Source organism: Lathamus discolor, chromosome 4 (genome assembly GCF_037157495.1).
Source record: "Lathamus discolor isolate bLatDis1 chromosome 4, bLatDis1.hap1, whole genome shotgun sequence".
NCBI lineage: Eukaryota > Metazoa > Chordata > Aves > Psittaciformes > Psittacidae > Lathamus > Lathamus discolor.
This window is the reverse complement of record NC_088887.1, coordinates 51,865,258-52,377,961: the sequence shown is the minus strand read 5'-3', so window position 1 is coordinate 52,377,961 and position 512,704 is coordinate 51,865,258. Positions and strand designations below refer to the sequence as shown.

Here is a 512,704-nt window from a genome sequence, read left to right as displayed (position 1 = left end):
TTTTGTCTTGTCATGTTTTCTTGTGCAAATTGGAGATCAAGAGTGCATAAAAGCAGTGAAAGGCAAGCCATGGGGCACATAGGAGGATAGCAACACCAAACAGAAGAACTATAAAAAAGGATGGTGAGAAGAAAGTTGTGTGAGTCACTGAGGACAAAACTGAGAGGCAGGAAAATGCAGACGGAGAGAAGCAGAAAGGTAAACTGAGAGAAAGGTGATTTAACAAAGACAGGGAAGAGTAGAGGATAAAATCTAGACAAAAAAAAAATAAATACAGGTTTTGCCTGTGCGGAATTCAGCCTGAAATGATCTACTCAGAAGATGGGAATGGACAGTTTTACTTTAGGGAATCAGATTCAGAAGGAAGACAAAAAGAGTAAATTACACGACAGATAGCTGGTCTGTGACTTCATGGTTGACTGAGAGCCTAAAACTCAAATCTGGAGAGCTTAGAGTAGGTGCACCTGACAGTGAAGAATGCCAACTGCAGATTTATAGAACGCATATAAAAAACATGTTTTGCCACATATGTGAGTCTTGGCAGTTTCTGTCTTTATACCAGTATTCATCTGCCTAAGCCTTTCTCAGGAATTAACTTTTGGAGTTACAAGGATTTGAAAACTCATGGCCAACATCTTATTTGAGACGACCGACATCTTCATCCTGAGAAAGTATACCCATGTTAGCCACTCCCAACTAACTCTGTCCATTCACTCCACTGTTACTGGAAAGCCAGCAGAGAAAGCCCACATGAGCACCGCCTTTTACAAGTGCTCTCTCACATTAATTCAGTGCTGGTGAGTAAACAAAAAAGGCAAAAAGTCCCAATGAAAAGAGCTCTTTGTCTTTTGAACTAGAAACAGTTTACAACAGAGTGGACAGACTTGACAGGAGGAGCTTCTGCTTTCAAGCTTTTACAAATCACAGACTTTTTTCTATCAGTCCACTTTGGCAGACTGGTGTTGGTGACCGAAGTCTGGATTAGGAACCACAAAAATGCTGTTACCCAGCTCCTGTGGTAAGTGATCTAATCTCTGTGCAATGCTAGATGCACAGCTGTTGGGAGAAGTATTCATGTCTGTAAAGTACTCAGAAAATTGTTTGCATTGCTCAGACTACACCTGGACGGGTGAACTAAGGATCGGTGGTTTAAAGTCATTCAGAGTGAGTAGTAAGCAAGTAGCTACAGATACCAGCAAAGTTTTAGGACAGGCTGCCTTTTTGCCAAATCATCGCTGGGAAAAAGATTATCAGCTGACATCATAGAATGAAACCAATTAACACTAGTTGAGAAACTGTGTCTTGTCCTATAATAGCCATACATGAAGATTAAATACCCTTAATAACTCTACTAACCTTAGTTCAACCTTCTCAAAGTAAACACCTGGCAATGGGATTATGACAAAAAACAAACACGTAATTTGTGATGTCTGTGCTAGTTATTTGAATCCTCTTTTCTGATCATCCATCAAATAATACTTTTCTTATTTTGCAGGTATTATAAGGCATATACCTTATTATAGGTATTTCTGGTGGCCTAAATTGTACTTCTCCAGGCTGAAAAGCTGGAAAGTTACTGCTGAGGGAAATACCTGATTCAAGCCTGGGGACTCTTGCAGAAGGAATTTGTAAAAACAGGGAGTTCATCTTGACTGAGAAACTCTCTTCTCCCCTGAAAGGCATGAAAGAAAGTTTGTTTCTTATGAATTTAAGCAAGATTGTTAAAAAGGAAATGTTCCTCTTGAAATAATTCACACAAGTGTTTTAGACCACAGATGCAGTAACAGTGCTGTTGACTCATAATGGCCACAGCTCCTTGACGTATTCCCTTAGTGAAAATCTACCTCCTCTAACAATTTCAATATTGATTAGATAAAGTAATTTAAAATTAAAATCTTAGGAGAGTAATTTGGGGATTCTTTATGGACACAGCCCACCAGGAGGAAGTCAAGCAACAATTCATCACTGCTGGGCTGGGAGGAGAAACGAGCTGGTGCCAGCTCCAGGCAGAAGCCTGTGTGCTCACACGCTGACATGCCGGCCGCAGGAGAGCCGGGGACAGCGGGCCGGGGCGGAGCGAAGGGCCCTCTGCCGCGCTGCCGGGAGGCGGCAGAGGGCGCCTGCGGGAAGCGCTGCCGGTCAGGCCAGGCCGGGCCGGGCCGAGCCGGGCGGGCATGGAGTCACTCGGGGGCCCCGTCCATGCCCGCCGAACGCCAGTGTTTGTCCTGAAACGGAGCAATGCGGGCGTACGCCGGGAAGGAAGGCAGGCAGGCTTTGGGAAAAGGAAGGTAGATTTAACCGCTCGTATCTGTACCCGTGGCGGGCATTTTAACAGAGCGCAGGACTTGCAGCACGCACCATGGAGAGCCTTTGTGGTGGTTGCTTTCTCCCTTTTCAGACCCGGCAGAGCAGTATAGCCCGTATGGGAAGGAGAGTAGCTATTTCTTCGGGCCAGCTGGAGAATGATGGCCCTGGCAGGTACATGGTCATTCTTCCAGCCGGCTGCAGGTTGTGTGCCGCCGCTGGATACCAATGGACACTGCTGCTTCGTTCGCACAGGCAGCTTCACATGGAGGGCTTGGCCCAGATTTTCTTCCTTAGAAGGCTGCCTCTCTCTGCTGTCTACAAACAGAGGGGGAGACCAGATAACTCTGGAGACAGAGGAGGGGTTTAGGGTGATTTGTGTTAACCCACCACCACCACCGATGGGGAGGGCAAGGCCTGGCAGCATGTGCATGTGCATCGCGGGATGTGTCCAAGAGAGACTTCCAGGAATGTTTCTCAGGAGATGCGTGGCCAAGGAGCTGCAGAACTGGTTTTTATGCAGGACAGATGTGGTAAAACCCCTACGTCCCTTTAGCACTTTTTCTCATCATTCCAGTCGATTAATACCTACCTTTATATTGATTTGTTTTTTTCATTCCTTGTGTTGTTTCGTTGAATTTTTGCAGCATGTAGTGTAAGGTATATTAGTTGTATTCATTAAACAAAATATTTTCCCCCCAAAGTAATACATTAAGAAACGTGAGCTGTTGGGTTTCTCTTTCTATTCAACACAGTGACATTTTTACTGTTGACGTTCACAGAGTGTTTCTTGAGGCTAAATTTAGAATTTACAGAAAGGGGAATAAAGATGTCCCTACTTCCCTAACATTTTTTTTCCCTGACATATCAATACATTTTGCCCTATTTCACTGACTTTGAAATTCTGCCACTTGAAATTCATCTGACTCCAGTTATAGAGGGCTGAGGCTGTGAAGCTTGTTGAACCATGCAATATTGGCATCCTGTATTGAGCTGTATCTCTCTTTAGGGTGCTTGCTCTGTTCCCAAATTGCATGATGCTACTCCGGTGTGCTTAAAGGATGTTAGTTTTACTTGGAAAAGCATGTGTTCCCATATTACAAAAACTGGTACTGCTGTGTATATATCACAGGGCAGAATTAAATTTACATATAATGTTTTCAAGGTTCTACTTTGTTACACTGAGAATGAAACTTCGAGGCGTGGGTCTAGCACATGAACTGCACCATACTGTGCTGCTGTTTTAGTTCTGGAAACTGCAGCTGAGTATGAGCGGTATCTTCTCTACTGCAGCCTGGGCTGAGGCAGTCACTTGCATGCTAGTTTACTGATGTATCTACAGAGGATATGTTTATTTTATAGCAGCTCTTTTTTATTACTAAGTTATACTTCTGTGGCAAAAATGATGATTGTGAAGGACTTTTTTCTTTTCAGTTTTTAAGGCAGAAAGTCTGAAGAGCTCAGTTTCCTGCCACTGGAGAGGTTTTTCTAACTTTCCTGGTGCTTGACATGAAGCTCCCCTCCACAACACTGCTGCATGTCTGACAGCTCAGGAAAGCAGACAGTACAGAAAAGGTGTCCTGAGAAACACTGTGTATCACATGTCACACTCTTACAAATGTTTCAGGTTGTTCACATTTTATTCTGGCCGATTAAGTTAAGCTGGAGGAGGGCTTGGACAGTCAGTGATGAGGTGTTTGGATTTAGTTTCAAGGCAAACCATCAAAAGACATTTCTTATGCCAGTAAAACAACCAGAGAAGCCTTCTGGTAAAGACTTCCTTCCTCTGGAGAATTTATAGAAAGGAGGGGGGGCAAAAAGCTTTTAAAAATAACTTCTGGTTCTCTCACAGGCACAACTAGGAGGAGACTTGACCAGGTAGGAAGCACCTGATTTTTAATATCCTCTCTACTGTTAAATCTACTGTGGGTAGCAGAGTATGACATCCACTTTAAACTGCATGATAACCGTTCGGGAGAATTGATATAATTAGGTATTGCAGAACTAAGATAACACAATGGTGCAGAAATCTTACAGCTATCAAAGACAGCTAATAAGTTGCCCTTTGCTCTACCATTTAAACATATGGTACTTGAGCTGGTGTCGTTCCACACTGATTTAAGGAAGCTGGGAGAGGTGACTAGCTGCATAGTGCGCTTTACTCACACACTGTTCGGGCTGGGATTTTTCAGAATATTTAAGGGTTATTGGTGCTCAACTGCTTTTGAATAGAAGCAAAAAAAAAAGCTTTTTCTTTGATTGGAAGTCAGTATTGGACACCTAAATCTGTAAGTCTCCTTCCATTCCAGCTTTCAGGTTTTTATCTAATGAAGAGCTTAAAATTCAGCTGGGCTGGAAAACGGAAACTCCTTAGCAGGTAACGTTGATGGGTAATACAAGACAGAAGGCAAAAACTAGCTATGCAAGACTGCTACTGCACCAAAATTTAATGTTGCTACACTAATTTAACTCAGATGCTGTCATGACAGCTCTTGTTTGGATAAGTATTACCCATAAATTGACTTTCTAATAAAGATCTACAGAGCCGGAAAGAAATTGCAGTATTGTGCAGCAAGAGGGAGTGTTTGCATGTACACAGTCGTGTGTCATGCCCTGCCTAGTAGCCTAAGTTTTTTCCTGGCTGAAAATTTTCAGGCTTGGTCTGGATTACAAAACAGATTGAGATGGAAAGAAGCAGCATAAATCAGTATTAATTCTGGGAAAAGATTTTAGATATAGGCAGCTTTCAGTAAATGCAGCGGTATGAAAGATGACAAAACATTTAATATGAAATACTGCATTAAAACAACAGACAGAATCATGAGATAGGGAGAACTTACATTCTTTCCTCATAATCTTCAAATATGGAATGGTCACCAAAATGCATATGCCCTATGAATGAGCAGCTTTATGGATTAGAACAAGTAAAGTTCCTATTGAACAATTTGTAGGACTGTGACCAATATTGCAAACACATTTGAAAGATTGTAGTTTCTTACAACAAGGAAATAAAACTTCAAAATAAAAATAATTAATTAAATTGGTTTACTTTTAATTGGCATGTATATAATGATTATAATTAATGCATTGCTTTTTACTTTGGTGCTACCATAACAATCTGTTTGGCTATTTAGCTTTCATAAAGATTTCTGCATGTTTCCTTGTAATACAAGCAATTTCCTCTGAAAAGACTACTGATTCCTCTTTTGGTTACTGTGCTGGCTTTTAACCTGCGATACCAGGAGCAGGCAAACTGGAGGCTGTGATTTGTGAATCACACCTCTATCTCTGCCTATGGCATTGCTTTGATAGGAATATGAAAAATCTGTTTCCCTCCAAACTAGATGTGTCTGTTGAATGTAATGTAGTGTGCTGCTTTGATTTTCATGTCAATGAAATATTCTTCCCTCTAGAAACGTGTGTTGTTCAGATGCTCATATTCTTTGCATGTTTTGTGGGAAGATTAGGAATACTTTTCACCTTCTCCTCATTGAAGGTATTTATGGAAATGTTTCTCAAAGACCAGTTGGAGGTGAACCCTTGAGGCAGGAGGAATGTCGTTAAGCCTTTTCAGGCCTCTGCTTCTCCCTCTCTGCGAGCTGGAATTTCTATTCTGTTGTAAACAATGGAAGTATCTCCTTTCCTCCTCCTTTCCGCCTGCCCTCCATCGCAGCCAGGCAGGAAATCGGGTTTGCTCCTCCCCTAGGGACCCTGTACGGCTTCATGTTGCTCACATACAGCATCTAATCCTCTTTCTTCTATAATTTTTGAAGTCTTCTGTTGAGGTAAATATTGCGATTGCACCACCTTAACTATTGATGACGGAGCACACTCGGTGCTAGCAGCTGGTTGTAGGAAGCTCTTTTGCCTGCGATCCTGTATGTGTAGGTAATATTTGAGTTAGCTGAGAACAAATGAAGCTGACAGCTGGAACTCACAAAAAGAAAACATGTTTTTGCTAACTGGCTAACATTTGCAAGGATTTGGCAACGTGATTGCCAGCTGCCACAGCCTGCAATTGAGGTGACCTTCTCTTTGTATATAAACATTAGTCATTTAGTAAAGAATGTAAAAAGCAGGTGTTCAGTGTTCACTGGTAATCTGTTCTTTTAATGGGATGCTGTAAGGTAGCACCTGACATAGAACAATTCCTTGTATGCTTGTTGTTATTAACATAAACACACTTGTACTGTTACTTATGCAGTGCCATTGGTATGCATGGTACAGAAAAGATAAACAAAATGACAGATGCCTAAACCAGATGAAATTACAATTAACCTAATAACAGTCAAAAATAAAGGAAGTGTGGCAGGAAAATGTGAAAGAACATAAAAATCAGTGCAAGCTATGCTGGCTAACTTGTTTGGGTTTTTTTCTTTTTAAAGAGGCAGTTCTGCATTTTGTGGCTAATATGGGAGGTAAAGGTTGAAGCTGTTATCAGAGGGAAATGCAGCTTCCAAACATAATTCTGAAAAGATTCTGAAATGCAGCAGTGCTTTTCACTCAAGATGAGAGAAGATACTGAAGACCAAGAAATTTGCATGGAAAAGCCACAGTGACTTGTGGAAAAAGGGAATTAAGCTGTTTCCTGAAGGTGTGCCCTCTGGAAGAGCTTTAGACTTAACTTTCCTATCAGCTGTATAACATAGCAGGACTTCTCATACCGTGGCCCTGCTACACTCAAACCCGCACATTTAGTTTGAACTGCCAGGAACAGATTTCATTAGATCATTTCAAATTTATGGGTAGACAAGCCTAAAATTAAATTAAGAAAACATTTAAATAAAATACATCTAAATAAGGATGTATTAATAAAAAGTATGACTTCTTCTACACTAGACTTCAGATTTCTCTAAATGGGGTACACAGGGACATTTACATTTAGTTGCTTTGGCAAAGCAAAGACTTACTAAATGAAAGTCAGGCCTCCCTGCTTTCAGTGCACAGACCCACCAAGTACCCACTGAGAATGAGATTCACTGTCTTGCTCTCACCACTGCAGCGGAGCTGCCTGGCTTTCAGCTCCCTGCTTCGCCTGTGGGACACAAGACAAAGGGAAGGGGGGGCTTTCAGCAGCAGGAGCATCGCCTTTCTGCACTATCTGGGTGCTTCTTTCAGTGTGGCATCGCTGGAGCTGGAGGTGAGCCTATTTGCTTCAGTTAGGTTATAACAGCTGTGTCGAGGAGTAATTTGTTCAAGTCACATGTTCATATAATGTGAAACATGCACGTTGCACGTATGTTGATTATACCCTAACACCAGACTGTCCATTCTCATGGTAATTGCAGTGGATGATGTGATTTATGTTGCCATTGAAAAACACAGCACAGCTCTAAGCTAAAGACACTGGACTTATTTTCTCCAAGATACAGGGGGATGCTAAAAATGAGAATGAAGAAACTGCTGTTGCTAATTATGCTAATTACAGACCAGCCTTTAAGAATGGTAGGGTCCTGTTCTGCTGAAGAAGGAGCTTGAAAAGTCAAGAAAGACATTTATAAGGCAAGTGTGATACAGTATTAGTGCAGTCTAACTGTAGTCAGACTTTGTGCAGATACCACCAAATCATGTTTAGAGGATGAGTGGAGTAGCTCTGAAGATACTTGCTGAAGCACTCCTCCTCTCGTTACACTGGTATGATACACATTCAGAAAACCGTGGTTCATTCATGTATGATAGTCACTACTGCATTTTAAAAGTAGGAGATAGACAACTACATAAAAGCGGCAAATTTGTAAAAAGATAAAGTTCTTCAAAAAGTGTGTGCAGCGCTCAGCTGGGGTGAGCAATCAAGCAGTGCTCTAGCAGAGCTAAAACATTTTTCTGCACTTGTGACAGCGTTGTTTTCTTTTTGTCACAAATTGTCACAGTCTCCCAGCCAAAATTATTGGAATTTTTTCCATTGTGCATGAAGCATTTTTACACAATAATTCCATCTATTCTTAGCAAGATGTTCTTTGGTGTGAATTCTGCCTATTGTTAGAAAGTGGTTTTGAGAAAATATGATTCTAATCTTGTGGCTTTTTGCCTTCGTATCGACAGAGTTACTACCAAATATGCAGCCGTATCTCTTGTTAATAAAATCAAGTTACAGGATCTATTAAGAGTAGTTATAAGTAATGGTGGTATTGGGGGACAGGGAGGATTATATGTCATTTTACTTCTAGTAAAATGATACTCCCAAAGGGTAATGATATTAGGAAAATTAGCTGCTATTAACCTAGTTCATATACAGTCTGTTTCATAGGAAAAAAAATAAAAAGACTGCATTGGAATCACTTTTGTGGAAAGGAAAATGTCATTTATAAGTTTTTTCCAGCCAAAGAAAAATTCTACTATTTCAGCCTTAAAGCGTACCACTGACATATGCTTCAGTGGGCATATTTTGTACAGTGCCGTCCTAAATCTTCATCAGAATGTTGACAGCCAGAGCAAAGAAGGAAACCACAGTCAGGAATCTCACAACAGAAAAGAGAACCCACCTGAAATGGTCATGGCTCGTTTTCTAGACTTTATTTTCACAGCAGAATATAGAACATCCTAAATATGCTGACCAAAACTTCAGTAGGGCTTGTGGTTATAGAAAATCTTACACTAATAATCTATGCCAGCTGGATGACAACAGGAAGATCTCATGGACTACCATAGCTTTCATGTACACAGTTACCACATTCTGAATAGCATGGTAAATTAATGCTTTCTTTTTTACTTTCTTTTTTTCTTTAAGTATTTTTTTCCTTTTGTGTGACCTCCCTATAGTTCTGTCAGATCTGATAATGAAATTAAATCAGTATAATCCATAATCTTCAATTCAGGGGTAGATTAAAATTCTGTCTCACCAGATTTAAAGCAAATGGCACATGCTGTGTGGTTTGGGGATTTCTTTTTTTTTTCTTGGTTTGGTTTGGTTTTTGTTTTGATTCAGCTCCATGACACACTTAATGGCTTGCAGATTTGTTTTCTCTCAGTCATGTCAGTGATTGGCAGAAGTGATGTCTGAGACCTAAAAACCAAGGAATAATTTAGCAAGCAGCTCACCTTTTTAGGACAGCCAGGCCTGGAAGCTGGGCATGGCAGCCCCCTTTCCATCTTTCTGCTGGATGTGTGCAGGATACTGGCAACTGCTAAAAGGAGAAAGCAGCAGTGCCTCAACTTTCCCCCATGGAAATTTCCCTCTGGCAATCTCAGTGTCAGAGATTGTGAAAAAAACATATGTGGCCTTTGGACCTGCAGAGTCTAATGTCAGTGGCCCTCATCAGTGGGATGCTGGTCATCCAGAAAGGTCTCTTCACTGCATACTCAGTGTCACTTTAAACCTTTCAGCTTTGGTTTTGAGAGAACTTTATATTTTTCACTTTTTGTGTCCCAAAAACTGGAATCGTTTAGTGAATGAGGCAAGAAACTGTGCAAAGAGAAAGTATAGTGATTAAATTAGCTGTCTCCTGCCCCAGAGAACTGGGTTGCAGCACTGCCTTGGCCACAAAATTCTTCTTTGTGATGATGGGGAGCTGTTTGTAACAGATACTACTAAATATCTTCATTATCCTTGAATTGCTTCAGGCAATTCAAAGTGTGTAACTTGGATATAAAAATCAAGAGCTTCCAAAGCAAGATGCCTACATTGCTGGTACAGTCAGTAGAGAGGAAAATATATTCACTTTTCTAGAGGGACATGGAAGAGAAACTTGCTCTGCTTGGAGGCAGACCAAATCTTCAGCATTACACTGGCATGACACAAGGAATATCTCAGCACGTCTCTCCAGGATCAAGCCGTTCTGGGGATACTGACCTTCACATAAAGATTTTTCTGTTCCTGGTGAGGCATTAGATCAAGTAATGAATAAAAACCTAGATTTTTAACTTTGTGCCAGATTCCTCTGTTTAGTGACAGAAGCTGACTGCTGGATACTAATCTTAATTCAATATCGTGAGCTCAGCAGATGCTTTCCTTTAGGCTGTATTATTGCTATACCAATTATAGCAATATAGCTTTTACAATACTAGGCATTACAGAAACTTGCAGATTTTCCTATAGTAATGGTAAAATAAAGGAAAACAGCCTTGATTTTAAAGGGATGACAGATCTGAATTAAATTTTTTAAAGCCAACTATAACACTGGAAAAAAATTCTAAGCAGCCAAAATGATCATTTAAACTTTCCTTAACATTATATGTGATCCACTGAGAACATTAATCCAGCTATGTTTAAAAAAAATCTCTGGGGTCAGTTTAAATGTAAATGTTAATGTAAACTTAACAAGAACTTGAGGATATCTGAACTTTAAAAGCTCTCAGAGTACATAGAATTCTTATGCCTAGGTAATTCGTCTAGGTAGTTTTGGCAAGACACTGTTCAGAAAGGGATAATGGGACAGAAATTACAAAGAACAATCATCAAACTATTTTTGTGTATATTTATTTTGCTATTTTGGACAGTAGAAGTTAAAGAAATTAGAAATTCTTTGCATATATCCATCATATAGCAATGATCCATTACACCACTATAAAATATTGACTTGATTTCTGAGGGTGTTTCTGGCTCCAAAACTCAATATCCATCCAGCTGGGTTGGCAGTGCTATCCAGAATAAATTAAAAAGAAAACAAAATACCAAAACCCAACAAAAAAGAAAAAATCCCTGAGCAAATATCCGTGACTGCTCCATAAGAGGAACTATTCTGGTTATGAATGTAATACTCCTGTAGCATTACTATAATAGTACTATGGCTGTGTTTTTCCTGGTCTCTGTGTACTGGAGAATTCTGTAAGGAATTCTGTTTTTATGAACTGGTATTGCCTTTGGGGAATCTGAGATTCAGCACTTCCATGCACATCCGGTGCACCAAAGGCCAAAATAAACCATTGAATTTTATTTTTGCTTTTATTTCAGAAAGGACAGACTAATGGGGAATATTATCCAACCCTGTTTTCTAATTTATTGGTCAGCATGGTGAATGAGGGCAAAGACCACTTCAGCCCAAGTTGAGTGAAATAAAGAAGAAATTTCCTCTATAAGGCTGGGAATACCACAAAAAGTACATCATGGCCAGGATGGAGAGTGGAGGAGACAGAGGATAATCAGCTGCTTTTAGCGCAACAGATAGGAGGCATCAACTGGTAATAACATGAAGGTTCAAAACAAAAAGTAACACTTCTCAGAGTGTATAGATAGAGACCTTTGCCATATATATTGTAGATGCTAGGTCAAATGGATTAATTCCATAAAGAATATCCCTCAGGAGCTGTTGAATACAAGTATAACAGCTCTGGGCCAAAATATCCAAAGTTGTAATTAGCTGGAGATGGGAAAACTGTCACTATGTGATGTGTCTGTTCTGTCCTTACAGTCCTCTAAGCAAATGGTAGTGGCCACCATTAGAAAGACAGTGCTGGGCTGACTTTGGTTGGACTTGATATTTGGCTGAACTTTCTCATGTTACAGAGGTTTTATAGCATGTTTCCAGTATCCCAATCACAACATGCATTGCCAGTGTTACTCTTGTTTTACTGAACTGAAACATATACTTGCTGGAACACATGTGAACTGGCATGTTTCTTTAGATGAAAAAAAAAAGGTGGGGGTGTGGAGGTTTGGTTTGTGTTGTTTCTTTCCCTAAGAGTATGCAGTACCACAGACAATATATCTTTGGATGAAAATGAAAAATGAATGGTAATAATGTGCTTTTGTAAAACAAAATTGGGCATATTCTGCACAGCAAACATCTTGTGTTGGAATAAATATCTCTCTGATGATGTCAATGTGAGAACAAGCACTACAGTGTTGTTGGAATAATTGGGAGTCACTGCACAAATGTGCTGGGGAATCCTGCAGAAAGCCTATATATGGTAATATATCTAGAAAGTTCTCTATTTCTGTTTTTAAAAGCTTTATGCAGGAGAGTGAATATACTTACTGTCTTTCAAATTGACACAAGACACATACCAGTCTTCAGGCCTTCCCTAAGGGCCCTGCCCAAGGGATGCACAGCAGGGACCCGACTCCATGGTGTGGGGATGGGGTGGCACAGCACCGTGCTACCTCTAAGGCCAGGGGAAAAAGAACAGGTTCTTCTGGGGCTGAAATGGTGTGGGCTGTGGTCACCAGGTGCATAAATGCATGCTAGCTTTGTAAAACCTAACAGGACAAACAGATCTCTCTTACTTTAAGTATAAAAGGAAACAAAATTCGAGGATGTAACTTTTTTCCTCTAAGTTTAACATTTGAGAAAAAAAATCAAGAAAAATTCAATTTATTATTTTTTTTTTAGAGAAGTTGCCTTACAGCAGCTTGTTATGATGACAGAAATAACAAAAAATTGTCGGTGCAGTCACTGAAATTAATATACTATGGGGAAAATATAGTACAATAAAACTTAAATTATAATCTCAGACATCTGAAGTATATTCTTGTACGGCAAAGTTCACAACTGTCTCTGCTCACATCTCCACAGGTTCTCCCTAGATTTTCTTCCCCCAGCATTCTGGTCTTCTAGGTCAGCTCCACCTTCTCTTCCACCATCCTGTTTAATTTTGGGCACATGACAAGTCTGAGCTCAGACTGGATCTGTTTCTCAACATTTGTATTTTTTTTAATGAAAATTAATAGCAGCATGAATAATGAGGCAAAAGGACTAATAACGTGCTAGTATGCAATCATACTGCAAATGGTTTGAACCATTAAAGCGCTCCAGGTCCTCTGTGGCCAATTGCAGAGACCTGGATTGAGGAGGACAAAAACAACTGTATTCTGCCAGGAGAAGCTGCTAAATTCCTGTGAGTGAATGTGGTCCTGACTTAATTACCACTTCCAAGAGCCTATTTATAGTTGCCTGGGAAAGCACTTAAGTGAAATAGGCTTAAGTTTGCAAATAGAATAAGTGGGTGAGTATTCACAGTGAAGACACAGATGAGAGAGGGTAGGCTGTGGAGTAACTACCCCCTACCCTCTCAAGCCCTGCAGTGGGATGTTAGAGCAGGAGTTTTCTATTGACTGAACTAGCTTGATGACTCATTAGATCCCTACAGAGAACTAAAAAAAATCTAAAATTTTAAATGTTGTGCAATTGAGGCACAGAAATGATGATGAGCTTCAGACCTGAAAATTGACTGGGACAGAACGTACCACGGGAAGGCACACGAAAAGATTTCTTGTGTCTCTATGAGGAAAAAAAAAGAAAGAAAACCCCCAAAAGCAAAAAAACCTTTCGGTAATTATAAACATCCTAAATGATTTAATAGATAAAATGCTGAATCTTGGCATCTAAATGGTTGGCATCTGGGGTAGCATGAAGAATGGTATTTGTCCAAGGGGCACAGTCAGCAGAATTTCCTGAAGACACGCACTTACACTGTTTGAAGCGAATACTACTGACAGTTGATAAGTAAGTTGAGTGAAATGTTGTACTAGGAATGATAAAGAGAAATTCACATTGCCTTTATCCCAGGCCTTTTAGAGACAAAGGAGTAGGTGTCATGAAATGGAGGATTAGAAAAGGACATGCAAACTGGTTGTAAGCAAGACTGTACACTCAGGGGAGTTTATATATATTTAAATCTATTGCTACAGTTATTTAATGTCTAAATTCTGTTTATTTTGTAATATTACTGTTTGTAGCTAATATATTCTTATTAAGCTGTGAAGCCCAGTACAGTATCATATCTTACTGTCTCTACATAATCGGGTTTATTTAAAATTTTCTGTTCAATAATTCCACCTACATACTGTGTATTATACCAAGTGTCATAAATAGAGAATTTTGGCATGCCGTGAAATATCGAATGTGCATTATAAAAGCACATTATATACATATTTCAGTGTTTTATGGTCATAATGATATGAAACCAAATAGCTGTGTATACATTTCATTGCAGTGAGTATCTAAAAGCACTTAAATCACATTCATTCAAAGGCTAACCACAGCCTTAACACTTGAACTAAAAATACTGTAAGGGACCATTCTCTTCATGTGCTCAGATGTACTCTCATCTACCTCACATGTCATCGATGCATACTATGCACTATGACAATGAAACTTCTGATGTTATTTCCCTACCAGGAAGTGAAGCACATTTCCTTGGCTGGATGTGGACTACTGACCCAAAGACCGTAATTACAGACCTTCTATGAGCTATTTAATCGGAATTACTATGAAGAAAAGAAGCAGGGGAAAAAACAATGATTACAAAAGACTTGTAGGATTACTTTTTTTCTCAGGTAGGCTTGTTCCTGCGGAGTAAATACATCTTCTCCTATATAAATGCCTCCAGCCTGATTTGGGATTTCCAGTCTATTTTCTAAACAGAAATACCCTGCCTCAAGAAGAGTATCTTACCAGACCTTCTCAGTCCATAGAGGGAAAGACTTCTTCCTTCAAATGTACACAGACACAGCTCACATTTCTGCTTTGCTTCCTGGCACCCGTCACACCTATAGCTGAGCCAGAGAATGATCATCAGCAGAGCTGGAGCCCTGTTGTCAGCTGCTGACAGTAAGCAAGGGTTGAGGGGTTGCTACTCTTCAGTTCTTCTGATGTGGTTGACTGTTGATCACCTTTCCTACTACATACCGTTATCTCTCTGTGTCATCTATTATGCCATCCCTGAACCCGTATCTAATCCAAAAGGGACTGGTGCCTGCCCAGTTCCCCTTTCATACCATCTCAATTGCTACCCTTATGGAAGGGACATTGTCCCACCTTGTTCCACATACTTAAAACCAAGTGCCAGATCTCTCCTTTGGCCAGTAACACTCTGAAAGAGCTTCAGCTTGTGGCTGCAAAATTGGGGTGGCCAGCATGGTTCCCACCATGCTGGAAGATGCTTAAATCTCTGTGTGGCAACCCAAGGAAAACCTTCCCCTGTGACAGATTTCTCAGCAGTAAAGCAATTCAGCTAGCTAATGGGTTGTCAGATGCAGTGTGCAGATTTATTTGATTTGGAGAAATGGACCTTACCAGGTCTGTGTGTATGTGTGTATGTATATGTGTGTACCTATCTCTATGCCCCCTCTCTCGCTCTAATTTATCTTTCTGTTTATATTTTTGCACAGATGTGGATGTGTGGTGAACAGAAGAGACTTGAAGGAACAGAGCTAATAAGAAAATGTGTCCTAGTCTCTTACAATTTTGTTCTGTTGGATACGGGAAAAGTAGCAAGCCCCAGCTCGCAGGATGAATGTGATAGCTGGCCATCAGGACAGTGTGGTGAAGAAGCCTTTGCACTGCCATTCCAGAAGATATCTATGATCACAGAGAAGTGTCAATTTTTAGTTAGGTGTGAAGAGAGTATAAAGGTCCCACACAGGTTGGAGGATCTGGGAAATGGCAAATAAATTGCAAGTATGTGCTCACAACTAGAAGATAAGGATGGAGCTGTTACTATACACAATGAGATAACTGACTGGCATTTTCCAGCAATTGTCTGAAAGAAGTGAAGTGCCAAAACGAGGTTTGGACTTTTATGCAGAATTAAGGGCTTTTCCTGTGGACAATACGAAAGTTGGAACTTGTCATCTACAACTTATAGTGGGAAATGTTACCTACATTTTCTATTGAAAAATGTTGTGATATCAATTATGCACCTGGGTATAAAAGCATATAGAAGAGACATGTGTAGGTTGAATCTGTGATTATAAACACTGAAGATGGCAAGGGAGGGTACATGAAGAAAAAATGCTTGTGTAACTTTGAGTTAATGGGAATAGGTGCACCTGAGGAATGTGTGAATGTGTGAGCAATGTTTGTGGGTGGAAAAAAATGGAAGGAAAAGAAAACAGGTGTGAAATGAAGGTATGTGAAATACATGAGGATTTACATGTGTATCATGCATACATGGAGAAGATATAAGTGAAAAAAGGGACAAAATTTATATTGATATACCTTTATATGAAACATACTGACATTTGTGCAGATTGATTAAAATGTGCACTACAAGCATTGAATTTCCTAAGGCAGACTTCTGTCTCTTCTAAATTGAAATCTTCCCTGTTATTACCTATTCCATTCCATGCAGGTCATCTTTGTTTGGCAGAGGGGTTTCTTTCTACAACACAAAATGGAGATACGCTGTGTTGTACCAGGTTCTTCATCTCACTCTTTACCTTCTTGAAGCATGACAGACATTGAAAAGGCAGGAAAATAAAAGGGAGGGAGCAGCAACACAGACTTTAGAGGGTTTCACAGTAGGGTAAAGGATGGCACAAAATTCTTTATAAATTACTGCTCTGTCATGAAAACTACAGTGACTTTTTCATGTTCTTCTCTTCTTGCCTTTTCATGTTACTCAGAAATAATCCTTGGCTGCTGAATGCTTTGTTCATTTCCTCCTAAGGAACGGGCAGAGGGATGAGGTAACATCCGAAGAAGGGTACCATTCTGGCTTGAAAAATAATTGAGAGTTCCTGCCTGGCATCTTGGCATGAGCTGCAGATGGAGTTTCTATTCTCCCGAGGCAACTGCTAGCCCTGCCATTCCCTGCTGGTTACTACAGGCAGCTCTGTGCACATATGGCTGGACTTTTGGAATCAAGGTTTTGAACACCTTTATTCGTCAGTGTTTTAAACTCCTAACAGAAGAAAATGTTTTCTCTAGATACAGACAGACTAAAAGTTAAATCTGAAGTTTAGGACAATTTTAAAAGTGAGGGTTTTAGGATGTTTTCTCATATTTAGCCTGCAAACTCTGCCCAGGCGGAATCTAGGGGGCTTTTGTTTGGTTTTTTTTTTTCATGTTTGTTCAAGATTCAAGGAGATGTTACCTGTCCGCTGCAGAAGCAGGCACTTGAAAATCTACAACCTATCTTTTACATAGTAGCATATGCATCCTCAACTGCATTTATAATGAATCCAGGAGATCCAGGCCACACTGGACATATAGCTCATATTTTATATGGAACATGTGCATTATAATTCTGCCTGAGAAACCACAGCCCAGCCAAGTCCTTTTCTGGCTCTAACCTGGAGCAATTTGCCGAAGTTAGGACAAGAATTTAGTTGACGGGCTATGAGCTGAACAAAATGTTCCACACTCAATCCCACCATTTCCCCTCTTGCCCACTGCTGTGTTGAGCTCTCCATCCCCATTTGAAATCTTTTTTGCTGCCTCCATGGTGAGTCCTACAGTTTCTGCAACCTCCATCTACCGATTCTTCACTGAAGCTTGACCCTCTCTTGGGATTCTGGGGGCTGATGAGAAAAAACAGCCCATGTTAGAGGGTGGTGCTGCACGTATCCTCAGCAGGGCTAATTAGTTTTGGTGGATTATCATAGCAACTTGGCTTTACTACTTCCAAGTATTATGAGCTAGTCCAGTGACTTGGCATGGTGCTGTGCTGGGCAGACCTTGTGCAAGGACATTAAAAGCAATGAAGGTGGGTTTTTTTTTTGGTTTTGTTTCAACAAGAAAATCCAATGTCTTGAGACGACGTTAATATAGACCAGGGCTATCTGAGGATGCCTGCCTCTGCTAAATAAAACCTCTGAAAACCTGGGAGACATAAAATAATAGGAACTGCAACCACTGAAAACCAGAGAGTTTGTACAGTGCCTTAACTCTGCCTCCTTTGAAATATGCCTCAAAACCACCCATAACACACAAGCAGCACCTTGCTCCTGGACATGCCACTGAAGTCTTGGGCACCTGTGAGACAACCTTGTGTGTGCTGAAGCAGATTCTCTGTTGAGATGAGCTGATCTGAACATAAGTGTCATTATTCTGAAGACCAGATCTAAAACCTCACATTTGAGAAATTTTACACCTTTACTGTACTCCTAATCTACCTCACCATTGCCCTCAGTTTTATACACTGTGTTCCTTTTTCATCACTAAACCCACATACTACTCTCCTATCACACCTCATTACTCACTGTAGAGTTGGTAGGAAGATTCCAGTCTACTGTTATTGAAATAACCTACGAAGCACAGCTGAAACACCTGATCTGTCCTATTATCTACACTGCTTCTCCCATGCACTGCTCTATTCTTTGATAACTAGTGGTTTAAGGGTGGAAGGGGGAGAGAGAGAGAAAGGCCTAAGAAGCCAGGAGCAGAAGTCCTCTAATTTCCTGCATTTATAACCACACTGCAGCAATTAATGTTCATAGAGCTGTAATTTAAAATGTTGAATGCAAGTGGAACATAACTGAAATTGCAGTATAATCCCTGGCAGGGTATTGCCAATTTCAGGGGGCTGCGTTAAGGTTGAGAATATATTGTTAACTCCTTTCCTAGTTTTCAGAAGTTTAGCCAGCATTACCTTAACTCTTTGTTTCCTAATTTTATGGAGGTTTAGCTGAAGTCAGTGTCTTGGAAAGGCACAGAGTACCTCAGGCCAACTTTAGTGCTGTTCTAACGAAGTTTTGGGGAAGTTAATTGTAGATGGTAGTTGGAACTCTGCTTTGGGGTCTCCAGCAGGCTCAGGTCAAAGCAGACACAGCTGCTTTCTGCTCTGCAGGATAAGGTTGAGATGTCCAGTGAGTCAGGTATGTGATTTTCCAGCATCCACTACCCAAGCATTGATACACCATGACTTCTGTGACTTCTCCTCCATCATCATCAATGGCTCTCCAGCAGACCCCTGTCCCCTCCCCACATCCCTGTACACGCCCAGCTTGCTCAGCACCGCCGAGGCTTTTCGGGTGGGCACTGCGGGATGCCGGACGCAGCCCCCTCTCCCAGTCCCCAGCGGGCCGTGGCAGAGCACAGGCCTCGGGTCGCGACAGGACGGACCCCGGCGGGGCCTCAGCCGCCCTCCCCCGGCCCCGGCGCAGGGCGGAGGACTGCCGCCCTCTCTCCGTAGCTGACGTGTCTGGGTCTGGGCCCGGCTTCCGCGGCGCGGGGTGCGGCCGCCTCGCCGAGCCCCGCCGCTTCCCTCCTGCCCCGCGTGCCGGGCCAAGGCAGGCCGGCAGGGTCCTCCCCCTCCGGCCCCTTCCCTCGGCCCGGCCCGGCCCGGCCCTCCGCGGCGTGGGAACAGCCGGGCGGGGCGGAGGCGGGGGCCGGGCGCTGGCGAAGGGCGGGAGGGAGGATAGCCGTGGCCGGCGCCGGGCGGGAGCGGGGGCAGGCGGCGGCGGGGCGGGGGCGCTCGGGCCGGCGGGCCGAGCTCGGGGGGTGGGAGCCGCGGCAGCGCGGGGCAGGTCTCGGGCGGGGTTAGGGAGCGCGGCGGGGCTGGTCCCGGCGCGGAGCGGGGCTGGAGTGAGGGAGGATGAGCCCGGTGCGGAGCGGCCGGAGCCGCCCGAGTCCCGCTCCCTGCGGGGCCGTCTGTTAGTGCTGGAGGAGGAAGAGGAGGAGGAGGAGGAGGCGGCGGCGGGCAGCCGCGGCCCGGGCGGGACGGGAGCTGCCCCGGCGGCGGCGGGTGGAGAACGGGTTTCGGCCGGAGCTGGGCGGCGGCGGTGGCGGCCCGGCGGCGGAGCGGCCATGCCGTGGTTGAGCGGCGGGCGGCGGCGGCGGCAGCAGCAGCAAGTGGCGGCGGGACAGGGCGGCGGGCCGCCGGCGGGCGGGCAGCGGGGCCGGGAAAGCTCGGAGCTACCGCTGCCCGCCGGCTGGGAGGAGGCGAGGGACTTCGACGGGCGAGTCTTTTACATTGACCATAACACCCGGCAGACCTCGTGGATCGACCCCCGCGACAGGTAAGGGGCGGGAGCCGCCGGCGGGCGAGGGAGATCGCGGGGGAAGGAGGGCCCGAGCTCGGTTCATGCCGCCGGGCGCCGGCCCCGCTGCCGAAGAACGCGCCAGGAGAGGCCTTTTCGAGGCCTCTCCGTCCGTTTCTCTGCGCGCCCTTTCCCCTTGTGCTGCGGGGCCGGGCCCATCGGCGACATTTTCCTTCCCCCGTCCGTGGCCGCAAGGGAGGGTGTGGGCGGCGGGGCCGCCGGTGCCGCTGGCGGCGGGGCGCTCCGCCTCACCTCCCCGCGTCCGGAGCGGGAAGCCGGGCCGGGATGGCGGGGAGGGGGAGGTACGGACCCTGTCACATCGGCCCTCTTCGGACCGTGCGTGTGGAGACCTGAGGTGCAGAACCCCCGCCCCAGTGGCGATGGGGTTTGCCGGTAGCGTTAATGTTAGATCACAGCAAGAAAATACGGGAATTACGGCACTTTTTGCCCGTGGTGGGTGCTCAGACCAAGCTCTGTCTCTCTGTGGGGGGAGACAGGGAGGCTGGACCATACTGCTTCTGTTTATAGTTCTCAAATATTGGACTAGCTCCCCTGTAATCCAGTGTCTTGGGCATCCTGATTTATTAGCCGTGCTGAACTAATTGGCAGCAGCAGGCTGGAGGCATGCTGAAGTAATTTGGTAGATTACCTCCTCATAAAAGATAACGCTGCGTGGAGGTAAGCAAGCCGGTAAATTCCTGCAGTTAATTTGACAAATACGTGGTCTGTTGCAAATTAGCCGTCTGCTGTGCTGTTTTGGGATAGCATTTTCACATCTCTCAGGCCTGGCGGTGTGTGGTGAGCTTGAGTTAGACCTTTCCGTTTTAATTAGTTCGAATAAATTTGGGCAGGTTTCATGTTTTTCAGTAGAATTGAGTTATAACTAATCTTCAAGCGTCCTAGCTTAAAACTGGTGGAAGCATGGGCTGCCTGTAGCTGCTGCTGCCCGGTACCTTGCTTGGAAGCGTTCGCATAAAAATTTCCACACGGGGTTAGTGAACACAAGTGTCAGTATTCTGGGTGTCTGCGAAATAAGAAACATATGTCTCTGTGTATGCTTTTCTATATTAAACAATGTTTTTATAGTAAGTGAAAGTTGGACAAGGACAGTTTGAACCTCAGCCAGAGCTACCTTGCCAGAAGTATGCCTGGAATGTTAAGAAGGCCACAGAAGCATTTGAGCACAGTCTGGGTTAAAGACTAGTAATTTGAGAGATTCCTGTCACATTGCACAATGATACATAACTGTTTAAATGGTCTAAATATTTACCTACCAGATCAAGATTCTTTGTCTCATTATTTAGACGTACTTATGCATGCACATATTCTTTTGCTGATGCGTTAAATATTTGTTAATGTGTTTTAGATAGCACATTTTTCTACATTAAAATGCGTAGCAGTGTTGTTCGTTTACTTGTGCTGTTATAAAGGTAACCAATGACATAACAACCTGTCTGTGGCTTCTCTACATGTCATCCTTTCCATTAAATTTCAGAGGTTATGTGGTTTTGTCTTCTGGAATATCTTGTATACAGAGAATAATGAAAAAGGCAGCCATTTACTACAGTGTTTAAAGCTTGTTTCATTCAACTTCAATAGTATTGATAAAATTATGACTTAATGCTTTGAAGAAATAATTGAAATGCCCCACATGCTTGAAAATTTGTTTAAATATTTCACACCAATGTTTAAACTCAGATTTATTTTTCACATTGGGTAAGAACAGGTTGTAGAGCAGAGATTGAGATGTTTACATTGGGGCAGATAGAAAATTGTGTTTTCATGAGAACTATCAGTAGTTTCTTTAGAACTCAAATAGCAGGAGCCAGTTATATGATTGCAGTGTTAATCTCGGGTTGAGAACAGGCTGGTGGTGTTACTTCAGTGAGACAGAATCATAGAATGGTTAGGGTTGAAAGGGAGCCAACCTACCTGCTTTGCCACTAGACCAGGTTGCTCAAAGCCCTGTCCAGCCTGGCCTTGAAAAAGGTCAAGGATGCCTGTGTTCTGCATAGTAGAAAGTGACCAGCCTTTTTGGCTTTCATTCCAACTATTCGCATTCCCATGGGCAGCAGAAAACTAGGAAAGGATCAGGTTAGCTGTGTTCTGATGAAGTTTGCGAAAGGAAGGTCAGAGCAGCAGGAAATGATACTGAAGATTTGTTGATTTTTTGTTTTTTTTTTTTTTTTCCCCAAAAAAAGAAGTTGAAAAAGTGGAGGGCAGAATAATCTACTTGTATAATAGGTAGCTCAGCATTGTGAGTTTGGTGTAGGGTGACAGAGATAAGCCCCCCCGTTTGTGTGGTCTTCTTTCTATCCAGGAGGAACTGGACAAAACTATGAGACCTTAGGCCATGCTGCACCTCATCAAGGCTCTGAGAATCAGTACCTCAAAGCTTTCCTATGGGCAGTAGTCTCATAGGCATCCTCACAGGCTTATCTCAGCCTTTTGTATAGTTTGGTTAGTGAATTTAATTTGAAGTAGTTATTTGATTAAAAAACAAAACAAAAATCTCATGCTTCGCGCCCCCCCCCCCCCCCCCCCCCGCGTTTTTCCAGTTGAAGCCAAGAAGAGAAGGAAATACTAAATTGAGAAGTTGAGAAAGGAGAAATCTGCTCTGTAAAGGATTTTGGAGTTTGGGAAAGAGAAGGTAATGAGGGCAGGGAGGGTAAGTCAAAATAATGTAGAGTGAGAGGGGCTAAAGGACTCGGAAGTACATATTTTATGAATTTTGGTATAAAAAAGTGGAATAAGTGAAGAAAAAAAAGAGGGAGAATAGCAGATGTGTGATAAAATTGGCAGATTTGAGAAGCATCTTTGGTATCAAATTAGTGGTTAGGTTGGGGAAGATACTGTGTTGATCTGTGTGTAATGAATAGATTGCAGATGATTGTCTAGCAGATCCTGTAAATCTCGAAATGGAGCCATTCACTGCATGTTTTCATCTCTTAGAAGCTGTGGTTTATCTTAATAGATTGTAAGATCTTAAGGCAGCAAACTGAGTTTTTTATCTTGTGTTTGTAGAATACTTGCTATATCGAGATTCTGGTCAATAACTGGCTGTTGTAAATGGTCCTGTAAAAGACCGATGATGTTTGTGGTTGATATTGATGATCCTTGTGGCACCAAAGATTTTATTACTGTGGCTGTTTGTTACAAGACTGTGTTTTCAAGTGATTAGAGCCTAGCCAAAACTGTTGGTATTTGGCAAAAGTTTTCTAAACTGGTGAGTCTTGTTAGATTTGTTGTATGTGGAAACTTCAGCTAAAATACAGTGTTGGTTTTTTTTAACTCTAGGGGAGAGGGAGTGTTTCCTTCAGCTTCCTGAAGTGGGTTGCCTTGTTTGAAAGTTTGAATCATCTGGCTTTGAAATGAGGATTTTAAACTTGTGAAGTGTAGGAGTGTTTCTGCATGGAGAAATCATCCATTTGGGCCAGTTTGGGAGGATATGAAAAATTGGTATGAGCTAGGTAAAGACTTAAATTTTAGCATCTGCTTTTACAGGAACTTCCTGCAAACTGGACTGCTCTTACATTAATTGTAATCTGAGAGGTTTTCTGTCCTGTGTCCTTATCAGCATCTTAATTCCAAGACCTAAAAGGTGCTTAATTTGTGCACAGGAAAAAAACTCTGGCCTTGTAGAGGAGGTGGGTTAGAACAAGTAGAATGGGAACAAGCAGGGCTGACCTTGGAGTTGGACGGGGTGTAAGGGGCTGTGTGGAAACCTTTGTTAGGTTGTAGAAAGCAAAGCAGTCAGGAGTTGGGGGTAGGGAGAAGGAGGATGGTACCTAAAGCCTGGGAAGAAAAAAGTAGGGGAACTGGACTGAAAACCAGTAGGGCAGGGAAAAACAGGTAAGAAGAAACTGGTCTGGTGAGGGTTCAGGGTGTGAGGGTGTCAGCTCTTTTCTTGGCTGTACATGGAACCCTGAGGGAAAAGAAGGAGCACTGAGTTTGGATGAGGAATCTTCAGAGTCGGAAAATACGCATGTAGGGCAGCATGCAAAGTCTAGGTGAAGAAGGGAAGATGAGTGGAAGGTGAAATACAAGAACTACATGTGAAATGTAAGGATGGGGGTCAGGAAGTGTAAGATGTGCTGGATTGATGAAAAAAATTGATGAAATTGATGAAGACTGATGAAAAAAGTCAGAATTGTAGAGAATGAAAATAAGTGGGAAAGGCTAATGGGCTTGAAACAAAGAGTCAGCTTGGGGAAGTCATGAGGCAGGTATCTATGTTATTAGGATGCAGAATAGAAATGCTCAGGAGAGTAATGGCCAGAAAGGTCCAAAAGTGCTGTCTGATTCTTGCTGAACAATTTCAAGACCCCTTACTCATCATTTATTTGCATTTGGCAAATGTCTCTGTTACCCAATTTGCCTCTTCTCTCTGTTGGGTAGGACAAAGGCTATTACTACTGTTGTTTCCTCTCTTATGGCAAGGAGCAAAGTGAGGTGTTCAAACCCAAGTGCCAGTGTGTGTGATGCTGCACAATGTGATTTCTATTTCCTCAGTTTAGTTTTATAAAGGAAGCAAGTAAGAAACTTAAATTGAGAGAATATTCACGTCAGATATTCAAAGCTAGAAAATTCCAGGCTTAATTGATTAACTACTTCTTTAGTCACAAACTACTTTTTCATGTATTTTCTTGCCTTATTTGATACGTGGAGAGGAGCATCTCTGAGGCCAGATCAGAGGGCTATGAAGTGATAAGCATCAGTTCTACTTTTTTTTTTGCCCAAATTGAAATACGTGCCTCTCTAGTGAGGCAAAGGATCTTTTGGCACACCAGTGCATGGTATGGTTAGAAATGCAGTGACCACTTTATCCACGCAACAAAATACCTCCGTAGCGTATAGGAAAGTATCTGTCCAGTTGACATCATTTAGCAACCCGGAGACAATCAGAAGAAGATTTTTCACAAGCAGCATTTTTCTGGACCTGGCTTAAACTCCTGCACTGAAAGTTGCAGTTAGTGTCATTTGGTATTAGAATTTAAATACTTGTATTGCAAAGCATGAAAAGACGAAGGCAACAGGGTAGTTAGTACCCCTGCCATTTTTGAAAGTTTGCGTCAAGTTTGTATGTATTTTCAGACTTTTCATGTCTGCTTCCTTTTTGCTGTATTATGATTATCAACTCATAATTTTGTTTTGAACTAATGCTGTTTGTGGAATGGGAAGAAAACAAAGTGTTCATCATTCTTTTAATATTCCCTCTGAAAACATTACAATGACTGGACAGATTTACATCGTGTGCTTTATTTGACTGTGGTGCAGACTGTTAATGTAAGGCACAAAATGTAACCTATAGGTCACAAATCTATTCTTGGAAGTGATGCTTTGAAAATGTTTAAAGGGAAGCAGAACTCCACTAATTTGGTCATGATTTTATAGATTGGGTCTCTAGGCTGTTAGTGCCAAGCTTACAAAAGATAGAGATGAATGTAAAGAAAAAATACAATTGAATGAGTATGGATCTGGAAAATATACTCTCCCGTGAGAGCAAAAGAGCTGAATTTATTCAGTTGAAGAGGTGTTTTGGAAGTGGTTTGATCATAAAAAGAGATGATACTGGAGACTTAGAGCTTTTTGTTTAGTAGATATGTAATAGTATCTGGTAGTCAGAAGTTGAAAGCAGAAATACGATATGTTTTTAATAGTAAGAGATATTAAATGTCAGAGTAGTTCTTCCACTCCTTTAGTTCTCTAGATGAAATTATGTAGTTCAAATTTTTTTGCCTGATACAAGTCAGCTATTGCTTGGAATCCCATTGTCTATGACCATCTATTTTTACTGCCTGCATTGCATGATATATTACTTGACCTATATATAATATATATAGCTAAATATATCTCCTAAGGATTGGCAGAGCAGCCATTCTTTCATCAGAAAGTGGAGGGCCTTTCTCTCTGGTTGTTTCTCATAACACAGCAAGGAGGAAGATCCACATCATATCCGTCACTTGAGGCATCTGGGTCACTGCAGTTGCATCATTTGATTACCTCAAGTTAGCAGTGAATACAGTGGACTTGATAAACTTTATGTTAAAAGTATTACACATAAAGTAGTACTTGAAATCCAGATGTTTTGAATTTTTGGTGCAAATGTCAAGCCTGGCTGCAAGACACAGTGTGGATGGGAAAGCTATGCAGCTGTGCGACTGCTTTCCTGGCATGTGACTAGGAATACTTGCTGTAGCACATGGAATTGAGAAAGGGCTGTGGTGCCCTAAGCCTCCTTGGGCAGTCTGCACATATTTGTACTTTAGTTCTTGATCAGAATAGTTCAGTAATATTTTTAAAGGCATGCTGTAGCTGACTTTTTTTTGAAAGTTTCACATGCAGGTATGTCATGATAAATCTACTTCTCTGCCTTTCAGGAGGGAGATGCATTCCTGGTTTGTTTTGGTTTGTTTTGGTGTTTGTTTGTTTGTTTTTTATTTGGGTTTTTTTTGTTCATCCTGGCTGGTATCTTCAAACAGGCAGATATTTAACTTTATATTGTGAGTAAATCCCATGAAAATGTTTGTGATTAAAAATGAGTATAGGTGCAAGCTTCCTAGAATTAATGTTAGTTGGAATTGGGCATGTTTTTCAAGCTTAGTCTTCCATTTGATTGATAGATTGTGATTGCAAGTGAATGGTAAATAATTCTAAATTATTACCCCCCTCCTCCCCTTGACTCTAGCTCTGATTGAAATGTTTTTTAAAAAGTAGCTTTTAATTCAGTGCCAGATACATGTTGCTTGGGAAAAAGCAATGCCTATATGAAGTGAGCATTCATGTTTTCTTGCTATTAAGCATTGTTAAAAATGAGTGCTGCATATCTAATCATTGAGGATGAAAAATGTTTCTAGTAGTTTTTCAGTGTCTCGGAAGGCAGAGGTGGGAGGTGAAAGGTTTTCCTTATAGTACGGTAGTAGTGAATTATGATTCATTTAATTGATCTTTACTGGTTAAAAAACATGTATTTTGAAAATCTAGCTTAGGTGGCATAAAGCTGCAAGACCTAATGTGTGTATGCTAAAGATCAAAACAGCTATTGAGCCATGGTAACTTCATTACCAAAACCCGCTGTTAAGCTGCTTACTGTTTTGTTAAGGGTGAAGGAGGTTTTTGTGTGTGTAGTTTTTACCTCCAAATTGAAGTATTTTCAGGAATTAGATAAGAAATGCAGGCACCTGCCTTATTGTATTTGTGGGCATGCTAGAAAGGTTTAAATTAGCACTTGTGTCTTCAGTGTGTTACAGCAATGTAGTGGCAGATGTTCTGAGGGCTTTTGCTTGAAGGGTTCTCTTGACTGCCTCATGTATGTGTTGGGTCTTACAAACTGAGAAACTGGGATCTATGTTCACAGTGCTCAAAACTGTGGGAGAAGATACTTTCCTGTTTCTTATATGTATAAATCAACTTATATCTGAGTTAGTATAGGCATAATGGTTGTATTTATTGTCATTAAGCAGCACCAAGTATTGTTACAAGAAAATTGGGTATTTGTATTAATCTGTCTTCTAAAGGGTGTGTGTGTGGGAAGTGTCTGCTTTTCAGGATCTATAATCTGCACATGTGAGAATGCAAGATTTGAAATGTCACAAGACTAGGGCTGGGTTTTAAGTTCTACTATCTGGAGAAAAAAACTCCTATTTAGGCTTGGATTCTAGTGATAAGTTTAGTTCGAGAGATAACAACTTAGTGCTTTTAGTGAATGTAAATACAGTGACAGCACTATGCAAACATAAGAACAAATGACTTGTAGGCAGTAAAAAAAATTAGAAACTTATCTATAGCAAAGTCCTGTTAACAAGCTTCACAGAAGTGTCTGTTAATGTTCATTTATAATTTTGTGTTTTTTACCGGAAGCTAGAGCTTTGTAACATTGTATGTGAGTCCAGACAGAAATACTTAGTTGATCTTTTGGTGAAACAAAGTAAAACTAATACTTTTTCTGCCTACGCTTAAAAATAGAACTTCCTGAATATCTTATCTGCTGCAGATGTGACAGTTCACATTCACCAGGAAAGCCAGCCAGTATTGCAGCTTTTAAGTAATCTTGTTTCTGGTTGAAAGAAGCTAGCTAAAGAAAACATGCTGTAGGTGCTTTTCCTACTTCTCTGCCTGCTCTGGCAGAGCAGCCTGCACACTCAGCTAGGTTTCACAATGTAGCACACTTCAGCTACTGGTTAGTTGCTGCCAAGAGTAGAAGAGTCCTCCCCCCAGCTGCACGGTCTCATCCCTCTTTTGCACTGATACCAGTGTTTAGTTGACCTTAAAGTAAGACGAATTGGCAAAATAACTCCTATGCAGTATTTTATTTCTCTCTTTTGGGGAGGGTAGTTGTCAGCCGGTTTAATTCCCTAAGCTGACTTAACCTTTAGGGCAGATGGGTATTTAAGTGGCTTATGTCAATTAAGTTTAATTCAGTAAGGAACTGGATTAGGCAAAAGCGATGAGTCGGTTTAGAAACTTCTTTGAGTAAATCCTCTTTGTGAATGGCATTCTTGACTACTGATTTTTAAAATACCCCCATAGTAAAACACATCTCTAAACAATCTTCAAGTTATGTTTAAAAAGGAAGGATTCACTTTTCAGACACCAGATGGATATATAAAAATCAACAGAAGTCAATTAAATAGGTGTCAGTTTTTCAGCTGAGTAGCAGCACTGAAGTTGCTGTTAAGAGGTGAGAGGGCTACAAGCAGCAGGAACCAATTTGGCTACTGAGTTTGGGGCATCAGCATCAGCTTGGAAACACTCATGAAGTACTTGTTGAAGTCAGCGGTGAGCATTGCCATCACTGTCAGGGAACAAAGTTGGTGCATGAGGAAATTGGATGTGGGACCAGAATGGGGAAAGTGTCATCAGTGTGGTACCTTGGAGGTGTGTATGAGAGGGAACTAAGTATAAGCCAGATGTGAGGAAGATCTTGACAGTGGGGCACTTCCAAGCAGAATCTCAGTTGGGTGTTGAAGCAGTAGCGTGTAACTGGGTAAGGGTGGAACGTGAAAAGACATGTCAAGGTAATAACAAAAACCACAAAGCAGCTACTGGGGGGACTTTGAAGGTGGCTTTGTCACCAGTGTTTGGAGCTACAACTCATTAAAAGATTGTGGTAGTGGGACTGTGAAGTCTTCTAGAGATGTGAATGGGTCAAGGTTGAAATTGTCAGGTTGTAGAGGAGAAGGCTGTAATATTTGAATTGGATGATCAAGATTTTTGTCTCTGCTTATGGAGAGGAGCAAGGACTCTGTACTTTTTTCCCTGCTACCAATCCCAAGCCTATTTCATGGAGATAAATCCCTTGGTTCTTAACTAATGGCGAGGGCATGGAGATGTAAGCTTTGTTCTGTCATGCTAGAAGGGTCTTGATCATTTCTTGTTTCTGTTTCAGATAGGAAAATTAACTTGGACTTGGTAACATTAGGGTGTGCTAAAAGCATGGGGAGACTTGATCTGTCACTTCTAGTGGCCCATTCAGTCATTTGAGTCAGCCATTTAATACAGCCAGCCTCCTGGTGAGGCTTGCTCTAGGTATATGTTGCATGATCAAACAAGCTGAAGTATTTATCAGTTTGTTTCTCTGCCTTTTTGTACATTTGCTGGAGTAGGAAAGGCTCTTGCATCCATTGATGAACTTGGTGGTCTCCCTGTGGTTTGCAGGACGGAGGCAGTTCTGTGCTGTACTGTTAGCTCTTTTGGCTGAAGGAGCTAATTGCCATCAAGGGCTGAATTAGCAAATATTGAAACTGAAGCAACTAGTTTTTTTATTTTTGTTTTCAAAGCCTTTTCTATTTCAGTGTATCTAACTGGCAATGGGACAAAAATAAAGTACAGTGATATTAACATCCTTGAATCGGCAACAGAGAATCAAAGGCTATCTTTCATAGCTTTCTGAAAGAGTTATTTTCAAGATGAAATATCTATGGAGAATCTTGTTGAAACTATTTTGATTTATATTGTACTTAGGCTGAAGCTCTTTTTACACACACAGTGATTAGGATTCTTTATGGCAAAATGCAAAGTTTGGTATCAAAGCTGAAAATGCATAATATTTCAAAATTAATTTATTTAATCTTGGATTACAGTTTAAACAGCTAAAAATAAGACTTCAAAAAACCTTAATGCACAGCGTGTTCTTAGAAAGTGGCTTATCCATGTTCGAAAAGGCAGCTGATGTACTGCATAATTATCTAATTCTATAACATAAACAAACAGTGGCACGCTTCTCAGAGGAGGATACAGTCTAAAGTTACTTAATTTGAAAAGCAATTCCATGCACACTTAAAAGAATTTCAGAATAAAAAGTAAACTATCATTGTGGTGGTTGGGATATTTTTTATTTTTTCAATATAGGGATAATTAGTAGATGGAGAAAGTATTGCACATGTTTGGAAATTACTGCTTAAACACTTGAGTGTCTTCTGCTTTTTCCCGATGACATCTTTTGGGTGAGACTGAGACTCATAGTATTAAAGATGTGATATGGCACATAGATAAAAATCCCTGAAAATCCTTCATAAAAAGTGAACCGTAGAATCCAATTAAAATTGATTTAATGACCATCATGGCTGTTGGATCATAGATCAATTTTTAGTACTATCTAAATAGTCAGCAATTACAGTGTTAGAGACTAACTCATTAACCTGGTGATTATCCATTATGAGCTAGAGAAGGTATATCTGACCTCTCATTTGTATAGTAATAATAAAATAATTGGAAATGCATGTAAAGACTGGAAATGCAATAATTTGTCAAAATTCAGTTACAGAACATGTATATATTCATATTGCATGTTCATATGCTTATTTCCAGCTGTATTTGTGTCCTGAGTGATCGTGTTTAAGAAGAAAAAGTGTATGTTACTGATGCAGAGGGGGCACTGCGCAGGCGCAAAGGACCTTCTAGCTCATTGTAATATGAAGCGGAGATAGATACTAAATATGTATAGGCGTATCAGAAATCTAATGCATATGTATACCTTAAGAGAATAAATGTAAAGGAAAAACGACCCTGGGTGTGCATACTTTGGAGGAGCTATCCCCATGCACCTCAGCGCTGAATAAAGCATACCTACTTTACAACTTTAACGAGTTGTTGAGTCAATTCACGTATCATTACTTTGTGTTGGTTTGAGATGTCTTATCTTTGCTTTTTTGCCAGCTCATAGTTTATTCAAGGGAAAACCTAGCAGTGCTCTTGTGGTTATGGGTGTATTGAGATTTGTGATAAATAGGCACCATGTGCTTAAGACTCTGCACAGGTATTTGAATTCTACTTCTGTGTTTAATGTAGCTGCTCAGCTGAGCCGATCGAATTATAGAATAGAAAAACATTTGCTAGTACCAGCTTGCAGAAAGATGGCTAAAATGCTCTCCTTTGAACTGATGGTTTAATTTTTCCTATGTCTTGAGATTCCTCTCAAAGTAATCAAATCCAGGCCTTCCATAATCATACCTACATGTGTGAGCTTCTATTTTCTTCATTTGATAATGCTTCATACAATGGATTCTTCTTTTAGAAGTATTTTGATAATCCATTGTAGCCTCCTTAATCACAGTTTGATTTGAGCTTCTATCTTGTCTGCATGGCAAAAGACATTGTTCTGACTAACTCTTCATGTTTCACAGAGGCCTAAAAAAATTACTTTCCCCAAAAGAGAAGTAAAAGCTTTTTAATTAAAAATGGTCAGGTATTTTTGCATCAGCTGTATTTTGCATCTGGACTGGTTAGCCGTACATTTGTGTTGGCTCTAGGGGAACTTTGGCGGGAAATCTCATGTCATCAAGAGGAAGATCTGTTGTGAAAACTTTCTGGTTTCACACAGTTCTCAACCCTTGGAAACTGCAGCTTAATGCACACATGGTCCAGGATCTTAATATGCTAATTCACATCTAGGACTTCAGAAAGAAGTGACTCTTTAGTTACCTGTATCAATCAAAAGTAGCTAAAATAGACTTATTTAGAAGTCCAAGAAGTAACTGCTATCTTAAGCTTTTCGCCTTAGTCAGAGAGCAGCATGCACAGAGACAGAGTGAGAGGTCAGAGGGCTTGGCCTGATCCTTCCTTTTGCCTTGTGTTTTAATAGTTCTCTGCACTTTGAGAGTCTTGTGTACTGATGCATCTAAACTTCTTGATTTCTCATAACACCATGTAATGCACTGAATTTAAGAAGGATTTTCTTTGATCTTAATGAACAGCCATTTCAGCTAAGTCCCTTAGAATTGTTGTGCATTGTGAAGCATCATTACAGTTCTTGAAGTGTGTTAGTTAAGTGCTTTCTATTCAGGAAGAAGATGATGATGTTGAGGGGAAAAAAAATAACTGCTGAACTCTGCATACTTGTTTTAAGTAGTGTTAAAGTGGTAAATTGGGATTTTTTGTTGTTGTTTTGTATGGGTTGCTTTTGGTTTTCAATAGGGTATTGCTACAATTTTTTTTTTTTCCCAAGAAATTGTGAAATAAACCCCTCAATTCTTGCTTTCAAACAAATCTTTCCCTTTAGCCTGCTTTTTGGCATAAAATGTCAAGATATGTATCATTATGCTGACTTTTGGATTCTGATTGACTGTGGGATGAAGACACTATATTTCCAATTCCAGAAGTTATTTTCTTATTGTAAAATAAGATGCTTTGCAAATTCCTGTTTTTTTTTTTTTTTTTAGTAGTTTTCCATATGTACTTATATGAAGTTTTGTAGAAGTACTATAAATTTCTTCAATTAAATGTGATAGGTGGCTTTCAGAGGAAAAACCTTTACAAACATGTAGTAAAGAACACATTAATGCTTTGTAAAAAGTCATTTAACCATCTGTAATTTCAAGTGACTTACTATCTGCAGTATTTCTTACAGCTATAGCCTCAGTGCTTCTGTAGGTAAACATTATTCCAGCTTTACAGTCTGGAAAGTCGGAAGTGAGAAATGCTTGTGGGAAATGATCTGTGGAAGGTGTGCTGAGCCATGATTAGTTTTTTGTGTAGTAGCACTGTAGCATTTCATATCATTATTTCTAAATATTACTCAGAATTCTTTGTACTGAATCTGTACTTAGGGTGTCTAGGATTCAGGGGCATCTTAGAGAATTATCAACTACTTTAATTTTTAATACATTTTCAGAAACAGCTTGTGGGAATTCTGGCACAAAGTTTGATATCCCAACTTCTTCTTTTCTAGGAGTGTGTCAAGTGCTTAGAAAAAGAAGTCTTAAGTTTTCACAGAAGGGAATTTAAAAAGCAACTTGAACATTTCATTAAACTTAGATGTAAACTGGTTTTCATGCTCAGCCATGTCACAGAATGTCCTTCCATGACTTAATAAAAGCAAAACACTAGATGGTTCATATTGATGAAGATATGGGTGGGTTTTTTTTCTTTTCTTTTCTTTTTTGTTTGTTTGTTTGTTTGTTTTTTAAACAAGTATTCATCAATTTTGTCACAATATTCTGGAAATCTGACAGACTAGGTAAAGCTACAGTGGCTATGGAAAACAGTCCATTTTTGTAAACTCCCATCCACTGAAGCAATATCAAGTTCCTTGTATGTAGAGCTTGTTTCAGGTACAGAGTGAACTCTTTTGTACCAGTCTGCTGTAATATCATGTTAGGTAAATTACTTCTGGGAGTAATCTTGTAGATCTGTCCATGCCTGTTCGGGGCTTTTGTTCAGTAACAGTGATGATGTAGCTGATCTTGTTCTCTGGGTATTCTGCTTGCTAAGGGTGAGCTGTGTCCTCTGTTCTGTTTCACAATATCTGCCAAACAGCTCTGAAGTGGTAATACATTTTCATGACTATTGACCAGGACTTGATTTGGATCCTTGAGTTCAAGCTTATATTTCTTTTCCTAATTTCTCACTTGTATGAAACTTTTTGGCCATTACCTGATTCTTTTGAATGTAGTATCTGAAAAAGGATATGGATAATGCTGGTTTTGTTTGTTTGTTTTGTTTTGTTGTTGGGTCTTTTTTTTCTTCTAGCACCTTACATGTCAGGGGTTCAGAAATTTTAAAATGTTTTGTTGTTTTAAAATGCAGCCATATCATTTTATCATTAAAACTTACTGTAATAAATTGTGTAATTATGTACGGTATGCGAACATCTGGGGCTTTGAAGTTTTGCACATATGACTGACCATTTGCCTACAGTTCTTCACATACTTGTTTTATTCTTTCTGAAGTCAGTAGATTAAGAAAATCATGTTTATTTTTTACATTAATCATAACCGTAAGTTTCTTCTATTTTCCTTACATTTAGAGTCTGTGGGACATTTATAAAGGACTTTTCTGTCCTCTCTAAAAAATAACTGGTTTTCAGAACTCTGGTTTCATTAGGATCACCCCAAAACTAATGTCCTGGCTGTGGAATTTTTTTCCCCACCCTCCAGTCCATGAATAGTGTTCTTTAAAATGCAAGTCTTTCCTGATTATATGTTCATTTTCTGTCTGTGGCCTTTTAGATTTTTATGCATGTGCTCTGAAGCTTATTTTCCTAAGTGAATAAAGATTTTAATACTAATCCCTGTATCCAGGGATATCTAAGGATATGTCTTCAGTAAAGAAAAAAAGTGTAATGTTAGTACATTTAAAGTGAAGTAGTTCCCCTTTACTGTGATTTGTCTCAAATTAGGAATACATTGGGGTTGTTCCTCCCCGTTAACGAAAGTAGTCAGATGTCTGGACTATTAAAAGAATAATATCCAAATAGTTGTCAGAACACTTTGGTTAAGGAATTTCTGAACATTTTATTTTAAGGTACTACATCTGATAGAATTTAAAATAAATGAGTTTTAGTGGGGTTCTGGGGGTTTAGTTTTTGGTGGTTGGTTTGTTTTTTCAGGAGTAGGAAATTTGCTATGAGTAGAATGCTAGTGTAGGAGATTTTCCTTGAGCCCACATTTTACTCATTTTATATACTCTCTGTATGGTAGCAGGCATACTTTTAAAATGTTGGGTTGGATGGATTTTTTTTTTCCCTTAATAGTAAAAATAGCTTGCAGCTTATTGAAAAACAAGGCAGACCTGTGCCTCAAAATCCAAATGAAACTGCTGCTTAGATGAGGCTCTAAAGAGGGCATTTATACGTTGTGGAATGAATGGCATGCCTGCACTAACTCCCGCAGGCCGGATATTTCCAAGGTATCAGACAGAGCTGTATATACTGCACCCTTCCCCCTTCAGATCAGAAGGTTTCTCCCTTGGCAAGGTCCAAAGGACCCTGGCCCTGGTGGGGAGGACTGAGTTGGGGATGGGGTGGGTGGAGTGGGGAAATAAAAATGAGCATGGTGACTGTGTGTGGGTTTTTTTTATATTTCCCAAATTTCCATGCAGCCTGTGCTGTGGCAGTTCATGGGCTCCTTGTACTTTGTGAGCGAGTGTTGTTTTTCTAATCATTGTTCTTTGAACAGCGTAGTTAGGAATTTCCTGTTCACGTTTTACTACAATGGTTTGTTTAAAATGATAGACCACAGTCTTTTTCCTGACCTAAAAGCAGATTAGCCTTGAATGCCAAAGAGAAGTCAGACAAATAAAGAGGAATAGACTGTATTTGCTTATGTCATGGAGAGAGGTCTTTTAACCACGGGCTCAGTTATATCAAATACCACAAGCCATGTTTCTTAAATATTTATTAAGACAAATAAACATAGTTATTGTATGAACTGGCACATCTCCAGACTTCTTTTTCTTTGATTCTCATGGATGGGTTGCTTTTAATCAGGAGAAATATTTTGAATCAAGACGCTGATATTTACTGGTTTCTTGAATTCAGCATTACCTCAGTTCTCCCCTTTTCCCACTCCCTTGTTGCAATTATAAAATGAAACAAAATAAATTTCAGCAAAATTAAAGATAAAAAATGCAGAAACAAACTACCAGGAAATACTCAAATTGGGATCGAACCTACATTTTGTAAGTACATCTAGTGCCTGTGGTAAAGAAAAAGTAGCATAGCCTTTATACGTATTGCTGTATGCTTGCTTTCAAATTTGAGGAAAAAAGTCCCCCAAGCCTAGCAGTGTTAGGCGCACAAAGAATTGCAGCATCTTTATTACACAGTTTATGTTGATTTAGGATAAGTTCCTTGTATAACATTATTAATCTGTAAATAATGCACACCTGTATTGATGAACAGTGCAGGTAATAAAGCTACTGATTTGTGTCTAGAAAGAGATAAAATTCCAGTGCTAAACCCAAAGTAGAAGTCATATATTGTTTTTTTATTTTACAGAAAAATTACTGTAATAGAAATTGTATTATCGTATGGCACAAAAGTTTTATCTATTTTTGGAGGGATGGTGTATTAAGCTGCCTCAGTTGGCTGCTGAGATTATTACTGACAAGCATCAAGCTTGTGAGTATACACTTCATACAATGCTCTTGAATATTTTTAATGCAAGAATGTGTGAGCATGTGCATGTGAAATTCTGAGAAACTTGCTAAATTAATTTTTCAAGCTGAGAGATGTCAGATTTGTAAGGTTGTGGAGCTGATATGACACAGAGGCATGTCATTACAAGGGTGTTGCCAGTTAAAATACTCAGCTGTTATGGTATTTCCAGCTTAGCATCTAACTTTGTTCCACCCAGCAAGTAGTCACATAAATAGGACTAGCTGTGGATTTTTAGAGGAAATATTTAATGTATTTTTAAAGAAAATAACATTTGGAAGGGAAAACATTTGAGCAGCTTGCACGTGAATGTCTAGGGCAGGGAGATGCCTTACAGAATACTGAGCTTGGTGTGCTACAGAAGCTTGCAGGAGATGCTCTGTGGAAAATGTTACCATTTATAGAAATCAGGTATTTCCATGAGTACTGGAACTGGTGAAGTCTGATTTCCTGTGGGTTTATGTCTTACAGCTGATTGACTTTGGTGTCTGGGAAGGTGAAAGTTCTGACGGACACTTTTTGCCTTGCATTTGGGATATTTACATCCACTTGCTTCTGAGCAGGTTTTCTGATACCTGATTAGGTGTAAACATGGACTTCTTGCTCCTACTTTCATAAGCTTTTAAAGGTGTTTGAATTATCTCAGGGGTTTCCCTAATATTTGCAACTCATCAGTAGCACAAAACCCAAGTAGACTTAGGTCTGCTAGTTAATACTGTTATTACTAAAATCAGATCTCCGTATTTTTATAGGAGGTGGCACTACAAGCCTTTGATATTTTTTTTTTATTGCCCCTGTTGTTTCTTACTTTCTAGCAGCCAATTCCTAAAAAACAGGTGGGTTTTTTTACCTATTAAATAATAAAAATATATTTTGACGCGACTGCCAGATTTTATGGTATAGGCTCGGACTATGATTGTTCTGTGGTGTATGTGCAATGGATGCGCTATTGCCCTACGCGTGAAGCAAAGCATTAGACAGATCTAAGCTTCCAGTGTAGCTGTTGGGCTGTGTTGCCTTTGGTATGCTGCCTGACTTTTAGGTTTTGTTTCCAGCATGCATGAGCAAACAGTGCAATCATAAGTAGGGATCCAGAAGATTTATCAGTGAGATACTTGCTATTAATGTACGTCCTGGAGCTGTTAGCAAGTGTCTTTTGTTTGTAAGGATCAGAGATTCATTGCATGAAATGCTGTCAAGGGTAGTGGGTGCCATTGGCTTTGCTGTCAGCAAAGATTGTTCGCTTTGGTTTTGACCTTATTAAGCATAAATTTTTGTACCTGGAAAAGCCGGAGTTCAGTAAGCTTGGGTGTGAATAAACAGGACCCTTGATCTTCTTTTCATGTAGCAATCTGGGTGAGTAGTTTATTCCACTGGATGAAGTAAGTGAGGTGAATAAGGTGAGTAAGCAATTTCATTATGAGACGCTCTCAGTTGTGTCCAAATGCTATGTTGCAAATTCGGCCTGTGCTTTGAGCTGGTTGGGAGCCAGGTGGCTGTGGTTAATTCATCATTGAACCTGAGCTAACAAGCCCTGTGCAGGCTAGGTGTTAGATGGGGCTCCCTGCTGCACTAAAGTAGGTGGAAGCTGTATGCATGAGAGCCAGTGCAGAGCTGCTGTGGTTCTGCAGGAAACATCCTGTGTAGGACAAACTCTAGAAATGCTTGTGTAAAGTAATTAATTTACTGTATGAATTTACAGTACCTTTTACTGTAATGCTGCTCTCTTTGGAGATCAGTTAATTTTGTGCAAGTTGTAGGCATTAGTTATTTCTGATAGGGTTGTATTTATAAACACATAAAACGTGTATTATCATAAGGTGTATCAACAGTGTTAGTTAAATGGATTGTTAACATTTCTTACCTGTTGATTTGGAGTAGTATAGCATTTTGTATATAATAAAGTTATCTTAAGCACAGATCTTTGAAATAAAGCCATGACTTCAGGAAGATTTCTGATATAATCCAAACACAATAGCTACTTGGAAGGATAAGCTCAGTCTTCAAAGTAGACAATTAAATTACTCTTTTCAAATACTTGAAAGAAACAGAAAAGCCCCTTAAGTTTTTCTTCCCATTTTTCTGAAATCCCACTTTACATTTGTTGCCCTGTCTCCTAGCTGTATTACTGCCATGTCTTTCTTGACATTTTCTTTTAGTTGTTGTGAAATGCCAGTCCTAAAATGTTGTTTCCCTATTTTAATTATGCCTTTCCAGAAGAAGAAAGTGTTGTTCAGTGGAAATTTGGCAGATTGGGATTAAGTGCTCTGCTGTGCTACATGGGTTTTTTTTTTTGTGCTGTTAACTTTTACATGCGTTGTATCTGGTATTCAGGTGGGTACTAATTATGGTGTTTCTTAACTTTATGGTGGTGTTCTGATTCTGAATGAATAATGTGATTGTATGACTACGAATAGACCAAGAGTAATGGTAAAGATTCAGTTCCCTTAATTTTGGCTTTCTTTGCTAACATTTATGCTTTTCCTTTGTAAAGCACTTCCTAAAATTGGTAATACTTTGACACTTCCAGGTACAGCCTTCCAAAGGCAGAAGACCTCAGTTAATGAATCTTGTATTCCTTTGCATAGATATTTGAAATAAAGATTTGCTGATGATACGAGGCAGAAATGTAGCAGTGAGAAAGCTAGATTTAAAGATGGAATGGTGTGGTCTCTCTCACATTTTTCTTCTTCCCCTTTGTGCCTTGCTATCAAAGGCAGTAGGTATAATGTTCTTTAGCATTAAAATTGTTGGGGTTAATTATTTTCATATTCATATTGCCATTGTGCTTGCCAAGCACAATATGATAAAGATAAATGTAGATGTTTCTGATTTTCTGCAAGTGTACTTTCATGTGTTCAGTGGTGTCTTTTAGCTATGTGGCTCGAGTTAAAAATCTTTGTATTAGGTTGATGGGGGTGAGTAATGGGTGTCTGCCACAGTACAGCATGGTTGGCAGCTTAGCCTGTAGCGGCTTTATTTGGGGAAAGTGGTAGCCATAAGATCATCAGAATATTTTGGAAATTAATAAGATGTGTGTGGCTGTTGTTTGTGTGAAGAGCCTGTGATAGGAAAAGCTGTATTTATAAATGAGTGTAAAGTGACCCTCCAGTTTCCCCTGCACAACACTTCATCATGAAGCTGTCAGCATGTGCTGCTCCTGTGCCGGCTCCTGAGGCGGGAGCTGCATCCCACTCCTGAGCACTGAAACATACTCAAGAAACAGGTGCCATGAGAAAGTGCGATGATGGCAGTGTGTTGCTCATAGAAGTGCTGCTGAGCTGGCCCTCCATGCATAGGAACTGGCTGCCCCCAGCTCTGGGGGGCTGCAAGAAGTCATCTGTGTGCTTCCAGGAAAGAAATATGGAGACAACAGTACTAAGCAAGTATTTTTGTCATTGTCCAGATAGCTATATATTTTGTGCAGTCAAAGTTCACACTTACAAAAGCTTGTAAAGGGATCAGAGTAATTTTTGCCATTAATATGTGTGTGTGTATGGAGAAGCAAGTGTCTGGCCTGGAAGGTGCGTTTGGGAATGCTTTTGTAGTTCACTTGTTTTGGAAACTGGAGATCAAAGTGGTGTAGGTTCAAAACAATGGAAGAATGTGCTGGGCTTGTACAAAATACATGAGGATGAGCTGTTTACTGAGGACAAGGTGAGTTCATTTTCATGGCTACTTTTGAAGGAAGCAAGAAATAAAAATAAAATTGATCTTGAACCTCTGAAGACAATGATTTTTATTTTTTTTTTCTCAACATTAAAGTTTGTTGGATGGTAAAAACTGCCAGAAGAACTTACCCAAGCTTTCAGTGTCTTTAATACCTGTTAAATTAAACCATGTGTTATACAAGCGCCTACTGAAAATAGCGTTTGTGTAATTTGTTTTCCTTCTAAAAGCAATTACAGTCCATATACAACAGCTCTTTAAACATTTTTTGTTATTTACTTTTATACTTCTTGGATAGCATAAAATGTCACATTGTGAAATCATTTTGGCTCAATTGTCAATAAATTGTGTGTTATACTTTTAAGTGTTCTGGAATTATGTTATGGCAACAATGATGCCATCCTGTTCTTTGCCTCTGTCAGCATTCATTTTCTGGGAAAAAGTAAATGCTGAATAGTGCCCCTTTTATGCATTTGCTGGAATTTTGAGAAGCACGGATTATTCAATCAGAAATGTGCTTGCGTCCATGGACGTATGCCCTTAGCACTGCTGTAGTGCCACCTCAGAAAGCAGTGTGGTTTAAGAGATGTCTTGGATAGTTGATACACCATCTAGTATGTTTCCATTTGGTTTAGAGAGTTTGGGGTTTGTTTTTTATGTTTTTGGTGTTTTTTTTTTTTTGGTGGGGGTGGAGGTTGCGTGGGATTGGTGTTCTTCCCCAAATCAGTGTTCCACTTGAGACTTGACTGATGTTTATTACTGCTTCTTTGCTAAGAGAAGTTAGGAAAAATTAATCATCTCCATGAAACTAACTTTTGCAGGAATAAGAAGCATTAACTCATTCTGAGTAAGATGTATTGCTCAATATATAGCTAAAGGGAAGGAGGGGGTCTAGACCAGTCATATCTGTAAACCTTAGACTTCCATTAAAATGTAGCACAGCAGCAGTGTTTAACTGGGTGTGCGTTGAGGCTTCTTGCATCAAAAAGCAGTTCTGAAAAGAGATTGAGGATGATCAGGTAGGCTGAAAAGCAGTGCTGCTAAATGGTGATTTTGATCTTTCTAATTTGGGGGGAATAGATTTTATGCAATATGATAACAATTAATTTAACCTGTGATATCTTTATTGTATTCTAATTAAAATTTGAGGGCAGAATTGTCAAGCAAGTTCGTGAGGATGTTAAAAATTTAGTATCAGGCATGCAACTATGATGTTGAGTAGGGCAGGGATAGACTGAAGACCTTTGCTTTCCTGATAACTTCCATCTTCAGTAATTCCTTGCTGTGGTGCTGCAGCAAGATGAAATAAGAAAATCCAAATCCTGTGAATAAGAATCCTGTGGATTTATCACTGGGAAGAGCTGATAGTGGCGATGTATGTAAACATCTGGGTTCACTTATGGGGAAGTAAGACCTGCAAAAGGAAGCTAGATGAAGGGTGATGGCAGAAGACAGGCTTTCCTGGCAGCCGTGGTGGTCTGGGAAACGGTGAGGAAATCTCTTCAGATCAGTAATTCAGTTGTGGCCTAAAACAAGATGGGGGAGAACACAGGGAGTACTCCTGTTTCTTTTTCCGCAGCTGTCTTATGAGAGGCTGTCTTCTTGCTTAATGGGTAATAGTAAATGTCTTTAGAAAATGATACAACATGAAAATGTGTGGAGCAGAGTGAGCGCTTAAAGAGTCATTACTACATTTTTCTGGGAATTTCCTGTCATGCTTGCATGCTGTCCTGCCCTTCTGTACGGCATAGTTTCCCTTTCAGGTCACTCAGGTTTCCTAATGGCCTTTTAGAAGCTGGTGGTAAGATTTTAAAGTCCTAGTCTCTTAAACAGAGTTTAGTCACAGAGTATGCAGCACACATTAGGCATCTGTTGTCTGGAATAGTAGTGGTTCAGTCTTCTTCATATCCTCCTTTTACTGGACCTCCTGAAGCATTGCTCATCAACCCAACTAAGCAAGCAGGCTTACAACACTTCTGAGAACTGTGGATTTTTTTTTCTCTTTCAAGTACTCAGAGATTAAATTGGTAGATCTTTCAGTAACTGGAAGTAGCTGGGAAAAGGCTGCTGCCTGTCTCAAATTTTGCTGATCAACCTCCTAAGTTCAGGAGACAGTTCTACCTGCCATCCTCACTTCAGAGACTGAGAGGGTTCCATTGATGCTTACGTCTCACCCAAAAATAACTGATTAAAGTAGGTAAATTGGAGTTCAACTGAAGTTTAGATGCTTCCTCTGCTAGTAACACAGCAGGCTGTGAAATGCAGGGAATAGTTACTCGAACAGGGCTTCATATCATTTCTGTGGGCAGGTAATTTTTTGTAGTTTAAGTAAAGGAAACATTATGTCCCTTTGGCTAGAACTGAGAAGAGTTCAGATTTCTAATGTGTCAGACTTAAAGCCCCAATTCTGTTCTGAATGCATCTGTCCAACCTGCTTGTTACTCAGCACCAGACAGGCCTCTTGGAAATGCAGATGTTCTCCTTCCTCCTCTACTTCTTATCCTGCAGTTCATTTAATCTGCATTTCTGATGTTGTTGTGGTTTCTTTGTTGTTGCATGTGAGTGCTGTCTGCATTAAAGATCAACTTGATCTTATTTGAGAGAGCAGAAGCTGGGTGGGATTTTAATTGCAGTTACTATTAAAAAAAGAAGGTTTTTGTGATTATATGTTTGAGGGTATGTCTCAAAACTCTCAATAACTCTCTCAAAAATAAATACTCGGAGCAATGTAGAGATATTCCAGCCGCTCCAGCCAATGAGCCGGCTTCATTTGGAGCTCGGCTCACATGCCTTTATACAAACGCCCATAGTGTGGGGAACAAGCAAGAGGAATTAGAGATGTGTGCACGTCTACAGGGATATGATATCATTGGCATCACAGAAACATGGTGGGATGGCTCCTATGACTGGAGTGTTGGAATGGAAGGTTACAGGCTCTTTAGAAAAGACAGGCCTGGCAGGCGAGGAGGGGGAGTTGCCCTTTATGTTAGGGATAGGCTGGAGAATATGGAACTCTGGGGACAGGTGAGCAGTTTACAGAGAGTTTGTGGGTCAGGGTTAAAGGGAAAACAGCCATGGGAGACATTACTGTGGGGATCTGCTACAGACAGCCTGATCAAAAGGACTTTGTGGATGAAGCACTCTGTAGACAGATAGGAACAGCCTCATGCTTGCAGGCTCTTGTCCTTATGGGGGACTTCAACCTCCCTGATACATGTTGGAGGGACAGTACGGCCCGGCACAAACAATCCAGGAAGTTCCTTGATTGTGTGGAAGACAACTTCCTTCTGCAGGTAATAGAGGAGCCGACAAAGAGAGGTGCCATGCTTGACCTCGTGCTCACCAACAGGGAAGGGCTAGTTGGAAATGTGATGCTCCAGGGCAGCCTTGGTTGTAGCAGTCATGAGATGGTCGAATTTGAGATCCCCAGGACAGTGAGAAGAGCGTGCAGCAAGCTCATTGCCCTGGGCTTCAAGAGAGCAGACTTTGGCCTCTTCAGGAGCCTGCTTAGTAAGGTTCCATGGGATATAGCCCTGGAGGGCAGGGGGGTCCAAGACTGTTGGTTGATATTCAAGGACCACCTGCTACAAGCTCAGGAGTGCTGCATCCCAACTAGAAGGAAGTGCAGCAGGAGGGCCAGGAGACCTCCTTGGATGGATAAGGAGCTGCTGAGGAAAATTCAAAGGAAAAAAGAGGCTTATAAAAGGTGGAAGCAAGAACAGGCGGCCTGGGAAGAATACAGGGATGTTGTCCAGGAAGCTAGGGACCAAGTTAGGAAAGCTAAGGCCCAGTTAGAATTAAACTTGGCTAGGGATGTGAAAGATAACAGGAAGGGATTCTATAGGTACATCGCAAATAAGACAGACTTAGGGACAACTTGGGCCCCCTCTGGAAGCTATCGGGAGAATTGGCTACCCTGGATTTGGAGAAGGCTGAGGTTCTTAATGACTTCTTTGCCTCAGTCTTCACTGCCAGAGGCTCTGACCACACCACCCAGGTCTTGGAACGCAGACGCAGGGACTGTGAGAATGAAGACCTTGGGCCTACTGTAGGAGAGGGTGTGGTTCGAGACCATCTTAAGAACCTGAATGTGCACAAGTCCTTGGGACCTGATGGAATCCATCCGCGGGTCCTGAAGGGGCTGGCGAATGAAGTTGCTAAGCCACTGTTCATCATATTTGAAAAATCATGGCAGTCAGGTGAAGTTCCCGACGACTGGAAAAAGGGAAATATAACCCCCTTTTTCAAGAAGGGGAAAATGGAAGACCCGGGGAATTACAGACCAGTCAGTCTCACCTCTGTGCCTGGCAAAATCTTGGAACAGATTCTCCTGGAAGGCATGCTAAGGCACATGAAAAACAACAAGGTGCTTGGTGACATCCAGCATGGCTTCACTAAGGGGAAATCCTGCCTGACCAATTTGGTGGCCTTCTATGACAGCGCTGTGGAACTGATGGACAGGGGTAGAGCAGCTGATGTCATCTACCTGGACTTGTGCAAAGCGTTCGACACTGTCCCACACGACATCCTTGTCTCTAAATTGGAGAGACATCAATTTTATAGGTGGACCACTCGGTGGATAAAGAACTGGCTGGATGGCCGCACACAAAGAGTTGTGGTCAATGGCTCAATGTCCGGCTGGAGACCAGTTGCGAGTGGTGTCCCTCAGGGATCGGTGTTGGGACCGGTCTTGTTCAACATCTTCGTCGCTGACATGGACAGTGGGATTGAGTGCGCCCTCAGCAAGTTTGTCAATGACACCAAGCTGTGTGGTTTGGTTGATATGCTGGAGGGAAGGGATGCCATCCAGAGGGACCTTAACCTGCTGGGAAGGGACTCTTCATCAGGGACTCTAGTGACAGGACAAGGGGTAACGGGTTAAAACTTAAACAGGAAAAGTTTAGATTGGATATAAGGAGAAGTTCTTTACTGTGAGGGTGGTGAGGCACTGGAATGGGTTGCCCAGGGAGGTTGTGAATGCTCCATCCCTTGCAGTGTTCAAGGCCAGGTTGGACGGAACCTTGTCTGGGATAGTTTAGTGTGAGGTGTCCCTGCCCATGGCAGGGGGGTTGGAACTAGATGATCTTAAGGTCCTTTTCAGCCCTAACTATTCTATGATTCTATCAAAAACAGAGTTGGTGTCTCCCTCTGCACACCTTTCTTTTAATGGTTGTTTGGTCAGTCAGTCATTGCATGTTTTTCAGTAGTTCATTTCTTTCATGACTGTCTAATTATTTCCTGAGTAGCTCCTCCTATGTATTGTTTATTTTTAACCAATCTTAACAGGTAGATGGGTTAATTAGGTGGTTTCTAAATATCTTATCCATCTGAGGTTTCTATGTTGTTAGGTCTTTTCATGAGCAATGAAGGTAGTGTTCATGTAGGGATTACTGTAGGACCAACAGTGCCATTGTCTAGCAGTGGATATTCAAAGGTGCTTTTGAGGTTTTGGGTTTTCATTTGCTGTATACTTGACTTTCTCAGAAAAGTATCAGACTTTTTCACTAGGCTTTGTTCTTCCCCCCAAAATTTAGAAGGCACTTTAAAATGTGGATCCTGGTGCTTAAATGTACTCTCCGTAACTGAGATACTTTTGTGATGCATATACAAGGTTTTTTCATGTCTATTAAAGTTGTGTAGCCAAATACAGACTCATTCTAAATCACCAGAATGAAGGTCTGCATTGTTATGATTGCAAAATCATATTTATGTGGCTGCATTCTGGTTTTGTTTGGGTGGTTTTTTCAGTGTCCCCCTGCCACCACGAGTGAGGCTTAGTGTACCCATAGTACACTGCAAATGGATTAATAGGTTTTTACAAATAGTAGGAGATACTGCTCACCTCCTTCATGTAGCCTTTTTTGCTCATCTGCTACCAAAGTAAACTTCAGTAACTTCCATTCAGTAACCAGGGGAAACCCCTCAAATTACTACTTCCCCCCTTCCCCGTTACTTTTTTTTTTAATCTGCAGTCCTGGTGAGGTGAAGCATGCCTACCGCTCGCTAGCTTACTGCATGATCAGATGAGTGTCAGAAGTAGCAGTGCTGTGAAATGATGGGATTGTGCACTTCAGAGCAGCAGAAGGGGACACATTTGAGGACAACAGGGATCTCTCCATTTTGAGAGTACCAAGCTGTTAATGCTTGTTACTCTCATACATACTTTCATACAAGCTGCAGGTGGAGTTTATTGTATGGTTGGAGTGGAGTGTGCAGGGAGAACAGAGCCATGTTCAGAGTGTCAGAGTTGAGGGATGCAGAGGGCAACATCACTGGCTAGTCCCATCCCGTCTTTCCCCATTCTGCTGGCTGTGGGCTCTTCACACTGCTCCCAGTGAGTCCCTTCTGCTCCAGCTCTGCTGTTAGTTCTTCTCCTTGTGCTTGTCCTTCTCCTTTGTCTGCCTTCCTACATCATATATCATCAAATTTTATTGTTTTCTGATTGCTGCCTTCTCTTTGTCCGGCACTTGGTTCCCATGCTGCTCATCCTTCTGCATCATGGTGTGCCTGCTTCCTTCTTTTTCCTCCATGTTGTTCAGGTGCTACCACGGATTGCATTGTGACTGGAAGGAGAAACTGGCTTCCTAGTCTTTTTTCCTGGAATACAGAGAGCAGGCTTGTGCTGCAGTTGTTTTCCTGGAGCTGCTCTGCCTAGCTGGATCCAGCCTCAGGATGTCCTGGCACACTGGGGTTGGGTGGGTGTGTAGCCAGGAGAGGTCCTGAGAAACTGTTACATGTTCAGTAGAGATTGAATCTGCATAGAACAAGGCTTCTGTACTTCACAGTTATGCTGAGCATGTGCAATGGTATTCCCCCTCTTCCATTTCCCTGTGCCTTCACCAAACTTGAAAGTTCTTCCATGGGGATAGTGGGAAAACTAAAATAAAAGTAAAATAAAATCAGGGCCCTGCGTTAGTAATGCTGAGATTATCTGGGAGCCTCTGTAGGAATTCCAGCACAGGGGTGGGGTGGGACAGCATTTTTTCCTCTGCTTCATTGTTTCAAATGTCGGAGCTGTTTTAATTGCAAGTTCTCACAAGAGATGAGAATGGGGCACACCCTCAGGAGGGAGAACTTCAGCCAGAAGGACTTAAGTCTAGCAGAATTAGAAGCAATCAAAAAATTGCCTAGTGAGGCAATGTCTAATGAAGCATACCGGGCTTCCTAATGGGCAAGTGGCAGTGCATTATAGTAACGTGTAGATAATGCAACTTCATATAGCAGTGGTATTTGGATACCTGCTACTTTTGTTTGTTGATACGCAATACTTCCAGATAAAGAGTTCAGATACTTACTCTGCAAGGTACATCTCTGTCAGTATAAAGAAACACTGCTCTGAGCACTATGGAAAATATGCTCTAGATCAACCACAAGATGTTAGGCTAGATGCGAGAATTACCAGCTAAAGTTTTGTGGCCTGTATTGTGCGGGAGGGCAATTAAATGATGACAGTGGTTTCTTCTGACCTTAAAATATGGACCTCAATAGCTAGGTCCTGTCTGTGCTGCCATGGTGGAAGTCAGAGGCTTCCTGCAGCTCAGACTTCCTTGAAGGCTCAGTGCAGAGGGAGAGGCAGCAGAAGCTGGCTTTTTGCGGCTCTGAAGTGCTTTTTCCTAGTGCTGAACCTGCTCTTGGAAATGGGGGACTGAATGCTGTGCGCTGAAAATATCTGTATTTGCTAACTGTAAGGAATGCATAAATATAGGAAAGTATGCAAGATTACCCGCAAAATTGTTACTGTGTGGTGCAAAGGGCCTTTGGGTAATCAGTGTCCAAAGGGAATCTTTGGAAGTGATACCTACAACTTCCAGAGGGATTTGTCATGTGCAAATGATAATAATAATGCAAGCCACAGAAGTCTGTTTCCTGAGTTGCTGTAAATGGAAGTGTGTTTTTAACACTCCTTTTCCAACACAAATGTAGGAAGCTGGCAAAGTAGCTAATTTCAGTGCTCTAGAAAAGTTAAAAGCGAAATAATCTAAGGAAGCGGAAGCCTCTATTTTTAACCTTCTCTGTCATGGGAGATGGGGAGGAAGAAGAGGAGGCCATCTACTGCTGAAGTCTCTTTAGTATGTTATTATAAATTTAATCTTATTTCCACTCTTGTTTTAGTGAATAGGTACTTGTTACTTGTGGGTGTTTTGTTATGTTCAAGTTAAGATCAGTGTAGGTTTCATGGCATGGTGTGTCTGCTGTAATTGTGTTTTATCTCCTGTTAATTGTTTCTTACTCTTTTTTTTTGTAGATCTATAATTTTTATACTGAAAAAATACGTTACTTGTGTTGCCTTACTCCTTAATTCAGTTTATTCTACTGAAAATGAATTTTTGTATTAGCTCTAAGTATTTTTTTAATATTGGGTTTGAGAAGGTTGTCTTAAGATGTATTTGTTTTTCTTATTACACTGATACTATTCATAAAAAAGTACCTTATCTGGCTGGATTCCTCTGGATTTTTCACAAAGTATTTTCTATTCTGCATTTTGGCAAAACAATGGCAGTGAAATCATGAGTAATTCCTTGTATTACTTACTTGGAAGTAGTTTATTGGTCTAGTTTGAGGCTTAAATATAATGTATTGCACAACTGCTGGCAACCATAGAAGTAATAGCATCAAACTTCATACCTTCAACTTCTTGAAGGATTTCATAAATCTGTAAAACTGTCTTTTTTCTTTAGGATATATTACTAAGTTACTAATATTCGTTGGGTAATACACTGTATTAGTTTGCAAGGTCAGCATTAAGGAAGGCTGCAGTAAGCACGTGTATTTGGGGAGCGGTAGTAATACTGGGATAATTAGGTATTGGGAAAAGAGGGGCTAAGTTTTCCCAAAAACTTGGAAATTACTGGCTGGCAATAGTGTCAACCTGGAGTGTGAAAGTAATTGTAAGCGTATGTATTTTAAAGAATCTTCTCCCCAATACCTTTATTAACACTGTGTATTTGTAGCTCACGTGAATTTGTGTTTGTATATGATAGGTTGCAAATATTGACATATTGAAAGCTTAGAAATTACATAAACTAGCATGTAAAAAAAGTGTAAATAATTTGTCAGCTATATCTGTAATTTTACAGTAAAGGCAAAGAGTGAGCTATGGAGAAGAACATGTAGCAAGGCTGCAAATCATTGTAGAACTATTGTTTTTTTTTCTTAGGTAGTTACTGGCCTTTGAAGAAATTACTTAGCAGGGGGTTGTTGCTCTAGTGCTATAAAGAAGCAAAGATTTTAGGGAGATACAATTCCTTTTGTTAGATCTCCTGAAAATGTTTGGAAAATAAAGGACACATTTAAAGCATCGTTTTCTTTAATGGTTTTATTTTTAGACCTCTTTTAATACCATAAAGGTATGCGTTAACTGTTTACTTAATACCAGTTAAAATAGCTTTTAAGTAAGTGGGTAAATTCAGGATATCTGTATGTGAATACTAATGTATACAGTAGACACTAGTGACTTGTCCATCACCACTTCTAGGCAGCTGAAACATGTACCCTTATGTGCTTGTTTAAGGGTCTCTTAAGTCCTGGAAGAGCGGAAAAATCTTAAATAATGAGGTGACTGCCATAGATCACCACTTGCAAGAAACGGACTCTGAAACCAAAAGCATCAAAGATCCTGTCAACGTATTTCCACTTCAGTTGCTTAGAGCTAAGTTGAGCTAGTAACTCTTCAGGCAAGTGATTGAAACAGTGCCCTTGGATTGTGTGTGTCACATTAGTTGCACTCCTTCATTCCCACATCAAGTATTGCTTTATTAATGGAGTTCAGAAACTTGAGAAGCAGTCTGGAAAGCTGGCCTTATGGAATTGTGGTTGAAGTTTGGGCAGGGGTCTGCTGGAGCACAGTGCAATGCTCTCACTGGCTGCAGATTTCCCTCTGTGCCTGTGGGCACCCACTTCACTTGAAGGAGGTTTGGGCTCAGGGCTGTGACCTTTTCCAGGGCAAAATTTTTCAGCTGTACAGGCAGAGCAGTGGCATGCTAGAAGACATTACACAGAAAATGGCACAAAAGTCCATAAAACTTCCAGAAATGTCCTAGTTGAACACTTTTCAGAAATGCCGCATGTGGTGCTTTTAGAAAAAATACAGGACAAGTGTAACACTTTTTAAGTGGACTGGAAGAAAAGGAGAAAAAAAGCTGTTCTGAGAGGTTAAATGAGAAACTCTTGAATTCCTAATATTAGCTGGCAGTGTAGACTTTTCTGAGTATGAGGCATTTCTTTACTTTTTACCTCATAATTTGTTTTTAATAGGATGTATGTGAAGTCATGGTATGCATATTCTTTGGCACTTATCTACACATCGCTTTGTTCCAAGACTTGAAAAGAATGGTCTCTTGAATATATATATTTCCAACCATTGTTTTATACTCAGTCCCATTGCATTTGCTTTTTCCTCCCATTGTTTGTAACTTTCTGCTTTATTTTTCTAGAAATGGTGTCTGGTAACTTTTGAGTTTTCTCTTATATTAGTTTAATTGATTAATACTTACTGGGTGGAAATAGTTTAATGAAATAAATTTCAGTAAAATTTAATTGAATGTACTCCAAGTATAGTAAGCTTTTGGAGGATTTGGGCTTAAAATATTTTAAAACATCAACTTACTTAGATTTTCACTGATAACAGTGCTGAGCTTGCTTGTGCACACAGATATGACAGATGTGTTTGTTCCTAATCTCATTAAACTTAACTTCACCTGTATGGGAACACTAGTATTTAAGTATAGTTTGGCTACAGAGTATTCTAAAACACTGTGTCTCCCAGACTACAGAAGTATAAAATCCCTTTAGCATTATGTTAGTTGTCATGTATTATGGCATGATGGGCCTTCTCAGTGTATCAGTTTTCTTTGGTTAATAAGCAGATGTAGACCACATCAGGATATAATTGTGTATATAACTCAAGATTCTGCTGTTAACTTCTGTTTGTCTTTGACAACTTGTCTTCTAGTCAGTCCAAAGATTACCATTTAACATAAGATACTCAGTTTTACGGACTGAGACCTCTCTGAAATGAGCTAAAGTGTTCAAAAAAGTGTTTTACAGTGCTCTCTTAATTGAAGAATGTTTTAAGTTCAGCCTCTGTCATTTGAGACCTTAAATGGTATTTGGACATATAATTTGCACACGTGTGTATGTATGTACATATGTATATACACACGCACACACACATGCATACGCACGTATATATTTGTAGCCATTTCCAATATGGCTAGTTGGCAAAGAAGAATGATAAATTTAGGGAGGGGGACGACTTACCTTTTTTTATATAAGCCTGAAGTCATCTTGCAGGAATCTGCAAGAAATATTTCACAGCATAGTAGTGTTCTGCTGTGTTTAAGACCATTTTAGTTACTTGTGATTGAGATGTAAAGCTTCTTTTGATGCCTCCTTCTCTCATGTAAGTCTTCATGGATTTTGGAGTTTTATGCCACATTTTTATTCCTTGTTCTCTGTTGGGGACCTCCCTTTTCCTGTCTGCTTAATTTTCTTCCTGCTTTGAATTCCTCCCGTTATTCTTGTTCATGTGCTTATGACTAAGAACTTGCTTTTAAGGTCTCGCAGATATACCTTTTCACCCTTGCTCAGATGACTTTCATTAGGAAAGTACAGGTGTTTCCTCCTATACTGGTATTTGCATACAGAAGTTGTGACCAGCAGTCAGAAGAGAATGATTTTACGTGTATGCATATGCTTACACACAAGCACATATGTAGTCCTCTGTGTAAGGGAGTAGCAATTCATCCCTTTTCCAGTGACTCTTCCACAATGGTAGGAACAGTTGTGGCCAAGCTAGTCAGAAATTTGAGTTCTCAAACCAGAAGAGTCATTGCAAAACTAAGGATAAAACAGCCAAGCAGTCGTTAGACTGAACAGAACATATAAATAGGCTTTAATATGTACTGAGGATGTAGAAATCTGACAGCTGTGTGACTTGCTTTTCTGCAGAAGGTTGCAGAATTGTGGTTTGCAGGATAGAAGAAATAGACAGCTGCAGGGCTGGCCTTTACTAACCTGGGACCTTGATGACCAATAGCATGTGGCTGGAAAACACTGTTACGAGAGAAGTTACTGAAGCAGTTAGAAACATTGAAGTTAGAACACTGCTTCACTCGGCCAGCCAAAGCCGTGCTGTGTCTGGACAGGTGTAATCAGGCTTCTTTCACAGGTGGAAGAATTCGGCGTGCTTCTCAGATTCTGAAGTTCCCCATGAAATTTTCCTTATCTTTTAGTTTAGGCTTTTTTTTTTTTTTTTCGGTCCCTTCTCAATATGCAAGTCCTTGAGAAGATCTTGTAAATATTTAGACATTTTGAATAACAGAGAAAGCTTTATTAGGACTGGCAAAAGAAAAGTCATAAATATCTTGCTTGTTACTGTTCCTAGCTAAGAACATACTCAGTACAAAGGTCCAATTTGACATCAGTTTACTAGAAATGTGGTCTCCTAGTGTCCCCCCCTTATATGCCTTATCTGCCACATATTTCTGCTGTCCTCTTTTTATGGCTTACTCTCAGCTGCCATATGTAGCTATCTGTTTTCTGGTCTAGATGTCATGTCACCTGCTGTCCAGACTGCCTTCCTTCAGCCAGCCCCTCCAGCCATTACCTCTGCCCTGCTGCTGATCGTAGGCTCTGGCTTGTGGCTTTGTACAGTTGTCTGTAACTTTGGGCTGTCTGTGCATACACAAAAGACCAAAATATGTTTTAAAGAGCTCATGGACAGTCTTACTTAACCCTGCTGCCCCATTATTTTTGTTTATCCTTTGTTTAAAAAAAAAAAAAGAAGGCATTTTTCTTAAAAGCGCTGACTTTTAACCCAACTATGATTTTTCAAAGGAGAAATTACAGTCGTCTTGATGAAACGTGGGTATGTTTTCAGCAAGAATTTCCCATAATATTTGTGTTCTGAATTTGGATATGGATCATAGCCACTGTTAAGAAATGGATAGCTGCTTGGAAGACTTGGCTGCTTGTGTGGAATTGTTTCAGCAGTTTTTGAGCAGCCAAACAAGTTATGCGAGGGCTGCAATTGGACATACCATTTTACATTTCAACATACTAAGCCAATATTTCTTGGCCTTTTTGGTTTGGGAGTATGGTAAAGGATAAAAACAGAAGTATATTGTTTCTCTGTTGTTGCTTGTTAGAAAATTATTATTGTTTCTAGAATAGTGAAAGGAGGCTGGATGGTGTCCTCAGGTCCATTTCGGGGTGGTGTTTGTAGGCAATATAAACTTACGTTACTTCTTCTAAGTCAAGGGATCATATAAGGTTATCCCTTACTCATACATGTAACTTCACATACATTCTGTATCACAAAATCTAATTGTCAGGGTTTTTTTCATGGCTACCTGCCCTTATTAGCATTACATGTAGCAGCACATATGTTGTGTATGATAAACAGTTTTCATATAATACGTGTATGATACCCTGTCCATCAGAAAAGTTTTAATGATATTTTTAAAAATATAAAGGGACTGCCTAGCATGAAAAAGTGAATTCTTCTTGTTTTGGGGTCAGTTAATTAAGTGTAGTGCACAACACAGGATGTGACAATCTGAAATGTTTTGCAGGAAGCAAAACAATTCCATTCAGGTTTTGGATGACCAAATAGAGCGCTTGTGCATTCTGATCAATCTGCTGAGATTTTATAATGTTACTTCACCTTTTCCAAAATGTTTTTCCTGAGCATGTGGTCACAACAGAGGTAGGTAGCTGATACCACTTATATTTCTTGACCTACTTAAGCTCAGGTGGCTATAAAACAAGGGCAGTTACAGACTGAGGAATAGGATGGACGATGAAGTTACTGCCTATGCTGCCCTGTTGCACAGATATTAGAGCTGCTTTTTAACCAGCTCCTGAAAAACTGTAGCTTCCAGAGTGGTCTTAAAAGGAACTGCCACAACCTTGTTTGCCATACTGTAAACAGTGGCAAACCATGGCTCAGGAGGTGTGATGAACAAATAAATATTTGTGGGAGTGACATTCTTGTCAGCTGTCTTAGCGTAGCTTGTCCAGGTTTGTAATACCATGTGTTAAAGGCAGTTTCTGTTAAAAAAGAAAGAAATCTAATAATGAAGACACATTTTGGCTCCGCTTGGTCACCGTCGCAGTAAAGATGTAGATTAATGAGCTAATGCCATCCTGTGCTTTCTGTTTCACACATTAATTTATGTTCTGATGGCTTATATTACTGTAAAAGAAAATGCACTGATTTGACACTATTAGCACTCTTTCATGTGCTTATTTGCAGCTGTTAAAAAAAGAAGAATGAAAATTGCTGCAAAATACGGTGCAGTCTTAAGAAGACTGTATTCCAAGTGACCTTTAGAAGAGCTGGTGCTGTTATTTCCTTGCTTTAGGGTAGCATTTTATTTCTAAGGGAAATGTATCCCAGCAATAACTCTGAATACAAGTTACCTTCTTTAAGGCTTTGTCCTGAGCACAGAATATCATTTGTGCAAGTTTCTCTCCGGCCATCTGTATTGTGGATTTATTTTAATGAAGGATTGAGTAGATGTTCAGTAAGTTATTTTATTCAGAACTTGATGTTAGATTATGCAGTAAAACAATGATATATCATTTCAGTTAAGAAAAAGTTATAAAGTATTTTTATCTTGAAAAGATACATATAGTTTGGTGAACTTTGTTGTACTTTTCACTGAGCAGTCTGTATGTATCTTGCCAAACCTTATTTCAAAATCCAGTTTGTTTTTATGACTTGGCTACTTGAGGAGAGCTGAGTTCGTGGTAGAGAGTGGGCAGTGAAGAGAACAGTGGTGTACTCCACAGTGCTGTTATAGGGGATCAGGAGTTCCGGGTGGCCATTAGCTGCAGTTAGCCCATGCCTGGCTGGTTATGTGCTGCCACGGCATGAGGCTCTGTGGGTCTAGTTGGTATGTAGCCATTTCTGAGCCATGGAGGGAGATCCTTTGACAGATGGGCAGCATGTACCTCCTGTGTCCCTGCCATGCTTGGTGGGGTGGGAGGCAGTGGCTGCCAAGGATGAGGGTGCTGTCTTTGGCGCAGCCTGCTTGGAGCAGCTGGAGGGATTGGGGCTTCTGGGGAGTCATGGCACAGCTGGGTGACCACAGACCCTCTTTGTGTCTCACAGAGGTTAGAATCACAGATTAGTTGAGGCTGGAATAGACCACCGGAGTTCGCCTGAACAAGCAGGGTCACCTAGAGCACATTGGTCAGGACTGTGTGCCAGCAGCTCTTGAATGTCTTGGGGAAGGAGACCTGACAGCCTCTCTGGGCAGACTATTCCAATGCTCAGTCACACTCACAGTAAAAAGTAAACAAGTTCTTTCTTGTGTTCAGGTGGAACTGCAATTAGCAGTTCCTGTTCTTGCATCCTTCCCTCTGGCTCCCCTACACAGGGTGGCTTTTCTTCAGTACTTGTGGGGTTGTTGTTGTTTTTTTTTGTGGCATCAGGCACGTGGGAAGACCGAGGGTCTTATCTAATATTTTCTGTGCCTTGTGTTTTTAGTGAACTGATTCTGTTCTTGAAAATCCTTGACAATAAAATTGCTGCTCCATGCTATTGGTCAAGCTGTGTTTTGGAGAGTTGAAGAATGCCTTTTGTTTGAATCCAGCAGCAGTCCTTCACTGTTTTAAGGCTGAGCATTTCGGGGGGTGGGATGGGATGTGTGAAATTGAATTCTGTTGACAAAATATACTAAAGCTGAGAGCAGTTATGCAGTTATATATCTAAAATGGTATCTAGCTATTGCCTTTTGCTGTCTTTCCTTCCCACCTAGTCTTGGCCATGAACTGTTGCATTCAAGAAGTATCTGTTGGTGCTGCATATTCAGAAAGCTGTAGTAATGTATTCTGGCATCCTTCTGTGTATGGGTAGTGGATAAATATATGAAATAAGGAGGAAAAGCACCTCTTAGTTTATTCAGCTCTTCAGTTTTAATTTGTAGCTTGATTTCTGTATTCTGTTTAGCTTGATAATTGATGCAGAGAAAATATTAATAAAACTTGGATTTTCAGATATGTTTGTTTTACTGCATGCAGATATCACACTTCCATCTGTTCCTAACAAAAATATTTCATTTGAGCATAGCTAGGGGTGATAAATCCAAGGTGTGTGACAGTGATCAAAGGTGTTTTTTCTCAGTTTCGTGTGCAGGATTTGAGTTATAGAATCTTTCTTATGTGCTCTTTTATTTGCTTTTGAAGGGTTTCAGAGTAACAAAAGGTTGGGTGCCTAATGACTGAACAGCATCATTAATTTTGGAGAGGATAAAGACTTGAAGATAATGAATAATCATCAAATCAGTTAATGTGAAGTTAGGGTTGGCTTTTCAGATACATGCAAAATTGGCCCCCTAGGGCTTGTACCTGCACTGTAGATCCAGTGGTGACAGGCAATTACAGTTGTAAACTGGTCCCGGAGTAATTCTGTCTTCAGCTGGAAGTTCAGAACCTTCTTATTAGAGTCCACCAGTTGTCATGGGGACAAGAGGTGATCACTGGTGACAGATAAAGTGCTTTAGTTACTCTTTATACTGTAAATAGCATAGTTCTGGGCAGTCCTGTTTTTTTTTTTTTAACTAAAGATGGAAGCATTTTTATTCTGTCTTTCTGTTTATAATGCTTCAAAAAAGTTTTTTTCTTTATTTAATACTTTGAAATGTTTTAACAGATGTGCCTGTACAGTTCTTTATATAGAACCAGAAAAGACCTGTTCTATTTGCAGTGCTTAAGCTAATTAAACCCCCCAACAGAACAAAACAGAGGGTAAAGCAGTATATCCAGGAGATACTTAATTTCAGCAGTCTGCTGCTGAAATTTGTGGCTGACCTCCAATATCCATATCTGCATTTGTTCCATTTTGACTTTGTATTCTGGAAACCCTTAGTTTTCCTTAACTGGAAAATAAAAATGAAAAAGAAACTTCTCCTTTGAGTTGTGCTGGTTAAACAAGAAATGCATTTTTTCAGTTGACTTAATTAAACCAGTGCAAAACACTGAGAAACTTCCAGGTGTTAGTTTAAGCTTTGCATGTTTTGACCTAGGTGAACTAAATGAAGAAGGTTCAAGCTACGTAGATACAAATGTGAGTGACTTGAGAATCAATGTAACATAATGCTTTGTCTGAAGGGAATCCAGTTTGGAGCAACTTTGAATATAGTTTAAAATGAGCAACCTCAAGTTCATAATGATCTGAATATCTGAAAGACAGCTTTTTATGTGTTCTTTTTCTTACAAGCTTTCTTCAATAACAGTAATTAAACTCTTCGTGCATGCTTTATAACATTGGAATGAAACCGGTTAGACCAGATGCGTTTGCTTTCTTCAATCTTCCTTTTCCAGAAAGCAAGCGTTGTCCTTGTCCTGGAAGTCTGAGCCGTGGTGGGATCATGGAGAGCGCTGAATTTAAGTTCTTGTAGAGTGAAAAGGTTAGAGTATCATGTGCAGGTTTTATTTATGAATAAAGGGTGAGGGTGTGTTTGATAAGAGGCAGGCATGTCTTATAACTCATTCCAAAGAAAATCTTGTCTATGGTGTGGTAATTTAGGAACCAATGTCTCAATTGCTTTGAGAAATTGTAAACATGATGTCTTCAGAACAAAACCGTAAGAGTTTAAGAAAAAATTATGCACATTATATTTTTAATATTTAACTGAATTCCAGGGAGATCGGAAGTATTTTGGCAGTATTTCGGTCTCCCTGACTGCTAGGTGAATGCCAGTCCATGGTAACATTTTCTTTCTTGAATATACAGCAGCTTTGGGTTTGCATGATTACCTGATGTAAACTAAGTCTTTGTCAGTAATAGAAAATTTTTACTTTAAATAGTGGTGTATCTTCATCTTATTAAACTGTTATACATGTTTGAGAATCCATAACATATGATCAAGCTCTGTTATTTGACCTAAACGACTTGATCTTCATACTGCTGTACAGAGCTGTTAAAACATTGCATTGTGTGAGTTAGGATAAATGTTTTTATTCTATTACAGTTAGTGTTGAACACTAATCTCGAGAATGTGAAAATAGTTTTAGGAGGGAGGTTAAATGCAGTTATACTCTTTGCTGTGTGTGAAGTCGTGCTTTTTATTAGTGATTGAATGAAATCCTTACTGGCCCATTGGAATACCTAGAATGTAGCCATAGTAGTATTTCCATCATTTGAGGTCTTTACTGTTGGGTTCTTCTGGCTGGTTTTGCTTTGGGGTGTGGAAGAACCTCTGGTTCAAAGACAGACGTGTTTCAGTTCAGACCAATTTGTTGTTATATACAAGTGTTATCAGTTGAAGTTCAGTTACCAGTCATCTCTCTGTTCAGCAGTGAATTTGTAAACATAGTCCAAATCTGGTGTCAAGAAACCTTTATTGGGTATTATAACATGAACAGAATTTCCATTTTATGGTGAACAGTATTATGCCATAGGTTATGCAGAACTTGTCAGTCTGTAAATTAAAGCGTATATTTAATCTTTGCAAAGTTGTCATTCTAGGTATTAGAAATGCTTCACCAAATAAATATTGAAAGTGTTTTATCTATATCCCTTGTGAAATTACTATATTAATAGCTTTTCAGGAAAGGAATTTTATGGCAGCTTTTAGAGGAAGACATTGTCTTGAGGGTTAAGTAATGATTGAAATAGTGTTTTGGGAAATAAATGTGATTTAACTGAATACTAAAGCTTTTTTTTTTATTTGTATCATTTGTTCTTCATAGTTTTCCATATAACTTGATGTTCTAGAACAGTGTTGGTTTAGAGTCTTTCTGTAGGATTTATAACCCAATACTTTCAATATTCCTGTTAATATTGAAATCACTGTTTTTGTTTTCTGTTACCCACTGGTCTTTCAAGTGTTTGCCTAGCAAGGGGTGTGATATTTTAAGCTGCTAGATAGTAATGCTGTTACTTATTAGTTATTATTTCTGTTCTGATGGCTTCAGAATTCTTTAGAGGTGTTTGTTTAGAGGAATTAATTTGGATGTATCTGGACCAAGAGAATATCATTAATAGTGAGAAATGTATACTTGAAAAGAGGAGAAATCTATTATATACTGTTTTCTTAAATTATATCTCTATCTATTTTTTTTATTTTTTTTTAAAGGACAAACCACTATACTGCTTTGACACCTTAAAGTTTCTGGTGATTTTTAGCAGTGATGAACTCCAGCTTCATGTTTGTGTTCTTTGCAATATGTGAGAAAAACTGGCAGGACTGCATGCCATTGTAATTAAACTGTTAAACATAGAAACTTGAAGGGAGAAGCTTGTCTTACCTGTTTGGGGAGTATCTGTCAGCATATTTAAATGAAATTTTATTTTGAAACTGTATGCTTGTAATTATTACCACATTCCTTAGCAGCATAACTAGTTTGTGATCAAATGATGGAGGTATCTTCAAAACATGTAATACCGTTTGTTACACTGTAAACTCTGTACATTTTTTATTTATTTGTATTATTTTTATTTATACAGGATTACAAAGCCATTGACATTTGCTGACTGTGTCGGTGATGAGCTTCCTTTAGGATGGGAAACTGTTTATGATCAACAAATTGGAGTTTATTATATGGACCACATAAATCGTAAGTAGATGTATGATTATTTTGAGGAGTCCTAACAAGCTGATCTTTATTGATGGCACTGTTTCCAATACCATTTACGCACCTCATGCTACAGCAAGAAAATGTATGCAAGTAATTTCTTGCAGTATCGGTTTTCTCGTCTTTGAAATGGGGGCATAATCCTTCCGTTTGTAATCAATTTTACAACGTATGATTGAGTTACAGTGTATCTAACTTCTTTGTTTTGCTTTATCATACTGTGGAGTAGCGGTAATTTTGTTGTTGCTTTTTGTCCTCTGTCACGAAGATTTTTGTGCTATAGTCTTATATTTCCTATTTTTCCACTCATCCATGTTTCACTCTTCAATGCTGAAAACCAAAATACATTCTGAGAGAAAAGTGCTGATTTTTAATTAGGAGTACTATGAAATACAGTAATCTCGTAGTCTCTTAAGCAATGTATGTTTTATGCTTTGATACAGTACAAAGTGCTCTTGAAACAACAATAGATGTCCTTTTTGGAAACTTAAGAGGGAGAAATTTCCAACATTTTCCCTTTTGGACTATTGCTGAGCTTTGTATCACCATTGTCTGTCACATTTGCCAGTTCCACTTAGAAAAAAAAATGCCTTATCTTTATGGCTTTGTACTACTGCTGCTGTTACCATTGTGCTGCTATCACTCTTATCATCAGTGAGTGGATGCTTTCAATATTGTAGATATTGGCAGACAGCAGGGAAGGAGAAAAGAAAAAAAGTAGTTATATGGGCTATCACAGCAGTGGTAAATAGTATAATCTGCAGAAACAACCTCAATACTATCTACTTGAAATTTGGTCAATTAAAAAGTAAAAGTGAAGAAATAGCTTTTGGCTTCCTGCCATCATTGGAATTCCTTGTGTATTGTGGTTTCACAATTACTTATTTTAAAAAAACCCTGACAGAATAACAAATGTTCCCATAATACTGTTTGACCCACATAGGTACTTTATTTGTTGTGAAATTAACAAAGATCACAAATGAAATAATAAACTTTAAAGAACTATTAATAAACTGATCGCAAGGATAGACAGCCGAGACAGTTGAAAGGCAATAAACCCAGACTGTTAGCTAATTCTTACAGTAACTCTGTTTAAAAGAAGTAGTAGCTTAATGATTGCTGTTTAAACTGTCATGGTAACTTTAGTTAACGTTGAAGCTTAATTAAAAGTGAAGTTTACATTAGAGTACAGTAACGGAGTGGCACTTGTACCAACATGTGTACACGTGCGTGAATGTACATAGTAAAAAAAACAACCCCCAACAACTCCCCAAACAAAAAAGCCTAAATGAGGATATTGGCAACTCTTTTTCTTGAACTTTGAAAAAGGCATTAAGAGTCCCTATACATATAGAACAGAACATGAACTCCCATTGCAATGCTGTAACTAAAAAAGCTACTGAAACATCCTACCTGATAGGCATCTTTGATAGGAATGGCTATCAGCATTGTGTGCAAATGAAATCACTCACTTTTGCTTTTCAGACTTTGTTATTAGCTGCTTTACCACAGACATCAAGTTAGAACTTACAGAAAGGATATTAATCATTTTAGGCACGTCAGATCAGACTGGCATTTTTTTTCTATGCAGTTGAGAGTAAAAACTGTAGAAGACTGCCTTTTCCAGGGAGAGCTGAATTCCCAAGTGATCAATAGGAAGGCACAAAAAGAGAAGATTAGTGTAAATGGGTCTGGGAAAGCAAAGGTAATTGTATTAGGAATTAAATAAAGATAATATATAAACAGAGGTATAGAAACTTCATAGGGCCAGCGCTGAACTGAGTGAAAGGAATCATTCTGCAATTAACAAGGTTGCAAAATTTGTCTCTTTCATGATAACTAATTACTCGCAGCCCACAGATATTATCCTAAATGGTAATTCAACCGTCACAGCAAAATGGGTTTGTCACCCTTAGGCTAATACAGTGCTTGCATATACAAGCAAGTTTTACATTCAGAGGGAAGACACAGTTGATATTATAGCTGGGTAATCATTATTCAAAAATTAGTAGGGTAACAGGTCCAATTTTAAACTGTGGACAACAAAGGTGCCAATCAAGACTTCATTAACCTCCTTTGTAGAAGTAAGAACTAATGAGTAGATAACCATGTGTATCATGAGATGGTGTCAGGCAAATGGCAGGTATGGGTTAGGGACTGAAAAAAAATGTTTTTCTGAAATGAGTGCTTTGTATTCTGAACTATTTCTACAATACTTGGAATGGCAACTTCCATGTGAAAACATTCAGACTGCCTTTTGTGGCTGATCGGATTAAATGCTTCATACAGCCTTGGAGCTCTGTGTTAATTGACAAAACAGAAGTGCTTTCTTTCAAGAAACATTGAGAAAAAATGCAAGGGATAATTCAAAGCGAGTCTTTGTAAAGTTAGGCTTACTAGGAACCTCTCATGCTTTGTGCACCATCTCAAGCTTTTTGCCCTTACACCTTTTAAAAGAAAACAGTAATACATCTGATTTTTCCAAGCCTCTTGCTATGTTTGTTTACCCAGAAAGTAATAAAAAGCTTTCTAGGCAATAATTTTCCATGTATATTGAAAACCCCCAGGAACAGAGGAATCTTCTGTAAATCTCAGTGGTGCTTCCAACCCTGATCTCCATCTTGTTCTGTAAATTCAGTACTTTGTTGACACCCTTACTAAGCTGCTCTTGGCTCTTATCCAGCCATTGCTTAAAAACCTTGGCGGCTGCCGACTGCAGAATTCCTTTCCCTCCTCCTCAGAATCTTGGGAGCCTTTGAAGTCTCCTTTAACCAGTTGGGCATTCCCCAGTGAGGAAATAATATATTCCTTGCATTTGTCTGGGGCTGTTCTTGAATTGTTGTATTTATTTTTAATCTTTTATTTTTTAATTGGTTATAAAGAAATTAAGGAACTGAATTTTGTCATACAACATGGCTTTAGTTTTGTTGTTACATGGCAAACTTGTGTGGAAATCCAGGGCAAAGTGAAGCCTCTGTACTTTATAAGTCGGAAAAGAGCGTCACTACTGTACTGAAGAAGTTTTGTGCCTCAGAAGAATGCTTCTAGCTCTTGAGAAGCTTCTGAAACAATTTCCTAAGAGACACTGCCCTGTAGTACAGGTCCATAGAAGCTTAATGTGTGATACAACATAACATTTCAGCCTTGGTGTCTGTTGAGATTAGAACTCTTAATTTCCTATTAAAAAAGAGACACTTCCTGGGTTCCAGCTCTTTTGACTCGTAAATATTTATTGATCTCTGCATAGTTTCCATAGGGGATTAGCAGTTTTAGGAATATTAAATTTATACAAATTTCAGGAATGCTTATGGACAGATGAGATAGCATTGCAAATTATCATGCTCTCAGTAAAGGATGGGCTGCAGTTTGAATTCTTTCTTCTGCTTGCTCTGCAAGCAGAGAAGGATTTAGGAGATTGGAACAAGCCACAGCACATCCTGTCCTGGGCTGTAGAGGTAGTCTGGGGGCACTGGAGCCAGAAAGTGCTGCTGGGAATCAAGGGTTATGGGGATATATTGGGGAGATACGGGGATATGGGGAGAAATTGCAGAACTGTAGGCATGATCTTTATACCTTTAAAAAGTGAGAAGTTGTGGGGAGATAAAAGTTACAGCTGTTGAGAGACAAGGTTATTAGGAACCTAGACAAATCTGGAAGTACCGTTCACAGATGAACTTTGTTTTTGTGTATGTACATTTCAGATGGCTCTCAAATGGTAGAGCTGCTAGCATGACCTTGACAGTAGAGTGGCACTAATGTGTTGCGCTCAGTCTTTTAGTTTCCTGTATCATCACTGATGCCAATATACTGAATTATGTTCACAAGATTAATACAAAATATAACTAGCTTTCATCTCTTGTGAGAAGCAAAGTTTGGGAAGATTACTTACCTCCAGACTGTGCTGCAGGTTCTGCCACTACTTTGAATATTGACATTACATCTGCAGCAACTTCTTACCAATAGAGCCTCAATCAGCAGAAATTAGCATTCACTTAAACATGAAACTTTACATTGACATCCTTACGTAAAATATTTGCTAGCTGGAGCAGCACTGCAAAAATGAACTGATACTTTTTTTAGTATATTAATGCATGTGTCCTCCTTAAATGTCTTTGCAGCTGAGAGGAGATTGATGTATGGTTATAACTTTGAAAATCTGTATATATTGGAAAGATTTTGTACTGGAAACCTGTTTTTTATTTGTATTTGAATGCAGGCTGTTCTAAACCTTGGAAAGAGGGAGCATGAGAGTGCTATTTCTTAAGACAAAAAAGAAGCAGTTGAAATGTTTTTGTGGATTTGAGATTAAAATACTAATTTCTGTTGAATTACATTATTCTTAATTACATAGGTATAGTCACTGACCCTTCAGGATGTTATACTTGTGAAGTTGTATGTAGCATCTTAAGGTTGTTACAACCATTTGTAGAGTTACGAGTTAAGCATTGAGATACCATTCACGCTCCTACATGATTCTGGGGTTTTGGGTTGTTTTTAGAATTTTCAAGTTGGCTACGAGGACAGTAAGAGTCAAAACACTGTTTTTGTTGGGTTTGCACTAGTTTGTAATGAAAATAATAAAATTTAAATGTCTTTTATATTTGAAAGGGATTTTCCTGTTCTTCCACTCTGCATCCTTCCTTTTTCTTATCCAGGCTGGGGTGATTTTGAGCACTGTAGTGTTAGGTATGCTAGTTGTGAACAGGCTTTAACCAAATAATTTATACTTTGTGGTATGTATCATCTTACATTTATTTTTTTTTTTTAATGCTTTTTTCCTTAGAGCTCACACAAATTGAGGACCCAAGGGAGCAATGGAGGAGGGAGCAGGAACGCATGCTAAAGGAATACTTAATTGTTGCCCAGGAGGCACTCAATGCCAAGAAGGAGATTTACCAAATAAAGCAGCAGCGTTTTGAGCTGGCCCAAGAAGAATATCAACAATTGCACAAAATGTGTGAGGATGACAGCCGCTCTTATGCCAGCTGTGAGTTTGCTAGCCTTTTCTTGATTTGCCCACCTGCCTTGTACAACATGTGGTGTAAGAAAGTATGTGAAATGTTTCTATCACTTGGTTCTCTTCTGAATGAAGATCCTGACTACAGAAGTGAGATGCTATCGTTTCACTGTTATTCAGAGAATTCCATTTCCTGTTAGATCTATTAGAATATGCCTTTTTTATCAACATTAAACAGGGGTATATCCCAGCTACAATCTCTAGCCATTGCTGAGCCAGGTGTAATAATGATTTACATAAGGCAGCAAAGACAGGACTGATTGCTGCTGGTCAGTCATGTACTTGCCTTCCTAAATTCATAGATTATTCCACTCTGACAAGGGGGAGCACCATCATCTTGGGGAAGCCCTCTGTGGATCCGCGGTTAATTTATTGACTGTAAAGAGTTAAGGACAAGGTGTTGTGGTCAAGAGTACCTCTAACCGCAAAACAGGAAGCAGTGTTTCATTAATGCACCTCATTCTTGACTCAGCCTGCGATTCTAATGCTGGTGGTGTAGGTTGTAGAGACTTGATTTCCTGCCCTTTTCATTCTTTAGATACCTCTGGTAGCTTGTAAATAGATGATGGACTTTTACTAAAATCTGAAGTTGTTGCACTGCTGTCATGGCTGTTGGCTGGTGCAAGAGGAAAAGGTGTCTTTGCTGAAAAGTCAAAGCAATCTAGTTCAAAGTGTATCAAATGGATATACCCATCAGCCATGGGGAAGTTTAGTGTTTCGCTGCTCTGGTGGCTTTTCAGTGGTCATCGTGTGTACAGCAGTTGTTTAGCTGAAGGCTTTGCTGATAAATGCCAAGTACTTCGTAAGTATGGGAAGCTCTCCTCAGCCCTTTCTGAAAATGTTCAAGAAACTTGACCGTGGAGAGAGGGATTAAAGCTGGCGTCTGGCTAGAAGTGTTTAGCTACTGATCCAGTTTTATTTATGAATCCAAGGTAATTCATAGGTATGACAAAATTCTGAATAAAAGATGTTTTCTAAGGCTGAGGTGTCCCAGATGGTCTTGACCAAGTGTTCCTTTACTCTTGAACTGGGATTATCTCGCCTTTTTATTTAGTTTTAAATACAAGAATTGTGTGATTTATTTTGTGACATAACTGAACAGTTGTGACTAGTCTTATTTCTCCCTGTTATGTTCAAGTTTCTTAAGAATTATTAAGAAAGATTTATTTTTTTTCCTTACTAAGAAAGTAATTTTAAAAAAGAAAGTCTTGTTTAAACAAGTGTTTAACTACTGGTTAAGGAGTTGGAATAAGATAAAAGGTAATGTGATAATTTTTTTCCCACGGATTAAAAGATCTGAATACACATGTACTTTTCTAGGAGCTTGGGCTTTTGGTATTTTGAAAATTTGCAATTGTTCTGTGGGATATTTTGTTAAATTACTTCAGGTGAATATACAGAGAGAAACTGTTGATGGTAATACACTAAAAAACCATAACCTGTTTTTCATCTTTTTAAACTCTTGGAAAAACAGGTTGCTTGAAACAGCAGCAAAATATGACTGAAAAAATGGGAGGTTCTCTGTAACATGTATGCGAATGCTCTGTCAGTTGACTTTTAGGTTTCCCAGTCCTCTGACTTTTTTAGGAATTGTGGTAGAATTGATAATGAGATACTGTAAAATGACTTAAAACCTTTCACTTTTTTTGAGGTGACAAAAATACTTTCATTTTCTACAGATGTGTTAGTATATTTTTTTATTGGTTTAAGGTCATATGCATCTGTTGTGAGAAAATGGTATAGGCTGATTACTCAGATGAGCTATTAAAAAAAAATAAAATCCCTTTGGGGATTAATCATGCTGTCAACTCAAGATTCCGCAAGGCTTGTCCGCTTATTTTCTTAATTCAACTTCACTTAACTCTAGAATGCTTGCTTCTCAATTTATTTTACAGAAATCCTAGGCTCCTAATTCAAGTGCAATTAGATGGCCAAAATTAGGTGTCCATATTGCCGATTCTCCTGCCTCCACCACTAGTTGTTTCAGTTTGTTGTGTGAAAAGAACTAAAACTTCACAATTTTCATCTTTGCTTGTGGGTGCTGCCATGGAGTCAGTGTTGTCTGCTCATAAGTGGGAGGTGGCGTGAGCTCAGCGGTCGTGGGTTGGCAGGGAGGTGCCAATGCAGCAGTTTTGTGACTCAGTTGTGATCAGCACTGTTTAAAAAATCCAGAGAAAATCCTGGATTTAGAGAATTAGTCCAGGCATGACTACACATTTTGGCAAGTTCCTGCATGCTTGACATGACCTTGGCGTTGCAGTAGTCTTTGGAGAGTCAAAAGGTTCAGTGCAACGCAGATACGGGTTTCAAAGCAGCAGCCTTCAGCTCTGGAAAGGGGTGGTAGGTCTAAGAGCACAAAACCGTCCCTTCACATACCAGTCATTTTTCAGTGGGTTAGTGCTGCTGTGAATGGCTCATTCAGTAAATCATGGTTGGTCTTGCCCAGTCTATCCTGTAGGACCTTTACTTATCTGTCTAGGCTTCAGCTTGTAATGCCACAGCTTGAAATCATTGCCTGACTGTAGATGCTCAGTGTTAAGAGCTCACTTGCTGGAGGTTGATCTGTATTGTTGATTCCCTATGTTGTTGCTTTAGGATGCAGCTTCTCTCTATAGCTGATTGAATTTTGTTCTGACAATAGGTTTTGTGTTTTCTTTTTTTACTTCAGTCCCTATCATACTGTTAATTCAACATACCTAGGAAACAATTAGCAATTGTTAACGTTACACAAATTGCTTGCATTGGTAAATCCTGTCATGGAAGCTAGTTGCTTTTAGGCAATATACAGTGCTGCTATATAAGATTTTTGTTTTTCAGAACAACAAAAAGTATAATTCAGGCACACCAAATGTAATTCTTCAGTTGCACTTTAGGCGCAGAGGATTATTTTAAAACCTAGTAACTTGTGACACAAAGAATGAATGCAGTGGTCTATTAAATAGTGACACATCTTAATTGTATTAAGGAAGTAAAAAAAAAAAGTAAAATGCTGTTTTCCATCTGTTTAGCATTCTCTGGATTTTCAACTAATACCAAATATGACCCATATCAGATCAAAGCAGAAATAGCCAGCCGTCGTGACAGAGTGAGTAATTTTTTTCATTTTGTAGAAATATGAATTGGGCATGGGGAAGGAAGGGGTCTGTATGTTTTTCTTTACCCTATCATTTACACTGGGTGTACATTTTTAGAATAGAATACTGTAAAACTGCTTTTCTACTCTGCCTTGCTGTTCTGTTAAAACAAATCTATATTTATTACATCTCAGTAACTTGCAAAGTAATGCTTTTTCCATGTTAAAAGCATAAAGATTTTTGTCACAGATGTCAGAGGCAAACTCAGGCTTTCAGAACTGACACAGCTAGTGAATGCTCTGTAGCCAAATTCTTCCTTGATAAAGTGCAGTTCAAGCCCACTGCCTTCATAGTTTCCCATTTACCCTTTTTCAGTGGGCTTCTATGGGTGTCACTGAATTCTAGATTTAGCCATTTGGAAAGCTGCTCACAATTTGGTAGACATGGTGGCCAGATAGAACTTTTTAGGTGATTTAGCCAGGGCTCCTTTATGAGGGGGGTGTAAGCATTCTGACGATGACAGGCAGTAGTGATAGGCACATCTGTAATAAAAATGCTCCTTTAAAAAAAAAAAAAAAAAGCTAGAATCATGCTTTTGGTACTGTCTTGGCTGAATAGTTTTCTTGAATTTCTCCCATGCTGCTTTAGCAAAGAAATCTGCATATTAGTTTCAAACAAATTGATAAAACAGTTCTAAAAAGCAGTTTACAATATCAAACTCTAGAACCTGTTTCCAAATGGTGTATTTCTTTTTATTAAAGGATAAAATGGGATTTAGCATGCCAGGCACTTGGCTCACAAAATAAATAAAAAACACTTATCTTTGCAGGATAGTGTTCCATTTTTGTTGTAGTGACCACTTTTCACATGAGTGCCTCTGAAAGTAAATCCTGTTCACCACCCTTCAAAGGCATTTATTCTATCTGCGTATGTTTACTACATGCTGCTGACTAGTGTTTGCTTGTTTTACATACTCTAAATGCCAGCATACTCTAAACGAGAAAACAAACCTTATTTATTTAACTGGTATTTAAAGAAATAAACAAAGTCTTCACTTAAATGGTTATTTCTCTTTTCCTGAATTTTAAAACAAAACAATCTTCTGAATGCATAGGGTAACTTGTTCAATTGAATGTGTGCACAGGCATTGAGTTGCTCCAGGTAACAGAATAAAATATGCACTGAAAAGTGTTTGTGCGTGTGATATTAGCGATGTATTTTTTCACTTTACTTTTGGTGAGTGTTGAAACAGGTGGTGAGGTTTTAGGAGTATTTTGGGGTCTGGTGCCATGCCCCTCACTCTTGGAATAGAGCTGACAAAATAAATTTATGCCTCGATATGGATGGATTTTTTTCTTTTTTTACTCCTTTTTTTTAGTAATGGTTTTGTCCTTTACTGACATACATGTAAAAATCAAGAGCACTCTGGATTAATTTTAGAAAAGGTACCAAGTTTGATAGTTTGAGAAGAGAGAGCTTTTTTCCTTCCACGCCTGCCTTTCTTTGGGCTCTCAGTTCAGTCTCATGCCTCACTGGCACACACTCAAAACACCTTCATTCCCCCCATTTGTTTGTAGTCCCCCATTGCTCTCAGTTGTCTACAAGTTTTGGAGGGCAAGAAGCTATTTCTTTGCAGATCATTCCTAGTGCTGATAGCAGTCTTCTAAGTCTGCCCAACCTACTTAGGCAGTTGTTTTCATAAACCTGTAAAATTATGTTTTGGAGACATCTCTGTCACTTTTGATTTATGCTCACTGGTTGGATTAAGGTAACTGGCAGGGAGATTGAGTGGGGAGGACAATATGAAAATAATGTAGAAAATCAGGCAGCCATTTCTGGGAGAGAGGCCAGTTTTGTTGCCAGTGATATTTGTTTTTCCAGAGAGAAAAATTAACAGCATTGTATGTTCAGGGTTTTTTTTTGTGTTGGCTAAAGAGTTGAAGACAGTTGCATTGCTGTCAGCTATAAGGGGAGAAGAGAAACTATATGGATTAAAACTTGCTGGTTGTTGGCATAGGCTATTGGAGAAAGGAGACGAAGAAAATAGATGAGGAAATTGATACTTTGCAGGCTAAATGTTGTGACTGCTGTTTGATTGGGTCTTATTATGAACAGAAGACTTAAGACTCGTGAATAGAAAGTTTTCTGTTATTTTATTGCAAATTTTAAAGCAAAAAAAAAAAAAGAGGACTTAGATTATCACTTCCAATTTTTTTAAGTAACCTAATATTTTGTATTTGAAGAATAATTTTTTTTTATTATACAAGTTTCTGTTACATTTTATTACTTTATTTTGTTATCTTTAGCTTTCTAGGCTAAAACGAGAATTGGCACAGATGAAGCAGGAGCTGCAATATAAGGAAAAAGGAGTGGAAACTCTGCAAGAGTAAGTTAAGAGTTTGTGGGAGGACCTTTTTTTCCTTTATTCACCTTGGAATAATTTCGTAGAAAAGTATTGCCGAAAAAAAACTCAAAATGGTTGAGACCTCTTAATTGCTTTGATTCAGACTTTTTGCTGTGATAAGTGATGCAGGGGGAGAACCGTGTGAAATGATGGAAGGAGGGTTGGACAGAAGTAGTTGGAGACCTTACAGATCCACATGCAAAAACAGTTTTTATAGCCCCTGTTCTGTGACTGTTCCTGAAGATCCTGAGGTGGAATTAGATTTAAAAAATATTTATCAAATGTTTTTTGGAGATATGTGCAGCCTAAAGCACCATACAGTAGTGTAGTTTTCCTGTTAACAGTACCAAGGCTTTCTGGCTGGGCACAAATATTCCTCAGGGTAGGCTGTGCACCGCAACACTGCTTCTTCCTTTTATATGATGGTCAGGTTGTCTCATTTCTGCACAGTGTAGCTGGTTTGTGTGTACTGTAAATCTGATGGTCTGTGAGACATTTGATTTTTTTTGTTGCATGAGTGCATGTAAATGTGAGTCCTTGTCTCCTCCCTGTGAGGAAAGGCAGCTTTGGGCAACTTGCCGTTGTTTCCAGGGCTTTTAGGCAGCCTGTGCTCTGTTTCCTCTGTGTTCAGTGGTGGCAAAAGTTGTGAACTGTTGTGGTGACCCTCTCCTTGCCACTTTTCCTGCAGACCATCAGATGGGAACTGAGTGACTTCCATCTGTGCACTGCTTAGTCACCTACACATGTAGCAAGTACGTGGGATGCCCAATGGGATAGGGAGAGAGGTTGCCAGGCCAATGGAAAAGATGGCAGGTAAACACAGGTTGTTGTGACTTCCAGATCTGTTCAACAAGGCTAGGGGCTAGACTGTGTGTTGAACAGCTCGTGGATTTGCCTTGGACATGTGGCCGTGCATTTAGAAATCTTGCCTTTTTCCCAGCATGTATGTGAATGAACTGCTTAATGCAGGCGCTTCCTGAAAACATTGAAACTGTTGCATGTCTAATGTATTTTGCAGCGTAAGTACAGTATCCGTGTTAAAGTTCTGAAGCTTTGGATTTATTATGTTGGTGCTACAAAGCATGGACACACGCTTTTGCTTCAGTAATTCTGGCAAAGTTCCAGGGTTCCTGGAGAAATTAGGTTACTTATTTTCCAACTTCGATTTTGTTTGGTATCATGCTAACAAAATGGTATAAAGGGAGACACTCAGATTTTGCTTTTAAAGGAGGGTCAGTAGTGCATGCACTTCATATCCTTTGGTGGTTTTGTTTGGTTGGTTTTTTTTTTAAGCTTAGAAGGTTCTTCTGATTTATAATGCGTTTAAAAGATTCAGCAAAGTATACTTGTTCAGCTAAAATCCTTCATATATTGGCAGATACAATGTAATCATTTTCAGGCATAAATATGTTTTTATTGACTTCCTGAAGTCTTTACAGCTAGTTGGTGGAGTTGTTAATGTACGATATTAGCTGAAAATTAGTAAAACAAAGCACTCAGGATATTTCATCAATAACAAAATATTTTAAGTAATCCAAGTGTAGTCAATGTGTTAGGATGGAGGCCTACATGTGTAAGCAGTAACAGAACAAAAGCATTTTAATCTTAAGATTCTTAATCATACTTTCTTTAAGTGAGTAAGAATTGTCTTCCCTTTTCTGCTTTCTGTATTTGGTTTCCTTCTGGTTTATTGGGTTATTTTAAGGGTATAGTTTCAGTTGTTTTATAAAAGGACTAACCACTTGAACAGGATTATTAAAGTATTTGAAGGCCATTTGAAACTCAAGATTGTTTTAATTAATTCATTTAAGATAGTCCAACAAAGTAGTGCAACTTTTTGAAAAGTGAAGTCTGTAAATGATTAAGAGTACAAATGTTAGTCTTGGCTTTTAGCCCAAGTGAAGTTGCTCCTACTTCAGGATGGGCGTATAGGAGAGACATTCAAGAGAATTAGTTTAAAGCATATCTGGTTAGTCAGTGGTCACTCTAATAATTTAGTTTAAAAGTTCCAGCATGACAACTCAGAGCTTTGGTGCTGCTCATTGCTGCTGTTACTATGGTCACTCTCTGTCCCATTGGTGTACTAGGCCATTTGTCGTTGCTGGCTGAATTTGGGGAGAACATTTTGCTGGTGTGTTACCTGGCACTCACTGCAGTGAATTTTTGTCAGTGTTTCTGTCTTCAAAGTCAAGTGCAGTGACTTTGCTTGAACCAGAGGCTGGTGGATTTGCTTGCTTTTTATTGTTTTCAAGTAATTTTTTAATTGCCTTTCATGATTTCTTTGGAACAATTTGCCACTTTGCAGAGTACTCACACTAGCAGATGAAGAGCGAAGTTTTTCTAGCCTCTTTGTGTACTCAGGATACAAATTGGACTAAAAGCCTAACTGTGCTCTAGGTTGTCCCTGAGTGATCCCTCCCCTACCCCTTGTATTTGTGAGGAGAGAAGGATCATTCAAGTCAAGTACCAAAGCTGAAGTATTTTCTCTTTTACATATCCACAAAGTAAGTATTTTGTCTGAAAAGAAATAGCTTCTGCTTTAAAACAAAAATGCTGATATCCCCCCAACCCTCTTTCTTTTTTTTATTCTTCTTTTTCAAGTTTCTTGCATCTCAGTCATTTCCCCCATTTCTAAATTTTTGGTCAGCATAACTTTTCTTCCTTCTTGTGTTAGGTCAAATCTTCAGTTACTGCCAGACTGAGAATAGTATGCATCCTATTCAGCTTTTTTTTTAAAGCCAGGTTCTTTACTTTTATTTCAAGTATAAGCCAAGAACAGTATTAGGAGCTGTCGCACTTTGGGCTTTCCGTTTGGTTGAATGCTTGCTTTTAAAGTCTGACTAGAATGGGTTATGAGCAGGTATGAGAACCTGCTGCCGTATGCCTCTGTGTGCAACCTCTGCTGGCTCTAGCTCTCAGAGAAGAGACAAATTTTATGTGAAGGGTAGTTAGGTTGCATACAGTGTCTGCCTTGGACTGTGTTTTGTTTTCTGTTCTTTTTAACTTTAGTCAAATGGCTTAAGCCATCTTTGATGAGAATTGAAAAACAAACCAAAACAAAACCACAAAACAACTAGGGAAAAGCGGGTGGTGGTGGTGGTGGTGGTTGTGAGAGGATTGAGGTTTTTTAAAATACCTCTGCAACTCCCGTACAGTCAGAATTTCAAACTTTGTAGTACTGCAGCTTTTTATTAGGACTGTGTTTTCTACAGTTTCATCCAAATTTGGCAATGTTGTGATAAGCCTTCGGACACTGCAGTCTGCCGTTGCCCAATGGAGACTTTCTAGAGCTCATCGTTTAAAGCCTGCAAAGATTCCACCCTGTGTGACGGCGTTTCTCGCCTCCATAGGCGCCTTTTCCCCAAGGTGCATCTGATCCTGTTGCAGTCCAGTTACAGGGTTAAAGATGAGCCTTTCCTGGAACAAACTCCTTCCTCTGACCTGGTGCCAGGGACTGAGAATGAGAAGCAGTTCCTTCTCCCCTGTGTTTTCAGTGACCCTTCTGTGTGCCGGCAGGAATTTTGGAGGAAGAAGGCATTTAGCAACAAAGGAAATGAAAACTCGGCCAGTTGGCCACGGAAGCGAAGTGAACACTGTGGGAAGTTGGGAGAGACAGGGAGTTAGGACTGACTAAACAATTTGTAGCTGCAAACTAGTTTAGAGGATATGAGACCCAACAAAAGCCTTACAATTAAATATTAAATGAGCTACAGATCTGTGCTTTGGTGAGGACGGGGGGAGTGTCTTGCATTGTTGAAAGCATGTGGAGGAAAACAGAGGAACATGGAAACTGCCCTACATGACTGAAACTATTGCAAGTGTATTGGTAGTTTTCCTTCAGAAAATGTGTACTTTATTCATAGTTTTGTGTATTATCTGAGTGTTCTTTCTGTTTATGCAAACATCTAATCTGTATTTGTATCCTGTTCTTTTCTAGTAATAAAATGGAAGATTCCTGTTAACTTTGTGGCTTTCAAAGCTAGAGCTTTATGAAAGGAGGAAATAAAATTAACAAACAATAAATAGCAAATATTTTTCTAAGATACTTAAGTCACTTTGGGTTGACAGTGGTACTGATTTAAGCTCAAATACTTCTGGCAGTAGAAATTTTTCTGATTCTTTTCTTAAACAAATACCAGTTTATGATGCCCAGGTACATGAATCTTTGAGTAACTGCACAAAAATATGGTTGAAATTAAATAATTTCCTTTTCCTGAAATGCCACCTTGGACCCGGCAAGAAGTATAATGAGCAGTTGTGTAGGAGGAATTTTTGGGTCTAATATTTGGGTGGAATCTATATTCTTAGCATTAAGGTAACCTTCAGAGAAAACCACATTATCTTTTTCATGTAACTTTTAGTGAATTGGATTCATTGTTTTATAATGGTTTTATCTAATACTTTCAGGATTTTAATTAAAAATTAGTGAAGACTTAAGTAAACATCTTAAAACCAAACTCAACCAAACAAAAATCCGACTTGCATCTGTGTGACACTTAAGTCCTCTCTTGTTTTTTGAATAAAAAGCTGTGAAGGCTTATGTATCTTTTATGCAATGTGGGGAAAATTGCATGTAAGTGAAAAGATTGCTGTTCAGACTTATTTTGTGTTGTCTCCAAAAGCAGGAACTGTCAGAAAAACACCCAACCTACTTTTTTTCCTAAACATTATGAGTTGTATAATTAAGCCATAGGTTTTTATTCAAGCCTTTTGAGTTTTCTTCTTAATATTTTAATTTTAAATAAAATAATTTGCTGCAAGTGGAATTTCACTGGCAGAACATGCTGGTGAGTGCGATTGACGCTTGTAGCTTAACATAATACCTACCTTGAAACTTCTAGTGATTCTCAATATTTTAAATAGAGTTTGGGTATTCTTGTCATTTATGCATAGCATACTCTCTTCTACTACATCTTTTCATAAACTGATGTCCTGTGTAAGGACTGATGTCTGTTTTATGTCTTATTTTGTAAAGCAGAGACCATTTTTCCTGGAGTTGTTAGTACTTAGCACTGGCTTAGGGACCGTTATATACATACCACCTGTTTTTCTATATGCGCGCTTTCCAGGAAAATTCAGGTTTCCTCATTTTAACAGGAATTCAACAGAATTTTCTCTAATTGCTATTGGTAGCTGGTTAAAATCCCATAGCTGTTCGTTATAAATTCATGACCAGATGGTGGTTCTAGTAAGTTCTGTAGTCTCTGGTCTTGTTCTTTATCTAAAAATCAAAGCAAATTATCAAGATGATGCATTGGGTGGGGCTTCTGCATCCCAGTCTGTTGTCCTTTATTATTGCAAACTGTTGGGAAAAAAGTTGAAAACTCAGTGCATATGCCACTTAAAATGAGAGATTGTTGTGTCAAGATGGAAATGTGAGCACTACTTCAGCCTGAGGTAGTAGTGTAGCACTTTTGCTCCTTGCAGAGTTTACGTTTGCAGTCTTCTGGGATGGTACCATGTGATGTTCCTTAGTGTGGGACAAAGGTATCTTTAGAAAAGATACTCAAAGATGCCCATAATGGCAGGAAAGCATTTGCAATAAAAGTTTATGAATTTAAAAATTTCTTCCCAAGAAAATGAAATGCGTTTTTTAGAAACTTTTAGGCAACATCAGGTAGAAGTGGTGGAAAAGATGTTGGAGCGTGTAGTGGTGCACGGAAGATATGACAGCTAGACTGCTAGTATATTTCTCTTTCGAGTTACTACCATGTAGGTTAGTTTTAGGTTGATTTTACTTCTGTTGCATGAAATGGTCCACAGACATTGCCTGTAAGCTGTGTATTAGGACATTAAAACCAGAAAATTTGTTGGTTCTGTAGAACCTGGGTAGATAAATGCATTGCTTTGTCTTTAGAGTGTACTTGGCACAGAGTGCTGTGTTAATTCCAAGCAGAGTGTCATTTATTCCTGGAAATAAAGTGGTACATGAATAAACAAGAGATTGTAAAACATCTACATGCTTCCTAAATATGTAAAAATCCCTGACTTTGTCTTAATATTTTCAACAGGATTGATCGTAAGATGTCAAGTGCTCATACAAATTATAGACTGGATGAAGCACAAGCTATAATGAGTGAGCTTCGAACCATAAAGAAAGCTATATGCACAGGTGAAAAAGAAAGGCAGGACCTTATGCAGGTAAGAACTACATAACTGAATAAATAGCTGCTAAAAAATAATAAGCTACCTCTATTTTCTTGTTCGTTAGGGTTACCAAGTTTAAATAAGCAAGTGAGGTGGCTTAAACTGATTTTTCTGTTTGATAATTACCAATAGCAGGCAGCTCTAAAGAGATCAGTAGTCATTGCCTATACTGTGAACACAAGACTTCAAAAGCAGTTTTATTTTCTTATCTCAGATACTGTAATATCCTTATATTTAGATCAATATCTTTTGTTAAATACAGCTTTCTTTTGCTGCTGATTGCATCAAAGACTGCTATGGAGTAATTATGCTGCATTAGAAAAAATACCTTATAGTTTTACAGTATTTGTTTTTCATTCTGTTTAGTGTCTCTTTGTATTACCTATAATGAAGTAGGACTAATAATTCATATGCTAAAATGTTTACCTGTTTGTCTCCCACATTTTGAGTTTTATGAGCATTTCACAAAATTAGATCTCTGTCACTATGCCACAGTTTATCAGTTTTCCTCCTTTTGCCCTGAGCATTCCTCTTAAGTACCCATATCAAGACATATGTTGATTTTAAATGTTCTCACAAAACCCTCAAAGGGTATGATTAAACACAACATCTACAGAAACCATAAATGCAAGCTTTGGATTATTTCATGAATTGGAGCACAAGGAGCAAGGGAAGATACATGCCTGGGCAGTGATGTAACTTCTGAATGGATTCTTCATCCTGCTTCAAGCTTTCAGTTGCTGTGTCTGTGTTATTAATTTGATGGGAGCTTGATCAAAGAGCCATGAGCCTCTGCCACTTCAGGGACTTCAGTGTAGACTTACCCAAATATGCTGCAGATAGAGAGGTGTGACAAGAACAATTCTCTTCATCCACTCTTCAAACTACTATATGGTAAAAGGCATCTTTGTCACCTAAATTTTAGGGATCGTACTAAATTAATATTGCCATTCAAATATTTTCTTTCCTTTTTCTCCACAGCAGTGTTCTGGTGTTGGGTTTTTTATTATTTTATTATTGTTAAATGGTATGGGTGCTATGTAATTTACGTATAATAAAAATGTGTAACATCCATAGTTACACAATTACACAGTCTCCAAAGCATTACCCAGAGGTCAGCTGATGAACCACAAATCCTTGTTCAAGTAGAAAGAATGCTTAATTCACTTTGAAAAGTTTCTGCATTGGCATCTTGTAACATATTTTGATATTTTGTGTTGGCCAAGTTTTAAAGCAATTCTTGGTCTTCCATGTGCCTGGCTGGCAAGAAATGATTTAGAATGGCAGTTCTTCATGGGTGCAGTAACACACATTTTAGCAAAGTAACTAGTAATTTGAAAATGAGCGTGTGATCTTGGAGCAGCTTAACTACTCACCTTGTTTTGACACCCCTAGTAGATTTACCCCCCTCTTCCCCTTTTCCTTACATTTAAATTCCTCTGTGGCACTAAATAGAGCTGTAAACTTTGGGACGCCTTGAAGTCTCGTGTTAAACCAACACTAAGTGCACTTGCAGTTTCTTTAAATACAGTATTGAAGAACATAGAAGTCTAGGACCAAACTTAGCACCAAGAACTGGGCAATGCTGGCAGCACCAGAATGCAGAGATTGAAAGAGAGAGAAGCAAAAATTAAAGGTGTTGCCATTGTTCCTCGTGGATCTGTGTGGCATACAGGAAATATCAGTCTAGGATGTGTCCTTTTTGTAATTGGTGACACTCAGTTGTGATAGCATCCAGTAATAAATGTACAGTCAAGGAGAATCTAGAAAATAGTTGTTCCACACAGGCCTAGCATGCAAAACAGTTCTGCATGTTTTGTTGCAATTGTAATAAGGGATTAATTGCCATATTTAATAGTTCACAAGATTTGCAGTTGTAAAAATTGTGTATTTCTGCCAACTTACTGTGCTCTGGAAAAATAGCCAGCTTTTTGCCTGTCAGTTTTTAAATTTTTGACCAAAATACTGGTTTTGTTGTCACCAAACTTTTCTGGGCTTTTCCTTTTTATAATTAATTGAAGATTATTGTTACAGGTTTAATTAGCTTTGTCACATAAGTGCAAGTCTATTTTAAGTATCTTCCTAATAAGATCAGAATTTGATTTTTAATCTCCTATCAACTTTGAAATTGGTTTGCCCTCAGAAATGCTACATTTTAAAGCTATTGTTGGTAAGACAAGCTTTCTTATGAAAACCTTTTCGTTTTGTAAGCTGTTTATAGAGGAGTTAGAAGTATTGTGTAAACAGATGGGGATTTATTTCTGAGAAAGGAAATAGACAATTTCTTACTATTTCTTAATTTAAATTTGGCCAGTGTGAGCAATTGAACTAAACATAGTGAAAGTGACTCAGTCTTGTGTAGGTGCTTGGAAAATTGTAGCTGTCAGAGAAATATGATAATTGGATTGAGTTGTGTGGGAGAGAAGACTGACGAGGGAAGGAGAGAGTGGTCAGATTCAGACTGGGTGCTGTAGTGGCAAATAAAGCCAAGTGGCAGTATCACTGCCCAAAAAAAGTGGGCAACCTTTTTATACAAAGTTAAATAATCAGGTTGCATGGTAAGGTTCCTAAAAGCAGCATGTATGTGTCTCTTCCCCTCCTTCCCCCTCTTACTCCCCCAAATCCCTTTCGCACTTTTGTTTCTGTTCCAATATGTACATATGCTTTTAAAATCTTGTCTTTTATCCTTAGTAAGCACTGCAGATTTTTTGTGGTTTTGTTTGTTGGTTTCTTAAAAAACTTTTTATTTATTAGTTAAACAGGCTAAATAGGTTGTGTGGGAACTGCACTGAAATTTTATGTGGCAGAGAGCTCCCAAATCAGATAGTAACAGACAGTGATGAAATGACAGTGCTCATTTCGCTCTTTCTGAGTAGGTCTGGACTAGTGTGCCTAGAACTTTACATCCAGACAATAGGCTGGTTTGGCAGTTTCTGTGGGATTGCCATAAATAATCCATAAACCCCAGATGAAAGATGGATTTCTCTATATAACTAGGGAGGATATTACTCCTAGCAGTAATGTTAATTGTTTCTGCCTAGAAGTATGTGAACTAAGGTTGTAATTTTCTCTGTTAGGATTGCTGGAGGCTGTGCTTTCACTCATCTGAGTAGAAGAACTCAAAACGTATGTGCTTACTCTAGAGCATAGTCACCTATGCACGTAGTTGCCATGTTAAGGTGATGCTACTTGGTGATTGCCACCTGTCAGATACTGTGTAATTTTAAAGTAGTTAAATACAGCATTCAGCAACTGTGTCCAGATAGGAAGCTTGGCCAGCAGCCAGACAGCACTTCATTATCTGCCAAGGAGATGCTGAAGGTGTCAGGAGCACACCAGGAGTGTGTGAAGTAGCTGAAATACAGGCAGAAGTTTAGACTGAAGTTCTGGCATCGGTACCTTTGGTGTTTCATATGCCTGTAACATAGTATGCGTTAGCCAAAGGTGACAGATGGGCCATAACCTATTTGGGAGAAACTTTGCTTTCTGAATTCTCAGTTTTTGTTCTTGTGACTGGCTCTGCTTTACTGGGTAAAAGAGGAGATGTTTGATGCTTGTGTAGCTATGATTTGAAACTATTATTTCCGTGTTATAAACCTGTTGGTGATTCATAGAATCATATCAGAGAATCGTAGGATAGCTTGGGTTGGAGGGGACCTTAAAGATCATCTAGTTTTGACACTGCCGGGGATGAGGCATTCACAGCTTCCCTGGGCAACCTGCGCCAATGTCTCACCACCTTCATAAAATATTTCTTCAGTGAGTTTTGAAGAAGGGAGTTAAGCAGGAGTCTGCAATTTTTTATTTTCATAATGTGGAAGACACTTTTCTTTTTGCCAAGTCATGGAGCAGTTCTTTTTGCAGCATCTTGGAGGATAAAGGGACACTAGCTAGAGACTTCTTGACAATATAATTTGAAATAGAACTTTGCTGTCTCAGGACTGAGAAGGAACTGTTTTGTTTGTCCTTCATACTAAGATGGTACAGTTCAGTTGGGAGATGGCAGAAGAATTGGTTTTTTGGGGGGACCCAAGACAAATTGAGGTTCTAATAGCCTTGTCCCACTGCTGGGATGTCTGGCATGTCCTCTGTCACTGCTAGTGATGAGCACAAAATCCCAGCCCCACACAGACCTTGTAGTACCATCACACAGAGTATAAGGAGGGAGCAGCATGTGCTGTCTGGCATGTGGCATTGTACCTGTGTCTCTCTCTGCCTTTCTCCTTTGTTCGTCTGGCACCAGGCTGGATATTCTCCTTTTTCATCATTAGTGGAGGCAGGCCTGAAGGAGCAACTGGTATATAATGAGAACAAAGGGATGAACTGTGTAGGACAGAAATGGGAAAAAAAAAAAAAGCTGCTTTTTTGACTAGTTTCAGGCCTGCTGCAATTCCTAGGGATGCTTCTTAGGCTCCAAAACCAGATGCTTCTGTCTTCAAGGTGGCCATGCTGTTCCTCTGAGCCACAAACAGTTGCTGTTACCCAAATTTGTCTTCTTGGCTCCATTAGTTTGATTTGTTGTAAGAAAAGACAGCACTGATGCCTTATCTTTTATGAACTGCACTTTGAACACTGAGAAATCTCCTGGTAATTGGATATGGACAATAACTGGGGCTTGTTGCAAATCACCAGTTGTCAGAGCCCCTGAGGTTCCTGAGGGCCAGCCTTTTTCCAGTGCAATGCATCAGGTTTGTCTCAGATTCTGTTGCTTACTGGAGTAAGCAGTTTTGAGAATTTATACATGTATTTTTAGAAACAAATGGGTTATGTTATGATTTATAAATTGAAACACAATTTCATGTGATTTGATTGTCCTTTATCTGCTGGTGAGGGGCCAGAATTTAATTTTTTAAATAAAAAAAAAAAAAAAAAGAAAGTTGTTTTGAAGCATAATGATTATAAACAGCAGCCTGCACAGTGGTTTTGTTATTGTTACTCTCTGTAAGTTTTGAAAAAGAGAAGAATGCACAATCATAAAATAAAAGTGATATAACAATTTTATCCTTTTTTTAAAGGAATATTAGCAGCCCGTCAGCTAAGCTTGTATTGTGAAACTGTTGTTACTTTGTGCGATTATGTCTTACTCCCCTTTCCCCTTAAAGACTGCTTGAGGTTTCTGCCCTCACAGTTTGTGTTATTAGGCATCTTGGAGATGTCCTTTGCATAACCCAAAGTGTAAAATGTCTCATGTAAACCTTGGATGAGAGAGTACAAGGGTGAAATCAGCTGTCATAAAAATACAATCAATACAAGGTATTCATCAAGTTGGATATAGTAGTGGCTAAGGAATGTAACCTGTGCACAAGATGGCAAAAGGGCAGATGAATCACATTTATCTTCCTTATCAGCTAACCTGAAAGTTGGCAGCTGCCAGATTTAAAGAACTGTAAGACATACAAAAGCTGAAATGATCATAGATCTAAAACAAATAACTTAAAATCTGGTTACTGTTAGATGCATCTTTTAAAATGAGAGGCTTATTTCAAAGCAAAGCTTCTACATGTTAGTAACAGTACAGTAAGTTTTACTTCCTGTAAATAGCTCTGATAGACAAGCTACCTGTCATATTTCTAAAATGGGTTGGTTGGTTGTTTTTTTTTTTTTCCTCTGTTAATAAAAGAATTCTAAAAATCAGTTTATCTAATTTTTCATTTTTTATTTTTCTTTTTAAATCTCTTCTCCTGTAGAGCCTGGCCAAGTTAACAGATGGATTCAGGAATAGCTGTTGTATTACGGATTCCCTGCAGGATCTCCAGCACAATTCTAGTTCTCTCAGTGACTCCTGTTTACCTCAGCAACACTGCGATGCTTGTTCTCAGACTGACATCACTGGAGAGGTATGCATTCCTATGCGAGACATTTGCTGTAGAAAAGAAGCTGCTTTTGTACTATAGTGATATGTCGTTACTTCCTGTTTTAAGAGGTGTTGGCTGTACCAGAACAAAAAATCCAAAGCAGTTTTAGCTGTGAGGGAGTTGTGTTTGCTATTGTTTACAGAGCACGTGAGTGGCAGCCCTCAGTGGTGGTGGGCTTTGTCGTTCTGCTACTTGAGCATGGCACCAAGGTGTAGCGATGTGCTCGCAGGTAGTGACAGGTAGAATCAGCTTCCAGACTCAGCCAGCCCAGCAGAGCACTTCTCGTGTCATCACTTTGGTGACCGCAGGTTCATCTCTTAAGTAACAGCTCTTGCTGAGGTGTCCACCGACCTCTTCCTTTCATGTCACTAGCTCTGACCTACTGATACATGTAATGCTGCAGGAAGGAGGAAAGCATATTAGCCACCTTGAAGTTGAGACGTGGTTGTGCAGCAGCGTGAGATGTTAGTATTCTGGTAGTAGTGATAGATGTTTTTTGGTGCTCTTCATTTGATTTTTAAAATCTTGGTTTTATCATGCTTATCATCACTGTTCATGTACATCAAAGATGTAAGGTAGACCTATGCTCCTTGTCTCTGAGACAAGAGAAGTATTGGTTAGAGTCTCAAAGTATTTTTCTTAAAAACAAACAGTTCTCATCTGTCATACCTTTATGCTCAAATATGCCATTAAATATAATATTTGAGAGGAGCATATTAGCATTCCCTGGAAATAGTTCTGTGTGAAAAAAATTATGTATTTCAGATAATAAAAATTTGGCTTGCACTAGTACTATGGCAGCCTAGCTGTTCTTCATCAATAAAATTCTTGCTTCTGTAGATCAGATTAAAAGCAAAGCAAGAAGACAGACAACCTGTTTGTCGTTTGTTGGTACTATAGTTTGGATGTTACTCCACATTTGGTTAGAAATTTCTGTTGAACTATGTAGCTTCTTAATTGGACGCTTTTTATCATCCCATTTCTCCTCTTCTTTCACTTGCTGACTGGTTGCCAAGTTGGATATCTCCAGAGGGCCTCTGCAAAAAGGAAATCTCTGTTTTTAAGAATATATACTCCTAAAGCATCTATGAAAATTTCGCTAACACTAGGCCATCTTTCAGTGTGTTAGGTAGATGGTACCTTTGGGATGTCATTTTTCAGCTGATGGTGGATGTGATTATTGAATTCCAAAACGAAAAGGAGCATTAGCAGCATTTTCCCATTCACAGTACTTATTGAATGCCATCCAAGACAAGTCAAGTGTAGTCTGAAAATTGTGTTTATCAGGCATAGTTTTTTTGTCAGGAAGGTAACATGAAGCAATTATGTTAATGTTTTCTCTGAATTATCAGTAGTGGAATATGAGGAAAAAAAAAGAGGTGGATTTTTTTCAAATGTGATGATGAAGACGACAAAAGCAGCAGTTAGATGAGAAATCCAGAGATACAGCAATGCAGTTAAGTAGGGACTTGGGATTAAGCTATTGGACCATATACAAACTTCTGAAGAGGGGTAACTGCTGATGCTCTGAGAAGGAAAGAAGTTGTTGTACAAACTGGACTGAATACAGTAGGAGTTTTAGTATAAATGCATGTTCAACAACTGGTTCAGGTGATGTTTTTGTGATAGTGTTTAAAACACACTAATGATCTAAGTCCTGGGTAACACATCACAGTACAGGGAAAGTTAGTCTGAATTACTTCTAATTAAAGTCCGTAAAATAGTTGTATCAAGTAGTAAAATATTTTAAATACTCTTTTTATTTTAGGCTCGGATAATGTTGGAAAGCTTGGACCATTCATTAATGATTCAGTTTGCTAACCCTTGATTTCTGGGATTGTAATTTATTGAAAGGGCTCATTTATCTTATGCATGTTCAGCAATAAACTAGTTTTGTATTTCTAAAGCATAAAATTGATTTTTATTATGTTATTACCTAAAGCATTGGGTTTTTTTTGGTGAGTCCAGTGAGTTAGACTCAATTTATACCTTTCTTTATTGTAAGAGTAATTTTAAAATCTTATTTCTTCCTCTCTTTTTCCCCCTCTTTGCTCTTCAAATCTTGAAAAGTTTGGGTTTGATGACAAAACAAGACTTGTAGACAGAGTAAGACTGAACTGGCAGTATGAAGAGGCCAAGAAAAGGTAATTAAAGATAAACTTGTTGTTTTTAATTTTTACTCTTGTGATTTGAAATTTTCAAAGTAGAACTGGAAGCAGCCTCCTAGCTGAAATGTCTTTAACAAGACTAATTTGCTTACTATTGAGTGGTTCACAGATAATAAAAGCTTAGATAAACATAAACCTTTATCATAAGATTATTAAATTTGTTTGCAGAGATAAAGCTAAATGTCAACCCAATTCTACACTTGCATAAACAAAATTGCAGTAGTTTAACTGAACTGGTTTACATTTTCCTCCTCTTCTTAAACCTCAATGTAAACAGTTTTTAAATTTACATATATCAGCTTAGTCTGTCAGTGCATCTGAAGCTTTGCATACCTGTGTTCTAAGTTCAGTGTACCAAAACTGTGAACTCAGTATAAAGAAAGAATGCAGAACCTCTTGTGAGATAAATGAAGATGTACAGAGCTGAACAGAAGGGTACACAAAAAAATAAATTTTGAGAATGAAAAGGAATCTGATGGAAAAAAAATTACTTGAATTAGATTTATTTCTCACTTGAATCTAATTGCTTATGCTACGTATTTCTTTTGTTAATGTCAATCTTTCAGTGTTTTTTAATGGCTTTGTAAAAGCAATCTGTTCTTATTTAGTAGTGTAGGTATAGCTGATGACTTGAACATAGTAATTCTGTGCGCTTAGGGTTACTTTAATTTGTGCTGCTAGAACATTCTCTTATTAAAATTGCCCGACACTTAAAACATTATGTATGGTCAACTTTGAAAACCTTTGGTTTTAATTTTTTTTTCCTTTTCAACTTTGTCTATTTTGGCAACGTTTTTACATCACATAACAAGGGTTAAAAAATTTCTAAACTTTTGCTTCCCTTTTTTCATGTTATGGTTTTTTCTTTGGGGGAAATCATAATGCTGTCATATGGGTTGGCAGGGAGCGAAAGCTTTATAGGCAATTCACTATTTTGTTGTTCCTGCAAAATGTACTCACATTTGGATGCAATACAGGCTTAACAAAAAAAAAAAAAAAAAGAAAAAGGAAAGAAAAAAAAAAAGGAAATTAAATTGGTGCAAGCATGTTAGAGATATTCAGCTAAATTGTCAGGATTTGTAAATGGACTGAAAGTCTGTGTTGTTAAATACTGCATGTGAATACCAGTGACTGTTACCTAGTAAAAGTTGAATAATTGGGCAAAAAAGGGGCAAAACAAAAATCTGTCATTGTCCTGTTTGGACACAGGCGTAACGCTTAGCACTTGGTAGCGCAGTGATAATTTAGGAGTTCATGATAGTTGCTGAAGGAAGAAGGATAGAATTTAGTTTTGTACTTTTTAGTTTAACAGAGCCACTGATGCTGTAAAGATTGTATGAAGTGGTTTTAGTTTGGTTTTCTGACATAACTTGTGTTTTTCAAAGCAATTTTCCTCTTGTGTGTTATTGCAGGGAAAAGATGGAGTGGTAGGGCTTTTTTTGGGGGGTGTAGTTGGTTTTTTGAGAGGTGGGTTTCTAGTAGCAGCATTTCTTAGCTGGAAATACTGAACATTTGTTTGTGCATGGAATGCAGTATATTTGAACATCAGAAGTAAGATGGGATTTGATGTTAATTAAGTGTAGAAAATCTGGGTAACTAACCTTCCAACTAGAGAACAGCAATTGCACTAAGGGTACTTTTGCTGTCCCAGGATAACAGCTCTGACAATAGTCTGTTATTTAGCAAAAGCGTGTTAGTTGCTTTAAAATAGTATCCCTATTCTGCCCAGAATGTTGTACGGAAGTAATCAGCTTTCAGCTTCTGAGTGGAACTGCACAAAGCTCATTGCCCCTACCAGTTATCTCTGTGGTTGCATTCTTCATTTATCATGCATTCCTTCCCCTTAGCTTGCTGGCATTTCTGTAGGGCTTTTGTCTCTACTAAATATCTTTGTGTTCGTTCTCCCTTGGCTGGTGAAATATCTACTGTTACTGCACAGTGTGGGTGACAGAATGTGCTGTGATGGATTAAAATCTACACAGTAGAAAACTAAAATGCTACAGTAAGTCATAACTGTAAAGCAGTATATTAGAACTACTTGCTCATCAGATGGGGTATGGAAACATTTAAGTACAACAGACAGACTGTCTTATTTCTAAGTTTTAATGGGAGACTTTTAAAATACACTGTAGGAGAAAAGTATGTCCTTTTATGTTAAAGGAAAGAAGGAAAAAAGACCCTCAAAATAAAGGTCAGTGTGTTGTATTTTAGTCACTCTTGTGCATCTAACCAAAAGATCATACAGCTCTAGATACTAGCAGAATATTTGATGTATGTAGGAAAGAAGCTCTTAAAAATAAAAGTATGTTCTTTGTATATGGAGTGTGAGCAAGAAAATGCAGCGTTGGGATTTTTGAATGATCTTGAGGAATTCAGGAGATGAGACCCAGGGATAGTAGGAAAGTTGGCTTATGATCCCAAAATCTCTCTTCTCCCTCATAAAAGATAATTTGATTTTAATCCTCCTTCAAAAATCTCTTAACTGCTGAGTGGTTTGGCCTTTGCATAAATCGAGATGTTCACAGAGCTATTTTTTTTTCTCCGCTTCAGTTTCCCACTGGAAGGAAGTTGGATAATTTGCAATTTAATTTTTCCCATGGGTATTTCTGATGTTGTGAGCTGTGGGTTCTGACATCTTCAGCATGCTGGGGAAGATCATGTCCTTTCTCCTGTGTCCGATCCAGGCTCTGGGAGGAGGCACATCAATTCTACTATTTAATTTACCAATCATGCTGCTGAGAGGCTCAGTCACTTTTCTTCTGTTCTTTACTCTTCTCTTCCTCTCCCTGCCCCCATTATTTTTAAATAAACTGTACCTTATTTCCATGAAATTTCTCCTCTCAGATCTGTCAGTGTGGCCCTCCAGAGAAGCAAGAGGGAGAGAGGACGGTTTTTTTGAACAGCCCCAAGCTGGCTGGATAAATAGCGGTTTTAGTTTCAGTTGCTATTTCAGTGAGACCACCTCTCATGAAAGCATTTGCGCACTGGAAAGTGTACCCCTCAAGCACTTCTCTGAATAGACTGTTTCATAGAAAGAGAAGTCAAAAGCAAAGTGTTTGATAATGCTTAAGTTGTGCAGTTCAACGTAATGACTACATGAAGTATATTAGCAAATGGTCCTGAAATGTCATTGCTGTGGTGCCTCATATCCTGTAAAGTATATTAATCAATAGATGAAAAATGATCCCTCCAAAAAGAAGCACCTACTTTTTTAACTGTGATTATGTTATTTGCCAGTCTGATGGTAACTGACTTCAGTAAACTAATACATCCATGCATCTTCAACCAGCTTATCTAATTTGGGTGCTAAAGTGGTAATTTGTATATGCCTTCTGTAAATCTTAATTCCAACATACTATTTTTCAGTTCAGTTGTTGAAATCATACAGTGGCCGTCAACTAATTTATTTTAGCCTTGGAAAAGCTTCCTCCTCAGCTATGCTTAATGCTTCTACATCCCCTTTAAGACTGTTACTTCTTTCTTTTTGGTATAGTTGCTGAATAATTTATTTGTCACAAACTTGCTGTCTGATTGTCAAAATTCATTTTCAGTTGGGCTTTAAAAGCAGTAGGACAAGCAGAAGTGTGGGAGTGCAACTTGTGCTTGTACTGACAAAATACACCTTGGTTGGCTATTGATAGCAACATTCAGTACTGATACAATAACATAGTCAAGTATTTTCCTATTAAAGTTTATCTGGTGTAGGCAGACTTCAAGGTGTAATTGCCTCATTTCTAGTGCTTTATTCTACTCAACTAATCTGAAAATCTGATTTAGGGATGAAGTAATTTGTCTGATATCATATAAATATCTGGCTCAGGCATGTCAGCTAAACCTAAATCTCCCAGTGTCAGTTTGAAGCATAGGAAACTTTCTGTTTGGGCTATAAATGGAGCTGAGCCATGCTCTTGAACTATCTTTAAAGTTTTTATTTTACCAGTTTACCTGGGAATTGGGGCAAATACTAAATTTCTCTTCTCCATCAGTTTTAGCAGGCTTTGCAGTTTTCCTAAATGTGAATACCAAATTTTATCTGCAGAATGCCAGTGGGCTCTAAGGGTTTCATGAGTGTCTTAAGCCAATTTAAGACCTCCTTGTTACTGAATTGGGCTGCCAAGAAGGCTGGATATTCTACAGAGTGTACGCGCATTGTCTGCCAAAGCCACAGTGGCACATACGTGCAGGCACAGCCAAAGTAGACACAGTGGAGAAATTTTGTGAGCATTTGGCCAAGTTCCCCAGTTTCTTGTTCTTTCTATTTCTTTGTTCCCCTTTCTCTAGCTTTCCCCTGTTTGGATATAAATCATAATTCACTTTCAAGAAGGTCTGCAAATACCAGAAGTTACTGAGTTCTTACACCCTTCATTATGTGTCTTCAGTGCCACAGCCACCTTCTCTGGGTATTGCACGTGGGATAAATTCCCTGGTATCTGAAGTGGCAGAGAATTTGCTCCAATTATAAGCCCATTATAAGCCTAAGGAAAGGAGTAAGCTGGGCTGACTTTTTTTGATTATGTCTGCATATTTGTGTGATTTGGCCACTGTTCTCCTCCCGATTATAATTGAATTTTCATTGTATCTTCACCAGTCTTCCCATTTGTTTCAGGTAACAAAGGAGCCTGAGCTATAGAGTAGTCTGGTATGTCACCTAAAAATCTAGGCATTTACATGCAGGGGATTACTGTGTTGGGCTTTTTTCTTTAGAAAGCTCAAACAAAGTAAGTTGGAAGAGCTTGTTAAAGCTAGAAAGACCAGAGTTTGTAGGTTACAAAGTGCCAGCTGTAGGATACTCAAAATTTGTCCCTTTTATGAGCATGAGTTAGGACTTTAGTATTGCTTTGGAGTATTTTTGTCCTCAGGACACCTGCCTAGTTCATAATCTGAGTGATGGTCTAAACATGGGGTTAATTGTAATTGTAAGTCAAACATCTTCCATCTCACAAAAAGTGATTTTTATTTTAATCTCGCTCCTCATGCTTTTTAAATAAATAACCTCTTTAAAACAGAAGTGTTTTCGGGGTCAGCAGTATAATTTTGTCTGTGTAGATACATAACAATTCAGATATGCTGTAAATTCTGCAAATATATGCCTTTTTTACCCGCATGGTGTAGTTTGTGTAGTAAACTACTGGCTGTACTGATCTCTACCCTTGCGCTATGTCTACATTATCCTGGGCTAGGCATCATTCTAGCTACATTAGTATGGGTATTTCAGAGCATGTTTGCCATTTTGAATCCAAGTTTACTTAAGATCTCCAGGTTAAGCGTTTGTCATCCCATCTGTGCCCCTCCTGCTTTTCTGCTTAACTGGGCCTGTTACATTCATCTCCATTTGAAATTTTTAAATACTGAAATAAGCAGCAAGCTGGTCTGCCTACCTAGGAAACCAGTCATTTGATACCACCTACTTGAGCATGGAATGCAAGCTCCTCAGCACTTGTTATGCAAGGATGGGAATGGGCAAAATGCCTGGAATGTTGATGGCTCAAAATTAACTGTTTTTTCCCACTAGGGACTAGGCACCTCAGGATCTGGCATTAGGCCAGATAAAATTACCATTTTACATTGACTGCACTTAAAAAATACTATCTTAAAAAATATCCAAAAGGAAGGAAAAATGTATTTTAAAATCAGAGGCTTGTTAAAGCATCTTAATTTTTTTTTCTTTTTCTTAAAATCGCAGTCAATGCCAAGTCATTGATTTATCTGAGTGTTTAAGGTAGGCGAATATATGCACTGAGTCTGAAAACACAGAACAAATACTTTTATATAATATACTAGCAGTGAGAATGTCTGGTGTGGTCTAGGTATAAAATCTGGCATGGATAAGCACAGTGCAATTGCCCGCCCCCCCCCCCCCCTTTTTTTTTAATCCATTTATTGTGACTCAGCTGAAATGCTGAGTGTCAGGGGAATCCACAGCAGTACTTTTCCCTTTAATAAAGTATAACTAAGTTACTGTACGATGACTTCTTATTTTCAAAGCATCGTCATAACAAATTGAGAGGAAAAAACCAAACTTTAAACTGGAATGTCATACTAGAAGGGTTCTCAGCAAGCTCAGGAGTCTAGATTAAAACCTCTTGTATCGAGAGTTGTTTTTTACCACTCTCGATACAAGAGTGGATTCAGTGGTTAAATAGCACTGACAAAGGGGATCCCATCTTCTCCTCTTTCCTACTGGTACTTCTGTCTTCTCTGCTGCCTGCATTAGCATTTATTTGCTTCTGTGGTCAGCTTCTTAACCAGCTCACCCTGCATTAGAAAGATAGCTAGCAAAACAATTGTGTTAAAATGAAGAAGAGGGTTACCCCTTCCAGTTGTCTTATAATCCAGTGGCTTAACTAGATACATCTCAACTTCTTTCATCCACAGGCCGTTTAAGAGCTTATGAACATGGTCATTCATATACATTGCCAGGGGTCATCTGATTCACACTTGCCTGCCAAGCTATGAATAAACTCAGTTGTACCTGAATTCTGTAATTCTGTTGAAAGAATTGAAAGAGTCCCCATTTGTTTCATTTGGCACTGAACACTTGAAAATCAAGTCGTAAGTGCCTTCAAGAGTGTTTACTGGATCTTTAACAGCATAGCAGCGTGGGTAAGGAAGAGGAGGGGTCCTGAATGCTCACTTTTCCTGGCCCTGATGTCTTGTCAATGGGGCGAGGTGTTCTTCAGGAAGCTGCATCTGGAATTCGTGCACAATAGCTGAGGCATGAAATACGTAGACTATGTGTATTGATTCACAATGGTGCTTTCAGCAGCTATTGGCAGGAAGTTGGTTATTAATGCAAGGAGGAGGAAATGGTATTGAAGGGCCTGACAAAGTATTCTGCTTTAGACTAAAATGTAACATAATACCCAAGTTCTTTAGTTGCTGTAAATGAAATCTAAGGGGGGAAAACCCCTTGGAAAAAATTCACAATGAAATTCCTATTTGTATGTGAATGCACTCATTGCAAAATGATTTATACTGATAGGTTATTTCCCTTCCCCTGATAATAAGATGGCCAAATACTTTCCAGATGTCAGTATGAAATAAACATTGCATGAGGTTTTGTTTGTAGATGGCGAAAACCTTACCTTTGTCATGTTTATGATGCTTCTTTTATCCTTAAACGTGTTATCACACTGTGGATCTTCTGCAGATCTGTTTTGCTTGTTATATGCTTTTACCTTACTTTGTTATTTTCTTTCTTACCAGATATTTTGGAAAACCAAAAAGATTAATTTACCAAAGGAATGAATGATATTCCACTTTTATGGCTGGCTTTAAATGTGCTTTTATCTGTCTGTCTGTCTGTCTATCTATCTATCTATCTATCAGGTGATAATCTCTTATGGTGCTTTGAATGCTACCATTTTAAAGTGAAGATGAAACTGAGGTGTACAACTGCATAACTGCACAGTTCTTTATTTTCAAATATTCAAAAATCAGACAGCTAGATGTTCTCTTATTTACTGTTCATTTTAACTGTAACATTCTAAAGTGTCTGAATTGCTCATTGCCTACCTAGCAGTAGTGTTCTCCCTCATAATGCTTATGTACCTTTAGAATTTGCCAGAAGAAATATCTGTGAAATTTCTAGCTTCAGTCTTCTTTATAATATTTATAAGAGCTCAAAATCTGTTTGTAGCGGAATGTTTTCTTAAAATGTCTTGGTTTTGCAACCATTGTTTTGTCTGTGGGTTTTGTCTGAGATGCAGGACGTAGGAGACTACTTTCGACTATAAAGCCTACTACAAAATAAAGTTAGCTTATTTATTGCTTGATTTAATGATGGATCTGTCTAAAGCCACTTATATTTTGCAACCAGTAGATCCTTTCTTCCAGACTTATTTTGTTTACTAACAGCTTATTTACTCTTAACATTATGCTGTCAGTCAGGACTGCCTAATATTTTCAGCCACTTGAATGGCTCTGTTAGGTAAGACATGAATATACAGACCTATTGTCACTAGAAAAACATCTCCCCTTCATCCCCTGCACTTTTGAAATCCCAAGTTAAGATCTGATAGTGGAAGAATGAGGAAGGAAAGGATGGTCAACTTCTTCAGCTGTATGGGCAACAAACTTTCAGTTCTTTAATGTCTTAAAAATACCCAAAACAAAACCCACCCCCAAATGCAGAAAGAAATAACTCTTCCAAACCCCTCTAAATTTTCTTGGTTTGAATTTTAGAAGAAGAAAAATCACAGAAGTCAATAGGCTTCACTTTTTAGTATTTTTCTTCTTAGTCTTCATCTTTGTTTCTTCTGCCTTTTGAAATATATTTATCTTCTTTTAGAGTTTCGAATATACAACAGCAGCTGGCCTTGCTAGATAATGAATCTTGGCCAGGAATGGCTGAAGCGGACAGGGACCGTCTTCAGCTCATCAAAGAGAAGGAGGCTCTTCTTCAGGAGCTGCAGCTCATCAGTCAGCAGAGACGATCCCCAGAAGACATTGCACGTTTGGAGGAAGAAAAAAGACGCTTGGAGGATGAAATTCAGCGGGCTCGAGCAACGTCTGCTCATGGGGCCACAGAAAGGTTTGGGAACTTAAATTGTTTTCTTATCTATTTTAAGATCCATGTAAGTAGTTCCAAAAGAAAAAGTAGGGAATTTCACTGTGTTTAAGAAAAAACAACAGAGTGTTTCTGGAGTAAGTTGCTTTCAAGAAAGGAAGAGGCTGCTTCTGACTGGCATTTAATTCTGAATGTCTTGAAGGTTTCTGAAGGAGAGTTAGAGTGGTAATGACTAGTTAGTTTTCCTTTCATTCATCTTCTGAATAGAAAGATCAGAATAGAGCTACAAAAGATGCTTGGAAAAAATCTGAGTGATGTTGTCTGATAATAGAGACATGAATAACAGTAACTGTAGAGTGCAACATTTTCTTCTTGTTTTGCAGTATAGTAATATTCATCTCCAAAAACATCAGAACAAAGATCCTTTTCCTATATTTGATTTGTGCCTTATAACAGGAAAGTTAAATGATGATTTTACTACCTTTTGTATACAGTTTTTCCTTTTAATTTGCAATCTCAGCAGTGGGAGCACATCCCAACTCTGACATTCAGAGAGCACAGTGAACAGAGTCATTCTTGAAAACTTAAATTAAATGTCAAGTTACATGTAAAAACAACCCCCCAAACTTATTAATGGAAACACTGTGTTTATTTCAAAGTTGTCCAGTTTTTCCTGTAGCCAGAGAAATGGACAAAGCCTCTTAACCTCTTCTTGTAACTATAAACCACTTCCAGTGAAAGCACTGAAAACTTGTTTCCCAGACTTGCTTCTCTTAAACAGTGATAAAAACCTAGTTTGACACCTGAGGAAAACTACATGAACAAGCTTTAATATGATTTCTGAAAAGGTTAATATTTACATAATTAAGACACTTTTACAGTATTTGGAAGTGCCTTGCATACACAAATTTTGAGAACTTCAGTTCCTTTGAAAAGGGTTACTTCAGGCAGTAAATTCAGGCAATAAATAGAAAATTCACAGCCAGCCTACAGTTCAGTGTTCTATATTTTGCAGTTTTTGCAATATTGTTACATTGGCTTTCCAGCTTAAACTGACAGAAAAGGGAGTTCACTTTACACTGCAGTGTAGTAAGTTTTATTTGTTGGTTTTGGGTTCTCATGTTAGGTAGCGCATGCTATGTTGGCAAGAAAGCCAAGCTATTTTTCCATGTAGTTCATGCTGTGGAAACCAGCGTTCCAGTGTGATACTTGATATTTCACATGCTAGCAAAAAGTTGAGCAGAAGTTAGAATAATATTGAAAGGCAATCTATTTTTGCATAACGAATTGGAGGAAAGCTTAACTATTAGTAGCCCATTTATTTGTTTGTCTTAGGTTCAGGAATAACCAAAACCATTCCTAGTTCTGCTTTTCTTTTTCTACTTTTTCCAAATTGTGGAATAAAAAGAAGCTTCCTCTTTAAATAATTGTTGGGTCTGCACTGTTTCTGAGTTTTACAGGAACGGAGTTATGTGCAGATCAGAAATAACTTAAAATCTGTATGACAGAGGTTGGGTTTTGGTTTGAGTTTTGTTTTTCTGTTGGGTTTTTGTTTTTGTTTTTTTGTTTAAGATGTTGGCAGCCTTAGTTGGAGGCATCTCTTTGCCCCTCAGCACAGGTACCTACAGCACTGATGACTGGGGAATGTAGGTTCCTAAGTTTTGAATTGGTTAAGTTTCTTGCATCCATTTGTCTTTTTGGTTCCTGGATGCAGTGCCTTTATCATGTAAGTTTACATAGTTGAGCTGCAGCCTTCCTTGCACCAGTTGATTAACCTGGTCTGGGGTCCACAGAAGCAGGAGAAAAGTTTCATGCTTGAACGCTGTTGGGTGTGCAGCTTCTACTGTGTGGTTGCAGTGAATGGAGCTCCCCAGAGGGTGGTGGGATTGTTGGAGTGTAGCACTACAGCCCCTTGCCAGCATATGAATTGTTGAAATTGGAGGCCAAAGAAGTTGAGAGATTTATGTTTTTCCTGCTAATAGAGACGTGTTTTTTTCACATCTTAACCATCCAAAGTTTATTGACACTAATGCTGCTGGGTTTTATCCAGAAGGACTCTTTTTCTTCTTTTTTCTTGACTTACTTTTAATTTTTTAAATCCTGCCCATTAAGGTGTTGAATTCTAACAGCTGTCTTTGCAGTTGAGGAAGGTCTGAAGGATTGGGAGAAGTTTGATCTGTTTTCTCCAAACTTTCTATCAGAATCCTAATTTCCAGCCAGCTTATGAAAGCAGGGCTGGAGGAGTAACTTTCCTGAACATACAAATGATGTACAATACAGAACATGTTTAGCACCCTGGTTTTATTCTAAGTTCAGTGATTTGGCTTGGAAAAACAAAGCACTATGAATGCCTGTAATTCTGGATTCAAGAAATTAACAAATGTGATAACACTACATGAAATCTATTCTTTGAAGTTTTAAGATTCTCAAAATACAAAATTTAAGGTATCATAACTGTCTGAGACTAACAGCATTGAAGCTACGTTCCATTTGTGTTCTGGCACTGGTACTGAGTAATTCAGATGCTTGCTATTAGAATGGGCAAACAATAAGTCTCAGAGATTTTTGCCATAGCTTAGCATTCAAAATGTGTCACCAACTTAATTACAAAAAAATGTACTTGAAACACCTAGAATTAGAGCTTAAAGTTGAGTTTTATGGCTACTGCTTAACAGAAGTCCTCCAAAAATTTTCCATTTTATCTTTGAAATTTGACACTAATTAGCTTGGATATTAGGGCTGTTTGGAATATTTCTTTCCTGCCAAGGCAATGAAAGGCATAGTAGTTCTCTGTATTTTACTGGCACAGTCAGGTTGATGCAACGGAAAAAAATCGTTGTAGACTGATGTTTTTTTTTTACCTAGGACTTTATAATTTTGCTAATTGCTGTGATGTATTTTCAACATCATGACTCCTACACTGTGCCTCAGTTACTTTTCTTGTCTGGGAATTCTGCTGGAGTCTTGGTTCTTGTGTTCTTGCTGAAATTACCATAGCTACGTATGAGCTGGATGAATTAAAACTTTTCATTAACTAGCAAGATTTACTTTTATATTCCAAACTGCAATGCAGTGATATTTTTCTATACTTGGAAAGCTCCTAGCACTTCTTGAGCACTGCTGTATTAAAGAAAAATAGTAATATGTATCTGTTGAATTGCAGGATACTGTTACAGGAAAAGAGAAATTGTTTGCTTATGCAGCTAGAAGAAGCTACACGTTTAACCTCATATTTACACTCCCAGTTAAAAAGGTGAGTTATGTAAAACCAGGAGATTTTGAAATTTTAACTGCAGCAGAGAAGGATATTAATAATCTATAAAGTTTACCTTCTAATACTTCTACGTATGTATGCCAAGTAAATTCATTTTTTACTAAATTTATAGTTTGGTCTATGGAATGTGATGACTTGGATGGAGTTTTATAACTAGTAATAGGGATGGCTATTTGGGTTACATTATTATGTGGGAATTTTATGTTACCTTATTTTTCTGAAAAGATACATACTTAAATCCCTTCATAATATTGTCACAGTTTTCCTGATATGAAGATAACGGTCTTTTACGTTCTGTGAGATTTTAATATTGTCCAAAGGAAGGGGTCTTTGATCTCTTATGAGTTGACAAAGTTTTGCCAGTTAAATACAAGAATGTGCTAAGACCCACACAGAAGCCCAGAATATTTTGCATATTCAAGCTTGCAGCTGCCTTTTTAGATTCAGCTCTTGGGGATTCCCCAGCTCAACACCATGCCAACATCAAAAGCTCAGCTCCTGCTGTGTCTCACTTCATCTCTCGCTGTCACTTCTCTCCCTAACTGTCTGAGTGGTAAGAGGAACTGGAATAGGATTCATCGTGAAATCTTTTTTATTTTGCACTGGAAAAACCTGTGATGGTGAAGCTTACACAGCAGTTTGTTAGGACTTTCCAAATCCCTTCACGCTTCTTCTGCCTGATACGTTTATTACCCATCATTAATACAAATTCAAGCTGGATCATTACATTGAGGGGAATTGATTTACACCGATCCAGATCCTGCTTTGGCCTCTCTTCTGCCAAATTATGGCTGCTTACGTGCTTGAAGAAAGAGTACGCTTGTCTTGTTGAACCATTTGTCTTCAGGCACTTGGTCCTAATGTGCTTGTCACTTGCAGTGTTCCAGTCGTGGTTGTGCTTGAGACCAGGGCAAGAGACACGAGCTAGACATTAAAATACCAAATCATGTCTCTGTGTTGCTGTACTGAATACATGCAAAATTCCTTGTGTAATCTGGATTGACATTTTTATGTCTGAGCTGGTGTATGTGACTGTGTTTGAAAGGGCCTTTTCTGTTTTCTCTTTCTTTGCCTGCTGTAGTCTGTCAGCTAGCACCCTCACAATGTCCTCTGGCAGCAGCAGGGGATCCCTGGCCTCCAGTCGCGGATCCCTGGCCTCCAGCAGAGGCTCCCTCAGCTCAGTCAGCTTCACGGACATCTATGGCCTTCCGCAGTATGACAAATCAGACAGCGTTACAGACTATGGGCAGCATCTACGCTTTGACATAATTCCCTTCGAGTCTCTCACAAAGGATGTGCCATACGCTGATCCCATTGGACACTCGAATTTCAATAAGCAGCGGAGGTCTCTGGATACCCCGCAGTCCTTGGCATCCCTGTCATCGCGGTCCTCCTTGTCATCATTGTCCCCTCCAAGCTCGCCTCTGGATACTCCGTTTCTCTCTGCATCTCGAGATTCTCCCTTGGCTCAGATGTCAGAAGGTTTTGAGGAGATGGCGAGCATAGGAGCCCTGGAAATGCTCAGGGCTCAGGCCACAGCATTGGGCGATGATGAAACACAAGGAACGAGCTCATCTCAGACGTCCACTTACCCTGTGGACAATGAAGTGTTGCGAGAAATGGGACCACAGTTGACTGCTGTCCAGACTGGTGGAGGTGAGTTTCTGGACATACTATTTTGTCACGTCATCATAGGAAATGTTATGCAGACCTAAGCATATTGGCATAGTAGAGATTGTTTCTCCGTTTGGCTTGCTATACTACAAACCGCTAATCACTCAAAGCCAACAACTTGTTGTTTACCAACTGCCACACATACCCACACCCCCACACACCCCCCAGAAAAAAACAAACACAAGACCAGGCATGAAGTGATGCTGCTGACAGTGCTTGAAGGCTGGCTGACTCCATGCTGAGTTCGTACACACCCCAGACCAGGTTCACGTGTCTGAGTTCTGCAGTGGAGCAGAAGGTGGCGGCATGAGGGTCATGAGTGCATGGTGCACTGTACTTCTGAATACAGTTCTTTGAGGGGTGTGTAAGAAAATCTGCTTGAGTGGTTGTCTCAGAGAACCTGTGCTGTATGATTGTAGAGGAGCAATGTGTGCAGTTACCACAGTGCACATAACTGCTGAGTTTTCTTCTGCTTGGCTGTAAAGTTGATAGACTTGCTTTAGTTTGTATTGGTGGAAGCTTCTGAGGCACTATGGTTGAGAAATGTAAATTAGAAAGATCAAAAAAGGAAACTTTTTGAAAAAGTTTCTTTTTCAGAAAACAAACATTTAAAATCCTGATCATACAGGCACATGGCATTTCTTTTCCTGTTTTAGTCAATCAAATTAAGAATTGCTGTTAAAGTGAAAACGGGTATTCCTCCATGACGATGTTTTTGTGTGTTGGCTTACTCATATTTCTAATAAGACCATACTAGTAGAGAAGGGCTTTTACGAGTATTTTTTTAATATTGAAGATTATCATTTCCATCCCATTTCTATACCCAAAATTCTGTGTTCTTAATTATGGATAATGTTGCATTCAGGACTTAGGATGTCAGGAGTAATGTGAAATATAACCACAAAGGTATCATCCTACCAAAATCTTACTTGTCAAGTGATAATGAGAAGGAACACTGACAGCTTTCAGCTTTGTATTTTTAAAAAGAAAACTTCACCAATGTGCTAAAAAGCTTTTATTGCTCAAACAGCATTTGAGTCTAGACTCACCTGCTTTCCTTAATGCAGCTGGCATTGCCAGAACATACTGCTGCAGAATTTGTATTTTCTAGATGTAAACATTTCTAGTGCCCATATTGTAGCTTTCAGACCAAAATAAACAGAATTCCAGAGACCAGCATGTAAGCTTGTGCTTAAATTAGTGCCATGAAGAAGCTTCCTGAGGCTTTCTTTAAACCTCAGATCAGACCACAGCATGTCTTCACCCATTGTGGTAAGCGAAAATATGTAGTAGTTCATTTATAGCTCGTACGTGTTTCCTAGAAGTGAAGGCCAGGTCTGAAGGCCTAGGGAGCAACAGGATGAGAGTCAAGTTCCTGCTTTAGTTTTTCCTTTTCTCCCTTCTCTGTCACATTTTATACATTTCATGTTTCTTTGAAAACTTCTGGCAGAATATGCCTGTGCTACCTGCTGTCACTGCTCCGGTGTCCAGCTCCTAGTCAGGGGTTAGACTTTTCTCTGTGTACAACAGAGAGCTTTGTGCTCCTTTTTGAGGAAGAATGTATGGTTAAAAGGGAGCCAGGCTGTAGTGTATTTTTTGGTTGGTTGGTTGGGGGTTTTTTGTTTGTTTGTTTGTGTTTTCTTTAGTTTGAAAACGATTTCTTAAGCAAAAATTCTGATTTTTGGCTGGAGTCATGACTATGTTGAGCTCCATACATTAGCTGGTGGGTTTGCAATTGTAATATACTTGTGTGCAAGTAGCAGTTGGAATTTCGAAGTAATTTTGAGTTTGTACGCTTGTTTTTGAAGAATTTGATAGAGCATCAAGCTTGTATATCCCAGTTTGGTAACCCCCAGGTGTTGGGGGGTTCTGGTTTTCACTAAGCTACTATGCAGTGTGCTTTGCTGCTGCCACCCAATGGCCTGGCAGTATAACGCGATACTCTCAACTCTGACAGATCTTTTCGCCTGTTCCTTCACTAGGAACAGAATGAGGTAATAGTTGCAAATTCTGGGTGCCTGGAGGATTAACACTGAATAAACTGCACATACTTTTCACTGAATCAACACTTAGGCAAGGTCAAGGAGACCTTCAGGACCTGCAGTTCTGATATTCAGTTGCTGATCTGCTGTTTTATATCTATCTTGGACACACCGTGAAAGATGTTAACAAGTGTGAATGGAATGAATATGCCTGAGAAATTAAATCCATTATATTTATAAAGCCGGGAGTGGGAGGAAACATATTAAAATACTGGGCTTAGTATCTTCACTATCTCTTGCTTTCTACCCTAAAATAATCTTTCAAGTGCCTATGTTTCCTTTAATGCCTAAATAATAACTTGTTTGCAAAATATTGCCATAAACCTAAAAGATGATTTATCATTGTGTGCTTTTCATTTTTTCTTGTTTCTCATGCGGCACAAGAGAAAAATTCACTGTAAGTGAACCTGAATTACTACTTACTGTGCTGTTTTTGCCTGTAATTCCAGTGTGGTTTTCTGTGTGAAGTGTTGCTGGTTTTGGGGGTCTTGGTGGGGTTTTGAGTTGCATGTGAAGAAACAGGATATTTTGCTACATTTGGTTTTGTTTGATATTGTGTATCTAAACAGTTGTATCTGTTTAATCATTATGGCATACTTAGTTTTTTGCTATGACAACTAAACAATATACTCATGGCTGTAGTTAAATTCCTGGAAAAAGTGTTCTGTGACTTTCAGCTTTGTTATATTATAGTAATGCCTGACAGCATCACAGTAGGTAAAGTCTGTTTGTGTCTTGGATTCAGTTTTTACGAGTGTTTGACTCTTGTAGAAGTGCATTTTGAGCTGATGTGCGGTATTTGTAATCTTCTAAGCTTGTGAAACATGCTTATGTATTATTGAGCTAATGAAATCTTGGCCATCAGCATTTCCTTTGAAGTTCACTTTTTAGCTAATGATACCTGAGAACAGTCTTTTAATTGGGGCTGTCTGATACTTATCGAGATTTGGCACCTAGTAGTTCTGGAAATTCATATATATTGTTCGCTGATTTTGTTACTTAAGTAAGAAAATGATAGGTGATTGTCTATAATAGAAACTTTATTTTTAAACAGTTCTTCAGCTTCCGGTGCTGGAAGGTCTGCAACGTGTGCTGTACCTTGCTCTGTTTAAAATAAGATCTGGTATTTCTTCTTGACCAGTTTTTCCTGCTGACACTTCTTCGTTTTTCTTTTTTTTTTTTTTTTTTTATGTCAAGGGCATGTTTTGGCATTTACATCTCCCAAATGCACTGGGATTGTCCAGATGTTATCAAATGCTTCCATGGCCTTTAGGCAGTGAGCAAATAGTTGTCAAGTTACGACACTGTTGTAACACGTCAGTTTTTCATGAGATTATACTGGTGCTTCAGATCAGTTTTTCCTTCCAGACAAATTGAGAACATGAACCTCCAAAGGAGAGAGCCCTGGAGGTCTTTCATCCCTTAAATCTATACAAAGTGTTCAGAAAGAGGGGTGAGCCAGAGGCCTATTTACAAAAAAGAAGTCATCCTACTGTAACTTGTTGAAATTAGTACAGAAATTATGGAGGCACTTTCATACAAAACTTAAATCAATTTTGTGGAGTTCAGCCTCTTTCCAGTGATGTGAAGTTACTGGGAAACTTCCGCATTAAGATATGTCTCTAAGAGTGCTACTTTTTATTCTGCATAAATAGCAGTGACAGAGCTCAGAGGTGGGCTCACCAAATACAGTTTCTTTGCTTTCTGTGAGCTAGCTTGAACTTGGCTCTCCTATGTGGTGAGGATGACACAAGTAGTACTGCATGATGTGTGGTGTACAGTAAGGGTGGGATGTTGTAATTGGAGGAGTGGGGAAAATGGTTCTTTCTCCAGGCACAGAAACAAATGCAGATTGGGCTGTTCCTGGTCAGCAGATTAATTTCTTGCATAGCTGAAGCTGACTAAATCCTTCATTGAATTTGGAGAGGTCTGCAAGGCCACTTAAGGATCCACAGGTACAGAGAACAGGCTCCATTGATACACAGGAGCTTTAACTCCAGACAGGACTCTGTGATTTTTGGGATCCTCAGCTGTTTGTGGCCTGATAACAGGAATGTACCTCAAGCTGGCGTAGGACTGCCGGCCTCAGTGCATCCTGTCTGCCAGTCCCATGGTGGGTTAAATCTAACCTATTCAGACACTTCTGTTGACAGCAATGGCGTGGTTGTGTTAATATGGGGGGGGGGGGGGGGATTTATATCAGGCTTCAAGCCCTGATGTCCTGTCCTGGTGGTGCTTAGGTGCGAGGTGAGATGGGTCCCATTCAGGGGGGTTGCTCACTGTCGGTACCTCAGCTAGGCTCTGCAGATGGACCTCAGGCCATGGGCTCACCTTCTGCTGAAGGAAACTTACTGGTTAGGTACTAGAATTTGATTTTTGGTGCCTTAAGATAGTGTGTAACAGAGGTATTTGACAAGTTTTTACTTTTGAGTAAGACGTGTTCCCAGGGCAGTAAGCTATAAATGTCAGCTGGTGCCTGTCTCCAGTGTGGTGCGCACTGTGCTACTGTCACTCCAAATGCTGTCTGCTGAAACTGTGAATGTTTCCATGCTGTTTGAGTTTCTGAGCTTGAGTAGAAGCAAGTAAGATGCTTTCTCCATTTTTAAATTGGCATCTCCGACACTGCTTTTCTGCTTTGAGGATAATCATTGAGCCTCAAGCAAAAGAAGGGCAAGTTGGTGAAAGCTCTTCACTGCACAGTGAAGAAACTGCACTTCCACAAGTTCATTTAATGGTTCTCTCTGGGATTTGGAGGAAAACAATTTCAACTTAGGAGCTATCATTGAGGGATCAAAACCCTACCTATGCAGTTCTTGAGCATTACTATTTGTGCATGTACTTTAAAGGATTGGTAGCTGCTATACCTACTTGCCTGTGCATAACCTGATGTTATACATCATTTTTGTTACTACACTTAAAACATGAAAATGATTGCTGAGTTAGCTATTTATGGTGTTGCTGGTGATTCAGGGAGGGGGGTGAAAGAGGGGGTTGAATATTTCTTCCTCCTCCCCCAGCTAGTTTTCCAAGTCATTCACGAAGAATTTGAAAGAACAGTGGTCTGAGTGAGTTGGAAAGCACTGGTTCTTTTTGATAATGCCTCTCAGACTGTAAATAAAAGCTGCTATTATGTGATGGTATAAACAATATGCTTTGAGACTTTGTATTAGGAAACAAATGAGAACAAAACCTCACATTGTGTTATCTGATAACTTCTTAAAAGAATTAGTTTCTGTGTTTGTTTTCAGTCTATTGTACATTCAGTAGGTAAATGTTAAAAGTTTAGGATATCATGTGTACATATGTTGAATTAATGTAAGTCTTCCTTCAGGAGGGATTATTCTACCAGAAAAGCATTTAGTAACAATGCAATTGGTTTATACTAAGTCCCGTCAGAGAGGAATTAGCCACAAACTTCCTTCCTTAATTCTCGCACATAACATATCCGGTCAATTGTATTCTAAGTTTTTAACTTAAAGTTGGATGAGAAAAACAATGAGCTGCATTTGTGCTATTTTGCCACTAGTTTTGATGCAATAAATGTTTCTTGTTTAATTTTTAAGAGGTTGCCTTGAGCTGATGTTGTCTTTTCTCCATGACAGCTGTAACTCTGCGAGGAGACAGTGGTAGAAGATCGGAGAGGAGAGCCAGGCGAGTTTCAGCATGTCTCTCAGATCATTCACTGGCTAGTGACAGTGGCGTGTTTGAAGCTTTAAGCAAAAGGTCAGGTGTATAAATGCATAGTAAGGTGGAAATATTCCTGTTCTACCATATGGTCTAAAAGAATTTGTTGTGAATTTCTGAATAAGCTTTCAAAATTGCTCATTCTTAGTAACTTAAAAATATTAGATTGCATGTTTAAAGTAGCTTTTTACATGCAGTTTCGCTGTCATCTTTACAAGTGCCAAGTGCCTTTTGCTTTGTTGCCTCTAACATTTTAGCACCATAAACTTCTGCCTTGAAAGATAGTTTTCTCAGCTTATTAGTCATGAATCGGTAATTTTCTTTCAACCATTTATAAAAAAATAAAATTATACGCAGTGTGACTTACAATTCCTGGTAGTATGTGATAAAGGTATAAATGCAAGGAAGAAATATATGAACTGCTAAAAATCTGAAAATGTGTAGGTTGACCAAATGATTGAAGGATGGAATTGATGATTGTTGCTTTATACAGTTGTTTTAACACAATAAACAGTAACTGAGAAGAAAAGGTTTTCAGGATGCTAAAGAGAAGACAGGATAAATATTAAAATAACCTAAGTGTTTTGAAAGACGTATTCTAAACCCTCATTTTTTAAAATAATGAATTCTTCTGTGTGTATTTGTAAATAGATATTTCAATTCTTTCTATATTACTAGTCCCTCATGTATTGCCAAACAATTGTTTATGTCCACACATCACAAAATAATTGCTTGTTTCAGTATGTTTTAACAGCTTAGGTCAGTATGTAGTTTAACAGTACTTTCTGTTCCTGCAGAAATGAAGATCTGGAAGAGCCTGTTTATGGTGATGCTGCCAGTAATGAAGAACCACAAATACATGTTGGATTTCTGTGAGTATTTACTTCTTTTTCTCCCTGACAACTCAGGATTCTTGGGTTTGTTTGTTAACTTTTTAATAAACTAAACTGCAGTTGATAGTTTTAAGAAGTTTCTGAACTGGCAGCCAAGTTTAGTGGATGTACAGATTAGTCAGTCACAGGCCACTTCAATGCTGGTGACTTAACCACAGTTCGTTCAGTTTCTTTTCAGTGTTGGCTGGTAAAAGGGCCTTCATTCAGTAGGATTTCTTTTCATTCTCTGGGCCATTAGTGTGAACATGGATATAGAGATATGTCTCTCTGAGCAAGATCTCTTTATGCCAGGTAAAGGAGGACTACCTTACAAAAGTCACAGGTGAAGACACAGATACAATTACAGTTCCCAAATACAGCTTTGAAATCCTGTGCTTAGGGCATACTGTTGTTGGTATTGGAAGTAGAGTGGGGACAGACACATCATACCAGTGCGTGGCAGGATGTTGTATCTTTGAGATCCCTCCAGAATCTCTAAGTGTTGAAAAATTAATTTCCAAGCTTGCAATTTTCAAATCTCAACCAGGTTTGTTAGTTCCATTTCAAAATTCATGTGAAAGAGTAGAGGGTTTTATTTAATTTCATTAACCCATGAAAATAATGCAGACTGATTTTTGTCTAGTGTAATCGATATGTTATTACACATTTTCTGTACACACACGTATATACATATGGTGTAACTGTTGAAACCAAGGAATGTATTTTATAAAACCTGTTCACTATCAAGAGTCACAGTAAGGAATGTTGTTCTTTTCAAATTGAATAATGTTTAATTCTCTGAGTTCTGATAAGCTCCTTACTGTAGCTGATAATAATGTTCTGTTATCAGAGTGTGATATGTGTAATTGCTTTTGATTTAAACTGATTTGTGTAAGAGCTTTAACAGGAAAGGGTGCTTTTACATTCCTAACATTTTTAGTCTATCATCTCTAGCTGTTAAGCAAAATACTGATGCTTGGTGACTAACACAGGAAATTTATTTTCCAGGCATGACAGTGGAAGCGAATGTCTGTTAGTCCATGTATTGCAGCTGAAGAACTTCACTAGTCTAGTTGTTAAAGAAAACTGCAAAATGTAAGTTTAAATTTCATCTGAGGTCTGATCATTGCTTGTTTTGTGCCTTCTATGGTATTTATGGTTGTAAATACCATAGGTTTGTTTGCTTTCATGCAGAATTAAGCCATTTCTGGAGAAGATGGTATGTCATAGTTTACATGAGGAAAAGGTTAATTTTATGGACACAAAGTGTCCCTTTTATAGAACCTCTTTCATAATGGTCAGATAACAAGCATAGTCTCTAATGACCCATGTTCTTATGTGTTTATTATGCACAGGAGAGTTTGCAGACATTTGTGGCCATTACAGCTATCCTTGAATTATCTTTGAAACACCCTCTGAATATAATTTTAGACAAATACTAGCTGAGAATCAGTACAAACAATTGATTTTTTTTATTTTATTTTTTTTTAGCCCATAGCAGCCTGTGTTATTTTTTTTTTTTCAAATTCCATGTTATGTTATGTAGAACATTGCTTAGTTTATTCTAATAAATGTTTCTTAAACAATGGTAATGTTGCCGTAAAACGCCATTTTATCTACTGATATGTATCTTAACATATTTTAAAGAAATTCAACACATGAAAATTGTTGATCTTTATCTCTGGGAGAGGTTGGTTATTAACTGTGGAAAATGGAAGTATGATAACATTGTTGCATTGTAAAATAAGTCATTCTGTGGGATTTGTTAGTTTGACATACATCTCACTGAATGAGTTGATCTTTGAGAACGCTTAATCTCTCTAACCCTGAAAACTTCAGGTGGAAATTCTTCCTGTAGGTTAGTGCATTAGTGTTGGTCTTTTCAGTTTTCAGTGTGAGTGCAAGGGAATGTGATAGGGGAAAAAAGTGTTGAGTTATACTCAGCCATGTTGCCTTGTGATGAGGAAAAGAAAGAAGCATCATCTGAGTGGAGTCACCAAAGAAAAGAAATCATAGAATCATAGAATAGTTAGGGTTGGAAAGGACCTCAAGAGGGTCCTCAAACTCTAGAGGGTTTGTTAGATGTCCAATTGCTTGATGACAAGTTCTAAGTGACTCTGAAAAAGGCCGTTCATCCTTCTTAGTTAACTGAGAATCAAAAAAACTGCTGCGTGGCTGTAGCATAGGTCAGCTGGTTTGAGTATTCAAAAAGCTTTATCTTACAAAACAAGAAAAAGCTTTTAGGCAGTTTAATGAACTCCATGCAGCTGTATGTTCATTGAATCAGTTATTGGGGGCAGCAGGGGGAAGGTTACCTGCAGCAGAGGAGTTTGATCATTCCCTTTTTACAGCATGTGAAACTGTTTAGCTGACTGATGCTCCACACTCCAGTGCTGCAACTCCATCATACTGAGCTCTTCCAGTTGTCCTTTAGCCATTTATTTGGATGTCAGTGTCAACCCGTCTCTGCTGCTGTAAGAGTTCATGCAGCCATGTAGACAACTTGAGTGAGCCTCTGAGTTGGGTTGGGTTTGTTTGGCTTTTTTTTTTTTTTTTAATCTTGAGGTTTTGGGGAGGTTTTTGATAGCTCAGACAAGTTTTCTAATCTAGTTCACAACACAGTTGCAGGAAGCTGTTTGCTGGGACAAGGGAGGCTATTGCAGAAAGCAGGTTATTGCGGTGCTGGACAAGCAGTCAGGACGGAGAACATGGGAACACTTCTCAAGTAGCTCTGCTACCTTCTGTCAGATTAAAATGGTTGTGGATTTTATTTGTTTTGTTTTTTAGGTGTTTTGGAGTCTGAAATGAGATGGTACCATGTATTTAGCTTTGGGGTTTTCTTAGCATGGCAGATGGATGCAGTGATTGCAGATTTCTTTTGCCATCCTTTTGTGCTGAGTTTCTTAAGGGGAGGGGGAGAGGAAGGTATGCTTAGTGGGTGGAAGGAAGAAATGGATCAGTGACACTTACAGAGCAATTCAATAGCCTAAATGTAGGCATGTGTTTCCATTTGAAATAGCATAGCATAGCACCTGGCCTCCAGCTGCTGCTGCTCAGGGGAAGGCTGTAGCTCTCCCATAGATCCTGTGTTGTATTTGCTAGACCAGTGTAGATGCCTTGGATACCTCAAGGCATCTCAAGTGCCACTTGGTGCCTCTCCTTAAGAACCAAATAAAATAAATAAATAAATAAATAAAAAAGATAGCATTTCCAAACCAGCTTTGCAGATTGTCCGTGTTAAGAATGCAAAGTAAATTCCTGTAATAAGGAGATCCCAGAGCTGATTCTTAAAAGTAGAAGTCGCATTGATGTTTTTGCTTAGCTTGATTTTGAGAAATGCAAAATAGCTTTCTTTGTCTGAATTGTGCTATTTGTCTATTTTGCTGTTCCCAGTCATGTGAGAGTTTATTTGCCACCACTTGAGTCAGGCACACCAACCACTTACTGCTCTAGAGCTTTGGAATTCCAAACTCCGTTAATATTTAATGAAGTTTTCCAAATCCCCGTGCATTCAAGTGTTTTGAGATTAAAATCACTGCAGCTGTATATCTGTTCAGTTGACCATCAGCAACAAGAAGAATTATTGGTAAGTGGTCCTTTTTCTTAAAAACCATTTGGTACGGGAAAGTAAAGTTACTTGAAGAATAATTTTAAGATTAAAAAGAGAAAGTAAAGACTTTTTTTCGTAAGGATTGCTGGTACACATATATGATAACGTGTCTGTTCACATATGTAAGTATAGGTCTGTTAATGAAAAAGGTGGGGATTTTAGAAAGTTGAAATATGTGCATTTAGGTTACATAAAGTCTTGGGAAAGAATGGCAGAATTAGCAGAGGTTGAGGGTTGGAGCATTTACTTTTAATACTGCTTCAATGTCGTACATTGCAGAGGCATGTTGATAATGGATATAAGGTTTACATGCATTGCTGTGACATAGCGTAAATAAGGAGTAAACTTTTTATTTCATGCATTTTTTTTTTTACAAATGTCAGCTGTGGGGAAAGTTGAAAAGTCACAGAATCACAGAATCACAGAATCCCAAGGGTTGGAAGGGACCTAAAAAGATCATCTAGTCCAACCCCCCTGCAAGAGCAGGGTAACCTACAGTACATCACACAGGAACTTGTCCAGGCAGGCCTTGAATATCTCCAGTGTAGGAGACTCCACAACCCCCCTGGGCAACCTGTTCCAGTGCTCTGTCACTCTTACAGTAAAGAAGTTCTTCCTGATGTTAACGTGGAACTTCCTATGTTCCAGTTTACACCCATTGCCCCTTGTCCTATCACTGGATATCACTGAAAAAAGCCTAGCTCCATCATCCTGACACCTACCCTTCACATATTTGTAAACATTGATGAGGTCACCCCTCAGTCTCCTCTTCTCCAAGCTAAAGAGACCCAGCTCCCTCAGCCTCTCCTCATAAGGGAGATGTTCCACTCCCTTAATCATCTTTGTGGCTCTGCGCTGGACTCCTTCAAGCAATTCCCTGTCCTTCTTGAACAGAGGGGCCCAGAACTGGACGCAATATTCCAGATGCGGCCTCACCAAGGCTGAGTAGAGGGGGAGGAGAACCTCTCTTGACCTACTAACCACTCCCTTTCTAATGCACCCTAAGATGCCATTTGCCTTCTTGGCCGCAAGAGCACATTGCTGGCTCATGGTCATCCTCCTATCCACCAGGACCCCCAGGTCCCTTTCCCCTTCGCTACTTTCCAGCAGGTCAACCCCCAACCTGTACTGGTACATGGGGTTGTTCTTCCCCAGATGCAAGACTCTACACTTGCCCTTGTTAAATTTCATCAAGTTTCTCCCCGCCCAACTCTCCAGCCTGTCCAGGTCTCGCTGAATGGCAGCACAGTCCTCTGGTGTGTCAGCCACTCCTCCCAGTTTTGTGTCATCAGCAAACTTGCTGAGGGTGCACTCAGTTCCCTCATCCAGGTCATTGATGAAAATATTAAACAGCACCGGTCCCAGCACCGACCCCTGAGGAACTCCACTAGTCACAGACCTCCAGCTAGATTCTGCGCCATTGACCACAACTCTCTGCCTTCTTCCTTTCAACCAGTTCTCGATCCACCTCACTACTTGATCGTCAAGCCCACACTTCCTCAGCTTATCTATGAGGATGCTGTGGGAGACAGTATCAAATGCCTTACTGAAATCAAGAAAAACCACATCTACCGCTCTACCATCATCCCTCCACCTAGTCACTTCCTCATAGAAGGCTATAAGGTTGGTCATACATGATTTCCCCCTCATAAAACCATGTTGGCTGTTCTTAATGACCCCCTCATCCTTGATATGCCTAGTGATGGAGTCAAGAATAAGTTGTTCCATCATCTTTCCAGGGATGGAGGTAAGGCTGACCGGTCTATAATTACCCGGGTCCTCCTTCTTGCCCTTCTTATAGATTGGTGTGACCTTTGCCATCCGCCAATCCTCAGGCACCTCGCCCATTTCCCACGACTTACCAAAGATGATGGAAAGTGGCCTAGCAATGACCTCCGCCAGCTCCCTCAGCATCCGTGGGTGCATTCCATCCGGACCCATCGATTTACAGATGTCCAGTTTGCATAGCTGATCCCTAACCCAATCCTCATCTACCAAAGCAAACTCCTCCTTTGTCCTGACTCCTTCTGGGGCTATAGAAATCCGGGGCCCTCGGGGAGAGTCTGCAGGAGTAAAGACAGAGGCAAAGAAGGCATTCAGCACCTCTGCCTTCTTTATATCCTCTGTCTCCAGGGTACCCACTTCGTTCAGCAGTGGGCCTATATTGCCTCTTGTGTTAGTTTTATTTGCTATGTATTTGAAGAAGCCCTTTCTATTGTCTTTAACCCGACTAGCAAGATTGAGTTCCAAGGAGGCCTTAGCTGTCCTAATTGCCTCCCTACATCCTCTAACAACTGTCCTATATTCCTCCCAAGCGGCCAGCCCCTCCTTCCATAATCCATAGATTCTCCTTTTCCACTTGAGTTTGCCCAGCAGCTCCTTGTTTAACCACGCCGGTCTCCTAGATCCCTTACTTGACTTCCTACTCATTGGGACGCTCCGATCCTGAGCTTGGAAGAAGCGGTCCTTGAATGCTAACCAACTATCTTGAGCCCCTTTACCGCCTAGTACACTTTCCCATGAGACTTCCCTTAGCAGTTGACTGAAGAGGCCAAAGTTGGCCCTTCGGAAATCCAGAACTGTGGCTTTGCTAGGTATTCTATTCCTCCCACACAGGATCCTAAACTCCACCATCTCATGGTCACTGCAGCCAAGGCTGCCATTGACCGTCACTGCTAAATTTTGGTGCAAGAAGGGAAAGTATTATGTAAAAAATGAAACCTTTCCCCAAAACCTTCATCTGACAGCTTTTAGACTACATTGTGCTCAAGACTTCCATTTCTCTATGGCACTGTAACACATGATGAATCAGTATTATTAAAAAAATTCCTAATAAAAAGGTAACAAATATAAACCCTTTCATGCTATATAGCTGTAACAGCAGGCAAAGAAGACTGCTGTTATATCAATGATAACTTTGTTACTGGATAATAGTGATCCAAGCAGGTTTCTGTTAGACCAGCCTTTCACTTAAAACCGAGATATATCTGATGTAGATATATCTGATGTAGATACATCGAATAAATGTGGCAATTGTTTAAATAGGCTTCACGTATTAACTGTGTTAACTTTACATGTGGTGTTAGCTTCATTTAGCTATTGCAAATATAAATGTGCTTGAATAAATCTGTCTTGGGGATGATGTCATGGCTGTTTTGAAGTGAATGGGCTGCTATTTCAGTGAGGGGTTTGAAAGGGTTAGTGAAATGCTTTGTTGGGGTATTTTTTTAAGCCTATCAAAGGAGTTAAGAGGTACAGGCATCTTACTGTCATGCTGGACTGTGGAGAATAGGTGTTTATTTGAGCAAATCTGGTCAAGAATGCTTGTTTGTTAGTCCACCTTTAAAACTAGGTAGTGTCTCATATTAACAGTGGTGTTAACATTGGCAGAAGTGGACTTAAGGTCTTGTCTGCAGTAAAAGTTTTGTCTTTTTTACACTATGTCATAATACAGAAAGCATCTCAAGAGCAAGCTTGATATATTGATGTAAAATGCTTTACACTGGTATATCCTCGTCCTCTGGGAAGCAAAATAGCTATTTCACTGTAAAGCATCCTTATATTGACACAAATGCATCTAATTCGATGGTGCTTTTATTTTAACTGCTTCTACTGAATTAGCAGAAAAATTATAGGTCTTCAGGTTGTGTTGGCAGGATTTTTTTTCTCTTTCTTAGTCTTAGTGTAGTTTTGTCAGAAATGTCTTTGTTCACAGTAGGTGGTAACATACTCTAGGAGTAAGTTAACGATGCTACTTAAAAAGAGAGAAACAACGCAATGGTTGTTAAGGTAGATGCATTGAAGTACATATTTAAACAATATGTTGTTGCCCTCTTGCTATAAATTTATTATGTGAATTATGTAAATAAGCATTTTCTCAAATTGCAAAATCATTTGCTACATCTCTCTGGAACTGTCGTGATTGCCTCTGTCTTTTAAAGTCTCTTCCACCGAGATTACATTTTTTTCTATCTATTTCATCATCTATACGTCTCTGAAGTTCTTGATGACTGCTTTCTTTTCAATTAGATTGTGCCAGTTTAATGCTTTCCAAAATGCAGAAGCCAGGTTGGACTTTATCCCAAGTTACAGAAATATTTCTACATAACAAGGAATGGAAAAAAAAATAATAAAAATTCTGGCAAATAGTTCTAAACTTCACTTACTTAGAGAACTAAATCTACGAAACTTGTGGGATGGTCTTTCCATTCACTCAAACTTTTATTCATGTGCCCTGCCTTGCTGAAAGATCTTTTTCTGTTTTCCTACAGCTTTCTGAAACTGCTTCATTAAGTTGGCTTATTTCTTCCCTGTTAGCCTCATCAATGTTGAGAATAAGGGAGTTGTTATTTTCCGTGATTAGCATATATGGCTCATGTTAAAACATCAAAGAAACGTGATTGCCTTTCTTGCGATCACATGACATTGCTGTTTCACTCCCAGTTTCTGATCTTTTACAGCCCTGACAAACCAATTCTTCCCTATGCCTTAATTTATTTGAATTCTTCTTGAGTGTAACTTTTCTTTTTTTATTTTGTTATTTATTTCAGAGCATCTGTCCCATTTTTTAACATAATTTTATATTCTGATCTTTCCTCATAAATTTCACAATCCTTCTGTTTGACATCACTGAGAGATTCATAAATGCTTTCACTATTCCACCATCCAAGTTGTTAAAAAATACATCAGAACAGGCATGTGACAGGCAGGTAGCAGACCCACCTGGATGCCTTCATCCTTCTGAGCGAGCTCCAGATCTTGAGGTGAAGGTGAAATATTCATTAGTCTGCTCAGTACTGATAATTATTAATAGGGTTTGTTGGTGATTTTCTCCTCATTTAGTGATTCACTTTGTAGTAATAGCTTCTTTGGCGTTCTTAACTGCTTAATAAATGCAATCTTGTAGGGCAGTGTCAAGACATCCTTAAAGTCAATATATGGTTTTTCCAGTATTGATGACAGCAAAATAGCTTTACCTTCCTCCTCTGAAGCTAAACCCAGCATATCTTTTCCAGCTCTGATGCAAAAGTGTAACTTACTTGACACATTTCTTTATTACCCTGTGTCAAAGCCAGTAGATAATTAGAAGACATCTCTGTTATATATATAAAAAGCATCTCTGTAACCTCCAATATCTCAGTAACATGTTGTATCCTGATATGACATTATTTTGCTGCTTCCAGAAACTTTTCTCCATTATCCTTTATACACTTGTTTAAACAGAGCCCCAGGGAACAAAAATCTTGGAAAAACAATACAAAGATTTTTGTTACGCTTTTCTAATTAACTGTTTCTTTACCTGCTTGAAGTTGAGCAGATTTTTCCACATACATTTCCTACTGCCTTTACAATTAGAATCATTGCATCCAGCTGTTTGTTTTGGTCCAGCTAGTGAATGGATTAAAAAAACAAAAAACAACCAAAAATAAGTATGGATTTGCTCACAGTTGTTTTTCATTTAGGTCACCACACAGAAATTTATTAACATGACTGTTGTCGGATGGAGTAGGGATTCTTTAATGTGGGAGTACTTCTAGTTGGAAGCCTCCACTGAACCTTTTTTCACCTGAATGTAAGGATGTAAGGGAGATGTAAGGATGGCCTGGAAGGCAGAAAAATGTCTTTATGGCGTATTTGACTACCTTATGGTATAAATAGGCAGAAAAACGTGTATTTTCCCCTCTGGAACATGACTCTGAGGACCTGAGAATGGAAGGGTACCTCAGAAGATAGTTCTCTCAGAGGAACACAGATTCAAGTAATACTGTTAAGGTAGTATTAATTTAAGCAGATTTTGAAATCAGATATGTAATTAAGGTTGTTTAATAAAATGTTAACATATCAACATCAGTCATGGAAATTTTATTTTTCAACTTAAAAAAATTGAATATCTACTCTGATCCTTCCTGGGAGTTGACAAGAGACAAGAAATGCAGTATCTTAGATATCATAACACAACAGAAAAAAATGTATCTTTTTAAGAGATGCTGTTAATGTTTGATAAAGTGGAGGTTTTACACTATAATTAAAATATACTGCAAGATAGACACCTTCTCATTTCAAGAGTATATTTACCTTATTGTGGTCAATGATTCTTGTTTTTTACAGGGCATTGCTCGGATAAACCTGACTGATGCAGAGAGTTCTGGTGAGATGCAGCTTCACTGGTATACTGTTCAGATCTTCACTGGTTCGGACCCCCAGAGAGCAAAGAACAAAAACCAGTGTGAAGAAAGTATTCCCCAGTCTTCTGGAAATGTAACTACAGTTAAAACAGTATGGCTCTGAAAAAAGTGATGTTTACTTTGACCTGCTTAGTGAGTGGTTGCGATCTGATCTCAGGTGCAGCTTGTTTTTGAGGTACACAGAAGGTGATACTTTAATTTGGCTCTTGTGGCAAGAGCTGGATTTTAATAATTAAAAGCTAGATCTTGTCTGGACAGGTGACTGAAATTGTATTCTGTGTATGTTTGTATGTACACTTCCAGTCCAACTAATTAAAATGTATTAAAAATTTCTGCCACTACACTTCAAGAGGTTGTCAAGAAAGGCTATACAGTTTCCATCCTTGGAGATATTTTCCGCCCTTGGCTGGGCCCAGGGCAACCGGATGTAGCTATGAAGCTATCCCTGCTTTGGGCAGGACATCAGACTAGGTGACTGCCAGAGGTGTCTTCTGCCCTAGCTTGCTGGATGATGCACAGAAAAATAAAGTCTGCCTGGTTTCTCCGACAAGTTGCACACATGGAACACCACATACTTTCTGATCATTAATATTCAGGACAGATTTTGTTTACTTGTATGTTTCTTGAAAAAAAAAGGCCATGGTTTTATTTTGGTTTCTCTCAATGATATACATGAAATACGTTACTTTGCTCAGTTTTACTTGAAGTCTGTTTTACTTTTCAGGATGCAGTGACAGCCCTATTAGCCAGGACCACTGCCCAGCTGGAAGCAGTTGAGAGAGAGTTAGCAGAAGAGAGAGTGAAACTGGAGTACACAGAGGAGGAAATCCTGGAGATGGAAAGAAAGGAAGATCAGGCAGAAGCCATATCAGAAAGGTAAAAATAGTTTAAATACCTCACCAAACATCCAAATTATATTTAGGCTGTGGGTATAGTCTGAAATACAGCAGGAGAAACCGCAGGTCCTTATTCCGAGATCTGCTTCTGGTTAGTGTTAAGAGTATAAAATTCTGTTATTATGTGATCATGTGCAAACAGGAGAAAACCATCTTTAAGTAGCTGTCTGAGTTTAGAGGGCTTGCAATTTGGGGAGTGTGAAAACATTATATCAAACAAACTTTGCTAAGAAGGTAACTGTAATGGGTTTGTAGCAGCACTGTACTAAAAAATAAATTTTGTGTGGACACTGGAAAATAGCAAATAATGCATTGCAGTGCTTATGGAGAGAGCATGCAGCACAGCTCTTTGCTATTTCAGGGTTTGTTACAATGCTGTTTCACCATTTAATAATACTCCTAGTTTGTTACATGAGTTGTGTTGTTCTTTTTGTTACTATTTTCTGTGTATTTTTTAGGAAGACCAGAGCATAGACTTTCAGGAAATTAGGGAAGATGTTTTTTTTTGAGTTTTGGAGTTTGTTTGCTTTTTTTTTTTTGGCATGAAATGTGTTTGCTTGTCTGCATCACAGAAATGCAAGTTGGGTATGTTCTCCCTTCGAAAATTCTGTATTTTTGTTGGAGAAATAATACTCTTAAACTGTTCTGGATAATGAAATATATAAACATGATGCGTAACTGCATGGGTTTTTTTTAATACCTACAACACTCTTGTGATGTTCTGATTTTAGGAGTTGGCAAGCAGAATCTGTTGACAGTGGATGCAGTAATTGTACTCAGACTAGTCCTCCTTATCCAGAGCCATTTTGCGGGGATTCATTAGCTGGACACACGTTTGCAGCTCAAGCAGGCCAGTACAGTTCTGGAAAAATGCAGCCTCTGCCACTAAAGGTAATGAGAGAAGACAATGCTGGCTGGCACACACAGAGTGTGTTACTGCTGTTCCTTGAGTTTGAGTCTGAATTGATCAAGACAGAAAAGAATCAGAAATCACATTAACAACATTATGTGAGCACGGCCTTCATCACAGTGGTGTGCCTTTAAAGTTGGTAAAAATGCCCTCTTTAGGGCTGGGGGTATTTTATTTGCTTTCTAATTATTTCTGGCAGAATTAGGTTTTTTATATCAAAAGCAAGCTAGTTTTACTGTGGTCTTTAATCTGTAAATACGCATTTGTATCAATGTCTGTGTTGACATGAAATTGTAACAGAAAATACTATGATTGAATGCCAGTGCTCTTAAAAATACGAAAATTTGAAGGAATTGTGAAGAAGCTTACTGCTTTATGACTTGTATTGCCATTTCACTGTTACAGTATATACAGCTGAAATTTTCAGAACAATTGTGCTGAAAGTGATGTATTTAAAATCTTTTGTATTCAAGACATGAGACGTTGAAAATAATCCCAAACAAGCTGAAATCGGCATATTTCCATTGAAGCAGAGGAACATAAGCTGTTTGTATTGCCTTTAGGGAAGATTACACCTCCTGCAGAGGAGTGAATTATCTTAAAAGTTTGGAAACTTTGCTAGAGTAGCATATGTTGTCTGTATTTCTGAATATTTTAGTGTTCTTTTTTCTTTGTTTCAACAGTCTCTCAGTTCCTTTTTGTTGAGTTTCTTTTCCTTATCCTTCCACTGCCCAAAGGGGCCTACAAGAAAGCTGGAGAAGGACTTTTTACAAGGGCATGTAATAATAGTACAAGGGGGAATAGCTTTTAATTCTTCACTATGAGAATGGTGAGGCACTGGAACAGGTGGCCCAGAGGAGCTGTGGCTGCCCCATCCCTGGAGGTGTTCAAGGCCAGGTTGGAGGTGGCTTTGAGCAGCCTGGCCTAGTGAGAACTGTCCCTGCCCATGGCAGGGGAGGTTGGAACTAGATGATCTTTAAGTGCCTTTTGACCCAAACCATTCTGTGGTTCTGTCATTTGACTTCCTCCAGTTTTAAGGTGGTTGTTTCCTTCAGAAGTCACCTTGCTTATAGGAAGGTGGCTCTGTTTTCTTCTGTTGAGGCTGGAGATCCGGTGGTGGCTTGGTTAATGCCCAATTGCTAATTCTAGATGCAGTCCTTATAGTCTGTATCTATGATTCATGTTACAAATGCATCTGATAATTTTTACTGTTGCAGCAAAGGCTTCTGAAAGGTATTCTTGCACTTTTGAATGGCCTAGTTCTAGAACTCTTTAAAAATAAGGTGATTCGTCCTCAGTTCTCAGTGCTCATTAAAGCTTGAACCTAGCAGGGCAAATTGTTTGCTTTTGATATTGTTGAAATGCCTGATTGTTTTTGGTGAGAGAGAGAAAATAAGGGAAAAATATTTTTTTTTTCCCTTCGTTGAAATTTTAGGTGGATAAGGAAACTAACACTGAGGATCTGTTTCCTGAAGAAGTTGCTATTCTTCCAAAGGAGAGAACTAGCCGCAGGCCACGGGGTTCTGCTTTTGTTCGCAGCAGCACTATTGTTCGTTCCCAGACCTTCTCGCCTGGAGCACGAAGTCAATATGTTTGCAGGGTGAGTAAGGCTTAAAAAGAAGGAGAGGGAAAGGGCCTCCATACAAGTAGTCTGTACTTTTTTGATAATTTCTTATCTTACGTTTATAAGGAACGTATGCTGCTTTTTAATACTAATGAATAATCTTCCATTGCATTTAAATGTTGCAGTGGGGAAGGGGTTCCCTGGTTCTTTTTAAGAGTTTAAACCTGAATTTACTTCATTTAAACTTTAAGAATCTGTGGCAAATTAGATAAAAAGCTCTTTCCCTGACAGCCTTAGATGTTAAGCTATAGTGATTGATTTTACAGAGGTACAGTGCTGTCTAATATATAAACAGTTGGTTTAGAAGCCATGTTTAACTTTCAGGTATGTAAGATTTTGGGATGGGGGACTGAATGCATAATCTTACGGTTATTGCATGAATACTGTTATGACACTAGTTGCTGACATGAAAGTCATAGTTACAGTGGAATCTTGGATTCCCAGGTGCATTGGTTCAAGTAACTGAGGGATCAGCACAACAGTTTCTAAGCTTATTTTAGTTGGTTGCTATGTTCAATGACAAAAGGCTTATAAGCAGCTGGTTCACTGTATTGCAGATCAATACAAATTTGCAATACTGGTGGAATGCACATAGCTTTATTTGTACTCGTTCATAAGCTTTTGAGAGCTTGCGTTTAAAGGCACAGTAATGATTTTTAGCTTTTACTCATGTTCCTAAACCAATTTTTGCTTTCTTATTTGCACTGCATGCAGAGCACCCTTCACATTCTTCAGCTGGATTTCTGGATTCCATATCTGTTTATTATATAGGGAATCTGAGTAAAGCACCCTCACACACCAGAATAAAGGTAGCGCAAGAAGGGAAAGATTGTTAAACATCCTCACTTAATCTGAATTTACTTAAAATTAGAGATGAGGGGGAAAAGTGGAAGACTATTGTTTGTGTCCACAATAGTAAGTGCTTTAGAAAGAAATATTAGTGCCTTTAACTGCTCTCTCCCCTGTTTTTTTCTGGAGGGGTCATGTTGTCCTGAATATGTAATAGAATGTTTGATGAAACTTAGCTGTAAAACATTGATGGTTTTTAACTTTCTTAAATTATTGTAACTATACAGCGTGAGCAGTATTATATATAATTTTTTAATAAAGCTAAAAAAAATCAGTTGCTTAAAACAAGACAGTTTCAGTGAATTAAAAAAAATAAATCTCAAAAGCAAAAGAAAAAAATAAATTTCTTAATGTAGATGACCTTGTAAGCAATATCTTTTCAATATCTTTTCTAATCAGCTGTATCGCAGTGACAGTGACAGTTCAACTCTGCCAAGGAAATCCCCTTTTGTCCGGAACACGTTGGAGAGGCGTACTCTACGGTATAAGCAGGTATACTTTGGAAACTTGTTTTTGCTTTTCACAAAGTTGCTAGAGCAGTGGTACTTTTCTACCTGAGCTTTAGTTGTCTGCAGGTACATTCTGCAGTTTTTTGGAAATGTATAAGGCTTCTGTAATGTAATAAGGAGAGGAGTACCTTTTTGGGTTTGGTTTGGGTTTTTTAAGCTGAAACATAGAGAGTGAAATATAGTTGTGAACAATTATTGAGGAGGAGAAAAAGAGGTGTGGTAAACAAAACTTAGTTTAACGGGGACTGGATTAGTATTGATTTAGATGTAAAGCCTGTTACTTAAAAATCTAATTTTATGATGCAGGGTGCAGGCTGAGAGAACTGTGTGTGAATGTGATGCGAAACATCCAGCTCCCCTTCCATGCAGCCTAGCAAGCTATAGTATTTGAGGCCTAATTATTCAGGAATGAATAAGTTAGTTTGTTCTCTTGCTCCCATGTCACCCTGCACACTGCCGAATAAGAGGGCAGAGGAGGGCAGGTAAAGCATTAATGCCTTGTATAAAAACTGCATACAGTTTAGCCTGGTCAGCAGAAGTTAATTTCTTGCTGGTGTAGGCAAGCAGACAACCATGCCTCCAGTTTTGATTCAGAATGTACCTTAAAATCAGTATTGCACAAAGCCCTTTAAAAAGGGAATCTTGCTCAGTACAGTATTTTCTGACATCATGACTCCTTTTGAGTTTTTCATATTGTATCCCTTGTGTTATCATAACATGAAAAATTAGTTCATAATCATAAATTAGTTAAATAGTTAGAAGCCAAAAGGAGACTGTAAAAGGAGGTAATAGGAAACATTAGTTGAAAAAGTTTATGTATGGTACAGAAAAGCCCTACAGCTAGTAAGCTGAATTTCACTGTGGGATATAAATAATGTCTTCAAAACTTTGTGTCAAGAAAGTCTTTGTGTGTGAAGTGTACAGAAAATGTATGTTCTATATAGCTAAAGATAGACCATGTTGAAAGTAATATATTGTGCATTTTATTTGAATCCTAATAACTCAGCAGTCCTGCAGATCATCTTTGGCTGAGCTTATGGCAAGGACATCCTTAGACCTGGAGCTGGATCTCCAGGCATCCAGAACTAGACAGAGACAGCTGAATGAGGAGATATGTGTTTTAAGAGAGTTGAGACAGCGTCTGGAAGATGCCCAACTCAGAGGGCAGACAGATCTGCCCCACTGGGTCCTTCGGGATGAGCGATTCCGAAACTTGTTGAAGGAAGCAGAAAGGCAGGTATGGTGACATGAGATGAGCACTCAACGTGTTCATAAACTGATTTCAAAATTGCTTAATAGTGACAAGGTGTCTAAAGAGCTGTTTTTACAGAACTTCAAACAATGAATGTTGCTTATATAGTCTTGAAGTTAGCACAATACTAGTAACAACTGCATCAATTATTACCAAACCGTGTATTTATTTGAGGACAGTTACTGGAGAATGACACTATTTGTCAATGACACTTTTTGTTTCAGTTCGGGGTTTTTAAGATATTTATTATTGGAACTTTAATAATTTCCTTCGGATCTTTGAAAGAAGTAATTGCTGATTAGATATTTAATTTTTACAGGTATTTGGAATGCTCCCTAAGTATGTGTTGTTTGGTGTTTTTTTTTTTCTCCCCCTGTTCTTGGAGAAAGAAGTTATAGGCAAAAAGTGACAAAAAGTGCACAACAAACAGAATTTGTCATTGGATTATCAGAGAGGAAGAGTGAGCCTAAATTTATTCTGAGGTCTTGTTTGGCAGATCTATTAGCAATAAATGTCAGAAATTTAATACATGTATGCCTGAAGTGCATTAGGAAATGAAACAACACTGTCAGCATTTTGAATTTATAGATGAGCTATTTCAGACAATGTATTTGTGTGGTTTTACTATGGTGAGAGCGCAAAAAATCCATTATTTTAGCCTGGATATTAATTCTTGTGTTTTATTTATTCACATGATCATTTTAACCTTTATATTCTTATTTTCAGACCAGACAGACCAAATTTGAACATCACCAAGAGCAAGCAGCTGAAAAGATGCTGAAGAAAGCATCAAAGGAAATATACCAGTTGCGTGGGCAAAATCAGAAGGAGCCTATTCAGGTGCAGACTTTTAGGTAAGTGGTAATGTGCACTGAAATAGCAAAGCAACATTTTGTTAGAGTGGTTAAAGCTTTCTGAAGCATTAAGCTTGAATTCTGTGTGTTTTCTATATAGCTAGTAATTTTTAACTGTATATTGATTTGGACACATGAGTTTCCTTTGGATTATTTGTAGTGCAAAGAGACAAAGGTAAGGTAAAATTGCAGTGTTATGATTCTAAAGCATACGAGATATAAATAAAAAAAGAAGGGTCTTCAAGTGCAGCCATAGACTTAGCCTAGTCACTATTAAGTTCACATGATTTATCAGTTCTTCAGTGCAAGCCTGTGCGCATATTTTGTTGAATGTGATGCATATATATATATATATATATATATATATATTACTAGTAGCACTCTCTCCCTAAAAATGAGTGATATTCCAGCTTTCTCTCAAGAAGCCTTTTCTTTGGACTTTTTTTCCTATTTCATGTGTGTTCACACAGTATGTATTTTCTCTTAGCTTTATGTTTGGGGTTGTTTTTTATGACTGTTTATTTTGTGTAGAAGTGGCATTGGTGAACAATATTCATTTCACACGAAGACTTTATTACTTAAGCATTAAATTTTTTATAATTCTTACTGGAAGAGTGACAGTAATAAAATATTAGTGCAGCATAGATATGAAGGACAGCTCAGCTACCGTGTTACATCATGTTACTATTTCATCCAGTGTTTAGATTTTTAGATTATTTTTTTAATACGGAATACTTAAGTGAAATGAAAATGCTGTCTGACCTTTAATGTACTTCCCCCCCTCCCCCCCGGAATTATTGGAAAGGCTTTTTCACAAAGGTGGGGAAGGAAGTAAGAGGAATAGAAATTTTAGGATTGCTTTTACATCTTATGTTTCTGGTACATTTGGTGGTTTGTCTACTGAGATATAAAAAGCTGTGGAACTGAATAAAATGAAATGGAGATAATGAAGGAAGAGCTGTATCTCTTGTTCAAATTCTTGCCCTTTTTATTCACACATCTATTTCTTATGACACTTGCTTTGCAGCATCTACTGTTTGCTCAATAAAGAAGCAAAAAGATGACTGAATGCCTTTTTTTTCTCTTTTTTTTTTTTTTTTTTTTTTTTTTGTGGTAAGCATTATCGCAAAATGAACTTTGCATTGCAGAAGGGGTTCATTCAGGGCTTGTCCTGTGAAACCTTTTTACAGTCGGCTATGACAGATGTTAGATGAGTTGTATAAAGCTTCCACCTAATTTTCAAAAATAGTAATTGTGTTCAGCAGAATGTTGCCAGAAGTATACAGTGAGGTTCAGTAGTTTTTGTATGTTTCTTGTACTCAAATAACCCATTAGTTCATTATGTAAGGAACAAATACTAACCATTAACTAGAGTAAAGAAACCATGTTCTTGGGGGTAGAAAAATGTAGGCATGTATTTGACTTGCTTCCTTTTTATCTTGTTTTGATCACAGAGAGAAGATAGCTTTTTTTACAAGACCAAGGATTAACATACCTCCTCTGCCAGCTGATGATGTATGACATGTTGCATTGTAAACATGAAGTATTTATCGCTTTTATTTTAATGAAGTTATTAGATTAGCCAAGTTTCTTAAAAAAAAAATAAAAAATTGTGCAAAAGCTAATATACACGTTTTGTAAAAAATAAAAAAAGTAAAAAAAGTAAAAGTAAACAAAACCATATATATAAATATATATACATATATATTTTATAATAGCGACTGCAACAAGGCTTGGTTTTTCCTTGTTGTGAAACTGACATCTCTGAAGACAACTTATTTTATAAAAGATCGACTATCCTGTTAAGAGCGTGTACAGTTTTTATGCTGTTTTATTTGACTTAAAGGCTGGAAGACAGAAACAAAGTGAGTTCAGGCAAATTCACTGTAGTGTAATTTATTTATAGTGCCTTTTTTCCTTGAAGGAAAATACCTACTTTAAGATGTATTTTAAGACTGAAATTTTGTTCTTCAGTATTTGTCATACAGTAGAATGGAACCATTGAGCTGGTTTTGTTTCTGATACCTGAAATGGAAATACTATGTTCTAAAATTGTCACTTTTTTCAGCTTTATTATCTGTAGCTTATTATGTACATTGTATCCTTTAGCACTGTCTGTGTTATAGCAAAATACTACACCTGCAATGCCTTTAACACTGATTAGAAGTGATGTTAAACATTGCAGAATTCATTTGCATGTTCTTACTGTGCACTAATAGATTGTTTTCATTTCAGTTGTGTCTAAAGTATCTTTATATTCTTAACTAGATTCTCAGTTTAAACGGAGGAAGGAAAAGGGTGACAAGTCTTTGTCTTGCTGTTTAATGGAAAGGGAGTTAAAAGAGCAATGTGAGCTAGCTGTGTGGAAAGGCCACTAAAGGAATATGATCGTAATGTCTCAATTTTAAAGATTATGAGCTGATTCAGGAAATACATATGTGCTGATTCCAGAAAGCAGCTGCTTCAAGGAAGGGTGTTAAACACGTGTTCATCCTGAAGGATGTATTTTGGGGTTACTGCATGGAAGTTCTTTTGAACAGTGCCACTTTCCAGGAGGAAAGTGTATAATTCTGGAAGGTACAGCTCACTTGATTGCTAGTTGGACCAGCTAAAATCCAGTAGGAAATATTTTTACTTGTGAACATTTTAGTGAAAGACTGTCACCCTAAATTCCCGAGAATGCCAGTTTTGTGTCCTTGCATCCTGCAAGTATGTAAAAATACTTCTTTACTAAGCTACTATAATAGAGTTCCTCATATTTTTCTAATTATATGTTACCTATAAAGAGAGGTGCCCAACACAAGACTGGTTTTGCAACTTGCTGGAATCTCCTAAAAGGAAGATCCCGCTGTCTCTTCATTGAAGTAAAGGTTGAATTGGTTCCAGATTTTTGTATGTCAGGAAATGAAAGCAACAACAGCCAAAGCCTAAATGTGCTTACCAGAAACAACCAGAATATTTTCAAGTATTTTGTAAGTCTGTGTTTTTTGCGGGATTCAAGAGCTTATACTCTGTTACCTGTCAAAGATCAGGAAAACCTGAAAGTGAAACTGAGTTGTTTTTACTTGTTTAAGCTGAGGCAAAAAGTAATAGGGGAAAAGATTGTAAACCTAAATCATTAGTCAATGAGGATGATTACCACAGACCTTTAAGGTAGTATTCCCTGTTCCCTAGTATGGCCTATGATCATTGCAGGCATCAAAGTGATTAGATCGTATAGCGATATACGTAAAATTAGAGTATATTTAGCATTTATCAGGCTAACCATCCTGAAGTCTGTTTTTGCCAGTAAGCTTCAGTGGGCGTATATTGGGTTCCTTGGGCACAACTAGACATACTCAGAAACGATGCAGATAAAAAACAAATCATGTAAGAAATTTATAGTATTGGGGTGAAAGGCTAGGGGACAGCAAGCTTTTCAGTGCTCATTCCTTGAACAGTTTGTCAGAATTTCACATCTCATTTTCAGTGGAGGCCCGTACATAGTAGTGTTTATCAAAAGTTACCATGCAGGGACACTTGCAGAAGTGTGTATTAAGAACAGCCACCACCATGTGTCCCTTGAGGGTGGTCAGATACTGGAAGAGATTGCCCAGGGAGGTGAAGCTCTTTGTCCACAGAGGGGTTGAGGACTTCACTGGACACATATCCTGGAGCATCCTGGTCGCATTAGGCCCACTTTGAGCAGGGTTAGCATAGGGATCTCTCTTCCTCCCTAAATTAGTCTGTACCTGTATAACTCAGGGGCAATATCTAGTGGCCTCTCTGGCAGGGGTTTCAGCTGGTGTGTTTAAATAATGACCGCTGTGAGATGTTGTCAGTGTATCTTGTGGGTCTGTTATTCTGACTGCTGTAATGAGTTCTGTCTTGATGTGGTAATGAGTTATCATATTCAGTATTCATCTCTCTTTTGTCACAGTTCTGTATGATTGTGTCATTTTTGTATTATTTGAAAGTATTTCTTCTACAAAATAAAATAATTTGCCATAAACAGATTTTTGTTATATGTCAAAGTATAAGACATTTTTTGAATAGTTTATACTTGCCACATTCATGATGCTTTTGTAAAGAAATTTTGTATTTTGAATAACTCTGTCATTTAGGTTAATGTAATGACTTTTCAAATAAAAGAGGACACATGTGAAATCAGAGATACTAGAGTTTACACTGAAGACCTGAAAGGGATGCAGAGTGTAAGGAATGGCAGGTATGTTTTTCCATTTGCTTATCGCTTGTGATAAGCTGACAGCTGTATCAGAGGCTCAGAGTTGAATATTCCTGGAATTCATACGTTGCTCCACTTACAACAAGTTGAACTGCCTTCTTTACCTACCTAGAGTTTGTAGGTTTGTATTGAAAGTAAGTTGACGTTATTTCTCTAATATCTTACCTATGACTAATTCCAAAGTGGAAGCCACTCAAAAGAATACTGGTTAATTTTTTTAGGCTGAACTTTACTGCAGCTGGAAATGTTAAACCTGTGTAATTACAGAAAGGCAGTTTCCCAGTTTCTCTCTACAACCCTAAGCTGCAGGAGCACAGGCAAAATTGCAGTACTGACATGTGACTCCTGCCTCTGCGCAGTATTTGCAAGGCGTTAAGGGTATGACCAAGTTTAGGTTATTTTTAAACAGTCAGCTAGAAATAGTAGTTTGAATACCAATCGTCCATGTCTCGCTACCATCAGGATCAACAACAAAAGCTATAATGGGTACGTCAGTGTGGGGTTTCTGTTATAAGAATGAAGTCTTACATGTATTTTTTGCTGCAGTTCTTGTAAACACTTTGCAAGACTTAAAGGTAAGTGCTGTATAAAAGGAGCAATATTTTTTTTCTTTTTTAATTAGATGAACCATGTATTTTGTTTTCACTGGATGCAAAACTGAAGTTGGAATTCCTAGGGAAGAAGGCGCTTTACAGCTCATTTTGACTGCAGTCTCCTTTTTAATTATAGTCATACATCTTTGAGAGGAGGAAAAATGTATTTACAGAGAGATTTGAGAAATTACAGGCTAGCAAAAGCAAGAACAATCTTTTCCAAAAGATCATGGGAAGAGTGTTATCTCTGTCCTGAGACCGCGCAGCTGACTGGGTATCATTGGAAGAAAATACCAAACATTAAAGTTGATTGGTTTTGGAATCTCTAAATGTCAGTTAAGTGATTTGCTTGCACTTTGGAAAATCTCAGTATTCTTGGAGTTAAAAACTTCTTAGGAGCTGTTTCTGGTTTCCTATGATTTCTAATAATGTCTTAAATTTTAACATACATATCTAGGTTACAGAATCACATTTTCTATAGAGAAAATTTTAATTTGTTTTCAGTTAGACAATCCAAGTAAAAATACATGTTTAGCAGGAGACTCAATTGGGGTCAGCTCTGGTAATAGACAAGGAAAAATTAGGAAATGACTTTAGGGAAGTCTATTCAGGAGAAAAATTGGGAATTGAAACCCCTGTGCTCATTTGGTTAGTGCTAAAATTGCTATTCTGTGCCTTGGGCATGGTGTTTTTTGTTACGTGTGCGTTTTGTGGCACAGAAGTTCCAGGCTCAGGTGTTTGTGTCTGACCAGTTAAATGCTGCTTGCTGTTTTCCATGTTTTCCTCTCATAAACTGATTAAGGAAAATTGCAGACACATTATCGAGAAAATAAAATCTAAGAAGTGCTCAGTGGTTGTTTAACTCCTGCCCCAGAAGTTGGGTTATTAATACTGATTTTAATGGGCACGTAGAACAGTCACTGGCAGGAAGTTGGGACTTCTCTCACTTTTCCACACTTCATGGTTATTATAATAGGCCTGGGGCTCTTACAGCTCTGAGTGGTGAGGAACTGTCATGTCCAGATCAGATTTTTTTCCCTGAAGGCATGTTCCTCACTCCGGAAAGGTGTGAGAACTTCAGGTGAAGCAAGCTCAGTGTTCAGATGTCACAATAAAATCCAATGTGTTGCTTGTGTACAGGAGGTTTTCAGCTTACAGACAGGATTTGGGCAAGCTGTGTAGGTATTCTGAAAAAAGATTTTGGACACCCCGAATCAACTGGTCTGCTTTGCTGGGCTAGGCTGCCTTCTTACTGCACCCATAAATACCTGCTCAGACACAGTGGGGCAAAAAGGTCTTCAGAACTGCATTCCTCAACCTCTAGAGTGAGTGGAAGTCATGTGTGTGCCTTCAGTCACCCAGGGATATTTTCATGGGTGCTTTTGCAAGGTCTCCCGCTTCCTAGCCATTGCATCTCCTCCGTAATACAAAGCAGATGCCTGGATGCCCTTAAGGATAAAACCAGACTGCTCCAAATAAGGGAAAATGGGTGGGAAGGTGAATGTTCTGAAATAAAACACATTGCACAGGTACAAACATGTACATGATCTTCACAAAGTGCAGTTATAACCTATGCCTTGCGGAATGCTATTCTAGTGACTTGTACAACATTTGTACGTCAGAAGTTTAGAAATCTTTAGTTTTTTGCAGAACTCACATATGTTGCAGAGTATAAAAAAAATTCTTAACCAACAACCCGCAAAATCCCCCCAAAATATGGTTCTGAAATGTAATGTTCAGTTAACCAAAATGGGGATCAGGCTAATTGCCTGGTTTAAATTTTTTTATTATTATTTATTTATTTTTCTTTATGTTTTTATTTTATTAAAAGATTTTGGGATGTCCTAGTTTTTAAGTATTCAGTGGGAAATCTTCTGCATAAATTCTGAAAAGTAGGCTGGCATATAGGAGAGGATCTTTTAAGCCGTGACAGCTGCATTGAAAAAAAAGGCAGAAGTGATGGATAGATGGTGGGGCAAAGTGAAGGTAACAGAAATTAAACCTTTGAGTTAAGCTTGTGAAGCTTGAATATGATGCAGAAGATGGAGGGAAGTCAGTCTGGATAAGCTTGAAATGAAGCCCTGGGAGAAGGAAAAATGCAAGGGATGGTGAAATCATGGCTTGTCTTGTTCCCAAGCTGCTGCGATTACGTATTTCATAGAGATGAAAGAACATCTGACGCCTGGGTGTTGCTGCAGAGTCAACAGGAATAACTCCTGGGTTGCACACAGCACGCTTACGGTGCTTTTTCCGTGTGAAAAATGTGATTGTTACCGCTCTAGCAGAACAACCCACAAACCCTTTTGAAAATAATTAGCTCAGGTTAGGGGCGGGGGGAAGCAGCCTGTGTTCTGAGGGTGACCGAATAGGGAGGGCAGGGGAAAGAGGCTTGGAGTTTAATCCTGCAGGATTACAGACTGGTCCGGCTGCCTCTGGCCGCGTCTCCTATCAGATACCCTATAGAGGGAGGATACAGTCACATGATTGTTACTGCTTCCTCCCCATGACATCACCGCTTCTGCAGCCATACCACCCAAGGAAGGATGCTATTAGAATCTTGGGGACTGAGCTAAATGATGTTGCATCGCAGGTAAGCGACACAATGCTGCAGAAAGTGTGATTTGCCGCTCGCTTTTCTCGTGTTGCCATGCTCAAGCCCCAGCTCTGTCAGGCAGTTTCTGCTGGAAGAAAACAGAGCAGCTCCTGTGCAAGCGGAGAGTTCGCAGGTGCAGAGGCTGCTGCTGGCTCTGTGCTGAGCTGCCAGCTGACATCTCCAGCAGAAATGCTGCCAGATGGAGCTTTTAAGCCGAAGAAGGCCCTTTGTCCCTGTCAGTGTGGTATGGCCCCTTCGGGTGTCTGCTGAATTCTCTATGTGAGCAGCCATCATCAGCCGGTCGTGCAGAGAGAGCGCAGCAATACTGTTCTGCTTACATTCCCTGCCTTTTCTTTTTCCTGGATGCCTGAAGGAAGTTGTTGTACAGATAGATGTGTCTAAGCTCATAAAGGAATGAGGATTAACTCGTATTTGGGGAAAGAGGCTTTTCCTCCATTGTTAATTTTTGCTGACGCAGTTTGAAAGTACCTAGTCCAGCAGGTTTCCTCCATAATGTGCTGTAGTGCAAGGTAGGTTTTGCATGTGGTCCAATATAAGAATGAAAAATCCTTTTCCAAAAGGAACATGCGAGATGAGAAGCACATTTTTACTTCTTGCACAAAACATCAGTCTCCAAAAGGCTGAAAATCCCACGCTGAACTGCTCCTTTGAACTGTTGGTATTTATATAAGCAAAGGCCGGAGTTGCTTTTCTTTTCCTGGTGTGGGTGTTAATTATGTACTCTGTACACACACATGAAGACAGATATATTTGTGGAGTGAAAATGGTGACTCTTCTGTGGTGGGTTTTGATTTTTTTTTCCTGTATTGCTTTTTAAATGTATTTTAGGGGGGTTAAAAATACTCGATTGCTTTAAAATTACTCTAATTACAGATGTTAGAATGCAAGAAGCCGAATCAATTTTTGAGCTCATACCAGTCTGAAAAATAAAATAGTACCTTTTTATCCTTCTTTTCTAAGAATTCCGGTAGGTAATTCTGTGCCTTTGCTGGAGAATGGAGGATGACTCAGCCTCAGCTTCATCAGGCAGAGAGTCAGGTGACTTTTCACACCTAGCCTGCAGGAAGTTGGTTTTATTCTTCAAAATCCTATTCTTTGTTCAAATGAATTGTTCCCACTCTTGGAAAAATCTGTGTATTTGGCAGGCCTAGGGTTTCACTGTGCACTCAACTGGGGTGGGGGGGGGGTGGGGATTTTGGATCTCCTGTGCTGGAGCAGGTTGTACATCCTAGTGAGAAATGAATTGACAGCCTGAGAGAGTTGGGTTTGTTCAGCCTGGAGAAGAGAAGGCTCCAGGAGGCCTTGTACCAGCCTTCCAGTACCTAAAGCAGGCCTACAAGAAATCTGGAGAGGGACTTTTATAAGGGCATTTAGTGAAAGAACAAAGGGGAATGGCTTTAAAGTGACAGAGGGGAGATTTAGATGAGACATTAGGAAGAAACTCTTTACTGTCAGGGTGGTGAGGCACTGGCTCAGATGGCTGCCCCATCCCTGGCAGTGTTCAAGATCAGGTTGTATGGAGCTTTGAGCATCTTCGTCCGGTGTGAGGTGTCCCTGCCCATGGCAGAGAGGGGGTTGGAACTGGATGATCTGGAAGCCCCTTTTAACCCAAACCACTCTATGATTCTGTGATACTAGTTCTGGTTTCCAGGGAACAGGTACGCAGTAGCGTCAGAAGATAAGGGTGGAAAAAACCAAAAGTATATAATGAATTATCAAAATGAAGCAAGAAAAAACATCAGTTCTTCAGAACTGAAAAGAAAAATAGTTTTCAATTTTGTTTTTCTCCAACAGAACCTCTGGGGCTATTTTTTAGGGTTTTTTTCTTTTTCCCCAAGACTGAGCCTCAAAAGTGATAGAAATACACATCTTGTATGAGGTGGCAGGGGGGCTGCATCCTAACGGTGCCCATGCCATGTGTCTTCTCCTGACTCCTTCTGAAGTCAAGGCTGCATCAATTCTCTTCAGCACTGGGTGTGAGTAGAGCTGTTCTCTGGCTCACCAGGCACATGGGACTTGGGTCTTTGCCCATAAAAGCTCACAGCAGGGATGACACACATGAGTTCCACAAGCACAGTGTGCTTCCCCTCCACCCCGCCTATTCCAGATCATATTTGAATGCCTTATGGAAGTATGTGCTGGGTGGTGGTTCTCCTGGTCTCCTGATTTGAGTCAGGCATCTTTGTGCAACAAAAGGCAAGGTGCAAGCCTGAAAGGTATGCTGGGGCAACTCAGAAATTAAGGACTTAAGTCTTTTAGCCATTATTTAGTATATGTAGTATAAATTATATATTTAGTATTATTTGGAAACATCCCCAGCTGGAGGGCTCTGGGTTCAACATGTGGCTGCATGGGTGCTCAGCCCCTGTGAAGGTAGAACCATTTCAGAGGTAGTGGCTGGTGGCTTTTAAATGAGGACTGGAAGAGGAGAAGGGGATGGTGTTGGAGGGGAGCATTTGCCATAGGGTTGGGACCTTCCCATCTTCCTGGAGCAATCAGGGCTCTCCAGAGTGCTGTAACCTCCTACGTCTGGGAGATGCTTCATTGTGAAGCCATTATTGGCTGGACTGGAAGAGAAAGTGAGGGGGATCATTACTACAGCTCAGTGCTTGTGCGCAGGGGTCATAGAATCATAGAATAGTTAGGGTTGGAAAAGACCTCAAGATCATCTAGTTCCAACCCCCCTGCCATGGACAGGGACACCTCCCACTAATCCATGCTACCCAAGGCTCTGTCCAGCCGGGCCTTGAACACTGCCAGGGATGGAGCATTCACAAACTCCCTGGGCAACCGATTCCAGTGCCTCACCACCCTCACAGTAAAGAACTTCCTCCTTGTATCCAATCTAAACTTCCCCCATATAAGTTTTAACCCGTTACCCCTTGTCCTGTCACTACAGTCCCTAATGAAGAGTCCCTCCCCAGCATCCCTATAGGCCCCCTTCAGATACTGGAAGGCTTCTATGAGGTCTCCACGCAGCCTTCTCTTGCCCAGGCTGAACAGCCCCAACTTCCTCAGCCTGTCTTCATACGGGAGGTGCTCCAGTCCCTGATCATCCTCGTGGCCCTCCTCTGGACTTGTTCCAGCAGTTCCATGTCCTTTTTATGTTGAGGACACCAGAACTGCACACAATACTCCAAGTGAGGTCTCACGAGAGCAGAGTAGAGGGGCAGGATCCCCTCCTTCGACCTCTGGTCACCCTCCTTTTGATGCAGCCCAGGATACGGTTGGCTTTCTGGGCTGCGAGCGCACACTGAAGCCAGCTCATGTTCATTTTCTCATCGACCAGCACCCCCAAGTCCTTCTCTGCAGGGCCGCTCTGAATCTGTGCTCTGCCCAACCTGTAGCTGTGCCTGGGATTGCCCAGACCCAGGTGTAGGACCTTGCACTTGTCGTGGTTGAACTTCATAAGTTTGGCATCAGCCCACCTCACAAGCGTGTCAAGGTCCCTCTGGATGGCATCCCTTCCCTCCAGCATATCAACCGGACCACACAGCTTGGTGTCATCGGCAAACTTGCTGAGGGCGCACTCAATCTTGCTGTCCATGTCAGTGACAAAGATGTTGAACAAGACCGGTCCCAACACCGATCCCTGAGGGACACCACTCGTTACTGGTCTCCAGCTGGACATTGAGCCATTGACCACAACTCTTTGTGTGCGGCCATCCAGCCAGTTCTTTATCCACCGAGTGGTCCATCTGTCAAATTGGTGTCTCTCCAATTTAGAGAGAAGGATGTCGTGTGGGACAGTGTCAAACGCTTTGCACAAGTCCAGGTAGATGACCATTCGTGCCATCTTATGTGTGCTGGTGGTCAGTGTTGTGTTGCATGAGCCTCCCTCAGGTCTGACAAGCTCTTAGCATGGAGCATAACCCTCAAACAGCCATAGTGCCCATCTGAACCGGTCCTTTTCCAGTGTGCTTTTGCCATCAGGCTGCAGCTTGCAGAGTTCCAAGAATGCTGATTCTTCCATGTAGTGAAATGGGATCAGGTTGTGGAGCAGAAGTCTAATTTGTGTGTGCATACTTATACACCAGTAATGGGTTTTCTCAGATTTCTTATCTGTAGTCTAGCAGAACCATCCCCCTCCCCCCCCCCCCCCCCCGACACGATCATTAATGCCAAAAGAGAAACTCTGTCAGGGTTATGGCGAGCTGCTATTACTAAACCACTTTTGACGTGTCACTCTCAAACATCACCCCAATGAAAAGATTTCCCCATCTTGCAGGTGGGAGAGCTTCCTCTCAGTGGTATGAAGTAACTCATCTGTTACTGCACAGCCCATCGACATCAAATGCATCAGTGGAAACCAGTGCCTTGCAAGCAGGAAAACATCCTCCGTCTATGTGAAACTGGCTTACTGCCTCCACTCAGATCATGGGAAGTGACACAGTAGAACAGGTTAATGGCTTTTTTGCCACAGGTTTATTACCGTTATTTCAAGCTGGAGGCTTTAAATGTTTTTAACAAGAGATGCATTTGATGCCATTGAACACCCCATTTAAGGGGAAAACTTCTTAGGGGTAACTGTATACCAGGGTATTTCCCTTTTGACAGTGCCGGTCTGTTCTCTCTAGAGGTATTTGCCTTTTTTTGCAGTCCAAGAAATGTTTTTCCTGCTCTTTAATCCTACCACTTTCTGAGTGAGGAGACAGATAGAAGCACTGGAAATCCAAACCTGGTGCTGCAAAGCTTGGCTGCGTGAGGAGGAAAACTGTACAGCACCCCTGACCCTTCAGCCCCATGAAGCTCTGTGGCAGTAAATCCAGCTGCTCCAGGAAAGATATTCCCTCTGGTTTTTGTGGGGGAGGGCACTAGAGGGAAATCAAGAATAGAACTCTATGTGTGCTACACTGGTACCCTGATCTCCGGTCTGTCCTGCCTTCCGAAGTTTAGTTTCTCACCCCAGATGCTGAAGGCTTTCTGAATTTTATCTAATCAAGCCTTGTTTCCTTCAAGAAACAAGAGTGTGTGAGGTCAGTGCAGGCCCAGGGGGCTTCACCTGCCCAACCTGATGGGCTCTTAGCAGAGGAGCGTCCTTTAATAGCAATGTTTTAGCTTAGCTGGAAAACCACAGATGGATGTGCCAGAGCCAGCAACACTTCCCTCCTTTTTTTTCCATAGCCCCAGCATCTGAGCTAACGACTAAATTTATTGGAGGAACCTTTAAGACTCTCTGGAAACAGAGATGTGAGTTTAACATTTTTTTTATAAGGAGCCAATTTTTAGTTATGTGAGTGCAAAAATTCCACTTGGAGCTTATGGGGAAGGATCTGGGATATTTCCCTCCCCCCTTCCCTTTCTGACCTAAGTTAGCAGCTGAACTAATTTTGCTCAGACTTTCCAAGAAAACTCGAGGAAAGATCAGACACATGATATTTCATACCAAAATATATTGGTTTCTAAAGAGAGAGTCATCCTGGGAAGGAGCAGGGAGCAGGATACCAGGGTGAGTTTCACCCCCTTGGAGGAAGAGAAGTGTAGTGATCCAGGGGCTTCCCAGGAGGAGAGAAGGAGAAGAGGGAGTCAGGCAGTAGCCAAAGGTGTGGGAAGACCTGATGGTTGGTTATCAGCTCCTGGGGTACACTGGTGCACTCCATGTCCCCCCGTGCCTGCCTGCGCTCCTGCCCAGCCCTGTTACCTATCTCCTTTGTGCTCACCCCCGGAGCACATCTGGTGGTTGAAGGCTGTGGTTTGGTCTGGAGGAGCCCTTTGTGCCTCAGTTTTCTACCATTTATCCCAGATGTTCCCTCCCACCTTTGCCTTCTCTCCCAGGCCCTCTCCCCTGTGATCTCGTGCCCTGTGTTTTTCTGAGCTCTGCTGTGGCTTCATAAGTTTTTCCATAGAGGTTACTCAGGGTAAGGCTGCACATCAAAGATGTGACTGTATTCAGCTTCCCTGCACTGTCAGAGCAGGAGACTCCTCAATGTGTGGTGGTGGGGCCATACAGTAAAATGCTGCCTGCCCGCACTTGTGTGCGGGAGACTGAGGGTTTGCAATGCTATGTGGCTGTGTATGGAGGCAATTCAGCCCTGAATTGTAGGAAAGGCATTTGCCAGTTTCAATACCCCTCCTTCCCCCTGTATTTTCCCAGTTTAACTATTCTTCACTTTTTATGTGCTGTAATATGTTTCCAGAAAAGGCCTGTAACTGAGTTCAGCGTTTTCTTTTTCTTACGGAGTCTGAACCTTGTTCTGAACTGAGGCCATTTTAACGTGTTCTACACACCATCATTAAGACAGAAGGTCTATAAATCAGTCAGCTTGTTCAGGCTGAGGCTCCTAAGGTGAATAGTCTTAAATTGCCCACAGGTGATTTTCAGCCTGCAGAAAACCACCTGTTTAACATGCCAGTGATTCTGCCTGCTTGCTCTTACCGAAGAGATCTTCCGTGTAAAAGTACCAACTAACAGCATCTTACTTCTTGCTTAGAAGAATGCTTCACAGCCATTTACCTGCCTCCTTCAGGGTGCAATGTCACATCACTGTTTCTTCATCATCTTCTACATGGTGGGTGGTGGAAGAGGAATTGCGTCCACATCCCTTGGCCTTCCTGGCTTTAGGCTAAACAGGCCTTCTTCTCCAGCCCCTCCTCAAAAGACACAGATTCATAATCATCTCCCTGTAATTTTCATTCATGTCTTTCCAGGTGACCCCATTAATAATCTTGCTTGCTGACTTCCTGATCTATGCGGCCCATTTTCTCTGGCTGGGTGGTACCAAAGACCTCTGGTATAACCATGCTCAGCTCTAAAGTCTCTTCCTCAGCCTTATCCTCTTAGAGCTCCTTCTGAACACTCACATCTTAAGCTCACTGACCTCCTAATTGCCCAGATTCGAGGGCTGGGTGGAGAGTGCTCTGCATCCATCTTTGCCAGTAGGTCTAAATCTCTTTGGATGTGGGGTGGATGGATGCTGGCAGAGCACCCAGCTTTCAAGAGGAAGCGCCTTTGCTTGGCAGACCATGTTGTGCAGTTAATGGCCATGAGGCTGGGGTACCGTGCTTGGCTGTTTTGAGAATACACTACTAGGAATGGTCAATACAATATTATAGGCATAGAGAGTGGCAAATTATCTGTCAGCACAATGGGGTCTTGTGGTTATCATAAATTATAACGTAAACCAGTAGATTGCTTTGTTCATTAATGGGTACTATATGGAAAACAAATCCCAGGGATTTGCACAGCCTCCACCCCATGCTCCTGAGTTTGTGCAGTACCTGCTGTCATGTCATGCCATGCCATATGAGCATAGCTAACCTGACCAACCATTCAGCTCAGTGGCGTGCTCAGCTCTGACGGAGGCAGGATTGGAATGACCATGAATCACTTCAAAAGCATTGTGTCTGTACTAGGATCTCCCCTGTTTTATCATTGTATGTATATTGGTACCAGAGCATAGAAAAGTCCTGAGATGCACTGTATTCTGCTTTTGCGTGTTGGCTACCTCGCACCACATGCGGAAGAGATGGAACAGGTGATACTTCAGATGCCATGGAAAAATCACTCCAAATAAATGTGAACTGAGGAACTTGCAACTGGCCTTTAGGCTTCTGCTTTCTTCCCCCAGCCTCTTGCCAAGTTCACTTTTTCCTTATGCTACAGCAGAAGAGTCACTGCAGAGGTATGCTTTGCTGCCTGCGACCATTGTTTTTCGCAGAGCAACTCACCCACTACTGTCTTCCAAGAAAGCAGCATTCACATGAAAGCATGTAGGTGAATGTTCATCTGCTAGAAGCATTTGAAGTGCTGAGGTAATTCAGTAAGTGTGATCTCTTGAAAGAAACTTGAAACTTGCTGGAATTGCATTAAAAACTGTACTGCCTGCCGCAGTGCAATGTGTCCAATTAAAACAGAAAACAGGATGAGGAGAGCATAGCATGGAACTAGCATGTCTACTAGCAATTGATGAGGGCCAAAACTTTTCCTTTGATGACTGTTCAACTAGTTGTTTCCCATCGGTATACTTTTCAGCTTCTTTTGAACCAGGGGATGTTTTGGTCTGTGCTTGCCATGTCAAACACATTTCAGATCCTATCAGTCAGTCAACATAATACCTAGAATGTCAGTTCATCGGCAGAGCTATTCAAGCTGTGGCTTTTGCATTTGCACATGCTGTAACAGTGCTATAAAGCTGAGAGATTCTCAGTGTTTCCATTGTAAAAGTAATTTATTGCTCTTCTACAATACCTCACTCCAAGCTGCAGTGTATCATACAGCTGGTCCCAATCACATGATGGGTTTACTCACTACAAGACCTGCAAAAAATCCCCATGACCTGAAATATGATAATGCTACTACTTTTGGTTCTTTCAAAAGAACCCAAAGTGAGTAAATGTAACAGGAGAGACCCGCAGTCTATGCTGCGCCTGTTGTGCTTGCTAGTGTGTCCCATCCTGCCTGGCAGCTCGCTGTGTTCACACCCTGGTTTCTGTCTAGCACTAGCTAGCCTGACTATAAACTTAATAGGATGTCTAAGGAGTAATTGCATGACTAGTCTTAAGGAGAATTGACGCTAGACGGTTTGCACTAACCTCTTATTCACTTTCTGTACACAGGAGGCTTCAGTGATTCCTTAATTAATAATTATCTGGCTTTATACGCTCATCAAACTTCATGGGCTATAGACTTGCTCTTTTGACACTCACCTCCACTGAGCATGGCTCAGAGATCAGGGACTGAACGTCAGGTTGACCTGGCCCAAGGTTTCTGGATGGTATCTAGGGTTATGTGGCAGCCAGAAAAGTCTCTGTCAAGAGGCACAATTGCCAGTCTGGCTCTGTGACCTCTCTCAGTTTGTAAATTGCTCCATGATAAGACCTTGCTCCATCTACAGAACTGCAGTAGTCTGGCATAGGTCTAATTCCAGAGAAATCTGCTAACCAGAACCCTCTGAATTGAGCAGATAACATAGTCAGATTTATTTGTTTCCTTTTTCAGTTTCCAACAAGAACCTGTTTACAATTATTAAGGCAGGGCGTTGACAAAAATATTTGGTTGTAGGTATATTAAGCTAGTGAGTAAAAATGATCTCGCTGTTAAGAGCTGAGGAGGGCTCTCTACTGTATTGCAGGGAATAAAATGGCAGATGTAATTCAAAGTCATTAAAGCAATGGGGAAAATGTCCCTAAGGGACCACAGAATAATGGGCTCCAAACTGGCCACTTCCTCTTACGGAGCATAGCCTGGAGTCATAGCAGACTGCTCAGTGAAAATGTTGGATGTCTGCCCACGGAAAAGCTGATGGAATGCCAGGAATTATTAGGAAAGAATGGGGAACTAAGCAGGAAATGTTCGTCCTTGCACAAATTGTGTTGCATCAGCTTCTGGAAAAGTAGTGGAAAGGATAGCAAGGATGTCTAAGACATACAACAACAAAGGGACAAAATACGTATGTCAGACTCTTACTCAGCAAGATTCAACACCTTTCTGTGTAAATAAGGTTGTCATTATCCAAATCTCTTAGATACTCAGGTGTTAGGCATGACTATGAGTTGCATTTGTTACCAATTCTGCACGTAATGGTATTGCAATGTTTTCGTTTGAATTGGTAGTGTTGAACTCATTTGAGGAGATGTGGATGTCTACCTCTGATATCTCCTTGCAATTAGTAAGCAGAAATTGGCACTCATGAGAAAGAGTTTATCTCATTCTAATGTAAATATCTGAAATACATCAAATAAATTGCATGTGAACAGTTTACTTCCTCATCTGCTGTGAAAGGAGTCTAGATTTTAGCGTCCAGAGTCAGCTTTCTGAGCATAGATGAGACAGTTTGCACCACAAATGCTCATACTCTTGCCATCCCATGGCAGGGGGGTTGGAACTAGATGATCTTAAGGTCCTTTCCAACCCTAACTATTCTATGATTCTATGATTCTATGATCATCAGAGCGGATTGCTGAAGTACACCTGTTTAGATGAAATTAATTTGCCCTTAACCTATGTATATTAAATTAAAGTATCTGTAATTGAGTTATTTGTGTAAAGGCTTCAGTTCTGCTGGTGTAACTGGAAACATCTCTGCAAACATCTCTAAGAAAGAGGTCAGGTCAGTTTATCCTGAAATGAACTTCAGAGATTACTTCAGATGCCAGAGTAAAGGGAGATAAATAAACACAGGATAGAAAGTGATATTTAAGGCGCTTGGTGCTAGGATGTAGATAGGAACTTTGTAGTACTCAGTTCAAAAGTGCTGTAGCTAGGTTTTATTTACTAAAATTGGCTTTTGCATAATCTGATATCACGTCTTTCCTTTCAGAAGGGTAGTACCTGAAGTGAACTTTAAGGCTGATAACCATCCAGCTAACTGCAGTTTCCATGTATTGGTGAACTACCTAGAGTTCAAAGTTTGTTTGTTTTCTTAGTCTTCCATGGCCCTGTGGTCTCTAGCACATTTTTCTCTCCCTGGACATGTTGCGTAGCACGTATTTTTGGGGTAGATTCAGGCTGAGATTATAATTATCCTACATACTTGTGGTCTGGCCTGGTATTATCCATCACAATACTGTCATGTGCTGGGCATTGACAACATACTTAAAAAGCTATTTTTTATGTGATATAACTCACATGTTGGGTAATTTTCTTGTATTGTTAAGGAAAACTTGCCAACACTTTCAGCACAAGAGTTCCCAGAGGTTTGTTTCTGTAGCAGGCGGGCTGCTTTGTGCAGGCAGGCAGGCAGTCTGAACTGCATGTTCTTTACAGGTCCTTCTTTGCTGTATGGGAAGAGTGGGATGAAGTAAATGATCTGCAAAATGTCACAGCGTTACAAAATAATAGCATGGTCTAATCCTTTCACCTCATTTCAGCTTCCCATTCCAGTCCCCAGTCATGGTTTACGAGACACTGAACTCAAGATCCACTTGCAACTTCAGCTCCCTAGTGTCAGCCGCAGCATCCCACCTTCAGACTCTCATTTTCCTTAGCACATGTAGGAGCCTGCTCTCATCTGTTTGCTGAAGTGCTGCTATTCTCAATTGTCACTCCTCTAAACTGATGTTTTTTGAATTGCCTCAATCCTGTGGCAGCTTTCTTGTGCTCAGCAGCGCTGCCTGGGACACCTGCTCTGCATTTGGTTTCCTTCCCCGGGCTGCAACTCCTTTGCTTGATTCTCTTTGAGACAAACACACCATGATGCTTGGAGATTACTTGATTTCCTCACTTAAAAGGACTTCTACAGCATTATAATGGTGACCTGCTGGTTGCTTTCCTCAGCTGCTTATGCAAGCACATTGTCTGTGTCATCCGAAAAGTCCTAGCTGGAGGAGTGCAAAGAACAGACATGACAAAGCTGAGTAGTCACGCTTGTTATATCCCTAAAATCCCCACCAGGGAAAAAAATAAATGGAAAGGATTTAAGCAAAGCAGTTGAGAATGGATAGAAGAGGGGGGAAATGACAGTTAATAAAGGGGGCAAGCGGAACAGCAGGGTGTATAGACAGTTGATTAAAAGCTTATCTGCCTCTTCCAGTTAAAGAATTGGGAAGTTTCCTCACAGATTCAAAGATCCAAATTCTTTACTCATGAAATCCCTGTTTCCATACCTGTAGTAGTCGTTAGTACCATGCTAGCCTCATCAACAATGTGCAAAAGTTACCTTGTGTCTGTCAAGGACTTACAGGCTCTGCAGGGTCAGTTCTATAAACCCCCTGAAGTCTGTACCTGTCCTCATATATTTTTTTATATGTATGTTTTCATGTGCTTTCCTTTTTTTTTTTCCTTAGTTTTTTTCTTTTTTCTTTTTTTTTTTTTTCCTTATAATCCCCTGTTAGCTGGCGGGTTATTTTGGCTTGCCATTTCAGGTTACAAACCTAGGTACTCTCTGGAAGAGTCCCTTTCCCAAGCACCTATTTTATGATGGATGGCATTAATCACTTTCTAGAGCAACACTATGTTAAGTGATGTAGAAGCACACGGCTGCTTCCTCCAGCCCAGCCAGCGTCCCTGTACACAGCCTGTCCACACCAGGGACCCGGGGTCTCTGACCACACTGAGGGGCACAGCTGCCACTTTCCCATGTGCAGGTTCAACCAGTAGCAAACCTGAAAACGCATCCTAGAGGCACATGCACCATTAACAGCTCTTCATTTGGTGTGAGTGGTGAGGTTTGTTTCTTGTCATGGTCTCCATGCTTGCTTTGGCAGGTCTGTGTCTCTGTATTTTGTTCCCAGTTTTCCCTGGTTTTCCCATAGTTTCCCAACTGACAAGGTCCACAATCAGACAACCTTGCTGGAACATTCTCACGCTGCCATGTGTCCTCATCAGTGAGAGTGACTGACCAGGTTTCGTTCCCATCTCTGACTCCCTTATTATTTGTGCCAAATTTGTGTCCCTCCATCTTATTCAGGCTTCCTTATTTGCTTCTTATCCTTTGTTACATTAAAAGAGGTCCTTGACCTTACCTTTGAAGGAGCAGGCACTCTCCTGCCACACACCCTTACACACATCTTTGTTTCTAGAGGCAGCCTAGGTTGTTCTTACAGTCCAAATACCAAATGTTCAGATGGCCAGAGTTAGATGAATCCAACCCTGTCTGCCTAAGCTACTTCATTTAATAGTTTCTCATCCTACTAATGGCTCTTCTCATTGGGAATAATGCCAGCCATTTCTGGAGCTTGTCATATTAGTGACTACTTTGGGTCCTGACCTTTAAAGGAGATAACAGTCACTTTTGCACCTAGCCAGATGTTGCTGAGCTTGCTGTGGGAAAGAGAGATACAGTGGTTATGAGCTAACTTCTTCATGCTTTCTTATGTGGACTGCATGAACGAGGTATAGTTTCCAGGGCTGCAGAACGATGGGCATCTGTGTTTCTCTGTTTTAATATCCTATTATATATATTACTAATATATTGAGATTAGCCTTCTGAGCAGTGGAAGGAAAGTGGATCAGTGCAGAGAGCTTTGAGCATGCAAAACTAGCCAGCACCACAGTGCTATGACTGATGTTGCCATGTAAAACCTGCAGTTCATGATGAATGGTGAATTCTACTGTATTTGTTTTCTGAGATGGTGGGCTTGCCTACTTGGTGATCTCCCCGCAGGCAGGGCACTTCCACCAGCATGGGGTGAGGATGGGCAGAAGAAGCCCAGGACCACTCTGGGGTTTGGGGCTCTGTTTTCAGGAAAGCTGATATTCCTGCACTTGGATCCTGTGATTTTTGTGCGTGCTTTTTAGGGTTTGCTCAGCTACTGGAGTATTCTTCAGCAAAACACTTTTTCTAGTGGCAATGTATAGATTTCAGTAAGTGCCCACCAGGACCGCTGACTCAGGCTCTCTTGACTCTGTGGTTTGTGGAGGTATTTTGGAGAACTTGGTTCTGAAAGATCGGCCGAAGCTGCACGGACTTACTGACATCCTTGTTTTTCTCTCTACGTACAGACCCTAATATGGTCAATGCAGGAGACATGAACGGTTCTGGCAACCTGATGGATTTTCTGGATGAGCCTTTCCCTGACGTTGGAACTTATGAAGATTTCCACACCATTGACTGGCTGCGGGAGAAATCACGTGACACTGACCGCCACAGAAAGGTAAAGCTGTCAGGCCTTGATGCGTTTCAGCCCCTGGGTTACAGCCGTCCTGGTGGCAAGAAAAACACGCAGTTCCACAAAGTTACTGCTTCCTACCGTGTTGTATGACTTGAGGAGCACTTCTAAAGTATGGATGTGGCATGTCTTTAGTTTGTAAATAGGAAAGGGCTTCTGGCAACTTAATCCGCAGAGCTTCTCTGAGAAATGGTTGAGTAGAGAAATTGTGCACACCTTCTAGGAGGCTGAATATTTCTTGTTTTAAACACTATACACTAAAGCTGTGTCAGCCTGTATTGGCAACATGTCTATGTTTTAATTTCAGATTACAAGCAAAAGTAAGGAGTCCATATGGGAGTTCATCAAGAGTTTGCTGGATGCTTGGTCAGGATGGGTTGTAATGCTTCTCATAGGACTACTGGCAGGTATGTGTGTGTTAGCATTACAGTTATGCTCAGAACCGTCTTGCCCAAGTTTGCTGTAGTGCCGTCTGCTTCTCTGTTTACTTCAGTGTCTCTCCACTGATGTTTTAAGCTGAAAAGGCAGCTGTCACCCATGCAGTTATAATTCTTAATAAAAATACCCACTTGCAAAGTCTTCTGAGGATAGCTGACCTAGAAAAAGTGTTATGCACCAGTAGAGGGATTTTTCTATTGCTTTTGGAAACATGCATCTGATTGCTTTACGCTCGACGGGCTACTTTGACTTTCTGAATCTTAGATGCACCGAAATCAATTTCATTGTTAGGATTTTTTTCTTGTCTTCACTTACTTTAATTCTGCAAGTAGATATATTGATGTGGGGAAAATATTGGTTGTAAGCACTCAAAGGGGAGCTTTGTAAATTGCAGTATCCACTCGGTTGTCTTCTTTATATATGTACAGGGAAAGGGAAATACAGTTTCAGTCTCAGTTTCAGATCTGCTTCCAGGCCAGACAGCCATCACACATTTAACAGCCTGCTTAAACTCAGATGGCAAATTCGTTAATTTCCCAAACTTCTCCTGTCTTCTGCTCAGTTTAGCACATCTTCCAACTTGAAAAGCTGCACTTCTCTAACTAAGCTGAAACAGCTGCCATTTCTTACGCTTTTCTGTGATGTTAGGGTGCTCTTGTATCATGCTGCTTGGTAAAAGTATGATGGGAAGTTTCACAATTTCCACGTGGTGTGAATCTCCTGCTTACCAACTGTCAAGTTAATACATTTATTACAGTTAATGAGGAGCCTCAGAAGTACTGGGGATGTTCTTGAGAAAACATTGCTGAAGAGTCATTTTTGGCAAATTATGTTATTTTGTAGAGATAGATATATTTGTTTCCACAAAAGCTTTGATAGGAGGGTGAGATCGGAAGAGAATGTGATAGACTATCTACTACCAGGACTGCTGAATTCTGCCTGAAGGCCATGATTAGCCTTATCTGGGATGGAGAATTATGCTTGAAGTAAAGTTAGAGCAAGCCCTTGAGGGGTCTAGTCACCTCTTGCAAGCTTTTCAATAATCCCCTCACTTGTACAGGGAAGTTGGTATACACTCACACACTTCCATTTTAGTAACAATACCCCAGCAGCTTTGTTTCAGTTCAAGTTTGCAATGAAATCTCATGCTGAAATCCTCAAGGTTGTTGAAAGCTGACCTCTGGTAAGCCCTAGTCTTGCTCTAACATACGTCCAGCTTGGGAATGGTGGTCGAGGGCAAGCTGCAGCTAAGATGTTAGCTTTTGCAACGTCTTCAGTTACAAGCATGCAGAGCAACGTGGTTTGTCACAGAGTCAAATCAATTTAGTCAGTTTTTAGACTAAAAGGACTTGTGAATCAGCTAGAGAACAAAAATCACCTGTGTGCTCATGATCTGGGCTGAGCCCTGTAGACTTTTTCTGCTTAATGTTCTGTGCTTTCAGTATCTCTGGGGCAGGGCAAAGATGGAGAGTCACCATGCCAGCCTCAGCAAGGGGTCAACACACCTTTGATGAGCAGGGAGTTGGTGGGGGGGGGAGGTTACTGGTGTATGGATTAGGTTTTTTAAGCCCGTTTGAGGAGGAAGTAAATGAGATTGGTGGCTCAGTCAAGAGGCACTTCATGATGTTTCCTTCTCTACTTGAAATACCACCTGCTCAGAGAAGCTGGCTTGCCATGTGTGGTTCCATGGGGTTGCATGGACCAGACTGGCTCCTCCATAGTCCCTCTTGTCCTGCTGCACAGGCAGAAGCTACCGCTGCTCCAAGCGGAGCTGTATGTCTTGAGTAACACCAAAGTATATTGAAATATAGCAGCAGCCATTTGGGCTCAGACCAAGTTTCACCAGTGACTGTGAACACATAAATTAGCTTGAGTGGAGCCTGTTGGTGCTGCCATAGTGTGGCTAGCTCCCAGGCTTCTTTAGAGCCATGTACCCACAGGGTCTCGAACCCTCAGGTGCTACATGGAGGGAGCATATGGTGTGTAACTCTGTCAAGTGGCTGGAAAGGCACTAAGGAGCTTCTGGAAATGAGATCTTAGGAGCCACAGCTTTCTTATTTCAGGAAGGGGAAAAGAGCAGTAATACTCACAAATGCTGTTTGGTGTGGAGATCATATGAAAAGTGCTCACACTATGTGCCAGAAAAAGATGCTGAGCACTACCTGGGGCGGTCTTTGACAGAAAGTTTATACTTTCTGGAGAAATACAAATCAACTAATGGGGAAATTAACCTAAAAATTTTAGGTATGGGTGCCAAATTTTTAAGGCATTTTTCATCTGTAAGGAATTCTTAGTTTCTACTGTGGCCATCCTGCCAGCAGACGAGTGGGCATCCCTCCACCTAACAATTATTACGAGCCAGCTGAAATATATGCTATATATAGATCACCAAAAGAGTCTGTGTTTTCTAAACTGTGTGACATAAAGTACTATCATACTAATGCTGAAACGCTCTGCAGCTGACGGTGCAAAAATTCCCCTTTGCAATGCAGTGCTGTGCTACTTGGGTGATGCTATTTTCTGGCACAGGTGCATCACGAAAACTATGTTTTCAAAGCAAAGTTTTAGCATTCTTAGTAGGGCATAATAAAGGATAAGTATTGGCCAAGGATAAGTATAAACTAAAGGAAAAGGAGAGATGCAAAAGGCTCATATCTAAAATGAAGTTCAGCATTTCTTGACTTCGGAGTGCTTTGTTGTTTTTCGTTCCAGGCAGGTTACATAGAAGGGGGAACAAGCTCAGTTCCTTTAGTGGGAGAAGTAGGGAGTTAAATTTATGCCTTATTGCAGTCTAGACAGCCATGGTAAGCACGAGGAACTAAAGGCTTGACTTTCTGAGGTGCTGAACAGTCTGCAACTCCCATTAATTTCACTTAAAGTTGCAATGACTCAGAACTTTGAAAACTCCAGTCCTGGTCATGTGTCTTGTGAAGATCCACTATTGCACTATTATTTTGTAAATGGTGGCCCTCCCCTCTCATTATTCTTTTCTCTGTAAAGCATGTGTAGCAAATTGCATGTCACATTTTCCTCCTTATGTGGATTGCAAAGCGTTTGGCAGAAGGGATTAGATCAGCTGCAAAATTAAGTACATTTTTCCTAGAGGTACTGGGGCGCATATGAGCTTGTTATATTAGAGAACTGAATTCTTGTTCCTGCCAACCCAGGACAGTTCCTCACTCTGTTTATTAACCTTATCGGGGAAAAACATTCAAAAGCCTGCCTGCCTTTGCACCTTCTTTGCACTCTATGAAGCATTAGTACTCAGTTGCCTGGTTAAGTGTGATGTGAGCTTTGGAGATTGGGTCAGCTACAGAGGACGATAAAGGTCCATGGAGAGGTGCAAGAGGCACAGCATTCGGTGCTCATGTCCAGGGGATGAAGATTCTTTGTACAGTTTCCTGAAACTTTCAGAAAACTAGAGGAGAATGTAGAGCTTGCTGCAAAGCTCAGTAAGCTGTGCACACTGACATTACCAGCAACACAGTGATTTATCATCATCTAAGAATATGGTTCATTGTTTCCATAGAAACTTGGGAAAATGGAAGCAAGTAAGCAAGAGAAAAGCAAGGTCTTCATGAAAGAAAATAATTGATACAGGCATTACTCTCTTCTGCAGCCTTTTTTTGTGGTCTTGTCTAGTGTAGATCTTAATTATTCTGAGTATTCCCATACAACAAAAAGACTTCACTGTTACCTCGTCACATTGCTGGTCAGTGTGGGGACAAGGATCCTTCTTAAGGGGGTGATAATATTTACTTATACATAAGCCTCTGCGAACACTAGTGTTTTTTTCTGTCCTGTAGAAGAAAAGACAAGTTATGTGTGCCTGAATTATTTGAAATGGTTTTCTTTTCCTCCTTCACAGAAATGAAACTCAGAAAACCTTAGTTCCAGGTCAAATAAACTGGCTCCTGAACCAACCTGTGTGCCCCAGCTGGTAGGAGAAAGGGGAGCAGCCACCACCACTGCTTCATGTAATTGCATTTTAGCAGGAGCCACAAAGCTAAAAGTTTTGGAAACATTAAACCACTTTGCATTTGCCAAAGCATTGTTTTTCAGCGGTTTAGCCCCAGTAAATTCTTTCAAATCCATTACTGGTTCCTGAAATTGTATTAAAGATGACTTGCAAAAGTAATGACTTCTACTTTCCACTGTATATGAGAGGGGTGTGGAAAATACTAAAGGACTCTTCAACCAGTTGGTGGCTTAATGCTTTCCAGAACCCCCGGACATGGGGACCGAACACAGGTCTGCCGTTCTGTGCTCTGGTTGCTCCCAGCCTTCCCCTTCCTGCTGGTGCTGGTTTCGGGAGGACACATCTGATCCCGGGGGCTGGGAATTACCGCTAGTGAACAAATGCCCCAGAAAAACAGGATTTTCTTTTCTTGTGCCTGGCCCTGACAAGTTTTCCCGTGTCTGTGTCCGGTGGCCACCGGGTGTCACTGTAGCTCTGTATATACTGGGGAATCTGCAAGGAATCTGCTAGCTACAGAGGGTTTGAAGGGTGATTTTAGTCTGCATTCTCGGATTGCTAGCGAATGTACATACCGGGAGCCCGATTCCGTTAAGTTCGTAATTCAGAATCCATATTGTTTCTGTGCTGAAATCTTCCTTCTAAAATGTTGCAGTAAAGCTATAGGAAAACATAACTGTATCCTCCTCCTCCCCTATACCTGAAATACAGAATGCGGTTTGAGACCTGCAGCTCAGGATGCGTATAGAGATGCTGCATGAAGCCCTCCTTATCTCAGTCAAATGGTACCCCTACTGGGACAGACTGCAGGATCAGGCCTATGTCAGTTATGGCTTCTCTACTTGTCAGTCAGTCAATATGAAAATGATAATATTTAAAATAAAAAGTTGATGAGAGAGTATTGAAGGTCAGACAGCAAGCTGGCTGTTTCTCTGCACACATGTTATTGCCCTCTGTTCTTTGGTATATTCATGCTTACACTGCAGCTGCTTCCCCAAATCATGGGGTTTTTTTGCTGTTGTTATAATTAGATGTATTTTCCTTGCAACTTGATATTTTTTAATGGCACAGTTTCTTTTTCTGCATTTCTTTTCCCAGGCACATTAGCTGGAGTGATAGATTTAGCTGTGGATTGGATGACAGACCTGAAGGAGGGTGTCTGCCTGTCTGCCTTCTGGTACAGCCACGAGCAGTGCTGCTGGACGTCTAATGAAACGACATTCGATGACAGGGACAAATGTCCCCAGTGGCAGAAATGGTCTGAACTTCTTGTAAGCCAGTCTGAGGTATGGGAGACCTGATTAGGTTGTGGTCACAGCAGGCCAGCAATGCCTTTTTTCCTGCTTGCTGTTGCTCTCTCCAGAGAGTTGCTCTGAAAGAGAAAGTAATGAACCAAGTATGCTGCAAAAAAAGACATTTCCACAACCATTATCTGCTTAACTTGGAAGAGGTCCTATTGTTCCAGTGTCATGTATGATGGAAAACTGCAAGATCACTCTCTCTTTTTATCAGTATTGAACCTAAAGTGTTTCATAACACTCATAATCGCCAGGGGACCTGAGCTGCTGTCCAATTTTTGTCTTTTAAACACAATTTTATGGGACAAAAATGGTGATCCCTGACAAAAACATTTAAGAGGAAATGTTTGGGACTGCAGACATTTTTTATGCATTCAAATGCTGTCAGTAGTAGTGGGAGCTGTGTAAGACCTGCATAACAAAAATTGAGTATGACATGGAGGTGGGATGAATGTGACTTTGAAGAGAACTGGCTTAAGTATGTAATGTGGCTTTTAAAAATGTATCTGGTAGTGCAGTTTGGTCAATAATAAGAGAAAAATATATACTTCCGTGGCATAGGTAATCTCCAGCCAAACAATTAAAAAATGGGTGATGTGGAGAGGTTGTCTCAGGTCTTCCCCTAGTGTAGAGGTAGTCTGTAGTCTGGTGCTGCAGAATGAGGGCACCTTCATCACCATACGAGTTTGTCATTCATGTTTCCTTCAGTGTTGGTTCAGGTTTATAGTACAAGCGGTGTCTGTGAATATGCATAGCCCAGTTTCCATAGTTGTGAAAAGCCATAGTGAAAGTAGTGGGGTGCTCACTCTTCCTGAATATTCCCACCATTTAATGGCAGGCAAAAATCTCTGCACCATTGCCAGTCCACAGTGCCAACCTTCCCTTTGCCAGAGGTTTGCGAGGTTCGCACTAGTCTTCATCAGCAGATGGTTTGCGTGGTTGTGTCTGTAACAGTGAGGAAATATTATCCTGGTATAAAGTTGCAGGGCTGGGGATGATATTGTAATTTAAGAGGACAAAAATATGTGGGAAGGGGAAAAAGAAGAGACTGTTAAAATTGTTATGGGATTTGGAAATCCTGTGCATGTGTTTGATATGCTGTTACTCCGAAAGGCTGGAATATAAAAACAGAGCATATCTTGTAGAAAATTTATTGCTTTTGGCTGCTACTTAAAATCAGCAGTCATGACTGTTATATGCTGTGGCCTGTAGGGAAGGTATCAGCTAGGAGGGCACCATGAAACTTTACTGTGTTCATACTGAGCTTCTCATGCCCTAGTCATGGTGAAAAAAAAAAAAAAGCTCATATTGGCTTAATTTTAGGCTCTTTCTCAAAACAAACGGGCCTCTAGGATCTGTGAATTTTTGGCTGCCATGGCCCAATGAATGCTATCAATATTAATAATACAGCTGTCTATTGCTGTTACACTGAAACCATAGGCAAAACCCAACAAAAATGTAAATATGGAAAGTAAAAATTCTGGTTGGTAGCAAAAGTCTTAGGATTTGGGAAAGTTTTGCATGATACCTGTAGGTGTAGAGGACTTGAGGAGGGATCAAAATACACTGAATTTGACTGAGATTCAGGATAATTTTCCGGGTTTGTTTTGTTTGGGTGGTTTGGTTTGTTGTTTTTTTTTTTTTTTTTTTTATATTGCTTCACTTTGTGCCTGACACTTGCATAACAGCCCTTACAAAACAGCAGTGGACAGAAGGACTAATTTGGAGCACATTTTAGACAAAGGCACTTTGGAACAGTTTCCCTAAAGGTACTTTGGTCAGAAATGTCTTCTCATCATAGCCAAGTAAACCAACATTCTGAGGACTAAGATTTATATCAGTTCTTCCATGTGATTTTGACAATTTATGGCTATGATAAACCATGTACATACGTTCTGACTGAGAACTGTGACATGTTCTCTGGTATCTCTTGAAAGATGTTTTAATTTTAGTCCTATAAAATGAGCCCAAAGCAGAGTCTTGATGTAAATTATTATGGAAAACATAATAGCACATCAGAAACATACCAGGCTAAGTTTTCTTCCCTGATCACTGTTTGTAGGTGAATTATATACTTCATCTCTCTGGTCCTGAACTGCTTTCAAAGAGCAGGTGAAGTGGGTTTTTTTGATGCAAGATTGTTTCAAACCCTCAAATTCACTGGAGGAGGGGATGTGTTAAAGCACATCAGATGCCACCCACTTCAAGCAGATCTCTGACAAGTATCTGGTGACCCGGACCTTCCCCTGTTCTGCAGATTCAGCTAGGTCCCAACCTCAGCTTCACTAGAACTGAGGACCACATTTCTAGCGCCTTACAGCCATGCAGGGTAAAGGAAAGGACCCCAAGTCTTCTATGTTTCGTGATGCTGTATCCAGCAACAAGACTGGATTCCCATCTCAGGGCTTCTGGATCTCCTGTCATGAAGCTGACATCTGCAAGACAAGGAAGCTCCTTTATACCTGGAATCTGGTTTTGCAGCCTTGAATCTCTCAGTCTTGAGGGCCCTGCGGAGACACATTGCTGTAACGTCCACAGGAGGGAGTCTGCAAACCATGAGATTCCCCAGCCGACTTACAGTAGAGCTTTGAGTCTCTGGAGGAAACAAACATTGAATAGCATCCTGAGGGATGTGGTTTATTTCAGCATTCTGAGTTTGTGAGGGTTGTTTTCAGTGTTTCCATTTGTACCTGAACTGGACTGACACCAGATCTGAAATACTGCTTGGTCTTGCAAACTAAAGTACAACATTTTTCTCAGTTCCTGTACTTGCTCTGTTACTGTTGTTGCCAGGGTAAATCCTTTGAGCCACTAGCAGAGTGGAAGAGGTCTTGGCAGGATCATCTTTACTGGTGAGCTTTTTTGGTCTCTGATTCCAGTGTACCTGCCTAAGACTGATTCAGGGCCTTAGTAACGAATGGCATGTAAATGAATGAGAAATGAGCCGTTCGCTATACCGAGTTACTGTTACTTCACTTCCCAAAGGTTTGTTTTTTTTCATTATTATTAATCATTATAAACTGCTGCAGTTGGACCTGCAGAATGCCAGATATCTGGAAAATGTAACAGTGAGAGTTGTCCCAGTAGGTAAGACTGAACTCACCATATAGACTCTTGTGGGGTCCTGCCGCAGTGTGCTAGGTGTATGTGTGACTGCAGTAATAGGTTGACACAGTATTCATCAGATGTGAAAGAAGAAGTAGTAAAAAGAAACAAAGTTAATTTGACTCCAGTGAATTTAGAAGCAAAACTACAGCTTTCACTCAATGTTGTAGGACTGAATTGTTGTAACGGCGTTGGTCTTCTTTGGAGTTACTCCAGTTCACACTGACAGAAGAATTTTGCCCTGGGGCAACATGTCCAGAGTTTTCTCTACAGGAAGAGTAAATATTGTCATAGCTGTTTGTAATTGAAAGCACTAGGAGAAGACATTCATGAAGACAAGACTGTCTTCAGCTGTAGCAACAAAAATCCATGGTTACTACAGATAGATGTCAATCACTGTAAGCGTGGGATCCATGACTGCTCAGTCTCAGGGCATTGGAGGATGGCATTGCATTGCTGCTGTTATTCTGCTATTATCAGCAAAGCCTGCTTCAGCAAGCACAAGAGGACCTTGACAAATTTTCATTCTTCCAAACAATTCCATAAGGATAAGAGCAATGGTTCCCTTACTGTCTTTCCACATGGGCAGAGACCTGGAAAATGAGGCTAGCAAGTACCCATGTTAAAAGTTGATTCCTTGCAAGTTTGCAAACAGGGAGTCTTCTCAGCTCTAGATTTTTTATGACTGGGAACTGTGTTTTGCCAGCTCTGTTAACTGAAGACGCAATACAAGTGATTAATGCCTGTTTTCCTGTTTGATTTATCTTAATGTTGATATCCAGGCTGCTGTTCTGCAGAGCAAAGATAGGGGCCCCCATGTTCTTGAGCAGCTGGGATTACATCCGGTAGGAAGAGTTCACTTAAAGGTGAAGGATTCATACCAATTCATGCACTGAAGTTCATCTCGGTTTTTATTCTGTAGTGTCATGTTGCTAGAGGAGATCATTTGAAGGCTTAATCTCCTTAAAAAGGCTTAATGTGTACCAGTTTGATGCCTCTGACTAGATTCTATTTTGTATGTGTAGGTCGAGTGCTTGAAATTAATCTGAAAAATTATGCTTGTGAATAGGGAGGGGTTCTAAGCCAGATTTTAACAACGGTTTTGACTTGGCCACTGGAGACAGGTGGAAAGCTTGAAGGTCACTATTGACTATGCCTTCACTTTGGCACTGCATGGTCAACTGTTGCTAATGATTATGGGCATTTCCATTCTGTCAGTGAAGTAAAGCTATTCAGTTTGAAAATAGATAGGTTTTATTATTGACTAGAATGCTTTTAAAATATCAGGGCAAAAATGACTGAGATGTGTCTGAATGGAATCTGCCAAGCTATTGTGTTTGTAAATGTTCTTCAACCCTAGCATAGGTAGCATCATGTAGAAGGAAAGGACTTATTTATGGTTTCACCCTTACCATTTGTGAGCTAGCTACTGATATACACAGGGGTGTTGTTTTAAAATATCAGCATCTGCATGGAGAGGTAACCTTTTAATACCAGCCCTCAGAAAAAGATGTATCCCTGTCACCCACCATGGGATGAACACAGCATCTTCCCTCATTAGGTGCTTTTTTATCAACAATTATTTTTGCCCTTATGACAGATTTGTTTGACATTTTGCAACTTTTTGCAGTTGGCTTAATTTTTAAGTCCTTGAAAGATACTTTTAAGGTGTTTGCGTCCCTTGCAAACAGACTTTATGGACCGGGCTATGTATATGTTATAATGCAGCTTCTTTCCATGAGTAATAAAATTGTTGGACTGTATGAAGTAATTTCTCCTTCCTGAGGAAAAGCAACAGCTATCATGTAAATGAAAAGACCAGGTTCCATGCCATCATAATCCCTAGTAAAAGTGTGAGTTTTACCAACCTGCATTTGTCTAACAATGTTTGTTACTGTTATTTTTCTAGGGTGCAAGTGCTTACATTCTAAACTATTTTCTATACATTATGTGGGCTCTATGTTTTGCTTTCCTGGCAGTCTCCCTGGTCAGAGTGTTTGCTCCCTATGCCTGTGGCTCTGGAATCCCAGAGGTGAGTTTCTTTTTGTGGGTGGATATCGAAATACCAACTAAAACAAAGAATTAATAATTTGGCACCTTTTCCCATTTCAGAACTGCCCTGTGAGATAGCATAGGAACAAGAAGATTCCCTTTCCATCTCATCTGCCTTCATTCCTCTAACATGCCTTTATGGTGCTTATCGAAATTGTTCATAGTAGAAAAGGTTCAAATGCCACTGTGGCAGGTTAATGCACATCATACCTCACTGCCAGAGCCTGAATTAAAAATCAGCAGCTCCCAGTCAGCACTTTATGGGCTCCAAATTTTTGTGGCTGAGACACATACTCACCCTAAGATTCTACAGAATTTTCTTTGGGTTAAATTACTTGGGCCTGTTACAAACTCAGTCATTTTCTAGTCTAGGCTTTAAACAAAACCAAAATAAAATGAAGAGGGAGGCTACAAAGCTAAGGTTTCCTAAGCTGCTGAAGATGCAAGATGCCAATCATTTGGGATGCCAGAAAAGTGTCTGGCTTTCATCTTCTGCAAATTGTGTCCTTGTAGACAATGTTATGCTGTTGTGCCAGCATTATGGCAGCCAAAAATCTTGCTTTTCAATATTTTACATACTGAGTGTCAGCCCATATTTAAGCTGTTAAAATGAGGAATCCTGTAATTCAAGCAGCATAACTACTCAAGATTTTTTCAATCAGAGAAGTCTTCTGTTAGAAGTGCTATAGGATCACTGGGGTTAGTAAGAATCTGGCAGACAGAATCAACAGCCCAAATTTTAGGAATCTTGGCATATTTTTTTTTTCATCTCTAGAAGCATTCAAATATTTCATGGTTGATTAGGACATCCCCTCCCCAATAATTTGAAATATTTAAATAATTTCCATGTTTCAAATTACTCACATGTATGTGTTTGTTACGAATTTAATATATATATTATTGATATATAAGTGTTTTTAAAAAGTTTTCCTGGTTAACTGTAAATCTAGTTTCTAAGTGATAAATATCTCATGTGAGGTGATGCTCAGTTTCAGCCTGTTTCCAGGGCTACAGTCCAAACCCAGATCCCACCCTGGAGCCTGTGTGTCATGCATGTACATTGTGCTGTATTCTAGCCACTCATATGCAAAATTAAGAGGAAATCTGTAAAAATAAGATCTCCTAGACTTTCTCATTTCATAACACTTGCCTGCTTTTATGGCATGGCCATTCCAAATACTGAGAACTCTTTTTTCTCTTGTTTTAACCGGGAAAAGTCTGTGGTTGTTTATTTGCTTCTTTTTCGGCTTTGTTAAAGTTGAGTCTAGTTTAACTCTGATCTGTAAGCCAAGGAGATACGTAAGAGTTTCATATTTCTATTGATCTCTGCGAGACTCCTTACCAAAGCGGGAGACCACCCATAACAAGAGTAAAAGTGTGGTCTGCTTAACCCCTGCTCAAATATCGCTGTGGGAAAGTTGCCCTACCTACAGTTACTTTCTCTCCCTCACTGTCTCTTTTCAAGCAGTCTGCAATTCCTTTATTTTAACTCCACTGGAAATTTAACTCCATTTGCAAGTTCAGAGTAGAAAAGGTTTTTTAAGCTCTTCAACATGTTCTTCCTGCTTTCCAGATAAAAACCATCTTGAGTGGGTTCATTATTAGGGGCTACCTGGGAAAGTGGACACTTTTAATCAAAACAGTCACCTTGGTTCTGGTGGTATCTTCAGGCCTCAGCCTTGGGAAAGAGGGGCCGTTAGTCCACGTGGCCTGTTGTTGCGGAAACTTCTTCAGCAGCCTCTTCTCAAAGTACAGCAAGAACGAAGGAAAGAGAAGAGAGGTGAGGTTGACTCCCATCATTTCTAATTTCCCTCTCCAAATACTTGGTGTTTCAAAGGACTCATGCCTTGTATGCAAATATTTGGCTTGTAGGTGCTTTCGGCTGCAGCCGCCGCAGGAGTTTCTGTTGCCTTTGGTGCTCCAATTGGAGGTGTGCTTTTTAGTCTGGAAGAGGTGAGACGTAGCAGTTTGCTTGTTTCAATAAATATATTTTCATTTGATACCTTTTTCTAAGACTCCTCTTTATTTTTCAAATGCTTACATGCTCATTTTTCTTCTGAAGCAAGAATTATGTTTGTTTTCTAGTAATAAATAAACAGATATTTTAGCCTAATTTGAGTAGAGCAGCAGCATTTGCTTTCTGGAAACAAATGAAATGAATCAATTTAGCTGCCACATGGGCTGAGCTGTTGAGCATCCTTCTTGCCATCTCTAGCCAGCAACTTTGGATTTTGGTTTATTGATTTTTAACTGATTGCTGCTCCCTAGCTGAAATCTAAAAATGCCGTTTTCGCATACCTTTGTGAAAACATTCTGGCTGTGGTAAGCACTAGTGCTTCCAATAAAGTCAGATGTAGAGCCACAGATGAAACACATGGCGATGGCAATTAAAGCAAACATTCTCTGTCACACTCATGAAGTGTTTACGGTCTCTGCTTGGTTTTAGGTCAGTTACTACTTTCCTCTGAAAACTCTCTGGAGGTCATTTTTTGCTGCTCTCGTGGCTGCCTTCACACTGAGGTCCATCAATCCTTTTGGAAACAGCCGGCTGGTCTTGTTCTACGTGGAGTACCACACCCCCTGGTACATGGCTGAGCTCTTCCCCTTCATCTTGCTTGGTGTCTTCGGCGGCCTCTGGGGGACCCTCTTTATCCGATGCAACATTGCCTGGTGCAGGAGGCGAAAGACCACCAGACTTGGGAAATACCCAGTCCTGGAGGTCATAGTGATAACGGCTATCACTGCCATCATCGCCTATCCCAACCCCTACACGCGGAGGAGCACCAGTGAGCTGATCTCGGAGCTCTTCAATGACTGCGGTGCACTGGAGTCCTCCCAGCTCTGCGACTACATCAATGACCCAAACATGACCCGGCCAGTGGATGACATTCCTGACAGACCTGCTGGCCCCGGAGTCTACACTGCCATGTGGCAGCTCGCCTTGGCCTTGGTGTTTAAAATTGTTATCACAATATTCACTTTCGGCATGAAGGTAAACTGGGGACAGGCACAGAAGCTGTCATGAGCACAAGGCACAGATGGGTTGCCATCAGCAGTTGTGGTCTATCTGGCAGGGCTTGTGCGCCTCTGACCTACACGTAGCCATGCAGGTGTTGATGTGGTATCTGCTGGTTCACCTAGCTGCCAGTACCTTGCTTTATGGGCCCCTGTTGCAGCCGAGGGATGAGCCCCGCTTTTTCACTTTCTAGTCATCTGCAGTTTTATTAAGTGAAACAAATCTGTGTGGGAATTGAAATCCATTGTTGCCAATAGGCAAATTCAAAATGATTCCGACTGCAGTAGTCTTTCAGTTCTCTTGGGGATATGGGTTATTTACACTGCTGTTTGTCTTGTTGAATTAATGTGTTAATGTGCCTCAAGGTAGCTATGCTTGGGGAAATGATAGCTTTAAATTTACTGATTTACACATTTAAAATCTCAGGAAAATATAAAAGTAGCTGAAAAGCTCTATTTTTTAATCTTTTAAAACACCATAGCTTGGAAAAAAGAGGGAATGAGTGGCAGAACTGATGGATGTATGATTCCATTATTCTGAGTCTGCAACCTTTTCTTTCTCCTCCTCCCCATAAACGGGTGATGAAAGATCCAAGAACAATTTATTCAAGGTTTCAGTACATACAAAACTGTTAGTGGTGAGTTTTATATGTCTGAATTCTAGAGTCCATATAAAATACATATCTGTCTGCCTGTGGTTCCCATTATCTGTGCATTTAGTTCTTGATCTGATTGCAGCAGACAATGGGAAGTTTTTCTAAGTTGTATACTTTAGTTTATATCACACTCAAAGCTAAAGCATCTCATCTTTCTCTTAAACACTGTCCTTGAACTGAGGATCCATCTTTTAGAAGGTCTTTTACTTGAAATATAATAGGAAATTGTTGGAGTTTTGCTTTGCTTTTGTGTTTTTCTCCATCTGAAGACAAGAACTACCAAATGGTAGAAGGTCGCTCAGGACCAGTGACAAAGTCCTGCTGATTTCTAGAGCAGGGAAAACAAGTAGGAGTTTAAGAGCACTTGGATATTGCGGATAGATGTAATATTTCTGGAGGAGGACTTGGAATGAGATGCCCTTCACTGCAGAAACTGATTTATGTGTGGCAATCAGTTGTTTTGCTTGTTTGTGTGTTTAAAAGCTTCTGAGTTTGGTTCTTTATTTAACATGTGGTTCTTTATTTACTCTATATATTTAAAATTTGTTAGAAGCCATTGACAGTTTCAGTTAGTGCTCAAAAGAACATACTAAATATCTTTACCCACCAAATGCAGAAGACTCAATCCAACTGTATCAGCCAAATTAACACTATACGGTGGGGGAGATAGTGCTTGCTGTTATCAGCCCTAAGGCCTCTGGGCCTTGCTGAGGTTTAGTTTAATTCTCTAGGAAGCTCAAGGCTTATTTTCAGAATTAAAAAGATATAACCACCTTTCAACTCTAAAACCAATAAAAACTCCATGCAAGCCCTTGCCACAGCAACATAATGATTCATAGAGTTTCCTGGAAAATATATAACAAACTGAGATGAAGAAATAGCTGCCCCTGGGCAATCAGCGTCCTTTCTGTGAATTTTTATTCTGCATTTGACATTTAATTTAAAATCTGGTCTGATTTAGCCTGAAAGAGTAGTAATAAAACCATAAAGTACTCCGTGTGGTAGAGGGGGTGAAACCAAGATGTGATTTTCAATTAAGCTAATTCTCAAGCCCATGGCAGAACCACCAGCAGCTCCCATCTTCCTGCTGAGAAAGCAACAAATGCAAAACCAAGAGCATCTTGACTTTAAAAGCAGACTATTATTCAGAAACACCGTTTAGCTATCAAATTCACTGTAATGCAGCAGGTAGGATTCAAAATCACATTATAAAAAAAAAAGCATTAGCATTTTATAAAGCTGTTAATACACATGTAGCCATACAAACTTAGTCACTGCAGAAACCAGTCTTGGACCACAGGGAACATCACCGTAGGCTGCTATAAGGCTATGGCTTTCTGAGCTAACATTTAATAAGGAAATGAGGTTCTCTTACCACTAATAATTAATTGTTTGATCAATAATTAGTAGTCATTTTTGTCAAGGTGCTTATGTGTCTGTGTTTTATTCAAGATCCCTTCAGGCCTTTTCATTCCCAGCATGGCTGTTGGAGCCATGGCTGGCAGGATGGTTGGGATCGGAGTAGAGCAGCTGGCATACCACCATCATGACTGGATCATCTTCAGGAACTGGTGCAGACCTGGGGCAGACTGTGTCACACCAGGACTTTATGCTATGGTGGGAGCTGCAGCTTGCTTGGGTACAGTACCTGCTGATCATTGGTTCATGCATGAATAACACTGATGTTTGGGGACCTACAAATTGTTTATGAGGTCTTTGTGTCTGTGTTAGGTGCTATGCTGGCATTTCTGCACGTATTAGAGGTTGAAATCAAGATGTGGTTGCCTAAAGCACAGGCAACTTTCTCTAGAGTGGTCTCTCTAGGGATCTGCCAGGTAGTTAACAACAGAGGCTTGTAGTAACCAATGCCTACTCCTTGTTAAAAAAAAACTCCTGCCAAGAACCACATAGAAATAAAAAAAAATTAAGTTAGGTGACAGGTTTTCAAGGAAGAGTGTTTTTGCTTTTTTGTTTGGTTGGTTTGGTTCGTTTTGGAGTTTTTTGTGGTTTTTTTTTTTTTGTTCTTGCCCTTTCGATGTAGTGAAATCCGCTGTAGCTGGACTAAAGCTACTTCCATGTTTAGACTGTGCTCTTTCTCAGTGCAAGAAACACACTTCCCAGTTCTGGCCAAACTTTAAGCTACACAGAGGTAAAAATTATGGGTCTTATTTTGGCTGTGTGTCACATATGGCCAACTGGGCTGTATCCTGGTTTAGGCCAATATCTGATTACATCCAATCAATGGGATTATTGAATATAACAGGAATGATCTGTTAACTATTAAAGCAAGATCTTTGGATAATACCTGACATATCAAATTTCTGGTCTTAGATGCAACAGGAATGTTACAAGCATATAATCTGAACATGTTTTTGCCTGATCATACTTTACCCCTTCTGTACTTATATGTTCTGCCTCTTCTTTTTGTTGCTGCTGACACAATCATCAGATGATGAAATAATAGTGGAGAAGTATAAGACATGATTAATATTATTGGGTAGTTTTGAAATGGAAGATATATTCAGGGAAAAGCTAGAAAAATTTCAGTCTTGGAGTCTCATATTTGAAAAGCAGGATCACTTGTGCAGTCAGTTGTAGAGGAAAAAAGGAAAGGCGGAATTTGCTTGTCTAAATTTAATGTCTGTAATGTAGATGTCAGCATCTGACCTAGCTGTGTTGATACCCTTCACGGGCAAAACAGAAAAATGAGATGCTGGAATGATCAGCATTATCGGGCAATAGACATCTAAAACCTGGCAAATTAGCAGATGAAAAGATTTTTGGCCTCAAAAATGCCTGTTTTCCTCCAGAGATTATAAAGGCAACCTGGATCACCCCTTTTGATGTGAACACCTACAGTAGTGTAGGCACATTAAATAGCTAGGATGAATCTTACTGTCAAAGCCACTAAAACACTTCCTCTTGTCCATAAATGATTGTAATGTTCATAAAACAAATGATGCACAAAAATGTTGGTCTTATATTGCATTTGATCTTCTAGTCAGCAATCACTTTCTCTTTTAAAAGTTCCAAATTGTGGTGCAGTGACCTTAATGGTATAGTGAGACACATAGCAGAATGGTCACTGCTCATTCTTAAGCTCAAGACCTGAATTGCTTAAAGTAAGAGATACAGAGTAAGTATTAAATGCTCCTTACTCTAGTATCTGCTCTCAGCTTTTCAGAGTCAGAAGTTTAAGGCATTCCCCAGATGAAAGTCATATCTGGATCATCACATTAAATAATCAACAATTTAATTTTCCTGTATGCTGCTAGATTAAAAGCATCTTCTAATGACCTGTTTTTGATGTCTCTCATCTAAAATGGTGCTGTATTTTGAGGCGTAAAAATAGTAGATTTATTACTTTTACCTTTTGAACAGAGGCAAAGAAATGTTACCTAATAATTCAGTGATATACGCATACTTGTCTGCGGTTATGTGATTATTTTTATCCTTTAATGTAAACTGAAGGAGTAAGGAGCTTGCTTGTGAAATTAATACATAAAGACTAGGTTAGAAAATACAGCTACAAGCCTGTCTGCAGCTGCATGCCTATGTGGCCTCAGAACAAGTTGTATGCAGTTCAAACTGTATGTTATACTGGTATCAAAAGCTAGGGTTTAAGCTGTAACATAGCTCTTGCAGTGGCTCTAAGCTATCCTTACATAGGATTTTGTAACTGTGTCATACCCAAAGATAATGCTTAGCTTTCACTCCAGTATGAATATGATTGGTTAATCAATATGAAGTCCAGCTCCCAGTGCTTCTACCTGACCCCCTCATGGTACTCAGCTGATTCTTGGAGTTATTTCAGAGGGCTAATGGCAGGATTCAGTTTCTCAAGTATCCAATATAGCTGGTTTTTTTTTAGCATGCTTTCTAGTTTGACAGCTCAGTCTTTTAGCATTCATTATTTGCTTTTCAGTGTTATCATCTTTGGCTTGAGCAAGTTCACTCAATCTTTTTGATGAAAATTGCAGTAGATTAATATTCTCTTTCTTCAGTGAAATAAGCCCAAAAATACTTCACAAAGTATAAGGGAAAGTATAAGGGAAAGATGAATAATCTCATGCCTTTGTGAGTGTAAGACTCAAAAATGTAAATGAGTTGCTTAGTATGTATACTTCAAGAGCATTGAGGGAAACTTGACTGCTTTCCTTGTTGGCAGGTGGTGTTACTCGAATGACAGTCTCTCTGGTGGTGATTATGTTTGAGCTAACTGGAGGCCTGGAGTACATCGTACCTCTTATGGCTGCAGCTGTCACAAGCAAGTGGGTGGCAGATGCCTTTGGGAAAGAAGGGATCTATGAAGCTCACATTCATCTGAATGGCTACCCGTTTCTGGATGTGAAGGATGAATTCACCCACCGAACCCTGGCAACTGATGTCATGAGACCAAGGCGTGGTGAAGCTCCTCTCTCTGTTCTGACACAGGACAGCATGACAGTGGAGGATGTTGAGACACTAATCAAGGAGACTGACTACAATGGCTTTCCAGTAGTGGTTTCGAAAGACTCAGAGAGACTTATTGGGTTTGCACAGAGACGAGAGCTGATTCTTGCAATAAGTAAGTGAGTAGAGTATCATTGTACTGTATGTTGGTGGGAAAATTGCATGGAGTGAAGATACAGAGCCCTCACTTTAAAAGCAAAAAGATCAGATGCTGTCTGAAGCAAGTCGGAGAAGTTTGGGCACCTGAATCTTTTGATTCAGGTCATAAATGCAAACATGGCTGAATGGGCTTGCTAGGAGATGTGTGAAAATGTCTAGCTATGTACTGATAATGAAGAAATCAGTTAAAAATAGACTCAGCAAATATTTTAGATCAAAACACTTTCCTGTTCGAAAACTGTTTCTTTGGCCTCCACATTTTCCAGAGGAAAAGGTACTGTTTCCTGATCAGCTCTAATTAAGAACATTCATAAGATCTAAGGCAGAACTGAGACTTAAAAATCAAAACCTTCTCCGCATACATTAGTTTTCCTAAAATCCCCAGCTGTCAGGGACCTTTGGTGACCCTTTTTCTCTTTGGTTGAGTATGACAGCTCCTGATGTCATTCTGTGCTGACTCTGTGATAAACAGTTAATCTTTCCAGTATGGTTTGTGTCTTTGTGACTCAAAATCTGGATTTGGTTTCACTTTCCCAAAAGATATAGTACATGGTTTCAGTACAGGGCAGGGCAAAACACTAGTTCTGTACCATGCTAGCAACTTTTTCATAGCTAATCCTCTCTCACTTGAAGGCCAAAGTTGCTTTGCATTTATTGCAGAAGTCATTGCTGCTCATTACCACAGAGTAGCTAATGTGTTGCAGACCTTCACCTCAGCCTGCTTCATAGCTGTGTTCATGGGGCCATACACTAGGTCTTCATAAACTATAAAATTACTTACCAAGAGGTAAACATCACATACGGGAAAGCATTTTTTATTCTCCTGTTCAGGTTCTTATCTCCTGCTCAGGTTCTTATCTCCTGATCAGCCTGACAGCATCCAGACATATTGGAGGGATGTCTGTGAACAGTAGGAGCCCCTTTTGTGCAGCCCTGTAGCCAGGGAATGAGATCTTCTGAAAAGCCCACAACAGTATCTCTTCTCTCAGTGCATTATGCCCTGCAAAATGCCTTCTCAGTTCGAACTAGTATGACAATGCATGATGCTACACGGAGATGTGCTTTCAACCAAGAAGCTTCAGCTTCTTTCTCTGGCCCAATACATTGTGCATCAGCAGTGGGGTGGCCCAGGGAATACTCTGCAGAAGTACTCCACTTCCTTCACACAACTGACGTCTTGGATGAAGGCAACAGCTATTGAGTCTCACATCAAACGTCTGTTCAAATGCTGTTCTGCCTCACGATTTACCCCTATGTAACCTTTTTTCTTACTGGGTGGAGGGCTAAGCATGCTCTAGAAATGCATCTGGTCCCTGTAAAGTGAATAGCAATGCCACTTCCAATTGCTCAGAAGCATCTTGAGGAGGACTGTGTCCTTCCACTGGTCCTTGTTGAGCAGGTATGCAGGTCGGGTAGGCAAAGTCACCCTCTGAGAATAGGTATCTACATTTAAGATGGCACCTACTTTATAGTCTTACAAAGGTGTGTATTTGACCCTGTAGAACTGCTCTTAAATTTGGCCAGCTTCAGAGGCATTGTACAAAAGTCAGAGTCTTGGACACAAGCCAGGTGGCCTGTACAATGTACATTTCCCAATGTGGAGCTGAGAGAGCAATGTAGTTAATATAGGCTGTGAACTGTGAACTCTTGAGTATGAGAAGCCGTTTTGCATTTGGGAGAACTAATTCACTGTCTAGCTATGACAATGCCTTCTGCATAGATTACTTTGTAAAAACAGACATCATCATCTATTTTCTTTGCCTTTCTGTTAATCTATGTCTGTTTTTCTTACCTGCTGATTGCAAAAACGATCTGTTCTTCCCTTTTACCTTTACCCTAACTCTCCCATCCTGTGAGACTGCATACAAAGTCCACCATTTTTCTGATGCCACAGAATTTGCTCAATAGTACTACATCATTCAGATTTCTCCAGAGAGATGTTTGACTTTGAAGAGTGAAGTCATGGCTTTGGCTAATCACTGTTGTCCAGGGTCATTGCTGCCTTGGGAACAGCAATGTGGTAACAGAAATGCTTGGGCCTATTGCTTTGGGTGCTGCTTTGGAAAGGAAATACCTAGCTGTCGAGGTTTTTTATCAAAGGGTGGGAGTTACCTTCAGTTTGATTAATGTTACCTTTTAGCACAGATCGTATATCAAAGAGCTATGCAGGCATATTCACACTTGAAATTAGATGTATGAAGCAAAACAAGATGAGACAGAGATCTCATTCTCAGAGATCATTCCTATAAATTGCAATAGGCCTTGTAATATGTGGGGTGAGAAGGTTGAAAATCATGTACTGTACTGATACTAGGTTTGAGCCAGCACTGCTCCAGTTCCAGAAATATTACAAGACAATGATCATTAAAGGGAAAAAAATGCAGCTGGAACATGTTGGAAACCATTACTGTCTACACATTACAAGTCACAGGAGCAGGTTTCTGCACTTTGATTGATGGCAATGCTCTCCAAGAATATATACACACAGTTTGAGTACGTCTGATTTGCTGTACCTCTCAAGAACAGGAGCAACCTATATTAATCAAAGATAATTCTTCTAACCATTTCCAAGAATTTATAAAAAAAAAAAAAAAAAGAACAAAGAAGGCAGAGTTAAACCCTTAGAGCCAAACATAATATGCTTATTCGGGGGACAGAGAAGTTGTCTATCATTTGGAAATCCATCTCATATATTTTTTGTGCCCTGCGGTATCAAGTAGAAATCAGGTAAAAAATACAAAGAAAATAAACCCCTTCGATGCTAAGAATTCTTCTTGGAGCATACTTTTAACTAAAAGGCTTATATTGTTGATGTAAACTCCAGATGTAGTGTGAATTTCACTTCACAGCTTGATCAAAGTATGAGTGGTAGCTTTTGAACTTTCAAAAGTTGTCAAATACGTACCATCGAGGAAAAAATGTATCAGACTCATTTATTGGTATATATTGCTCCTCCCTTTACTATTTTCCTTTAAGTAAGATGCTATTTTTTTCTGCCCTATTAAAATGTAGATGTGCAAACACTACTTAAGGAATTAAGTGCAAACCCATAAAGTTCCCCTCGACACGCTAGAGAGATTTGCTGGTCTAGAACATCATCCACACCAACCTACATCCCTAGGATGTGAATTGGCCTTTCCTTAGCTTTGTGTTCAGAAATCCATTCACCATGCCCAGATTTTCCCAACTCCACTGAGAATGTCTGGGAACAAACATAGTGCTCCATGCCAGCTGGGACCATACACAGCTGCTGACTCCATTCCTTCAGGCATATAATAGAAGCTTCCGTTGTGATTCTCACAATGGAGGAAATGATATTATAATCATTTGAGTTTGACAGAAACTGGATTAGTGATGTTTGCGAATGCAATGAGCTACATATTTATTCAGAAAAATATCCTAACCAAGAAAAAGTATGTGTTTGTAAAAATATCACTCATGATTGCTTCAAGGAAACTCAAGTTTGCTGAGTAACCCGAACTTCTGGGATCTCAGTACATTAAAGACAAAAAGCATCTACTACCTTTGCTTTCCAAGGGAGGGTATTTTTTTGTTTTGTTATCAAACCTAACTCACTCTGTGCCTTGAACTTTCTATTGTACAGAGAATGCAAGACAGCGTCAGGATGGGGTGGTGAGCAACTCCATTGTGTACTTCACTGAAGACCCCCCCGAACTGCCACCCAACAGTCCCCATCCACTGAAGCTGCGGCGTATTCTCAACCTGAGCCCTTTCACTGTCACTGACCACACACCAATGGAGACTGTGGTAGATATTTTCCGGAAACTCGGGCTCCGGCAGTGTCTTGTCACTCGCAGTGGGTGAGTAGATGCTGAGTCAAGCACGCTTAGAGAATGTGGGGAGATTTTCTTAGCACAAGACTTATGAGGAACAGCTTGAGGGAACTGGGGTTTTTAGTCTGAAGCAGAGAAGGCTCAGGGGGGACCTCGTTGCTCTCTACAACTACCTGAAAGAAGGATGGAGCAAGGAGGTGGCTATCTCCCAAGTTATAAGTGATAGGACAAGAGGAAATGGCCTCAAGGTGAGGTTTAGATTGGATATTAGGAAAAATTTCTTCACAGGGAGGGTAATCAGGCATTGGAACAGGGCTCCCAGGGAAGTGGTGGAATCACTGTCCCTGGAAGAGTTCAAAAACCGTGTAGATGAGGTGTTTAGTGACATGGTTTAGTGGTGAACTTGGCGATACTGGGGTAAAGTTTGGACTAGATGATCTTAAAGGTCTTTTCCAACCTAGCTGATTCTGTGATTCTAAACCCACTGTTTTTCCTGTTTAAGGTCAAGTATAGACAGCAGTTAATTAATTGGCACCTTTGAGACAGTCAAGTGACTATTTTGATTTTGTCTATTTCGTGACTAGAAGAATAAGGGAAGCTCACCCAATGTCTCTCCAGGGCAGTGAAAGAAGTTGGATTGAGAAGCAAAATGGCTCTTGCTGGGTGTTATGTTTCATTAAGATTATTTGAGAAGCAAAATGGCACTTGCTGGGTGTTATGTTTCATTAAGATTATTTCTCCGAAATCCTTAGTGTATTGTCATTCAGATAAGGTAATGATAAATACAAAAGAAACTGTTTTGGCTTCCACTATTGTTCAGTTTTCAACAGAGGCAGATCTGGCAAGTAGCATTATTTGCAAAGAATGTGTGTGTTTCTAAACACACATTTCTAGATTAGATGCTTATGAAGACTATGATAATGATGTCAGTGGAAGAAAATTGATCTGTTCAGCTTTCTTTAATGGAAACTGGAAAGGCATATAAACTGAAAGTCCACAAAAGCCAGCTGAAGAAGTGAGGACAAACATAAAATTAGGAGAGTAAAAAGCTGCACTGTGAGCACCAGAAATAACACCCCATTATTCCAGTGGGATATGAGCTATTTTGGGATCATTGCTCATCCCAGGATCTAGCAGTAAGAAGAAACTTTACAACAGGATAGCAAAAACAGAGCAAAATTTTTTGAATACAGAACACTAAAATTCAGTCTTCTGCAAAAAGCCCCCCTCCCCCCCTTTTTTTTCCCCACCCAAAATACTGCATATCAGCTGTTACTGTTGACGCAGTGTCCTCAGTATTAAGAAGATAGGTGCCATTTTCAGGACACAGGCTGGTGCTGATTCCAGGTGCCTGCATTTGGACATTTTGATCTTGAGTTCCAGCACTTTCATTAAATGAAAGATGGAAAAACTATAACTATTACATAGTCGCAAAATTCAGTACTGGCCTTGTGGCCTTCAAAGACTGGAAATGAAAGCCCTTGAATGCTGGAGCTTAGGGAAGTTTTGACTCTTGGGGCTAGACATCCCACAGGCCTTATTTTTCCTGACAGATAAGTATATATATATATGTAATTCATTTAGGTTCACATAAACGAGAAATTATTGCTCAGATTTGAAGGAATTATGCTGCTGAGCAGAGAGACTTTATGAAAGTAAGCCTGTGCTTTATCTTAGCTCATGTGTTACTAAACCCCATGCCCTAGCTCAGGGCACTGGTGCTTTGGTTTTGTGCTGTTAGTCCTCTGTAGCCTGTGCCTACGGAAACTCATTATTTTGTTGTACAAAGTGTCAGTAGTTGTAGCTCCTTACTCGATCATGTTCCCAATAAGAAAAGGGTAACAACCCGAAGTATCTCACTTAATGATCATGACTGGTGTAAAAATACATGAGGTGAGAATGCTTTTTATAAAAGACAATCAGTGGGAAATGGATGAGATGGACAGTGCTATATGAAAGCTCTTACTTACAAAATGTCCCTGCAGTTGAACAGGAAAAAAAAAAAAGGGATGATATATGAGATGACTGTTGACCTTTCCTTTCCTTTTCTCTTCTAGGAGGCTGCTGGGTATCATAACTAAAAAGGATGTATTAAGACATATGGCTCAAATGGCAAACCAGGACCCTGAATCTATCATGTTTAACTAGACTGGTAAGGGAAGAAGAAAGTAACCCCAAAGGAATCCCTTCTAGATTAACACAAAGGCTATGTTTGGTGTTTCGTTTTGTTTGAAGAGAAAATTTAATGTGTATGAAGAATGGCCCAATATGCCTCTGACAGAGGGAACGTGTGCAGGATGGCACTTATTTAATGAGGAAGGCAGTTTAGAAACTCTGAACAGCTGCAGACATCAAGCTGTGTTTCCTTAATGAGATTCCCAACAGCTCAATTGGAGCGTTGGTGGGTGTAAGTAAGTGATGTGGTGCTTAGAGACAAAGAACCAGGAGCACCAGTGGGATGCACCAGTGTTCAGAGTAACTCTTGAGGCAGGTGTGAAGACTTGCAAGACGTTGTCTGTGTATCAGCTATGTAAGAGCTGTAAAGATCTGTGTTCCAAACTAAAGAGTGTATATGAGCAATCTCAGTTGTTTTTGTTACTGAAGTCATGGCTATTTATATGCTACTGAATTATACCATTTTCGTGAGGGAAAAAATTGTCATATTTTAAAATGAAAAATTTTGTCATCTTCATTTATTTTTGTAAAAGTTAAGTGAATAGAGACTGGCGGTAAAGGAGCAAGAGCACACTTCAATTCACTTTAAAATGCAGTGTCCCTGCTCCCTGCTTTAGTCCTTTGAATTTTATACAGTTTAGCATTTATGTCAATCAACCTCCCTTTATTAATGTTGAAATGTGACTTATTTGTAAGGATTTATTATTTCTCTATGCAATTTTGCATACAGGTACTGTAATATTTAGTACTATGTGGTTTGCTGTGGCAACAGGAAAAACCATGGAGACCCATGGAGGAATTTTCAAAGGCACTAAAGGGAGACTGGTATCTATCTCTCATCAATGTTAATGACAAGACATGAGATCTCCCACCTGTCTCCTCTTGTGTACATCATCATTTTTCACAAACTAATGAAGTTCTGCATTGATTCCTCATTTTCCGTTTATTCTCTTTTCGTCACCACTATTTCTTGGCATTTGTCTGCACCTGTCAAGAGATTGCTGAAGTTAATTTAAGTTATTCTGTAGCAGATCTACTTTTTATGCATCTGCCAGTCACAGGAATATGGAAGCCCTCCCCATAACACTACCGCTGGATAAGATCAAAGGGCCTGAGAATTCAAACGACAATAGCAAAGCTTTAGCTACTGATCTGTTTGCACCAAGAACACAAGATTTAACAGTCCATGGCAGGAACCTCCAAATCATTCAGGTAAAAATAGTAAATTGCCCTAAACCCTTGTTCAGGTTCTATGCGAGATGCACAGAACCAGCATTTTCTGTGTTAACACACTAGCACTTTGGTCAATACTGCTGTCAGGAACAGAATACCAATACTCTCAGTAACACATAATCCACACTGCCCAGTGTTTGCTTTATAAGCTTAAAGCTTGGAGAGAGGTTGCATCTTAACTTAGGTGCCCTGAATCCCTTCAGACCCTCTGAGAGTCTGGTCCCTTCATTTAGACATCTACGACTTCTGCTATTTTTATTCAAGTCCATACAGATACTGGTAGCTCACGTCCATTGCATCCAGATGGTCTTTATGGAAAGATAGGAGTGGAGAGCTATCATGCCAGAAGAGCCTGTGTCTTACTCCAGACAAAAGCCAAACTGTTGATCCAACTTGTAGGCAATGTACATGATAATTGTGTGCCTGAACTGAGACAACTAGCCAGGTGTAGCCTAAGTTAGATGCCTGAAGGTACATGTTGCAAATTCCACCTCTTATCTCCAGTAACCCTGCTTCCTTCTGGCATGTCCCACTGCATTCACACAAAGTATGGCCCAAATTGTTTAAGTAAAAGAAACGGAAGTAAAGGGATAATTTTAATCTGCTAAGTACTCCCTTTAACAATAGTGTTCACAACAGTCTAACATAAATATACGTAGCTCTGGCCAAAGCCCATAAATATTTCAGTGTAACTTTTTGTTAACTGAACATCTGTAGTACAATGTATTATTAAAGTGATATTGTTAAAACTGTAAACTACAGAACTAAGCAACCCTTTCCTTCTGAAAATAGGAAATGCAACAAAATATTGTTTTTTCTTCTATTTTTCTGTGAAGCTGTCATCATTCAAACTTGTAAAAACCAACTTAGTCAACAATCAAGCTCATAAACACTGGATTTCCTCATTTGAACAGAGATGCCATCATGAAATAAAATCAGTTCATTTCCACATCTAAACCCAAGTAGGGCTTAGTACAAATGTCAGTTTCTATCCAGAACCACTAAAATCTAAGGGATTTGGGCTGAGATAAATAGCAATCTTTAGATTTAGATTGCTATAAATATCAGTCTTTGAGAGCAGTCTTGTTCTGAAATTAAAGCAGAAACTGTGTTCTAATTTTCACTTTTCTAGCTCTTGTTGTTAAGACATACGTATTTGACGAATATTTCTCAATATTCCTTTGTATTTACATAGGAAACAAGAGGGTGTACTCTTCCCACTGAAACACTTCTAGATACCTCTTTTGCTCATAAGCCAAGGGAGGTAAATTGGGAAGTGAATTCATCTGCTATTTGAAGTCAAACTCAAGGCTTCCTATGTGTTAGGGGAAAAGAGTGGTCTAAAGCCTTCTCTGTTAGTGAAGAAAATTTCAGTCCATGTGGCATTATAACCTAGTGCATAGCAGAGCTAATTCTGAAGAGCATTCACAGTACTGAGGGTAATGTTTGCTAACAGGAGCCAGGATGTTTTATCAACACTGAAAAAAACCTGTCATTTCCAGAGAAAAAGACCTGGAGTCACTTAACTGAGGTTAAATGGGCCCTGAATACAAACTTACTTGGGCATTTACTTGAGTTATCAGTTTAAGCTCAGCCTGTGGATATGTGTAGGCATAAACTTGTGTGGTTAATTTCCATTAACACCCAGACATCCGATCCACTAAAACCAACATTCAACCCTGTGATAGCCTGTTGCATTGTCTCATTAGACTGTATAAGAGGAGCCCTCAGGGCATAAGAACAGGATCCATAAACCCAGCATAGTGGTTTGTAAGAAACAACAGAAGGAACTGAGATTTATGCACTTACTGTGGGTGCAGTTTGACCCTGGGACTACTATCCAAGTGGAAGGCAGGTAAATGGGTGTACAGCTCTTTTCTATCAATTGCATTCCTCTTTAGATGGGATGGTTTAAACATCTAAGGGGTCAAAGAAAAAAGCTTTGGATGTGTAATGTTGCTCCTCGTTCCAATGTCTGTTCAAAATACATTTGGCCCCTTTAGAGCAGGGACAGATATTTTGATTTCCAGAAATGGCATAGTCATTGCTAACTTCAGCTGCTCAGCATTATCAAGGCTGAGGCTAGAATGACTTTGGAGGGCTTTGAAACTGGACAGACTTTGCTAATTAGAAAGCCTCCTCCATACTACAGTCTTCATTGCTCTTAGTACAAGTATTTGAATAGGGAACACTCCTAATATAAATTAATAACATGCTTTTCTCAGAAAATGCAGTTATGATGTAATGATTCAATGTATTTCCACATGCCAAGCCCATTACCTGTCACTTTTTTCCATCTGTATTCCCAAATATGTCTCAGAAGTTGCTGACTAGGCTCCAAGAGACAGATCTCAGCCTTAAGTATTTATTTGAATTTGTAGAGCTCAAGACAGTCACGTAGCCTGATCAATCTTAGAGTTACGTAAGTACTTCAGTATATAGTGCTCCCTTTATGCAACCTCAGCTCAATCCTCTTATTCAAGCAGTTGGACTTCAAAGATGTCAGGCTAAACAAGAAAATAAAAATCTTTGAATGATGCAAATTCAGTATTGTACCTTTGTTTTGCATGAACTATATGTTCTGTTGCATTCAGCTTCTGATGTGTATTTGAAGCAATCTGTACCAGAAAGTTTATTGTAAAAGTACAGAATATGGATTATAGTAGCCAGAGCCAGAGCCTTTGGCTGTCACAGTAATACTGATTATTGATACTTATGCTTTGATGAAGCAGAAAAAAAATGTTTAAGAATTACAGGAGACCCACTGACTCCGTGTTGGAATGACAATATGAATACAGTATTGCTCTGTTTTCAGCTGGCTTTTTTGGTTTTTATTGTAGAAAACAGTATATATGTTGCACCTTATTGAAAAACAATGTTTGGACTCTATTTTTTAAATAAAACTGACTTACAGGACTGGAAACATTTTGTGAACATCTTATTAATTGGAGAAGTATTTCACTTAATGTCTCTGTATGAATTTGAGGTTTCCTTGTCCCAGCTATAGGGATAACTCAAGCCTGATGAATGGTTTAGGATACCTAACTGAGTTATGGGTTAGCTATACTAAGTACGGAGTTAGGAAAGTTTATGCAGTAGACTTCAAAGAATCAGCCTTGACAGTTGGCTGTTTAATTTTCAGAGAGAAAAGTTGAGGTTTTTTTTTTCTCCCCCCCCCGCCTTTATTTTCCCTTCAGCTTCATAAATCCTTTATTAAAGAAAAAAAAATTCTCCTGCTGGGTTGTTCTGTTTAAGATAATCATGAAACATCTTTAAAGCTAGATATTGCAAAGCCGTGATGATTTCAGGTTTTGTATATATTTTTCAGTTGCACTTTAGTTCAGAGCTAAGCTCAAAAACTGAAAATGGCAAGTTCAATTATGTCCCTTTAATTGTATGAAACATCCTTTAAATCTCTGTCAGAGGCTAGGTTTTAGGTACTAGTAAAGAATATGGGCTTAATCCTGACTAATGTATTGACCAAGTAGAAAGAGACTGTGGCTTTGTGCAAATGAGACATTAATTAATGGTTTATCCTAAAGGAGCATTACAGGTTTTAAGACATGCTTCAGAGAACAAGTTTGATAGAATTGATATATCAGCAATATCCTATTTTAAGTTAGGGTTAGGGTTACTCATTTCAGAACCTGGTACTGGAATCCTCAGGCCTCCAGCCATGGCCTTAACATGACTTAATGCAGCCACCGAAACGCCAGGAGGCATCAGGCATGCAGAAACTCAAGTAAGTGGTAGTTCCTGTAGTTTGTTTTCAGTCACAAGGGACCGAGCCTTAGACCTACCTGTCATCACTTGTGATGGCACAGCTGGGAAATGGGAATAAAAATGGTCAGAGAATTCAGCTGTGCACCATGTATCCCGGCCTAGGTACTCATTTTGTCTAAACCAAACAGCCCACTGCCATCCCTGTGCCTTTTTGCTCCTTTAGGAAGACCTTCCTCCCCATATATTTCCTACAAGTGATATTATTCACCCATGCTATCCTGCTCCTCTGTCCCCAAATGCGATCTTGCTTCCAGCTCCTCTCCAGTGTGGTGGCCTGGATGCCCAAGACACACAGTCTTAAAGACACTGTATCCCACACCAGAGAGGTGGTGGGTGGTCTTCTCTTATGGCATATGGGATTTTGTATCACTCCCTGTTGGTGGGCACAACAAACATGGTGTTAACTTGTATGCTACACTGAGTTTTTGGGTAGTTTTTTTACTTGCTATGTTAATGCAATACTAAAAAGATGACTTTTCAGAAAAATAGCTGCTACATTTGCGCAGATCAATCTATATGTGTTAATCATCCTAACCAGTAACTAGTGACTTCACAGTGAAGGCAATCAAGAGCAAGGTCATGACTGAGAAATGTATCCTGAAGCAGTTATGAGCTCTCAGGCAGAATGAGACAGGAATTGCTGATCTGTAGCTGCAGCATTTGGTCATGTCTGCATCCCCCCTTTAATCTTTCTTGCATTCTGAGCATAACTAATATGCTCAGTTTGAGCACATTATAAGCACAGTTTGAACACAGTTAATGATTTCAACCCTTGCTATCCTCAGAATTATCTTGTATACTCAGGGTCAAAACAATTTGAGTGCTCCTACAGATACAAGTGCTTTCCCCAGCTACAGCAGTTAAGTGGTTAGGAAGACACTGCCATATGCAACAGCCAGACTGGGGAGAGTCAGTATTTGGCACTTCAGCTGTGTTTCATTTGAGAAATGATGTTGCAGCTTGAACAATCAGTGCACAGCTCTTTGTGGGGATTTGCAAAGCCCCTGCGGTCCATTCCTGGCTTGCACAGCATTCAGAGCAATGTCTGTGTGGGCCAGCTGTGATTACAGAGCACATACCCTACAGATTAACCAGCCTTTTTTAATCCACAAAGATTCAGTAAAGGGCACGGAAAAAATGTGCAGATTGCTCAGGAAACTAGACAGTTGACTATATTAGCCAGAGAGAGTTGCTTTGTTTCCTCGAAGTTACATCCATGGGGGCATCTAACTCTCAGGACCATCCCCTGCGATGTGTTCGCTGACTAGTTTCATCACCAGGAGGAAGTAATGCCTAAAGTAAAGGTAAAATCATGTCTATCAAGGTCAATCATTGTTTTTCTTTCCTAACGTATTCTAAAAGACAACGTTTTCCCCCTTTGAAAGTAAGCTCTTTCAACAGTTTCTAGTGAGAACTGGACTGTGACTGTGCTGCACACAATTAGAGTGCTGCAGGGCAAGCGCATCAAATGCTAGCTGTGAGTTTATCCTTTCATAAATGCAGAAATGAGCAGCTGCGATAATTGTGCCATGGGAAAGGACAATTCCAAAAAATTAAAAAGTGAGATGAAATGTAGCTGCCTACTTCCACCAGGTAACTTGAAAAGTTATTTCCCTATTATGAAGCCTTATGATTTATAAAGTATATTTAGTTCATTGCCAAAGTTGCATTTTTCCTGCAGACAAATTTTACTCAGCTCTCAGATTAGATTACCATTAGGCACCAAAATTTCTGCGTGAATTAAAGTGGGCAACCAGACTCTTGAAGTCCGCAGGCCTAGGAAGAGAAACAAGTAAAATTTGTTGTAATTCAGGGATGAGGGGGAGGACACAAACTCTGCCAATGGCTACAGAATGGTTCTGGTCTGCACTGAGTTCCAGGAAAAAAAAAACTAACCACCCCAAAGTAAAAGAGATACCATCACCAAACCTTTCCTTTTTAACAGTAGCCTCATGATTAGAGGCTGTTGGGATGTGGTAGGGATGGGATCCAATTATAGCATTAAGTAAATGCCCTAATCCCCCTAATACAGGTCTTTGAGGTGTTAGAGTGGGCACCTGAGCTCCTGCTGTAAGCACAGCTCACTTACACCACTGCAGCTCCTTCTTTGTTAAGTGCTGCTGTGTTTGACTCTCAGGCAAGCCAGAACTGCTGGCCTTCAAGCATTTGTAGCCTTCTCTTTGGAAATGTCTTAGCTCCCTATTCTGAGTGTTGGGATGCAGGCTCTGTACAGTTACAAGACCAGAACTGACAAACTCTGTTTGCCTCTGTAAAATTCCTCACTTTCGAAAATCGTGGTTTCCAGACTGCTAAACAGTTTGTTCACAGTTTTTGATTCCTTAAGGTATTTCACTAGCACAGAATATTCAAATGGTCAAACGGTTGAAAAACCCAACAAAATAAGGTGAAGGACAGAACATGTAACATGTATTTGTCATTGACCAGGATATTTAATCTTCTATGCAGTCACTGCTTGAGACCAATCATCATTTAGATTATGGTAGTAATTAATGACTTTTAATCTCTGTCCTATATTTAAGCCCCTGTTTCATCATAGTTATTTACTCAATTAACTAACTCAAGTGCTAATTTAATTAGAGGTAGAACAAATGTGGCCAGCCCCTCATGGACTAGAACGGAAGCTGCTTTTCTGTGGATCACATGATACAGCTCTGCAAAAGGGTGAGCCCTTTCTTCCCACTCCTTACAGAAGGCTACTCTTTCTTAGAGAACTGCAACTCACCACTGTCACAAGGTAAGGGAAAAGAAACAATCAGTTGCCCCTTTCCAGTCCTGCCTCTGTCGGGGTAGTGCCTTCATACTGTATACTCCTCAGCAATACGTTGATGTGTTCACTCCTGTGGTTCCCAGCACAAAGGCCCTCCAGCAAAGCCCAGTCTGCACCACTCCTTTCCCACAAACCACCAGCACACCAAACCCCGCACAGAGAAATGCCAGGTACTGTTCTCTACCTAGAGTGACATGCAAAGAGAAGTTGGAACTGCAGGACAGACAGCTCTTCGCCAGTACAGCTGGAGGCTGCCACTGCCATCACCTCCTCCCATCTCCATTGTCCTGGTGCTGTAAGGCTCTGAGAACAGGAATGCAAAGGATAGAAGGTGAAGAACTGTGATACTTGGCTGAGGATCATCTCTTTTGGGACTGACTTTTCACCTGGTCCTCAGAAAGTCTGGCTGGCCACTTTCGTCCCACTGCTCCTTCCTACTAAGCTCACAGCTTGTCAGGGAAGGAGTATTCGATGACTAATTGCATCACACTACACTACCATACCAGGAATTGCAGTTAGCATATTTTCTTACAGATGCACATGGTCTGCCTTTTTCAGATCAATGGAAAATCGAATCCATTATTACATCTACCACAGCTCCATCTGCACTGAGCAGGAAGGGCTGTTTATCACAGCCACCAGCCACCATCTATCCTCACATCTTTCCTGCAATGCCAAAAGGTTCCCACAGTTGTCATTGCATGTAGATTTTTCTATAAGCTTCAAAGAGAAGATCTTATAAATTATAAGGGCATTCAAGTACCAGAGGACACTTGAGAGAGGCCCAGCTCCTTGTGTGCATGAGAACTAACCAGCAGTGGGGCATGGGTGCTCTGTGCTGCCCCTGGATCAGCAGGTGAAATTTCAGGCACCCCTTTAACACGTTGGGGCAAACACTCCACCATCTGCTGCTGCTGCTGCTGCACCGACTACTTGGCGTATTTGGTGATCCACTGCTCCAAGGTCCATATTCAGCAATATTTGTTAATCAGTGTCAGACTAATGAGCAGGGGTTTAATTCAATGGCTCCTGTGGGCTCAGGCTGGGAAGCCCGCTAGCTGGCCTGCAGCAGCATCTGTGCCGCAAGCCATGAACAGGCTGACAGGGCATGCTGTCCACTGACTTCTGATTCATGCAGGAGTCACGACTGTTTAACTTTTTGCTCTAAACGTGTAGTTTTTCTCATAAATTTTCTTAAACTGAAAGCTTTTTCATTTATTTATTTATTTTAGCTTGATATACTGATACTTGGGAAAGAAAGTGAAAGGAGAGAAAGAAACCTTTTTCTTTGTTTGGACTATTTGGCAAGGCTAAAGCATGACTGTCTGCCTTGGCTTCTTAAACCACATATCACATCTGTAAAAACATAGTGGCAAAAGGAGGAAAAAATAATCTGCAATGCTTTCCTGGTGGTTTCTGTAAGGCTTTCATGTAACCAATACATTTTCATCGATTATGCATTTGATGAGTTAGAAGAAGGAATTCTTTTGCCATTTCAAAGTGGCTGTTAGGAAGAAAATATGGCCAATCTGCTGAAGCTATAAGAAATGCAATTTTGTTCTTCTGTCCTGATATTTTTCTTCTCCACTTTCTTTACCGTCATTCCTATTTGCACAAGCATTTCCCCCAGTGTAAGAAAATGTGTGTAGGGCATGCACAGAAGCCCTTGGAACATGGAAATCTCTTACTTTGCAATGACAATCCTAAAACATATGTAAACACCATTAGAGAATTATGTAAAAGGCCTGCCCTGTAAAGCATCTGGACAGATCTAGAAAACAGTATAGACCTCTTGGTGGGCAGAACCACCATATGTAACCTTCAGGCTTCTGTGCAATTTACAATCCCAAGTTAGGTGCTTAAATACCCTTTCCAAACTGTAATAAGAATTAAGTGCTAAGGAAGAGGTTTCATTGTAGCTACCACACAGAGCAGGCAAAAACTGATGTTAACTGCTGAAACAAATAAGAAGACCTTGAAATCTCACCTCTTCCCTGTGCTGGAGATCACAGGAGTCTCCTGTCCCTCGGGGTCATACACCTGAGCAAAGCCTCAGAGAACTTGCTTAGTTTTTCTTAGGAAAAATGTCTGAGAACTTGTGGAAATCTTCCTGGTGCTGTCCCCCACATCTTACATGTACTTAGGGCAGCGAGCAGGGAGCAGAAAATGAGGGTTCAGGGCTTTCCAGCCTGAGATTTTGTGAAACCTCATTTGAAGTTGTAGGGGACAAAATTACTTATTACAAAACAGGTACTCTTAAAGCCATGGGCTGATACTCTGCTAAGAGTGAAATGCAGATATGCTTCTTTATTACCAGAGCAATTGGATTTCATTTTGATTTCAGTTGATTTCATTTTGGAACTGAAAGAGCTAAGAGCTACTTCAAAGGTTAAATTTAGCATATTTATGCTATATATACACAGTCATTTGGGATATTTAATTTGATTCTTAAAATAGATTCCTCAGTAAGCAGAAAAAATCTAATTGGCTTGAAAGAAAAATAAAAAGTCTTAAATTCTGTTATAATTAAGGTTGCACATGCAAAGTTAGCAGTTTGCTTATGTTTAGGAAATAAATCTGTCCTGTGAGCCAGGGCATCTGGAGGCAGGGCTTTTTCATGCCTTCCTCTTGCAGGTGTCCTTCTTTCCACAAGTACCAAATATGCATTTCGCAGGAATAACCTCTAGGACTTTTAGAGAAGGCATATGGTTCTACTGCTCCCTAGCTTTCTCTAGTAAATTGTTAATTACTTATTCAAAGTTAAGCAGGAAGGATAGAAAATAAAGTTCTCTCTGATATCATCTGCTAGTCCTGGAATTCTCCTGAGGATGACTCCTAAATCACTGGGCTGCTGACTAGCATTAAAAAGCGAAAACGACATTTCCGAGAGTAAAAGTCTTCATTTCCTTTGCTTTTCTTCCAAATACAATGAAGTGAATCATGCTGAATGAAAGGAAAATCTTTTTGTGACATTTTTGTGAGGAAAAAGCACTCAAAAATATTGTGGTCTCCCCCTGCTCCAGAATTCAGTTTTATTACTTAGGCAAAAACATCAGTCATTTCTACAGCCCCTCTTAACCCCTTGCAGGCGCTTTAGAGTCAGATCTTACCATTTCTTCCAAGGCCGTATCTTACTAAATTAGGGGAATGAAATCTTGTCCTTTGTTAGATTAAGTACTAAACCATCTGTTTACTTTGGGGGGGGCCTAAGATTTAGAGCCTGTTTATGAAAGATAAGCAAAATCAGGCTTTGAAATGCCTGCTGACAAATTTTGCAGCAGTGGAAGTCTGAGCTTTGCTCTTCTAGTCAATTCCTAGTTTGAATTGTTACTAGTTGAAAACAAACTCTTTTTACTTTCTGTTTTCCAGCACCGCTATCAGCTAGAATTACATTTAGCCCTAGAAGTTCTTAATATTTCTGTACAATAGTATATATTAGAGTGCGTTAAGCACTTTAAAGCCATAGACTGGCAGGTGCTATATAAATATTTATCTTTGTTATGATTGCTTAAAGCAGAAGACTCAGAGGTATATAAAAGAAAAAAATTAAGTAGTCCCACCTTCTGCCCTTGGTTTTCACATCTATTTCATAATCAATTCATCGAGAGAAATCCCTCATAGAAAGAAAACAAACTGCCTTGCAGCACAAAAAAAGAGTAATTTTAATCCATGTTAAATTCCCAGATTTACAGTCACAGTTGATTCAGTTTTCAAATAGCCTTTAAAACCATTTATCCGAAATAAATGTAACTGAAGGGTTTCACAATAAAACCCACTTTTATAGTCTCTTCTTTGTAACCAATCCAGATTCTTTTTTGCTATTGTTGGAGTGGTGTTTGCTCAGAATATTCTGGCTAGCTGAGATGGTGGAAATGGGAAGGATGTCTGTCTCTGGGGAAAACGACTATGTGGCACTCAGCAGAATGTGTGTTTTCTGGACCATTCTCATGCTATTGTTCCAGGACCACTAGGGTTTGCTTAAAACCCTAAAAGTTTCAGAGAGGCCAGGTGCCTTATATTATAAGCTTGAATGCTCCCTCCTGATCAAGTTGCTTTTTCCATTGTTTTTTTTTTTTTTTTGTCCCATTCCCATCTGAGGTTTCTTTCCTGTTGCTTTTCATTCCACCTTCGCTTTTCAAGCAATGACAGACAAATAGAAAGGGACTGTCATTGCCATGGGTTTCACTCTAAACCTGAACTTCCTGGCTTTTATGGCATATAATCAATCCCATCATGTCCTGTGATTTCTATGTATGAGTGGCAAGAAGCAGAAGGGAGTTTATTTTGCCTGTATGCAGACAGGCCAACTTTCACACATTAGGAGCAGCAACTAATCATCCACAACATTTCCTAAAGTTTATGGTGCTGGCAGACAGCTGTTTTCATTCTGATATGATGGTTTCTTTGCAGACTCCTGCTGCCAGCAGTGTCTCAACCACTTTACTCCATGCACCACACATCCTGAGCTACTGGCTTTAAAGCTCCTTTTCTACTCTATACACACAAAAGCAAACTAGGCTGCCAATAAATACTAAGGAGACAGACATTTGTCACTACAGCCATCTGCTGTACCGAGGGGAAATTTCAGTTATCAACATCGAGAACTAAATGCAGAAAATGACAATATGTAGGCATGCATCCCAGGTCCCTCAATAAAAGCTTTTAAATTTACTTTTTGGTTTGCTTTTTTTTCTTCTTCCCCTTTTAAATCTTGGCCCTTGAAGGTGTAAAATGCATTAAACTCTACTGTTTATGATATACGAATTAAAGAAAAAAAATTACCTATATTCTCTAAAAGTTAATCAATGTTACCATAACTACACGTATCCCGCATATGTTATAAATATAGAGAAGCCTGGGTCTTCCCTAAGTAATTGTCAATAGCAATATTAACAGCTCTTTAATATTTGGCTTGATTAATGTGGAGCTTAGGAGACTGGATTTCATCTCTGCAATGCTGGCTACACAGCATCGTCTGTAATCTCATATCTGCAAACTTTTTTAAATGCTTCTTGTCTTCAAAGACTTTGAAGGTACATTCTTGAAGCAGAGAGTACACGCCACTGTCAGCCAACAGTCCAAGTGTCTGTCTTTAAACAAAACTGGTGTCAGAAGACAGCATCTTATGCCATGGACAGCATGAGGCTGCATGCACAAATACTGGTGTGAGGCACCCAGAAATGTTCCCTTTAACCAGTTCAGCCTGAAGATAAACTTTTCTAGAAATGAAACATGGGGAAACCTCAACAAATCCTGCAATTCTCTGAACTGCTGTCAATTGTTATGTATGGGAGACGAAACAACTGGATTGGGGGGAGGGGAAGAGTTCCCTTTAATCCATCCCTTATATAAATATTTATGATCCCTGAGTCATGAGGTATTAAAACCAGAACATTTGATCTATATCCACTTTCTTTCATTCCCAGTGATACAAACTCACTTGTAGTCATGCATATTTGTTCAGTCCAGTCGTGCTGTTTTTAACTTCCATCTAATTATTTTTTATAGGATTATAGCTCCTGAGAGCCCAGTCACAGACCAGAAGGCTACTGTGCTAAGTGTGGAAAGCGTGAAAAAAATGTCTTGAACCCCCAAAATTATGGAAATCCACCCATTAAATTCAATGTTGTTTTCCCAGTTGGTTTTATCACGCTTCTAATTAATCTGCTACACAAAAAGACAGTAGCAAGCATAATTTATTAAAAATCAACACAAAGAACATACCTCGAACATGGCATGATTTGCCAAAACATTTAAATCTCTATACTGCTCTGGCAGTATAATGAATGTCACATTTTAGAATTCATTAAAAAGCTCTAAGTATTCCATTAAAACCTTACCAACATAGATTCAGTGAGTAATAGGTGAAGACATTATTTCATTTGTCTTTTATGTTAGTGATTGTGCTGATATGAAAAAAAGAGCAAGTCCCTAATGCAGGAATTAGAGAGAAATTCTGTGGGGTCTCCATTATACAAAAGCTTAAACTTGTCAGATGTAATGGCCCTATCCTGAGTTACATCTGAGGCATATAGATTTAAAGAAGATGAAATAAATTAATAAATAATGCTTCTTTTTGAAAGCACCTGATGCACAAAAGAAAACATTGTCCCAAAAGTCACCAAAGAGCCCTTTTCAAGCAGCTAAGAGCTGCTTGGCTCTTGCAGAGCTGCTGGGAAGGGTTGTCAGAGCCTACTAGCTGGATGTCAGAGGATATCCTCTTTTTAGGTGACTTCTCCGATGACTCAATGGCACTGTCATAGCTTTTGCCATGCTCCTTTCCATGGTAACAATGGGGTTATTGTGATTGGACAATATCCCCTGCCTCAGCTGGAGAGCAACCCTTAGTCTCAGCAACATTTAGTGCAATATAATGTTATAGTGATGATGGGTTTGATAACCAGATAGAATGGAGGAAAGAAGGTAGATCATAGCCATGTTTTAACTGTTAACTGCAGAGTACCCATACTTGTAGCTGCAAGGCTGGTAAGTACAGACAGGCACTGGAAACCAAATAGCTATCAACTAGATTCCTGTTAAATACATTAAGTGCATTCATATTGGTAACTTATGGCTTGTTTTAGGACTCAGGCTGCATTAGGCAGAGCATCACTCCAGCCCCCACAGAGATGCATCCACTTGGCAAGCCCAGCAAGCACAACAACCCTAGCAGCAGATCTGTTGAGTGTGATCCATCCCTGCTCCCCTCATGCACTTCACTTTCAGCCAGCGGGCAGATTTCCCCACTGTTCTGAGGAAGACAAATATCTCTAATAGTTCCTTCTGAAATCTCAGGGGTTCCCCCTCTGCCACCTGTCTGCCTGAGGAGACTCACTGTGGTCAGTGCTCCAGCAGTAGAAACATGGGGCAGAATTAAAGGTAAGAAGCCATCACAACTGAAGCCCTCTTACAGGACCATGTAACAGCATGAGTCCTGTCAGTCAGCACAAAGCAAGAAAGATAACCTTTGAGAGGCAAATATTCACATCCTTCATGTCAGGCACCTAGCCTGGGCACCTGCACTCCTGGAACCCTCTTGCAACCTGAAAGACTGTAAGCCTCTCCTCTGAGCTGTCTGCTGGATGTACGTGCAGTTTTCTGCACTGGCTATCTAGAAGCCTGCATTCCTCATCTGGAAACATAAAGGTCTTAAATGCCTTAAGCAGATCATGTAAGCAACTCCCTCCTCTGCTCCACCTCCTCAGTGGGTTGGCGGTTGGTGGCAACGCACACAGGTGAGAGGAGAACAAAGGAAAGTACCTTTATTTCTGGGAGAAGAAAAAGAATGTTCTATTTTAAAGTACGCAGGATTACTGATTCATTTATTCATAGTACTTGGTTTTTAATCTGTCAGGGAATAATGACCCATTATTTTATACTTACGGGAAATGACACTTTCTAGTACCCGGTATTTGCAGCTGTCAAATTATATATGTCAGCATCTGTCACTCTGCAGTGGTGCTTAACGAACAAGTTTTGCATATCCCAATGAGCTTCTACTAGAACAGAGGAAAATATTAACACCTTTTCTGGCAACTGCAGGGGCTGACTACGTTTTTGGCATATTCATTTCTGCTCCATTATAGCCTTAACATATACAGCCTGGACTGCACAGCCTCAATGGTTGTAACAGGCTGATTAAATACACCAACATACAGATTTCTGCCTGTAAACCACAGAATAGAATGTCTTATTTTCCTGATTCTAATGAATTAATGACAAATTAGAATAACTGCGTTAAAATGAAAGTATGGAATCTCTAACAGCATGAGCTGTCAATAAAGATTTAAAACCTTTAGGGCTTTGCCCGGTTAGTCTTCTAAGGTCCTCAGGCCCCCTGTGAAGCTATCTTGTCCAACTGGCACCCAAGCACATCATGCCTGACCAATTTGGTCTTCTGTGATGGAGCTACGGAGCTGATGGATAGGGACAGAGCAGCTGGTGTCGTCTACCTGGACTTATGCAAAGTGGATGCCAGAGAGGACTCTTTCATCGGGAACTGTGGTGATAGAAGGAGGGGTGGGGGGCTTGGACTTCAACGGGAGAAGCTCGGGATGGATGTAGGATAGATATCTTTGCTGTGGGGGTGGTGGGGCACTGGAGCGGGTTGCCCAGGTAGGTGGTGGATGCTCCATTCCTGGTGGTGTTCGGGTCCAGGCTGGATGGTGCCTTGGGTGGCACGGTCCAGTGTGGGGTGTCCCTGCCCATGGTGGGGGGTTTGAAACTGGTTGATCTTGGGGTCTTTTCCAACCCTAACCTTTCTATGATTCTATGAACATGGTATGAATTTCCTCCTCGCTATCGTAATTTCTTTTTAATTTCTCAGAGGTGCAGTTGTTGTTATCAATATGAGGTAGGCCTATAAGATTCAAACTATATGAAGAAAATTTTAATTATAACCTGTAGCAAATGGTATGAGGTCCAACAAGGCAAAGTGCCAGGTCCTGCATTTGGGCCACAATAACCCCATGCAACACTGCAAACTTAAGGAAGAGTGGCTGGAAAGCTCATCAGAAAAGGTCCTCGGGGTGTTGATTGATGGCCAGGTGAACATGAGCCAGCTTGCGCTCAAGTGGCCAAGAAGGCCAGTGGCATCCTGACCTGTACCAGAAATAGTGTGGCCAGCAGGACCAGGGAAGGGATCATCCCCCGGTACTCAGCACTGGTGAGGCCCCACCCAGTTCTGGGTCTTTCACTATAAGGGAGATACTGAGTTGCTGGAGCAGGTCCAAAGAAGAGCAGTGCAGCTGGTGAAGCCTTACGAGGGACAACTGAGGGAACTGAGGTTGTTTAACCTGGAAAAGAGAAGGCTCAGGGGGAACTTTATCGCTGTACAATTACCTGAAAGGAGGTTGTAGTGAGGTGGGGGTCGGTCTCTTTTCCTAAGTAACGAATGACAGGACAAGAGGTAGCGGCCTCAAGATGCACCAGGGGAGGGGAGGTTTAGATTGGATATCAGGAAAAATTTCTTCACCAAAGTGTGATCAGGCATTGGAGCATGCTTCCCAAGGAAGTGGTGCAATCACCGTCCCTGGAACTGTATGTTCCAGTATGAACCAGAAAGAAACATATGAACTGGAAGTGTTCAAGATAATGTAGATGAAGCCCTTAGTGACATGGTTTAGTGGTGGCCTTGGCAGGCTTGGGGTAATGGTTAGACTTGATGATCTTAAAGGTCTTTTCCAACCTAGTTGATTCTATGATTCTATAACACTTTCCAGAGGAAAAAGAAATGAGTCAGTCATCATGTCACAAACATGAGTGGGAAAGCAGCAGATGATCACATATTTCCATTTGTAATGTTGCACAAAAATTTAATTTTTCATAAGAAACTAGGAAATTATTAAAGAAAGCACCCAAATCCTATCCCAGTTCAGTGTGGCAGTGCAATTTTTACGGCATCAAACACCTCTACAGACTTCTTCACATCTCTACCTCTGACCAGCTTCAACAATTTTAAGGAGGTCATGTCCAGCTGATTCGGAGAAAACTCCAGGAACAAACTTGCCAACAAAGTTTTCAAGCTGACAAGCAGGTATTCTTTATTGCGGCGCCGGGAGACACGGGGGATAGCTCCTCCTAACGTGTGTCTCCCTGTTGCTACACAAGCTGTCCTTATATAGTCCCTGGGCATACATACATTACGTCATTTTCCAGAAAGTTCCCTGCATGCGTACAGAATTGAGGTGGTGGTCTCTGAGGGTCGTTCACTTCTTCCAACAGTCTTCATCACTTCTGGCAGCCTTTGGAGCACGTGCAGTAGATGCTCATACCGGTTTAATTGGTTCGTTAGCACCAGAGACATAATAATCCTCCTATCCTCCTACTTATCAGTTAGTTTAACTGTAGCCCATCCTGGACACCTGCCATTCCCAGATACTCCTTATCCCTGTGTCCTGTTCTTCTAGACTGTTTTTCTTAAAACTGTGTCAACTATAATGATTTATCTTGTACAAGAATGCTCAGTGTGTTCTCTAGATGCACTCTATTTTTTTTTCTATGTATCATGCACTTTAGTAATTTTCCATTGCTACTGTTACAAAGCCATCAAACTTAACATTACTTAAAACTGATTCTAGAGGTTTATATATTCCATTTTGTGATGTTGTGTCCCCCTTGTCTCACAGCTCATAGCTGATCCATACTCAGAAACAAGACTCTTTGGTAGATAATCACACAAACTCACAGAAAGAACCTTTCACTTTTCGGCACAAATTCTTCTACTTCTGCATTGCAAACTGATACCTGTTTTACAACAAATTATCTGCTGTAAAATACAACAGTTTAACTAGACATTATTTAACAGCGTGAAGTGGACAAGCACATCACTAGCACAAAGGAACAACTTTGCTTATAAGCCTTATTGCATCACTATGATTTATGCGGCGCAAAAACGACAGAAGCCAGACGAATCGGACAGCAAGGAATACATGATGCTGCTCCGGGGAGGAAGATGTTGTTCCCCCGCTCAAAGACATATTAATCTTTTTTTGTTTTATTTTCCTTAAAAAAAATAAACAGAAGAGAGTCTCCCATGGCAACTGATATTATTCACTAATGAGCTATCCAGGATTGCCAAGCCTTCTGGCTCTTCATGCAACTCATGGGCAGGTCCCTGGGTTTGTCTTAGAGACACAAATCCATCCTCGGCCTAGAAACTTTAAAGCAATCTGGTCTAGTGGAAGTTGTCCCTGCCCACAGCAGGGGTGTTAGAACTAGATGATCTTTAAGGTCCCTTCCCACACAAACCACCTTACCATTCTATGAAATGGGCAACATATGGGACTTTGGTCTAGGCTCTTTGTTGCAGGATGGGCCATAACCTGACACCTTGATTTTAGAGAGGACAACTATGGTATATTAAAGCAGCTGTATTTTTCAATATTGGGCTGTGTGTGCCCTAACTCGGTGCGTTAGCTTTTCTCACTGGAAATTCAATGGGGGAGAAGTGTTATTTCCTCAAGTGAGTCATGCAGAGGAAAATTCATATTGAACTTGTATGACCAGACACAGCTGCTCCTCATATCAGATTTAAAACCTAAAAGCATGTCAGAATCAGAGCCTTAATATTTTAAAGAAGATACTGTTCACTGTGATTCCCTACCTCGCATGCATGGCAGTTGCCAAATCCCTGTGCACTACAGGTATTTAAAAAGTCTGTGAGCCTACACATTTTCCATGGCTGAACGAGGAGTTAGCAAGAAGTCAGAACGATTTGCCAGAAGCCTATTTCTACCTTGTTTCCTGCTTAGGCATACTTTTCTACAGTTCAAACAGGCACTGCAAGCAAATGCAAGTTACTGAATCTTTGCTTAATCTGAACAGAAATTGATATCGGCACGGTTGAGTCCTCGAGATTACACAAAGCTTTCTGCTGATGAAACTGGTGGGTGTCAACACCAGGCAAGACAAATCCATATGCTACAGACCCTGTGTAAGGACAGCTGGGAGCTGAAGGGCAAGGGCAGTGAGATTCATCATCGTGAATAGAGTTACAGAAACTAAAGCTGACTCCTAGGTCCGATTTACTCATACCCACAAATATCTCTATTGTTACACAATACATTTAATCACAGAAATAATTTAAGTTGTTCACTTGTTCATACCTTTTAATACCTTAGCAGAAAATCAGTCCCAGTATCTTTCTTTCCCCATAGTATTACGTATGAAACAATATATGTCAATGAGCTAATAGCCAAAATGGAATGCCAAGCTGAAGATATAGTGATACTACAAAGGAAAATAAATCAGTGATGTCATGAGTTCACCAAACACTGTTGTTAAAGAAGAAAAATGATCTGAAATTCTTCTTATGTAGTTCCTTTAGCCAAAATTTGTTACCTGATTCAAACTGGTTATATGAAATTAATTCATAATTAATTTCAAGTTTTCAGTAAAATTGCTATTTCAGTAAAATTGCTATTCTGAAATAGCACTTCTTGGTCTACTTAAAGCTTCCTAGAATTGTCTGATGCTATCAGTGGAATTCACTAATAGCAGTGATTCCAGTAATTTGTTTTGGAGATTGATTTACAAAATGCTTTATCCCAAGCCCTTCATTTATGCTTGTATTGACAATAGTAAGTACCAGTATTCACTGTGATTGGAATATACCTTGGCAATATTTCAGATATTCGCCATGGGATTAATCTGACTAAACAGACTAAAACAGAGGTTTTCTATATCTGAAGTAATCACCTTTGGCTTCCTCTATATGGAAAAGAATAGAGGCACTACAGCACAACTCACCTCATCCTAAAGTCAACATCTAAAATACATATCCAGTAAATCTCACCACATATCTAATTCTCTCTGTTAATGAAGGCAGAAAACAGGGAGTAATGAGATGGGCTGCAAGCCTCTATGGGACAGAAATCTAAAGTAAAGTGAGAGGAGTTCCATCAATAGGAAATATTAAAATGAACACGAATCAGGTTGCATTCAGATTTATAGTGATATGCTCAGTCCTTACACGGAAACCTCATTGCTTCTTTCTATTGAATACTGGATGTAGTAGGGACTATTTGAGCTGAATATTCAATTGGAATAACAGAGTTTTCTAGATCAATAAAAATAAGCAAAAAGAAAGTTCAACAACAAAAATAAGCGTGTGGAACATTGAGTGCATTTGGCAAAGGCTCAAACTAAAGCCCTTCAGCAAAATCATGATAGTAACCCATGAAATTAGAGCCACTGATCTGAAGTACAGGCTAGACCTGGCGTCACAACACTTTTAGCCTTCTAAAATGCTTAAAGATAGTCTTTTCTGGTTTAACTATTCAAACATTAATTCACTTTATTTTAGCACACTCACAAAACCTTATTCAATTGGGCAAATCACCAATGTAGAATAGAAACCAGCAGTGAACTAATGTAGTTTGTGTGGCATTAAACAACATGCATGATAAATTTTGGGTTTTAAATACAATAAATCAGTCATTTAAATTTAATATAAGCTGCATAATTTCATTCTGCTTCATTAGCCTATATAAACACAATAAAATCTGTCAAATGCAAACAAAGGGCCTCCTAGAGGTGATATTTTAATTGTAATAAAACTGTCATCTAGATTAAGAGGCCAGCTGAACAATTCATTTCTTCATAGAACTTATATGCTGCTCTAGAAAACGAGCATTATGTTTAATTTTTCCTGATGTGCTTGCGCACAGGAAACAACAACTTTGTTTCTGCTCTTTAATGCAAGCAGTCTGCCCCATGGCCCCAGCTGATGCATCAGAAGAAAAGCAAGGAGGGTGAAAAACCGGCTGGGTTGCAGTGTGAAGCTCTGATTCTGCTGCCTCTTTCAAACTATTGCCTTTAACATCAGTGAGAGATTAGCGTAGAGATAGGATTCAGGGGAAGGACTTCTAAGCTAGCCAAACATCCTCCAACGTGCTTTAGTCAGGTGGGAAGAGGGGGTTTTCCCTGATACCCCCTCACAGACCAGGACACCACAGATGCGTGCCCACCCTCCCTTAGCATATTGCCTCTGACAGGAGACCCTGAGCCATTCCCCTAACCAGTGAAGGGAATTATTACTCACCAACATGTGCTTACTGACAAAATTGTACCCACTCTTCCTTCCTGTTGCCAGTAGGAAGAAGCCACAACTCGTGGCTTATTTTAGCTGTCTGAGAAGCAAAACACTCAGGTCTTCCACTGATTGGCTTTAATTGATTGACTAGATGTCTTTCAGCTGGTAACTATGAGATATTCACAAGTGGCATAATCTAATTCCAGCTGGGACAGTCAACTATCAGAAGCTAATTTCACTGGCTTTACCTCCCCCTTCCTTCTCTCTATATGCGCTCATGCTGCTCTTCTTTATTTTATTACTTCAGCTGAGACCCTATGCAGCCTATACAGGGAAAAAAGTAGTGAGGGCCTCTTTCATCAGCCTGTTGTGAAAACAGTAACCTGCGCTGAAGGGAAAATCATCTTTTGCTGTAAAGAATTATGTGAAATTGTTTACCTTATAGTTTGAATTTTAATCCATAAAACCATTTCATGTGTATGCATACTTTCTAAGCCATTTAGCAGCCAGACAGAAAAGCCACCAACATGCTTTTGACTGTGATTTCTTAACGCCACATTTTAAAAAGAAGCATCTCAGCAGCCTTTCTGAGTGACAGAAACTGTATAAAGCTTTAACAGGGGACAAGCGGCACCTTAATTTCTTGACTGAGGAAGAGAATCTGCTGGGGATTTTATGGATGTATTTACATTTCTTCAAAACTACTTCTTAAAACTGTGTCAAGTCCTTTGGATTTCTTCATCCCTGCTCTGGGTATCTGTGCTGTATGCAGGGGTGAGTGGCCACTCTTTTATTTGACTAATTGGGCACCTACTCCTGCCAAAGCCATTAGCTGAAGCATTCATAGCTGGGAAGGAACAGTTACAGCTTTAATTTCTGAAGGCTGCACTGAAGCAGTACCAGCATTATGGAGAAGAGGTCTTGGGGCAGAAACACTTCCTGCAGGATCCACGGCTGCCCCAGAGCCAGCACGGCTCTCTGCATTTGGGGAGCTGAAGGGGTATTTGCAGAATTGCCTGTGGAACAGGTCAGACATATCCTGATGACTGCTACTGCCCCGCAGCATCTTCCTTTTCTCCCTCACACAAAATAGAGCCCTCCCTGCCAGGTATTGAGTCTTGGGGCAGAGAGGTCATCCATCTGTTTACTACTCAGCTGGACATTTTTAACAGGAGAAATGTCTTGGATCAAACTAAGTTCCAGAATGCAACATGCCGTGTTGGCCTTACTAGAAAAACTAGTGAAGAAGTCTTTCACACATGTAAGGTATTTAATGAATCCAAACCAAAACATTTCCATGTCCCTTTGAATTTCACTCTTAAGGTTTTCTTGTCCCCCAGAGGACTCTCTAATGTTCAGAAGTGAAAGGCCAGTGTATTAAAATAAATATCTTGAGGGGTTACCAGATTGCTGGATACCACCCTTGTTTTGTAGATGAAGAAAGGGAAAACACAGTTTGTTTGTGCTAAGAAAAAAAGCTGTAAGAGACAAGGACAATTTTAATGAGTTCAAGATGATGCATCTCTGTTCCTGAGGAGCACAGCCAGGCAGCTGGTGTGCACAGCATGGGGAGAGGAGGAAAGCTCCCCACTGCAGTGCGCCATCATGCTACCTCAATATACCGCCCTGAGGTCACCTCCTGATAAGTCCTCTGTGCTCATTTCTTTGCTCAGCACCAGCTGAGCACCCACTGGGCTGGGAGGATGGAGCGGGGGGCTCTGGCATCCCTTATGCCTGCATGCTCCACTCCACCAGCACGCACCAGAGGCACTCCAGAACCACTGCTGCTGAGGCCCCGACCCGTCCCAAATGTGTTTATATTTAAGCCTGGATTTCAGCTTCCAGTAAAAACATAAAGGCTACCTCTAAACTGACAGCACCCCGGTTCCAGGTGAGAATGGGGCGCAGGAGTATACACCAGCCTGTATGCCTTCCTACTGCAGCCTGTCCATCTGCCTGAAGACACAAAAGTTGACGCAGCTGAGATACACAGGATCACAAAATGGTCAAGGTCATCTAGTCCAACCTCCCTGCCCAAGCAAGGTCACCTAGAACACATTACTCAGGACTGTGTTCAGAGATGCCTCCAAACAGGTCTCTTTGCAGCCCTTGGGTGCATCTACACAGAGAAGTACAGCAAGCCCAAGATGCCCCTGTTTTGAGGCAGCTGGCCCTCTGAAATCAGCGTGGATCCAAAAAGCCTTTGCCTGACATTTTTCACCCAGCATCTTTTCAGCTGACATGATTGTGTAGCTTTTGTAAGGGAGTTTGTTTTTAGCTAGCCACTTCAGCCAGGCACCTGTAAAAAGACAGCCCTGTGCAAATATATATAGCCTGCGCAAATATTAGGATATTATGCATGCAAACAACCGTATCATTTAGTTCTCTTCAAAGTCAAAGGTCCCTGGAGCAAACATTGATAATTGCTTATGTGAAAGTATGATGTCATTTTTCCAGTTGAATTTAAGGCAGTAATGAGCAGCAGTAGAACTTAGCTTCCAAAGATTTGGTTTGAAAAGGTATCATCACAGAGATGTTCAAACTGTGGTCATTTTATGTGGAGCTGGTAGTGGTTTACTACAACAGGAAAGAGATCAATACAATTAGCTAATGTCTTTGGACTTTAAGAGTGTACTATCTGCTTAAATAAGTTGTTTTAAGTCAGTCATTAAAAGACTATAATTAGAAAACATTTTTCCCTTTTTTTGTGCTGCCTTCTATTTTCCTGGAATTTAAAATTACCCTGTTCGTGTGGGCCTTTCATCTAGCAAGAGAGAGATGAAATGATTTCTGCACCTTTTTATAGCAGGAGGTAGTACTGAAAATAAATGCAGTTATAAATCCATCATAAGGGTTTTAAGTTTGTTGCATCAAGTTCTTCCTAAAATAGCTGTGAGTCATTCACGCTCCCTTTGGCATATTACAATTTTTAACCATTGGAAATCTTCAAACACTCACTCACATACCTTTTGATTTTATACTAGAATCCAACCAAAGCAGCAGGCCAGCCTCCAGCCATTTCCAACTGGTTGAAATTCAGCAAGTTTTTACTCTGATAACATTATTGCAAGTCACTTGACGCACCTATATAATTAATCATATGGTCGGCACTGTCAAGTAGAGCACCAGGATTGATGCCTTTAAAGAGACTCTGGTATTTGTGTCTTCTTTGGCTTTGGAGATGTAACAAGATCTCTTAAATGTAAAATAAAATTCATTCAGCTGCACACAAACCCATGTTGCTCTGCAGTTTTGCAGCATCAAGGACACTGGGTTTGTTCTGCGGTTCAGAAGATATATCCCTAGCTATAGCAGGCTAGCTAGGCTAGCTATTACTTTGCCTAACAGAGAGGAAGTTTTTTCCTGTTGTAGGACCTCCAGATCAAAGCTGGAATAGTGATATCTAGATTAATACTGATGAGAAGTCTCCCTTATCTTTTGATGGCAGAGAATCATATTTTTGGATATTCAGCAAATGTAAGATACAATGTGAGAGCAGCTCCAGCTAAAATCAGTTGAATTTTTTTGTACAGGTGTCACTTGATCAAGTTTTCACCATTATATCAAATGTAACTTCAGCAGCAGAACTGCAAAGGAAAGTTTTTCCCACTCTTCTGACCATTTGTGATATTTTAGTTTGTTTTCCATCCAAAAAGGCATTGGAGAATCATATTTTCTAATAGTTCCATTGTCCAGTAGCTTAAAGAATTTTTGTTTGAGCAGGGAGAGAATAAAAAAGGGGAAAGAAAGACGATTAATAAAATGAAACCAGGATACTGGCACAAAACTGGCACAAATGTAAAAAAGCAAGGAATGTAAGGGACTTTTAAAGATGATCTAGTCCAAATCCTCTGCTATGGGCAAGGACACCTTTCTCTAGATCAGGTTGCTCAAAGCCCCATACAAACTGATCTTGAACAGTCCCAATAGTGGGGCATCCACAACTTCTCTAGGTGACCTGTTCCAGTGCTTCACCAACCCTCACAGTACAGAATGTGCAATCTGAGTTTGCACTCTTTAAGTTTAAACCCTTGTCCTATTACAATTGGCCTTACTAAAATGGGCCTAAAAAGTTTGTTTCCATCTTTCTTATGAGCTCCATTTAAGTATTGAAAGGCCACAATAAGGTCTCCTTGGAGCCTTCTCTCCTCTAGGCTGAGTAACCCCAACTCTTTCAGCCTGTCTTCATAGCAGAGGCGCTCCAGCCCTCTGACTATTCTCATGGCCCATCTCTGGACCCACTCTAACAAGTCCCTGTCTTTCTTGTGCTGGGGTCCCAAGGCTGAATGAAACACTGTTTTGTGACAAAAAAATATAAATAAATAAAATCTTTTTATTAGTTAACTGCATGAGAGTGCCCCTATATAGGATGATTCTAGGAATAACAGAAGAGAGAGCTAATGGCAAAGCTAACATTTATTCCCTGGCCTCTTTCCAACCTTTCTGGCATCATACATGTGATAAAGGGTGTGTTAGCCTCTCTCAGAACTAGTTCTGTCTATAGATGCTTAAAATACAGCTTTTACTTTTGCATGTATTCATAGAGGTATTTCAGTTTCAGCTGAGTTCAGTATGGCTCACTGGGTGCACATGAGAATAGAATTTAATGGCAAAACTTTTGTGTATACAATGGGAGTACAAGAAGGAAATGTAGGTCAAAACCAATAAAACCTAGCTGAGATTTCTCCTGGTTTGTTTCACCCCCACCTTTTCATGGCATAGTGCACAGGAAAACTCCTGGACTCAAACCAGTCCTCATCCATCATCTAGGAAATGTAGAAGCAGAAATGCTGTGGGAAAATTCAAAGGTCTGTTTTTTTCAACTGTTCTTGGATTTAACAGCAGCTGGGATTTTCCTCACAGATAAGCCAGTGAGAAAAAAAAAAAAAAGACAAGGAAAATTTGGGACAGATACACCGGAAAAAAGAACTAAAGGTCACAGATCTATAAAATATTGGGTATACTTATATTAAAGGACAATGTAGTTTTATAGCTTTAGAGCTGCAAATTTCATTATTTCCATAGAAGCCAGTTATACCAACTTGAATTACTTTTTAATTATTCATCGATTTTACCACAGAAGGGTTAGAAAATCCTTACAAACATTTTAAAAAGGTATGTTCAGGGCCTTCCAGTTCTAAACATTTTCTTCTGAATCCAGACATCACATACTTTATAAAAAAATGACTCGAAGGCTGCTTGTGTGTCTTATGTGTTCTACAGTAGTCAAATATCTGTCCAAGAGAAAAACATTATTCTTGAAGAATAAATAACTCTCTACTGAGGAAAATTAGGGTTCATATGTCATTGAAGGTCACTAAGGCCAAGCTCAATGCCATGTTTTCCTTGATCCTTTAGATTTCCATAAAAGATTGATTGTTTTTTTTTTTTCCTACAGTTAAACTCCCCTGCTTTCTTACAACCAACTGGTTGAATGGCTGGTTTTCTAACTGGTAGAATGACAACCAGTTAGCCTAGTAATAAACTGCTTACATTTTTTTGCCCATGACTTCTGTTGATTTTGTAACACTAAGCATTTTCTTTCTTTTCTCTGTCATGTCATGTCTCTGTCATGTATTTTTGGCTAAGATAAGCCATACAGAGTGTAATGTATATTTGCTGTATGAAAAATTTGCTATTCTTTGGAAAAGCACACTGGCTACGCTGGAGGTGGAATATGTGGTCAGGGGCCACCATTCTGTGGCTTTACCTTCAACTTCTGCTGGTTGTTGCTCACAAAGACAAGAAAAAAAAATTGCAGATAAAGCTATTTCTCTGAAAAATGGAAGTGTTTTTCTTTTTGCGGAGGATAGAACAAAGGCCCTATCAGAAAAAGCAGCAGCACTGTGTTGGAAACAGTTGTATGCGACTAAAATGAATGGATGCACAGTGTATTTTTCCATCTGTGAAGCACTACATGCCATAAGCCCTTTACTCTTTAGCTTTATGCCCACTGTTCTTGTCTTCCTCTTTCACACCTCTGTCATTTTCTTTGCATAGCTCACTGGAGTCCTTGGAGAAGGTGCCTCTTTCTGGCTGGCTCCCTGATAGCTGCTTGTGGTCAGTGCGAAGAGGGAAAGAGAGAGAGCTGCAACTTGAGGGCAGTTCAACAGGTCCTAAAACAGGTGTCCAAGAGAGGTAGCTGGGTTGCCCTTTAATGTTTCTAGCATTTCTTTAAACAAAGCCTGAAAGGTTAAACCAGCCCTTCTTTTTGGCAAATGAAGATGGCTCCCACTTGGTGAAAACAGTATGAACATAAATAACCTGTCCTGAACTGGAAAAGCCTGCTACAGTAATTCATGTTTGCTTCAGACAGAGTTATAGAGATCTGGTTGTCATAGCACACGGAGTTGAGAAGAGCTTCAAAGCAGCTATTTCCCACCCAGACGTTAGTACAAATTCAGTCAAAGCATGAAGGCTTCCAAATTAATAATTCCCAGATGGCATGAGAAGAGCTGCTAACAAAATCCTTTTTTTCTTCTTCACCTCTGTAGCTATAAGTAGAACATGGATAACCAGCTCAGACAGGGCATCTAACCTTCAAATCGATACAGTTATGTCCGTTCTGTTATCCACATTTCTAGTTGCAAGACAGCCTAGCAGCTCTTTGGTGAGTCCTGTATGCAAAGTGACTGTCATCAGGCCTGACCTTATCTCTTACATCAAAGCCATAATGGTCAAAAAAAACCCCGTGGTAGGATTCAAAGACCAACTGTGTGGAAAATTCAATGTTTTTTTCTCAGGCCTTAATGTAGTCCAATCTCTTTAACCTCTGTCCCTGGGCAGTTAGGAAATTTCATACCTCCCCGTATCAGTAGTTGCTGGAGTGGCTGTCATCCTCTCCTGCTCTTCTCTGCAGCACCTTGCATGTGTTGAAGAGGTTGCACATTGGGAAAGCATTGCTGTTCACACAGCTTGCTTCGCTTTCTTTCCATTAATGTAGCTGTAAATGTCTTGATTACCTATTTCCATCTACAGAAACCCCAGTAAACAAATTCTTTCACAGACCAAGTAGTGAGGGAGAGATGGGTGAAAAACTGAGCTGCTTTGTTTCATGTTTCTTCAGAGATGGGCGTACTTGAGCTGTGGGAGCTTGGGATGGACAAAACTTCCTGGTGATAAAACTTCTGATCTTGCACAGGTTAGGATTGCTGGCTGAGAAACAACAGATGCCTTTGGCTGGAAATTGCTCTCCTAAAGACTATTTTGGCACTTCAGGTTGCTGCAAACTTTCCACTGTATTCCTTGTGTACAAAGTCTTCCATAGGAAACTTCTATGTCTTGTGTTAGAAAAGCGGACTTGTGTACAGACTGGGTACTGAAATTTGCATTGAGGATCTGTTTTGTTTTGTGTATATTTTAATAGCTCATTTACCAAAAGATGCGGGGATATCAACTGAATTCCTGTTCTTTCTCTTTACTGCACAATTCAGGTGGCTCCAAGACAACTAAAAGAGGACAGACAGAAAACAATAAAAATTAACATTGCTGCAAAGGCTAATGCAGTCTTCAGTAAGTAGTACTATAAGCCACTTTTACACTCATGCATATTCCTTTTTAAAATGCATGTGTGAAAATGTGTGTGTATTCTTTCTCTCCTTACCCTTACAGCATTGCTGCTTACATTAAAAAGTCTGTTCCTTTGACCATTTTTAGACATAGTCTCCATAAAGGAAAGAAATGAGGGGGGAAAAAAAAGAGGGGAAGAATTTTGGTAAGGGCTCCAGTCCTGTCATCTGGGGGTTATTAGTTTACAAACCCTCAACCTTTGACCTGGCATTTTTGCTGAAGTCTGAGTGAAGAACAAGCTCCCTTTGAAGCTCTCCACATCATGTACTGAGGAATGCAGGATTGCCAGCACTTTGACTGTTTAAAGCCCGGATGAGTTATTGTAGCAGGTTTCACTGGCTCAGGATGGGGGCAGGACTCTTTCCCCTCATGATCAATTAGGAGGGATTCATCTCATCCGATTCTTTTTCCTCTGTAAAACCTGTCTATCTATTCTCAGTATCAATCAAGGTACCCTCTATGGAGAAACGCAGGCACCCTGAGAGGGCACTTCAGCTGACATGATAGGATGTGCCTGGAGGTGATTATTTCTCTCTACTGAATGCAGACAGACCATACAGACAAAGCCTGATCAGACAAAATCAGTCAAGCAAAGACTCCAGTTTATAGACACCCATCTCAAGAACACCAAAATCTTATTCCTTCAGTGTCTGCAAAAACTCTCTGTTACCCAGCATCATCACACTCAGCCTTCCAGACAAAGGATTTGGGAGTGAAGACTACTTCTTCCAAAGAAATATCTCTATCTAAACATATTTAGACAAGTTTGGAATAAACCATTAAAAATAAATTATTCTTCTTGCTCCAAATAGACAAAGACAGCTGAGGAAGCCTTACTTCTTAAAATAATCAATTAGATTAGCAAAAAATTAGTCAAATCTTGGTAATCTAAATAGCAATGCCAACTATCACAATTTCTGAGAGATCCCATGATAATTCACACTACTTATAAATGTTTCGAAATCAACCAATATGCAAGACTTTTTAAAAGAGAAAATAGCCATAATGATTGCTGAGAAAAGTTAAAATAAGGGTGAGTGAAATGCACTATGCACTTGAAAATGTAATGAATGCTAGAATATCCTATATTAATTACAGTGACATGTTCATTCTATTCTATTTTGTTCTGTTTGGCTTTATTCTATTTTACATATTTAAATTAAGATTGATCCAGGTGGTAATATCTAAATGTTTTCTGAACAGTGAATAAATTAATTAAAACAAAGTCAAGATCACAAGCAGTACATATAAAAGCAATCATGCATGAAGAAGTAAATGTATTCCAGAAGAGATATGCAAGACTAATAGCAATTTCCCAGTTGCTTCACTGTGTATTCTAAAGATGCTACTCGGGGACGTACTGATATATGCATTTTCCCACAAATATGTATATAAGTAAGCATATTTTTCAGAGTATGAATTTCATTCCTATAAGTTAGTACAGAGAGTGAAGAAAAAGCACTGGGTGAAAAGAATTGAAGCTGCTGTTTGGAATGGCATTATATTTGTAACCACTTTGCTATCCTGCGAAATTAAGAATTTGCACTTGCATTATTCATGCCTGCTTTGAAAAAGGACAAAATGATTACCCTCAAACAAGGACCTAGCAAGTGAATCATACCCATGGAAATCTGGGACTGACTGAGTTTGAAAGAAGAGTGCCTTATTGAAAAGAAAACCACCCTGAGTACTTCCCACTTCTCCCTGCCTAGCTCAAGAGGGAATCCTAACTTAATGTGCTGCAGTACATGAAGTTAAAGAGCAGAGGGGCAGTGGGCACAGGACCCCTGTGTGATGGGACCACTACAACCCTGGAGCAGTACAACCAGCCCCTGAGTTGCTCTGTCCAGCCCCAGCCAGCCTGGGACAGCAGGCAGCTCTTCCCTCCTCGTAGCAGCTCTCTTCAACTGCTGTCAGGTATAATAAGGCTTCCAATTTGCAGCACAGCCTGAATGACAAATCATCTTATGTTTTACCCAGGAAATATCTCCAAACCAGACAGAAGTTAACTGTGTTGCACAAGGCAGCCTTGCTAATGCACTGAGTCTGAAATGGAGACAGAGCTGTCAAACGTGGTAAAGTAGGGAAAAAAGCTTAAAAGGCATCACCTTTGGGAATACTAACAGAGGATGCAGACATGCCAATGAGTGCAGCTGAACACCTTTTAACCACAGGGAAGCTGGGAACATTAACAATGTCCCAGAAGGCAAAAAAATCCCTTATCTACTGGGATTTATTTGATACTACTATATCTTTAATATAAAAGGCAAACAAAACCAGAACAGAATGGTGGCCTATTATGTTCAAGTTTTTTTGTCAAGTGTGCAGTTCTTGCCAGAAAGGGAGAAAATCAGGATCATAGTTTTGAATGCAGGTTTGATAGCAGGTAACTATAATGTATTGGTTTATCTTGCCCTTGGCCCTGTGAAATTAGCACTGCTTTTTCCCTCCACACTGTAACAGTGTGCTTTGTTTGAATGAGATTTGTTAGCTGGAGTACAGTCTGTCACGGGCTCATCACCCCTGCTTTAGAATGATAAAAGATATGCATGAAAGGCTCCTGTCTTAGCAGGAAATGAGGACTGATGGTGCTTCTGTGGTATGATACGGGGAATTTGTTTTCTGGAACTGACTCTCAAATTGGGATTCATCCTGCCGGATGAGATGTCTACCATAAAACCGCTCGCAATTGGGTTGCTCACCCATACTTCTTTTCACAGCCAGAGAAAACAAAGAGGTACTCATAGGATTTGGCTCTTGAAGCAGGCATAGAAATACATCTTATGAGGGAAACAGGAGGAACCTATTTCCAGACAAACTTCACCAGTTACCAGTCCTTGCTAGGTAGTACTGCCAGATGACCAGTGAGGATGTAAACATCTACATCTGGTCAGATAAATCACATTTGAGTGTCCTGTTGACTGAATTCCTAGCTTAGTGTGGAAAAAATGCATGGATGTCTGCAAAAAGATGAAAGGGTTTAGAAAATAACTGGAATGTTAAAATATGCTTACATCATTTAGGAGTACAAAATCAAGTTGCTAGAAACAAGTCTTCTTTCCTGGTATAAGGCACTTCAACATTTCCCCAAATGTCTTATTTTATCCTTGATATTTGATTACATATGTAAACTTGTCACCCTTTGTTGGAAGCCTTTAGAAAGAAATCTTCTGTTGTTGAAGTGAAAATGCATTATGGCAAGAAGACACAAATCGTTGCATTTTGTGCTCCTGAATTGTTTATGTAATTTTTCTTTCAAAATATCTACCTATTCTCCTACAAGTTTGTTTTGTCCCTGACTTGTTCCTTGATAACTTGATGGTAATATGTGATTACCATCTCATTTTAAAACCTGTAATCCAAATGCAGTAGATGAATGGCTGGTGTAACTGATAGGTTGGTGTTGCATACACTGGATATGGTGTCTGAACGTGGAATATTTATTCTGACATTGAGAATGCAGTTTTGCTGCTGTGTCTGCCCTGAAGCAAATCCTCATGTCCTTACTCTGTTTCGTCACGCTTCTTACTGAACCACTTCTGTCCTGCACTGAGACTTCTTGCTACAGCAATGCATTACTTTAGAACATAACATTCATTACTTTAAAGCACATGTACCTTACATATTTCTAAATGAAGTCCCAAGAGACTTAGGCTACTTTTTTTTTTCTTTTCTCAAATGAGTTTTGTTCATGTGTTTCCAATATTTTTTTCACACTATTTCTTGTTTTACAAGACTGTGTTAAGAAACAGAGAAAAATCAATATAGACTGGTTAGTGCATAACATTTAAAACAGTAATATTAAAGAGTTAAAAGCAATGTACAGAGAGAAAAGTATTCAAATGAAACAGACCAGGTGAAAAAGAAATACAGTGCATCATGCACAGAGAATGTGTTTATTGGAGTAGTCCCAATTGCAGATCAAAGATATTACAATAGTGGCTGGAATCAGTATCATGCCTTCAGTGCCAGCAAGTGTTTCACAAAACCATGCAGGGAAGTCTAGGATGTTCTTTTTCTGTATCATGTTAAAAGAGGAAAGAAAAAAACCCAACAAGAAACAACCCTGACCAGAAGTTGTTAAAGGTCTGATCAGGATTTCCACTGTACTACAATGTGCTAGAAGGCAGTTCTCTCAAATACAAATTCTGATGTGAAAGAAATAAGGGGAAAAAAAAGTTGGAATAAATGCTGTCTGCTGAACAGCAGCCAAACACTGCAGCAGGAAACTTGATACCAGAACTGTGAGCAATATCACATGGGTGCACAGCAGATCTAGGGAAAAACTTTGAAGCAAGATCTTGTGTGTTTACTGTGATGTGGAGTCTCCTACACTGGAGATATTCAAGGCCCGCCTGGACAAGTTCCTGTGTGATGTACTGTAGGTTACCCTGCTCTTGCAGGGGGGTTGGACTAGATGATCTTTTTAGGTCCCTTCCAACCCTTGGGATTCTGTGATTCTGTGATTCTGTGACCTGGAGTTCGCTCTGGCTGAGAGGAGAAAGGAGTCCAAAGCAAAAATGCGGGCATGCTGAAAAGGTGTCTAGAACAGGGCATGAATGAGGCCTTATCAGCTGTGTTGACTTTGGCTGTGTGCATATATGATAGCTAGAAATTATAAACCTGTCAAAAAAAAAGGATGTGAAAGATGAACTGAGGAAGTCTGGTGCTGGAGTTTCTACCAGGCTGCCAATGTCACTTTGAGCTACTGGAATTAAATGTTAAGAAACAAGGATTTATTTATGAAATATTTCTTCTTTGCCAATGGATAAAAATATGGACAAACCACCGAGATGTACTAAAATGGCATGATCTATCACAGCAAACCATGAGAACCTGCATGTAAAGGAAATTGTCTCCATTCACTATGCCTCATCATGCTCCCTGTTTCTTCCAGCATTGCTACAGCTTAGATCAGTGCTATAGAAACTAATTTTTTTATCATTATCATTTATCAATATCACTTTCCCAGATGAACATTGGACACTGGCAACCTCAAGGAATGTAAGCATAGCTACTATGATTTTACTATGTGTTTGCAGGATGGCTTTCCCATTTCCCCTACTCTCCTCTCTTTGATCACTTGTTCTTGATATGAGAGTCAAAATATCTTTGCTTGGGAACTTTATCTATTTATGGTGCCAAAATTGCTTCTTGTTCCAAAACTCTCTGTGGTACTTGATGTCTACTGGAAGACAGAGAATAATGTGACTGAAACAAAGAGGGTGAAGTCAAAGCTAGATAAATTATTTCACACTAGATTTAATTAGATTGAATGTATCATTCCGAGTTTTCAAAATATTGCATGGCATTTTAAATTTTAATTCATCTCACCTAACTTCGTATAGAGCAAGACTTCCAGGGACAGTTTGTCACTTCCAAAAATGGATATTTAATACAAGTAGCACTGCTTTAGGACAGGAAGACGGACTTTGACAGCTCAGCAATGGAGTATAGAATGAGCATAGTAAACAAAGTCAAACAAGGATTTTTTATTTAATTAACCTAAGGTGAAATGTGTCATCCTTAAATGCCCAGCTACGTCCCTCATGGACAGTTTTCAACAGTTGCTTCCAGCTGCTCTCTGGAGCTGAGATATATTCTGTATGCTGAACTATTTGGAAATATTCCCATTAAAAAAAATAATTAAAAAATGTGGTATGTTGAGGTCTGAAAGTCTTTGGATTTGATGAGTATTTGAAAACAAATACAAGGTACGGTTTCTGAAGTAGTTTGGTCTGGACTTCTAACTGGTTGACCATCAAAAGGTGCATTGTTCAGACCAGGCAGCCTCTTTGCACATATGGTATCGCTATGACTAATTAGGCTGGGATTGTTTATTTTACAGGAAGTTTAGGAAAAACAAAATTTTCCATGAAAGAGTTCTTCAGTTTCTGGCCAGCACTAGCAGTATGGGCTATATCACCAGTTATCATAAAGCTTTTCTGCCTGTTTATGTCTTTAATACAAGAACACATTCCTTTAGTCTGGTACTTTCCATTAATAAAAGCAGGGTATCTTCACAAGTACAGTATATTTCAATGAGATTCATCTCTCCTGTCTCTGGATAGTAACTATGAAGATACCTGCACCTGAGATTACTGAATTGTCTTAAGCTGCTTTTGCAGTCAACAGAGAAAGCCTCTGCGGTGTGATTCATTGAGTTTATTTGAGATCTTACAAAACGATGAATTGCACTTAGAAGAATATCTTTCTCTCTGTTGATTGCAGAGTGAGCCTGGGATGTTTACCTGAGGTGTAATTATCCAGTGCTATGCTTGTATCATAAAAAGAGTGAAAGCAGGACAGAGGAGTCATCTTGGAATAAAGCTTCATTATTCAATGGCCAGTACTGGTACTTTAGGCCTCATGACTAATACCCCTGATTATGTCTTTATATATAGGACTCTGTATTTCTGCTGCTTCTTTGTAACTTCCTTATTAGGTCACTTGTAAGATCTTATTAGGTGCACTCCCTCCTCTTCTGACTATTTTTTGGCCCGATTGTCCAAAAGTAGTAGGATCTGATTCATGACCTTTCTTGACCTCTCATTAGGATTACAGCTGGGCTCCAGTTTATCAGCAACAGTCTGAAACAATTTTAATCAGTGTTGACCCCCAAAGCCAAGCAAGCAGCCCTGTTAAAATTAATGAGATGGCAACCCTGTAAGAGCAGGCAAAACTGACTGATGGGGAAGCTACCTGACGGCAAGCAGAGTCTCTTGACAAATCAGATGCACTCAGGTGTCTTGTCAACTTTGCACTCATTTTATTTTCCTATGTGAACCACCAGAAATAGACACTTCTGCTTCATTCCACCTCACACTCACTTCCTCAGGGTACACAACTGCCCAGAGCAATCCAGTTCTATTACTCTCAAAGGATCTTATACGAATTATGCAGCTATGCTGTGGCCAGGTGATTCTGACAATTTGAAGGAACAATTTGTAGGATAGTGAGATGAAAAGGAAATGCTACAATAGGAAGTGGAAGTTTCCTTAAAAAATATTATTCCACAACAAATGAAGAGGAACATCATTTTTAATCTGTATATTTGTAAAGGCAGAATGTTGATTGTTTATGTCTGTTGAAAGTTCTTATTAAAAATAGTATACCTGGTACTGAAGAATGTAAAAAATCTGAGGTAGCAGTGGTGTCTCTGGAGAACTGCATTTGAGCATTTCGTGCCCCTCTACTCAACTGGCCAAGGTCATTTTTCTTCTAAGAACACCCCATGAAGGGATTCATTTTCTACTGAGGAATAAGAAAATACAGGATCATGGAAATTAAATCTGATAAAGAACAAAAATTAGAATGAAAATTGTTCGGATTCTCATAGGTGGTGCTCTAAATTAAAGCTTTACAAAATGTATTTAACTGAAAGGTCTTTCTCCCCTCTCACTTCCTCTCCCCTCCAGAACACGGAAGCTCTGTCCTCACATATCTCTGGCAATCACTTGGAAACATTAAAGAATGGTCTACAGATCCCATGCACATACAGCCCTGATTTGCCATCCTCTCAAATGTCTTCCATGGCTCAGCATCCCATCTCATTAAGTATCACACGAGACAAAAGAGGTAATTTTCAAAGGACTGTGCTACAGACTCGAGCCCATTCACTCCTAGAAGATGGTTGGGTTAACTCCACTGTAACTAGTGAAAAAAGCCTCACATGTTACCGGGGTCTAATTCTGAGCCCTCAGTATGTAAGACCCCATAACATATTTGATGTTGGAAATTCATGTTTCTTGGCTGATCATAAGTGCTGCTGATTGGAGAAATCCTCTGGTTAGCATCAGGGACAAAGCTGGTAGTCTCTGGTTTTCTTCAGCTTTAATCCTTTAGCTGGTCAGGAACACTATTCCAGAGAGGATTAATGGGAAGAACACATTTAAAGCGGACAGAGGCCTCTGCGCTATGCGGCTTTCAAATTCTGAGGGAACAGACAGATAGGCTGCAGGGGACATCTGAAAGGGTGCAAAACTGTCGAAGCTTTCATGCAGGGGAACTGGCTCCATTGTAAACTGGTGAAGAGCTGGAGAAGTAGCTCAGAGCAAAAGCATCTTACATTTCTTATCAAACACTCCATGGTTATCTCAAACAGCCTCACACATTTGTGCTGAAGGGCTCCATTAAGTGAGATTCCTTCCGCAACAACCCGCTCTGACTGCAAGTTTCTCTCAATAGGTTTTTGTTTGACCTTCTAGGTAATTGCACATGACCTATAATTTCAGAGTTCTTTTTCTTTTTTATTTTAGTCCAATGAACAAAAGTGTTTGGCTTAGGTTTTTGAGACTCAGCGTCTCATTTTCAGGGGCTGACATTAATATTTAAATACTCTGTGGACTGGGTTACATTTATGTTTTGTACAAAGGCCATACAAAAAGAAAAGGAATCAAAAAAGCAGCAACTGTGGGATTACTTTCAATTTTAATATAAGATGGAGCACACTTAGACACCAGTACTTTTTGCAATTGTCTTAAACTTCCTTAAATATTGTATTAGGCTTAATATTACTTTTTTCAAACTATAAAGAAAAATATCCATCTCTGATAGATGCAGTGACCATGCAATTTCACATACAACTATAACACAGGCAGCTCCACCACCAGAGAAATACTGTCTCTCAGTACTTCAAACCGAATACTTACAAAGGCTCAACAGTGTCACATTAGAAATTTTGCAGCTCTATTTGTTAATGATCCATGGAATCAGTTGTAGCAACCAAGCTCAACCTTGATTACAGAAGAAGGACATAACAGCCTGGGAAATTCCTTACAAGCAGCAGGGAAAGAAACAGTCGTGTTTCTGCAATCAGGAAAGATAACAGGACAACTAAAGATAAACATGGAGGACTCAGGCAATGTTTTTCAGCATCTAATAATAGTTTGTCCCCTGCACCTGGAGAAAACAGGACTGTGCTCTGGGGAGACAAAGCATGGAAGGGATAGAAGGCAAATGGTGACTAAAGGCACTTTGCTCTGTGTTTTATAAGATCTCCCTCCTTCTCTTTCCTTCAAGTCTGAGGTACTTAACTTTGCTTCCTTCAGACATTGTGAGACAATCTCCCTATCACCCACACATTCTCCCTCTCAAAGTTAAGCAAGGAAACAAAAAGACAGGAATAAATTCTCTCATCCCTAGAGATGGAAAAGAGGAGTGAGGTAGTCTTTTTCTCCATGATGGGTTTTTTCCAGCCATCTCAGGTCTGGGGTATTACCACAGCCTAGAAGCGTGAGTTCTCTGCTGTTGGAGACTGGGCCGAGCTGCTTTGGGAAGGAAAGCCTGCAGAGCACTGGTGACTGGTATCATTAAAATGAGCATGGAAGTGGAGAGTACTGTACTGTGAGTGGGACAAGGGACTCTGAGTGGTTATCAAGTCATATGACAGCAGCACCTATGTCCTATGTCCCTTTTGCTGCTTCATTCAGTAAAGTCATTACTCAGGTGTAAATAAGAAAATTGCCATGAAGAGTCAAAAAAGAAAGCAGGATGATAAGAGCAAAGAGTATGTAAAATATATGTCTAGTATATACTTAAACTTGTCTTGAGCCAAAATAAAAATCAGTGAGACAACCCGTGCCTAGGTATTATGTTTATTCTGCAAAACCCTGCAAAAATATGTCTTGTAACCAACAGGACTCATGGTACAACTAACAGTGGGAGAAAATATATGTGGATTTGACAGGGTGTGTTCAAAGGGCTGCAGGAGCCATGGAGCGCTTGTGACAGGCTCCTTTCTGACAGCACCAAAATTTCAGCACTGCAGCTCCTAGACACTTGCTTTTACAAAATGAGAGAAACAGAGTCCCACAGCAACCCCATTAGTGCCTTTCAGAGCCAGGGCAAGACGGCTGAGATGCTGCTAGCATCAGTTGCACTGAGACTACAGGAGTCTGCAGTGATAATAAGAATTAAAGTTAATAGGGATTTGTCTAAAATAAAATTAGTTTCCTTTCTGCCAGGCTCCAATGTGAGACTGGGATCTCTTAGGATACAGGAAAAGGAGAAAGAAAGCACAAAGCTGTTTAAAATCTTAACATTAGTTTGACTACTTCTTTCTCAACTAATATGTGGGTGGGTGCAGAAATGGGGAGACTAGTAGTTAATAACAAAAACCAGATTATTGGCATTGATTTTTACGATCAACTCTTACTCTCTTCTTGGAATCACCAGTGTCCTGGGGATTTAATGTTCCTGAAGCCTGGGATAGTTCACTCTGATATTTTAGAATAAGATTAGGAGTGAAGGAATGCATAAAACCAGTCTGTGCTGATTTGTAATATCATGTAGTCTTATTGCCTTTCAATATCTTAGGAAAAAATCGGTGTAAAATATTTAAAGTAGTTTGCTTAGGTTTGGGTGAGGGTTGTTTGGTTGGGTTGGTTTTTTTTTTTTTTGTTTGTTTCATTTTTGCATTTTTAAGTACACCAAGTTAAATTGGACTATTTATCTCACTGAATGTTCTGCTTTATGGTGTTGGTGTTTCTGAGGGTAATGCGGTTATCTGTATTGCAGTCTTAGCTTTAAACAGAATGTATACTTTTTACACTTTTTAGATCAGAACTCAAACTAAACATTTTACGTTAGGAAATATTTGCAATATTTGTTTTTATGTCAGCATTTTGGCCTGACCGTGGGTGCTGGATATTTATTCAGAATGTTTTTTCCTGGGTACTTCTCCTCACCTCTTCAAATTCCTCTTAAACACATACACACTCTGCAGACTTTCCAGGAAGGTTTTAAGCCATTAAAGGTAGCTGCTCATTCAGCTAAGACAGAGAGCTCTTAGTAACGATTTCTTAAAATAGTTAATATTTACTAATTGAATGCCTGGTGAAGTCATGCGTTCTTCCTTAAGTGCATAAACTCAAGGAGTGAAATATTTTCCTTTAGTTAGAAAAAAAGTCATAAAAGCGATACTAACCTGTTTGCAAGGAAAGACAAGGAATTTATTTAAGTCCCAAAAGTCTGGCTGCCTGTTTAGCCCATTACACTGCGCGGCTCTCTTCAACTTCAGGCAACATGTAAACTATTGGCATTTTGGATAAAAACCTAACAGAAAAAACAAAGTAACATAACCAAAGTAACTTACCTGCATGCCTGACAAAAAACGACTAGTCTGACTTTAAACAGTGCTAATCAACTCATACATGACTGTCATTGTCTTCCATTTTTCTCTCTCACCCTAGTTTTCCTTCCAGATTAGTTCCTTTTCTTCTCCCTTATTTCGCCCACTTTGTACTTCCCCCTTGTACTTCCCTTTATCTGATTACTGTGGGAATTAGTAGCTACTTGATCTGTTTCCTTACAAATATATGCACTAATAATCTATCTGGATTTAATTCTTTTCTCCACTTTCTGACAAAGGGACACACTATTAAATTGCAGACTTCATATTTCAAGCAGCTTCCAACAAGCTATAAGGGCTCAAAAAAAGACCTCTCCAAAGCAGCTTTGCTAAGAATTTGCTCCACTTCCTCTCCATGGGACTATCTTACAATAACATGCAGACAGGCCATCCCAATGAGCTGTGGATACCCTGCCCAATGCAAACCCACCATGCCTACTTAGATAGGTTCTCTTATGCCACACAAGGTATTTCACCACTATTCTGTGTGCACATTTGCTTATTTATTTGTTACCTGCACAGATGCCTTCAGCAGACAGGAGAGACATACTCAGTATCGCCTCATCTCTATCCTCCTAAATGGTCTTCTCATTGCAAATGGATTATTGAATGGCCACTCTGTGCTGCAGCCTTATGTAACTTCTTCACCTGAGATTGGCAGCTGTTCATTTGGCCCAAGACCTCACCTTTTACTAAAGTTCTGATATAAAATCAGACTCCAGAAGCTTCTTTTTCACATCATTGAACCATTCTTTTCTTTTTGTTTCTTCAGAATTTAGCTTCTTTAAGGTATTTGGTCTTCCTCTTATTTTGTTGCCTACTTTCTTTTTTTTTTTTTTTTTTTCTTATGAAACAGTAGAAAGAGGTATTTTGCCCTCTTCCTTTTCCAAAATGCCCTAAATTCCACTGTAAACATATTGTATAGAACTCAAGACTGACATGTCCCACAGCCTGGAAAGACCCAAAGCTGTACAGGTTTGAGAAGGCACTGGTCCTGAGGATCACTGCACTGTCAGGCGGGTGATAGCGTTAGAAAAGGAAGGAGTGCTTGTAAAGGTTCTCTGAGCTTGTTGTCTGGATCGAGCTCTGTGGAAGGAACTTTTTTTGTAAGCAGCACATCCAAAAGTTTGTTTTGGTTTGGCTCATTGGATGGAAGGAGATGCAGAGAGATTTCCACTCAGCAGGTCATAAGCAAGTTCCTTCCCTGTGATGGCAATACACTGCTGTATGTGAACTTAACAGGGATCCCTCCAGCTAGGTAGCATGGTGGGACAGCTTCCAGAGGAAGTTTAGGAGTGCTACATGCATACACTCACACTGTACTTGAAAAACCTAATCAAAGCAGAAATTGTCCTGATTAAAAACAAGTGTTATGAATCACAGGCACTTACAAACAACTGAAACTCTGTTGTTTAAGGCCTGGAGCTAGAATGAACCAGAAAAAAAAAGCCCTGAAAAAAGAAAAGGGTTTATGGACTCTTGTACTCTTTCTTTTATTATTCAGCTCCTTGATTTAAAAAATGTACTGTTTTCTTAAGACAAAGTGTCTTTAGCATGTGATGAGAGTGTTTAACCTGAGCATACAGAGCCTTTTATGGAAGACTTAGGTGCATTTCTCTGAAGATTGCATAAAGAGAGTTTTTAAAGCAATTTGAACAGGGGTAATGCACCAGAGTATTTGCAGCCTCCTTTATTTTTCTACGTCAGGTCATTAATTACATTCACTTGTTCACTTTCAAAACCAGGGTTCCTCATAGTTTAAGACAATTTAGTTCTCTTCAATAACAATTCAGTGCTATGAGCAGTTAAGTTCGGAGACAGAGAAGTATATATTTAATATCAATAAAATCACATTCTGAAAACATATGTGAAAGGTGATCTACTTCAAACCATTGCATTTTTAATAGTAATGACTGACAATCACGCATTATATTTTATGTATTTAGAGACCTGTACATCATATCATGTAATGAGATCAGTAGGGATTATTGTCCCTAGTTCGATAGGTGAGAAAACTACAGCATAAAAATGGTAACTGACTCATTTGATACGATGTACAAATACGTATTTGATACGATATACAAACATAAAATTTGCCAATAGCTTTTATACTCTCATCATGAAAGATCATCTATGATAAAGGTATCTTAACAATTAATATTTAAATTATCTTTAAAAAAAGCTAAGAAACTGGGGTCAGTACCCATTAAAAAAACAGTATTTGTACAGAAATTATTAAATCAACCTATAAAAACATGAAATACTCAGTGACGTAAAAGTCCACCTAGGACCTTTGTAGAAAATGCTCATGAGATGCATCAGGGAGATCCAATTCAGAAAACCTTCTCTATCAAGTAGGCATCTTAGGTCTGAACATATTTTTTGAGTAAAATATTGAAGCTCTCCTGATTCTTGTAGTCAGCCACAAAAAACTTCCTGCCAAACACCCACAATGTTACAAAAGTTACAAAACTATCCATTTGGAGAATTATTTCATAGCCATAATTGAAACAGTAGGTGAAATAAACTCTTGGAAAGCATGTTCTTTAAAATATTATTGTACCTATGGATATTTAAAATCATAAAATAAAATCATTATCAATGTACTCCACATTCAGTGAATTAATATTAAAAATGCAACTGAAATAGTTCATATTAAGGCATGCAGACAATGCTATAAGGAAGAGTACAAACTCAATGTCCCCAAGGTACTAACATTTTCCAGATGGCGACACTGTGTCTCAGACGACTAGACAAATGCTAATTCCAACACAAATGGCCAACCAATGAAAAAATACAGAAGCTATGCTATCACACCCAGCCAAACCATAGATGCAGCGCTGACAAGAACATATTTGCTCAGGGAGAATAAAAAAGCCACAGAGGAAGAGCCAGGAGTTATGTCTCCCTTGTGGTAGGCACTGTATACCCTTGTAATAAGAAGACTGCAACTCAGCTGGCTTACTTTTCACACAGTTTGGCTGTAGACAGTTAAAAATAGGTTACTTCAGCCTTGTGAGGTTCCAATATTGTCCAATTCTTAGAGATTTTAGAAAAAATATTACTGCGCTTTTAACTACTCACTTTAAGAGCTCTCAAGAAGCAACATAAAAATTATGACTTTTTTTTAAGTCTTGAAGGCAAGGAGAAGCATAAGGAGGGCTGTAGTCAAGTTTTAACACACCTTAATTTTGCCCAGGTCAAAACAGTTATTTACTTTACACAGTACTTACTAAGAAAAGTGAAGCTTATTGCCACAGGATGTTGTAGAAACCAGAATCAAATGTGACAACAAACAGACTGAATAAATCAATGAAGGAAAAACCATTATTGACCATGAACCCAGGGTAGGACAAGATGGAAAAAAGGTATACAAAGCTTCAGGACACGTGTGAGAAGATGGTTCTAGATGACTACCTTACATGTGATTCAGAGTACTACACATCGAAACATACATCCTTGTTTAATCACTGGAGAGAGTCAGGTGACTTCTGAAGGTTATTCATCTGCCTGAAGGTAAACTGTGCAAAGCCACTGGGACAAGTTTCATTACCACAGAAGATCAGTGCTTTTAATGCTCTATGCCCATGTGGCTAAATGGATATCGGCTAGGATAGAGTTAATTTTCTTCCTAGTAGCTGGTGAAGTGCTGTGGTTTGGCTTTAGTCTGAGAACAATGCTGATAACTGTTTTAGTTGTTTCTGAATAGGGCTTTCTCAGTCCTCATGCTCTGCCAGTGAGGAGGGGCACAAGAAGTCAGGAAGGAACAGAGACAGAATGCCAGACCCAAACTAGCCAAAGGGGTATTCCATAGCACAGCATGATATGCCCACTATATAAACTGGGGGTGGGGGGAGGAGAATTTTGTTATTTTCCTTTCCATTATTATTACTATTAATAGTAGTGCTATATTATACTTTATTTTACTTATTAAACTGTTCTTATCTCAACCCATAGGTTTTACCTTTTGTCCAATTCTCCTCCCTATCCCACGGGAGGAAATGGGAGGTGAGTTCATGGTTGAGTGGTACTTGCTGGCTGGGTTAAACCATGACAATGGAGAAGCAGCAATTGAAAGACCTTGATAAGACAAATCCTTGAAATTCTTTGTTTCACCTGCCAAGTGCCTAAGTCTTTAATAGGAAAGTTATATGAAGATAGCCTTTATCTTATTTCACTAAGCGCATGTGCTAGTATTTTCATTACACAGCTCAATAAGCAACTTCCCTCTTCCTGCAAAAAATCAACCTCCCCAAAAATTCATCTACATGGTATACAGATGTAAACACACACAAAGATTTTTTCCCATACAAAGACAATTTCAAATGTAACTGTATCATACCCATTCAATAAGAGAACTTTCATGTCCAATGTAGGAAAACGCAGTCATACCAATTTGTTTTCTGTAATAATTACTCCTTTAGGCAAAGTATAGTATTACCATGTGTTTCAGTTCAACATATTCTAGATTTGCCTTCCTTTTTCTATAAAACTTTAAAAATAACTTATTCTTTCTGTGAGTGGTCAAAGTTTACAATTAGGCTGTAAGAATATTCCCGCTTATTTTGATAAACACCTGCTTTTTCATTTAAAGAGCTAAAACTGCAGTCTAGGTTAATCAGCATATAGATTTGGACTTCCAGATGTAGGACATGTTAAATCACTGAGGCTTTTAAGTATCCAGGAAATCCTTTTGCAAATGCTTAGTGCATATGGTACTTTCAAAGTTGTTAATTTTCTCCCTTCTCCTTTCCTTCCCCCAAAACTTTCTCTTATGCTTTTTGTTCACATTTTATATGCCCCTTGGACGTAATGCCATGGACCTTTGAAGGCCATTTAATTGCCTAAATACAAGCACACAGTTCTGTGTTGGATGACACAGTTTATTCAAGGTACGTGCACAGTGACAGCAGGCGTGACACAGGCCAGCTAGGAAACCTGCGTCTGGCTGGAGCAGCAGGACATAGGTGAGACACCCAACAGTGCCTAAAACAACGCTGCATGCCTACCTTCAGGCAGCTGAATCCTGTTGTAAACGTTGGTGTATATCCACCTCTTATCTGAATGTCTAATCTCACCTCATAGCCAGTGGTCAGAACCAGGCAGGACTCTTTCCACTCTAAAGCTGCCATCTAAAATGCTGTGAGTCATGCCCAGAAGATCCGTTTCTCTTTATTGACTGTGAAAGGTGCAAATACCAAAAGCAGCTGATGCAATCTGTGAAACTCCTGGCCAAGCCAGGTGCTCCTTTGCATGAACACAGGAAAATTTTGCCCTGGCTCATCTTATTTTTATTTAAAATGTTCTATGATTGATTGTGGTCATTAAATTTTTTTACTTTCCCTTAATTAAGGGAAATGAAAGGTTTTCCTCTTTTCCACTCACATGTTTATTTGGCTAAATGCATTTTGCAGGACAGAGCAAGCAGCCCATTCTAATTTGCAAATCATATAAATATTCCGGGTTATTTAACAGTTCAGGCTCTCACAACCAGTATTAAATTAATTCTAGGTTCCCACTACAAGAATTTTCTGTTTATTAATGTGTGTATGTGCCATGATGTAAACAGGACGCTACATGCTCTTTCCTAGGTAGTATGAACTGCAGTTCCTATGGCACAAGTACTTCTACAAACACTATAGTCATTGAAAATGTTTCACAGATTGAATTTATATGAGATCATAGAGTAACTCATTATATGAAAGAAGCTTTAATATACTGCAGTCTTCAGTGTTGTTATATGAAATATGACATATACTTTATGTAATGTATATGAAACATATGTCTGTCTCATATAAGAATCAAGGCTGCAATGCTTTCACTATGAACACCTGTTGCCAGTCTATTTAAAATATGACGAACACAGGATCTGAAACCCTTTGCTCTCATGGTGACTCTGTGACATGCTGTTATCCCCAGTTTAGGGAACATGGGGACAGCACAGCACAGGTTGGCAAAATGATATCCCAAGGCCACAGGGGAAATTTAAGCTAAAATGGGTGCTGGAAACTGTCACCCATCTTAGCCTCCATCATTCATGCTCTTCAGTTTTCAGAAATATGCATTGTTTGCTTGTATCTCTTCCTTTTGTGGGTTATGGCATGATCTCTTCATCAGGAGTCTTATTAAACATTTGTCTAAAATCTTATTATAACACCATCATAATCTTTGGTGCATGTATTACATGCAAGAAAATGCTTGCTACTTAAATTTTATGATCATCAAGTATTCATAAGGGAGCAATTTAAAACTACTTGTTTTTAGAAAAAGTTTGCATGCATTAGTAATTCATATGGGGTGAATATAAGAGGACATTGAAGTCAATTAATAATGCTGACAAAAGAATCCATTGGTTTGCTCTGATCTGGACAAATAAAGGTAGGAAATCAGCAATTCTGCAGTGGCCTCCATTCAGGAGTGAATGGACTAAAAGCTCAGCTAATTTAAGGGTGACTGCTCAGTTTACTAGAAGGGATCATCTGAAATGGCAGAGGATCAGACTCAGTGATTCAGGAAGTCTTTTCCAAGCCTTTACTCCTATTTGAACTTTCATATTTCCTGCCGTTTGATTAATTTCTTTTTTAAGCTTGTTGAAGGAGGCCTCCAGAATTTTCCTTTCTAGCATTTTATTTTTATTTAAAGGGGGAAAAGATTATGTTTAAATGTTGAAGATGGGATTCACTGAACTGTCTTCTCTCGATTCCGTGCCTTATTCTCTTTTGAGTCCTCTTCTTTATGTTGGTATTTGTCTATTTCTCACTAATTCACTCAGTTCCACTGAGTAGCTTTTCCTTTCAGTTCGCTGCATTACTCATTCTTTCAAGGCATTATGTATCTGGAGGAGATGAAATATAATGCAGCTTTGGTGAAGCACCATAGTTTTTCTTCCTGTCAACTTCTACTCATCCACGTGATGTATGTACATAGGACACCAGCAGAAGATTTGAGGAGTTTGCAAAACCGGGGAAGTCACATTCATAAAAAATCCAAGAGAAGATAAGTCACTTTTATTAAAACCAAGCGTCTGGGATTTTATTTTTTTTTCCTTAATCCAGGGGAGAGGATTCCTGGTCAAAATCAGAAGTCAAAGGCTATGATTAATTCATCTTTGTAAGGTCAAAAGTGAACAAAACTTTCCCAGAGACAATCTGAAGTATTAGGACCTTATCCCTCAGTGTAGCTGATTAGCCACGAGTGCCTTGAAGTCAGGCAGAGACTCCAGAGCAGGAGCTCCTGTCTTGCTAAGGAGGTAGAGGATGGGGGATCTGAACAGTTTGAACAAGGCTGTTCCAGAGTAACCCCTTTTCTAATGTGGCCTAAAGGCAACAGGCCAGCTGCAATAAGAATATGGTCCAGGTCTGAAAAGCATCAGCTGGATCATCATGCACTACTCAAATCTGTGAAACTGCCCTTCTCACACTGGTTATGAGTTGTGCTGGTTCTATGATCACAGACAGATCTGCCCCATAATGTTGCAAAATTTCCACAAAAAATATATGAAAATGCAAAAAGTGCTGAGCAAAATCTGCTCATGACAGCTATTCAATAAGAGTGCAGATGTGGCCTGTGATGTATCTGGGAGCAATTAAAACAGAAATAATGAGAAACCTATATGCTAGACTTAGGAAGCAAAAATTGAAGGTTACTGTGTAAGAATGGAAAAGAAAAACTTTCAAATTTGGCAGATTTCATCAAAGCAAAATTGCCAAACCAAAAGTGGCTATAACAGAGGCTATTCAAAACCAAATGGAATATTTCAAGTACATAATTAGAAGTTATCACACACATGCTTAGAAACCCAACCCAACTGGCCTTGCTACCTTGTTCAGGAAAAAGCCCATTCACCAGCAGAGCAGCTGTTGGCTGAATAAGCGTGCTGGATTAACCCCTCTTGTATAACCTAAGATAGGATTCAGTTCAAGATTTGGATGTGTGAAAAAAAAGGTGGTATTAGCAACAGGCTTGCAGTTGCCTGATGGTAAATCTTTAGGCATCATTTTAGATGCTTATAAGGCCTTCTGCTTGGACCTGGTTTCCAGACGCTGGACTTCTGTGCCATGCCTGCCAGTTCTTTATGAGTATGCTGGATGTCCTGGCATGTCTCTGTTGACATTAGGCACCTACCTTCAGGTTGAGTTTGGAAACTGATTTTCTCCTGTAACTCAAACACAGACACCTCAATTCACATGTCTTAATCTCAGGCTGAATCCTGCCCCCATATGGTCCGGTGCATTGCTGGGAAAAAAAAACATGGTGACATTACCTGTGGAGTTCTAACAAAGCAATAAATCAAGCAATGAGCAAAAGCATTACTTAGTAACTGCAGTAATGACTGACAATAATTCAGCTGCAGAAGTTGCACTGACCTGCAAAAAAAGAAGTGATGGGAGGACAGTGAGGCAGAAGAGATACAAAGCAGAAAGAGCATTTTGTTGACATTATTCCCTACATTCCCTAAAAACAAAGTTTTTACGAGGAAAACCTTTGAAAGTATAAAATACATGAACTGAAGACCAAAAGGCTTTCTGTCCTATTTATGGTGTTTGGTATATCACATCTTCCATTCTGGCATGTGGACAGCTTTGAAGAGCAGGTGGCACTTGTGTGATAAGCCCCCATACCACAAAGTCCCTAGTTCTTCATAAAAGAAAGGTCATAGAAACAAAGGTAGGTTGATTGAAGGAAAGTAATAGAGAGGTTCACATAAGAAAGTGTGCAGGACAGATGCATGAATATTATTAGAAAAATTCATGATAAGTCCCTGTGGTGAAATGAGCAGCAGGTGCTGGGCTGCTGCAGGGGAAATTAAGCAGGCAGTTTGAAAGGGTAGATAGATACCATAGCCCTGGGACACATTCATTATAGCAGAGATGTGAACGCTCCCTCAGCACATGAAATTACACTTTGCTGATTTGAAAACAGTTTATTGTGAAAAATAAAGTCACGAGTGGCTACAAAGCCAAAAGAGCTCTTGATATTTTCTGAGGGCAACATCTTTTCTATGAACTGGAAGCACCAGACAGCTCTGGAGCTACTAAAGTAGGGCTTCAGAGATGCTATTATTCTCAGATTGCAGGACAGCAACAATGGAGAGTGCTGGTCAGAAAAAATTCCCCAGACCAGAGGAAAAGCTTTTTTAATTTCATAGAAGACAGTCACTGAAAAGGAATAAGATGGTTTTGGTAACACTGTTGCCTCTACAGAACTTCAGTTTAGATTCTTCTTATATATTTCCAACACATTTATCTTCCAAGGTGGCAAATGAAATCCTGTCCTAGTGAAGGCCAAACACTGCTCCCCAAGAGATGAATTTCAAATAAATTTGCTGACCTCAGTGGATCTAGTGTGGCTTATAATATTGTGTCATGAAATGAAAGTACAGTTTGGCTCTTGCTCTGCTAAGCAAGGGAACTGTCAACTCTGTAAATAAGTGAAACCAGCCGCATAGCAGCAGCCTGCTTTCCCTCATCCAACACACACTCTGCTTTTAATTTCCATTTGTACTAAGGAAGGTTTATTTGGGTCATTAAGTATTTCTGTATTAACACATCTGCCTTTGACTATACAGATCAGTGATACGGCTTCCAAAAGTAACAAGCATGTCAGCAGTGAAGGAAGAAAAGGGAAGACCCAGAACAGCTTAAAAACGTTGTAAAATGTGATAGTTATAACTAATTGTTTTAATCCATATATTAACTGGCTGAAAATACAAGATGAGTTGCAAGATTTTATAAATACATCAAAGACTTCTGGTTACATCAAAAGACATTCACATTCTTCATCTATTATGCTTAGGGCTTAAGGCTTCCTATTCAAACCAGTTGTCGTTTTTTCCTTTGAAGAACAGATGCTCTAAAAGAGCATTGATACTTCAAAAGAATGTACCTTGTATATGGGGTAGCACTTAGTAAAAATTTGTCTTATGCTCTTCTCTCCCCATCTTGCAGAAACATGAAACTAGTTAATACTTCTTGTCAAAAACTCCATCGCCGTTACATTAAAAAGAAAATTCCTTATATTTTGCCCCCTTTAACCTGTTCTTGTTTGAGAAATAAGGAAGTCCTGGATTCACATCTACTTGGACAGAGGGGTGAAATCACTACCCTTGCATCAGTTTTATGTTGCTAAGCCTCATGCTTTATGAGGGGAACCTTGTTGCTCTTCAGCCTTACTCTACTTTTACTTCTGGTATGGTCAATACATTCAAGAAGGCCAGAATTACTCACCTGAAGCTGAAATCAGATCACTGTTTTTGAGATAAGATTTCAGTGAACTTAGAGTTGGTCCCTCAAATGTTTCATAAGTCAAGTAGAACTGAGAATTACGTATTAGAAACATTACAAGGTAAGGGGAAATGCTATGCTTCTCCCCGTTAAAGAGTACTAAAATGGCCATAGAATTTGAAATATAGGGGTGTCAAGAAATATAATTAATGAATGTGAGGCAATAAAGAGATAGAAAAAGTTATATGAGTTTAAGTGAAGAGTAAACCAAGTCAAAACTTGACAAAGGTGTAATCCTGCTAAGGAAAGATTGCTACAAAGATGGTGGACCCACGCCCTCTCAATTTAAAGTAACGCAGAGGGCAATGCCCACGGACTAGGAGTTCAGTTTGGGTGTTAGGAAACTCTGGAAGGCAGGATGTATGAAAAATGCGGAATGGCAGTGCAGTGCTGGAACAGGCGCCCAAAGGTATTGTGGGATCTCCCTCTCAAGAGGATTTCAAGATGTGGCAAGCCAATGCCAAGGCTGAGGACTGGCAGTAGCCCAGCTCTTTGGGCTAGATGACTCCAGCAGCTTTCTCCAAACAGCATTTCTACAACTGTATGTTTTGGTGATTGAAGCTCAGCATCTGCTTAATATCACCATATATTTTCTTGGAAATTCTTGCTTACAATATGGCAATACTTTGTTCATGCTGAACATGAAAGGGCAGGTCTGGTGTACTGGGGCATGTTTATACTCAATATAAACCTGTCACATCATTGGCATTTAGTTCAAAATTTGTGTAGTGGAAAGCTTACAGTCAGCTTCTCCCAGTGTCCTTGACACCTGTAGAGAGGTTTCACAAGGATTTTCAATTCCAGGAATTGCTCCTTTAAGCATAAACTGGAGCTGTTGCAAGTCTTATTGGTTTCCCCAGCTACCCATAACACTGAATACCTTAACTGCTGTATTAATTATTCTGGGAGAAATTGCTAATCATAATAGGAATCAGTCATTAAAATGAAGCATCACTATTTTCTATTTGTGTATAAGCTATTTTGTTTGTTGCCATTACAGCTTCTTATTAGGTAGCTGCCAGCTTCACTTCAGTGGAGTTACCTCATTTTTTACACCTCTAGTTTCGAACAGTTTGAATAATCCTACAATCCATCCAATAATTTTGAACAAATTGTTTTTATCGACAGACCGGATTACTATGTACACTTAGTATAACCTAAACACTTCACTGAATTAATTTCTTTTGTAAAACAATGCATGCAGAAAAGCATGATCTCTTGATTTTAAAATAGCTGCTGCTGTAGAAACCTTCATTATTCCAAATAACCTGTCCCAAACTTCACCTATTCTGGCTATTGCAATCTCACACTGTACTTGTAATTTGATTTTATTTCATTTCAGATTCCATTCACTGTATTTTGTTATGTAAAAGGTTGTCTCTATGTAAATAATGTCTAAACTAAGTGCCACTTATGTTAGTTTTCAAAGAATTTATAAAAGCACATATTAATAATATGATATCATCTCTTATGTGCTCAAAATTATACAAGCACTTTAAACATTGAATAGGAAAAGCAGTTCAGGTTTCTCTTCCCTCTATTACTGCACACAAATGAAGATCAAATAAACCAGAACAAGAAAGCAATGAGAGAAAGTACATTACATGTATGAAAACTCATTCCCATGCGTTTACAATGATGGTAACATTAGCTGGGTCATTTTTAATTTATATGAACAGCAATATTTAGGCATCTAGTGTAATTCTGTCAATTGGAGTTTCGTCTGTGCTATTTAACTCTTCCACATGTTTATAAAGGGAGGAATCCCGGAGATGCTTCCTTTTTGAGTGATTAGCAGAGGTTTAACCCTCTGACTCCTATCAACTTTAACGCAGATTGTGTCCCCAGATTCCCATCTCTAACTCTCCCACTTCCACTTGTTAAGGACATCATGTGTAAATAATAAGAAAGCAACCAACTTGGTTTGTTTAGGTACCCATTAATGCCTAAAAGGGGCTATGGTTAGTCTTCATGAATATATTAACAAAGAAAATCCCATGGTGAGGAAAGTGTTATTTAGGTTAAGGAAGTAATATAACCTGGCCATAAAGAAACTTACTCTGATAATTAGAAGACTTCTACACATTATTACAGTGAAGATCTGGAATAGCTTTCTACTTGGAGGCATTAAGGAAAAAAAAAATCTAATTAGCTGTAAAATAGAGCTTGATCAATTAGAAACCTGTGGGGTTACATGATATGACTGCCAGAAACAGCAGGGGACTGAACTCATTGAAGTCCCTCTATTGCTTTGATTCTTACTGGAGTATTTCAGCCCTTCTCAGTTGTTCTCTGCCCTGCTGGAATTCCTTGCATGGGACACTAGCTGTATCGATGATATGAGAGAGAATAAACAAGACTGATATGAGACATTTCAGTTCATTACATCCTGTTCTGCTCTGATCCAAGACTTCCAGGGTGGTAACTTCATCATCCTTTTTCACAGCAAAGTGTGCAGTTCTCCAACACTGGTGTGTCTCTCTACAAGTGCGTTGACTGGGTAGGTGTAGATCTGTCAGTACATTTCTACTCCATCTGACCTCTTCCTCTGCTAATGAGATTACCAGCTGAAGACTTGCACAGATTTCTTTCAGTGATGGTTTTCCCCACACTTTCCTGAGGAAAAGGGAATTTTTCTGTGCCTTATTCCACTACCATGGGTACACGTACTTCATTTTGGCATGCTCAGAATATCCCATCACCTGCACTTCTTACTTTAGACAGCAGTGCCAGCTGACCATCCACACCCTTACTGGCTCACACATTCTCCTGCAGTGGACAGCAAATCTGAACATCAGGCATCCCAGGGGAAACTGAGGTCATGAGTTTTCCTTATATTACCCTCCACAGGAGTTATCAAGCATGTTAATGGTAATGCCAAAGACAGCTCAGCTGCATCTATGTGCCCAGCTGCAGACAAAGCAGGCAAAAACTTCATGGAATTGAAATTGTCTAGGTACTTTGTGGACATAGGAAAGATAAAGCTTCCCAACCTTACAAAACTTTTGGCAAATGACAGATACACAAAATGTCCCATGCCTCTTCTAAATTCACACACATAAAAATGACAACCTGCAGCATGTTTAATAGTTTATATTTAATCTCTCTGTCCTACCTTGCTATGTGCAGTCATACCCATTAATCTGTGTGAAAATAAGTCTATGTTATAAAGGAATGGCTGTCAATAAGTTTTATCTTTCATACTCTTTTAATTTAAGGACACTTCATATCTCAGGAATTTTGAAATAGGACAGAATAGGATTTTTTTTGGTATTATATCTTAATGTATTTCAGTTGTGGATGGACACAACTGCCCTGGAAAGTGCTCTGGGCATGGTGTCTTTCAAACCTGCTTTAAACAGGATCAGATAACTAGGTAGAAAAAATTACCTGCATTCTGTAAAGCCTTGTCTGTAGAGACTTAACGTATTCTACCCCATGAAACAATGAGGCAGGTCACGACAAGGGTAGACCAGATGGATAAAATAAAATAGCAATTTCTCTTTAGCTGTTTGTGTGTTCCTATACCGCACACTGCTTGGTTGTTGTTTTTTTTCTGTTAGCCAACTCTGATTTCCTTCTCCCAGCTTGCAGAATCCATCCATTTTAACAGGACATAAGCCACCCTAGAGCCATGAAGTTGGAGAGGTTACAGGATTTAATCAGCTTGTTTACACTATTCATCCTTTTAATTTTTAGCAGCCTAAATTTTCTTTGTCATTCTCCCAGGGCATTATGGCAGCAGCAAAGCTTTTCCAGACAAAGCTGCCAAGCCTCAGCTTTCAAAAGTTTTCCCTTCACAGCTCAGGATGAATGCCACTGTGGTCTTAATAGAGGAGGCTCCAGATTAAACGGGAATAATTGCAAGCTATTAGGTCTGTAATGGAAAAAAAAGCTCTACTTGCAGTGGAATCAGGGTACCTCCTTGTTTGCTGGTTAGTCTGCATGGAACATATCCCAGGCGCTTCCCTCTTGGTGCTTAGAGCTCCACTTTTGTGGAGCCTCGTGCCTCCTGTGGAGGCTCTCACCAGAGTCCACATGCCTTATCTGTCCCACTGCAGCTCTCCTGGACAAGTAGTAACTGTTGCTGCCATGCCAGATTTACCCTGGAGTTAAGGGCCTTAGGGGACATGGCTATTCTTTATCCTCCACTTGTAATGTAGCCAACTGCATGGTAGAGAAGATTTTGGGAGGACAGGCAGAGGAGAGAACAAATTCACAAGCTTGACATGGAGGAAGCTCATGGGAAGGGATAAAGAGCCCCTTTTTGGCTCCAGAAAGTATAACAAGAAACTAAGCAAAATAAAACAAGAAAGCATTGGAGAAAGACAGGAGAATTATTCTCTAAAAGAAGAATTCCAGTCTGTGATGCAGATATTTTGGATTTTGCAGTGCATAGCCCATGACTGTCAAAACCACAACTGTTTGTGAAGTAATGACCATCTGAGGAGCAACTTTCTAGTGCTTCAAGCTATAAAAGCTGCAGATGTCAGGAGTATCTTAAAGGGAAATAACTTTAAGAATGAAGTGTTTGAAGAAATCTTGTTGAGACATACCATGCTGAAGATAAATCAATGCAATCATTCCTGGAAAGCCTGGCTGACGAATTTCCCTATCGCATAGTTTGTGGGGATAGCATAAAATGTTTCCTGCCTTACTCATTGAAACATTCCTAGTAATTTCAGTAAGACCCAGACTAAATCTCAGAATAAGGAAAATAGGATTCAGCCAAGAGTGCTTATGAAAATTCCCCAGGAGTCAGAAAGAAAGTAATAGCTGTTTTAAGGTAGCCTAGAATATAAGAGGTAATACTTGCTATGAACTTTTCATGGGAATTTAAAATTTGATAGAGAAGGTGTAATTCTCATTAGATTCACTAGCTGCAGAATGCAATTTCGACAGTACTATAGTGATTTTGGTTGGATACCTTTCCCTCCATATTATGAAAACAGCTTTCTAGAAGACAAAAATGATACATGCAAGAATATGGCATATAGTAATTGAAAAATTATGTGTTTTAGTCCTACATGCATTAAGCTGAAGTAACTAGACTCTTACAAACTATTCAAGATCTTCAGCAAGAGGTGATACAGTTGCATATCACAGACAATAAATACATATACTGTGGAGAAGGATAGATTCAGCTGCAAAATTACTAATCTACTCAGCAGACAGCATGGTTCTTCTGCAAAGTTTCTATCCCTTCCAACCAGTGAAGAATCAAAGCAACGCTTAAGTAAATGGGCCAGCCACCATTTATCCCATTTACGGAACATGACTGCCTGTGCAGATAGCAAGTGTATTTTTACTGTTAAGAGTTTCATCCTTTAAGGACAAAAAAAGTCCAGTTCACCAAGAGTTGTCTGTTCTGTAGGAGCCCGGTGCCTCTAAAATGCAAGTTGCTGGCAGTTTTCTGCAGTGAGCTGGATGCAGAAGACAGCTGAGGGGAATGCTGGGAGGTGATGGGGGTCCAAAGAGGCAGCACAGAGAGAGAGCATCTGGCACTGGGGAACAGTGACCCCAGCCACTGGAAACCACAAACAGGGAGTCACTTCCCAGAACTTGCAGTCACACCCTTTCCAAGGAGACCAGCCATTCTCATATGGACTTCCTTTAGGACTTCAGTAAGCACTGTTGAAACAACTGCAGAAACAAATATCTTAGGGTTCCATGGAAATGCATTTTGTCTATCTAAGCAAAGACACAATATTATGTAGCTGTGGATATTAAGTCCTTTCTGGGTCAGTTTAATTTTATCAGTCAGGTGTAAAGTTGTATCATATTGGTCATTTGCCAAAGCCATGCAGTGAGAATTAGAAAAGGAAAGAAAAAAGCATTCAAAGTTCTAAAGGTAATTATTTTGGTCCAGGTAGAACATTGTATATGAAAATGAAAAAAGAAAACAGGCTTCCCTATGTCATCTTTCTGTGCATCCACTGCAACAATTAAGTTAGCATGTCACATCTGCTATACATCCTAATGAGGGAAGATAGTCAGGACCCTAACTATTCATCCAAGAGCAAGAGATCTGAGATGCTTGATTCTATATCCCTGGAAGCAAAGTCATAATTATGGCTGTTGTATACGACTGGTGCTTATATTCTAGACCTTTCCCTTGTACTTACAATCACTTCACATAACTTAATTTTCTTGTTTTCCCTTTCCAACATCTATAATAATCTTTTTTTATAGAACTGCTAACCTGGTAACCAACAATTGATTAGCACCACACAAGCATGTCTATATACACGTAAGACACTATCATGTAAGGAAGTAAAAGTGGAACCAGAAATTACCCAATGAAATGAAATGAAAAAATGGTCTCAAGTTGCTAGAACTGTTTCTAATAAGTGCTAACAGTTTGAATGCTTACAGTTTCAAACTAATAACTCTGGCTTTTGGGGAAAAAAAAAAAAAAAAAGAAAGAAAAAGAATCTATCCTCCAAATGGTTTACACCTAAGTGGGAAAAGAAAGTTTTGACTTAGTCTTGATTACAGCTTCTAAAAAGATTGTTCAACCTAATCCAGACTTCAAGAAGAACTAAAACTGTGATGCCAAAGTTCTGTTTCTAGCCCAAATCGTTATATATAGCATGCCAACAATGTGTCTAGAAGACCTAACCTGCCTGAGGTTAAAAATATTTTCCCTGATTTATAATGTTCGGTTAAAAATGTATTTAGGCAGATGACAGGGAAAGCAGGGTGTAACTTAATTGAAAAGAAACTATTCCAGTGCTGTAAAACTCACTGAGAAGAGTCAGATTCACAAAAGGTAAAGGGAAATGCTGACAAACCATAACTATCAGTGTTAGCAAGTAAAATAATGTTAAGTAATGTGCATATTTTGTGAGGCATTCTTTTTATAATTGGCAGTAGAAACATGTGTACTTTGCAAATTCTAATCATAGCAATCACTGCCAGATCAGCAAAGGTTTATATATAACTTCATCTACATAAAGCAACTGCAGTGGGCTTCATCTAAAATTAATGAATTTACAGATCAAACCAAATATTCAAACACCTGTATTTAGATATCTACCCTACCTTCCGGATGTAAGGTGTTAACAGCAAGTGGAACCCGCTATCTAGAATTTTCACCAACTTTTAACCAACTGAATAGCTTTTTAGATCCAGGGAGGCAGGAGGCTCAGTTACCTGAACAGGCCTTTCGAGATGGTAAACGTTTTCTCTGTTTAGACATTTTCAATTATTCTGCATGGCTGCAGCTGCTGCTGCAAAATGTCAGAGGCCAGATCTGCCAGCCCCAAGCAGTGAAGGTCTTGGTTGACCTTGGGCATCTCATTTGGCACTACCTGACAAAGTCTGTGTAATTGAATCTCCCCTTTTTTTACTGTAGTTACTACAGGCTTAATTCAGTTGCCTAAATAAGGTTGGCCTAAAAATAGGCCATTTCAGAGGACTCAAGTGTCAGGAAGATCTACGTAGGTTTGGCAAATACGGGTCAGGCCTTATGAGAGACCCAGGCTATGATGGACAGGCAGCCAGCAAGCAGTCAAAATATCTTACCTACAGCATCTTAGAAGGCTCTAGTGCTAAGCCAGGGCAGCTGAACGGATCTGTCGATTTTCATTGATTGTAACAGGAACACAAGGGTCTGAATCTGGAACTAAATTTCTGGCTAAGCCCTGTGTTTAAGCTGGTTGTCTCAACTCCCTCCTTAGTGAGCAGAGACATGCTTCCAGAGACCCTTGCCGTATCAGTTTATTCAGTGTGGAATGAACCTTTCCGCAGACAAACCTCACCCTCTCTTCATTGATTACAGGAGGAACCTATATGTAAAGCTTACAGGAAAACAACAAAGGGGAAATAAGAAAAATGCCATCTGTATTGTATATTGTTATTCTAGCACATCAGCTCTTCTTTTTGTATTGGTTTGGATAAGGTCTCCTGAGTTCAAAGGAAAATCTTTAACTTTTAATGAGAACAAATGTGGGTCCAGAGAGGATTCAACTCACTGAACTTAAAAAGACTTCTATGTAATAATATGCCAGGCTGTTCTGCTTTTATTGCCCACCTGTTATAAGTTAAATACTTGGTGGGCTTCTATTGGCAATGCATTAAATTCCTGGGTAATTGTAACAGAACCCCTTTCCGATACCAAATCCTTTTGCTTTTATACTCTTATACAGGTTTCCTAGAGATTGAATTGGCCAGTTGTGTTCCTCTACAGTCTCTTACTGTCATTTAAAGAAAATCTCAGCAGGTAGATACAAATTCTCCTGCATGAGAAGGTCTCAGTCCAGAAGCTGCCCAGAGGTCTAGAGACAGAATCCTACCTCTGGGTATTGCTGTTGCCAAGCTATAGTAATCTCTTGTTAAAGAAAGAATAGTTCTTCCCAGTACAGGAACTGTTTTTCCACCTTCTGAAAACTGGGAAGAGGGAAGGGTGCTGTTGTTTGGTTTTTGGCTTTTTTAAACAAAGGCACCGAAGCTAATTTTGTGACTGCCTCTGGACCATACTTTGAATCCTTAAAAGTAGGAACCATAGCTGAAAATTGAAAGGGTCATCTTTGTTTCAAGTTTTTTTACACAAAACACATAGGAAAAATCTGCTTGCTGCAGGAAAATACCATCCCCACTTCTCTCTGTAAGACGTAGACGTAGATTTAAAAAATATTATTCCAACTCTCTGGCATTTGGGTAGCTGGACAGTTTAGACTGAGTAGTGTGTCTTTACTTACCTAAAATGTACAGCGTCTAGGTGCCAGAAAGCAAATAAAAGAAATCAGCACGTACTGCTGTACTAAATTATATTGCTGTACTTATTAATTTTCCTCTGTACTCCAGATAAGATTTCTGTGAATTTTACTGTAAAAATACTGAATGTCACCTATATCTTAGTACTAGTGCAGACTCATCCTAACTCAACTGTGAAGTATTTTGCTGTCAGGAAGATCTCACACTGTTTGTCTAAAAATGTTATCAAAACAGCAGTTCTTCAAGTGATTTCTGACCATGGTATGGTCATACAACGTAAGCAGCACGTATCTGGTTGATATCAGATACATACAGTTTTAATGCTGTGTATAAGAAAAGGGTATGACATCAGTGCATAAGGTAAGAGCTTTCAGTGGTGTTTAATAAGATCAGTGCTACAATTTACTGTGAAATTGAAACGGAGCTTTGTGCCAAGGGTATAATCAATATGAAAATAAGATTGTGATTTGCTAAAAGTGAGCTTGGGGGAATAAAATGTAAAAGAAGTTAGCAATTGGTTGAAACTTTTTAGGTTTAGCTTTTAGGAGACGGAGAATACCTAATTTTGGTTCAGAATCTCCTTCTGACTCATTTGAGTATGACCGAGGACTTCATTGGCGTGAGGCAACAGCTGAAATCAAAACGTCATTTATTATTGACTTTCCTACAGTGATCACCCAGTAACAAGAGAAAGTGCTCTTGCAGGCTGTACTACATGCCAGGACAGAGCAAGACCCCTCCAAGACCATCCTCTGTGGCAGGATTCATGGAACAGAACATACCCTGAAGAGAAACTGGTGAGATGCCTTTTAGCTCAGTTACACCTGTTCCTCCCTGCAGCACATTTCACAGCTGAGCAAGGACCTGATAATGGACATCTAATGACCGACCCAGTGCTGACAAAACCAGTAGCAGTGCACTTGGTCACATCCCCTCGTCACTGATGTTCCTGTATTAGCCCAGTTTTGAAAACTCACAGTTTGACCTTCCGATGTAGATACAGAAACCAAACTAAATTGTGTGATGCTGGGAGGAAGAGCCATAGTGCTCCAGTTTGTCAGACTGCTGTGTACTACCTCAGATTTTCCCCCAGAAAAGGTGGTTTCAGTCCTCTTATAAAAATATCCTCTAAATCGGTTTTAAACTCACACTTTTGAAAATACTGCTATTATGTAATTCTTTACATTTTGCAAAATACCTGTACTTGTGTTAGAGCCTGAAATGCTACATTCTTGTCACTGATGGTTCGATTTCCAGCACTTGAAGCAGTAAAGCCCCACTCCCTACCCCATACATTTATTTTATCCCTCTATTTTTCACTTGCAATTACGTACAAACGAAGATATAGGTAAAACTTTTCAGGATGCTAATGGTGAACTCTCCAGTTCCCACTACAGTGCTAGCAGGGTGCAAGGGTGGCAGGAGAAAAGGAGGAAATTAGCCTGTTACTCTGGGAAAGCAATGCCTACTGATACAAGGAGCAGTCTAATCTCAGTTGCCTTTCTAAACAGTTTACATAAAAAGCAACAAACAGAGGGAAGGAAGGAAGGAAGGAAGAAAAGGATTTCTGTTGTAAATTGACAGGAATGGCTGTATTGGGTTTCCGCTGATGAAATCTCTTCACAGCAATGAGTAAAAAGGAATAAAGAAGGCTTTATACCTTATTAGGGTGAGGGAACACAAGACATAATGATGAATCTGAATACAATGAAGTGACAATAATAGAATAAATATAATAAAGAATAATGAAGAAGTAAGCTTCTCAAAACTTATGTGAATATTTGGGGATTTACACTCAATGTTTTTGGCTAAACAACACATCCACCAGTTTCTTTTCTTCCTTTCCTTTCCTTTCCTTTCCTTTCCTTTCCTTTCCTTTCCTTTCCTTTCCTTTCCTTTCCTTTCCTTTCCTTTCCTTTCCTTTCCTTTCCTTTCCTTTCCTTTCCTTTCCTTTCCTTTCCTTTCCTTTCCTTTCCTTTCCTTTCCTTTCCTTTCCTTTCCTTTCCTTTCCTTTCCCTTTTCCTTTCCTTTCCTTTTCCCTCCCTCCTCTCCTCTCCTCTCCTCTCCTCTCCTCTCCTCTCCTCTCCTCTCCTCTCCTCTCCTCTCCTCTCCTCTCCTCTCCTCTCCTCTCCTCTCCTTTTTTCCTTTCCTTTTCTGTAATTTTGTTGGGTTGTTTTGTTGTTTTTTGGTTTGGTTTGGTTTGGTTGTTTTTTGTTTTTTTTCTGTGCACAGCTCAAGTCTTTGTGAGTGTCCAAAACAGAGATTATACACCATGGTCAGAAACGATAACAACTCAGTAGGTTGCTTTAAATGCAAATTAAAAATTATTGAAAGCAAAATGAATTCTGGATGACCATACCAGTAATATGCTAGTAAATCCAAGTTACTAACATAGGCCATAGAAATCACATTCAGATATACAATCTAAATGTTTGGTCTTTACTGCGGTAGCAGTGTGCAAACCAGTATGTTTGAGAAATCCCTTGAATAGAGAAGACTACGTTTAGTACCAATAGATTGCACTGAACAGAGATAAACTTCTAGATGACCTTCTGGACATGAGATTAATATTCATCGGGGAGACAGTAAAAACCTGAAGTTTTAAAAAGTATAAATGTAAAATTCCTTATGTCATTCTGATACCATGCAGTTCAGAGATACATTAAAATACCAGTACTGGAACACTAACAACACTTACGGAAATACCAGGTCAATGAAGAAGTGGGTCTGATTTGATGAAATGAATAACTGGTAACACACAAAATCTAAGAGGTTAACTCTTGTATATTATTTCTTGAAGCAGTGAGAATACCAAAGAAAGTATGAGGACATGACTTAAAGCTTTCAAAAAGGATCATAACAACCCAGGGTATATCAATTAGAAGTTCTGCCCTCAGCAACATGCAGGACCTGTGGTTCCACAACATGAGGTCACTGGCACCAATACTGGCTACAAGTATTCCCATTAGGATCTGAAGTTCACCTGCACAGCTTCTTGAATGGATAGACTGTGAAATCCATTAGGGAGACAATCAGTTTAATATAACTTCTGGCAGGTCTTTAGGGTATGCTTGGGTGTTGTGGTTTTTTTTTTAAGTTCAGAACAGCTGCACAAAGACTTGTGCTGGAGCATGAGGCAGGATTTCCTTCAGCCACTACTACCGATTCACACTTTGTATTACACAATCTATTAGCCTGTATGTAAAACTTTATACAGCAAAGCTGATGTCTTGCTGATGAGAACAAAGGCACTGCATGAAGTAAATGCATTAAAATTGGTAAAAGATAATTACCTGGGAGCATTCTAGAGGTTTGAATGCAATCTTTGTCTCTTAGCCCCAGTCAACCACCTCACACCCTTACCTATGCAATTTGAGTCACTACTTGCTTATCCTTTACTGATCATAGTTCTGAGTTTAACCAGCTAAGTTAATTTTAAAAGGAAAGTTTTACATTCTTTACAAGTCCAAGGATTTGTGTGTGAAATATGAAAGCTAACTTTAAAATGTAAAAAAAATTTCCATGATATAGACATCCTATAGCATACCAGACATACTACCAGCATCGGAAATGCTTTCTCTAGGCTGCTACCCTTCATAACCAAACTGACCCCCTGCATCTCAGCTTGTTGCTGCCCAGTCTTGTGGGGGGTTCTGGACATGACAAGAATGGATCAATAATCTGTTTAGAAATGCTTTTTTGAGAAGAAATTTTCTCAGGTGCACGCAGCCATCCTAAAGTCATATTTAACATGAGAAAAGTGTAACGCAAATACTTCTATAATAATTGCAAGGATTAAAGTAATTAATAAGTTGAAAGAGTTGCATAGAGATAAGTAAAAACATGCCTGTTGACTCTGGGTTTTCATAAGCTCTGTAAAGGTTTCCTACTGGTATGTCAACTAAAATGCTGTTGGCTGCCAGTGGGGATACTTTTCTTCTAAACAGGATAATGCACAAAGGCAAAAGTCCTCTCACATATTTAGTTCAAGGCAGAGTGATCCATTACTAAGGGACTCTTCCCAGCTGGTGTTTCTTATGATTAGTAAACTTTATCAAGGTGTTGGTTTTAGCACATATTGCAACTGCTGGCTGACCATTGGAGTCTAACTTCTTTTCTAACCGAAGCCTAACCCAAGCAGAGGGTTTGCCTCCAAACACAGCTTTTTACTGAAGATAAATAAAATGTCCTGCTCATGAACTCATACTTCCGAGTGCTACTTACAAATTTCAGAGATCTACTGGCTTTCCAGCAGTAAATTGAGTATTAGTTTGTCTTATTTTGCAATAAACAAATGGAGGTTTATATTCTATTTCATATTCTATATGACTCTATGTGTGTCATATCTATGTATTAACGTTACCCTAAGTGTCTTTAATAATTATCACCTTTCAAATACCCACTATCTTTGGAAATCTGTTAAGGTCAGGATTAGATTTTTGCAAGGAGTTTCAAATAAGAATTTAGAAGTACACTGAAGTGTACAGAAAAGTGCCGAATAGACTTTCATGAATTATTTATTATTTGTTGCAATAATTAATTCAGACAAGTTGAAGAGACTATCTGCAAATGCAGAAATTATGATAAATAGGCGGTACAGCAAATAAAAGGTACTAATTCAAACCGTCTGAATTACAATGTGATACAGATGCGAAATAATGCAGAGTTGATGTATAGGAAGGAACAGATGGAATTCGTGCACCACAGAACAAATCCCCATGGGGAACATCTGGAAATTATCAGGAAAAAACAAACAAACAAAAAGAACCCCTTAAGCCCTAGAGTTTCTTAATCACAAACCATTGGTTAAACACAACTGGAAAATAGAGGTACAGAAGGTATTGTTAACAGAAATTAGTATGACTACAAAAAGAAAGGTATCACAACATTTTATAGTTGCTATGTTTTGGATTGGATAGAGTGTTTTTAATGGGAGGCTGAGCAATGCCAAGATGACATTGCATCTCCAAGGTATATGTGAACACAGCAAAAGACTGGTGCTTGCGAGGGTTAGTGAAAAATTTTCTAACATATTAAAACACATCAAGCGGGCAAGGCAGTACATAGTTCAGAAAAGATTGAATTATTCTAGTTGAATACCTGGGCTTTGCAAGTGTCTGTACGCAGCAAACAATCTTTATACATGTGTGTCTGATCCACATGTAGTGCAGAAAACACCCACTCCTGCCTAGGCACTTTGCAATGGCAATTGGAGGAATGTGCCGGCTGAGGAACATTCTGCCAGTCCTCTGCTTCAAGGCTGTACTCCTCAGTGGAGCTGTGCCCTCTGCGGTGACACTCGTATGGACACCTCGACAAAATGAGACACCTCACAAAGACCTGTTGTGTAAATGAAATTCCTGTCTCTGCTAGATTGGAGGAGAATATTCAGCTTCCTCAGTGCATGGGTTTCCCTGGAAAGCTCTGCTGTAGTATCTTGCTTGACCCATGCAGTGATTCCAGGTCTTCACTCTACTGTTCAGTTCATGGTCTGAAAATCAAGGATTCAACAAATTTGCAACACCTTATGCAACTTCTATATGCTTTAGGTCTTTACTGATATTGTCCCCATATCATCTGTGGTTCTGATACCACAGATCATTTTCTGAGTGATCCTGGAATGCACACAAAACATGTTTTTATTCTTTTTCTTTTTCTTTCTTTTTCTTTTACTATTATTTGGGTTTGGTTTTTTTTTTTTTCAGTTTCAGATCATATTTTGGAATTCTTGGAAATTTTTTGTGATCTGCCCCTGCATAGATGAAATATGCTAAAAGGAAAATATCCAATACAAGGGTGCTTACATGAGCAAACAATGATAGCTTTGAGTAACAACTTTTACAAAAATATCATAGTAGTCAAGGTGGGAAAAATGTAGTTCTCATTTATATGGTCAAGTCAAATGAAACAAATTAGGTCTCAGTCCTTCATTTCTTTACCAAATTTATAGTTCCCATATGTAAGATTTGTCAGTCTTATGAGAATGGCTAAACTAGCCCTAACTACTTCTGGTTTAACTTGAATTTAAATGTTCTTATGTGCCTATTTTTATAGAAATAAAATCTCTTCAGGGTTAGCTTATTATTTTTCTAACTTCACATTTTTTATGTGTGTAACATTTTAGCCCATATATTTTAGATTTCTTTTTCTAATTTAGCTTTAGTAAAGTGGAACTTAGGCTTAGTGAAGTGGCAAGAATAACTCTATAAAATTTTGCTAGAGTAAAAAAGTCTAAGGAAAATATTATCAGAAGCAAAGAAATGTGGAAAGATATGAACTATAGTCTGGGCCATACATTGTTCTTTTTAGCAAAAATTTCTTGCAATAGGAATGGTGGCGATGACATTTTAGATTACATCAATATTCCCATGACCAGAATTCATTTCAATTTGCCTTCTAAGTAAGTTTATTGTGATGCTCAAAGTTATACATGTGCCAGTGATGCATTGCCATATAATAAGGTAGTAAAAATGCAATGAAGAATACCATCCTGTCTTCAGCAGTTCATTGCAAGGGTCTTGTGCTGGTATAATATTCACAATCCCTCAAGAACCCATTTATGAGCAGTGAGCATTGAGACACACCATACAGACATGGCAAAAGGAGTATTTGGGTTTTTTTCTCTATCAGATTGTTCAAAACCACTAGCTGTTTGGAGCAGGTAGGGTACCTGTACATAGTGAATATGGGAACTAAAGGCTGTATAAACTCGTGTTTTACAGAGACAGCTCTCTCACAGAAGAGTGGAATAGCATATTTTGGTCTATATATTTATATGCTTTTACTTATACACTAGTTTTTCCTAAAAGTTTACTGACCATAATGAGAAATGGGACTGGGATTAGGATATTTTACAACTGCATTTTAAGGGCTTTCTCAACAAACATCTTCAAACCACTCTGTTCTAGGAAGAATTTGGACGTACATTTATTTCCAGATAGTCCCCAGGAACTGTTTGCTCCAGCTCTTACTGGTTATTCCCATGTGGGAATGACCTTAGAAAGGAAGAAATGCAAAAATTATTCATTGTTTAGTGGAAAGGACTTAAATATTTTGACAGAGGAAATTGCCCTAGAAACTGTTTGTAAACAGTCTAAGCAGGGAAAGTCCTCACAGGACTCAAGCTAATAGATGTGTCCGCACTGAGGTACTAGTAACACCTTCATCAGTGAAATATGCAGAAGACAAGAAAATAAATGGGAAGAGTTGTTTGTACTTTTTTACCTCAGAATCTGTATTCATAGATTCATTCATTGTGACTGTTTTTATTATGTCTTGATATGATCTTTCTACTTGCCCAACATACATAAATTCTTTTAAGACATCTGGGAAGCAAGGTAAAGTCTGCCCCAAAAAAGTAGGAAAAAAAGTAACTATAACAGCCATTGACAATGTCTGCAAATGATCTAGCTGCATGAGGTAGATGCATTTAAATTCAGCGAAAGTTTCTTCTGGGGTTACTAATTTCATAGTCAATGTTGTAATTTTTTCTCTGTTCTTTTATTTTTCTCCAGATTGCTGCTATTAATGCTTTAAGTAATGCTATAAAATTAGAAAATAAACCCATTATCCTTACCTGTTCCTCCAATTAACTGTCCACCCAACTTCCTACACAGTTCTCCCAAATCTTTGCACTGCCCCCCCAGAAAGTATTAGGCTTGTTAAAAACTATTTTTTTCCTGCAGCATAATATTGTTAAAAATATGTCTGATTCCATTCCTTCAGCTTGTAATGACTTTCATTCCATCCGCCACAGGTCATGTTGAAACAGTCTTTTTCAGATGAAGATGCATGGTGCCATATGCCATTCTTGAAGTGGAGAAACCAAACTTATTTCCAACTAAATAAGACCATATCACAATAGAAGAGAAATATGCATCATGGTTTTCCCCAAATTTCCTCTTCTGTCCTCATCCACAAAATATTTCGCTGAACAGGGAATACTGCCCTAGCTTCTTTTGATTCCCAGTTGTATATTATAAATATATAAAAAATGAAGCATTTCTTTGTGGAGTAAAGTAGAATACTTATTTTTTAATGCTCTTTCTTGATTCTAAATGTCAGAATTATTTTATGTTTACTGAGCAGAGGAAGGCATAAAAAGTAAGATTTATCACTGCGTGGTCGGCAAGACACTTTTATCATATTGCTTCATGGGATAATGACTGCTTAGAACAAATGCCTAGTTGTAATAGGAGACATTTGCCTCTGACTAACATGGGAGCTGGGGCACTCTGATGACACACCGAGGTTCGAATCCCAATTTCAAATAAGCAGATAACCCTTGTTCCTAGACTGAAAGTGGATGCATGTGAAGATGAAAATCCCCAGGGCTGCAATTACCTCTGAGTTTGTTTGGGAAAACAATGTCCTGCCTTAAGCTTCACAGAATCACAGAATCACAGAATCCCAAGGGTTGGAAGGGACCTAAAAAGATCATCTAGTCCAACCCCCCTGCAAGAGCAGGGTAACCTACAGTACATCACACAGGAACTTGTCCAGGCGGGCCTTGAATATCTCCAGTGTAGGAGACTCCACAACCCCCCTGGGCAGCCTGTTCCAGTGCTCTGTCACTCTTACAGTAAAGAAGTTCTTCCTGATGTTAACGTGGAACTTCCTATGTTCCAGTTTACACCCATTGCCCCTTGTCCTATCACTGGATATCACTGAAAAAAGCCTAGCTCCATCATCCTGACACCTACCCTTCACATATTTGTAAACATTGATGAGGTCACCCCTCAGTCTCCTCTTTTGCAAGCTAAAGAGACCCAGCTCCCTCAGCCTCTCCTCATAAGGGAGATGTTCCACTCCCTTAATCATCTTTGTGGCTCTGCGCTGGACTCCTTCAAGCAATTCCCTGTCCTTCTTGAACAGAGGGGCCCAGAACTGGACGCAATATTCCAGATGCGGCCTCACCAAGGCTGAGTAGAGGGGGAGGAGAACCTCTCTTGACCTACTAACCACTCCCTTTCTAATGCACCTTAAGATGCCATTTGCCTTCTTGGCCACAAGAGCACATTGCTGGCTCATGGTCATCCTCCTATCCACCAGGACCCCCAGGTCCCTTTCCCCTTCACTACTTTCCAGCAGGTCAACCCCCAACCTGTACTGGTACATGGGGTTGTTCTTCCCCAGATGCAAGACTCTACACTTGCCCTTGTTAAATTTCATCAAGTTTCTCCCCGCCCAACTCTCCAGCCTGTCCAGGTCTCGCTGAATGGCAGCACAGTCCTCTGGTGTGTCAGCCACTCCTCCCAGTTTTGTGTCATCAGCAAACTTGCTGAGGGTGCACTCAGTTCCCTCATCCAGGTCATTGATGAAAATATTAAACAGCACCGGTCCCAGCACCGACCCCTGAGGAACTCCACTAGTCACAGACCTCCAGCTAGATTCTGCGCCATTGACCACAACTCTCTGCCTTCTTCCTTTCAACCAGTTCTCGATCCACCTCACTACTTGATCGTCAAGCCCACACTTCCTCAGCTTATCTATGAGGATGCTGTGGGAGACAGTATCAAATGCCTTACTGAAATCAAGAAAAACCACATCTACCGCTCTACCATCATCCCTCCACCTAGTCACTTCCTCATAGAAGGCTATAAGGTTGGTCATACATGACTTCCCCCTCATAAAACCATGTTGGCTGTTCTTAATGACCCCCTCATCCTTGATATGCCTAGTGATGGAGTCAAGAATAAGTTGTTCCATCATCTTTCCAGGGATGGAGGTAAGGCTGACCGGTCTATAATTACCCGGGTCCTCCTTCTTGCCCTTCTTATAGATTGGTGTGACCTTTGCCATCCGCCAATCCTCAGGCACCTCGCCCATTTCCCACGACTTACCAAAGATGATGGAAAGTGGCCTAGCAATGACCTCCGCCAGCTCCCTCAGCACCCGTGGGTGCATTCCATCCGGACCCATCGATTTACAGATGTCCAGTTTGCATAGCTGATCCCTAACCCAATCCTCATCTACCAAAGCAAACTCCTCCTTTGTCCTGACTCCTTCTGGGGCTGTAGAAATCCGGGGCCCTCGGGGAGAGTCTGCAGGAGTAAAGACAGAGGCAAAGAAGGCATTCAGCACCTCTGCCTTCTTTATATCCTCTGTCTCCAGGGTACCCACTTCGTTCAGCAGTGGGCCTATATTGCCTCTTGTTTTAGTTTTATTTGCTATGTATTTGAAGAAGCCCTTTCTATTGTCTTTAACCCGACTAGCAAGATTGAGTTCCAAGGAGGCCTTAGCTGTCCTAATTGCCTCCCTACATCCTCTAACAACTGTCCTATATTCCTCCCAAGCGGCCAGCCCCTCCTTCCATAATCCATAGATTCTCCTTTTCCACTTGAGTTTGCCCAGCAGCTCCTTGTTTAACCACGCCGGTCTCCTAGATCCCTTACTTGACTTCCTACTCATTGGGACGCTCCGATCCTGAGCTTGGAAGAAGCGGTCCTTGAATGCTAACCAACTATCTTGAGCCCCTTTACCGCCTAGTACACTTTCCCATGAGACTTCCCTTAGCAGTTGACTGAAGAGGCCAAAGTTGGCCCTTCGGAAATCCAGAACTGTGGCTTTGCTAGGTATTCTATTCCTCCCACACAGGATCCTAAACTCCACCATCTCATGGTCACTGCAGCCAAGGCTGCCATTGACCGTCACCACTTCGACCAAACCCTCCTTGTTGGCGAGTACTAAATCTAGCAGCGCTGCTCCCCTAGTTGGTACGTCCACCATTTGCATTAAGAAATTATCATCAATGCACTCGAGGAACCTCCTAGACTGTGAATGACTGGCTGTGTGAGTCTTCCAGCAAATATCGGGGTAATTAAAGTCCCCCACGACGACTAAGGCATGTAGTCGCGAGGCTACTTCCAGTTGCCTGTAGAAAGCCTCATCAACTCCTTCGTGCTGATCAGGAGGTCTGTAATAGACCCCCACAACTGTATCACCCGTGCCAGTCAGCCCCTTGATTCGTACCCACAGACATTCCACTTGCTCCTCATCCGACCCCGGACAGAACTCAATACATTCTAGTTGCTCTCTCACGTAAAGAGCCACTCCACCACCTCGCTTTGCTGACCTATCTTTCCTAAAAAGGACATAGCCATCCATGACCACATTCCAGTCATGTGAACTGTCCCACCATGTCTCTGTAATCGCCACTAGATCATAACCTTTAGCCCGCACACAGACTTCTAACTCCTCCTGTTTATTCCCCATGCTGCGTGCATTGGTGTACAGGCATTTCAGGGAGCCAGTCCTAGTACTCTTTTTCCCCTGTGGGACAGGGTCTAAAGAGCTATCCTTTCCCACAAGTGAAACAAGAGATTGATAGTCCTCCTTAGCCCGCCATCCTTCAATCCCTAGCATGTTCCTCTTGGGCTTGTCCCCAACAGGCCCAGTTAAATCCCCTCCCCCCTTCCTAACTAGTTTAAAGCCCTGTCAATAAGCCCTGCTAACTCCTGCCCCAAAACCCTTTTTTTTCTCTGGGACTGGTGTATCCCGCCTGTCACCAGCAAACCAGGTGTCCCATACAGCAGCCCGTGACTGAAAAACCCAAACCCCTGCCTTTGGCACCAGTCACGTAGCCATACATTAACCTGCAGAGTCTTCTTATATATCCCTTCACCCTCGCTTGCAACAGGTATGGAGGCAAACACCACTTGCGCTCCAGACCCTTTAACCAGCCGTCCCAGGGCCCTGTAGTCTCTCTTCATTGCCCTTACGTTCCTCGTAATAATTTCGTCACTGCCAACCTGAAAAACCAGCAGTGGGTAGTAGTCAGACGGCTGCACCAGTTCAGAGAGCTTCTTTTTAACATCTCTAATCGGAGCCCCAGGCAGGCAGCAGACCTCCCTGTGTGGTGGATCCGGTCGACAAATGGGCCCTTCTGTTCCCCTCAGAAGGGAGTCACCCACCACAATTACTCTTCTTTTCTTCTTGGTTGGGGAAGTTCTGAGGCATGTGGGTGAGTGACTAGCCCTGGGTGACTCACTAGATAGATCTGCCTCACCATCTCCATTCACCTGGCCCTGAATTTCCAAGACCTCATACCTGTTATTCAAGGGCAACTGGGAGGGAGGAAGGGATTGTGAGGGTTTTCGCTTACCTCTCCGAGGAGGAACCTCCCTCCATCCATCCTTGTCCATTAAGCTCTCTCCTTCTGTCTGATGGTAGGAGGGAAGGGGATCCATATCTTGTTGAACCACTTCCCTCTGCCCTTGCCTTAGGGTGTGGTTCCACCAATCTATTTCACTTTCACACTCTCTAATGGCTCTCAACCTTTCTACCTCCTCCCTCAGTTCAGCCACCTGCCTGAGCAGGTCATTTATTTGCTCACAGCGAACACAAGCAGTATCACTGGCTCCCTCCAATACAAGTGCCAGGCTCAGGCATTCGCTGCAGCCAGAGACCTGCACAGCTGCATGTCTGCAGGAAGGCTCAGTCTGGATACCCACATTAGTACTCACTACAGCTTTCGATCGTGTTGTAACCATGATCTATCTGGTCAATCAATCCATCTACGTCCCTTCAAGTGAGGGTGCCTGGCAGAGGCGTCCACTTGCTTAGAAGGAAGAAGCAAATCTGCACAACCAAATGTTCCCGGAGATATTTCTTTGTGGGAATCGCCGGGAGACGAGCTCATCAGATGATGACCGACTAGTCTCGTTTATTGCTAAGTAGATGGATACTTATCTACCTTGCTTGCATGTTTATAGTTTGGTTACAGAGAGATCATTGGCTTACAGCTTTTACATATTACAAGATCATTGGTTTATAGCTTCTACATTTTTGCAGCTACACCGTGCACCCCCCCACCATCCTCCTTCTCATGCACTTATCACTTAGTGGCCTTGGCTGTGATTGGTCATAGTATGTTGCTGTTTGCCGGTGTCCTTCATTTCCTCATTATCTGGCGTGAGAGGTTTGCACCATGTTCTACACAGATGTCTTGTTTCAGCTCGTTGATGGGAGCGTGACCTTTTGACCTTTTTCGACAAGCTAATCCTCCACATTTCTTCACTGATAGCCTGCCTCCTGGAGGGTAGCACTGCTGGGTACCATCCTCTCTCCATGAACTGAAGAGGCAGCAAGTCACCTCTATGGATGCTGCTGGTGCAAGTAGACAGCAGAGAGCCTGAGAGTGTAGCTGTCCTGAAACTATCAAATCTGACACAACTTTAAGATTTCAGAGAATAGCTCAAGCACTGATTTTTGTCATGCTTTTCTGACATAATTCCCCAGATAGTACTCTGCCACCTACTCAATTCAGGGCTAGTTTTTGTGCCTGTGTAAGCACACTGCTCTTAGAACATATCAGACTTTATGTTTTCCCTCATTCCCTGTTGGGAAGCTGCTTGGAGAGGGATGACACCGAGCTGAAAGTTGAGCTGTGTCTTAGAGAGCTGAGTAGGTGCAAAGCAGCACAGTATTGACTGTAAAGAACTTACTATGTCCGTTACCATGAGGCAAATTTCCTTCCTGTGTCTCTCTTGGGTCTCACCATTGTCAAGGACATACAAGTCATGTGATACCAAAAAAATTCACTTACCATTTTCCTGATACTCACCATTATTCTCAGGTACCTGACTATATAGAACAATACATTCCATCTCCAGACCTTTGAGACTTCAAAGTCTTTGTAATTTGTTGATTTCTGTTTCATTACAGGATGAAGGTAATACTTCTGTTGGTCCTGCTTTTTAAATGAAAAAAAAGTACAAACTGGTCTTTGCCCAGATGACAACAACATTTTGCCTCTGGCAGGACAACTGGTACCTATTTAAAACTGATCACAAACAGAAAACTAAAACCATCTCTGTCACTTCTCAGTAGCCACTAAATAAAAAACTTAATACTTCTTCATTATTTTTTTTTAACCTTTGATATGGGAAAACCACATGCATATTCCCTCTACTAATCTGCTTGAACTAAAACTTCTTACTTGCCCCGTTGCTGTCACTCAGGAGAGGAGCTGCTGGCCAGACATAAACAGTATTCCTCTGATCACTTCAAGGACCATTGGCGAATCACAGAATCACAGAATCACAGAATCCCAAGGGTTGGAAGGGACCTAAAAAGATCATCTAGTCCAACCCCCCTGCAAGAGCAGGGTAACCTACAGTACATCACACAGGAACTTGTCCAGGCGGGCCTTGAATATCTCCAGTGTAGGAGACTCCACAACCCCCCTGGGCAACCTGTTCCAGTGCTCTGTCACTCTTACAGTAAAGAAGTTCTTCCTGATGTTAACGTGGAACTTCCTATGTTCCAGTTTACACCCATTGCCCCTTGTCCTATCACTGGATATCACTGAAAAAAGCCTAGCTCCATCATCCTGACACCTACCCTTCACATATTTGTAAACATTGATGAGGTCACCCCTCAGTCTCCTCTTTTGCAAGCTAAAGAGACCCAGCTCCCTCAGCCTCTCCTCATAAGGGAGATGTTCCACTCCCTTAATCATCTTTGTGGCTCTGCGCTGGACTCCTTCAAGCAATGACTGTACTGTTTTATTTAATTCCCTGCTCAAGAGCAAAAGCCCCTACAGAGAAGCAAGGAGCAGATCATACAATCTTCTTTCATGCCTACAGAGGCAATTTAGTTAAATGACTAAAATATTTGTCTTTGACTGGCTTCTTTGCTCGTACTCCAAGCTGGACAAACATGCTGCAGCCCAGAAGGCATGTGCCCTGTGCACTAAGAGGGCACTGTGCCCAAGGTCATACGCACTGTCACTGAGGCCACTGGCCTTGGCAGATCCAGTATAACAAGAGATGTCAGCAGGATAAGGAGAGACGCTAAAAGCAGAAGAGTATGCATATGTTGACACAACCAATATGTTTTTGAGTAAAGGCAAACTCTAAACACAAAACCACAAGTGTACAGATGGATGTTTTTATTGACGCAATGATTAAGTACAGGCAAATCTGTGAGGTGTTAAGTAACAATATTTTTTTTGGTGAAATAAAAAATGAGAGCGGTAAATGACAAATTATTGTCAGGAATAAGACCCAAGTTCCCAGCTAAAGGTATGGAGCAGATTCCATGAAATGCAAACCAAAAGAAGAATAGAAACTGTCAGACCCAATTAACAGAGCCTTTTACTGCCTGTGTCTAATGTTAAAAAAATATGAGACATCCACAGGGAGACAGCTGTTAGATGCTCAGAGATACTGTTACTGACCTCAGTAGGAAAGGTTAACATGAACCACAAATCTGAATATCATCAGCGTGCTTATGATAATGAAAGCCATATGACATAATCAATGCTTCAAGGAGATTTAAATTTAATGAAAGATCTGAAAGGCTCAGGACAAAGCCCCAAGGCTGACTGACACTCCCAGAGCTTATAACTGAAAAAAACTTGATCAGCATGTGGCATGGAAAGGGTGGTTATAAAGTAAGACCCAAATCTCATCCCGACCCATGGAGCTTCTTGGATGACAACTGTAGAAGTGATGCCAAAGGCAGCTGCTCAGCTAGGCCAACCTGAAGAAAATACTCAGAATGTCACTCAAGATCCTCGTTTCCCCACAACAACTGGCCTAAAAATACAAATCCATCTGGTTATATGGTAAACAAATGGTCAGTTTGAGACAACATATGCTAAAGGATGTGTTGAAGGGAAGACCACAAAAATAAGTGCAAGTTTTAATGGACTATAAGAGACGCTTTGTTACAGTTGTAATGGGATCTTCATATCAGGCTTAGAACGTGAAAAACTGAAGTCTGGTGTGAATCCAGAATGACTCACTGAAATAATAAAAATGAGACTTTTAACATAGTTTCCTTCTCTGACAGCTCAAACTCTTAAATTAGGTCCACCACATCATGGATAAATAATCTTTCACCATTCTAACAATTAATTCCTTAGCTGTTGGTCCCCTAACCTGACAAAAGCATATGTTATGTTCCTGGCAGACAATAAATACATTGACATACTAGTTCTGGTTTGAACTGTGATGTAGACTCCCAATAACAAGACTTCAAGTATGTTTAATTGCATATAAAGTTTTACATAATTTAAGTCATGCATTGTTGCAATGCGTTCCTGAATATTCAAAAGGTCAATAAACTTTTACTGAGGCATATTTCTATGACTGCAGTGTTCAGTTCTGTCACTAAGATTTTTTAAAGGCCATTTGAAAGCTAGGCTGAGCTACACAATTTATAAAGAGTGCAGAGGGAACAGTCATTCACAGACAAGGAAATTACTAATTGGACTGGACTACAGTTCAGCAGTATGTCTCAGAGATATTACTTTTTGTCAATGACTTTTAAAGATGCAGAAGTGCTGTAAGAAATTTGCTTCAGAAATACAATTCCAGTCTCTCTGAGAGGATACAGACATCTCTGGAAATCTCAGAATCCCACACTAGAAAAATTTCAGCACAAAATTGGATATACTGTTCAGTAATTAACACCCATCCTGTTTTGGAAAACCTGACAGACAATTGCTAATTCTGTGTTTGATTTGCTGTATATAGTTTTCACAGTTAAACTTCACAGGTAAGATTTTTGTAGCACATTGATGTGACTGTGCATCTGTTTCTTTTGTTCTGTTGCTAATTCATTTTTTTCCCCCAAAAAAACAACTCATAAAACACATTTTTATTAGATGTGCAAGGAGTTTTCCAGGAAAAGTCTCAAAATAATAATTAAAAAAAAAAAGTTCACAAAGTTTCACAAACCTAAAAATTCTAGAGATTTTTCAAGAATGTTTCAGTGGTGGCTGGATTGCTCACACTTACTGTCTCACCATTACACCACTTGTACACCGTTATAGCACGTAGCAAGAAACAACCAGCTACTAGTCCTGGCAAATTTCTAGCCTAGTCCCACTTTCAAAAGCCTAGTGTCTTTATTGGTAAACCAAGTCATCTCTAGTTGCAGTTTCTTCTCTTTAAGCTCCTGAGCCTGGAAAATTTGGCTTCTGGGGTTTCAGTCATTGTGGCAACAGCTACCACATTGTCATGGGTCCTGTGCTGAATGCCCGTCTTATTGAACAGTCCCTCATGTGCATAGGCATACATGTGTGTATGTGCATGTGTGTAATTTCATTTATTTAATAGTTTATCTACGTATGCAAAAGTATTTTCAGTATAACCACAGTATTAATCCATTCTTTATATATTATATATAGAGACAGAAGAGCAAGGACAAAACTATGAGCAATGCTTCAACAGGTTAGCTTGAGTCCATTCCTCTGTAAGCATGCATAAAATATGTGATGGTGTGCTATAAATACTTGGGATTTTTTATGGAGAGCGATTTGTCAGATGACCTACATGGAGCCTGAGCAAACTATGAAGAACACGTGCAGCTAGCAAAGGCAGCTCCTCGTTGGAGCCTGAGCCCCATGGTGGCACATGGAGGAGCAGTTAGTGGCAGCAGTGGAAGACTCCCTCCTCAGCGGAGGGAGGCCCCCATATGCAAGACCATCTGAAGAAGAAAAAGAAGTCAGGACTTCAAATGATCATGGAAAAGGGAGTCCTATGAGATTTGGAGAAAAAATACAGCAGAAAGATGAAGAAACAATGTTTGTGGAGAGCAAATGTGCCTGTAGAGAAACATTTTGAGGAGGAAGAGAGATATGAGTGGTAACTAACAAAAAGAACTCATCTGCCTTTCGTCTGGTACTGAAAAAAGGTCCATGATATACTCTTTCTTAGACATGTTGTCAGATGAAAAGTAATTCAAAATTAGAAGGGAAAATGATGACAGATTTACAACATAATTATACAAAATCCCAACCAAAGCTGTGAAGAACCATGGGGTAACAACGAAGGGTAGCCATTGCTGAGAGCAGCTAGATTTAGATTTGATACACTGTAGAGAGAAATGCCTCTTCGTCCTGAGCACAAGGTGGATTTCTTTTGCTTTCTTGTGCCCTGTGGCTTGTCTCACTAGAAGAATGCAACAACTGATACAATAATAAAGATAAATGATAGTCAGCTAAAATTATCAAGAAGGATAGTCACACACCAACTGCAAGACCCCAAGCAGGGCCACATAGGTCTTGCCATTCTTGGTATTGCCTTACTATATAACTCACCACAAAATGGGGAGATCTCAGCTCCTTGGGTGACCATAGGTTTTGATGGGAATGCTGATTCCTTTTTGTGCACGTGCAGTGGCTAGCTGCTTAGTTAACAGGCTAGCTAAATGCTTTTTTTCCCTTCAGAAAAACAGATTTTTGGCAGTGTGGCGACTAGTGATAGAAGATGAGGAACTGTTCAGTGTAGGAAGCTGTACGCATAACACATCTGTGTACAAGCTGGTTTTGTATGTGTGAAGGTGTCTATCTATCTATCTATCTATCCATCTATCCATCTTTATCTAACTGTACCTATTATCTCTATTTTCACGTCTGCTTAAGTATAGTGGGACCAGTAATCAGTAAAGGCCAGTTACAGCTGACATTCAAAGACAGAATATTCTTGAGTTAAACCTGAGACCAGCCTGTTGCAAAGAACTCTCATCTTACTTTGCAGAAGAAATAAACTAAATGCGACAGGAACTCACAGGGGCAGAACTTTCAGTTGGTGTGGTAGGTATTAACCACCTCACTACCCCAGCATAATGAAACTCAATCAAACACAATGAAACTCTAGAAGCCCCTAGGATTATGTGAGCTGTCCCCTACAAAGCAGATTTGTACTCTCCCTGGCTGGTGAAAGCCAGCGGAAAACCTACTGTCTGCTGCTAATGGAAATAATCAACACCTCCTTCAAAGAAGCCAGCTTGTCAAGCTCCCAGAAAACTGACATAGTTTCAAAAAGAATGGGGAAGTTAGAAAAGCCACATCACCCATTTTCTTATATCCAACCTGGGAAAGGCAGAGAATGAAAAGCATGTGACAATCTGCCATCATGCTTCATAATCGGGCTGAATTTATCCTCAAGGTGCTATATAATATAACTTAGGATTGACATCTTAAAGCTCCTATTGTTTGGCTCTCTGCAGCTCCAGAACTTCAAAGTATAAGTTCAAGAGTCCCACCTGGAGTAATTTGCATTACCGTGGTTTTAATTATCCCTCCTTAACAAAAGTCCATGACTTCTGGCAGGCAATAATCTTTCTAGCCCAAATGTTCTTTTTTTTTAATGTTTTCAAAATATAAAGATAATATTTAGGATTGTGATGGGATGTTCTGTCATGTCGAGCCCACAGAAGGCTGATAATTCTCTGGTGTAGCCAGAAACATTGTAAAATTGCTTTTCCCTCTAGGGGGAGTCAGCATCTGGAGGAAAAGCTGCTGACTCAGACTATAAATGCCAGACTTAAATAATGCTACCTGGAAGAAAAGAATGAACTACCTGAAATACCACACTGGTGGATGCATTTGGCAATTGCCTGGACAACTTATGTTAGCAGTGAAAAAATGCCTTATTTTAATCACCAGCAATGAAATTAATGTCATCTAATTTAAGCTGACCTAAAATAAAGTTGTGCATTTAGCTAATCATCTACAGTAGTTCTCTATTCTGTGGTCTTACAGACATTTATGAAAGGTGATTCATCCCACCCTGGGTATTCGGTAGAGGATGGAATAATCACTCTTTAGAAGTGTCTGTCCTTCTGCCTTGGCCATAGCATAAAGCTAAGTGTTAGTTTAGGCTAAATGATTAGCTTTTAATTGGTAGGCAGGATTAATCCCAGTTCATTTTAAAACTTCCCTGGCTACAACATGCTTAATGCCTTCCCATGAATTCCGTAACACAGTTTGCTATGGCCTAGAGGTGCAAATAAGGCATGTTTCATGGTTTGGAACACAGAGGCATACTGGAGCCACCCTTTAGCTCAACTTTCTCCTGGGTTCCAGCTTGTGGCCATGGCTGGTTTGAAACTTGGATTTTACTCTTCAGTGGTAACAATGAGCTAGGTCTTACAGAAACACAAAGATGTCCTAAGCAAAGGCCCTAAACCAAATGAGATATTTTTTTTTAATCTAGGGTTCTGTTATTTAGAGCTTTATGTTGTGAAAGGTAGTGATTTTCCTGCTTTTTTTCAGGGCATAAGACAGAACCACAGGCATTTATGGCCATGACCTGTCTTGTGGGATAGGATTAAAAATAATACTCAATTGAGACAGGTTTTTTAAAATTATGAACAAGTTAGACACCTGATCAAGAATGCCACATGAGAAAGAGTGCAAATCACTCTACCTTCTGCCTCTGGCCCTTTCTTCCTTTCACTCTTCCACTTCACTTTCAGCTCATGCAGAATTTTCAGTGTATTTCAATAACATTTTTTTGCCCCCCAAATTTGGCTTTCAGTGGGAATCCACTTTGATAATAATAATCAAATTATTTTCTCAATAGTGGCACATTAAATTGCAACTGTGTAGTACTAGTTTAGATCACAATTCTTCCTAAATTTTTGTGTAAACCTGGTGCTTCCTACTGTCATTGTGGAGCACCAAGGAAAGTGAATCACTGACCCTTCCTAGAGAACACAGCTTCAGGTTTCTGTTACTGTTTTATAACAGTATTAATGTAAGAGTTTATTGCTGACCTGATATGCAGGATCAAAATCTTGCTACTAAATAAAGCTACTAAACCCTCTGGATTTTTCCCACATAAGAGATCAAACTTACAACATTAGCCAAATTTCCCTGGCACTACTAGTCAGTATTTAATTGAGAACAGCCCTGAGGAGAAAGTCTTGGGGGTGTTGGTTGATCAGAAGCTAAAAGTGACCCAGCAATGTGCGCTCGCAGCCCAGAAAGCCAACCGTATGCTGAGCTGCATCAAAAGAAGCATGACCAGCCGGTCAAGGGAGGTAATTCTCCCCCTCTACTCCACTCTCATGAGACCACACCTGGAGTCTTGCATTCAGCTCTGGGGCTTCCAACACAAGAGAGACATGGGCCTGTTGGAACAAGTCCAGAGGAGGGCCACAAAGATGATCAGAGAGCTGGAGCACCTCTTGTGTGCAGACAGGCGGAGAGAGTTGGGGTTGCTCAGCCTGGGGAAGAGAAGGCTCTGGGGAGACCTTAGAGCAGTTTCCAGTGCCTAAAGGGGGCCTACAAGAAATCTGGAGAGGGACTTTTTACAGGTACATGTATTGATAGGACAAAGGGTAATTGCTTTAAACTGAAAGAGGGTAAATTTAAATTATATATACGGAAGAAGTTTCTTACTATGAGGGGGATGAGGCCCTGGCACAGGTTGCCCAGAGAAGCTGTGGCTGCCCCATCCCTGGCAGTGTTCAAGGCCAGGCTGGATGGGGCTTTGGGCAACCTGGTCTAGTAGAAGGTGTCCCTGCCCGTGGCAGGGGGTTGAAACTAGATGATCTTCCAACCCACACCATTCTATGATTCCATGATTTAATGCCATTTTACAGAACCATATGGTTCGTCCATAGATTTTATAATCCTGGGAGATACTGTGTCTGGAAAGTGTTTTTATTGCAATTCAGTACATCCTAGATATTACCGTCAAAGATTAAACATCAGTCTATCAACAGCACTTGTTAAGGAAAATCACCTGGTGTATATACAGCAAAGGCTATTAGATTTCCCTTTCACAGAAGATGTTTTAACAATGGACTAGCTTTTTATAGCTGAGATTAAAGTTGAGAATATAAGAAGCAGAGAGAGGTGCTCTTCTGTTTATTGAATTATCTGATGATTTAAACAGGAGGGGGAAAAGATAATTTTCTCCAAAATGCTTCTGTTTTTTCTCTCCAAGCAATCATAATGCCAAGTTCTAAAAACATTACTCTTCTAAGAAGTTTTCCACCTCTCTGTTTCAGGTATGCCTATTTCTCAAAAAGGGATTTTTGTTTTGCTGAAATCTTGAATTGTGTTTTTTTTTCATGTAAAGCTAACACTAGATTAATTAGAAGTGGAATTATGGTAAGATTTACTTTTTAAAATCATAATTCATGACTAGAACAATTTTAATATAAAAACTCTCCATCTACTGAAATCTTTAAACCCACCCTGAGTGCACGCTTAGGAGACATGCTTACACTGGAAGGTACTGGTGTAAATCAACAAATTAAAGTGTGTTTTAATGCCAAGGGTAATACAAGCCCAGGGCCAGCTCTGTGAGGCTCCACCGTGAGCCTGGCTCTGTGCTGCTCCTGCAGTACTGCTGCTGGGGGAGGTCCATGAGCTCTCTCCTAAGCTAAAGAAGGCTGTAAAACCGGGTGGATGTGGTAAGCAGAGAGGCAGATGGTGCAACTGAGCAAGCTAAAGCTTCAGCCATGCAATGAGGGATGGCACTTCCCTGCCTCACAGATGGCTACAGGGCCAGCAGAACTTCGCCGGTGAGAGGTGAGCACATGAGTACATACTAGCCAATAAATACATGCTGTGTACTCACAAACTGCATATAGTCCCTCCTTAAGCCTTTGCACAGGCTAGATACCTATCCGCATGAAATTTTCATTTATGTAGGCAAAATATTAGAGGTAGGTAATATATAGTGTGAATATATACACATTTATTTACGGAATCTATGCCCTGATTTACTAGTAGACTGGAATAAAAATGTTCCCCAAATGGCTTAAGACCCTCCTCAAGGATCTGCAAGCACCTTCTCCTCCCAGACACAACTCATCCTACTACAGCGTACTTCACAAGGTATGAAGTGCTAACCTGGCTGCATCTGGCCTGTGGACACTGAAAAGAAAGAAGAGGAGCTTTCTGTGATTTAAACACCTTCACAGTGAAAATTATGAGATTCTTAGCAAGTAGAGCACATTAAAGATTGCTTGACATGTTACTGATCAGGAATCACAGCATTCACATGCCTCTTCAGATTCTGATATTAAATTAAAATTAAAATTGATCCTGAAAAAAAATTATTATTGAACTTTCTGACTGTATTTTTTCTTTAATTTTTTTTTTTTTTTCAGTTAAAGCGGAGGAAAAGACATCTCCATAGCAGATGGGAAGTTGGATTCAATTCACTGATATAACTCTGGAAAAAATGTGAGGCTACAAATTTGTGGGTTTTTTAAAAGAAGCATATTTGGGAAAAAAGTTGCTATGTCTTGTTGCCAGGACACTTCAAAATGTTTTTGTTTCAAATCCATTTTGTGAAGAGTTAGCTTGTATTTCACTTATGTCGATGGATGAGATGTTAATTGAAGCATGGATGCACACAGAGTTAGAGAAGACCCACACTCTGGGAATGTCATCTGTAAGCCTGCCTCAGCTGGAAAAGTACATGGCTCAGTTAGCATGGGAGTTATGTTGCAACAAAGCAGTTCACTTCTTCCACTTTGCCTCCTAACATTATATGTTAACTTGGGAAAGTCCAATATTAACAAAACTCTGCGGCTTCCAAACCACAACTGACTTGTATATGGTCAGCTTAAAAACTGGGCATTTGCCAAAGTGGACATACCTGAAAGAGAGCATAATTATGTGTGTAATTGGCCCTTGCTGCACAGATGGTCTCCCTGCTAATGCTGAAGGCAACATGCAGCCATCATTAATTTTGATCCCCCCACGTGCATGGCACGTGGGAGACAAGCCCCAAACTGTGAGAGCCGTCAGAGTGCATGGAGGTCAGCAGGAGCCCCGGGCTGGGGCTGACACCCTGGCAGTAGTGCTGCAGAAGATGCCTCCCCCCCGGGCTCTCCAGGCTGTAAGTAGACAGGACAGCCAGCCAGCCAGATCTGGCAGCTGCATCCTGAGCGCAGAAGTGGCTTCTGTTAGGGGTGCAGAAAGAATATTTTGCTTTTCTCAAGCGGAGCGTCTGGACCCCCAGCGAACACAAATCAGTCTACCCCTCTGCAGCACGTGTGGAGGAGAGCAGCATGAGGCCGTACCAAACCTCTGTGCACCTCCAGCCGTCGCACTGGTAAAGACCTGGCCTTTAATAAATCACACAGCGGAGATGGAGGAATGTGTGCCTTCTGGTTTATACTTCTTTAAGTGTGATAAGGGGGGCTGTTAGATTCTCCTGTGAAAGTAAAAATAACTACAGCTCTTTCTTTTTCCTTACGCATATTCTTTTCTTATTGTAAGATTCTCCATTTGCAACACAGTGCTATCAAAGAGTCCCAGTGGTATGAGATGTCTTTTCATGTTTTCTTTTCTTCCTAGATTAGGCTAGTGATTTGTTGTATCCACTAAGGACTTTTCTAAACTCAGATGGGCATGTGAATCCCCTTTCTTTCCTTTCTGCCTTTTTTCAAAACTTGAGAGAGCACCAATAATTCAAATGCAAGCAGCAGTCCTGGGAAGGGCTTCTGACTCACTATAATTACTGGCACAAAGGCAGTTAAATAGAGCTACTGAGAAGACTGCTATGAGGAGGATATAGCAAAGGGAAAAGATTCTTCTCCTCCTTCCCATTGTATGTAAAAATAACTGTATTCTAAAAGGGCAGGAAACAAATAAAATGAAACTTCTGGGCTTTTTTGTTGCTTTTTCTTGTTTGTTTGTTTGTTTGTGCTTTTTTTCTTTTAGCCTGACTCTCAAGATGTATACCCAAGAGAACCTACCAAAACCAGGGGGTCAAAGTTCAGCAGTAACATAAAACTAAATGAGCACAGATTCCATTACAGATTAAAATGACAAAATTTATGTCAATTAACATAATTTAACCAAGGAATGACCCAGTTGTTAACTATGGGCTGTTTTATGAGTCTAGAGTACATTGCTTGCTGCTCTGGTGAAGTCATGTCTCCTACAGATCCTGTGGCACATCTGCTAGCCCCCATCTCCCTTGGCCTGGGGTTTCTCAATGGCATTAGATGCCTATGCTTAGGCAGTAGTCATTTCCATGTTGGCATTTAGATGCCTTCATTTTGAGCTACGTATCTCATAGAATATCTGTTTCCTCTTTCATCCGCTCTTAACTGGTCTGTTTCTTTGTTTTATACTGTATATAAAGCTGGAGAAAACATTTGGGTTTTGAAAAAGAATCAAATTTTTTTAGGATAATAGTCATCATTGTCAGCTCTCTGTATGCCTGTTCATGTAAAATAAATTGGTAAGTACCAAGCAAATAGCTTTAAAATGAGTAGCAGTTAACATGCATTTGTCAAGAACAAATATATCTGACAAATCTTATTTCCTTCTACACTAGGGTAAGTAGATCTGGGAAGAGATGAGAGGCAGTACTTGTCACAGAGTTAGTACTTTGTGAAGCTTCTAGCACTGTCCACTTGACAATCTTAGAAACAAACAAGGGAAATGTTATCAGACTGAAACTATCCCAAGCGGGTCTAAGAGTCATTAGAAAAACTCTGCTCAGAGAGTAGCTATCATTAAGTTCATTGTCATAACAGTGGCACTTCCTCAGAGGAAGAGAGGGCCTGTCTCAGGCTGAACACTTTTCGGTTAGGTCTCAGACACCCCAAAGAGGTGGAACAGAGGATATATTTATTACATTTGCAGCTGAAACAAAGCCAGACTGTAAATTCATTGCAGTGCAGGACTGAAAACAAACATGATCCTGACACATGGTCCTGACAAGGTGAAGACAGACTGGAAGTAGCTCTCCTGAAGAGTCTACAGGGATTGCAGTGACTGTGATGGTATGGTATTCAACATTGACATGGTGTCATGAGAAAGGCAAGCACTATATTGGGGTTTGAAGACTTGAAAGATGATTGTTTTTATTATTTTGCACTGAACAGCTGCTGAAGTTTTGCACCAAATTTTGTATGCATTTTCAGGCACTGATTTTGTAGTAGCAGCAATGTAGATCCACTGAAAATAATCCACAATTATAGGAATTTTGGAAGCAATAAGGAAGCAATACAAATAATGTCAAAACTCCAAAAACATAATTTGTGGGGAAAACCAGAATCAACTAGGAATTTTGAACTAAAAAAAGATAAAAAAACCCAGAGAGTGAAATGTTGCTTAACTGCTGTATTTGGATGTTTACGGCTCTTGGTGTCAGAATTAGCTTCAGTTAAGCTCATTCAGTAGGCCCATCTGTGTTGCAGTTAAAGCTCTTTATCGGTGTTGATATGACACAACACTGTAATGGGGTTCCACACCTACTTTGAGAAGGGCAAGGATGTGCTCTTCACACTGGGATTCAGCATTCCCAGCACTAGCCCTGCCTGGGAGAGCTGATGGGACACCATCACAGGACTGCAATAGTTGCAGGCACACTGAATTCACTGAGAGTTTCCCTTGACTAAAACGATTATAAAACATGCTAATTCCAGGAATGATTAACTACGTATCATGTCATGCCTCTGCCAGGAGAAAGTGTGGAGTTTATAAATCTTGTATTGCAGTTGGCTCATACACTTTATATTATTTTCATTTTCAGTAATAAAAGGTGACTTAATAGGTGTGATTCTTCTAGCACGAGCTTGCAAAGCAGTTCTGAGCAAGTTTGGATAGGGTATTTCTAAGGCAAGGCTGCAGGAATGTGATGAAATGCCGTCTTTCAGCTAAAAGTGAAATTAAACCTATTTTTTTTTTTAACATTGCTGTGTGGAATTCGTGAGTCAGAAATAATCCTAAAACTATGTTGATTCTGAGGGAGAGAAAAAAATAACCTGAACTTCATTTTACTCATCTTGCCCACAGTTTATTAATCCCAGTAAAAACCCTCTTTGCTCTTTCCCTTATTTGTGTACCTCTCCAAGTTTAGCTTTGCTGTTATCCCTGACTTCAATAGTTCTGCACGACAATATGATTTCGCTCCAAAACTGTGTCACCTCCTGTGAAATTATGCAAGGAGAAAGCTTGTGTGAGCAGGGAAGAGTGGCTTGGTTTCAGGAAGTCACCTTGATTCCATGTGAAGGTGTGAGGCTGGGAGCCCTTCCCTTCCCCTTGCCATGAAGGCTGCTACCCTTGGTCATAAAAAACTCAGGCAAATCTACTTGTGTTGACCTAAAGTTTTTCCTCACTAGAGCTTTCACTGTTTTCCTCATGGCTATCACTGGGATAAATTTCTGGAAAGTTGCCTCCAGCTGCATATACCATGTGATTTCCCTTTAGTGGGAATTCCCTATTGAGACAGTGATTCATAAACAAATTACTAGTCTGTTGACCATTATCTTGAGATCAGATAAGTCTTAACTGCCACTCTTACTTTTGTTAAGACTTTGACCAAATTAAAATAATTACTGAAAGTGACAGGTTTACTTTAGCAGAAATTAGGAGGTAGAGTTAACATTCTTTATTAGAAAAGCAAGACACATTCATACAATCCAAAACTTACTAATAAGTTGATTGTTGTCATATCCGCAGTTTCCTTAGCCTGATAGAAGAAAATCACCAACAGATGGCTAAAGCACCATGTTTTATAACTCAAATAATCTAGATTATACATTCATTTATGTATATCCCACAATACATCTGCAGTATCTTATTCCAATAACTAAGCATCAATTCATTTATATTTACATAAATTCCATATTTTAACACCATTCAGAACAGTAACTTTCCAGAGATTTTGTTAAAATCCTTTAGGGTTACAGTGGCTCTAGTTACATTTCATTAACATCCTTGATAGGAAGACCTCACCAACCTTGGCAAAACTTCCTCGTCACCTAGCATCAAACGTCCTCACCACCCTTCAGACACATTCCATTCCAGCAATTCAGCACAAAGCCATCCATCGTTGCTTTTAACCAACCATTTAACCAGTGCCTGCTTCTGTGTAAAAGACAAATCAGCCTTACATCCGCCAGATCAACCCACTAAGATCCCAAACCTACAGGCCTCACAGGGACACAGTACCCGCTTAGTTACATCATTTACCAAAAACTTTGGTAGGGTCAACTACAGCTGGAAAAATGTTCCCACCATGGTATTGTAAGGGCCCACGGCTTATAAACTCTTTATGGCTGGCTGACTGATTTAGGCACCAGAAATGAAGGAACATTTTGTTCAAACAGCGAAAACTAACAAAAGTAATGAAGCAAATTCCCATAACCAGTGAAAACAAATCACAGTTTAAAAGCTGTCTCCAGTTTAATAGCCATTGATGTTACAAATCACAAAGATAAGAAGAAAGACTGTTGTTTTACAAAAGTTTTTCATGCTGTGTTGTTTCCTGCTGTTGGATATTCCAAATCTATTTTTTTTTATAATGAGTAGAAAAGGAAATGTTCCCAGTTCCCTCTTTCTTGACCTGTATTTCAGTTCCTTTATTTCCTGCTTCCAACTCTGAGACCCCTAAGCAAGATAGGCTAGTGCAGTTTCACAAGTTATTCCATACTCCCTGCAAATAGAAATCCTGAGATCGGCCCCTCCAAAACACGTAAGACTGTGTCAGTCCTGTCCATATTCTAATTTTCACTGTGACTTGAACCCTATTAAATCCCTCTTTGCCAAGCCATTTCCAAAATATTTGCCTAGTTTGGGTGATTTTCTGTCAGTTTTCCTTAGTTATTCTTCCTGGAGCGCTAATCCTTTTCCCATCAGAAAGTGCTTCCTGCAGAAACTCTCACCTTCTATTTGGGCAATTCTTTTTCTGCCAGCCTGAAGAGCTCCAATAATCTTTACTATAACATTTCTCCAGCCTGAGTAATTTCCTTCCCTTTTACGAAGCACAAGCAATTAACAATACTTTGCATGTGAAGGGTATTTTCATCTGTGCAGTCTATTAACCTGAAGGATGAATCACACCTCACCACACAATCATTAGATAAATACTCATGCTGTTTAGAAACAGATAAAAAGAAACCTCTGAAAGTAACCTGTACAGTGTAAAGAGGTGGGTCTAAGATAAAGCCCTGGAAAAAGGGATATTTACATCCATCCACAGAGTATTTTTCTCTCACCATTATGATTTTCTGGATGGTAGCCATCCAAAACAATCTGCCACGAATATCAAAAAAACTCTCAGTTATGCTTCAGAGAACCAACCCTATTTCCTTCGCAGAACATGCAAATAAATTGCATAGTAAAAGCAGTACTTTTGACCTTAGCATTTGACTTAAATGTTAAAGAGCCAGCACTTCTTAGCTCTCTCTTACACATTCCTTTTTACTTACAATTATTGGCTACTTTACCATTAGAATTATGCTGAGGATCTCTTGATGCCATAAAAAAAACCCTGTTTGGCACAGGCACTGTGAGTTTAATACTTGTATTCAGTCTATCATACTGATACATGCTTACTATTGTGAGGAATGAACCATGCAGCCATGTCAACAGGTTTCAAACAATTCTAGCTTTGACACAATCTTACAGTTACATGTTGAATTCCAGAAATGCCAGAGGAGATCTAATTGTGACATCTATTAAAACAAATTTTAGGAATAATGCTAGAACAACACCAACTATTAATACACAGCATTTTGCAGCATTGGATAAGCAACCCACTTTTGAGTCTAGAATACTTGTGCACACCATCAGTACAAGAGACTGTATACAAGCATGTATAACCTCCAAGGTGGTTTGTCCTGTGGTCAAACAGATGCATTTTTATTTGTCGATTTTGCCTGGATGACCATATTACTGAAGCATTATTATAAATTACTTGCTTTATAAAAACAAGGGCTAAGGGGTTAGAACAGTCTTTGGTTACAGGAGATATCTACGTTTAGTATGACTTTGACTTACAATATTTTGCCTTGTTCATATTTGAGAAGCACAATGTAGACTTCACTGAGGCCAAAGAAAAGTTGCCTGCTTGCTTCAGCACAGCAAGGTTTTTAAGTCAGAAACGGTCTATAAATTTATGTATTATATCCAAAGAAATGGATTTACTCTATAATCACCACTATGAAAATGTTGACATCCCATATGCTACATACATAGAGTGGTAGTCTTTTTATCTGCTTTTAGGCATCTAAAAGGCAGGTATTGAGTACATGTCAGCTGTTTGTGACTCCTCATGCAGCTAATGTTGAAAGATTGATCACGGAATGGGATCCTTCCTATTACAAATTAGGTTGCTAGAGTATCTGGGATAAATATTTGGAGATGCTATTTGCTTCCCATTTGTTATAGAAGATGCCTAGAAAATATGCTTAGCCTAGTCAACTACTATTTGGGCATTTAGATTGAAATATGATTAATCTCACCCACAAAGCTTTGTCTCAGAAACAGCAGGTTCCTTTTTTCCTCTTGCCATTCTCTAAAGTAACCATCTTTATTTCTACAGACCTAACTGTCCATTAAACAGGTTGACTACATTTATTCTTGTATCAGTATTGACTTTTACTTACAACTGTTAAGCTCCCTTCCTGGTGCTACCCCTAATCATGTATTTACAGACACAACAACCTTATCTCCATTCAGCCATCAATTGCTAGACTAACTAAATCACATAAACATCTCCTCTTCTAACCTAGGCTCTCCCTTGGCTTTCCCTTATAATGATGCTTTTTATGACCCCGTGTTACTGAATATTACCTTTCTTAATGGTAGATCAGAATTTGCAGTCTTCCAGATGAGCTTCTACCAGATTCATTTCTTAATGGTAGCAATCCTTTCTGGTTTTGCCTTCCTAGGTGCATTCCCAAATTACTTTATTTCTGTCTTCAACTTCTAGTTTTATTTTTCATTATCAGAGTTCCAGTCATGACAAATCTTCCACTTTGTTTCCGTTAGTATTACAATATCTGTCAGAGATGTCAGATATGTCAGTTGTAACAAATAACAGTTTTACACATACAAGTTTGGCTGCTTCTTTTTGCATTGTCTTCCTTTTGACAATAAAGCCCAGTGATATGAGCCTTCATGCAGTGGAATCTGATAACTTTTTCTTCCCATGTGTAAGAGAGTGGGGAGAAAAACATAAGACACTCTTCAAAATTAACTGTGAGGCTTGCCTGTCAATAAATGCTACCAAACCTGAGCCATAAGGAGGCAGCTTTCCACGCCTTCGTGGAAACACGGAAAGATGTATCCCAGTCTTCTTATGCAAACCTTCTCATGAGGATGAATGCCACTTAAAATTTTCTTTCTGAGCCTTTTGGACATGCCTTTAGAGGCTGTGTCAACTTCACACTCTAACCTGCAGCAGATTCCCTTGCATTTCCTGACTATAGCAGAAGTTGATGAAGCTGCAAGAGAAGTGTCCAAACCTTGCTAGTGGAGCTAGGCTAACTCTCTTTCTGTGAAGTCAGGTCCCCTAGCTAGAGGAGCCTGATTAGTAGCCTAATTCTATTGCCATACAAGGTGTGGAATCAAGGACCACTTGTGGCCTTGCTGTTGCTGCCATGAGAAAGGTCAGGGAAGTATTAGAGCTGAAGACATTTGGGAGCTGGCTTGCCTTTACTTCTGCTTTCAGGGAAGCAGGAAAATGTGGGCCAGTGGAAGCACTTTTAAGGAAAGTGGTACCCGCATGCACCAACCCACCCCTCAGCGTGATTTCCAGAACTTTTGGATTCCACAGACAGATAAAAGACTGTCAGGACCTAGGGCTACAGCAATTCTGTGTGCATGAGAACCAGCACCAGCGCAGGTGCTTTATACCAAACCCATAAAAATATTTTCCTGTCCCTGTACCAAATAGCCACTTTGTAACTGGACAGAACCATGTCTATTCCCACACCTAGTTAAAATTTGTCACTTTTTTTGTTAATGCTACATGTTTCTTCTGGCACAGTTAAAAATACATGAAAGCATTCATAACTTCATGGTAACTCAGCCTTGAAACTGGCTAATGGCTTATTCAGGCTCCAAGGCTGGTGAGAGCTCTACATTTATTCCTACTAAATTTATTCATCCTGAGAGATTTCCAAGTAACACTAATATGGAGCACTGACTTTGTAAGAACAGAAAGACAAAGCGTTCCTGTTTCATCATCTCCATAGAAGCAGGAAAGCAGCATCTGGATTCTAATAAGAAAGGATGGTTTGGTTATAGCTTTTGCTATCGATTGTGAATAAATATTTTTTTTGTATGCCATTCAAAGATTCATCCTAATTTCCTCAACTGGTCTTGCATTTGTGAGAATTACAGCATAACTCGGGACACTTTCTTAGTAATACTTCCTGTTTGTCTAAATATATGCAATGTAGGAATGCTATGACCCAACTGTTAGAAGAGAAACAATATCAACAATTAATTTTACACAAGAGAGCCCTGTTTTTCAACTGTTTCAGGCCCTACATTACTTTGTACTGAATGTTATTCATGCACATGTCAAGGTTGAATTTACTTGTTTTTCTCTCTATTCACCTCTATGAATAATTTCAGCTAGGATGGATGGAAATTATATTTATGAGCAGTATTAAGCTGCTCCAAACTCAGTCTGCACCTGTATTTATTCTCTAGGTCCTACGCTGTTCCTCACCTCCACCTCTTCCATAAGCCACTGACATTGTATCAATAATGCTTGTTTTCAAGTATTTTGACAACCCCCTAACAGTTAACCCCCCCCCCCAATACTAACACAGGTTTAATGAGCATGTGGATGTAAACTAATGGAAAAATTGAGAGAGGTGACAGACACTTAAAGGAATTAAAAGGCTATGTTACTGATTGCATTAAGGAACAAACCTCCATCTGCTAATTTCTGATTCTCAGTTGGGTTTACCACTGGTTGTAACCACTAGTTGTGATTCACCAGAAAGGCCTTCCATTTCCTCCCACAGCCACAAATCTGGATGAACCTATTTCATCCTTAGTTGGGCCATCACTACTACTCACACAGACATGATAAGAGAAGTTGCCCCTGAGAGTGGGAGATGTTCTTACTGTGCTAGCACCACATTCACACTTGCCATAAGGAGGACTTTTTCCCATTCCATAAGGAATGAGACCCTGTGCTTTCCAAAAGAAACAAATACTTCCAGGTTGGGAACCATTGCTAGAGAGGACACACAATATTTAAAAATGAAAAAAAAACCCCAAACCTGAAACAACAAAGCAAACTAGCATTAATGAGGCTGAATATATTACTGCTATTAACGGTATCCAGGGTTATCCTAAAATAATCTACTATTCCTCTACATGCTTGTGCTCCTTAACCAGATCTCATAACATTGAATTAGAGACCAATACTATTAAGCCCAGAATAATGAAACCAAATAATTCAGTAATTGTAGCAGACTGACAAGCTTATCTGCATTCCTTCTTTAACTTAGGTCAAAAATATTCTTGACTTCCAAGTTGCCATATCGCAGTAGTATTTTGACTTCCATTTTCTTTTTCTGTGAGCTACCTGAAAAAACGCAGTTTTCAAGGAAATAAAAAATAAATCCAACTTTTAAAAACGCACACTTCTTGATACTCTAATACTTAAAATTTGAAAATTAGACTGAAAGCAGAAAAGAAAGGTGAAGAAATGGAAGGATAACAGAAATATTTTCAAGTGGAATAGTTTGTTTTCCATATAAAATGAAAATAAGGGAGAAATAAAAAAATACGAATGAAAACTTTCCCATCCTCTTGTGAGGCAGTTGGCTGTCATTTTTTAAATGCTTCAGTGATCTAAAGAGCTATAGCATTTTTTTCTCTGCTCAATGACTAACGTATGCAAAATACGAAGCCTCCATTTGCTGTCTTTCAAAGGCTTCAATATAAACTATTCTGTGAATTCATGGATTTTTAGTAATACTCCTAATTACTATGTATTAAATAGGTATTAAAAAGAAATAAGGTGATATTCCTTAACAAGAAACACCTCTGTACATTCAAATAATTATACAAATTAGCGCAAAGAGTCAGAGGAAGTAGTCTTTTACACTTCTATAGTTATTGTCCATTTTTAAATGGAAGTCCAAGAACAATAGTCTTATGTTGCAGCATTCTAACTTATGCATCTGACATTCTCATGATTTTTGGAAAAGTAACATAGCAGCTGCTAAGAGAGTTGTTCCCACCCTGCTTGGAGGAAAGAGCCGAGCATTGCCTGAACAATTCACCCAAGAAGAATGTTATTAAACCATACATTTTAGAAGAACCATACATTTTAAGATGCACCTGGGTTGGCCTTGGGAAACAGTTCATAAGAAACCCCAGTTTTCCTAGCAGCTGATGTGCTTTCTCCAAAGACATGATTTAATAGGAGCGCTGAGATGTTTGCATAGGGGCTCCTGCTTCACTTGGACTTGACCCTTTGGAAAATGAAGTTTCATGGGCTTCTACCTATCTCTATATACATCAGGACTATCTCCTTTGAAGTCAACAGATGTAAAAATCTGGGTGAATAAAGCATTAAGGCCTGCGGCTGTCATCCCTGCCCTGCTGCTTTTATTCAGGTTAGGATTTCAAACACGTAATTACAGTATTTTATTTCCTGTCATTTGGGAATGTGGAAAGGGGCTGAGCTGTAACAAAAGGAAGAATAGGTGCAGACTTGCTTTGCAGAGTTGCAGCATGGTGCCGGGGCAGGTAGCAGTGGCAGGTTTCCAACTGTCCTGTCACTCAGAATGACTCTCTTACCACTGCTCCAAAACTCCCTCTTTTGCTACCTCCGTCCCTCCCTCGGGCAGCAGTAATAATGATAACAGTAATAACTGTTGATCACACTGTAGTAAAAGACTTTGTGCCTTCCTAACACATGGTGATGATTCTAAACCAGGACTGCCTCAGTGCTGACGATATTAAAGCCTATGTCTTTCCCCTATCATCTTTGTGAAGTATATGAGCCTCTCACCTTCAACTGAAAACACTATTTGTGCTAGAGTTCCTTACTCAAAGCAAGATGAATCCCACCTGGGAGAGTTATATAGCTGGTCAATGGTTTAAACATCAGTCTACATCTTGGAGGTGAGTTCACAAAGGTTGTGGTTGTAGCTGATGTGTTCAATGATTTGCCAGAGGCATGTGATATGGTAAAGCTTGCTAAAATAAGTAATGTCATGGAAGATTATATTATCACTAACATGGTCTCCACTTGAATAAGAAAACCAATTAAAAAAACCAAAACCAGAACCAAAATATTCCTCTCCAAGAATGGAGTTAATGCAAAAGCTTACTTCAGAAGAAAACGCTTGCACCTTTACTGCTCAGCTCCCACAAATCAGTCTATGCTGGCACAGATTCATGTACACAGATGCCTTAAGCCTTACAGTTCAAATCAAGAGCCGCATCTACACTGAAGCATTGTTAACATCATTGCTCTTTAGTCTCTCTCCCCCCTCTTTTTTAATACATAAATCAAGTGCTAAATCACAGTTTAAAATGTAAAGAGAGCTTTTTTCACTCACACAATAAAAATAAAGAGCTCAGCATAACCCAGAACACCCACCATCAGCACTTTGAAATAACCAGGGCTTTCCTCCATGTCGAGAAAACAAAACTTAAGGCTGAAGTTCAGAACACTGTGGTAATTTCTAGATGGACAACCAACCCATTAACACAGTAAAATACTGAGCTTATATATTAATACACACTTCCACTACTAGAAAGATCAGCATGCGAAAAGACATTAGAGATGGTGTCACAAGAAAATTGCCAGGACACCACTACATAAACAACATGTGCATGTTTTTTGTTTATCACCATCTATCAAGCTGCACCACAAACAACCTGCAGGCCCGGCATGCCTCAGCCAGTTACTGAGGTGGCCAGAGTGTACTTCCTATGTGGTTCCAACACTCCTGAAGTAGAATTGAAGACTGTGTTTCCAATTGAGAGAAACAGCCTCAGTTTTGCTGATATACGTTAAGACCCATTGGCAATTCTCACTTTGTTTTGGTGTATGGGCTTATCTGGAATTTGTGCTGCTGTAACCAAAAGCAGAATGTGGGAACTACTAGAAATCTGCTTTATCAGACTAGCTTTATTAGAATAATTAAGAAAGAAATACTTACTTATGTCAAATAGTTTAATGAAATTTCCCACAGCCAATAGTTCTTCATAGTGCTATAAAATCTGGCTATCTCTAAATGAAATAGCTAAAGCTCTGACACTTTAATTTGTGCCATCAACAGTGTCCTGTTGTGTTTTCTAACATGGAAAAAATAGTCCTTGCAATTAAGACACAGGATTAAAGTGTGTGATGTACACTGCTGTTTAGTGACCTACTACTGTTGATATAATGAAGAACATCCATGTGCTTTCACCTGTACTTGCAGATTTCCAGCTTTTCAAAGTGTATCCATACCTGAGGGATATTTATGCTTGCTACCCTTGGGAGCCACTCAGCGGGGGTCTCTTTGCTGAGCAATTGAGAAATGGGATACCCAAACCAGATAATGAATAAACTCACAGCAAAAAATGCAGCAACTCTGCTGCTCTCTGAAAACAAACCATGGGAAACTACAGTGGGCTGGAGACAGTCTACTAAATGATTTATGACATACAGCCCATTCATGAATGATTTTTTTCTCCACTAAATGTGCATTAACACATGGGAGCCTAACATATGGAAAATCTTACCTGGCCTCAGAGAAAAAAAGTCTCCTACCTTTCCATTACATCATTTCATTACCTTGACTACTCTGAGCCCATACTACTGTCTTCTAAAGAGATCGCGCTATAGTCTGCTTTAACCCTGCTGAATCCCAGATTGGGTTTTAAATACACCTTTAAAACACTCATTATACCAACACAGGGTTTATCTACTATTCATTGCTTGCAACTCAGCAGACTATTCCTCAAAAATCTGTCTCTGTTAAACATGGCATTACACAGTGCTACCTCATTCCTATTCATGAAACTTTAAAAAATGAGGCAAAACTCCTCATCTAAGACTGCACACTATGTTACAGTACCATGTTTTATTTTTTATACAAGGATAATTGTTACCCCAGATTTTGATTGATTACTATGGACCATGCAAAATGCCACAGACCACAGAAGCTACATTTTCAAACGGATGTTTTTATTTATTAATCAGGCATTGAATCAAGTATTGTAAAATAAACAGGTTTTGCTTGTTAAAAAATGTCCAGAATACCATTCATAGCAAACTTGTTTCCTTGTAGTCATACAGAATGTGAAATTGTTCAAGAAACAAGCAAAAAAAGAAACACCTGACTAATTACTGTCAGTTTGTATGTGTATATATGTATGTATCATATCCACAAATTACACACTATATTTGTGCGTATACTGGTGTGTGTGCACCCAGACATATGTGTATATATATACACAAACATATATGCACAAAGAGCACTGACTGGCTTAATAGTCCATTGGAGAAATGTGGCTTAGCCCCAAATGAGTATTCTGTGCTAGAATAAAAACGATACAAGGCCTATAGATAACAGACCACTCTTTTTCCTCTAGCCAAAACCATGATCTGTCTTTAGAGTCACGGTCTATGTTTACAATGAAAATATGTGAGATCATTTTGGATCTTTCCAAATTCATGGTACTACATCCAGCTCAATCTCTGACAACATTGTATGGCCAAATGTTGATCAGTGTTTTCAGTTTGTCCACTACTGAAATCAGCTTCTAGATTTAATATTTCTGGCAAAAATAGCCTTGCTACATATACTTTGGTAATACACCCTTTCCTTTTAGGTAGAAATTTGGCAATAATCCTAGATTAAAACTCCTTTCTGCCTGCATCTTTTTATCACTGCTTTGTATCAGTTGTCGCCTGACAACTCATTATTTCATGCCACCACAGCTACCTCCCAAACATGCCAGGCCAGATCATCTGGGCTATGTACATCATATTGTACTGGCAACATTGTGCTCAATTATAAAAAAATTACGTTTGGGGATTTATTATTTTTTCATTTTGAGGATATACGTTTCTTGCTTACTAAAGATGCTATGACAAACGCTGCAGTTTGCTATACAGACACGTATTCCCTTATTAGTATGTCAACTCAGGAAAGATCAGTGGCTCCAACCTGTGAACACTGAGATGCTGCCCCAGCTGAAAGCCATGGTACCAGCAAATTTATGCCAGACTTTCCTCCACTTAATTCAGCAGTTATCAGGACATGTAAAGGGAAAATAAAGGAGCACAGCTAGGCATTTATTTTCTATTAAAGAAAGGAAAAAAAACCAAACAGGCATTATGTATTCTTTGTCTTGCTCTTAAGTTTTCCGTATCATTATAAGGCAAACTGTAGTACAGCTTTGTACCCGGAGAATTAGTATTTAAAAAATCTGAAGCTGGGCTTGGCACCATTTTGTCTTGGACTCATTGGCAAACAAAGTGCATTAAGGCATCCTTTTCAAAAGACACCTAAAGCATGGATATAAATTACTGAGCAACTCTTTTCTTAAAGCTGATATTCAATTTATCCTTTTTCTATACTGGCAGAATATTAACCACTTGCACAGTAACAAGAAGATACTGTAGGAAAACCAATCTTCTGAAGCTGTCATATGCTCAAGCATCTCCCCAAAATTATCAAAAAAATGATAATTTATACATAAGCATTGTAGAAATTACAAAGGGCTTCTATTCTGTAGAAGGAAAAGAGAAAAAAAAGAGCACCTGATTCAGCTTTGAGATAAAGTAGGTACAACTTCTATTGCCTTCATTGAAGTTCTCCACCAACACCGAGATGAATATGGGGCCCGCCCGTGCAGATTCCTACTGCTGCTGAAAACTTGTTTTTTACTCCTCATTCACAAAGAGAACTGTGCTTTCTCAAACAACTCAGGACAATGGTAACTGTGAGCAAACTCCAGCTGCAGTGTTTCTCCATACAGCACATGCAAAACAGATTTCCTTGCTTTGTTATAGAGACTACATAGTGTATGACAATGAAACATTTGTGTTTAATTTAAAATCAATGGAAAAGTGGTGCATGTCTCACTTCCGAGTCGTTGGCTGGGCTTGCTATGTTGAACCTTGTAAAATCAGCAATAAGCATTCACATGTCTACCATTAAAACTGTGACATCTTCTATTACAATCAGTCCTTAAATGATGCCGTGCTTTATCAAATTAGTCTACAGTCAGACCTTGGATTGGCTGCTCTCCTCCAGTGTTGCTAATTCTCAGAGATGGTATCAGTCTTTCACATCCTCAGTGATTCCACAATGTTTCCCAAAGACGAAAACGAAGCACTGGTAGATGGGAATATTGCCATCAATAAAATAAATCATGATATGATTTATCCACTCACATTTCTAGGAGATATTCCATGTTTTAGATGAACAGAGAGAGCACTGCCCTGTGAACAGAAGTAACTTAAACTTTATTCTTTCGCTGTGCTGTCTAGCTCCACTTCCTCACTGGTTTTCTTTTTTTTTTTTGTTTGTTGTTGTTGTTCTTTTTGGTCTGCACACTCCCATGTGCAATTTAGAAACATAGAAATTAGATCTTACACTCAATAAGACTGGTAATGAGAGAGCTAGTATTGACATGAGTAAAATCTGCAGCATACTGACTTGTCCACTGCACAGTTTTAATCCTTCCAATTTCTTGCTTTTATCCACTGTAAAATAAAAGGATGTAGAGGGCCGATGAAACTTCAATCAATAGGACCATCAATGTGCAAAACAAATAAGCCATTTTCCAGGTGTTCAAGCCAGGCTTTCCCTTGTCTCTCTCCTCTTTTTTTTTCTTTTTTTTCTTTATAAATAATTTATAAATCTTCCTGTAAGAGACTAAATACAAACAAACCAAACAAAACCAACTGCAAAAGAAAGTTCTAAGATTAAATCCACTTCTTGTCCTTCCATACAAAGTACACAGTAAAAAGATATTCTTCCTTTTTCAGTTCTGGCCTGATTTGGCAGTGGTGGCGGGAGGCCACCATGGTCTGCCAGCTCCAGGCAAGCTCCTGCAGCTGTCTGGCCACCCTGGGAAGATACGTCATCCTATCATTGGACTTTTAGCAGTCATGCAAGCTGCTCAGAGGAGTCTAGGTGGTCAGGGATAGGCAAGCCAGTTATAATGGTCAAACATTTGTTCCACACAGTAAATGTGGGGCACACTGGCTGCCCAAACGTAATGTCGAAAGTGTAAAGGTGTAGGGAGTTCAAAGCATCATAAAAAGCAAGGGAACCATTGTCATAGTCCAGCAAAATCCCAACCCGCCGAAGGTGAGGTGCAGGCTCGATGGGGATTTCTTTGCTATTGTGCCGCACCACCCATGTGTTATTGCAGCGGCAAAGCACCCAGGAGGCAGAATTCTTCCCGATCCACTCATGCTTTGGTGCTGACTTGTAGGAAATACCAATGGCATACCTGAAAAACAGAAAACAACTCAAGGAAACAAATGCCTCCTGACATGTTTGTCTCTTGGTGAAGTCAAATGTTAGCCCAGAGGACCCACTGGAATGTCCCAGCCTCTTACTTCTACTGGTTAAGTTCTTATTAAGTAACGTTTCACCATAATATCCACACAGGCTCTGTTAACGTTTTGCCCCATCTGTCTTTCAGGTCTGAGAGGTAAGGGAAAATTTATTGTCCCTTGTATTATTTTCAGTTTGGGTACTATGGCAATTTTTTTGAGCACTTGCCTCTGGTATTTAAAAGGAAGATTGTTGAGTACTCAGCAACTCAGGGTTTAAATCACTGGGCCTCAAATTTCCACTTCCAAACAGATGAATACAGAGGAATTCATTGATTTTAAAACACACTGCTATCTGTCAGTTAATCTGATCTCTCCTTGCTCCTTTAATATATGGCCCAGAAGAAGGAATGCAGAGTAAACATCAAAAGACACATTAAAAAAACCATTTTTACTGTTCCCAAATATGTTTTGCCAGATGTTGGTGTGGTTTTTAGATTCAAATGAGCGTTTTTTGGACTGGGTTTTGGGCCAAGTGAAGCAATTGTAGGTGAAGACATTTGCTCTGCAAACCACAATTTATGGCAAGATGTGCAGGGCAATAGGATTATGAAAATGTTCTCATTAATGGACACTGAGAGCAAATACTTGATTTCTCATATGTATATAAACCTGAAATTTAAAAGTTCCTCACATTCTAGAGACACTGCAGTATTTGCTGGGCTTTCAATCACCAGAGATTACTGTGCCATAAATTACTCTATTTCCACTCCTTCACATTGGCACAAGCAAACCACAGTCTTCTTGTTTGAGACAGTGGGCATACCTAACGACCTTAGTGATTTTTCCATTCCATTAACCTCCATCATGACTGTTGCCTTTGAATCCCAAGGAATGACATCTCTTCCACTGACTAAAAGGCCCCTGAAATCCACCTTTGTATGACACAGAGGATCATTCAGGAGTGGAGGAAGGCACTCCTCCATTTCCTGCCCCATTTCATACCCTGGGGCACAGACCTACGGCTCTGCTTCTCTGCGCCCCCTTCATAGAAGCAAATCTGACTCTACCCCTGTGAAACTAGATCATCAAATTCTCCTTATATTATTTGTTTTTTCCTTACTGAAGGATGCTAAGATCTTTCATATTTAGTAAAGAAATGACCACACTTATGAAGTTTGCTTTTTTGTTTAAACAAGATGAAACTTTCTGAGTACTCCAATTCACAAAAATCTTAAAATGCAGGTCCAAAAACCAGCTATCCCCAGCCGTGGAGTAAAAGTCCTGTGAAGGCTGCTAAACATAAAGATCCGGCAGATTTCTTTCCAGAGTATGAAAATGCTGGAGACTGAGAAAATATTCTGGCAAACTATATGAAAGAATATGCTTGTCCTACTCTTGTACTGTTCCTCATGCCTCTGCTATCGCTATCAGAGAAACTGCACCACGACCTGCATGGTGTGAACTAGACATTAATTTCGCATATATTTTCTATATACGTACCATGTACTCCCACTTATAACCACTTCCCAGTAATGCCGCCCGCTGTCAATGAACACATTGCCAGCTACTCCATAGCTCCCTTGGCTCGTGAATCGCTCTGGTGTGTGACTCTTTTTGGAGGATGTTTCATCACGTTCCACTGTCAAATTATCATGAGACACTTTCAGTTTTCTATGAGCCGATTTGGGGTCCAGTTTAAATGGCTGACCTGGAGACACAGAGACAAAGATGGCAGAAGAATGGTTTGGCTTTGATTTTGGAAAAGAGAGTGGATTAGCAAGCCTCTAAGAAGCCCACAAGATTACATAACCATATTAATCTCCTCCTCCTCCTCTGAAGTGTTCTTCAGATGGACTAACCTATTCTGCTCCCTGCAATAGCTACTTTGCATTGTCAGTTTACTGTCAATCTCATTGCGCACTAACTTCCCCGTGTCGATAATCCCTGCAAAGAGCCCCACATAATCATCATGCCTATTATCTCTGACCTAGAAGTAACCTGAATACTCTAATTCTTGCCTGTAATTGAAACCAATGTACATGCTAATAAAGGTCTGAGGGTTGCTTTTTTCACAGCATATTAGATTTAGAGTAAATTGTGTTCTATTAATTCTCTAGGGATAAAGCTCCATAATAACATCTTCATCATTGCTACAGAAAGTATAATTTCAACTCTCACAAAACGAGTTGGAAAACAAGAAGAAGCAGACGCCTTGTCTGTTCGTTGACTCACAGCTTTATTTATGACAAACACAGTCAACAATTCAGGATCACTTTGGAAGGATGTCCATGTGGTGCTGGATACTGTGCACTAAAAAGAAGGAAGTGAACTTGGTCCAAATAATATAGTGTAAAAACATTACTGAGGCTGTTGCTCTTGGCAAGTATATTCGGCTGTAGCACAAGGTTTGTAGACAATAACAGGAAGCTTTTTGGTAAACCGAACCCTGCAGATATATAAAGCCTGCCACAATTCTGACAGGCTGGCTCATTGTGTCAAAAAGCAAAATGATCATTTACCTCCAGTGGGAGACAACTAGGAAAGTATGACTCCACAAGTGGTCCAGCAAAGACCTTTTTCCCTTCTTACTGTCTTTCATACCAAGGGGAAAAAATGTAAGCGAAAGATTTGATGACATGCACAGAAAATATAAATGAGTGTTCTCATGAGATCTGTGTGAGGCACTGACATGTACTTCAGATAAGACAGAAATTGTTCATTTATCTACTTTTTCAATGTGTATTTAGTTAGGTATTATGATCAAGTCTAAAATAAACTCACTGGAAAATATCAGGGCACATTTTTCCTGCTTTTTCTTACTACTTGCTAGCAATAAAATACCTACAGCCTGCCTCTCTATGGGATTAGGAGCCTCTGTGCTGTCTGAAGGATGTCTTTTTCTGTACTGGATTGTATCTGGCCTCATCGTTTCTCACAGTCACCTGAGAAATTGCTTTTGTGCCACACTGGGTCACAAATTGACAAGAGGATAAAAGACTGCCATTTCCGGATGGCTCCTCTAGGTATGTATCTGCTTGTAGGTTACCAAGTTTAACAATACTCAGATTCTTGGTAGCAGATGTGGAGTTTGTATGAGCAGCTTTTACACAGAAGTGCAAGCGAGGTTAACAGCAGTGAGGAGAAAGTCAGAAATGTGTATATGCCATTCCCTGCAGCCTCTTCCTTGCAGCGTTCAGTATCACCCCTCTTCGAGCACACGCCCCTACAATAAGCAGGTTTCAGAGGGTGAACAAATCCCAGCGTTCCCTTTGCAGTGCTCAGAGCTGTCCATGAGGACTTCATGACTGAGCAGTCGGCTGTGACACATGAATTAAAGGGCTGAAAACCAATCTTAAAATTGCTATGTTACATCTGATGATAATTTGTGTAACCGTTGTATTTTTGAAGTGGGATCTCTGACTACTCTACCACATTGTTGAACTCCATAAAAACTGAAAGGGATGGAGTTATGAAGTTTTCCAGTATCCCAAGAAAGAGATCATTTTGGAGGATAAAATTAAACTAGCAATTATCTTATGAACACTATACAAAAATACAATGTTTAACTGCAAACATAAGAAAAACTTTTGCTTTGCAGAGGAAAAAGAATAGAGAAGACATTAAAACAAAACCGCAAAAGAGTATTTTCAATCATTTCACATGTGATGGCTCTGTTCCTAAATGATATTTCCAGTGACCAAGCTATAGATGTTTCTCTCTCTCTCTCAAGAAAAAGGTAATTTCTGCACTGCTGAAGACTCTAGTAATCTTGAATCAAGTTAAATAAGTGGCTTTCATTGTGGGAAGCACTTTAAACAAGTTTAACTGCTCTGTGCTCTTTTATCTTCCAAAGATCAAACCCAGAAAGGAAGGCAAGAAAGAAGAAGTAAGCGTGCATGCCGGATCTCACGTTACTCACTGTTTGTCTTGAGCTTGCCAGGCTCGCTGCTTCTGCTGCCTGCCTGATTAATGGCCTTAACAATGAAGATGTACTTAGTGCCACTCTGTAACCCATGCACGGTGTAGTGGTTTTGTTTGATATTGGGAACAATCATCCAGCTGTCGGCTGAGTTGCATAAACCTGCAATTTCAAAAAGAGCACATCAGTCATAACATACTAAGCACTTTGTAACAGAGGAACATTAGAGCACTCCCAAGCACCCAACAATGGATATGAATTTTGCTTCTCTACCTTTTAAAGTGCTGTTACATTTACTAAGTTGCTACTTAATGCCACTAACTCATTTCATCAGCCCTCAGCCAAGGTAGCTTTTAAGTTCTTACTGTGTGAAGTCAACCATGAAAAATGGGCATTTAAGAAATGACTCAGTGGAGGCATGAACAGTCTGAGATTTTTCATACCCTAGCACAAGGAATTTTTTATTGCTTAAGAAGCAGAGGATTATGGAGATCCCATCAATCTACTGTTTGGATTAATGAGCTCAGTTTAAGCCTCAGAAAACTAACGTAAGCAGTGAAGCTAGGAGGGCTGGGGAGGCACCTTTGCCAAGTCCCCAGGTATGCATTCTTCAGGACCTGAAGCAAATCACGGGAGGCCATACAGGGTGGAACATGGGCTTCAGAGCAAGCTTTGGCTTTTACACTCCAGATTTTGCCACAATGTAATTAACAGTAAATTTAATGGATGCACTTTTTGATTTATATCCTCATGGTTAGATGTCATCTAGGGAAGAGCTGGATAATTTTCCAGTTACAAAATTTTGGGGGTACATTTGATGCATGCCACTGAAGTATAATATTTAGGAAGTAAGTAAAATAAGGGAAGAGCAGTATCATCTTCAGAATATGAAAATACTCCAATAAGATGAACTTATCTCTCTAAATTTTTCCTACTGTGACATAGATGCAATGGCAGTCAATCACCCATGTTACTTACTGTACATTTTGAACAGCTCCTGGTCTAATGGATTCCCAGTCTGATAGCTCTCTTATTATAAATGTTTACATAAATAACAAACATTAATGAAATGTGTATACGCTCACAACCTCTTATGCAGTTATGCAGCTAGAAAAAGATACATGCAGACAGAAGTGTATGCATGTATGTGAATATGTAAGGCTGGAAAACTTCAAAAGAAAAATGTCTGGATTAGGAACCTGACAGACTTCTTGGTCTCTGCCTTTACTGAGCATGGAACATGTTAGGAAAGCTGTTGTGTTATTAAAAAACAGCTTTAAGCTTTTAACTCATGTTTTACCATCAAACCAGTAGGTACTAGTGAACAGAACCCCTTAGAAGTCAATAGTAATTTCAGCTCTGCGTATTAGGCAATACAAAACCTTTATATGAAGCAAAAATAAATAGGCTACTGAACAAAAAAACTTCAAAGAAAAAGACCTGTGATCCAGGTTTACAGACTCATAGACAATTCATAAACATACTGGAAGGTTCCTTTCTAATTTGGGATGTGCTTTTCATAACAAAAGATCATTAGGAACAGAACTCAACCCCAAATTTAAAACTAAAAATTATGTTGGTTTTGCCTCAAAGTTTTCCTATGTGTACATAGCATCCTTGAGAGGCAGGCAGCTATTCATCCTGTTGTGCAAATGGGTAACTGAGGCAGAGTTTCAGGCAGGGCTCGTATTACCATGTCATCTAATAGAGCTGCAATGCCTAACCTATTTTTCTGGACTCTGAGGAGATGCAGAAACCAGTGAGTACCTGCTTTCACTTCTCCAGTTGCCAGCATCCTACCCCACAAGTGCCTCTCTTTTACCGGACACAGAAGACGCCCAGGCGAGCAGTGTAGGTGAGATCCCTAACTTCAGGTATTTAAAATGAGGTGAGATGAACACCACCACCACCCCCCAATTTGAAGTCTGGAAGTCTAAACCTGTGGCTGAACTCATATGTGGGTTGTGGCCTTTGGACCACGATTTACCAGAATGAGAATATTTCACTGTTGCAATTTCCTGGTGTAAAGTGGGAAAAATGAATTCTAGTATGTTCTTAATGCTCCAATTCTAGTATGTTCTTAATGCTCTAGTATGTTCCTAATGCTCCAAGCGTCCTGACCACACGTAGCCTCCCTAAATATCAGCTACAAGGTATTCAAATAGTTTGCTATATATGGATAGAAGCTGCAAAGAAAAGCAACCTTGCAGCACTGGTTTTCTCAAGAATATTGAAGAAACAGATCGCATAGAGCAAACATCTGTCTACCTCCTGAAAAAAAAGAACTTAGTGTTATACCACATGATAACCCCAGTTGTGCCTAGCACTTGTAGTAAACTGCTTGTATCAACATCAGTCCATGTCTTGTTCCACTGAAACATACATTTATTCATGTAGTCTGGTGTGATGAGGTTTCCTGAGAGAAAGAAAGGAAATGAAAGCAGCAGTTTCCTGGCATAAGATATTTCACTGACTGACCAGGGGAATCCTCATCTTTTTCCAATGAAAATTTGCCAGTTACTAAAGGCACACTTGCTCTGTAGCTGAACCACCAGATTGATTTTGCATTGAGAACATTACTTACCTGGGTCTTAGGTGCTCTTGTAAAATAAGTGTTAAGTTAAAATAAAACAAAATGAAGCACTGGACTTAGAGGGAGTCCAGTATGACCAAGAACTCCTTAACTCAGATGCCTCTGTTGAGCCATTGATCCTGGAAATCACTTTACTTTTCACAACCACACTTTGGAAGCAAAGGGCTATGGTATACATAAGCCATATATAAATAAACCCTTACATAGGCACAGAATGCCCAGATTTTGCTAAGTCGTATCAAAACTAGATTTATTTAGTCACTACAGATCTCTAAAGGGGACATGTTCCAAGCTTGCATTACACTTTTTAGGATGCCCTCCAGAGGCTGATCGCCCCTTAATGAAGTATAAAACTTGGATCTAAATAAGTATATGAAGGACTGTAAAGGTACAGTTGCATTGCTATGAGTCTCCTCTCCCGTCTATCCTCTCCTCCTGCATATGTGGATTTATGCATAGAATCACATACCCAGTACTCACTAGTCTGTAAAACTTACATAAGAGTAAATTATTGTATTATTAAATAATCCATCTGATGGTTAATTTATATTTCTGTGTACAGAAGGCAGATCCACAACAATTTTAGGTACTGCTATATATTGGCTTCTGCTGCCAAGACTACCAGCGTACAATGAATGCTGGATGTGCATGACCTGGTTACTCTGCTCAACAGACCTTGCTGTCCCAACAAGCTCAGCTCTTGCCTATGCACCAGTGGTGTGCCCACGTGCTTTCTGACTGTAAGCTATTTGATAACAGCCTTTAAATGGAACTTTGATTCAGAAATCTTGGGAATGACTTTTGAATGAGTCAAACAAGTCCAAAATCTTTTAAAACAGAGAACAGTAACTTAGCGGCAGCCAAGTTAAGCTTTTAGGTATGTCACTGCATGAAAGAATTTGTCTTCAGTTATGCCTTGTCAGGACAGCCTTTCTTTTCCTGAATGCAAAAGAAGACGATTAAGAAAGTTTATGGAAATGAGCAAGCAGCCTGGTAATGCGGGCATCTGGGGACAGCTCTTGCCCCCTCAGCTCCCTGCCGGTGGCAGCAGGTTAAATAGAAAAGCATACATCATCTCCTCACTGGCACAGCAGCAGGCGCTAAGGGTCTCCTATTGTACCCACTCCTAATCCAGGCTAAATTCAGGTTTCTTCTTTCAAAAACCCATGGCTTTTTACAGGGTTATGCAGGTGGTAAAACAATGTCTTTAAAAACTGTAGCCTACAAAAATGCAGAGAATTTAAATTACATCCTGGAATGGTGCAGTGAGCACAGTGATGCCCTTACAGGATGTGTGAGTTTTCAAAACAAGTTTCTCAGAGTCTGGAGGTAATAATTTGTAAAGCCATTTCCCTGGTGTTGGCTCTTGATGTACTTTAAAAAACAGATGGGGAAAATCCCAAGGTGTAAATCCTCCTAAAATTTACACTGGTAGATTTTAATAAAATAACATCTTCTTGAAAATTTCAAGAGGAGGAGAAAAGTCATGGGAAGGTTATTTAATCGTTTGAGTATTTTAATTATTTTTAAATGCTTTTTAAATAAATTATTACCAACTGAAATCTGGAGAACAGATAGCTCTCCACTCCTACTCTGCATTCCCATATGCAAGAAAACAATATATGGAGGATTCCTGTAAAAAATATCACCTTATTTTATTTGGGGGGGGGGGGGGAAGAAATGTCCTCTATATACTTCTCAAGAAGAAGTTTTCTCATTTTTATCCCAAATTCTCTTTTGTGACATTAAAAGACACTAAAATCCTCAACAGCAATCTGAAGATTATAAGGAATCCATTTTTAATAAATTAAAACTTCCAGATACAGACAAAAGCCAGAATATTCAGAAATTAATTAGTGAATAATAGATTATTCCTGGATGCTTGGGCTCCTAACTGTCTTAGTTCCTTCAACAAAATGTTATCCTATCTTACATGAAGAGTAACCTTATCATGTAACACTGACAAGGTTCTGACAATGCACTGTATCCTTAATACTGTGACTTTCAGTATTTAGCCGATGTAACTAAGTAACCTAATTTACCAGGAAATAATTATTTACTGCTTTTTGTCTTGAAGAGACGTGTTTTTCTTGAAGACATCTTGTATCACAGTAAAACACTGGGTGTTTAAAATTTAACCTTCCTGAAGCACCCTAAAGCAAACCTATGATGTTAAAAAAATGCGTGCTCAATGAATACTTGAAAATCTATTGAAATGGGATAATGAAATTATAATGCATGTTAGCTAGATAGTGACAAAGTCATTTTAAAAGCCTTTACAATATGCAGATTGCAGGTGATTAGCTGCCTCTCAGAAATGCAAATGTGTAACTCTGAGAACAACTGCTTTAGTTAAAAGCCTGCTTAATTTAAAGTTCTGTATTGCTCTTATGCACAGAACAGGGCTGCCAAGCACTATAGCCAAGCAGTTTGGCCACATTTGGAAATAATCTTTCCTGTATGAAATAGGATTCAAAATGAAGTACTCTATTTGGATCTTTTCCATCAAATGTTGACCCTCCAATTTTTCAGTTAATAAAAAAGAATATAGTTGATTATGTTGGATAGAAAATACACTAGAAAAACATAGCATTGCTTGTTTTTGTTACTGAATTCTTAGCAATCTCTGAATGATATATGCCTCTGGTGGGAGAAATGTACTGAGAAGTGGAAAGTGCAGTCAGGCTGGCTATGTGGTTTTAAGAAAGAATTCCAAAATAACAGCCTCCATTAGCACAGTAGGTGAGTATGTATGCAAAGTGATTCCTATTGTCTCAGGGGAAAACAGCTTGTTGGTTTAATGCAGTACTCCAGCTACTCCCTTGTGGCTAATTCACAGCTATAAAAACACAGAACTGAAGACACTCTATGAACCTGTTTACATTATCTGCTACAGGCAACACACAATACTAATGGAAAATTTTGGGGACATGACAGAGGAATAAATAAATTTTAAAAATAATTGTATGCAACGCATGCAAATGACATATATCAAGAGAAATTTCTGCTAATCCAAAATCTATTTCATGAAAACAGGATTAAAAAAAAATTAAATATCACCTAGCACCAGTTCATGATACCATGAAGGCTGCAGTTCAGTGCCTGCTAATGCTACTTACAGTGGAAATAGCTCTCCATGTTCAACCACACTACTACAGTACACTCCAATATTTGAGGCTAAATCTTGTAAAGTAATTTCTGGAAGTTGGGATATTAGACCCTTCTGCAGGACAAAAAGTATAATGCAGCAATGCAAAGAAATACCCAAGCAGTATTCTGAGCAAAATCAGGACATTAGTGGGTGAATTTCCAGTACCAGTGGAAGTTGGAATGAACTGGGAGAGTCTCATGTGTTAGAAACCTGGGCAGATCTGAAACAGTTAGATTTGGCAGGAACACCCCAATTGGAGGTGTTCAAGTCTACATTAAATAATGAGATTAAAAAAAAAGCTTTACAACATTTATAAAACACTTCCACATACATGTAACCATGTACAGAATTTGGGTTAATATTATATCTTTCAATTAAATTGAAACTAACAGCCAGGATATTTGTGTAGGAGCTGTACATTAAGAAAAAGAGAGAGAAAGAAGCAAAGAAAAACGGCCAGTTCTTTCATTTCTTCCTACTGTGACTTAAGGTCTTCAGAGCATTTTGTAAACAAAGTTTCTTACAGTGTTAATTTGTTCTCTCTTCAAATTTTTAATGACACAATTTCTGCAAAGCAGTAAAATGAGAATTCAGACTTCACACTGAGCACTTCATGCTATACCCCAAAATTATCATCTTGCATCTCTGAAAGTAGACTGATAAATGTTTTGCAGATCAAAGCTTTCACCTCCAAATGGGAAACCTACAATACAGCCTAAACATTAATACCTTGTTATTTATTCACTAGTAAGCAAAGAGTAAAACCTGACATCATAGAGGTGTGGAAATGGCACAACTTTCTGCTGCTGTGTTCACACATAGGGCCAGTAACTGACTTGCATAAAATCTTCTAGCATAAAGCCATAGATAAAAATGGTTAGAAAACAAGCAATGAACTATGTTGTCATTAAGTCCTGCCTGCTTAGTAGTGATTAATCAGAGAAGCTTTTCCTTGCTCATCTACCTTGCTTCAACTTGTTCCAAATTATTAATAGATCTTTTACGTTATCCAGCTTGCTCAGATGAAGGATCATGTGTTGAAGTTTATTTCATCTTTCCAGCAGTCTAATTTTTGAAGTGTTTAAAATCAGGTTGTTTAGTGAAATACGAAATGGAGGTTTTGGCAAAACACTGATCAAATTTTCAATAGTTCACCTTACTTTTTAGTCAATCCTGAATACCAAATTATATTCACAGTACGCTACTTAAAAATGGTGTTAAAATGCCAGCACATGAATCTTCAGACGGCCTTTCAGATGGCTTGGAAAAATAACTCCAATTTAGTGATAAAATGAGGTGCATGCAGCAACAAAGGTGCCAATGCAGAAGTTCAGTTCATTACTGAAATTGGCATAGATCATACATTTTTCTATAAAGTATGTAAACATGTCCGCAGCACTGACTTTCATCAAAGTATCTCAGTGAATTTTGTAAGAAGAAAAACATTTCTGCACTGGATCAGAACTAAGCCTGTCTAGCTCAGTGAGTGGCTGAGGTATCTGGTGGTGGACAAAGCAAGAGTGTAGGAAGGTGTTAAGGAACAAGAAAAGCACACAGCCATCATTTCTCACCATGATCTGGCAGACCTCAATAGCTCACAGCTCTGGGACTTCCTGAGCCAGAAGGAAGTCTCTGCACTCCATTGTTCGCAGTGGATTTCTCTTGTGTGATCTGTCTAGTCATCTCTTGAACTGAGACCCACAACCCTCTGTGGCAATGAGTTTTTGTTTATTCACAATTTAAATGCACATTGACTGAACAAACTCCACCTTTTGATTGATTTGGTTTGTTTCAGGATCCTTGTTTCATAAAGCAAATATGTGTTAGTTACTGGTATTCCCATTAAACATACAGGGAACAGGAAGAAGTTAAATGACTTCTCCAAATTCATAATCAATGATCACTTTGCACTGAACCCAGAAATGCTGACTTCCCGGCCAAAGATTAGAAAGTATTTTTTTCTCAGAGGAATAGCTATTTAACAACAAAAGAATCCAAGGAATAATCAGCAAGTTTGTTCATTAAGGAAAGCCACAGATTCAAAACAGGGAGTGCATTTAATAAAAAATGTGCTGCAATACAAATATAAAGCAATGATTATTAATGTAATTACAAGTCAAACAAAGTTACCATATTAATTGTTGTTCCACTGAAGTTTGCTGCCTTAGAGTATACTGATACCAGTGCTTTGTAGCCTCGAAGTCCGTAAAAATCAGAGGGAAGGACTTAGGCTGTATTTGTGACAAAGGTCCAAGTGTCAAGGTTATCTAAATGACAATGGGGCTGCAGTTCTGACTAATGACGGGTTCAACATAGGCTCCCGAGTGCCTGACTTGCCCAGACAAAGGAACTGAGGTCTTTGTCCCTGCTGCATCTGCACACAGGGACCTAGGACACAAGAGACAAGTCCTGTTAACACAGACAATACTTGGGCTTTTGGGAATATGTGCTGGTTTCACTCTTTGAAATCTCCCACAACATAGCAATTCCAGGAAAGACACAAGAAATCTTAACTGGATTAATTCTACATTTGAAATTCTTTTGAAAATATTATTGGTTTGAATTTAAAATTTTGTCATTATATCTTCCCAGAAAATACTTTTTAATTTTGTCCTTGACATACATTTATACTTAAAGGCCCTTGCTTTACAGAGAAACAAAAAGGAAACAGAACTAGAAAACAGATGTTTATACTTACTAACAACATTAGCTTGTCCAGTGAAGATGGTGTACTGCAGCTCATAAGAGACCACGCTGAACTCGTCATCTGATGTCCAGTGGACAGTAATGGTATCATAAGAAGCTGTACAGAGCTCTTCTCGAATGGTGGGTGGGTTGGGAGCTGTGAGATACAACAGAGGAGGCTTATTGATACAATCTATAAAATCTTTATGTTCTCACTTGAGATAGGGGATGCATCTGATGTATGAGTTTGTAGCTATGGCATCCAACAGAATTTTCAAAACCTTTTTGCTTATTCCAGCAGCAACTTTGGTTATTAAGAAATTGCAGCAAAGCAATTTTTACTATCAATATAGCCACCTAGGAATTCCAGATTTTGGAAATGTTTTGTATTAAAGCAGCTTTAGTTTTAGATGCTGTAGCACAAGTGATGTTTGTGGTCACATTAAACTGTAATCAAATGGGTACAACTGACATGCTACTCTTTCTAGGATTGTTCTGACCACGATACCAAAACTATCAAAGTTTCATTGATGCATATGTCAAGAGGGAGAGTCAACACTCTTCACTGTTGACTTGAAAGCAGTGTTTGCCTAGCCTATCTTATCAGAGGGTAGCATAAATGGTATTTAGAAAATAGAATTTTGGGGAAGTTTCTAAACACTCAGGCCTTCACGCTCAACCTTCTCCTCTCTACAAGTTCATTTTTATTTATTATTTTGTAGCTATCTGTCCTGGGTTGAGCAGCAGCAGTCATTCTTCTCCTTCTTAGGAGCTAGTACAGTGCTGTGTTTTGATCTTTTGGCCTTGGAACAGTGGTGATAACGCTGATGTTTTCAGTTGCTGCTCGAATGTTTGGTCTGGCCAAGGACTTTCTGAGCCTCATGCTCTGCCAGGGAGGAGGGGAGGCCGGGAGGAAGTAGAGACAGGACACCTGACCCAAACTAGCCAGAGAGGTATTCCATACCACAGCACGTCATGCCCAGGATGTAACGGGGAGTGACCCGGAAGGGGTAGAGGGACTGCAGGGTTGGAGGAGGTATCAGTCGGTGCTTGGCTGGGGGGAGTGGGGTGAGTTATTGGTCGGCTGGTGTTGAGGTGTTGTATTCTTTCCTCTTGTTATTTCCTTTAGCACTATTATTATTGGTGGTAGCAGTAGTGATTTGTGTTATACCTTAGTTACTAAACTGTTCTTATCTCAACCCGTGGGAGTTGCATTCTTTTTGATTCTCCTCTCCGTCCCTCCAGAAGCAGGGGGAGGGCAAGAAGGGGGGGGAGTGAGTAAAAGAGGTTTGTGGTTGGGTTTAAACCACGACACTATCCTTTCTGATACAGATGCATAAATTCCTGTTGACTTTACAACTCCATTTTTTTCAGCCTTACATAGAGAGTTCTTATCATAACATCATGACTGTAGGACTATTACAACCTCATCTTCAACGTCATTGCTGATCAGATAATTTTAGAAAACAATCCGAACACTTTCATTAAAAGTTAACCCTCTGGTGTTTTGTTTTTTGGTTTGTTGGGTTGTTTTTTTTTTCTTAATCAACAAGTAAGATCCCTGGGTAGCAAGCTGCACATTCTTCTCCCATATTAACACATAGGTTTGTTTTAAAGACCTATTTAAAGAAGTGAAACCTGAGGCAAACTTCCTAGGCCTAAATTTTCCTTGTTTGCATTCCTTACAAAGCCACACACCTAAATAAGGAATCAATGAGTTTTTCTTTGAATGACTGGTGAGCCTTCCTGCACGCTTGTTTTGGAGGCAGCTTCACTCCTAATTATGTTCCCTACATGCCACCATAATGAAAAAAACCCCAAAACATTAAAATCCTTGTGCCTAATAGTATTCCTCCCAGCTGTCACAGAGTGAGGAATGAGTGCACTCAAGCTGAAACAACTAAAATATGCCTGTATTAAACAAAAAGGAAGGCCACTTTGAATTGTGGTTTTGCTGCCAGTACTTTAATTTCTGTGAGTCACAAAGAATTGTCTCAAAAACAGTCCCTATGAAGGAATTCTACCTTCACTTTCGCAACATCATATTTTTATGAAGCTTCTATTTTACTTTCCATTAATAATTTTTATAGCTCATGTCTGTGGTTTATTGCTGTATGTTCCCAAGGATTCCAGTGCAGATGCATTTCCAAGCAGCCTCTTTCAACCATGGGGCATAAGGAAATGTTCAAATGTGTTTCATGATATGGCCATGATTTGTGATGCTCTAAATATTGTAGCACAGAACGTTATCCATGTCTTTTTTTTTTTTTTTTTTTCTTTTCTTTCCTTTTTTTTTTTTTTTTTTAACGAGGCAGAGGAATGCTTGGGACAGATGGGTATTAACAAAGAGAGAGAGAGAAATGAACTAAAATAAGAACAGTTATCCAGGAGGGGAATATAAACAAAAGGAGGAAAAAACCCCACAATCTTCAGGAAAGATTAGTGCTTGAGCTTAGAGGCTGTGCTCTAACTGAGGCCAACAAACTGCTTTGAGAGCTATGCGGCACTGCATTGGTCCTATCAGCTATGTTTCAAAAATGTACCCAGCAGAACAATCACTGGAGCTTCTGGCCCACCCCCTGCCCAAGCTGAGGCTTCATTTTCGTATTTTGCCCGTCCTTCGAAGGCAAAAAAAAAAAAAAGGGGGGAAAAAATTGCTAATATAGAAGTGAATGCATTTTTTTGTGTGCTAGTATCCAACTAGCCTTCAGTCACCTCCTGCACCTAACAGAGCAAAACCTTTTACCTGAGAAATGTACTTGTTTTTACTACAACACAGATAATAAATATTAATTTATAGAAAGCAACAATTACTGAAAGTGTAATGAACTGTAAGCTGCATTTCAACAGCATCTACATGTCTTCAGCTCCTTTGAAAATGGCAGCCTAAGTTCTTTCTTCATAGGTACTCCTGTCTGGCCTTATGGCTGGAGATCTACAGGCCTTCATGTAATAAGAATGACAGAAAAAAAAGATATTTGCCCTAAGCAGGATGTCTTTTCACTTGTTCTTGTGATTAACCCACACCCACCTCAGACTCCACTGCATGAAAATCAGCTCTTTAGCACCACCCATTTCATAAACCACTCAGAATAAACCAAAATACACCTGCTGCTCCTGCAGACAGGCACGGAAGTCAACATGCAAATATTTTATTACGACTTCCAAAATAATATAGAAGTCTGACTGACAAATTCATCCTTCCAAAGCATACACACCTTTGGAGAGAGTAAAACTGTAATGCAATTAAAGAGACTGACCTTAATCGGTTATCTTCATTATTTCATTTGATAGGGTGTGATTTGCTTATCAAATTTACTAGTGCTGATTTACACAGCTCAGGTGCCACAGGGAAAGCTCTACAGAGCCTCCAAAGCCATGCCAAGGCTGAACCAACAACTTCGCCAGTGTGGCCTTGACTTGTGTGTGCTCCACCACTGCCTGGGAAAGGGAAGCCCAGCATGCTTCCAGCACAGCAGTGGAATACAGAAAGCCTCCTATCTACCATTCAGTCCTGTTTCCTGGTGGAGAAGCAGTGATTGCCCCTGAGCCTTTCCAGTCCATTTCAGGGTGACAACAGAGCACTGAGCACTAAACACGACTGAAATTTGACAACAGAAGCTGTCAATAATCTCAGTTATTGGCAGCCTCCTGTCTACAAACTCCTACTCAGTGTCTGGGAGAGCTGAAAAAAGTGAAGCAGCTCTTGAAAACCCCAAATTTACAGCACTCTGCGGTGAGGGAAACTGGAATCAGTGCTAGCAGACTTAGCAAGACACAATGAAAGTGGTTTAATGAATTGCTTCCTAACATCTATGAATCTCCTTGGTCATGGGGTGACAGTCTCCATAGAGGATCAGAGCAAGTATCTGAGACTGGTGAATGCTTCAGCCAGTCTTACTTCATCCACCTGTATTCACGAATCAACACTCTGTTACAAGAGAGAAAATCATTGCTGAAGGCTGTTTCAGTTCATTTGTATGACTCAAAACTTCACAGGCACACTTAAGAAATCAGAAACCACATATGAAGTGCCTGAAAGGCAACAATTAATATTTGAAAAGCAGTTTTTAGAATTTGCTCCCAGCATTAACTGACCTTGTGAGCATACTTTCCCCTTTCAACCAGGTCAGTCTAACCCTCCTTTCAGTGTCATCTGCATGGCCTTTGCTCTAAAGCAGACACATGGTCTGTACACCTGAGACACAGTTTAGGGAAGCTGCAACCTCTCACCGGTGAATCCAAGCATGAATCCAGCAGCTCGTGGGTGGCTATTGAGACTACATCTACATCCTCTCATCGCAGGGCCACAAAGATTGACTAAAACCATCTCAATTTTGTTTTGTTTGCTCAGTCTCCACCTCCCTGCTGTCATGGGGTGACTGACTTTGTAAGGGCTCCTTATAGTTTTTGAAACTGAGTGAAAAAGGAAGATCTAAGCCATCCTCTTGCTGGTATGAACACGAGGGAGTTAAGCAAACTGCTCTGCACTTCTCTCAGCTGTTTATTACTGGCTCCACACTGGACTGAACCAGCATGCAGGAATTTGAAAGGCACAGTTACATCAGATGCGTATACAAATTTGACGTATTAGTAGCATGTCATGTATGAGTTGGCACAGCTCAGTCATGCAACCATCTGGACATAGGTTTTGGGTAGATCAGAACTGTTCAAGAAGAACAGAATGAGAAGAGATTATACCCAAAGCATGAGACTGCACTGGCTGGAGGTAGTTTTTGATCTTCTAATACTGAAAGAGTTAAGAGGAATAACAGGTTGTAAAGGATTTCAAGAATGAAGTTGCTTTCATGTGAAAAAACTACTGGCACACGCTAGGCAATACATATTTCTTTGTGCCATCATAGCTAAAGTAATGAAGAAAATTTATCATAGTTTCAGATGGGATTTCTGAAGAAGGACAAATTTTAAGGTCAAAGAATAGATGTTCCTGCTATTGATTTCAAAGTTTTAAGACATGGAACAAGTATTTTTGATTCACAATGGATAAAAGATGTCCTTATGTCAGTAATACTGTGCAGAGAGTTTGCAAGTCATAAGCGTTGCCTGAATATAGCTAGATATACGTTTAGGAAAAGATGAGTTCCAGATGAAGAGCTTGAACAACTGGTGAGATAAGAAAGTTTTCAAAAGACATCAAGGCTATATATACAGAGAATAGAAGTCAGAGGAAGATTAAGGGTATTGTTTTAATATACTAAGCTTGACATTTCAATGTCTGTCTGGAAACTTTCAGAGAGAATTCGAAGATTTTCATTTGGATAGTAGAAACTTTTGACAGACAGCTGTGTAAATGATAAGCACAAACTAATTAAATTTATATTTGGGAAGGAACTAGCCTAGGAAGAAAGAATGATGGAAATTTCAATGTGTCACATTGAAAAGTGGGGTTGGGGAGATGGAGAACGAAGACGACCTGAAAAAGGGAACCCTGGGAAGAAGCAAGAAAATCTCCAGAAGACAGCCAAGGTCAGCTGCTTCAAAGACAAGTGACAGAAGAGAGGATGAAGCTGGAATTTAGGCTTTGACATTTTGTTCAGAAGCAGTAAAGATCATAGACTCTATATAAGATAGTCTTCTTCACTTAATTCACAACATAGGTGTACCACTAGGACTTACAAATGGTCTTCATTTTACTTAACTGTGAAACATGATAAAAGTAAAGGCCAATTCACTCTGTCACAAAGTTTTCAGTTTAAGATCTATGAAGACTCCATGCACCAATCCAAAAGGGGTAAAACAAAATAAATCTTCCTCCAGAGTTTCTGAGCAACAATAAAGAATAATGAAGAGCATTAAACTGTTGGGACTATACATATACCATATACATCACATATATACATATATTTACATAAATGTATTTTAACTGTCTGCATCGGCTGTATTTTGTGCTCAGATAATTCAGACACGTGTTTTGGATTTTGCCATTGCAGCTATATGGTATTTATTAACATAAAGAAAAAAGCACAAAGACAGAGCCAACTGTTCTTCACTGGCTATCAAGGTCAAGGATAAAATTGCTAGATTAGGAAAAAACAACCAAACTGCTAGATACATTTGCAAGTTTCCTTAGACTGCAATTTAAGCAATTTTTCAAAAGTACAGATGAGGTAGGAAGAAGGCAGAAAAGAAGTTGTGTAAATGACACAGCCAGCATGATGGAGCACGGAAAGGATCCTTTTAGTAAGATGACCCTTTGTTTTGGAACAGATAGATACAACCTTCATTTTCTGTAGTGTATAGCAGTTAGGCTGGCAGTATTCCCATATGACGTACAAACAGGAGAAGACCTGGGGAGTGTGAGAACAGACTACTAGGTAGAATTCACCTTGTATAACTTTAAAGATCTAAAGCATAATTATCTTTATTTGAGTCTCTCTAGTATCTGTTTGAAGTCAATAGGGAGAAGCAGGCACCTCCAGAATGGAGTGAACTGACCTGATATATATGTGCCTTAAAATAAGGTGGTTATTTCTCTTCTTTGACTATAAAGGAAGCTTAGACTGATTATTTTACCAGTAAATTCTTAGGTTAGGGCAAATAAGTCTGGCTTTTTATTAATAATTCCTTTAATTTCCTTGGCTTTTTGTAATTTTGGTGGTGAATACTCAGCATAGTGGCAAAATTCCAGTAGACTTTGGGGAGAGGCAGACATCATAACATTTCACTGGTGCTGTATAAAAAGCTCAAATGACTCTCACCACATTATTGTTATGCATTATTTACTTAAGTATGTGTTAAACACTAATTGTATTCATCAGTTACACAGTGATACAGATATTTCTTGCAGATAAAATCTCTCTTTCAGATATGGCAAGAATCCCACAGATCTATAAGGCATGGGGGGTACTCATCTGTGCAGGCAGACAGTCTTGTTCTTCCCAGCATTCATCTGTTCACTTATTCATTAAGTAGTTTAGGTTGGAAGGACCTTCAAAGGTCATGTATTCCAGCCCTCTCCTGCAATGAGCAGCGGTATTTTCAAGCAGACCAGGTTTCTCAGAGCCCTGTCCAGCCTGGCCTTGAATGTTCCCAGGGATAGGGCATCCACCACCTCTCTAAGCAACCTGCTCCAGTGTTTCATCACCCTCTGTAAAAAAAAAAAATCTGCCTTACATATAATCTGACTCTACCCTTCTTTAGTTTAAAACCATTACCCCTTGTCCTATCACAACAGGTCCTACTAAAAGTTTGTCCCCATCTTTCTTACAAGCCCCCTATAAGTATTGAAAGGCCACAATGAGGTCTCCTCTAAGCCTTCTCTTCTGCAGGCTGAAAACCCAGACTCTCTGCCCTTCCTCTGAAGAAAAGCCAGAAGTCAGACCTCTGAATGGAAAAGATCCAGTAGTTGGCAATGGGGAGTTTCCATGTTCTCATATTCTTCTGAAATAACACAGGTATATCTCCTGCAAACTGGGCAAAGAGAATAGGTCCAGGAAATGTTTTCAAGTGGTTTTCAAACAGTGCTTTGTGACTTTCATTGCAAATTCTAGCTGTTAACAGCAGATGCTTCAAAGGGCAAAAGGAAAACCTACCCTGACTCTCTTCTGTTTTCAATTGAACTGGAATGAACTGTTCTATTCTGGCACTGAAATCCAAACAGCCTAAATTACAGTAATTTGTATCTTTGTGTGAGTCACTAAGATGGCACATTACTCAGGCCTTCACTGAGCGTCTAAACCTGCTGGCTTCTTCAGGACAAAGCTCTCCCATAAGTGAGCTGGGGCTCTGCTCTGTGGAGAGCTCACCCCACACCCCAGCACAGAGCACACTGTGTGCTCTCTAGTCCCAGACACAGAGGTCCTCCAGCTCTGTGGTGCTTTAAGTACACAATGTCATTGGCATGAGAAAACATCTTTCAGTGCTGAGCCCTTGATGTTAATTGAGCAGCTCCTCGTTGCTTATGTGAAATGTGCCAGGCTGAAATCTGCCACAGCGAGGAGGCAGCCCCAAAGGAAAGGGTAACATGTGGAGCATCTGTCCCCTGGGAAATGGGATTTGGTCTCTGCTCTTCCTCCGCTGGCTGCTCCAGGCTGAGCTCCAGCTGTTCCTTCATTTCAGTCCGCTGCAGTGGCATTTAACCATTTCTCACTCTCCCTTGCCCACACCCTTGTGGGGAGGAATGCAAGGAGAGGAGGTAGGAAATGCATCCCAGTTGTGCTCTGTAGCACCTAATGTTTCCTGGGACTTTCTGGGGCTGCTGGGGGTAATATATCCAGGATTAAGAGGGAAAGTGTTGAATTTATGTGGCAAGGTTTTGGTGGTGGTTGGGCTGCAGCGGCGACTTCTGGGTGAAATGACCAGTGCTGACCCCATGTTAGACACAGCCAGTTCTAAGGCAGACCCACTGCTGCCCATCACTGATGCTGGTAATGCCAATGTGATAACATATTTAAGACAGGGTAAACGAGGTTGTACAGCAGCTGAGAGAAAGAGGAGTGAGAAAATATGAGAGAAACAGCTCTGCAAACACCAAGGTCCATGAAGAAGGAGGAGAGGAGGTGCTCCAGCCACCAAAGCAGAGATTCTCCTGCAGCCCGTGGTGCAGATCATGTTGAGGCGGGCTGTCCCATTGCGGCCTACAGAGGTCCACGGTGGAGCAGATATCCACACTGCAGCCTGTAGAGGACCCACATTCGAGTAGGTGGATATGCCATGAAGGAAGCTGCAGCCTGCAGGAGGTGAAGTCCATGCAGGAGCGAGTTTTCCAGCAGGAATCATGGACCATGGGGACCCACAATGGAGAAGTCCATTGCTACAGGACTGTATCGCATGGAAAGGACCCATGCTGGAGCAGCTCTTGGAGAACTGCAGCCTGTCGGAAGTCCCCATGTTGGAGATGTTCATGATGAATTGCATTGTGTGGGAGGAAGCCCATGACAGAGCAGAAGAGAGTGAGGACAAAGGAGTGTTAGAGATGATCTGTGATGAACTGACTGCAACCCGCATTCTCCATCTCTGTGTGCTACCTGGGGGGGGCGGAGGTAGAAGAACTGGAAGTGGAGCCTGAGAAGATGGGGTGGGGGAAAATGTTTTTGCCTTTATTTTTATTTCTCAGTATCCTACTTTTACAATTGACTGTCAATAAATTACATTAATGTTCCCCAAGCTGAGTCTGTTCTGCCTATAGCATTAATTGTGGAGTGATCTCCCTGTCCTTATCTCAGTCCACAAGCTTTTAATCTTATTTGATCATCCCATCTTACTAAGGAAGTGGAGTGAGAGAGTGGCTTGGTGGGCACCTGGCAGTCAGCCGAAGTTAACTGACCACAGAGAGAAATGACAATCCAATCACTGCTATTATGAGAGGAACAAATGTTAGCAGCACCTTGAGAAAAAAATTACCTGTAAGATAATCAAGGCATTCCAACAATTTCTTCTCCCTGGTAAAATCAAGTGCGAAGGTATCGAAAGTGTCGTTGAGATTAATTTCAGGAATTAGAACCTGGGAGGATGCAGTTGCCATGGAAACCCTATAATGAAAAGAAGATGTCTTTCAGCATTCAAGACAATAACTTCTACATCAAGGTAGGACCTGACCATTGTGATTGCTATCACTTCTCAAGAAGCCTGACAAAAAACTTTTACATGTATTTTATTTATATGGTTGAAGTTAGGAGCTTCTCCTGCCATTTATTTTTGCAAGCAAAATCTCCAGTAAAAATTTCTTACCACTCAGCTTTTGCAGAACAAGTAGTGTCCTATCAATTTTTAATAAAATATTGGTAAAGCAGCAACGTACTTTGAATTGTCCCTTGTAGTCACCCACTGAAACAAAGTAGCACCATTTTCATATGTGTTTTAAGCAATCCAGAAAGATTCTGAATCCCTCCCAACCCTTATTTTCCCAAGCGGCTTTTTGCTCCAGGCATTCCTTGGCACTTCTGTCTCAAAGGCTTGGTGCAGATCCCTGCACCTCCTCAGTTGCTCAGCACTGCGCATTGCTGTTAACTTCAAAAGCACAGGGGAGACATAAAACAAGCAGATGTCAGCACAGTTTATTTTGAAAGGCTTTTCCCTGCAAAGCATGTGTGCATACTAACATTTCCTCCAAAACGGAAAAGTTTCCTTCCCCACTTAATTTCAGGAGCAACGTCAACTTTTCGTCTGTCCAGCTGTATGAAGTTAAAGAGATGAGCTTTCACAAGAAAACAGCCACCAGGATGGATTGATTTTTCAGATCCTTCAGCTTGGTATCTCAAAATACATGTTGCTGGATACTGGATACTGGATATGTTTACAGCAAGTTTGGTCCATTTAAGCAAAGAGATTATTAGACCTCATGTTATACCACAGAACTTTGTTCCAGTTTGGAGGTAAACATACAACCATGCACACAATTCATATCCATTTTCTGTCACTCATGACACAGCAGATCAAAATATTCTGATTGCTTCAATTAACATTTTCCCAAATTACAGTATTTCCCTGTAGGCAGGGCTCAAATTTGGCTACTAGGCCAAATGCTTACCAAGAGCTATGTTTTCACATCTTTCATGCGTAGTATTTTAGGAAAACAGGAAAGTAAAAAAGCTGCACATCATATTGTCTTCAGCATAGTTTTCAAAACAGTGCTGAGGAGGTTTCCTAGTCAATAATTCTTGTCATACAGTTTTCAGCACTGTTCTCTTGCAGCTGTGGTTGTAGAACTTAGTTTGAAGTAGATCCTAGTACAGATAAAATATTTTGGTTGGGTATTTTTAGCGAGGATAATTAATGTGCTTTTTGCCCCATGTATTTAGAGGGAAAAATGCCTTGAAATCTTTCGTCTTCTTTTTTTTCCTCCCTGATCCCCCAGTAGTTTTTCTGCAATTACACTATGGCATTTTTACATCTAGTAGGAAAAAAACCACATCCATTTCTTGCAGGGCCTGTCTTGGGGCAAACTCAGGGTGATGCACAATTAACACTCTGAAAAATTAACAAAAGCCTTACTGAGAAGCCAGCATGAAGGTATCTAAGATTAAGAGCTTTTTTGTATATGTCCATAAAGCACATACGGAGTGTGTGAAGAAGACCATATCACCAGGCCCTTTTGGACTGGTGTTTGGGGCTACACAAATGGTGCACTGTGTGTACATGTGTTAAAGCCAGTTTCTGGTGAGCTCAACAGCTTGCAGTTTCAGGCACCATGTCACCATGTTAGGCTTAGAGGATTGAATTTCCTCTTGTAATTCCGCCTGCTCTATCTGACACTGTACTTGGTTGGAAATCGTTTTTATAGGATAAATGCGTTTCACCCACTGTAAATAATGCACGACCTAAATCATTGTAGTGTATGTAATGTCTGTGCTTACACAGTTACCTGTTGTGCTTACAACAGAGAATATTACACTGCAATTACTTTGAAATATGTGGATGAAGAAACGCAATGAGCATAATTTCAGGAGACTGTTTTAGCTGCTGGAGCTCAGGCCCTGGGGAGACTGTTACATAAGCACTCTAGAAGCAAACAAAATATTGCTCAGCACATGACAACTCAGAGAATTACACGTGGGGAATAATTTATTAATCAGACTTAGTCTGGTTTTCCACTTGCAATTTGTCTACAAGCACTTGGTGTTCCCCCGCCCCACCCCGGTTTTATTCACTGCTTGATATGATTCTTTGAATTTCAAGGTGTTCCCAGCCATCCCATTACAAACAGCAATCTGTGATAGTCAAGAATTAGATTTGATTGGGCACATATGTCAGCTGGTCTCATATCTGCACTCTGAGTGTCTCTCCTGTGACTATTTATGATACAAATGTTCATGTTTACATGTCCAAAATGGAGCTTCTCTTTATATTCTCCAATAGTAAGTTACAAACCTTTGTGTCTCCACATGTTTCTGCCCTACTGCTTGTTCCCCTGAATCCTGAAAAAGGACAGACCCCTACCTTCAGCTTTTTACTTGTCATATGGTAGTTTTAGTACCAGCTTCAGGTGGGATGCCACAATGTACCTTGGTGACAGAATACAAACCGAGATCTAAGTCTGACAGATCACATATGATCCATTGCCTTGCATTGCCTTCCCTTCCCTTTCTTTGCTATGCTTTTCTCAACAGATTTTCAATTTTCTGAATCTATAATGAGCAACACAGTGTTGCTGGCTTATTTATAAATTTATTAGATAGCTTTGTTGAAACCCTATATTCGGATAATCTGCATACAGCACTGCAGAGTAAGTGATAGACTTAAAAGAGCAAATAACAAAAGCAGGGAATTTCATGCTTCAAATTCGTTGAAAATTGGCTGGACAATGTGAAGATATAATGTGAACCCAGAGATAAAAAAAGCAGCTGAATGAATGAGCACAATTGTTGTATTTTTTTCTTCATTGTCCAGATACATTCTCTTTTCCTTTTTCTTTTTTTTTTTTTCCTGACTGGTGGTTGAACAGGCTGATAATTCCAACAGACCATTTTTTCTTCAGAAAATACTGCTGAAATTCAGTGTAATGTTTCAGCCTTTACAGCACTGCACTGAAAACCAGACCAAATTTTCTGAAGCACAGATTCCTGGAAAGACTTGCTCCCTTTATTTTTCACTCCTTGATATATCTGGCGTGCTGAAGAGGAGCTAGGATCCTAGAAGCACCCATGAACTCAACACAGCAGCTGCCATAAGTTTCCAGACACTCAGGCTGTTGAATCTCCAACTGTTTGAGTGGGCTACCTCAGAGAGGCATGTTGCAGATTCCTAACGTTACACATTTCATTACCTTGCCACTCATTATTTTGTGAAGAATATGAATCCATTAAGATAATGGAGAATTTCTTCTAAGGAGTGTACTTGCTGACTGATTTCAGCCTCCAGAAACCTCTTTTTTTGTTGTTGTGTGTTTAGCAGCAGACATCTGCTTGGCAAACTCCTTCCTTTGTACATGCTATTACTGTTCTGACTCATTTCGCAACCTTCGTTGACTGATCCTCTTTTCAAAGAAATATTTTGATTTAACAGTACAGTAAGGTCCTTCCCGCTCTGGTGCAGCACAAAGTAGTGTTTTGAGGGAATGCGTCAATTAATCTTCTGCCTTTGACCACATCTGTGGTGGGACAAGACAATACAGCAACTATGACAACCTGTCTGCTTTAAACGGAGGCTTTTCTGTTTATTGAAAGGACACCTTCTTTACCTTTCAGTGATATTTTTAGCAGTTTGCAGGAAGCGAGCATGATCATTCTCCTTCAGTGACTGTTCAGCCTGAGAGATGAGGGATGTCGAGCGCTCAATGCACTGTTTGCAGTTCGCAATCTGCTGAGCCAGTTTTCTCAACCTCACCACCTTTAGTGGAAACATAAGAAAACAGTCACATCTCTAAGGTCACAAATCATAATTGCATTTGCACTGCTGAGGCAAAGCTGGAATGCAAAGGGGAATTAAGATGAATGGCTTCGCTGACAAGAGCTTCTTTCACACTAGCTTGATGGTGAGCCCATGTAGCCATGTAACATTTTTAATAAAGGGACAGGCGCAGCCTTTCTGCCTCAAATTTTCCACATGGAAAACAACAGGGGAGAGCCAAAACAAGCACAGCTGGCCTACTTTTCTACAGAAGAAACGTCATTTCCTGGTACTTTCTGCTTACGTGATAACCGAGGGCTATTCAGATAACCATTTCCCTGAAGCGATGAGCTCTGTATTAGAGACATCTTATAGATTAAGTACTGCCTTTTTTTTTTTTTCCTCTGTTACTGAGGTTTCATAAAAAATAATCTGAAAATAAATTTGACAGGAAAAGATTCTTCAATTCTACCAGGAATACATGTCTGTCCTTTTCATTATGTGCTTTTAATCAAACAGGGTGTTTCTCATTGGATATTTTTAACTGGACAAAAGCACAGTAGTGCTGGAGAGCTAGCTGATTATTATTACTGCAAACATATGTGCTGAAGACAAACACAGTAGATGTGACTGTAATCATTAGCTGAAAGGTTAGGGAGGGGTACAGACAATCCTCTATTTAAAGACAATGCTGGCTAGCAAAACTTCTAGTTCCTGAAAGGTCTGGGAGTTTCTCCCTTTGTTATCACACTGGGATCATAGTTTGAACAGGAGTAAGAAATAGGAAGGAAATGAAATAATTCTGGAGTTTAGAAAGACATTAAGATGCAGTTACATGCAAAATGAGAAAACTAACAACCAAGTGGATTGGCAGAAATATCTAAATTTATAATCAAGATAATATTTCCAATCTCAGCAGTTAGGGCTTTAGCTGTGAAGTTGCTGAGTTGAATTTCAGATGTAACTGCATCCTAGGCAGAGATAAGGGTACCTTAGTGCACCTACCCAACAGCAGAAACCAGTGGGAAAATAAACCTTTTGGAATATTTTCAAAAGGAAAACACTGGCCAACTGATTACTGTCCTGTCACACTGGTATTTCTTCTAAATATGGAAACAATAAAGGGAGAAAAATGCTGGGAAAGCATAAAGATTTTGATAATCCTAATATTCTGATAAGCTTCTAGGATGAACTAATGCCATAATGTTTTCTCTAACTGCATTTGCAGAGATTACTATTGGGCCTACGCAAGTCTAATAAGGGAAAAGTTCATTGCAGTATTAAGTAGCTCATCTCTTTACTTACTTATTGATTAACAATAAACTGAAATAAATGCTACCTTGCGAACTTTTAGCAATTAGAAGGCATGCCATGATTTGTGGGGTCTATATATAAACAATGTTTTTTGTTTGTTTGATTCTTTTTTCTATCTTCTTCAAGAAGTCTAGTGATGATAAACTTTAAGAGTCTCATCTCACCAGCTCCCCACTCACTCTCCCAATGACAGGAATTATGTCTGCACCAAAATTATCTATCTATTTGATATTATTTGTTTGTTTTCCCTGTTACATGATCTGTGAAAATTTATAGGTTTGGGGTGATAGATGAGATTAAGGATGGAGCTGCGTCACATTGTCAGACTCGTGTCTGAATCTGCAGCTTTGCAGGCATAGCTAGGACTTTATACCTGAGCATTTCCAGCTCTGTATCCATAACTATAGCCCCAAAGACAAATTCGTCATGCCCTGCCTTCCAGAAAGACTCTTAGTCATGGGCCCCTTTAAAAAGATACATTGGGCATAATTTCCTGTGGCTTTTCACATGGGTCTCTTGAATGCCTGAAAACTTTCAACATAGGTAACATTTGGAGCAAAGCATTCCAGAACTTTACTGGACCTTCACTGATGCCACCTTTGGTTGAACAAAGTAGAACAAAGAATAGGGAAAGATTCTGATAACAGCTATATTCAAATAAATTTGGAGTCAATGGTATTAAAATCTTCCATACTCTAATGGACATTAGGACACATCTTTGCAAGCAATAGATTTTTTAAAAGCAACTCATGTATATAGAACAAATCCAAATTAGTGGAAAGTTTTCTGCTTCACTGGAAGCACAGCTGGTCTCACTGCACAGAGAAAGAGAGTTGAAACAATAATGCAGAAGGCTATCTTTTCCATTTTGAAGGGAATTATGTTTTGTTAACAGCATGAGTAAATTCAGGTTCTGTCATACAGCATACAGTACCTGTGGTTTCAAATGTGTTTAAGTCAGCCCTCGCCTACAGGCTTTTCATTTCAAGTTAATTGGAATATCTTGACAGCCACATGAACCATTTAACCTGCTCTTGACTTTATTCCTTTCCTGAGCTTTTCCCACACAAGAAGAGTTTATATTTGACTTAAGTTAGTTTAGCAGTTAAAGAGTAAACACTATGAACCTAGAAAATACGGACATTAATTCAACTCTAATGTGTTTCTGAGTTAACAGGTAGCTAACAACACCTGTTGAAACTTGAATATCAGAGATATTTCTTGTTCAATACGTTTGTCGCTAATAACTGTAACTCAGTAATTAGAAATGCATCCTTCATTGCATCCCTGCATATTTTTGAATAACTTTTTTTTTTTGTAAATAAGTTAGACTTCCTATTCTTAAGAATGACAACGACTGAAAAAAATGTTTATGTTATAATATTTTAACAAATAAAGTATCTAGACTAGAATATTCATATAGATAATTGCCAGCCATGATACCAACTGTTGTGACACACTGTGAAAATAAAAACTTTGGAGGAAACACTTTCAGCCATGTAACAGAGTGAAGAAATCATTAATTAGATATCATTTTATTATCATTTACTGATGGGGACATAATTTCTGTGTTTACCCTTAAAAATCATAATCACATTTAGTAAGATAAATGTCAAACAAAGTGTTGAGGTCTAGCATACCAATCTTGATATATTTCATTCCTCTTTCCATGAAAGCAGCAGTACCCAGGACTACATAAGGACTTTTACAAATTTGTGTTAGTAGTGCCTGAGGTCAAAAATCCGTAAGTATGAGGAAGCAGTATTGACCTACTTATGGTCTAAAGAATAAAAGCTTTTACCTTTCCTTCCTTGATTTTGGTTCCAATTATTTGTCGCCTTTGTTGGATTATTTCAATGAGCTGGTCACATTCTTCCATCAGCTTGGTTTCTTGGCGGGATGCATTTACCTGCAAAGCAAGCCATTATGATTAGGAAAACCTTTAACATCTTCCTTTTCCCAGTTTAAAAACTATAATTTCTAAAATGTTAGGTTTGACTTTCTTTTTCCCCTCCTTTATGTTATTCTTCTTTGCCCTGTCTTGGATTTTGTGAAACACTGAAATAAGTCTAAATGTCTTGTTTGTAGGAGATAAGACTTGCAAATAGATACTTATCAGGTATTTCTAACTCAAGTGAGAAAAGCTGGTCCTGTGAGTACTGAGTGATGTCAGTTACAGCGGGCATCAGTGAGAAGTGAAGGCTCTTCAGGAGCTGCTTAAAATAGCAGCTGTTTCAAGCCGTATATAGGACTGCAGTGAATACTAATTGCATGTAAGAGCAAAAGTACTGCATCAGACAGTCCATCTAGTGAAGTATGCTGTTTCTCACTGTAAGTGCCAGCATCTGCTAGTAAAGCATCTTAGGAAGAAGTCCCAACATACGTGATGCTTCCTGTGATTATTTTCTCATCCTCCATCCTTTTGGAGCTCAGTTTTCCTGAACCAGACACAATTTCTACATCATTATTAATCCTCAGAAGAGTCATCTTCTGTGGATTATTTTAGTCTCTTCTTCAACCCCTGCGAACTTGAAGTATGCCCACTATCCTACAGCAATGTGCACCAGAGCTTAACTTGCAGTCAAGTGAACAACTGCCTCCCCTAGAGGGATTTGAACCTGTCTCCTTCCAGCTGCATGTAATAATCCCAAGTACTTTTACTGGAAACGACATTGTACTACTGACAGCTATCCACAATCTGTGTGCTGCTTGTGCTTTTATAGATCACTATAAAAGAAGACCTCTTACATTAAGATTGGATATAAGGAGGAAATTCTTTCCTGTTAGGGTGGTGAGGCACTGGAATTGGTTGCCCAGGGGGGTTGTGAGTGCTCCATCCCTGGCAGTGTTCAAGGCCAGGTTGGATGAAGCCTTGGGTGGGATGGTTTAGTGTGAGGTGTCCCTGCCTGTGGCAGGGGGGTTGGAACTAGATGATCTTGAGGTCCTTTCCAACCCTAACTATTCTATGATTCTATAAGACTCTTAAGTGATTCAGTTTTTTCTTGTATGAAAGTTGTACCATATCTTAAATCATCTTTGTTTTTATTCTCTGAAACTTTGCCAGGTCTATCATCTCCTTTTTGATAATGGGGAACTATACCAAGTATTCAAAGTGCAAACTATGGAGTTACATAGTGGCACAACAGGTTCTCTACTTCATCTTGGTTACTTTCGTAATGGTTCCTAATGTTTGATTTGCTGAATTTGCACTTGAAAATACTGTTTATTTTCATTGTCCATACAGTGGTTCCTGAAAGATTCAAATTACCAAAGATCCAAACGACATTAGCACGTTGTGTGTATTGACTCTTTATTATTACCACTTTGCCTCAGATAGATAGAAAATAATAGCTGTACTACTCATGTAGTTTTCTACAGTATAAATATATGAGCCAGTGAAACTTTTTAATGCAAAAAACCTCACAAAGTACATTAGCTTTCTACAGAAAATATTGACCCTTGTGGAAAATTTAAAATGGGAAAGTTTTGGTTCTCAGCTGAAAATGTTTTGTTTCTGGGGAAGATTGACTTTTTCCCAGTGAAAAGTCAACATTCTGTATGACAAGAAAAATGTACTTCCCCACCAGCAGTACTGTGTATATCTTACGTGTATGTATAAGGAGTCAGAGAAAAAGGCAAAAAGTTCTGACCATAGAATAAAGAGAAATTTAAAAAACTGGTTTCAGAGCTGTTTCCATTTGCACTTTATGAGAAGGTGGACAGCCTTCATCCCCCCATCCCGGGCCAATTGCTCCTAGGGCAACGTCACCTTTTATTTTGAGCTAGTAAGAGCTAGTGGTGAACTACAGCACGGAACAGTTCCAGGTGGCAAGTAACTATATAGTAACGATATTTCTCCCCTTGGTTATTTTTCAGTCCAATGGGTCCCTTGATCAGCCTCAGCCTTTGTTTTTCTTTTTTTTTTCCAACAATGTGTTTAAACATGCATTTACCTGTAAGCACATTATGGAGCTCATTAAGATTAAGCGAATGTGTATTTATCAGAATTTGGACCATGGCCAATTTTACAAATAACCATATTATGTGAAATCCCCTGGGCAAAGAGGGAACTTGTATAGAAAAGCCTGTTTTCATTAAGGTTTTGGATTATCCTTCTCAAATCTTCATAAAATTAAAGTTGATTGCATATTTTACACGCTTAACTATTAAGTAAAATATCAGGATTATAAAGAGAAAATGTATTTGGTTTTGGAAGGGATCAGATGGCTCTGAAAGTGCTGGGGAGATCTGCCGATAGTAAGTAAAGACATAGTAAGTACTTCCACAATGCAGTTTTAGGTGCCTGTTTATCTCCTTGCATTAACTGTTTGCTCTACCTGACTTCCCACCATGGTCCGTAAGGAGAGACAGACCATGAACCAGCTCACCCAAAGCCTCTGGCAGTGCCTGTGTCTCCCCACTGACCGCTCAAGGATCCTAGAAGTCAGTCATCACTGTCCCTCCGACTACCCCTCTTCTTGTCATTCCACCACTCTGGGATCTCATCTCGTCATCACACCCTCCTGTCATGAACCATATTTTGGCATGAAACTCTACAGAGCTGTTTTCAACGTGCTGTCCAGTGCACCCGTTTCCCTAGCCCTGACTCCAGTTTCACTTGCAGACTAAATTCCACCAAGAAGCAGGGAATCCCAAACGGGCTCAGTCAGGGGCAGTGATTATATCCACTGTACACGGGTGCAACTCCGTCTGTGTCAATACTGAGGTCTGTTCCCACCAGAGCCAATTTTGGCACTTAATTACAGTAACACTTCAGAGGTTTTTTGAGTAGCTTCCACACAAAGTGTTACTTCTATCACCATTTACATCATCGATTCATTTTGTTGAGCACATCTAATTAATCTTTGGGGCAACTGTCATGAAACATAGAGTTACAGAAAGGTTAAATCAACATTATTTCATTTAATGTTCTGATTGGTTTGAATAATAGCATATTAATTACATAGTAAAACCTTCTAAGAAAAAAACGCATGGAAATAACCTTTGGATTTCTTATGCACTGACTGTAGACTTCTCTTTTCTTTGAAATCTAAAAAGTTTACTCTTTTATAAACTTAGTTTGAAGACATTTCCAATGTTATTACTTGCACAAGCTTATTAAAAGTGAAAAGAATATTCCAAAATTATTTGATAGGTCTGAGCTTTATATGAAACCCCCCACTTTTAATCTGGGGGCTTTTCTCAAGTTGAAATACGCCTTAATCAGATTTTCAGCCTACAAGGCCTCTGATTCAGTAATAACTTTATAATTGAGCACACGCCTTCTTTAGGTTCACCCTATTAGCTGTCACCCTAAAGGGACTATTTGTGAGATTACTATTGGGTATTGCGTACTTGTATGTTTCTGAGGAGTCAGATGTCAGACCAAAGAGCCACAGGCATGGAGCAGGGCTCCGCTGTACAGGTGCTACAGAAATGCCAGAATAAAGCTCTGCCTTCTGCTTGAGTCCTTTGATGAACAGCAACCTTGACAATAACTTCCAGCTGGGGCTGGCCAAGGAATGCGAGTTCTGTCTGGTGAAAATATTTGAGGTTTTACATTCTACATTTTTCCACATTAAAAGCAAACCCGCTTTCCAAGGAGTTCATTAAAAGTCTGGAGGCTGCGTTGCTCACTTTGGTTGTGGGAAGCTCTGAACCATAGGCAGCAGACTTCATCTGGGCTTCCTCCATCCCAGATGAATGCTGACTCTTTAATCTGAGATATCTATTGCTTGAGAGTTTATGCTAGACTTCAGGACATCTTTCTGTAAAAAAATTTAATGTTATGAATACACTTAGTTTTGGAATCAACCAATTCCTTAAAATCCATGTACAGAACTACTTCAGACCTGAAGCTTTGAGTTTTGTAGTATCATTTTTATAAACATCTCTTCAGTCAGTTTTAAAGCTGACTAGGAGGCCTTGTTATGATATAGCAAAAATTATGACTTCTCTACTACAAACAAGAAAGCAAGGACTGATTCTAGCCCTGCTGCTTTTGTGGTGAATTTATTCCTATTTCTTTAATATCTGAAGATCTCAAACAGTTTACTGAAAACAATAAAAAGAAGAAAAACTATTCAGGGCTCTCTCCAGGTTTTCTAGACAGATGGATAGGGGCTGCTGGCCCTTGCCTCAGGGAGTGGGTGTAGAAGAAAAAGAAAAATGGGGGTTCCTCAGATGTCTGCCAGGGAGCTGGATACAAGCCCTCCTGACCCAAAGGGGAGAGACAGGCCAGTTGTTCTGAGCTCCACAAGCTGAGAACTGCTTTGGAAAGTGTTCTGCTCTCTACAGAGACTTCCTTGGCTTTCATCTTCAGAGACCTGAGCTAAATTGCAGCTTAGGTCATAAGAAAATGAATGTGGTGGTTTCAAAGTCCCCAGCAGATGTTTGGGAAAGCACAGAACTACAATATGGCTGGAGGTTCAAGGTTACAATGGAGCTTATACAGGCAAACAGAGTGTGAGAGGGCTAGATTCATACCCATGAACACTTTCTCAAATAATATACTGGAATCAAAGGATCTTTTAGTGAATTTTCCTTGCAGGAGCAAAACTCTGCCTCTGAGATTCTTTATGGATGAAGCAATTTTGTCTGCAAGTGGAAATGAACATGTATCTTTTTGGCAAATAATCTCTAAAAGTCAAGCAACATAAGATACCCAAAATTAGGGTGGGCAGCTTTTTAAAGACTCCACTCTCTGGCATAATTTCATCAAGACTAGAGTGATTTTTGTTCATTAGTCCTCTGCTGGTTACACAAAATGGAAGAAAGTAGGTTGTATGAAGATTGTGATCTTTGGAAAGTGAGGTATGAATCTGAGTTTCAGCTTTACTATTTAAAAATCGTGCCAGTCCCTCAAAAATAATTTCTTCACAGCTGTGGCCATACAGGTAAGGAAGAGATATCAGCTTTATTTTATGGGTTTGAGTTCATGGTTATAGAATAACTATATACTCACAAATAAACAAAACTATCAGAAAAGCAAATTGCAATTATTTCACTTAACAATCGTAACCTCATTGCCCCATAGTTCACTCTAGATTTTGAGCCTGAATTCCTTCTTATACCAAACCGGAAAACAGGAAAAAACCAAAATCAAACAAAAAAAAAAAAAACCAACCTAAAATGATGCATATAATTGCCAGTACCTATAGGAAAACTTTCTTCATTGTCATATTTTCTTGGATCAGAGTCTAGATGAATTAGAGGATTATACGCAACTAGAGAGTATAGAAAGGCCTATTATTTTTCAATTAATCCATGTTGTAAAGTGAATAACCTTCTTCATAGAGTCCAATACACTGAAGTAATATTTTAACATCATCCATGTTTCATTAATTTATTTAATGAAATACGAAGGATGATTAATATGTATTTATGAATACACGTCTTCCCTTTCTTTTTATGGATGACTGGGCTGAATGAGAGCCATGGATTCAGAATTCTTTCACTTCATATCCCTGTTTGATATTATGGGTTACTAAATTTTGTCTTCTGTAGAGCAAAAGCAACTCTTGGAATAAAGCCTTTTCAGACTTTACCTAGTCTAAGTGTAAAACTGATCTTATCTATTATGACAAACAATGCCTTTGGAAATATTTGATATTAATCGGATTGCCATCTGAATGGATCACCTACAACTCCTTTATTCTGAATCCCTGCGAAAGAAAAAAGAATAGTCATCTCCCATTTCAAGTGTGCCAGAGGCTTTGTTTTTATTTGCATTCCACATCTATCTCTAACTAGGAGAACTGTGTTTAGAGGCAGTCTTGGAGGGGGTTAAACAAAGGTCACTGCTAAAATATAGCAACTTACTCTAGGTACTTAGGAATTTTTGTGAATAAAGAATCGATTAGGCTGGGATATCTAACCTGCTTTGGGTCAGGCTGATAAGACTATCTGCCCCAATCTTGAGTAAAAGTAAACTTTTTTAGAAGTTTTAAATACTCATGTTACTTACTAAAATATTAAAGTTTTTTGTCCCACTGTGCTTTGAAGCACATTGTTGAGAAACTAACCAGCAAGATACCTAGCAGTTCTCCAGGAACATTTACAATTTAACCACAAAACCAAACCAAACTAAAAGTTTCATGGAAAACAAACTGGTTTTATAGGAATTCCATTAACAACATAAAAAAAATCTAAAACTCAGGTGGATCTGGAAAGTTCTTACAAAGAGCTACTCCAGGGATGTTTATTCTGACAACTGTAAAGCCCCTCAAATAGGCTTGCTTCAATGAACCAAGTATTGTCTTTATAAAACACAAATGCAGCATCCTGTTGGAACTATATCTGACATTTCTCGGGACAGGAAAGACCACCAGAGGAAAAACATTAATTGCAAGACAAACCACTGTTTCACAACTGGGTTAAACTGCCCTGGGATCATGCTGCCAAAAAGAGAAAAGGTATTCCCTGTTTTCCACAGGAGCTGGTGTGGCCACCTGGAGAAATGGCTGAGCTCACCTGTCTAACACAATAGGGAGGGCAGAAACAGAGCTGGAGAAGACTTTGGGCAACAATGAGGCTTAAAATCAGATTTAGCTGTTTGTGAAACTAAGCCCTAGGAGGAATGTTGTTTCTTCAAAATGCAGTAAAAAGGTCACATTAATAATTTATTTTCAGTCATTATGTTTGTCCTTTATGTTAGTCCTTTCTTTGAACCTAAACAGTAAACATATATTTTGAATAGAACAATATTTACTTATTTATTGGTTTTATTTTGTTTTTTCCTGCTGACACTAAGACTTTGTTTTGCATTGAGCAAAATATTCCACTTAGTGTGTTTCATTTAGGGCAGAAAACCAAAACCAACTAAATAATCACTGAAGTTCAAAGGACTGCCCATCCTTTGATGAAAATTAAGCCAGTGCCTTTGTAACCAACAGTTTAGTGCTTAAAACTCTCATTCAGGATCTGGGGTCTTTAGCTTAGTGTTTAACATACTCACTAGAAGACCAATGCTTTCGGTCTCCTTGCTGCTCTAATTGCAGTTTAGCTGTTTGTGTCAGGCAGAAAAAGGAGGAACTCAGGAGTATTTTGTTCCAATAAAGGTAAATGTCACAAAGACAGAGGGCTCCAAAAAGTAACAACGTTTTAACTGACAAGTTATATTCTCTGACGGCAGGCACAAAATATTACCTGCTCCTTTAGTTAACCAGTTAAGTAACAGTGAACTAAACCCCATTTTCTTGTCTAAGGACAAGGTTTTGTAGGCATATTCATCTAACACAAATGTGAACACATACATGTGTATGAATGTGAGACAGAGGGAGAGATGCAGTGAAAGAGATGTCCAGTTGAGTTGGAGACCGGTAATGAGCGGTGTCCCTCAGGGATCAGTGTTGGGACCGGTCCTGTTCAACATCTTTGTCAGAGACATGGACAGTGGGATTGAGTGCGCCCTCAGAAAGACTGCCAATGACACCAAGTTGTGTAGTCCCTTTGATACGCTGGAGGGAAGGGATGCCATCCAGAGGGACCTTGGCACGCTTGTGAGATGGGCTGATGCCAACCTTATGAAGTTCAGCCAGGACAAGTGCAAGGTCCTACACCTGGGACTGGGCAATCCCAGGCACAGCTACAGGTTGGGTGGAGAAGAGATTCAGAGCAGCCCTGCGGAGAAGGACTTGGGGGTGCTGGTCGATGAGAAAATGAACATGAGCTGGCACAGTGTGTACTTGCAACCCCGAAAGCCAACCATATCCTGGGCTGCATCAAAAGGAGCGTGACCAGCAGGTCGAAGGAGGTGATCCTGCCCCTCTACTCTGCTCTTGTGAGACTTCACCTGGAGTATTGTGTGCAGTTCTGGTGTCCTCAACATAAAAAGGACATGGAACTGCTGGAACAAGTCCACAGGAGGGCCACGAGGATGATCAGGGGACTGGAGCACCTCCTGTATGAAGACAGGCTAAGAAAGTTGGGGCTGTTCAGCCTGGGGAAGAGAAGGCTGCGTGGAGACCTCATAGCAGCCTTCCAGTACCTGAAGGGGGCCTATGAGGATGATGGATACTGAATCCCTTCATCAGGGATTGTAGTGATGGACAAGGGGGTAATGGGTTTAAACTTAAACAGGGGAAGTTTAGATTGGATATAAGGAAGAAGTTCTTTACTGTGAGGGTGGTGAGGCACTGGAATGGGTTGCCCAAGGAAGCTGTGAATGCTCCATTCCTGGCGGTGTTCCAAGGCCAGGTTAAACAGAGCCTTGGGTGAGACGGTTTAGTGTGAGGTGTCCCTGCCCATGGCAGGGGGTTTGGAATTTGATGATCTTGAGGTCCTTTCCAACCCTAACTATTCTATGATTCTATGAAAGGGAACCAGTTGCCTTAAGAGGCAATCGCTGCTATTAATTTTTATTTCTGAAGTTTCTCTTTTTTTCTAATGCTATATAAAATTAAGACTCTGACTAAAGCTTACTTGAGATTTTCATTGAATGAAATCAAGTTTTATGAGAATAGAATTAAATATAGAGCTAAAATAATTAGAAACCAAAAGTAGATGATGCCATATATTTCATCTAAATAATGTTAATATAGAAAGTGTCTCTTGTACCCTCTCTCATTAGAAACTGTCTTAGGAAAAAAATGCTGTAAACCGCTCCCTCGGGTTTTATGCACATCATGAAGTTTGCTAATTACTCTCTTATTGAGAGCAAGAACTCCCAATTTCCTTTAAGTCATATTTTCCTGTTTCACCAATCTAAAATGTCAGTTACTTCCAGCACTTAAATATAGCAAATAAATTTAACTGCTGAACAAGCATCTCCACAAAAATGGAAGATCCTGGGGCAGACGAAAAAACAACTTTCCGTGGAGCTGCTTTCCAAGTTATCTGTCCCGCATATTTCACAGTGCTGATAAACACTTACTTAACCAATTGCCCCTTTCCTACTATCTAAAAACACTCCAGCACCCCAGCAAAGTAAATTCCTCATTCCAGACTATCAGTGGTCACCTTTGTATGACTATGAAAGCCATTTGCTGCGATTCAGACACCAGGATTTACATACAGATTTTCCTAATGAGGACTTGGATTTTGTCTGAAGTGGGCCTAAGACTCAAGGAGTGAGTACCATGAAACTTAGTGAAAGAAGAGTAGTTGCTGTTTTTTATTGTCACAGACAAAGCCTCTTTATTGTTTGAGTGTCCTCAGGGTATCATGCTGACAGACTAGTTTTGATTTTGCTGTTCCTCAAGTACGAGAAATGCTATATTTATCTTATATAAAAACTGATGAAGACATTTTGTTACAAAATTTTGATAAGCTATCTGGTAGCTCAAGTCTTACCAGAAACTTGAATTTTCATTGTTTATAATTTTCCCATTTGACTTATCTCTTTCTGATGAGCCACACAGACACAAAAGGCAACACCAGGATTTCCCGGGTGCTGCCATCTTCTCTTTATCACTTTTGCACTGCTGTTGTTAGACTGATTTAAACTGTCTGATATGTGTGTGTTCAGTATCTGTGCTAGTGAAATAAAGTCTTCCAATATGCTACTGTTTGGTTTTGAGTTGGGTTTTTTGGGAGGTGATTATACAACATGTCTATAAAAAAAAAAAAACCTTCAACACACACAAAAACAATTTTTGACTAGGAACTGTATGCTGAGATTTAGCCTATAGGAAATCTTTAGAAGTGATCTAGAAACTTTACATTTCCATTACAAACAAAGCAAAAGATGCTGCAGTTTGAGAATTTTACAGTTAGAGGAAATGCTTCATATAACAAAAAATGATTTTGCAGCAGTGTCCAGAATTTGCTTCCTGTGACATTTGGTGAATTGAAAACAAAACAAACAGAAAGACTGAGATACAGATGTTACAAAGCTGTCTACAAGCAAAACCTATTTCCTTTCCCCTCCCCCCTAGATAATTGCTCCAATTTTTCTTCCAGCTGAGTTCAGATTATGTTGCTGGCTAACAGATTAGAGAAGCTTCATGGTATTGACTAAATAACAGACATTTAATCATGTATTTCCTATAACAGATGAGGAAAAATGTCCAGAAACAGAACTCAAATTGCTTAGGAAAAAAAAAAAAAAAGAGTAACTGGCAAAGGAGGATCATGCTCAAATTTGTGCCTTATGCCAATAAATGTAAATGATCTAAAGGATGTTTGCAGAAGCCTCACACATTCATAGAAGCAACGTGTCTTGGGAACTATGACAAAGGAGCAAATTTGCTGTGACATAGCACTTTGTCAGCCAGGAAAACTTGTGACACTAAAACCAATGGGAGAATGTAAGCACTTAACAGCATTAAATCCTTCCCTGATTCATCTGAGAACTGGCTAAGACCGGAGCTGCATACAGATGGAAAATGCACCGGCCATCAGAGCAGGATGCAGTTCCCATTGCTTTGCATGTGGCAGGTATGCAGGCGAAGGTGGCAGTGCTGCAAGGTGCTGATGTCCCTCCGCACATGGTGAGAGGAATGGAGACCTAGCAGTGGCTTGGTATAGCCACAGGGATGCTGTCACCCAGGAACTGACCTATATTGGCATATCCTAGGCCTGACAATCACAATTTAACAACAGCAGTTTTGGAAGATTTGTCCAAGGCTCACTGAAAAATCTTCAGCTATTCCATGAGCAATTTGCATGGCACATTTGTTATGAGTGAATTGCTGCAGCTGTGTTTGACCCAATGAGACTGGATCCAGCAAGACCTTTTTCTCCCTCAGCTGTGGTAGGGGGCTCATACCTAGGCTGTTAATTTATGCCAAAGCATAAATACAGAATCTTAGTATGATTAGGGTTGGAAGGGATCTTAAAATCATCTAATTCCAATCCCCCTGCCATGGGTAGGGACAACTCACTCTAGACCATGTTGCCCAAGGTTCTGTCCAGCCTGGCCTTGAACACCACCAGGGATAGAGCATTTACCTGTTCCAGTGCTCATCACCCTCACAGTAAAGAACTTCTTCCTTATATTCAACCTAAACTTCCCCTGTTTAAGTGCTGGCTCATGTTCATTTTCTCATCGACCAGCACCCCCAAGTCCTTCTCCGCAGGGCTGCTCTGAGTCTCTTCTCTGCCCAACCTGTAGCTGTGCCTGGGATTGCCCCAAGCTAGGTGTAGGACCTTGCACTTTGCTTTGCTCATGAGGTTGGCATCAGCCCACCTCACAAGCGTGCCAAGGTCCCTCTGGATGGCATCCCTTCCCTCCAGCGTATCAACCGAACATAATATTTACATTACTTCCCTTTCCCTCAAACATCTTCCCCTTGTAATAGCTGCTAAGTAGCTGCTTTATTGGCACACGAGCGTTTCTATGGACACACACAGAGCCACACGCTCATTCAGCCACATGCTAAAGGACTCTCTTGATGGGTGAATATCCACAGAATTTAAAGATAAAATTCTCCAAGACAGTACCTAATTCTTTTTATAAAGTTTTGTAAAGATCCTATGAGACACATGAATGCTGTGAACTACAAGTTAATATATTTCAGATTAGTAACCATTTCCATTCCGTTTTCTTAGTTTGTGGAGAGAATAATACTTTATCCTATGAATCAGTTTAGCATTTTATGGAGCCAAGCCTGCTGTCCCTGGGGAGGCAGCCCCAGCCACCTTCCCTAAACACAGCAAGGAGCAGAGCTGACTCACAGGGCCAACCCAGAGAGCTACCCTGTGCAAACAGGTGCTCTGAAGAAAGCAGCCTGGCCAACAGAATGACATTGCAGACCTGCCATTGTCTCCAAGGAAGGAAAACAAAACTTTGCTGCTAAATAACCTCTGGGGTTTCTGCAAAGCCAAGAAATGACAGAATGGATTATCGAGGAAGGGAGCATGGAAAGATGAAAAAATGTGTGTAAAACAAAAATCATGCTAGGGTTGTGTCTGAAGGATGGGTAAAACCAGCATGCCAGGGTGTTCCTAACAAAACAGACGGATTTGAGACAGAAAGGTGTGTTATAGTCTCAAGCATTCACTTTTCAGGTGTGGTTCCCTTTGAGAAGATGGGATTTTTAAAATTAAGTATTACCATAAACTATTAGCTCAGACTATACTTTCGTATTATGCATTAAATCAGACATTCAGATATTAAAATTATTATTATAAAATGCTTAAGAATATCTTTGCTACACTTGAAGCAATAAACAAGTGTAACTTGATTCATTCACAAAAGCTTTTCTGGTGATATGCCCAGATCCACCCACAGGAATGTAAAACTAGAAATGGACTTCTCAAGTTCCTAAGATCAGGTTCCCCATCAGGATAGATTCTGCCATAAATTGATAAACTACATCTAAAAATAGGCAAGATTTATGCCTCTGTTGCTGTGATGAAAGGCAGCCCCAGATTCCCCCTCCCCAGTGGCTGGAAGGCAACCAGCTTCCAGATAACGAATGTCCCCGACCAGTTGTTGCCTGCTTCTGAGAGAAAAGCAAAAAAAAACTCTCTGAAGGGAATAAGCATTAGTTTTAAAACACAGAGAGATTGGGATTTGGCCTTTGTTATCGATGAAGTTACAGTTGCCCGATAGGGAGGATGTATGGGTAGATAATAAATCTTCAGTGAAGCTGGTTGTGGGAAGCCCATTAACAGCTCACTTGGCTGATGAGAAACAGTGGCTCTGTGACAACATTTGAGTTTGGCTAGCGAGAATTCATTTATTTAAAAGACACAGAGCCTGTTTGTTATTTATTTTCAGAAACATCAGCTTCCGCTCCATATGAAGAAGACATTCTTTTTTCATTTTTCATTTAATATTGGAAATTTTGGTTTATGACATGACAAAGGCTTTAGAAATGTGAAGTATTTATTTCTACAAATAAATGATAATAAGCATAAATGGGTTTTTTTTACGTTTATATGCCCCTTAAAATCTTTGTAACTCTAACACAAGGAATAATAATTTATTTTCCTTGTTTTTCAAAGTTCAAATTATGTATGAAACCCAAAGCTTCCTTTATTATTATTTTAACTGGTTTTAAGCCTCCCCAAATATAAATCAACATTAAAATAACATGATTAAAATTATTTAAACTTGTTAACAAAAATTAAATTATGTAACAGCTGTTTTTAAAGTGTACTACCTATGTTTTCACATGTTTAAAAATTCCATACAATCTATTCTACAGCATTATATGTAGCATATTGTATCAAAAAATGAAAAAGAAAACATTTACTATAAAATGAATTACCTGTTTGGTTTCCACTTTTGAGCAAGTTCATATGGCAACACTAATGCATTCATTAGAAATTCAGCTTATTATTTTGTGATTTAAAATTTGTAACATTAATGTTATAACTAATATACTGTTTGCTTCATTTGGGTTCCTGGTTTGGGATGAATTTCTGCTATGAAGAAGCACAGAGAAAGAGAGCATACTGACTTTTAAAAATCTATAGCTTCTCTGACACTGGAAATACTCATATAATATCTGAAATTTTCACAGAGCTCTGAGAAACAGAAATAGCTTTAAAGTTTACCTCCACATCCCCACTTGCCTGATTTCCAGTGTGGCTTATGTCTGGGGTTTTCACTGAAGCTCACTTCTTAATATTTAGCTAATTTAAATGCTAATTAGACTAATTTGATTAATAAAATGTGGTAGGAATCCATTAACAATTTTACTGCTATTGCTTTATGTCTACAGAGAAATTTTCTAAAACAGGACTCCAGGGACAGTAGCGCATCTGTCACCAGTTGATCAAGTTGGATTTTTTGTAATACTAAACCTTAGAGTTGATAATATATTGAAGAATTGCAGAGGAGATGGAGGAGTGATGTTAAATTTTCCTGATCTAGCCCATCTCGGATGTAGGCCACCAGTGAAGAAAAGGCCTTATGCTATCCTGAGCCCATCTACTTCATGGGTTTTGCTTCAAGTTTTATATACAGAGGAAGAAAACATGACTTGTCTCTGTCTCTTATTACCTGCTATAGTTGTTCCAGCTGATTCTACAGTTATTCTGCTTGGTGTTACTGCTGCCTATAGAAATCTCAAAAAATTCACCTCATGTCTGATACTGTGGATAGACTTTCACAGTCTCTTGGGAAGAACAGATGATCTCTCTGGAAGAACAGTCTTAGTTGTTTGTTTTGGGGTTTTTTTGTTTGTTTTGATTTTTGGTTTGGTTTGGGTTTTGGGGGGGGATAGATTTTTTTTGTTGCTGTTTCTGCAGCAATGTGCCATTCCTACAGGCAACAAGCAGAGGTCAAATATTCAAGATGTAACTTCGAATCTATTCACAAGCAGAAGTCGCTCTTGGGCTTAATTAGATCACTGAATTTTAGTCTGAAAAAAGAGAGAAAAGGAGAAACCCTATGGAGAACTCCCATGGGATTTATAAGGAAGAAAAACAAGCTTCTCTAAAAACCAAGTGCCTTTCTGTAGATGTGACATGTGGCTGTTACAGCAGTCTATGTCACAGATAATTTTTTTAAAATCGTATCAGTGTTGAAGGTTAAGGCTACCTTCCTCTCTCAAATTCCCCAGGGCTATACATTAGGCAACACTGGTGAAGAAACTTGGCTTCCTTTCACATGTATAGACAATCATACTCAAAGTGAAATACCTTTTCTGCACAACACTATTGTTATTTAATGCTGCTGGAACACAAAAGTGCACCCTTTTCTTAATAAATAAGGCTGCTGCAAGAATTACAATGCAGTAAGAAGTGAAATGGTCCTAGGCAGAAACCTGTCAATAGACAACATTGTAATGCAAACAAAAAAACAAGTATTTTTCACAGGTAAGATAAGTTTTCCTTACTAATCTGATTAGTGATTTGTAATTAGATGTTCAGATGAAAACAATTTTTCTCTGTGATTGAGGTCTAAAACTTGTTCCACTCTAAATCAGCAATATTTATCTGTGCTAGCTCCTCTGTTTCCTACCCCATTAACTTTCCCATGCCATCTTCAATTGAGTTTAGAACTTAAGAAAACAGACAGCACTGCACATGGTGACTGATGTATACCAATGAATTCAGTATATCTATCAACAAGGACATGCACCTCACAGTGTTGAACCTTTCCTAGTCTTTGTTCGTAGTGGTTTTGGCTTTGTTGACCTGAATATAAGGAACTGAAAAGGTCTAGTAGGGTGGCAAAAAGTAAACAGAAAAGTTTTGCTAAAATAAAAATAAAAATCTATTTTGGACTCTGATCTCTTCTTGTGTCAGCTCCCATGGCTGAATTAGTCATGTAGAGCATGCAGAGCAGCAGCCCCATGGGGCCACCTACAACAATCCACAGCTTTTGGGGAAATATGACTTCTGATCCCTCCCTGCTAAAGATTTTCTGTGATATTCAAAGTGGAATATGCAACCGAACATGCAAAGTGGAATATGTAAATCAAAGGCCTCTAAGCATCTTCTTCTGAAGGTGAATATATTGTATGCATGACTTTTGAGTTTACAAATGTATTTAGATACTTAATTCTGACTAAAAAAATATCAGTGGCCCATAGAAATCTAAATATCATTGTGGTCCTGGGCATTATTATTTATTTGCTTTAGTTTTCTACCTGTAAATATTACTCTACCACACAAAGGACCCCAAAAGATAAACAAGGTGCAGTTAGCGAGTGATGTGCTGAAATATAGTAGTGGTGGGAGCCATACAAATGTATCATAATTAACAGGGAGTAGAAAGGAAAGAAGGTAATCAGTACTGAGAATATCACTTATCAGCAAAAAAAGCTCCGTATCAGTTTACAACTATTTTAATTTAGTTCTATGCTTTTTTTTGTTGTTGTTTAAAATTTTGTTCATGAATGCTGTGATTGTAACTAAATTTTCAAGAATCTCAAATGGAGGTTAGTACTCACTTCTACATGTTGACAGGTCTGAATGAGTTTTGCCAAAAGAGTTTCCAGTTCTGTGTTCCTCTTAATAAGGTTGGTGAGGTTACTTTCCAAATTTTGCTGTCAAAAAGAAAGGAAAAGAGCACGTTAGCATTTTGAAGAATTCAGTGTTTAGCTGAACAGCTGAAAAATGGATATATTTCCAGGATCTGAATTTTGTAATTACACAGGTATGAACATGAGACCTTTGTTTTGATATGCTTCATTAGATGTTTTGTCTATGCATCAAGTAAGGCAAGACAAGAGGGCGGAAAACTTCAAGATAAGAGCCAGTTCTAGAAAACAGATTTTCTAAAGAACTACTGAAAACTAGATTAAGCAATTAGTTTTAGCTGGGGGCAGGGGGGAGAGGAGAGGGAGTAAGAAGAGCAACAAATCTAAAAACATTTCACCAGAAAAAGTGGTTTATTTTGGCTGAGAACACTTTTTGACTCTTTATTTCCTGCTCTCAGTCTAACATATCAATTTAAAAGCTGCTGCTATCTGAGGTCTCTGAGCATGTGCCCTTTGGGAACGTACTTGTAAGGACCCAGTAGACGGGTTAGCACTTTGTTTCTGGGATTCATAGTGCTGAGAAAGATTGATCAAACTGATTTAATTCCCTAGTTCAGTGGAGCTATATTTTTTTAGACAAAAATCTAAAGACAAACATCCTTTCTACGTGTAAGAATGAAATATCCACTCGCAGATTGTGCCTTCACAAACTGTTCTTGTGAGAGAACTTGTGGTTTGTGTCTGTGTTTATCAGCTGATTATGGCTGCAATAAATATCTGCAACTGTGGGAGATCAGAGTGCTTTCCAACTTCCAGATCTGAGGCCACATCCTGACCACTGTGCAATCACATGTGAGATTGAGATCTACCAACAAATGGTTCAGCCTCCCTTCTACCCTCTGTATCCACAGGAAGGAAATCCAAGCACAGGAGGAGGTCTGTGATGGCTGTGACCTGTTCCCTGGTCTGGCTGCCTTGGGACCCAGACCCTGCAGCACATCATGGAACTTGCAGCTATCAGCTCCTTGCTTTTTACTACACATCCCTAGATAGCTGCTGTTTTACAGGAAACTCTTTTGGAAGCATATGGGCATGAAAAGTCCGTAAGTTTTTTTTTGATGTTGTTGCTTTTTTTGTTTCTTTTTCTTCCTTAAAATGCCTTTAAAAAGGGTCCTGACTGCAGACAATTATCTCAGTAACTTCAGAGGCATATATTTAATTTTGAAAAACCTGGGTGTGACAAGCTGTTTCTCATAGTTACTCAGCTATGGAAGTGTGTAAGACTAGTCCCTTGCTTAGTATTCCTGACAGGTTGACAGTCCCTGCCTTTTAATTGTACTTTGTCCTCTGAGCAGTACCCAGCATCTAGGAAGCACTCAACAAGAACACCAGAACTGGGCCCTGTGCTTCTCTCCCCACAAGGGCTGTAGTTTCTCTGCAGAGCTCATTTCATTCCTCCTCATCTTTTATTAATGGGCTTCTTTTTTTCACACTACTACTTTTCCCCCAATGTATCTATTCCATTGCTTAGTCCCTTCAGCTACCATTAACAAACCCGACTTCCCTCATCCTTCCCCCCTGCCCCTTACAACCTCCATGCATGCATTTTATGTGTGTGTGTGTTTTCTGGTGTTGATATTCTCTATTTCATGCTGGTTTAAAGCAGGTAGTTCCTTGCCTTCCCTTTTTTGCATCTGTGCAGTCTCCTTACTACTTCTCGTATATGGCTACAAACAAAAGAAGCTGGCAGTATTTCACTGCTGAACCATATATTTTGACATTTACCAGGGCTGATGCTGTGAACACCAGAGGAGCAGTCAGTCCTGTTCCATTAAAGATAGCACAGGATTTTGATGGCTTTGCATATATAACCCTTCTGAGAAGCGTGATAGGTGTCTGAAGTACATATTTTTGGCATTTTCTTCCCAGCACAACCATGCATATCATGTATCACAACCTTTGGCTGTAAAAATACCTTCTACGCTGCATTTATTTTATAGCCCATTAAAACAAAGAGTAACAAGAACGGGCATTCTTTATGAAACAGTTTGAACTGTATCTTGTATTTCTGTAAGCCGTACTGTGAACGGTCATTTAATTGCAAATGCATGTTTGCTGTGATGCTGTATGTCTCTTTGTAGAGCTGAGACTCACATGCAAAGTCAAAATACCATATATAGTTACAGTATCAGATAACTTTTGCCTTTAAAAACCAGTTTGTTAAGGGGATCCAAATGTGCAAATACTCTCAAAAAGATATATACCTTCTTATTGCTCATATATTAATTTTGTACACGTTTTAGTATTTTATACTAAAAGGTTTTGAATGAAAACATGCATTCTTGATTGAGACTGCCTAATTTAAAGTGTATTATTTGACATAATAAATGCTAACAGACAGGACTTGTACATATTATGAAAAAGAAATATTCTTAGTTTTATGGAATACTGCAGTGATTTTAGATATCATGAAAGTGTCTCAGCAAAGGCCATTACAACATAAAGAGTAAGTACTTTTCTCTGAAACAGGAATTTATTTATCCATAATTATATATAGTTATATCCAGGATATTTTCAAAACCTGGATAAAGAACAAAATTTTAGAATAAGTTTCATATGTAGTCAAGTACCTGAAGGGGGCCTATAGGGATGCTGGGGAGGGACTCTTCGTCAGGGACTGTAGTGACAGGACAAGGGGTAACGGGTTAAAACTTAAACAGGGGAAGTTTAGATTGGATATAAGGAGGAAATTCTTTCCTGTTAGGATGGTGAGGCACTGGAATGGGTTGCCCAGGGGGGTTGTGAGTGCTCCATCCCTGGCAGTGTTCAAGGCCAAGTTGGATGAAACCTTGGGTGGGATGGTTTAGTGTGAGGTGTCCCTGTCCATGGCAGGGGGGTTGGAACTAGATGATCTTGAGGTCCTTTCCAACCCTAACTATTCTATGATTCTATAATATAAACATAAACCCATTTATATTATTATACAGTATTATCACACAGGTCTCTTGATGTCCTCCACATTTCCAAACTGTGAAAACGGAGAATAGCTACTAAACAAGTAAATTGCTTTACAAAAAATTGTTGTTAATGAGTTCTTGTGGTCTAGCTCCTCCAACTGTGTCATTTTCAAACTGGAAAGCTTGAAAGTTTTGTTAAACTTTTGTGTTTTTTTTTTGTTAAATATCAGTTTGCTTGTTAAATATCAGTCCATATTAATGTTTTACAAGACAGTAAGAAGCCAGTGGCTGCTTTCTGAAATTAATGTAAATCTTTCCAGTTTTACTAGGCAAGTACTGAATAGCAGCTCTTTAAACTGTCCTGACTTGAAAGTTTTAAAGGTCATCAAACTCAATCAATTCTTGCAGTATGTTTACTTGGATTTTCTCTTGGCAGTATCTTCTTCTAGTTCTTTACCTTATTCTATTCCTATATGAACATGGTACCCCTCTACCTACCACATGATAGTAGGTACCAGAAGCAGAGTTCAAGCCCTGCCCTCTTTCTTTACGCTGTATAGGGGGAGCCTGAAAAACGTTTACATTTCAGACGCAGGAATTTGCTCGAAGACTTTCCGAAGTGCCACAAATGCCTTTCACATCCACACCTAAAACCTCCCAGGTTGTGTGAAACTTCAATGCCAGCTTTGGAGCTCTGGCCATCTTGAAAAATTGATCCAGTTCTGTAGACTGGAATTCCTGGGACAGTGAATTGCAGACAGGTTTTAAGCCTGGACAAAGTCTGCTTTCATATTATGATGAGTACATGTGAAAATGAGTGGCAGAATAAGCCTATTCAAAGTATCTTCCTCCCTCCCACCTAATCTACTGCTGTTCTCTTAGGTGAACCAAATTACAACTGTTTTTGTTATTTTATTTTTAAATGCACAAGGTATACAATAATTTCTTAAACATTTGCAACTGCTTTCCCTTATCTTTTTTGTCACTTGCCAATTTTCATTGTTATCTGCCTATTAAAGACTGATCTTGGAAATGCAGGAGCTGGTTTTTGAAAGGACAATAGTTGCTGTGCATTTGCTCTGTGAACAGGCTTCAAGCATGTTAATTCAGTGAATGCAAACTGCTCTCAAAAAGGAAAAGCAAGGTTGAATGCTTCCTGACTTACCAGTGCAGACCTAGCCCAAGATCTTGACATTCCATGCGTGCTTTGCAACTGTTTTTACAACATCCAGTATAAAGTGAAAAGAATGCTTACTGTCCATTTAACATGGTCTGACAACTATACAACATAAATATTCCTATAATATTGGGATAAATCCAAGTAGATGAAATCACAGACATGTAATTGACAGGGACAGTTGAGGATGATGTTTCGTTTTGAATCTGCATGCCTATAAAATGATATGATCCAGGGACTGGAGTCTGAAGCTGGAAAAATTAATGCTAAAAATTAGAGGAAGGCAACTCAGGGCTGGATGCTCTTTTTAAGCTGCTTTCTATCTCGCACTGAAGTCATGATCTTGTTGCAGTAATGATCGCGTGAGGCTTGTGCCCTGATTGAAGTGGGAGGTCAGACTAGATGTTCATAATGGTCTCTTCTGGCCTTTAAATCTATCAGTCTATGAAAACCAAATGTGAACCCATGCCCTTTGCCAAATTAACAGTCTCACGCAAAGCATTGCTTGTCGAAGATAGGAAGGTAGCACAAACAGATAGTCCTAAACTGCTACATGGGTTGAAAATGCTGTCAAAATAAATTAATATAAGCTTCTTGTCATGGTTTAAAGGAGAAAAATGCTGAGTTTGTGCTCGTGCCTTACATCACAGCAGAGAAAACAGCAATATCCCCAAAATCATCTTCTCAGAGATGTTTTTCTGCTCCATAAAAATATATCTATTCAAAGGGCCAGAAAATGAAGCATATAGCTATCAGCTCCAATGAGATTTTAAATTTTATCTGAAATAAAGATACTGTCTTTTTCTCATTAAAAACACTACTTTTCTTGCCATTAGTAAATATAAATATGCATTTGTATTTTCCACTCACTTCTTATTGAAAGGCTTTGAGAACCGGTCCACTGAAGCAGCAGTACTGGGACAGTACTTCGTAACAACAGCCTTGATTACCATTTATATAAAATCCATCCTGATCAAAGCATTTTGGAGGCAATTGTTGACAGCAGTTTGCATTTCCTTTGCTCCTGGTGTAAAATGATCAGAATAAGGTATATTTTGGGGCTACTTCCTGGTTTAAAGAAGAAAACAACTTTGGAGAGACTTCTGGGATTATCAGAGTCCCACATAGTGGAAATTTGATTTAGTAATTACATCAGTTTCATGAGAACCACAGCCACCCCTTCCCCCCATCATCTCCTTACAAATGAAACAGGGATAATATATTTTCAGATTTGGTTGGCAAAAGCATGTAACCAAGAGCCACACAATACCATTGCAGTGAAATAAAAATGAGGACTAAACCATCACAAGGAGGAATTGTGATGGTATCCTAACATACTCAAGCTAGCAGGGTAACCAGAGCCGTGTTGACTTGGCAGATCAGTCTTTAGTACACACAGGCTGGCTAGAGACCATAAATATATACCCTGTGACTAACAAAGTCCATGCAACCACATCGTCACTGCAACTGTTTTTGTTCTTGACTTAGAGAAGTTACGCTTTCATGTGCCCCAGTTACGTTTTCACCTCGTCGTGGTGACATACCCTATGAACTAGGCCTGTTGCCTCCAGGACTTGTGTCTATCCTATTAAAAAAGTTGTCAATCAATTCCAGAAGAACTGCCAGAATATCAGGCATGGTTCTGAGCCAGGTTTTGGGTGTATGTGAGTTTAATGTTTCCTTTGGTGTTCTTTATTTAAATGGACATGCCAGGTGCACATGGAAAAAATTAAGCTAATTTTTATTCTATGTACTTCTCCTGAAACAGATGACTGCTCTTCTGTAGGATACACATGCTCGACCCTGTATTTCTCCAGCCAGGGAATGGTAACATTTGTGGTTAATAGGAATTATTGACCTCAAGTCTCAAATGGCCAGAGCTTGACAACTGCACTCCACAATTCTATGTGTTGATACACTCCTGGGGACCAAGATTTTTACCTCAAGTGATTACAGTATATCACAAGAAAAGACCCATGAGATACTGCACTGTTAATTAATTGTCCAGGGCTATTTGTATTAAAAGTGCAATAAAAAATAGCTACATTTGAAGCCACTATGACTTAAATGATGTTAACTAAGTTGGGTCTATTTTCATATAGGAATATCACTTATTTTCTTATTAACACTTATTTAAAATGGGAAATTGTGGAAATTAAAGGAAATCCAAGCATTTCGGATTCTTGACCACATTAAAATCTTTATTAACTGAAAGGACAGCATTCTTGGGAAAACTTAAAATTGCACTTTTACTTCTCTGCAAAGCCTCAAATATATATATAAAAATAACTAAAAATAGATATTTTTATATATATATAACATATATCTGATATATATACACACGCATACATATATATATGTATAGAATGCTATAGCAAAAGTTTTCCTTTGTTGTGTAGTATTAGGTTTGGGAAAGAAAGAATGTATATGCTTATTCAGCCTGTAACAGGGACCATGATTACTGAGAACACAGGCCAACGGAAATGATGCTGCTTAGTTATTTTCAATATTATAATGTGAAATGGACATACCAAAAAAAGAAAATTAATTTTTCTTTCAAACAGGGACAGCGATTTATTTTCTGAGGGCATTCAAACATGTTATAAGAACTTTTCCCCAGTTTAGACAGTGACAAAACTGGCTGTATAAGGCAACCAATTTTTTTAGATTCCCATTTAAACTATTAGAAGATATTCAAATGTTGGCTTGCCTTGGATATGCGGAGTTGATTCAACCCTATTTCTAATAAGTCATTAATCAAAGAAGGACCACAATAATAATCAGGAATCAAGGACCAAGAAAGATTAGATGAAGCAACTGACTAAATTAAAAACCAAACCCAGTCTTGGACTAATATGCAAGTTAATGCAGAACTGAAGGTATATTTGAGGGCCCAATATATATTTCTATATATTCTTGCCTTCAATGCAGTAGTCAAACTGGAAGCTGAAGCATTAAAAAAGCACAACAAATGCCAGACACACTGTATTTAAAGCATGTCATTAAAGACTTATTGTGGAGAGCTAGAGGGTTTGTAAATTCATTCTTTTCCCCATGGGCTAATCCATTTCAATGAAGGAGGTTAAGGAGAACTTGTACTATTGCACAGCTGAAATCCAGCATCCTGGCTGCACCCACTTCCAACTTTCCAAGATATGGAACATACTTAAAACCAGGAGTTCAACAAGAGCTCCTGCTCATGAAATGCCTAATCTAATCTTGCATGAGCAAGATTTAGGAAGTAGTCATTCCAAAACCTGAAGTTCTGACTTTTGCACATAACTGAAGTTCTGATTTTTGAATATATTTATATGAAGACAAAGCATAAAGCTCATCTGAAGAGCCACAATTTATGCAGTGTTATTAAAATCCTGGCTTCTACAGATATCTGCCTAAATATTTCTGAAAGTTTGTATTTTATTTAAGAGGTTGTATAATGAAAAAAATCTGGTTTTAATCAGTCAGTACATATTACTGCGTTTTGCAGTTGAAAAATTCCATCTTATCTAACCAGGTAAGTATAAAAAGCAATTCAGCATTATGCAAAACTGGCAAATTAGAAAGGATGATTAGATAAGAAAGGATGGTTAGGCAAGGAGTAGAGAAAGTCAACACTGTGGTTTGGTCTGTGTTAGGTAGCAGACCAGTGGAGCTGTCACAAACTTGATTTAGGTCTTTCTGCCAACCTGTAACAAAGTTGACATTTGAGGCAGCTGGACCCATGTGCATTTAGGTTTCGCACTATGCCAAACAGCACTTTGAAGGACCTCTACAGATTGCCCTCCTAAGGATATTAATTGGCCACCAGGAGAACGAAGCTCTAAGTCAGTCTCCTAGCATGGCTGGAAGGGCTGGGACACCCAGGGCACACACTGGCTTTGTCTGCTACTGGTGCAGCACCTAGCAGCTGGGCTAAAGGGACCACCAGTTCTTATGCAAGACATTATGAGTGACATTCTGCGCAGCTCCTCTATAGAGAGGAAACAGGTGCATCTGTGAATACAATATATCCCTAGCTGTTGCTCTGATGGCATATTAGAAGCCGCATAGGCACCATCAGCAAGCCTGAGTGAAGCCAGAGCATGTCTCTTTCAGAAAATGCTGACCCCACTGTCCAGCAGGATCATGCATAAGGCAAGTGTCAACCAACCAATCAATCAGAAAGACACAACTCTGACTTAGGGTGAATCATACTAAACAAAACACCACTGACAATTATGTTTTATGTTGGGTTTTTTTGTGTGTGTGTTTATAAACCCTCAGGATTTTGGCAAGAAGCATACCAGGCTTCTTGCCAAAAAATTCTTCCACTCTTGCGTGCTCTGGTTTTGCACCACTGAGGTCATTGGTGGCTCTGCCTTTTTCTTGCAGTCAATAGGCTCCAGCTGCAAGAGGTTACTCGCCATAGAACAGCTGGCATCCGACGAGTATAGTGCTCATTCTGGCACTTGCTCATTTATCTTTTTGCTGCCTGCAGTTAAAGCTTGGTCTAGGCAGAAGGGTAAATCTGTGTTTTCTTCTTCTCACCTCCTCTATTTCCTATTCAGTAAACTAAAATCCTCCACTATGTTGAGTAAATACCCTGAAATAACTTCAGTATGGTGAACTTGAGTTACTCACATCATCTAAAATACTTGTCAAACTGGCCTGATAATATAATTCATCACTATTTTTCTGTACCAAGATTTTGACCAAGCACCAGATCTTGAATTTAGGAGCTAGGAAAATAATAATCTTTGACTCGGATTTCAGCTACAGAGTTGTTATTTTGTTTACATCTTTGAATTTACCAGCTGCTGTGGATAAAACCAGATAAAAATGTTAAGTAATTATAGTACAATTACATACTTAGAGACTTACTAAAACAATGTGATGGTGGTGAGCTGAGTTTAAACTAATTATGAGTATAAATCGCAAGGTATAGATCATGATTTGCAATCAGATTTTGTTTCTTATTTCTGCCATATTCAGGTGAAGTTTCTATTCTGACTGCTAAGCCCTTATTGCCAATACTTCATCAGAGATCAAATCCAGATTTCAAATTTTCCAACCAACAAAAAGCCAAAACCTGACATCAAAAAAGACAAAACCCAAACCAATGCAACAAAATTGCCAGGAGATTTTGGTTGGAAAACCAGGCTCAGGTCAGAACACAATTTAAATACTGATACACTGAAAGAATATCCAAAACAAAAATAGAATTTCATTTTTGCCTTATATTTGCAGCTGCAAAATGAAAGAAAAGCATACCAAGGAAATTGCAGGCAGAAGTGTCATTCTTTCCCATTTAACATACAACACTAAAAGCTTTTCCTCCCCTTACTTCTGCAGTGGATTCAACTCCATTCCCAGACATCCTGACTTCCCTCACTACTCTTACCTCCAAGACATGTATGTATTTTGCCCCTTTTCCTTTGGTCATGCTGTGATCTCCCCAGCTGCTGCTACAATGCGTCCCTCATCTCCTGCTAGATTTTATGCACCTGAGTGGAACACAGTTGCCAGCTTTTGCTTTGCTGGCAGCACACAGTGCCAAGAGTTTCTGGGTAGAATATCTGAAAGTAACTTGGATGCTCAAGAAAATGCTCCAGGGGTGAGGGATGTCTGCTATAACCAGGGAAGCACCTGAAGAAATAATTAATTTCCTTCCCCTGCTAAAATACTATTTTTCTGCCCCTATTGCTATATACATTTACACAGATTAAAATGCAATAATCAAGTCAGTGTTAATCCAACTATCATTTGAGAGGGAAATAATTGAAGGACGGATTATTATTTAACAGCTTTCGACAATGTATGGTTAAAAAAATCAACAGGCCTGAAGAAAACGCCCCATGTGGAAGCCACAGGAGACTTGCATTATTTCACTTATTTCAGCATTGCAGATAATCACAGATGTGTCTTGTTTCACTAATATGAACTAATCAATTGGTATGAACTAATGAATTGTTTATTCTATTACAAACAATTTCATGAGGACACTTCAAAGTAATTAATTTTAGCTTAAGAAAGCATGTTTGCAAATTCTTTTGTGGTTTATTTTTACTATGTTTTATGATAATAAATCAAATGTACCTCAAACCAGTTCAAATTCACCAATAATTAAGGTCCCATCATTATATTCCAAGTGTTATGTTCTATTTTTTACTTCAGCTTACATGGAGCTTGAAAGCACAACTGAGCTAAAACTTCTGTTGGTAAGAATCAGCGGACTGTGACATTTCTAGTAGCATCATACAACTCTGGTCTCTCAAGACATTTAACATATAACATTAAAAATAAAAATTCTGCTGTAGTTTCGTAAGGCAGTAGGTCACATCATATGAAATCAAAGGACAGTTTTTAAATAAAAAGTGTAAATAGAAACCCAAATACATGCACCTGTGAGAGTCTGAACTCCCACTGCATAAGCACAGGCCTATCTATCACTGTTTCAGTTTCGATCTGCATTTTGTACTGCAGTTTTTGAGTTGCAAGCTTCTTTGTTTTCTTGACAGCTGAAAGGCAGAATACTAAGGAAAGATCTACATGCTCTTTTCATAAGATAACTAGAACAATTAATGAGAACTGCACATTCCAACAGGAAGAGACATTGAATATTTTTGCTAAGAAAATAAGAACAATTTTCTTTGACCTTAACATTAAACATCCAAATTTACATTAGTTTATTTGGTAAATCTGGCATTAGAAAAGAGAGTATTTAATTCATAGCAAACCAAAGCAATTTTAAAACACATATATATATATATATATTAGAATTTTATAAATAAATGCCCAATTAAGAACAAAATACATATAACAAAGAATAAAACATCTGAATCCATATTCCCTTTTCTATAAGAACAGCAAGAAGTAGGTATAACCAAACTCTTATTTAAAACATTAGAAACTTAAGAAAAATAAAACCTTTTTAAAGTGTCATTTTTCTGTCACCTCTTCCTCCAGATGCTAAATGCAGAGGTGATGGTGCTCTAGAGGAACTCATGCGTAATTAATGAAGCCTTCTAACTTATCTTTGAATGATTTACAAAAAATCTTAGACTCTTTCATCTTATCCAGTCAGCATATATAAATTAGGGATGCAGAACTGAGCCAGTCCTACATGGCCTACTGAACATCTTCACATCACGTAGGCCAACAGTAGGAAAATGTACCATTGGCCTGCCTGAACCTTCCCATATCACTTTGGTTACCTTTCCGTAACCATTTATCATGACAGGCATTCAAGTAATAAAAAATAAATGTGCTCACATTTTGGTGAAAAGGCTAGTAATTTAGAGAGATGTGCAAATCCAATTATTCCTGGAGAAAGAGAGAGGGAGATCTTAACTTTTCATTTGACCCATTTAGATAATGTGACCAATTTATACAGACTTCCTCCGGACAAATTATTCATTTGATTCACCAGAGCCTTTGAAGTTTTCCTGCTATCAAGGATGACAAACTTTTTCCACTGAAAACATAAGACAATGCTGATTATATAAGTATGCTTTTCGTGGCACTTTGGGAAGATATAGAAACTGTAAAGCCTGCAGAAATACTTATTTAGGGCCTTCAATTAACTAATTTTGACTTTGATCTAAGACAAAGTTTTCTTTGAAGAAAAGACATGGACTTGATTTACCCAGTATCTTACTTGAAGTCCGTATTTTCTAAATCCGCTGTTTCTGAGAGTCAGGCCTATGGACTTTGTGAGAAACAGCTTCTCTTTAGCCATATAAAGAATGCACAAACAAGCATGCATTTATTTACATAGGAACTCTTTCATGCTCTGTAACATGGAAAAAGTAAGTCATGCGATGTGCAAATGGTTGAGAGGGCGAACAGAGAGTCCACTCTAGTGCTCCTGTGCATGATCAACAATAGCATTTTGGGGTCACAGAATACTCATTGAGGGCTGAGCCTTATTTCATATACTCAACAGTTCTTAAAACACCCCATGAAAATATAGTTCTTTAATTTCCCTTTTAATTTTCCTTAACTGAAGGAATTAGATCTCTTCTCCCTGGAGAAGAGAAGGCTCAGAGGGACCTCATCACGGTATTCCTCTACTTAAAGCAAACCTGTAAGATTTTCTCTCTTCAAGAGGAGCAGACAAGGAACAACAGGAAGAAGATGTACCAGGAGAAGTTTCACCTTGATGTAAGATATATTTTACATTGGGAACAATCATTTATTCTAACAGCTTCCCCAGGGACACGGTAGAGTCATCGTAACTGGAGGTCTTCAAGATGCAATTGGACAGATAGTGTAGATAACTGCATCTAGGCTCTCTTTCACATGGACCAGACTGTCTTTTAAGGCCCCTTCCAAACTGGGGTATTTTATGATTGATGATTTATTATGTACTTAATTAAAGAGCTGTATCTAAAATTGAATCAGTCTTTTACGTGTGGTTCTGTGTGCATGTACATTTGCATGCATATGGATGTTTTAGCAAATACTCCAGCAAAATCAACCTACAGATTAGCCTGGGCTCGTAAACTAGCTTACTGAGCTCCATGCCTGTATTTTGAGCTGATTTGCCCAGTTTGAGCAGATTTCAATTATGCAGCTCTTTCCTGATTTTGAACACTACAGGGTCACTAACAATCAAAAGTGAGTTATGGATAGGAGAGAAATGATGTCTCTTCAGTTCCTACTGGCTTGGTCCACTCTTTCCCATACCTGAGGGACTTTGGAAAGCAAAGTCTGGCAACACTTGTCAAACCTCAGGATGTGAGGCTCTCCCAAACTGAGGGGCTTTGATTGGTCCTTTCTGCATGCACACTGTTTGCCCTGTGCATAAACATGCAAATCTGTGGGATGGCCAAAAAAAAACAATTGTGCAAATAACTGAAGGGATGCCAGGAGGACAATGCCAGATATTGCCATATATTGCCTGCATAACTGACATTGAGAGTGGTACTGTTTTCCCAATTGCATACATTTTGCAAATCCACTGTGACAGAAAAAGCAAGCTGGCATCAGTAAGCCTTTCCCTTTGTTGAAACTGTGCATGCAGGATATGGGGATTACATCTGGGACACTGCATATTGTACATAATATTATTGAATATTGCAATGACAGCTCCATTAACTTTATTTTTTTCATTTGTTTCTGCAAGAGTGGTTCCTATTCCACACACTTGCAGTATAAAACTAGCTTTTACCCAGGATTTGTTAATTAATAAGGAACTTATTCTACTTTATAGTTCAATATTTCAGGATTTTTTTTTTTATAATAATGTATTTGTTCCCAAAGCTAATGGCAATGCAAATTATACAATGTGTTCAATTCCATAGTAACCACCTGGTTGCAACTGAAAGAAAAAAATTGAAACCAAATACATGAAGCCTTAAAATGACTTAAATCACTCGTTTAAGTAATTAAAATTGATAAAACCATTTTTCTTAACAGAGATAAAACAGTAAGAGTGCATACTTTGTAATTTCCCTTTATGAATTTCAATTATTTTCACAAGAGAGAATGTTGCATGATCCTTATTTTGTGGATTTTTCAATTTTCCTAAGATCAAATGTCTCTAATTAATAATAAACCCTCCCCCCCCCCAAAAAAAAAAAAAATACCAAAACCAAAACCCTGAAAGTTTTACTATTTTTTCTACTGAGTCAGTGGGCTTTGAATGAGATTTATCAGAAGCCAGTAAAGTTAAGAAAGTACTTCCTGTCACAGATACCATGTGCTGGTAACTCATGCTTGTACAACCAAGTAATCTGAGCACTCAAGATATTGATTAATCACTACTTTGTTGTCAGAGTAGTGTCAGTATATTCAATATCAAACTGTTGCTTAAACAACATGTACATGATTACCAACGGCAACAAAAGCAATGACTCAAAGATGTATAGGTTTGGCATAATGGAGGTGCACTGCCGTTGCCACAGCCACAGACGTGATCGAACTGAAAACTTACTGGAAAAACATTCCCAATTCAGACTTTTAAAACTAGCATGTCAGAAACATTTCATGAAACATTACTGTATTGCTGCTGAATGTCAGTTTGAAACTGCATGTCTGAAAAAAGGAGATTTCAGTATTTCCTGATGGGTTTGTCCAGACCTTTAAGGCTGTACATTCCCATTAGCAAACATGTACTGCAGTACATCTCCACTGCACAACATTAGCTGCTGGGTGCTTTTCAAAGTAAATAGAAGTCTGGTTTGTTTCATTTTTCAGAGTTCTGTACAGGTACCTTGAGAAATGTCTTAGGTACAAAAGAAATTTGTACATCAAAAATGCTTTTGAGACTCACGGTCGAACAGCTAGCACTAAGATCAAGTGTGAATGAAAGGAAATCACCATAAAAGCAATGCATCTAATAACACAGGTTAGTGGCAATCTTTAATCAAACACTGTACTTGGTAAAACAGCTGTTCAATCTGACGACTGCAGAAAAGGCCCCACGGATCCTGGTGAACAAGCTGACCATGTGCTCTAACAGCAAAGACAGCTTGAGGGTGTTAAAATTCTAGAAGAGGTTGCCCAAAGGATAACGAACGAATAAACATCTATGAATTCAAGATTTTGGTTTAAATATTCAAGGAGACAGATTTCAGGAAAATCAGCTTTTCGGATTTTGTTAATAAGCTTGTGAGCTTCATCAGATATGCCTAATATGCCCATCATTATAGTACACAGTCACCAACTTTCTTTTGGTACATTTCATTACACTATTAATGCATGTTGTAAAAAATGAGTGAATAATATGGCTACATAGCTTGTCCTGCTAACTTCATTGAATCTATTATTTGAATTCTTATCCTCTGCAGGATATTAAGTTTCAGCGAATAATATAGTTCCTGGTAGTGTACAATTACAGAAACATCTTTTCACTTCACTTCAAATCTGTCACAAAGAGAGACTAATTTATTAAGGGATGTTTTCGGTTTTCAGGGCAATTGTGAGATATGATAGATAGAGATAGATAGAGCAGGAACTCCAACATTTTCAGCCTTTACTATTTTACATACTTTACCAAAAAGAAAAATGTGGTTTACTTTCCTCCATTCATCACTGGCTGGGCATTCTCAGCAAGTGTGGAAAAACTGCCACCCTTTTTCTGAGACTTGGTCTGTCAGCATGCAGCACCCCACACTTGTGGTTTAGTGCTTCAGGGCGGCACTGGCAGGCATGAAAGTTTCAAAGAGCTTTAATTTTAAAACCCATCAACAGAGAGAGCAGATTCAGGCCTGCTTTTAACTGCTTTTAACATTTGCTTACTTTACATAAAAGCTGTAGGGCAAAAAGAAGAAAAGGCCTTAAAATGTGTGTGGTTAGCTTTACATAGAAGTACAAATTAAATTAAGAGAATTTAGTACTATACAGTGTTAGAAAAGTATAAAGAAAATAGTACCACCTAAACAAATTACAAGTCCTTACATAAAACTTGTGCCTATTTCTCATTTCCCCCTGAATAGCTTGGCTTCCTCTGTCCCTGTTTTTCTCTGTCCCATTAAATTGCCCTTTTTTTCCACAGTCAAAAAAATGCCACTTAGCTGCAGTGAAATCCTTAATTCTTTTGAGGATATACAGTATGGGTCTCCTAATTAGGGCATCCTGTGGAAACTCAATTTAAAGAAAGACTGAAGAAAGAGGAAAGAAATACTATACAATATCTTGTACTGAAATAATGCACCAATTAAATAAAAATGCAAGCTAAAAATTGCACGCTTTTCATTTTTCCCTGGAGGTCTTATGAAAGGCTAAAAGCATTTTCAGTTTAGTCCCACAGATTTAAAATTTGAGTGCTATTTTGCATCAGAGCTGTAATTAGTCATTTTGATACTAACAATGGGGTTTATAATTTCACACCAGGCTGATCATCACTTAAAACCATTTATTTCAGCTCAGTACATCCCCTGTTAATTGGAATGTTTTGCTAGTGGTGTGTTCCCACTAAGATACAGTCATGTCATTACAGCCATTAGGCTCAACCTCTTGAATGTAACCCACAAAACAGCCCCCCCCCCAAATACTTGCATATTGATAGCTGGATTTCGATACACTAATGGCTATTTCTTGTTCAAACATGATGTTTAAGTTAAATACAAGAATTAGTATGCAAAATGTTGCAGTCTCTTACACATGAGGTCAGATTCTGTAATTACCATGGTCATATCTGGCCTTAGAAAGCTGAGAATTTATAATACCTGCCTGCAGCAAGTTTTAAAAAGTAGTTCTGCTATACACAAAGGGCTAAATTCAGCCATTAGTTGAATGTAAGAATCAGATGATTTCAAGAAATATATCTCAGATCATAATTTATCCTCAAGTATTTAGAACATTTCAGACTTTTTAAAGCTGTTACTCTTATCAGCAGGGATAGTAGTTTCACTTCACACTTGACTTATGCATACTTGACATTTCCCATTATCAGATCTTGATTTCATACACAGCACTGTCAAATTTTAGCTATTCCAAATGAAATTTGCCAGTTACAGTGTTTCTTTGGCCTGATTTTATGGATTTTTTTTTTTTTTTTTATATGATAACAGCAGATAGAATGACCAGCCGATGTCATAAAATAGGCTAGGGGAAATATGCTGCCACCCATGATAAGAAGTCTTGCTCTTCTGCTTCAGCACTTTGAAAACTGGATTTAAATTTAGCAAGAGAGGTTTCTGTACTAGGCATATGCCTCTTTTTTTTTTTTTTTTTTTTGCCTTTTTGCCTTACAAATTCAGGCAAGATTTGAAAAAACCTGTACATTGCAGTTTTGCAACTAAAAGCTTTGAAGATTGTCAACTCTAGCTGAACTCCAGACTCCCCGATGAACAGGCGGTACATGCACCATCACAGTACAGCTCAGGGCTACTAAAACCAAATTACAACAGCCATGTAATGACTTCTCCCACCTGATGACCCAAGGCAGGTGGGAGTTCTAAAAACAGAGAATTTGTCTCTTTTGTGCCCTCAGTTCTACCCCCACGAGGATGCACCAGTTAATGCAGAGCAGTTCAGTTGAAGTGCTGTAGTTTGGTTGGGTAAAGATAAACTAGTTTGACAAAGACATAGGACCTGGTAGATCAGCACTGGATAAAATTTGTTCCTTGGTGAGGCTAGACTGGAATTACGGAATTCTGGGAATAAACGGGGATGTACAGATGGAAAAGCAGAGTGAGCAAAGTGATGTTGGAAAAGGATTCTGAGAATGGGAGCCAGGTGAGCTGGAAGTCCCTCTGCAAGTACAGCCAGACAAGAGAGCCTGGAAGTGAGAGGGTAAAACAGCAGTGTGGATACTGGAAATGCTAACCATTTCCGGGAATGAAAAAGGAGCAGAGATGGCTGAAAGATAAGGTGACAGGAGGAAGAACAGCTGGGACCGGGAAAATAAAGGCTTGCAGGGCAAAGCTACTGGGCCAAGAGACCATGGGAGGGCAAAGCCCTGAGCAGAACAGTTGCATGTAGGAGGGGGGAGCTTACCAAAAATAGATGAGCATCCATGGAGATCCAAGTGGTCTGGGAACCAAAGGAAAAGATTCAGAATAAATAAAGATGCAACGCCAGGGAAATGATACTTTTGGGGCATGGATGCTGAGCATATAAAACTGGAAAAGGATCTGAACAGGCAAGGAGACTGAGACTGGGTGTCTCTAGGTGAAGTCTCTAGGTGAACAATTTTGTAAGCCTTTGTGTGGGCTTTTTTTAACAGAGAAAATAGTCAGCTCCAGAGAGCATTCTTGTAGTTCTCAAATGATCCCTGTATCAGCTATACTTCCCTATGTAGCAAAACGTTTCTATCTGCCAACAGAAATGCAATCATATATTGCAACAGAATCACATATGTGAGACCAAGAGACAGTGTTCTGTTTTTAATTGTTTCTCACAATTCTTTGTTGCAACCTTGGGAATTCTGATGATATGTAAAGAGTGAGAAGTAAAAAAACTATAAACAGTAAAATGGCTGTCTCTGAAAATGCTGCTCTTTTGTAGACACTGAAAAATGTAAATATCAAAGGATCCTTTACTCTTCTAAATTGCCTACCTGTGATTTCTGTTTCTATGAATTTTGCTGTTGATTTGATTTGGGTAGGGTTTCACCCCATCTTTCTTGGAAAAGGAAGCTGAAATAAAGCACCTAATCCAGTTTTTAATCAGTAAAAGGCTGCAATGCTAATACAATTGGTTTCTGGTTTTGTTAAGGATGTTAGTGTAATGTGCAGCTCTTTGCTCTCTGTAAGTTAACGGGGTGCTAGAGGATGATGCTATTTCCTTCTACCTGCTACCACAATATAATGTATAATACAATGCAACTTGTCATCAGCTTTTGTTAGGTGGAGTGTAATAGTATTCTTATTAATAAATAGAAGACTCTGTGGAGTTTGCAGGATTTTGTTTTACTTTTTCTTTTTTTGGCATTGTCAATCAAAGAAAAAATTAAAGGGGTTTCATTTCCCATATTACAAGTCCTTCACAAAATGTGTTTCCTCACAAAGGCTGTGACAGTTTTAGCCTAGAGTTATTTTTTGCTTTGGAAAGTGATTAGAATGTTAAGCATTTGCTTTTAAGAGGAAGATCCTTCTTTGATATAAATTGTGACTCTGACAAAATTATTTATGTCAGCTGAGAACGTGTCCCTGCTACTGTGCTGCTGACATTTACTTTGAAAAACAGAAAAGGTACCTCATTATATTTATCATGACAAATCTCCCAAAGGTATCAAATTTTGAGGCTGTGCTACTTAATCTGACATACAAGCCTAAGGCTCTACATGAGTCATTTAAAACCTTATGATAAAAACATGAAGAGCATGGAGTTTTCAGACTAATATAGATACAAATATGACAAACCTAAAGTGTAGGATTTAGCAACGTAGAGGCATAACATTGTCAATTGAATGGGAAAACAGATCAGAAAACTACAGGGGGCATTCTTTAGTGTGCTGTTCAGTGAATATGCATCAAATAGGTTTAAGGTGGGCTTAGGCTGTAGCCGTCTCTGTGGCATATTGGGTCACAGTGGGAGAGACCTTGCTCTGCCCTGACACCAAGCCATATGCTACATTGCAAGGACTTGTCCCTAAATTAGCCCTATTGCCTGCACTGCCCTGACTGAGCCAGGTTAGTCCTATTCCCTGGACTGCCCTGACTGAGCCACACTACCCTTGCACCCCTGCATGTCATGTGGTCCAACAACCACTGGCATTCAAAACTTGTGTCCAGCCACCTGGCAACACTGTCTCACACCAGAAAAGAAGTGAAAGTCTTGCCTATCAAAGTGCTTCAATAGCATGCTAAAATGTTAATTATAAATGAGTGGGGTTTCAATTCCATCTTTATTATCAGCTACAACCCAGTCAAGGATGCTGTTACAGTTCAGAAGCCCCTGCATCCACCTATAACAGGATTGAGACTGTCAGTGCGTACAACACTGAACTGCATTGGTTTATAATTTGTGTGTATGCTCAGTTCAGACCCTACTTTGGACTGCAACCAGTTAAAGCAGCAGCCTGTGTTCTAGCAGGCCAAATGTGTTTACCTGTTTTTCAAAGGTATATTGTTTGCAATTGCAACCACGTTTTTTGTGGAGTATTCATAAGTGCCTGGAGAACCAGATATTTAGAGTACTGAAGTTGCTGATGTCTAGCACTTACTAATTTTAATGGGACTAATTCAAGGCCCATTCTGAAATTTTGAAAATACCAGGTAAAACCTCATTCTCTTAATCTGTGTTTCTATACCCAAAGCTTATTTCATTATATCCTGCACTGAGGCCAAAATATTATGCAATGTTAAAAAACCTGCTAGCTGCTAATACTGAAGTAACAAAACCTGTCTGTATTCCTTACATCCAGGCTCAAGTTAAGACCACTTAGGAAAGCCACAGCCTGAGTCTAATACCTGGTTTAGAGATATTTTAATATTCATTCAACATCTGCCATATGGGAAAGGTGAAATATTCTCCCCCAAGTGATAGCCATTCCTCCTACATTGCTAGATATTGCTATTTGTTCAAGGAGTAAGTCACTGTCTGGAAGAAAAACTGCTCTTGAATATAAAACTTGCATGTCTGGCTTAATCCACACAGAGTTATCTCAGTAAATCCCAATTCCCTTGTGAGAAGAATACTTAGGCAAAACCAAATTTACCATTTCTTTGGGAGATTCTGATAATGGTATATAGCTGCGGTGCACAGTAAGCATGCTTTTTAAAGTAACAGATTGACTATGTTAGTTTTTTATTTATCTTTAGGAAAAAACATTCCTGACTGGTAACATCTGGCAAAGGAAAAAAAAAAAAAAAACACATTATGAGAGCCACGTTATTTTGAGCACAGGCTGGTAGGAAAATAACTACAGAGCAAGTTTTTCACATGGGTTTATCTTGACTTTTATTCCCAGGAGTGATGTTTATTTTCTGGCCTTCACCACTTCACATCACTGAGTATTTGAGTTCCTTCATCAATAAAAGAAAAAAATAATACTGGCCTATCTCTATTTAATGAGGTGATGTAAAACTGGCCTCAGGGCAGTACCCAGAGGCCTTCCACAGCTGCTCTCCAGGCACTGCCACTTGCTGGTTTTCGTGGGGTGGAAGCAGCCTCTAAATGCTCTGGCAGCCTGTTCCAAGTTAATTCTCCGTTCAATTCTCAGTGTGCACCAGTCAACTGATTTGGACTGGTTAGATACAACCAGTGTTGTTATAACAACACTGAACACAAAGAGCCCTGTAGGCTTCAACATGATATTGCCACTTACTGGCTCTGTGACAAGGCCAGTTTAAGAAGTATGGGCCTGCCCTCCCTGCTGCCCTACCCCTACTAGCACTGCTCTGTGCAGATGCACTGTAAGCCAGGTCTGAGTTAAAAATAAACCTCTGAAAGAAAGGAGGATGGAATGGGAATATACTTTAAACTAGTATAAGTGATCCAGTTTGCAACACAGTTCCACAAACAGTTGTTGCATAGAAACTGAGGAGGCGATGAGCTGTGACAGAGTGCGGAGAGCAGGGTGCTGAAGGGTCAGAAATTGCCAGGTGGTCTTCACACCCAAGCCAGCATCTTTGTGGATTCACCAAAAAGTCATCCTGACTCACAAAGCCCCTTTAAACACTGTAAAATATGACTATGTACATCACTACTTTTCACTGATGCTGTGATATTAAAAGAAGAAAAGAATTTACTAAAGAAAAATCTAAAGTCAGCATCTGATATTACATGTGGTGATAAATCGTAAGGGGAAGGAACAGAGTAACTGTATAACTGCTATCAGTTCTCAGAAAAGCATAGCCTATGTGATCATGCCTCCTTGGTCAAACGTCATTCAATTTGCAAAACAGCCAATCAACTCCAGCTGCAAATTAATGTTACTCATTAAGTGTAATTTAATGGTGCTCTAGTTAGTTATTTTGAACTGGCATGACAATCTCTGCTATGAATGTCTTACTTCCCTTCTAAGGTATATTCTAAATGCATGTATGTGGCCAAAAGGCCTGCTCAGCTTTAAAGTACAATAAACAATGCCCTCATTTGCTTCCACTATCTGACACCATTTATTTCACATGACCACTGAAAATTTGCTCATTACAGGATGAGTATATGCTTGTGTTAAGGAAACTGAATTATGAGTGCAAGTTTCCTTACCTGGCCTATTATGGCACTAGTTATACTGCCATAGCTCCTGAATTCTCAGCAAGTTCTGGACTCCAGGGTGGGGTTAGTTCCTTGGTGAGAAAGAAATGAATTGACACAGACAGAGTTTATGGCATCCCTGCATCTTTTATTTACAGTAGATGCATTTTTAAAGAGAGAAATTAGATAGCACAGTCTGTGTGGAATGTGACTCAGAGACTGATCCTGAAACTCCAGGAAAGACTCTCGTACAAGCTCTGTTTCCCCTGGTAGGGGAAGGACTGTTTAAGCTCATTTCCCCAGACAGCCAGACAAAACCTCTTGGTTTTGTTGCCTTATTGCCTTTCTTTTTTCTTTTTCTTTTTTTTTTTCTGTCAGCTGGTGACTTAATTTCAAAAGTTACTAAAATAACTTGAAAAGGGCATTCCTGCTCTCACCCTTTCATCAACACTACAGCATGTGGGAGGATATAGTCAACTGCATTAAAATATTAATCTTGCTGAAAACAAATCCCTCCCAAAGGCAAATGATTGTAACAGCCAGCACCAGTGAAGTAGTGGATAACAAGTTATCTTGAAGCAAGTGGTGAAGCAGAACCATCCTTCCTGCTGACGAGCAATCAAGTTAGCTGCTCAAAAACTCCAAATGACATTTTCCTCAGGAATTTCGAGAGCCTACACTATTTTCTTTAGGCTTATGAATCTTGAAAGTTTTACAGCCCCTCTGAAAATAAACTACTTTTACTTAGAAAAGTTACCGATATGTTTTCCAGATGCTTTGGATTTGAAGGACACATTTACAAGGCATGGATTTTAAAAATCACTAGGAAAATCAGGCTCCTTTATCTTGCACAGGCTTGTATAGTTGATTTACATCCCCCATTGTAGCATCTACATGCTTTGCCACAAAAAGGAGCACCATACAGCAAGCTCTACAAGTAAAAAGTCAGTCAGATTTCAGCTAGTCAGAAATACTGTATTTGCAGGCTATTATAGTTCTGTATGGACAAGTTACAGCTATAAAATGGTGAGTATCTTCAGAACACATACTTCTAGAAGCATGAGGGTCACTTGTAAGTGCAGAAAAATATAACAGCCACTCCCTGCAAAAATTTGGTCCAGCTTATTGACTAGGATTGTGCTGGGGAAAAAAAGGGTGAAAAAGCAGCTTTTCAGAATTCTAGAGGGAGAGAATATACTGAAGATAAAAATGGTTTTGTTTCCAACAGGTTTCATTTAAATTCATCCTTCTCTCTAACTTTGACCTGACTGCCTGTTACACCTCCACACAGCTATGGGCCAAATCTACAATAGCTAACAAACTGAATGGCTAGCTTCAAAGAAACACAGAGTCTTGGATATGTTGAAGTCCTACAAAATTCATTAAAATTCACAAGAGGAGTGAGGGCTCAGTTAATGACCCAGCTGAGGAGGAAGACTGTGGTGTGAACCGAGTCAAGTCACAGGGCCTGCTAAAGCTTGCAGCTACCCTGGGACACACTCTCTGAGCTTGCCTAGCCAATAGCCTGAAGAAGGGAACGGGTACTGAGGATGTCTATGAGTTTTCAAGTACTACAAGGAAGGAAAACTGAACTCATGGACCACGGGAGGAAACTGAGCTTATCGGAGGATTTTTTAAGGCCCACACCACTATACTTGTAGCTTTTTTAGTCCTGTTGCCCATACAGCCTTCTTTGTAATGCACTTGCCACCCTTCCAGTCTCCAACCTGGGCTGGGGCTAGGTTATGCACACCAGCAACAGAACTAACCTCCAGCCACAAGGGAAGTAAAAGCAAAGAATAAAATCTTGCCTAAATTCTTGACCATCCACCACTCTCAAAGCAGAAAGTATAGTATCAACCTCCGCTGGAAAGTGCTACAATAGTATCAGCTATATCACCAGCAATACTTCAGGGTACCGCTAGGTATCATTATGCAGTACGCTAAAATACATATGACACTCTATACTGTACATTACCATATGGTATACTATATTGTAATATTGCTATATACTACTGCAGTATCATTAGGTGTAACAGGATAAGTATAAACATAGTCAACAGCTTGGAAAAGATTATAGTAAAGTATTGCAGTGAGTACAGCATTGCATTTTTAGCTCATTTGTCACATTATCAGAGATTCGCATTCATGTCTGCAATATTTGTGTGCCTGTCAAAAGTGGGAAAAGTGTCTAAATTCATGAGAAAGATCTGAATTATCAAAATAATGCAGTTAGATCTATAGACTGGCACATTTCCCCTAAGCACTTCTTAAGAATGTTCCCAAGAACTGATTTATCCTAAAGAGCTGTTCTTTAGCTAATTCCTTCCACAGAATAATGCCAAGCACTCAGCTAATCCATCATATATCTAAGTACGTAGACTTTGACACTTGCAATGATAGTGCCCCATTTCTGCATCTGCTGAGATGGAAGGGATCCTTTTTCTCGGCTCTTGGAATGGGTCAGAGGACTTAGTCTAAGATTCATCAAGCTGCATAAGTATGTACTCATACTTAAGCTCCTTTGTAATTATGCAGACAGCTACCCAGCACACTAGGAATCCATCTCAACTACACCACTTCTATAACAGGCAAAGACTGATGTGAGCCTTCAAATTGTAAAAAAATAAGCACACAAAATAAATTAATATTCATAGAATCAGTTAGGATACTAATTGATTGTCAACAGAGAGGAAAGGAAAAAAACACTGAATTATGAGCTTGATAGAAACCCTTTCTTTTCTTTAGTGTGAGACGTTTATCTGTAAATAAAATGTCACTAGTGGATAGCTGTGAAGTTAAAAGAAATTTGTAATAATTTATGGCAGAGCTGAGCACTGAAACGTTCCCTCCAGGGATACTTACTCAAATACTGCCCTGTTTAAATGTTAGAGAATTTAGACTAAAACTTAAATAATGATAATTATATCCGTAACTCAGAAATGACTAACTGATTACTGATGAGTGATAGCTGGTAAAAATTAAATTAATTTATCGACTTTACATGTAAACACTACAGAGTATACTTTAAAAACAGTGATTTATGCTTAGAGAGAAATCTCAAATATCTTTAAGTAAAGAAAGAAAAAAAAATCAGGAAACTAATATTTAATTTTTTTTCCAGTAGTTTTTAATACTTAACTGTATTTTTATTTAGTGGGTGCAAGATTAAAAGTGAATTATTCTGTTGTTTTGAAATACACACAGTAAAGCAATCAATTCATAAGTTGAATTAATAGCTGGGACATACAGTTTTGATAGTAGTACCTTGGACAATGAGGAGGAGTAAAGCAAGGCTGGAAACAACATTCATGAGGAGGCAAGAGTAGGAGCCTTTATGGGGAATGATCAGCATATGGACAAGCAAGGACATGAGCATGTGAACAGCTGTATCAGAAAATGAAAAGTTGAAGATATAAGAAACTTCAGCCTGTCTGAAACTACTGTTTTAGACAAATGCATACATGAACACACACACGCATACATATATGTATATAAAAAAAATATACTTGTGCATGTGTGTATATATACATACACAGGCATATATATATGCACGTTTGTCAGTGGTCAAAAGTATCTTGACAAAATTAAACAGCTCCTGTGAATGTGTTGTTATTCAACCCACGTGACTGCCTGCTTTTTACTTCTATTTCAAGCTGTGTTTGTTTCCTCCCAGCTCCTTCACACTCAGAGCTTGTTCCTGACTGATCTCAACTACAGTAAGCTAAACCCAAGCATGCTGATGTGGAGTACTGCCTGAGTGTACAAGATGCTGAGATAGGACTCTCAGAGAAAGATGTCAAGCCCCACAAATGTCATTAAAGGTCAGAGTGTCAAAAGACTTATAAATGAATTTCTTAGATGCATATTCTCCGAGGGAAAGTTTAAAGAGAGCTGTAGACAGATGGGGAAAAGAAAACAGTTGATGCTATTGAGAAAGGAAGTCCACGTGGTTTATGGAACAAAAGAAAGTGTGGGAGCACAGGGAGTGAAATGTGTATGAAGAAAACCACAGCTGGCTGAATGTTCTAGCAAAAAATAAATTAAGACTGTAGAGCATTGTAAGAATGATGGTAGAAAGATAACAGTATTAACTGAATAGGCCAGTCAAACTTCACAAGATACGCAGAAAAGTAACTTTAACTTCTACATTTCCTTTTGGCCCCAAGATGACTCTTAAACATAGCTACATGTATAAGGAACTGTCTTCTTCTCTGAATTGCAGGCCAATTTTCTCATTGTATATGAATATACTAGTGTGAGGTACATCTTCCCGATGTGATTGTCTATAATTATGTATTGAACATATGTTGAACATGCACTTGAAATTTGATATTCCATATTATTGTTTTGAACAACATGCCTTAAATGTCAGTTAGCAGCCTACCTGTGACTGGAACATGCAGTTCCTATCATCATCTTCCACAAAGTTCCCCCTTATACACATGTTCTCTTACAGAAACAGTTATGAACTTCTGAAAGGGAGTTCTCCCTAATCACTACTGAAGAATACAAAGGTTATTCTGAGATGGTTCTCCTTTTCTTTTTCCCTAAAGCCATTTCTGGCTCTCTCCACCAAAATTTTATAAAAAATGCATCATTCCTGGACTGGAAAAAGGAAAAAAAAAAAAAAAGGAAAAAAAAAAACCCCAGCATTTACAAAGAAACAGCACTAGGAAGAAGTTTGTTGCCAAACTCTTAATTGTCCCTGCTCCCAGTCCCATACACAGTCCTATCATCCTGGTATCTATAGATGTATATAACACCAGTTCTGCTAAGGTTTACCTTTGGACTAACTTTTCTTTGCACCACAGATTGGAATACCTTAAGAAAAAACAAAACAACCAAAAAGCACAACACAAAAATAAAACAGAAGCAACTAAATAAAAAAACAACCAAAAAGCCACAAGTGTCTCTATTTGAAAGATTAGCCCAGAATGGAAATTGAATCTTTTGACCTAAGAATGTGTGTCAGTGACAGCAGATTCAGTTACTGGTTCTGAAATGGTCAAAAACTGCTGAAGTCAATTACAGCACTAAAAGTGGCTCTGTTCCCAGGCATTAGACTGTATTTAAAGACTTTTTTCTTGGAGATTGAAGAATGAAATAGAATACTGCACAGCAGAAGACAGAAGATAATACATAATTTATTAAATAGTAAGAGTAATGATAGGAGTGTATGTTTTTATTTTGTTCAGTCTTAGCTTTGTTTTAAATAGAGAAAAGTAACTTAATAATGAATTCCCCTGTTAACATAAAGAGTAACTGTTTCCAATGCTTATCTCATGTTCTTATGAAAAGAATACAAAATGACTATGATTATTTTCCTGACACTTTTGGCTCTTGATCAAAGATAAACCTGATCTGATCTGCCTGTGCCCTGTACTGATATTTTCTATTGGAAATTACACTGCAGCATTCATTATTTGTGAAGTTTCAGGTTGCTGTATTTGTTCCGCAAGGATGTAATGCTTTGTCAGACTTTTAGATACTTGTATCTAACAATTAAAAAGAAAACATTTGCTCAACTTCCTTGTTTGAAAAAAAAAAAAAGAACCCCAAACCTAGCATTGAAACATTCAGAATAGAACAGGCAATCCAAATCTGAAGCCTAGATTGGATATAAGAATTTTTTTTTCCAGTTACTTGATGCAGCACTGTTGGCTAGTTAGAATATAAGCACAATACTTGTCAGGACTTGACATGAAAAAAAAAAACAACCTAGGTTCTACCTCAAGGCTTGGCAATGACTGTGGGTGAGAAGAACACAATGCTTTCTGTTTTCGCTTTTGAAGTGCTTGAAGAGGAGAGAGGACAATAGAAGAGATGAAAGAAGGTTTGTGGGGTTCTGCGGTGTCACATTGCTTCCACTTCAGGCTGTGGTTTTCTTTAAAGTTTCAACAAAGCTTTTCTCACATCCTGCTTAAGTTCTGCTAGTACCTTAGCTCAAAATTTAGATATATAATCTAGATTAGAAAGTCCAGACAAAAATCAAGAGATCATAGCTTTGGTCATAGTGTCCAAAGTAACTGTCAGTCTCCAAAATTCTACAAGAGTAATGCTAGTCCAGAGACTGAAAAAATTGATTTTCAGGTGACATCCATTATACAATAGAAAAACTGCATGGTCTCTGTGATCTCTACTGCAAACTTTGATGGTGACTCATAGGAATAAACGCATTCACAGACAGTAGTAACAGGCTGCATCTCTGATTTTCAGTTTGTTTATACTTTTGGGACATGCTATACACCTACTTTGCAATAATGACTTACAAGACACAATAATGTTAGCTGTAATGTTTTAAGTGGATCCCAGACTAGACAATGTTTAAGAATCAGTATTTTTTTTATTTAAACCTAGGATACTGGTAAGTTTACAGGATAATAACCCCATACTCTTCTATTTTTCATTTTCAAGTGAATCTGTCCTGATTTATTCAGCTCTGTATTTAAAAGCATGCTACATAGCTATGTAGCTTTGACATGTAGTGGAAAATATGCCAAAGAGAAAGGCATGGTTTCAGTTTGTTGTTTCTTATACTGTGGTAAAAAAATGCTTGTTGGAAGCTGTCTTGGAAAATACTATTTAACGATTTTGCTTAGTGCTTTGAAACAGCACCCCTGGACTATCACTTAAGCCATCGTATGAGTGACTCTTACACTTGCAAGTCATGAGGGAGGCTGGAGATAGCGTCAGACTGCTATGTACCATCTACTTCCACTGCACGGGGCTGATACACTGCACTGTTCATGCCTCTCCTTAAAATCTTTACGATAATGTGCAGCCTTTAAAAGTTCTGTTCCAAATAGTACCACAAAATGCAAGATACTTTTATTTGCTAGTAGCATGCATTGAACTGCCGTGATCTCTTCCAGGTAGAGGTCCCATCTCATGGGACCTAAGCAAACTGAAGGGGCAAGTTACCCGTATGGGTAGCATAAAAAGTTTATCATTATTCCTAGCCTAGGTAATAGATAAATGCCACAATTTATCCAATGCATGTATTTAGAAAAGTTGACTGTATTTGAAAACATAGCCCTTTTTTCAAGATGTCTTGAATTAACTCTAAACCTAAAGGTTTCCACATTGTACAAGTACAGTATAAAATGATATGTGAAATAATTACAAACCTATCAAACAAATACTGCTAGTAAACATCCATTTCCAACAGCCTTAAAGCAGAGATCTTCTATAATTTGTGAAATACATGAGTATCAAATAAGGAGGTCACTCAGCATGGCTGCTGAGGAACTGAGTCGAAGACCCCAATGAACCTGGTAAAAGTCAACTGACCTCCTTAGACCTCAGTCAAACTACAAGGATAATGAAGTGAAGCTGCACTAAAAATTAGACGCAACATTTGCATCAAACATGCCTGAACTAAAAAATCCATGAGACCCTGATCCTGCAGGCATCTTATACACCTGGATTTAATAATACATAACATTCCATGGCCTCCTGTAGAACCTTTCCTATGAAGAGCTAATCTCAGACTCTCCATCACCTATACATGGTAAAAATACCCATGGATCTTTAAAAAACCAGAGCAGACATGATTTCTGACTTGTAAAAATTTAAATAGAACAGCAAATAGAATTTTTCTTTTTCTCCAAAATAAAACAAATATATTTTAGAAACCCCCAGTATTCTAAAGGTTTCCAGACACATTTTGCATGGAATAAGACAAAAGACAGATGAGAAAAATACTATACAATGACATTATTAGGGCTTCCAGAAGAGTTGATCAATAAATAGCAGTCAGATACCTAATTCACTGCAAAATGCTCAATTAAGCACTCAGTCAAAGCACACTTTTTAGATGCAGTGCTCTGAAATGGTTTATACACAGACTGAGTCCCTGGACCTCACTTGAGACTTTACTACTCAAGATGCAAATGAAATACCGAGATTAAACCCAGTTCATGGGTTATAGCCATCGATTCCCTGTGGTATCTGTGCAGCAGCCTAAAAAGTAATCTGGGATCTTTTCTGCTGACACCAGTGAGCCCTGAATCAGGCCTGCTGTCACAGAATGATGTTCATAGAATCAGAACTTTTTGGGTTGGAAGGGACCTTAAAGATCATCTAGTTCCAAACCCCCTGTCATGGGCAGGGACACCTCCCACTAACACCAGGCTGCTCAAAGTCCCTATGAACCTGGCTGAAAAGGTCTACAGAGTGGGGAAGTGGCTCTGCAAGGGCACCCCAAGCTTTGGAGGAAGTTTCCATTCTTCTGCCTTATTGCCCCCCCCTCTTCTGCGTGTGCTGGTGGAAGTGCTTTTGGCTGTTTGGCCATGTGCTGTGGGTCCACTGCAGAGTGCACTTGGAGCCAGCTATCTAGCTCTTTCTCAGCTTTCCTGATGTTCCTGCCTTCTGCAGCTCAGCCACCAACTTCAGAAGAGTAGGGTACATAAACTAAAGCATATCCCTAAAACTGGATGGTAAAAACTGGATGGTATTTTGTAAGAAATTACAACTAGAGTAGAAAGAACCAGGGTAGTATTAATTCTGATTTCCTAAACATAACTCAAAGTATTTACCATAAGGCTTGATTTGATGATTCTGGATACATTTTTTGGGTGGGGGGAAAAAAACCAAAAAGCCTCTCACTGAGTGTCACATCTATATTCACTGAGTTCTTCAGTGTATTTCAGAACAGTAAACACATTTCACACTAATAACTAAATACTGAAGTAGGTACTGAGTTGAGCTAGATGTTTCCTACTGTACTCTGAGGCCCAGAACAGCACAGTAAGAAGAAACTGTAGTACTTTTAGTGAATTAACTTCAGATTTGACCTACTGAGGCAGGTTTCCATGGAGTAACGTTAACTAATTCACTACAGGCTCATTTAATCCTGAGGTCATTTGCAAACAAAAGCTGCCAAATTGCAAAGGTGCTTTGTGAGATTGCCTATTGTACATCAGATGCCAAACTGAGACTCCAGTGTTCATCCTCTGCTGAGTCCCCAGATATGAAAAGCTCAGGTTTTACCTCACTGAAGGCCCTTTTTTTTTCTTACAGAATAAGAGCTGCAACACACTGCAGGTTGCCAATAAAAATAAGAGGTTTACTAAACTTGTTTCAGATATTAAATGCTAGCCTAGGGGCCTTTAGCTCTTGGGTTTTTTTCCATGATGTGAAAAAACATAGCAAATACACAAAACCATTTTATGTAAGGACAGTCCCATATCTTGTAAGCAGTCATTCTGCTAAAGGGCAAGTTCCTGCTCGCATTTAAATCAACAGCGAAATTTCCACATACAAGACTAGGGCCTTTATACCACTTTTGTTTACCTTTTCTTTTCTTATATAGTTTTTATGCTGGTTTTAATTCTTCTCTCTCTCTCTAATTTTTTACAAATTGAGTAAAACATATGACTTGAAATACTTGTATATAATTAAATTACATTAAAACAAGACCTGTCACCAATTAATTTAGACGTCATCAAAATAAGCAGCCCTTCGCCTCAGTCAAAAAGCAAGTTAAAATGCAGAAAGAGATCAACAGCTATAACAAGACGGTGAACCCTGATGTTCTTCAGAATAAGAAGTCAATAAATAACTAACAGGCCCACCAAACATCTGCCTTGGAAACATCTTAAAACATATTAGAACCACAAATTTCAGAAACATAGCAATTACCTTCTTTTCACATGAAGTTTGAAAGCAAAAATTGCATTAGGATACTCAAAAGAAATGTAATTATATACTCTAAAAATAAAAGCAGTTGAGTAGCATTATCTTAATTCAGAAGGAAAGAATACTGTCTCAGAAGGAAAAAAGTCTTCAAGAGACTTTACTTTTGCTATTTAAAGTACTTATTTTGTGTCTCTTACGACTCTGTCCAGAAATTAAACAAGCAGAAACAATAAGTCATTCCAGAAATTCAAATTCCTATTGAAATAGTGTGTGAATTAGAATAATTGGCAGAAAGACAGGACGTATTTTCCAAATATTTTCAACATAGTGAATATATAACACGATGCATGTCCAGAAAGACTGGGATGTCCTGACAGCATCAGAAATCCTGTGCACGGGCAATAAGCAGAATGCACATACCTGGGTGGTGATAACTGGAAATCCAAAAGATGTTTAGGATTCCAAATGAAATGCAGCCAAATTAGAAATGTGTGACTCCTTAGAGTTACCATCTGTAAATCCCATGCACTCTCTTACGGCCTTTAAAATTTACAAAATCCTGAAACAGAGGACTTACCCAAGAAAACCTGGGTGCACTGAAGGTTTTTATTACAAACTTGCTGGCAATAAGAATATGTAAAATACATCATAATAATGAACACTGCTGAACTTCTGTTAGCCAGAATCAGGGAACAACAGTAGGCTTCCTGTGCTCATCTCTGTCATGAAGTCCTGCTGAGCAGAATGGACAAGGCTAATGGAAAAAAATCCTTCTGATTTGGTGCACAGTTGACACGAAAAAGCTGCATCGTTAGTATACAAGTTAAACTCAGCTGAAAAGCTGGATAAAACCTAGTACTATAGCTAGTTAATTATCAAGAAATTCTACATAAACTAGTACTGTATAATTTTCCAGATATGGATAAATGCCATCAGCTATCTATTAGAGCATCAGTATCTGTAACTTGCAAAAAGTGTTAACTTAAACCAGAAGATCCCTCACTAGGAATGGCTCTCTGGCTCACACACAGTAACTATTAAAAATAATAAAAAAAAAAATTTCCATTCTAAATTTATTCTGTGATTGAAACTTTGCAATTTTAAATTTCTCCTTATATAAGAACTAAGCAATAGAAAGTAACATTTTGGATGGGAGTCCTTGTAGAAAATAAACTCCAGTGCTTCTCAGGAGAGGTTCATTATGCTAGCAGTTAGTTTTAATGAAGAGAAATCAACCAAACATTTGAAGAAATCAGAAACACAACTTTTTCCATGTTTCTTATTATTTGGATGACTTTAATTCTCAGGACTGCATTATATAGGCTGTTAATCAAACCTCCAGGCTTCTGGATTTTAGCTGTAACCAACATGAACATGCAGAAGCGAGGAGCACTCTTTTGGCACTTATCACTAGATTATATCCTAAAGCTATCACAAATCAGTGGCTGGAAACCAACCCTTTCCTAAGGCATCACAAAACTTACTGCCATTTCTTGATTGTTTTTTAAACCTTGGCATCCAAAGAGCTCCCTCTCCTTCTCTGCCACACTGGAAAGACTGGTGTTTGTTTCCACAGGACTTGGCAGCATCTCTCCTGGTCCCTTCTGTTTAACTGCACACTGCCCTGGGGTTTCAGAATCAGATGCACATCAAGCTTCATGGCATTCTCTGATGGAGAAGCCTTTGAACAATTCAGCTCTTCTGTACTGTGCAGTTCACAGAAAACAGAAGCCCTTCAACCCTCTGAGGCTGAAATAATGTTTACAGGGATGAGCTGCTAATAAAGTTTCCTAATGCCACTAGGACAAAACATAAGCCATGCACTTCAGTTAAAAAAAAACCCTCCCTTACATGAATGAATGAAACATTGCTGTGTTGCTGGTGGCTTACAAAAAAGAACAATGTAAAAATCTTTCCTTCTTCCTCCTCCATTTATTATTAATTTGTAATGCAAAACCATACCATTCAGTAATCAGAGTGATAACTCTTACAAACACAGAAAAAGCAGATAGCCCAGCACAAAGCTTTTTTCTTCAAACTGTGGGAAGCTCCTCAACCCAAGATTTAACCTTAGGATTTACAAAATCATGGAAAGCTGATTAAAATATTCCTGCTCAGAGAACTTGGCCCACTAGTGCTCTCACTGAACAGTTGATTAAAAATGAAGGTATCCAGAAATGACTGAATTTGAGGACCACAAAAATCCAGCTGCAGCAGCTGGGCCAGAATAGCCCAAACCACTAGTCTGTAGTAATATGCGTCCTGGTTGGTGATCTTTGCATGTGTTGCATCTGATCTCGGCTGTTTACATTAAAAGGCAAGCTATGGATATGAAGAAGCAAAGATGGGATGTTGCAAAAGTATTACAACAGTCAAAACTTGACCACAAATTCCAAACCAGGCTGTAAGAACAAAAGGGCATTTTAATGGGTGGAAATTATTTGTAATATATTATTCCCCTCACATAATAAAGAGGAAGTCTCTTTTTTCCCCTTTTGCTATTCTCTTATATATTGGATTGAAACACTTCCTTCTGGTCCTCTCTGCCAAATCTCAGTATCAGAGGAAATATCAGCTCACTATTGTTAGTATATAAATTAGCTGAACTTCATCTAAGAGCAGTCTGTGGAACTACTGTGCCAAAACAATCCCAACAAACAGGTATTCTCTCAATGAGCTGCATCTCTACCTTAAATAAACCTGCTCAGAAAACAGGATTCATTTGGAGAACATAAAGGACTATAAAGGACTAAGTAAGGTAGCACATGGAAAGCAGTCTCTTCAGGTGTTTGGACTCCACATAGGCCAGACATACTCACTGTCGCACTGAATATTACCTTAGTTTGGACTATGTAGGACTGTGGTGACTGTAATTGATTTTCTGGGTTAGAACCAAACTGAAATACTGGAAGCAAAAAAGTGGTTGTTTTTCTTTCATCCTATCCTTGCCCTGGGCTGGGAAGAGAACAAACCTGACATGGAGTTCCCACTTTTCTAAGAGAGACTAAACCTCCAGGTTCTAGGAAAACCAAGCAGGAGGGCAAACACAGGCCATGATGCCTCTCCTGTTAAAGCTGTTTCAGCAGCAGTGTGAGAATTGAGGCCATGTGCTGCAGGACTCCCCAGTGGGTCAAAACAGCCATGACAGCAGGCTGTGGATGGTAGAGCCCAGCACCTCTGGCTGGCTGGGGACAAGAGGTGCCATGTGGACAAACTGTGCTACTGAGGAAAGGGTCAGAGGAAGAATCACTTTCTGCTCTCACAAGTGAAAGACACAATGCAGTAAAGAGAGAAAAAGAACAGCCCACTCCAAATTCCTTCTAATTTTCTCCTCAGAGACACTGGCCATTTGCAGAAGGAGGGGCGGTTTCCAAGACACTCACATGCTGAAATAAAAATCCAATTCCATAATCCCCAAGTTAGTGGTTAAAAAGAGGATGACATGACTAGAATTTATCTCTAGGCTATTTTTTTCCTCACCTCAAACTGATTCTGCATTTCTGCTCGAAAGTGGAAACAGCTTTTGGATAAAAACCCCATTTGTGATGAATCTGCAGTCACTAAAAATGTTACCCAACTCTATTGATTAAATTGCAGGATAAGGCCAGTCTGATCCTTCCAATAAACTCAAGATTATGCCAGCATTTTTTCAGTGACTGCAGAACTTTACAGGCCAGTAAATTTCCTAAAGACACTACAGCTTCTCAGTGACTGTGCAGGCCAGTTAACCTGACCAGACAGGCCAAACCCAAAGTCATCATTCAGTAATGCTAAAAAATTCAGTGGAGTTGTTAAGCAACTGCTACAATATTTTTTGCGTATGCCACGGGATAGAGGCACCCAATTGCCTTTAGCAATGCTGAAGGTATTATGAAACCCAGGATAACTGTAAAGCTTATTGTGAGCTGAAACAACATGGCAACAAATGGTTTCAGCTTCTTGCTAAGATTGCCAGCACCCTGTCATTTGGCAAACCTCTGAGAAGACACACATATTTATTTTTCTAAATCTCAGGCAGCTTTGGGCTTGCAAAGCTACATAAACAAATGAATTACATAAAATCCATGACTGACCTACAAATCCCACCTTACCTATTTTTCTTTCCACTTCCCCTTCTGGCAGTTCAAACTCAGGAGACATCAGGCTGTTGTTAGAGTAGATTTATGTTGCTGGAACATTTACCTGAGGCCAAATGTTAGCTCTAATAACTATTTTTTATTCCCCTCCAAAAGAGTGTTTACTGGCCAATGCTGAGCAATGCAAGGATACAGCAGGCTCATTTTGTCTTCTTGTTTTAAACCTCAGGGTAGTTGCTCTTAGTGTTTTATAATGTTCTTTCTATATTAAAGTGGTTCCATGAACTTTACTGTTAAACATGTTAGTCTCTAATCTCAACATTTGATCTCCACACTTTTCTTTCATTAGCAAATGATTTTTTTTCTGATTTTCATCAAAAGTCTGAAATTTTCCTGTCCATCCATCCATCCATCCATCCATCCATCCATCCATCCATCCCACCCTCCCTCCCTCCCTCCCCCTCCCCCATTAGTGCCCCTTTTTCGGGCACTAATGTCAGATGATGCTTCTGCAACTTTGTCATTAACTGCTGTGCACTAAGGAATAAAATAAATAAATAAAGTAAAAACCTGAAGATAATGTGAAGGACTTTGTTAGCTTCATCAGATCAGCTGCCCCTGAGCTGAAGTGTTAGATAACTCCTTTGAGAACATATAGTGTTAAATATTCATGGATATCCAATTCTGATGCCATAATGCTGAATATTTATATTGGGAACACAATCACAAGAGCTTTGCTTAACATATAAAGGAACAGAAAAATATTTGTTAAACTAAAGTATGCTCCAATATGCAGTATTTCATATACACCAGATTAGAAATGGCATACTAAAGCTATAAACCTTTAAAGGCTGAGATTTAACCCCAATGCAAATTCCTCTTTCCTGAAATTACAGATTATTCTGAGGTCACTTTTAACACAAATCAGAAATAAAACCTGCTTTCTGATGAGACAGAATGATCCTTGCTTTCATTCTTCAGTTTTGTCACAAAGGAAATTATTGTAGTAACTTCATTGTAACTCCTGATGCTTTAATGATAGCTTGTTTGATCTTGAGCATCCCATGCAAAGACAATGTTGGTGTGTTCAGCACACACTCATCATGGAAGTTTTTACAGATATTTTAGTTGTATGTAGTATCTCCATATGCCAGCCTGCATCCTGACAGCTCCAGCAAATTCATCACACTGGAAACCAGGCTGCCCAATATCACTCTTTTCCTCCAGAAACTGGTCATTTAAATTACGATCAAGTATACACACACTCACTGACGGCATGGATGGGAGTGTATGTTTTTGTATGAAGGAAGGATGAGTCAGCTCTGGGCATGATACCCAGAACTACCCTTGCCTGATTAGGGTAGTTCTCTAATCTACCAGGGTTGTGACTCTTCCAACTCCAGTAATGGCAAAGCTGTGGCTCCTGCAGGCTCCTTTTAGTGGACCCTCTTTCCTTGTTGACATTGTCACCACAGAGCGTGGCAGAGAGTTTTCCTAATGTAACCCACCCAAGGTTTCTCCTCCTGTCCTCTCCTTGCCTTCCCAAAAGGCTTTCCAGCATGGCTTGGATTAGCCTTAAGCTCTTGTGGTTTCTTGTTTCAGGTTCTGGTCTGGCCATTTGTCATCCTGGTTCTGTTTCTCCTCTCTCTGTCCTTAGAATGACAGAATGCATGATCACCTCTCTGGATAAGATTATAAATGCTTCATTGTTGAATTGCCAGTAATGAGTCTCTGCCAAATTTATATTCTAAAATTCCCCAAGAAGCAATTTAATTACATTATTTTGGATACAGCACCGTAACAGCTGCATTCATTTGATGAGGATTCATTACAGTTTATGGTGAAAACAATGGCAAATTAGCTGTGATGTCTTTTGGCATTTGCTCTTTGTTTAGTTTAAAACAGCCCTGTTTTAGTGAGCATGGTATCCAAACCCATCTGATCCTGCAGTCTGTGAGAAAGTGGGAAGGCTCTGACAAGAGTTCTCAAAAATCAGCTGTATCTACACCTGTTGCAGCTCAGCTATCGAAGTCCTGATGGTTTGTGGTTTAAAGGGAATTACCATCTATCCATTCTACTATATTTCAAGGAATATTCCAGGACTATTTCAAAAGTCATCTGTATAAATCAAAATGAATATATAAATAACAAACCCTCAGTTTTGTCCATAGTTTTCATGGATGAACTTTTCCCAAAGCAGAAAAGATTATATCCCTAGTAGAAATCTAGTAAAGTTTCTCAAGGAAATCTAAACCAAATTGCTTCTGTGACTGGTTCCAAGCACAAAGTTTAAGTCAGATTTGTGAAACATTCTCTCAATTTTTTTGGAACTGTCTGGAGGACTTACAGTAAGTTTTAAGTAAATACTAGGGATGAAACCAGGCTGGTCATAGGGCAAAATTCACAGCAGGGGTGCAAAAATCTCCAGATGTCAACTTTGTTCTCCTACCACTATTCCCAACAAAAGCCACAGCTTCACATTAGAAGCTAAATTAGGAAGTTTTGCAGAACGCTAACCTCATGTGAGGGGTGCAACTTCTGCAGGGAATTTCTGTACTGAAAAGAAGTCTTTGTATAGGCAGAGTTATAGCACAACTTTTGTACCTCTGTGGTTTATTTTGTTTTGTTTATCAATACAGTTGTTTTTATTAGTAAATATTTTTAGCCATTTCAAAGGAAGAAGAAAACCTTTTTTTTCGGCTTTCCTCAAATTGTGACAGATTGACTCTATGTTAAGAGTCACACCTGCACATTTTAACACCAGTCTGTGGTGATACAGGCAACAACTCTAAAAAATAGACAATAGAGAAGTTGCTATATCCTCTTTTTATACACAGTGAATTGTTCCTCCTTCATCAGGATAGTATTTAAATTCATTCAGCCACTTTCCTCCCCATCCTTCTTGGTAAGATCCTTACCTTTACTGTGTGCCAGAGTAAGTCTGCCCTATCACTGAGTCATTTCAACTTGCTAGACATCCAGAAAATTATTCACCTACTATGCAGAGTTGCTTTTTTACCAGCCTCAAGAGCTGGTATAGCTCAGGGTGGGATGAGACAGGCACGGCACAGATGCTGAGGGCGACCCTAAGGGTGCACTGTTGCAATAGGATGAGGGGTAATGGTTTTAAACTAAAAGAGGGGAGATTCAGGCTGGATGTGAGGAAGAAATGCTTTCATGTGAGGGTGCTAAAATACTGGCACAGGTTGCCCAGAGCGGTGGTGGATGCACCATCCCTAGAGACATTCAAGGCCAGGATGGATGTGATTCTGGGCAAACCGATCTAGGTGAAGAGGTCCCTGCTCATTGCAAGGGGGTTGGACTAGATGATCTTTGAGGGTCCCTTCCAACCCAAACTATTCTATGGTTAGGATGGAGAAAATGATGGACACACAGAAACCAGCCATTACTCTGATTTGGCTGCTGTAAACTGCATTTTAGGCACCTGATTTGTGCATCTAATATCAGCATCTAGCTCAGCAATCTTCCTGGACTGCTTACTAGACCTCACAAGTGTGTGAGCTCAGTGAAGGCAGAGAGGGAGAAAATGGAGTAGACTTCGTGGTCCCACCTCAGGCATGCCTGCACCACAGCACTGCCAGGGCTGCTTGCTGCCAACAGAAAATACGCCCCTCATGCCTCAGGACAGAATACAGTATATACTGAAAACATAATATAAAGCAAAAGTAGTAATAGGGCCAATTTTTTAAGACTGGACGAGAGGCCTTTTACTCACACTACCAAGCTGTACTATTTCACAGCACTATAAACGAATTACACAAATTCTAACTCTTTAACAAGAATAATGAAATTACTTATACACTATGTAAGAGAACAAACCCCCAAAGCTTCAAAATACTTCTGTCTGGCATGCTCAGTTTAAAAAAGCTCCCCATTACTGAAGCGCTTAGCTACACTCCAGAGTTTCTGACAGACTTTCCCCACGAATTTTTCTGTGTAAATAATGACTCAGAGACAGGAGCCTTGAGACAGGCAGCTTCCAAGATCGGATGTTCGCCTGACCTTGCAGACCTCCTCAGGAAGGAAACAAGTTCCTCCAAGGAAAACATGTGACAGAAGATTCAGAGCCCATTCTGCAAGCAGAAGTCATTCAATGAGGCACTCCAGTCTTGAACTTTAGGGTGAGCTATGGTTCCTACCATGCTTAGAATATGTCGGAAAAAAACCAACAACCAACAAACAAAACCCAGGCACCTTCCCCTTTACTTTTCTGCTGTCTTCTTCTTCTTTGGAGTGACAGTTTCATTGCAAACTATAGGTTGAGTCATTACAAAATAAGCTGCCCCACATCTGAATTTGTAACTCTTTATGATCATTTACCTGTAACCCAGTGATTTACTTATACTCCTATGTTGCAAACACTCAACTCTGCACACAACAGAGGCAACGATTAGACTAAAATAGTTTCCTAATTTATTAAAAATTATTTTGATATTGTACACAGTAAAATCTAAAGCCTTCACTGACTTTAACAGTGCTGAAATTAAGCATTATGAGATTAAAGAACAGAACTCCAAATCAGTTTTTCTTTCTAGTTTGTCTGAGTTTTCCTAAAGAGTAGTAGTGATTTATTTGACAGAAAAATTACATTGCTTTCAAGTGAGAAGTGCAAACTCATTTAGGCAGATCAAGAAAGCATTTAAAACTGTTCAAAATTCAGACTTCATTTAAATATTTTTCAGGTGTTCAGGAAAAAGATTGTATTAGCTTATCACTCTCTTTACACAGACTTTTAACAAAAGACATTACAAGAAAATTATTGATCTAAAGATATGGTATTACTTAAGAGTAATTCACTATATGTTCAGAGAAAGATTTTCAACTTGTATAAATACAGGCAAAGCTGGAAGTAATCAAGTAAATTAAAGGGGTAAAAAAAGGTTCTTCTGTTAATATTCTTTTCCCAAAAGAACTACAGTAATTCATAGCATCCTGCCTGCATAAGAATTTCAGTGTACTGGAATTTCAGGAGAGCCAGAGCACATGTCTACAAAGTCTGAAAAGAAAGCTAATTCAGCAAAGGGAAAGACAACATAAAAACCACAAAAAAGCTTCATGGTTGCTGCTCTAATTGGTGGTTCTGAATGGAAAGGTCAGTTTTTCCCCAAGAGCGATCATAAGAAATGCTCAAAAGAAGGTGAAAACATTATTTGTATGTCTAACGTAATGCCCCTTCCCCCAAAAGCTGCAGCACAATTTTTAAGTTGAAGGCTGTAATCGCATGCAGGGGAGAGAACAACACCTGCCCATACTTCAAGCACATGAAAGAAAAGACTGCATTATCATACAAATTCACCCAAAGTTTACATAACCTCACCAAGCATCTCAAGTGGGTCCTTTCACTAAGTGGGCATCTATCACCTCTTATGATGAAAAAGAGACTCAATGCAGGAGTTCTCTCACATGGCAGTTTTCAATGTACAGATGAATTTTAACCCTCAGTGTTAGCATTCCAACAGCAAGCACTTACAGAAAAGCAAAGGTTGCTTACTCCTGCTAAGCTGAAGAACACCCTGTGCAATGCAAGGACCCCAGCATTGGTGGGGCCATCCTGGAGTGACCCACTGCCCCATCAGCTGTCAACACAGGGGAAGCAGGAATTGCAGGAAAGACCATAGAGTGACCACAAGCTCCATGACTATGGGAAAAAAACAGAGGCTTTCTCTCCAGCTATTCCCACTACCAATCTCTTGCATATCTGCACATGGAGTTTTCCCCTTTTATAGTTTACAGAATATAGTCAGGTTAGGTATATTGGGAAAGTATTGAAAACATCTTTTCACTATGAGGGTGGTGAGACACTGGAACAGGTGACCCAGAGAAGCTGTGGATGCCCCATCCCTGGCAGTGTTCAAGGCCAAGTTGAACAGGGCTTTGAGCAACCTGGTCTAGTCGAAGGTGTCCTTGCCCATGGCAGAGAGTTCAGAACTAGATGATTTTTAAGGTCCTTTCCAACCCAAACCATTCTGTGATCCTATGCTTCTATGATTTTTTGATTGACAAATTCGTTGTTTTTTTTTTAACTGATGATGTCAGCCAAATATTATTTGTAATTCAATTGTTTTTCATTCATTCATTCAACGTATTCAATTACTCCTTTCAAGGGAATTTTTTGCATGTATGTGTTTGGAGTCTTTGGGCCATAATTAAAGCATTTGAAATAGCTACTCAAATGAGCTGTCATCCATACACTAATCAATATGCTTTCTTCTCTTTAGTAGCTTATCATTAAGATAGATACTTCTAAAATTCAGTTTGAATGAGTTCTATTCTCCATATGCTGCTATCTTAAAGTGGTAATAAAGTTTGCATACACTGTCATTAGCTATAGTCTAACAAGTCTGCTTAATGCTTCTACCACAAGACACATATGTTGTGAACAGCTGCCTGCCTTTAATCACTTTTAAAGTTTGACTGTATCATAGCAAATAACAAAACTTGGCCATGTAGCCTCACATTTCAAAATAGCCAGCATGTTTCGAGGAGCACAGACAGGAGTTATGGTGTGGAGGCTACTGTAACATGGGAACCTACAGCAACTGCCAGCTGGTCTTAGAGTAAAACACTGGGTTCTAACTAAGAGAACATTAATCTTTATAACCAGTAAAGCAACACAGGGTCTTCTTTTTTAGTTTGTCGCAGGACGTTTTTGTTTCTCTAGTAGTTAATGAAAGACAATGGAAAATTTCTCTGGCATTCAAACGCATTACAACCTTGGATTTACATTGTTATTCAGAGATAGGATGAAATCTCAATATAAACTGTGCAGGGTAAACATGCAGTTTATACCGAGATTACAGGAGAGTTTGACAAGCCTTAAGGTTTTTTGCATGTATGTGGATACTTCTAGAGAGAAGAGAAACACTGAAATATTCATCAGGGGAGCATTTTTGTTACTGGTTTTTTGTTGTTGATGTTGGTTTTTGGGGGGTTGTTGGGTTGGTTTTTTTTGCCTCAGCTTCAAATTAGCTGTTGCTTCCTCCAGCTCTGATACTCTGACCATGGTAAGAAATCTTCCAGTACTATCTGCTGTTAGAGACGTTCCAGCTTATTTGTATCTGAACATGTTAATTTTTACCTTTTGAGGGAAAAAAAGGAAAAAAAAAAGTTTAATACCTTTAAGGTATGTATTTCAAGATGTGTGTGAATGACAGGTGGAATTACAGGGAAAAATACAGGAAAAAAATGCTGGAGTGTTTCGTGATTATGATTTAGACATACCCCTGAACAAAAGGTGTCCTGACAATCTGTCGTGGTTTAAACCCAACCACAAACCTCGTTCACTCACTCCCCCCGCTTCTTGCCCTCCCCCTGCTCCTGGAGTGGGCGGAGAGGAGAATTGAGAAGAATGCAACTCCCACGGGTTGAGATAAGAACAGTTTCAGAATGTAGTACATTACTTAGAGCCGGTATTTGCTGTGATAGTATGATTAAGTATGGGGCCTGGGCTAAGGCTCTTGTCTCACTGTGCTTTATGGCAAAGACTTGTAATATGGGTGGGCTCCGGCAGCAGGGAGAGATGGACGTGGCTGTGGACTTGTATCTGGCCGTCCCGCTGCTCTTCACCATCCTGGCCAAACACAAATCACTGCTGCTACCACCAATAATAATAATGATAAGGGAAATAACAAGGGAAGAGAATACAACACCTCACCACCAGCCGACCAATAACTCGCCCCACTCCCCCCAGCCAAGCACCGACCGATACCTCGTCCAACCCTGCAGTCCCTAGCCCTTCCGGGTAACTCCCCATTACATCCTGGGCATGACGTGCTGTGGTATGGAATACCTCTTTGGTCAGTTTGGGTCAAGTGTCCTGTCTATGCTTCCACCCAGCTTCACCTCCTAGGGAGCATGAGACTCAGAAAGTCCTTGGCCAGACCAAACATTTCAGCAGCAACTGAAAACATCAGCGTTATCAACACTCTTCCCAGGCCAAAAAATCAAAACATAGCACTACACTAGCTGCTAAGGAGAAAAATGACTGCTCCTGCTGAACCCAGGACACAATCTCATCCTGATATTAGTCGTGGGACCCAAGAGCTCCATCCCCCTCTCCTTCCCATCTCTTCACACAGTTTAGCAGCAGATTACCGCTCCCATTTTCATCTGTCCTGGTATTAACAATGATTTATCACCCACAAGTGTTGAGCCTATAATGACTAACGGTGTAAGAAAAGAAATTTGTGCAGTATAGCACTAGGAAGTAATGGCATCAAAAAGAGCCCTTTGTAATTTTTTGCTTTTTAAGACAAGACTATACATTATATTACTACTTACTGTAATTTATACAAGCTGTTACATGAAAGATGTCTTCCCACTGTGCCAGGATTTTATTTTCATTTTATTTAGAATAGCCATTATGAAAATAATGTGATATCAAAACCATAAGTTCATTAAGAAATAAAAGGTGAAACACTTATTAGATAAAGAGCTCATATTCTGGAATATCGCATATTTTAGTTCTTTTTTTTTTTTTTTTTTTTTAATTTAGGGAGTGTAAATTTTCACCCAATAGAGAGTACTGTTATAACAGTGTACTAACATCAGATTGAACATAAGAATTAATTTGTTATTAGACTGGCACATGAGACAAGATATACAGAGCCAGGAATTGCACTGGGACCTCTTTTCCTACATGCAGGCCACAAGAATCCAAGGACAAGAGGGAGTGAGGCTATTGTATTTCAAACCAGAATGATTACGAGAAATCAAATACTAATGCTTCCCCTGACTAGTGGAAATAGTCAATAATAATTTAAAACTTTTTTGTTATTTAATCTTACCCATTATGTAATGAGAACAGCTGCCTGAATATTACTGTGACCATAGAAAATTTCTACGTTACCTGCTATGCTTGCCTTTGTATTTTGGTTTAAGCATAGCTGAATAAATATTCCTTGAAGCTAGGACTGCAGCTCACGTACTTGTACAAGATCTTTTTTTAATTGAGCCTTTGGGAATTACCATATTAAAATTAAGTAAAATGATTTCTATACTGTACAGACGCAGTTGTCAGAGATGATTGTACAGTAGAATACCATCTATTCCAAAGTAAAAAATGCCCACAGTGATTCCCTTTCTTTTTATTCTTTTTAATTAAAATCCCCTTAATTTTTATATAGATATGAAGTTGCATATTATATATTACTCTACCAAAATATCCTTGCTTTTTCCAATTTTTAGCATTTGGTTTCTGCAGCCAAAGTTCTTTGGGCCACTAAAAGGCTAGAGATGAGAGGTCTGTTGTAGTTTAGAAGATCATTCTCAATATCACAACTAATTGAACAGATAAATCACAGGGGAAAAAGCTAGCCCTAGGCACTCCAGCTATACTTCTCATCTGTGCTGCATTTGATCCCTTTCGTACTGTAAAATATAATTATAAGGTCATACTGCTACTTTATGCTATTATGGTCAACATACTGTAAGGAAGCTAAAATTGAAGGTTTCAAAGCAGAAGTTTGATATTATATTTTGGCAGGAATTTTTGTTTCTCAAAAAGTATAAATGTTGTAAGCACAGAAAAGAACTCCAAACCACTAAAACCTTTTGCTTTCGAAGTCAAAACTTACACAACTTTGAGCATGCATTCAATACGAACAAGTTAATAGCCCATATATTCTGGAAGTGCAATAGTGGCATAATTGAGGTAGATGAAAAAATATTTTTACAGAACCATACTCCTCACTATGGATTTATTACTTGTCCCTTTTTCTTCCCTTTCCAGTTTTCAGCATTTAGCATCTCAGAATTCTTTCAGAGAAGACAAGGTGAATGTGCAAACACACAGGTGCTAGCAGGAAGCATGGAATTTGTCCGAATTCAGTACGATTCTAGCTAGGATGAAGTCTCACATCTTGGCAACTGCGGATAGCTGAAAGCTGGGGGCTGAGCTCTAACAGAGGGGACCTGTAGGGCACAGAGGCAACCCAGAGCTCCAGTCCCTCAAACGCTTTTGTCCAAGACATTAAAACAACCCTGCATATGCTCCACTTCCACAGTCGTAAACTGGAATATTCCACAGGACCAACATCACACACAAAGGAGAAATTTGTAAAAAACTTAAAAAAGGCTATCACAAAAAGCAATCCTGCTGGCATCATCAAGGCACATATCAAGAAAGTCAATGATGTATTACTTACCTATTAGATACCTTGCATGTTCTAAGCATTTTACTGATAAAGACAATGAGCTTCCAATTAAGCATTTATACTGTAAAAAGGTAAGAACTGCTGAAGTAAGCATTTATAGAAGGTCTAGGGATAACTTAGCATATTCACACTATGATAATCTAATTTTGCATTTTCTTTGATCCTTCATTTTTCACTGATTTTAGATAACTGGAAAACAGAGCAGGGTCTGTCTGTTTTGAGTTTATTATAAATGAAATGTGAAAGCTGTGAAGGACAGGAATCCTCGTCCCACATCCTTGGTGTTGCTCATTATTGAGGGCAACAACATCCTTCCTAACAAAAGAAAAGGCTTCCTGCATTGAGGGTCAAGGGATGCACCAAGGGAGATAGGGGACTGGATGGTTTGGCTTGGGGCGGGAGAAAGAGGAAACACACAGTCTTACTGCCCACATCAGGCTTTGAGTCCAAAGTGTGCCATAGCAACCCAATATGTTTTTCGAGTCCATGACCTTCTAGAGGAGTTTCTCTCTATGGACTATTCAGGCTTGCCAAATTAGACACCATTTCTGATTGGTATGAATCCCTACGTATACATATACATACATATACGTATACGCATATGAATCCCTAAAGATACATACAGGTACTATTATTTTGCTAGGAAGTGTATGTTTTGCTGAACAAAGAGGGTCAAATTAAATTATAACTGATGCACACTTGTAAAGCCAGAAATGGAAGGCAGTGAACTGGGATCATTGCTGGATTTCTGTTTTAAGATCAGACAATACAAAAAAAATATAACAGGTTATGAAAAGTGTTCAAAATGTGAAGAATTAAAATGCTTTAATCATGCTCCTATGATTTTGTGCCATTACAGGGTAGAGTTAAAGTAATTTGGATTTTTCTTTATAAAGTAATTTAACAAATTAAAGCTTGAGAGAAATCTGAATATTGAGTATTCTGCAATGCAGATATTGGGAGATACTTACATTCAGGTTTTGGTGGGGGGTGGGGGGGAGTGTCCTTATTTAAAGCATACTACTAACCACCTTTACCTCTTTCTGAAAATTTGCTGTCACATTATTTTTAAATATTTGCATTAAAATAAGGCATACTGCAGAATTTGCTCAGAATATGCACTTACCTGATATGTAGAACATACCCATCTGTACCCTTCCACACACCTCTCAATGCCACCAAAGAGTATGAGTTTTAACAGGCTGTCCATGGTCAGGTTTTTTTAGCTATACTTCTGCAACTAGCTTTATCATCCCCCGGTAAAGCACTAAAAGAATTAGCTTACTTATTCTATTTATCAGTTATGAGAAAACATCCTGTTATGCTAAACCCCATAAATGTTCTGCCTTTGAAAGGCCACTTGCTTGTAACTTTTCCTGCTACCAACCTGTCGTGGTTTAAACCCAGCCACACAGCTCGTTCACTCGCTCCCCAACCCCCCAGCTCCCGGAGGGATGGGGAGGAGAATCGAGAGAATGTAACTCCCACGGGTCGAGATAAGAACAGCCCAGTAACTAAGGTATAACACAAATCTCTACTGCTACCGCCAATGATAATAATGATAAGAGAAAATAATAATGGAAGAGAATACGATACCACCCGCTGAAACGAGCCCGACCCCCAGAAGAGCCCATGCCCTTCCGGGTAACTCCCCGTTACCTCCCCGGGCATGACGTACTGTGGTATGGAATACTTCTTTGGCTAGTTTGGGTCAGGTGTCCTGTCTCTGCTTCCTCCCGGCCTCCCCTCACCCCTGGCAGAGCATGAGACTCACAAAGTTCTTGGTCAGAGTAAACATTACTGAGTAACAACTAAAAACATCGGTGTTATCAGCTCTGTTCTCAGGCTGAAAGTCAAAAAACCAGTACTGCACCAGCTACTAAGAAGGAGAAAAATTGACTGCTACTGCTAAACCCAGGATACAACCCTATCTTTGTTACTCTGGTAGGCAGACACTATATTTCCTAAACAAAGGGTCAACCTGTGCGCAATGTTCTAGAACAGTTCATTATTTGCACTTAACCTCATCTACTTGCTTAATTTCCATTTTTATTGCTTTGTTTTTTATTGCTTTATTATTTATTCTTTAAACACAACTTCTCATTCTGAAGTATGTGTCATGCATTACATTCTACCAACAGCCTTCAAACATCTTAAAAACATATGTCGTGGTTTAAACAAAGTCAGCCATAAATCACGCAGTCACTCTCTCACTCCCCCCCTTCTTGCCCTCCCCCTGCTCCCAGAGGGACAGAGAGGAGAATCGAAAAGAATGCAACTCCCACGGGTTGAGGTAAGAACAGTTTAGTAACTAAGGTATAACACAAATCACTACTGCTACCACCAATAATAATAATAATGATAAAGGAAATAACAAAGGAAGAGAACACAACACCTCAGCACCAGCCGCCTGATAACTCACGCCACCCTGCCCGACCAAGCACCCACTCATATCTAGTTCAACCCCGCAGTCCTAGCCGTTAACGGGTAACTCCCAGTTGCATCCAGGACATGACGTGCTGTGGTATGGAATACCTCTTTGGTTAGTTTGGGTCAGGTGTCCTGTCTCTGCTTCCTCCCAGCTTCCCCTCCTCCCTGGCAGAGCATGAGGCTCAGAAAGTCCTTGGTCAGACTAAAACATTTGTCTTATCAGCTCTGTTCCCAGGCTGAAAGTCAAAACACAGTGCTGCACCAGCTACTAAGAAGGAGAAAAATGACTGCTACTGCTGAGCCCAGGACAACATATAAGGTCAGTCAAAAGGTCATTACAATAAGCAAATTCATGGCTAGAACATTGACGTAAAATCCATTATCAGTTTAGACCAGATCCATAAAAAAGGATGAAAATACATTTTACTTAATGGCTAGTCTGGCTTCCCTGGAAACCAGAGTCATAAGAACAAAGATAATAATGCTGGATTATTTCCAATTTTATTTAATTCTCTTGTTCTTCCTTAATAGATTATGCCTTCAACACTATCATTACCATTAAAAATTGAAGGAAATTAATAGCATGTGAACATTTTTTAAAAAAAGTTGCTGTTAAATTTGTGCAGTAAATTTTAAAAATCTATGGCTTGTATTATTTTAAGGATGTTAGGTAGATAGAAGAAAAAAAATCTCATAGTACTTATACCTTTTGTAATATTCATTATCTGCTGTCAATTCATTATGCACAGTCATAAACACAAGGAAATTTATGCTTTGCTAAAATCTAAAAATAATACAAAAACCCTCAAAAAAAGAAAAAAAAGACTTATGTTGTGTGAGTGTGTTGACATAGAATCACGGGCATAGAATAGTTAGGGGTTGGAAAGGACCTTAAGATCATGTAGTTCCAACCCCCCTGCCATGGGAAGGGACACCTCACACTACATCATGCCACCCAAGGCTCTGTCCAACCTAGCCTTAAAAACCACCAGGGATGGAGCATTCACAACTTCTTTGGGCAATCCGTTCCAGTGCCTCACCACTCTCACAGTAAAGAACTTCATTCTTATATGTAAACTGAACTCCCCCTGTTTAAGTTTGTACACGTTACCCCTTGTCCTATCACTAGAGTCCCTAACAAAGGGCCCCTTTCCAGTACACTTATAGGACCTCAACATTTTCTATTATTCTTGTAAACTCCACCAAAGAAATACCAGCTGGAGGAACCACAGCCCCTTGCAATAACATTAGACTAAAGAGAGAACGTTGTAAAGTCTGCCTTAATATTTATATATTAGCGTAATAAAATACATTAGTATTTTAACACTACTAATAAAATAGGTGCAGCTGGAACACATTTTTAGTAAACTGGTTAATTGCTGCATCGATCTTCCATGCAACAACTTAATGTTTTTTGATATTTGCAAATATTGAAGCACAACCGGTTAGTCATATTTTTGCATCTATTTCTGGGTGAAGTAATATCAAGTAATATTCCCTTTTAATAGATGCAACCATTCATCATTTTAATTTCACAAAAAAATAAGACACTAAAATATCTGTCAAGCAGTATCTAATCTAACAATAACCTAATAATATCAACCTAGATCTAATCTAATAATAATTTAATAGTAAGAATCATCTAATCTAATAAAAATTTTATAATAATGGAAGTCCACAAGTTCCACATTTTTTCAGGTTGGATATAGTGGTTTAACTGCATGTTAAACCTGTGGAACTGGCACTACAGAAAGTAACTTTCTACACTCTGACCCTATTAAATACAATGTAACACTGTAACACAGATATACTCTGTTGTTACCTATCAATTATATTTTCTTTTAATTGAATAGTTTCCATTAAGGAAGGGTACACAGGGAAACTATATATTTAGATGTGAAAATACCAAGCTACTAAAATAATTATAAATCAACAGAATATTAAAAATTGATACCACATAAAACAATTAATATTGTAGTTTATATATATATGAGATCAAGTATATTTTCTGTAGTTTTTATATATATATGTGATCAAATATACATTTAGTGACCTACACCTATATATGAAACTGTATATATTTACTTAAAATATAGGTATATGTGTATTTATTCAAATTCAAGATTCGAGATATCTTAGACATTACTAGAAATTACATGTATTTCTATGCTAGACAAGTCTACATACACATATATAAAACATAAGCAGTATAGCCTTTATATACTAACACAAGCGCTATAAATATGCATGTATATAGACACATTCACATGTATGTGCATAATGTGTTTCTATTTCAGCCAAGAAAACAATGTTCCCTATTGCCAACCCTACTTTATGAGTATAGATTTGTAAGTGCTGGGTTCTTACAGTATCACAGTATATTGATTATTATTGCAGATTAATTATTAAGATGAAATTATTAAATAATGCCAAATAAAAATAGTTGGAAAGCTTCAACAAATATTTTGCCAGTATCTCTGAAAAGACATTTAAGTATGAAAAGTTTTTTAATTCATTATGTACACAGCAGTGAAGCAGACATATTTTTGTGCTTTGTTTGTAGAAATTGTGGACTTGACAAAGACTTCTACCTTTATACAGTAAAAGTAGGCTTGTAAGAGTTGAACACAATTCTCCCTACAAAGAAAGTTTATGACTGCTTCCCATCAAAAAAAAAAAAAAAAAATACTTGCAATTGAGTTGGCACACTATAGAAAAAAGAATCCTCTCGTCCTGAATCAACAGTGTAGACAAAATAGATGTTTATGGATTCTGCCACTAGAACTAGGCGAAAACTGCACAAACAAGAAGCTCTCTTTTGTTTCTGGAATTCCTGAGTCCCATTCAGAGGGCTGTCCTGCCTTCATAAACATGCCCAGTACATGTCAGCACTAATAAAATTCAAACAAATACATGGAGAACCACAGCTAACCTACAGCAGTTTGATTCAACAAAAGATCTTTCTTGACTAAGCAGTACAAAAATTGTGCCGAATTTATTTTTTGGCAAGAACATATGCACCAGCTGCCAGATTCCCAGTAAATATGAAGGCAAGTAGAAACACTGGTTTCAGTGGAGTTATGCTGTCTTTACATCATTTAAAAATATGCCTTACTGTCTAACTTCCTCTTTGCTACACCTCTTCATGGCTCTTTGCCAATACTAAACGAGTGATATCTTTCCAGCCACCCCTTGTAACTTCTTTCTCACAAAAATACCCTGTCTCATTCAAAATAAATATATCTTTTAATTTTTCTTAACACTTTCTTGAGTATAAATACATCTACAGAACAATGCTAACTTTAGAAATTGTCCCTAAAAAATAATGTACTTTTAAATTGTCTTTTATTTTTCATTACGACAAGAAAAAATAAAAGAGTCAGTATCAAAAGTAATTAGCCATAAATATTTCCTTTGAGATAATATGGTGAGGTAAGCATAAGCATTTGCACTTTCTATTTGAAAGCCCTCATTGTTCATGTAGCTAAATAGTATTTCTAATTTATACCACAATTCCGACCACCATACGATAAATTCAGTGTCTCACCAGAATATTTCCTGTTCTCTCTTTTGCCCATGGTTTATCGTTTTTCCATTTTTAACATGCATCTGTCCATGATCTACTTATAAAAATAAACCCCAAAACATATCTATAAACACTAAGTCAAGTATAAGTATGAAGATATATCATGTGGTTGTGTGGCTGAGTAAGAAATGACTACTCCTGGAAGAACACAGGTGCCCTCAACCTGCTCTGCCCCAGTGCAAGTTGAGAAAGAAAAGCACCTCTCAAGGTTGGAGCTGTAGTTGCCAAAAGAAAACACTTTCTCATTTTGAGATGTCCACAACTGCTATTACATTGACCGTTAAACACTTGAGTGTAGATGCCTCTGTAGGACAAGTATACAGAACTCCTAATTAAAGAGTTTCATTTTTGCCACAAAAGGAGCTAGACTGTAATGGCATCTTTTGTCGTATGCTTAATGAAGGGTGACTTACTTTTTTAAACAATTAGTAACACTGCTGGAAGAGAATGCAAGTAATTAGCATAGCTTGACACCCAGAGCAACACCAGTTGCTGTTGTTAGCATCAACAATGTGTCAAATTAAAAAGAAAAATCACAAGAAAGTGTCACTTGACGTGGTTTCGCTTTTGTTTTTTAAAGATACAATTAACCAGCAATTCTTTAATGAATCCACTATACTATTGGCTACCACATGCTCATTCTTTCAGATTATTTTATTTTTTTTTTTAGATTTGGGTAGCCTATATATCAAACTCCACTTATATTAAAAAACAGAAGCAATATGGCAAGCAACAACCCACTTTTCAGTTGGGGAATTTCTGATCCACTTGAACACTGAATTTGCCAACGGCAGATGCACATTATCTGTAAGTTGATTAATACAATCTGCAAGCTCGTACCTAAGATTTACATTAGTAGCATGACTCAAGAAGTTGTATTACCATTTATGAAGAAGGAGGCCTGAAGGTGAAAATGGATCTGAAATTCTTGCCTGTCAGCTACCAAACACTGGTGTGAACATGTATCATTCCTTTACTCCTTAGGGATAAATGCCAATCTATGGAACTAAAAAAATCTCATTCTCAGAGTCTGATACATAAACCAGCACAAATTTCTGAGATGGAAGAGGCAATGAGGAAGGGAAAGCCAGTTTTCAGATTACCTTCTTATGAACAGAGGATGGATGCTAGATCTGTCTGGAAACCACCTAACCTACTGTTCGTTCCTTGGCTCAGAGTATAAACATGCCATAATCGCTGGTGTAATTGGCATGACTGATATGATTGCTGGCATTAACAAAGTGAAATAGGCTGCTTCATGACAAAGAGGATAGAAACCGGATTTTGTGTGGTCTAACAACAAAATTATTAGCAACCAAATGAAAAATAATCAACAGCAGAGCGTACGTAAGGAAAGCCTGACATTTTAATCAGCGCCTATGTGCAGTAAACATTGAAAGCTACCACAAATAAAGCTGTAGCTAGATATGAAAATTCACCTAAACAGTAGTATATGCCACATACTTCTTATGACAGCTAAAGAGAAATCAAAGCACAACCGAGGAATCCTCATGACTATTGTCTTTGTAAATTATTTTTAGAGAGTTTGGGTACAAAGAAAGTCCATATTAAAAAAAAGAAAAAAACAACAACCATACAGATACTGTAAATAATGTTAGGAGTTGCCATTATAAGGAGAGTTATTTGACTTAGGCCTATGCTAACCATTAAATTGGTACTTGAATTACTCTTCAAGGAGACTACTGGAAAGTAGCCTATTACACTTTTACAGGTTTCTGAACTGGGTAACATCAAATATGAATGTTAGATGCCTATCTGAGATACCCTTTAAGAGTCCGTTTAGGCATCTTTGCACAGAAAAGCATATATCATACAAAAATACCCTCACATTTTTTCCTATATGCAGTATTAAGTCAAAAATCTCAAGAGAAAAGACAGGTCTTTTAAAGTCGTCTTTCCAGACTTGCCACATCTACATATGTAACACTAAGAAATCCGTACTATTTTTTTACATGTTCGGAAATACACTAATCCTGTATTTCTTGTTAAGCAGCATATTCATACTATTCATATAAAGTTGATAAACAATACACTGCTAGTTTACTAAATAGTAGCACTTGTTAAGGATATAAACCCACTGGATTATTGAAAAGCACAAGAAGCCCATGCATCTTCTACTCACATTTATGGCCCATGCTCCGTATTATCTATGGCTAAATCCCTGCCTATTGAAATAGCAAACTAGTTCAGCGGAAAAAAAAAGAAAAATAAATAAGTAGGAAGCTAAAACAATAAGTTTTCCTTAGTAAATAAAAACACCTTTAAGAGAGGAAAGGAGGCTCCAGGTCCAAGTAAAGAAGGTTCTTTCATTATGTTACTGTAATCATAGAACATGCTCTGCATGTTTGCACATTCAAAGAGGCAAAAACCCACATAGCATGCATATGCAGATTTCACCTGCAATCATCTAAAGTTATTATACACTTGTGCAGCCACGCATTTTTGTCTGAAGGTATTTAAGAAAAGCCTTCCAGTTAGTTAAATCTATTAACTCAGTTGCTTTTCCCCACTTCCGAAATCGGGTGTGAGAAGGCTGGCAGATAAGCTTTGCCCTCCACACTTTTGGTTTCTCAGTTTCTCAATTGCAGTCTGTCTTTAAAAATCCCCCCAGTCACATGCAGGCACACACAGACTGTAGAGAGAGTGGGCGGAGGGAAGCATGGGATGCTTAGTTCCTGCCTTTGCTCTGCAGCAGCACCAAGCTCAGCATGAGATGCACATAACACCTAGGCAGATGGGAGGCCACTGGCCTTGGCCTTGCTGTTCAGCAGGAGCTCTGCCTCCACTGGCAGCTTGGAGATCCCCCAATGCACCCTGAGACCTGGCTGCCCACTGCCACCCTGCACAGGGGTCCTGCACAGGGCCAGGGGGCTCCTGGAGCCAAGCAGGAGGTGTGCTGGGAGCTCACTGAACAGTGAGAACAGCACAAGAAGCCCGGAAACAATTTTGGCTTTGTTTCCAGCACGGCACTGCCTGTGAGCCCAGGTGGGAGGTAGTGTGGGAAGAGCAGAGGCAGCATATGGTTTCCCTGGCTGGACGAGCAGCTGGCATCCCCGAAGCCAGTGCAGATAAATGCATCTCCTGTTAGCAGTGATGCAAAAGGTTTTTTACAATGAAAGCAACCAAATGAAAAATAATCAACTGCAGAGTGTATGCAAAGAAAGCCTGATACTTCAATCAGTGTCTGTGTGTGCAGTCAGCACTAAACATTGCCAGCTGCCATGAATAAAGCTGTAGCTATATAAGAAAATTCACCTAAACAGTAGTATATGTGTCATATTCCTTATGATAGACAACTCAACGCACAACTAAGAAATCTTTCTTTGAGCAAAATCTGACACCTTTTAAATGGTGATGATCAAATGCACATATAAATCTGCATGTGTACGTTGTCTGATTAGAGACCATGCTCCTACCTTTCCCAACCCCTGCCGAAAGAAGGAATTCGGCATGCAACCAAAGTGCACTCTCCTTCCCAACCACATGTTGTTTGGATAGAAAGGCCAATAGGTAGCACTAACCTTTAGCTTGTCATAGCGGTCACTTAAAGCTGCCACCTGATGGTCACGGTGTCGTCCGACCAGTTTACACAAGGCACAGATTAACTGGTCATCGGTCACGCAGTACATGTTAACTTTCTCATCCTCATGCTCCAAGCACATTAATCCCCTGATGTGAGAGTCTGGGATGGGCTCGATGAGACGGTGACCGGTGAATGGCTTCTTGTTGGGGTGAGTGGCTTTCAGGCACTCCTCACAGTAGGACACCTCGCAGGTAACGCAGGTTTTCACTGCCTCCTGGGCAGGGTCCTGATCGCAGAACTGGCAGAGGACCTTCTCGCAGGTCGACATGCTGTTGCTATCAAATGCCCGCTCCCGGCGGGTCTCACTGGGGGAATTGGGCCCACTGACCGAGGCTTTCTGAAACCTGTCAATGATGTTCTGCAGGGTGACGTTGCGCTTGAGCCCGTCTAGACCGCGCTGGCTGAGGGTGATGACATAGCGGCAGGTTGGGCACTGGAAGGCGGTGATAGACTCCACCGGCTCGTTGGTGGCGCAGTGGGAGACCAGGATGCGGTGTGCGCAGTTGAAGCAGAGGCTGTGAGCGCAAGGCAGCAGCAGCGGGTCTTCAAACAGCTCCAGACAGATAGGGCAGGTCAGTTCTGACTCCAGTGTTTCCATCTTCAGGCAAAGCTTTCCTGTGGCGTCAGCGAAATCCAGGGAAGCTGATCAGCTATCTGGAAACACACGTAAAATTCGATTAAGCGAGAGAGGACATGAGGGGTCAGCCGTGGGGGGTTGTCAACTTTCGCCACTGCTCCTGGGGCTATCAACCCACCACGCCAGGCGGGAGAGCAATCTAAAGTTTTGAACCTGCACATGAACATATCAAGGTATTTAAAACTGGACTGCTTTTTTTTTTTTTTTTTTTTTTTTTGCTTTTCTGTTCATTTAGGAAAGAAAAAAAACAAAACTCCTTGATTTCTTTCTCTTTCCCCCTTCTTCAGGCGATTGAGGAAAACAGCAGATGTTTCTGTGCATTATTAAAACCCAAAATGATGACCATCAAACAGCCTGTCACGGCAAAATTAGATCTCTTCTGCAGATGCTGTTTTTGGCTTCACTCTTCTAGTAGCAATATTTCTTAAAGAACCTTCACCTTTGTGTAACATCATGCAAAGATTAGTCCAGCGTCTTATGACTGACAGCCTTACAATTGCTATTCCAATTAATAGTCATTTTATCAAACATTTTCATTTGTTATTATAGCAATAGCACAGCATTTAAAGTAGATGTGTTTACTTGCATAAATGTATATCTGGATATATACAGGGAATAACGCTTCTAGGAAAGCATTTGTTATTTTTTATTTGATGTTTAGTATATATGTACGGCATATTTATCATATATACTCCTTCCATGTATATCAAGAACATGCACAACTGTATTTATACGTACCTGCTCTTTTGTGTACATGTATCTGTACACATAAGCCCCAAAATACAAGACATGCATGTTTGTAGTAAGATAAATATAGCTAGAGGGCTGCACCAGTGTCATAACTGAAATCCTTCAAGGAAAGTGGATGAAGTAAATGATACACTGTAATTTAGCTCAAATTTCTGATGATACTAACTTCTGGTACAAGAAGAACCGCCAGAGAGGAAGACAGTAAAATGTAATGAGATAGTGAAATGTGTGATTTGCCTAGGAGGAGTTTGTTTGTGTGTGTGCATCCACTTTTTTGTCGGTACTCTCTACAGCTAAAACTTGCCAGCTACCACTTGCTTTAGTGGCTTTCCTAATCACCTGGATTAGGAGCCAATGACTTTTAAATGGAGAGCATGGGATTTTCTGGAGAATGCAGCAGTACAATCCCATCAGAGATCAACTGAAACTTCATTTTGCTTCCTTTCCTGAGCTCAGTGTTACAGAGAGTGGTTTTGAAAGAATCGCCCTACACAGCTCTCCCTGCCTAAGCTCCTGTCAAGGGCTCATCGCTGCTGCAAGCAGACAGGTCAGTGAAGCAGAAGCAAAAGCTATGCTTCACACTCACAGAGCTGTACCTCTTCACAGTACAATCTATTTAAGCTTTGTTGCTCATAACTGAAGATGACTTCAGATGGCACAGCTGCATCGTCTTTACACTGTAACAACATTGTTTGGTTGTGTGAACTCTTGCCTCCTTCCCTGACCATGGAAAAGGAGGGATGGACAAGAATCTCTCACAAACAAGCCCGGGTTCATTAAGGCGGAGCAGAGCTCAGGGCTCATTAGCAGCCTTGGGAACCAAACCTGCTTGAACTTTCTGTACTTCATGACAATTAGTGTGGGGAGCATGGTGGCAGCGACAGGAATGCTACCTATAACCCCAACATGAACCACAACAAAAAGAAAAGTTCAACAAATAGAAGCAAAGTTCAGACTACCATCAGTATTTAGTCCTCCTTGCTCTGTGGGAAGAGCAGCAATGCATCTGATCCAGCAGTATGCTTAGAAATTAGGATACTTTGCCTCTTCGCACTTATGCATCCTTTTATTCTGCTAAGAAACCTGAGCATTTAAAAAACTCACTGACCCCATCACAAAATTTGTTTTCCTATATCTTCTGTGATACTGATCTTACTTGAAATAAAAGTTCAGTTTGCCAAAGACTAATTCATTTATAACTATCCACCAGTTGCCATAATTGCATGATGCATCTGGTCAAAATTAAAGGCCTGGCAACTTGATATAAGCAGGAAGACAACTCCCCTCCTCTCTCCTCAGCCATAGCTACACAGCACAGAAGAGATGAAAGCCTTTTCTGCAAATGAAGACCAGTTTGTCTTTCTTCCTCTTCATTCTCTGTCTCACAGAAGTCCCAGATCAAAATCTCAGTTGCATCGTTTGAATCCCTTCCACACCACAACTGTGTACCTCATCATCCACTTATTCTGCAGGCTGAATGCTGTGCTGGAAATGGGAGAAGGGAATTTGGGGTTGGCAGGAGACAGCATTTTAAAAAGGCAGGCTAGTCATTGCTCATCTATTGGCAGTCCTGTGAAAACCTGCCAACCTTTTTGGTTTTGTTTCTTAGGGCTGTATTTGGTATATAAGGCTTTCTTCCATTCTGTCCTTTCTGCACAAAATTCTTTCTGCTCCTTCATGTGCCAAACAGTTTCCTACATTCAGTTTCCTTCTCTAAGCACTCTTTTTAACCAAAAGTTTTTTTATGGCATTCATAAAAAAGTACAGATAAACAGATAAAAGCAGTGGCAAAACATTTGCATCAGTGCCTCACGGAAAGATGTCTGAATCATCATCATGGCTCTTCATAAATACCAACATCTCAATTGATGACTAATTCTGATCTATCTGACCTGAATAAGCAGCAGCTCAGCCCTGACTAATGCTATTCAGTATGAGCAAGGGTGCCAAAATCTGATCTTAGACTGTAAACACCTCAGAGTAAGATCCTATCTTCCAAAGTAATCAGAGCTGAGCACACTGTCAGAAACCAAAAAATGAAATTTCTGTTTTCTTTTGCAGTTGCCAATAAATCAAAACACATTGCATCTGAGACTGAATAATGAATCCTTTAAGAGGCATTGAGAGGGGCTGCATTTTCAGGGCGATCCACTGATTACCTTTAATCGACTTAAGCAATTCTGCTTTCACTTTTAGGTTGGTGCCTGAAATACAGAGTATTGCTACTTGCTACTTGGCCCTTGCCTTAGGCTTCGTACTCAATTGTTTCGTTTTTTTTTTTCCTTGTAATGGTAGGGAATAGCTACAATAAACTGGAAGATTATGCAGAAACTCAATACACAAAGTTTATATATGCACTTACATGTTCAACATAGCCCATAAATTAAAAGCTACATAGACCACCTCCAGACAGAAAGGAAAGAATGAATTTCAAGTACATAATTTCATATTTGCAAAAATACAGAATTATTGGCAGAAAATTGTACTATTGCTGAAAACGTCATTGAAAAGAGAAGTATTACTTTTCTAGCCACAAAAGGTAGTTTTAAAAACAGCTATCAAAGTGATTGACAACAGACAAGTGTGATTTAAATTTCAACAACATACCTAAGTAACTTTAGGTTTGTGACATTTCCGCAGCATATAACGATTACTTATGTATTATGTGGTAAACAGTGCAGTGAACAAAATTCCCATCTCAATGTAGTTCATGGCAAGCCTTCTACTAACACTAGGGGACTTAGCATCTTCTTGTTTTAAGGCCAGTATGTTTTGCAGGTGGCATTAATGTCTTCAGTCACACAGAAATGCAGGTGGCACTAATGTCTTCAGTCACACAGAAACACACCCAATACTTACGGGAAGTAGAGAGACATGAAAAAAAATTAAAGCTGAGCTAGATATATTTCAGTATACTAAGAACCAGCAGAGCTGAATACATAAAATAATAAAAACAAACATAAAAATCCCTCAACCTGTTTCATAGACTCATAGAATCAACCAGGTTGGAAAAGACCTTAAGATCATCAAGGTCATGGAGAACTGTCTTTTGTGAAAGGGATCCCACCCTGGAGCAGGGTAAAAGTGTGAGGAGTCCCCATTTGAGGAGGAAGAGACCACATGTGATGCACTGACCACAACCCCCCTTCCCCATACCCCTACACCTGTGGTGGGGGAGGAGGTAGAGAACATTTGGGCTGAAGCTGAGCCCAAGAAGAAGGCAGGCATGGGGGAAAAGGTGTCTTAAGATTTATTTCTTATTTCTCATTATCCTACTGTGGTTGATTGGTAATAAATTTAACTGTTTTCCCCGAGTCAAGTCTGTTTTGCCCTTGACAGTACACTTGCTGAGTGATCTCCCTGTCTTTATCTCAATCCATACACTTTTCACTATAATTTCCTTTCCCTGTCCAGCTGAGGAGGGGGAATGATAGAGGGGCTTTGGTCAGCACCTGGCACCCAGCCACAATAAATCAATCACAAGTATAAAACTACATTTAAAAATGAATGTGTTAAAAATTCCAGTGTACTTTGGACATTTTTTCTCAGTAAAGCACTACAGAATTCTCCCCACACAGAATAAAACCCTAGCTATTAGAATAAAGTTAGCAGGCAATGTTTTAGCATGCCATGTGTTCCCTCTTTTTCTATTCCAGCTGCAACTACAGCTTTCAGGGTAGGTGAGAAAAGAGTCTACCAGGAGTGAAAAAAGGTGGAAGACTATGTCCTACGAAACTTCACTTTCCTCTCTAGCTAACATGAAGCTCTTTGCATGAATTAAAGCTGTTTCAGTTAAGTGACACTGAAGGAGGAAACAGAGCTGTAGGCCATTCTGGAAAGTTGAAGCTTCATACTAAACAAATAACACTGGGCAAAAGAACCAGACTTGTGCCATGTTCCAAAATTCCTTAATGTGTTAACCCTCTGGCAAAATCACAGTTTGCTGTGGATTACGGCCAAAATACCCCCAAGCAGGTTCTAACACCATTTTTCCTAACAATTCATTTTCTAGCAACTTGCAGTGTTAAGGCTACTACCAAATGCCTACTACAGTAAAGCTATTTCAGTCCTCATCCTACAAACTCACATATAGGAATGTTCATAAATGCACACAAGACCACAGGCTAAATTAAAGATCAAAAACTTGATGATTAAGTCTTTCTGTAGAAAACACTTGTCAATTTTTTCAGTTAGAAAATCAAATTTATTAAACTGCCATTATATCAATATGAAATGAAATGTTACGCATAACAAACATATTTTATTGCATTTCATACTTACACGTTATGCATGTACGCATGCATGTGTGTCCACACACATATGCATCCTAGGTTTATAGAACAAGAGGAATTACAGTCACTGCACAAAACCCAAATAAACCGTGGAGTGCTTAATCATGCTATCATCATAGTATACAGCTCTAATTTTCAAAGTAACAGTATTTTTCTGTTAAATGCTCTATAAAAGGTAAATTTTAAATTTACATTCCTGTCATAAAATCTGCTGTGGCAAATAAAAAAAACCCACTTGCAGTTTCTTCTGTTAGCTCTTGGGACAGGGCATGGAGGGAGTAAACACTATTCTTTTTTGCCATTTTCTATCCTGTTCTAGGATACACACAAGATTGTCTTGGGAACAACTTTTTCTTGCAACAAGTAAATGTGATTGCTTCACATCACATCCAAGAAACATTTCAAATGTGATTAAGCCAACGGATTACTTCATAGCCCAAGTTGTCCCAAGCTTTATCTTCTGCAGCACAGACATTGAAGTCTGTAAGTGCTTGTGATGCTAGTAATTGCCAGCAGCACAGCTAGTGACATATTCGTGTGAGTAGTGTAATTTGGGCGAGTAGTGCAATTTGGGCAAGTAGTGTAAAATGAACTAATAATCAAAATTCGTAATATTTTTCCTTTAGAAATGTTTAACGAAAACTTCCATAATACTAAAAAAAGCAAGGTGCACACACCCTGAAGCAAGCAAATACTTGTTTTTCCACTGTTTTTTATCAAAGCAGTGCGAATTAATAAATATTCAAAGGATAGTGCCTGTTCAACAGCTTCTGATATGGAAAAACAAATACTCAGCATGAAAGAAAATGACTAGCTCATCCTATTCATGCATTTTCATTGACAGAAGAATGATTAGCTGCCTTGTCTTACAAGTTACACGCAGTGTTTCCATGACGTTGAGATAGTTGTTTGCAACATTCAAAGGATATTAATATAGCAAAAGCACATCTGCTGTGCTACTTGGAGTGATATAAAGCCTAGACAACATCCCTCTCTGGTCAAAATGTATGCTAATAGGAGAATATATTTTCAAAAAGCCGAATCCTCCATGTTATTCAGTGAGATGAAGATCTTACAGAATTAAGGCCTTTGGCACAACATCACATATTCCTTTTCTTGGGATCTAAAACAATAACTGAGACTCAAAAGCTAACAGGCAAGAAAAGAAAAAAAGATCATGCCCTGTAAATCCAAAAACAATAAATAAATAGCTGACTTTATATTACCTATAGTAATATATTAGACACAATATTAAACATGGGTGCATAAACCTATACTGGTAGGAATGTTTTCTGACATACATTTTTTATATCCTTGCAACTCTAGTAGCTTTACATTCTTTAGATACAAGATTCAACATTTCCTCAAAACGCTTCAGGGCAAGAAAAGCAAAGGATTGTTTAATCTTTAGCATGTGTGAATCAGTCTACTGGGATCGGCAGTGACTTCCTGACAAATTTATGGCTGAAGATCGGTACCAAAAACCTCTTCAACCAAATTCACACTCTTCATTTGTGAAATTGGTATTTATTCTGGGGTGTATCATAACTATACAACAACAATATTGAGGGAACAAATTCACATCTTGCTGTGGACACTGGAAGCATGAGAAACAACAACTGAAGTGACTCCAAAAACTTGCCAAAGGGGACAACTTGCTATATACCGACATATATATATAACTTGATTATTTCAACCTAAGAGCTTCCTAGATGATGGATGCTACTCTGCAACAAAAGGAAGTTAGAATAATTTTACCCAAAATAGTAATCACCAAACCCCACCAGTTTTCATAGGGCTTTCGTTGCACAGAAGAGCTGAAAATCTCTCATATTTCCCCAGCTTGGATATTCACCTGTATAATGCCTTAGGAGACATGGTACTCCCTGATCTTTAATGTAGATGATACAGCAACAGAAATAGCCAGATATAGTTCAGGACATGCCTTCTAGTCATATGTGTTCACACACACAGATGTGTAACTTAGAGCAGCTTGGAAACACTGGGCCCCTTAAGCTACTGCAATATTTCAGGGCAGATCTTAGGGTGGCTTAAAGAAATAACTGCATTCTCTTTCCACTAAGTTGTCCTAAGAATTCTTTCCCTGCAGCTATGTAAAGGTAATCGTAAATACTACTTAAATTCATAATCATTGCCTCCACCTAGATAATGTCATTATGAGTTCTCAAGCAAGAACACCAAAGGTCTGCTTTCTTATCAAAGAGGGCATTTAAAATAGCAGCAAGGAATGTCCCAGGAACTACAACAGGTGTGAAGCTGTGACCTCACACCCACAGGACTCTGAATTTAAATTACCTGCAAGACCCACTTTGACTAAGTAGAGTTCCTTTTGCTTATAAAGATATCCCTATTGCATTATAAGGCACACAATGTTAGCCTCTTGCTGTCCTGCTCTCTGCTCCTCATATGTGATCATTAAAAAAGCTTATAAAAGGTTTTTGACTTCTTTTAAGAGAACACGTGTTCTCAGAGTTATATTCTGCACATTTGCAAAGACTACAAAGAGATTCCAGCAACTGCAAAATACCCCACTATTCAGCATTTGTTTATGCTTGCCGTACTCTCAATACACTGAACTCCATAAAATCAATGGTGTATTTGAAAATCAAGACTGTAATCACATAATTAGAATAGGAAATTAGCTGTGAACCATGGAAGGGTAGAGGATAAGGAACAAATTATATCTGTGCTCTGAAGGTAATCTATTTTAGATCTCTGGAAGAAGCTTCTGTCACTAGTACAGGAAACACCCAGCCTGAGCTTCCTAGGCCTAGGAATAACCAAATGGGAACTGGCATGGCTGCTCCTCCATTTGTGGATCAGAACCCTCATGCAGGTTCTTGCCACCCCGCAAGGCCTGCCTGAAGAAGAGTGGGTACATTTCCTGTCCTACTGGTATTGCTGAGGCCACCCATAAGTATGCTTTTGCCACCTCACCTTAGGGTACTAGGTTCCTGTTCTTTGTTAGAACAATGATTTTATGAGCATTCTTTGGATCTGTGCCTCGGAAACACTAGCACAACAAATACGAGAAACCAGTTTCTCTCTCTTGCTTCATAGCTGCTCCTGAACACAGAGGGTGGCATTCATCTCAACTGATCTCTGTAGGGTCCCTTGGTAATAAACAGAAAGAAACAGGCATCTATCTCTAAAGCCATCTCATTTAAACTATTTTACATACTCTTCAGGATTAAGTGATCTGCACTTTCTAGCTGTACCTATTCCAAGTATGAAAGGAAGTTAAGAACATAAGACTACATTAACTAACAAGTAACTATTTCCAGTGTTCTTGAGATTTAAAATAAAGAAAATGGAGAAGCTATATCTAGTCTTTTGTTATTAGCTCAACAATCACTTGTTTGGAGAAATTTGCTTCCAATAATTCTAACATGAATCATTTCAATCATTCCCTGTATTCAGAGATCTGAGAGAAATCTGAACTGAGTTGAAGGAGAATGATCCCAAAGTAACCCCTTTCCAGCTGACACTACTGAAAGGGGACTTTTCTGGATTCAGATGATTCTCATCTCTGCTGCATGTGAAGGGCATGTGGACAGCTCCTGAGCACCAGATGCACTGTCTTAAGACCAGCCTGCTTGGCATAGCAAAACTATCTTCAACTTCTATACTTTATTCATAGTTTTCAGACAAAGTAACAGCTTGCCTTCCTGTACTGCATATCATGAACAAGGTGCAAGATCCTTGTCCTTCCAGCTGCTAATCACTGTCCTTCCTGATATCCCACTAGAGGTCTCTAACAGGCTTCAAAATTTCTCCCAGTCTCAATACCAAGGTGTGTAATAACTACTTTACTAGTCCTCTACTCAGGTTGCTTGGCATTACCAGATGGCAGTATTAACCCAAATAACCGAGAATGGTTAGTGCATGAGTAAAATTTCTGACCTCAACACAACAGGACATAAAGTTAGAGCAGAAAAACCAGCTGAGAAAAGAAAGAAGTACGGAGTTTTATGTAGTGGTTAACAATAGCCAGTTCTGCCCTAAAGACACTCAAACACCCACCCCAGCCTGTTCAGTGAAGTACCACCCCCCGCTCACAGTGAGACGCAAAGTTTTAGCCTTTATTCCTTGTTGATAAAGCTAAATCCTAAGAAGGTGGCAAGTTTACATTTAAAATCTCTTGAGGACTTTCTAAGGCATTTCAGCTGGTACTTTTTGCAAAGAGCCAGTAATGCTTTACTGCTTACCAGGGGCACACCCATGTGTGTTTTATTTCTTGAGAAAGTGTCACTTAGCAGAAACATACCACAATAAACCCTGGTGATCTCAAGTATTTTCTTCTATGCATTTGCATCCTTTAAGAATGTTACCCTTTAAAGACTTTTTAAAGACCTGAGACAAAACCAATGATTAACCACAGCCACATAATCTTGCCTCACAGGTTTTAAGTAACCACACTGTGGCAAAATTTCATTGCTTCAAGCTAAGAAATTAAGAACAGCAAAGGCCTGCATTGTACCAGCAATGTAATGTGCAGCTAGAAACAGAAGTGGTAAATAGTAGCAGTCTTTTTAAACCCTACTGATGACCAGAGAGCTGCTTTAGGAGCTGAATTAGGAAACCAGGTAGTGAAGTGATAAGAAAAAATGATCCAATTTACCTGTGCCTCATTTGACATCAACCAGAAAACATACAACAGCTGGAAGATCCAGTATTATATTCAAATTCACTCTGCCAAGTGAAAATGCTGTCTTTTTGGGCTGTCCCCACAAAGGATCTTCATTACTTTGTGTCCTGATTCCCTCTAGCCACGAGACGTGGGTGGTGGCTGGTTTGTACAGCTCTTCTCCTGTGCTCAAGGAGATACTGATCCTAGGAAAGGCCTTACTGAGTAGCCTCATGAAACGAATGGATAATGCTTTTTCACCATCCAGCTGTGGCTGTGTTCTGTTTGATACATGCACACATACATATGCTCACATGTAAAGGATCCATTGGCTATAGGTAGTTGGGCTACTTACTAGCTTGGTTGGACTATTTGCTAGTTTACTTGACATCCTCAAATTAACTGACCTGCAGATAGTCTTCAGAACATCCCAAAAGGGAGTAGGAAAAGACAACTAAAATGAGCAACTGCTTCTAAATAGCTGAATCAATACCCAAACAGGCCTCTCAAGCGAAAGGTCCTCAATGTTACAAAATAGCTTAGTAGCTTTTAAGATAGCATGGAAAGAGAAAACAATAGCTTAATTACATCCCTTTGAGATGTTCCTCATCAACATGTAAAGTCTCACAGTTTATCTCAGAAAAACTAAAATAAATTGTACATTTCCTGCCGGCTGGCAAGCAGGTCAGCGTTACTGTAATAACTAGTGTCGCACTCACGAAAGAATTACTGGCATGCATCTGCTCAACCTCTACCCTCAAGCTTTTTTTTCCAGGAGCTTGCTAAATATCTACTTTAAAACTTGAGTAGAGGTCAGCTTATCTTGTTCTCAGACAGTTGCTACTCTCAAAATATCGTACTGGGAGAATCACAGTAGAAATTCTGTATCTGTGGACTACGCATGCTTGTGATCCTCCTAAATGTATGGTGTCTTGTGTGGGCTTTTGTGGATACAGACCTTGCATATGAAATAGCTGTAGTGACCAGACCATCGCTCTGAGCATACTGATGCCAAAAACTACATCCTTTGAAAAAACATCATCTCGCAGCTATCATGCTTAAATGTGTCATCATTTTAGGTTATGTAACTTCATCAATTACAAGTAAATAAGTGGGATTTGAAAGCCTTTGCATAAGGAGTGCAGCAGGCTTTTAGGAATGACCATATTTTTTTCATTCTTCTCATCTAAATACATATCTCAGCCTTCATCTGTTATTTTTTAAACAGAATGATAATCTTCCAGATGTTAACGATATACAGATGCTTGTACCCCCTTTATCTCTCTTATTAGTTTTATGACAACTAGAAAGACAACAATAAGCCCTTGTTTCAAAACACAAGACAAAAAAATACTCTTTGCTAAAAAAGTTCCTTTTCTTTTTTCCCCCGAGTTTTCAGTACCAAAAAGATAATTCATCCCAGCAACCGAGCAAACCTCGACTCCTCCTTCACAACTGCTACATGCAATAAAATACTTCCTAAATCACTTGCAGTGGCAAGCCTACACATATGCATCAGCTCTAGTTCTCAAGAAGTCACTCAGCTGCATACCCACCACTGGATCCTGCCCTACATCTTCCGGATGAAACATTGCTGCGGAGACAGGGACCCTCTTGGAAAGCACCGGCAGCCCAGCTGGGACAGGCAGCAGCAGCTACCACCGTCCCAGTAATCCTGTGGCAGCACTGACTGCGTCTGCAACTCTGAGACAGTCGTGGCTGAAACACAACAGGAAAATCTCCCCTACAATTGCAGGAAAACCCGCTCCACCTAACTGCCTCCGCCAGGATCCATGCTCCCAAAGCCAGCCCTTAAATTTCTCCCTCAGCAAAATACCTCCTCTCCTTCCCAAGGGCCAGCCTCGGTGGGGTGAGAAGGCAGGAAGAAACAGATCTCTTGCAGAGCATCCCAGCACTCTGCCCAATGGCTGAGGTGGGATGGTGCTGTCCCGCAGCCTGGGTGAGGAAAAGCTCAGACCTAAGTGCAATTAGCAAGAGGTTGACCTGGACTGGCCAAACCTGTCACACACAAAATGAGTATTTCCAAATTTGCTGTTCTCCAGAACGGCAGAACTCTGCAAGACAGACTCATGGTAAAACACCAGTTCACTTTTTTTTTTCCACCGTTTTCTTCAAAGATTACTCAAAAACTTGACAGCACAATGACCAGCAGGCGTTTGCCAGAAGTGGAGAGAGTCTGGAAGAACACAGTGCCTGAGTGAAGGACTTTTCTTCCTATAAACACCACGGAGACCTCTCTTTCTGAAATGCAGCAGGTGAAACACAAGATGAGAGCGGCTGCTTATTTTATTTCATTTTTTAGCCTAACTTAAGTGTAAGCAGTAAACTGCAACAGAAAACTACAAATGCTTCAGCTGAAGTGCCCAGGAAGAATCCTGACTGAAGTCACACCAGACATTTGGTCTCCAACAAAGGTGTTAAAAATTCATGCAAAGTGGAAACAGCAGGAAAGAATTGTTTCCTTGTGTTCTCCATTTTTCATGTTGCAATTCTCCCCTTTATACAATGGTAACACAACAAAGTGAAACAAAACGTACCTCAGACATTTAAACATAAGATTGCAAATCCACAGCCTTTGGTCTTTCCTCCACAGAGGAGCCTGCACTTTGTTCTCATTGAAACAATAAACAACTGTTGTCATTATTTAATTTCCTATTCATTTCATTCCCTTGAAAAAACAGACCAGAGTCCTCCTAAATGCACACTCTTCATAAGGTTTTAAGGGTTTCTGCTGGCAACGTCAGTTTGCATGTGTGTGGAATGACAGCTTGTAACAGGCAAAATGAGCATGCAGAAAGCAAGACAGATGTTCAGAGAGATTACGATTATTGGGACTCTTTTCCATGGTATAAAATGTCCATGGATCATCTATAGTCAAGTGCATAATCTATAGTCAAGTTATAAGCAGCCCAGCAGGGGCCACAGCACAAGTCCCAGCCGGAAGGATTTTAGATTCCTCAGCTCATATCCTGGCCTTGATCTTTCATTAAACAGCATCATGCAGTTTCTTTGGACTGTTCTTCCAGCCGTGCTGGTTCACAATCATCCAGATGCATTTAGGATCAAACAGCCCAAAGACCATTATTATTAGCAGGTGCTGCCCTGCTGCTCTCTTTGTCCACATGATAGTTAGCCTGAGTTTTTCATGCCCTTTGCTTGCAGACAACCAGCCACTGTCTGAAACACAGTTTCAAAAAATTAAGGTTTTTTGTATTTAAGTCTTCTCCTCAATCAATCATGAAAGTGTTGCAAAGCAATTACAATAATCTGAATTCTATTGATACATCTGCTTGATTTCTTCATGTGTGCTTCTTCAGTCTGAAGGTAACATTTTAACAGCTCTGGAAGAATCTGTCAAGACACGTCTACATGGTCTAAATGATGGTATGTCTGCGAAGGCTTCAGTGTACTTTTCATTGCATACGCATGATTATGCACATATATACAAGTAAATAATTATGGATTCGAGCCCATAGCCTCAAAAACTGCTTGTGCCACTGGCTATGCTAGCCAGTTATCTTTCAAGAACCTTAGCTTATGGTAAAAAACGCATCTGAAATACAGTACTAATCTCCCTTCTACTTTCTGAACTCCTGTGTGAAGTATAAAATACATGACTTCTAGCCTTTTTCCTCTGGGCTACCTATTTAAATTCATGAAAGCCCCACTAGCCAAGTCATATAGCATTATCACAGTTTAACAAGATACCACCTTCAGAGCTCAGTTAGCACAGCTGTGCATTTGCATACTTACGGTACCCACTAAGAGCTTTGATGAATCTTACTAAGGAAACACAAGATGTGTCAGCCACCAATGGTCCCTTTCTGCTGAAAGTTACCACCTTAGCCACAGAATCAGTAGATTATGTGAGGGACCAGGGTTCATAAATTTCCTTGCAAGGTACAAACTAAAAAATGATTGTTTAAGCTGCATATGGTTGCACTAAGTTACAGAAGGGGAAATATGCAGATAGCTGGTGGCAGTAATCTCTTAAACTATGTCCAAAAGATTCACTAGATTTAAACTAAAAATGTCCCTAGCCAAGTCAGGTTGTCAAGAAATTAAATCTAAGACTCTGAGCTAATATATTACTAAAAAGGTAAGTTAAATGTATGTAAATTTAACATAGCTTAAAGCTCAGATACTTAATGAATATCCAATCTATTGAACTGTTGTAAAATTATTATTTCATCATGTGTGAGTTCTAAATTATGTATTTCTGACGATTTCCAGAACGTATCTATTTTCTGTGCAGCCTTTGGTTTCTGCAGAATTCAGAGTCAGCTCTGCATGGGAAGAGTTTGGCAGTGCAATCCTGCTGTTTTAAGAAGTGGCAAAGAGCATGCTTCTCATTCTGCACATCTTACAGCTATGCTGTATAGTAACACAGTATTATTCCAGTTACAATGGTCCCTGCAATCAAGAAACAGCTTGATCAACAAGACAGAAGCAAGCAGGTGCCAAGTTAAGTTACATGAAATCCTAATTCCAAAAAACATTCAAAATCCTAGAGAAAGATAATACTTGGACAGACTGGGAGAAGCAACTTAGACGGGCACAAAACTGAACACTTTGTCACTACTAGAATTCACTGACCCACAAGCACACATGCATCCAGTACAGCTTTTTCTTGGGTTCAGCTGTCTCACTTATAAGTCATGCATAAATGTCTTGGTAAAAATGATCAGACTTGAAAATGGGTCAGGGTGGGTTTTTAAGAAAGCCAGAAAGTAAGATTTTTACTTGATGGTTTGGAAATCTTAATATGCAGTTTCCAAAATTTTGTTTTTACCGCTTTGCCATCTGCCCATGAAAGAGACTTCTCTATGCCACCCACTTCATGCGCAGAACAGAAATAGAGTCTTTGTTTTAAAGCTCATTACCTGTGGAATTCTATTGCTATCTTATTTTGATGGACAGGGGACACACATTTTTAGATTAACAGGTGCTGCTGCCAGGCTTATAGTGATTCTCTTTGTACATCAAGGGCATAGAAGGAAAAAAAAAGGCCATCCTGCTTTTTGGGGAATTACGAAACGTCATGGCAGCAAAAAAAATTTGTTTAATATTAACTGCTCCCTGAGCTATAAACCCCCTCTGTTGTCCCATTGATGGTAGTTTTAATACAGCGATGGGTGACTGTATGCAGGTATGCCATTTTCCCTTCTAATGCTTCATCTGCATTTTACAATGGTATTTAAATGTAATTTGAATTTGGCCCAATAAGCCATGCTATAAATCACCCACCACTAATGCTCTCTGGAGAAGGGCAAACTGTAATTTCAACAGCAGCATGTGATCCTGGAACACTTTATGCCTTGCTGGAGAAGCAATGCATAGTACTTGATTCACAGTAGATGAATAGATCAAAGATCAGATTTCCCTTATTCAGACAAAATAGAATCTTTCTAAACCTCAAACAACCCTCAAAAAAACCCAAAAAATCCCTTTCCTTACAATGTACAGCAGCTCTTTGTAAAATCTGGGGGTAGGTGAGGCAGGGAGAGGGAAAAATAAAAGCTACTCCCATCCCATTTCACTGCTACACAGGACTTGCTTTTAAAAATTCCCTATGATCAATGAAGCCATTTGCTCAGTGCTGCATTTCGGGGTTTTGGATAGAGAAAGAAAAGATTAATTTCTGTTTCCAATTGCTAAATTAACAATACAGCACTAAATTCTAATCTGTCCCCTTAAAGGACACTGAGGGAACGATCAGGGCAGGAGTATGAAAACATCAGTAGGACCAAATTATTAAAAAAAGATTTGAAGCATATCAGTGTGCAAATGCAAGCTTAAGAATGGGGGAGGGGGGAAAACATAAAGTACTTCAGCCAAACCCATAAGAGCTTGATCCTTTTTATGTCTTCTGCGGCATAGCCCAAAGGATTCAAACTCATCACACAGAAAAGGTTTCATACTGAAAAGATAATCTTTTTTTCTTTTGCTTTGTTGTAAACTGCTTTTTAGCAGTACGATGCCAAAACAAACTTGATCTGCAACTTACTAAACATGAAGCCTGGAGTTTCCAAAGACACCCTCTGAAGTCACATTTTCTGCTACAGCATTTGGAAAAGCAATTAATCCTACGTGATGCAAAGAACAACGAGTTCTCAAATGTAGGAAGCCTCGAAACTTTGGGAGGTTTATAAATCAGTCTTAATTTTGAGGCTGTTGGCTATATCTAAATCCACCAGGTTTTTATATTAAAAACAAAAAAACCCAACTTTTTTTTTTTTTTTTTTTTTAGCATAACAGGCAGATTAATTTCTTCAGTGGAGGTGCTTTATAAAGAGGATGTTCTGATTCAGAAAACTGGGATATGAATACCACGTTAACAAACTTGAAAAACACTGCCTGTCTTATAGAAATTAATGTATTCCCAAGTAACTACATAATAATTGGAAAGTACATATCTTGCTCCACTACCAAACTATTACTGCAATTACAAATTTAGGACTGCATACTGGAATCTGTTTTTGCATATTAATAAAATTAACTCTATCACAGCCAAAGCCAGCACAATTACTCACACAATTACGTGATAAATTTCTGTCTTCCTAATTTCCATGTACACATGTGAACTGCAACTGAAACTTCAGTTCTGTTTCCAACTAAAGCCACAGTTCAACAGCTTTCTCGTTAAGGGTGTGTCTCCTTACTGCAAACAGTATTGGCAATCTGCAGACACTAAGACACAGTGTCAGAGACATGAATTTCCTGAGAATGCTAAATAAAGCCAAGTATACAAACAAATACTTAGAGGATTAGAGCCAAAGCAAGTACATGCTAATGACACGATCTTTAGTCCTGAGGGTGTATCGTCTTCCAGGGATATTCCTACCTTCACTGTACATTTTAAAATAAATAAGGACCATTAGCAAACTGAAAAAATACTTGAAATGTATTAGTAAGAGAAAGCTGTGCCTTTTAGTAAACATTAACTCATGCAAAACAAGGCAAAGTGTCAGGGAACGTAAATCCTTACTTAATAACACAGGGCCTGTCTAGTGACTTATGTGCCCTTTACATTTCCAAAAGGCTGGAGGATGGAGACCCTCCATGTGTATGGAAACATATACACCCTTATTTTACTTTCCTAAGAGTTTATCATGTGAAGAGATGTAACTATTTACAAACACAACTGTGTAAAAGAAAAGGATTATGAATACTCACTGTTCTCAATGGAAGGCAAATTGCTTAAAACATAAATTTATATACTTAGTCTAGATTTCAGTTAGTTCTAAGGCTGGTTTGTGTAACCTCATGTAAGATGAATTTAAACACAGAGCCTGCTAAACAAAACACCTCCACAAAGACTGGCCTTGCTGATTATGCTTGATTTCTGTGTTGATTCATGTTGTTTTGATTCTCTAAAGAAATATAAATTACTGTAATGCATTACATATTTTTTGTCTGCACTTCTGCACTACTGACCTGTTCATCCAATTTTTCCTCCATTCAAAAACAAAAAAGAGAATTCACAAACTAATGTGAATTGCAAGGAGCTTTTTTTGCAAAGTTCAAGTTTTAATGAGACCATTATAGCTAGGAGCACTTGTTAAACATACAGTTTTATTTAATCTCACCGATCACTCTCCCCCACTCTCCTCCACTCATGAATGGCAAGAAATTAAATGGATGACAATCTTGGGTAACAGAACAGTCATTTTTTTTCCATTTATCATTAAATCTCTAATTATCTGGCATCTTTCTTCTTATGTTGTACTTTTTATTCTCTTGTCAGTGTCTTCATCAGGGTAATGCACCTGTATCTAGACCTGCTCATTACAGGTTAAGGACTTATGAAAGCATTCTCTCCAATCAAGCTGAAAGAAGAATCTGTCAGTAAAGCTGCAGGCTCTCCAGAGCCCCTGCAGTTCCCAGTGTCACTATCACTGTCTGTGTAAGAGTTTTCCCTCAAAAGCAACAGTAAGAGACAAGACATAGTTTACTTTCCGCTTTTCTTCAAAGGAATCTCCTGCTACTATAATCTATAATAAATTACACCATAAATTACAACTAAAAGCATACCACATAGATCAAAAACAATACATTTGTTCTCATGTAAAAGAAAAAGAAAAAGCTTTAAAATCAATAAAGTCTAGAAGTCTCCAGTAGTGACTCAAGAAAAAAAATCAGCTAGTTATTTAAGCAGTAACAGTATCTTTAAGGAGGAACTGTTATGAAACTTTCAGGTCTAGAGCATGAAATTTTCCATCCTGAAAGGAATCACAAATTCCTCTAACTGTTCGAGGTGTTAAACTTCAAGTGTCTGTCCATGAAGAAGCCATCACACAGTCAATCGTGTGTTTCAAAAGCTAAAGATTATACAGGACTGGTATTAATATGCCACAGAGTAGATGAGCTGAGAATACTACATATTGCAGCCATTAATTTTAATCTACTCGAACCTCAGATTATTCATACAGACATTTTTTCATAGGAAACGGTCACACTAGATTAACCAAACACTCCTCTTCACCATTTCTATGGGAAGGCTATGTGCCATAGCAGATATGCGAGTTCAGAGAAAACTGAGGAACAAACCAGTTGCTGAGTGAACCTCTCCCAGGAATACCCACTCTACTGCTTGCAATAGGCAGCTGGAATGCCATCTGTGTGCCCATCTCCCATCAGTTATTCCTTTGAGAGCCCTTTTATACTTTGGGCCTTCATAACATCCCATGGCAATAAGATGAACAATTACTTTTAAGCTTTGGAACTGATGAGCAGTAATTTCACACAAAAGCGGACGTGATGCCTAGTAGTGCTTTACGTAGTGAAGCTGCATGGCATTTTAATTGTAAATTCAGTTTTCCATTCCAGGTAACATTTACTTGACACAGCTATCACTTATTTATTCTACCTAGCTCTCTTTAGATCAAACAGACAAAGCAGAAGTCCCCTCAAAAAAATATAGTAACTGTGCTGCAAAGGACTACGTTGGGTTATTCTTTAGCCACTTTTGTTGACAACTCAGGTTTTCAGTTGTCAGTAGAGACAGTCGCTATGCTCTGCAATTTTCCTTTCCAGTCGTCAGTCCTGTGTGTATTATCAGCTCAGGAATGCAATAACTTCTCTTTTCTTCTCTTCTTCTTTCCCACCTTCTCCATCTAATTAATGCCAACAACAATAAATCTATCTTTGTGAACTAGTCAGACATAGCAGTAGCTGCTCCAGGTGGTAGTTCATGTCCATCTATATTTCACAAAGCTACTGAACAGGTTCAGCAACATCCAACAGAAAAGAAAAAAAAAAAAAGACAGGCAAGACAGGCCAAACAACCCACCTCTGGATTGTTCTGCACAGATTTCCACAAACCTGTTATACATCGTGATCTTGAATCTACTTTGTGTAACAGAGAATAATTCATTTTTTTGCATAACAAAGAATCTGTTCAAAAGGTTGAATGACAGCCGCAGTGCACTTATTAAAACAACATCCAGCCTACAGGAACTTCTTTCTGGGAAACTAACCTGGCTGGCAGATAATTTCCCCTGACAGGAAGGAGACTTACTATATAAGCCTTAAAAAACACAGACTGTTATAGATGGATGCAAGGATGTAAATATCCCACTTTCTCACTACCTTGTTTTCTGCTGGATCTACCTAATACTGTCTTCTGCTTGCATTTGCCTCAGCTGAGAAAATCCCCTAGTAGAACACAAACACTCAGCAGCTCCCTCCCAGCTACAAGGAATGATGAAGAGGTATTGTATTACCTGAGGTGCTGGGGAAAAGAAGTGCAGTATGCCAGAAAGGACATTTTTGCTGCTACTGGAAGTTAGAGTAAATATAGTTGTTACATCCTGTGAGACTGATGTGTTAAGCTCCTGCACTGTGTTTTCTTTCTTCGAAGCTCCTCATCAGCACAGACATCCACACCCGCAATAGCGGCAAATCCATCATCTGCCATGGAGTCCCACAGCCTTTCTTTCATCCACAAGTCAGTCACCTTGTCATAGAAGGAGATCACATTAGTCAAGCAGGACCTGCCTTTCATAAACCCATGCTGACCAGGCCTGATCACCTGGCTGTCCTGTACAAGCCACATGATGATCTGCTCCATAACCTTCCCCAGCACCGAAGTCAGACTGACATTACCTTCTTTGTTCAAGGAACTGAGCATACCAGCCACTTAATGAGAGATTTCCTGGAAAAGATCAGAAACCAACAATTTTCCTCCTATTAGCACGGATGTCATGCACAAGAAACCCTGAGAGATTAAATATCTTAGCAGCCATGTGTGAATTCAAAAGGCAATGGCACAGCCACCACTTACTTAAAAGTTTAAGGCTGAAAGAAGACCTACTGCTTTCCTCAGTAAAACTTCATTTGTTTTAGTCAACCAGAAAACACGTGTTTTCTCCACACTGATTTTTTAAAGTCACTTCATAGTAATTGGATACAAAAAAGAAACCTACAAAATAAACAAGCAAGCAATATAGAAATATTATTGACATATGAGAATTACCAGCAGGGGAGCTGGGAAAAGGAATTTTTTCCTCTATATATACAGTAAAGAGTTTGTTATTCTGTCACTAATGCTGAACTCCTTCAACACAAAGAGCCTACTTTGAAAAGAGCAGACACTCTCATCTGAGAAGACAGATTAAAAGGTCCACCAAGTGGTTCACCAGGAGCCTGCCTATCACTGCTAAGGTTATTGTTCCAGGATAAAACCTGCTTCATTTACAAGCTGTCTTTTTTCCCTCCCCTTTTTCTCCCCAGTGCTGACTCTGGATTTCACGATCCTGTTTTAGTGATAGCAGTGTAGCTATCATGTGAAGAACTCAGAAATTATGATTATGTGACTGAGTTTACTGAAGGAAGCTTTGTTCTCTCTCTCCCTTTTGGGGCCAGCCAAGTTTCTCCCCTCTCTTCCCCTTTTTCCTTTTGCTCAAATATCAGCCATACGTACATAAACCCTCCCCTTCTCCACCCCCTTAACTCCATCCCCACTACCTAGCACATCAGCATCCAGAAGCAATTCCCTGGATGGGTGATTTTTAATCTCTATATGGTCCATTCGGGAAGTAGCCTTAACACACATTAGCCCCCTGAAGTGCTATACTCTAAACCACTTTCTTCTGCTATGTCTGGTCTGTATTTTGCAAAAAACTTTACTGATGGGTGTGATGCAGAGCTTTTCATCCACACTTGGTCACAGAAATGGAATTAACTGGAATAGTGTTTTTCAAAAGCTACAATAGGTGTTTTCTTCTCAGAATTTAATAATGCAGGACAAGAGACATCCTTTTAATAAAGATACTCTTTTTTTGTTGTCTTTACCTCTTAATGCCACATTTTCATTTATTCCAATATCAACTTATTTTAATTAATTTATTATTGCAGAGTTTTACACGACTTTGTCACGTCTACTACAACTTCAGGATGTGCCAAATGTAAACAGACGATTGAAGATGTTGATCATAGTTAGCATTTTCTTAGTCTAGCATAGTTTCTGACTTAATGCCCACCCAACTATATTGCATCTAGCCAGATTGTGCTATACCAGTATCTTTAATAAGCCAATGCAAATCACTTTCACCATAATGCAGTTCATCCTGCTGAGGATTCCTTTTCCAGCAGTACCAAAATTTTTGTAATGCAGAACAGTCTATCACCTGTGAGAATAAAACCATCCTATCCAGTAGGGAGCATTCAGCTTTGCAGAATTTCAGTAAATGTTTGTGCTTTTTGAAATAAATTAATTTGTTGGACTTTTTTTTTTTTAAGGCAAGTTTATACTCCTTGCCTGTTTTACTGCAATTGTGCCAGTGTACCTCAGAATTGGTCCCTTATTGCCATGCTCAGCACTGTGTTAAGCATGCGATGGTGGTTTCATAAACAAGGAACTAAACTGAGACCACTGAGCTCTTTCAATTGTCACCTAAATCAGATTACAACCTGGGCATTTCAAAAGTGAATAGAAGACTGTAGACTAAATGTTCAGCATCACTTACATTAAATCCCACAGGAGCAAAACATTTTGAACTCTTACAAAGAAAAGAAAGTTAATACTTTGTTTTGCTGTGTAGTCATGCTGGGATTTTATTACACACACAGCATAGAGTGCCTTTAGCAGAAAAGCTCTGCTCCCCATATTTTCTTCAAAATATGAAATGCTACTACTCAAATAAAAAGCATATTATTAAGATCACAGAAATATAAAATGGTTTGGATTGGAAGAGACCTAAAAGATCATCTAGTTCCAAACCCCACGTCATGGGCAGGGACACCTTTCACTAGTACCAGGCTGCTCAAATCCCCATCCAACCTGGTTTTGAAAATGTCCATGCATGGGAATCTAAAACTTCTCTGGGCAACCTGTTCAGTGTCTCACCACTCTCACAGTAAAGAATTTCTTCTAATCTGAATCTCCCCTCTGTCAGTTTAAAGCCATTCCCCCTTGTGCTGTCACTACATAACCTTGTAAAAAGTCCCTCTCCAGCTTTCCTGTAGGCCCCATTTAGGTACTGGAAAACTGTTACAAGGTCTCTGCCAAGCCTTCTCTTCTCCGGGATGAACAACCCCAACCCTCTCACCATGGGAGAAGTGCTCTGACCCTCTGACCATCTTCATGGCCCTCCTCTGGATGCACTTCAGCGGCTCCACATCCCTCTTCTGTTGGGGGCCCCAGAGCTGCACACAGTACTACAGGTGGGGTCTCACAACTACGAGGTATTATCAGCCTTTCCTTAGACACTACCTCTTTCATTTGTGTAGAAACCTCAGTATCTTATGCACATACAAGGAAAAGGCAACAACAAAAGCAAAAGACTTGCTGCATGAGAGATCCTAGAAATGACTCAACTATATGGGGAAACATTTAAAACCAAGCGCCTGACCACAATTCCTAGAATGATTTTCATTTCCAGAAGTCAATAAAATAAATTATACTATTCAGATTTTATACCCAAGTATCAGGGAAAACCATCCAATAATATTATGAACGGAGTTGTTCATATGTGTACCACTAATGGTCTGAAGAGTAAAAATCAGACATATGAAGACTGAGCCCCCAGTCAGTAACTGATGTCAATTTTTTTAGCAGCATTTATGTAACATCTCTTCCCCAAAACAGTCAAACAAAAACCCTTATGTCACAAACCTTTATGCTGCATCAGGAACATGGATATCCTACCATCATTTCAGATGCAAAGCAAAACAGAGTTTAAAATAATGGAGGAGAGAGAGAAGAATATAAACCATTCAAAGCATACTACTTCACCATCCACTTGAGATTCTCTGACAAATGTCTTTCTTTACTTTGAGCACAGAGCAGTACTCAAAGGGCCACAGGAGCTTAAAAAGAAGATTTGTTCTGTCTAGTCTGAAGATAAATATCACTCTATTGTACCAGATGGAGTATAACAGTTCTCAGGATGAACTGTTCGTTTGGAAAAGATCTCTAGTACGTTGAGTAATGTTTGTTCTGAGGACTAACCATTTAAAAAATACAATCTTTTAAGGCATTCTCATATATATTATTTATTCTGTTACTTCATATATTTAAAGAATCATAGCCACATTCTTGTTTTCAACTTACGTATTTCAGAAGCAGATATTTGTTTATATCGGAAAATGACATACTGGAAAGAGAGTTTAGATGTAGGGGGAATGGTAGTCTTTTTATGGTCAATATTATCAAGCTTCCCTTCAGCGCCCCATCTACCTTTCTAAGGTGCTTGTGGGGCAGAAAAGAATTGTGTGATGACATGCAGCACCTGGAACAGGCTGACTTTTTCAGGACAACTGGTTTGTGAATTGGTTAGCAGAGTGCCGTCAGGGAAAATGGATCTGATATTCAGCTCTTCCCATCACAGTCCACAACAATGCAAACATCATAGGTAAGCAAGAGCCTCATCATTACTACCCTCATTTGCATGCAACTCAGAAACAGGATTTAGAAAAAATTACTTAAAAGCTGTTATTTTATTCCTTTTGATATAAAATAAAATCAGAAACCTCTATATGTGCTTCGTGGACTTTTATTTGTTTGTGTTTCTGCACTGCCGCAAGAGCTCAACTCTTTCTCTGCATCAAAGTGGAGCCTGCACAAGCCACCCAGCGAGTGACATGAGTGGGTTATAGCTTCACTGAGGGTGGAAGCCAGTACACTTACATCTTCACCAGGCTGAATACCAAATGTTCAGATATCAAATTCACACTAAGCCTCTCAGATCTATAGCAGTGTAGGGCTGTCTGTGTCAAGCGCTCAATGACCATGATGTCCACTGTTCCTTCTGCTAGGGAAAAATATTGCTGTGTCTGCAAAATAAACCTGGAAGGAGGCAAAGAGCGAACTGCACATTTTGCCAATCTGCTGTTTGTTCACACTATCAATCTGGACACAAGGCTTACTGGTAGTTTCTACCTGATGTATAAGTTAGGAGCATGTCTAACAGTTAAACTAGAAGTAAAGATTCACAATAGGGAAGTGGTGGATAAGCTGTCTGACAGAAGCTACAGTCTTCCATATAAGAAAATATGGATGCAAAGACCTATCTGAGCTCTCAAATCAGGATCTTTGGTTTTCTGATGCAGTAGCCTGGACATATCTTCAAATGGTTTTGGTTATGATATTGGTTTATAATAGAGATGGAGAAACTGAAGGCAGATTTATTTTTCCCCCTTTCTTACTGCTATATTGCATTGTCAAAAAGGCATACAACAATACACATTTTTTATATGTTCATCTTGTGTCCAGTGTTTCAGAGGAATAAGTGCTTAGTACTCTCTTGAAAAAGAGATTCCTTTCATATATAACTAGCGACTTTTGAAAATACAGGCTGTTCTCTTTGCCAATCATCTTGAGTAAGCAAAAGTAAAGTTTTAGTCATAAGACAAAAAAGCGCTGTTTGCATCTGCCCACAAACCTTGACATTTCCAATGCTCAGTATGCCACCATTGCCTTCTTGAATCAGTTTCCTCCCTTTCATCTCCAATATACCCAGCTAAAAATCAGAATCTGATGGATGTAATTCTGCTAAATGTTAGCCCACTTTGAAGTCTGATTTTCTTCCTCACCAGAGTTGTGCAATAAGTTCCGTATTTTCCTGCAGCATAGTTTTGTTTAAATACTAAAATAACAAGGCCTTAATGGAACATAAAATGACTATATCACTGTAGATAGCTCTTTGCTGGCAGCCATTCCTTACATTCTTTGCCATGCATGGCTCATTACACAGGAAAGAGTTCCAGTTTTCTTGTGCCCTAGCCCCAGCTTGTGTGTGCTGCTCCTTCATGGATCATAACATCAGCCTTTTTTACTCCCCTATTTTAAAACACCAAACTGCTAAACACATTTTAATATTTCTTGAATTTATTGGCACTAAATCACTACATTCAAATAGCCGAACAGGCCAAATAATATATGATGGTTGTCTGAACAGAGAACACTTGTTCATCTTTTTCTCAGGGTTATGAATGCAGAAAAGCATAAGGTGTTCTTTTGGAGGCTATAAAGAAAACAGCATTCAAGCATAACTTCATAAAGAGTTTTAGCCATTGAAACTCAACAGCCGAGGGCAACAAAAATTTCCCATGGATTTTAAATTCATAGAATTGGCAGACCTTTTGTAGAGGCAAAGGGTAAAGTTCATGTGTTTCATAGCTTCACTAACTCCAAGAAACAACGGTGCCTTTATGTACTCCTGAGCTTTTCTATAGAAAAGATCCTTCCATGGTTAGCAGAGATAAGAAATAATGCAACACAGATACAATACTCTCATACTTCTGAGTGGTATAGCTTCCTAAACATATTCACATGCTTGGTCAGCAGATATTCTGTACCTTTGGTAGAATTACAATGTTTTAACAGTAAAAAGCTGCCTGCCACCTTGAAGAAACACAAGCTGCCTTTTGCAGTTTGGCTCCCTGGTAACTATGGAATGAGGCAGCTCTGCTCAAAACAGATGACTGTGAAGACAGGAGCAAAGAATGAATAATCAGGCCCCAACAGGGATCTGGCAACAAAGGCCAGAGAGGAAGTTAAAAGGATTAGCACTATAACACTGTTTAGTATTAGTACTCCTTTCTCTCAGCCTGACCCAAAAGCATCTTCCTCCTTCTAAGTCTGCCCTTCATTTTTACTGTGCTCTGAATACCTAAGTTTACTCATGTATAACTTAACTGCCTCACTTGAGGGATAGTCACAGCATTGTGCCTTATGAGGGTTTTGAGGGTGGCTTTCTCATCAGTTGTATCTGCACTGTTAACATTATCACTCAGGAGGAGCCTGGTTTGGAAAGCAGTATTAAGAGAAATGAGCAGTTCAAATGCTAATTCAAGGATATCTGTGCCTTTGAAAAGCAGAAACTCATGCACTTGCAGTATGTCTTCCCGTTACTGCTGTAGTTCAGGTCATGAGAACATTTTTAAGCAATCTCTGAATCCCCTCCATTAATCAAGCTTCGGTTCATATCTCTGACTGATGCTGAAGCATGTGAAGTTTCATCCTCTCCGATGAAATAACCCAGATGATGATCTCTAAATGAACACTTAATAATGATCTTCAGCGGCTAATGAATATCCAGTCCTCAGGCCTTGACTGGGTGTAGAGTATGGGAGTAAAATGCATGCAAGTTGGGGTATGGGGCTCTCCACATCCATCACTGCACTCTATAGATCTGCTGTTGACTGGTCCAGCATGACTTGCTAATGTAGACATAGGCACTGAGTATGCCAAAAGCTCACCATCTTGAGGAAAATCTGAGTGACCATTAGGTGCAGGCAAGTTTGGGAAGCAGAGAACATGGAGTTTCAGAAAGAGATCATACAGGAAAAGGTGATGTGATGGGAATGGAAATGGGTGGGAGTGGAAGACACTGTGAGAAGTGATCATAGGATGGTTTGGGCTGGAAGGGACCTTAGAGATCATCTAGCTCCAACACCACTGCCACAGGCAGGGACACCTTCCACTGACATAAGGTTGCCCAAAGCTCCAACCAACCTGGCTTTGAAAACTTCCATGGATGAAGAATCTAAAACTTTTCTGGGCAACCCAGTGTCTCACCACCCTCACAGTAAAGAATTTCTGCATATGTCTAATCTGAATCTCCCCTATGTCAGTTTAAAGCCATTACCCCTTGTCCTGTCACTACATGCCCTTGTCACATGTCCCTCTCCAGCTTTCTTACAGGCACCATTTAGGTACTGGAAGACTATTATAAGGTCTTCCCTGAGCCTTCTTTTCTCCAGGCTGAACAAGCCCGTCTCCATACAAGAGGTGCTCCATCCCTCTGATCATCTTTGGGGCCTTTCTCTGGCCTAGCTCAAGCAGGTCCATGTTCATTTTTTGGGCTTCATTTAAACCTACAGATTATCACATTTGGATTTCTTGTTGAAGTCAGTTTTAAAAGATATGCCAACATCGGCAGCACAGACATGTAAATAATATTTCTGTCTTAAAAACAAACACTTCCATTTTAATTTTTTTTAATGAGGATGAGGCGAGAACATTGCAAACTATATGTGCTATTGGATTTCAGGTTAGCATCCACTTTGTAGTGTCTTCTTCAAAATCCCATACCTACTGGAGACGCCTTTCCTCCATCCTCTTCTCTCACACTGTATTAGACCTTGCTGAAACACTAACACAGCACTGCTTCACTAAGCCTGACAGCAGCAATGCTCAATATTATTTCCATTACTCTGTATTGTTCTGCCAAGATCAAACCTATGTTTAAAAAAATACATATATTTTACCACAATCTATTTAAAACCTTCCCACCACTCTTCTTTGCTAAGTAAATAATAACAGGAGGCTTTACCTCTGTATGTGAAGCCACAGTTTGCATACAGATTGCACAGATCATAAAGATTAGTTATTCAGAGTTTTGTTGGGAAAGGGCCTATTCTGCAGGTCCTCTTTTATGTATCTCATCCTTTCCTTGATAATAAGCCACAGATTTAGATCCAGATGTCTAAAATCCAGTTAGTAAGGTAGATAAAGCTGTATTCACTCAGGTATTTACAATTTTCACTCTATTTTTTACACCAGTTTTCAGACTAAAGTTCCTGTGCCTGTTACAAAGTTTTGTTGGGGCTATTCCAGTGGTTCCTCTTGCTGCAGCTGAACCACTCCATGACGCTTTCCAGCCAATTGCAGGAAGACTTCCCCCACCTCCAGGCAACTTGGAAGAAGTACAGACAGGTAAAAGAGACCTGTCAGCACAAACTGATTTAACCTGTGTCCTCCCCCTGAGCTGATCAGGAGGTGTATTGTGTCTGACATGGAAGTAGAACTGGGGGCCTAATTCGTACCTATGCCTGTGTTGTTAACCTGGGAGAGCTGGGGGTCAGCAGCCAAACACGATGAATAAGTAATTCCTTAGCTGCAGCATGGACATATGGAGACATGAAACTGCAATAGAGCCACAAACTGAATCCGTGCAGGCTTCCTGTCTCAGCACATTTGCATTTAAAAGAGAAAGATAAATCTGCATAATATTAAAAATACAAGTATATACCAAACCTTTAACATGATGCTTTAAACCACAGCCAAATTTTGGCATGCTAAAACATCTGTGAATTATTTTATCCACTGAAACAAAATGCTGTGAATATTTGGAAAATGTGGTCAGCAGATATTACATGCTTAAAGTTGAAACAATAATTCATTTAGAGTCTGGACAGAATCTCCCCATGTCAGATTTGGGGATTCAGAGCATATTTTGTGAAGCAGCCCTTCTTAGTATGAGCACACTCCACTTCCTAGTATCGTTTGCAATTTTCCCCCAAAGAATTTCCTGCTAGTGTGAGGACACTATCAATTTATCTTCCTCGTTCTGAGTCATTCTAAAGGCTTTTATAGCTTTTGATCTTTTATACCATCTTAAATATTTTAGAAGAGACTATCATTTCATTACTTGTATAATCAGGATTTGGAGAATGGATATTCCTTGTACCCTCCTTAGCTACTGGAACATCACTGTTGGAATTGCATTTAATCAACTATATTTGAGATTGGAATCATTCCCTTGTTCTTATCTACATAACACAACTAAATTTTGCACCAGTTTCTGCTTCCAAACAATCACGAAATGATTTCTGAACATTGCCCACTGTTGATGCCTTATGCAAACTTTAAAGCGTTTTCTCTTTACTTCTTAGAGACACATGTGCGCATCTGTCTGGTTAACAGTGCGGTAAGGAAGGAAGCATTAAAAATATAAACACGGTGGTTATCTTGTTGTAAAAGCCTATGGAGAAATAAGGTACCTGTAATCTTTATCTTGAGGTAGTTAGCAAGATAGCAGCACAGACTTACATATTACATAAGCACAGACGTATCATTACAGCTTAGTCTAAAGATGATTATCTACCATATCATGGCATTTTTTCTCCCAGAATAGCTAAAGTATAAAAGTAATGCTGTGATTATAAGAAAAGACCTTTTTTTTTTATTACTGGGGTCAGGAAACCTGACCAGATTAAGTGGTTCTAACCACCGGAAACTTGTTTTTCAACAATGAAACACATGCTTTTAAAATAAATTTAAAATATTTCATATTTTACATTACATAATCTATCTTTTATATCATCTGTCTGACACAAAATTTCACATTGAAATAGTTTTTAAAGATTCATGGGAATTCTTTACTGTATCTTTCACCAAATGTTTTATTCCACATGAGTATTTCAGTCTAATTTACAGATCACTGGAAAAGATCACATTTAGTTTGATAGAACAGCTCCCTGTTGAGTTCAGTTGTATGTCACCCTGAATGAAATGTTTTAAAGAATAAATGAAAAATGATTATTTCAATTAATTTTGCCATTACATAGAAATATTTTTGCTTTATATATAGTATGTCAAATAGCACATTTAGTGCTTCGATACAGTCAAATTGAACAAAACAACTCTCAGTCCAGATACACCCCAGAGCACAACTTAGCCTTATCCTGGGGTTCTGTCATAGAATCATAGAATAGTTAGGGTTGGAAAGGACCTCAAGATCATCTAGTTCCACCCCCCCTGCCATGGACAGGGACACCTCACACTAAACCATCCCACACAAGGCTTCATCCAACCTGGCCCTGAACACCGCCAGGGATGGAGCACTCACAACCTCCCTGGGCAACCCATTCCAGTGTCTCACCACCCTAACAGGAAAGAATTTCCTCCTTATATCCAATCTAAACTTCCCCTGTTGAAGTTTTAACCCGTTACCCCTTGTCCTCTGTCACTACAGTCCCTGACGAAGAGTCCCTCCCCAGCATCCCTATAGGCCCCCTTCAGATACTGGAAGGCTGCTACGAGGTCTCCACGCAGCCTTCTCTTCTGCAGGCTGAACAGCCCCAACTTCCTCAGCCTATCTTCATACAGGAGGTGCTCCAGTCCCCTGATCATCCTCGTGGCCCTCCTCTGGACTTGTTCCAGCAGTTCCATGTCCTTTTGATGTTGAGGACACCAGAACTGCACACAATACTGCAGGTGAGGTCTCACGAGAGCAGAGCAGAGGGGCAGGATCACCTCCTTCAACCTGCTGGTCACCCTCCTTTTGATGCAGCCCAGGATACGGTTGGCTTTCTGGGCTGTGAGCACACACTGAAGCCGGCTCATGTTCATTTTCTCATCGACCAGCACCCCCAGGTCCTTCTCTGCAGGGCCGCTCTGAATCTCTTCTCTGCCCAATCTGTAGCTGTGCCTGGGATTGCCCAGACCCAGGTGTAGGACCTTGCACTTGTCGTGGTTGAACTTCGTAAGGTTGGCATCAGCCCACCTCACAAGAGTGTCAAGGTCCCTCTGGATGGCATCCCTTCCCTCCAGCATATCAACCGGACCACACAGCTTGGTGTCATCGGCAAACTTGCTGAGGGCGCACTCAATCCCACTGTCCATGTCAGCGACGAAGATGTTAAACAAGACCGGTCCCAACACCAATCCCTGAGGGACACCACTCGTTACTGGTCTCCAGCCGGACATCAAGCCACTGACCACAACTCTTTGTGTGCGGCCATCCAGCCAGTTCTTTATCCACCGAGTGGTCCATCCATCAAACTGGTATCTCTCCAATTTAGAGAGAAGGAGTTTCAGTGGGTTGATTGTTTTGAAAGCATTTGGGGGGTCTTTCAGGGAGTTGGGGAGAAAAGAAACATTGGAAATTGGTGGGGAAAAGAGTACCACTGTAAGGGAAGTATATACCACAAAGACACAGTATATGTTTCAAAACTATGGCAAGCAGCTGTCTCCTATGTCTTCTTAAATCAGTGTCACCAGTTCCTACTGCTTTTTGTAAGTAAAACTGTAAATAAACTTCAAAACACCTATCAAATTCATTATTATAATCTCCATTTCCAAGGTTAGACTAAGGCATGACAAAATTTTCCAAAGGCTCTCTCGTATGTCATTATCCAATTCCCCAATTAACAGTTTGTTTTGGCTAGTTGGTGTGGAGTAGCCAACAAAGATTTTGCTGTTCTTACAGCAATCTTAGTAGCACTGCACCAAAAAGTCATAGCTACCCTGGAGCACACACTGGCTAACAATCTACTGGCATTAAAACCACCTCCTCCTCCAACTCTCTATGAAAACATCCTAGCCAGTGGTCTGTATCACCACCAACAACCAAGGTTTGATGTTATGCAATCATTTTCATCCATATATAAACTTCAATATCATTAGAGCCTTCTCATATAGCACCCACCTGTCAACTTAGCACACAAGTGGCAACAGACATGGGAATTTGTTCAGTTATTCCCATTCTCCTGACCTCTCTCGCTCAAACTTTTGCCTGCAAAATGTGGTAGTATGGTACAGAGAGCCTCTTATTTCATATAAACAGACTTTCACCATGAGCCTTCCTGTATTTCCTTTTTTATTTTTAAATAGGAGTCTTTCAACAACAACAAAATAGAAACAAACCCCCCAAGTGCTACAGTTCACCCATTTGCCATTTTGCATCCTATTTCTGAAACAAGAGTTGACAGGCCAACATATGTGACCAATAAATGCTATTCACAGTTAAGCTCTGCAAATGGTGATTGACGTGGAGCCGGGCATTCCATTAGCCAAGGGAGTTATCAACTATAGAGCAGCCAAAATAAACTTTGAGAAATTTCCTCTGGGTGTTAATCACTATGAGTATCATTCTTTCCCACACACTAGGCAAAGATTCTTGACCTTATGATTTGGAGCAAAACCACCCATGTTAATTAAATAATTTGTCCATTATCACCTGAAGACATACGTAACCTTTTCACCCCACACTAGAAAGAGAACAAAGTAAACAAATGTCTATTGTAAATATGACTAAATCCCCAAGCTTGCTTCATTTGCTACAGTGCATATGCCACCTGAGTACTGCTTAGTGTGTATCTGTACAGCACAGCATACTAACACCTGTTTTTTAAAATCTCTAACGGATAAGTCTCTGCATAGCACCTTAAAATGAAACAGTTCACAGCTGGGAAAATTAGTTAAGTCAGTCACCTTTCAATTCTAATGGCTGGACTTATGCCTGGCCTGGAAAACAGCATTGTACGATACCTGTCCATATCGTGAACGCTTCTAACTGGTGTCACATCTTTCACAGTACTTTTCACTGAGATGATGTATCACAACATCAAAAGTCTTTATCACAAAAATAAACTTTTATCATATAACTGCAGTCATGAAAATCTACGGGGAAAATTTTAGTTTTGGGGGAGTAAGACTTTTGCAAAATCAAGCAACATGCGCTTGTTTTTCAGTCTGCTAAAAAAACAGATTGTCACTTCTGCAGGGTGAGCCCTTGTTCACACAGTGGAAGACAAAGATCATGAGGTGTAAGGATTTAATAATTGGAAGGAAGCTCTTTTTTTTTTAACAGCACTTTATGGTAAAAAATAGTCACAGATTTTTTTATATCGATGCCGTCCCATTAAGTCTGGCTTACAAATTTTAATAATGAAGATGCATAAAGTTATTGGTACATATGACTTTGTAACAGGTTATGTATACTTCAAGTCCTCAGGTACAAGGTTTTAGAGCCTGGTAAAAACCATATATTTACTCACGCTAAATAATAACCTCAGGAATGAAAAAGCCTAAAGTCTTGCAGTTTGATCAGAAAACTAAGCCTTATATTATAGCTGCTTTTAGAGATGTTAAAACCTCAACACCCAGGAATATTGCAGTGACTTTTTAATATCTGTTAGAATGAAAAGCTTGCCAAGAAAACAGTTTCCCAGAGGATTTATACAACAAAACTCCATTGATCGGCCCATTACACCTTTACACTGCAAAGCAAAAGGGCCTATAAAGGACAAGCACCATCAGAAATGGCTCTTTCAAGAGGTAAATTAGACAGAATAATGGAGAAAGAATGAGAAATTACAGTGGCTGCTGGTGTGTGTTTAACGCCCTTTTTATGCCTTCAGAGGTCCTCTATATCCTCCTTACCTTGCCGTCTGCTGCCTTCCTTCTCTTTGCCTCCAGGCTCTTGAAGTTTATGAACTACTTCTCTCCCTTGCATCTGTGCTTAGCAAGGCAACTTCTGATTCTGATCCTGTAGCACTGAAAATGTCCTATTTTCATCCTCAATTTCTGTATAAAGGCTGCTTCTTCTGCTTTCCTAATCCAATTTTAAGAAAAAAGTCTGGTAATCTTTTCTTTCTCTGCGGGCTCCTCCTGATCTCCTCTCCCACATAGTTGTTTTCCCTCTGGGCCTCTCTCTGTCCCTCTCTTCTGTACTTTATTTTCTGAGTAACCTAGTCTAGTCTCAGGAATGCACCCTGGTATTTAAAAATGTACTGCTGTCAAGAAAAATAGAAAGCTGCTTCCTCTGTTGTTATGTAGGAATAGCACACAAACAGAGCTGCCCCTTTCTTTCTTTTCCCCTTCCTCTACCTCTTCTAAAGCACCTCAAAAAGGCAAACCCATTTAGTCAGTCCTTGGCATAGCGCTAACCAAGGGCACAAACAATGTCAAAAAGATGTTTAGGAAGAGTAAAAAACATTTGCAAGTTTAAGATTGTGAAGGAAAATTTCTAATTCCAGTTCATTGATATATGGAAGAGAAATTTTACAAAGTGCTACCAGTTTTCTTCTTTGCCATACTTCTAGCTGCACACTGACAGGATAGGCATGTTAGGCTGGCAAAGCCTACCTCTCCTCATGAGATTAAAAGCACATTTGAAAAGGAGAGGGACTGGGATGGTATTTCTTCTCTTCCTTCACAGATCACTTTTACCTCTGGGTTTAGCCTACAGTTCCATGAGCTCTAGTGTTGTTCAAATGTCTGGGGAAGGAGCTGGAGGTTAAAGACAAAAGCCAAAAAACTGGAGACAGGGAAGTGAGAAGACAGTCATAGAAATCTCAAAGCAGGGTCAGGGTGGGGGGCAGCAAGGCTCAATCCAAAGAGGTAAGTAAAATAAAATAAATCACTGGACGAGGAGAATATACTGGAATTAGTCTGAAAATACAAGAGAACCTTTGGGGAAAAAAAAAAACAAAACCCACAACACTATTTGTTATTAGTCTCTCTTGGGGCATACCTACCTCATCAGCTCAAGACAAATAGGAAACTAAAGTGCATTTCTCCACAAACCTGTTTTCTCTGGTAACAGTTTCCAGATTTTCTAGACCACAAGGACACAATCTGTCTTCCTAAAGCTAATTCCTCTACAATATTTACAAGTATAAATTCACAGAAACAGGCAATAGAAAAAAATCATGGAAATAGACAAATTAGACAAGATCCATGATCTAATACCCCAGGATTTTTGGTCCAGAAAGATAGATGATGCTTGAGAAACAACTAAAGCCTTTTGTGGGCAATCATGCAATAAAAGCAAGCTAAAGAGAGAAAGGTTTTTTGTGGTTTTGTTTTTTGGTTTGGGTTTGTTGTTGTGTTGGGTTTTTTTTTCTTTGCTGTGTGGGCCAGAAGTACCTTTCTCAACTCAGCCATAATATGAGCTTTAACAAAGATAAATGTAATGTCCTGCACCTGGAAAGAAGTAATCCCAAGCAGCAGCACAAGCTGGGGATGGACTGACGGGCTGAGGAGCAGCTCTGCTGAAAGGGACCTGGGCATGGTTGGCAGGCAGCAAGACGAACAGGAGCCCATGGTGTGCTCTAGCAAGCAAGGTGTCCAGCAGTCTCCTGGGCTGCACCAGCAAAAGTACAGTCAGTAAACCAAGGCATACGGCTATTTCAGTCTACTTGGCACTTACTAGGCCGCAGCTGGAATACTATGAACCATTTTGGTCCCCTCACTTGGAGAAGTTGTGAAAGGTCCAGTGGGGGTCACCAGGATTATTAGGGGACTGGAGAACTTAACATATGAAGAAAGGTTGGAGGAACCAGGTTTGCTCATCCTGGAGAAAAGAAGACTCAAGCGGGATCTAATAATATTTCTTGAATATCTAAAAAGTAGTAATAGAGGAAATGGAGCTACTTTCTTCACCAAGATGCTGCTGACAGGACAGGAGGCAGTGGGCAAGAGCAGCTTCAAGGGAAATTCTACCTGGATATAAGAAAAATAAACAAATAAATAAATACATTCTTCCCCATGAAAGCAGCTGGAGATTGGAAGAGGGTGCCCAGTGAAGTGGCCGACTTCATGTGCTGGAAATGCTCAAGATTGTTTGAATAAGTTGCAGCAGTGACCTGTGTTAAAGAGAAGGTTGGACCACAATCTCCAGAGCCCAACCAGAATTTTCCTGTGAATCCCTATCTGTGCATAGTCTTGAAAGTTGTATTTTGTGAGTCCAGAGTCATCAACTCCCTCAAAACATGAGACTCCTACTACTCTGGCGACACACAATATTTATTTCCAGTCATTCCTAATCTTTCATAAGCAGTTTACACTTTAATTGTCTTTAAAGGGAGGAAGAGCAGGGGAGGCAATAACAGGCTTCTCCCATGAGAGCTGCTTTTGCAGTCAAGACATTCAAGGAGAGTTATATTGCAGGAGAATTTTTTAACCTTCAGTAACAAGGCTTAATTAGAGATCAAGAACAAATGTTATAGCACAGAAGAGGCACCTCTGAACGCTCATTCATATCAGGCTTTTGTTCCAATTAAGCTGGTTAACAAGGGATGTAAGAGCATTTGCATCTGAAGTATACTCAAAGCCTTCGGATAGCGATTACAATTTTAAATTTTACTTGAGCTAAAAATATCTGAGTAAGTGGGACCTTTTGAAGATCAGATGCATTTGTGAAGAAATGCTGAGGAACCTGTACAGCTCTTAGCTCATTAAAATATATCAGCACTGCAAGGAACAAGCTCTACTGGAACCCAAGAACAAATTTCGGACTATTCAAGAAAATATGAATGAAATTTAAAATTTTAAAAAAGCACCAAACCATAAATGGGAAAGGAAGCCTGCTCTCACAGCCCCAGTTGCTCTATTCAGGTCACAAGGGTGCAAATTTACTAACAGACATACCTGAATAACTATGATAACACAGTATTTTAAAGGGGGGATCCACCCCATCTTCCCAATCCTACTGACTTCAGCAGGAGCAAAATCAGGGTTCAGAGGTGCCCATCTTAGATCAAGAAAGGATAAGAAGCAAAAGGTACAACCTTGCAATACCCTACATTGGCTACGCGCCAGTAAGGAGAATAGCTGTGTGCAGATAAGTAAAGCTACGGAAAAGAGACTTTTTCTTTGATAGCCATATACCAAAATACTGTAACGGCAACAGATTATTTTTCCATTGCAGAAAAACACAGTAGCATTTAATCCTCTAGTTGTTCCCTGATGTACCACAATTTGATTCCTGGCAAAGAAGAAGTCTTGCCTTACAAGTCCAGATGGTAGGAGAGAGGAAAAAACCCTCCAAAACAGCATAAACATAAATATGAAGGAAAGTCCTTGTGATTTTGTTGAAGACTGAAAAAAACAACCTCAGTTTCCCCAAGAGAAATACTGACTACTTCATATGAGACCCTGCATTTCACAAGGAAAGTATATATGGCATGATTCCTTTGATCACCTGTTTTACATAGACATCCAAGTAAAGTTAAAAATGCTATTTCCTAGCTATGAAAAACCTGCACAGGAAAAACATACATGGCTACGTGAGTTAGCACAGCCATTCCTTTCTAATGAGCTTTACATGCAAAAGGGATAAGATACTTTTAGAATTTGTAGCTGTAATTTTGCTGTGACTGAATTCACGTCTGTTTGTTGCACAGAGAACATACATAAAAGGGAAGCCAGTTTCAGAAGGTTTTGTATCAGTTTTTCCCAGATCTCTAGAATTAGCCTGAAGGATCCTTTCAGAGAGCAAGTAAATATATATAAAATATTAGGACAAGACTGCAATGCAAAAAGGATGCTAAATTGCTCATCCAAGGAGATGACATAACGAATACTGACATAATTTCCAAGCAGCAAAGCAAAACTAGGTCAAATCACATTGACCTATCTAACATAATAAGCCTTTTTTTCCCCAGATTTTTACAATGTAGACTGTGTCTGCAGGCATTAATGTCCCCTGTTATCAATGTATAGTGTTGTCACTCTGCTTTAATGTCTTATCACCATGTTGTGTTAATTAGACCAAAACAATATAGTGCACTTTTGAACTGCTTAACTCCCAGTTTGAAATCTCTGCATAAACTATAATTCTGAGGTTATCCGGTTAGAAATGAAGTCATTAACTCTTTACAGTCACTTGTTACAATAGGTGTTACTAAGGCTGGTAGAATAGCACAACTCTGCAGACAGGTTAAAATTTAAACTTCATAAATTCAATATTATTTGTCAAAAACAATGTCTGCATAGCTAACATCTGTCAGCAAGCAACGTGCACACTAATTTTGATGCCACTTAATGCAAGGCAGAACCCAGGCATACACTCTCCTGAGCACCTCACAGACAAATCTGCTCTGTGCCTGGCCATCACGTGCTCCTGCCCAAGAGCTTTACCCACTTCCAATGCTTTGAAAGGGACAGACCTTTTCCTTGTTCAGGGCAGCCTTCCCTTCCCCTGCTCTCATCATTCCTCTGCACATCAGATTTACAGCACGTGTATTTGTCAGTGGGACTGACAGAGTTGTGTAAGTTTCTGCCTACAGCCTCTCATGACTCCCACAAGAAAAGAAACATGAGAAGTGAGAGTGATATCTGTCTGTATCCCTGCCTCCAGAGCTGAGGTAAGACCAGTGACCAGCCTGAGAGCTTGAGGCCCCAGCTACACCCAGGGAGCTGGAGGCTGGAGCTAGTCAGGAAGGAGGAAAAAAGCTGAGGCAGGAGACAGTTGGCAGACCATGGTGGCCCACAAAGCAGAAGTTGCCAATAGAGCTTACATCTTCCTGTAGAATACATAGATTTCACAGTAACAGAGTAATGTTAGGTGAAAAAAGCCAATATGTTTCAATGATAAATCCCTTCCACCACTTTTGAAGCTTGCTTGGTGATGAAGAGTACCTTGAAACTGAGATGCTGGCTGTTTTTATGACAGAGTGGATGGATTTGGCAACTCCAATTCTAAACATATATGTGTGTGCATATATATATATATGTATGTCTAAATGTGTAGTGTTTTTTGGTTTTTTTTTTTTTTTAATTTCTCTAATTACCTCTCAGGAATAAAAAACAACAAAACCAAAACATTAATGAAAATACAAAACAAACCAAATTCTAAAAATGACAAAAAAAAGAGAGGGATCATGTTTCCATACAAAACAACTACCAAAAAGAGAATTTTTCTGAGAACCATTTTGCCATAAAATACTGATTTCTCAGCATTTTTTAGAAGAAAACACTCTCAGCTAAGATTCTAATTGAAAAAAAAGAAAAAAAAAAAAAAAAGAGGAGATCCCCGAGATGGGGGGGGGGGGGGGGTAGGTCTCATCTGAGCAAATTCTCTCTTCACCTAAGTAGTGCGTCAGCTCACCAGTATCACAAATGAGTCCAACCTACCCCTCTGGTAGGGTCTCTCAGAGCTCCTGCTGCAGCTGTTCAGTAATTAAATAGTTGCAGACCCAAAGAGCCAAGTTAATACCATTAGTCATGGGCACCTGCTCTGGGAGCAGGGGTGCCAAAGGGAGGTGGTGGGTGATGCCACAGGCCTGCAGGTGCATGAGCAGCACAAGGCAGCGGGGGTTCAGTGCGATGGGAAGCTGTTGGTGCCTCCAGAGGCATGAGAAATATGCCCGCCTCCCCACCCCAAAAATGTGGAGCGACTGTCGTAGCACGTTACCAGCTCCTTCCTGGGGTCATGAAATATCCCTCCATAAACATTTTCATTACAGTTTATCACACTACAACAAAAAATTCCTAGCAGCCCCGTGGATCTCCTCATTTACTGTTCCACTAAGCCAGGAATAAAAGCCTGGACTCTCTTTTGTTTACTATCTTAAAATTTTCCTTGCTTCCAGCTATCTCAACACTTACGCAATCAAAAAAGTTTTATCATACCTCGGGGCCAAACAAACATCACCTGTTTGCCAGCCTTTTTGTCTTCCCACATCCCTCGGAGAAGACATAAATAATAATGATAAACAACCATGACATTACAACAAATAGGAAATAATTTTAAAGACTTAAGAGCTATTTTTATTGTTTAGGAAAGAGATCAAAATCAGCTTCCTACCCTTCAGTGCCTTTCCCATCGCCCCCCAGCGCCACCCATACAGGGTGGATTCTGCACGGCAAGCCAGGGATCTCGGGGATATACAGTAATTCCTTACAGCTTGCTGAAGCATTACGAGCTCTAAGCTGCATGTCTGTAATAAAAGACTGCGAACCCAAGAACTGCCTGAGGAATGGAGTACCCTGAGAAGTCTGAAATTCAATTCAAGCAAACTCCAGCACACATTCAAAAAAGGATATTCACATAGCTGTATGTGAACACAGGTCTGCTCCTTTCAGCTCAGTCTTCATCCACAGCCAAATCAAATTGTTTCTCCAAATGCTGAAGCATTTGCTGAGCTTCAGCATATCCCCCGAGCATTTACCACTGCCAGCATCTCTCTCTCAGCAGTTCATTTTCCTCGACCCCAGGCTCCAGCAGACCCCTTACCTCTGGTGCTACTCAGTGGTGGGACTGTAAGGTCTGACAACTTTTTGCAGAGCTCAGAAGCTGTTGAAGCCCTCCATGCCGCCAGCTGCCTCCCTGTCCCTCCCCAGTGGGGAAGTCCTGGGATCAGGCAGGGGTGGGAAGCCGGCAGCCAGCACAGCAGAGTGCCGGGCAGGCGGGAGGGAAAGAGCCAGAGACTGATCGCATCAAAGGTAGGAGGCCTGGTGGGGATCAGAGAGACGAAGATACGCATCTAAATAATTCAGACACTAATAAAAGCTTTAGGTTGGGTTCTGTTCAAGACGTGAGATGAAGCTGAATTTCGATGCAATTCAGGCTGCCATCAATGCGGAGTGTGGTGTTACTTAATAACCCGACACTGATAAACCAATGTTATTTTAAGAGTATTCCACATAAAGTTAATGAGGAAAGTGGCTATGCCTGGTTTTGTATTTTTATAGCTTTAGGTTGAAATTCTACCATGGGAAGATTTAGGGAACTTCAAGTCTGACCTCTACAGGCAGACTGCTGAAATAGGTACAGTATCTTTCGAGCACAGATTGTACACAGGACGTTTAGAAATTGGAGAAAGGTAATGGATCATCAGGTAACATATGGAACATCTAGTTATCATCATTGCATCTCTAAAGCCGTCTTTTAAAAACACTACTATCTGCAGCATCATCTGTGGTAATTTGTATTCTACAAATGTTTTCTTGTAAAACGTATGGAGGGTGCAGCAACACCAGGAAAAGCACATACAGCATGAAAACTTGTATATTCAGAAGTGTTACGGGGTTTTGTTTCTGCTTTTTATTATCCCTTCCCCTTCCTCCCCAATCTTCCATATGATCTGCTCTGTCAGAGCTACAGAAATAAACATTACTTTGAAACCGGTAACATCCATTTGCATTTTGCAAAACTGATGTTTTTAAATGCCCTGATTGGCGCCACCTTTTTCTAATCAGAACCAACCACTCTAACAAACTACCCTTTGTCCGGGGAACCCATCCCCTCTGTTCCCACCAACCTACAGCACATGTTGCTATAGCTACCCTGCATGTCTATTTACCACACAAGTGATCAAAGGCAGCAGACAACACACATACACACACGCACAAAAATCCTCACCAGGCTTCCTACCGAGCAATGTCCAGCCACTAATTAACTGATACACTCCCAGCCTCCGGACTCTGCACACTTGTTTTCTCTATTTGTCATGGTATACACACAAAAAAAAAGCATTCTCCGAGATGCTCCTTCTTCCTTTATAGACCAAACAAACAACAAAACATCCCAGGATGAACTTTAGAAGAGAATTTCTGAAAGCAAGGCGAAGGATTACAGCACTCCAGGGTAAGAATACAGCTTTTCTACTGAGAACGCATTAAGGGTTTTAAAAGGTACGCAAAAGAAGATAGGAAATAAGAAACACATGCTAAGAACTTCAATAGCTGTAAGGAAAAGGCAAGATTTTTGAATTTTGCATGTGTTTTGCACTGAAATTGCACGCAGGATTTATTCACTTGGTGAATTACATGCACACTAAAAGTTATATGACTACAGTCATGATAAGTAATTGTATTCACTTAATGTGCCTTAAAACTACAGTTTTTCATTTTTAGGTGGCCTGTCAAGTTAACAGTCATTCTGTTGAATCTCTTTATGTGACAAAGAGTGCGAGTCTACCTCGATCAAAGTCAGTGGGACTTCAATAGAAAGAGGCCAAAATAAGGAGCTCCATTTGTTGTCAACGCTGCTTCCGTGAACTGCACTTCAGGGATATGTTGTGGGTAAAAGTGAGTGAAAATGAAGTATTAGAATTAATCAAACTTTTTATTTTCTGTGAAGTAGGCTTAGGGAAGTCAAAACAGAGACCACAGTGCCCTTTCTAGTTCTGCAGCAAACTCAGGGAATCCAACCACTCAACGGTGTCCAAAATCACCTCTCTACCACGTTAAGACCAAGCATATTCTCAGGAATTCCCATCACTCACAAGCTTCCTTACTTAGGAATTGCTTTTCAAGTAATAAACTGAGGCAAATACTCTGCAAAGCAGAAAATGTGTTACCGTTAAGTTTTTCTTCTTAACAGGTTATTTGGGCTTTTTTCTCTTGCAACCATGTTAGATACCTTTGAAAAAATTGTACTTCTACTTCCTAACACTAGTTGTACAGCATGCTAGCATACCCAAATGGGTATATTTCCAGTGGATGCTTGACCTTTTACAGGTGACCTGTGACCACTGTACCTTCCCAGGTGTCACACGCACAGAAGTGGGATCGAAATTTTCCCATCTTGGTTACTGGCGCTTATATGTGAGGTCATTCCATCAGACTGCAAGGAAACACCTGTTTGTGAGGTTTTCAACTGTCACCTAAAAATGACTGCTGCTTTACACAGTCTCATTTACAAATCTCAGCACAACATTTACAACTTCTGTTACCTGCTAGAGAGTATTTGCCTGGCACAGTAGTAAAGTAGGTTGAATCTTATCAACTCCACGGGCTGCATGTTACATTTCTAAAGTAATTCTTGCACTTCTTTTGGGGAAATCGATGCGTTTGTCTTGCTATGTGCTATTGTCCAGCACCTGTGGGCTGTCATCACCGTAATACATGGTTTCATTCCAACACCCGCAACACACTGCCTGCACAATGGTTAACTCTGCAACCCAGAATCAAGATATAGCTCCTACCAAGAGCTTCTCAAAGTGGGAGCATTTGCTCTCAGAGTTTGGGAAAAGGAAGGAGTTAACCCACACCCTCCCTGCCTTAGACCCAGCTGGGTCTAAGGACAAGGAAGGGAGCACTGGGGAAGGGCAGGGAAAGCAACAGGACAGGGAGGGAGGGAGGACTGCAAGGTAGAAGAGCAAGGTAAAGAAGGCTCTCTCTTGCTTTGGATAGGGGGACCATAAAAAGGCCAACAGACAAGTCACCTCCTTCATGTGCCTCTTTCCCACAACAATTTCAAACTAGAAGCAGGAGCAAGGGCTCCAGATGCACATGACTTTCCTGTTCCTAAGCATCTACCGTAATGGATTTCTTAAACATTTCGTGCAGGTAGTTCATAGCTCATCACCACCTTCTGGTCCCACTAAAACATGAAGTCTGCTGCCAGGGGCTAGCGCACCTCTCTTCCTTGACTTCCACTTCCCTGGGTTTTGTCTCCAGGGCCCTAGCAGCGCACATGGACTTTCCCTGCCAAACGGCAATTATTTGTGCACAACACAACCACCAACCCAGGAGAAATACTTCTACATTGTTCACTTGGCACGGGGGAGACGAGCCGCGCTCACAGGGGCAGGTGTTTAAACAAGCTCTGGCAGCGCTTCAGCTGCTGCTTCCCTCCCTCCCCCCCTCCCAAAACCCCTCGGGCAGGGGGGGGATGCGGAGAGGCCCGGACCCCTCGCTGGGCTGCGGCGGGGGAAGGAGGGGAGGCACGCACCTACAAGGACGGGACAGGCCCTGCAGGAATAAGCCCGCCTGTGCCTGCACCCTTTTTTAGGCTGGAATGTCTCTCCCCCTTCTCTTGGAGGGGGAGGGAGGGTGCGTGTGTACATTAGCATTTCTCCCTTTTCTCTATTCTGACTTACTTGCCTTGCTCTTTCAACCCAGTAATCTTCATTACCCGTGAAGCCTTATTCTTTAGGCAGAAGTATTTCAGGAGAGTAAAGTGCAGGTTTCACAGAGCCTTTCACTTTTTATTACTGCCATCCTGAAACATTCCTGCTTCTTTCTCATTCCTCATTGGCAACCCCCTGTGCCAAAGTACCCTCTTGTGGGGATAATGGTTTCTGATGACTACATGCATCCAACTGAGCAACCTGAGTATATAAAATGCCCTTCATTTTGCTTTGCAAGGACAAGAATTGCCCTCTATCTTTGCAGAGTTATAAAAGTGTTGTGTTTTTTTTTTTTGGCTGGCAGAAAAAGAAATACCTATCCTGCTCCCATCACCTATATTCTCTCTTTCTTCATTCGTCCCCACCTCCTGTAACTTATAGAAAACTGATGTAAGGAAGCTGAGTTTTCCCACCATGGTTTCAGAAAGCAAGCAGGAAACAAATGGTCCATTTGCACTACAGGTGCAAAATCCTCACACATGCTTTCCCTGGACATGCACTATGAAAGTCCCACTGAGAGCTGAATAAATAACACCCACACAGAAAAAAAAACTTGGAAAACTTCTCTCATTTCCTCATATTTACCCATTGCCTACCTAGAAAATAACATATGAAGTGCAAGTTTCGGAAGTGGACTGGCAAGGGTTTTTAAACTGGGACAGATCTCTGATTCATTCTTATGATACAGCCCAGCCAGTTTTCCTTGCTCCCACAAGGCTCTTCTAACCATGCATTGTTGTTGTAAAACTATGCACAGTGAGAATCAAAATCATTTTGCCACTGTGCCTTTTAACTGGGAGAGTAAGCAGAATAAATGCTCCTTTTGTCTCCTCAGGTGAATAGAAGTCTTAAAAAAAAAAAAATAAAATAAAAATCCAAGAAACCCAACGAACCTCATTTGAATAATCTTAGGGAAAAAAAAAAAAAAAAAACAAATCCCTAGAAAGCCCATTTTAGAGTACTTTTGTGGAGCTGTAAGACAGCTTGAAACTACTACATTTTAAAACAATCAGAAGATTAAAGCCCTGACAGGCAGGGAACTCATGCAGAGCTGTTTAATAAATGATCCCTGGGCTGAATTATTGGCATATTTAGGCTTATAACACAGCAAGTTCTTTCCTTTCTCATGTCACAAACAGGGCTGCAAGACAGACTACACAATGCGTTTAAGGCATGGCAAACTGGAGTTGACTTACAGCCCTCACAAACCACTCTCAAGCCCCGTACAAACACAATGACCTGCACGGCATTGTTGCCGACCAGAAGAATTAGGCAAAACCCCTCCAAATGGTACTACCCGGGGGGCTGCGAGGCTGCAGCTCCTTACCTGCCTCATGGTGAGATTCCCATCATCCATCCAGCCGGTATGGGGCTGCTCACACCACGCTGCTGTCCGCAGGGCAGAAATCCATCAAGTTCCCCACTGTAAGCGAGTTTCCCGCCCTCCTTCTCTTCCCTCCCTATTATTTCCCCACACACACCTTTTTATCTTTTGCTGGGGGGGGAAGTCTTAAGACAATGTCAAGTTTCCCAGCCTTCTTTCCCCAGCCTATTAAAAGTCAGGAGCGGGGAGGCAACTGTCCGCCTGGCTCTTATTTCAAACCACAGCCCAGGGATGTAGTAGTTGGCTGAATTGGGCCATGAAACAGCCTCGCCAATCAGGAGGAAGGGGAGGGAGGCAGAGCACATAAAGGCTGCCTACATGAGGATTAGGAAAGCTTTCAAGGTTTTAAAAGACTGAAAGCAGCTGGAAACAGTGTCTAAGGCTACAAAGAGGGAAGTCAATTTGCGGTATAAGAGATTATTCCCATTCTCATCTAACTGCTCTGGGTCTGCTTAAAGCTTAACAGGCTCCCGGGACTTCGGCAAGAAAATGTAAATGTCCGGTTGAAACTACCGAAACATCAGTGTGACGCACAAACCCTTCACAGCCTCCCGGTGAAGTGGCAACATCTCCTGCGAGTCGGAGCCACACGAGCTCCAGAAGCACTGATTTCCTCATGTCAGATTATAAAGTAAATTACACAATGACACGAGCAGGAAGTAGTAAAATACAGCCTGCCATTTACATCAAGAGCAAGTGCCTGTCTGCCAGAAGGAACAGAGTGCATGTGTGAATCCACAGGCTTTGGAAATGGTTTGTTGCAAAGCTTTTTTTGTCTTGGTGGTAAATAGTTCAATCATCCTTAGCATTAGCCTGGTGTCTGCTTTCCCTTCTTTGGGGAGGGCAGTTTCCTCATTCCTGAAGCTTAGTTCCTTGTGCAAGATAACGCTGAACCCCAGGTGCAACTTTAAAGAAAAAAATAGCAATAGATTCTTCTATTTTTTGTTTAGATTTTAACAGTGAGATCAGCTTCTGTTTGCTGCCTTTCGGTGGCTTTCACAAAAATAAACAGGCAAAAAGAAAAATCCTAGAGCTGAAGTGTCATCACTGAGTTACACCTTTCTTGAGTTAAAACAAAAGTGTGGAGAAATACAAACCTGCAAATTCATACCTCCAGAGTCTTTGCTTCTAACGTAATATCAGTTCAGAAGCTTGTAGTCTCTCTGTTCCACTCTAAATGGAAATCTGCCTTTTGATCTTAGGGAACAATCAGGCAAATCTGATGTCTGAAAAACAGCCTTGATATCATGGCTTTGCTTCTGCAAGGGCTTTATCTACCGACGTGAAAAGTAGTCACTATCTGTAAAAATTCCTATCAGTACAAGAAATCTTACTGAATTGAGCTGCAGAAAAAAATGTTACAATGATGTGCTGCCAAGATTTTAATTAAAGGCTTCCTAAAATATATTTCCTTTTAACTTACGATAAGCTTCAACACTGGCTATGTCACACAGAAAGGAAAAATCTGAAAAATATATTCATTTGGTTTCCTATTTAAAAGCAATAACGATTTTTTTTTTTCTCAGAAGTGCAACCAGAAAAGGAGTTTGTGTAATACTGGCACTGTCTAGCTCAGAGGCAAGGCATGGATGGAAGGAAAAGTTGATTTAAAGTACTATTGCACTTAATCCAGGACTGACTGTACTCTTGACTGGTCTTTTTTTTTTTCAGGTGGAAGATCCAGTTGTATGTTTTAACATACAACACAAACCAGGTATCTCTAGGGCTCAACCCAGGACACTGCATGAGGGTATGACTGGCCATTCACATTAGCCAATGCGGAGACAACTTAGTGATCCCTCCAGTGACAGTCTAGTCCTGCACACTTGCGTAACAGCTCAAAGCAGCTGCAACTCATAGAGCGAGGTGCATTAAGAGCACTTAACAGGAATATTTGTCCTCCTTATTCCCCAAACATAGCTCAGTAGACACATGTCACTGGGAATTCCTATGTGATATGCAAAGGCCTTTTACTGTGGTTAAGCACAGTAGAATCCTTTCCAGGAAGCATTCAAAGGAAGTAGAAGAATGTTTTTCTAATGTTTCTTGAGCCTTGGGGATAAAATTCCTGGTGGAGGTGATTTAGCAAAAGATGCAAAATTTACAAAATTAGTAAGGATTATAGAGAATTAATCCCAAAACCTTATATTTGGTTTCAGGGCTTTAAGATGGGATTCTGAGGACAGTTTGAGAATTTCATGTGGAAACATAGCAAGACTCAGTAAGAACTGGATTGCTATAAGGATAGTATAAATATTACACATATATAAATAAATAAAACATAAAGCCAGGTTAGACAGGGCTTTGAGCAACCTGGTCTAGTGGAAGCTGTGGCAGGAGGGGTTGTAACTAAGTGATCTTTAAGGTCGCTTCCAAACCACTCTATGATTCTATGATAAATAAACTTTTCTGGAAATACACATCTTTTCATATACAACACGGACTTTTTACAGGATGGAATGGGAATTGCACTTTTTCTAAAAACTCAGCAAAATGAGGCATCAAAAAATAAGTTCTATAGCATGAAAACTCATTTTTAGTGGTAGCAAAAAAAAAATCATCAATGACACATGTTCAGGGTGGGGTACAGACTGCCTTTTTACTGTAATAACCAAGTGTCACAGGCAGCCTCCATTCTAATTCTGCCTTTCACTTTCCACCTTTGAGGAATACACACTGTACTCAACCCAGACAGTATCAGGACTATCACATATGGTGGATTCAGAAAACTGGGTTCTGCACCCAGTTTCTTAAGGTCTTCTGAGTGGCATGAGAGGAAGAGAGGGGGTCCATATATAAACTGGTTTTAAAGGTAGTAAGAGTCCAATGACACAATGGTACAGCTAGATGTAAGGAAGTGGAACTGCTATTTGGGATGCAAGAAAAGTCAGGTGCTGTATTTTTACACCTTCCTCTGAATATCCAGTTTCACATCTGTAATCCATGTGTATGTGTGTGCATGAGAAAGTCATACGGTCTTTAGGAAAATTAAGATTCTGTCCCTGAAGAAGAAAACTTTTACAGTCTGCCCAGTAGAAACCTACAAATGTAAGGGCAGCCAGAGGAGGTGGTGTCAAATGTAAATTCAAGCATCACTGGGAGCAAAGATCTTTATAAACAAGACCAAAGTCATGTCCTGGAGCCTGATATTTTTAGAGGATTCTTACAGAATTAATTCAAGTTAAAAGATAAATGGACACAAGTACACCAAACTTTGGCAGTTTTACCTTAACTTAAGTGGAGTTTATCTTTAGTTAACTGGAGTTATCTATTCTGTTAACTCCAGTTATCGGCTAGCAATGGTCAGATTGCCCTTATCAAACCTCAGTTTAACCTGCCCTCAGATTTATGAGTGACTTCAGCACACACAGAAGTACCAGAGTAGCTCTGACCTTGCTGCTCACTGCAGGCATCTGCTACACTCCTTATCACACATTAAGCACCTCCCAGGCAAGAAGGGCAGACACACAAGTTCTCTATCTAGCTTCACTTCTCCAGCACCATATTGTCCCATTCACTAAAGCAAAGGCAAGGCAGGATACCTTTAGCTGGGCTTCCATTACAAGCAGCACTGACCAGCAGGAACTTTAGTATAGGCTATGCTGTTCTATGCACAACCTGGCAAAAGTAGTTATCAGGTACTTGTGAATACTCAGAGTGTTGGGTGCTAACTCACAATCCTGCCTCGTAGTGCTACTTGAGATAAAGAGATAAATTTAGCCTGTGTCCTGAGCTGGCTTAAGTAGCCGAAAAGCTTTTGACAGTTCCTGTGAACATGCAGCAAAACCCACCACCATGTAATACCAGTTACAAATTACACATTATATACAAATATCACATATTTTTAGTAAAATGTAGTAAATTTTGTGTCGTCTGTTCTTTGTCAGCATGTCAACTCATTCTGGAAAAGTTTAGCTAAGTTTAGTGGGATGAGGCTTAGTTCGGTGCTCATCAATGCAGCAGACAAGTTTGAAGGTTTGACGTTGTGTCAAGGCAAGAACAACAATCTTGATACCAAAAATGTAGCACTGATCCAAAATTTTAAACTTCTGCTTCTTCTGAACTGTTTACTAAACCTCCCTTAATTAGCTTATTTCCAGTAAATTACCAAACACAGGAACAGTTTTGAACTGGTGGGCCAAATGAGAAGCAACCTAATGTGGAATTACTCATACGCTGGAGTTCTTTTGGTGTAATACAATTTTATGCAGTCCAGACCAAGGCTGGTCTTTACCAGCTGCAGAGGGAGTGCAGAACGGGAAGCAGAGAAAAGGACCTTCTCTCATTAGCTGAATTCCAGCTGCCATGGAAAGCCTTCTGGGCCCACAGAATTCAATATATGCTAAAGATAGAACCACCACTCAGTCTCTTTACAGAGCTGTGCCAAATAGAGACAGACCAGACCCCAGGATCTGATTATATGGCAGGAGTGAAAGAGTTGCAGCAGGGAAAAACACAACCCAGCACATACGTTAGAAAGAAACAAACCTAGATTGAAAATCAACATCTTCAGGTATGGAGTCAATCACAAATATATTACCTTTAATTTGCAATATCGATAACTGATAGAGCCATGTTGGGGTGGGGGAGTTGGTTTTGTTTTTGTTTTTAAGTTAAGTAAGCAGCTAAACTGTTGCACTTTGAGAGGAAAAGGTAAAATTCACACCCACACTATTGGTGTGGAAATTAATTTCTAATGTTTTTTATAGTACCTCCCTTGGCAGTTTCAAATTGGCACTTTCAGGAAGAGCAGGATGCCCAGAACAGGAAATACTATTTAATAACCCCAGATGACACCAGTATATATATAATTCAAGGCAACACAGGAATGTAAAAATAACCTCTAGGAAAATTGGCACAAAATATGAGGTTGCAAGATGACAAATTTCTGAGAAACAGTATAAAAAATTAAAAAAAAAAATCTGAAATAGTGTTAATATGAAAACCTGTTCTCAAGATGTGAAAGTGTCACACAATGATTTTAAAATATATAGTTAATATTTGTGAGCATAAGAATGTGCAGAATTACATCTCACAAAGTTGTACTTAACTGCTTTTATCAACATCCCTGCAGTGAATACAATGAAGATAAACTAATTATCCTGGCAGAGTGTCTGACTCCTGGGTATCTATCTAAATGCGCACACTTTTTCCAGCAGAAGTTTAAAAATAAGACCAGCAATGTCAGACATCCTTAAATTTACAAGGATGCACTGAAAGCCACTGCACAAAGAAGTCCTTAAGGCAGACCTTTGGGAAATTCATTGCCTTTCAAGGAAGATGACTCAGCCTTTTGGCAGGGTATCGCTAAACCTAGCAGAAATTAGAAAGATCAGAGCATCCTGCAGTCCTCTTGGTGGAGTGGTCCTTAGATGACCACTTGCCCTCACCTGTTTATTTACAGCATCTTCCAAACTGTTCTGATCTCACTTGGGGCTGCACCAGCTGCAGGCAAGAAAGAAGGGAAGATGTCTCCAGGACAACCTCTTCCTCCATCACTGGTGCAGTTTAAGTAATCCACAGCTCAGGCAGACAGAAGGGTGGTTAAAAAAAGAGATCCATCTGCATTTGCCTTAATGACAACACTGACTGGACTTTTTGATTAATGTATTTTAATGAGAAGAAGAATATCTGCTGGATTTCATTTTATCACATTTGGTACGAGGCAGAAACTTGATCTGCTAGGCAGAATGAGTTCATGCACATCCATGTGTAATAAATTAGTGACAACAGGACTCTGACAGTCTAATTCAAAATTATATGGAAGTATAGTAAATTAAAAAGACTGAAAAGATGCGATAAGGGTTCAGAGTTTTTAAAACATCTGTTCTCTAGTATATGTAAGTGCAGAATTAAATGGAAGTTGTAGTTAGTTTGCCATTGTTCCTCTGTTTCATTTCCTAGGGTTTTTACAATTAGTTGATATTTCAGTGATAATTATACCTCATTGCTCTTAAAAGTAATAGCAAATATGTAAATCGCACATTTTTTTTCTTAATATTCCAGTCCTAAGAATCCTCCATGAAAACAAGAATGACAAAGTAATAAAACAAGAATTACCTTACATTTCTGTAACCCCTACCAGCATAGAAAAAGAGCAACTTTATTTAATTGCATTTTATATCAACTGGTATTTAGCAACTGATTGCAAATATCAGTCATATGCTGACTAAAGCTAAGCAAAGAAGGATTCAGGCAAAGAGCAAAAGTTGTATAATATATACCTTTTAAAGCCAAACATCAAGCGGTTGCTGTCAAAATCAATACTATTCTGCTATGCCAGGAGTTATATCCAAACATATGATTACACAGATTCAGTAAAGAGTCATCTGGCCACAATTTTACTGAAACAAGTTAAAACAAGCTGCTAAACAGTAACCTGAAGCAAGCAGGTACCTACTCAAGCTCCCATTATCTGCATGTTTGCTCATACTGTCAAACAGTGCAAACCACTGCATACAACAGGTTAGATATATCATATCCCATGCAGAAGCCTGTGTTAGAAGTGAGAAACTGTAAGTACTGCCAGGACTATGCCATGTCCATAAAGAATTACAGAGAGAGCTACTCTGTGTTGCAAAACTTTCTAAGACAGAAGAAATGCAGGCATTCTAATGTCTTTTCAACCTCCCAGGTGAGGCAAGGCATTAACGTGGAAAACTGGAATATTTTTGCACCATTTATCCTTCTCCACGTTTCTTGTTCTCAGAAAACATTTGGTATGTCAAAATTCCGCTGTATTTCCCTGGAATGACACTACACAGCTTTGGTTGCTCTGAGGTAAAAAAGGAGCTCAGGCATCTCTCTACCAATCCCATAAAGCAAACTGCCATTTGAGAGACAACTAAACAATATTTAACTGACATGAAATCAGAAGTTGCAGTTCAGATCAACAGAGCCAAAGCTGTCTAAAAGTTCAAGCCAGACTAAACCCTTTTGTCTCATTTTTCTAGGCAGAAAAAAATCGTTAATCTGCATTTTCTTGTGAAAGCTGTTTTCGTGAGAAAATTGCTTTTCAAAGTTGAACCTCTCCAAGAGTATTCTGGTATGGAATTCTCATTTATCTCTTCTCTTGAGTGCCCCAGCTACCCATGCCAGCTGCCTGCCATATGGAAATAAGGCTACTGTGAAACAGGCAGCCTCTTGGGACAGGAGATGGCTGTCAGGTATAGGGTCACATGGAAACATTGTGAAGTAAAGTGACTCAGGATTGTACCTTAAACAGTACACGATATTGATAAAATACAAACTACTATGGGCAAGGCATTTCGTCTCCTCCATTTTAATTCTTGAACTGTAGTGAAGCTGCCTCTGCTTTCCTACTGATAATAAAGGAGAGAATCTATAAATACTAAACCATTTTTAAACATTATTGTAATCAGGGCAGCAGAGGCTCTTCCATAAGCAGGAATGGAATACACAAAAAGACTAATCTTTGTGGATGTGATTACAAGTTTCTGGGCTATATGTAAGTAGCCAGAGTGGAAAAGTCAGTATTAATCAGACAACACAAGCAGCAGGCTACTGAAATTTCTTCTAGAAAATTGTGTGTGTGTGTGCATGCACTTGAATGTGTAAGAGAAATAGGTTCTTCATGTAAAAATATGTGCATATGCTTGGACTTCTTCTATGAAAAAGAAAGAAGTCTTAAGGTTGTCTTCCTTACAACTTAGTGAAATATTTCCCTAGGCAGGATATCAATAGGCTAGGATACCCTAGCCAATCCTACCAGGATTGCAATGTTCGTGGTGAGATGAGGTCTGCAGATGAGGGGCTGGGGAATGACAACAAAAAGCCTAAAGCCAGCACTGAAGTCCTTCGAATCTGTCCGGGAAAACCTCTTTATACAACTGAGAATTTGCTAACGTATGTGACTCATGATTTGACTTGTAAGCTTTTGAAGTTCACTGGTGTTACCATCAAGGTCAGATTACTTATGAAATGTTGAATTACTATCCCTTCCCACTGCTTCAGCAAGAAGCCCTTGGTACTGACTACGTAATATATTTATGTGGGAAGTTTTACACACACACACACATGCACAAAAAAATCACATTCTTCTAATTTCAAATGAGAAAAACAGGCAAAGAATTTAGAAGAAAATCAAAAGAACCTTCTTACCAGAGGATTTTAAATTAAGTAATTCAAGGATGTGCTCAGATACCACAAAGCATTAGTCACAGCAGTAAAATAAGAGGCAGTTTCAGAGTCTTCCCTATCACATTAATGGTTTTTCTCACCGGAAGCACTGCTTAAAATTATTTATGTCTACACCAGCTAAGGAGGAGTTGAAATGGTATACCTATAAATTGGCCCATTGGGAGGACTGCCCTGGGAGGACTGCTCTGGTCTGGTCAGGTCTCACCCTTCTATCTATACCAAGTAGCCCTTTTTTAACCTTTAAACCGTTTTCAGATGGTACTTTTATGAGCCACTGGACCTCATTCCTTTTAATTACAGGCATACATAGTGTAGGTTTACCAGTTTCCAAAAGAATTTTTGCTTTATTTAGCTCACATTTCCAGATGTGTCCCCTCTTCAGGCCTCCCTGTTAAATGGCACTGGCAATAAAAGACAGCGAGTGCAAAGATAATGTACTTCTCCAGGTTCCAGGCAAAACAGTTTTATAATCCCATCCTTTGATTCTTATTTTATAAGCTAGCCTCATAAAAACCACTAAAAAAAACCCCAACAAACAAAACAAAGCCCGAAAGCCCCAACCAGCCAACAAAACCAACAGCCTGGTCCATGAAAACTGTATTTTCATAGTTGGCATTAAAGTTTTTCATGAAGATACTTAGAAAACCTAATGAAGCAACTCAGAAAATACTATTTGAGCAAAACTCGTAGAATATGAGGCCCAGCCCAGAACTAAAATGCTCACTACTATACTTTAATTTTTTGCATGTCTTATTTCCATAGCTTAATATTAGTCTGTGTCTGTCACTTTAATGATGAAATTTGTGGATATTGCCCAGTGTGTCCTATTCCATGAGTACACATGTTTACTTACAGGAAGAGTCAACCATTCTAACCCCTGCCTGCAATACATTCACTAACATCATTATTTTGCACCAATCGCAGGAAAAATAAAACCAAACAGAAGTAGCTGCCACTGCACATTACTCCAACAGAGAAGGTCAATGTATGCCTTCTAAGCTATTTTGTATGGATTTTGATCCCTAGGGTCGCTCTTTGTCACATATGTTCATTTTCTCCCTCTTGAGCCAACATCTTCCTTAGATCTGACTTTGCTATTATACAGTATGAAACTGCAATGATATTCCTGTTTCATAAGGGCTTTTTTTTTCATGCCCCTTAGGCACCAAGAAAGTCTGTTGTGTCAAAGGGTGGAGTGATGTCCTAATAAGCCTGTCAGCTCCAGCCACCCATATTTTCAGTGCTCTCAGTTTCCCATCTACCACCTGCAATTAACAGTGAAGAACTTCGTACTGCATGGTGCTGTAGACCAAAATTAAACATGAAGATCACTCAGCACACACGAAGTGTGTGTTGAGTTGTGCAGCCATGTTGCCCGATTACCAAATCACATGGTAGTCGACTTTGCTGTTCTCCTTCTACATGCATACTCAGGAGTGGAAGCGTATCTACACGGTATAGTGCACTTCGCACTAAAAAGAGAGAGTAAGAAGAATCATGTTGAAGATTCAAAGTGAAAGACTCGTGATTTAAACACAGTTTCCATGTACCTTTTATCAAAGGAACTCTGAATTCACTGGGATCTTCAGATAACTAATAACCACCTGCCTCTCTAAGTAATTTATAGACTGGGAAAATCAAGTCCACCACACAAAAAGGACAAAGCACAGAGTCCTTCAGGAAAAGGTGATGACATTTCAGCAGGGTTGCTCTGTGGGCTATCCCGGCATCCTTTGCTTTAAGGCTGTGGGGCGCAGAAAAATTCATTTGCCATATCCACATTTTAGACTTCAGAAGCATAAAAAGCTTTGACTACCTGCAGCTTTGAAGCTGAAAAGGAAGGGAAAGCACCCAAAATGCAAAGTCTAAAATGGCAGAAGCTGTCAATACAGACAGAAACATTAGTATTGCTACAGCTTCATGTGACTCAGAATCCTGCAAATAAAGCACATACACAACTGCCTTTGTAAATTGGTAACTGCTTCAAGGGAGGGATATGCACTTACCTCATTATTTTTGGGCCTTCCTGTGAGTTCCCATGTTCAACCCTTTGGGAAACCACTAAAGCCTTCAGAGTACCTAACTGGGGGCAGTTACGGGCATTCTATAGGTGAAGTGTAACGTGTGTTCACCACCCTGCTCGCTCCAGTGACTCTCTGCACCCATAAATCTTTCACTTTTGATAAATGAAACTGATATATAAATAAATAAAGCAAAAAGAGAAAGCACATAACAGGGGAATCGTGAATCTCAAGCATTTTTACATGTTTACCTTTCAGTAGGTCTCTCCGAGAGATGTTATCATCAGCATTTTACAAATATTAGCAGGGTATTTGGTGCACATTTCATTAAGATGTTGCAGTGTCTCAAACAGGTGATAAGGGGTTGCTATGGTTACTATATTCTCTTAAGCTGAATACTAAATAGGTTCACAAGATATATATTTTTGCCTGTTATGTAAAATATTAGTCACCCAACTGGCATTTGCTTGTACACCCCTTTTATTTCGTTAAGAACTTTCAGCTCCATCTTTCAAATAAAGTGAATTTTGGTACTGTTTAGAAAAAGGAGAGGTCACTAACCATTCTCCTCCTTCCAAAAGGGGTACAAGTTAGGTATCTCATTATCTAGCCTGTTTATAATTAAATCGAAAAATGACTGCTTTACTGTGCTGGAATTGTGAGTGCTTTTATTTCAGAGGATTTAATGAGTCATGGAAACATGTTTACAAGGCAACAAGCCCACGCTACACAAAGAACTCAACATTATTATGGCAACAGACCATATAGCTTTTAGTGGCCTGAACCCTTTGTCTCACGTCCAGACACAGTCCTGAGATTGTCCCATCACCTACATTTGATCCAGTGTTTCTTTCAGACCGGTTACTTTTTTGCCAGTGGACCTGAAGATGATATTTAGGAAGTCTCTTATCAGGTAAGCAAACTGGGAGGAAAATGTGTCACGTCAAATCATGACAATTTAATAAGATACCACTCATGGGCAAATGCTTTCAAATGCTTTCATGCCCTGCCTACTCAGAAGGGCAGGTTGAAAGGAATTACTGTAAAGATATCAAATTTGGTATTTTTATCCCTGTCTGTTCCCTCTGTGAAACAACTAAATTAAAGGTCTGTCATGCTTGCTGCTTTTAATTTTACTTTGTTTCTTAAGATACACAGAATGCAAACAAATGTAGAGTTCCTTCATTTTTATTATGAACAAAACAGTCACCATTTGGGCCACTGTGACTTTTACACACCCGGTGCCTTATTCTAAAACTTTTCACTGCCATGGGTTGTAGTCATAGGATGGAATCCTGCCACTATGGAACTCATTTACAGTGGTCACAACACCATTTTTACTGAGCTGAATGTGACTGGGATTCCATCCATGTGCCCCTGATAACCTGATTGTGATCAGAAGAAAAAAAAAGATTCCAAGCATCAAATTACTTGGATGTATTTGAACACCTGTTAGTGTAGTATACTAGTGTTAAGAATCAGTTCAGTTTTGGGAAAGATTAAGCAAGAGCAAATATGCTTACAACTTCTAGATCCACTTTCACAGCTTGTACCCAAAGAGATTCCTGGGAAATTGATTAATATTTTGCAGTCTGAGGAAGCAAATTTTTACAGCAGGCCTGAGCAACAGGGTAGGTATTTGCGGAGGATAATATATTGAGCAGATCTAAGCACTAACTAGGTACTTACCTTACATATTTTGAAGTGCAGAATGTTGCATATTTCTAGAACCAAAAATTGACATAACATACTGTTCTTGCAAGGTGTTACCATGTTAACAACTAGAGCACCTTCTGTTAAAACTATTAATATGTGGCTTATCACTTCATAAGAGCTTGAAATCACATTGCAAGAACAATAAGCACATGTGATACATATGAAGTCAATCTACAAACACAATAATAAGCATTCAGCAGGAAGCATTTTTGTGCTGTAGTTAGCAGAGGTAAAATTGTCATGTTTGTTCTACAATTGCCACTTTGTTATCCACAGAATAACCCATCCATACTCACTCTGTTTTGGGGGTCCTTTCTGAAGTGTAAGAATGTCTTTTGTTGCCTCCTCATCCCTCAGCACACACCAGTCTGAGTTGCAAAGTTTGAAGGTGATGATGAAGTCAAACACCAGAAGGCTTAGGAAGTTTGTTCCCAGACCCTCTGTTTATCCTGCTAACCCTCTGTTTACCAAGTAGATATAATCTATCATAATAATTCCGTCACTGGTTTTGGTATTTAGGTGCCTGTGTCAGAATACAGTGATGATTACAGAAAAAATGATGATTGTAGGAATATGCATGAAAAAGTGGATGGGTGATAAATGAGGAGACAGAAGTGGGAAAAGAAAGAACCATAAGTCTTCCACGCACATATGCACGTCTATTTAAAATAGAACAATAAACTCATGAATAACAAACTTATGAATACACAAAACCTGAAAAAGCCATCAGAAGATCAGAAAGAGACACTGCTCAGGAAAACACCTGCCCCCCCCTCCCCTCCAGCTTTTCCTATATACAGTTAAGAAGTGGGGAAGAAAGCCCCGCAGCTGCCTTGCCTCACCTCCCTTCCTTACACTGGGCACTGCCCATCACCCTGCCCTTGTAACCACAAAGAATTTGCAAGCTTTAATGTCAAGTAGCTTAGAAAATGGAGTCCCCTCAGGGCAGCCGTGACACTAGTTTCTTGTAGGGACAGCCCAAGCTTTCTATTTCCAGGGAAAAGCTATAGTTCCGTACTTTTGGAGGCTTCTCAGCTGAGCTTCAGATCCAAATTTAGCAATATTAAAATAAATTTAAATAACCATGTACAACTGGCAGCTCTATTGCTCCTTGCTGATAATGCCGTCTGTAACACTGTAAGACTTATTCCTCTTCTTCCTGAATGTATGACATGAACTTTCGTTCTAAACGTTTTCAATGCATAAAGTTGATTTCTACATCCAAAGAGGACGGCATAGTTTCTTAATTTTTTTTCCTAGTTTGAATGATTGTAAAGGAAGCACGCTATAGCTGCATATCAGGAATATACTATATTACAATTTATGCCCCAGCACTACTATCATCAAGTCTGTATGCTGTAAAATCTCTGTAGTTACAGTTTTAAGAGCCCACAAGAGTCTGCATACTTGAAATTTGTGATACATTTTCTCCCAGCATATGCTTAGCTGCTTTGGACAAAAGAATTTTTGTTAAGGACCAGCTTTCTTGCTTGTGAAAATATGCTGAAACCACTGAACTCTGACCATTAAAGCAGTGTGCATTCCACATTAGCCTATGGCAACAGGATATCCTGATAGTCAGCATAAAGGGGATAAAAACACCAGCAAATAAACTTCAGAATAACTAAAACCATTCCACTTAAAGTATGTGGATATCAATCTGTCTTGCTCATTTTCATATTCCTTCTGTCTTTCCTAATTTAACACATCATTTTGTGGGTTTTTTTTATGTTTTTTTTTGTTTGTTTGTTTTTTTTTTTTTTTGTTTGTTTTGTGGGGTTTTTTCCCCTTCAGAAGAGGTACCTAGCAAATCCAAACACTGAATTTTTGTATCAAACAAACAACGCAGTTTTCAATGTCATGTCCACACAGGTGAGAAATGAGTTCAATAACAGGACAGCTATCTTTAGATATAATGACTTTGTGGAAACAATATTATTCTTTTCATTTCTACATCCTCCAAGATTCATGCAAAAACTAGGTTTCCTCGTAGTGAGATGAACTTTTATCCCTGTATGCACTCACAGGTTTCTGTTCCTTATTTCTTCATAAACGCAGAGATAGTAAATATTAGAGAATTCTGGCATAAATCTCATGATTTCCCTCTTTGTGAATAATCAGTTTCATACTATTTGTGGGTGTGAACAGGTGAGTCCTTACCTCTATGCTCAGAAAACATGCAGATCTAGAATTAATATCCAAGCTTGAACTCTTTTTGGAGATAAATTTTATTCATTTTGCAAAAACATGAAGAAAAGCAATATAACTTAACCTTCAGACTGAGCTTCCTCTCCAAGCTCATCTGTTAATAGTATTTCCTTACAGGAATTCCTTTATCTTAACTTAGTGAATTTTTCCTCTTACTCATGCTTCCTTTATTTTAGGGGCAGTTGATGAAACCGCATTTATGATAATAATTCAGTAGAACATCTGCAGACTTATCCAAGATATTAACACTTGTGAAGAGGGTGGAATGAGAAGAGCATCCTGTCACCCCTGTCTGTGTCCAAGAGCAGTGGCGTTGACAAATGGCTAGCTGACATCTTATTCTTCTTTTCAATCTCATAAAAAGATCCCTCAAAGGAGAACAAATTTTATTCTGCTGAGGCTTTGTTATTTCTCTATTTCATCAGCCCTGGCATTAATACAATATTGGGGTGATTTAACCTAGTAGTGTGGAAATTACCCAAGGGATGTGCTTATTTTTCTAACAAAAGTTCAGGCATGCTATTATTAGAATCTGTGGTATGTCATCAGTGTCAAAGGCCAAATAGTTTCAAATAATTTCTTGAAATGTTTAGGAATCAAGTATATCCTGAATTTGATGAGTCTCTGTTCTCATTCTTGCCATTCACGTGCACATGGGGGGGCTGTGCTGCAGAAAGAATTCATCTTGCCAGTATGCTCTTGAACACTCCCGGCATAACTGTTTTGATAGTGTGCTCAGGTTCTCACCAGGATGAACTTGTATTTTAGAGAGCAGACTAACCTCACCAGTGAGCAGTTTTCAAGGCTGCTTCTCTGTCTGTACAAAGGCTGGACTTGGGAGCTTGAAGCCAATTTATTTTTGAGGCCAGTTTCCACTGCACGTGGCTCCTTACACACATATGTTTATCTGGCAGTTCAGTATCTCAGTCAGACTCAGCCAACTGGCTGAGCATGTCACCAAGAACACACAGAGACAACACCCAGAGGATATTAACACAAAATCCTTTAAGCAATTGTGTTGACGGGTTATGGGTAGATCAAGGAGAAAGGGTGCTTCTGGGCACTCACAAGATCTGTTTCTAAGAGCGTTGTAGATGTACAGCATCACTCTGATAGCTGTATCTTAACAACTCTATGCTTCTTCACAGAGAGTTTTGTACTGAGCTTTCCCTTTTACCTTTTTATGAACAAAGAGGGTGACCAAACCAAAAAGCAATACCAAGATAAGTAGCTCTTCTTTCATTTAGAACTGACAATAGATTTTTTTACCAAATTCTGTCTTCTTATCTGTGTTGTAAGTGTGATTAATAGAAAGTACTAGTGATGAATGCAAGACACTTCACAGAAATCAAGAAGTAAGACTAAAAAATCAAGCCCAAACCTTTTCTTTCACATGGAAAGGGTTAGGTAATACAATTATTTCGTTCAAAGCAGTGGCCATCTGTTATGCTTTGTAGAAAGAATGGCAAGCAATGTTAAAAACATCCATTACATGCAACAGAGAAGAAGAAAGCATGTTTATTTAGCAAACATTAATGTTTCTGGGAAATGTTTGATTAGAGTCTGGAATTTATCAGCATTTGCTAGAGCTCAGCCTAGAGGACAAGCATCATCAATACACATTGTCAACAGACATTAACAAACAGTCCCATCTCCATGTGAAAAAACAGTGATTCAGCTCTTCCAACCACAATACTAGGTTCAGAATCCTCTACAAAACATGATGTATGTTTTTTTTGCATCCTTTTCTAGGAGACATCTTATAGCACCTCCCTGATCTGCTAGTGATGGCCTTTATTCCTGTGTGGTATGAAGTTACAGATCAAAAAAAAAAAAACACAACAAAAGCCATAAGAAACAAACACAGGGGTCTTCCCAGCAGAATCATAAGGCTTTAAACTTTCACAGGAAAACTGTACAGGAAGAAAGAGTAATGTGATTATGCATCAGAAGAAAACTGAAACAGTTTGTTGATAAAAAAGACAATGTTAAGAAGCATGTGGCACGTGTGCAAAACTGAAAGTAAGCCAGTATTTCTGTTGTGTTTGGGTGGTTGCTTCTCAACAAACATATAAATATTTTAAACAAAAAAAAAAAAACAATATTGGAGCTTGCCTGCTGCTGTGGCTGCCAGATGTCATCATAGATACTCTAATGGGAAAAGAAAGAACAATGCTAAATTGCAAATTGAGATTTCCCGTGAACTTTGATTTGAAGTCAGCCCAATAATAGAAGGAAGAAATACACTGCTTTCTTCATCCCCACCGTAAGAACAGCTACCTACCAGTACTGTTTTCTTTGCACTGCCCCTCAGTGTAGCCTGAATGATTTACTCTTTGTTATGGTGCTGTTCTGCTACAACATAACTTAATGAAAGCAATAGCTTTTGTATTAGAAAAAGGAGGGGGAAAGGGAAGAGTAGTCACAGCCTTGTTAAATGTGTATATATATATATACACACATACTTTTTAAAGTTCCATTCAAATCAAAGAGTAGATGTCCACCATCTGATCCACTGCCCATGATTAATGTAGTATTTCCCCCAAATCAGAAATTCCTGTGTTAGAAGCAGCATAGGAGAGGGATAGCGGGGTTATATAGAAATGGGGATAACTTTTCCAATTATACCTCTTTCTATAATATGACCAGCAAAAAAAATTATCTCTGAATTAAATTTTGTTTTGCACATGGTTGGTTAAAGGGCTGAAAGCAAGCTCTTCCCCTTGATTTCAATTGAAATTAGAGGGATTTAACAATTTTCAGGATAAAGCACAACATTGTCCCAGTAGCAATCTACCTATTTGTGAAAGCCTGGAAAAGCCAGTGGTACTTTTAGCATGCAAACGCATTGTAGCTTGTGGCTGCAAGTTTTTCCTACGCAGGTTCTCACTAAGAAACCACATTCACCAGGCTAGGAACTGGAAGCACCTACACACATGGTTGAGAAGTCCATGTAAGTTTTGTGATCACTCTCTTCAGTTCATATTACTGCTTTCTGCTGGGTTCTGAAATTCCCATAAGTGACTGCACATTTGTGAATTGTACGTACCTATCTTGGAACAGCTTAAAGTGGCTGTAAGATTTTGGTTCCTCCTAGACTTTTAGCAATAATTAAATTAAATGGGCTTTAATATTAGAATCCCTTTCAAGGGAACAAGGATACACTGGAGGCTGTGGGGAGGAGTATATGGTCTCCGAATTAAAAGAGCGCATGGAAATGCTTTTACCCAATTAGCACAGGCACAGGCTACTGTAACACAGCTGCAGCTGTTGGAGAAGAGCATGTAGGCTGATATGAGCTCATGGCTGGGTCTGAATGAGATAAGGATCCTGCTCTCTTTTTAAGAAAATATCATCTGTATAGCCCCTCCACCTCTGCTCTTCTCAAACTTTCTAGGGGTTTAATGTCAAGCATAACCCTTTTAGTCCCGTCTGTGCTGATGAGCCATTAACTTTTGCACAGTATTGCACATCTCTTTACCACTTTGCATGTCACAAACATCCAATTTAACTCCGTATAGCACTTGATTAAGCAGCTATGACAATGTAAGAGTTTGGAGCACAAGTAACAATCAGTAATACACACAGGATGGAAATGGTTCCAGCTCCTGTCACAGGGACTGTATTCTCAATCATCTGCCTTGGGGAACATTCAAAGACTACACATAACTGAGACATTACTCTGTGGGATAATGAGGACTTGCCATTTTCTACAGTTCTGTCACAAGGCACAGGCTATTTGATCTTTTCTATGAAGCCTCAGCCCAGATACCAAGTTATTATATGAGAACTAAAGATTTATTTTCCTTTTTTAAAAGGGATTTAGCCTTTAGACTGTTACTGAGAGACAGCTGACAATCTGACCCGAATATAACCCCACGATTTGAAAGCCAGAGGCTAGAGAAAAAGAATGCAGAATTGTCTTTAACGTGTTATGATTTTTAAGCTAAAATATTATGATTGTGAAAGAGATGGAGCCTGGTAAGAGGTTAATGCATTCTGAAACCTATCCATCTTGCACAGGTAAGAAAAAGACACACTCCTCGTGCTCACGCCAGCCTAGGCAAGGAACTCGTGGAAGACAAAATGCATCCTGCTACAGGCAGGCTCCGTTCCTCTGCTGATCAGATGCAGAAAAGGTTGTGTAAAACACACTATCTTTCAGGTTAAATAGCTGGTGCTTTAAACAGCCTTCTGACTCCATGTCATTCACCAGCTTTAGCACTGGCTTTGCAGCCTCAGGACTATAAAAATCTTTGTTTCTGAAGACAACTCACAAATTACCCCATTTCCCACAACTGTTTGCTGTTTGGAAGGACAGGTATCAATAAGGCAGTATCCACATTGATCACTTATACATTACCTTTTTAAAAAGATGTTAATTGTACAGTCATCATTACCAGCATTTTAATTAAGGCATTCATTACCTATCCTCCTAATTTACGCTGCAGCCGAACACTGGCAAATGCTACCAGGTAACTGTACACGTATACACTGTGTATACAGTTCTGGGGGTTCTGTTTTTCCGTTTTCCACCAGTATTGCACAGACCACATGAGCCACTCCAGCCAGCTCTATGTGCAGGCAAGGGAAGCAGCCAACTGGTAGGGGCAGGAAAGTGGTAGAAGCCTTGCTGCCTGCTTTGCCAAGAGGTAGTGGGTACTGGCTAGAGGCAGGAAGGGAAGGCTGCTCCCCATAGGAAGCTGCGCCTTTCCAGCAGGTTCCCACATCTCAGCCCTCCATGTCCCTTCCCTCAGCAGCTGCAGCAACCGTAAGTCCCTTTTCCCAGAGGTATTGCCTTGGCTCTCCTCTCCAGCTTTTCTTTTTCTCCTGGCACTTGCCCGGGGAGGAGCACGCTGACCCTGCTCCACTTAGTCCTTGATGAAATACTTTTGCCCGTGACTCGGCTAACATGATCTGCAAAGGGAGGCGAATGTTCCCTTAACTTTTCCTAAAACACTATAGTTTTGAAAACTCCAGGCTTTTTATCATACTTCCTCACATTATTTTTTCTTCATCTACCACTTGAACACCAAAGTGCAAAGTTACGGAGTAATAGGGAGCCTTGGATGAATTAATGAGGCAAAATGGGTCCCAGTCACCACAAGATTAAAACCCCTGGGTCCAGGGTACCAGCCCTTACTTCCACCTAAAAATGGTAACAGCAGGAAAGATATCTGACAGAAACGTATGCCTAAAAAGGCCGTGCAACTAGGCAATTACTGTGGAGCTGTTAAAAAAATCAGATCTAAAAGGTGTAAAAGTAGAACATGTGTGTATGGATGCTTGTAGGTATATAATACCTTATTGTTATGATTATTACAGTCATCTTTAAGGGCACCTCCCCTAATCCTCCTTATTCTAAGGAGAATAAGAATGCGGAGAATAATCAGCAAGAAAATCTGTGATTGAATCCAAATTATTCCACTCAGATAACAAAAGCAGTGAGTTCCTGGAGCTGCCCAAGACCAAATCCTACCACTTCAAACACAGCAGCAGACAGATACACGTGTTGCTGCTCATTTTCATAGTGAAAATACTGAGCATATCATTCCAGAAACATCCTACTAATTGCTTTAAGAAATTAAACAATTAAGGAAATATCATCGGATAAATCTAACCCTGATGTCAGTAATATGAAGTCAGACTGTTCCAAGCAGTGAGAACTATGCAGTCACTGCAAGAGTGCTTACTCACAGAGGGATTTAGAAGGGTAACTACAGGCGCATGCGGCTCTCACATTGCATCAGAAACAGATAATGAGAAGTTGCACATTCTAAAAAACATTCAGTTGGTGGTGTTAGGAACCGCAGACTAAATGTGTTGTATCCAGGCGCTGACTGCCTCTTTCCTCTTCAAAACTTAACACTATTTGAGCCTGAGTGGCTTGTCAACTCTTGCATTCATCCCGGCTACTCCAAATCTTGCAATAAGGTTTATAGCAGAAACTGCTGGCTCAGCATCCCCAGTATGATTGTGTCTGTATGACAGGTCTTTATTGCACCATGAAACTTTATACATGTAGCTACTGGGGACTTGAATTTGGGTAGCACAGTGAAGGTCATGGCAAGAAGGTACATAAAAGCAGTCCAATTATCTTGAAAGCACTCACTAGCCCATGCTTTGCTCAAGATTAATGTGACAATATTGTTCTGAATTTCAGCTCCCATATGATTTTTCGGCTCCGGTGCGCTGCTGCACCACAAACCCCCAGGTCCTGAGTGAGCAGAGACAGAGCTGGCTTAGACGTCTCCTCTCTAGCAACACAACTTGCCAAAGAAAGCCACTGGAAAACTCTGCCTACCTTCCTTAGCTGCCCAGGAGTGTCTTTTCTCCAAATGCCAGTACACATCCTTCTACATAGCTGTGCATGTGATACCAACACAACTAGACCAAAGAATTTGAGACTGTAGGGCTGAAGATGAGAAGTAATTTTGGTTTTCAGACCTAACACCCAGGTCTTGCTGGATGCTCAGAAGATAAGGCCAAGGGCAAAGAAAAAGTAAATAGTTTACAGATAGAGGGTTAAAAACTCTAAAGTTAAAAAATCAGTAGCATCTTATGTGGGTGTAAAGACAGAGGGAGGAAGAGGCAGGAAAACGCAGTAACATCAGTATTCCTGTCCACTATTGCTTTTCTTAATAAATCAAGCCCTGCTCTTTGAAACATTGTAATTTTCCACAAAGCACCTAATGTCTTCTCAGCCTTCCTACATGTTTCCTGTGCTAGTAGTATCTCATTTATTTCCTTGCAAGATGCTTTGAGCTGTAACAAGTATGAAAGGGGCCCAATTCTATTCTCGCCTATCCTAGTTAACTTCCAGAACCAAAATACTGGATACACACATGCAGCTTTGGCTGTAGCCATCGGGAGCTTTCTACATGTATCTGCAAAGATAACATGGGCCTTGAAACTTTCAAACTGCTCAAATATTGGGGGTGGGAGGGGGGGTTTAGCCTTGGAATAATCTTTAAAAAAATGCTTGAATCATCCTATATCCGTTTGAAACCCCTAAATGTTCATATCCGTAGCAGTCATGCAGGTCACCTGCCATGGAAAAGAAATTTCCCAGGACAAAACGGTCTTAAAATATTTTATTACAGAAATATACTTTTCAGGCCTTAAAACAGATTAAATATATGAGAATTCCTAGAAGTCTATATTGCTTCCCCTTAGGGGTGCCAGGCTTTATTTACAAAGCTTATATATTGCTATAGCAAGGGGTTTTCATGGATGAAAAGTACTCAAGGCATTATGATGGATAGGCGGATGGCAATGAAAGGAAAAGAAAAAAACCCAAAACACATAGAAGCTCCGCCTGGCTGAATGGCGTTAAGATTTCCTCATGAGAGTCATATTAGGATGCAGGGTTTTTCTCTACTGTTTGCTCTAACAATGACATACATACATACATAAATAAAATCACCCAGAGCACTCAATAATTTATTTGCTTCATCCTGAGCATTATTGTGCTAGAATAATAAACCACCACCATATGGGTGATAGTACAATTACTACTAGTGATTCTACTCTATTGTAGCTTTGAAATAAGATAGCTTAACCTTTAGTTCCTTTGAAAGACCAAAAACAATGGATGAATATAGCCCTGCTTTAACTCACAGCTTTTATTGAACATATTTCCTGGTATTAAAAGAGGCTGGCAATGTTATTTTTTAACAACTACAGTCTCGAGGACAGAAGTAAATTTGGCAGAACAAGGACTTCTAATTCTAAAGATGCTAATGGCAAATACCCATTTGTGTGTAAATAATTAATTGTTTTCTTGTTAACAAGTCCAGGTTTTTCATTCTGTGGTTAGTGATCCCAAGGGTCAGTTTTTCTATGAGAAATAGAAACATTCAGGATTGTATCTTCCTAGCCCATAACTAATTTATTGGCTCTCATGGTGTCAGGTGCAAAGATTCAGTTTGTCACCCCAGGCAATTCCCACTTTAAAAGACAGTGCAGGTATTCTGCAGAAATAAATGAAGGGAAACATTAATGATGTAAAACCAACAGTAGAATCCCCTACGGAGATCATATCTTTTAAATTCATAGAGATGCATCAAGATATAGAATGTCTTTTGTACTGATCTGGAAACAGCATAAAGCCCTCTAATGATCTCCTACAGAAAAAAATAGGGAGAATTAACACCACATTTTTCACACTGAACAGTATCAGCTGCAGATGGTTGATTTTCTTGGCCTGCTTTTCTTCAACTAACTGATTTATTTTTTTTCCACTTTTACCTTTCTCAATTAGATCTAACATTTCCATGCCTACAGCTCTATTAGAAAGATGACAGCACAGAAACAGCATAACAGAACGAGTCAGACACCTACCTAAACCAAAATCAAAACATAGACATTTTTGTCCAGTTTTCCACTTTTTCTGCCTAGATTACCAACCACATAAATATTTACTTTCTGCGTATGTTCAGTTTAATGACTGCATTGTTAATGACTACAATAGTGTTTAAATAGCCGTGTCTTCTTTTCAGTAACTCCCCACCTGCTCCCCTAATATGTTGCCCTGTGACTGAGTCTGGGAGAACCTTTTCTCACATGGGAGAGAGGATCATCTGTGAGGATGTTCCATGCTCTGATCATGAACACTAGAGACCTTCTTGGCTCAGAAATACCAGAATCATGATCAAAATGCTAAACCTCTGTCTTTGTTTTCCTTTCTGTAGCATTGGAACACTTCCTACAGATTTTCTTAAATGGAAAAACGCTGTGTAAATGCAAGATAATTACAGTGTTATTACTTGGATACTTCTGGTAGGATGATTGATTACAGGGATACATCAACACAATGAGTTCTGTATATAATACAAGATATTTTTCAGATCTTTGCTTATTGAAAGTACATTATAAGCACTTAAATGGAAAATCATAGTACTGTAGAAAACAGGTGTTCACTCAAGTCTTGCAAACAAAGACCTTAATAAAATGCTGCTCATACCGCTTCAGCATTTTTTAATATTTCACTTGGCTTACTGATTGCATTCACAGGAATTCAGTATTTAATCTAAGAATGACAACAAAAAAGAAAAAAAAAAAAAGTTATAAAAATAAAGTTCCAGAACCAGTGAAAACGGCTGCTGCAAATAGCTCTTCCTAGAGAAAATCAGGTTATAGTCAGTAAACATTTTTTGCTGTTAACTCTGAATTTCAGTGATTAAGTATTTTGGATGTTTCTTCTGTTTAAAAACTGTTAACACTATTTGTGTAGGTATGGCATTTTACATTCTTTAAATGTCAAGATAGTTCTTCAGACTTCAACATTATAATGACACCAAATTTAAGTCACTAAAGAAGAGATTTATCTCAGTTTTAATGTTGTAGTTAGGGGTTAAATCTAAGTATGTGAGCTTCTGCTATAACCGAGAACTACTCAAGCCTCTAGGAGGCACGGATAAAAAGACTTTAACTACGAAACTGCTAGCATTTTGATCCGTGGACGTTAGCAGAGATAAATCCCCATTTTTAACTAGTTACACATGATGGATATCAGACGAAAAAATAACAAGGGATAAGATAAAGCGTATTAGTAATAAGGATCTACCAAAAGGTGGAACAGAGACCAAGCACAATTATCTCCAATGATGTTCCAGAGTAGGTAAGGATGAAGTTATAACCTGCTGGTGGAAATGGTTCCTTCCTTAGAGGGAAAAAAATCCATAGAATAAAATATGCAAACTTCAAATACCAAAACCACCTCAAGAATCAACATTTAAAGGTGTTATTTATAAGCTGCTTTCTGGTTTTTAGCAATTATAAAGTTCTTGTAGGCATATTCATGTTACTCAACCTAACGGTGGTTTTCAGCTACCACATGACATCTGTAGACTGCAGCAACTTCGGTGGCCGCTCTGTCCGTATGTGTTTAGGCTAATAAAGGCTGTACCCATCAATTTCTTTGTACCTAGGTTAAGAAATACTGGTACCATCTACATTAATGCAGTATGGTAACTGGAGATAGGTGTTGTATTTGTGTGAATGTTTGGCTTCATGAAGACTAAAACTGATCTTTTTTAGCCTAAGATATTTCAAGCGCTATATGTCAGAACAACTTCTAACACTCCATATTTCAAGGCATGAAATTCTTATTTCACGATGATAACATTAGCCCTTAAATAACCTTAAAGGTTACCTTTTCGCAAAAGGATTCAACACACATTCTTACCATTCATCTGAAACTTAGTGTATTCAGAAATTTAATCAAAATGTTTTTATAATTACATACAAAGTACTTCTTTTGTTTAGTGACCAGAGCAGAAGGGAGCAGGATGATTTGTACTACAAACAGAAGCATGAAGTTAACTGAGCATTTAATATCAATAATCCTCTAAATAAGAGGACAGAGTGACACTAAACCCTACAAGGGTGGATTGAACATAATCATAGAATCATAGAATAGTTAGGGTTGGAAAGAACCTTAAGATCATCTAGTTCCAATCCCCCTGCCATGGGCAGGGACACCTCACACTAAACCATATCACCCAAGGCTCTGTCCAACCTGACCTCCAATGCTGCCAGGGATGGAGCATTCACAACTTCCCTGGGCAACCCATTCCAGTGCCTCATCACCCTAACAGGAAAGAACTTCCTCCTTATATCCAATCTAAACTTCCCCTGTTTAAGTTTTAACCCTTTACCCCTTGTCCTATAACTACAGTCCCTAATGAAGAGTCTCTCCCCCCCTCCCCAGCATCCCTATAGGCCCCCTTCAGATACTGGAAGGCTGCTATGAGGTCTCCACGCAGCCTTCTCTTCTCCAGGCTGAACAGCCCCAACTTTCTCAGCCTGTCTTCATACGGGAGGTGCTCCAGTCCCCTGATCATCCTCATGGCCCTCCTCTGGCCTTGTTCCAACAGTTCCATGTCCTTTTCATGTTGAGGACACCAGAACTGCACACAATACTCCAGGTGAGGTCTCACAAGAGCAGAGTAGAGGGGCAGGATCACCTCCTTGGACCTGCTGGTCCTTTTGATGCAGCCCAGGATATGGTTGGCTTTCTGGGCTGCGAGTTCACACTACTGACTCACATTCATTTTCTCATCAACCAGCACTCCCAAATGACGCCTTTACCAAAGATGCAGGAAATAACAAGGCATTGGCAAGCAAATAGAGCAAGAAAAGCATTCTATGTCTTTCCACTAGCAAATTCTCTCTATTTTGGCAAGAGTTATCTGTAATTTTTAAATGGTTTTGATCTCAGGGAATCTTTCCTTTATTTCTGTAATGGGGGAAGACTTCTTGTATGGGAGGCTGTGATACCAGTCCTCTGGTTAAGGCCAGAATAAGTATCCAGCACTCATGCAGTGACTAGTTCTGATTCCAACCCATTGTTCTTGCCTTGCCTCAGAAACCAAGTTGAAAATCACAATGTTATGCCTGAAGATAATAGAAAGTATAAGGTAATAAATTGCTTTCTGTTCTGCTTAGCTGTCAATTCCAAACCCCACAGCAGATGTTTTAGTTCTTGTCACCACCAGCAGCTCTTAAAGCAGCTACCATGAAAGCAAGGACAGAAATTGTACACAGTGTAAATGCTATTTGCAATTTTACTCTGCACTCTTCTGATAGTGGGAACATATAATACTAGAGAGGTAGAGTTTCTGGTTTCATCATCAAAAGAACTACTTCCCACTAAAACTAAGCATTTCATAACAAAATTTTTCTTTGAAAAATATACACTGAGCATTTCAGTCTACATATCACTGTGTATATTTTGCAGCAGTGAAGGACATACAGCAAGGAATCAAATGGGGAAAAATAGTAAAACATCTAGTCCACTGGGAGTTAGTCCTCAGACAGGCTAGCTTTTGAAAACAATATTTAATAGCATTCATGGAATTTTAAAATATATCTGTATAGAAAAAGTTAATTTGTACTTGTAAAATAAATCAGCTGCAAACTAACAACCCTTTAACCAAAATATCCAGAGAGACACAGTTTAGAGAGGTAAAGGCCTGCCCAGCAGGTTACTCAACTACAAAGGCATACTTAAATTGTACTTATCCTGAATCCATGTGGGCTCCTGGGGAGAGATTCCGGGGGCTGTGTACATGTGGAACTAATCAATCAGATAAACCCATCCACAGTTGTTAAAAAACTGATTCTGTGCTCAGTGTGCTTTTGGCACAAGTCTGTTATTTAATATCATACCTGATACAGGTTACAAATTGGCCAGGTTCTGCCCTGTAATGAAGATGCGGTGTTACCTTAGGTGTTCTACACAAGGCTAAACAGTTTTTAACTAACTTCCCTCATTAGAGCAATTATTAAGGTCTTAGCTTTAACAGTGCTGTGGAAAACTGCTACTGAAAAGCCTGTACTTGCTTGGAAAAAAACATCTCAGGGGTGGGAAGATGGGCACCAATGCCTCACGATGTGCTTCTGGCTAATTAAGATGTTGACTGAGCCTACGTTAATCATGGTCCATCGGACTATGTTTGATTAACATGTAAATTGGTAAGCTCTCTTCTGCAATTGCCTGAGTATCTGAGCTCTAATTATGGACCTCAAAACAAACAGTAACTGGACTTGTAATTTATACCGTTCAGTTGGGCAAATTATTTTCTGGTACACACGAGAGAACTGTGAGGTGGAGTGCATATGTATACATTTTGAAATGCACATGAATACATTACACAAACAATATAGACATGCATAAACCTTGTGGAAGTTTAAAGATATCCGAGCAAAAGGAATTCCTGTGAACAGTGCATAACAAAAGGAACGCATTTCTTCCCTCACATTATTTTCTGAGAAGCAGTGGTCCTATGCAGTTGAATGAGAGGTAGGTTCAAAACATACATTTAGGCAAAATTGGGTGAATAGCAGATATCTTGAAAAAAATTGTTAAGTATAATCTCTTTCAGTCTGAGCACATATTAATAGAATAACCTTAGAAAAGTATGTCATATTCAGATGACCTAAGATATAATGAGCACGCCTCATGTTTCCTATTGAGTATCCTAGATGTTACCAGCTCAGCATCTTACCAAGGCCACATGAATCCAGTCCAAGGAGACTTTGTCTCCTCTTGGCAAGGTATTTATACAGAATTGAATAATTCAGTTAAGGTCTAGCTCTCTTTCTTTTGATTACAAAGCAGCACAGTGTTCTACCTTACACATTCAAAGTAGATGCCTCGAGAAGACACGATATATACACTTCTCCCTTTCTTTTCTGCTTTCCTTCTTCCTCTTATTGCGATAATGAACAGAAACACTTTAGTCTTGGTCCATAAATAACTCAGCTCTTTTTCTACAAAAGAAGTGATGTAATAAAATGTAAAAAATCAACAGTGATTCAAATTGTGGGTAGCAGTCTGTATACAAGCTAACTGTGAAAGATGGCACTGTAGCCAGTAATGATCTAGTCAATGTGAGCAGTGGAATGAGAAAAGCTACTGAGCTGGCCAGCTAAGATGATCTCCCTCTTCAGGACCTATACATAGGTGCCTAGCATCATTTCAGATGCCTTGGCAGAGCCACTTCTCTACAATGTGTCCACATGTCCTTTTTCCCCTCTCAGTCCCATGTGGATGTCTAAGTTACCTTAATGCATCTGTAATGGTATTAGATGCCTGTGTGAGGCATCTAACTGATTTAACCAAATTGATCCATAGATGCCAGCTATCATTTGAGCTGAATCACATGTAAACACTTACACATGTCCAAGTTACAGAGTCTTTATATGGAACCAAATCCCACCCGTGTTGTATTGTACCTGCTCCCAGCTTTCTCTATATCATTCTCTCAGCATCTACCAACATTTTAAAATTGCCTTTCTAGGCAATTTATTTACCTAGATTGCAAAAAAGCTGTGGAATATAGAAACAGCCTTATAAAAGGGAATAGCACCCAGCACAAAGTCTAACATTTGGCTTTGAAACTGCAAGTAGCAAAGGTGTCTTTGACAGAACTTCCAAAGGAAAAGTGATGTCTCATTGTAGGACACTAGGCTAGTATCAACAGGGTCAATTCAACTCTTCCACAACCTAGAAGAAAACAGGTTACAAAAAGCAATCAGTAATTGCCTAAATCTGCCCTAGTTAAACTCGACAGAAAAACAGAAGTTTAAACTGTGATGCGGGTCCTAGCAAAAAACCCATCCTCATCAACACACCTACTGAGACTACTTAGGGAGAAGAACAGAACCAGTCAAAATTCATTTTTCCTTCATCTGCCACCTGAGAAAGCTCTGAAAGCCCTTGGAGTCTTGAAGTCTGTTTACACCAGTTCTACAGCTGGTTGCACTGGATAAGAAGGACCAGCGCCTGAAAAAAGACTTCACACATTTTTGTAATGTAGGTGAGTTCTGACTGACAGGTTGACTCTTACCTTCCTTTATTTAGCACTGAACTATGATACTCCCATCCATGGAAGTAAAAATCACCCATCTCTTTTCTGTCCGTACGTAATCCAGAAATCTTCAAAAGCTTTTACAAATCTCCACAGATGCCAGTTTATAATGTACCAGGCTTGGACAGACTCGGGTATGGTTGGAAGCTGATAGTTCTTTCCCTTTAAGAAATCACTGGTGGTCTTTCCCAAAGTGTCAGCCAAAAGACCATTAACATTTCAGTCAGTTTTAATTACATGAGACCACAAATCTCAGTAATTTCATTCTGCATTAACTATGAGACCTTGACAGACAGCATCCTGCCCACTCTGCCATGCCATATGGGCTGAAGTTTAACCTAAAATGGAACACAAGTCAGTCTCTTAAAACCTGAAAATTTATCATGGAAATGGATACTACTTTTCAGAAAGACTGAGATTTCAAAGTTGAAAGATACCTTCTACATCCAACCAGAAAGGACACCTTGTTACAACTTTTCAGAGATGAAGGGGTACAGCCATACATCATTGAAACATGCTCTGAGAAGAAAGTGGGATCCTTGTGGACTATGCAAACCTCAGCTATATATCATTAAAATGCTCCACAGTCTTTGCACACAAACCATCCTGCGGACGATCTCTGACTTAGCAATTCAATTTCTGTTTACGTTGGATGTAAAAAACCAAGCAAATCCCAAGCTGTGGAACACACTGTGCTTCTAAGGTGCTGGAGAATGTGTATAACAGATGCATCATCAATTGTGGAGAATTTCATGAAAAATTTTGAAAGTTACACAGATGCATCTAGAAACTATAAGTATCATTTAAATAGATGATGCAAATACTTGGCCTATTCTATATTCTACAACTTCAAGAATAAAAATCACTTAATATCTAACTACTTTCACAACAATTAAAAAAAATATTATTTTGAAGCAACGTTCAAAGCCACTTGTTTTGTCAGGCAGTCAAGTGGGGGCTGTATTCTCTAATTTCTATCCTGTTCAACCAGACTGGACCTGCTGCTGCTTATTGTTTGTAAAATGGCAGCTTCCCATGCCAGCCCAGTTAAGCAGAAAAGTAGTAGGACTCTTCTACACTATGTTTAGCCTGACTTACGGTGACATTCACTTCACTTAGTTATTTCTAGGAAGATGGGTACCCATAAACTTTAAGCATAGGCTTTGTGAATTTTCTGCAACAATGAACATAGAAAATGTTTAGTTACCATAGAAGATGCATGACGTTAGCATGCAACTTACAGGTCTCTCCAAACAACAACTCGGAGTGATGCAATCAAGAGTACAAGTAAAAACTACTAACAAAACCAGCTTGAAAATAATCTGCAGTGTGCCAACTGTCTTTTAATAAATTGCAAGTCATGCTTATACATGCGTATATAAGGATGTTACATATATAGCACAGCAAGCAAACCTTCTTTCTTTGCTATGTGGCCTCTACGTGACATCTGGACTAAGAAATGTGAAAAAGCTTGCAAATAATTCACCAAATAGTAGCACAGCACCAGTATGTCATCTCCAACCTTATAATTTCCTTTAAAGAATTGTGTATGTGTTTCAAGCAGTAATATTACAGTTTTAATCTGCCTAAACCTTCCAGTTGTGACAAATAGCTGGTAGCTAATGACTACTGGAATTTGTTTAGATTGCTTGAATTTTATTGGATGTTAATTTTATTTATATGTTTTTCCCTCTACCTTTGGAATTAATTTTGTTCTGCTTTAACTTAATTAAAGACATTTCTAACCAAGATTTACTTCTTTATGTGTGAATGGGATATTGGTGGTGATACTTCATTTACAATTAGAGGCCCTTTTACCAACAATAACGGCCATATCAAAGTATATGTATTTCTGCTTTATAAAAAAGTAGCCACTCTCTGTTGCAAGCACTTCATTTTAGGGCTGTCTTGTACAAAAGTTTTGTGTAGTTCCTTTACCATCCACATACATAGATATAATTTCAGTCATGAGTTCTTTTAAGTTAGATGCTCATTTTCTCTTCAAAATCACATTTAGAAATTTAGAATTAATGAAAACTAGGAAAGAATTAGCAGCAAATACATCTCATTATCTCTGTAAACTAAAAGATGCTGTTAACGTATTTATGTTACATGTTAACATGTTTAGAAACCAGTACTGAACAAAAGCAATTTCTCCACTAGAGAACTGAGGAGCCTTAACTGGTGTATCAGTAATCAGGGAACACATCCTGCCTCTTTTGCTGGCAATGACACCAAGGATGTGAAAGCAATAAACACTGCATGATAGAGATACTGTGCCTTTGCCTACAGAAAACCAGGAGAAACTTAACCTGAAATATCAGTTTGCTGTCGTTTGTTAGAACTGACAGTTATTACTAGAAGTATGTGGGAGTATGTGATAAAGACCATACTAAATTAACTTCTATTCTCAAAGGGAGGAGTAACTCATAGTTGTGGTGGTATTTCATGGGTCATGGCCATATCTAGTGGTGCAGCACAAAGAGATGAATTATGTTTTCTGTGTTTCTAAACCTGTTAATAACAGAAGAGAGAGAACATTTCTATAATTCTTTTTGAAATATTGCTGTCAAGAGTTCGCCACATTCTTAAGAATCGTACCACATTCTGATATTAAATCAGTGAATCTGTCTATTCCTGGGCCCCTCTACCAATTCTCATTAGTGATTGTTTTAATGGAAATTTTTGGTTTTAAGCCAAAAGAGAACCATAGTAACTGCGCACTTCCTAAACCATTTCATTCACGAATAGGAAATGGGTCTCCAAATCTTTACTCACATGAGTAACCACATTGATATCCTTGGGCCTTCCATTGTTAAGAGCTAGAACTGTGAGCATAAATTCGCAGGATTTGGATGTGGCACTTCATTACTGCATAAGAGTGAAATGTGTAGCTGAAATCAGTAGCTAAGCATGTGAGGCATTTAAGAGATACACATTCTTTCATGGAGGTCTGATTGCAATGCATCTCTCAATTTTGTTTCAACGTCAACAAATAAGCATATCATTGTAATGAGACATACGGACCATAGTCAGTAATTATAAAGACACATTTTAGATAGACATTCTAGCCTCAATAGGGGAGGTGGGAATAGTCCACCAGAAAGAACAGAATAATAGTGAAAAAGGTCAACGCTTCCTGAAAAACTAACATACTAAGTCACAGACCAAGTTTTTGGTTCTCTGTCAATCAGTGGTGTAACTGTTGTCAATCATTCCCCCTTACCTTGTTTGCAATCTTTGAATGGCCACAAAAGAAACTTTTGTTGGCAGTTATGGTCTTTACAATTCATCTGAGTCACAGGCAGGATTTTCATAGGCTGCCTGTGGAAAAGACATGGTATACCCCAAGCTGCGCTCGTGTATGTCCAACCAATTCAAGCTAAAGTTTCCCACGATAATATGAAAGGAAATAAAAGACTCTGACAAACAACTTACTATTCTAGAAATAACAAGAAGAGAGGAAAGATACAGGATAGCCAGGATCTTCTGGTTCCCCCTCCTCCATCCCCCCCCCTTTTTTTTTTCCTCTCAAAGAGCATAAATATGACAACTCTTTCTTTGAAAGGGTGCAGTTAGACAGCATATGCACCTGTGCATCTTGAATTTTCTCTGTCTAAACACATGCTTCCTATCGCACTGATCAGGAGCGTTCTGCTAAAAAATAGTGCCAAGAATTAGTGCTCCCTCATTTATTTTTTAATTCCAGAGTTCCTGTAGGATTTTTCCTTTCCCCAAATATTTTCACCTTCCACAGATACATTTTTGTTTTGTGTTCTCTGGCTATCAATTCAAGTGACTTATCTTGTCTCTGCTGAAAACAGAAAAAAAAAAAAAAGGTTTGTGAGAGAAGGTTCTCACATAAAACCCCGATTTGGAGTTGATCCAGGAGAGTAACAAATCTGATAGCATCAAAGGAAGAACATCTGAAACTGGGACTTAGGCAGAACAGCTCTTTCAACAAATTGCAGCCTCTATAAATTTACCCATTTCTAAACAACCAAGTCCATTTATTTGCTTATTTTCCTAGCTTTGCTGGACGAAAGGCTGAAACAACTTTGGAAAAACGATAGCAAAGTTGTTCAACGGAAAACAGCCCCTCTACTGTAAACAGTACTTTTCCCCAAACTGTGCAGCTGCACAAAACAGACAATGCAGGGGACCCTCAGCATCATTAACCAACTTCCCTTCCTCATCAAACAGTCACTTCAATAAAGCAATGACAATAGCATCGTGGAACAGTAGAAGAAGGAAAAAAAAAAAATAACCTTACCAGCTTCTCCTACAGTATATAGCTGAAAGGAAAACAAAAACCCCAGCTGCTGTATCACATGCAATTGGTCTCCCAGAATGAATTGACTGAAAGAACTATGAAAGGCTAAAGTCTTTCGGCCCCTCTGTTCAGCCTCTCTTCAGCTCCCTCTCTTCGAGCCTCCTCACAAAGCCATTCTCCTACTCCCTAATCCTCGCACAGGAAAAAGCAGCGCACACCAAATGACTTCAGCAGAAGCGATTCTCCCAGGGGGTGGGGGAAGAGATGCGTCTGCCACTCAGTCCAACCCCCCCCCCCCCCGCAGCCATCCTCGGGGAGGGCATCCAAACAAGCTCACTGGGCACTCAGGCTGCCTGTATGCCCTGTACACAGACAGCGCATCAGGATAAGCCACGGAGAAGTGCACATCTCCATTCATCACCCTCTCAGCTGCTAATTTCTGAAACAAGCACACCCCTGGGTACTTGCAAGAGTTTCCTGTGTGCATCTCAGCCTGCACTGGAGTAGTTAGCCTTTCTTTTTTTTTTTTTTGTTCTTTTTAAATGAGCTACACGATTTCCTAAAGCTGTGTTGGACCTAAGATTTTTAACAAAGAACACGTAAATAAGCCCTAAATGCTTCAAACAGCAAAACAACAAAGATGTTCTCCCCTGAAAATCAATAATAAAAAATATAAGAAAAACCAGCCCAACAGACATGAAATCAATAATGTTAAGAGTCACCAAATTAAAAGCAATATTAAAAAAAAAAAAAAAAAAAGTAAAACATTGGTGCCTCTCTGAAATGCTTTTGATTACTAAAATCAGAAGAATTGCATTTTTCTCAATAACCCCCCAAGAATCTATCTACATTTCCAGTTTGTGCAAAGAGACAGCATTTTTTTTCATATAATTTGTCTTGAAAGCATGCCACAGATATTGAGATAACATTCCCTGCAAATTCTGTTTTCGAGAAAATGTTTAATCTTTGTTAAAGAAATGCCATTTCCATAATAGTTTCTAATGCAAGTTTTACCTCTCTGTAAGATGCTGAAACTCAGAAATAGGCAGCTGCCACAAAGTAAATCAGAGAGCTAGAAAAGCAGATGGCATAATTTCACATCTTAAATGTTGGCTGTAAGCCTTCCAGTAATAATTTATAAGGAGACTTCCTCCTGCTTGTTCCTCTGCTCAGCAGCATGCTGTTTGAGCCTTTCAAACAAAATAAATAGACTTCAAACCACCAGCTTTACACACACTAACACTTACCACTGCTATTTCAACCTGACACAAGCTGACTTTGTTCCTCTGTGACCCTGGACAGAAAACTAAGGTGACAGTTTGATGGATGAGATCTTTTTTTCACTATATGGGTTGTGACTTCATGGTTCTGTCTCCCCATTATGACTTAGCTGAAGGAGGAGACAGGAGCAAAAGAGGATCTTCCACCATACAAAGGCATTTTAACAACAAAACTGAACCAAACGTGCAATAAATGCCTGGAACACCTTTTTCATACCTAACATTGTGAATTTAAGGAAATCCCTTTCCACTTTTGTTGGGGTTAGGGTATAAGGGGATAAAGAAGAGGCTCCAAGGAAAGGAATTAAACCCAATGGTTTACTCCAAATTGTATTTTAGCTTAAGAAAATGGCAACATCAGCAAAAAAACAAAGGAAGGAAGGAAAGAAGGAATTCTGTTTGTTTCATTTATGATCACATACACACATGTATGTTTCATTTACGATCACATTATATATTATACATAATACTTGGACTGTGAATTTTGTGAAATGCTTCTTACCTATGCTAATTTAATTACTTAACCAATTCTTTACTAGCCAAAGGCCTCACTGCAGTAACCTGAGGCAAACAATTGCAATGCAAAGTATTTTATTTGTTACCTAAAAATTATCATAAAATATCAGAGGATTCATATATATCAAAATTGGTGTCTGCAAATTCAGTATTTGAATGCATATTCTCTTCTAAAGAGAGTTCAGAAATCTTTTTACAAGCTTAACATAAAAACTGCCTGATTTCACAGAACTGTCCATGAAGAAATTGCTTTTCCATAAAAAAAAAATGAATAAGGAAGATGGTGAATGAACTCTGTGAAATGTAAGGCTCCACCTCCACAAGCTTGAGCTCATTATCAGACACCCTAACATGTGAAGTCAGCCTCTTACTTCCTCAGAGAGGAAAACAAGTTGCTCTAATCTCTGTGTCTTCATTTCTGCTTGTTCATCTAATCATATGGGCTCATTATGATAATACTGGAGGGTGTCAAATCTCTGATTTTGTGAGTGGATATTGAGGCCAAATGACCTGGCCCAAGGAAGTCTTGGTTGGGCAGGAATCCAAGTCTGTGCTGTTCCACACAGGTGCCCCCCATCTCAAGTAATCCTTGTGCTCTGAAAGATTTCTGAAAAGGAAGGAAAGAAAAACCCTATATGTTTGACCCTTTACATGTTTTGTATTTGTTATCACGCAAATTATGTTGCTGTTGTCTCTCATTTTGGATGATATTCATAACTGTCTAAAAATATACACAAAGTCACTCCTGTAGCAAAAATTTGTCATTAATGTATGCAACTTCTGTTCATTCTTTCAGAAAATACTATTCTTTCCAAAAAGCTTCACTTTTATGTACTTTCATATTTACGAATACTTTTCTTTCTGTAGAACTTCTGTGAGGTATCACCTCACTACTTCAGTGTTTCATGAGAACACTGACAGATAATCAAGAAGAAGCCAGACTTATATCCAAACAAAATCTGACAGGTTCATACAAATACCTGCAGTTACATTGTTCCATCAATTTAACTCCAATTTGTAAATTCTATTTTCTTTCTGAGAACCACCTTAGAATTACACACTTGGTTTAGGTGATTCCCACACAGGGATTTAGGTGGCACTCTAGCATGCTGCAAGTCATGTGGTGTGAATTTCACCCCTTAAAAAGACCATTAAGAGATGTACTTGTGAACCCCAATCACAGCTTCTAAACCGCTGTCCTTTTTTCTTTGTCTCTCTTAACAATCTGAAAGCACTCCTATTGTAAAGAAGGAAGTATATTAAATGTGTTAGAAACAAAAAGACCTCTTCACGGGCCATTTTATATACATAAATAACCTCTAAATAAAAAAGTTCATCTGACCAGCATGTAGTTAACTATGTTATGCACAAAGGACAAGAACTCTACCTATCAAAAGACAGAAAGTGTAGCCACCCTTGTACTTAGAAGCCAGTTAAAAAGAGCCTGCATGGGTGCAAAAAAAGAAAAAAAAAATATAAAAATCTCACAATAAGACATAATATTGAAAACAACAGGCTGTAAAATACTGGAAGAGCTCATTTTCCTCATTCTTGTAGCAGAACATAACTTTCAGACTAACCGATGACAAATGCCTAAAGAAAGTTGAGCTTTATGAAACATCAGCAGGTTTACACACTCTGCTCCATACTTTTTTTCTGTACTTGCTCACAGTTATGTCCTCTTTTATCTGTATCATCTGTCAAAATCACCTCTTTTTACATAGCACTTATTCTTTTCTGTGTTTCTTGGATTAACAAAATGCATAAGGCAAGGTCATTTGGATAATAGCAATGCATTTTTAATAGCAGTCGTAAGTGCATTTCAGATAATCTTTCCTACAAGCAGAGTGCAGACAATTGTACTGGAAAAGACTCCAGCAAACCTAAACCTTAAAGGTTACTAAGTCTTTGAGACTCACTGGTGTGACTGATTAAAACAAAGAACTGCAGTGGATGGCACATTTATTTTATTTTTTTTATGTCTTACCTTTTTCTAGAAAGAAACTCCCAGTAATTCTTAAAGGCCATGTAGAAAAGGGAGCAACATATATAAACAGAAGGAAATGCACATTTTAGGGGTACACACCTGATCTGACTTTTGAGCATTTGATCAAGAAGCTCTAGAGAGCACACCTTTTAACAGATTCCTTAACACAGTCAATTAATATCTTTTATTATTTATCTTTCAAAGGTAAGGCTTTATAGTGGTCTATAACATAGACATGTTGGATTTAAGGAATGTTCTTTAGTTACTTCACAGAATCTAACTTCTGAGAAACCAATGTGGTGGCAACTCTGCAAACTGGAAGAGGAGTGACCTGGCAAGGAAGAATAACTAATGAGCAATGAGGGAAGAACACAGTGGAAAAACATAGTTGGGTAAAAGGAAAAGAAATAAAAAAACTCAGATAATTACAGAGAGTCACTCTAGCAAGACTGTTACTCCAGTCAGTGTTTCACGTTGACAAGGATTTTCTAACAGCATTTCGTTTGGTTTTGATCTCCATGGGCTCAGTCTAAACCCACTCACTCTGCTTTTTTTTTCTGAGTTGGATGAAAGCAAGAACTCAGAAGTGCAGCTGGGTTTACATTAGAAGTGTATGTGTGAAACTGAGGATATCTGGCTTGGAACTTCAAAACACGTCAGCCAACGGTTGTGCATTACATCCAGCCTGCTAACTTCAGTAAATGCGTCAGTCTTCCTGAAGTTTGAGAGAAGAGCAAAATTAAAATAGCAAATGAGAAATACAGCCTGTGCCTTGTAAAAGGTTAAATCTCTGTTCCTCCTTTATCCATAAGATGTAAGGAGCAAGAAGGATGTTGCTCTCTATAAATCAAGCTGAAAGCACATTCCAAGTTCTTCTTCAGAGGCTTCGACACACATAGCATCCTGGTCAGAGATGAGCCAACACTCATACTAGACAGTGGGGTACTGCTGTTGTGCAGCCTGGAAAAGTCCAGCCCTTCCTGCACAGCTGTCTGCACCAGCGTGAGGATGAGCGGGCAGCCTGGGATCAGGACACATCCATAGTATGAACTTTCCCTGAAATTGCTTTAAGGATCAGATATTGTCACAGTTGTGCCTCTGACAGACTGATAGGAGTACACAGACATAGGCATTGAGAAGACTGAAAGGCCTTTGAAAGCCCAACCATCCAGATTTTTTAACCTCTTCAGTATTTAAAGACAAACATCTGCATAAAAAATTCCTAGGCTTGAAGCCTCAGGCTGTTAAGTTGTTCAGAGGAGACACATGTATTTTCCCTGTAGTTTGGAGGCTTGCAGCACAGTTAGAATTCCAACTTTGGATATTACTACAGTGAAAACATATACACAATGATTTACATAGTGGTGTTCTTGCCCATTTTTCCAAAACAGAGCACAATAATGTAGTTAACATGGGTGTATTTGGGAAGAGGAAAGAGAAGTAAGGAACAACATAGTGGCATACTAACATATGGTATAAATAGCTTACAGGAAAACGCCCTGCAAATGATTGCAAACACAAGCATCATCAATGTTTTACAGCTAATCAGACTCCATCCTATATGGAGCACACCTATTCCAACCTAGTTATATGAACAAGAATTTGTAGTACTGAGCTGTAACATAAGCACTATTGTAGGTTTACCCCCTCATTAAAGATTCCTCTTAGGAGTTATCACCACATTCACACGACAAGAGTAAAATAACATATTTCTTTATCTGGACATTATCCAAAATGTATGCAAGTAGTAGAACATTAAGTGTGAGAAATACCTAAGTTAATACCATGCACTGCTCCTGCTTTGAGTAAATGTGAGATCTGTGCACAGCAATATAAGATAAATCTGTTGCTACCCAGGACAGATTTCAGAATATATGTTGAGTGGGCAGAGAATTCAGAAAGCCATAATATGGACTAGATGTGGAGTAACAAGGGGAGAAACTTGGAAAAGCAGCTTTGCAAGGCTGGAGAAATAGGTTAGCCTAAGTGAGACCCCACTTTCTTGGTTGTGCCTACTGTGAGGTCTCACTGCAGGCACCACAAGCACTATGCGTCTCTATGACATCTCAGCAGCAATCACCATCTCTCAGTTTAGAGGACATTCCAGCCTTGGTGCCACAGCTCAGACTTTTAAGTTGAAGAAGAGACTAGCAAGCCTGATGGTCAAGCATCAGAGAAACCTCTGCTCATGACCAAAGGGAGACTCAAGCAGTATCACCAAACACAAGTAACCTGGGAAATAATTTCTGAACACATAAAGACTTTAAGGGTAGCTTTTTTCAGATTTTATTTCTATAGATTAAAAAAAAAAAAAAATCAACCAAAATTTTATCTGGGTATTAAGCTCTAATAACAGTCATTTCATGTTATTAGTTTGCATAAGCTACTCTAATAATGGATTTTCCTGTCTAATGATAATGGTGTATTTCCCCTCCTGCATTTATTTTTTGGGTTTTAATCCTACAGTTTGATTTCTTTCCCTCTTAGCTTATTGATCTAATGTAATCAAAGTAGGCACAAACATACTTAAATCTACTCACACATGGGTTTCCTTCCACTTACTTAACTCTATTAAACCACAAATTTTATTTTCAACTGTGTAAACTTTGTGCTGAGGTCAAACCTAACTCGATTGTAATGAATGGATGACAACCAAAATATTTACTTGTACGATAACAAATGTCTGTAATGAAGACAGAGGTGCCATGCAAAAGGCTAGAGTACAACCTATGCCACCTCCAGTAAACACGCTTTCTTGTGCCAGCTGCAGTGATGCTGGCAGATACTTACACAACCGACCTATTTTCTAACAAAGACTAAATCCCATTCGTGTTAAAGGATGATCACACTCTTCCAAACCATTGGGAGCAATGTTTGATAGTTTTTGCACAGGTGTTTCTGGAACTAGCAGGCTTGACTCCCATGTAAATGTAGCCGACTGTGAGATTTTAGTGGATCAGCCTCACAGGAAAAAAGGAGAAGCTAAATTAGTAGGAAGAGGCCTCCAAAGGCCCATGTTTGCATCTTCCCGGGTAACTTGGAAAGAGGAGAGGCTCCCTCTTATGGTTATACAGTGTAAAACTGTGAGCACCGTCATGAGTATGGACTCTTCAGACACTTGGTAAACAGGCTAGGGAGCACATCACCTTAAGAAAACTAAAAACCCCACCCCGTTATCACATATGCAAAACATCTGGAAACTAGGACAGAAATCCACATTCTTCTTCTACCGAAAATATTATTGTAATGATAAAATAATAATAGCAGCATTAATCTTTGTTTTCAGATGAAAAACTTAATGCCAGCCACAAATGTTCACACCTCTCACCAGAAATTCTTTTGAAAACATTTTGTTATGCTTTCATAATATTAATAGCTAAAAAGCCATGCCAGTCAGAGAGGAGCCATCTTTCTGGAATAAATACTGGATAAAGATAATGAAGATACATCACATAAAATAGCCAAATGCTTTTAACATTATATCAGACCCCTCGGGCATGTAAAGTTTACCAAATGAAGTGTAACACCAGAAATAAATAGCTTATATTATGTGGTCCCTACTTATGACTTATTCCTAGCTTTTATGTTTTGTTTTCTTAAACTGCAAAGCAAAAATTCTGAAATTACAAATTCTAAATTAATGGACTGAAAGGTTCAGAAACAAAACAGCTTAACTTATCTAAAAGAAATAACATCTGTACCCTAAGTCCAGTAATGACAATTGCTTAAAAAGCATAAGTATGCCAAGAACAGGAAGGGGGGTGTGAAGGGAACGTTTAAGACAATATTCAGTTGTTCATTTTTGACTTTAAACAGATTGTGGTTTTTAAATTTCCTTTATTGTAATTACAGCAAGTAAACTCTTCCACCAACTCTCTCTGGGCAGTTCAGTTTACGTTCAAGCTTACTAGACCTAAAATAAGTTGTCAAGAATTCTTGGTTTCCATTGTTCTTATGGCAACAGTATTTATTATGAAAAAGGAAAAAAAAAATCATGGATAGTCTGCTTGGAGAAATAATATTATTTCCTCTAAATTAATCATGCCTTGCTTTGCAACTGAAAAAAAGCACAGTGGCTAAAAATGTTTAACTCGTTTCCCAGTTTAAGAGGCTCTAATCCTGGTTTTTCAGTTGTCCCATTTCAGTCTCAATACCTGGAAGTACAACAGAATACATGACTGAGTATAATAAACAAACTCTTGACTGCTAAAATTTTATTGTGGTACACTCAACACCTGCACTCGCACACTTTTCATTAATAGACTACAGTAAATGTTTATATAACTACCAAGAGAGTTTATTAATGTGAGCAAAAATCCTAGCAGATAGATCATCCTTTGCAGCAATTAATCTTTACAATAAAATGCAGCTTGACATATGCACAGTTCTCCAAGGCATCTTAGATTAGTGAAAAGAGGAATACAAAATTAACTTTGGTCAGGTGGTAAGAAACCCCATTTGTCCTAACTGCCAGCTTTTTGCAGAGAGTTTAAATATTTACAACTTCTATGGAAAACAAAAAAAAAGACAACTTTAATTTTCATATAAATATTCAATTTATCTGCAACTAAACTTCATGTTTGATTTGAGTTTTGACAAGCCAACAATCATTAGGTTTTCTGAGGCCATTGAGGGTCTGTTCCACCTCCTCCTGAAGCCAGAAGGATGATATCTACTGACTTCCACACTATGTTGAACCATGTCTGGGTGGCTTAAGGGCCAGTCCTGTGTCTTCCCTGGATCACCAGTATATCTTCCCTAGTGGTCATCCGGTACTAGATCAGGACCTGGCCCGGGGCTGGCGTGTGATGAGAAAGCTTAATAGAAGCAGCTAATAATATCATGTGGCTTTGAACCACTTTTCATTACCTGTGCCTGTCAGTTTGCCTGTTTGACAATGGTGGCAGAGCACTGTAAAGCCATCTGGGACACCTGGGCAGACCCTACACAACCAGGACCATAGTAAGTTTTTAGGCAAACTTGAACAAACCCTGATTACAACAGAATGATCGTTCCCCTCTAGTCGCCACTGGTGAGGCCACTGCTAGAGCACTGGGGTCCAGTTCTGGGCTTCCCAGTGCAAGAGAGACAGAGACATACATGAGAGAGCCAGTGAAGGGGCACAAAGATGATGAAAGGACTGGAGGATCTCTCCTATAAGGTCAGGCTGAGAGAGGTGGGACTGTTCAATCTGGAAAAGAGAAGGCTCAGGGGGGTCTTATTAAGGTATATAAGTAATTAAAAGGAAGTTGCAAAAGAAGATGGGACTGAGCTCACTTCAGTGATGCCCAGGAACAGGACCAGAGGCAATGGGCATAAACTGGAACACAGGTGATTTTCTCTGACCATAAATACTTTTTCACTGTAAGGGTAACTGAGCGCTGGTGCGGGATGCCCTGAGAGGTGGTGGAGTCTTTGTCTTTTGAGATACTAAAAATCTGTCCTAGGCAGCCCTGCTTGAGCAGGAGGGGTTGGACCAGAGCCTCCAGATATCCCTTCCAACCTCAACCATCCCCTGATTCTATGAGTAATAAACAAAAAGTAATAGAAGCTGAAAAACATAAGAAACCCTCATTTCATAGTTTTACACTCATTTATTTATGCATGAGCTAATACCTTATGAGAATCATCACAACAAAAGTGTAGCTTTAAAGAATATAAAAAATAAATAACAAAATCCTTGAGACAAATAGGCTTTAAAAAGTAATTTCCACCAGCAGCCAGGGAACTTCATATTTCACATGTAGCATGTAAAACAATTTTGCATACTATCTCCATCCATTTACTCTGACACTTCTCTGTTAAAATTATTTAAGAAAACATTCTTCTTCAAGGCTGGGTATAAGTTACAATTTTATTAAAATTAAAAATAAGATAAATACATAAATCTAGCTAATTGCACTAGTCCCCGATATGAGGTATGAGGTTATCAAGTTTTTCCTCATCTCATTTACCATTTCCCTACCTCTCTTCTAAGGTGCTACATCTCTTTTTTTCATCTTGAACTAAGAGATTCTTCCAGGTCTTCAATCTCCACGCACACGTAGAGAAGAGACTGGAAAAGTTACACAGAGCTGTTCTTGGTCACAGTAACTCATAGAGGTAACCTGCCGGATAGAAGCCTTCATCAGACACTGCACCAGATTTCAAGGCTTTTTGGTCCTTCTTCCACACCCTTTCTTATTCAAGGATGTGGAGGACAAACTAATCTAATCCTCAGATTGTAAATCTCCTCTGAGTGGAATTCAGTTTCAACCATAACAGTAAGAAGTAACAACATTCTGAGTATTGTAATATGCAAATGTCCAATTTTCCATAATGCAGCTAATTGACCTGTTTTCCACACAATGAGGTAACGCAAACAATATTGGAAGCGTTTGAAGCAAGTTATAAATAAAATATGCAAAATCTGTTGGTTTCCAGTTGTGTGTCATTCCAACCCACACAGTAGCCACATTATGGGACTAACTCAAGGACAAGATGTGGCACCTCTCATTCATACAAACAGTTCCCCTGAATTCAACAAGGTTACTTGTATGAATCTAGATAAATCACACAAAAAACTTTCACAAAAAACTACATGTATTTTTTTCTCTGCACAGGTGGTCTTATCATGCACACACATATATATATATATTTGCATACACATCACTGAAATTGCACACAATCACAAAATAAGTGTCCCTTTATTTTCCTTTAATTGCCAGAGATAGCATGCTTCAATTTTCTCTCCTCCAAGATCTCACAGAGCTTTTAAAACAGATGAAGTCTTGAATACGCAGCCTATTTAAATAACAATGGAGGCAAATATACTCCCTGGAGGTAGCTGTGCCTCCAAAGACAAATGCTTTCTCCTATTACCATTTCTGTTGCTGAAAGCTGTGCTCTGATCCTTGCACTCGGTCTGGGAGTCCCCTGAGCCCATTTCAGTGAGGCTGGCAGGGGTCACGCTCCCAGAGGGATGAGGTCAGCCCCATGGCCTGGGAGCAGGGGGCAGGGGAGCCAGAGGATGACCCCCCCACACCAGGCATTGTGCGCAGAGGCTGGAAGTCAGCCCTGCTTATGCTGGATCACACAGTAAACCAGCCCGACACGCCTGACAGCCAGAGGTCACTTTCCACCATGGGGATCCTTTCATACGTGCGAACCTTTTTTCCTGCATGTTTCTATCATTTAAATAGCAACTGCGCCAACCAGAATTGGGTACTGATGGACATATTTTCAAAGGACATTGGAAGAAGAGAAATAATTATAGGTGTCTTGCCATTAAAACAAAATTATATCACACAATATTTGATGATGCTCCCTATAAATAAAAGCAGTGTGTGGCAGTGGAAAGGATATTGTGGAGAGACTAGGTATTAATACACCATTTTGAAGTTTGCACTCCGCCTCTATTGCTATTGTGCACTTCCACCATGACCTTGGGTAATCCTGAGCTCACTCTTCTTTCCTTACCTGTCTTTCTAATGGAGATACTGTTCCCTTAAAAGATAGGCATTGTTAGGAAAAAGCTATTAAACCATATGAGATTCCCAGCTTTGCTGTGGAGGACTATCGTAAAAAAAGCCTTTATGTCTATAAAGGAAAGATATATATGAGAGAAGATTATCCTACAATGTCTATAGCTTACAGTTATACCTAGGTATTTTTATTTTTGTCTTTGAATTATTCAAAGAAAATTATCATGAAGCTGCCAGTCCTAGAATTGGTATTATAAGGAATAAATTGGTGGGTAGAGCTCTTTTCAGTCCTGAGAATTACTTAGTATTTTTATTGTCCCACCAGGGAAGTTAATAGTACCTTTCAGAAATTATTTATACATAACTAGTCAAGGAGAGTATCAAAAAAGCTGCTTATTGCTGTATTCCTTTTAGCACTGATCTTTTCACAGAATGAGTAGAAATAACCATAAATCACAAGAGAGATTTATAGTATGTAGAAATAATCTAGTCATTTTGGCCATACATGATTTCATTTTTAAAGGATTCACTTAAAATTTCATAAGACATTCAAATCATAGTCAACAAATCATACTGTCTCCAGGAGACAGAGGTGATGTGTTGGACATCGGCGAGCTGCACCGAGAGTAAATCAGTATTGCACAATCCTTTGCAATACACCAAATACCCAAGAGCCAGTACAGCTGCCAGTATAATTTCTCCATATACATTGGCCTAGTACTGGCTGCTTCTTGGCAAATATCATGCACCTTTTGTACTACTGTAAAGAAAAGTCTAGGGGGAATGAATGGATACACTCTTCAGGCACATGCCTGAAAAACAATAGATAAAACCTCATCCATGGGAAAAAGAGCTGGAAGCCTTATTATTGCATGCAGAGGTGCCAACATCACCTTCTGTACCAAAGTAGGCATCTGTTGCATTCACCAAAGCTACTCCTGCACCCATGAACATTCTGAAGGAGCATTGGATAATTGGTTGCAGCAGTCCTGGCAGTTCAACCAGTTGCTGATCTGTAGTGTGAAAACATGCAGAGCCCACAGTTACCTGGCGTACAAGCACATTGTATTTCTTATTCCTACTCCAATTAGCTCTAGGTTTATGTAGCCTTCAACCCCCAACATATACCCAACTTTGGTGAGGAAAAAAATAAAAATTAGCTAGGCTACTTTTTCCCTTTCTTGCCTTTTACCATTCTTCCTTAAGAGCCGCCACCACCAGGGCCATAGATCATGTGTCAGGTCAAAATTTCCAGTAAGTATATCTTTTAAGTTACACACTGCAGCAAGGATTTGGGTTATATACAGTAGGACTGTAAATCCTTAGATCCTCAGTATTAGGTTGTAGAAAACAGTCATGCACTGTGCTCATACAGTGCCTAGAACAACGTACTTTTCAAATACAATATAAAAGTACTGTATAATGTAGTGTAATACTCTGAATAATATAACGAAGCACTAAAATTAGAGCCAAATTTGACATGTAGGTGTGTAATAGAACAAGGTAGATATGGGTGTATGTCCTCTTCTTTTGTGAAAAAAGCACCGTGAGAAGAGACATGTACCTACTATCCTCATTGGATTTGTGTCATGGACAATGACAGCAAATTAAAAAAGGGGCAGCAAATTCAGTCCATACAGTCAGTAAATATATCAAATGGTATTATATGAAGCATGGATGACGTGGGGAGGTGACAAGGAAATTAGCATGTAATGTCCACTTTTCCCAAAGCCTTAGCAGTCCCTCAAATGGAAAAAAAAAATTACCCTTTGCAACTGGGACAGATCATATTTGTGAAAATAGTGTCTCTGATGCATAGAAATAGTCAGGAATTTGGGACAATAAATTATTTTCATCAGAAAATTCATTCCAAATGATTTATTCAAAAGAAGACAAGCATTTAATGAAGATATTCGTCTTGGAGTTCTGAATCCGAATCTCTTTATCTGAAGTGCCTGTCATATGAACAAGCTATTTTGGGGGTGAATCATGGGGATTTTTCCCCTTCTGGGGGACAGATTTAAAATGCTCTTTTATCTCTGAGAATTTTAATGGGATGGGAAAATTGCTTCCTGCCCAGATCTCACGGTGAGTGATTGGCAAATGATAGGAAGACAGAGAATGCAAACAACTGGATTCAATCACTGCACTTGGTAGATCCATGAAATGTAGTTGTGGATGCACCAGATACTTTAAGCACCAGTAAAAGGGATTCTTCCAGACAGCAGGATAGACATCTGGCACTAACAGAGTTACGAGACTATCAGGGAACATGACACATCTCATACCCAATTGACAAATAAATTAATCACACTGTAATTAACATAGATGCATAATGGTATGTGCTTTGCTGTCTTTAGAGATAGGTATTCAGATATGAGACAACTTAGCAGATTCTTAATCTGTCCTACTGTGATTCTGGTACTTGAGAAAAAGTAAAGCCAAAGGCACTTGTGTGCCTTTGTGTGACAAAGGTCACACCTTTTTGAATATACAAGTATGTGTTTCTACAGTAAAGCTGTTTTTTAGGAGGAGCATTACCTAATACTTTACTTGCAGCACAATTCAGAGGTAAATCATTACATGTAAAAGAAAACACAACTTCTAAAGAAAGACTGAAGATTCAACCCCCAAAAGCAAAATACTTCTTCCCTCCAGAAATCTTGCTTTTTAAAGTCCACTACTTTAAGTATAATTTGTATACATTCTCCCACATTACTGAAGTTAATGGTTAGGATAAGCGTTTTCACATCACTGTATAATAGAACAATATTTTCAAAGTCATCTTTATGATTTTTTTCCCCTGATGGTGTTATCAGATCTAAAGACTTTATTTTGAAGAAAAGATCAAGCAGCAGCTGAAGCATAGAAAACATACATACAGCAAATCTTTGCAGTTGTCAACTTTGTTAAGTCATACGTATAAATTGATGTTTACAGATATGGGAAAAGTTATGTTAGCTGAAGGGTTTTTGCAAGTTTACTTAAATAAGGTGGTTTATATCAGCATTTTGGATCCAACAAAAGTAGGTTTTTGAAGGATTTTGATGGATGGACCACTTGGTAGATAAAGAAATGGCTGGATAGCCATGTGCAGAGAGTTGTGATCAATGGCTCAATGTCCAACAGGAGACAGGTAACAAGTGGTGTCCCCCAGGTTGATGTCGGGACCGATCCTGTTCAACATCCTTGTCAGCGACATGGACAGTGGGATTGAGTGCACCCTTAGCAAGTTTGCCGATGACACCAAGCTGTGTGGTCCGGTTGATACGCTGGAGGGAAGGGATGCCATCCAGAGGGACCTTGACACGCTTGTGATGTGGGCCAATGGCAGCCTCATGAAGTTCAACTAAGCCAAGTGCAAGGTCCTACACCTGGGTCTGGGCAATCCCAGGCACAGCTACAGATTGGGCAAAGAAGAGATTCAGAGCAGCCCTGCAGAGAAGGACTTGGGGGTGTTGGTTGATGTGAAACTGAACATGAGCCAGCTTCCGTGTGTGCTCGCAGCCCAGAAAGCCAACCATATCCTGGGCTGCATCAAAAGGAGCGTGACCAGCAGGTCTGTGGAGGTGGTCCTGCCCCTTTACTTTGCTGTTGTGAGACTCAGATTTGAGCACTGTGTGCAGTTCCGGTGTCCTCAACATAACAAAGACATGGAGCTGTTGGAGCAAGGCCAGAGGAGGGCCACGAGGATGACAAGGGTGCTGGAGCATCTCCCATACAAGAACAGGCTGAGAAAGCTGGGGCTGTGTGGAAACATAGCAGCCTTCAAGTATCTGAATGGGACCTACAAGGATGTGAGAGGGACTCTGCATCATGGGCTGTAGTGAGAGGACAAGGGGAAATGGGTTCAATTTTAAACAGGTGAAGTTCAGGTTAGATATAAGGAAGAAGTTCTTTACTGTGAGGGTGGTGAGGCACTGGAACAGGCTGCCCAAAGAAGTGGTAAATGCTCCATCCCTGGCAGTGTTCAAGGCCAGGTTGGACAGAGCCTTGGGCAATATGGTCTTGTGTGAGGCAGGGGGTTAGAATTAGATGATCTTAAGGTCCTTTCCAACCCTGACTATTCTATGATCTTATGATTCTACACTCAGAGCAGGGGTGGAAACCCATTTGTGAACTGGGAAATGAGTGATATCAGGATGCATTACTGCACATCTGGAAGATGAAGTGACTTGCAGAATGGATTTTTAATGCAGGTTATATGGTTGGACTAGACAGGTCTGTTTTCACTTACAGGTGGAAAATTAATGTCTAAGAACAGGAATTAATAAACTAATTTAAACAGTAACCACAAAACCTTTCTCTTGCATGAGAAAAGCATTGATAATTATAAAATAATTGTTATCTGTTTAAATAAACTAAGTCTAGATAAAGTAATTTAACGAAGACCAAAGCTAAAATGCAGTAGCTTTTTTCTGCAAGCATTATAATAGAAATCTTTCTGAAGAGGCTTTCCTGTATATGGCAGTGAAAAAGCAGGAAAGTGATATTTCAGTCAGAGAGGCTTCTTCTAGCTTCTTTATGTGATCTTATCTTCTCAAAGTTTCTCTCATATACTCTGTGAAAATGTAAGGTATGGAGAAAAAAGAAGAATTAAATATTGTTAACAGAATCATATCAGCCCTTGTTTGATCCTTGTGTGTGTGTAATAAAACAACTTGATGATATAATTAGAACAGGTTTTGTTAAGCTAAACAAAGGTTGAATTAAATATAAACAGAACAAGCACACACAGAGACTCGATTGAACTGCTGTCCTGCACAATTTACATTCTTCTCTAATCCCTACCATGAATACTATACTTTGCATCTATATCTTATCCGAAACATATTTTGATTTTCTGCTGCTTTGTCCCTCCTTTTGCTAAAAAGAATAAGAAAAAACAAACAAAAAAGTGAGAGCTGGGAGGACATATCAGGGATATACTGGAGATTTGAGGATACAGCACGATGTCTCTGACAAATTTGTTTAGAAGGGGCACAGTTCAGAAAGGTACAGTTCAAATGAAATATGGAGGTCATTTTCTCACAAGCACCTTTAGTGTATTTTCTACAACACACGTGAGCCTACAATGTATAATTAAAGTAGAATTATTTTTATCATGTTTGTGTATGGTAGCAAATAATCTGACATTTTGCACTCCTTACTTTAACCAGCATTTTCATGTGACTTTAGAGGACACATACCTCACAGAAAATAATTAACCAATTCACTTCTCTCCAGAGAATGAGATACTGAAAGTACGTGCATCTTGTACTGCCCCGAGTATGAAGTCTCCAAGTCCTCCCACTCAATTACTGGAGAGTGCCTGCCTAAAGCAGTAAGCAAGCCACACAGAGAGCTCTGATCATATACTCAATACTAATGGCTTAAAAACATACTGAACTCATGTCTAAAAGTTCCAGTCACAATACAAGCACCATTTTGCTGAATCGTAAGAAATACATGCCGAGTCCCTGCCCTACACTGTAACATCACGCACATACATTACAGTTAAAAATATGATAAACAAGATATACTAATTTTAATTTTCCCTAATTTTTCTAAACAGATGAAAATGTCTTTATCAGTATAAAGTGTCAATGACATCCCTCTATGACCAACACATTAGCAGTCCTTCATTTGTTACCTGGCAGTTGGGGGAGCAGTGATCCTGTACTTAGTTTTATAACATGTAAATTCAAATATACTATTTAGTGGCTGCATTACAAACATTGGGCATCTGTATCTCTGCTTCATTCACAAATGCAACCAGGTCCTCAAATGTGTTCATATATGGCAGACTGCAGTCCTTTAAAGTTCATATTTCCAGGCAGGCTTTTGGCATATGATTGTAAATGACCCAATACGAATGAAAGGAGAAATACATTTTACGTAATAGCAGCTCTAAAAAGAAGGACCATGTCTCTGACCGCAACATTCAAAGCGGATATCTAGCAGTCTTGCCTTGGGATCCTATCTGTGATATCTGCAAATTTGCTCACAGGATATATGCTGCTGCACCAGACAGAACAGCATTCGATAGGCAGCAATAAGAGAGAACACTGCAGAACAGCAAAGCACCATTATTATTGCTCCAATTTTACAGCAAATACTACACATTTATGGAGCATGGCACTCCAAAAAAGCACATACAAGACCTTAAAACACCGCTGAACTGCAAACCTAAGGGATACCTTCAGATTTTTTTAAACCCCTCCTGAGTACTTAAATGCTTAACTGCAAAGAAGCACTATCAACTCCATTACGTTCCTAATTATCCTTTCACAGATCAACAGAACACTGAGAACAGACTATAAAACCACTTCTGAAGATTCTGACAGTATTTACATATTAAAGAAATTTTATGCAGTTTAGGACTTCAAGAACTTCAGCAGAAAAATACCTGTTGGCGTCTAGAAAGATGATAGTATTAAAGCTCCTTCCTCCTAGTATTTCACTGAGACAAGTGGAAAACATACCTTAAATAAGTTAACAATAATAAACCAGAAGTAGTTCCTTAAAACAACCCCCAAAAAACAACCAAAAAAACCCCAAAACCCAGAGCACAAAAAAAAAAAAAAACCCACTAAACAAATAAACACACACACACACAAAAAGAGCAAAACCCATAAAACCAAAAAAACAAAACCAAGAACAAAAATCCTACAGCAACAAAGAACAAAACAATTCAATTAAAAATTAAAGCCTGTTTGGCCTATTAAGCTCTCTTTTCATGGTTTTCATTGCTTATATGAGCAATGACTCATTAAAAATCTAAATTACCTCTATCATACTCTCATTCTCATGCCTCTACACCTTTTAAAAATCACATACTTATGACTTAAAATGACACAGCAACCAGGGGATCAGACACATAATGAACAGACAATTCTGAATATAACTGTAGCCATTGCTAAACAACAAAACCCCCAAAAACCCCCAAAGCCAAACACAAACCAACTCCCTCCCCCCACAAAAAAAAAAAAAAAAACAACCACCCAAAACAAAACGGAAAACAAAATAAAAAGCACGTATACAACTGAACAAAATTAAAATACTGTCACTTAATATTCGAAGATTGTTCATCTAAGACATTATTCTTTAGCATCATATGATACCATGCAAACCGAACCAAAATCTGCAGATTATTATAAGAAAAAAAAATCCCAAACCCCAACAAACAAACAAAAAACCCAAACCAAACCAAGGCAATAATAAAGTATACAAGCCAGGACAAAATTGGGTTTTCTGAGGAGGAAAAAGTTTGTGGTCAAGAGACGTAATTTGTAGCTGGGAAACCTGACTTATTTCCAGAGCTGCCACAGACTCCTTGCCTCTCTCAAAAAATGGCTTTACAAAGCTGCAAATGCAGAAACAAATCAGGTTAAAAGAAATAATTAAATAAACAAACCAAAAAAGGGGGGGGGGGGGGGAGGTACAGGTGGAAGGGACAGGGCAAGTTATGTTAATCTAAACTCTTCAGTATTCTAAATACCATCGTGGGTACTTGGTTGAAATAGTCCATAGTTATGACTTTCTTGTCACGTAATGCATGGCATCTGAACTTCTGGCTTTGTGCCACAAGCCCCTACACATCTAGCAGGTACCCCAAAAGCACACGTATAAGGACTGTGTAAGTAAGCACTCAGATAAACAGAGAAAAAGCTAGCAGTGCAATTGTAAGTGAAATTGTTATTATCACTAAGGTTGGATGTAATCCAATTTTACACATCTGTGCAGCAAATCAGGCACAGCAACGACTCCAGACTATCTGCCACAACCCAGGTGCAAGACTAGCTACTGTGGGAACGACTGCTTTCCAATTTTGACCAGGAATCTTGTTTCAGCCTTGGTTTGTTTTTTTTTTTCCAAATTAAAACTTTTGTTAAACCAATACATTTGAGCAAGTTGTATTTTCACCAACAGGCATTCATCACTGAAAATACTTCTTGAAAAAGCCACGGCATAGGCCAAGCCCCATCACGTTGCCATGATTTGTCCCTCTCTGGTATGACCAGGATGACAACACACCTCATTTAAGAGCTTTACTAATTTTTCTGAATCTACAGGTGCATTCCCAGAATCTGGCCTGCAACAGATCATCTCTACAATGGCTGTTTCCCTCAGAGACTGGATGCCTTTCCCAAAAGTAGCAGCTGCTAACAGGTGAGAGGTGAAAGCTGAACTCCTGAGGAGTCAAGGCTATCTATAAATGATATTTGTTCTAAATTGAAGTATTAAATGCATTAACACATGCTTGTATGAGCCTGCATCTTGTGAAGAAAATACAAAATGTTTAGTGCCAAATGTGATGTCAAGCCCCCAGTGTGGAAGTATATCTCCTAAAGCTTTTACTCATCTGCTAGATGAACTCTTACTCACTTGGTCTTAGAAATCTTTCTAATTTTCAACACAGTGCTGGAAGTTATTAACTTCCATTTCTTGAGCCTTTAAAAATGAAACTTTAATAAAATTCTATTGGAATTATTTAATAATTTGCAGTTGTGACAAATAGTCTCTTCCTTTAATCTGATTTTTCTTTTTTTGGATGAGAATGTCATTTGGAAGATCCATTCTTTTCAGTGTTTCCACCATGCACCAGTAAGATTTGCCAAAGAGAGAAACAAAAAGAAAGAGAATGCTGCCTCTCTCCATCTCTCCAGCTGCCAGGACAGTAAGTTTAGAATTACAGGGGTAAGTACTGTATCTTATTCAAGAACCAAAGTAGATTTTGTAACCACTTCAGAAAAATATTCTGCAAAAGGAATGCATTCAACAGCATTTATAAGCTTGGGTTTCAGTAAAAATTATTAATAAATATCCTCCATTTTAGAGATAAAACAACTGCAGTGAGAATTTCAGTCTTGCCTGTACCAAAGTGAAATATGCACAAGTAATCCTTGATTTTCAGGACGGTATTTCAATACAGCCTCAATGAAGATTGTTCAGCTTCATCGTAAGGCCAGTGCACAGATACGACTGAAACACCACTTGTATGAAGATAAACTGGAAGGGTCTGTGCTGTTATGTTAGACTTTGAAAATTAGGTAGAATGAGCATCTTCTATGGTGGGTTAAAGAGATGCCAGCTGAGCGAGATTCCTTTGCCCAAGAGAAAACAATCAAAAGTAAAAATATGGAAAGTGGTCAGTTTTCCTCCAAAAAAAGGTATAAATATCTAAACACCACACCATACTTAAAACACCACACTTAGAACACCACACTTAAAAAGATGAAGTTGCTATAACAAAAAATTTTCAGTGTTGTCTTCTGTTATGTGGACTGTTTTTATTCAGAGTGTACAGTGCTCTGAAATGATCTGGTTAAAGCAAAACTCACAAGGAAAAGGGTTAGGAAAAAAGTTAAAATATTTTACTGTCTGTAAATGTGTTGGATAAATACAGATTCAAGGTATATAGCACTAAAACAGTCATGAATGACCAGATTATCACGTTGGTTGAAACCTATGTTTCTTACTGAAACATGAAAAAGGCGAGTTCACTATCAGATCATTTGACTTTAAATGAAGCAAGGGGGAATATAAGTCAAGCACAAATCATTCTGATTTATGAGAATTATAGTATCTGTGCACATTTTATCTGAAGATTGGAAGCTGTGTGACACCTTGCACTGAACAAGGGATTCCTCAAATTTTACTTTTTCTTAAAAAAAAAAAAAAAAAACCAAAAAACCAAAACCCCCACAAATAAACAAAAAACCCAAACCCAACAAACAAACAACCAACCCCCCCAAAACACCCAAGCAGTGCAGCTATATGCAATTTCCTAGCATATTCACTAAACCATTTCTGCTCATCTCTTCTGCTTATTAGCAGTAGACTGGTAACTGACAGCAATCATTTCAAATTATATCTTGTATTACTGTGACCAACAACTTTGCTCTTGGTTATTATTCAGGCAATATGTTGGATGCCTGTATTTCTGAACACCTTTTCTAGCCTGAATACCTCCTTTTCAGAATGAGACCAACTGCAGCTCCCAGAACTACTGAAAGATCCATGGCCACTTAATGCTCACAATTTCAAAGGTTTAAACACCGCTTAAAAGGGAGCTTTTCCTCTCTACCCCTTAGATCATTCTCCAGAAATGTTTTCTTTATACTGTTAGTTAATAAACAGTTCTTAAGAATATTTGAAGAAAATATTCCCAGAAAGCATACATAGAAAATAGAAGCAGTTTCATTTTAGCAACATTTGAGATTGCTAAGGTTGACTGCAGAAAGCTGGTTTTCAGCTCTTGGAAATCTACAGAAAGCATGCAGGGCTGAGCAGTTTAAAACTGACAATATACAGAAGCTGGTCATGCAAGGTCACCTTATATTTTACCAGCTGGTCATTGTAGCAATGCAAACCCAAGTACTATCACTGCTTAAATATATTTTCTTTTTAAACACTTTCTACTGCTTTGTGAGAAAGAGTTTTCAGCCACTGCTATAGATCAGTTAGATGGACATTTTCAGTGTTTCAGAACGCAGATGCAAAGAAGAATCATTATGTTCAATTTTATTGTAAATTCTTTCATGGCAGGAACTGTTGCCTGTATATTCTTGGTAGAATTTCAGTTGCCAGCTTCATACCAGTGACGGGAACAAGACTTTTATCATTTGCTTTTGTAGAACCAAAAGTAAGACCAAGAATTGGGCAAAACCAGACATGGTTGTAAGATATCTGTCTAGTTTTGATGTCTGGATTGTGAGCTTCAGCTTAGCTGAAATCCTAGTGACTTGAGGGACATTTGCGACAACTAAATGTTTCTCATTTAGTATTGCTTTCTATCCCAAAGCACACGACTATCACAGATGTTAAAAATTTCTAGAATTTAATGCATTTTGTGTTCATCCGATTTCTTTCTTGTGGAAGATCATAGACACATTGTTAATATTTTTGGTTTTGTCTGCAGGAAATGCAGGCATAAAGTGGCAAGAAGATTTTTTGAACATCTTTGCCTCTCCTGAGTCTCTACAGACTCCTGATTTCCTGAGCCAACAGCTTTGCTTCCTCATTGTAAATTAAATACCAATGGATATTTAGTCAAAGAATTTTCCCTCACAATTATTATTTTAATTCCACTGTTTAAAAACTGTACTTCTAGTTGCTTTAGTTAAACTGGAATGCTGCTCCACAAGAACAGTATACACTTTTAGTCCTGAAGCCTGCTCCAGATCATAATGAAGTAAATGGAAATCTTAACAGAAACTTCAGTGGCAGCTGGATGGAGCCTGTGATATGCACACTAATACCTCTCTAAGTAGTGCTAAGGACTGTTAATTGTATGTTACAGATTCAGTTATTTTTAGATTAATTTATAACATTAAATTATTTTGAAACCATATATGCAATATGATGTAGTAAGAAACCAGAAATTCACAGTTCAATAATAAAGGCATATGTATGGGATCAGTTCCTCTCTTTACCACAGACTGTCAGTGTGGCATTAGGCAACTTCTTCTAATCCAGTGTCACAGCCTATACATTTTGCAAATCCAGGGGACTGTGGGTGATAATTTCAATAGAGATACAACAATGGAAATACCTGAAGATATATCTAACTAATACCCTGAATATACTATTACAGTATTCACATGTTCTTTTGTGCATTAAGAAAGCAAAAGCCTCAAGATTAACATACAGAAAGAAAATAAAAATACAGAACTCAACGGCTAGCAACACACTGTCCTGTAGTCATCTCCAAGCATCAACTGGAACGATGAGAAGTCATCAATATGAATCACTCAGGAATAATTTTCATTTAATTAATCTTTGTATATTAATGTGTACTTAATAGGTGGAATCTAATATTGTCAGCTATAAAAGTTGCTAGCAAGCACAACCAAAAACTGAAATAAAGGGAAACATCAGACAAGCACATTGAAAGAGAGACACATGTGTTACAACAGTTATTGTCATTGGCACCATCTGTGAAATATCAGCCTTTTAGAAGTCTAGAAAGAATAAGAGCATCAGGAGCAGCAAAAGAAAATCAGTTTGGTTGAATTTTCCTTCATTCCATTGAAAGAAAGAAGGTACAGACTTCCAAGTGGGGACACCTTCACCAGTGAGCAAGGACGGGCCTTTGAGTCTAATTTTTCAGTTACTTTGTTCTTCCAGGAGGAAAGCAAGAAGGGAATAATGAGAAAACCTGTGAAAAGTTGTGCTTTTAAAGTGCAGCTGATCCTCCATAAAATTATGCAAAACACATAGCAAGAAGTCCTTGGCGCAGCAGCTCTTTCACAATTTCTCAGAAAGCAAAGAGGATGAAACACAAAAGCTGTTCAATACTCAGATGTAAGCAGAAAGAAGAGAAAGCAGAATGTCTTTCTGTTATCCTGTAGTCAATAAGCAGTATAAGCAACTTTCTTTGCTACTTAAGTGGAATTTACAGTAGCATAAGCCTTCCCTTGTGACTCCTGTCCTTCAATCCACTAAAACATCATTGCAGTTCAGCCCTATTGGCATTTTCAGTTGAGAAGCCAACCACTGAAGTACTTACTGGGTTGAGGTTTTTCTGAAAGGAAAGAATTTAAAACTGAAAGATGTTTCAAGTTCAAAGAAAAATGAGAAGCACTTAATTTGTCTACTTAGAAGTACTTTTGGAAATATACAAGTAGGGATTCCTCAGAGAGCCAGCACGCAACTACTTAGATGTCCTGAGGATATCTGGGGCCCCTTGCCTCTTCTCTAAGAACAAGCAGCATGGATAATGCCAAACCTATGCCTATCCATCCTGTTACCGTTTGTGAAGTCAGATTTATGAGAATTGGAGCTGGTCCGAGTCACTTTTATATATATATTTTTATACCCCTGTTACACTATCCTAGCTCACAATTTTCACTCTCAAGTCTGGATTTTTCCTATGGGAGGTGAATATTAAAGCCTTAAGATTTTTACATTTTTGATGTGTGGAAGAAAATGAAATCGCATCCTGCTTTATTATACTTTCTAAACAAGGTAAAGACCAGAGCTTAGAATGTTTTATCAACTGTTTTATTTAAAGTGACTCTTATTTAACATCAGTTAAATATGCATTTTTATTCTGAAGGGGTTTTTATACATATTTACAAGCTTCATTAGCTCCCCACTTTCTCTACCTCTGGGCACAGTTTTCAAACCATCATCTGCAAATTTCTGCTTTCAATGACTTGTCAGTGACTGCCCACTTGTTCAAAAATCAGTAGAACAGGCTTCTAGGTCAACAACTAACAATGGCAACTTCTGTCTTCTACAATTCCTGACCTTATCACGCATTCCTAAACTACAATGGGGATTTGAGACACTCAAATCTTCTTACTTGCCAAAGCAGAATGAAAAAGCAACATGCTGTCAGCCTGTTTTTCCTCTCTGTTTGAACTTAGCAATTCAGTCGCTGTCAGGAAATACTGATGAACTTAAGAACAGGCATTTGATTCTCTTGTTTCTCCTTTACAGATTAATGGAGCAGAGACATTATTTGTATTAGCATATTAATTTTCAGGTTAAGAGCAAGCAGGGTTTTCTTGGAAGAACATTGTGTTTGGTCAGCAATTAAAAAGCTGGTTACTATCATTTCTCAGTTATGTCATTCTGTCCTTTCTGTGCCACTCCACACAGGCAGGTGAACATGTTAACCACAGCATTGCTGTATCTCTCTGCTGCTGCGCCAGGAAAGGAAGGCATCCCTATGCTAGAGCCTGATCAGAGTTGCACAGGCAGGAGCAAGCAGCAGCCCTTTACTGGGTCAGAGGTGTGGGATCCTCTTTTCTGCCCAGCACATTCTCCTTACAAACCCCACAGAAATGAATCCCCTTGGAGGGCTGCACCTTTCCTCCAAGCCTGGTTGAAGCAGGCCATTGGATTTCAAAGCTATCTCAGGGAAAATGGCAAAAAGCACAGTCAGTCACATCTAATGAGGACACAAGGCTAAATAAGGCTTCTGATCCTCCCAAGAGTGAAAGGGGAGAGACAGAAAAGTGATGGAAGGCCAAGCCCCTGCCTTGGCAAGCACAAAGCCCCGAGTCCTCATTTTCACGAGGAGCTGGTGAAGCTTGAGGAATGCAACATGTGTCAGATGAGTTAGGAGCAAATAAAGACGATGACAGTCTGTTACTTCACAGCCTGCTCAGAAACTTCAGCTACTGCAGCTGCTTTCTGCAAAACCCTTCTTCCCGTTCTTCTGCTTTTCTCCAGGTAACAAGAGAAACATGAAGCGTTCTCCTAGCTGAAGGAAAACACTGATACTGTAACACAGCAAGTATTTCACATTGCATTTTGGTTCCTGAGCATCTCAGTTAATTTTGGCGCTAAATGGGATGCATTCTGTAGGAACCCTCCTTTGAAAATGTCACCGTGACTAACGACAAAGCTGGAGAAGATAAACATCACAAAACACTGCCAGGGGAGATGTGGGGGATACATATTAACTTTGATGTAAGCTTTTTATGGCATACATAAAAATAAATGATCTTAAAAGTTAATATCAATCACTGGGAACATATACGTGAAATTACAACAGCCATCACTGAGTTATAGATCAGCATCTGAATAACAGGACCTATGCGCTACAGCTTTGGATAAATCCCATTTACATAATCTGTCTTTGCTTCTCTGCACATATCTCTGCAAAGTATCATTTCATTATCAAGACTGTTTCTCCCTGTGAAATGTAAATCTTGCAGTAGGGGCCTGCTGAGATGCAGGGCTGAGTGCAATACGACTCCACCATGCTAATTAACGAACAGGCAGGCTCAATCTTAAAATAAATGTCAATCCTTGTGGTTAGAGAAATTGCTGTATTGGCATTTTCTTTACTACCTAAAGAAAGCAACTTCAGAGTCACTCTTTTCTACAAATGCCAAACTACAGCACACTCTGAGCCTAGGTTTCTATTCAAGTTTGTCTTCATTCTTATTCTCCCTGTTATTACCCCAATTTCCTTGTTTTTTTTTTTTTTTCCTTATAAAAGAAAAATACTATATGGTAACATTATAGTTGGTATATACCTATATAAGTTGAATAAACTTTTATTGAAAATAATAAAAATAAGCATAAGACAAAGGAAGAAGTTAAAACATAAGAGACGAGAAAGCAATCATACTGCAACAAAACCAGGCTTCACCAGGGTAAGGAGAACAGTATAAGCTAAAGTTCTCTCTAACTCGTGTCAGGGAAAAGACATGGCTTAGCACGTAACAAAGTCAACCACTATTATTATCCATCTCATCAGTGATTTAGAAGAATCATTTTTTTGCAGTCCAAAGAATGGAAGCACATAGCTTCAAAACCACCAGCTTGCCCCCCCCCCCCCCCTTTATTTTCCCCTTACTGTCTGAAATCATTTTCCACAAAAAATTTATTACAAAACCTTTCAAACAAAGTAGCTGCAATCTGAGATGCTTGCTCTTTCTCTTCCCAGGACAGAAAGAACCAAGGCCAGTGCAATCTGTTTCATCACTGTAGTTAGATATGCTGGGACCACTGCCTCCAATTCCCATCCCAGTTTTTTTCCACACCAGTCCCATCACTATATTTGTGGTAGGATCCCCTTTTGAATCAAGGTCCTAAAGGCACAGTGAGTCAGACATAAGAGCCATCACTTAGTATTGGTGCTAATTACTTCTGATAAACAGAGAAATAACATTTTGGTTTTTCCTGTATCTCTTAGAATTATAGACACCAGTTCTCTTCCCCACACACTTGGAGATTTCCAGTGGAAAGCCAGGCCGGACACGTAGACATAGAAGGAGGTGCGTGCTTCCCTGGCCCACACTTTAAGACTGATGATGTTAGCTCCAAATATACTATCGAATTGTGAGGTTTTTTTCCTCCTGAAGATTTTCTGCATTGTTGTTCTCAAGCCAAAGTTTTCTTCATGTACATTTTATAAGTTTTAGACCAAATGGAAAACTCAGTGCAGGATAGGACTGTTTTTACTGATCAGATATTGGATTTTAAGGCTTCAGACCAGTCTAGCATTTGCATGTTTTCTTGGTTGGTAAATAGAAGTAGCAAGAAATCTCTGCACAAGCTTCTCTCCAAAGCTTCTGTGCTGTATTTCCTCTTCTATGTTGAAATTTTCTCCCACTTACACCACAAATAATTCAGCCTTCTTACCTTTCTTTACTGTTTATGGATATCTGTCTCCCTCAGCTATGAAGCATTTATTCACTCAAAATGACTCCTTGAACCGTGTTTCACCTGACAGACTTTTCAGAGACAGATTTTAATCTCTCTCAAAAGGCTTACATTTGGATACACTGAATTCACTAAGGATGTATGGATTCACTAAGGCAAGGATCTATAACTTCTCAACTTTTTGCCTCTGAGAAAAAGAAAGATCTCAGCAGATGACCTCTTATATCATATTCAATGTTAAAATTGATTACACATACAGAAAAACACGTTGATCATAACAAGCTGGATATAATAGCAGCAGTTCTAATTAGAGGAGCTACAATTCACTCAAAATCTACTTGACAAATAAGTACCAGAAAGAGAAACTTTCTAAATGTGATGTACATGACAGTGTCAGGATAGTTTGCATCTCAGTTCTTGCATCTCAGTTCTTGCTTTGTTTCAATCAGCAGATATAAGTTCATCCCTGAAATAAACATACTCCCTCTCTACTCTCAAAATATTAAGATGATATCCAGTTCATGGCAAAAGAAATAATCATTTTCCTTCTATTCTAATTAATTGGTATTGCCATGTCTTGAAGACTCTTCTTGTCATAACATGTGTAACTTGTAGCAGTTTGCTATTAGTAATGATGTTAACAATGACCTGTCAAATTAACTAAAAACAAGTGAATTAGGATTGCTTGTGATACAGACAGAAAACCTGATGGGAATGTCAAAACTAACAGAATAGTTTCAACTCTGGTGGTCTTCTAGGATTATATATGACATACTTTGAAAGGTCAGAAACAGTTAATCAGCTTAACATAGAAGAGTCAACCAGAATAGTCACTTTAGAAAGATTTCTAAACAATATACATGCCTTGGGTTTGGGTGGAGGGGAAGAGCTTATTATGAAAAATCTCTGGTGCATTCTGGCATACTGTTATAATCATATGTTCCTCACCACAGACCTGTCTAGACATAAAAATATATCTAGGGTTTAGAAGAGCCATGATTCGTTACATCAATTCACCACCACCACAGAGCAACTCTTATGTTCCTTAATTGAAGGAATAGGACATTTTGATTAATAAAACATTTTTTGATCCTGGGGGGTTTCTTTAGGAATAAAAAGGCTTTCCAGCACACATTGCCACTGAAAGGCAAATAAACTCTCCAATACACAAATGACTTCCAATAGCAACTTTAGGAGCATACATACAAAGATCTGAATTTAAATCTCTGTTTTGAAAGCATAACCCTTAATCCCCTGCCTAGAAGGAATGCTCCTCTTTGTCTATCTTTGTTTTGAATACAGATATGAAACACAACCCCCACCCTTGCCAACAAACCAGCCCCTCCAAAAGTACATACATTAAAATCTACATCACTGAAAGGGGCTACACGTTTTAGATTATGTAACACCACCATATATGCAGATGTTAATAATGTACTTTCTTAAAGCCAAATTTCATAAAATATATTAGCATGTCACTACCAACAGTATTATAAGCTGGCAGGATTCTAATAACACATTATTAAATCAAAACCCACAAATTTATCTCAATTTTCAATGCACACAACATATTGAGCAGGACGTACTCTTGCACTAAATGGACTTCATATAAACATCCTGAAACACTTCAGTTTTCACTGCCTTGGAAATAGAAAAGTGGACTGGGGCTGATGTCTAAAGACCTGCCTCTGGGTCACAAAGGAGAATTCAAAAGAAAGAGGCAGACTTAGTTGCTAAGAGACCACAGCTACTGAGCCCATGCTGTTATCTCATGGCAGGCAATGAAGGCTTTCCAGTGAGAGAACACGCAATGTATCTCTACATACCAATAATGCCTGTCATTTACCGAGGGTAAAATACCATAATAGTAGAAGAGACCCCTCATTGTAAGTTAAAGTGTACAAATGCCTAAATAAAAAAGAAAGTCCTGCCTAAGGACTAAAATCACTTGAATTTATTAATTCTCCATAGGCTTTTAAAGTTACAAAAGCAAAGTCATGATTTGGAAGTCACATCTCTGTTACTAATTTCCTGATTTTAATCCTTATGATCAGTGATATTAACTACCATGACACTGAAGCACATGGAAGAAAGCAGTCAGTATCAGCTTGGTAATTCCAGGATGAAAAGGATTATACGTGATGTTTGGATGATAAAATACCACTCTTGTCTACAACAAGGTTTTAACTGTCAGGGTCCTTGTTAGAAAAAGCCAGCTTCAGGCTTCATCCTGATTGAAAAGAATACTTAATGTTGGAAGCATCAAAAAGGCAAGCTATTTTAACATTTACCAGATTCAGAATACAAACCCTTCTTCCTGTTCCCCAAAAATTAATCTGTCTGAACATGCAGAAGAGTAGGCAGTTCACAAGCTGTGAGCAATAACCAGCTATCCTCAACTAAGCCATTCCTGCTCAACCATCAACATCTGTAACTAGACTCAGCATCCTCTTAAAGTACTTCTCTATCTACTGGCTACAAAAGGACACTGCATGACTAGCTGAAACCAGTCAAAGTTACACATGGCAACTTGGTAAAAGTTGCATTGTCATAATCACAATCATTTGTCTTGGGGTGAAGCTTTAAAGGTCATCTAATCCAACCCTTCTGCAATGAGCAGGGACACCTTCAACTACATCAGGTTGCTTAAAGCCCTGTCCAACCTAACCTTAAATGTTTCCAGGGACAAGGCATCTTCCACCTCTCCGGAAATCTGCTCTAGGGTTTCACCACCCTCATTGTAAATAATTTCTTCACTATATCTAGTCTAAATCTACTTTAGTTTAAAAACATTATCGCTTGTCCTATCAAATCTGGATTAGGTAACACATGAGTTTACTCAGATACAGTTCACAGATGTACACGCTGTGCTGCATTTATGAAATTTATGCAACTTATCTCTACCAAAACCAGGTAGATTGCTTACAGAATAAAAACTAAACCATGCTACTTCCACCATTTTCCCTTGCAACATCACAGTAAAAAAGCACCTTTAAAGTTGTCTTTCATACTGCCTTTGCAAGGAAGTCTTTCCCCAATCCTGCTCTTCCTTATGCCAGTGTCTTTCTGGAACAGAGTGGCCAGAAAGAGAGAGAAGCTCTTGTTCCTGGACGTTGGCTGATGTGAATAATGATGCTCCCCTGAAGCTGTGAATCTGGTGTATGTCATTCATCCACAGAGCTACAAACAGATATTTGCTTCTTAGCAAAATTATTGAACTAATAAATCTTAATTGTTCCTTTGCAGCTATTGTGGTCAGTTGCATAGCCAGCTGGCATGAATGCGCACTCTATTCTCATGCCAAAATTCCCAAAGAAACAAAACATTATGACATTCTTCTCTTAATGTGTGTGTTTAATTACTGATAAAAAGAATGGGAGTTGTAGATGTGAGCTAAAGAAAAATTTTGTGTATTCACCCAAATTAGATGAGATTTTATTTACCCTCATGAATTCCTGAAAGCATTAATTTAATTGCAAAGTTTCCTTCAAATGTGCGGAAATGGAAAAAGCAAATTTTTCAGCCTGTTTAATTCTGGTATCTTTCTTGCTCACTGAAAAAAGCTAACTAAATCTTCAGAAAACAAAAAAAATAACCTCTATTATAAAATGTATGCCTGTAATTGAGATCAGCGTCCACAGAAATCGAAAGGGGTGCAGAAAGGTGGGCACCTTCTCCAGCCAAACATCGAACTTGTAATGAAAAAGGCAATGAACCATGCATTTCATTTTCAAGAATATTCAATCATAATATTAAACTACATTGTGATTATAAGATGCTGCTAAAAGTCCACATCTGCTTTATATCCATAAAGTCTTCAAATGATTTAATAAGTCAATAGGTTTTCTAAACTAAACCTACAAGTACTTGTATATAATCAACAAAATCAGCCCATGCATGTATGTGTTTGTGCCTTTTAAACAGAACTGGATTTATCTGTGTATAAATTCATTATGAATGATAGTACTCTCAAAACAATCATTGTAAGAGCATTAATCATAGTTTTGACTCCACTGTATTAATTCCAAACCCTCCATTTGGTTTTAGGAGTTCCATCTCCCCTTCAAGGAGATATATATAAATAAGTGTACATATATAAGTATATTCTCAGATAAATTTAAGGATAAGCCTAATGTACGTACAGGTTCTGATATAAGAAACTATGACCAGAGCTTCCATTTCTGTCACAGAACAGTTACCACTTCTGAAAAAGGCAGACCATCACATGCATCAACTAACTTCTATAAACTACATTGCAGTATTGTCAGGAACTACCCTCAGGTAATCTTTTTCATAGTGCTAAAAAGACATGCTATAGAAACCATCTCTTTTTTTGCATTTAAGTAATCCTTTAAATAATGGAAAAGCTATATGTTTGTTCCAACAGAAGCAAACACCTGAGCTAAGGTTAAGGATTCATTTTGGGATGCTTTTGGGTGGAGGAGAGGAGCAGAATTTTCTTAATCTTACTGTAGAGGTTGAGACTAGAAGGGAAAAGACTGCTTAAGTAATGTAAAGCAAGCAAAACACACCTTTGACAATTCAGCACATTATACACAACCACATTACACACAATATGCATTCTTTGCGATAAAGATCTATGTTGCAAACAAGCAGTTAAAACCTTTCCTGACCTGGTTACTAATCCTTAAAAATGTGGCACAAACTTCAACTTTCTGTGATGGACTGCATATGGAAGGCTTTGCAAGGAAGTTGAAGGCCAATACCTGTTCCAGCAAAAAAGCTGACGTTGCTCAAAGTTTCTAGCTCTGGAAACTCAATTTCATAGAGTTTTTACCTGTGGCATTGAATTTGCATTTTCCACAATTTGACACCCAAGAATACTTTGAATACAATAATACAGACATCTCAAATAAACTAATAGAATATACACAGGATGATATTGAGCTACAGGCTTCCTACCAGAAGATTTGACTTGCATTCCCATGCCATAGATTGACTTTCTGTCTATTTATATAATATCTCTTCATAACAAACGGAAGACTTGTATTTGTACTGTGTAACTAATAGAAATTTATGTCCTGGATTTTTAACATCTGTTGCTAAACAGCTTAAAAACTGAAACAAATAAGATTTATTTTCAATCTGTTATCATTTACCCCTTCATTTTGTCTAGGATACATAGTACAGAAACCCACATGTGATTGATTCTGACCTGTGAGAGCATGTAGAGTTTTCTACCAGTGCATCTAATCTCTATAATCCATCTAAACTCCAAAAAATTTCTCTCACTTATCTCAGTGTCATGTCATTTTTGAAGGATTAATTATAAAAATAGGTAATTAATTAAATTTCACTCAAATTATAAAATGTTTGATAAGTATTTTCAGGTTTTTTTTTCAAAGAATGCTTTCAGCAAGAAGTGCCCATAGATACATAGATTTGGCAAGGTTCCATACTTGAGAAAAAAGTTAGCAATATACAATTATGTGCTTCTGCCATCCTATTTAAGTTAATGATAGTGATTACATAATTTAAAGCATAAGCAGACCCATTGCTTTAGCATTCTTGTTGATCCCAACAACAGAGGATGTAAAAAAAAACCAGTAAACACCACTGGTGGAAAGAGAAGTACTGGGAGGCCCTGAAGCAGCACTCAGCCAGGCCTGTGAAGCCTCATTATGGACTTCCCAACATTTCCTCCACAGCTCTTGGGGTACTTCTCAAAGAAGGACATACCCATTGGCCTTCAGATTTTACAGCTGTGGACATAAAGACACAATGAGCTATCCTCATTTGGCCCAGGCACCTCCCTAGGTAAAGAGCCCCAGGTAGGCTGCACGGAGCACAGGAAGATGATCTTCATGCGTGAGCAGGACCGACACACAGCACGCGCGCAACAGCTCAGCCTGTAGTGCAGAGGGGTGGTGCAGTCCACTGATTTTACTTGTGATTCATCATTTGAGTGAAATGAAGAAATATGACCAGTAGTGAAAAGCTAGCAAGTGAACAAAAGTGTTTTGAAAACCTATGCTTTTTGCAGACATTTATAAGCTACAACATCTGAGAGGACAGAGAACCAGGAAAAGGTTTCCAGTTCTTACTGGTGCCCAATTATTTGAGAGTCCCTAGTAAACTCAGATACTGTCGACTCTTACATTTTGGTTTCCTAATTTCAAATTTCAATATTAAAACTCAATGTAATATTAATTTCAGGGAGGCATTTCAAGGATTACCTGAGAATACATGCCAAGAGAAGGTAGTAACTGGAACAGAATGTAAAAGTTTTAAGTACTAACATAAGAAAGACAAACAGTAAGATATTGAAAGCAGCAGCATTTAACCAATCTCAGAGAGAGAAAGCACTAATCTTTAATGAATAAATAGCAGGGAGGAAAGGCATGGGCACACACTAGTCATTACAATTACATTTAGCCTCTCAGCCACTAACTATCATGAAGACCAAAAAGGAACAGAGCAGATTTATTGCTATGCCCTTGCAGAGGCTAATCACTAATTCTAGCTGATAGTTTGAAATGTTTTGGATGGATGATTTTCTCCTATTACCAGACAGGAAGTCATCAGCCCCTACAGAGAAGACAAACACACAGTGGCAGATATGATACTCCTGATCAATTACCAGGCAGCAAGAGGACCTAGCTCAGCTGCTCATAATTTCAGCCATTCACCAGCAGATGGGACTTAAAGCATATTAGGATTTCAACTAATCCCCATCCTTACATATTGCATTGAAAAGTTCATTAGAGAAAAACCCAATAAAATAACTAAAAATGTTGAAGAAAGTTCACAATAAAAAATTTTGACAAGTATATTCCTGTTGGGTGGAATCTGATTTCACACAGAACAGAAACTGGTGGAGATACCAAACATGGGTCTAACCAAAAGTCAGCTCAAATTCATTGCCATGGGTTAAGCCCATCCAGTAACTTGGAACCATGCAGCCACTTGCTTACTCCCCTTTCTTCCCGCCCTGCTACCGGTAGGATGGGGAAGAGAATCAAAAAAATGTAAATCTCACAGGTTGAGATAAGAACAGTCCGATAACTGAAGTATAATACAAAACTACGATTATATAGTATCACTACTACCATTAATAACAACAACAACAAGGGGAGAGAATATAAAACTAAAAAGAGAAGAGGTAAAAAAACCCACAGCCAATAAACACAAGTGATGCACCTTCACAATTGTTCACCACCCTCCAACTGACACCCAGCCTGACCAATCTGAGCCTTCTGGGTGACTCCTCCCAGTTCATATCCTGGGCACAATGTGCTGTGGTATGGAATACCCCTTTGGCTAGTTTGGGTCAGGCGTCCTGTTTCTGCTCCTTCCAGCTTCTTGTGCCCCTCCCCACTGACAGAGCATGAGAGACTGAAAAGTCCCTGATCAGGGTTAGTGCTGCTGAGCAACAGCTAAAATATAGGTGTGTTACCAGCATTGTTCTCAGACTAAAGACAAAACACAGCACTTCACCAGCTACTAAGAAGTTTACAGCTGAACCCAGGACATTCATACAGTGAAGAGCTATTGAATCAGTTTGTCATCCCCTTTAATGCTTGTGAAATTAACTGACATTCAACACTCAAAAAAAAGTGGCCAGAGACCCAGAACAATGCAATCAATTTCCCTTCCAAGTCACCTAGTCCGATGAGCAGCAGCCAAGGCCCATAACACCTTGCAGCTACTATGCCCGAGATGAATCTGAGGACGAGTGCCTCAGCTCATTGCCTCTTCATTGCCACTACACCCTTGGCCTTCTTCAGAACTTGCCAGTGGCAACCACAGTGGTGCAAACCAGTCATAATTACATATTGTCCATGAACCACCAAACAGGAATCCATTTATTAATGTTGTCAATCTACTTCAGTGAGAGCTGGAGAAACCTACAAAGAAAGGCTTGTCTTCATATAAGGCGCCTAGTCATCAGGGTTATATTTTTTTTCTTCAGGATCTTACAGTTTGCTGTAGAATACGATCAAGTTCCCAGACTCCATAAGCCCATGTATGCATTATCTCATACCCCCACAATGCAAAAGTGACTGCCTAGTTTCAGGTTACTGCCAATTAAAACACAAATGGTAGAAGAGGTCTAGCAGGAAGACCACAATTTGCCAAGGTAGGACACATTGTATTCTATTTAAAATGACTGCAGATACACTTAAATTGAGAAAAAGAAAACTGTGAGGTTCATATTTAAAGAAAAGGAATCCATCATCTTGCTACTCAAGGGAAAGAAGGATCTAAAAGTGAAGCAGCACAGCTGAAGACATCTTTCACTGCAGCCAGCACAGGATTATAGGCAGAGGAAAAGAGAAAACCAGCAGGAGAAAGGGGCTGGAGTGAGGAATAAGTATTTTAAACCCTTGAAAACAAGAAATGTAATTATTTATCGCTAGTGACCATAAGCCAACAGAAAGAATAAAAATAAAAAAAAAAAAAAAAAGGCAAAAAAAGCCTTTGCTTGTCTGCACAGATACTGATCTTATTTACCAAGTCTAATTTTGATCCAAATAATTTCTAAATTAATTAGGGTTTACGCATGGAAAACCCCTTCTTTTACACTCTTTTTAGTACAACATCTTTATTTAGCTTAATTTGACTTCAAGTCCTAGAGCCAATTTATATTTTGTAGTAAGAATAGATGCTCTACTTTTCTGGCTGATCTACATACTTCTGTGCACAGGTTTGTTTCCTATGCAGTGGAAATGAAAGATGTTTTTCCACTACTTTTCTTCTGCATTTTAATAACATTACCCAAAAGGAATACAGTTAGGTCTTAACCTACATCGATAACCATTTTCTCTGTTCACCAGACGTTAAAAAAAGGCAGCAGATATTAACAACACTAATAGCTGTGTTATTGAATCTTGAACATAGTGTAGATCTATTTCAGGTTTTGTTTCTACAGAAGTTTTAATTTTCAGGAAAACTATCAATGTTATAAGAACACAAAACACACAATATGTCTAAATGTAACAGACAAGGAGTCAACTGCTTAAAATCCATACACAGCCAATTAACTATATGACACACAAATGATTACAGATGTTTAAAAAATGTAACCTTTTTACCCGATTCATGTTTAGAATTAACATTGACAAAATTCCCACTTCAAGCACCACCCGCTTTGAGAAAGCCTCCCCAAATGGTGAGCACAGCTACGGCATGTGTATGTTTACATTATTTAATTAAGCAACACGGTGTGGCTGAAGTTGTGAGAATAATCAAATCATCAATGTCTCAGGAGTATTGTGTGACATGCTGGGAATGCTTCCCACCACAGGCTTCACCAAGAGTGATACATTTCATCCCCCAGGAAAGTACTGCAGCAATAATCCTGGCCTCATCACACTAATATTCCACAGCTGCAAATTGTATGTCCTTATCTTTCATGTATCTTTATCTTGTTGTTTTGGCTGTTATGCTTCACTCCCAAGACTGCCACACAGTTACAGACCATAGGTGGATTTAGGCAGGAAGGTCATCGGGGCCAGCCTCTTGCTTCAAGCAGGAGTAATCAAACCCTTTCCAGGACTCTCATGTCAGAGGGCACATATTCTAGCAAGTGGTGTCTCACTGGGGGACACAGCAGGCTCCCCACTTCTCTGCCAATAATATCTCAGTGACTGACATATTTTCTCCCCCCGCCTTGAAAACAACTGCAGAGTGGGATAAAATGATGCTAATAGGAAGTCCCACATCTAACATGGGGATGTGACAGGGCAGATGGAGGAGAAATAAAGCAGAATCCCATTCTGTTTCATCCTGATCCAGTGAGAAGAGAGGAGGAAGAGAGCAGCCATATGAATAATCAAGAGTGAGCACAGACACCAAAAGGCTGTGTGAGGAAACTGGTTCCAGCTCCTCAAATCCCACATCATCCAGAATGCAAATATCCTTCCACGTAGCACTGCTCAGCCTCCCCGCTCTCTGCCACATCTCAGAGATTCTTTACGATGCCACTGGGCGTACAGCACATATACCCATGTACATCCCAAAAGGACGTAAACTCCAGGAGGGTGAACTCCATAAGGTTGGGACAGAGTACATTTCCACTGAAAACAAGCTACTGAAGGTAAGATGACTGTTGGGTAACACCAGCCACAGAGACACACTGACAACATGGGCCTCTCCTCCCACCTACTGTTTTGTCCTCGTGAGTGGCTTGTCTCTCTTTTGTACTGCACGGAGAACAGCAGTATTTAGCCTAATAACTCATAACTATTAGTCACTATCCTTACAAAGACAGAAAATATATTTCCCACATTTACCGTTCTAGCCTTGATACAGCTCCATTTTTGTTTTCATTTACAAAACTAGGCATTGTCTGGTGTAATAGAAATGAGACTTACAATACTGCTTGTAAGGAACAGTTTAAGCAGGAAAAAAAACTCCTACTTTGGCAATAAATTATCCACAAGAGTCATTTTCTCTCCTCACACCACAACACTGCCATTTAAAAGAAAGTTCTGAAAGAGAACATTTTTGTAAGATCAGTTCCTCCTTCTTTGAAAACAGAAGTCTCAGCTTCCTAGTGACATTTGACTTTTTATAAATGTTTCAGTACTTCTACTGATCACATGAGTAGTGATCAGTTATTTTATACAAAAGCTCTACTGAGCTGGCACTGCTTCTTGCATGCTACACACAACCATCAATAAAAGGTTCTTAAAAGTTTCCTGTTTCTTTCTTCTAAAAATCACCTTTTTGTGCAGTGCGCATTTGATCCAGGCATTTGATCATGATACCCTCCCAAATGCTGAATTCCTAAAATGCAGTCAGCTTTGTCTCTCTCTCATTCTCCAGACAATCTGAACTATAAATGATTTTCATTGTAAGTTGTCAAGTCTTCATACAGAAGACATAATAAAAAAGTAAAGAGAAAACATTGGAAAGAAACCTTTTGAGTGAAAAAGACCATGATTTTTTTTTTTTTTTCAGAACAGGATGATTCTGACTCTAATATGCAGCTGCAATCAGCCCCTATGCTTGTCTCAATGATGCTACTTGGGTTCTTAATTAAGCTCGTTTAATAAAGAAAGGCAGAGAAATATCCTTGCAATAATAAAAAGGAAATGATAGCCCAAGCCAACAGTAAGTCTAGTTACTCTTAAAGTAATATTTTCAGACCTGTCAAAGTGTTTTATGATAAATAGATGTTATATTGCGGTGATAAAAAAAACAAACCCAGACCACTCTTGAATATCCTTTCATGGTTTCCTTCAGGTCATTCTATTAGTGTTTACCTGATGTAATTTTTAATGTACTATCTCTAACGTACTTAAGCTGAGGTTAGTCAAATCCTTATTGATCTGAACAGGCAGAGCCAGCCCACTGTCACTTCCCCAGGAAATAAGCTACTTCCAGTTATGCTTACATGGCACTCCAGAAATAGACCCCCAAAGGGAAACCATAGCAATGGGATGAAAAATAAGGATTTAAGAGTTCCACAGCTTACCCATCTGCTTACACCCTTTTTTGACCTCTTTTTGTCTTAGAGAAAAAGCACTATCTTGGTAGCAGAGAAGGGGGAACATCTTGCTCTTTTTTACAAGTTTGTTTTGATTTTTCTTGTGTTTGAAGAAAGTACTAGATGTGGACATGGGAATCCCCCATGGGAATCTACCACAAACTGGCTAGCAGGCAGAACACAGCATCTTAGAGCCATTGCCTAATGGAAAAGTCATCTCATTGTATGTTTTTGTCTGCTGCCCTGGGCCTCTGTTGACTGCCCATCTATTTCTAAATAGTTTTCTATGGAGATACTCTAGATGACCTTAATCACAGAAGGTTTTGGATTGGAAAGGACCTTTTAAGATCATCTATTTCCAACCCCCTTGCCATGGGCAGTGACTCCTCACACTAGACCATGTCACCCAAGGATCTGTCCAACCTGGCCTTGAGCACTGTCAGGGATAGAGCATTTACCACTTCCTTGGGCAAAAAGATCCACCCTACAGAACCTTCTTCCTTCCTAACCATCTTCTAGGTATGTCCTGTGCATTTTCCTTCCTGTTGCTCCTTTTCACCACTCTATCCCCTGACATGCTTTTCATGATCCCCCGTTTCACTCTATTTCTGCAGTTTTAAATCAGACTCCACTCTATCGATTAATGGACAAAATCTAACTCCTTCTGAGCCCACTGTTAATCTTCAGGGACTCTGGACACAAAGGTTTGGTTTAGGAATTTACTTTTCAATTATACTTTTCCTTACTTAATCTTTAAATTTGCCTTTGCTTCTGTGATTAATTTCTCCAATTCTTTTAACCAAATAACGTTTCTGTAGTACTGTTTTCTACAGATTTTAGCAGACACTGGCATCTGCCTCTATTTTTTAATTGTATAGTGCATTTCAGACTATGCTTGGATGAGAAAAGCTGTAAAAAACAAATCATGTAGGGAAGACTTGTGTTGGTTTTCTAACTGTCGAGCTTCTTCCTTACCGCAGATCAGGAAAAGGAAGGCAAATCCAAATAAAAGTCATTCAGTTGTGCCAGGCTGCTTCTAAGTCCCTGTCTTACATTGCATGGACATAACTTCCTTTTCTTTCACTACTTTGTTACATTTCCAAATTCTGTTTTTCTGCTGTGAAAGCGAAACAGGAGTTTCTATTTTACATGAGGATTTAGAAAGGACAGCTAGAGTGACACTGAGGCCATCAAGTTTATGTAAAATTAACTTGAAAAAACTGATGTTGTTCTGTGGATACTATGCTTGCCAATTAAATGTAATTAAGCACATAACTGATACCTCATAAATGAAGTCTAGCATCAGAATCACTCAGATTTCATTTTTCTGTGAACAAAGAAACATATAAGAAAAAAAGAATACAGAATGCATTTTGTTGCTATTAGGGAACCACTGCTCTCAAAATGTGTTCATTTGCTACTCTTTGTGTAGTTAGGTTTTTCAATTCATTCAATCCAGGATAGACAAGTAATGTAGGATCAGGTCCCAAACACGAAAGTGTGAGAAACTATATTTGTAACGATCACATTAATTAGACCAACTGGCACTGCATCCAGACCCATAACAGGCAATACAGTTTTATCAACTAGAGCTACAGAAGACTAGATCAATTCTCTGGCTGACTTACCTTTTGCACTTAAGCAAGCCAATGCAAGAAGTCATTATGATTTTAAATACCTACAAAAATAATAAGCATCACACCAGGATAAAACAAAATAGACAAGCTATTCTGAAGCTTGACAAAAATAGGCTTTTACTGTTGCATTTAACCAGCTAGCATTTCCAAGCTACTGAGGAGCTTACTGCCACCCATCTGCCCCCTACACTCTGGGTACTGCACAGGCTTCTCACACATACGTGGTGTCTGGCAGTCACAACAGGTAACAAAAGTGCACAGCCACACTAGAATGCTATTTTTTAATAGGAAAAATCCTTTTACTACTGGAAAAAAACAATAAAAATTTTAATCCTCAAGCTGTTCAAAGGTTATCACAGTCATCATTTTGCAGAGGACTTTACTGGCTGAAAGTTTCTCATTTAAAGTAGATCTATAAAATTAAAATAATATCTGCATATAGCCTGCTTGCTAACTTATAGCCTGAAGTTATTAAATAAGATATTGAAAAAATGCATGTAATGAAGTTGTAAATTGAGCCTTAACTCAAGTTTTGGAAATTCAGTAGAAATTAAACAATAAGGAGTCTGTATTTGTATAGTGTTTCTTTCAAACTATAATTTACCGCACCTGTTTGAATTTCTTCCTAATCCTGTATAAAAGCTGAGCTGTTAACAGTTTATTGTTGTGTAAAGTGTATTATTAAAATACACATTTGGTTTTTTTCTTTGCCTATGAAGTCTGGTTTACAGATGCAAACTTTTTACATTATTTATATGTAGGTTAATACACATAGGCTATAACATATTTTATACAGTTTGCATAAATAACATGAATACTACCTTAAGGATCAGAAGTATACTCTGTCACTCAAAATGCGATGCAAGTGTGACTGGGAAATGAGGTTTCAGATCATTACTGTCTACCAGGTACAGAATGAGGAAGAGTTCTGGTTACAAGGAACACTAGATCAGACACAAAAAAGATGGGCTAAAGTTCCAGTATTATCTTTTCCATATTAGAATCATAGAATAGTTAGGGTTGGAAAGGACCTCAAGATCATCTAGTTCCAACCTCCCTGCCATAGGCATGGACACCTCACACTAAACCATCCCACACAAGGCTTCATCCAACCTGGCCTTGAACACTGCCAGGGATGGAGCATTCACAACTTCCCTGGGCAACCGATTCCAGTGCCTCACCACCCTAACAGGCAAGAATTTCCTCCTTATATCCAATCTAAACTTCCCTTGTTTAAGTTTTAACCCGTTACCCCTTGTCCTGTCACTACAGTCCCTATTCTAGATATTCTAGATTCAAACCTAAAAAGAAAAAAAAAAAAACAAAAACCAAAACAAAACCCCACAACCAAAACCCCCAAACCAAACAAAGATAAATACAGCCTTACCTGTACCGTTTTCAGGACTTAACTTTACTGGACACAATAACGATGCATGACCAGCTAGCAGGAAAATTCATTACTCACTCCTAAAAACCTGAAGATGAAGTGCTTGGCTTAAAGTCACCCTGAGAGTCAATATGCAGCCAAGGTCAATGCAGCCAGGTAGTGTTCAGTGTTTCCCTCACCCCAGCCTGAAGGGTCATATTATCTTCTCAGTTAAATACAATTTTGAGCCTCAATCCCATTTGCTGTTATTTTTCTTGTCTAAGCTAGCTTTTACAGCCTTTTATAACAGAAGCACTGTAGGTGCAGCCAAAAGCTGTGGTACTTTCAAAGACCTGTATAGTAAAATATTCAGTAGGTATGCTGCTGCTATTCATTGCCTCACTAGGGCTGAAAAATCCAGAAAGGCTAAATTCCCCTGTTTGCTTAAGGCTTTGTTGGGACATGGTACCTACAATTATATGAGTCAATTAAACGAGTCTGGGGCTGTTCACCGGCACCAAGGCCAACAGGCATTGAATAACTCACATTCACACTGTTAAATTCTCTTACCCTCCAAAAAGTGTGGCCATAGCTATAACCCTTTACACAAAGGTTATCCCTGGCTCACCCTAATGCCCCAAAAATGCCTGGCAACAGTGTGCTGGTATGTCAGACCAAAATCATGGCCAGGACCTTCCTAGTCACACCCGAGCACCCAGGGACTTCCCTCAGCAGCAGAGACCTGCCCTTGCCTCCTGCTGGCCCCTTGTTCAGAGAGAGATTTCTTTCCAAGCTAAAGAAAGACCATTTCCCTTCATCTCTCTCTTAACAACACAAATGGATTGAATAGCAGCTGTGTCAATGTAATAGCTTGGATCCTGCTCAGTCACAAAGAAACCAGGTATTTATCCACACCTCTTTCATAGGTCTGGAAGCCACAGCCAGCTTTAGTTTCGTGGGCTTCCAAATTTAAAGGAAAGAAGTGGGTATTTTTCCTTCTGTAACACAGCCATTAATAATGAATGAACTTTGTCCAGATGTTTGATTTTCAAATCGCAGGGACCTAAATTAAATCACCTGTATTAAGGTAAAACACCTTTTGGTTTTAGAGTGGGAGGAGAGAAGTGTATACAGGTTTTGTTTTCACCTGCACCCTCAGGGGGATTTCTACTGTTCTGTGTTTCTGGCGCTGCTATTCAAACTGGGAAAAAAAAAAGGAAGAGGAAAGAAAAGAGAGCAAGCAAGAAAGACAGTTTTTCTGTCTGTTGAGAACAAAGAACTAATGCCCACATGGAAAAACTGCTTTTTATAACAAACACACCTCCTAAAAGTTAATTACTTACAATTTAAAACAGCGGGAGTGACTGAAAGCAGCGCTGAAACAAGCAGTGCCATCTAACGGAGGAGCCGCCTCGTCTAATTTGAGCATCAGAACAGTGAGAAAGTAAAAAGTCCACAGAGTATCTCTGTCAAGCCAGAAATACATTAGGAATTTTTCAACAAATAGAAGGTGATTCCTGCCGAGAACAGCCCATCCCCAAGTTTAAGTATTTTGGAAATAATCAGGCTACATGGCTTTTTGTAGCAAAACCAGGTAGCTGGGGCTGCCTTCTCTTCTCCTGGGGGGTATGACAGCTGGGTAGCAAATGAAAGCACACCAATGCTAGTTGGTGACTCATTCCAAAGGGACACATGACATGACCTACAGAAAGGTGGAGGAAGGAAATGAAGCTTCAGGATTGTTCCCCTCACCCCAAAATCAACCTTCCTGAGAGGAGATGGTAGCATAAAGCTGTGCGCCAAGGCTGCCTCCAGTTGGGGCACCCTGCAGGCGCCGTCATGCACTCTACATCAGGAAAAGAAAGGGTTTTCTTCCATAAGTTCTGGAGATAAAATGTTAATGAAAAGTCCTTATGTGACTTTCTGAATTGAAACCAGGTAATGGCATATTCTGGGGGAAGGTTTGCCGGGGAAATTACAGTCAAACATTTTTAACTGGAGCTGGTTAAGCAAAATAAAGAGAGAAAGGGGGGGATAGAAAATAAATGGTAAGGGTGAGGGATAAGAGGTGGAGTGCCTGCATTTTTAATAGATTAAGCAAATTAAGATGGTATTTGTATTCCAAAATCCTGAAGGCTTAGAAAAATATCTTGAGACGGCAATATGAATCTAAGTTAATTACGCAAATTAAAAGAATGCTCAACTGTTGTATGACAGACACACAAAAAAGCATGAGCAATAAACTTTTCTCAGTGGAAGATTCATTAAAAAATCCTCTATAATTTAATTAAAATCATGCCAGGAAACTAATTCTGAGACAGTTTTAATCTTAGCTTTAATTCCCTAATTGTTTTAATGTTTGAGGACTTCAAGTACATCTGCATGGGGAAAAATAATTTGGCACTTTGGAAAGCCAAATAATTAGTGCTTGAATTTTAAAAGTGAGTAATATTCTCATAGCAGTTAGCAGAGTATTTTGTAAATTCATATGGCAAGATATATATAGCTATATTAGCATATATGGCTAATTTATAATCCACATCTACACTGGCACATCCTTCTAGAAATTATAAGAAATCCCTTTTTATTTCAAAGGGAGCCTTAGTATGCAATGATAGTATATTTAGGCCCTAATTTTTATTCAAGGGCTAATTAAATTCATATTTACATTTAAAAGCAAACCCAAAGCAACTACCAGGATACATAAAACATTGTCTTGCTTGTGTAGTTTCACATCTCTTGTTTATAACACACAAAATTCAAAACTAAATGCTACACTCCTGTTTCTCTCATTTATATATACGAGAAAACAGATTTGTTGTTATGGGGTTCTTCAGGGTTAGCAGGGTTTAGCAGAGTGTTTAGAGTTATTTTTTATGAAAAAAATTATAAAAATATGCTAGATAAGCATCACTGAATCATTTGGTTGGTTAGAAAAAAGGGAGGAAAAGGGGAAGTTCTATAGATTTTATAAATATTTAAGGCCTAAAAATGGCAAGGCAGTTGGAGATCAACTAAAAACAAATGGCAAGACAGTTTGAGATAAACTAAAACCAAATGTACAAATACATGTTCAGTGTAACTGTGAACTTAACAGCAAGCTATATTGTGCTTGACTGAAACAGAACTCTGTCTTTTTTACATTAATGAGGGCATATGTTCAACCATAGCAAAGAATGGTATGTTACCATGTGTCTTTGTGCACACCTGCTTGTGTTATACGTAAGGTGATGTTTAAGTAATTTAACAAGTCTCTGTGGCTTCAGCTTCTGTTCACCCTAAGACTCATCACTGCATCATCCTTCCCACTTGGCCAACACAGGGGCTCTCAGGTAACTCACTGTCTCTACAAAGGATTATTATTCTTATTTCCTCACTGAGACGTGGGATGAAATCACTGGCAACATTTACTTCATTGCTGGTATCAGCAGTTGATTTATTTTCTTCTAAATCCTTCCCAGTACTGAAGTCTTCCTTCTCAGTAATTTGGATTAGACAGGATCTTGATGGGATTTTACAGGGAAATGGTCAATGGATGGATGAGAGCAAAAAGATAAAGCGACCTCAAGCCTCTCAGCACTGGCTTCCTTGTCCCATCTCCACCTCTCTCCCACAGGGAATGATACCATCTTCTAGTTGCTCTGGGCAGATTGGCTGGACCTGTCAGAGGGGCTTTCGCAATATAACCGTGACAGAGATATATGAAATAGGATGTATCATACAGCATCTCTGCCAGACCTTTCCTTGGTACAGCCCAGCCATGATGCACAGTTGTATAGGACAGGGAGGAAGCACCTGAAGGTGCCTCTTCATCAGCATTACCTTGCACCACAGTGCCCTCCTTGCACTCCTGTGCTGTATGCCTCCTTGAAGACACAACCACCCCTCTGCTTTGCATCACCCCAGGAGTGCAGAGCAATCCCCAGTATCAGTGTCTTCCTCTGTAATGTAGGCATGCTGTAAATGCCATGGCAGCTCAGAAGCTCATTGCTTATAGAATTGCTTCACTTCTATCACTTACACTTAGTTTTAACATAGTAATATATTTACCAAAAGGATAGCTGTCTTGGATAGAGGATCTAGTGATCAGTGAAGAGACATTTCTATTTACCAGTTTAATAACTAAGCCAGCTAGAAGGACCAAGTAGTTTTCCTTGGGCTATTCAGTAAACCGGGGATGCACCCTGAATTAACACCCAAAGCGTTTCCTTTTACCACCTTTAGCCCTGAATAGTAAAGCTGCCTTTCCAGAACATGAACCAAAGCTAAGAAACCAATTATAAATTGCTTCAGATTTCAGTGAGATAACAAAGCATGGAGAGTGTGAAAGTGCAGAGTACTAGCAGCTAAATCTTAGAAGAACAAAGGGCAAGAGCTGTTAAACAAAAAGATAAATTCATGCTGTTACCTATATTAGGAAGGGACATAAAAGACTTTGCCACGATTAGAGAAAAAGCTACATTTATCCTCAATTACTAATGGGAGAACAAGGTTCAGTTTATTGTTTCATCTGCAGAATTCCTTCATAAAAAGTGAATTAAATTTTCTTTCGGTAGAAGCAGTGTGTTTCTTTGTAAAATCTCCATCCCTTGCTCCTCTGTTTCTTATATTCCCCTCTGCAAAGTTATGATAGTTAATGTTTCCTTTTCTCTTACCCTTCATCTGAAATGGCTTTTCAAGTTCCCAGGAACCACATCTGTACAAAGTGACTAATACAAGAAAGCCTCATTCTCAGCAATGCCTTTAGACACCACTAGGGAGTTAAGTATATGAAAGGTCGCATAACTATACATTAATAAATTAGATGTTAACAAGAAAGTCCATAAACTTCCATCCATAATTTCAAATGTTCTTTCGATATTACTGCAATCATAAATAAAACATCCTCCAGCATTAAAGATCCCCTCATTTAGGCCTTCCCTCTTGATGTTTGCAGTGTGTTTATTAAACTAAAAACTGTTCATAAATGAATCACAGGCTCTAACTATCAACTCAATACTCTTCCCAGTAAACACAACATCAAAAAGCCAAACTGTTTTAAATATACAAGACTATAAAGTTCTCATTCATTACCTCTTCCGCACCTGCTCTAAATACTTCCCAGCTTATTTGATGCTCTCTAAACAATCAGCATTTATATTCACTTTGGAGCTGCTTCAGCAGGAAGATAATAGTTACTGTTTGTTTTCCTTCTGTGTCCTGGCTGTCACTCAGAGCCACACTGAATGAAAACTGATTTCCATTGCAGAGGCAGGAGACTCCTGCACCCACCAGAGCCATCTGTTGCCCGACTCTGGTTAACACTTCACACATTAACCACGTTTCTTCACCTGCATTTTATGTTCAAGCACTAGCATTTTTATTGCATTCCAGTGAACCAAACCACTTTCAGACAACAGGAATTTACAGGGTAGTAAACCTTGGCCTGAGGTCAACCACTTCTACAGATAGGTCTTTCGGACTATCACCTGGGGAAGCAAACTGCTTGTCCTTGGGTCTCACTCCTCTGAACTTACCTACAAGACAAACTATAGGGCTGGTCCCACACCTTACAGATCCTGGATCTCACTGTATTTAGTGAGACCTGGACTGGAACTCTGCTTCCCCAATCCATTATGATGCAGCCTCTGGGGAGCTGCATCATAATGTCCTCCGTGGCCCAGGCTCCCTTGGTGGGCCGCAAGGAACAGAAAACATAACCCCAAGCTTTGAATGTAGCCTATATTTTAACCCTGAATCCACAGAGCACTCACCAGGATAAGAAAAATTAGTGCTGTGTGGGTGGATGACTCACACACTTCCACAAAGAGAAAAAGAAAGAGAGAGGCCCTGTCTGATGTTTTGATAGGAAGAATTTCTATAGCAGTTTAATTGTTCACATTTCAGCGGGAGCCAAGTTTGGGGGGGGGGGGGGAGGGGGGGGGAAGAAAGAGAAAAAACAAGGAAAAAAAAAAAGATGTTTTTATAGCCCATAAAGTGATGAAAATGTGGCAATCTCTAAAGAATGTTAATGCTGCAGAACATAATGCTGCAGCTAATCAGTGTGCCTCATCTGCATTTACAGATTCTCTTATTACCCCATGGTCATGTTCAGCTGACATCCCACTGAGTAAATTCCATATAGGAAGCTGAGGAGGAGTCCCGTTGCAAAAGATTTCAACCAGCCCAAAAGCACTAAGCAGATAGGCTCCAACAGGTTTGATGCTTACACAGTTCATACTTTGACCCTTTGGAGAAGGGTCATACTTTGGAGAAGACAGGTACACTTGAGCCCCAAAGCTAAGGGATAATGTCAGGGCTGGCACCATCAGTGTGGGCACAGGAGTGAATTTTACTTCTGTATTTTAAACCAGACACCTCTCCCTTCAGCAAACAACCCAAAACCTGCAATATTTAAATTCACAGAGAAAGCTCAATTCCCAGGAAAGTTGTAATTTCCAGTATTACATCATAGGTAAGGTAACTTTATCACTGCAGAATTATAGTTTCTCAGTTACATGCTTGTCAATGGCACATTTCTCAACATTATCAAAGGATATTTGGTGATACCTAGCTATTATGCTGCAGGTAACACCAGCATCCTCTCTTAAAGGAAGGATAACTTCTCACTGACCAAGAGTGATGGGTGTGCAAAATTCTTTGCAAGATCTTCCTTAATTAGCTATGAACTACCCCCCCAAATCAGGGAGTAAATGACAGGCAGCACCAGTATTGTGCCATTCCCCATGAAAAACTGTCAGTTTTTAGAAACTATGCAATTAAAGGTATGGATATTGCCAAAAACATGCCTACTTAACAAACACTTCCTAATGAATGCAAAAAGAAACCAAAAGGCATCCTTCTAGGAACTGTGTTTTAATATTTCTTTTGCCAACTGACTGAAAACATGAGGAAATAGTAATTTCGTCCGTGAGGTTTTCGTATTTTATCTAGACATTCTTGCTGTTAGGGAGTTCATACCTGACAAATTCCACCCCTTGATTTATCACATTTCACACAAAAATGCATCTAATTGCAAACTGTTATTTTTACATTCACAGCACTATCATTGTAGCCCACCATGATTACAGCACCTGTGAAACTCAGTGCCTGGGGGAAAACTACTGTACCACCATCTCCTTTCTATTAATGGAGAAATTCAATATGCTTACGGTCCTAAGCGCTGTCATTTTGTGCAACTAAAGCTACATATTTCCTGCTGAAACACTGCAAGAAACATTCCTGCATTTTGCTTGCTTAATATGGCGAGCAATTCTCAATAAAAAAAAAAAAAATAATTAAAGAAAGATATACTGATTTTACTTTTTGCCAGGCATTCCTTTTCACAATTTATTATGTTTCTCTTTTTAATATTAAAATTAAACTCAGCACTTTCTACAGTTAGGGGGTGGGGGGAGCTACTTTAATAATAAAGTTGATTAATAAAGGCTTTGCATATTGATTCAGTCCTATTTAATTTTTTTCATAGTCATCTTCACAGCCAGCAATGATTATTATACAGAGCTTGGAAAAAAAAAAAAACAAACCAAAAAAAAAAAAGGCAGAAATTTGATTTGTTTCCTTCATTAAGCAGAATCTCTGAAGAGTCAAATACTGCATTTCATTGCACACGCAGGGCTTCTCTTTATACTCAGTAGAGCTGAGGGCCAAGTCACACCCCTATTTAATTATTCTAAGATCTTATTCAAACATAATTCAAAGCATATTTTTCCTCTGTAACTATATAACCTATGAAGAGAATTGTCAAATTTGGTTTTCAGGCTTTAAAAGATACCATCGATTTGACAGTGCTTGGAAAGAGTGCTCAAAAGACAGTAATATTACAAAAAAAAAAAAAAAAAAAGCAGCTTTCAGATTCTCCTTGTCTTTCTTCTGGTTCCACCATTGCAAAAAGGTTAAACCCCAAAACGCCTACCCAGCAAGAAATATTCCTCCCTAATGTGCTTATCTAGTTCTCAGCCATTAAAACCCATTACATTTAGCCCTCCTAAACTGATCTCACTGAAAGAATACAGACATAACCAAGATGTATCTAATTTTCAGAAATAATAGATAACACTTGGAAGGAGGGAAAATGTGGAAATAAATACATGGAAAATGGCCCACTTTTGAGCCAGTAGGGTATGAGCCAGCTTTGGACTTTGAGGAGTCCAAAGTTAGTTCAATAAATAAGAGTATCATTTTCACTATTTAAAATAAGCCTCTACAGGCATTTTCCCCTTTGTTGGAAATAGTAATGGAAAAGAGCTGCTAATATTAAAAAATTGTTCAGTTGTGCTCTACTTTGGCAGTTGGTTTCCTTCTTTTTCACTGATGCACACACAGACCTGCATATTCACATGTGCACAATGAGAAGTGGAAGACAAGGAAAGAAAATTAAACAAGTAGTGCAAGAGCACTCACTGCCTTCCATGGGCAGACCAGTTCACTGTTTTCCCTTTTATTGCTGAGCATGATGTTATATCGTGTGGAATAGCTCTTTGGTTAGCACAGGTCATCTGCCCAGTTGTGTCTCCCTACTCGCAACCTATTCACTGGGGAAGCAGAGTAAGAAACAGAAAAGATCTTGATGCTGTACAAACACCGTTTAGCAAAAACTAGAGTATTAGTGTGCAACCAGTTCTATTTCAGTCAAAATTCTAAAACACAGCACCATATAAGCTATGAAAAAAAATCTGCTCTACCCTCACCAGGCCCAGTACAAAGCTATAATTACTGTGATCAAACCCAGGTTACATTCAGAAGCAAAGGAATAGAGAAGAATGTGTCCTAAGGCATTGCAAACACTGGCAAGCAGCTGGGCTATTGCATTTTTTAGTTTTTTTAGCAGTGGGCTGTAGTTTTCTCTGTGAAGTCAGGACTAAAGCACTCAACCACCTCTGCAGAACTTCAGCTTGGTTACACCATTTGCCCAAGGTTTTAAAGGCAACCTGAACTCACATATCTTCCTAGAGCTATAATGCACATCACAAGGACCTCAGAGGGTTTAATACAAGGCAACTTTTCTTAGTTGTGAGAAAACTTGATAAAACATATGCCTGCACATTTGGGACGTAATTTTGTGACTTTGTAACTGCCACAGCCTATTCACGGCACTAATAGGCAGTGTACTTGTGGCATTAACAGTACCAAGCACTCCAAACTTTTCTCTGCCAACCTCAGGACAAAAATCTACGTGTGTTCACACAGTTCACTTGAGGCAAGATTGGAATTAAAAACTTGCTTGAGTTTAAATGCGACAGACTTCCTAGCCATAGTTACTCGTATTCAGCATTGCTGAATACACATAGAGGACATTCACTCAGTCTCTAGCGCCTCTAGGATGCCTGTCTAGCAAGGAGGATTAAGGAGTGTAAGCCAAACTGTTCCTTCATGGAGAAGCAGATATATTTGCAAGACTTCTGCCAAATATTTCTATGCAAATACATGTTAATAGGAGATAATCTGGAACCATGTTTCCTTGTTAACAGGTGAGGGGAAAAATGAATGTCACTCATCATTCTCCTCTATAGAAGACCCTTCCCTATGAAACATCCCCCTTCTCACCAGCAATTAAAGGAGACCTAGCGATTTACCTTTGAGAAAAATATTAACATGTCCACCCTTCTTTTTCTCATCCTACCACCAGGACTGATACTTTTCACATTTAATGAAATATCTCCTAGCTAAATCCAAAAGTAGAGCTAGATAAAAAATTTTGTCTGCTACCACCACAGCTATGGTAGAATCATAGAATAGTTAGGGTTGGAAAGGACCTCAAGATCATCTAGTTCCAACCCCCCTGCCATGGGCAGGGACACCTCACACTAAACCATCCCACACAAGGCTTCATCCAACCTGGCCTTGAACACTGCCAGGGATAGAGCACTCACAACCTCCCTGGGCAACTGATTCTAGTGTCTCACCACCATAACAGGAAAGAATTTCCTGTTAGGAAATGGTAAGGAACACTTAATAGGAGGAGTTAGAGGTGATCCCATCTGGAGAGGATAATGAAGATCCCAAAGTTCAGGGCTTAAAAAAATACAGGGCAGAAATGTGAAGGAGCAAGGAGATAAATCAACTAATAAGTCCTTGCAAGAAGGTGAAGTAGACTTTTTCCCAGATGGCCTCAGAGGAATTGCTACCCACAGCAGAACATTTCTGGGAGAGGCTTGAAGTACTTTGCAGCGTATCAAGGAACAAATTTCTGCTGGGAATGACATCACAGATTTGAGAAGTTGTTCTTCAACTAAAGAGTAAAGAAAGCTCTTGTGACACATTTGCCTTTTATAAATAATAAAATATTTATTCCCTGAGATCAGAGATGTGTACGTCCAGAAGTGTTAAGCACCCTTACCCATCTTTCTTAGTTGTTAGACGGCTAACAAGTTGCAAAGAAAATCTCAGAGTGCCAGAGGAAAGAAAGCTTACCTTTACATTTGTTATTGTGTTGGCACTCATAATTCCTGTCTGGACAAATATATTCCTAGGCAGCAGTGGGGCAGTTTAACAGACTCCTAGAAGAGGCAGTGAGCCAACTTGCAGTTATTTTAAAGAATGCATCAGTTGTCTAAAATTTTGCACCCTAGTACAGATCCTGTTTGTCTGAAAAGGATCCAGGCCATGTAAAAACGGTCTGCTGGACAGAGTCCAGAGTTTAACAGACTAAAAGCATACAACTTTACAACATTCCACTTCAAATCTTGCATGAAAATACTGGTTAGCGAGCTGCAATAGGTAAAGGGAGAGGAATAGGTTTGAACGTCAAAACATTTTTGGGGCCAATCTGAAAAGAACTGTGGTAAGAGTGAAAGAAAAAGGTAGCACCTGTAAAATATGTCATAGTCCATTTTTTGCTGCAGCCTTGCAGTGACACTTCACTCACTGCTATACTTACAGGGAGGTATTACTGATATTTTCAGTTTAAAGGGTATAGGCTCCTTGCCATCTTTTCAAAATTAAGATTAAAAAAATACCAGTATGGTCTTTAAACCATTTTACAAAACCCTTCACTCATTGTCTGATGTGTTGAGAATCAAATATGAGGTTCCAGCCCTAAGTATACTTTCTTATGTGTTTAGTTTCATCGCAATGAGCAGATGACTGACTTACATGGGACTACACTATGTGGTAAAGTTAAGCAAGGGTTTAAGTGTCTGCAGGTTCAGGGCCTTAGATCCCTGTTCTAGTCCACATGACCTAAAATAGCAAGTAATATCTACAATAAATCCTATTCCTTCTATTTCCATTTCCCTTGTTTCCTACAGAAATAATGCTTCAGTGCTTTTTCAGACTATATGCAAGCCTTTTAAGATTTCATTAACACTTTAAAGGCTTCAACTTTGTGTGGGAGATGTGCAATTTCTTTGCACCACTTAATTCCAAGATAAAGCAAGTCCTTTAATGCTTTAGAACTGGCCAGTGAGATGAATTCTTCACAGGTAACTTGTGTAACTTGTTTACTGTAGGCTATAGCACTCCATTACAGTGGTGACGTACTGGTTTTCTCAGGGTGTCCATGCATGCACACTGTTGAAAACCAACAAGTAAACCTATCAGATTAAAGGATCCTTGTTCCTTAAGGCTTCAAGCCTTGCTTAGCCAGAACTCAAATTTACTAAACGAATGCATTTTCAGTAAAAAGTGACCAAGTTTCTGTCAGGTTTCTGAGAAAGGGGAAATCAAAGCCTGAGCAAGAAGCACATTAGTAAGAGTGGGGATAAATACTCAGGGCCCTGGACAAGGAGACAGGTTGATGAAGCTATGAATTAATCAGGATAGCCACCCTCTTCAAAAGAGATGCCTCATGAGAAACACTGGTGCCCTGTTATTAAGCCAATTGCATTTGAGTGGTTCATTGTAAAAATGAAGCCAGTAGCTCACATGCTTACGTCCCGCCACGTTAAAAGCCATTTGAACTTTCTCTAGAAACATACAGCGTGGTATAAGAAGCTGTGAGTTGCACCAGTCTGACATAAAACAGGGTCCATTCAACTTCACTCACAGAGCAGTTGCTGCAGAAACACAACCATTTCCTTTACAGGACCACATTTGCCTGCTTCAACAAGCAGTACTTCCAACAGACTGGATTTTTCAGAAATTACTGCAAAGAAAGGAGGCACAGGAAGAAATTACTTTATAATGAAGCAAGAATTCGGGGTGCAGAGAAAGAGAGAGAGAGAGTCACCACCATGGACACAGCGGTGCCCCAGGGATCAGTTGTCATTGTCGCTGGTGGTGGCAGTTCTTCAGGGTTTGTAGTTTCATAGTATCAGAGCAGAGTGTCCCGCAAGAGTCCATCAGCAGTGGGTGTCCTTGTGGAAGCATCCTTCTGGAGTCCCCTTGAAGGCACGCTGTGGAGTGTGTCTCGTGGAGTTGCCCTCATGGTGATGTCTCATTGGCGAGAGTGTCCTCACGGAGGTGTCCTTCTGGAATAATCCTCATGGCAATGGCTCACCTGGCGGTGTGTCTCTTGGTGACTACCTTTTCCCCTTTTGTGAAGAGCTGGAGGGCGTACCTCTGCTCTTCATGTCATGCATTACACATTCCTGGTGGACCAGTTTCCCTGGTCTTGCAGCCAGCTCTTTGACACACACTTGTCTGCAGCAATTCTTGGGATAATAGCTCACACCGATCCTCTTCCCCAGTCATCCCTCAGGCAATGGATGGTGGAGTCCCAGTTCAGCTCCTCACACCCTTCTCCCAGGCAATGGATATTGGAGTCTTAACTCTTCCCACCCATCTCTGAGACAAAAGATAGGTGGATTTCTGTCTCAGCTTCTCAGACCAATCTTTGAGACAATGGACAGTGGAGTCTGATCTCAGATCAGTCTCTCACAAACCACTCTTCTCAGATCTGCTTTCTGAAGAGCTTTCAAACGCTTTATGCAATTCATTTGCCAATGTACAAGGGCTTAGTACACAGTGCTTCACCACTTCCTGTGGAAGACCATTCCACATAGATACTGCTCATAAATCAGAGAAATTTACAACTGGATACAGGTCTCTTCCAAAAATTGTAACACACCATATATTAACTTCTGTTTATTGATTAGTGCAGTTTTGAGTGCTTCTGTAATACTCATTTAACATCTTTTGTTATACACACTGGGATGAAACACTGGAAACAATTCCTTTTTTTCATGCCTTTGAAATCTTTTCAGACAGCTGCATTCTTTGTAGCCACCATTTTGAATGAGGCAGCTAATCAATGCACTGAAAAACATCATGTTGAAAAAGGAAGTCTTGATTCTATTGCTTCAGTTTATTAGTTTGCACCTTGATTTTAGAGCAACATATATGGTGAAGAATACCTCCTGAAGCAGAAAGGGATGACTTCAGAGGAAGGCAGTCCATAATCCCTTGTAGGGGGTGTTATAGGTCTTGTTCTGATTACGAAAGCACAGCAGTAAAAGCTTAATATCATGCTGCATATAACTAGAAGTTGGCCAAAACTTAGTTCATAAACACACTTTCCTCAATCTAGTGTTTAATGAGTTCAATAGGGGAAAATGCTGATACCCAACTCTTTAGAAAGTTCCTTTTAGTAGAATATTGGTACCATACTTACACATTACTGGACAAAGGATTGTCATGCTTCATTAGATTTTAACACTCATGTGGTCCTCATCTAAGAGAATCACAGAAGCTTGCTCAGAAAAAAAGTCTTCTTCCAAACAAGTTTTAGCTTTGTATTTAGCTTGTCCAAGCATTTTAATTATGATTTTCTTCTAGGCAAAATATTAAAAGTTGTTTCTGAATAGACAAATGGCTATACACTTGCCTACAATTACCAAATATTTCAGTATCATAGAATGGCTTGAGTTGGAAGGGAGCTTAATGATCCTATAGTTCTAACTCCCTTACCACTGACAGGGACACCTTCCACTAAGCCAGTTTGCTCAAAGGCCCAACCAACTTGGTTGTGAATTCTTCCAAAGATGGGTCATGCACAAGTTCTCTGGGAAACCTGTTCCAGTGTCTCATCATCCTCATAGTAATGATCTTCTTCCAAATATCTAATCTAAATCCACCCTTTTTCAGTTTAAAGCCATTATCTCTTCTCCAGTCACTTGTAAAAAAGTCCTCTCTTCTTGTAGGTCTCCTTTAGGTACTGGAAGGCTGCTCTAAGGTGTCCCCTGAGCCTTCTCTTCTCCAGGCTGAACAACCCCAACTCTCTCAGCCTGTCTCCATAGGAGAGGTGCTCCAGCCCTCTGATCATCTTTGTCGCCCTACTCTGGATTTGGTCTAACAGGTTTATGGTCTTCTTATTCTGGAGGCACCAGACCTCAATGCAGTACTCCAGGTGATGTCTCACAAGAGCAGAGTAGAGGGGTAGAATCACCTCCCTTAACCTGTTAGTCGCACTTTTTAGTTAAGCCCAGCATACAGGCGGCTTTCTGGGTTGCAACCACAGGCTGCCAGGTCATGTTGAGCTCCTCATCATGCTGCACCCCCTAAGTCTTTATCCTCAGGGCTGCTCTCAACCCATTCTCCAGCCAGCCTGTATTTGTGCTTGCAATCTCTCCAACCAACATGCAGGACTTTGCACTTGGGCTTGCTGAACTTCATGAGATTGGCATTGGCACACCTTTCCAGCCTGTCCAGGTCCCTCTGGATGTCATCCCTTCCCTCCAGCTTGCTGACTGCACCAAACAGCTTGGTGTCATCAGCACACTTCCCGAGGGTGCACTCAGTCACACTGTCTATGTCATCAACAGACATATTAAACAGCACCAGTCCCAACACTGACCCAAGTTTAGCAGCCTGGTTCAATTTAATTTTTGCAAAATACTTTTAGATGCAGAAATTCTACACCTCAGAAATGAGAGTGATACTTCTTTTTATTATAATAAAAATATTATATATTTTAAATATAATAAATATTTATATTTTATAATAGCCTATGGATATGTATAGACAAAATGTAATATGCTTCTTTCCCAAAAGACAGTAATTGAAAGTTGTAGTAAAGACTGCCATCACAAAACAGTTTTCCAACAGTTACATACTGGTTGTCTGAGACAATGTTCCTCTCTTCAGAATAAGGATCATGTTAACTCAGAAACCACTGCGGAAGACCATAGTTTTCCAAGAGCAAGGAGGAGAAATACTTTATGGCATCCCTTTTGCAAGTCCACAGTCATCAATCACATGGTCTTACCCAAACAGCTAGGAAATTCACTGTGGCCATCTTGCCACCTAAGCTAAACACTGGTCTGAAAAACAGACTAAATAACAGCCCCCTAACTGCAGTAAGAAGGAGAGGAGCACATTCAGCCTCTGCTGCCAAGAGATAACTTTGAACAGTGTGGTATAAAGCGATTTGTTCTGCTAACAAATATCCCTGCTGCAATCCCTTTACACCATCCCCATTAGAGCAAAATATTCACAGACGAGCGAAAAGGTGGACTCGTTCAAGTGCGTATGTGTAATAGTTAAAAATTCTTTTCTGCTAATAAAAATATTCACCTATCTTTTTAAAATTAATCATATGAACTAATTTTAGGAAGGTCAGCAGTTCAATGTTAGCCATTTTATTACCTAGACACCAACAATTAAGTCAACAACCATTTAGGAATTCAGTTTACCCAAACTCACAAACAACTGACCTCAGAAATGCCGAGTCATTAGAATGTTAGGGGAAGTATCAATTACAAGAAATTAATCTCGCTTCCAGTTCCCTGTTTTCTTTCCATCTTACATTCGGCTTCTCTCAGATCATTGACTTTAATTTGGGACCTAACTGGTTGACTGCTGTGCCTTGTATTCTCATAGTGAGCTTAATGGAGATAGCACTATGGTGGTACATCATTGATCAACAGTAATCAATGACTCAGTGCTACTACATAAACATGGGAGATGTACTGATTTCTTGCCCACGGCACATCAGCAACACATTTTACACAACAAACCAAACACTCTAATTTGCTCTCCAAGGAGAGCTTTGTCATGCAGCTCTCCCATTTACCGTCTACTTAAATACAGTGCTTGGGAAAGAGTCTTCTCTCCAGCACCAACACAAGCAAGTTATTTGCAGTAGTTACATTTTTCTTGGTTGCTTTTTATCTGCAGAGATGGTGCAATTCTGTTTTTTGTGACTGCATCATATAATCTATACAGTAAGAGGAAAAGCTATGCATTTTGTAGAGTAAGTGACAATGGTTTCACATATTTAACTATCACCACTTACCTTTGGCATGATTTTATTAGGTTTTGCATTCATTCATGTAATCTCTGCATTTGTTGTTACTAAATGCTAATGTTAAAATGGGATCTTTGCAGTAACTCTTGAGACTAATAACTGGATAGAAGCTAAAAGTAAAGTAGCCAATTCAAAGTTCCTAAATCCCAAAGCAATGAGTCTGTAATATTAGAATGAGCAAACAGGGCAGCAGCAGGCACCCACTGCCTTCTATACTGTAGGCATAATACCAGTCTGAAGCTGCCTGTTCTTCTCTGAAGATAAGGGCTACCTGTGAAGCACCAGAGAGTCTCACCCTCCTGATCTGCTAGCACCTGGTCAAAGTATGGGAACTGGAGGCATAAAGTAAAGAGGAAATGCAGGCCCAGCTTTTAGGCACTACTACAGCACTGGGACATGACCATGAGACATACTGGGGTGTGAAACTGGGAAACATATCTGGATTCTATGCTGGGGACAAAACTAAAGTCGTAGGGAGCAATCACAGATTTATAGGTCTGAGGAGGTCCATGTGAGGCCATTTCCTTGCTCACAGATCTGACATTTTCTTTGAGTAACTCATTCCAGTGCCTAAATGCCACTGTAGCTGTAGGATTCTTCCTGAAGTCCAAAAAACCCCACTAATGCTGCAAATTGCTTTTTGTTCCACTCTCAGCAGAGATGAGGAAAAATTAATTGCTGTCATATTTATAACTATGCCTGTGTATTACAGCACAGTTTATTCTCTTTTCTAGACAGTAATTTACCAGGCTGAGTTCATGTAAGTAGCACTTGGATAGTAAAAACTATGAGTTGCCCAGTTGTGGCAGCTATGCCTAGTTCTGGCATGTTCACCTATCGCTCTCACATGAAGGCAGCAGTGGGCAGCAGGGAGAAATCAGCTCCTCCTTGGTCCTCTAGACAGAATAGTTAGCTCATAAGAGTCCTTGTACAAGACATGCCAGGAATCGACATTTTTGGTAAAAACATACTCAGTTCCTCCTGTGTAATATTTTCGTGTTACAGTTTTTCTTGTTTGTTTTCTGTTAGCTTTTTTCCAGTTTGCATATTTCTTAAAATCTTATGCATAAAACTGAATAAAAATATTCAAGCTGAGAGTTTACCTTAGTGAAACAGGGCAAAATATTCTCATTCTCTCATGAAGAGTACCTTCAGTAATGACTCCTAGAATGGCTTTCATTTCAACATTTTGTCGTATTTGTGCTAGCCCACAGACACTCCTGCTGACTGAATTATCCCCCATTTTCTATAGGTAAATTACATTTTCTTCTCCAACTGTAGCAACTTCTGCTTCTTCTGGTTCCTTTCTACCTTCCTGATTTCAGACCAGCTTGCCAGCTAGTCGAAAAACTTTCAAATTTAGTTCTATTACCCTCAGCCTAGGTGATGTACTGGAAACTTAGCAGATTATATTGACCCCATCAATCATACCGTTCAGTTTAGTAAGACCTTTCTACAGAAAACTTTTTATTTTAATTTTTATTATATTACAGCAGTTCTGAATACCTAAAACTTTAAAGTGTCTTTGGGTGAATAAAGGCTTGTTCAGCTGATGGTTCTGCTTGCCTGTAATTTTTCATTTCTTCTCATGTTTTATTTCTTTAGTTCTCATGTGACATAGACAAAATGTTCAAAATGAACTCTTCATGGAAGAGAAACATAAGAACTAAAACCTTGGAGGCATGTTAGCTTGCATTTTAATTTTGGAGGGTTAACCTAACAACTGTAAGTCATTTCACTGCATTCATTTTCATTAATCTAAACCAAAACAATCCTGTTGTTCATTCCAGCAATGTGCAATGGTACACATTAGAACCAAGATGTTACATCTCCAAAACACCAATGTACCTATGGGGTATTGCTGAAAAGTTACAGAGCTCAACAGCTAAACTTATTTCAAAATTTAAGTAACCTTTCAATTCAAAAGAGCACTGTAGACTATATACAGCGATATCAAAATGCATCTGTTTTTTCTTAAATATTCTGTTCTATTTCATGCCATGAATATGGTGAGATTCTAGAATGAAGGACAGAGGTTTCATCATTTTGTTTTCCAACATCAAATATATTTCTCTGTTCCCATCATTGTTCGATATATGGGTACATGCCAGTTTCACTGCAATCTTCTCTTCTGTACCAAAATTTACATGACTCCCTTCAAACCATTAAAAAACCCCACTAAAATATGAAATAAATAGTGAGTCCATTACTTGTCAGTTTTCTCTTTTGTATATGTCATATATGTCATCCCATAGGACATATATTTTACTGACAAAAGTTAAGGTTTATTTGGTAAATTAATCATACATGCTGCCTGAGTCCAGTGATTTACATCATGTAAAAACAGAACATCTTAAACAACACATGTGCAATAAAAGCAAACAGATGTTTGCAGTCTAAGCATTGTGCTAATGGTGGTGGTATGGCAATGTATCAAAGACAAAACGTAACATAGCCAGAATTGCCCACTGGAGTGTTAAGCACAGCTGCATAACTTTGAACCCACAACCAATATGATATCCCAAACCACCCTGGGGTACATTGCCATACTTAAGGTAAGAATTCGTAATTAACTGCTAATGCCTAAACTCCTCAGCTAGGATGGGGTGGAATTTCTTATGAATGAGACAAAGATATCAAAGATGTAGCAAAGCAACAGCTCATTTTACAGAATTAATATAGCAGGAATGCTACTGTTTTTTCCTACCTAGTGAAATTAAATGTGCACACCCCCCCCCAAAAAAAAAAAAAAAAAAAAAAAAGAAGTCAACCTCAGGAGGCCTGATCTGAGGTTTTATATTGAATTTTCCAGGCTAGGCAGCTACAAACTAAACTGTTAGAAACTCAGCAGCCAGAGCACAGGCATCACTGGAGGAGCACAGTGGGCAAGCTGTGACACTTCCAAGCTGATACTCCAAGCGCTCTGTAACCCAGTGCATTACCAACAGGAGTGCTCTCAGCCCGTTATAATGACTGGAACTATGCATAAGGTGTCAAAAATGGTGTTTTGTTCACACCACTGAATGGGAATGGCATCGAACCCTAAATGAAGTTGAAGTTTGCATAACTATATCTAACAAAAACAACTGCCTTTTTATGCCATCTCCCTAGATCTGACATCTAAAGGACCAATATCAAAACCACCACTGAGTAAAACTATAAAAATCCTGTAAAAGGAAGATGCTTGTTTGTTCAATGGAAATCCTGATAATGCAACTGATCTAAATGCAAATACCAGTTGCCCAAGCCTCTGTGCACACAATCACATGAGAACAGTAACTTTTTACTAAAAAAATTCAACAATTTAGATATGTATGAAGTGGAATATGCGTTACAATACCAGATATAAATACACTGGGAAATAAGCACCTGCTTATGATGCTTTCAGCCTCAAGTATGTTCTTAAACATCTTGCTGAACATAATGCATTTAACATGAAAAAATTAAAGCGTGGAATCACACATTTCGTCAATAAGTGTTTATGCATTCCCTTACTTGCTATACCATCAAAAATAGATTTAATATTGATATCTTAATGAAAGAAAACACACACCAAAACAGCAGTGACATATAGTCTAAGCAGCTGGTAAACTCAGATCTTAACACATGTTGCGTATTTTACATACCTCCTGCATGAGTCTCGAAGTAGTGTGTATTCCAAAAGTCTAACTCTGATAAATAATTTTGAAATGTGACTTGGAATTAACACAGAAACAAATTCAAAGGATAAGCTTCCATAAATAAGACTACTTGGGAGATAACACAGGACCAGAGAATTTGGAGGGGTTAATTTTCAACTTAGTAGTTTTCTGAACTTTTCAGACTGAATAAACATACAAGAAGGCAAGATAAAAAATTTCACATCTTCATCACAGGCTTTTCATGCTTTACGTTTCTCAACCCTTTTTAATTAAAATACTTGCATTGCTCCAGTCCTAAATAATTACATTACACACTGGTGAATAAATATACAGATGTCACAGACTTCTTTTCCCAATCCAGGGCACAGTTTAGTGTCCTCTCATCTGAGAGAGTGTCTTCTTAAGCCATTCCTCAGCTTAACACTGTCCAGCTTTTTGCCTCCTTCATTTACATGACTCTGAAGCACATACACTCACAGGAGCTGTAATGCAATGCTACACCAATGGCTTCTAGCAGGGGACACAATGTCTCATTTTTAGGTCATTACAGACTGAGATCATCATAACTATATCCTCAAACCCAGTGGCACAGCAGAGCAAAGCGCTATGGTATGAAGACAGCAGCTGGACTTAAAAGCACAACTCAGATTTGGAATGTTATTTTTAACTTTGAACTCCAGACATTTACCCAAGGGCGGAAGAAGACTGACACACAAGTTAAAAAAATATAAAAAGAATAAAGAAATAATTAAGCAACACACTTTGTGGATCTCACAATCTCAGGATAGTAGCTTTAGTCAGATGAACTCACTAGACAGATTAGGATGCCCTTCCTACAACTCCTTATCATTCCTCTTCAAAGCAAAGATATAATCCCATGCAATATAGTGAATGCTACAGAAGAAGGGGGGCTCTTGCCCCCATTCTCTGGACACCCATCTCCCTCTTGCATTATTTTTAGAATTCTTGCTTAGAGCTCTGCAACTGCAGATGGCAATTTTCAATTAGGCATGTGCTTCAGGGGAAATAAGGAATTTACCAAGGTCACTTAAGGGCAATGAAATCACACATGCCATATAAAATGCTTACACTACAAAATGATAGCGTAATGGAATGGTAAAGCCTTTAACAAAACCCTAAAGGGAGCATGCAACTAGTACAGCATGTTCTTTTATTATTTCAAGCTCTCCAGTTACACCTTTGAAAGCCTAGTCCTTTTTTTATTGAATAAATGAAAAGATAGCAGAAAAAAAAAACCCACGATGTGCCCAACTGCCTCTTACAAATGTGTAAGAGCACTCAGCTTCAAATTATACACAAAACAGAAAATGAAAGTAAGAGGTCATGGTTGTAAGTCAAGGAAAAAAAAAAAAAAACAAACCCAAAAATACAAAAACCAAAACCATACTACTTCATAGGATGAGCAGATCAGTAAATGTGAAAAACACTTAAGACATTTATTATGTTCTTTCATTTCTAAACAAAAAAATATAAATCATGATACTATATGCAAAATGCGTCAAGCGCTCTCCAATTTAAAAGTGACGAATGAGCAATAGTTCTTATGAATTAACCCATGAGTAATACAACAGGGAGGAAAAAGAATTTCTTTTCAAGTAACCAAGACTCTCAGATTGAGGTATTTCTGTTTCACTTGTATCAGTTACACAACCAAAGCTGGTACCATAGTTGTATACACAGACCTGCTGCGCTTGGAGCCTTTGCCCGAGTTCAGCACATTCATCTCCAAAATACAATCCAACACAATATAATTTCTGCACCTTGAGCACACCTGTGTCATTGTAACTGATATAAAGAAATCCTTGAATGAATAAAAAAAATATTCTTTAAACAGGGTCAGAATTAATATTCCTTTTTCTTTAATTAGTGAATGAAACATGTCACCTATTAACATGGATGGGAGACCAGTGTCTAGGGCAAGAGGCTGGTTTGCAGATGAGGCAGGAGAAAGGTCACTGTATAACCCAGCCACAGCTACTGGATTTTCTCAGGCTTTGAGATAACAGACAAGGTCAACCCCACACTTTAAATTGCTTCATCTCCTTTGCAATTCATTTCTCACTGTAAAAAAGGATATATTTCCCTGAGATATATTGCCCAGCCATATATCCTGGTCTGAAAAGAATTTGCCTTTTTTGTGTATTCAGGCCAATGGAAATTCACACACTACAACAGATGCCGCACCAAGTAGAGGTAAAAAAAAAAAAAAACAACCAAAAAACCCAAAACAAAACCTCAGAGAAGACACTGATTTTAGGCAGGTCCCACCATGATGCTGCAGGCCCAAGGGATGCGGCCCCACAACACTCCTTGTCTTCCTGAAAGAGTCACAACCACAAAGTTCGCCTAGGGACAAGTTGCAGCCAGGACCAGCCCTGCACTAGCATGGCCACACAGATAGCTGCTCAGATCCTAGAGCAGAGTAAGCTCTTCTCAACCAGAATATACTGTATGGCTTTGAACAACCTATCTTGCTTTGCATTGGGAAATCAAAAGACCGTTAATGACTAGCATATCTAGGCACTAAGTGGCACAGCTAGGCAGTGGAATTTACTAGAGAGACTTGAGAAAAGGTGATTTAAAAGCATGTTTCCCTGAAGTCTTCTCCTGCCCTTTAAATTCATGCTTTGATTACTAACACCCCTGCTAAAAGTTTCTTCCTCTGTGTTCACACTCAATTTGCAATAATAAAGGTTATTCACAAAACCACCAGAATGAGAAGCAGCAAGATATGTGAAATTTATGGTCGTGGTTCACTAGCCCTGCATTCTTTGCTGTGGTGACTTCTACCAAGACCTAAGATGTTTCATGACAATGAATCTTCAGCACTGAAACAGTTTTTAGGAACTGGCTACCTACTTTGCAACACTGATGCACATATGAAATTCTTTAATGAAGCTAATATGGCTATTCTGTGCCATTCCCATCAGTAATTCACTAAATATCCCAAGTGAGGAGTTTTGAAAAGTCTTGCACATAAATGAATGAGAATCTGTATCAACGCAAGTGAATTTTAATTCTGACAGTTCCTTGTTCTGAATGAATTTTAAACAGATAATACCATATTACTAATGTCAAATGGACATTAATTCATGAAAATCAGGAATATTTAGAAGGAAGAGGGTTTTAAATAATCTTTTTTGGTTTAGCTTCTAAGTCCTTGGGCATCGGAATTTATTTTAGTTTCTGACTTCAACTCCTAGGAAAGATGTAGTTACATCTCCCATAACTACTGCTTTCACATCCATATACAGACATACATATAAGCAACCATGAAAATGAGTGAAAAAAAATCATATGTCTCAGTTGCTGAAACATAATCATTTTGCAAATGAACTCCACCTGTTTCTGACTAGCTCTCTGCACTTGGGGTTTTTTCTTAGGAGGTACTTAGAGAAATCACCTGAAAACTTCTTTCCATTCCTATCTCTTATGCCATAACTGCATAAAACTTGCATGAACTTCCACAATTATCATGCTGATACTTAACAGTTGCTCTCCTGAAGAGCTGCACAGCAGTACTCTTCCAACTAGAAAGCTGTTTAAAGGAAGTTTTCAACTTCATTTTCTCCAAGGAACAATCTCTTTCTGTCTCTGTGAGCCTGTTGTAAAGGTTATCAGAATATGCAAATACATCTTAAGAAACACACATCCTTGTTTTGAACTAGGGCAATTGTAGAAGAACAAGTTCTGCTTACATTTCCTAGAAGAGTACTTGCAGCTTATTTTTTTAACTCACTGAGAAACCCTTATTGCTGGAGGAACTTGTATTCCAGCAAACACATTCCAGCTATGCTGACAAGCTGCATTCATACACGTCAAAATAAAGTACACAAAAAAACTGGGAATGCTAAACGGGCACACCTTTTACAAGATGTACATTTTAAGATAAAAAATAAAGTCGAGGACTTCTTTTTCTGGACACGCTAGGATCATAACACTATGCATTCACAGAGCTTCAGCCAGCTAACCAAAGCATCTCAGCCTTATTTCCAGTCTCAGCTCACATCTGTGTTCCATCAGATGTAAGAAAGTTTGAGAACCTCTCCAGTAAAACGAAGGTGTATCCCCATTAGAAGCACATGGAATGTCAGAGAAGTTAAGGCAGTTGTTCACACAGATGCTGCTGTACGCAAGAAGCACGCTGTTGCTTTGCAGCCCTTATAAAACAAGCAAGCCATTTTTAGAAGGGAACAGCAGTTCCAACAAGTCGCCTCACCCCGCGCCTCTCCGCGCTCTGCCACTGACACCCTCCAGCTGCGGGGAACCGCCTGACATACCTGCTTCTCCATTTTCCCCCCAGTCAGTTTGTCTTCTCTTTTCCTGAAGCTGAAGAAGGAATGGGGGCGCGCACACACAGCCCTTCCCGGGCGGGCTCCGATCGGATCGGCTCTGCGCTGCGCTCTGTCCAGCCCCACTCTCCCCGCCTGCTTGCTGGGGTGTGGGATCTCTCCTCTCGTTCCTCTCGCAGGCAGCCCTCAGCCCGGCTGAGCTCATTTAAGTCTAACAGGTTTCCTTATATAGGTAAACACAACTTGCATTCCTGGTGGAAGAGGCTAACTGGGAGTAAGCTTAACTTAGTTAACTCCACAAATACCAAGTGGGTCTGAATGCCTGAAGTCTGCCAGCTCAGCTCTGTGAAGGGTGTTCAGAGCAGGGGACATTCTCCTTACAGCAATTTACCACCTGTGAAACTATTACTGTTCCATTATTTAAGCTTTAACAATACTGATTACTATGCCAGCATTACATTAAACACTTGACATTTTCACAGAACTCTCAGCCTATGTTTTGCTCCGGGAAAAGTACATGAGGTGGCTGTACCTTCTGACAGTGTTACAATAATTCTACCTCTATTAGAGTTTTCATGAATAGTTTGTTATATATCAAATGTTATATGAAAATGTTAGGAAATGAGGATTGCAATACTGATATAAAGAGAAAGAAGCAATATAAGGAAAGTTTCTTTTACTCTTTTTCAATTCCTTTTCTAGACAATGCAATAGTTAAACCTCTGGTGATAGATCTCTCTTTGTCAGAGAGGTGTGATTGAAATATATTAACAGACACACCCCTATCTAAACAGAGAAATGCAGAGATAGAGGAAATACCCTGACCAAACACATACAACATTCTGCACAGCAGTGACACATGTATTTCACATGCTTTTTTATCCTCTTGCCTGCTCACTATTCACTAACACCCCTTCTGCAAACACAAGTTACATGTCTTGAAAGAAATCCAGCAGGCAATTAGTTAATTACAGTGAAAAATCATGTAATATGTTTTCCCTTTCTTCTATTCAGACAAGATTCACCTGTTAATTATGACCCTTCTACAAGCTAAAACAATATGCAGGGAGGAATAGGCAGCAGAAAGCATGAGGAAAGGAAAAAAAGAGGAAATAAAACAAATGATGGAAGGAAGCAAAATAAAAAATAGGTGAAAGCAATAAAAGTTCTTTCCCCAGATGTATTGCCTGTAACTCAAAACAGACAAGAGACACAAATTTAGCTTCCTGGTGACCTATGGAGGGATAAAAACAACAGAGTACCACCCAAAACCTGGTAATTATCATTATCCAGTGGACTACAGCTCTTCTTATCCCCATGTAATATATGACTTAAAGATCATCCAATAATATACTCCACAGAAACGTTATTCCTAATGACCATTCCTAATGGTTTCAATACTTTTTTAGTTATAATTTTCCTCTTCCCCTGAGGCATAAACATTCAACCTTATGATTCTGCAGGAGCTTGGCTCAGAAGTTGAGAAATATGAAAAACAATACCAATAAAAGCTGTGAGACACTCAATAAATTTATCTAAAATACTCTCTCTGCATAATATGTAGGGAATCAAGAATATGTGGCCAGGGGCTTGTTGTAATGGTCTTCATGGGACTCTTTCAGGACACATAACTCACTTGTGGCTTCACTGCATAAGAAGAGTGTTTTGGCCTTGCCAAGTTCATGCTCCTGTGACAAAGCATTTGCACTGGACTGCACAGCCATGTATTCCCTTACCACCAATGAGCTTGTGACCTGTTCCTGAGCGAGTATCAGATTTTCATGTGAATCAAGCCAATTAAAATTCATCAGATTCCCAAAACTGCAACAACAAAGGAATTTTTAAAGAGCACTTAGACTAAAATAGATGTTACTTCAAGTATGGCTGACTTTCTGTCCTTAGGCTAGCACTTCTCCTGTTAGCCAAACTGAGCCCGCAATAAACATCACATTCATTTATCCAAAATCACTCCCTTAATTAAGGATTTTCCTACCACTTTTCAGTGCCCATACATGTGCTTTATTTTCCCTATTTTCAAGCTAAGAACTAAACTAGCAGTCATTCTATACCTGACATATCTCCTTTTCTTTCATCCCTTGACCCCAAACATCAGTCATGGGATTTAGGGTGTATAGCCAGGCATATAATCTCATACTTTAGTTGCTGACCCCCAGACTGTGATTTCATTAGATGGCGGCAAAGCATGATAAGTTTCCACAAGTCCTGCATGCACTATCTATGTAAAAGAGAATCCTCTAGTTAAAAAACACTTGTAGTAATTATTTTTTCCTCAAACATAAATCAGAATGAAATGTACTTACTCTTTCACTAAATGTGCCTGCTAAAGTGTTAACAGCAGTTAATTATTGTAATAGATACCAGTCAGACCTTTTTTATTTCTATGAAGTTCTTTTATATACATATATATATGTATAAAATCCTGAAGCAATCTGGTTAATTCTTGAAGCTGAGAGTAACCTAGACTTGTTACTTCCCTTTACTTTGCTGTCACACATGCATTATCTGCAAGTAATGCCAAGATAACATTAAT

The 512,704-nt window shown here is 39.5% G+C and overlaps 3 protein-coding genes across 12 annotated transcripts; 2 read left to right on the top strand and 1 right to left on the bottom strand.

Moving 5' to 3' along the window:
* Positions 1-19,641: 19,641 nt before the first annotated feature.
* WWC3 (WWC family member 3) lies at positions 19,642-124,976 on the top strand. 4 transcript variants are annotated; one of them, XM_065677469.1, is made up of 23 exons: positions 19,642-19,924; positions 59,449-59,558; positions 64,360-64,563; positions 67,602-67,678; positions 69,974-70,053; positions 76,083-76,212; positions 81,906-82,055; positions 84,144-84,217; positions 92,532-92,774; positions 95,914-96,003; positions 97,106-97,680; positions 103,343-103,391; positions 104,222-104,296; positions 105,305-105,391; positions 107,690-107,882; positions 114,015-114,182; positions 114,816-114,967; positions 115,719-115,878; positions 117,333-117,497; positions 118,770-118,862; positions 119,886-120,116; positions 120,858-120,985; positions 122,440-124,976. In XM_065677469.1, exons 1-23 carry the CDS (start codon positions 19,713-19,715, stop codon positions 122,504-122,506), a joined length of 3,513 nt encoding a protein of 1,170 aa, XP_065533541.1. In that variant the 5' UTR covers positions 19,642-19,712; the 3' UTR covers positions 122,507-124,976. The 4 variants fall into 4 exon arrangements, with proteins under 4 accessions (XP_065533541.1, XP_065533539.1, XP_065533540.1 ...); XM_065677467.1 differs by having other exon boundaries at positions 103,343-103,463; positions 114,015-114,164; XM_065677468.1 differs by having other exon boundaries at positions 19,674-19,924; positions 103,343-103,463.
* A 795-nt stretch (positions 124,977-125,771) lies between these two features.
* Positions 125,772-171,241, top strand: CLCN4 (chloride voltage-gated channel 4). Of its 4 annotated transcripts, none has more exons than XM_065677463.1 (12): positions 125,772-125,785; positions 141,799-141,950; positions 142,273-142,372; positions 147,478-147,665; positions 152,692-152,814; positions 154,408-154,614; positions 154,707-154,787; positions 155,281-155,826; positions 157,958-158,144; positions 160,674-161,072; positions 164,721-164,937; positions 166,968-171,241. In XM_065677463.1, exons 2-12 carry the CDS (start codon positions 141,807-141,809, stop codon positions 167,056-167,058), a joined length of 2,283 nt encoding a protein of 760 aa, XP_065533535.1. In that variant the 5' UTR covers positions 125,772-125,785; positions 141,799-141,806; the 3' UTR covers positions 167,059-171,241. The 4 variants fall into 4 exon arrangements, with proteins under 4 accessions (XP_065533535.1, XP_065533534.1, XP_065533536.1 ...); XM_065677462.1 differs by lacking the exon at positions 125,772-125,785 and adding an exon at positions 128,257-128,393; XM_065677464.1 differs by lacking the exons at positions 125,772-125,785; positions 152,692-152,814 and adding an exon at positions 128,257-128,393.
* A 91,535-nt stretch (positions 171,242-262,776) lies between these two features.
* MID1 (midline 1) lies at positions 262,777-510,336 on the bottom strand. Of its 4 annotated transcripts, none has more exons than XM_065677459.1 (10): positions 510,142-510,336; positions 366,053-366,768; positions 310,867-310,962; positions 294,876-294,983; positions 291,612-291,760; positions 287,837-287,964; positions 278,487-278,630; positions 270,045-270,206; positions 267,626-267,833; positions 262,777-266,076 (listed from the first exon to the last, which is right to left on the bottom strand). In XM_065677459.1, exons 2-10 carry the CDS (start codon positions 366,710-366,712, stop codon positions 265,728-265,730), a joined length of 2,004 nt encoding a protein of 667 aa, XP_065533531.1. In that variant the 5' UTR covers positions 366,713-366,768; positions 510,142-510,336; the 3' UTR covers positions 262,777-265,727. The 4 variants fall into 4 exon arrangements, with proteins under 4 accessions (XP_065533531.1, XP_065533533.1, XP_065533530.1 ...); XM_065677461.1 differs by lacking the exon at positions 510,142-510,336 and adding an exon at positions 411,541-411,614; XM_065677458.1 differs by lacking the exon at positions 510,142-510,336 and adding an exon at positions 411,387-411,471.
* Between the last annotated feature and the right edge of the window lie 2,368 nt (positions 510,337-512,704).

What these genes read in the sequence shown, in the direction of transcription:
- MID1 (XM_065677459.1), bottom strand. Translation starts at nt 366,712, where the DNA reads ATGGAAACACTGGAGTCAGAACTGACCTGCCCTATCTGTCTGGAGCTG. An exon ending in ACCGCTATGACAAGCTAAAG is followed by an intron (nt 310,963 to 366,052) that starts GTTAGTGCTACC and finishes TCTTTTTGACAG; the next exon opens with CAAAATTTGGAAAGTAACCT. An exon ending in TGGCAAGCTCAAGACAAACA is followed by an intron (nt 267,834 to 270,044) that starts GTGAGTAACGTG and finishes CTGTGTCTCCAG; the next exon opens with GTCAGCCATTTAAACTGGAC.
- CLCN4 (XM_065677463.1), top strand. Translation starts at nt 141,807, where the DNA reads ATGGTCAATGCAGGAGACATGAACGGTTCTGGCAACCTGATGGATTTT. An exon ending in GTGGCTCTGGAATCCCAGAG is followed by an intron (nt 152,815 to 154,407) that starts GTGAGTTTCTTT and finishes CCTGCTTTCCAG; the next exon opens with ATAAAAACCATCTTGAGTGG. An exon ending in GGGAGCTGCAGCTTGCTTGG is followed by an intron (nt 158,145 to 160,673) that starts GTACAGTACCTG and finishes CCTTGTTGGCAG; the next exon opens with GTGGTGTTACTCGAATGACA.
- WWC3 (XM_065677468.1), top strand. Translation starts at nt 19,713, where the DNA reads ATGCCGTGGTTGAGCGGCGGGCGGCGGCGGCGGCAGCAGCAGCAAGTG. An exon ending in CAGCCGCTCTTATGCCAGCT is followed by an intron (nt 64,564 to 67,601) that starts GTGAGTTTGCTA and finishes CCATCTGTTTAG; the next exon opens with CATTCTCTGGATTTTCAACT. An exon ending in GGAGTGGAAACTCTGCAAGA is followed by an intron (nt 70,054 to 76,082) that starts GTAAGTTAAGAG and finishes TATTTTCAACAG; the next exon opens with GATTGATCGTAAGATGTCAA.